Genomic DNA, 517,479 nt, shown 5'->3' on the forward strand with positions numbered 1-517,479 from the left:
AAAAGAATAACATGGAATTCAAAGGTGTAAAGGCAGTGTCTTCGGAAAAACCGACAATATTTTTGTGGATTTCGGTTTCAACATGAGAAAGGGAACAAACAATTGTTCACAGGTATCTATGCATCGTTTTTCCAGACAGGCCCGATATGGAAATATCAGTGGATTTAGGAAGTAAAGCCATAAAGCAAAAAGGTTGGATAATCTCAAAGATGAGTATGATAGGTGATAAGATGAAATTGGTCAAAGGACAATCACATACATACATATACAGAACCCAAGACCTGGTATCTGAACCTCCTTACTTTGCTAAATGCAGTTGGTTTATTGCATGGAAGGGAGGTGGACATTTGGTCATCTTCAGAAAGGGTCACCCCTGCAGTTTTTTTCTTCTTTTTACTTTTTTGTCTAGAATAGTGTATTTCTTATTGTTACTATAATTATGCATTACTTGTACTATAATTAAAAGTTATCTTGAAGCTTTCCTGGTGACGAATGATGAAACAATTCTCTCGGGCTATCGACAAGGCGAGTTGTTAAAATGGCAGGTGAAAGTAGGGAATCTCTTTTTACTCTGTTGGTTTGTTCGCAGTACTGTCCTCCGTAGATGAAATAGGTCAACATCAGTGTATGTTTGAATAGTATGATTATTTCCGGTGTGAAGCGGTGTTCTAGTAATTCCAGTGAAATCTTGAAGTGGCACTGTGAGGAAGAGTGCCACTATGTCGAAGCTGACTAAAATGTCACCCGGCGATGTTCTGATGTGCTGCAGCATCTTGATGAATTCTGTGGAGTTTTACACATGGTGTTCAAATTTCCCTATCAATGGTTGCAGCTTGGCCATCAACAATTTGGCAAGTCTGTATGTTGGGCATCCAATGGCATTGTTGATCAGTCTTAATGGCATTGCAGTCTTGTGTATTTAAGGAAGTCTGTCTAGAAGTGGTAGTACTGTTCAGTCCGGTGTTAATTTGTCCTGAATTTGTTTCGGTAATGATGTTTTCTTCAGGAGTACTCTGGTCTTTCTTTCCACTGCTGCTGTGGGATCCCGGGGGAGTTTCCTGTATGTGGAGTCTGCTAGAAATTCTGAAATTTTCCTGTCGTAGTCTGTGGTCTGGAGGTAGTGTAAGGATGTCCTGATCTTCTTTAAGGGCCTTGAGTGTGGCTTTCTCTGCTGGTGAGATGTTAGGTCTCTGTGGAATAACCCTTTTTCAACTCACCTGGTTGATAGAGTCCGAGAGAATCTTTTCATTGTATTGTACTACAATTGTGGTGAATTTTGTAGAAAATTAATCAAGACATTTCACGTATTACACAGAAACTCACCTTGATACTTGCATCCCTTCCTTTCCCCAACTGTCAACTACTTTTCAATTCAGTTTCCCTTCACATTGTTACCTTTACTTGTGAAGTTGATATTCTAAAACTTGGGTAAGTGGGATTCCTTAGTGTGTGTAGCCAAAATATAGTCACCTTCTTCCAGACTTCTTCATATACGCTAATTGCCTTAATGATTTCATCTGGAAAATTTTGGTTCTTGATCTTGAAAACCTGGAAAAGTCAGTGAAATTTGTTTTTACAAAATTGTAGACACCTTGTCATGCGACTTTTGTAATGTGACAACTATTTGCTCTAGACATTTGGCTATAATATACTGTTTAAAGTAATTGCTTTATTTTTTTTATAGCTTTAGCTCATTTTGAGCTAAATGTACTAGTCTAAAAGGTACTTCGTGCACCATATGTCATGCATATGTAGTGTGTGCAGTTTCCCTTCACCAAAATGTTCTGTTTGCATGTCATTGGAGAGAGAGTTCACGTTAGATAGTAATTCTTTGAAATGTTTAAAATGTATGCATATATTTAGCTCCATGATGATGGTTAAAATTTATGTTATATCTTTCAGGGTGATATGGTCAACTTTAATCCTGATAGCTAAATTATGTCAATCTAGTTTGACATGAAATATTACAATGGGAAACTCAGCTGTGTTATATATTGTTTGCATATCCAGTTTCTACACCCTGAGCACACTGTCTCATGAAATTAAAATAGGTAAGTAATAGTGTAGAAGGATACATAGAGCCAGTGCTCGAAGTAGAAATTCTTAGCTGTGGGGATGCTTGGTTGAGTTGTGAGATAAGTGAGTGGGTGCTTGCATGAATAAACATGAAGACAGTGCAGTAGGTGTAGTAATGCTTATGCTTTACTCTAGGTGGGTGGGTGGGGGTGCTTTGTAAAAAAAAGTCTTAACTGGGATAGGATACCATCCCCTAATTGGTAATTAAGACATTTGGACCAAACCTGTACATACGAATTTTATTACGTATGAGGGGTTCAGAGCACAAGTGATGTAACTCCATTAAAGACAGTTTTAAGAGAAAGGCACATTTAGATAACTTAGACGATGTTTAGCTGTTGGAGCACAAACACAGTGGTGCCTCTATGAGCAAGAATTTGAAATTTAGGAGATACTTCTAGCACTGAAATGTTGATACTTCACAGTTCTAAGTTATACACAAACTCTTTCCATGAAAAGTGTTTACTTCTGCTCTGAACCCATCATGTATGTATTGTCATTTCCAATTTTCTGTACATTTCACCAAAAATTATATAATGCCCAGGGATTTCATATTCGGAGTGGAGGGAGACCTGCCCCCACTTATTGTCGGACAGGAGCACTGTTTTCGGTGCCCTATTAATTAATATTATTGTCAATTTGCAAAGACATGGATGGTTGTTTTATAGTGTGCTACAATGTCAGGGATACTAGTTCAAATCCTGGTTACAGCATGGACATTTTGTTGTATTTGTCCTTTCATATATTTTGTTAACTCATCCATCATCCTCATAATCGCGATTAAACCAGAGGTAGAAGAGTGACATAAAATTGCCCAAAATACAATACAGAGAAGTGTAGGAAATCAGTTTAGCACACTGCTAACCTAGGAACTCCTGTGACTTATCCTTTAATACTTCTTCCTTTGACTTCCTTTCTGAGAAGTTGTTCAATCAACAGTGAGGTCTAGGTCAATCTCAAGTGGAAATTTTTCTTGCAATAGTAGATAAGTGGCTTTGGTGTGCACTTATCCTGTCAAAGATGAGTCTCTGGCAGTAACCTTGAGAGGGAATAAAGGCAGCTGAGATCAATAAGGTGTGCACCCTTACCATCACATCCCTTATGTGCCTTTATGGCACTTACGAAATACACAGGTGAGCGATTCACTTTTTACCTTTGACTTCCTTTCCATATAATTTATTATGGTTATTCTCGTATCTTTTACTCAAAATCTTTCCCCCTACTAAGTAATATAGCTTTCAGTTATATTTCGTTGTTAAATAAGAATTAACAAATTATATAAATAAAGCTCTATGCACTAAGTCATCTTAAATTTAAATACCTTTAGAAATGTTACATGCTCATGTGTCTCTTGTAGGTGGGCTGTTTCTGGAAAGCAACCATTTGCAGAAGGCAGCATTTAAACATGCAGTGGATGAAATCAATGCAGATCCTAACATCCTGTCACATACAAATTTGACAGCAGTTGTACAGCAGTTTACCGAATTAGATAGTTTCCACGTGTGCAGAACAGGTAAATTTCATTCTACGAGTTTTGTTTGCTGGCTGTTTTGATAAAACTTTATGCTACTAATATTGAGAATTTTATGTCATTGCAGAGTTACAAAAAATACAATTGTTTTATGAGGCATGCACAGGATAGTGAAAATAGTGTAGAATTTACTTCCCAAAATAGTGTCCTTGAACATAATTTGAAGAAGGTGCTTGACAGTACCCCTGTAGTCCCCTTTCTGTGCCACCAGCAGTGAGTGCAATGTCAATTTATCTTCAGAGAAGAGTAGAATCTTTCACTTGACTCATTGTGTATTATTCAATATTATTGACATTAATAGCATAAGTTTCCTCCCCACTACTGTCTACATAACTTGCTACTTTCCAGTTTGCAAACAACAGATATCACATTACTTACATAGTAAGATTTACAGTGAGGAGTGACAACTTACCTGTATTGTTGTTTCTTCTGGCTCACAGACTGAAGGAGAGGTTTATTCAGATATTTTTATCTGGGGAGTGCATTTAAGGGGGGTGTAAGTATAAATTTAGAATCAAGATGATCATAAATTAGGCCTGTGTGAAAAAAAAAATAGGGATAGTTGTTGGGTGTGTGTGGAGAATCTGCTGTTCAGAGGTAAGGGCATTCACATTTGTTCTAGTAGACAGCAGAATAACAAAGCTTGTTTGGTACGAATGGTATTCCCTGTGAACTGTCTACAGCCCATGCTAACTTTTTAACCCATAATTTTGAGAATATTTATATGTAATGATTTTGTCATTTTAATAGCAAAAATAAATGTACATGTAATATGATTTTTTAATTACTATAATGCTTGCTTTTTGCAGTGTGCAACATGATGACTGATGGTATGGTAGCAATATTTGGTCCTTCATCAAGAGAGATCTCAGAACACGTTCAATCGATTTGCGATAGACTTGAGGTTCCACATCTTGAAATGAAATGGCATGTTGGTCCCAGGCGACAAAGCTACCTTGTAAATCTGTATCCTCATCCTTCAGATTTGGATAAAGTACGCAATGTGCAAATGCATGTTCTTATTGATATAAAATCTTATCTATCTATCTTACAAAATTCTGTAAAAGTATATAATTTTCAATACTTTTCGATGTCCTAAAGTTAATTTTTCATAATAATTCCTATATAAAGTAAGAATCACGAACCTTCCGACCTTCTGTAAACAACCGTCTCACTTCGAGTAACGTATCACTCCACGCCAGCTGTTCGTAACTGGTGCGGCCATCATATGCTGCTCACTCGCAATCTTTCGTTTTACGTAACATGGAATAACGTATTCTTATTTTCACTTATAATCTACACATTGAAGTATAATAAATTTTCTACAAGTGATTAAATACGTGTTCTTGTTCAAGAATGAACATATTTTTCTACGCCAAAAGTTCAATTTATCTGACACTGGGTTAACAGATCCCCCTTCCCTCCCCTCTCTCAGTATGACAGCTACAAAGTTATACAAGAGCGAGAGAGAGAGAAATTCGTATCTGTAATTCAAGCCTCTTGGTTTTATTTTCACCAAATTATAGCCCAACATTGTTGACATGTGGAGTATTGTTTTCTCCTTTGTGCAACAAATATACCGCCAGTTTTAGCAGAAGCTAAACAAAGATAAGCCGGGGAATAAAAAGAGATTGTTTAACTTTCTCTCGGTTTCTCGTGCACTAGAAAACAAGAAGACGATAATAAGCACATTATTTACGCACGTCTCATGCAAGTAATGTATTTTCTTACCTTGATTCAGTACTTTCTTTTTGAACTTGAGGCATTTCGGCGCTAGACATCATCCTGTCCAAGTACGGTCTGTCAAATTTGCTTCCCAAAAAGGAACTCAACGTGGCACAAGAGGCGATTTAACGTCGACTGCTAAAATTGGGGAGATCGTCATGAATCATCACTATCAACATCTTCTCCACATTGGACAGGACTGCTCTTTGATTGAAAGAATACGAAAGCACCTCGCGTTGTATTGCGCTTATCTCAAAATCGGTGTACTTGTTTATACGAGCAACAACGTGTTTTTTTTCGCGGGACTCACAACTTGACCGGTCGTTTTCCTTTCTTTCACCACACCGAAAATACAAAGACGCAGACACAGAATTACACTTGGACACCAACTTTACTGCTTGCTCAGGATAGCACCGACACAACATCATATAAACGTTAAGAACAACCTGCTTCTTGCCACTTTTCAAACGTCTGTATTTCCGAAAGACAATGAAAACACGGGAGACCTTCCTGCACGCATGAAAGTCGCCATGTTCGAAACTGGCGCTATTTTCTTGCTGTTCACGTGATCGATTATAATTTATTCAATAATCACGTATTATTATTATAAACAGAAACTTTTAATAAAAATATATTTTAAAATGTATAATCCAATGTAATTTACACGTTTTTCTTCCATTGGCGTACTTTCATAAAACGGACTATGTGATGCGGAAGAAATCCGTTATTAGGCTGTTGCCAACCACAATACTTCTCACTAAGTCAAGTACAGAAACCGAAGTGGTATGTCGAATTGTCGGCATATGATAGTGTGATTTCACATTGTCAGCGACGATCCTCCGGGGTTGGGGAAGGGGGTGGGACGCAGGAGTCGATCTATAATCCAGAGGTGTTCACCATTAGGATGGTGACATCCTCACACTCCGGAACACTCTTGCGGGTGAAGGAAGGCAGGCCGTAGGGTGAGGGAAGTTGATTTAAAATGAACACCTCACAACAAGAGAGAAGAAAAATGTGACAATATTTAAAAATTCACCCCCAAATATGCATTTTATTTTATATGTAGCGTACAATAAAATGTGACTGCCTCAAAATATTTCTGTAGTCTACAGTCTTCTTTCCCCACTTTTATGCTTCTCTAAGTTGCCTGGAGTCTTTGCTGCATAATTATTAACTTAGTCAATCAAAGTAAAAGGTAAAAAAAGCACTCCCCTGTGCATAGCACCACGCCATAAAGGCGTATAGGGGGTGTGGGGGTAATGCCCCACACTTTCTTGATCCGGTCGTGAGTGGGGGTGATGTGATCAGCATCACGCCCCTGACCGCCTTTACCCCCCAGGGTTTCTCCCGGGTACCCATGTTATTCAACGCTGGGTGGGAGCCGGAGCCGCTTCCATTGTTAGAAAAGTTCCCGGATTTGAACCGGCCGGGGATCGAACCCGGGACCTTTAGCATTGTAGTCAGATGCGTTACCGACTGAGCAACCGCGGCCACCATTTTTAGTCAATCAAATCATATGTATTAGCTTACTTTCATTATCTATAATAATAAATCATAATACTTTCCAACATCAAATAAATTTAATGAAGAAACCCCGGTTTCAAAACGTAATTTATCTCATGTGTCACATTCTTCTAGCAATCTTTTTTTAGTAAAATATGAGAGAAAATTAATCCTTTGGTATGGAACCGTCTTACTTCTGGGTGATAAGATGTACATTTTGTATTTTATTTTCTTAATTTAGCGTTGCTTTTCTTCCACTTTTGGCTAATCCCGACGTTGAGAATGAGTGATCGTCAGATGAAATTGATGAAGGGACACTCACAAATAACACCCATGCCGGGATTCGAGCCAGGGAACTTCGGTGATGAGTCTGAAAGTCGACCACCAGGCAAGATGTACATTTTTTTTAATTTTTTTTTAACATACATTCAATAACTTTCAACAGGTCATCACTCAGTGATACACTGCTTATTCCACATCTGTTGACAAATAGAATGTTTTTACACCTTGTAGGCTATGTGGATTATTTTTTTCATAAGTTTGCAACACTGTTAGGGTACACGTGCTTTTGTTTACAGAAGGTCTTAAGTTCTATGATTCTCACTTTAGTTTATTCTAACACAAGAGAGCAGCTCTTCTCTCATCTTCAGGTGAACATCCAGAGTAGGCACCATGGAATAGTTGCTTAGTGCACCATATCTACTTAACTAACTCTCTAGCCTTCTTTAACCTGAAGGTTCATGGCCGCAGCAACACCGGCCTTCCATCTGTCCCTTTCCTGAGCAAGATCTATATACTCTTTTCCATCCCTAACGATTTCCTTCAGGTCCATCTCAACATTATCCCTCCATCTTCGGTTTGGTTTTCCTACTGGTCTGTTACCATCAGGTTTCCCAACAAGAATCATGTAAACTCTTCTTTCCTCTCCCATTCCTGCCACATGGCCTGCCCACCTAAGTCTTCTTGATTTAATCATTCTAATAATATCTGGATATGAATACAAATTATGTACTTCTAAATAATGTAACCATCTCCACTCACCTGTCTCCTCATCCCTTTTAGGCCCAAATATTTTCCTAAGGATTTTATTTTCAAATACTCTCAATTTTTGTTCCTCTTTCAATGTTCAAGTTTTGCATCCATATAATACTACAGGCAAAATTAATGTTTTGTATATTTTAACTTTTAGTTTCTTAGATATTAAATTAGAAGACAAAAGTTTATGAAGAGAAAAGTAACATGCATTTCCTAAATTAAGTCTGCTTTTTATTTCCACTTTAATGTCATTTTGATATGTTAGTATTACTCCTAAGTACTTGAATTTGGAAACTTGTTCAAACAAGTTGTTATCAATAATTAAATTTTGATTATTACCTAACACTTGGTTTTGACCTGTAAGCATATATTTAGTTTTCTCTTTGCTGACTTACAAACCTATCTCTTTAGCTGCTTTGAAAAATATTTTAGCATTATTCTTAATTGTATTTACATCATCCCCTAGTAAGTCTACATCATCTGCATATGCTAACAACTGAGTCACACTGTTAATTTTAGTCCTTCGTTAGTTTCTTTTACCTTCCTAACAGCATACTCTAAGGCAAAATTAAAGAGCAATGCATCTCCTTGTTTTAACCCATCATGAATTGTAAATTTGTCAGACATATTAATACTTACACGAATTTTACTTTCTGTTTCACTGGTACATACTTTTATCATATTAACAAGCTTCTTATGAATTTCAAAGTCGACTAATATGTATTATATAGTATAACTTCTCTCTTTTGACTGAATCATATGCTTTTTTGAAATCAATGAAAACCTGATGGACATTTTGATTATATTCCCACTTTTTCTCAAGTGTCTGTCTAATATGAAAGATTTGATCTGTAGTTGATCTGCTACGTTTAAATCCACATTGATAATCACCTATAATTTCATTAGCATATGGGGTTAGTCTTGCTAAAAGAATGTTAGATAATATTTTATGTTGTTGAGAGTAGAGAAATTCCACGGTAATTATTGCAGTTCATTGTATCACCTTTTTTAAAGACACGAACAATTATGAATTCTTTCCACTGTTGAGGAATTTCTTCTCTTTTCCATATTAAAGAAATTAATTTATGAATTTGACATATTAATGAATTCCCACAATATTTAATTAACTCAGCTGGTATTAAATCAATGCCAGGTGCTTTGTTATTCTTTAGCCTTTTAATAGCATCTTTAACTTCAGTCAAGTTAAGTTCTGGAACTAAAGGTTCTGCTGTGTGTACTTCATTTACTTCTGATTTATCTCCTACATGAACATTTAAAAGGTCATTAAAGTAGTTCTTCCATCTATTTAAAATATCGCTTGGGTCAGCCAAAAAAATTACCGTTTTTATATTTTATCAAGTTTACTTTAGGTTGCCACCTCTTTCTAAATTCATTTACACCTTTATATAAATCTCTGATATTTTTATTTTTGCTGTTTGTTTCAATTTCGTTAATTTTGCTTTTCAAGTAATCTCTTTTTTTACTTCTAAATGTGCGGTTAACTTCTCGTTTTATTCTATTATATTTGCTTAAATTTGTATCATCAGAGTTATTTATCCAGCTAAGTCTAGCCTGATTTCTTATTTCTATTAGGTTATGACATTTATTATCAAACCATAGCTTACTTTTTCTTGATTTATGGTATCCTATACTTTCTTTAGCTGCTGATTCTATTGCATTACGTATGTGCTCCCAATTCTTATTTATGTCTGTTTCATTTATATTTTCATCATTTAAATCCTGCAAAATAACAAATCTATTTGACAGTTAAATTTGGTAATCTTTCTTAATTCTCTCATCAGCAAATTTTCCTGTATTAAATTTTAGAACTTTTAGATTTTGTTGCTTATGATTTATTACTGAGTCTTTCTCTTAATTTAGCAATTACTAAATAATGGTCACTGGCACAGTCAGCACCTCTATGTGAATGAACGTCAATTATACTAGTTTGCCTTCTTTTATCAATGGGAATATGATCTATCTGATTATCTGGAGAATACCAGGTATATTTATGGATATCTTTATGTTTAAAAGTGGTACTTTTCAGAATTCAGTTCTTTCAGGTTGCAAAGTAATTAATCTTATACCATTATCATTACTTAATTCATGAAGACTTTCTTTACCAATAGTAGATTTAAATGCCTCTTCTTTGCCAATCTGTACATTACAGTCACTTAACAGAATTTTCATATCATACTGGGAAAATTTATCAAAGACCTGTTCTAACTCTGCATAAAAATCATCTTTAGTATTATCATCTTTATCTTCCGTTGGTGCATGAATATTTATTAAAATAATTTTGCACCACCTACCTTGTAAAACTGCATATGATATTCTATCATTAATGAATTCTACTATTTTAAGGGCCAAGATAATGCTATTATTTATGAAGAAGCCTGTTGCAAAATTATGATATTCAGTACCACCATAGAAAAAAGTATAATTTTTAGTTTTACAATTACCTTCCCTATGCCACGTAACTTCGTGGACAACTACTATATCTTATTTATGCTTAACTACCTCATTAACTGTACACTGAAATGCTCCAGGCGGGTAAAGGCTCAGAACATTCCAAATGCCAAATTTATGTAACATCCTTATTCCTAATGTAGATTCGTTGTCGCCTTGTAAGCAAGGGGTCCCGGGTTCGATACCCGTTGGAGGCACATAGTGGTTCGGATCCCACTTTAAACTGTAGATCCAGTCCCGATTAGCCTTACTGTGCATAAAGTGGACTTAAAACACCAACTCAACCAATCAACTAACCTAATGTAGATCTTATTCCTAGTCCAGGGATCTCCCAAAGTAGTCTCCACCCAGAGATCCGAATGGGAGACTATTTTACCTCTGGAATATTTTACCTTTGGAACATCCATGGCCTCATTTTGCTGATTCTTGACATATCTTCTTACAGTGCAGAATTATCAGCTCTACGCCTAACCCCCAATATGAATGGAGGATAGCACCTGTCATTGGTCAGCGGATCCCTCGGATCTAGCTGGGAGGACCACATAGTAGTCCACCAACCATACCCCACCTCTGCTAATTGTGGGACGCTCACAGAGCCATGACAGGACAGCTCTGTAAATCCCAACAAGCAAAATGTTGACCATTTCACTCTGTTGGTTGACTAACTGCAGTGAACAAGCCACTGGGCGATGGGGTCGTCACATCCCTACCCCAAATTAGTGCACCATATTTTAATAAAATTACAGGTCTGTCATAGGTTCGATCCAAACCACTAAGAAAAATAAATTTCATGATGGATTTGGTAAATGCAGTTTAAGTATCACATATGTGAATTTTTGTATTCCTGCATTGCAAATTGGATAGTTTTTTTTACCAATTTTTCCGTTGCGGCCTACTAATTTCTCCAACAACATACACCCCAACATAAAATTCACCATAGAAGATGATGAAAATGGCCACCTCAACTTCCTCGACCTCAACATCCGACGCCATCACCTCCATAAACAGGAAACTAAGCTCGGTCACCCAGTACATCCATGCAAAATCCAACCACTTCCAAAATAGAAAGCTGGAGTATGGATGAACTTCTGTAGAAGAGCCTTCACGCACACAACTGCATGGAAGGTGAACTCCATGATGAAATAGCACACATCACTGAAATAGGACTAAGCAACGGTTACACCGAGCTCCAGGTATCCATGTGGTGCACAAAAGCTAAAGCCCAGTTAAGACACCCGTGAGACAGACAACCCGAACCAAAATCCCAAACCAAATGGATCACCTTTCCATCCCACCCCATCACGTCACAAAATTCTCCAACGCCCTCAAACCCTTTATCATCAGACTGACACACAAACCTGCATCCAAAATCGGAAGAGCCCTACCCAACTTCAAGAAATACTACCTACCCAAACTCTCATCATTTGGTGTCTACAAGGCCACATTCCAATGCCACATCAACAACATTACCAGAACCATATGGGAGAAAATTGAACTACTGCTGCCCGGGAACAAACCAAGAAGTGATGTGCTATCATCTCCATTCCAGATGCCGTACCCTTAGTGAATGAAGACAGTGAGCCTTCAAAATTAATCTGAAAAAAGTATCCAATTTGCAATGCGGAAACATGAAAATTGGCATATGTAATAATAAAAAGAAATCTGTTCACCTGAAGACAAAAGAAGAGGTGCTCTCTTGAAATGTAGTGTTAGAGTAAATATAGTTAAAGGCACTATGCAATGGATATGTCAAATTAACACTGAATGCTAATGTAGAACAATCATCGCTAACGTTCAGAGAACATTATCCTCTTTCCATTTTTTTGCTATCAGCACTAATAATGGAATTGTCCTATGATGCCAGACTTCTAAATCATCCTGTGGGACACACACACACAAATATTTATACACACATACATACATACATACATACATCTGTATACATGGTTATTTAATGTATCTATTTTTTAAACGTGTATATGCTGTGCTCTACCAGAAAACAATTCTGGATCCACCTAGGTTTAGTTATACAGCACTGAAATTGTATTCTTTACTGAAAATAATGTTTTTCTTCAACTATTTTTTATTATTAACATCAACGAAAATAGCAAAAAAAATTGCACAGATGAATGCTAATCATAAGCAAACAAAAAATATTAGAAATCAAAGTATATCTATTTTAAAATATCAACATCCAAGTAACAGGAAAATATCGCATTGTATCATCAATGTTTATACTGCTGAATATGCAGGGTGGCCAAAAGATTATAACAGAAATTCAGTCATTAATTTATTTATTCTTTATGTACATATATGCTATTTTATCTATCACACAACTGTGTATTCTACATGTCATCCACCATTATCTATGACCATTTCCATACGGTCTACAATCCTATTAACCATATGTCGGCCTTCCAGACATTCCTCTATTATTTTTAAGTGCTGAATCGGTTCTCCTGAACATTTCCACCCATTGCAGAATAGTTTTCTTTGGTGGTGGTTATTTTCGAAACTCCTTTCGGAAACTCTTGCAGACAATTTTCAGCAAAGGTCCGTTGTTTCTTCCAGCCCCATAGCTGCGAAAATAATGCTCAACAGCCCAGGTGCATTCTTGTAAACCATAGTGCTGCATTGTGTAATCACTTATGCAACAACCTGTGAAGAACAAGAATTAATTGAAGTCAAATGTACACCATTAAGTAACAATTAGATGTAATTTGTCTGTAAATAAAATTCCCGCATGGTAGCAATAATTTTGGTTACCTTTATTTTGTCCAACCTGTATATCTTAATATCCAACTTTAGATATCACCTATTTCTGATTCCACAAAAATTAGGGTATTTACACTATTTCTTATTTTAACAATACCAGTGAATGAAGTTTGTGTATTGAATGTGTTATTGGAATGTGCAAGCTAAGGAAAACTTAAAACTGTTTTCTCTCTACCAACATACCTTAAATATTCCACTTCAGAAATAAATTTTGTATAAAATATAATTCCTTTCAGCACTATGTTAATACTTATAATAAAGTTATAAAGTTAATGTTTTAATAATTATTACAATTTATCTTAACAGTTTTTTTTTATTCCAGTAAGACGTTTATGTTCATTCTTTCAGGCTCTTTCTGAGATTCTAAGAGTATGGGAGTGGAAAACATTCACAATTTTTTATGAGGATAATGAAAGTTTGATGCGCATGACTGAATTACTGAAACACAAGCCTACTGGTACTGAAGTCACTTTACGACAGTTGAAACCTGGCAACAATTACAGGTAGGGTCTTATACTTAATGACTTTTTTTTATTAATAAAAATAATTCATGCAAGTTGGGCCAATGAAGTGAGTGATGTCAGACATAGGTCTTTTTTCACAAATTTTTGACTACTTTCATGTATAACCCCTTTGCCAATTATTCTAATTAGTTAATTAGTTTGTGTACTTAACAACGGTTATTTATACCAGTAAATTCTTCAAGAAGAAGACGTAAGACTTATAAAAATGGCAAAGTAGGACTAGGCATGTATGGCCTTTACTGAAGGCACGAGAGTATCACCAGAATTTTTTGTAGGGATGGTAAGGCTTTTAACATGAAGTTAAATCGTAGATTAATAATAATAATCACATTAATTCTGGTGTGGGGATTGTACATTAAATTTTTAGCAGGACAATATGCAGATCTTGCATGGCAATTTTAAGTCTTAGATTATCACAGGAATTCTAGTGAGCATTTAATTTTTTTTTCCAGGTGGGTGGGAGGGGGGCGATATCTAACTCCTGAGTACTGCTACATGGAAGCGATTACATTAAACTCAAATTTTCTTCACTATGAGCCAGATTGGTGGCCGAATGCATTTAGTGGCCAACACCATAGTTCTTGAGGTACAGTCCCAGTCTGGGCATGGCTGCTCCTTGTGAGTTTCATCAATTTCATCTGGTCATCAGTCAACCTCATCATCTTGATTATCCGAAAGTAGCAGAAAAGTGAAATAAAATAACAAAAATGCAAAATCAAATCACCTCCACAATGATGTAACAATGTATTTAAATGTATTTTCTTTTTCTTCTAGCATTTCATTACAAATGTGATATCATTATTAACTAGCAAAATGTTAATGAAATGGCTCAGCTCTTCAACCTAATTATGCAATTTTCTGTGCAATTTTAATAGTGTGCTGATTTCTATTGCAGACCACTCCTGACTGAAAGTAAATACAAAAATGAAGTCAACTTTGTGTTAGATTGCTCAGTAGATAGGATTTATGACATTTTGATTCAGGCACAGCAAGTTGGCTTAATGGCATCATACCACAGTTATATCATAACTTCTTTTGTAAGTTTTTCTGTATGCTTGCATGTACATGTGTATTTGTATGTGTGTGCACCATTCTTCGAAAAGTTACTTTCTAAAAGTGAGTTACTTATTTCATTGAAAAAAAAAACTCTGTTAATTTTATTCATTTGGAAAGGTAACTTTGTTATAATTAATAATATTTTTTAAGCAACATTAACTTTAGTGTGGGTAAGATGTAAATTGTATACCATGCATGAACTAGACCTCCTTGACAGCATTGTGACTAACACAGCCTCCATGCAAGTTCTGACTTCAATTACCAATGGAAGGGATTTGACTTGAAAACGTAGATCCAGCCTTGACTAGCCTATTCTGGTTTGAGTTTAGGTATTGTCAATTCAACTGCTGCCATGATATCTTCCAGCATGCTATTAGCTAGGTGTTCCTAATGTAGTGAGTATTCAGTGCATATTGTGTTATCCCAACTATGCAAAGTGTTATCATTTCGTCCATAAATGCCATATATTTCATATTCTCATCTGGAGCCACAACTAAAAGAATTGAATTGACGTCATTTAGATGCGATGCTTTTGTTGAGCCATCTTATCCAAGTTAAATAGTTCAATTAAATAGGTCTTTCTTTTTTCTTTGATGTAACTTTTCCATGTAAGATATGTGAATGGATTTGCAACTTGTTCCACACTTGTCACAAACTGAAAGGGAGTAAATATGTCAATACATTTCACATGTAGCAAGTAGTGTCTTTCCAATGTTTCAAGTGTTGCATTTAAAAAAAAAAATAACAAAGCATATGATTTTAGTTCTGATTCAATTATATATGATATAGGAAAGAACATGTCACCTTTTGTTTCTATACCAGAATATAATACAAATAAATTAAATTTATTTTCTTATTTTGCATAGGATTTGCATACAGTTGATCTGACACCTTTCAAATACAGTGGAACAAACATAACTGGATTAAGACTTATGGACCCGAAAGATCCTAATGTTATAAAAACAGTCGATAACTGGGTTATTGAAGAAAATGGCAAGTCTGTGAAGGTTACTGCAAACAGGATTAGAGTAAGTTTTATTTATTAACTTATTTTGTTGCTTACAGCAAGAGTGCAAGTACAATGGGTTTTGGTAATGTTAACACTGTTCAAAATCATTTAAAAGAATTTTTAAAAAGCTTTTGTGGAACATTATTTCAGAGAATTTTTGTCCCCTAAGTTAATAAATAAAGAGAGTTAAGGTACTGACAACTCCTGTACTTTCATAAAAACTAATGAAATCCTTATTACGAGGGCTGCTGCAAAAGTTTCTGCAAACTACCACCAACAGTGGCGCTAGTGTTTTGCTATTATAAAAATCGGAAGAATAGACCTTTTTTATGTTTAAATTATCTTTGGTTGTTTGTTTAAGCCTATTTGTTTATTTTTCACAGCAGTTTGAAGAAGTAGTTTCGTGTGAGAAATGGAAATTTCTCGTGAACACTTTCGGTCAATCAAGCAACTTCATTTGGGTTTTGGGGATGAAGCACCATCCAATAGGACTGTGTACAATTGTTTTTCCGAATTCCAACATGGTCGCACATTTCGCAGCAATGAATTTCGTGAAGGTCGTCCATCCACGTCTGTTGTTGCCAGTAATGTTGATGCTGTGCATGAAATGATTGACAGAGATCAGCATGTGACATACCGTGAGATTCAGTCATCCTTGAACATTGACATGAAAGCAATATATACGATTTTGCATGGTGATCTGAATGTATGGAAACTTTCAAGCCATTGGATCCCACACAACTTGACCGAAGCTCAAATTCAGGCTCGTGTAAATTGGTGTAAAGAAATGCTCAATAAATTCAACCGAGGCAAGTCAAATTTGGTGTACTACATCGTTACAGGAGACGAAACTTGGATCTATTCATACGAACCCGAAACTAAACAGCAATCCACTGTTTGGGTGTTTCAAAGTAAGCCGAAATCAACAAAAGTTGTTCGTTCGAGGAGTACTTCCAAGCAAATTCAGTTACACCAGACATGGGGCAACAATAGCTTTAGAAGATCGAAGGACTGTAAATGCTGAGTGGTATAAAACAATTTGTTTGCCAGAGGTCATCAATGTATTGCGTAAGACAAACCCAAATCGTCACATTATTCTTCACCACGACAATGCCAGTTTCCACTCACCACACAAAACTGTTGATTTTTGTCCAGTAAAAATGTCAAATTAATTGCTGATTGTCCGTACTCACCTGATTTATCATTTAATGACTTCTTTTTGTTCCCACACATGAAAAATAAGATGCGTGGTGACGATTTGTGTTGCCTGAAGCAGCTGTTGATGCATTCCGAACAGCGGTTTCTGAGGTACCAGCTTCAGAGTGGAACAAATGCTTTCAAAATTGGTTTGAGCATATGCAAAAGTGTATTGATCTTAAGGGTGAATACTTCGAAAAACAATAAAGCCATTCCCAGAATTTCACATGTCTTTTTTCATATTGATTCCAAAAACTTTCCAGCAGCCCTCATACTATAAGCAATTGCAAAACCCATCAGTTTCTTAAAAACAAAGTCTATCAAAATATCAATGGATATTAGAATGTAAGAAGGTAATACATAACACATACTATGTGCCAATAATTACGTATGGAGCAGAGACTTGGACAATGACAGAGAGATAAAAAAGAAAGATGCAGGCAGTGGAGAAGAAATATTTAAGGAGTATATTGGGGAAGACTAGAAGAAATAGAATAAGGAATGAGGAGATCTGACAGACAGTGGGTGTGGTGAAGGTTCAGGACAGAATAGATCAGGCACAGATGCGATGGTTCGGACACATGAAGAGGATGGATACAAAAAGACTACCAGTAAGATCTTACAATGCACAAGGAATGGGAATAAGGCCAAAGGGAAGATAAAGATGTTGGTGGAGAGAGTGCTAGGAGAAGAGGACAAGATTGGAACACCGTGGAAAGAGAGGAGTGGTGGAATACCAGGAAAAATGGAGAGGCTTGACTTCTATGCCGACCCAGCCAGAGGAAGGAAACTGGAAAGGAGGATGATGATGATGATTAGAATGTAGCAGCTCATGCAAACATAGACATAGGCATGCGAACGGGGGGGGGGGGGGCAAGGGGTTGCAGATTATTTCAATGGAGGGACAAGCAAGGTATTTTTTCCATGGGGTATATTACCCTGATAATAGTGTTGCATTATCGCATTAATGTAAATTACTATGACTGAAATCAAATTATACGTGTGAAATATATACTTTTAGCTTGACATTCGATTTCTAAGGGGAATGTGTGGCCATCCTTGCTCCCCTTTCCAGACGTCCATGTCCCTACATTATTATACTAACCTAACCGTACTTTCACCTAGAAATTTAGTGTAGAGGAATCTTATTGCTGATAAAAGCGATATTATACTCTTAAAGAAAATAAAGTAGCTTCAAGCCGATTAAAGTTCAAAGCAACTAGGGGGGAAGGGGTTGCAGTGGCGCAACCACAGGGGGGCAATGAGCATTGCCCCTCCCCAACCTTGGACGGAAATCAATTCTAGGGGGAGGGTAAGGGGGCAAATATTTAGGTAAAAGAAAACAAGAGTAGTAGAATCTAAGAGTAACAGGACAAAAGGATACTCAAGATGGAATTAGTTTTCACGTCTTTCTTGCATTATATATTCCAGACGGCCAAGAGTACCTGCAGGCTTGCACAGAGGAAAATTGCCCCTCAATATGAAATTTTATACAAATAAAAAAAAACATTTTGTAAAATTTTCTTGCTCGCACTTTCTACTTTTTTTACTATAGACTTGTCAAGTTCAGAGCTGTAGCAAGAGGGCGGCGGGAGTTGGCCCTGGGTGCCGACTGATCTAAATGAAGAAAATTGTAAAAGATAATATCATGGCACCCCATGAAATGTTTTGTGCCATATTACATCAATATTGTTTTCAGTTTGCAAAAATTTGGGTTTAAAAATTTTCTTGCTAGCTTCGCTCGCAAATTTAGCCCTTTCTGTAATGCATTGTACCAGAGAGAGAGAAGTTATAACTATTGAGTACTTCAGACTTTTGCTGCTAAACAGTTTTTTCTTAAATGCATGAACACAATTGCTTGGAAGAAAAGAAGCACAGCACATTTCAGAGACAATTTATTTATTCATCATGGTGCTTCTATGTTGCTGCATTATATATATATATATATATGATTTTGTTATAATCCTATCATGGCGGCACCCGTGTAGTCGTCCGTTGGTGAGTTCAAAAAAAAAAAAAAAAAAAAAAAGAAAGAAAGAAAGAAAGAAAAACACACTCGTAAGGTAAGAAGGCTTACAATATAAAATTATTCTAAACAAAAAGCAGATACCGGAAAGTTTTTACAAACTAAACAAAATTGTCTAAACCGTGGAAGTGATAGTGAAAGTGAAAAAAAAAATGCCTGTCTGCCCGGAATGTGACAAAGTAAAAAGGAAGCTCGAGAACTTACAACTGGAACTTGCAACCAAAAATGAAATTATACAATTACTTCAAATGGACAAACTAGAAATGCAACGAGAAGAAAAGAGACAAAAAGAGGAACTAGAGGACGCCGCAAAACATCCCAAAACATGGACAGAAGTTGTCAAACACAACATAATTTGCAAATCGGCTAACAAATCCACCAGAGAAGAAGAGGATGCTCACAGTGTACAGAACAAGTTTGTGCATAGAAACGTATTTAATGTGCTAGTTAGTGCAGAACTCGACACCGTAACTCCCATACCTAAAAGCTCGATAAAATCACATTTGGAAAAGAATGGAAGGGGAAAGCCTGATACGGTGAACAACAGACACAACACATGCAAATCTAGCTTAATGGATAATAGTAACGTAAGATATAACCATCCACGAAAGATTGATAAAAGAAACAGAGAACATGAAAACCAAAAGTACAAGGGCAAATTGTTGATTTTAGGGGATAGTCACAGCCGTGGCATAGCAGGAAGGCTAGCAGAAAAATCAGTAGAGAATAAGTATCAAGTGTTTGGATTCACGAAACCAGGGGCCCCAATGAGGGAAGTGTTAAGTTCACTAGCATCCAAGTGCAAGGATTTTGGCAAAGAAGACTACATAATTATAATGGGGGGGTCAAATGATGTGGCAAAAAATCAAACCAAAACGGCAATACAAACACTAAAAAAATCCCTTGACACAGTACAACATACAAATGTAATTATCTGTGCAATCCCCAAAAGATACGATCTAATCCCATCATCATGTGTTAACCTTGAAGTAGACACTGCAAACTCAAAAGTTGCCAAAGTCTGCAAATGTTTCCCCTTAGTTCAGCTCTTAGATGTGAATGAAGTTGGAAGAGCTGGCCACACAAATCATGGCCAACACCTAAATGCCAAAGGCAAAAACATTATATGTGAAAAACTATATCTGCTGATAAACAATACAGTAACTCTCCATAAAATTGAGCATCCCATACCTCTACCGGCACCACTTCCAAATAGCTCCAAGGAGAAACAACCAACCTCCACCATCAAGATCATGCAAGATATAAGCAAAGAAGTAACAAGGTACGAACCAGGAAAAGACGTAACTCTCTCAAGTGCATCACTCTCATGTGAAAACGGTAGTGAAGTAGTGAATGATGGAAAAGGTAGTGATGTGGTGAATGATGGGAAAGATAGTGAAGTCATGAAAGTTGGGGAAAATAGTGAAGTGGTGATTGATGGAAAAGATAGTGAAGTGTACAGTGTAAATCCAACGGAAAAAACTCCCCGAGTAACAATCAGGAAGAAATGTATGCCCAAAAAGTACAGTGACGATTTTTTATGGTAAATAATATAAGTGGCATAAATGAGAACAAAAATCCACCAATAAGAGATAGTTACTATGTAAAGGACAATAATTATAGAAACTGTGTAAATGTATATCACTTAAATGTTCAGGGTATATCAGGTAAAATGCTAAATTTGGATCTTCTCATAAAAGAAGAAACCGAAATGGTACACGTTCTTTGCATTACGGAGCACTGGCTCTCAAAAGATGAAATCAAATTTGCACAAATTTATAATTATCAATTAATAAGCTTCTCCAGTAGATCAATGATAAAGCGCGGAGGTACCAGCATATTTGTTAAACAAGGTGTAAGAGTGAAAGAAATTATCCCAAAAAGAGTTCAAGCTATTGAAAAACACTTTGAATTCAGCGTCATATATCTCCTTGACCTCAAAACTTTAGTTATCTGTTGCTATAGAACACCAGATGGAGATTATGCAACTTTTATACAAAAACTCACAATGCTTTTGGATGAACTAAAAACACTAGAATCAGAAATTATAATATGTGGGGATCTGAACATTGACTTCCTAAAAGACACAGGGCGTAAGGTACACTTTGTGACGACACTAAACACCTATGGCCTCAAACAAGTTATCAACTCACCTACACGAATAACACCAAACTCAGTTTCGTTGATAGACCACATGATCATCCACAAAGAAGCAAAAAAGTACCAGTGTAAAAATGTAAGTGTACATTATTCTGATCATGAAGCACAATTTCTTTCACTAGAGTGTAGAAACAAAAAAATAACTGAGTTAAAAACAACAAAGAAAATACAAAAAAGACTATACACAAAGGAGACAATTGATATATTCATGCAGAAATTAGGGGAAGAAAGGTGGGATGTCATTTATCAACTACCCTGCACAAATAAGAAATTCAATGTCCTCCTAAATAAAATTTGCCTACTCCACAATGAATGCTTTCCTGTAAAACAAGTAAATATAAGAAATAAAGAAAAATCCTGGATAACAAATGGAATAAAAATATCTAGCAGAAACATAAAATTACTTCATGCAGAAAGTAAAGTAAATAATGACCCAAATTTTATAGCCTACTACAAAGTGTATAAGAAAACATATCAATCAGTATTAAAACAGGCAAAAATCAGACATAATGACATAAGGATACAAACATCGGATAACAAATGCAAAGCCATGTGGGATATAATCCGAAGTGTAACATGTCCACACTCAAACACAAGAAAAAACATAACATTAAATGTAAAAGGCAAAGAATTAACTAATCCATATGATGTAGCAAATATTTTCAACACCTTCTTTATAAACTCGGTACCATGTGCTGGCCAAAATAAAAATATGACCAAGACAGGCGCAAAGGCTTTAACAGCTCTGAAAAATGAAAAATCAATCTTCATATCACCCATTTCTGAACTAGAATTAAGGGAAATATTCAGATCATTAAAAAACAAGCATTCATTTGGATTTGATGAAATACCAGATTTTCTGATTAAAGGTTGCTGCAAACAGCTTTGTAAACCTCTCTTACACATCATAAATCATTCCTTTGAAACAGGTATCTTTCCTGACAGACTAAAAATAGCAATTGTAAAACCAATATACAAGAAAAATGATCCAAAAGATGTAGCCAATTATAGACCTATATCACAACTTTCTGTGTTCTCAAAAATTTTTGAACGTGCAATGCTAATAAAAGTTGAAAAATTCTGTGAAAAGTATTCAGTACTAAGCAAGACGCAGCACGGTTTTACAAAGCAAAAAAGCACAAATTCAGCCCTGATTGATCTCATTGAACAAGTGGGTGAATCACTTGATAACTGCAAACACACACTTGGGATTTTCTGTGACCTGACAAAAGCCTTTGACTCAGTCAATCACGAAATTCTCCTAAACAAACTAGAAAATTATGGCATTCGAGGACTAGCACATAAATGGTTTAGATCATATCTTCATGATAGAAAACAATTTGTAGAAATATGTTACTTAAATGCTGATGGAAATACAATATATAATCAATCTCCAGTTCAAAAAATAAATTGTGGAGTTCCCCAAGGCAGCATACTTGGACCTTTTCTATTCCTGCTCTACGTAAACGAAATGCCAAAACTTTTGGATGAGGCACAGGCTATATTGTATGCAGATGACACAAACATTATATTAACAGATCACTGTGAGCATGCCTTAAAAAATAAAGTAAACAACACATTGCTAAAGCTTGATAGCTGGTTTCAAGGAAATAATTTAATTCTAAATACAAGCAAAACAAATTACATAAATTTTACTGCCTCTCAAACAAAGAAACACTTAAATATTAATGTTAAGTCCCAAAATACAGACTTAATGCATGCAAAAGAATCTACATTTTTGGGTATTGTTTGAGATGAACACTTGAAATTTTCAAACCACATCGACATGCTCCAACAAAAATTAAGTAAAGTCTGTTTTGCACTGCGTGTAATGGTAAATATTATCAGCTTTTGGTCTGTCAGAAGTCTATATGTAGCAAACTTTGAATCAGTAATAAGGTATGGAATCATGAGCTGGGGAAACAAGGCACATAGCTCCATACTGTTTAAATTACAAAAAAGAGCAATTCGAATTGTGGCAGGGGTCAATGGGAAATACTCATGCAGAAATCTCTTCCGTAACTTCCGCTTACTGACATTACCCTGTTTGTATATCTATGAATGTCTGGTATACATCAAACAAAATATTAGTACTTTCAAAACCAATGAAGATATCCATAGCCTGAACACGAGAAATAAAGATAAAATTCGAATGAAGACATGCCGTCTTACTCTCTACAAGAAGGGACCTAAAAACTCAGCAGTTGCCCTGTATAACAAGTTGCCCAGAGAGTTAAGACACGAACCCAAAGTGGAAAAGTTTAAAAACAAAATCAAAACCATGCTAATTAAACATTCATTTTACAGCATACAAGAATATACAGAGGCAACACTCATCTTTTGAAGGTCTTGTGTATCTGTAACCAGAATAAATTTTAAAAGGTATGGTTAGGTTAGTTACCATACGTGCAGAGCTTGTTGTTGCACATCAAACTGAAATTTTTCAAGTATAATATTTTATATGCAATGTATCTTATGTTAAAATTACTAAACTTTATTATCATGTATTTCTATTTGACATGTCCTATAAAACTATGTGTAACCAGAATAAATGTTAAAAGGTATGGTTAGTTACCATACATGCAGGGCTTGATGCTGCACAACGAACTGAAATTGTATAGTATAATATCTTGATATGCAAGGGTTATTATACACCAACATATATGCATGTATCTTATGTTAAAATTACCAAATATTATTATCATGTACTTCTACTTGACATGTCCTATACTACAGATGTACCTATTTGTACAAAATTGTAGTCCTTGGATGCAAATAAATCATATCATATCATATCATATATATATATATACAGTAGAGCGTCGATTATCCGAACGTCGGTCAACCGAACGACCGCTTAACCGAACTGTGTACTCGCTCGCACCTGTTACTCTCCCACCCTACCGTCCATCATCCCCCTCACTCCCAAACCAAGTTTCCCACAGTAGTCGCCGCACTGAGCCACCGCTGGCGGAACATTGCTTCTAATGGGGCCTTCATAAGGCGCTGCTGACCGGCCAAGCCGCCAGTCGCTGTGTTTCAACAATCAGCACACTTCTGTCGGTGTATGTATTGTTCATGCAAAATGCGTATGTAATATGTACATATTTTTGTTTAACAAACTGTACCACATACTATATATTCCTACTAAAGTTGCCTTTGTACGTTACTTTGTAATACTTAAAGAGATGCCTGTTTTTATGAATAAATTTACTGTACAGTACTTCTTTTTGGCAAATAAACATGTACAGTTCGATTATCCGAACAAACCAGTTTTCCGAACACCCATGTCCCCCAATTACTTCGGATAATCAACGCTCTACTGTATATATATATAATTATTTTAATATAATTTTAAACTGCTTGTAATTACTGCACCTGCTATTTCATTTTCACTGAGTATTTAGAACAGCAATACATGAAAAGTAAATGAGAAGAACAAAGAGAAATGATTGAATATGATAAGTACATACTGTTGGATCGAGAAATAAAAGACTCGCTGCTAATATCCTTTGGCTATATTCTCAAGAACATGTACAGAACACAGTAAAAAACATGACAATCTTCATACTTTTTCTGCGCGGGATCAGTAATATAGCACAGCATAGAACAAGCAAAATACTGCACAGGCTATTGCCCGGAAAACAGAGTAAACAATATTGCCAGGTGCCAACTCACATAATATCTAACATCCTCCCACCTGAGTTGGCATATCAAACAATAATAGTTTCTTAGGTAATTTTATCTCTCTCCCAATACGTGTGGTACAAGGTTTGGTTTCAGTGGGAGGGAGAACGTCTTTCTGATTTTTCTTTTTGGTTTGTGGTTTAGGTAATGAACTCTTCATTGCTTCACCCTCCACTGCAGTCACCTCCAATGGATACAATCTCTGTACAGGACGAAGTAGTTCACCATGGCAAGTTTTCAGACGTACCAATCTTGTCACTTGATCCTTACCTGGAAGAATCTCAGTTACACAACCCAATGGCCAATTATATCTTTTCATATTGTCAAAACCAATCAACACAATATCTCCTACCCTGACAGACCCACATGCTCTGTTTATGGCCTTTTGCGTTAACTGTCCAAGATACTCATTCCTGAAACGATGCCTGATATCTTGTCTCAACTTCTGACAGTAACGGAGACGATTGTTGAGCATTGAAGAATCCACATGGTCACAATCAGGTACACCTGTCTCCCTGATTTCTTGTAAGAACATAGCAGGTGTTAGAGGAACTAATTCTGTCTCACTTTCATACATGTAGGTAAGTGGGCGTGAATTAATTATGGCTTCACAGTCACAGAGGATTGTTGTCATTTCTTCGTAGTACAAAACTGATTTTCCGAGTGTTCTTTTCAACAGACCCTTCAGGACACGAACCAATCTCTCCCAGAAACCACCCCACCAGGCTGCACTGGGTGGAATGAACTTCCACTGGATTCGCTGAGCTGTGGAATATTCTTCAACTTTCTTCCAATCGAGTGTCATAAATGCATTCTCAGTTCCTCTGAAATTGGTACCATTATCACTGTAGATTACAGAGGGTCTGCCTCGCCTTGACACGAATCGTCTAAACGCCTGGATAAAAATCCCAGTTGATAGAGAAGTAACTAACTCTAAGTGAATAGCTCTATATACTGCACATGTAAAAAGGCATATCCATGCCTTTTTGCCATCTTTAAGATAAACAGGTCCTGCAAAGTCCACACCTGTTACTTCAAATACATTAGCATCTCTAACTCGATCAGCTGGCAATGGTGCTGGAAGAGCTTGGATTGGTTTGGCTGCGTGTCTCCTGCAAGTAACACATTTCGAGAGCACTGAACGTACGGTTCTTCTACCACGAAGGATCCAGAAGTTCTCTCTTAAAATACTTAGTAATATGTTTACACCTGCATGACACGCTTTCTTGTGCCAATACATTATCAGCAATTTAACGACTGGATGTTGTGCTGGAAGAACTATGGGAAGCCTGAAATTTTCAGTATCTTCTCTGGCAATAATTTTGGTTTTCAAACGAATAATCTTGTCCTTGCCCTCATATGTGCACAAAGAGGAAAGGGATTTGTCATCCTTTGCTCGGAATGCTTCTTGTTGTATTAGTCTTAATACTGCATTTTCTGCTTCCTGAAGTTCGCGAACACCAAGATCTCCAGATCTATGAGTCTGCGAATTTCTACTATTATACAAAAATCTTTTGATCCATCCAATGAGTCTAATCACTTGGTTATAGTTAGAGAAATATCTGTAATACCATCTAGACTCAGCATCTTGAGCTTTCATACTAAGCATCGTTGATGAAGGTAGCACGTTCCTTCTTTCTCTGTCAACTTCCTCCTTGTTGATAAGAAACTCCATCGGTGGCCACTTACACGGATCTCCTTTCAACCAATGAGGTCCCTCCCACCATAAGGATCTCAACAACTGCCTTGCATCACAACCTCTTGAAGGAAAATCAGCTGGATTCATTTCACTGGGTACATATTTCCATGCACTGGGATCAGAGAGTTTTCTAATTTCTTTAACTCTGTTCCCAACAAATACTCCCCAAACTCCTTCTCGTCGAATCCAAGTCAGCACCGTAGAAGAATCAGTCCAAAAGATAATGGAGTTATCTTTTAAATTCAAATGTTCTCGAATCCTGGTTGCTAGCCTTGCTCCCACCATTGCGGCAAGCAATTCTAGCCGAGGAATTGTACTATTCTTTGGAGCCACTCGTGCCTTTGCCTCAATCAATTGTACGCTAACACCTCTCCTTGTCTCAACCCTCATGAAAACTGCTGATGCATATGCCACTTTGCTAGCATCACAGAACACGTGAATGCTCATAGAGTTAAGTTCATTGGATTCATAATCCCAGCCCATGAAACTTCTGGGTATCCTTACCTCTTTCAACATCGGCAATTCTCGTACCCAGTTTAAAAACTGTGTTCTTATTTCTTCACTAACTTGCTCATCCCATCCGAGCCCCTCTGCCCAAGTCTGCTGAAGTAACAATTTTGGTAGAAGAGTCATGGGACAAGTAAAACCTATAGGATCAAATATACGGTGTGCTACAGATAATATCACACGTTTCGAAACTGTCTTGAGCTCAACATCTTCAATGTCAAAATTAACTGTAAATGTATCGGCTTGAGGATTCCAACTGAGTCCTAACACTGAAGTAGGGCTAATGTCCTCATCAACCCTTTGAGGGACTGAATACTCCCACCCTCTAAGGTCAAAACCTGCTTCAGCCATAACTGCACGCGATTCTCTTATAAATTTATGGAGATTTTTGTGATTGTCTACACTGGTGGCACAATTGTCCACATAAAAGGAACCTCGTAATTTTAAAATACTATCTTCTGTATAAGCTAAGTCTTCCTTCCCTAAATGACAACTCTGCAATGCTTGATCCAAATGACGTTCAATAACAGCACCCAACAGAAATGGACTGCTCGTAACAACAAACACTACACGAGTATGTCTGAATTCTTGAACCGTTCCAGTATTAATATCGTGCCACCAGAGAAATCTCAGGTAGTCTCTATCTTTAGGGTGTACAGCAATTTGTAAAAAAGCTCGTTTAATATCTGCTATAACTCCAATTTTTCCTTTCCGAAAATGTAGTAAAATATCAGCAATAAGAGCAATCAAGTTGGGTCCAGGTTCTAAACATTGGTTCAAAGACGGTTGTCCTTTTACTTTAGCAGAAGCATCAAACACTGGTCTAATTTTTGTCGTGTTACTGCTCTCTTTCACTACATGTCGATGGGGTAAGTAATGGCCAAAATTCTCTGTTTCATCCTCTGGAACCACCTCAATGACTCCCTCGGACAACCATTCTTGTAGCACTTCATCGTAACTCTGCAACAGATGTTCTTGTTTCAACTTCTGTGTAGTTGACCAAAGTCGTTTCTCTGCTAGATCTTTATTGGTGGGGAGAGGCGAACAATCTTCCTTCCATGGTAACTGTACTTCATATCTTCCTTCAGCATTGAATGTCAGTGTCTGCAAAAATTGTTCTTTGACAGCCCGTGTGTGTTCTTCCGCAGACTTCTTGGCAATGGGATCCTTGATTCCTATGGTATCCAGTTCCCACAGATCAGCTACGGCTTTACCAACATATAAATTCGATACCAACAAAGCTGTATCTGATTTTCTGTTTTCACCTGGAACTTTACCCATAAGTGTCCATCCCAGCTGAGTTTCCACAGCCACTAAACCACACTTTAATTTCACAACATGGCCAGTCAGTAATTTACCACAAACATCCGCACCAATAAGAATTTCAACTGGACCTTTCATCTTACCAGTATCTGTTAACCTTATTTGACTTTTGTTCAGCTCATTTAACCAAACACCTGGTGTTACATAAGGAATCTCACCACATATTGTATCTTGATCAAGAACATCAAATGTGCACGAATATTCTCTCTCAATGCTACATACCTTAACATTATAAACATTATGATTACAAGGACTAGACATGGTACCACCAAATAGCGAATGTATCAAACTTTGTTTGCCAATGGAGTTATAACCCATATCTGTTACAAGAGATTTGGATATATACGATTTTTGTGAACCTGTGTCAATAAGAACTCTCACATTCCTGCTCCTATTGTAGTTACCTTTCAAATCTACTACCAATGTCTGCATGAATACATGCGGATTTTCAAGTTGGTTTATCAGTGTATTGTTTACCTCAGCATTTGATTCTTTGCCTTCAGAATAATGGTCAGAATCATTATCTTTGTCTGAAATATTAGGACACATCAATACAACATGCTTTTTCTTGCAAACAATACATTTCAAATTGGCCTTGCACTTCTTCGAAAAATGACCAAATTTTAAACATACAAAACAATGCTTCTTATCTTTTAGAACCTTCTGTCTTTCAGAGAGAGACATTTTCTGGGCTTTAAAGCAATCATATGAACTGTGCTTACCACCACAGAACACACAACTTTTCTCCCTACCACCACTGACACTCAACAAATCTGTCGCACTGGGGACAATAGGCTGACGCGGTGGAGAACACCTTTTCTTCCGAACTTTCACTGCTGCACCATCCAATTCAAACCCAGCTGCTGCAAGGTTGATTCGTTCTTCTCCTTCCACTTCAGCTCGCAGGAATGACATCAAGGACTGCATTCTTCCGGTCGGTGTTGTCTCATTATTTTCCTCAGCAGCAGACAATGTTCTTCTCTGCCACACACGCATCAAATCCTCTGGGAGACTGGACTCCACCAATGGAAACAGCATTGCTGCATATTTGTCGCTGGTAACACCCATCGATTCTAATGCTCGAAGTTGGGACTCCAGTGTGTCATACAAAGTGCTCAAACAAATTTTTTCTTGACGGTTCAACACCTTTTGTAACACCAATTTTAGCAGTTCACGCACGTACACTTCCACGAGCATATCATCGCGACCAAAACGTGATTTCATGGACTGCACAACTTTCGGGTAATTTTCTTTTGTTGGTGGAAAACTGTTCACAAGCTGGCGCGCACGAGAACCTTCAATTGTCACTTGTATCAAATACTGAAACTTGTCCTCTGCAGGAATTGTATCATCTTCATCGATCTTCTTGAATTGTCCCCAAAAATGTAACCACTCTTTCAAGTCCCCTCCAAACTTCTTCAGTTCGATTTTAGGTAACTTGAATCTTCGATTCTTTACTTCCGAAAACGACTCGCCTTGACAGCAGTTTCCTTCCGACAACTTCAAAAAGTTCGACACTTCAATACGTCGCTTGTTGAACGAACACTGATAATCATCCGACACTGACTGTTCTTTCCCTAACTCATTTTCACTAGCACCAGATTCCAACATCAAATCAAAAACAGTTATGTCAGCTGCATGCAGATCACTTGCCTTATTTTCAAGCAACTGGATATTTGCTTGAATAACATTCCTGTCCGGAGTTTGCATCGCTAACTCATTTGCAATCTTCTCCGAAACACGTGTAAAAGCTGACCTAGCCACTGCACGGCTTTTCTTGAGACGATCAATGTCCGTTGACATTTTTGCGATATTTGCACTTACTTCTTCTCCGGTCCAACACAGAAAGAAAAGACAGGTCCTGTCACGGTCGCCAATAAATGTTGGATCGAGAAATAAAAGACTCGCTGCTAATATCCTTTGGCTATATTCTCAAGAACATGTACAGAACACAGTAAAAAACATGACAATCTTCATACTTTTTCTGCGCGGGATCAGTAATATAGCACAGCATAGAACAAGCAAAATACTGCACAGGCTATTGCCCGGAAAACAGAGTAAACAATATTGCCAGGTGCCAACTCACATAATATCTAACACATACCTTTAGAGTTTTCATGAGACATTTATCGCACCAGAAGCGTAATTTTTGTATGCCCTTGTCATACACTTATAATCAATATATATATATACACACACACACACACATCAATGCAATGAAACTAAAACAGTGAGATAAAATAAGGTTTTTCGTTCCCGACTGAACTTTCATCAAGGCTCCCCCCCCCCCCTAATCAGAGGGTCTGCGCATGCCTATGCATGCAAATATAGTAGGAAATTGTCACAGCACTGTGATAAGATTGTACTGTTGGAACAAACAATCCATTGTTTCTACATGTGTTTTCCTACTACTGACAACAATCTTTTTCAGGGAAAGAAAATTTCAATTTTAAACTGCTTGTAATTACTGCACCTGCTATTTAATTTTCACTGAGTATTTAGAACAGCAATACATGAAAAGTAAATGAGAAGAACAAAGAGAAATGATTGAATATGATAAGTACATACCTTTAGAGTTTTCATGAGACATTTATCGTACCAGAAGCGTAATTTTTGTATGCCCTTATAATCAATATTGAGAGCCCAATTTTTTTGGTCCACGTTGCTAGTACCAGCAGCTATCACAATTTTTCTAGATTTGTTCACTTAACAATAATACATGAACACCCATTGTTGATTTAATTCATGTTATTTATTTTTACCATTAAGTTACATGCAACAAAAAGATGAGAGGACATAGGATGAGAGGAAAGTTACAAGAATGTGGGAAGAAACATCCAAAACCTTTAAAAAGGCACCGGCCAAGTGTTCATCTCGAGTGACTGAGGGATACATACTATGGAAAACTTCAGTCAGGATGAACAGGCATTCAAATTGAAGGTGAACCCTCTTGAATACAAGTCTGTCATATTAAGGGGGAGAGGGACAATTTCGCCTAGGCCCTTCTCTCTTCGGCAGCTGATGTTCACTGTTGCCAGCTTCGCTTTTTTGGAGCCAGATCTGGCTCTTTCGTGCACTCGCTTGGCTGTGAACTATGGCACCCACCCCATGCCCCACTATGATGCCATCACTGGCTCTGGCTTACATAGACAACTTCTGTCATAAGTATACATTTTGCTTGTGACGTGATATTGTTATATTGGCTGTATTGCTCCACCCCATCTTACATCCCCAGCTACTTTTTCTTCATAGCGCCTTGGCTGATGTGAAGAGGACATAATATTGTTATCTGGGAATACTTTATTTTCCATTTCATACAACCATCGCTGAATTATTGAGATGGGTGATGGTGCCGGATCTAGACGGTGAAAACTAAGAATAAGTTGCCATCCCTTTAAAGCTAACAGTAATAACACCGCCCCTCACCCACACTCCCACTCTATTGACACCTAAAATTACCCCAGCAGGCACTTTATCCAGTTTCGTAAATCTAGCTCCTTGAAAGTTTTTACTCCATTTACAGTGAAATTTAGCTCTTTTATGTGCATCAGGTTTGGCAACACTGCCAGGATGGCCGTAGGAGGCAAGGAGAAATACATTGCTCTTATGGAAGTAATATTTTATTTGTTCTCTTGGGAATATCAAACTTCCGATGGCATAGAAAAATATATCAACGGAAAAAGGACAGATTGAAGTAGTAATTGACAGACGGAAATGTCAAATCTTCCATTTGATTAGCCGTAACTTTAAGTTGAAGTTGAATAAGGAATAGATGGGTTTCTGAAAATTCTTATTCATCATATTTTTCAAACATCGTTTGAAATTTAATTTAATTCTTCGAAGGTTGCAAATTTTTTACAAAATTTTTCGAACAAAAAATACTTCTTTTTCAAACGGAATCCAAATATGTAAAACGAATGGGGGTGTTCCATTTGAAATTTCACATTTATCCCCCCACTCTCCCTAAGGGGTGGGTGGCGACGACAAAATTTTTGCGACATTGACTTACCCCCTCAATAGTATCAAACTTTTTCTGTGCAATTTTTCGATTGGATGCCTTCTGCATGCGATATTCCATACTATCATTATAAATGGACCACCTGGTATACATGTGACAAAGAATTTTGAAGCTGTTACTAAAACTTTGAAATCCAATCCAAATAAATTGTCATTATCTTCGTCATTAATACAAGTACTAGTGCAAGATGTATATACGTATCAACAGGTTTCTCAATTTTTAAAATTTTGTGAAAGAACAGTTGTATTTTAATGATCTGTTAGTGAGGGTGAGGGCATGAGGTTCCTGCATAAACAATCTTCAGAAAATAATAATTTTATGCTGAAATATGTAAGAAAATTAGTTTTTTACATCTGCGTAAAAAAATGGTTTCCTACGTGAGGTAAATTACTAATAAATTATGCATAACTTACGTAAAAAAACGTAATGAGTAAATTGCCTTGCCAACCCTGGGCATAACCAACAGCAGTCATGTGAGAAGTGGCAGCATTCCTTGGAGAAACTACATCCCCTTGGAGAATCAACATCTCTCTGAAGGAAGCAGAAGGAGAAACAACAGCATCTGTGAGAGACACAGCAGTATCCCCTTGGAGCGAGAGCAACATTCCAAGGATAAATATTGCACAGAGAAAAATCTTTACAGGCTCATAACAGCCCCCTCCCCAACAAACATAGACATATGAATTTGTTAATCATCATCATTGAGAAGAAAGTAGTGACATTGGTTAATATGAGCAAAACAAAATTGCATAATTTTAGCCAAGACCTGAAGACAGGGCTTCTAATTTTACAATGTTCTAAACTAACAACTATTCTGTTTCCAGCTTTAAAACGAAGTAGGTGTGGCCAATAAGTTACCGAAATTTGTATTAATGCGCACGGGTCCCACTTTCTATTCGCCAGCACTTGCCCCTCCCTCCCAGCGCACGTGTTAGCTTCAGTGTCAGTATTTTCCACAACGTTTCGAGACTAGAGTGACTTTTAAAAATGTGCAAATATTAGTTTTTAAAATGAACACTGTTGTAAATACGAGAGATGAAGAAAATATAATAAAATAGAGGTAAAAACTTACCAACGATGGCAGTTCTCGTCAGTGGTAATATACCATGTAAGAAGAATTTACACAGCTGTCCGTTGTAGCGGAGTGGTTATCACTGTGCGCTACGACGCCAGGAGTCCCGAGTTTGAATCTTGGCCTGGGCATGGATGTTCTTTATGAGTGTTATTTCATCAATTTCACCATATTATCACTCATCCTCGCAATTAACCAAATGTGGCAGAAATGCGAAGTAAAATAAACCAAATGACTCATGCAATAATTTAACCAGCGTAGACAAACTCATATCCATGAGGAAAAAAAACGTCCACTTTCCTGCTAACGGCAAGTCCAAAATCGGCTAAAATGTGCCATCCGCTTTTTTGTTCGGCTGAATTTCCTTGCGGACCGCATAAATGCTTGTTTTTAAGACAATCAGAAGTTAACGATTCAACACAATACTCTGGATCCACCGCAATTTTGGTATCGCCACTTGTTCAAAGTTTCAAATGTAACTTGCTGTTTAAGCCACATCAACATTCAATGATATTTACAACCTATAAACAGTAGTGGTAGTGCCCCGGTTCACCAACCGAAAATGGGGCTCGGTGGGGCCGGCAGTGTTGCCAACCCCTTACTCGAAAAAATCACCAAGGTTTTTGTCTTGGTCTAACCTAACCTAAAGCAAGGAGCTGGCAACCTTGCTTGAGGCTTTTCTCGCAGTGTTGCCAACACCTTACTCGAAAAAATCACCAAGGTTTTTTTTTTTGGTCTAACCTAACCTAAAGCAAGGAGCTGGCAACCTTGCTTGAGGCTTTTCTCGCAGTGCTGCCAACACCTTACTCGAAAAAATCACCAAGGTTTTTATCTTGGTCTAACCTAACCTAACCTAAAGCAAGGAGCTGGCAACCTTGCTTGAGGCTTGCCTTACAGTGCATAAAGCAATTTTTGCCAACCTACTGGTACTTTTGCCATACCCTTCTACAAAAAAGAGAGAGGAGAGAGGAGAGAGGGGGGGAAGAGTTAAACAACCGACAGTGCTGCCAACACCTACCTACAGCTTTTTTTTCTCCTATTTAGCAAAAGCTACTATCTTTTTTGAGGCTTAGCCAATTTATACACTGGCGTAACATACACTGGGCAAGGAGAGCCGGCAACAAACACACACTGCCGTAAAAGAGAGAGATGGATGGATGGCAGCACAGTATGTGTGTGCGTGTGCGTGTATAATATGTAGCATTATTAACTAGAGAGTGTTGGCAAACCACCTGCAACTAAAAAAAGAGATATGCCAACGTTGCTGTAAGATGAAGAGAGAGAGAGACCTATAGTTGGCAACAGTGGTGAGCAAATGTGCTTTATTGTAATTTTCCAAGTTCTGGTCAAATGTTTATATATCGTGACCTTTGTAAACCTCTCGGGAACGATGTGCCACACACGCGCGTGCGCGTGCTTTTTATTATTTTCGTATTGTGACGCAAACAAACAAATAATAATTGTTGTTTTTTAGGATTCCTGGCCCCTATAACCTCGCCAGGGTGCGTGGTGCCCAACCAAAAAAAAAGTAAAAGGTTTTCTAACGGCTGCGGTTCTAGATAACCACACCTTTATAGAGTTTCACGTGTTGTTTTTTTCTCAAACTTCCATGAAACTCTACAGAGGACCTCCGTAATGCATGCAACGTGTACTAAGGACTCTAGTGTTATTTTGATGTTGTAATATTTTTGGATATAGAGTTTTATTGTGAGATTTAGATAAAAATAATTATGTTTATTATAATATTTTTTTGATGAAGATGGAGAATGTATGTGTGTGTGTTACAAATAAAGTTGCATGCTTTTTTTTCTAGTGTGTGTGTATGTGTTTTTGATGTTTCGACAGCATCTGAAACGATAAAAAAAGAAAAAATTTTATTGTTAATTTTCTCGTGTAACAACAAAATTTTTTGTGCAAAAATTCTGATTTGTCTCGTGCTATAGTGATGAAAAAAAAGATATTGTAACTGATAACTGATGAAATTGACATTTGTAACTGATCTGAACTAGTGAAATTCGTATTGTGCCATTGTAACTGATTGTGCTAGTACAAAAATTTCCTTATTTGTGCAAGAAAAGATGTTAAAAACCTGTTAAAACTGCTCTGTGACCCTCTCGTTCTTCACGTCGTGGACGAAGGACTTCTCTGCGACCATGATGACACTACATACAGTGTTCTCGGGCAGCGCGTCGTGGAACTCGCAGACGATCTTGATGTTGGTTCGATCGTTGACCACCACCTGCTTTCTCTTAGATGTATTGATGACGAACATCGGCCTGCGTGCTTTGAATTCGCTGGGCGCATAGTACATGTCCACGCTTCCCTCGGTTACGCGTTTGTAAGCGGTGTAAGCTTCGTAAAGTTTTAGGTAATCGTCTTTTGTCATGTCGAGGTTGTAATTTTCGCGCGGGAACACTTCGTTCCTACCGTTCTTGAGATAAACGTTCTTGATCTTGCAGTCGTCGAACTTGCTGGAATCTTTTTCCTGGTTGTTATCGCGCCCGGTCTGAAAGAGCACTACGACGAAATCTGGCATGTCGAACTGTATGTTGTTGAACTGCGTCGTCACGTCGAATTCCATGTGACTTCCCGACGCCACCTTCTGTACGCACTGGTAACCGTGAAAGTGAATCGCCACCTGCGGACTCTTCAAGATCTCCGCTTTGTACTTGAGGGCGTAGTTTGTTTCGTATTCCACGATCGGCATTCTCAATTCCATGCTCCGGATGACGCATTTCGCCGCTTCGGGTAAAGTGTTGGCTATCGGCATGCCGTCGGCGTTCAAGTTGGTGTATCGCATCAGTGCGTCGTTGTCGTTGGCCGCTCTTCGAAACGTGACCCTCAGTCCTCCCTTCCACATGATCTCCTTGTAGTCCGAGAAGAATCCCGGCAGCAGACGCATGGGAAAGAGCGGCGTGTGAAGATTTCTCGTCGATATTTTGGTCCCCGCTTCGAATCCTCCCGCTTGGTAGTACGCTGCGTCCGTTTTGGATAATTTCAATGTTCCCACTGCCGTCGACGTGATGCCTGGATAATCTATTCTGTCGATGACGGTGTTGTGTTTCCTCACCTCCACCTGCGAGAACAGGTGAGGCACGAAGTTGTCCACGAGTTTCAAATTTGCATTGGGCGGAAACGCGTCTCCGCTTTCCTTCTTCACCACGTCGAATTGAAGGTAGAGGTCCGCTCTGTGAGGATGAACGAACCCATCGCCTACGTCCACGTCGTATTCGATCTTCCTGTTCGCTTCGTTGAGATTGGCGAACGTGCGACGGTTGGGAGGGAAAGATTGCAATTCGTAACTTTCGATTTGCTCCATTTTTATTATGCGTGTTATTTATTATACGTTGATCTCCACGATGGCAGTGGTCGTTGCACCTGCGAAATCCACCACCTCTCCTTTCTCGTTCGTCACCACCAACTCTATGTCGTCTATGCGGTTGCGACATACTGGAAAATAGATCGGCGAAGAGGGCGTGTAGATGATCGGTTCCATGAATTCGGAACTTGGTTTGAACGTGGCTATGATTCCCGTCTGCTTGTGACTTCCTAGTAATCCGTCCGAGGATTTCGTGATCATGCCTTCCGCCACGTTGCAGTGTACGTTCAGAGTCTCTATGGCCAAGAATTTAGGAATGTTGGCCCCCGTGTGCTTGATGCCAGCTTCGAGTTTTGTGTCGTTCTCGAAACCTAAAAGTTCTCCTATGGTGCCCAGGTCCACGGTCTCCGTCGCCGACACGATTTCCACTCTGTGCGTGACCGAATTTTGAGAAAGGTACGTGCTTTTGGGTAATTGAGCTTGCAAAGTGGAAAGATTGTATTGACCTGGCGTGACGACGATGTGTTCGCTTCCGACGCTAATTTTGTTGTTGTGATGCGTGACGTTAGGTATGAGGTACATGCTGTAGAATGCACGCAGAGCTACGGATTTAGGATAGACGATGTCGTCGTGCAGCGTGAGTTTCAAGATCGAAGATTCGCTCGTGAGATGGAACACGCCCATCGTGATGTTTCAGATTCCACTATGCTTTCTGGAAATCTTCGATCGTAGGGTTATTTATTTTAGAGAGAAACGCGAGCACGGAGAGACAGAGATGACCGCAGTTCACGTCTCCGAAATTTTGAATGCGTTCGTCGTTGTAGTATATAGAGGTTTTGTTTGTTTTCAGATAATGAACTAAATTTGTAGGTGGAACGCCTCCGAAAGAATCGAAAACGAATGCTTTATCATCATCATTTTTGTGGTAACATATCCAATGCGTGCCTGGATTTTCTTGACCGTCCAAGTTGACTACGCCGCATTCTCTTCTTTTAACGGTTGAAGGTAACGAGTCGGACATGAAAACTCCTCTGAAGTGTTTGATTCGTAATGGTTCGATCAGAGATTCAATGTCTCGGTTGGTGAGTGCTGCTGTCTCTTTTTTTTAAACTTTTTCATCACGCCCTTCCCCCCTTTCTTCTCCATGGCCAGGTTGTGACGTTTCTGTTCTTCCAACTCCGCCTTGTTCTTCTTCGAGTCGATGACGGTTTTCGCGATGGCGGCGCTTCCGCCGGCCAAACTTCCAACGGCCCCCAATGCTGCCAGGATGGCCGGGATGCTGAATATGAAACCTCCGATCTTTTGCTGTTTCCGCGAACGCTGCAACCGTTTCAATTGAGGTGTGCTGAGAAGCAATTTCATTCCGTGTCTTTTTGTCAAGCAAGAACGTTTCTTCTCGCGTTGTTTCTTGGTGAGTAACCCATCCAGGACACCTAGATTTTTTAGATTCGAATATGGTATCTGGTACACGACACCCTTGGGCTTCATGTTGATGCTCTATATATATTTTTTTCACGGTATTTATATATATAAATGTTCTGAGATTTTTCTCGTGTAATTTTTTTTACAGTATGTTATTTATATATATATGTTCCGAGATTTTTTTCGAGGTATGTTATTTTATATATACTCCGCGCAGCATCGTTAAACAAATTCTATTACGTGCTTTGTTTTCTTGCCAAGAAGTTCCTTTGTACCCTTGTACACGATTCGAGTTTTGTTCTCGATTAAAATAGATAGCTTCTCGTCGGATAACATGTTAGCGTATCGATCTGGTAAAAATAGACTGTATTGTGCGTTGAGCAACAGACGCACCTTGGGACCATACTGGGTAGAAACGATTGAACCGGAAGTTATCGTGTATGGTTTGTCGACTTCCAATTCCTGAATTTTTACATATTCGACTGACAAATTTAGCATTTGTTTTAATGCTTGGAGATCACTTATTTTTTCACTCATATCGAAGAGTGTGTTAGAGAAATTTAATTTTTTTCACAATGTGTGTTATTTATATATACTTTTTTTTTCACGATGTGTGTTATTTATATATTAAAGTTTTGACATGTATATATATTATTATTTTTTTTTAACAGAGGAAGAAAGTCCGTGCTTCGGAAAACGCGATGATGTGCGTGATGATTTCTTCCGTCTCTTGTTTAGATCTACGCCAATCATCTGTGTATCGTCTTCTCCCCTGCCTCGCCTCGTGCAGTTCGTCTATTCTCTTGTTTAATTTTTCCCCTGCAGCCGAAAGAAGAGTGTCGAGATCACCGCACCACATGCCACTGATCTCCCGAAGATGGTCCTTCAAAACCATTTCACAAGGGATGCGAAATTCCGGCGTCGTTCTTGCTATGATTACAAGTTTCCCTACATCCTCACAATCTCCGTTTACTGCGTGTTTAAATATTTTAGATAGTAGCTCGGGTGGCAAATCGGTTATGCAAGCCATGTTGTTTTTTTGTTTTTTTTACTGTATGTTATTTATATACCCCACCCCAATTTTTGTTTCGTGTTCATGGCGATGGTGGTGCCCAGTGCGGCGACCCGTTCACCCAACGATGCGTCTCTGCTGACGAATCTTTCGAAAGCGGCACGTTCCAATTTCTTGTCTGCTTCGTGACGTGCGTCCAGATCCGTCTGCGTGTTGTTGTAAGCGATGTCGTGATCTTTGCATGCAGCGTCCAACGGATTCACACCCCTGTCTCCTCTCTCCAATCTTTTCTCGAGTTTGGTACCCGGTCCGCAGTACTGGTAGCCAGGTAAATGCATCTCGAAAGGTAACTTGTTGATGATGTCGTTCACGAGTCCCTTTCCTTCGGCCACGTTCCAGAATCTCGGAGGCAACGTGTTGATGATTTTGATGAGGTAACCTATGCCCTTGTCGTCGTTCACGATGAAGTTGGAAAGTTTCGTGCTGATCATGTCCACGATGCCAGCCTTCTCGTTGTAAAAATTACGATTGCCTGCATTCTCCTCTCCTGCAATAACCAACAATCGGTCCACGAGCTTCCTCACGTCGTCCACCCAAACGAATTCTTTGGGTAACGTGTTGTAGCGTTTGACGCCGCTGCCTGTTTTGACCTGGTTCCAAATCGGTTTGATGAGATTCCTGTACTTCTCGCCGCTGCTCGATTTGACGCGATTCTGCGTAGCGTCGTTGTTTTGGTACAAGGCATCCGTCATGATCAAAATTTCCTTGTAACTTTGGTAATCTTCGTCGGTGTAATCTTTCGGCTGCTTTTTGGCAACGAGTTCCCAAAGTCCCACCGTACCCGGATACCTGGTCCAACTATCCTTATCGTCTAAATTAACTTTAATGTCGTTGCCTTCGAAGGTGACTTTCGATTTCCCAATCTTCCACACGACACCCTCGTTGGTTTCCATGCTCGGATACAATCCGAACACTTCGTCCTTGTCGAATTTTCCCGTGCTCAGGTAGTCTCGTGCCAAAGATCCCAACTCGATTTTATCCGAAGACGACGTGCTGCTTATGGCTCGACGTCGTGGTACGTCCTTCAGTTCGAACGGCGTCGAAGGAATGCTCGAAATGGGCGTGGGTACAGTGTAACTTTTAGTTGCGAGTGGTACGAGTTCGTTGATCAAATTTTTATTTTGTTCCGTGACACCTTTAATTTCTTTACCTAGATCGCTGATGGCATCGATCACAGGTTGATCTTGACGTTTCTTCTCTTCGTGGAATCCGCGATTCTCGGATTTCCAACCTTTGAAGCGTTTCGCGAGGTAATCGCGATGCTTAAGATTTTCGTCTTCGATTTTTCGTTTCGTCATAACGTTATTTATACACGTCGTTTCTCACAACGTTGCAACGTTTAGAAAGTCGTTGATTTTCTTTCTGTATTTTCCGTCGTTGGGTTTCCTCGTCATGTCGATCGTCGCGAATCCGAAATCGTCACTGTTCCAACAGTGGGAGCAGCGTTCCGAAAATTGATTGTAGTTCATGTCTCCGCCTACGTAGTCATCGTACGCGTGCTTGAGGTTGGTGTGATCTTGACGAAACAAACATATGAAATTAGCGTTGTCGCGTACTAACTGTTTTGGAATTTTGGAAAACGTTTGAGCTAGGTAAAAGCAATCCATTCCTTTGTGACGACCCTGCGTGAAAAAGTTGCGAATTTCATTTTGATTTTCCAGGATGACGTCGTCGAACACAACAACTGAATTTTCACGGCAATCGTCGAGTGGAATGATTTCAGATGCGAACGTTGCAATGTCCAGACTATCGTACAGTTTCATCAGTTGCTGGTATTTGGATTGCTCCAAACTTTTCGAGAACACGTACAGGTGCCTGTTCTTCCAATCTAACCAATTCGGTGCGAGGAGAAAATTGTCCACGAGCAGTGTCGTTTTCCCACACCCCGAAGGACCTACGATTAGACAGCGGATGCTGTCGGGAAGAAACTCACCGTTCTTTTTTTTCGTTTGACTTTCCGAATCCGGTAGACGCTTCACCACGTTCCACGTACTCACAAGATCACTTCGTTCGCGTCGATCCAACTTTTTTCCGGAAGTCCCAGCCATTTGACAAACAGTTTGTCACCTTTCCTACGCAAAACTTTTTCGATGAGGTACGTGTCAGGATGTTTCGTTTTAGAGAGTTCCTCTTCGTAAAATCTTCCTTTCAAAATCTCGCCGCTACTATCTTTTATTATATACGTGTGTCGGTTTCCGGGTAAAACTCGAATCACCGTAAAAAGTTCCGTGCTCCAATTTTTTGTGAATCCCTTCTCGAAGGTGCGTTTGAATTTGCTGATCCTCACCTGGTCTCCAATTTTGAATTTTGATTTCTTGGTAGTTGTGGGAGTGTACTTTGGACAGTAAACTGTAGAAATTAAACGCTGCTCGTCAGATTTCGTAACGTCAGCTGGCTTCATGCCTATCGTTCTGTGTACCGTATCATTATAGGTATCGACGAGTTCCGGCAGAATGTCGACCCATTTGTAATTTCCCCGAAGCGTGAATCGTTTCCACATGTGTGTTTTCAAGGTTCGATTAAATCTTTCCACGATGCTGGCTTTGATGTGACTGAAAGTCGAATAATGTCGAATGTCATGTTTTTGAATAAACTTTTGGAATACGGCGTTGTAAAATTCTTTACCATTGTCTGTTTGCAAAAACCGTGGTCGTCTGTCGCTTTCGCGAAAAATTAATTTGAATGCTTCCGTGACGCATGTCCCCGTTTTGGCTTTTAAAGGTAGAGCCCATGCGAATTTCGAAAATGTGTCTATGGCGGTGAGGAGGTACTTGTTGCCCTTGTTCAATTTATGTACATTTTTCAAATTTCCGCTGCTCATCTCCACGAGGTCACTTTGCCAGAGGTCATCGATTCCCTTGGTTACCACCGCCAAACGTTCGTAGTTGCGGCGTGCAGGTTTATGCAATTCTTCGACGATGGCTTGCCTTGACATTTTTTTTTTTAGAGATTACGTTTGAAGAGAAGCACCAGCGTGATGGGATTCAAAGAAGGTGGCACCTCGCTCGTGTTTTGAACGATCAGCTTATCGCCGGCACTCACGTCGAAAACGGTAAGATCTTCGTCTTCGTGTATTTCATATACGTTGCGCGTTTCGTTCCAACGTGCCAGAGGAATGTTTCCTGCTTTCTGGACACCACGATTCGATATCAAGGTCATGGTGGGAACGCTAGCTTTTCTGCCGTGAGACCAGTACGAAAATTCGTTTATCTGAATCGTGCCATCGAGGAGAAACTTGTAGTACGGATGATAAGGATGCAACATGTACAGTTTGTTACCTTCGACGAACGTGGAGATTCTCTGCTGATTAGGTACGCTGTTGATTTCGATGGCTTGCAGAGAATGCAGTTTAGCGAATTTAGTATCGACGCTAACGAGGTTGCTGTGAAGCTGTCCCAGTGTATTTTGTACGGGCAGCAAATGCTCGACTATGGTATCCGTTACGGCAGAAAATGAAGGTTTGATTTTCACTTCCACGTTCAACTGCTTGTAGCTTTCGTTGAGTTCTTGCAACTTGGCACCGAAAGAGGCCAGCGTCGATTCCTGCGTGGTTTCCAGCACTCCAACTTGATCTCTGATGTTGACGACAATACTCTGAAGGTTCTCGACTTGATTCAATTTCGAGCTCTTCTCGGTAAGATCGTTCACGATGCTTCGCATCTCGGTAAACTGCGTGTGAAGGTTGGCGACGCTCTGCGAAGTGGGCAGCGTCGACACCAGCGAAGCAATTTCATCTCGAATCTGTTCCACGTTCGCCGTTTCCGTTTCCAGTCGTTTCAGCATACGTGATATGTTCCTTTTCAAAGCGTGCAATTCTTTGGAGGTGGGGAGATTGGCCACCCTACTCTCGAGATCGCTCAACGAACTTTTGACGTCGCTCGAATCGGATAGCGCCGTCACCGCCGTTTTCAATTTTTCCAAATCTTCGCTCGAAGGCACGCTCGTCCGTAACGATTCCAAGTCAGCCTGTATGTTGTCCAGCACGTGATGAAAATGAGCAAGATTCGTTTCGACGTTCAAATTTTCCAAATATTCGATCTTCTGCTGAACCGTGCTTAACGTGTCTTGAATGCTCGTCAACGCGCTCGCTTCAGCGTGAATATTTTTAATTTCTTCGTTGATCAACTCCAGAGACGCCTGAAGCGTAGCGATGGTGGTTTGAATGTGTTCGAAATCTCGATAAGCCTCCAATTGAATTTTTATGTTCGCGACGCTCTTGCCGATGACCTGCAGTTCGTCCGACGATGGTAGGTTCGTCATTGTATCTTCCAAAGTCTGTAACTTGGATTTAATTTCTTCCAACGTGCTGGTGAATTCTTCTTGTAATTTGGAAACGACGACGTGCAAGCGTTCCGCATCAATATCGTTCACGACGGTTTGAAGTTCAGAGAAATTCTTTTCGATTGCGGAAGTTCGTTCTTCGATTTCGAGTTTCAATTTTTCCAAATCTTCATTTTTCGATTGAAATTGCTGTAATTTGGCCAAATCATTTTGAAGCGAATCCACGCTCAACTGTATATTTTGAACGCTGTCGTAAGAAGGTACGTCAACATAATTTTTTATGAGCGTTTTCAGTTCGGAATCGATTTTCAGAATGGGGTCGAGACATTGCGTGTGGAGCGTAGCGATCTCCGACTCTAAACTTTTGTTTAAGGTCTCCTGCAAAGCGATCAAATCGCTCCTCAACTTTTTAATTCGGACATCCAACATGAGAATCTCTTCTGCGTGGTCTACACGCTTAGTGTGGCCGAAAATGTCGTTAGGCATTTTGGTTAATGGTTATTTATAATAGGATACACGATTCGCAATTCTACGAAGAGAGGAATGAGTTTGTCATAATCTCCGAGGAGTTCCACGTACAGGTAATCTCCTGCGGAAACATCGTACGTAATATTAGAAAGCATCTTGTCGTGCTTGATTCGAAAAATGTTCTTGCCAGTAGATATTTTGATTTCGCCTACGTTTTCCGGATTCACGGTGATTTGAAGTTTCCCGTCGATCGGAATCTCGTAGAAATATAAATTGTTATTGAAGACGTAAAACATTTTGCCCACATCGTCATTCAATTTCGTCCAAATGCTGTTGAGGTGAATGATCAACAGACCGTTGAGTTTGGATAACACGGAAGGTAAGACTTTATGATCTGGTATGGACGGTGCAGTTTCCATGATGATCTGTTTTTTGAAACCGAACAAGTTCATAGGCATGCTAGTTATTTAAGAATACAGTCAAAGTTTTATTTTGTAATTACAGCCAAAGTGTTTTTTTTTTTTTTTTTTTTTTTTTTTTTTTTTTTTTTTTTGTGTGAATTCCACACTTCAGGATGCACCTCTTGTCGTCGTTGGGATCCAGGGCAATTTTTCTAACTTTGTTTGTGGTGATGATATGGTCGACGCTCTGGATGCGCTGTTCTGCTCTTAGAACCGACGACCTGGTCTTGAGGCAATCGACGAAGTCCTCGAATGTGAGATGCTCCCGAACCACCTGTCTGCCGACACCCTTGGCCTTCTTGGTAACGCTGCCCTCGGCTTTGATGGCATAGGCCTTGGGGCGAAGACCTGCAAACTCAAGAATCACGTCTCCGTCCTTCTCATCTTTGAGTTTGCCGGGCACCGGATAGCCCGAGGTGTCGAAGAGGTTAGCCAAAGATGGAGCTGTGGCTATATCCCCGTATGCGTCGGCTGAACATACGTGGTACACCAAGCTGTCCGTGTCCGTGTAGAGAAGCGAGATATTGTGGCCGTAGTGTGGACGTAATATGTCGTAGTACGTCTCGAACATGTGAAGCTTGCTCAGATCCAGAACAGTGGCTCCGACGTAGATGGGCTTGGTGAGCCTCACCTCACCTTGCTTCATGTGAATCAGAGCCAGCTGCTCGTTGTAGATTGTTCGAGACTTGAACAATGGACTCGCGACAAGCTGACGACATCGCTCTTTCCTCGTTACCAATTTTATGTCCACGCGATTCCGTACATTCTCCATGGTCTTGCCAAACACCGCATTATTCATGAGCTTGAAGAAATTCTTATCAAGCTCGGACGTGGCTGCGGTGCGGTGTTTGGTGTTGACTTCAATATATGGACGCAACCACGGAGAATGCTCGAACTTGAGGATGCGGTGAACTGCGTGGACCGTGACCTCTCGCTGCATCAACCACCGGAGATTCTGGTAGTGCAGGACGTAATTCTTTTTGTTTTCGAAATCCATGACGAGCTTCGTCTGGCTGGAATCGGGTGGACACTTGAACTCGGGTGCAGGGGGAAGATCGCAGAACAAATCCTGCAGCTTCTCGGAGAACTCAAGGTCCACCTCGGCGAAGAACCCATGTTCCGAATCGTCGAAGCTTTCGATGTCGAAGTTGGAAGGGTCAGCCCACTCGAACCCTCTAAAGGGGAGTGGCTGCATCATGGAGTGCCCATACAAGTTATTCACATCCGTGTGCATGATGTAGCTCGACGGTTGGGTGGAGTCGTAGCCAGTAGCCATGTGATGGTTGTTGGCTCGCGCGTGCCGTTGCGACACCTGGACCATGCCACCCCGGATAGCGCGTTCCACAAACAGCACCATGTCATAATCGGAAAGAAGCTCCAGCTCGATTTTCGTCACCAGAAACATGGCTGACCACGCCAGTCCGGGGAGACTATAGAAGTAGGCGGGAACCAGCTGGTAGATCTTCATTGCGGTCGCACGGAACGTCTGGAACACGTCGGCGAGGAGCGTCACATCAAGTTTGAGGTACGCGTCGTGGTAGTCCCCGAGAGTTCGACAACCCAGCTCGCGCCACATGGACTGGGCATGGTGGTATTCTTCGTCGGTGATGTTCGAGCCTCGTAGCTGACTGTAGAACTTCGCCTGGGGAGCGACGTCTCCTCGAACTTGGCAGGGTCTGTGACGTATTCGTAGGGGTAGACCCCCTTACGCCTGAAGAGACCAACGTCCAAGTTCGGAAAGTTTGCAGAGGTGATGAGTATTTGCTCGTCGCTAAGCTTCCCCGCGAGAGCATCGAGGCTTGCCGGGAGGAACCTCAGGGAGTCGAGGAAGCGAAGCTCGACGGTAGAGCGTGATCCCGGGATCGACACTCGTTTGCTCACACTGATGTAACGCTCCTCGTTCTGGGCGAGAACGCTGATTCCCTCGTTGTCGTACCCAAGATGCTTGATCAGGTGGTGAAAGTCGTACCCCGAGCCGTTGTGGAAGAAGATCGGAATAAATCGCGGGTCCCGGGCCATGAGGTTGCAACTGTTGCACCAAGGACCAACATAATCTCCAGAGAAGTGGTCATGATTGCAAACTTTACCGTTGTTGGCGGTGTACTCCTTGACGCAGACAGGGCAAGCGATGGCCTCGTCGTGTCTACGTTGATCGTCGGGGGACAGTGGGAGCATAGACTTGGGGGCCAACAGTACCTTCCCTATCTCGATGGTCTCGACAACCATCCTCTCGAGGAAGTGTTTGGCTGCGTTGGGACCACGGTACACGTAGGGCTCGGGGGCGATGTGCTGGTCCCGACGCACCACAACGTATGCAAAACTGGATGCCTCGTGGAGTTGGTAAGGGGTGGTGGAGGAAACTTCGGGATCGGGATCGCAAGTGGACAGGGGTTTGAGGAAGGCCTCGAAATCCGCGATGATGATAGCGGGGTGCTCCACCATGGCACCGTGCATGTGGAAACGCTCCACGGTGCCAGGTTTGGGCAAGACTGCCACCCCAGGCTCGTTGGTACTGCAGTAACGCATGTGGCGAGCGAGCTTTTCGGCAGCGATGTTGGGACCTCTGATGCGCTGGTAATCCTGCTGTTCTCGATTATGAAATGTAGACAAGCACCTGCGACACACCTCGACGTGGTGACTATCACTGCTCCGTTGACTCGACACCAACCGGGAGAGCGAGCGAATGAGGGTGTAGTGGTGATGGGTTTCGTCCTTGATGAGCAAGAGGTTGATTTCTCGTACCTCGTTGTTGTTGCTCACGTTGCTCACCCGGATGGGGTGGACCTCATTTTTATTCTCGGTGAGACCGTAAACGTTTATGGCTAATTGTAAGTTGCGAGCACGTGCCTCAAACTTGCCAACATCCGAAAGCGCCACCGGGTAGTCGATTCCCACCATTGCATCCTCCAACTCCGTCTCGTACTGCTCGTAGTGGCCAACACGATGCGGTTGATTTTTCCAGTCGACGGGGTGCAACGCTGCCAGCACCGACCAGACGAAGCACTTGTTATCCCTGTTCTGAATATTCAGAACAGCTTTCTTTGCTGCAACATCTGGTGGTAGAGGGACGTAACTAGACCCGGACATTGGTGTAAACTGACTAAAAATAACACACAATTTATGGGGTTCTCTGCAGAGCGAACCGCCCGAGCCTGTGGCCTCGTGCTCCTCCTGTTTAACCAGGAGCTCTTCGGCAAACTTGTCGTAAATTTCTCCAATGCTGTCACCATCCGCCAGATGCAGCGTTTTTGCTTTCGTTGCATGAAAAAAAGTGTATCTTTCATCGTTCGGTTTCTTGTATGTGCAACATAGCGTACCGTAGAATTTAGTGGAGGAGTGCGTAGCCAGTGCATTACTAAGAATAGAAACTATCTCTGCTCGCTTCTCCTCTAAAAAGCTACGAACATCGCAAGAGCCGTCCGACAATCGGACGTAATCTTCTAATATTCCTCCGAAAGCAGACCGGTCTGCTTTCATCGCAGACTTGACGCGTTTGGCGGGTGGTGCATTGATGGAGGCTGCTTCTGCCTTCCTCTTGGTGGAGGTCGAAGGCTGAGCCCCAGATGTACTTTCGCTTAGACAAGTAAGCTTATGCTTCTTGGCATACGCAATTGTGATGTGTTTATTGCATCCGGAACATAGTTCGGTAGCAGCCAAATGCTTGCCTGGCACGCAGGTGCGACAATGTCTTGCAAAATGTTTGCTCGATATGGTTCTTTTGCACACAGGGCAACTTTTCATGGAGCGCATTTTTTTTATTTTTCGGGGTATGTTTATTTATATGTGATCTGTTGGTGGTAGTGTGTTTACAAAATAAAAAAATGCCTTATGAGAAAAATTTTGTAAGCTAATTCTAATTAGTGTTAGTTTGAGGGGTTTATTTATATATGGGTGGTGTTGTCTTCCTCAAATATGTACTTTAATCAACCTATAAAAAAATAAAAAATATATATAAGAAAAATATGATTATAGATAGAAAAAGCACAATAAATATTGCATGCATGTGTAATTCTATTTAGCTTATTTTTGCTAGACACGAATCTTCTTCAGATTTTATTGCCTATTAGTATATTTTTCTACCATTCTAGTAGAGGTGTGAAACTATGAAAATGTTTTTGTTTATATATATTCTATTGTTTTGGCTGATATAATAGCAAATATATATATATATATATATATAGATTTTGAAATTCTAAAACTTTCAGGTATATTTATTTTTTACATGCAAACATACATCATAAAAAATTACACAATTGTATTTTTTTTTCCATATACACATTTTTTTTTTATTTTCAGAAAACAAAATTATTTTCGATCTCCATTTTTTAAAAAAATTATTTGTGTTTATAGTATTTGTCGGGCAATAGCAGATAAAACAAGAATAGATTTTCTACGACCCATACTTTACGAGTTACAAAACAACTTAGAAATTACATCTTGAAATTTTAATTTAAAATAACTCGAAAACAGTAAGCACTAATCATTATGTTTCTAATAGGTTGCAGAGTACCTTCAATTTTTTATCAAATATCATTAAAATTTTCGAAATAGGGTAAAAACTAAGCCAGCAAATCAAGTTTCTCAAAAAATAAAAAAATTGTCTATATTTTCGAAACTTGAGGGGGTGGAATCGATTTTATTTGCTAGTCGAATAGTTTTCGTCAAATCCTATCCAACAAACTTAAAATCATCATCCTAGGTCAATTAGAAGCCAAGAAAATCAATGTCTTGAAAAAACATCTTAAGACAAATGTCTTAAGAAAATTTTCTTGACAGACCGGAAGTAACATCTTGACAGACCGGAAGTCGACTTTCTTAAAAATTAAGACAAATATCTTAAGATGTTTTTCCAAGACATTGATTTTCTTGGTTCCTATGGGGCCTAGAACCACGCAACTTTGGATTATGTATATACCATTGTTTTTCCTACATATTTACTAGGGTTCGATAGTACTGTGGTTGTGTTGTTGCCTTGTAATCAAGAGGTCCTAGGTTCGAACCCGATAAAAGTATATAGTGGTTCGGATCCTACTTTAAAAAAACTGTAGGCCTAGTCCCAATTAGCCTTACTGTGCATATGTGAATATAGGAAAGTACAATGCAAAGTCAGCAATGTGTGATGTGGTCAGCACCAAATATTTTAATTTTATATGTATATTTAAGTTTCATGCATCGACATGGCAGTCTTCCTATATGCTTTTATGGTAAGGTGCTATGCACAGAGGAGCACTTTATTTAAGCATATTTAACTTCTCTTTCCATCTCTCAATCTATTCATATTTGACACAGTCATTGCAAGTCGGCCATTTTGTTTACGTAGCAATTAGGCTTAAAAAACTTTGACACACTCATTGCAAGTCGGCCATTTTGTTTACGTAGCAATTACGTTAAAAAACTTTAAACCACATTATTGCTATGTTTTTTTTGTGAATACTTGTTGTCATAAAAAAAAAACATAATTAGATATATTTTTATTTAATTTTATGTTTAATATCTTTTCTGTGTATAAAACTAAATAATAATAAAATTCGAAACACTATGTACCTCCACTAAATATCAAACGCACAAAAAAAAAAAAACAGGCTAACACACGCAAAATTATACTAGTCTGCCAGACGCCAGAGCCTCGTTACTCTACAGTCCAGGGTGTACTACGTATAAGTGAGGTTAACTGTTGGACGCCTTACCAGAAGGTCGCCCTCTTACACCCCGCATATTGCTATATTTGTGTATGCTTGATGCATATAACAAATTCACGCAAAATTATACTGGTCTGCCAGTCGCCAGAGCCTTGTTACTCCACAGTCCAGGGTATACTAGGTTGAAGTGAGGTTGACTCTTGGGGTGCCTTACCAGAAGGTCGCCCGCATATTGCTATTTTGCATATGCTTGATGTATATAGTAATATGTAATAAATACATGCAACACACTCAAATCTTGTATACTTTTTCTCTCTCTCTTTTTGCGTGCTCTGCGAGTATATATTCCTTCCACAATATGCTTAAGAACTGTTTGGGTTTTGTAGAGAGTTTTACCTCTCATCTACAATTCCTTTACATCTATTACAGAATCAACTCACAGAAGCAACACTACCTATTTATATAACACAAAGCCAACTCATGCAAGCTAACAAACAAATTTACTCACGCTAGTTAATTTCAATCACAATCACAATGTTCTCCTTGCAGCTCACAATAAAAATAGGACCTGATGCCCTCGAGCTTCTAGTTTTATTAGTCGAGGAGTAATATGTAGGTTAACAACGTGGACTAGTAGAAATCCGCTCTAGAAAATAGTTCCATACTTCAATTTTTAGCAATGTCATTTTCCTCCAAAAAAAATGCACAAAGGAATAAAAACGCTCGTGACGGATGTTGCTGAAAGCATTAATGCGGTGAGTATCAAAAATGAAGGCCAGAGTTAAATTCAATTCAGACCACTTCCGCCAACTGTTGACATGGCAACTACCTCACATTCAAAATACAAAGACATTCACAGGTTTTCCGGCCTACTTTCGTAAATTCATCACATTACCCCCACCAATGCTGTTACCTGACGCATTTATTTCGTTCAAAAATTCGTGTTCAGTACAGATAATGCTATCTAATTTTCACATCAGCTCAGCCAATTGTTGAGAAATAATAACGTCAGCATGAAATTCCATCATTATTGTTAGCTTTTGAAAAAACAGGAAGTACATTCGCCACTGTGAATAGGCAGAAATGCCGCCCCCAGTCATCCATCTCTCTTACAACAGTATGTGCGTGCTGGCAACTCTCTTTAGTTGCAGGTTTTTTTAGTTAACTCGTAATCCTCGTCAAAAACTACAGTTACATCATAATATCATATTGCACAGAAGAGGGAGGACATCGTACACCACTGTTGCCAGCTATAGGTCTCTCTCTCTCTTCATCTTACAGCAACGTTGGCATATCTCTTTTTTTAGTTGCAGGTGGTTTGCCAACACTCTCTAGTTAATAATGCTACATATTATACACGCACACGCACACACATACTGTGCTGCCATCCATCCATCTCTCTCTTTTACGGCAGTGTGTGTTTGTTGCCGGCTCTCCTTGCCCAGTGTATGTTACGCCAGTGTATAAATTGGCTAAGCCTCAAAAAAGATAGTAGCTTTTGCTAAATAGGAGAAAAAAAAGAGTGTAGGTAGGTGTTGGCAGCACTGTCGGTTGTTTAACTCTTCCCCCCCCTCTCTCCTCTCTCCTCTCTCTTTTTTGTAAAAGGGTATGGCAAAAGTACCAGTAGGTTGGCAAAAATTGCTTTATGCACTGTAAGGCAAGCCTCAAGCAAGGTTGCCAGCTCCTTGCTTTAGGTTAGGTTAGGTTAGACCAAGATAAAAACCTTGGTGACTTTTTCGAGTAAGGTGTTGGCAGCACTGCGAGAAAAGCCTCAAGCAAGGTTGCCAGCTCCTTGCTTTAGGTTAGGTTAGACCAAAAAAAAAACCTTGGTGATTTTTTCGAGTAAGGTGTTGGCAACACTGCGAGAAAAGCCTCAAGCAAGGTTGCCAGCTCCTTGCTTTAGGTTAGGTTAGACCAAGACAAAAACCTTGGTGATTTTTTCGAGTAAGGGGTTGGCAACACTGCGAGCCCCACCGAGCCCCATTTTCGGTTGGTGAACCGGGGCACTACCACTACTATAAACACTACGCAAAATCTCGAGAACCACCACACGGCAAGGGAGAGGAGGGCAGGTTTTGCAGGGTCGAGGGGAGGCAAGCTATAAATAGCCGTGTGCTTGAGGGTAATAGTGTTTCGGAAGATTCTTGACCACGAGAAGTAGTGTCTCTCGATACAAGAAATGTGAAGGTCTTATTACGTACACCCGTGTTGGAAGATTAATAAAACTTTGTAGTTGCGAAATTGGCTATATAGCAATTAGATACGATAACATCTTTGGAATATTACCGAATTGTAACGATGTTTCTATAAAGGTCGGGTAGCAACACTGAATGGCACAGTTTGCCCATCTGTAACGCCAAAAGCTTGTGTCCCCGCCCTCTACAAATTCCTTCTTGGAAGCAGTTGCCAGTGTATGCATCTGGCATTTTTCTTTGACAAGCTGGAGGAATTCAGGTTCCTGAAATCTGAGCATGTTTTATGTGGGAAGTAAAGGAAAGGAAGCGTAGGTGGATCATTTAATAAATGCTAAAGTAACATTCCGTACGATTTTAAGCATCACTGGTTGTATTTGCACCAAGCACTTTGGCTTCTCTCAAAGGTTTCCCTACAATATTTTGCAGTGTGTTGATTTTACCATTCTAGATAAAACGCATGAAGTTGAAAGTAGTGTGTGCGTGTTTGTGGTATATACATCAACACGTGTGTAATCTAGAGATTCCCATGTCAGTCACTGTCAGTCTAAATCATGTTTTCTGATTCTGTGTAGTCCGGTGTTTCAAGATTATAGACTTTACTTAATATTGCGAATTTGCAACACTGCACAACACAGAGTGACGGACAAGTAGCGGGAATTTCGTTTATTTGAATGAGTGAATGTCACCGTAGGTGCTTTACTAAAGAATGATTATGAATTCATAAGCAAGAATAAGGCTAGTAAATGCTTCGAACAGCATACAATGCTGTATTACTCTAGTTTCAAGACGGCATTGAATGGACTATCTATCAGGGTGCAATAGGTCTGCGGAGGGACTACTGCCAGAATCCACCAATAGGGCTGCACTGGCTTTCTCTAGAACACGTGCTTTTGTTTACATCCACTTCGTAGTGGAAAAAAATGGACTTTAGTTAACGTAAGACTACTTCAGTGTCACTGTATGCCACTGGTTCCAGCATGTATTGCAAGATTGACAGACCAATTGGGTCAATTGCATTCAACTTGACAGAGAGTACTTCGAAAAGGATGATGTCAAATGGTCCCTGTCTAATGTCTTTGGTAATGAAAATCTTTATTGACTGGTCCTCGTAATAAAGCAAACATTACACACATTCCTTGTATTATATCTTTACTATTGATTACTTCTCCCAACACAGAGAGCCTCATGTAAAAACCCAACAAAGACAGCAGTATATATACAAAAAAAAAATCATTGAAAAACTCATTCTAGCATGAATTTTGAGTCCACTGATTTGGTTCAGGAAATGCAATGGAACCTCTAAAGATACTAACAGAATGAGCTGCATGTTTTTTGGTTGATTCAAGACAATGACACAATATTTAATAATCATTCCTCCAAAACAGAGCAATATTATTTTAATGTCCCAAGACACTGTTAACGTTTAAACCATTTTTCATTAATGACAATTTTATTTCAAAGGATTTTATGTTAATCGTTTTGCTTATTTTTTTGTTATTATTATTTAGGTAGAGGCAGCCATTTTATTTGATGCAGTAAAACTTCTGGCTTATGCTCTTCATCAACTACATAATGAACATGAAGTGGAATTCAAAAGCTTAAATTGTGAAACTGAAGAAAATTGGCCATATGGAAACAGTCTTATTAAAAATATGAGAATGGTGAGTATTTTATTCGAATCTTGTTAAATGCATTTCACAAAATATAGTTCTCTCCAACCCACACATTCCATCTGTCTATTTGCTATAGCCTATTTACCTGTGCCATCAAACATTGATGTCATGTGTGAGAAAATTCCAGTTACAAATTATTTCCTGTGTTTACTGATTGTATAATAGATTACACCAGTGGTATTCAAACTGTGAGGCGTGACTGAACTTTGGAAAATTTATTCCCTTTTTATGAAAATTAAAAATGTTTTTATAAAAGAATATATAAATCTTTTCATCATTTGTCGCCAGGAAAGCTTACATCATTTTTTTTCATCTGTGTAATTGCAACTGTTGTTGGTTGTCCATCGGCAATGTCATCTCCCATGTTTTTAAACTGAAACAGGAACTGCACTCGCACCTTGTATAAGAAACGCCAATTTTGAAAATTTCATTGACAGTGTCTTTGTACAGAAATTGGCATACCTTTCTGATATTTTCCATACACTGAATATTCTGAATGTACCTCTACAGCAGTGGTTCTCAACCTATTTCCTATCATGACCCCCTTTTATCACATCCTCTTGCCAGCTACCCCCATATGTAATTTCTGGTTTGTAATAAGCGTTTATGTGTGTAAGCACATATACAACTCTGCGAAGAACAACAAAGGATCCCAAATGAAACCAATCCCTTTCCAATTGTCGACGAAATCATTTCTCCATTGTTGATTTATTAACAAACACAGGACAGTTATTGCGAATTGGTGCTTAGCCTTTGTAATTACCTCAGCAAGAGAATAATCAATTGTTTACAAATATAGCTGCTGCAACCTCAAGGCTTCTCCAAAACAATGTCGAGATTTACCATTGTTAAAGATTTCAGACTTTTTTCTTCCAGTTCCAGGTTCTTTATTGTTCAAGCAAGTTTCTTCAACTGTAGTTGAAATGTAATTACTTCTATCATTGATTTCAGTCAGTTCTTCCGCTTGCGTCGCCAGTTTTGTGTGTACAAACGTAGCTAATACACGGGCGTTGCGGTGTTGTTGGTTGACTTGTGATATTGTGTACTGTAGCGTCGTGATTTGAATTCTGTGCTATTAATGAAAAATCAAAATGGATAAGTTCCTTCAAAGACCTGGAAGTTCTCGTTCCGCAGATGATGAACCATCACAAGGACAGAAGGTCAGAAGATATGATGAATCGTATTTGAGGTTTGGTTTCACGGTACTTGGAAATCAGCCGCAGTGTGTGCTGTGTAATGGACTGTTGTCTGCTGAAAGTATGAAGCCTTCCAAGATGTTATGGCACCTGCAATCTAAACATCCTTCGGTGAAAGATAAACTGTTTGAATTTTTCCAACCAAACTCTCTGTACTTCAAAGTCAGAAGTTAACCATCACCCACATGAGCAATGTTAGTCAAAAAGCACTTCAGGCATCATATCAAGTGTCTCTGAGAATTGCCAAAAAAGGCAAACCACATACAATTGCAGAAGATTTGATTCTTCCTTGTGCACTTGATATAGTGTCAACAATGATCAACCCCGAAGAGGCTATGAAAATATAAAAGATTCCATTGTCAAATGATACAGTGGCAAGGCGTATTTCTGATTTGGCCCAAAATGTTCGTGACCAGCTGAAGGAGAAGGTTAAGAAAAGTGAATTTATTTATATTCAACTGGGATGTAACAAATTGTGCTCAGTTCTTGTGTTTCCAATTGACTGAATCTGTGGAAGAGGATATATTGTTCTGCAAACCCTTGCCTCAACATACAACTGGTGAATCTTTATAGTATCAAGTGTTTCAAAATTTTCCTCTAACTCAAGACTTTATTTCAACTTGCGATTATTCTTTTGACATGAAGATGCTGTTCAGTTTAGTGTGCAAACATCTAGAAGGGCTTCAAGAACAAATGGTAAAATATATTCCCTTTGATGAAAATGCCGGTTCAAGATGGATATTAAACCCCTTCATTGAAGAGGACATCAAAATAGCCAATCTAAGCCTACAACTTCTTGACAAACTGATAGAATTATTGTGCGACAAATCTTTGCAATTGGCATTCTGTAATGAAGACCAGGACAAGTTCCAGCTGAAGAGAAGAAAAGAATATCCTGGTCTGGTATCTGTTGCTTTAAAAATCATAATTCCCTTTGCTACATTGTATCTGTGCAAAAGTGGTTTCTCTTCCATGGTAAGCATTAAAACAAAGACCAGAAACCACTTGTCAGTTGAGAATGACTTGATAATGTGCATCACGAAAATTGATCCAGACATTGCCGCACTAGTGAAATCACACCAGGCTCAGGTTTCACACTGGCCTTCATTTTGCATTGCATTTCAATTTTCAGTTTTTGTTGTATTTGTATTCTTCTTGTATTTCAATATGCAGTTTTCACTAGTTTCATACCTCTTTTATTTGAATTGTTTTTTAAATGATTCTTCATCTGTTAAAAAAAATGTTTAATATTGTTTGCTATATTTAACCATAAGTATAGAAATAAAAATATGTCTATCAAAATAAATTCAAAATATTTTTTGAAAATATTTTTTCCGCTACTAGACCCTAATTACATCTATCTTTTTTGCCTCCCTTCGCGACCCCCATGAAACACTCTCGCAGCCCTCAGGTTGAGAAACCCTGCTCTACAGGTACAAGGGAATCTTGCACCTTTCAGACAAGTTGGCAGCCTTTAAAAGGAAGTTGCTGCTTTGTAAGAGAAAGATTAAAGATGAAATCTTTGGTGATTGCTTTCATACATTGAGCACATTGTTAGATCAAACAGTTCAACAATTAAATGAAGAAATCCAAACATTTTTGCATACTTGTTTTTAACATATGTAATCTGGCTTTTCATACATTTTTATCTCGTGAATATCGTATGGCTGAATGAAATGACCAGCTTAAAACATTAAAAAGACTGTAAATCGCCTGTATTAATCATTCACATTATACCTTCATTACTTGTATGTGTACCAACACTAAACAAACACATGAAGAGATTTTGTGTTGATCTTTCATGGTCATATCACATCTATTTATGTATTATTATTATTATTATAATTATTGAGAAGAGGCACTTGCAGATTTTGGCAGTGGATGGGCAGGCACGACAGCTAAAAGTTTGAACACCCCTGGATTACACTTCACTGAAAAAATAATATCTATAGTCATTTTCACGTTCAGAAGACACAATGGGCTCTTATGGGCAATGCTTTTCTTATGGGAAATACGAGCGTGCTGTTGTGAAATTTCTGAATTTACAAATTTAGCTTCAGTAAAATCGGTACCTGCAGTTTTGCAGGAAATTTTGTAGAGAATACGATGGTGAACACAAAAAAACTGGTAACATGCTTACATAATTTTAGATAAATTAAAAACGAAAATTTTCTGTGAAAACACAATTTTTACATTGTTTTCATTCCTAACGTTGAAACATGCCGTAAAATTGAAGCATTCATTATTAAAAAAAATACACTGTTTTTTAATTGTCATAGGTGATGGTTGTACTCAGAATTTATCAATACTTTAAAGCATATGTAACGAACCTGAGAGTTTAAGATTTTATATTTGTAAGAAGTTAAGATTTTTAAAATGTTTGTTATTTCAAATAATGTGCAAGTTGTCACAGATAATTATAGTTAGACTGATACAGTTGTAGTTGGAACTTTTATATATGTTTATAAATACATCAAAATCTGTTCGTGTTGACGTCACTTTCTAATCTCAGCCGAGGAAGTGAACCCACCTAAATCTTCCTCACCTGACGACAGACGGAGTTTGAAAAACAGGTGAAGGTGAAAAATAATAAGAACTTGGAAACGGAGGGAATTCAAGTATAGATTTTGGGTTTCCAAGTTTTCTTCTTGCCGATAAGTTGAAAGTAAGCAATTAATTATGTTGTTTGACTTTCGCTATATGTGAGGGAATTGCCAACGTTAGTATTGAATGTTCTAGTGTTTTACTGGTAAGTGATTATGAAATATACGCGATTATAAAACTGCATTTTAACTTTGAAACAGTGTTGTGTTTCTTTTCTACCCAGCAAGCCCTGATGATTTGCAGATTCTCATGTTCCCGATTAAAGTAGCAGTGGACTAACTTTGTGATGACTGGTGTACAACCGAGGTAGACGTTGCACATATTTGCATTAAAAAATATTCAAATAAAGTATGTGGAGATTTTTTATATTTGTGCAGTAGAAAATGTCGTCGCTGGCCATTTTTTGTTCTGTAATTCCAAGTAAAAACTTCCAGCGACAAAGTTGTGGATAAAATAATGAAATTATTTTTTATAACCACTCAAAGGTTCCCAGAAATATTACTTCCATGCATTTGGAGTTTCTTTTTAACCCGAACCACGCACGAAGTAAGGAGACGTTGTCTGGCCATCATGAGCTGGCTCACCGCAGCATTCCGGCTAATCACAACCAAGTTTTCGAGTTGTTATTTTATTTCCATTCAGTAAAAATATGAACTTCATGCAGTTTGTTATAATAGAATTGAAATTACTTAAATTTAATAATTGACAATTATTTCCAATGCTGCTGTTGTGAGCAACATTAGTGTTGTCGCAAATACACGTTGTTTTTGTTTACATTACTGTCGACATTAATACTGAAATGAAGATCACCTTTCAGTTTCCAACGTACACATAAATTCATAGACACCATATTAACCTTTGAAAGGCTTTCCAACACGTGACAAAATATGGGGCTTCAAGATAGAAATATGACATGCCTTGCTTGAGTCATTCACGTCTTATCAGTTCACGTGGGCCATAACTCATTTGTTTGTTTGGGTTGCAACTTGAATCTAACCCATGTGCCAGGTTCCCCTTACTTGATTGGGAGATCTGCTTTGGTCTCTTTAGACTTTTTCCCTCTCTCGAAAAACTGTTTTCAGTTGTGTGAGCGCTCAGTGATTTTAACTTTTTTAAGTGATTTCTGAAGTGCCATATTCGTGCATTACACTCGCGTGTATAGTGATCGCAATGGATCATAGTAAAAAGGGTAACTGTAACGTTCACAGTATAATATTAATATTAATAATTACATAAAATTATCATTATATATACAAAATATGTAACACCTTCATTGTGAAGGAAGGTCATCATTTCCCGGCGACATGAGCTAGTGCCGTATTGGCAACACTGTGCGGTTTCTCCATAAGCGCCGTTGTGTCTTCTGAACGTGAAAACGACTTTAGTATTTTAAAATTCAATTGTATTCCTCAGAGAGGTTCAGCAAATGCTGATCTGCCATCTGGAAAGTGTTAGAATTTTCCAAAATTGTTTTGTTTTGTTTGTCTAACCACAAAAGTAAAAACTATATATTATTTGCATAAGGAATCAAACTTGTGTTCTTATTGAATAGATTGGATTTTATTTCTTCTTGTATGACCCTTTACGTACAGTTTAATACACATACATATATCAAGAAATGCTTCATGTATATTTTAATTTCCTCTTTGAAGGTCTTCAGTTTCTTTAATTTTGTTAATTCTTTTCCCCATTTTCTCTTCTTTCCGTTAATAATTATCTCTGACTTTATTACTTCCTGTACCATCGTTATTTTGCATTTCTTTCTCCTGATATTTTAGTATCTCTATCTAAGTGCAGCAGTATTTTATGCTAAAAATCTGTCCCTTTTCTTTTGCCTAGCTACAGATCACTGAAAAAATCAATACCTACATCTTCCAATTTGTTTTCTAACTGCTTGTTTGAAGATAATCAAAGTTTTATGTAGCACATGTAGCTAATAGCTATCCTTTTCAAGCCAAATGTTGTCATCTTAGCATGTAATTTAAAGTATGGGGGTTTTCCCCAGTCTTTGAGGATCCCTCCTCTCAACAAGACAGTGCCTTTTTCTCATATTTATATTCCTTGAGAATGAGTGCCTCTTCGGCCAGCTATGCCATTCCGAAAGTATCCTTATCTGCCATAGTTGCAGTTGAGGTCTTTACCGTAACCCTGTCAAGGGGCCTATTACAAGGTAAGCTATAGGTATTGGCATATAACTATTCTCTCAACTTTGCTAAAGAACAGAATAGACAATGTGTTTTCATAATATTAAAATATATTGTGGTGCAAAATGATATTATTTTCCTTATGTACTGAATTCCTGCTGGTGCTCTGTTCATTAATTAAATTTAACAACTTTTTTGCAAGTGTTATAGACTAGAACAATATATGTAATTTTCTTGTTTCAGAATGAATTTCGAGGTCTTACAGGTCTTGTTAAATTTGATAGTAAAGGTTTCAGAACAGATTTTGCATTGGATATTCTAGAATTAACCAAAATAGGCTTGAAAAAAGTTGGCACTTGGAGTTCAGCCAAAGGAGTAAATATAAATAAAACTTATCATCCACACACTGCAGATGATGGAAGCACATTTAACAGAACATTTGTCTTAACAACATTAATGGTGAGTATGAAAGTGTATTGCTGTTTTAATAGTGTATTTGTGGCCAAAGGCAGTATCAACTACTAAGGAATATACAAACTTGATTCTGTGGCCTGCTATGCCAATGTCAATAAGCTAGTAAGATTTCTCCATTAACATACAGATACATTACAGAATGAGAAAAAGGGCATTTTTTAATCAAAATGAATGAAAAAATAGGAGTAAAAATATAAATTATTATTACAAAAGTTTTACTTTATTAGAATCGAATTTCAAATAGTGAATTGGTTTAGGAGTCATTTCATATGAAATCAACACAGCCCACAACCTGACCAACTCCGATTTTCATGAAATTTGGGAAGTTGAAACTATGCATGGAACTTAGTAACTATGAAAATTTTGAGTCTCGTGCGTCTTGTAATTGTTAAATTATTCAAGGACAAAGTTCGCATAAATTGCTCTTTTTGAGCCTGCTTAGCTATACTTAATGTGCTGTAACTCCGCCCCTATTTTGCCTAAAAAGCTCAAATAAAGCTTATTGTACAGGGAATTGAACAAGGTTTCTAGTGATATATAACAAGCCTACTTTTGGATAAAAATGTAATTTTGTCACGTGACCTTGACCTTTGACCTTGAATATCTCAAAACATGTCATCACCAAAAATCGTGAAAAAAATATATTTGGTCCCTCATGCCATACTCTAAAACATAACAAAAAATCATTCTGGGACTGCAATGGGATCAGAAGATACAAAATAATATGTGTAACTATGTGACTGATATAATCCTTATTACATGAACTATGACGAGTCAAAAGTCTCTTAACACCCCCTACAAAATGTAAAGGAGTTATCCTGGTCATGAAAGAAATAGGTTAAGCACAGGGAGATCCCTAGCTGTGTGTGTCAAGCGCAGGTCTGGCATATTGTTGACCGCCATATTGAATTCAATGCAAAAATTTCAAAGGAAAGGGGGTGATGTGATATATCAAATCAGGCTAGAATTTCACGAGAAATGAAGTGACGAAGGTTTTTCCAACATATATTTAACCAGCAAGAAGTTATTACTGCATGCTTGAAACCATTTTCTCCTTTTTGAGGTATTAAAAAAAAAAGCATTAGAATGCTCCTAAGGTGTTAGGAACTCATCGAGATCACGCTGACATCTCAAGAGAGAAAGAAGCATACACACCATTGCACATGATTTTAATCAGCGACATTCACCAAATAGTTGAATACTGAAGAATATTGGAAAAAGTATCTCAAACAATTATGTGACGTATCTTCTGATCCCATTGCAGTCCCAGAATGATTTTTTGATATGTTTTAGAGTATGGCATGAGGGACCAAATATATTTTTTTCACAATTTTTGGTGATGACATGTTTTGAGATATTCAAGGTCAAAGGTCAAGGTCACGTGACAAAATTACATTTTTATCCAAAAGTAGGCTTGTTATATATCACTAGAAACCTTGTTTGATTCACTGCACAATAAGCTTTATTTGAGCTTCTTAGGCGAAATAGGGGCGGAGTTACAGCACATTTACTACAGCTAAGCAGGCTCAAAAAGAGCAATTTATGCAAACTTTGACCTTGAATAATTTAACAATTACAAGACAAACGAAACTAAAAATTTTCGTAGTTACTAACTTCCATTCATAGTTTCAACTCCCCAAATCTCATGAAAATCGGAGATGGTCAGGTTGGAAATTGCACATATCTGTGTTGATTTGGCATGGAATGACTCTTAGGTGATCAAAAGAAGTGTATTAGAAACGTTTTCTGAGGAAATTAGTACTGTACATTATTTTTTGATAGTGTAAGTTAATAAATCTGTCAGTCTACTTTTCTGGATAATAGAGTAATTTAATTATCTAATTAAGTAACTCAGTATATATACTAGTCTATGATATTAAACCTGAAGGAATGAACTTTCTGAACAAAATGTTTAATGGCAAAATACAAGGTCAGTTCAAAAGTGCACAGCCTTCAGCACCAGCAACACCATGACTACAAATAATGCAATTTTTAATACACACTGCTTGAATTTAACGACAGCTGGATATACCTATAATTGGTTTTATGTGAATTCATGACAATATTTAACATTTCTTCTCAAGGTGTCAACTGCTGAAATGGGTATTAACTACTGGTGCCTATCCCTTATTTATTAATTTTTGATAAAAATTTCAAGAAAGTGAAAGTTATCTACAGTAACAATACATAGTTACATACACATTTGTATTCCACACATTCAAATAGCATGAAAGTTTTAAAGTAATTACAAGTTATATATTTTTTAAAAGTTACAGTAACAAGTTTAAATACATCATATCCACAATAGTTAAAATAGTGTCCAGGTGCAGCTTATACATACATGAACTAGTGCATAGCATTCATCTACTTGGTGGTTATGCAGAGATAGGTAATTAGGTGAAATCTATCGCTGAAAAAACTTTCGCAGAAAAATGAATAGTAAGTGTATCAGAGTTAATTAGTGGATAGCAATCAATCCATCAATCTTTTTTTTAAGTCTTGGCTTTGTGACAACTGTGGGCTAATTCCTAATTCTGTGATTTGCAAAAATCTATGAGAATTATCTCAAAATTTTGTTTTATTTCAGAGCCATCCCTATTTCATGATAAAGGAAGCAACTACTCAACTCAAAGGAAACGAACGTTTTGAGGGTTTTGTAGTGGATCTTATTGATGAAATATCTAAAATCCTTCATTTTAGTTACACATTCAAACTTGTACATGATGAAATGCATGGGACATGGGATGAAGACAAAAGTCAGTGGACTGGCATGATTAAAGAACTGTTGGAAGGAGTAAGTAGAAATATGAGTAAATTATGTAGGAATTTGGTTTTATGTTTTTGAGGGGACTAAGACAAGAATACTTAAAATGTGAGAAAATTTTGTCATATTGCTGCATTGGATCCGTAAAACTTGAATGTATAGTGTGAGAAAAATGTAAACATATTTTTTTTATGCATTTAGCTTTAATGATAGAAAATCACTCATTATTAAGGGGATTTTTTCTTGTATGTACGCATTGCTTGCATTGTAGAATTATTTTCCTGTAGTTTACGGTTATTACAAGCATAAGAAAACAGTTTTTCATTGTGACGTTTCAGGAGAACACACGCTCCCTTCATCAGAGATTTATATTCATTTTGACTAAAGATACAGTTATAACAATGGTTAGCAGATGAAAAATCTGTTGAAAATAAATGTGTGTGCATTCCATTCTATAAGGGATTCTCACATAAAATTGCCAAAATTTTTAGAAGATTTAATTTCAGAATTGTTTTTAGATCACCAAGAAGTTTGGAATGTACATTTAATGAATTCAAAATGAGAAACTCTCTACCAGATGTGGAAACCACAGGAATATATAATATAAGTTGTTCATGTTCAAAGGATTATGTAGGACAAACAGCAAGGAAAATAGTAAGATGGCATGAACACGATTTGTCATTATAAATCTAAACCCAAGAACAGGTTTGTCAGCTCACATCATCGAAGAGAAGCATTTGATTAAAAAGAGAAGGGTTTTAAAAAGATTGATGGGAAACATAGAGTTTAATGTCTGGGAAGCTTCGTTCATTGCAGAGGAACACTGGAATAAATTAAATAATGAAAATGGTGGGGGTCAAAGGTTGGTATGGTCTCAGGGAGTGTTCAGATGCTGATATGAGCACTCTGTAAATACTGAGGAACGCCATTGGGTATAACAACTACCAATACTACCAACAAATCCTACCTCCACATCCCCGAAGGCTGTTAGCCGCGTGACCCCTGGGCAATGCAGCAAAAGATCATACGGCCCGCTATGGCGGGCGATGCTGTAGCAGACGGAGGAGGGTGAAGGCGAGTATCCAGCGCCTAAACTGGATGTTATCAGCTAAGGGAGTAAACCCTAACAGAAAATCCTGGTCCTCCAAAGAAATGGGGGTTGAGCACTAGGCCAGCACCCTGGTCTCATAAAAATAACCTTCCGCTAAAAAAGCTCAATTACAGAAAGCCGGATGGATTAATGGAAAACGACCTAGGCATATGAAAAGGAATAAGAAAGATATAATCTGTGTAGGAACATGGAATATCATGACTATGCTAAAACCTGGAAAAATGCAAGAAATAGCTGACCAAGTCTTAGCAACAAAGTTGCAGATAGTCGCATTACAGGAAGTAAGATGGAAAGGGCAAGGAGAAATCAAGAAAGATAAATACTCTGTGTATTATAGTTGTAAAGAAACTACGGGTCAGCATGGAACTGGATTCCTAGTAAAGAGAGAAATGGTAAAACATGTACTAGGATTTGAACCATGTAGTGAAAGAATATCTAAACTTAGAGTGAAGGGAAGGTTCTGTAATGTGACATTTATAAACGTGTATGCTCCAACAGAAGAGAAAGATGATGACATTAAAGATAAGTTTTATGAAGAACTGCAAGTAGTGCAAGATAAAACCCCGAGACATGACCTGATAGTCCTGTTGGGAGATTTAAATGCAAAAATAGGAAAAGAGGATGCATTTGAAGAAGTAACAGGTAAACATACATTGCATGAGATAACCAATAATAATGGAGAATTAGTATGTAACTATGCTATTGCAAATAATATGACTGTAATGAGTACACAGTATGAACATAAAAAGATACATAAAGGTACCTGGGTGTCCCCAGATGGGAAAACTACCAACCAAATTGACCATGTTTTAGTAAACGAACATAAAAAGGAAATGGTGCAGGATGTAAAAAGAATGAGGGGTCTGAATTGTGATTCGGATCATTTTTTGGTCAAGGCAGTAATCAAACAGAAATTAATACCTGTACGAAAAAGTATTCCAAGACAACAGATAAAATGGAATAAAAGCAATATGCATAGTAAAGAAATTCTGAAACAATATAGGAAAAAAATGAGTCAAAATTTGGAAAACATTATTGATACCCAAGATATAAATGAAGATTGGAAGCAACTCAAAGAAGCTATTCTGAAAACAGCAACTGAAGTAATACAAAAGCAAGATGGTAAACCAAGGAATGAATGGTGGGATAATCAATGTAAAATGGTAATAAATCAGAAAAATGCTGCACGACAAAGATGTTTACAGAGACACACAAGGGCAAATTGTGAAGAATATGAGAATAAAAGGAGAATTGCCAACAATGTATGCAGAAAGAAGAAAAAATAATGGATAAATGATAGAATCAAAGAGATTGAGGAATACCATAGAAGAAAGGATTCAAGAAATTTTTTTAAGGCTGTGACATCTCATGTAAGGAACTACACTCATGCAACTTCATTATGTAAAGATGCATCTGGAGAAGTAATATCTGAGAAAGAAAAAGTATTACTCCGTTGGAAAGAGTACTTTCAGGAATTATTAAATTGGGAACACATACCGTATGAAGATGAAATACCCGAAAAATTGGAAAATGATACTGAAATTCCAATACCAACATATGAGGAGGTAAATAAAATCATAAAATCCTTAAAAATGAATAAGTCACCTGGTTCAGATAATATCACAGCAGAACTGATAAGACACGGAGGATATATGATAAGGAATAAAATTTATAATCTGATACTCAACATATGGAATAAAGAGGAAATGCCACAAGAATGGCTACATGGTATCATTTGCCCAATCTTTAAAAAAGATAACTACAGACCAATTACGCTTCTGAATGTCGCATACAAAATCTTTGCAATTCTTCTACAAAATAGAATCTCTGAAATTACAGAAAACAAATTGGGTGAATATCAAATGGGATTTAGACCAAATAGATCTACAGTTGATAATATATTCATACTGCGACAAATATATGAAAAATGTTATGAATATAATATTGAATTGCATAATATATTTTTCGATTTTATGCAAGCATTTGACTCAGTAAATAGAAATATAATTCCTACATGTCTAAAGAAAATTAATGTCCCAAACAAACTAATAAGATTAATAAAGTTGACATTACAAAACACTACAGCAGTAGTAAAAGGAAACAATGATTTTAGTCAGAAATTTGCAATAAATAGAGGAGTAAAACAAGGAGACCCATTATCAGCAACTTTATTTAGCATACTCATGGATGAAATAATTCAGAACTTGGAAATCAGAGGAAACATTTCAACAAGATTAAGACAGATCTGTGCATATGCAGACGATATAGTAATTACTACAAGAACTAAGCAATCAATGGTGGACTCACTAGTGAAACTAAAGCAACAGGCAATGAAATATGGACTAATAGTGAACGAAAAAAAGACAAAGTATATGAGATGTACAAGAAGAAAAATCCAACAACAAAAAGAGGATATAGATACAATGCACATAGAGCAGGTACAGTCATTTAAATATCTCGGGTCAATAGTAAATGGAAACAATGAAATTGAAGAAGAAATTAAAGAAAGGATTGCAGCTGGAAATAGAGCATTTTATGCGAATAAGAGGATATTCCAATCCAAACTAGTTTCCAGAAAAATAAAATTAAAGCTGTATAAATCCATAATAAGACCTGTGGTTACATATGGCTGTGAAACCTGGGTGCTGAAAGAAGATATAATTCGAAAACTAATGATATTTGAAAGAAAGATATTAAGGAAAATATATGGCCCAACGAGACAATCTAATAATATATGGCGATAAAAACAAACGAAGAGCTTGAAACATTAGTAAAGAGTAAGAATATAAGAAGATTTATCAAAACACAAAGATTGAGCTGGTTGGGTCATATTGAAAGAATGCCCGAAGAAAGAATTGTGAAACAAATTTACAATTGGAGACCTATTGCTACAAGATCACAAGGAAGGCCCAAAACCAGATGGATAGACGATGTCAGAAATGACATAAGAAAACTGAAGACACAGAACTGGAAGAAATGTGTGTTGAGTAGAGAAGAATGGAAGGATGTAATTGAGCAGGCCAAAGCCCATAAAGAGCTGTAGCGCCTTATAAGAAGAATGAAAATGGTAACATAGATCCAGTATGGAGTCTTCTTTTGCACAAATGGAGTAAGCCACCATCTTTAAAATTTAATGTAACAGAAAACATCAAGAGACTTTGTGAAAACAATGATGACTCAATTGCCTGATGATATTTGGGATTCATAATTTTAAATTAAAAATATTGTGATCAAATTTTTTTATCTGAAATAAAAATAAAACAGACTGCTTCTTTTCACAGTTAAGTTGCTATATTACAACAATGTAACATTGACAACATCCATTATATAATGGATTCTTTTTGTTTAAAAAATTGCTAACTATTGTTATAACTGTATCTTTAGTCAAAATGAAAATAAATGTCTGATGAAGGGAGCCTGTGTTCTTTGAAATGTCACAACGGAAAACTGTTTTCTTATGCTTGTAATAACCGTAAACTACAGGAAAATAATTAAGGGGAGAATTTTTGCATATTTGCATGTTTTTTTTCTTTGGGGAGAATTCATATGCTTTCAACGGATTCATTCATTTTGCTTGATCGGGAACAATCTTAATCTAGCAAAGTTTTATAGTGCATATAAATGCATATTTGAGGCATTATTGCTTATTTGAGCTGAATGTGCATATTTTTTGAATATATTGGAAGTAATTTAATATAATCATTCATTTCAAGTTTGCATCTTCAGATTTTTTTGTCCTTTGTGTTGAGTCAATGGCATCCAGTAACAGGAAACTACAGTTGTTGCAATGATAAGGAAATCCACCCTCCCACCAATCACCCACATAAAAGAGAAATTAGTCATATTTCCAGGTGCCAGTGAAATCAGGGTGGCATTATTTGTTGGGTAGCTTTTCATGTTATCTTCGTAAATCTGTGAGAGTTCTTATGTTTGAGTGGTACTTGTTTCAGGAGGGGATAAAGGGTGCATTTCCCATCTGGTTGCAACTGTTCATCCCTTGGTAAGGATGCTATATACTCTATGTGATCAGAAGTATCCGGACACACTATGAAACATGTGTTTATCATAGAGGGCGACACAGTACTGCCATCTACCGTGTGGAACACATGGTCAGCAATCTCAGTGCTCTGCAGACAGCAGTATGGGACCGGCTGAGGAACTCGCAGACTTTGAATGTGGTCAGGTGGTTAGGTGCCACTTGTCGAGATTTCCACCCTCCTAAACATTTCTAGCTCCAATGTTTTTGATGTTATAGTAAAGTGGAAACGTGAAGGGACGTGTACAACCCAAAAGCATGCAGGCCAACCTCCCATGTTGACCTCCAGAGACTGTCGAGTGTTGAAGAGGGTTGTACAGCATAATCGTCAATCATCCATTGCCACCATTACACAGGAATTCCGAAATGCATCAAGATCTAATCCAAGCACCATGGCCGAGCAGCTGCCCATAAGCCAAACATCACACAGGCAAATGCGAAACGCCGCCTTGCGTGGTGCAAAGAGCATCGAAACTGGACCATAAAACAGTGGAAAACTGTTGTGTGGAGTGCTGAATCACAGTACACAATCTGGCGATCCGATGGCAGGGTGTGGGTGTGGTGATTGCCTGGTGAACGACATCTACCAACCTGTATAGTGACGACAGTGAAATTCGGTTGTGGTGGGGTTACAGTGTGATCATGGTTCTTCTGGACGGGGCTTGTCATCCTTGTTGCTTTAAGTGGCAATGTCACGACACCATCGAAGACCAGTTTGGGAATGACCATTGTGTCTTGCAACATGATTGAGCACCCATCCATACTGCAGGGCATGTGGGGAAGTGGTTTGATGACAACAACGTCCCACTAATGGACTGGCCTACTCAGAGTCTTGATTTGAATCCCATAGAACATCTCTGGTATGTTTTGGAGCTCTGACTTCGTGCTAGACCACACCAACCCACATTGATACCTCTTCTCATTTTGGCGCTCTGCGAGGAATGTGCTGCCATTTCCCAGGAAACCTTCCACCACCTGATTGAAAGTATGCCTGTGAGAGTGAAGGCTGTCATCAAGGCTAAAGGAGAGCCAACACCGTATTGAGGACAGCCAAAACTTGTACTTCATTTTCAGGTGGGTGTCCGGATACTTCTGATCACATACAATATATATGCTTATGCTTCCAAAGAATTTACTGGAACCTCCCATCTTGACTTGGAAATATTTAAAATACTACAGTGTTTGATATTCTCCATCCAGTGTAAGAACGAAGCAAATGTAAACAAAAGGGTGTGACTTGTGAGTTTCGGACTTGATTCCATAATACTGATATTCACTCATTTTTTTAGATAATGTGCATGAAATAACCCACCCTCCTTCAGTGTACAAGCTTAGGGAAATAGCACTCCTTTTGCCAAACACTCTACATTCTTATACTTTGGAACAGCTGCCATCTGGAATAGTCATTTGAATTTCTCTCGGTCCATGTGCATCTGTTTATATTCACTCCATGCTTGCTGTGGACGGACAATAGTTAAAAATTTGTAATACCGAAAGACAGTGGGAACAAGGGTGGGCAGCTGCCCCCCACTTCTTGCCACTTTTGCCCCCCCCCCCCCCCCCCCGCCGCACTGTTTGGCCTCTTAATGCTAAGCCTTGTCTACCAAGAGAAAGTAATCTGTCCTTGCTGCTCAATTGCTACTGCCGAAAGATTGAAGAGAAAATTGATATAACTGTGAATAAGAAACTGCAATGTGGTTATTACTGATTATTACTCTAAGCATGTACTTATTAAATTTAATATCTTATGTATTTAGAATAATTTATTGCGCTTCACATGGAAATTTACATACACAATTATTGTCACACATATCAACTTCTCAGTTTCCACCATGACCACAATTCCACCGTGAACAGAATGTGTTGTTCTAAGCACTGCATTTTGAAAGTTCATGGTAGTAGTTCATTATTCGAATTTCTGGCAAGTTCTTTTGAAATAGAAAACAACCATTCATCCTCAATGATGTCCACAATCAAAGTTAGAAAAAATAGTTTTTTTTTTGGTCTGAATTATTTTATTATTACTACTCTTTGTCCATGTATTCCCTATGCATATGAATACTTCTTCAGGAAAAGTTTCCTTTGGATTTGGGCCAAGATTTTATGGCTTTTGACTAAGTAAGACTACTTGTTGTGTATATATGTCAAACCAGGGTGACAACAGACCTGGAAAACTGGGAAAAGTCAGAGAATTTTGTCTTTATTGAAATTTTTTTTTGAAGATATCATTATGGATTTCTACATGGGAACAGGAAATCTTGTTGCTAAGTTTCGGCCTCAACTTTTAGGCCCCTTTTATGCACAACACAACCATGGTGCCAGAAACCAGTAATGGTAGAGAGAGAGAGAGACAGAGAGAGAGAGAGAGAGAGAGAGAGAAAATGAGATAGAGATATTTTGCGTCGCCCCTTATGGTCATTATGCACCCTTCGGTATATACGGGGAAAATTCCATTATCTAAAACCCTTACCTTAAAATAAAAAAGGGGGTATGGAAAATAACTTTCCCAAAATAAATTTCAAGGAATCAAACTCTCACGAAGAGGCATAGGCCATGTGACTTACAATTTGAAACAGTAGTTTAAAAACACCATGAAGGTATAATTTCAGGTATTTTCCAGAAAATGCGCTAAAATGAAAATGTGAATTTTGGGGAAAATAACACCGAATAGTAATATATAAAAAATAAAAAAATGAACCAATTTGAAAAAAAAAAATAAAAGGTCAAGGGCCCTACCGATTAGGCATAAATAAAACAAGAATATCAGTAGTTATTTATTGCATTAGTAACAGTCAGTCCTAACCTAATTTTTGGCATAATCACCACCGTTGTTCTGGCATGGTACTAAATTTTGTATGTCCATGGCATATGTGTCTGAGATATTTTTCTTTTTGACAATGTTAGCGACTGTGTACATAATTTTGTCCTCAGCAGTTGGCCACTTCCAATAGTTTCCAGATGGAATCATGGTGGATACCAATATCTCTTGCAGATTAGTGTCGATAGCTTTCACTTCACCTGGGTAATGACTGTCTTCATAACACACTAAATACCAGTTGCCCACCTGTATATTATCGGGTATCCTTATTCTGATGAAATTCAAGAGTTGAATAAAAGAGCTTGAAACAACATGGATTTATTTTTGTATTTCCGGGCAAACTGGTTAATTACCTTTCCAAGAATGGATAATGGACATCAAGTGGTCTATCTGCGACTGAAACATGCATGTCAACTTCTTTTTCATGATGTTACTAGCAGAACATGCAAAGTCTACAGAAGACTGAAAAATGACAGCGGAATTTTTGCTCATTATTGCCTGTTTCAGCAAAGATTTTTCTCTTCTAAAAAACCCGTCTACTACTCCTTTTCCTTGGGATGTATCAGAATATTTCGAGCTAAATGACCTCTTCAACTTATTTAGTAATTTTACCATGAACTTATTTTTAAATTATGAGGAAGGATCAACACTCCAGATTGTATTTCATTCTGGATTGCATTCCCTACAATTGGACTTTTACCTAGGAAAATCACTTAAAATCAACATGAACATGAAACAAAAGCCAATTTATGGTGAAGATATTCACCAAGATGGATAGTGCACTTTCCAGTTCCCATCCTTTTCACCGTAGTATAAATCTGTAACTCAAATACATGTGGATGAAAGAAACTGTATGTAAGCTAAAAACTTAAATCACTGTGTACATTACCAGTGTTAGTAGTCAATTCTATCATGGTAAATCCTAGCAGTAGGATTCCTACATCATAGTGTGTACAAATAGTTAATGGAATTGCAAGAACTAGATTGCATTGTACTGATGTGCCTAATAATTTCTCAAGTAACACACGTCACATGTGTGTCACATACGTCACATGTGTGTCACATACGTCACTGTGACATGTGCGATAAAATATTTCCACTACTGCCAGGAACAGGAAGGAATTATTTGTGGTGTTAAAAGTTAGCCTTTAGGTGTCTACTTTATCCTCGGAATAATGTTGCTTCTAGCTCCCCCAGTTTTTTGTCCATATCAAAAAGTATAGATTTTTGTGACGTGTGTGATAAATATATCAGTATGCAACTGAGGAGTCCGTGACTAGTCTATAGAAGTACCAAATAGGAATATTTCTTTATTATCTGAGGAGAGAAGATCCTGCTATTGAGTTCTACAGTTTACCAGATTTTTTCTTCTAGCTGGCAAACCAATAAGAAAATCAAATAAAATGCATCATTTTGAAAATAAATAACAATGTTGGAAAATCTATTTTTTTAAATACTTGTATGCAAATTAAAAAACAAAACAAATTCATATTCAGAAAATTCAGGCCTTTTATTATGAAATTTCAATGTTTTGATATCTTGATGGGGAAATCTTGTTTTTGGTTTTATGAGTTCATTGACCGTGCAATCGCCCTAAGTAGTTTATTATCAGGGTTGGCTTTAGGTTTGTTCAAGCAACAGGATTGTTAAGCTCCAAAGAGGGGAAGGCAGGAGGGATTACTTGGTTATTCTGTTTGGAACATTTGTAAGGTAAGTGAAATCAGAAATGAAAAAAAAAAAAAACTAGATTTCATTACCTCTGTTGTCACCTTCTATTTTGTACTCTTTATAAACAGTAAAGTTTTATATCTGGTGAAAATACTGAGATACAGCATATACAGCAATGGTTTCCAAAGTGAGTGAACTCTACTGCCTTCTTATTTGCAATGTAGTATTATAGAGAAGTTATTAGAAATAATGGATTGGTGGTGTGTGTTTCTTCTTGCATACCACGTGTTTGTTGATTTATAATTGGCTATGCTATAACACCATTAAGCCTTGTTTCCATGATATGAAAAACTCAATATGCTGACCAAGGCAGAAATTTATTTTATTATAAAACATAAACTAAACGTAACGTTTCAACCTTCTAGCAAGGTCTTCTTCAGACTATGTACCAAGTACAAATGTAACAAGGTACAAGAACAGGATGATATATATATATACAAAAATACTCCCCTCCAGACTATTAGAAAGTTGTTCTGGAACATTCTAGCAGGTGACTTTCCCTTGTCAACTTTACTTTCACCTGAAAGTGAATGTGGTTGGACTCTTTATCTCCCGCTCTATTTCCTTCATTCTTCTTCATTCATCTCTCCTCTTTCTCTCTTGTCCTTTCCACTCTTTCTAACACCTTCTTCCATTCTTTGTCCACTTCCCAAAAGCAGTAACACTAATGACGTACAAAACTACCGACCAATAAGTATATTATCAGCCCCAGCAAAAATATTCGAAAAAATCAACACCGTTACATATTTGCCCACGTAAAACCTGTAATATCATCGTTTCAGCATGGCTTTGTACCAAGTAGATCGGTGTTGACCAATCTCTCCGATATTACCAATTTTATTAGTTCAACATTGGACGAAGGAGGTCAGGTTGACGTAATATATACCGACTTTTGCAAAGTGTTCGACTTGGTTAACCACGATATTCTATTAAGTAAATTAGCATGCTTCAATATTTCTGAACCACTGCGTCAACTATTCGCTTCCTATTTGCAGAACCGTAAGCAGTATGTAACGTATAAAGGCCACACATCCGACGAGATAAGAGTCACCTCAGGAGTACCTCAGTGGTCTAACCTTGTGCCACTTCTTTTCACATTACTTATTAACGATTTGCCGGATTCATTTGAAAACTCACACAAATTGCTGTTTGCAGATGACCTGAAATTTTACAGGAAAATAAGCAAACAAGATGACAGTGCGCAACTTCAAAATGATGTTACAAAGTTAGAAACATGGACAAAAACCAATGATTTAACACTAAATATCAGTAAATGTCATTATGTAATATATACTCGAAAGAAAAACCCAGTTGAATTTCAGTATCAAATATACAACAATACTCTAGCAAGAAATTTTACAGTCAAGGATTTAGGGGTTATTTTTGATTCAAATCTTACTTTTAATAAACACATAGAACACATAATTAGTGAAGCATTCAAGAACCTTGGGTTTATTCTTAGAATGGGGAGGGATTTCAAGAGTATAGAGACACTAAAAGTTTTGTATTATTCATATGTAAGACCCAAACTCGAATATGCATCTGTTATATGGAATACAGACACAGCAAAGTACAGTGTAGCAATTGAAAGAGTCCAATCGAGATTTCTTAGATTTTTAAAATACAAATTTCAGAAAGTTTACCCCACATTTGAACACTACGACAACCTAATATATGAATGTCAGTTTACGAAGCTGTGTCACAGAAGAAGGTTACATGAAATAGTATTCTTGTGGAAATTGTTAAATCACGAAATAGATGCTGAACATTTACTCTGCCAGATTAATTTTCGAATCCCGTCGTCGAAAACTAGACTAAAGAATGAAGTTTTTCTTATAAAGAAGGCTAGATCCGAAATTAAAAAGAAATCTCTATTGCGGAGAATGTGCACCAGTTACAATAACTTGCTAATGAAGAATAACACAATTGACATCTTTTCTATGAACCTAAGGGACTTCAGTAAAGCCACTATGAACACAATGACCTAAGCTTAAACACATAAGTTCGTATTTAAATTGTGTGATAAAGTGTATATATATGCTATAACACCATTAAGCCTTTTTTCCATGATATGAAAAACTCAATATGCTGACCAAGGCAGAAATTTTTATATATATATATATATATATATAATTATATATATAATTTCTATCTCTATATTACAGAAATATATGTAATTGTAATGATTGAGTTCAATAAATAAATAAATAAATAAGTAAATAAATCAGTCCCCCATTCCAGTTCATTGTGTCTTCTTCACCTTTCTTCTACATTTCCTTGGCCTCTTTCCATTTTCTCACTAGCATTCTCTTCTCCCTTCCTATATGCTAGGCCTCATCCCACTCTGTCATGACCTGTTTCCCTCGTGTGTTTAAATATCGCATTTCTCTCTCTCTTAAGTCATACATCATCCCTCTTTTTCGTTTCTCCTATGTACACACTCTGACATTCTTTACATTTCACTTCGTAGATAATCCCTTCCTCTTTCTCTTCTCTGTTTACCTTTTTCTTGTTAGCATTCTTCGCTATTCTTAAGATGCTTCTCCCTCCCTTCCTGTAAGTTTTAATGCCCACTTTTCTAAGCACTTTGCATATCTTTTCTGTGGTCTTCCCCATACTCCTTATTCCAAACCTCCTCTCTTTTTCTTTCTCTTCCTCTTTTTCTTTATCTTCCAATTCTCCTCTGCCACTTTTCTTCCTTCTTCTGTTTATATTTAGTCTATCCTCCTTCTCATAGTCATTCTTTTCCAGCTGTTTCCATAGGCTATTTATTTTGCCTTCTTTTTCACATTCTTTGGTGCAAATTTTCTTGATTCTGTCCTCCATATTCTATATAAAATTTATTTTTGTCACCTCACTTACATCACTTCTTTTGTGGCAGAATACCCCTGCTGCACACTTCTTCTGAAGCCAAGAAAGGAGAGGAACTAGGATGGAAAGAAGAAAGGAGAGAAGAGGAAGAAGAGGGGGATACCAGAAGAAGAGTTGTGGTAATAGGGAATGCAGACCTATCAAAAGAAGAGGAAGCTTTTTTAAAACTAGGATGAGGTTTCAAAATTAAAGAAAGAAATGTAGATTGTGAAGAAGTCATATATGACATTGAAGAAGCAGTGCTCCATATAAAAGAAGAACCAGAGAGAGACAAGATTAGAAGAAGAACAGCAGTCATACTGAAGACAGTAATGGCAAAACAAAGAAAAGTAGATAATTTGAGTCAAAAAGAAAGGGAAGGGATGAAGAAACTAAAGACAAGAAGTGATGTGGTGATAGAGCTGGCAGGTAAAGGAGGAGCAATTGTGGTGATGGAAAGAGAATGGTACAAGAGGAAGTATGAAGACCTAAAAGAGAACGGATATGAGGAGATTTGTGGAACAGAAGAAGAACAAACTACAAGAGAAAGGGTCATACTAGACTGTAGGAGGATAGGATTCAAGAAGTGCATAAAGGAGACAGGAAGACTACCAAGTTTGAAAGGCTTTCCAAAGATACACAAAGAGGAGATAAAGTTGAGACTAGTAATGGACTGTAGAAACTATATTTAAGAACCCTTGGAAAAGAAATTAAAGGAAGTTATTGAAGTGTTAGTAACACAGCCAGATAGCAGAGCAGTTAAGAACAGTGAACAAGTAGTGGACCTCATAAAAGGAGCCTGACCCTATGGCCGAGTGGTTAGCACATCGCACTGTGACGCCAAGGGTCCCGGGTTCGAATCCCGGTCAGGCTTGGTTGTTTGTGAATGTCCATTCATCAATTTCATCATTTCATCACTCATCCCCAACTTCACAAATTAGCCAAGAGGCACAAAACACGAAGTAAAATAAACTAAATCATTCAATCAATCAAACTCATAAAAGGACTAAAGTTGAATGAGATGAAGACAACAATGTTTAGCTTATACGTGAAAAGTATGTTCCCGAGCATCAAGAGCGGACACATTATGGACATTATTAAAAAGAGGATGGAAAAAATATATAGGAGAATGGGATAGTAAAAGAATAGTGAAGGTGCTGGAAACCATTTGGATTAACGGTTACAGTATAATGGGGATAAAATAATGTTAATGAGTGAAGGACTGAATATAGGTTCTAGCCTATGCCCAGCATTGGTTGAATTGGTTATGAATGAATGGGAAAAGAAAGTAGTAGAAAAAGGAGGTGACAAAATGATTCTGTTTTGCAGATATGTGGACGATTGTTTTGGCATATGGAAGGAAACGAAGAGGCAGCTCAACATATTTGTCAAAGAAATACAAGATGAAGAAAAAGGGATACTATTGGAACTCGAGATAAAAGAAGAAGACAAGATAAGCTTCCTAGATATATTGATGAAAAGGAAGAGAGGACACGAAATTGAAACTGCTTGGCATCAGAAGAAGTGTGCAGCAGGGGTATTCTGCCACAAAAGAAGTGATGTAAGTGAGGTGACAAAAATAAATTTTATAAAGAATATGGAGGACACAATCAAGAAAATATGCACGAAAGAATGTGAAAAAGAAGGCAAAATAAATAGCCTATGGAAACAGCTGGAAAAGAATGGCTATGAGAAGGAGGATAGACTGGACATAAACAGAAGAAGGAAGAAAAGTGGCAGGGGAGAATTGGAAGAGAAAGAAAAAGAGGAAGAGAAAGAAAAAGAAAGGAGGTTTGGAATAAGGAGTAAGGGGAAGACCACAGAAAAGATATGCAAAGTGCTTAGAAAAGCGGGCATTAAAACTTACAGGAAGGGAGGGAGAAGCATCTTAAGAATAGCAAAGAATGCAAACAAGAAAAAGGAAAGCAGAGAAAGAGGAAGGGATTATCTAAGAAGTGAAATGTAAAGAATGTCAGAGTGTGTACATAGGAGAAACGAAAAAGAGGCTGAAAGACAGGTTGAAACAACATAGGGATGATGATGTACGACTTAAGAGAGAGAGAGAGAGAAATGCGATATTTAAACACATTAGAGAAACAGGAGATGACATAGAGTGGGATGAGGCTAGACAGATAGGAAGGGAGAAGAGAATACTAGTGAGAAAATGGAAGGTGTCCAAGGAAATAGAGAAGAAAGGTGAAGAAGACACAATGAACTGGAATGGGGGACCGAAGTTAAACAAAGATTGGAAGAAGGTGTTAGAAAGAGTGAAAAGGACAAGAGAGAAAGAGGAGAGAAGAATGAAGAAAATAGAGCATGAGATAAAGAGTCCAGCGACATTCTTTTTCAGGTGAAAGTACAGTTGACAAGGGAAAGCCACCTGCTAGATTGTTCCAGAACTGCTTTCTAATAGTCTGGAGGGGTGTATTTTTGTGTATATATATATATATATATATATTGTCCTGTTCTTGTACATTGTTACATTTGTACTTGGTACATAGTCTGAAGAAGACCTTGCTAGAAGGTTGAAACGTTACATTTAGTTTATGTTTTATAATAAAATAAATTTCTGCCTTGGTCAGCATATTGAGTTTTTGCCTATGCTTAATGCCAAATACATTCCAAGAAGGAGGTTCGAATAACATTCTTCTTGTTTTCTATTTGTTTTTTCAGACAGCAGATTTTGCCGTTTCTGATTTAACCATAACATCAGAACGAGAGAGTGCAGTTGACTTTACAATGCCTTTCTTGAATTTGGGTAAGTATAGGAACAATTTGCACCCACACACATGTACTCTCAAGGAGAGAATGTAGTTTATTTTCTTTGCACAAATATATATTTAATTCTGTCATATAATTTACTTCACACAAGGCCATACCATTATCTAAAAACACAATGACTTACAATAGTACACATAAGTAAGGAATGTTTTCTTTCTTGTGAATATGAAGATCAATATTCATGTTTTTTTGACTTAACAAGCTTTGCAATAATGCCTGAGAATTGTCCCTTGTTTGACCTCACAATCATGTAGAGGCGTGAACTGACTAGTGGCTGTCAAAGTTGTTGATTCTTGCAGCGATATTTTCTTTGATTCTCCACAAAAATTTCAAAATCCCTTCTACAGATTTATGGCTCTCTGTGACAAACATATGGGAATATGGAAAATATACCACCAAAAAAAATTCATTCACTCCTTCCTCTCTTGAAAGATGTGGGGGAAGTATAAATGACAGCTCGGGGAAGTATAAATGACAGCTGGTGTCTCACCTGATCCTTTCCCCAAAAAGTTTCCGTGTGTCTGTGTGGGATTCGTAACTTCTTTGTTTCTGTTCATGAGAGAGCTCAGCAGAATGTGATACACAGAGGATAACGGCCAGGTGTGTCCTTGCAGGTAGCATTTTCTTGTGCAGAATAAGTGTGACATTCAGTTGCAAAGTTAGTTTTGCTGATCCTTCAGGTTAACTTAAATTAGGTCAGCTCTACTTAAATTGCTGCACTCAAATATGCTCCTTTAACTTCTTTCAAAGTTGAGAGAACTTTCAGTTCAAAAATGTTGTATCAAAAATGAGGACTCCTTTGCGGAGGATAATTTAGAGAAATTTCTGACCGTGTATTGCAACTCTTTAATTATTTAAGGATTTTTCTGGTTCCACAACCCATAAATAATGCATGTAATATTTATTGTTTCTATTAATGAAAGGGTGCAAATTATACAATGTTGTAAATTGTTAATATGTTAAGCTTGTATCAAATTTGGAATGAATGAAGTTTGATTTCTCATTATTATACTATTCTAAATAGATACCTATTTTAAATTTTGCCTGCATATTTGTGGAATTTTTAGTGCCTAAAAACTGGGTTCTGGTGATAATAATGAGGAATTCAATCATGGTTACTTCTGCACTGTAACAATCCCATTGACTTTCAAGTTGTTACAATGCTAAGGAGCTAATTGCTACATAAACTTCCAAATGTTGAATGCAAAGTACTATGAAGTCAAATGAAGTACACGGATATTCACAATTCCAAAAAAATCTTATACAGTTTGGTCCAAAAAAATATCCCCACATGCAATATTTGTTTATTTCTTCATATATATATCTCAACTTAAATCTGTTTCAATGTCATAGGAACGCCAATATTATTTATTTTAGAAACAAGTATCAATTAACTGGTGACTGTAGATAAGAATGCCTATTATTGACATCCTTTCACACAGATAATCGACGTGAATTACATCATACATACACAAGAATTGAATTGTAATTTATTACGCATGTGTTTGATGGCAATGTTGTAGATGGTTGTACTTCTTTTTATTTCTGCTAAACAATTTTATTTCAACACCCCAGAGTAATTATTTTGCATGTGTACGTGCATCTGGACAAGTACTGACTTGACCAATTAATGGATGAGAGTGGAAGTGAGGGCATGGAGGGGAAAATGCAGCTGCAGCTACCATCTGTTTGCATCAGCGTGCACTACTTTGCTCTGCGCACTCACTTTCTCCCCTTCACTACCACATGGTCTTGTTCCACGGATTCCCAAGACAAAGTATAGGTAGTTCTCTATTAGTAAACTTCAAAATTATTGGTAAAATTAGGTTAGTTTTCATTCTCATGTGCTTTCAATAAAACATTTGGGTGGGGATATTTTTTTGGACCAAACTGTAGTACATTATTTATATTGATAACAAATGGGTGAGCAACGTAGTTCTAAGATTTTGTAAATGATGAGTAATACCATTCTATTTATTTGTCTTTCTTGATTGTTAGTTGTTGTTAGTAATTGCAATTTTAATATTTTTTCAGGAATCAGCATACTGTATCGGAAACCAACTAAAGAACCACCTCGACTTCTATCATTTATGTCGCCATTTTCTAAAGAAGTTTGGATCTGCATAATGGCAGCATATATTGGTGTGTCATTACTTTTGTTTGCTTTAGCCAGGTGAGCTATTATTTGTAAAAATATTGTGCATAATAAGTATGTTTACTGCAAACATGCTACATGTATAGGGTCTACCAATTTGAACGTCAGATCTTTAAAATTAGATAGAATGAAAACCACAAGTGATAATGACATATATTTTATTTTATTTTGAAGAGCAAACAATGGCATTATATTTTGAACAATATGTCGTTCAAATGTCCTCCTCTGCTTCTGTGGGTGGAATGGTATCTGAATGTCCAATTTTCCAGCACGTCTGCACACATATTAAGCAGTATAGCGTCAATGGTTCGTTTGATGTTCCGTTTCAGGTCGTGAACTGTGCGTGCCTTAGTCTCATAGACCTTAGATTTGACATAACCCCATAGAAAATAATCCAGGGTGGTTAGGTCACATGATCTTGGTGGCCAGTTAACATCACCCTTTCTGGACAGAACTCGTCCGGGGAACTTTTCCTGCAATAATTCCATTGCTTGGCAAGCTGTGTGGCAAGTTCCACCATCTTGCTGGAAAAACACATTGTTGATGTCACAAAAACTGTACCACCATATTCCTGTATCGCTCCCCATTGACAGTCACATGATTTCCATGTTGGTCCTCAAGAAAATAAGGCTCGATCATGCCATTGGCCAAAAAACCACACCACACCACACAGTCACTTTCTTAGGATCAAGGGGTACCGGTACATCCAGAATCACTTGCAGATTTTCATCTGCCCAAATCCTACACTTTTGTTTGTTAATGTAGCCATGAAGGAAAAAGAATGTGCTTCATTGGAAAAGATGATGAAATTCCTCTCAGTGCACAAAATGTCTATCGAACTGAACATGAATTTTGATAATAAATTTGAATAATTTCTATGCGTTGTTGCATTGTGTATCTCTCCATGATAACTTGCCAGAGACTACTGCACACAGATGTCACAGTTCCATCTCGTCATTCCAGTCAGTGTTGCCATAACACACTTTCAAAGTTCTGACATTCAAATTGGTAGACCCTGTATTTTAATCAAGATGATTGCTATAGTCATAGTGAACAAACATTAAATCGTTTTATGAAGTCTACATTGTTGAATTAATTTCAATTTCTTAATGAAATTTTGATTCAATAAGTTGATTTGTATTTCAGCATTTACTTTTTTACCTTACCCCTGGGCTCAGGGAGTTGAAATTTGAGCAAAAAATGCAGATTCGACCAGGACTCGAACCTGGGGTCTCTTGCATACTGTGCCATTTTTCTTTCAACTGAACTACCGAGTCAGCCCTGATTTCACTTGATTTTTCACTCACTTTTGCTGGCTTACCTGCATGGAATTGTGTGTCAGTGTTATTGCAACATGATTTGTTGCCTTGGAAATGCTGTTTGCCTAGTTTCCCAGTATAGAGTTCTGAATTACCTTACTGTTCATTATACACGGGAGATGTATGCCATACACAGGAGGATTATGGTATTGTTAACTTGGAGACATCATTTAAGCTTCTATGTTGCCAAAATGAAGTAAATTTCTTACCCAAAGATATATTTCCACAGGTTCACACATATCCACACTGGTAAAACCTGTTTTTTAAACCCAATTTTTCTCTAAACCTCTAACTCCTCTTTCCTGCATTGCAGGGCTGCTGCTATGTCCTGGTATTTTGGTTACAGTATTTTGTGTTGTTGCTAAGTAAGTTCAGTTTAAAACTATGAACTTAAGAGTTGGGGATATAATCAGATACTGCGTAAGTTAGGATTAATTTTTTTTTTGTAGAAATTTCAATAAATCAGTATTATTCCTTAATATTAAAGTGTTTTGTTTTTGCTATTTTTAATCAAGTTAAATCACCTATGGATAACTCGGAAACTGCGAGATTTAGGAAGATATACAAAACAAATCTTCAAAGGCTACAGTATGTGTTGATGTTGTAAGATTTATAGATTTATGAAGTAGTGAAGGAAAGAGTGCAAAATCTCATGTAAATATGTAAACTCTTTGAAAACACACATCATAACAGTGATATAGGGGGAGCTAGTGCAGCTGCAGAACCTCAATGTATGTATGTGTGGGGTGATTGGGGGGTCTCCATAATAGCATTTCTTCTAAGAACATAGGAAGAATATGTATTTTAGAGGAACTAACAAATTAGGTTTGCTATTAAATTAAGAATTTCAGTTTGGTTTTGGTATGGTAATTTCTCACTAACTTTTGTAACATCAATTTCAAAGTGCCAGTTGAAGATATTTAATGAATATTTTCTATTTCAGATTCAGCATTGATGAATGGAATAATCCTTATCCTTGCAATGAAAAACCTGAAAAGTTGGAAAATCAGTTCACATTTAAGAACAGCTTTTGGTTCACCATCGGTTCCTTAATGCAGCAAGGTTCTGATATTGCACCAATGTAAGTTGTAACTCTGAATTTATACAACGTTTCTATTTTGCATATTATAACTTTGTTCTATCTCGATAATTCAAATGTAAGGATACCTATGTTGGATAGTGTATACAATTGTAAGTTGGTGAACAATCAAGTGCTCCTGAGACTCCACAGTTTATTGATGCATATGAACTACTAAACTCAAGAAATACCATGCCATTGTTGATCCCTAGATGAAGGAGAAAGGGGAGTAGTAACACCTTGTTTTTTTTTAAAAAATGGTTCAGTTGACCCAGGGCCCCTTGCCAGGGTTACAGTGAAGTTCTTAATGACAGAGAAGGAGTCCTTGAATACAGCACAGATGTCAGAAGAGGCACTTAGGTTTCAAATTTTTTGCAGGTAGCCCAACTTGCCTAGACTATACACTCTTAACTTATTTGTAAGAACCATCCATGGTTCCTACATAGGAGCTGCTCTTCTTGTATAACTGTTTCCTTTTCATAGACAGATAGATATCATCTTTAATAGGCCTCTAGAGTCACTTTTACAACCAACCCTTGTCATAGATTTGAGAAAATCATAATAATAGTACTGAAATTAAAACGATGTTCCATAAATAATAGACTTAAAATAATATGCACAGTAAAACTTTAAAAAATGAGGTTTTTTTTCATGACAGTTGCAAATCTGTGTAAAGTGATGTACAGAAACTGAAGAAATTGAAGGGATGGAAAGAGACTAGTGTTATATTTTAGATCAGCAGTGCAAATTGTTACTTTGCTTGTGCAAATGCAATGAATTACTCAATCAAATATAAGCCTTTTGAGTGTGTATGGAGGAAATCTGATACTTAGTTGCTGGTTGCATGTAGCTATGTGTGTAAATACAATTCAAATAATCTTTCTGGTTTTCTTTCGACCAAAACTAATTCCTTACTTTTACAAGGGTAAGTACAAAATTATCCTCGCTTTTGACAAAACTTTCTAGAGGTTGGCCACATTCCCTTCAGCGCTCGCATGCTAAAAGGTGGTAGTCTTGCGGTTGCATAGTCGAGGTTTGATCTTAATCCCTCCATTTTTCTTTCTTTTGTTACAGAGTAAATATGGCCACTCTGCTGGCAGTGTGCACCAAGAAAGAACAGAGATCAGTGATCAAATTTCTCTTGTCTGAAGATGTGTCAGGGCTGAAATTCATCGCAGGTTTTCAGTATAATGCATGAACAGTGCTCTACTATGTAGAAGTGTGTATGAGTGGGTCAAGAGGTTTAAAAATGGCAGGACAAGTGTGAGGCATAACGTGGGAGCAGAATACCCATCAACCTCCACCCCTGATGGGAAGATTCAACAAGCTCAAGAGATGATTTTGGCGAACCATCGATGAGGTGGCATGTTTTCTGCAAAGAACCATGATGGTTCTGCATATGAAATCATCCATGACAAGTTTCCCTTCCATGGTCTGTGCAAGAGAGCTGAAGCGCAATCGTGTAGAGATCTGTTAATGCTTACTGGACTGCTACAATGATGAAGATGAAGCTTTTTGGAGAGAATAGTAACAGGAGATGACACCTGGGTCCATCACTTTGAGCCAGAATCCAAAGGAATAGATTTCGGTTCTTCCTTGGTGCACACTACCAGCATAGCAGCCATGTTTACTCTGTAAGGAAATAAAGAAAAAAATGAAGCAATTAAGATCAAATCTGGGCTCGTAATCACAAGGGTACCACCTTGTAGCATGAGAGTGCTGAAGGCATTGTGGCCAACCTAAAGAAAGTTATGGTGAACGTGCATAATTTTTTACTACCTAGCATTTATTACATACTATTTGAAATATATCTATTTACAATTTTCTTTTAAAAATTGGCTATGATACTGTTTGTTTTTTCAGCGCATTATCAACAAGAATGGTAGCATGCATTTGGTGGTTTTTCACTCTTATCATGGTGTCTTCTTACACTGCCAACTTAGCTGCCTTCCTTACAATTGAGAGCATGTCCTCTCCTATTAATAACATAAAAGATCTGGTTAACCAAAATAAAATTCAATATGGTGCTATGTATGGTGGTTCTACTTCAAGCTTTTTTAAGGTGAGTAAAAGTTTTTCTTTCGTACTTTCAATATTATGTTAAACTTTTTTCTGAGAAAAAATATTTCATTTTATGTCAATAAATTAATTGTGTCACAATAAAATAGTTGTTGTACAATCATAAAACAACATGGTGAAATTGGTCCCAGACTATGTTTTGTGTACCAATTTCAAGGTGTAAAACACCAGTGTATATCATTCATTGTCCTGCACTGTGGCCATGCAGACTAAGGCATTATGCTTTGGGCTCCAGCTACAGGATGCGTGCACATTCAAATCTCCTGGGGGGTAAAGCTAACAAATTTTCTCCTGAGATTTCTCCTGAGATTTCGGTGTGTATGGGACCGATGGCCACCCACCATCGTGAGGAAATTGGAAATCATGGAAACCAACAACAACTGGTGGTTCGTCATGCTGACCACACACACGTCACCTCATAATTGGTTGAATGATCTTCCTCCTTTGGTGGTGTGAGTGAGGCCGGCAGTCGGTAGGTAGGCCTGGCTCACACGGGTTGTTGCGCCATGAGTTGTATCATTTATTATGTTCTCAGTAACAGTATAGGTATATTAGGGATGAGACAGATTAATCGATACTCTATTGGTATTGGCCCATATAGGCATGTCAATGTATCGATAAACTTACCGATAATTTTACTGATTCGATATGTCAATAAACATCTTACAATTTAGTGCAATATTGTGCCATTTTGCTAAAACTTTTATAAATATGTTATAATAGTCTCCATTCCATACTTTTTTTTAAAAAAAGTAAATGGCTGAATATGCAGCTTCTTTTGCATTGCAAATGCTTGGTTCATCTAGTAACATGCATTTATTAACTTGCTCAATGAACAATTAAGATACTTCAAGAATCATTTGGACTTTTATATTGGACCAGTGGAAAATTGGTTATCGGTATTAGTAAATTTTCAGGGTGGCGACAGACCTGGAAAACCTGGAAAAGTCAGGGAATTGGAGAGGTCGAAAAAAGTCAGGGAATTTTCTCTTGTTTGACAAATGTTTCTTTGTTGAACTGTAGATGCGATGTGATGCAATGAACCTGCCAGAGATTTGATTTTGAAGAAGTCATAATAAGCACTGCACTTACACGGGAAATCATCTTGCCAGCTTTTGTTGTAAACTTTTAGGTCTCTATTATGCATTGGACACAATCACGGTGCCAGGAACAAGTGATGAAGGTGAGGAGGGGAGGGGGAGAAGAAATTTCCAGTGAGGCAAACACATTTGATGAACCTCTAAATGTCAAATTTAAAATGTATTGACATTTTTTTTCTTGTCTAAGGGAGCTATAATGGGTTGGACCAGTTGACCAGAATGGTGCATTCACTCTGGCACCATCTGACAGATGTCCAACACCACAGTACAGCATTATGTGGACATTATGAAGGAACGTTGAAACGAATGAGGGCTTTTATCCAACCTGAATTTTTTGTCTTAATGCCGTGGAACAACATTTGATCCGCTGAATATTTAGGCTCCATTCATGCAAAGTGATTTTTGTCAGATAAGTGACACAGAAAAGATTCTCCTGGGCTATTGACCAGGTGAGTCTTTTCCACAAACTCACTTGGTCGAGAGCCTGAGAGAATCATTTCATCCTTCGTCGCCAGAAAAGCTTCAAGACATACTTAAATCTGACTAATGTTGAATTGCGACAAATTTTCTCACTACAGCATAAAAACGCATGCATGACAATCTTATGCATCTGATTTTTTTTTTGTCCGATGTAGTACAACATTTCATTGGATAAACTTTCAGGCTCTCAATCCTAAAAACATATAATTTTTGTCAGTAATCAATGTTGCTCTACTAAATTTTCAGTTTCAGTTTTCGACTGTTATTGAATTTTACAGGCTGAAACTTTATGCGAGGACGGTCCAGAAAGTACATTCCAATTACCCATAAATTAAAACACAAACTTCGGTAATAATTGACATTTTATTGTCTTAATTACAGTGACCCATAACTTACTTTTTGGCATATTCAGCACCATTGTTCAGGTACCTGTTGTAGTGTGGCACTAAATTTTGTGTGTCCATGTCATGTGTCTGCCTCCAAAAAGCGGAACCATCTGTAGAGCACCATTACTGTCAAAACGTATGTCCTTCCAGAAAGTGTTTCAGCTGATGGAAGAGATGAAAGTCGTAGCATGTGAGGTCGGTTCTCCCACTTAAAGTGATGCAAAAGAGCTTACTTGCGGTCAGGTGTGTGGGGTCGTGCATGATGGATCTGCCTTCCATGAATTGTCTGCACCATTGTCTGACCGTACTGTCACTTATGGCATCCAGTCCTTACACCTCTCACAAGTTCCGGTGGATCTCTGCCGGCATCTGCTTCTGAGCATAAAATTTGATTACAGCACACAGTTGGTATATGAGAACTGCCATCTTTCTCATAGAGTTGAGCCAAGCTAACTCCTGGTGGCCCCCGTGGTGAAGTGGTGAGCACATCATGCTACAACACCAGGGGTCCCAGCCTGGGCATGGATGTTTGTGAGTGTCCATTCATGAATTTCATCATGTCATCACTCATCCCCATCTTTGCAAAGTGGCACAAAAAGCGAAGTAAAATTAAGCAAATTAATCAACCAAGCTAACTCCTGTCACAGGACCCATCTTTATGGTAGTGAACCTTAGTCGGCAACCTTAGAATACCTCCTCCCTGCAGTGGCCAGTAGGGAAAGAGGATTTTGCCCAATTAACCATTCTGCACTGTGAATACAGCCAGGAGATAGCTTGGCCCTGGTATTACACTATTCTTAAATCTACTCCCTTCACAACAATGTGACTGCACCACATTACAGACACATACCACCTCTTCCTAGCTGCGTCATGCTCCAACCACTAGTGCAGCTTTCCAAAGATATCAGAACTTACTTTCTGGACGTGCCTCATATATAAACTTACGGATGCTGTTATTAACAGCATGTTCCTATCTTATCCTGTCTGATTAGCAAAATCAGATGCCTGCGCAGTGCAGTAGATTCCACTACTATAAATTGCTTGCATTAAGTGTTTAATAGTATACATATACACACACTTTTTCAAAATGTTTAGTCCCGAGAAGCAGGTTTAGGATATGTTAGGGTTTTGGGTGCCAAGCGGACGCCATGTGTTACCATGTTCATATCAAAGAAGCCGCTAATTCACCATACCAATATCTCAATTGTGTGTGCATGAATTAAGTTGTTTGTTTGCTTTATATAGGAAAGAGACATATGATACAAGTGTTAATGCTTCGAAAACAAGTTTACAGTCATGATTCTTGCAAGCGGCAGGCAAAATATCAACATTTAATAATGAGAAAGACTTAGAAGAATGAGAAATTACAAAATTTCTTCATTAATTTACTCTACTCTAATTTAGTCATAATTTTAAAAATAATGAAATATTTTATTTAAGCCTGCTTGCAAATGAGAAAAGCCCTGTAAAAGTCCCTCCCTAGCCTGTGATTTGTAATAATATTTCAAATTCACTATTTTTCAGAATGAATATAAATCAGAGAAATGAAGTCAATTTCTTGTTAGCTAATATATATATATATACTTAATACAGTCCATACCTGAAAGCTGTATGAGTTTATTTTCCATGTACAAATACGTGGATTTAGTTCAAAATTGTCAGGGAAAAAATACAAAATTTGTCATGAAAAACCTGGAAAAGTCAGGTAATTTCATTTTTGTCTGTAGCCACCCTGATTTTATATCTGTACTTTATTGGTATTTTCCAAAATTTCATATTAGTCCGTTCCTAATATATGTGGAATGATTTCTGCCATTTGCTTGTTTTTGACATTTTACAAAAACTGCGCAACCTGCAGTTTTATAGTTTACAGAACAAAAAAAACCTCAGAATGTTAAGATATGGATATCATTTGTAGGAACTACAATTTGATGATAAAACATTTTAAATATAAGGAGAGGTAAGGAAGGGGTGAAGGACCAAAGGAAGAAGTCATCAATTTCATGAGCAGTATAATGGAGACAATTTAAAGAGTTTGATTTGAACAGTTATTACGGTGGAATACCAATTTTACGTTCCTCAGTTTTGCATTTTCCCCCATCATACATTCAACCTTCATGCTAGTAAATTTTCCCAGATTTTACATTATCTCCCATTTGAAGGTCTTTTACTTTGCTCCCCTGCAAAATGTAAAATCAAGGTTCCACTGTACTCACTAGATGCCATAAATGACTGGTAATGTGGTTGAGCCAAATCCATAAAAGCATTCCAAGTTGCCAGATTATGTACATACTCTACCTCATTATACATTTTTTAAAATCCTAGCTATACTACATTTCCTGAATATAAAGCTTACATAAAAAAAAAAAACATTAGGCCATTTGTGAGATATAATTTTGCAATAAAACTTTTAAAATATAGTCTGCAGCTGTTTGACAGGGGAGTGGAGGCCAAATGACTCATACTTTCTCTGCTATAATTTTTTTGGGGACAACTCTATAAAATCCTTGGAAGATTGGTTTGTTGTTTGATTTGAGTGAAATAGGTCAGATCAACACAGTTCAAGATGGTAGATGAAAATTGATTTTGAAGTAACTATAACTTGCTTACTTTTTTCCAACATAGTTGTTTGTAATTTATATTGTAAATAGAAATGTGAGTACTATGAATTTGGTATCATTAATTGTTTTATTATTTGTACATGACAGAGTTCATCAAATGAAATTTACAAAAGAATCTGGAACTTTATGGAAGCTAATCCTGAAGTTTTTTCTTCATCAAATAGTGAAGGAGTACAGAGGGTTGAGAGGGAAGAATATGCATTTTTTATGGAGTCTACTACTATTGAATATCATATGGAAAGAAGATGTAGTTTAGCTCAAGTTAATGGGTTACTTGATTCTAAAGGTTATGGAATAGCTATGCGTAAAGGTGAGTAAAATCTTCATCATTACCTTAATGGAAATTACAAGGTACATTCGATAAATAACCGGAAAAGTAGTATTAAAAATCTAAAATACGATCATGATTGTTATATATTTGTTATTTTGTGGAGGCATCTGTAAGCTATTCATAGCTGGGGCTGACACGCCTGCCTTGCACACAGGACACTGGAAAACAGTTACACAAGATCACATCCTTACAGGAGTGTTCCAAGCTGGAGCAGCAAAGTGTCGTGAGATTTTTGTTGAGTGAAGGCATGAAACCGATAGAAATTCATCGCCGCATGCCAGAGCAGTACGGTGACAACTGTATGAGTCGATCACAAGTGTACAAGTAGGCTGGGAAGTTCAAACAGGGCATAACCAGTGTAGAAGATTCTCTGCTTCCAGGTTGGTCTGTCACTGCAGTCATGCAAAGCAACATTGCTCAAGTGGAGGGCTTGATACGGGAGAACCAGTGTATTACTGTCAGTGAAATTGCTTCCCAGATTGAAATAAGAGTAGGATCAGCCAACATATCAGTCTTGACACACTGAGGTTTAGGAAAATTTGTGCAAGGTGGATTTCAAAATGTTTGACACAGAAAATGAAGAGAGATATTTTGTTCCATGACAATGCGAGACCACACACTGCCAGTGTCACATTGTATACCATCAAGGACCTAAAGTTCGAATGCTCACCTCACCTTCTATATTCTCCCAATTTCGCACCTTCCAATTTCCACACCTTTGGCCCACTGAAAGATGCATCAAGTGGATCGAGATTCCAGAATGATGACGAAGTCCAGTCAGCGGTGCATGAGTGGTTACGCATGCGTCCAAAATATTTTTTTCTTGTGGAATCAGTGAATCAAACGCTGGCATAGGTGCATTGAACTAGGGGGGGAGGACTATGTTGAAAGATAGTACTATAACACCATTGAGCCTTGTTTCCATGATATAAAAACTAAGGTCTTCTTCAGACTCTGTACCAAGTACAAATGTAACCAAATACACAACAGGACGAAACATATATACACAAAAATACTCCCCTCCAGACTATTAGAAAGCAATTCTGGAACAATCTAGCAGGTGGCTTTCCCTTGTCAACTGTACTTTCAGCTGAAAGAGAATGTCGCTGGACTCTTTATCTCATGCTCTATTTCCTTCATTCTTCTTACTTCTTCTCTCCTCTTTCTCTCTTGTCCTTTCCACTCTTTCTAACACCTTCTTCCATTCTTTGTTTAACTTCAGTCCCGCATTCCAGTTCATTGTGTCTTCTTCACCTTTCTTCTCTTTTTCCTTGGACTCCTTCCATTTTCTCACTAGTATTCTCTTCTCCCTTCCTATCTGCTTAGCCTCGTCCCACTCTATGTCATCTCCTGTTTCTCTAATGTGTTTAAATATTGCATTTCTCTCCCTTTCTCTTAAGTCGTACATCATCCCTATGTTGTTTCAACCTGTCTTTCAGCCTCTTTTTCATTTCTCCTATGTACCCACTCTGACATTCTTTACATTTCACTTTTTAGATAATCCCTTCCTCTTCTCTGTTTTCCTTTTTCTTGTATGCATTCTTTGCTATTCTTAAGATGCTTCTCCCTCCCTTCCTGTAAGTTTTAATGCCCACTTTTCTAAGCACTTTGCATATCTTTTCTGTGGTCTTCCCCTTACTCCTTATTCCAAACCTCCTTTCTTTTTCTTTCTCTTCCTCTTTTTCTTTCTCTTCCAATTCTCCCTGCCACTTTTCTTCCTTCTTCTGTTTATGTTTAGTCTATCCTCCTTCTCATATCCATTCTTTTCCAGCTGTTTCCACAGGCAATTTATTTTGCCTTCTTTTTCACATTCTTTCGTGCATATTTTTTGATTGTGTCCTCCATATTCTTTATAAAATTTATTTTTGTTACCTCACTTACATCACTTCTTTTGTGGCAGAATACCCCTGCTGCACACTTTTTCTGAATCCAAGTGATTTTAATTTCGTGTCCTCTCTTCCTTTTCATCAATATATCTAGGTAGCTAATTTTGTCTTCTTCTATTTCGAGTTCCAATAATATCCCTTTTCCTTCATCTTGTATTTCTTTGGCAAATATGTCGAGCTGCCTCTTCGTTCCATTCCATATGCCAAAACAATCGTCCACATATCTGCAAAACAGAATCATTTTGTCACCTCCTTTTTCTATCACTTTCTTTTCCCATTCATTCATAACCAATTCAGCCAATGCTGGGCTTAGGCTAGAACCTATATTCAGTCCTTCACTCATTAACATTATTTTATCTCCCATTATATTGTAACCGTTATTCTAAATGGTTACCAGCGCCTTCATTACCCTTTCACTATCCCATTCTCCTATAATTTCTTTTCCCATTCTCTTTTTAATAATGTCCAAAACGTGTCCACTCTTGATGCTCAGGAACATACTTTTCACGTCTAAGCTAAACATTGTTGTCTTCATCTCATTCAACCTAAGACCTTTTATGAGATCCACCACTCATTCGCTGTTCTTAACTGCTCTGCTTTCTTGCTGTGTTACTAACACTTCAATAACTAATAGTCTTCCTGTCTCCTGTATGCACTTCTTGAATCCTCTCCTCCTACAGTCTTGTATGACCCTTTCTCTTGTAGTTTGTTCTTCTTCTGTTCCACAAATCTCCTCATATCCGTTCTCTTTTAGATCTTCATACTTCCTCTCGTACCATTCTCTTTCCATCACCACAATTGCTCCTCCTTTACCTGCCTGCTCTATCACCACATCACTTCTTGTCTTGATGTTCTTCATCCCTTCCCTTTCTTTTTGACTCCAATTATCTATTTTTCTTTGTTTTACCAATTCTTTCTTCAGTATGGCTGCTCTTCTTCTTCTAATCTTGTCTCTTTCTGGTTCTTCTTCTATATGGAGCACTGCTTCTTCAATGTCATATATGACTTCTTCATAATCTACATTTCTTTCTTTAACTTTGAAACCTCTTCCTAGTTTTAAAAAAAGCTTCCTCTTCTTTTGATAGGTCTACATTTCCTATTACCACAACTCTTCTTCTGGTATCCCCCTCTTCTTCCTCTTCTCTCCTTTCTTCTTTCCATCCTAGTCCCTCTCCTTTCTTCTTCAACTTTATTTTTATTTTCTCTCTAAACATCTCCTGTTAGCTTTTCATTTCGTAAAATGTGTATTCTCTCATAAAAATGGTGAGCCCATCTTCAATATATTTTTCAATTCTTGTCAGGTCCTCCTTTATTATTTTTATCTCATTTCTTCCTGTCCTTAAAACTTACAGGAAGGGAGGGAGAAGCATCTTAAGAATAGCAAAGAATGCAAACAAGAAAAAGGAAAACAGAGAAGAGGAAGGGATTATCTAAGAAGTGAAATGTAAAGAATGTCAGAGTGTGTACATGGGAGAAACAAAAAAAGAGGCTGAAAGACAGGTTGAAACAACATAGGGATGATGTACGACTTAAGAGAAAGAGAGAGAAATGCGATATTTAAACACATTAGAGAAACAGGAGATGACATAGAGTGGGACGAGGCTAAGCAGATAGGAAGGGAGAAGAGAATACTAGTGAGAAAATGGAAGGAGTCCAAGGAAAAAGAGAAGAAAGGTGAAGAAGACACAATGAACTGGAATGCGGGACTGAAGTTAAACAAAGAATGGAAGAAGGTGTTAGAAAGAGTGGAAAGGACAAGAGAGAAAGAGGAGAGAAGAAGTAAGAAGATGAAGGAAATAGAGCAAGAGATAAAGAGTCCAGCGACATTCTCTTTCAGGTGAAAGTACAGTTGACAAGGGAAAGCCACCTGCTAGATTGTTCCAGAACTGCTTTTTAATAGTCTGGAGGGGAGTATTTTTGTGTATATATATTTCGTCCTGTTGTGTACCTGGTTACATTTGCACTTGGTACAGAGTCTGAAGAAGACCTTGCTAGAAGGTTGAAACGTTACGTTTAGTTTATGTTTTATAATAAAATAAATTTCTGCCTTGGTGAGCATATTTAGTTTTTAAGATAGTACTGTAGTTCTTTTGGTGCTTGTAATAAATATTTGTTACAACATAATTCTGGTTTTATATTGAATGAGCCTTGTATTTTAATTTATTTCCTGTTAATTATAAATCTCGTTTATTTTTTAATTTTATGAAAAGTAATTTGAATTACTTTGATTAGTCTTTAACATGATTCTGTATTGATAGAATCTTGCATACTTCTGTAGTAGCACACCATATTAGATTTCCCTTCAACATTAATTGTCATAAAATAAGACAGAAATATTAAAATATTGACATAGTGTGAATATGATGATTTTACTTACTTGAAGATTGATGAAGTAATTTCTTGTAAAGTTTGCCTTCGATAAGTTTCTAAGATATTTTTATTTATACTTGGAAATGTAATACAACAGAATGTACATAAGACAATGTTGAAGTCCAATCGTGGAAAAAGTATCTTGACTATTGAAGAAAAATAAAAAGTGTTTTTGTTTTCTTTTTTAAAATTGTTTTCTCTAAACATATCAGAGAAAACCAAAAGTGAGGGTTCTCTGTATCTGCTTCATCTCCACTTCCAGTTATTTCCTTGAAGGTGACTGGAAAGGAGTCAAAAGTTCGAGCTTAGTTTTTAGCTTCTGTTTTATCATGCTGTTCTTGTGTTGTCATGCATGAACAAAATGGCATTGCTAAGAGAAAATTTTATCACATTATAATGTCATGTTTTAGTCAGAGTAAGAAATGCTACACTTCACAGAGTTACTCAAATTTAAATTCACATTCGAAATTTTCTGAGGCAGATTCACCATATCGAAATTACCTAAGTGCAGCTGTGTTAGAACTACAAGAGAGAGGGGAACTGAAGAGATTGAAAAGCAAGTGGTGGAAAGAGAAGAAAGGAGGAGGAACATGCACTGTAAGTATAAGTCGTCATGAATAAATATTAGTGAAATTAATTAAAATAAATGTAACTTCTCTTGGTTGATTGAATTCTTCAATGAAAACATTTTACACCCATATATGTTCAAGTTTTATTCCCTTTTCCATGCATAAAGGAAACAATAAAAATACATAAATCATTTATTAAAAAACTGAAGGTGACTATAAATATCTGAATTTCTGAATAGCAGCTAATGTAACATGTAAAGAAGACAATAAGTTCTTTTTAAACATGTTACCAACAGAAACTACCTTTCCTGTCACCATTTGCTTTAAAGGTATTTATATCACTTGATTGTAATAAATATGGTATCATTCCATCTGTTGAGGGACACATTTTCTTTTGGTGCTCTACAACTTTTTACACTGACCGTACAAGGAATCAGAATGATTTATGTATTTTTAATTTGACTTCCATTTATAATTTCCTAAGAACTTGACACCATTTAACTGTCAAACTTAATCCCGAGGGAGCGTTTGGTAGGTTGCGAAGTCTGGCTCAATAATTTATTTGCTGTCTTTAAAACCTATTACATTTAAATTACTAAGATATATTGTTTTTACAATTTAAATTCAATCTGTGTTGTACATAGTCTAAACTCAACATTTATGTTATTCGTGCTCCACCATTGTTTTTTAGCTGCATCTCTTTGATGTTTAACTCAAGGGAATCGGATACCTGTTGTTTTCGTTTTGGTTGCAGCAATGAGTTATGTGTGTGTCGCATACATACATATTTACTTTTCTAGAATGAAGTATGTGTAATTTGTTTAAGCAAGCATAAAAGAGGGCTTCTTAAAGTACTCGATGTTAGCAAAAATATGATTATAAACTAAACCAGGTGCACACCTCTACAAGTAATTCTGCTGGGTCCCAAGTGTAATATCCTTCAAGGTGAGTCCTGGACTGAAAAAGGTTGAGAACCACTGGGTTAGAGCCATAGCAGTGCTGGAAATGAGGGAGGATGCAAAAGGTGGACCCTTCCCCCTCCACTCCCCCAGCTAGCAAAATGTTTGCAAAACATTCTCCCAGCTGTCCCATTGTCACCATGTTAAACCATACGAGCATCCTAGGTAATATTTTCCGAGCCATTGATTCCTCCTGAAGTTTCATGTATTTTTGTTAGTTTTTCCTACTGGACTAAACTTAATCATTTTGTCAGTAATTACAATCAGTTTTTCTTGTTCTCTTAGTTAGCACATTATATTTTAGTGATAAATTGCATACAGTTAAGAGCAGAACAACACTGAAAATCCTTATTCACCTTAATATTTCAAATCCCTGACTACTGTCATGAATATCTGATTGTGTGTGTGTGTGTATGTGTGTGTTTTGTTGTATGTTCGTGTGTATAGGTTAGGATTTTATTCCCGTATGTATTTTTTTTTCTTATCATTTTTTTCTGTAATTTTTTCTTTGTAATTTTATATTTCTCTTTTTATATTTTAAAATTTACCTTTCTATGTAATGGTTTAAATGTTGTTGTCAACATGGTTAAGTGGTAGAAAAGGCTACAAAGCCTTAACTTCGCCATGATAAACAAGACGCAATAAATAAATAAATAAATAAATTATTTTACTTTGTCCCACATTAAAAAAGAAGCTGTTGATTTTGTCTGGATCTTACAGCTCTGTTGGCAGAGTGTAATTTTCTTAAATATGTATTTTAGAGATATTTTATTATTTTGTTGTGATATTTAAATTTACGGTCAATGATCTTTCTAGTCCTGCATTTTAAGTATTTTTATGAGAGTTGAACATCTATGTCTCCAGTATTTTTGGGATAATAATCCCAAATATACCAAAATCCTCTAACTTTTAATGAATGCTCCCTTCTTTTCTGTATAATTTTTAATATTGTTATATTAATTAGCTGAAACTGCTAAGGATATAACTCTAAATATTAATGTATTTGAAAATAAAAATTTTGTTCTTAAGTAATTCATTATGTGTATTCATTCATGCTCTAGATTAACCCAAAAAGTAGTACCATGGTAGCAGAACTTGGATTAGCAAATGTGGGTGGTGTATTTGTTGTGCTAATTGGTGGTGTTGGAATAGCAGCCATTATATCATGCTTGGAATTTCTATGTAAATTGAGGAAAACTGCAAGAATGGATACCGTAAGTAGCATAGTAATAATAATTTCAAACAACTTTAAGACCTGAAACATTTTCTGAAAGTTTATGATATATTTTTTTAGAATATGTAAGACAGATATGTTTAGTAAAGAAATGAAACCCTAAATGGTAAGGCAATTAAACCTTGTTTTCATTTTAGAAAAACACGAAATTGTGGCCTCTCCGATGTCGTAGTGGTAATGTTGCAGCCTTGTAATTAAGCTGTGATAGTTCGACATCCAGTGTAGCCAGATAGTGGTTTGACTGTAGGTCTGGACCCGATTAGACTTTCTATGCATAAACACGGACTTAAAAACTAACTCAAAACAAAACAGAAACAAACACTAAAGCTACTGAACAAAGCAGTCTTTATTCATAAGAAACACTACATTATGCATGTGATGTTTCCACCCCATATTACGGTCTTCTTCAGACTAGAAGAAATTGAAATTTAAAAAAAGTTGTTTTTTTTTGTCCTGTGGGTGCTAACTGTTTTATTGTGTCTTTGTGTGCATGCTTGTTTTGCATGGTTCTTGAAGCTGGTATATAAAGATGAAAACAGAGCTTGGTGTTCACAAATTTTGCCAAAAATAATTAATTTTGGATACCTTGGAACACTTCCTAGAATTTTCTGTACATTCCATATCTCTGTCCCATCAAAAATTGAGAATGTTAATTTTACAGTTAAAGAAGTTTAAGAAAAAAATAATTCTACTTTTTAATTGAGCTTTAAATCAATTGCTATGAACTTTTAGATCACCTCTTGTATGTTAATAATCAACTCACTTGTGGCAAACATTTTAGTAACATGCTCTGTATTGGATAAATAAGCAACACATTAAAACTGGTTCCATAAATTCCGTAGAGGGGCTTGTTTTAATCGCTCCAATCCCAATACGCCAGTATTATCCTTCTGATTACTAACCTTTCTTTAAATTCATGATCCTAAAATCAATAATTGTAGATCTAAGACAATAACGTTTTAACCATACTTACACTATTTTATGTAAACCAATGATTATTCTGGTCTCTGAATAATCATTGGTCCATTTTCTGGTATATTAAATCATACCCATATGAAAAAAAAAGTAAATATTTCTCATCACTGACGTTCTAGTATAATTTAAGGCATCGGGACAATAGTGCACACCTCCGAATATATGCGGGTGGAGGAGGGCATTTTTCGGGGGTTCCCTCCTTTATTTGTAACTCACCCTAATCCGTGGACCAAAATGGTTTGTATCTGTTTGAAACATCTTTCCCCTTTTACAAATACGTATTTATTGTTAATTTCCTTTCTCATTGTACCAGGGTGTCTACCAGTCTGGAAAACCTGGAAAAGTCAGGGGATTGACTGATTTAATTATTAATTATTATATACTCGCATATAGATCTAACATAAATATTGCATGTAGTAGGCTGCTACTTCTTATAAGTAATCCCGAATTAATTTGTTCATTTGTTTATAATGATGAAATTTCGATGTAATAAAAAAATTCAAAACCCTGATGAGGAATATGCCCCCCCCCCCCCAAGGTCAGACAACTTCTTTTGATATTCAGACTCTACTGTATATGGGGAGAGAGCCCTGGTCTTGGGCTCAGCATACACCACTGGTAATTTTGTATTATTTATACCATAATGATTGTGATTGTTTAGGTACTTATGTGGTAAGTAATATGTAAAAGCTCACCCCTAATGCCCCTATCCAACAGTCAATTTCTGTTCAGGTTTCATCTTATTGCTTTTAACATGTGAAGTGAATATTCTAAAAACTTGGTTAAGTATGGTGTTTAGCTAAAATGTAGTGACCTGAGACATATTTAAATACATGAATTACCCTAATGACTGGTCTGGAAAATTCTGGTTCTTGCTCTGAATAACCTGTAAAAGTCAGGGAATTTTATTTTTACAAAATTGTAGACACCCTGAGCTATATGTTTGTAAGTGGGAGTTCCATGTCGAATATGTATACAAAAATTGGTATTGTGTTGTTCCAATAAGAAACATAATTATCTTTCAGAAATATGGCCTAGTAGTATTTTATAATGTTCTCTCTCTCTCTCTCTCTCTCTCTCTCTCTCTCTCTCTCTCTCTTTCTCTCTCTCTCCCTCCCTCCCTCTCTCCCTCTCCCCCCCTTATTTGGAGTTCTACTGCCATACATACTTAAAATTCAATGCTAAAAAACTACAGTATGTCCGTAAAGTCATGGTGGGGTTTCAGAGTCCTGTAATATCTAAAAAAAAAAAAAGGATGATTATTACACTGCATTGAAGAGTAACTCAAAGAGTTTCGGAAGCATAGCGAAGCGAAGACTTACGATGCGTGTGCAGGTAATCATGTGACGGTGAAGCATATCACGCCATTCCATCAGTCAAGATGTGGACGGTGCAAAGGAAAGTTCAGTACATCCTTTGGCTTGCAAAATTTGAATCTGTGACGTGTGTTCAATAAAGAGGCACCACATGAAAATAACATTTGCCGCTGGGATCGCTGGCTTAAGCAAACAGACAGTTTATTGGATGCAAAATGTTCCCAAAGGCCATCGGTTAGTGACAAGTCTGTTTAAGCTGTACAGGAGAGCTACCTAAGGAGCCCCAAGAAATGGGTGCAAATCTGTGCTCGAAATCTAGGTCTGAAGAAGACAACAGTTCACAAAGTTTTGAAGAAATGTCTCCAGTTTACGAGTTACAAACTGCAGTTGTTACATGCAATTCACCCAACCAATAAACCCAAATGATTTGATTTTGCTGTGCAGATGCTTAGTGAAATGGACAATGGTGATCTGTTCTTACAGAAGATTGTGTTTAGTGATGAGGCAACATTCCATGGTCATGTTCATCGACATCACATCAGAATGTGGGCTAATGAACAACCTCATGCCTACATGGAGCATGAAAGTAACAGTCCTAAGGTAAATGTCTGGTGTTCCCTCACACACGATAAAGTTATAGGCCCATTTTTCTTTGCAGACCGTACAGTGACATCAAACAACTAACTTGACATGTTGGAATCGTATGCAGTAGTGCCACAAATTCTAGATGAAGGTGAAGATGTCATCTTTCAACAAGATGGTGCTCCTCCACACTACGGCAAAATTGATTTTTTGAGTCATGTGTGGCAAGAATTGAAATATCGATTAGATGTGTGTAGGGTAACAAAAGGAAGCCACATCAAACTGCACTAAACATGTAAGGAAACTCTTTGAGTTACTCTATAATACAAGGTACAGTGTAATAATCATTTTTTTTTGTTTCGTTTAGATATTATAGGACTCTGAAACCCCACCACGACTTTACGGACATACTGTATATTAAAAAGTTACAAATGTGAAAAAATTAGAAAAGATCGATTCAGGCAAATTACAAAGATTTTAAAATATCAAGAATTATTATTATTTTCTTAATGTATTTAAGGTTTCATCACTTGTTAATGTTAATTCACTGTCCTTTCTGTCTACTCAGGTAATTTGTCAGCTGACTGCAAAGGGGGTTACTACAGAGGATCCTTCCAGTTAGGTGTAAGTCTACATTTCAGTATTGTACCAGAATCCGTTGGTACTGTGTCAAGTCCTCACATTTTGCTGGGTAAGTTGTCATGGACATCTGATACTCACGGATTACAGCTACTTCGGATCTTTATGTCCTCAACTTTCAAACAATCTTGCCAGCTGTGATGTAAGTTTTGTAGTCGCTGTTGTGGAAGAAATAATCATGAAAACATGACTGAATTGATGACAATACTAATATTCTTACCAATTGTCACCAATACCGAATGGTTGAAAATTTAGCAATTAATATTTGTTCTAAATATTAATTCATATTAATGTGTAAGTATGCAACTGCAATTATATGCATAATTTTCCAAGAGTTCTGTTTTAAAATATTCATAATTTGGACCGGAATATTAAAATGGCTGCCATTTAAAGTCAGTCTTGAAGCTTTCCTGGTGATGAATGATGGAGAGATTCTCTCAGGCTATCAAGCAAATGAGCTCTGGAAAGATTTCCGAGCTTTTGGGAGCTAATGCCACTCATCTTTGTGGTAGAAGTGCAGTGCAGAACATCAACCCTGTTTTGTATGCATTGGGGTGGGAGATTCCCGAAGTAGATGGCAGCCCAATTGGGAGCCTTGTCTGCTGTACCCATGCTATTCATTGACTATTGCTAGCCATTCTGGGTACAGTTCAAGCCAGGTGTCATGATTGAGATTCTTCTTTTCTCCATGAATGGCTATTGCTTCTTTGATAACGTAGTTATTCAACTATTTAGTTATAAGAATTAAAAGTTGTTCAAAATATTGAACTTATGTGCAAGAGTACTACGTACACTATATGTCCAGAAAGTAAATGCTCGGTGGCTATGGCCAAATCTGAAACTAACGATGGTATGAGGAATTATTTACAACATGTAACCGTGCCACTTCTTTTACAATACATGAGATATGACACATTAGGGTAGAAGGGAGAGAATAAGTCACCACGGAAGTTTAGTTCTGAGTTGCAGACCTCAAGTCTATTCCAGCTTGTAAAATAAACTAGTCAAAACCAGCAGGTAGGTCAACCAAGTGTGCAAGATTGTGGGCGACTCTTAAGACAACATTTCAATGTGGTTTATTTAACTGGTAGAGAGCTGGCCCAGTTGTCTGAAGATAGAAGGTTTGAATCTCCTGTAGAACTGATTTTTTATTTAGTATTAATAGTATATTGCAGACATTTATAGGAGGAAAAATATGAAAACTATTCTTTTGATAAATCGAATTACTCGTGGATACCACTTGGGATGTGTTTTTGCATGTAGCTTCTCCAATATTAACTTACTTTTTACAGGAGGGAATAGGGTTGACAGAGAGATAGATATTGGTGAAAATCTTAACTGTCTGTGGCCCAACTGTGGAGTAAAATAATAAATTGACTGTTTTAAAAAAATAAAAGCCATAACAACCCATATTCGTCCTTCACAAATTCCTGGCCTTGACACAACAAATGAACCAAGGATGACATCATACTGCGGAGAGAACTTTCGCATTGAGCCTGTGAATTGTGTGTCACTCGCATCAGACAGAGGATTGAAGCTTGTCAACTGTAGACCTGCACATGCTCAGCTCGCAGTCTTCTGTAGGTAAATTGTTGACTTATACACAACATGGATCCTGTCTGTGACCAAATTCTATTTTCCTTCGTTTTCAATATGTATAGTTAACAAGAAAGCATAATGTTTCGCAGTTTCTAAAGAAAACACCAATTTAATTTTAATATACTGTTTGAATTACTTACTATGAATAGCAGATGAAATAGTGCAATGTGGTTTCAATGCATAAATGGGTAGGAGCATATAAGCAATTGATTAAGAAGGGTGGTGTGGTCCAGTCACTATGATAACCTCCCCACACGAAGGGTCCCCGGTTTGAATCTCCCCTACAGCAGTTCTATTAAACGATAGAATGGATAGAATGCCAACTGATGTAAGTCTGTGAAATGTTTATTGCATGTTTGAAATTTATATTAATAAATAAAAACATTTGTCATCAAATAGTTTTGAAACTACTCAATACAAAATTACTATAATAAAGTTGAAGCCCTGAAATGAGATATAAATCAAATAAACGCCGAGTACCGTGTTTACTAGAGTACCCCTTGCCCTCGAATAAGCCTCGCACCTGGATTTCAGAGAAGGGAAATGGAAAAAAAATTCATGACACTATTCAATCTTACACTTCCCTTAAAATTTCTTAATTTGCTTCTAAACAGTATTTCTGTATATGTTTTGTGCATTATACACTTCTATTGAGTGATACCTTATTTATGTGCAAAGAAGAAATAGCACACTTTAGCAGAAATATGGAATTTTATTTCAAATGAAAGACACACAAAAAAGAAGCCATCTTTTTCACTTACAACTACTCTTCTCCACTACTGCCATCATCACAAAGAGAAGCCACCTGTTGCACTTAACGACTACTCTTCTCCACTACTGTCATCATCGGAGCTTGCTTCCCCTGTATCACTGTCCCATATGTAATCATCATCTGTCCCATCGAGTTTGTTCGATATGGAACACTTTTTGAAACTCTTCTCCACCAACATGCGTGAAATGCAGGACCATGCATTTTTAACCCACTGACAAAGGAGGTTGACATCAGGACACTTAATTTTCCCCCCTGGTGTGAACTGGTGGTTATTTGAGGAAATCCAATTTGTATATTGTTTAGAGCAGTTTTGAAAGGCCGATTTATACACACATCAAGGGGTTGCAAAACTGATGTTAAGCCTCCAGGAATTATCACTTGGTAGATCTTTTTTCAATCTAGAAGATGCTTAACTGCAGGGGTTGTATGGCCACGGAAACTGTCCATTACGAGCATGTTTCTCATGTTCAAAAGTGCTCCAGGTCGGTTTTGCCACACACGCTTGGTCCAATCCTGAATTAAGCTTTCATCCATCCAACCTTTTTCTTGTGCTTGCACAAAAACTCCTTGGACACTAATTTTAGGAACAGTTTTTTCTCTTTAGCACAATATATGGCAGAAGTTTTCTTCCATCTGCTGTACCACACAACATCACTGTGCATCGTTGTTTTTCACATCCATCAGTTCGCACAAGAACACTTTTTTCACCCTTTTTATTAACAGTAGAGTCAGATGTCATTTCAAAATAAACTGGGGTTTGATCCGTATTACCGATTTGTGACAGAAGATATGAATGTTTTTTTCCTCAAATTTATCACACAACGTTGGAAACTTAGGATTTTATCTTTAAATGCATCAGGAAGTCAGTCGCTGGGTTAAAGTTCTTCTTCTTCATAACCTCAGATTGTATCATCTAAAAAACCTGAAAATCCAACCCCGACTTGCATTAAATCCATGAACTCCAAGTTCTTTTGCCAGTGAAAGAGCCTTCAATTGACACATTTCAGCAGAAACTGCAAATCCAAATTGTCGTTTTTCACATAGTCGTGCAGCTTCCCTTCTATTTCCGGAAATTTAGCCTTTTGTCCTCGAAAAGCTCTCCAATTGCCACATCTGTAGCAGCATTTCCTTTTTTTTCTCCAATCTCTCACACAACTCCCACTTATATCATATTTACGATTACGCAGCAGCATGATTTCCAATTTCCTCCATTTCTTGAATGACACATAACTTTTCATGTGCTGTAAATGATCGCAATCTTCTTCCTTTAGTGGTCATCTTGCTTTCAGCATTCATCTGTGAAGCAAGATAAGAAGGAAGGAAGCTACTCAAATGAATCCTTGCAACACAAAACAAGCCTTACAAATTCCCCCACCCACACCCATGCAGCTGGACTGGCCAGACGTAAATATCCAGCTGGTTGCTGTCTTTATCTCTTTCTTGGCGCCAGTGTGACCGCAGAATGATTCTCTTGGCAAAAGGTGAAGGAGAATATTCTTTTCCCTTCTGTCTGCAAGCTTTTCATGAATTAAGTTTACCCAATTTTTTAAAGGAGGAGGAGGAGGAGGGGGGGGGCAGGTGAAGAAACAATGCACATAATGCAGTGCAGGGAGAGAGGACTGTGATTTAATTAAACCAGGACATATTTAGAATGATTTTTCCACTTGATACACAAATTATGGCAAACGTGTTTTGTTTTCTTTCCAAGAACACAGGCTGTGAGATAACATCTTGACCTCCACTCATTCTCTCATAAGCTTGTATAATGGGTTACATACCTCTGCAGGATAAATTGTCTACTCCTGGTGGTAAGCTCTATACTCGAGTAAGCCACTCACCCCCATTTTCTGCCACGTTTGTAAGGAAAAAAAGTGTGCGGGGTATTAGAGTAAATACGGTATATTATTTAAATTAGTGTTTTGCATGGAATTGATATCACTATATTATTTGCTTAGTGCATCATGGGTTTACTATGCTATTAAATCTTGCCTCTAAATCCCTACTGGAGAGAATAGTTACCATGGAAGTCTAGTTCTGAGTTGCAGACCTCAAGTCTATTCCAGCTTGTAAATATTTAATTTCAGTACTTGGTAAGTCTTCAAAATATGCCCTTGTCGAGGATCTGTGTAGTTGTTGCATTTTTTATTAAAGTTACTGTCATACTACAGATTCGAACACACCCTTGTTGGAGCCCCATTGACAACTAAAGAAAAAAGAAAAAATCGTGAAACTGTGACACTAACCAATCACCTAGACCTCCTATTACAGCCAAACATTTACTTATTATGTAAGTAGCTTCGTTTGCAACTGGCAAAGTGTATTTCTTCACTCATTTTCGTTCAGATGTAGTTGTTTTTCCAGACAGCTATAACTTATTACTAGACCTCGGATTTTAGGTTTTTAACCTATTTTTTCCTTTACAGGCATGTAAGAAATAATAAGTTATGTCATTGTTTCGTTAAAAAATGCAACAACTGATGAAGTTTTATAGTGCCTAAGAAAACCTATTTTGCTTGTTAGAACCTATTTTAGGTTTACGCACCTATATTTTAAAAGGTTTTACAGATTTTTATGTCACACAGAGGCATTTGCTTTGTTTGGTCACAAAAAAATTCAGTGACGAACGTGTTTGAAAAGTACTCTCTGTCAATTTCCCTTCCTCCAAGTCCATGGTGATTTTTCAAAGCTCTAAACAGAGCAAAATGTCTGGTGCCACTGTGACCTGTACAATGCAAACTGGTCTCATCTGTGTGGTCTTGCTCACTTCCGCATTACTTTGGTGCTTTGTGGCATTCACGCCTTGCAAACTAACATTTCAGCATTGAAGTTTGCACCACTGACTATGTTTTTGTTGAAAGATTTTTCTCATCATATAAGATGATCCTCACAGACAAAATTGCGGAGTTTGACTGTGGATAACATGAAAAACAATTGTTGCCTAACTATGCGATGAAGAGTGGATTTTAAATGCAAATTTCCAATGGTACGTTCTGCCATCACCATAGGGTTCGGCGATACACATAACATTATGCAAGATAGTGCATATTTCAGGATATAGGCAGTGGCGTCGCGTGCGGTTCACATACCGGTGTTCACAATATTTTTTTTATACTGAATGGAGATTTACTCCTCTCCCTTGTAACTTCATCTTCAATTGAAAAAGTAAGAATAACAGTTCAACTTATTTTCAACTATTTCCCACAAAAATCACGCTATATTTGAAGTAATACATTTTTTTATTTAATTAACACCCTTTAAATTATGCAATTTACAATTAGTAATGGTTAGTGCAAACTAATTAGTATAACATGCAATCTCAGGTATGTACAATGCAAGACTACCATACTTCACAATCTACTTTCTATTACACCGACCATATGTTAACCAACCACATTCATTCAGCATTGAAAGCAGTGCATCGTTAGTGGGACAGAGGGGAGGACGCGTCCAGTCCAGAAAAAAAAAAATGTATGATGACCTCGCCCCGCCCACAAAAACTCGGTTGGGATGCTTATGATTGACGTATCAGTCAATGTGACATTCCATATGTTCCTTCTTCCCTCGTGTTTCGTATTTTCCCTCCTAGCATCATTTTGCCATGGTTCAGAGAGATTGAATTTTGACCATTTAATGCAAGGGTTCTCAAATTTCTTTGCTTCACGGCGCCCTTAGCGTTTCAAGATTTTTCCGCGGTGCCCAGAATGTAGCCCTCTCTAACACTTGCATCAGTCAGTTACTTGTAAGATTGCATGCCTTAAGTTAAAAATTAAACACGTATTTCAAATTCAGAAACATTTCATTTGTAAAAATGTACTAAATAAGCACATATTTGAAACATCCATAGCATTGACTAACAATTCAGTGAAAATATTGGAACATTTCGCAGCCCCCTGCGCCCCTCAGGATGCCACGGCACATTCTTATTATTAACATATTTACCCGTCGTTGCCTTCTAATCGAGGGGTCCTCGGTTCGATACCCGTGGAGGAACTTAGTTATTCGAATCCCACTTAAAACTGTAGGTCCAGTCCCGATTAGTCTTACTGTGCATAAATTGGACTTAAAACACCAAAAAAATCAATCAAACATATTTACCATCCTTGATCTTATGCATTGCACGAAACTAATCGTTCCAGAGGCAGTCTTTTTGTATAGCTATGTGCAAATGGTAACAAACGCCCAGAATGTGTCCTTTTTCCATCCATGCTTCGAGTGAATTGTTCAATTACAAGAACTGTCCGATGAAAAAAGAATAACAATTCTCTTTTAGATATATTAAAATATTTTTTAAATGTATCTATTACAAACAAGACTACTTACTGATTTGTCCGAATAAGTGGCTAAAGAACACACTCTAAATATGCACTTTCAATTATACATTTGCACATGAACTCCCTCCTGAAGGATAACCGGCCGAAGCCTATAATTGAGCTCTAGATATTACACAGAAAAAAATAAAATTCTCGCTGTGGGTCGAGTAATTGAACGCCACACACCGACGCACAATGCACTTAATAATGATATCAAGAGAAACTAAATTCTACATTATGCTGGCACTTACCTTTATAGAGGATACAGTTCCTTTAGTAATTTCTGTTGCAACCACTGTGGTGAATTTTACTTGTAAAGGAAGTCCATCCGTCTTTCTTTTCTTCTGGAGAACTTCTCAATTACTTGGTGGTTAAAGTCTTTAATGCCCCTCACCAGCCTTTTCTCGATGGATAACATAGCTAAAGCCGACAGCCTATCCTGAGACATGGTGTTTCGTAGAAACGTTTTAACCCGTTTCAAAGTTGAGAAGCATCTCTCTGCCTCTGCAGTTGTCATCGGAGTCACTACGACTATTCTCAGAAGCTTCACAACTTCAGGAAACGATTCTTTCAATCCATTTTTTATGTGCCTTGAGCACATCTGAATTCTTCCCTAGTGTACAGAACAGACAACTCGGTTGATAAACGTTTCTCTTCAAGTGTTGGGTACGTTTTAACTGCAGCATTTAGGAGATCAGCAGGGAATGTTCTCTGGTATGTAGGAAACATTTCCGGATTGAGAAGTTGGGCTGCAACAAGGTGATTTTGGAAAGAAAGTCTTTCTTCAGTCTGTACAATAATGACATCACATACTTCTTTCGCTGCGTTATGTGTGTCAGGCTTCTTTCTCTTAACCAGATGTTCAGAATTTGTAGGCCCGATACTACACTGAATAGAATCAATTTGCTCCCTTACTTTTTGTATTTCCAGCTTAAAATTTTTCACCTGATTCTCAACCTGAATTGGATCCGTATTTGTTTTCTGAAGTTGACGGAACAGAATTTCCACATGCGGCATTATGTAATGGAATGCAGTCAGCCAAAACACAAAGATTGGATCGTGCAGTATGCGCAACAAACCATCACACTCCCGAAGTGTAACTCCATCGACAGATGACATGTTACTTATTGTCTCCAAGCAATCGATTAACTCGTTTTTATGTTCGTAAATAACAGAAACGGTTCTGCTATTGTATGTCCACCGTGTTGGAACTCCTCTAGGCAGACGCTTCTGTACTTCTGCTTCAAGTACCCTTGTTCTCTTTGCTGACCGAGAAAAAAAAGCAGGGAAAGCAGACAAATTTGCAAAAAACAACTTGGCTTGTGTAATATCTGTCACAGCATGCTCCATCAGTAAATTTAGTTGGTGAGCATAGCAATGAACAAAGTAAGCTGTTGGATATTGTGCTCTGATCTTGGCTTGAACACCATTCACACGTCCGCTCATGACCGACCCCCACCGAAACTCGTACCAATCAACTGTTGTGGTGAATTTTCCAGGTGTTTCTTTAGCTCAGATAGGAGTGTAGACGAAATGGATGTTGCATCATTGCTCTGAGGGTTTAAAAAAAACCAAAATCTTTCAATGGGATTTCCTTCCATTTCATAACGGTAAATTAACACAAGCTGGGTGTGAGTTGTTACATCAGTTGTTTCATCTGCCTGGATTGCTACAAATTCAGAGTCTTTAATTTCTTTGGAAATCTGGTCCCTGCACACTTCTAGTATGCAATCCAACAGCTCATTTTGAATCGTTGCAGATGTTCCTTTGAATGTGGGTTGCTGTTTCCAGATGCTCTTGCATTGCACTGTCAAGGCTCTTCACAAAGTCCACTAATCCACGGAACACTCCTGGATTATCCGAAGCTTCTGACTCGTCGTGACCACGCAAAGCGAGTTTGAAAGCACCACAAAATTTTATGCAATCAATCAGGTGAGAAAGTATGTGTCGATTTTTGTCGACTTTTTCGTTGTGACGGAGAATTCCTAATGTATAACTTCTGTCAAGTTGCCTCATAATGTTGTCTTTCCCTACCATCGATAAATTCAGAACGTTGCTTAAATGTTTTTTTGACAATTCATGTTTTGTAATGTACTGGCTTAAGTGACTAAGGTCTTTCACCCCTGTTTTTGTCCATAAATTGTCGCCTCCAAACAATAAACAAGGAAAACAAAAGAGCACGTTCATAACGTTGCATCCACATAATCAATTGTACTTCGTGTACTAGTCATTTTTGAATGTTCTTTTAAACACGCATTTGGGAGTACTTACCTCTTGTACGTACAATGTAGAGGTCCGGCTGGTGAGGGCCCATCCTTTTTACTTCAGTTCGTTCTGCTTCGCTCATTCGCGAAAATGGAGTTTCTTTCAAACTCCTAACAGTATTCATAGTGTACAAAACACAACACTACACTACACACACACACACACACGGCACAACACACACACACACACACACGCACGTCTGAAAGCCAATGCACATAAGGTCACCCAACCGCTTGACAATAGATATTGCGCTCTTTAACAGTCGACACCACTCTAACCGCGTTTTGCCGGTTGCCGCCAAAGAGCACAGGCTTTTTTATTGCCCCGCAAAAGGAAGGGAACTTGACCTTTCCAAAAATAACGTGTCCCTTGCAGGTCTCCCACAGCAACAGTGTTGCCAACAACTGAAACGCAGAAGTTGCTAAATCTTCAACATGCGCTAAAAGTTGATGAATCAAATTTACTGGTGAAAAATGCAAAATATATTTTTAAAAAGTGCTGTAAAGAACAACTTACATCAGGTTTATTCCAACCAATAAATTAAATTTCAATGTTTGTGCGTTTATATGTACATTAAAAAAATACTTAATTTCAAATGAGAATTTTATGCATATTTCATTTTAACTTTCTAACTTCAAAGAAGAAAATATTATGTGTAGCAAAAATGCATCTCTAGTATTCTGAAAGTTATATTTTGTTCTTCACAATAAGCATATTCCAATAACGTAGAGAATAGTAAAAATAATTTACTAACATCAATTAATTTTTTTTTACAGTAACAGCTATTTAGGCCTAGGACTCCATACTATTCTGAGTATAGTTACCAGAAAAATGCGCGTTCAATTGATGTAAATGTAGTCGGCACTTTCCTTTGCAATTTAATTCGGTGAGAGTTCCTTTTTTTTTTTTTAATTAAAAACGTCGATTACTAAAAAAAGTTGCACAGTCTGAATGGCCCTTAGCCGCACATGCGCAAATCATATAAACCTTGAAAGATATGTAACTCCTGCAGACTAGTTTCTAAAGAAAAGTCGCTCGTCACTATTCCGTGAACTTTAGTGCCCACTGGAATTTAAAATCCACCAAATTTAGCGACTTCTCACTAAAGTATGCAACTATGTAGTGCAGACCATCTCGAGTCCCCCTAGGCATGCCTTGTATATGCTGCACTCTGGTGCCGAATGCAAGAAGTATTGCCGCTTGAATCAGGGATCCCAGCACCATATGTTCGCAGAGCCCAGTGAACATTTTCGCGGTATAGTGGCCAACAGCCCGTTAGCTGCCAGTTTACAACACACAAAACAGCAATTGTGTTCATCGCAACCGTGCAACACAGGAGTCAGTGTTACCAACTATCTAAAAAAGTTATCAGACGTGAAAGACGTCAACTCCGAGTAAATTGTGTGTATATATTCGAACATCAAAAAAGTATTTTTTTCAATTAAATATATGTGTGTGTGTGTGTGCATTTAATATGTTCGTAATTTAAAACATATACATGAGTGTTCACGTGCTCATGCGAACATTATCACGTGACGCGCCTGGATATAGGTGTCCCATTTTCATTGCCAGTGACTATACCTAATCAGCATTTTTCAGGAATTTTGAACTATTTTAAGTTATTTTGAACCTACTTCAGGATTTTTTGAGCCTAACTTAAAATTTTTAGGACCTATTTTAGGATTTTTAGAACCTATTTTAGGAACCTAAAAGCATACTTTTTAGAACCTAGAACTCCGAGGTCTACTTATTACCTTCTGCCACCCATGGAAATTCTTCTGGAATACATTGTTGGGATGCAACTCCCAGAAAAGATACCTTACTTTAAACAACTTGAAGTGGGAATCATGTGTTTTTATCATATTTTTATGACCAATCAAGATTGGGCATACATGCCACACACAAATAACCACAGACTTAACCTAAGTGCAAGGGCCATTAGGTTAGTATCAGAAAAAGCTTGTGAGAGCTATTTCCCCCAAAAGGCTTATACTTTTCCCCCAATTATCATCATGGGTAATGTTTTCAAACCATTTGTTACACTCATGGGAGGGATAGAATTGCCTTATTTATAAAGAAACAACAATCAATCTATTGATAACTCTCCCATCTGGTGGTAGGAATTGATACCTCCACAGACAAGGAATAGTCTCAGGTGACCACAGCAAGCCAATGAGAAGCTTTCAAGGCTGTGACGTCACACAGGGGGCAAACAGATGGCCTATTATGATTTGAGCTTGCTGCTCAAGCTCACTTGTATTCCCTACCAACCTGAGAGCAGGTCAGAGGTGAAGTGGCTGGCAAAATTCAGTGCGTTAATGGCTGGGTGTGCCGTCAACAAAGGATTCACAAGGGAAACAGGGATCTAAGGTCCAGATATAGTGAATATGGACCTACTAAGTGTGTGTCCAAGACAGCATCTAAGGATCCCAGTGCAAATTCAGCAATGTACCGAGTTTTGTGTTCCTCATCAAAAGTGAAAGTCCAGACTGCATGGTCGGCAAAACTGACGCCATGTTGTTTTCAGCCATCCATACAAGAAAAGCCAGGAAAGCTCACCCATCACTCCCCAACTGCCTTTATCATTTCAAGGAAGTATGAAGTTCCTAATTTTTAGTGGTGTATACTGCAAAAATGGCCAGGTGTCGGGATGTGGCTATTGAGTGTGAAATAGTGTGTGTGGCCCCCAGGTATGAAAGATATAATGTCCAATAGGCTGATATGTAAGTACAGAATCCTTTTGTATATCTCTTTTGTGTTTTTTATGTACAGTGGTTCAAAGCTGTTATCATTGCAGTGAATCATAAGACTACCAAAGCCTCCTCTAGCTACCGTTTCTGAAATTTAGGCTAAAAGTTTGTCTGTTGCTTAACAGGCCTCTCAAGGGATACCTGTTATTATACGGAACACCACACGTGGAATAGGGTCTGCGTGTGGCCGCGAACAGCGTGGCTCTCTCTTTCTTTTCTCTTTCCAACTAAGTGTTGTTTCTGGTTAGTTTTAAAGAAGTCTCTTTTCAACTAAGCAAAACCAACCGAACCATCAATAATATAGGGTAAAAGTTCGGTATATCGGAGGCACATTAAAATCCAATATTTTGTGTTTTGCATGGTTCGTACTTACCTATTGTGCATTGCGGAACATAGTTCAAGGTGCCATTATGTTTTTTACACAAAAACAAACACAATTTTTCACATTTACAGTGATTTTTTAATTCTTTTCTTAGCATCCGTGACACACAATATGGCGGGCACATTTTGACTCACGTTGTGGGAATGCAGTGTTTCCAATCTTCTTCACCGAAAAATACCTACTATGGTGTTCGTCACGTGTGCAAATTGTACATGATGCACGGGTAGCTGACGGATAGCCCGGTTAGCTGACGGATAGCCCCACGAACCATTTCCGATAAGGTTAGGTTAGGTTTGGTTTGGTTAGGCAAGCATAGTGAAAAAGGGGGGTTGGAAACACTAACAGGGGATTACGTCATCAAATGTACGCAGCATGCAGTTCACGTAGGTGAAGCAAATGAAAGCAATCGAAATTGTGCGTCAGTGAGATATTTCTATTGAAAAATACATGATTTCCCTGTCAAATATATTCCACGATGAAAGAAAACACCTCGACGAATGTTGCAAACCTTGTAGAAATTCATTTCTGTAAGTAGTTTCTTCTGTAAAATTGAAGAAATGTGTCTCCGATATACTGAACTTTTACCTAAAATAGTATAAAGTAAAAGAGAAAAGAACTCATAAAGGTAAAAGTAAAATACACAACCAAACACTTTCTCCCCTCCCTCATATTTTCTTTCTTATTTGAATTTTTGCTTACAACACTGCCATCAACCAAGCATTTACTACCTAGACAAATAGTACCTCATGACAAAATCCATGTTTTCACAAAATTGGGGCACAGTAAATGACACTTAACCTGAATTTTTCCACAATTTCCTGGATAATAGTGAAAGTGTTGTGCAGCATTCATGCAGACTCTGCAAGATATCAGAAGAATATCTGCTGGTAAATAATTGCACCAATTTTCCAGATTCTGATGCCGTTGGTATTGGCTGATGCAGCATTGGCGTGGGTTCAGCCCTAGTATTTATGGTATTTTTACATGATTCATTTTCAAACTGTGTATGTTGCAAAATTTTTATCTGTGGTGTATAGTGCTAGGAAAAAAAACGTAATTTATGCTTTCATATGTTGAAAAGATCTTTCTTATACTGCCACCATCCTCTCAGGAACTTCTACTGTTGCTTGGTGCCCTTCTGTTGTTTAGGTTTGAATCATGCTGCTAGCTATGCTGTTATCGCCGGGCATTGGCTGGTACTCTTTGGTGTCAACTGGTGCAGTAAAGGAAGCCAGGTGTGCGATGTCCACTATCGATGTTTAATTCATGTGTTAAGTGCAGAGTGGCATAGTTTTCTTTGAATTTTGTGTCCAACAAAATGTTAGGAATATATTTGGTAGTTATTGTATTTGATGTGTTTGAAAAGTCTGGTGGTGGAATGGACTTCTTTTTTGCATTCGTTAGATGTTGCTAGATTCTTTTGTTAATGGATGTGCTGTGCATCCTTACTCTGTGTTATACACAGCTATGTTATCCAGAGCCGAGACAAAGTATTTGGCAGTTGGTTTGTGAATTTCATTAAGAGAAAGCTTTGTTAGGTGATTGGATGCTTTGTGGTATGATAGGGCAAGACAAACTTTTTGCTGATTCTAGATGTTGGCTGTGGCTAGCTGGCCTGCATTTGAGTCTTGCTACACCAGGTGGATAGTTGGAACTTGGTGTAACCATATTCTGAAGCACGAGTCTTCTCTTCCCTTAGATCTCTCAAGCATTAAGAGAAGGCTCTTCGGAAGAAGTTAACCACACATTCATCTTTTGTTTGGTTTTCTGTTGGTCATGAATTTATCTGCCCGGAAGTCTAGGGCTAGGAAGTTGCATTTGTCTTGCTTTACCAGTTGAATTGTGAATTTGAGGTGACAACAGCAGCACACCTAGTGGCATGCTACAAAACTAAACACAACAGAATCTCCCCAACAACAAGTTTCCGACAGTGTCAACCAAAATTAATAGAACATCATAAGAAACAGTTTTGCAGATAAGTGAGTTTATTTCAGTTTAATAATTTGCTACATCTATCTTTTACTGAAATATTAATTGTGGTTTGATATACATAAGCAGAATAATGAATGAATGAAGTGATGGTTATTGAACCATTGGATCAACTAATTTGTAGAAAATTTTACCCATAAACTGCAAAACTCAACACATGCATGAAGCTTTATAATGTGGAAAATCCAGTGTAAGTGTGTGTTCATGTTAAAAATGATGAAAATTAAGGATGCATGACTTTTGAAACACACTTTATTTTTTTTTTACTTTGTTTTCTACTTCCCACTACCAATAATATTTTTTGTTTTCTTCAACATACTGTATTGGCACATGGAAAAAGGAATGACCTACTGACTGACTGGATGGGCTGACCCTTGCTGCAGCCACATGTTTGAAGAAGCCTAGTTCTTTATTCCTGGGAAGATGGCATTCAGTTGAAGAATTAGGAAGATGTGTTCAGTATTTGTCTGCAAAGCAATGCCTTATGTGTAGAACAAAATCAGGTAGAGAGAACTAAGGGTTATATTAATTCAACTTTCTATGATAAAATTGGAGCAAAATTACAACTAAACTAAAAGGTATTTTGTGAAAATTCAAACAGTGTTGATACTTAATAAGTTCTTCTGTTAATACAAAAGTAAAAGTTAGTAAAAGTAAGCAAGAAACAGAACAAAAGTAGCATGAGAATGTGTTCCCCCCTTCCAACAGGAATACACAACGTGCCGAACTGATGTCATTTTCAATTTTCTAACATCTTCAGATGTTAAATACAAAGTACATGTACATTACATGCATTGAAAATGTAAATCCCACTCATTTACGAATTTATACTTACTACATAATGTCTGTTAAGAATGAAAGCAAGTATGGAGAGGAAATGTGAACAAAACAAGAACATCTACGGTGCTAGCCTGGGAACACAAACAGAATATCATTGCCATTTATGAAATGGAGGACCACAAGTCACATTTAATGTAACTTAGTGCCACCAACTGTAAAAAAGTTTAACAAGGGGCTGAACGACACCAGTCAATACTTTTTTGGAGCTAAGGTATCATGAAAGGTCTACAAAACTGCAACAGCACACTTTTGCAATCTACTTAGAAATTATGAAGAATTGAAAATTTTGTATGAAAAATGAATTTTGCAATTAAATGATAGGAATTTTAAAACAAAACTCTAGTAAAATGATGTACATAATTGCAGTGGAATATTTACATATTACAGTAATATTAAAATTTTCAACAACTTTGAACTACAATTTTCAAACATTGGTGTCTGAGAATAAGGAAGTGTATTGGCATTAATTCAAGGTGGTATTGTTCAGCCACAAAATTACCAAAGATCATCTGAATGACTTTAATAAATAAAGTAATTTTAAACATTCTCTTAATTCTTTACACAACTAACATTAACAGAATGAAAGAAAAATTACATTATACTTCCGTACTTAAATAATAACATTATTTGATTTTTAATTGTACACTCTGTTGTTTCCAGGCCAAATTCCTTTACACAAGATCCCACCAGAATCTATGAACGACAGTTCATTTCATGATTTGAAATTCTACAACCAGTTTCTTGTACTATAAGCCAGCAACATGCCAGTCCAGTTCATCAAAGTTGGTTTTTATGAAGGCTCGATTATCATCTAATACACAGCCCTTAACTGAATCATTGATTTGATACAACATAATCGTATAATGCTACAGAAAAGTAATTTGTAACAGACTCTTTGAAGTGAAGCTTCCTCCTTCGCATTGTGTGGACATTGCAAAATCTTCCATACAATTAATGTGCCATTTTCTCAATAATTGTGTACCACTTAAATGTCACCATACACACAGCTGCAAGAATAATATTTTTCCATTGGACAACTGTAAATGGAAATATATTTTAGTGATTGTTATGCAGGAATGCTACTTAAAAAATGTTGGCAGAACATGAGAATGAATGATGGTAAAATGGATATCTAATGTTGAATTTCTTGAATCCAATGTCTTTCATTTTCGATTCCTGTGGATACATGGTATGTTTTCTTAACTGGCGTAGTCGAAAATCTGTTTAAAATATCACGCACATATAAAGTTGTTGTAAGAGGCTAATTTTTTTATCGTTGTAACATTATTCAGTTTTGTCATTTTAAACTTTAATTTGCATTCCATAGAACTTGAGTTTCAAAATTTAAAAAGGCCCTGTTGAATACATACTTGCAATATTGCCTATTCAAGAGATTAATATGAAAACTCCATTGAGCAGTATGTAAAATATTGTTAATGTTTCCAATGTTAAATGCATAATTTTTTGTGTTCATATATAACAGAATGAACATAGTGAAGCTGTTTTCCATAATGTCAGTTCTAAATTATGAAATAGATCGGTTATTTTTCAAATGAAAACTTTTCTCCATGTATTTAATATCCCTACTTTATATCTCAGAATTATAATTTTGTGTAATTGCTTACCTACAATTCTGATACATGTATGTCATTGTATAATGTGCACTTGATAAATTGAAAATTGTAAATAGTGTGTAATCTTGATTATATCTAGAGCAATAAAATATCTAAAGTTATAAAAAGTTCCTAAAAGCAGTTACATTGCTGCTTTCAAATTACATGTATTATAAAAAAGAGAGGGAGAGATTGTCTGAGAAAGGATAAAAATATATTTGCTTGCGAAGGAAATGGAAAAATAAATACTTACAAAATAAAGATGTTATGTTCCAGGGTGTTGGTGCATTTTCAATTATTGGCATAGGTTTCACCACAGTGGAAAATGAAATGTGGTGGTCTTCAGCTGGTGGTAGTTGTATTGCTTTCAGCGGGAGGTGGTTAAGATTTTTTCCCCCCCTAGAAGGCATATGTTGAGAAAGCAGTGTTAGAGAAGTGTTCTCGAGATTGGGAGGTGGATTTGCCAGTACAGAGTTATAAAAAGAAGAATGGTTAGTAATATTGAGCAAAACTTAGTGTAATATGTATTCATCTTAATTTACATATATTCCTTCAGACAAGGAATACTGAAACAGGTTAAATACCGAGTACCTTCAGAAGGGGCTAATGTTTTATATCATAACTAATATTGCAATGTGGGTGTTTTGCTGCATCATTGTGCTAAGTGGTATTCTTTCATATTATCACATTATTTTCCTGAAATATCCTTTTCCGTCTTCATGGAAGTTCTTTCCAGGTTTAATATTTAATTTTGAACATTGGAAGCTATTCTGTATGATATTGTCATTTATGTTTCATATATTTATGAATAAAATTTCTTCACATTGTTCACAATTTTTTTCACTGCATTTTAAGTTTCACATGAACACCACAAATGAAACCTGTGATCTGCCACCAGTAGTAAAAAGTTGCAACATCACAAAATAGATATTTATGCTTTCCTTTATGCAAGTTCAAAATTCCCTGCAAGATTTGTTCTGTGGTAATTTCACAAATGTCATTCTGAATTTTAAACACTTTTATTTTTGATTTTACCCTTGGTGCTGCCACTGGGTTTTAGGTATGAGCCCTAGTTTGTGAGTTTTCTTTGTGCACATTCATCAATTGTGTGTGTCCTAGTTATCGTGATTGTTAGTGTCACTTTTCCTCACAACTAAATAAAGATATAAATTTCTTTTCTCGTAAATCATGTAAAATTGTAATAAAGTTTGTCGGCCCCATGTGGTGGAGTGGTTATCACACCATGCTACAATGCCAAAGGTCCCAGGTTTAAATCCTGGCATGGTTGTTTTGTGTGTGTTCCTTCAGCAATTTAATCATGTTGCTCATCCTCATCTTTGCAATTAGCCTAAAGTGGTAGAAATGTAAAGTATAATTCATCAATTGTAAAGAAGTCTGATTTCTATATTAATATTTTGGTCATCTGAAGCAGTGTGCTCAAAGATTTTTTGATGTACAAATAAAACTGGTTATTTTCAAAAAGTGTGAATTTATTTTCATGATATATTTTTATTATTCTGTGTATAAAGAGGAGGGGAGGTGAAGAGAGTAAAATGTGCATAAAGGGCCAGGGTGGGAATTAACTATTTTTTTTCTTTTGAACTAAAGTCCAAATGCCATATTTTCTATACACTTTTTTATATACAAGTGGCACCATCTATTAGCAAAAATAACTTTCAGTGGAAAGAAGTGGTGCCATCTATTAGCAAATGTTAGAACTATTGATTTGAAAAGTGAATGCCTACACCCATCAATTAGCAAATGTCAGTACTAATGAATTGAAAAGTGAATGTCTATGCCATCTATTAGCAAAGGTATGAACTAACATTAAAACAATTTGCAAGAGCATCCCTGGTACCTCATTCAGTAAGTTTGCCACTCCCAAGCCCCAGGCCGATCAATCAAAGGAATCATAGCTTTCAAGTGATAGGAAATGTATATGAAGGTAGTTATGGACTCCTGTGAACTCCAAAAGGTAGCCTTGAAAGGCAGGTAGGGCCCCCTTATGGATGGTCAGGCCTCTGTAGAGCCAAAATGGGGCTTGCATTCGCTCATGGAAAGAGAAGGTAGAATGGAAGAAGAGGATTTGGTAGAGTGGATGATGGGTAGAGAGGAATAAAACCAACGAATACTTTGTGGGATTCGAAACAACGCCCCTTAGGTCTAGAAGTGACGACCTTACCAACTGAGCCACCAGCGGAGTCCTCTCGATCTTTTTTCGGAACTTGTATTTATACCCAACATTCACAAATGTAACCTGAAAAAAGTTTCAAGTTTCCTGGAGTGGATTTGAACTTGCAAACATGGCTCAAGTTAGTGGCTCAGTCAGTAAGGGCATCACTCCTACACCTAAGGGTCATGGGTTCGAATCCCACAAAGTATCCATTGATTCCTCTGTTCTTCTACCCATCCACTCTACCAAATACTCTTCTTCCATTCTACCTCCTCTTTCCGTGAGCGAATGCAAGCCCAATTTCGACTCTATGGAGCCCTGACCTTCCCTAAGAGGGCGGGCCGTACCTGCCTTTCAAGGCTACCCCTCAGGGTTTGCAGGAGTCCACAACTACCTTCATATACATTTCCTATCACTTGAAAGCTAAGATTTCTTTCAGGGATCGGCCTGGGGCTTGGGAGTGGCAAACTTACTGAATGAGGTACCAGGGATGCTTTTGCAACTTGTTTTAATGTTAGTTCATACCTTTGCTAATAGATGGCATAGGCATTCACTTTTAAATTCATTAGTACTGACATTTGCTAAAAGATGGGGTAGGCATTCACTTTTCAATTCATTAGTTCTGACATTTGCTAATACATGGCACCACTTGTTCCACTGAAATCTATTTTTTCTAATAGATGGCGCCACTTGTATAAAAAAAAAGTGTGTAGAAAGTATGGCATTTGGACTTTAGTTTAGACAACTCTTAGGAAAGTGAAAAAGAAAAAAAATAGTTAATTCCCACCCTGGCCTTTTATGCACATTTTACTCTCTTCACCATTACCTTCCTCCTCTTTATACACAGAATAATAAAAATATATCATGAAAATAAATTCACACTTTTTGAAAATAACCAGTTTTATTTGTACATCAAAAAATCTTTGAGCACACTGCTTCAGATGACCAAAATATTAATATAGAAATCAGACTTCTTTACAATTGATGAATTATACTTTACATTTCTACCACTTTAGGCTAATTGCAAAGATGAGGATGAGCAACATGATTAAATTGCTGAAGGAACACACACAAAACAACCATGCCAGGATTTAAACCTGGGACCTTTGGCATTGTAGCATGGTGTGATAACCACTCCACCACATGGGGCCGACAAACTTTATTACAATTTTACATGATTTACGAGAAAAGAAATTTATATCTTTATTTAGTTGTGAGGAAAAGTGACACTAACAATCACGATAACTAGGACACACACAATTGATGAATGTGCACAAAGAAAACTCACAAACTAGGGCTCATACCTAAAACCCAGTGGCAGCACCAAGGGTAAAATCAAAAATAAAAGTGTTTAAAATTCAGAATGACATTTGTGAAATTACCACAGAACAAATCTTGCAGGGAATTTTGAACTTGCATAAAGGAAAGCATAAATATCTATTTTGTGATGTTGCAACTTTTTACTACTGGTGGCAGATCACAGGTTTCATTTGTGGTGTTCATGTGAAACTTAAAATGCAGTGAAAAAAATTGTGAACAATGTGAAGAAATTTTATTCATAAATATATGAAACATAAATGACAATATCATACAGAATAGCTTCCAATGTTCAAAATTAAATATTAAACCTGGAAAGAACTTCCTTGAAGACGGAAAAGGATATTTCAGGAAAATAATGTGATAATATGAAAGAATACCACTTAGCACAATGATGCAGCAAAACACCCACATTGCAATATTAGTTATGATATAAAACATTAGCCCCTTCTGAAGGTACTCGGTATTTAACCTGTTTCAGTATTCCTTGTCTGAAGGAATATATGTAAATTAAGATGAATACATATTACACTAAGTTTTGCTCAATATTACTAACCATTCTTCTTTTTATAACTCTGTACTGGCAAATCCACCTCCCAATCTCGAGAACACTTCTCTAACACTGCTTTCTCAACATATGCCTTCTAGGGGGGGAAAAAATCTTAACCACCTCCCGCTGAAAGCAATACAACTACCACCAGCTGAAGACCACCACATTTCATTTTCCACTGTGGTGAAACCTATGCCAATAATTGAAAATGCACCAACACCCTGGAACATAACATCTTTATTTTGTAAGTATTTATTTTTCCATTTCCTTCGCAAGCAAATATATTTTTATCCTTTCTCAGACAATCTCTCCCTCTCTTTTTTATAATACATGTAATTTGAAAGCAGCAATGTAACTGCTTTTAGGAACTTTTTATAACTTTAGATATTTTATTGCTCTAGATATAATCAAGATTACACACTATTTACAATTTTCAATTTATCAAGTGCACATTATACAATGACATACATGTATCAGAATTGTAGGTAAGCAATTACACAAAATTATAATTCTGAGATATAAAGTAGGGATATTAAATACATGGAGAAAAGTTTTCATTTGAAAAATAACCGATCTACAGGGTGTCCCAAAAGTCCCTTAACAGCCGCCCTAGAGACGTGTAGTGCAGAGATTGACATGATTTAAGTATATAGTAATACTTTAGGGGAAGGGGGAACATGATTGCTGTGGGTGACCATGGCGGCGGCCATCTTGGTATCCGCCATATTGGATGGAGTTCAATTTTTTTAAATGGGAAGGTATATGTGTGGCACATAATTTTAGGCTAGAATTGCGTCAGAAACAAGAATATGAAGTCAGTTTTCAGATATCTTTAATCTGTGAAAAGTTATTGCGCTACGAAATGTGCTCAATGTGCTTACCATGCTCCTGTAAACACATCCGTAAGCAAGTCTCCCATGCACGCGAACATTGAAAAGAGTTTCAGGAGTGACAGCGGCACAGGCCTCAGTGATTCGTTGAAGAAGGTGACGCATATCACGTATTGGAACTGCATAAACCATGGCCTTAAGATGTCCCCACAAGTAAAAATCAAGAGGAGTAAGTTCTGGGGACCTGGCTGGCCACTCTCTTGGTCCTCGTCTGCCAATCCACCTACCAGGAAATTGGACATCAAGGTACTGCCGAACAATGTTCGCATAATGAGGTGGTGCACCATCATGTTGAAAAAATTCTAGGAAAGAGCCATCCGGCATACACACTGAAGGTAAGACAAGATCGCGTAGCAACTGCAGGTAGGTTTGTGCATTCATTGTCCCCTCAATGAAAAATGGACCTATGATTTGGGTATTCCAAATTCCACACCACACCATAACTTTTGCTGGCCCAACCACGTTCCCCGGGTTTACCCAGTGCGGGTTCTCAGAGGACCAATACCGCAAGTTTTGACGGTTGACCTCACCATTGGTATAAAAAAAATGCCTCATCGCTATGCAGAATGTTTCGCCAGAATTCAGGGTCACGTTCAAGTTGCACGACACACCACTCACAAAATTCCACCCTCCTATGAAGATCATCTTCACTGAGATGTTGTTGCGTTTGCATCTTGTAGGGATGCCACTTGTGTTCTGGCATAATCCTGCTAATCGAACTCTTGCTAACACAATATTAGGCGGATAGTCGTCGAATACTTTTTTCACGAATGATGCCAGAAATGCCGTTGTTGTTTCTTCATCCGTGGCTGTTTTTGGTCTTCCCGATAGACGTCTATCGTGCACTGCACCCGTTTCTTTAAACCGCTTCATCACATTGGCCACACTAACATGCGACACTGGCGGCCTAAGCGGATGTCTTTGATTCAAGTCATTGGCAATGTCCCGTGAACTGCTTTCAGCGGAAATGAGGATGATCTCAATTCGTTCCTCATTGGATAACATCATGTTCTTTGTCACTTACACTTGCAACAAAAGAGATATGATATCAGTTATCAGAATTTCCATACTTTATCAAACGTCATCATTTATTCAACATTGCATCAATAACTTTTCACAGATTAAAGATATCTGAAAACTGACTTCATATTCTTGTTTCTGGTGCAATTCTAGCCTAAAATTATGTGCCACACATATACCTTCCCATTTAAAAAAAAATGACCTTCATCCAATATGGCGGATACCAAGATGGCCGCCGCCATGGTCACCCACAGCAATCATGTTCCCCCTACCCCTACAGTATTACTATATACTCAAATCATGGCAATCTCTGCACTACACGTCTCTAGGACGGCTGTTAAGGGACTTTTGGGACACCCTGTATTTCATAATTTAGAACTGACATTATGGAAAACAGCTTCACTATGTTCATTCTGTTATATATGAACACAAAAAATTATGCATTTAACATTGGAAACATTAACAATATTTTACATACTGCTCAATGGAGTTTTCATATTAATCTCTTGAATAGGCAATATTGCAAGTATGTATTCAACAGGGCCTTTTTAAATTTTGAAACTCAAGTTCTATGGAATGCAAATTAAAGTTTAAAATGACAATGTTACAACGATAAAAAATTAGCCTCTTACAACAACTTTACAAGTGCGTGATATTTTAAACAGATTTTCGACTACGCCAGTTAAGAAAACATACCATGTATCCACAGGAATCGAAAATGAAAGACATTGGATTCAAGAAATTCAACATTAGATATCCATTTTACGATCAAGCCTTCCTAAAAACCAACCTTGATGAACTGGACTGGCTTGTTGCTGGCCTGGAGTACACAAAACTGATTGTAGAATTTCAAATCATGAAATTAATTGTCCTTTATATATCCTGGTAGGATCTTGCGCAACAGAAGTTTGCCTGAAAACAACAGAGAAAACAATGTTATTTGTAAAGCAAAGAAAGTTAGGTAGAAATATTTTGTCATTTTTCTGTAATTTTCTTAAATGTTGTAGTGTAAATGATGAAAATAATATTTTAGTTATTGAGAGAATCTTTGGAAATTTTGGGGCTGATCTGACACCCCCTTGAACTAATGCTAACACACTTCAAAATTTTCACTGGCACCGTACTTGACCATTTAACAATCAGGGTTTAAAAGTATTGGTTCACGGTGTCTACCAGTCTGGAAAATCTGGGAAAGTCCAGGAATTTATTTTTTCTGGGAAAGTCATGGAAATTTACTGTCTGGAAATAGTCTACATTTTTGTTGTAGGTCACTAAATGTAGGATCTTGAACATAGAAAGGAAGAAAGGACAAGCAAAAAATTTAAAACTTGTTGACAAACTATCCTTCAGTATAATATACTGACCTTGACCAGTTCTTACAGTAAAATTTCAACTATTTTCATTTAGAAATCTCTTACAATAGGTGACTATGCGAATTTACCATTTCTTGTTGCTTTTTTAGTGTCCGTTTGATAGTTATTGGGAACAATATGTGTGTTATTAAATTGTAATATAATTATTTATTATTTTTTTAAAAAAATAATTCTTTGTTGATCATTAGTCAATGATCAAGTCAAGTATCGCATAAAAAACACCCCTGATGATTGCTTCCCTTCAGTTGCTGTTGAGTTTCCCTTCCCTTTATTACCTTTACATGTGAAGTAGATATAGCAAGATTCTAAGCATGCATATAGCTGAAATATAGTGGCCTTCTTCCAGACATGTACGCTATTGGCCCAATGGTTTGGTCTGGAAAATTTTGGTTCTTGGTATGGGAAATCTGGACAAGTCAGGGAATTTTGTTTTCACAAAATTGTAGACACAGTTAAACAAACTCCTAGGAATGTTGACACCCTGTTGTACAAATGTTTGGTGTTCTTCCAAGTTGTAGAAATATTTGTTATTCTTAATCTGTGTAATTTGGTATGTGTTTTTTGTGTTATTTAATATTTAAACCTATTACTGATGATGTCACAGAATAGTGACTCACTTGTATGTATATATCTTGTAAAACCTGTTGCCATGGTAATTATGGACTGTTTTATTTTAAGCTTTTGGCTTTGAGTTTTTGTGAGTGTGGTAAAGAGTGGCTATGCTGAATTGTAAGATACTGTTATTTCTTTGAAATTTCAAGGAACTATGTACATAAGTATTTTTATCTTGCTAAGTAAGATATACTCCTTTTTCTTAGTAAAAACTTGGCTGACTTTATTTGAACAACGGATGAAGAAGTATTCAATGTTTTTTCTCAAATTTCCTAATCTAAAGATTTACAATCAGCGAGTGTTATATGTACATTAACTGTGTGAAAGTAGTTTTGTGTGATAATAATGATAAACATCATGTTAACAACTATGACACCATATTGTGTAGCTTAAGTTATTTACTACTAGTATTTTATGCCACTGTATCATTACACTTTGTAAAGCACCCCAGTAGTATTTATTTTTGTGATTACACTCCTGCATATTACATAACAATTGAATTAATTCTTAAGTTACATTGATTTCACTATGAAACACACTGAAAATTTATGTGTTTGGGAAAAAAGGAATTTCTTCTTTAATCTACAAAAAAATTGACATAATTCTTTTTTCTTAATTAATTCCATTGGTTTATTACTTGTTGAGAAAATTAACTTGAAAGAGAGCACTGCACAAAGTCAATATATTTTAAATTTCCAATATTGTGATGAAAATCTTTGGACCCTGCATCCACATTTGTTTAAACACTTGTGTGTATGAAGTATGGAAAATTGTATACTTTTTTACACGGAAGTGAGATTCGATATTCTCACTAATCATGTAAGAATTATGTACACTAGAATGGTTCGCAATTTTTAATTCAAGAAATCTCATGTTGTCATATTCTTTGGATTTTGAAATTGGCAGAAGATTGATACGAACAATCTTTAATGATATCTTGTTTGATAATAATCATCGTTCTCTTTTCTTTCTCTCCTCTTTCCCTACAATTGCATTCATATCATATAATACAATAAAAAACTACTACACAAACATTTGGAATGCTTACAAACTAGTAAAAATAAACATTGTTGTAATTGTCTGCCATGGAGTAAAAACTCATTTTTTATCACAAATCTCTTTATTTCTCTATTCCCTTTATTTTTTTAAATGTCTACTTATAAATATAATTTATTGGGCTTCTATAAAATTACTACATCAATAGTTGTAGAAAGGGTCATCAAACAATGTTGTTAGAATGTTACTTAACATGGTTATATTATCTTAACAATTAAAATTTCATATGCATTGTCACGATTTAGATTCCTTCCCTCCAAAGCTGTAGGGTGCTGCGTAAGGACTTAATGGGACGAAATTTGTGGTATCTGGTACATCATCTTCGGATTCCTCCCTTTTCCTAACTGGCTTTGCATCACCTTGGCACTTGAAGGCAAATTTCAATTCTGCTTTGACCTCTGGCCAGAAGGGAATCTGCGGAAGTAAAGGAAAATTAGAATCAAGTAAAGTACTAACTATGGAAAAGGGAATAGGAAATATTTATCAGACAATAACAATATTGAAATATTTAAAGCCATAGACTGCATCTTCAGCATGAAGGATGATTAAAAGACTATCTGTGCTGAAGATACTTCAGTGTCATGTAATATTTCAATATTCTCATTGCTTAGTGTTTCCTCTTTATTATTATTATAATAAAGGTCAGCGGCCTTATTTCTTTCAACTTCAAGTTTGAGAAGAAAATTTTACCCCCTTCCCCCAGATCAAGGAGGTGCAAATCACATAGACAAACCAATTATTGATCATCACAGAGAAGAAAACCATAACCATTAGTGACATGATTGATAGAGAATACAAAAAATATGAAATTTTAGCAAAGAATTAAAACTATGACTGTTTTTCGAGTGCCTACACTAACAACCTGGTAACATAGCTTATGTTAACCTCCATTTTTTTTTTCAGGGGTAATTTTTGTATTTGTATACCTTTGCATGTGAAACTACATATGCTACTGATTTTTTTTTCTTTTACACACAACACAAGCTTTACTGTAAAATTCCCTTCTTCCATCACAGATTACAACCCCAAGCTGAACTTTAACTTCATTGAGTGTACCACTTTATATGAACAAAAGCTACATTTTATTTTATGTGGTTTCAGTGGAAAATTCATCATATTACTGAAATTCCAAAATGTGAATTAACACACAATATCTCTCGGTAAATATGTAGTTATAAAACTAAGCACTAGAAGAAAAAGCATTACACATTTCAGTGAAAGCATTTCATGTATATTGAGTATATTAATTTTAAAATATCTCATTTATTTTGAATATTTTAGTTTAGTGTGGAAAAAACAAGACTTCTTAATTTTGCAGTGGTAGATTTTCTAAAGATATTTAACATTGTGTGTTTATAAAACAATTGCACACTTTCCACTATTTTAATATAAGTTATGAAATATACTTCAACATTTTGTTTTTCCTGCCTAATTTGTATGGAACAAAAAAAAAGCATGCACATGTTTATAATAATCTTAGAGTATGGAAGCGAGAGCCTAAGCGTGTATTCTGAACAAGGAAACTGAAGTCGTGAGGGGAAGGAGGGGTGAGTTAACTGCCATCTTGGATACCACACTAGTTACAGCTAATACAATGGTGGAAGTAGTGATTAGAGGGTGGGATGTTAGTTTATAGTGCGTAATTTTTGGACATTATGATGACATTGTGAGTAGATAATCAATAAGAAGCCATGACTGCGAGCAGCTTTTGGATGCAACGAACACAAGTAGACTATTATTATTATATAAATAGGAAGACTTTGCTACTTGCTCTACTAGATGAGTGAATATTGAGAACAATTGTTTTCCACTATTATCATTATTATTTTAAATTTTATACAGTTAGTGTACTGAAATTCACATAATATAAAAATCAATCAAAATATATTAGCCAATATTTTAAGCATTCACAATTTTACACCTTCTTTACTCTAAGATCTTTGCACTACAGGTTTCAACAGCATATGTAGCAAAAACCTGCCAAAATATGTACATAACGTTGTAGCAAAACTCACTGCAATATGTAATAATATTTTTCGTAGTCCAAAGCCATTTCCTTCAATTCTGACCTTTTAGTAGGTTTGAATGTTTCTCAGAAATTCCGCCAGGAGCAGTTTCGGTTTTAAAGTTTCAAGAGAACAGAATTTATTTCCGAGATAGATCATTCAAATTCCATTAAAAAAATGGTTTGCTTTTATTTTACTTTGCCTTTTGCCATTTTTAGCTAACCATGGCAATGATGAGAAGAAATTTATTAAGGTCACACCCAATTACAAGTGAACTTGAAATGTCTAGTTGCGAGAATGCTAGTAGATCAATCAAAGAGCTCCATGACTGAGGCAACATAAAATCTGGTTACATTCAGCTAAACCTTTGTTCACAGCTCATATTTTCATATCAGTATTGTTTTCTGATTGATTTACGGGTGTAGAGTTGTAATGTAACTCCTATAATGCTTAGATTGTCATTTTATGTAACCCTTTTTTTCGTTGAGATATAATGCAGTCATTATGTATGGTAAATGATCATGCCCCAGCATATAAAAATGTCTAGTCATTTTCACATCGTGAAGGCACAATGGGCTCTTATGGACAATGCTTTTCTTATGGCAAAATAATGTGTGATGTTGCCAAATTATGTGATTTATGTGGAAGTAAAAATAATTACAGTAACATACGAAATTTGCTGTAGAACACTTTGGTGAAGATAAAAATTGTTAACTTTATTACATATTATTTTAAATAAATAAAATGCAACTTTTCATTGAAACCATTCAGAACGTTAAAGCATGCCATAAAATCGGAGGAATCGCTACGGAAAACTGTGCAATTGTCACTGGTGATGGTGGTGCTGAGAATTTATCAAGATTTTTAAAAATGTGTCTTAAAAAAATAAATTGTCGAATACAATTTGTGGATTTTTTTATTGGTACAGTGGAAAATGTCAAATTTGTTTCATAAGTCTACGTTAAAACTCACAGCAACAAAGTTGTAAAGATAATGATGAAATTATTTCTTGTCTTCACTCAAAGGTCCCCAGAAGCATTACTTCTCTGTAAATGTAGTTTGTTTTTATGCTGATCAGCGCGAGAAGTAAGGAGACAGGTTGCTGTGAGACGTAGGTATGTGGTATCAGTTGGCATGTTGCATAGAAAGCAAGGGCACCTGCAGGATTTTTTCTCAGGGGGGTAAGATCATAGAAACTTTTATTATTATTATTATTGCTATTATTACTGCTTTTATTGTTGCTATTACTTTTGTTCTTACTACTACTACTACTTCTACCACTTGTGTTTTTTTAAAAAAATTCCATATTCTGTATATCTATATACAATTTGCATAACTGTATACTGACAAAAAGCTGTCATTATAGTTAGATAATCAGTGTAAAATAGACTAAGCTTAAATATAACCCTACTTCAAATAATAATAATAGTAATTTTTGTTATAAAATATTGCTACAATTTCACCATTCGAATTACATGAACTCTTTCCAGAAATCTCAGGGGGTGGGGGGCAAGTGCCCTCCCTGGCCTCTCCCTGCAGGCGCCCTTGATAGTAAGTGTTACCGATGAAGAGAACATTTGTTATACGTATAACATTTAGGTAAAACTGTATTACTGATTTTAACACATTTGATAAATGAATGTTACTTTGTGAAATAGAGAAATTGCGCTTGCAATTCATAAGAGTCTCCCCATGTTTCTTTAACTCTCGTTAATAATAATAATAATGGAAAACTAACAACTATAACAAAGGTAACAATATACAATAGATAAAACATGCTTATTGTGAAATGAATGCAGCACGGTGATCCCTGCCAGTGAAAAGAGCCAGAGCACCTTAAATGGTAATACCAGGCAGTTTCTCCATAAGAGCCATTGTGCCTTCACAAAGTGAAAAACGACTCTAGACCTGTTTGTATTTTCACCAAAATTAATTGCTAAGAACAAAGTGTTATTGTTTCTGATGATTTAAACATAACAGCGTTATTTTTCCTGAGGAAATTCCATCTTGCTGAATGTTAACAAATGGACGCAACAGGTGGGTGGTACTACCGAACATGTCAGCCACCGCAAGCTATTTTGGCTTCAGCTGACATAATACATGCCTTCTCTCTATTCCTTCTATACTCTAAGATGATAATATCCACTTCTATGCCTTCTATATCAAATCAATACCATAATGTTTGATATTATGGAAATATTCCTATTGTAATCAACATCTAAACTTTGATATTTTTAAACTTTATGAACTATTTTCCTGTAGTTTACGGTTATTACAAGCATAAGAAAACAGTTTTTTCTTTGTGACGTTTCAGGAGAACACACGCTCCTTTCATCAGACATTTATTTTTTGTTCATCATCATACAAACTATCCAAATATTTAGTTGAAAGACTTGCTATAATTAAACAACAAACACCATTCAGTGTTAAAAATGCATATGAAGTGAAACAGAAACTAAAAAATATTGTTTGGAATAGTGAGTATCGTATTGCAAGTTTTGATGTTGAAAATTTATATCCTAGTGTCCCAATAGAAGGTGCCACAGATGCATTACACAGATGGCTTATTGAGATGAAGGTTAACCCAGTAGAATCATGGGAAATGGTTCGATGGTTTACTGTATGTGCAAATTACAATTACTTTATATTTGATGGCAAAATCTATCAGCAAAATAATGGTCTATCAATGGGAAACCCAGTATCCGGAATCATCTCCAGCATTTTCCTTCATTACATAGAATCTCCAATTGTTAATGCGATTGGTGCGGATATCAAACTCTACATCAGATATGTAGATGATGTGCTAATTATTGCTAAAAATGAGAACACCATCATGGACGTATTTAAATCGTTAAATGAATCACATCGTCGCATAAAATTCACTTGCGAACCCATGAATAACAATGTAATTTCTTTCCTTGATCTGCAAATTAAGACAACTGACTCAACAATTCAAACATCAGTCCATAGAAAAAAATTAGCGGGGGAAAAATACATCCATGCCAAATCAGAACATTCGCGTATAACAATGGATAACATATTTTTAAATTTTTTCCTGAGAGCACAAAGACTATGTTCTAATAATGAGGATATCAAAAATGAAGAAGAAAGGCTCTTTAATATAGCAAAAGAAAATGGCTTTCACACTAACAGAATAAACCAAATCAAAAAACAAGTTGCAAGAAAACTAAAGGAAAAGAGAAATACAGACAAAGATGAAAAATCTGTTGAAAAGAAATTTGTGTGCATTCCATTCCACAAGGGATTCTCACATAAAATTGCAAAAATTTTTAGAAGTTTTAATTTCAAAATTGTTTTTAAATCACCAAGAAGTTTGGAATGTACATTTAATGAATTCAAAATGAGAAACTCGCTACCAGATGTGGAAACCACAGGAATATATAATATAAGTTGTTCATGTTCAAAAGATTATGTGGGACAAACAGCAAGGAAAATGGCAATAAGATGGCACGAACATGATTTGGACATTATAAATCTAAACCCAAGAACAGGTTTGTCAACTCATATCATCGAAGAGAAGCATTTGATTAAAAAGAGAAGGGTTTTAAAAAGATTAACGGGAAACACAGAGTTGAATGTCTGGGAAGCCTCGTTCATTGCAGAAGAACACTGGAATAAGTTAAATAATGAAAATGGTAACATAGATCCAGTGTGGAGTTTTCTTTTTCACAAATGGAGTAAGCCACCATCTTTAAAATTTAATGTAACAGAAAACATCAAGAGACTTTGTGAAAACAATGATGAATTTGAATTACCTGATGATATTTGGGATTCATAATTTTAAAAAAAATAAAAAATAAAAAAAATTCTAAAATAAAAATAAAATAGACTGCTTTTTTCACAGTTAAGTTGCTATATTACAACAATGTAACATTGACAACATCCATTATATAACAGATTCTTTTTGTTTAAAAATTACTAACCATTGTTATAACTGTATCTTTAGTCAAAATGAAAATAAATGTCTGATGAAAGGAGCGTGTGTTCTCCTGAAACGTCACAAAGAAAAAACTGTTTTCTTATGCTTGTAATAACCGTAAACTACAGGAAAATAATTCTATCATGCAAGCAATGCGTACATACAAGAAAAACTTTATGAACTTTATGGAATTAAAATATGTGACCAAATAATTTTGAATATTTTTACTAATATAATATAATCTGGTTTTTCTTGTATGTATGCATTGCTTGCATTGTAGAATTATTGCATTCTTATGCTTGTAATAACCGTAAACTACAGGAAAATAATATAATCTGTCTCCTGTTAATTTTTCTTACATGCAAGCAGCAAAAAATGTTTATTTCATTTTGAAATGCTCATTTACATTGATTGTTTCTTGACTTTGGTACATGAAAGACCTCACTGCCACACAATAAAGGACATAGCTAATTCGTATCTCACAGATATGTGGATAGTGCTCACCTCTTCCATTTTTAGATCCTCAGAATATTATATATACTGTGCCCAACTGTTAATTGAAAATAACAATAGTATAAAATTCAAGTTAATACTTTTAAAACAAAATCATAGAAAACACTTTTTCACAAAATTATCAAGATTTGTTACTTTTTCGTTCAACAAAAGTTTTGCTATACTAGCTTGCAGAGTTTGAAATCTTAAAATTTTATGATGTGTTTTCTACATTCAAAACACTTTTTATTAAATCTTTTTTTTTCTTTCTTTAGAAAAAAAATATTTGTTGTTAGTGCACTTACTCTGTCTTTCTTAGTAGTTTTCCTTAATTTATATAAGAATTCCAAGCATGCTATAATGGATGCTGCTCCTACACCTCCAATCAGCACCACAAACACACCCCCTACATTTGCAAGACCAAGCTCTGCCGCTGCACCACCACCAGATGCTGCAGCCTGAAAATATTGAGGAATAAAGTATTTTAACTGATCAAATGACAAATTGCATTGCATATCATATAAAAATTACCTTTTTGAATTCTCTAATGCAATACAATAAATATAAGTCAGTGTGGTTGGCCATATAGCACACAGAACAGTGAACCAACAATAATATACAGTATTAATAAAAACATGTAACAACAATAATAAAGAGTTGACAGTTAAAAATAATAATGATTCCCATTTTACCACTCCTTAATGCCACTCGCATCCCCACAATTTGGGGAATTTTTTATTTAAAAAAACTTCAGGAAATTTTGGAAATTGGCATATCCTGTCAGATCTCTAATTGCTGATAATCAAAAAGAAAGGTCCCCTCTCAAAACACGAACAAATAACAACAATCCACTAACGTTTCACATACCTGCATTTAATAATAAAGGGCGAAAGTATCGGGTGATTCCCTCATTAGAGGCCCTTTTGTCTATAAAACTGCCATTTACTTAAAGTTTGTCTTGGAATTTTGTATGCACATACCTTCAACAATGTAAAACAGGATCTAACCCCTCACAATAGGTTTGGACTCTTCCAGTGACCTTCATTTGCTTTGTTCCACGACAATTCATCTCTGTAGTGTTGGCTCGAATGTATAGGGATTGCAATGTACACAATCAAAGAGCGTGTGTTCCTCGTTCATAAATACTGGCCAACTGGTTCATTTAAAGCATGTCAAAGGGCATTTCAGACTGAATTTCGTGCGAGACGTGTACCTTCAAAGTGTTGTATCCAGAAATTAGTAAGAAAGTTAGAGACAACGGGAAGTCTTGTCTCACAGCATTCAGGAGGCTGGAAAATGTCTGAAGAGACAAAACAGGATGTAAAGGAGCCATTACTGGCATCACCATCAAAATCATTGCGAAGACTTCTCAAGAAACTAATATTCCATGTGTAAAAAAAAAATCAAAACTACAAGCTTACCATGTGTCATGTGTTCAAGAATTGTAACAGACAGACGTGTTACAATTTAGTACCACCTGACAGGAAATATGGATAAAGTAAACAGACTTTAGCTCTCTACAACAATTAGATTTTTTTTCTTTGTTCATTGTGGCACATTTGAAAAGCATGTACCTGGAAAGCCTGCTCCACAAGAGGGGTAACACATGTGAGAACTTCTGTTCACTAAAGGTTCAGTTAATAAACAGGTATAAGTATAAGTATGTTTTTTGACATTAATAGTTATTTCACTGCAGTTACTGTTTCTGAGAGTATGAATATAAGTTCATTTCATGTAATTAGAACAATGAGTACATTTCAATTGGACACAATCAAAGTTTGTGCACTTTATGCTTGGACAGGCTAATAAGATCTGGACCACTGTGCAATGTAGGAAAAAACCTTTTCATCAGGTATTGAACCTGGAACTCTTTGGTTAAAAGTCATGGACACAATCACAATTGCTATAAAACTATAAAAGATATGAGATTTGAAATGTAAAGAAAAAACAATGATCCAATGAATATTTAAGGGTTGTTTGACAAGTAAGTGGACTGGGCCTGTGGTTTTGGTGTATGTAGAAATATGGAACAACCAATTGTGTTTATTCATACACTTGTCTGTTGCACATTGTTAGTCATCTGTTTTATTTGCAGGTAGACGTTCAACACTCAAACATGAATGATTGCTCCAGATATGGGCAATGGTGTGAGATTCAGTTCCTCTGTGCTGAAGGTGTGCAGCCAGCAGAGATTGTTTGCTGGATAAATGTGGTATATGGGGACAAAGCTTTGCTTTTAACCTGCGAACAATCTCTGATGGCTGCACACCTTCAGCACACAGGAACTGAATCTCACACCATTGCCCATATCTGGAGGAATCCATCCCTGCACTCATTCACGTTTGAGGGTTGAACGTCTACCTGCGAATAAAAGAGATGACTAACAATGTGCAAGAGACAAGTGTATGAATAAACACAATCGGTTGTTCCTTACTTCTACATACACCAAAACCACAAGCCCAGTCCACTTATTTATCAAGCAACCCTTATACTTAGTGATCCCTTTCCAAGGGGGAGGGTGGTAATTGCTGAAGTTTCGAATGCCCGAACAATATGGCCATGTTACTGCAATCTATGTGTTCAATATCATTCAATGTATATTATCTTTTCAGATATTTATTGGCCAAAATTTACATTAAGTATTGTATGTAAATATCATATTGTTATATTTTGAGGAAACCAGAGAACAATAAAGGGATTAATAAGTTTACCATTCCTGACATGCAAGATCTTCATTTACATAAATGTGTCTTTTGATTTAAGAAACTGCCAAATATATTACAAATGTGCATTCAGAAAATTACTCTTGCTTTATTTACACATGATGAGAAGAGTTTAATAGCCATTTTATTTATTGATAATATTTTAATGCTGACCTCCATGGCAGAGTAGTTTGTACAGCATGCTACAATGCCAGGTGTCCCAGATTCGAATCATGGCCTGGGCATGAGTGTTCTTTGTGAGTGTCCCAACATCAGTTTCATAATATCACTCATCCTCATCTTTACGATTAGCCAAAGTGGCAGAAAGGTGAAGTAAAATCACTCAATCAAATCAGCAATATTTTAACACATGAAGATAATTTTGATTTTATTGTGTACACAGAATTTACGAATACAAATACTTACAGCACATGCTCCTCCACCTTTCTTCTCCTTCCACCACTTGTCCTTCAATTTCTTCAAATCTCCCCTCTCCTGCATTTTCAATACTTCTGCACTCAATTGATTTCGATATTGTGAATCTAGAAGAATGTACATTTAACGTACGGTATGTTTGAATTATACAAATAAACAGGGCTCGAAAAATCCCAGTTGCCATGGCGAATAAAAAAATCAGCCTGGTGACTGTGATCTTATGTTGTAATATGTACGAAATTTTGATGATTCTAAGTTCAAATTGCAGTACAGCGTAAGTTAACAAATGATTTTTTTTTAATCAACGTTGTGAACATTCCAAAGAATCCGTAATAATTGGTTACTCTTTGTCCAGCAATGTTTTGAATACCGTGATGCTCAGCTTCTTATACAGAGTGTTTCAAAAGTTGCACAACACAAACTTTGAAAATGTATATCATGAAAACCGTAAGAGATATTTACACCAGGTTTTCTGTATTATAAAGCCTCATCCATTGATATATTTTTCAATGTTTAAAATTATCATTTTTCTCCATACAGAAAATTTAGATAAATTAATAAGTGGTGGAAGGCAGCGTTAAAATTTTTCCAGAAATGTACTTTTGTATGACAAAAATATGTAAGAAATTATCGAAGGGTCATAATTAGATGTCTGATGACTGATACCATGTCAATCTGTGATTTGCGACCAATATTGGTCATGTGCAACATTTGATGGATTTTTTATTAGCGATTTTATGGGTTGAATGAAAAAGTGCCATTTTTGGGACATATATGACAATGCTAGCAGGTCGAAATATTGTCAACAGATGCATGCCACATGTGCCTAAGTATTGGCTATACATTTACGTGAAAAATCATAAACCAAGATTTTGTGCTGAAATTGGACTCTTGAGAGGATCCTAGTCTACACTGAATTCTTTTCGCTCACTTTTAATGCTACTATGCCTGTTCTTTTAATTGATTCAGCATGGCGTATTCTTTGGAGCAGTGTGTGTGCATCGCTGAAGAGTATTTTACTACTCATTCTTACACTCATGTGCAAGAGGTTCTGCTGTACCTCACAAAGCAACTGTTTTACGACTAGTCAAACACCAACAAATGATCCCATAAATTATTAAGAGTTGGTATTATTATTATTGAAGATTAGGCACACACGGGAAATGTACTACGTAGAAATTTTCAGCGAAAAATGCAGGCTCGACAAGGACTCGAACCTGGGTCTCTGGCATACCGTGCAATTTCTCTAACCACTGAGCTACTGAGCTGGCCTGGTCTCGCCTGATTTCTCGTTGTCGCTGTTTTACCTGTGTGGAATCATCTCTGCCAGTGCTACCGCAATGGGATCTGTTGCCTTTGAAACACAGTAGACTTCGACATTGCCTGGTTCCTCCCAACATAGAGATGTTAATGCATTTTTCGATGCAAAATTTCTATGTAGTACATTTCCTGTATGTGCCTAATCTTCAATAATTAACATCTCTACGCTGGGAGGAATCAGGTAACGTCAAATTCTACTGTATTTCAAAGGCAACAGATCCCGTTGCGGTAGCACTGGCAGAAAACATTCCACACAGGTAAAACAGCGACAGCGAAAAAACAGGCAAAGCAAGGCTGGCTCAGTAGCTCAGTGGTTAGAGCAATGGCATGGTATGTCAGACCCCTGTGTTCGAGTCCTGGTCGAACCTGCATTTTTTGCTAAAAATTTCTACGTTGGTAATATATTATTGACAATCAATTCTCAGATGTTTTCAGCAAATGAACAATATTTTTAAAATAATGTAATTGCTTTTTTTGGATACATGCTAACATAAATTTATTAATCCAGTGATAGCCTACATGATTGGTTTAGTGCAGAAAACCTGTGTAAATACCTCTTACGGTTTTCATGATATACATTTTCAAAGTTTGGGCTGTGCGACTTTTGAAACACTCTGTAGTATGCACAATTGCTAGTCTAGAGAGCAACTGGGAAGGCGGTCGTCTGCTACCTTCGCGCAGAGCGTTGCCACGTCCGCGGCCGCGTGGATATGCGATGTATTTCGCACGCACGCACCGCAATGAAACGATGAACAAGATCTTTGTGCCAAAATAAAAAAAAGAAATTTCGTTTGACATTAAGCGAAGAAATCGAAGCATTATTGTCTCCATAGATACTACAATTATAAAAATACAAATGAAATCGCAAAACAGAAATGAATAGGATAAGAATGCAGCAACTGAACATACATACCTGCGATTTTACTCAGATTCAGAAGATTCATTTTCACCCTCAGTGTCTTCGGAGTTGGAGTCCTGGAGGTTGATAACGAAGGGCTCCATGATGCTGTCTCGAGAGATTTCACGGTGATAATCCTCTTCTTGCAGACGTTCTGCATGTTGCACACATTTATCCCAGGCAGAAACTGACACGTTCGCTACAGCCTCGTGCGTCAAATTTTCGACATCAGCCATTTTAAAAGTGCTGTCTTTTCTGCAACGTAAGATTTCACTTGCGCCCAGATTAATTCGATGGGGTTGTATTGGCAATGGTACGGAGGCAGACACACAACTTGGTGGCCGAATCCTCTTGCAAGTGTATCCACTTCGTATGATTTCGACGTCGACTTGTGATCCCTGACCAAAACTAAAAGCTCTGCTCTGGTTTGCGAAGATGCGTGGGGAATATTGTGTTTTTCCAGCCACGATATTATTTCTGCTTTCCTGGTATTTGTTGTTGGGGCCTTATTTAACTCTACAGAGTGTACGCTGGCATTATCCATAACTATAGTGGAATTTGGCGGAAGGTTCAGAATTAATTTTTCTTCAAACCACTGCTTAAAAACAGCACCAGTCATTTCATTGTGGTAATCGGTAGATGTGCTTTTCGATTTTGCTCTGAAAATCAATTTGCAATCTGGAAGGAAGCCGGTGTTTACAGAGCCAACGTGGCAAACAATCAGATGCCCCCCCCCCCCTTTCCTACAAGAACTTTTAGGCCACCCGTACCATCGTTCATTTGCCAACATGTTTTTCGTGTGTGGTTCTGGTTAACCCACGTTTCATCGAGGTAGAAAACAGGTGATTTTCCTTCTTGTTTGATGCAATGCATCTTTCGCAAGAATGCAGCTCTCGCAGCTACGATGTCCGTCCTTTCCATTAACATCTTCCGTCCATCATTGCATTTTCTATATTTAAACCCCATGCTCTTTAGAATACGCAGCATAGACAATCGGCTTCCAACAAATTTACATTGCGCCTTCATTTTCTTTGCGAGTTTCAATGATGTAGGAAATTCACCATTTCTGTACATGTTCAAAACTTCCCTGCGTAATATGCTCTTATCGAAATCATCAATATCGGTAACAGGCTTTTCGCGGCGAGGATTTTTGCCTGGTGATCGAAATACAGCACTCCCACTTGCACGAACAGATTTTTTTCCCTCGCTCACAATTCTCTGCACCGAACCCAAACCTACCCCGCACGCCGCGGCAGTCCTTTCTTGAGGTCTGGCAACATGGCACTCAGCTTCGCCCTCCACAATCGTTTTCTGCTCGGCCTCGATTTTAAAGTAATTGTACACGTTGTACACGATCTCACGTGCTTGCTTGTGTAAAACACAATGCTTCCTATTCTCAGCTTCCATTGTGCACACAGATATGCCAAATATTGCTACTCCAATAGCCACAACCAAAACAGTAAATCACAGCGTTCAAAAGTCCGCGCGCGAAAAGACAGTTGCAGATTCGACCGTACTGGCTCCAAGTCAGCGTTGCCAGCCTCGCACAGGAAACAAACGCTGCTCACTGAATTTATTCTGTAGACTACTGGAAAGGGTAGTAGAATTTCACGCTTATCAGACATTTTATTATTTGCGTTTGTAATAATAATAACTAAATAAGGAATAATAACACCAAACACTTATTTCGCTGTTATGGTTCTGTTTACCAGAAAATATTTAGATCGAAATGAATTCTTGAACTGTTACACATATATTATTTTCTAATAAGTGCCGTAACTTTCCAGTTCTTCGTTGTACGGTTGTACTTTCCATTTTTAATTCAATACATTACAGAATTACTGGGAACGATTTCCTTGGTTAGCGTTCTTATTACGCGTATGGATGACTATGGCAATAGGTATGGCAATAACACTAATATAATACAGATACATTGTTATTGTTACCCGTATTGATATAGTAATTTTACATATATAATAATACGTACAACAATAACTCAAACATAACTGTATGACACGATGGTTGCCATTATAAAACATTGCATAAGATCGTGGTGGCTTGAACCCAATCTATTCAGTATCAACTTTAAATATTTTGTTTTTTGATTTTATGTTTTCAGTCCACTTTATGCACAGTAAGGTTAATTGGGACTGGACCTACAGTTTAAAGTGGGTTCCGAACCACTGTCACGAACCTCAACCGGGTATCGAACCCGGGACCACTTGATTGCAAGGCAACGACGCTACCACTCCGCCATTGGGGAGGCCCTTTAGATATCGCGTTTGCCTCACGGACCAGATAAAAGGCAAAACGTTCTCTGCAATTATCTCTGCAGGTTTTCACGCGTTTTACTTTCCGTCCCAATTACCCACACCTTTTCCTATTTCGATACAAACAGCTGTCCCTTTGCCTCACCGACAATGTAGACTTTGAATTTGCACTATTTATTTGTTTGGAATGAGTTGCAAGGGAATAGGTACATGATGCTTGGAATGCTGTCCCTAGTTGTGGTGGTTACATTTTACGGATGGTTTCAGTACTTATAGCTAGGGTTGGCAACGCTGCCTTTCCTTGCTACTGCGCACCCACTTTCCACCCGCCTTCCCAGATGCTCTCAAGTTTAGTAGGTAGTTTCCTAGTGCCTGATTTTCAGAGTTGGCGCCTAGCTTTGAAGAAAATTTTTCGAGCACTGAAAATAAAATATACTTTCTAACATTAATGAAACAATTCTTCACTTGTATTGTACATATTTTCCATTAGCGGATTTGGAGGGGGCACTTGCACATCCCTACCCCAAAAGCCATGACTAAGTATTATGAAAATTTATGACATTGTTAAATGCAAAGGAACAAAACAAAACAAAAAAAAAGTTTGAGCAACATAAAATAAAATCCTTCAATAATATAATTTCTAAACTGCCAAAAAACAAAGAAAAAGTGCAGCACTAATGGGCTAATTGCTACTGGATCTATTTGACATTAAATTTACCACCACTGAAAACTGAATCCAGGACATCTTGATTACAGGTCGATAATGTTTATATACAAACAATATTAATACACACAGCAAAAATTTGGTTTTGTATAGCCCCATTGAAAGGGATAATTTCACTTCATCAATAATATAGCAGTAATAATAATGTAATAATTATGTATGTATTATGAAATTTTCTCCGAGTCTCAGGTGCATTTCATACTCACTTTTTGGCATAGCTATGCCATATCCTTTTGAATCAAGCAATCCGTTAACTTGAGCCAAAGTGCATTTCCTTTCAACATTGTATTCAATAGATGATGATTCCATGAAAAATGCATACCCTCCATCCTCTGCTACAACCCTATCAACTCCTTCAGAGTTGGACTTAGGACTGTCTTCAGGGTGAGTCTCCATGTAATTCCATATTCTTTTGTAGATTTCATTATTAGGTGAACTCTGTAACAGGTAAAAACATTGAATATGTGCCTACTATGTAACCGCTTTGGAGGAAATGGGATGCAAGGGCAAAGAAGCTTATAGCTAAACTGCTACTACAGTCCACCAATAAAAGGATATCAATATTTTGCAATTCATATTACCTATAACATTTTGTTTTACCCAGAGTTTTTGTTAGGACTTCAAACCTCTTTTACTCCTAAATCTAATTTTGTCACATATTCATTTGCTTCTAAGTGCCCAAATTAATTTTAACATGTCTGCTTCTCCAACATTTGTATTTTCTTGGATACCTTAATAAATATCACGAGAAACTGTGACCCCCCCCCCCAAATTAAAGATGATCTATATGGTTTTGGAGTATTCAGAAGGTCAAACATGATAGCAATTTTCAGGTTCCTCTGTGCCATAACTTATGTCAGAACAAGTTTGAACAACCTTAGGTCTTAACATTTACACACCAACCTAGAAGTCTCAGTGAATCAATAAAATGTCCAATTTGTAAAAAAAAAATATTCTAAGAGGGTGGGTGAATGATAAAACCTCTCAGGAGTTTGTAATTTTTTGGTGTGAACAAAATTAATATTAGAGAGTCACCAATACAGCACACAAATGTCTCTTGGCTATTCGTACAAAAGTTCTGGATACCCAAGAATTTCCATAACACATCAATTGGATATTTCTTGGATATCCATATCCATATACGCGGGAAGTATCTTTCATGAACATTCTGTGGATAAGTTTTAGACAGCAGTGCTGCGTGGTTCACATGAATGTGTTGTCATCTGCATCATTGTATTTCATTGTGGATAAGAAAATGATATGTTCTGAACTAGAACTGGACCTGATCTGGGCATTTATTCGACATTGTTTAGACATTATCTGGATATATCTCACACATATTTTAGATACAAAAAGTATTCCAGGACTAGATTTATTCATATCAAGGGTTTTGTGCACATATACGTTTGAAAATACCTGATACGAAATATTCAACTGCAGCAATTAATGATACTTATATAATATTTGCTCATAAAGTTTATAAATGTTAATATTAAATATGTAGTGTTAAATGTTAGAAAGTTTCAAGAATAAATGACATAACATACCTTGAAGAAACTTGCTGTAGAGCCTCCAGACTTTGCACCATATTTGATTTTAGTTTGCTTGGATAGATCTTCCACATTGTGAATAGGAGAGGACATGCTTTCAATTGTAAGGAAGGCAGCCAAATTAGCTGTGTAAGATGATACCATAATCAAAGTGAAAAACCACCAGATTCCTGCCACCATCCTTGTTGATATAGCTCTATAACGAATACACAACCAAGAGGTAATTAAATTTATTTTAAAATTTGTTAACTTTAAATGACCAGGTCTGATTTTCTCATGTGACAATGAAAAAAAAATAAGGCTTTAGGAGAAGGTGCAATTAAATTCTGCAGTAGGTCTCATACTTCTGGGAAGAATAGTTTGGGATTTGTCTTGCTAGGAAAAATTTCCACCACTCCGGCATGTGGTGTGACGAGTTCAGATGTACAGCAGGTAATAAAAATTGACTGATTGAGTTGGTGTTTTAAGTCCACTTTATGCAGAGTAAGGCTAATTGGGACTAGACCTACAGTTTAAAGTTGTATCCAAACCACTGTGTGTCTCCACCAGGTATCGAACCAAGGACCTCTTGAGTACAAAGCAACTACACTACCACTACACCATCGTGGAGGCGATTGAGTTAAAATTTTTGGGTGTTTCAGAATACTTGCACCATTTTGCACCCTTCTTAACTATATGAGGAAAAATCCTCTCATCTGAAACCCTTCCTTACCTTAAAGTCAAAAAGGGGGTTAAAAGTGCAAGATGTAAAGGGACTTGCACAACACATTAAAAAAGGAAAGGATAGTTTAAAAACTTCTTCAGAAACAGTGTAAAATACCCACTGTTCTTGAAAAGCGAAAAGCATTTTCTAAAATACTGTCATCATCTTCCAACATGGATGATAAATCATCAGAAGATTAAAAAAAGTACAGAGATCCAGGACTCCTAAGACGACACGGAAATCTGCCTTTCTGTGGATTGATCTAGGTTCAACCTTTTTATTATAACATTAAAGGTAAAGTGCTCCCCTGTGCATAGCACCATGCCATGAAGGCGTATAGGGGGTGTGGGGGTAACGTCCCACACTTTCTTGATCCGGTCGTGAGTGGGGGTGATGTGATCAGCATCATGCCCCTGACCGCCTTTACCCCCCAGGGTTGTTATAATTTATTTTGTATTTGCTATTTGTGTAGATTCTCATCATGTACACCATACTAGTAGAGTACCTGTTTATGAAAACATTTTTTCCTCTTTTACATATGTAATTTAGTACATTTATGTGCTTTCATATCCAGATTTATATTATTTTAGGTGACTTATGCACATGAGTAGACTGAGTAATTAATCATTGCTACACTTACATATGAGAGCTCTGACTAGACACGTGGTTTTTATATATGAATTCAGTACTGTACTGTATATACATTATGTGAAGGTGAAAAGGGTGCTAAAATCAGTGGTGCAACCACGGGGGGGGGGGGGCTTTGCCCCCCGCCAACCTTGAACCAAAATGTGTTCTAGGGGGGCAAGGGGGGGCAAACATCAACGGTCTAGTGTACCTGCAGGGGGCAATTACCGTCCACAACTTCAAATTTTATGCAAATAAAAATACTTTTCATAAAATTTTCTTGCTTGCTTCGCTCAAAATGCCTACTTTTCTTAGTCTTATCAAGTTCAGAACCGTAGCTAGGTAGCAGCAAGAGTCGACCCTGGGCGCCGAATGATCTAAATTAAAATAAGTTGTAAAATTGATTGATTTGTGGTTGTAAGTCCACTTTACGCACAGAAAGGCTAATTGGGACTGGACCTACAGTTTAAATTGGGATCCGAACCACTGTGCCTCCACCGGGTATCGAATCTGTGACCCCTTGATCACACGGCCATGATGTTACCACTACACCATCGGGGAGGCACAAAGTTGTAAAAGAGAGAATGCATTGGCATCCCGTGAAATTATTTGCACCCTATTAAATCAATATTGATTTCAGCCTGCAAAAAAAATTGGATCGTAAAATTTTCTTGTTCACTTCACTCGCAGTTTTTCTTTATTCTCTGTAATGCACTGTAAATTACCAGACAGAGAAATAAGACTTGTCTTAATTGATTTTGTTTTAAATGCATGAACAATTGTTTCGAGGAAAGGGGGCATGCACATTTAAGACAATTTATGTATTGATTGATTGATTTACTTTATTATAATTCGCGTCTTGTGCCACGTTTGGCTAATTTGCAAAGATGGGGATGAGTGATGAAATTGATTAATGGACACTCACAAACAAACATCCATGCTCAGGCCAGGATCCGAACCCGGGACCCTTGGAGTCATAGCGTGATGTGCTAACCACTCTGCAACGGGGGCCGGCTGACAATTTATGTAATTTTTGCTGTTGTATGTTGTGAGATCAGGCCCGTAGCCAGGAATTCTTTGTAGGGGGGGGGGCGAAGTCAATCCCAGAGGGGGCGAATTTTTAATATATTGTGTCGCATTGGCAGATAGAGCAGGGTACACAGAGCCACTTGCTCCCTCCCCAAAAAGAGATAAGTAATAGAAAAGGGATGATATTTTGAACAAACAACGAAGAAGAAAAAAAACTTGGAGCAACATCAAATAGCAATATTTCGATAATGAGTCAGGGCTCGAAAAATCTCAGCCGGCAGGTCGCCATGGTGACTAAAAATTTCAGCCTGGCGATTGTGATCTTTTGCTGTAATATGTACGAAATTTTGATTATTCTAAGTTCAAATTGCAATACATCGTAAGTTAGCAATTTTTTTTTATCAATGTTGTGAACATTCCACAGAGTCAGTAACAATTTCTTACCCTTTGTCCCCCATTTCCTGCTTTCTCAAATAGTTTAGCGATGTTTTGAATACCGTGATGCTCAGCTTCTTATACAGAGTGTTTCAAAAATTGCACAATCCAAACTTTGGAAATGTATATCATGAAAACCGTAAGAGATATTTACACCGGGTTTTCTGCATTATAAAGCCTCATCCATTGATATATTTTTCAATGCTTAAAATTATCAGTTCACACCATACAGAAAATTATATAAATTAATAACTGACGGAAAGCAACATTCAAATTTTTCCAGAAATGAACTTCTGAGTGAGAAAAATATGTAAGAAATTATCGAAGGGTCATATTAGACATTTGATGACTGATGCCATCATGCCATGTCAGTCTGTCATTTGCGTATTGGTCATGTGCAACATTTGATGAATTTTTTACTAGCAATTTTATGAGTAAGTGAAAAGTGCCATTTTTGGGACATATCTCCATATGTGGCAACACTAGCAGGTCAAAATATTGCCAACAGTCGCATGCAACATGTGTCTAAGTATTGGCTATACATTTCCGTGAAAAATCGTAAATCAATGATTTTGTGTCGAAATTGAATCCTAGACTGCCGTGTGCATTGCTGAAGAGTATTTTACTACTCATTCTTACACTCATGTGCAAGAGGTTTTCCAAAAAAAATGCCCTGCTTCTGCTGTACCTCACAAAGCAACTGTTTCAAAACCAGTCAAACACCAACATATGATCCCACAAATTGTTTAAGAGTTGCTATTTTTTGTTAAAAATCAGTTCTCAGATGTTTGCAGCAAATTAACAATATTTCTTTATAATAATGTAATTGCTTTTATTTAGTTAAAGGCTAACATAAATTTATGAACCCAGTGATAGCCTACAAAATTAGTTTAGTGCAGATAACGCTGTGTAAATATCTTACGATTTTGATGATATAAATTTTCAGAGTTTGGATTGTGCGACTTTTGAAACATACTGTAGTATGCACAATTGCTAGAGCTTTGAAGAAAATTTTTCGAACACTGATAATGACCTTTCCAGATTGCCAAAGAATATAACGTTTAACATAAATAGGCTAATCGGGACTGTATCTACTTGATATTTACAGGTCAATAATGTTAAGAGCCGATTAATATGTACCAACAGCTTTCAGCCTCTCTGCAGAGCTGATTAAGGGAGCTTCATAATGATTCCCTCTAGTTTCCAGTATGCAAGATTTTTACGCACAAAGGAAACTAACGAGAATCCACCACCACCCTTGTGTTGTGTTATGCAAGAAGAATCAAATAAATTAAATAATAATGGTTACCACATTATCTACACTTTGATGAATTGTGTAAAAATTTGTAATACATTTTTTGTACTTGCTAAAACATTAAAACATGGGTCCCTTAGTCCACCACGGACTCTATTTCCTTCAAAGGGGAGGCTCTTGCATCACTACAGACAATGTTTGCCTACTGGTTACGTTAATCATTTTGCAAAATATTGTGTGAATTGTATTATATTTTAGTTGAAATACATGTGTTTGACACCTGGCAAACTAATAGGAATCCCTTGATTGACCAATGACTTATTGGATTACAGTGTCATCCTTAATATTTCATATTAAGTTTCATAGAAAGAAATTGTTTTAATAGGGCGCAAATAATTTTAAAGGGGCAACATGGCATTCTCTTTAAAATTTTTTTTTCATATAGATCGTTTGGCTCCCAGGACCGACTCCCACAGCCCCATAGCTATGGCTCTGAACTTGGATTGTAAGAATAGCAGAGATTGCGAGCGAAGCGAGCAAGAAAATTTTACGAAATGCATTTATATTTGTATTAAATTAGAAATCGAGGGGGGTAATTGCCCCTCTGTGCCCTTAGCCGTCTGGAAGAAAATGCAAGGAACACGTAAAAACTAATACCATTATGAGTATCCAATTGTTTTGCTGTTCTTAGATTCTCCTAGTCTTGTTTTTTTACTTCTATGTTTGCTTCCCCTAGAATTGACTTCTGTCCAAGGTCGGGGGGGGGGGGGGAGACAATGCCCTCTGCCCCCTGTGGTTGCGGCACTGTTTATGAGTGTCTCTTCATCAATTTCATGTCATCACTCATTGTCGCAATTAGCTAGAAGTGGCAGAAAAGCAACGCTAAGTAACAAAAATCAAATATCCACTCCCTCTCTCTACCACATAAATCACTTGCCAAAAGGTAGACTTGGGAAAAAAAAACTTTAAGCAGTTCCAAGTTCATAGCAACACATCCAAGAAAAACATCCGAACACATTAGGCACCTTTAATACAAGACTACTCAAAATGTCACAACTGTTCTAGATACTGAAAATTGCGAAATCATTTCCCGAAGTCTGAATCTGGAAGGGAATTTCCCCCCCCCCCCCCCCAATCCTGATACGACATTATACGGAATCCCATACACCCTAATAAATCACAAAATCAATAAGTGTTTTTGTTATGTTGCTAGAGTAACACATGATATAATTGTAAAGATTAGTGAGAATTCCAGGTAGGAATGTGTTCTGTATTTTTCACAGGGGGGCAGTTGCCCCCCCTCTAGCTACGGGGCTGTGTGAGATGGATGAATAGGTTGTGTAATGTATTTAAATAATATATGTTGTATATAATATGTATTAAAGAAACCTTGAATACATACACAATTTAGTGTCCACGTCGCTCCATGTTGCATATATGTGAAACATATCGTGCATGAAAGAAAAATTATATTTGGAATGTATTTATCAAGCACTTTCTGTCTTTCAAAAATAGTTTATGTGCTTGTGTTCCATTATTAATGTGAAATTGAAAGTGTTGAAAAAATAATTCAAATCGTTTGTTCAAACACAAATGCTTTAGCACCAACTTCTACCCCTTTTTGCATAATTTACAAGGGTAATAACGTCTTTGATACTACTACTACTACTACTACTACTACTACTAATAATAATAATAATAATAATGTTAGTCCTGGATTCGAATCCCAGCTTGGGCATGCATGTTTGCGAGTGTTCATTCATTAATTTCACCATATCATCACTCATCCCTATCTTCGTAAATTAGCCAAAAGTGGCACAAGAAGCGAAGTAAAATAAAGCAAATCAATAATAACAATAATAATAATAATGTTATAATAATAACACTATTATTATTAGCTTTATGATTATTAAAATAATAATTATTATTATTAGCATTATTATTATTATTGGTACATTTATCCTGGTACTTGTCCCCCCCCAGACAAAAATTCGTGGTTGCGCCTCTGGCTAAAATGAACTCAATGCATAAAGGAATTTGGGGAAGTCAGCATCTACCTATTCTCTATTGATACATCAATACATTTTAGACTGATAAAGTCTATTGTATCACATTCTTTAAAAGAGCAATAGAAAGCAAAATCCATTTTTTTTAAAGTTTTTAATGTGCAGTATCAAGCCCGTAGCTAGAATTTTATTTGGAGGCTCATCCCTTAGCACAGTCTACATCTAAAAGTGAAAAAGTGGAGGGGGTAGAACCCATGAAGATGAATTTCTCAGAATATTACAACTTATTATACAAGATGCTTACTATCCTGCTAAAGAAGTGAAATTTAATTACCATTAACACTATACATTACTTAAATTATATATTTGTATGATTATTTGGGGGAGGGAGCTTCAGACACCCTTAGCCTTCCCCCTGGCTACGTGCCTGTGCAGTATTATATAATTTTTAAAGTGGATGTAATTGTGTTAACTTACGTTGGTGCAATATCAGAACCTTGCTGCATCAATGCACCAATAGTGAACCATAAACTGTTCTTAAAAGTAAATTGATTTTCCAATTCTTCAGGTTCTTCAATACATGGATAAGGATTATTCCATTCATCAGGACTGCATCTGAAAATAAAATTATAAAATTGTCTTTACAAGGTAGAATTTCTATCAAGTCTTTAATTTTAATCACAAATAGTTAATTTATGATTAACTGAAATCAATTCATATCCATACATTATAACAGTGGCATATTCTGAAAATTTGACCTGGTTTACAGGAACAATTCTTATTTATTGTATACTATTAATTCGATATAATGGAAATAAAACACCAATGCAGAAATGCAAGTAAAACGGAATCAAAAGTCCAACAACTTCAAATTTTGTATATATACTGGCAGACACTATTTATATATATATATATATACTGGCAGACACTATTTATATATATATATATATATATATATATATGCCAGTAAAATGGATGACTTTGAAAGCTCAATGAAAATAAAGTGTAGTACAAAGAAATTATATAGATGGTGCAGCCAAAACTTAATCAAATTTTGGTTTGTGCTGCCTTGTAGTTGACAACCCTGCCATCCAGCTGCACAGAGATGGTGACTGACATGTAAATAAGAGTGTACCTAGTGGCGAGTGTAGCTGTTTCCATCCCTTCCACTGGTAAGAGTGGGAAAACAGTGTTGCCATGTCACCCATATTCACTGGTTGACTTATAATTTGTCAATGCCAGACTTTAAACTTAAGTTTTCTCCATGAAACTTGTGTGCATCCACCCAACATATATATATGTATCAAAGAAGATAAAAGGAAACACTCACCGGACAGTAGAAAAATTCAAAATTTTCTACTGCCCGGTGAGTGTTTCCTTTTACCTTCTTTGATTTTTACTTAGCCCTTTTGGCCCTCCTTCCTTTTATATATATATATGTATATATATGTGTGTGTGTGTGTGTACACACACACACACACACACACACACACACACACACACACACACACACACACACATATACATACATATATATATATATATATATATATATATATATATATATATATATATATATATATAAAATATTCAATCATGAGAGATTAATATAATGTCATTATTCTTACCTGGCCAAAAGAAACAACAGCACTGACACACCCATGTATGCCGCCATTATATAAATCCAGACCTCAATAGAAAATGGAGACATGAAAGATAAAAGGCTTGGAGGCTGCTTCGTTGGCTTTCTGTATAAAATACTTATGCCTGAAGAAAAAAAAACAACAACAACTTTAGTTTGAAAGCAATTTGAAACTCAAATATTAATACTCTATTCCAATTCTTAATATATCAGAATAATTTAATATATGGGGTGTTTGGAACATCCCTGTGCACTCTGGCTACAATTTTGTGTGTAATTACGAAGTCAATATGTATCATCCAAACTCCATTAAGTGTTGCATCCGATCCCATAGACAGTTTGCTTGATGCATTGCAGAAGTTGAGCTTAATGACCAGTATGAAAGTTGGTGTTGACTTGTAGTGCTATTGTGTGACATTTTACAGTGGTTGAAGTGTTAAAGTGCTGTTTCACTCAAATGAAAACTGTTGCCATTGTTGATGTAACCCTCTTTACAGATAAGACCTGGTTCCACCTCTCTGCTTATTTAAACACCCTAAACATATGATTGTGATCATCAGAGAATCCTCATGTTTTACAAGAAACACATTTGCAGATAGTATTGAGTAAAATTAAACAGGTCCAGGCTTGTATACACACACACTCGGAAATCAGTTTCATCTTTTATAAGTGCACAATGATTTTCCGAATGCCCTGTGTATTCTAGAAATAATTTTGGAGTTTTGCAAACAAAGCCATGATAAAGTATCGCTTAATGATCACTTCATCAATTTTATGAAAATTACATGATCCAACTTACCATTGTGTAGTCACTCGAGATGCCATACAGTGTAATCTCTATTGTGCTTTTTTTCAGGGATCAAGACAAGAAAAATTAACATGTAAAGTCTGGGAAAATTTCATAACATTTTACTGCAATGAAATCATGAAAATTGAATGTGCAATGCAGGAAAATAAACACCCAGGAAGTTATAATGGAGGTTCAACTGTAAACATTACAAGACATTTTCTTGCTACAATCCAATCAGTCAATATGGAACAATCAAAATTCATGTAGTATAATATTTCATCCTTAGATTGGTTATCACAGATATTTTGAAATTTATTGAAATACTACATAAATTATATCAGTAAGTGTTTTCATAAAACTGGCCTAGCATCCGTTATTCTTTTCCTTTCCACTAAAAGCAGACATATTACTGATAGAACAGGGGCAAAAATAAATATTTTTGAAATAACAGTATTTTTCAAAAACACCTGTTTGATTAATAAGTACTTTCACAGATTAAAGACAAGTGACAAAAGCAAACAGAAAAGTCAAATGATTTCTTACCTAGGTTCATAAAAGGCATTGTGAAATCAACAGCACTCTCTCGTTCAGAATTAATGGTGAGATCAGTGATTGCTAAGTGTGCTTTCTGATAAATGAGAAAACAGAGAATGGGAATATTAATTTTAAAAAATTGCCCTTTAGACAGTAAATTTATTTTAAGTAAACTGAAAAAGGAAATATTGTATAATTCATATTAAGTACCGTATTTCATCATATAATTGTTGCACCCTGGTTTTCAGTCTAAAAATTTCATCGTGTAATCGATGCATCATATAACAAAACCAATGATAGTAGTGCAGAATCTTCGGGCACAGAAGTTTAAATTTTGTAAGTCCACAATTGACAACACCGTAGAAAATTTACCCAAGTGTACTATTTTGGCTACAATACATAAATCAATAACAATTAATGTGTTAACTTTTTTCAGACCGAAAAAATGTTCACTAAACTGTCAGAAAGAATTTATGTGCATCATTTTGGATTATTCAATTTTAACATATATTCACGAGTATTCTGTGCATCCTTATCTTGCACCAAAGACAGTAACTAATAGTAATAGCACAATTTCTTTTTTTCTTTTTTTAAAACAATTGCATAAAGTCTGCATCGATTATGCAGTGAAATATGGTACTAAATTAAAACTGGTGAAAATACACAGTGTTTCAAAATTATGTAAATGATTTCAAACAGTTATATTTTATTCATAAATTGTCAAAATAAGATTCAACTTCACACACATGTAATATAACTAACTGTCCAAGTTCAAGTGCCAATGGTTATCGCGAAGTTAACTCACAAATGCTCAATGTGAGCACCCTTTCTTACTCTGCACACGTCAATATGGTAATCTAACTCCATCCAGGCACGTTTCACCAGTGGTGTCGTGTGCAGTTCATATTCGGGTGTTCGCAATAAGATTTTGATATTAAATCCAGATTTAATTATCAAATTTAATACATGTGCATTTATATGCATATTAAAAAACTAGTTAGTTATATTTCAATTGAGATAAATTTAATGCATAGTTTATTTCAACTTCAAAAAGAAAATTTATACATATGCACTCTAATTTTCTGAAATTTATATTTTCTTCATAATAAGAATATTCGGTTAATGTAGAATATAATAAAAATGATCAATTAATATCAGTTGATAACTGTTCAGTAATGGTTAATTAGGTGATAGTGCCATTACTATTCTAGGTAGAGTGTATATTTCACCGTTACTAGGAAAATGCATCTTGAATTGATGCAAGTTTGGTCAACCTTTTCCTTTGCAATATAAGTTTGAGAGAGTTACTTTCCTTGTATGAAAAAGTATGTTACAGTGCAGATGCCTAAGTGTAATATGCATTCAAAAAATTAGCACAGGTCTGAATGGCTCTTCAGACGTACATGTGCAAATCACATAAAAACCTGTAAGATACTATGTAACTCAAACAGACTAGTTTCTAAAGAACACCTAAATTTTCCAAAAAAGTCACTCGCCTATATTCTGTGAATTTCAGCACCAGCTGGAATTTGAAATCTTCCAGGTTTAGCAACTTCTCGCCAGAGTTGGTAAGTACATAGCATAAAAGGGAGACCCATGGAGGTAAGAAGGACAGAGGACCTTTGTATGTGCTACACTCTGGTGTCTAATGTAAAAAAAGCATTGCAGTTCGCACTGCGAAGTGAACATCTTCGAGGTATAGTGGCCAACAGCTCCATAGTTGTCAGATTTATGCAAAACGCACAGCCATTGTGTTCAACGCATCTGATGAACGAGAGAGCCAATGTTACCAACTATCTAGAAAAAGTTATCAAACGTGAAAGTACATTGTGTGTATATACTCAAACATCAAACAAAGTATTTTTGCAAATAAATATGTGTGCACCTTTAATGTATATGTAACTTTAAATATATTCCATGGGTGTTTGCGTGCTTGTGTGAACATTATGAGGCAATGCACCTGCATTTTACCATGTTTCAGTGTTTTCTCATGAATAATTTGCACCACTGCGCTAAAGCTGTGCATCTAATAGGAGTTCTTTGGTGGTGGATCTAATTAAATCATGTATGAAACTGACGTTGCATGCTCATGGCCGACCTACTCTCGCAAAATGCTTTCTCCGCACCACTGGCAGCCATTTTACAATTGGTCAGTGTGGCACCTGGCGATGGAATTTAGAACTACTGGGAGCATTCCAAAAAGAACTTAAGGATGTGTTCGAATGTATTTCACGGGACATTTGATCGGTGATTATTTTGTATTGCTCATGGAACATGTTTTTATCGTTCAGATCATTTTGAAACATCCTGTACTGAACTTACACACATATATTCACTTTCTTCCCTATATTCAATAATTCCAAATTACAAGTTCAAATATATTTTAAACCGCATACAGACAAACAAATTGTATAAATAGAATAGAATAGAAAACAATATGAATAAAAAATGGAGACATGTTAAGAGTGTCTTAGCTATAAAACCTTAGTGTGAAATATTTATATTATTAGCATGCAAGAAAATAAAAATTTGGATTTCTGCAACTAATCCTGTAACTGCCTTGTTATTATTAGTTTTACATGAACATGCATAGCTTTTTAAAGATTTCACATATGTGAAATCTATTCTATTCTGATTAAATTTTGAATATTTAGTAGCTATTAGTGGCATATTCTCCCATATTATCTGGTTTACCACTGGTAAACCAACTTTTCATATATATAGAAATTGCTGCAAAATTTGAAGTTGTCACTTTTTTTCGTTTTACTTGCATGCCTGTATTGGTGCTTTATTTCTAACAAATATTGTAATGTGAAAGCTGGGCAATAAAAATAAAGAAAGTGGAAGGTGCCTAGGAGGGCGTGAATAGAAAGAATTATGCCCCATATCCCAACCAATTACGAAAGTCTCTTGTGTTGTTGAAGATTGTGACACACTTTTGCGTACCGCCGCAGTCTCATTTAAGAGAACCATCAAATAAAGACGTATCTATGTTGTATCTAAAGATATCAGTTTGGCGGTTATGCGGAGATAGGTAATTAACTCTGATACAATTACTATTCATTTTTCCGCGAAAGTTTTTTTCAGCGATCGATTTTGCCACTTGTCTGGTGGCTTCGTCAGGCACGAATTGTCTTGCTGCAGCTGGCATGGTTCCTTCTTCTTCCGCTTGCGCTTGTGGCGGCGCTAGTTGATGAAGTCCTTTCACTTTTTGTCATTCTCGTGTGGGTGTAGAGTTTCCTTATGTTGCCGCACCTCGCGGTTTGGCACTGCACAAGGCGGTTCCAGATCTTATTGTCTGCTTTCGTGGAGCGGTATTTGTTTGCGTGCATAGGTGGGCTTTTTTGCGAATGTTTTTTTTTCTTGTCGCAGGGGGGGAGCAGGTTGGGTGGGTGCTTGTTGCAGGGGAGGAGCAGGTTGGGTGGGAGTGGATATTCCTGATGGCGGGAATACAGGTTTTATTGAGGGCCCCGGTATTAGTGTTGAGGTCAGCGAGCACGGTCACTATTGCGTAGGTTTTTTTTGAAAACCTTTCTAGTGCGGATTTTGCTTGCATGATTATTTCTGAAGAGCCTATGCTATGGTTTTCATATATGAGGTGGCAAGAAAGGCCTGTTTTCTCCTTCCAAGTCTGTGGTCAGTATCATGCTCCTTGAGCCTTTCATCAAGCCGGCACTTAGTCAACCCTACATACTTGCCTCCACAAGCACAGGTGACCATGTAGATGCCACTTCTTGCATTCGGGTCGGTGTAGTAACGTTTGAATGGGTTAGGTGGAAGGCTATGGAATGAGGAGGCTGGTCTGCTATCTTGAAATTGTGTCGGGAAAGGACTTTTTGGATTTTTTTATTAGGTCAGGGTGTCGGGGGAGGCTGATCCATTTCCCTTCCATTTCAAACATTACTACACCGACCCCAATGCAAGAAGTGGCATCTACATGGTCACCTGCACTTGTGGAGACAAGTATGTAGGGATGACTAAGCGCCTGCTTGATGAAAGGCTCAAGGAGCATGATGCTGACCACAGACTTGGAAGGAGAAGAACAGGCCTGTCTTGCCACCTCATATATGAAAACCATAGCATAGGCTCTTCAGAAATAATCATGCAAGCAAAATCCGCACTAGAAAGGTTTTCAAAACAAACCTACACAATAGTGACCGTGCTCGCCGACCTCAACACTAATACCGGGACCCTCAATAAAACCTGGATTCCCACCATCAGGAATATGCACTCCCACCCAACCTTCTCCTCCCCTCCAACAAGCACCCACCCAACCTGCTCCTTCCCTGCGACAAGAATCCAAACACAGACTCCAAACTTTCGCAAAAAAGCCCACCTACGCATGCAAACAAACACCGCTCCGCGAAAGCAGACAACAAGATCTGGAACCGCCTTGAGCAGCACCAAAACCCCAAGGCGCGGCAACACAAGGAAACTCTACACCCGCACAAGAATGACAAAAAGTGAAAGGACTTCATCAACTAGAGCCGCCACAAGCGCAAGCGGAAGAAGAAGGAACCATGCCAGCCGCAGCAAGACAGTTCACACCTGACGAAACCACCAGACGAGTGGCGAAATCGATCGCTGAAAAAAACGTACGCGGAAAAATGAATAGTAAGTGTATCAGAATTAATGACGTATCTATGGTTTATCTAGTCTTAACTCAACTTGTTACACGAAGTAATACTTCAAAACTAAGAAATAACAAGGTTTGTCTCGACAAATGAGTTTCAAGTGTATCCTTGCCAAACGTGCGTTTCATCCACATTCAATGTTATCACCTGTCGTTAATTTCTCAGTAACCCGTTGCTTGAATCATTTGCGATATTTGCCCAAGCAACCATCCACCCTCTTTGCGCCATTGTGATTAACCAAGAATTTAACGATTACTTACTCGCTATGTTTATGAAGGTTAACAAATTGTACAATTTATTTTGTTTTGTTGTCTTTCTTTTATTTCAATAGCCTAGCTCAACGAAGTAGGTGGCTACTGATGCATAACCATACATTAATAATATAGAACAATGGTGAACGACCTGTCACACATACGTAACTCAACTTTTAACATCAACAAAGTACATGACTTCCAAGAGTGGGTTATTAATTCCACATGTTTTAACAACTATTAACCAACAATGTCACCCTTTCAACTTGAGCATACAATGCCCATTCAATATGATGATTAAAGCTTACGACGTGAATTAAGCACACTTTTTATACCCCAATGCTTAAATTACATTAAATGTTACTTTTATGGCAACTGACGTTCTTACACACCCTGTACATTAATGACACTCTTTTTATTTAAAATATTATAGCATTTGTGTCTGCAAGGGAGGGGAGACTTTTCTTCGCAAGAAACAAAATTCACAACAAACAAAACTGTATGTTCTGACTTTACAATTGCTGCGACTGTCGAAAGATAATGCACGTACAGAAAGTACAGTTCTCTTCCAATGGCAATCTTACGTTGGTTTCGCTTACGTACTTATATATACTTCACTTGCACTGTATGTTCCAAGAACAAGATTAATTGTCACTCACTGTACGTACCTTAATTTTCGTGATGTGCTGGTAATATTGGGACAAATGAAGTCCTAATTCGCAACCCATACTACTTCATCTTCTGTGATAATCACTCAGGCATTCCTTGGCATGACGGGACCTGAATTGAAAACCACCATCAAATTGGAGGGGTGTAATTTCCTCTTCAATACTCGTAACCTCTTCCATTTTGGTTACCGTTGTTGACTCGACGAATACTCAAATCTCTCTCAGCTCCTATTCTCGTTGGTCTTCCGCTTTCTTCATAGAACCAAGCCGAAGTTGTCCATGCATAAGTTCCACAGTCGTTTCCACATCGCTAGACGTAGTGAATAAGGTACTTTGAACACTGCGGACGAGCAAGTAATCCAGCACTTAAACAGGCATGCTAGGAGACCAAAATCAAAACGACGTAATGATCATTTGAAATATAATGTTCCAATAGGTCCACAGTCAAAAACTCGTAAGTAATCAGATCGTTTATACTCAAGTCACGGTATCACTTTTCTTCTTTTGGATCATTTGTTTGGTTGTTTCACAGTTACTTAATACAACAACCAACTCTGTTCCAACCTAAGCAGTCAAGGTGGAGAACAATAGCACAAATCAAAATCGCTTCACAGTTTGTTCCGCCTTATTTCACACAAAAGACAACTTAAGAAAACTCCACGTTCATCTCGTAATGAAAACACACATACGAGTTCATTACTTCAACACGTAGCAATACTTACAGCAAAGTTCATGATAGATTATTTTAATAATCCCTGGGCCCAGGTGGGTTTATTTGTTTTTTTTTCAGGTTTAATTGGGTTTTGTGAAGCTTTTATAAAATGTGAATACATGTAATGATTCACATTTGTAATTGCCGCTCAACCTACCCACTATTACATAGAACGTAATAGTTGTGTTATTATAATAATATAGTAATCATGTAATTCTATGCTATTTGGTATACAAACTGCAGTAACAACTGTATTCAATATTAAGCAAACATAAATACGTTGCTGTTCAACATACATTTTGGAATCTTTTGTCTAAAGTACCTGCAAAATCTAGAGCTTAATATAGGCGTATGTTATTAAACGTTTGTATTGGTGTACTGACCTCTGATATTTCATTCTACTTCATTTCAGTATTACAAGTGTTGTGCATTTTAGATAGCAAAATTAATCTCGAGTTATAATTACAGTCGTGATTGCATTCTAAGAATCTAAAATGCAATCTTCATTAGTATACACCTCTATGACATTCCTTCATTTCAGAAATCATTGAAATACCAAAGTTAATGAAAAAACCCACTGGGTTTTATAATGGTGAACCCTGAAACCAGGTCAAATTTTCAGAATATGCTATTGGTTATGAATACGCTATTCATAATTAACCAGTTTTTTTTTATATTATCGTACGTACCCCATCTTGAAGTTCTCTGATCATGCCATTCCATTCTTTTGTGTCATTGTTGAACGACCCATATGCCCCATCTTCTACAGGTTTAAAAGTGTAATTGAAACCAAGCACTTTAGAAAGTCCTTCAATAAGTTCGATTGCATAGCCCTCAAAGCGATCGTTCCCTGTCAGCTGACCACTTGCTTCCTTCAACATGATATATGGGGCACTCTGCAAAAGAAAGTATCTACAATGAAAACAGTCTGTGCTGAAGGCAGTTACAATGAATAAGTAATATGTTTTCATGAGATAAACAGCAAGAAGCACTTTGCACTATCCATGGTATTTTTCCATGCATTTAACTAATTTGGTTGAAATCAAATATGAAACAGTGAAACAGTTAGAGCTGTCCTCTACATATACTGTCATCAGTACTTATGACAAACTGACAATGAATCTATGTACTGGAATTTTTTTTATATATTTCTTAAAAATATATAGAAAATGTTAACAAAATTAATTAAAAATTTAATTTTTCATTCAATCAGTAAGTATATGGTATAAGTGAGCAATCTGTCATCGGATAAGATCAATTCATTGTTCTAGTAAAATTAAAATTCTCATTAATGTATATTGCTTCCTTGAGCTCTAACATACCAACTGATACAAAATATACACTGATATCCATGGAACAGTTGAAAATGTTCTGAATAAAAGATAAAAACTGATGTATTTGAATAAACAAATATTTACCTCAGCTATAGATACTATAAATGTCCTGTTGAACATACTAGCTTCCCTTGCAGGAGGTGGTTTATATAGCCTAGTCATGTTTACACCTTTACTTGGGCTCCAAGTGCCCACTTTCACTAATCCATCCATAGTTAGTTCTGTTATGTCTAGTACAAAGTTTGTTCTGAATCCCTGATTGTCAAATTTTACAACACCTGTTAGACCAGTTAATTCATTCTGAAATTATGAAATATCAACATGTTATGAACGTAAAATATCAAACAATAACAGTGTCATATTAGAAAGATATCGCAAATTTTACTAAAGTATATGGGTTCAGCACCGTTACCAATAGGCTGCAGAGAAGACTTCAATAGCCGAACAAATTCTGAGCAGTGAGAAGCATAGTCAGTGGACCATATTAGTGGTGATGTCAACAGTATACAACTGAGCAAAATACAATGTTGTCACATGGTTTTGTCCCATACTATAGCATAGAATTTCCATTTTAGCTTTAAGGATTGTGTCAGAAGTTATGAAACAAAATTGTGATATCCATGTAAAGATGAGATTTTGAAGAATACGTCGATATATTACACATACCTTACAGAGCATAAGATAAAGAGTAACTGGAGTAAGGAAATCGAGCTATTCTAGCTCTGAATGTATTCTGTAAAGGAACTGCCACATTGGATGATGGGAGTCCAGCAGCCTCACATGACTGAAGCAGCACCACCTATTGGCTGTGGTTCCAGATCAGATGCTGCTAGGAGTAGGGTTACCAGACATCCGGTTTTTCCCGGACATGTCCTACATTTTAGCTTTATATCCGGCATCCAGGAGGAATTTGAAAAATATTATAAATGTTCTACATTTTGAGCATCACATAATATTAATTAGGAAAATATGTAACAGAAAAAAATCATGCAAGTTACAAGTATATGGACTGCACTTCCAAACTCAATAGTAAAATTTATTTTGATTCAGTCATTGGCCAAAAAGAAAAAAAAAGCGTTTGTCCAGCTATTAAACAAATTGGAAAAGGGAAGCAATTAATGAACAAACTTTTGGGACCACTTTCTGATAACGTCACTGTTCAATGCCTGAGCAGAATTTCTTGCCTTAGGGTTTATACTGATGGAACAAGGTGTTGCCCATTCTTATTCAATATTCAATATAATTTGATTGTAAAGCAGGGGGTATAGAGAACAAAGTTATTCAGGGTGTCTGCCAGTCAAGAAAGTCATGGAAGTCAAGAAAAAGTAAAGAAATCGACAAGAAGTCAATGAAAAGGCAATAAATTATTCTTGGGGTCAAGTATTTTTTCTATCAAAATGACTGACTGGTTGATTTAGTTTATTTACTTCACTTTTTTCTGTCCCTTTGGCTAATCGCGAAGATGAGGATGAATGGTGCTAAGATAAGATGGATGAAGGGACAGTCACAAACATATAGGGACAACCGACACAAGCCCCACATAAGATTATACTGGCTGTGCGTCCAGACGCCAAAGCCTCGCTTGTCTGCCAAACACAGTTCAGGATGCATTAATACGAGAAAGCAGATCTAATTCTCTTCTTAAATTCAGCTTCAGTTTAACTGGCTCTTTGGTAGGGTTTTTCATTAAATAAATATTTATTTTCTTATTTACTAATTTCCAACTTTACCTAAGAGGGGTCGAATAAATAAACGTTAAGAAAACCGGAAAAAAGGTTTACAAAAGTCCAGAAAAAGTCAAGAATTCTGGATGTGTTATTTTGGTAGACACCCTGTTATTGAACGAGAAACTACCCAAGATGAAACTTCTGGAACAATTTTAAATTACGGTAATTGCTGAATATTTGTTTGACATTACAGGTCATAATTCAAATGTTGAGAGAGTAATTTCATTACCATCAGCACAACAGACTCACGAGAGAAATTATTTTTTTCATAAAGTCTATAAAATGTTTGATACTGGTCCCTGTAATTTCAAAGAGTTTGACTGTCCACTCTAACATAAATATAGTTTGAATAAACCTGAATTTTTTATAAAATTGTCTCCTCTAAGAAGTACCACTTCAAATCATGCAGTAAGAGGTGCATTGATTAGTATCATTGCAAGTTTTGAAATTTTAAATTTAAACATTCATTAAGAATTCATTTTTTAAAACTCAAAAGTGTTATTTTTCAATTACTTTCTAACGTGTTCTATAGAAATATGTATTATTTATTGAGAATGTTTTGTGTCCTACATTTTGGGCAGCATGTCCTACATTTCCCTTACAGCGATCTGGTAACCCTAGCTAGGAGCATTTGCTTCATTCGATATCCTACTCCATTCATTCTTTACATTCTCCTCTGTAAGGTATGTGTAATATATAGACATATTTTCTGAAATCCAATCTTTACATGGATGTATGATACATACCAGAATTTTGTTTAATAACTGCTGTCAGAATTCTTAAAGTTACCCCACACAATCAAAAACCCAATACTTTCTCATAGGGTAAAGCCATGCAAGAAGTTTATTTGGACTCAATTTTGCAGCATGACATCACACTAATATCTTTCTCTAATTAACTAGTCAGTTGACATACAACATGAAACAATTATGATTAATTTGTATAAGTATGCATACATACCACTCTAATATAATTAATAAGACTATTTCCATGTGGCCAAGTTATCTCTGATTCACAGTCTAAACCCTTGATGTCCACATCATGCCCATCATGAAGCTGATGAAGCGCATGAGCAAAGAGATGAACTGCATCAAAAACCATGGCTGCCTGGGACTGGAATGGAAAATAACTTGAAGTAGAGAATCAGAAAAAAATAGTTTTATTTAAAATGTCAAGTAATAAATTATTCCAAAATTTAATTTACATTGATTGTAGGTGCTGACAAAGTAAGGTCATCTGAAGAAAATTATTACTCAATCTGAATTAAGTTGTCTATATCTAGAGGTTGATGAAATTCCACTTCTAAGCACTACTAATAATTATTCCACTATTACATAATTAAGCATATCCTTTTTCAATCTTGTTATGATCAAGAATTATAATTTGTTCATTGCACAGACAATGCCAGGGTGTAAGGTGTGACCTTCTGAGAATGCACCCAAAAGTCCACTTCACTTCTCCTACTAAACTGTGGTAACTGCTTCTTGCAGGCAAACGAGGCTTTGGCACCTGTATCCAAAGCTGGGATAATCCACTGTAGGATCGTATTGTCCTGTGTTTGTCTTTATGTGCTCTGATTGCCCATTTACAGTCTCAGCCTTTATGGTGTGGAGACTTATTCTTACAGACAGTAAAGTTTTAGTTGTTAGTAGTCTATGACAGTGTTAGTTTTAGCAATTGATTTAGGAAGTTTTTAACAAACCTATATTATTTTCTTGTTAAGGCCCTGTCCTCAGTTTTGTTTTGTTCTTGTTAAAATCCCTATATTGTGTGATGGGCAAAAATAGCTTATGTGCTGATGTGGCCAGCCATAATGTAAAACAATCAGTCAATAAACCATAGGCAGTGCCAGGGGAGTGCAAGAGAGTGCTTGGACATAACTTGTATTCTCTGCACCTCACTTTAGCTCCCACGATTTCTCCTCAATAGTATATATGAGGGCTGTTTGGAAAGTTCTAAGAATCTGATAGAAAGAAACACAATATCAAGTGTGATTGAGGTTTTCTTTTTCAACATAATCTCCTCGAAGGTTAATGCACTTCTGCCAACAGCCTTCCAATGTCTTGACACCAGCAGAATATGTGGATTCGTCTAGGTCTGCAAAATAGCCTGTCACTGTGGAGATGACATCTTCATTGGACTGAAATTTCTTACCATCCAAGAATTTCTTCAGGTTTGGGAACAGGTGGAAGTCACTGGGGTCAAAATTAGGAGAGTACAGGGGGTGGGGTAGCACTTGGAAGTGAAGTTCGTCAAGCTTCCAGCCTGTGACCATGGCTGAATGCACAGGCACGTTGTCCTGGTGTAAGAGCACTTTATTTTTATTCATGTGAGGCCTCTTCTCTTGGATTGCCACCTTCAATTGGTCCCGGAGGTAGCTATAGTGGTCTCCGGTGATGGTCTTGCCTTTTTCCAGGAAGTCTATCAAGATGAGTCCTTTCGCATCTCAAAAAACTGATGCCATCACCTTGACTGCCAATGCAACTGCCTTTGCCTTCTTTGGCGATAGGAATCTGCATGCTTCCACTGCTTGGACTGCTCTTTTGTTTCAGGCATGTAGTGATGAACCCAAGTTTCGTCCATAGTGATGTAACGCCGCAGAAACTCTTGAGGATTCCTCTGGAAAAGCACCAAACATTCAGTGGAAGTCACTGCACGAACGTGTCTTTGCTCCAGTGTGAGCAGGCGTGGCACCCATTTCGCCAAAAGCTTCCTCATGCCCCACTCTTCAGTGAGAATGTGGTGTACTCGGTCCACTGAGATGCCCACTTCATGAGCAATCTCCCACACTTTCAACCTTCGGTCAGCCAGCACCATATAATGGACTTTATCGATTGTTTCTGGTGTGATGGCAGTTGGCAGACATCCACTGCAGGGGTCATTTTCAATGCTGTCCTGTCCAAGCTTGAACATCATCGTCCACTTGCTAACAGTGGCAAATGATGGGGCAGAGTCTCCCAACACTGTGTCCAATTTGGCTTTGAAGGCTGTAGCATTTAATCCCTTCTTCACCAGAAATTTGATGACCACACAAACTTCCTTTTGTTCAATGTTGTCATGTCACTTGTACGAGGGATGATCGAAAAAAAAGGTTACAAAGCCTATTATGGCGTATGTGTTAGACATAGCTGGAAGATCAACACACCTGATGATGGAGGACACTCAACACTAGTCCTCGATGTAACCACCTTTTTTGTTCAAGCACTTGTCGCAACGGTAGATGAGGTTTTCCATACCGGTTGCACAGAAATCCGAGTAAAGTTCTCATAGCCACCGTGAGGCAGCTCTTTTTACATCATCACATGTCAGATAATGGTGGCCAGCCAACCAAATGGTAGTCCCAGCTCAGCTGATATTGAGCGTAATGTTCTTCTTCTGTCCTCACGAATATACTCATCCACAAGAGCACAGTTCACGTCAGTGGTTGAGGTACTGGGTCTATCACTGTGTCCGTCGTTCTTTGAAGGCACGACACCACTTCGCTACATGTTGCCTTGAAATTGCCCCCTCCCCATACACCTCCACAATCTGCCTATGAATGTCAGCAGGTGTAGTGTTTTTGGCCCACAGAAACCGCAGCACTGCCCTCACTTCTACTCTTGACCAATTTTCTAGACGAGTCACCAATTTAAATTTCCGCTTCTCGGGTATACATTGTCAGAATTTGAAGTCCTCAAACCCGCAACAAGACAAACATGTTATTCATTTACACATAAATTTTCGTTACATTACAGTGAATAAAACAAAAGTTATATGCTTTGTAACCTTTTTTTCAGATCATCCCTCATACTTTTGCTCCTTCACCTGGAAACCAGACTATAGGAAGAGTAGCGATGAAATTTTCCCTGCACGTTCAGAACAGATGTGGCCTTCTAATGCACATGCTTTTGTTCCGATTGCAACGCCATGTCTGACCAATTCTTAGAACTTTCTACACACCCCTCGTAATAAATCACGAAAGAATAAGACCATTCCAGGTACAGATCCATATGGCTGATTGCCCCCCCCCCCTCCCCTCCTATCTGCTAGGTTTTCGGATATATTATTGTGTCTAATATTTTTGAAGACTCAAATATTGTGTCTTATCACCAAGTTTAACCGAGAATTTTTTTAAAGTTTGATTTAAGTCCACTTTAACATCAGATAGGTTAATCAAAACTGGATCCGAACAACTGTGCAATATGCCTCCAAAGATTGAACCTGAGTTCCGTTGATAATGGGTTTCTGTTTGCTTTGTGTATTCACTTTACTCCTCATATCCGACTGCTCAGTTTACTGTGGCAATGGTAGGAATTATGATATCAACATGCAATAGTTTCCTGGACCCCTATTTCTGTAAAACAATACTCTAATCTCAATAATCTTAACTCTCTCATGCAGTGGCGGTGCCAGGATTAATCATCTGGGGGTGCTGAGGGGGGTGCAGAATAAAATTTAGGGGGTGCGATGTTATAAATAAAGATAGCATGAAATATGCATTCATGTTTTAGCAGAGGCGCAACCACAAATTTTTGTCTAGGGGGAGGAGGGCAAGTACCAGGATAAATGTGCCAATAATAATAATAATAATAATAATAATAATAATAACAACAACAATAGCAATAACAATAATAACAATAATAATAACAACAACATTATTATTATTATTATTATTATTATTATTATTAGTGGGAGTATTAGTAATAGTAGTAGTAGTATCAAAGACGTTATTATCCTCGTAAATCACGCAAAAAGGGGAGAAGTCTGTGCTAAGGCATTTGTGTTGGACAAACGATTTGAAATATTTTTTCAACACGTTCAATTTCACATTAGGTAATAATTGAAAACAAGCACACAAACTGTATTTTTGAAAGACATAAAATGCATGACGAATATTCTTTTTGTACATATGACATGTGTTTATCTTTCATGTACAACAAATGTTTTACACATATGTAACATGGAGCAACGTAAAAAAAGAAAATACATATGCAACATGTTAACACTAAATTGTGTATGTATTCAAAGTTTATTTAATACATATATATAACATATTATTTAAATTCATTACATAATCAATTCATCCACCTCATAACAAACCAACAGCAAAAATGATATAAATATCTCAAATGCGCATACTCCAAACAATTGTTCATGCATTTAAGACCAATCTCTTTTATTACATTTTAGTTTAGATTGTTCGCCGCCCCCTACCTACGGCTCTAAACTTTTACGAATTTACGAAACTTATTTTTATTTGCATAAAATTTGAAATCGAAGGTGGCAATTTCTTCTCTGCATGTGTCCTTGGCCATCTGGAAGAAAAATAAAGAATCCATCTGAGTATAATTTTGTCCAGCTATTCTTAGATTCTCCTAGCCTTACTTTTTTTTTACTGCGATGTTAACCCCCTTGCCCCCCTCCATAGAATTGATTTTCTACCAAGGTTAGGAGGGTAACGCCCCCCTGCCCCCTGTGGTTGCACCACTGGCTATCTTCCGTCTGCCCCAGATACTGCCGCGTCAAGACAAAATGCGAAGTGCACGCCAACTTCGTCATTGTTAAAAATCCCCTTCTGCCGCACTATCCCCATCAACCAACTGTAACATATCTTCGCGAACTTTGGGCTCCTCGACAAAGTCTGAAATGGTACTTTACTAAACATGTTACGTGGAACATACAGAACGTACTAACAGGTAATCTACCAGTCACGATACAACTCGAGTTAAATAATTTCCCGACACAACGTGATGATATCTTGAAGGCATCTGAAATATTTGTTCCAGTGCGACTTGCAGAAAATAGGAACAACAAGTAGGCGTACAATAAAACCATTTCACAACAATGCCAAAAAAAAAGAACTCACCGAGCTGTAAGTAAATATTAAAAAACACAAACAGGCCACTTAAAAGAAGAAACAATTCTGAACAACAATACTGACGAAAGAAAAAACAGCAGCCTTTGATCTTTATAGAGACTGCCAGGACAGGAAAATATATGCCGCTTCTCTTTCAATGCTTGGCTGTTGCATACAATAACAGTGGTCTCACTATAATACCTAACATTCGGGTGCATCACTGTGAGAGTTAATGTTTTCAACACAGGTTTTGCATAGGGGGTGCTGAAGGGGGTGCGGAAGAAAATTAGGGGGTGTGCAAGCACCCCTTCATGCTCCCCGGTGCTGCCTCTGCTCTCATGTTCACAATACTATACATTGTTTATATAAATCAGTGAAAGTGTAGGTTAGTATTGATTCTTGGTGAGGTGAGGTGCCCGAATGAAATTCACCCTATCCCAGATGATTGCTGTATTCAGTAAAGGTACTTGTATTGGGTTGAATGGTAAAATTCCTTTTGTAATGTTAATATTATTAGTCCAAGCTGCGACTGGTCTATTCTCTATTAAGCTGAGTGTGAGAAACAACTTTTATTTAGCAACCAATCAAAAACCATTTCTTTTAAAGCATCACAAACATCTTTTTCCATTCTGTTTTAGTTATCCTCCTATGTCAATAAGTGAAGGATTTTATTATTACTTATTTTCTCATGATCATACATATTAGATATTTACACTTTTTTAAATAATATTCTTTATACAAGGTGTGTTGGACTGGATTGTTGGAATAGCAACTTTACCTGAACATGTACATCTTCTTCATGTTTGTCCCCTTCAACGTACTGTCCTTGGCTGGCCTCACACCGTTTCTTCCAGCTTTGAAACGCCTCCTGGAACGTTTCTTCCGGAATGCTCTTTAGGTCCCTCGTACATTTTTGTTTGATGTCATCAATTGTGTCAAACCGACGACCTTTCAATGTCGATTTCAATTTTGGAAAGAGGAAAAAGTCTGCCGGAGCCAAATGGAGGCTGAGGAATCACCGTCGTCCTGTTTTTAACCAAAAATTCAGTCTCAAGTAGAGCGGTGTGAACCTGCACGTTGTCGTGGTGTAGCGTCCAGGTTTGGTTCCGCCAAAGCTCAGGCCTTTTACACATCACTGCGCATCTTAACCTCTTCATAACCTCCACATAAAATTCCTTGTTGACTGTTTGTCCTCGTAGGACGTATTCGTAATGAACTATTCCTTGCCAATCGAAAAAAGGTTGATGTGAACATTGTCTGTTGGCGTGGATGGTCGCCCACTTCGAGGATCTTCGTCTGTCGAAGTTCTCCCAGTTTTGAACCGAGTGTACCAGTCACAACACTGTGATCGGCTCATTGCTTCATTACCGAAGGCTTCCCGAAGCATTGTGAACGTCTCTGTGGCACTTTTACCGAGCTTGAAACAAAATTTAACACATGCATGTTGCTCCTGCAAATCTTTCATTTTTCACACAGCCACAAAATGTCCCACTGACCGCTGCAGACTCTGACACGTGTTGCTCGCGCATGCGAACGGCTTGCACTGCGCTCTGGCCTTGTTGCAATGTACTTCATAAAAGATGCCGCTAGATGGCGCAACTGTGTTCATTTGATTCCATCAAGTAGTTTGCGCGTAGTGCACTCAATCCGGTCTTTTATTGAACACACCTCGTATTATTGAAAATTATCAACAATTTTCAATTTTCGAAAATTATTAACTCAATGTACAAGGCTCATTCAATATATAACAGGAAATATGTTGTAACAAATATTTATTACAAGCACCAAAAGAATTACAGTACTATGTTCCAACATAGTCCACCCCCCCCCCCCCCCAGTTCAATGCACCTATGCCAGCGCTTGATACGGGCACAGATTCCACAGGGAAAAAAAATATTTTGTACGTGTGCGTAATTACTCATGCACCGCTGACTGGACTTAGTCGTCATTCTGGAGCCTCAATCCACTTAGTGCATCTTTCAGTGGGCCAAAGGTGTGGAAATAGGAAGGTGCAAGATCAGGCGAATATGGAGGGTGGGGTAAGCACTCAAACTTTAGGTCCTCAATGGTAGATAATGTGAAATTGGCAGTGTGTGGTGTCCCATTGGCATAGAGCAAAACCACACCAGCGGACACCAGACCACGTTGTCTCTGCAGAATGGCTGGTTTCGCCATGGTTTTGTAATGTTCAAGAATTGACCCCTTGTGGTCCCAAAACAAAGTTAACATGACCTTTCCTGGACCTGGACGCAGAGAATCTTCAACACCGGTTATGCCCAGTTTGTACTTCTCAGCTCACTCGTACACTTGTGATCGAGTCATACAGTTATCACCGTACTGAACTGTCATGCAGCAATGAATTTCTATTGGTTTCACGCCTTCACTCAACAAAAATCTCATGACCCTTTGCTGCTCCAGCTTTGGGCACTCCTGTAAGGGTGCCACCATCTTGTGTAACTGTTTCCCAGTGTCCCATGCACGAGGCAGGCATGCCAGACCCAGCTATGAATAGCTTACAGATCCCTTCACAAAATAACAAACAATCACGGTCATATTTTAGATTTTTTATACTACTTTTCCGGTTATTTATTGAATACACCTTGTATTTACTACTATAGTTTTTATTATTTGCATTTATTTCTTATGAATTTTACAGCACAAATCACATTAAAATTATTATTTACTAAAAATCACTATTATTAAAATATATTTTACAGGTTACTTTAGTAAGTTATTAAAATAAATAAATATATATATACTTTTACAGATCCTATATTTTGGTACACAAGTCTTATAAAGTGTAAAAAAAAACTTACAGTGATATGATTTGGAGTAAGATCAACACCCCAACCATTGACTGATTTTATGACATACAGATCTTCAGGATCAACTATTCTCAATCCTGTGATATTAGTTCCACTATATTTGAAGGAATCCAAATCAACTGTGTGAAGGTCCTGAAAAGAAGAAAATTTAAGTATATATGTTATTCCTTGCTTACTCTACAATCAGAGATGCAATATAATGCAGTTATGGAAAACCAGGACGAAACGTCGCAGGAAAAATAAAAACACTAAAAATTACTGTATTATGTTTAGAGCTGAGCCGATACCAATACCCTGACCGATTCCTACTGATGCCGATACAGATACTTATATAATACCAGTACAAAATAACAAAGGCTAATTTCCGAGTCATAATAACTTGTCACATCACCAGGCACATATCTAGAAATATAATTTGGGGAGCCGATACGAGCCAAGTGTCTCAGATATACCGTATAATAAAAGAGTTTTTATTTAAAATATTAATATGTAGCTCTATTCGTAATAATATGTAAGTTAATTAATTGGTACTTAATTACTTCAATGTGTATGGAGTAATGTAGCATGTAACCACAGACTAAGAAACTGAGGAAAGACAATGTTAATACCTATTTTGTTCTTTTTCAGGTAAAAAGACACTTAAGAATAGAGATGTAATAGCACATATTCGTTATCTAGCTTACGTTTAGTTGAGACCACTAAAATTTATGTAAAAACAACTGTCCTGGCAAGAAAATTAATATCAAAAATAAATAAATTGATTATTTATTGAATAACAAAAAAATTATGTTACATCCAGTTCATGAACAGTAAAGTTCCTGATTAATATTTTATGTACATTATTATACGTAGAGGTGTAAATAAATGTTTAGAGGGGCCTCCCTGATGGCGTGGTGGTAACGTCCTCACCTTGTATAATCAATCGATCCTGGGTTTGATTTCTGTTAGATGCATATAGTGGTTTCGAATCCCATTTTAAACTGTAGGCCCAGTTCCGATTAGCCCATCTGAGCATAAAGTGGACTTGAAAACTCAATCTTCCTTAGTACTGTCATTCAAAGCCATATGGTCTCATCTAATATCGGTCGAAATAAATAACCCTCGATTGGCTGATACCAGAAGTAACTATGAAAGACTTACATAGAAGGGAAGGGTACAAGAAATTGCTGAATCCACTTTCCGCTTGAACGTAGATAAAACAAAGATAATTTAATGACGACTTCATGCCTCTTTTCCAAGAACTTCGCAACTACCTGACCTGTCATTAGTGTGGTTTGTGGTTTGAAAACATCCACCTATCTTACCCCCATTCCGAGCTTACAAACAAGAATTGGCAATGAATGACTGGTTTCTTTATTTCCACAGCATTAACTAAGCAGTTACACACCTTCATGGTCATATTTGGGTTCAGATTTCACTTACCCATGCCTTTGATCTTGCCATCTGCTTCACAGGAGGGTGAGGTTTTATGATCCAGTGTTTCTAGGAAAATCTATGGAACTTCTTGTGCTGGTCTCCCAGTCTGTCACAAGGAAGGGTGAACAAACTTTTAAAAAAGACAAATGTTGAGACAAGCTGTTGTGTTTGCCCGCTATTCTAGCCACTGGAAATCTTTGGCATCGGAAGAAAAAAAATCAACCGTTACTGCCAGTATACCGATACATTGGTATCTTTATAGGCTCGGCCCAAATTATGTTACTGTATTTTGCATCTGCAAAAAAAGTGGTTATGTGAACCTTTAAGAAGAACTATACAATCTGTAGTTCTAATAAAATTGAATTTAATGACCAAAAAAGTGAAATGTTAGTGTCCACCAAAAACCACCTCTTCCCACCTCCTTATGGTAGTGATGCTACTGGCATGGATTGGTCACCTCAAGCAATAAAGCCAGTTCCTAAAACTCACAGACACGTTTTCTATCTTGAAAATATGCAATGTTACTTACAAATGATGTAATGATGTAGTTGTGGTAAGATGCCATTAAGCCAACTTGTTGAGCCTGGATTAAAATATCAAATATCCTGTCTGCCGAGCAGTCCATAATAAAATTTACTTCATCATTTTCCTTGCACTTGCTTAGAAGAGGCCTGAAAGAAGAATATATAAATTTATATATTTTATTTCAACTGTATCAAATATTCATGATCAGCTCAATCAAATAAGAATGTCCAGTTGATGATTAACACAGTCTCATTTCAATCATGTAAAAGTTATTACATCAAAAATATAATTCATACTCGGTAGTCTACATTCATTTGAATTATGTTGGCATATTAAGAATTTTATATACTGCGGAATGTAATTTATTTTTTCAGGGGACAAGGATAAGACTTAAAATGCACGAAAATGTAAAATCTTGGAAAATTTTATAACATTTTGAGACTATAAAGAAAAATATATAATATGGGAAAATGCAAACTCCTGGAGCATAAAAGTGTGGTTCCAAATTGTTTATTTGTATGTGTTGCCATGAAAAAAAAGGAAAGGAGCCACAAGGATGGAAACAGTAAACACTCATCACACAAAATGAAACTTTCTAAATTTTGTGCCCTGGTTGTATTTTCAATGAAGAAAAAAGATGGCATCATACTTTAGTCCATTCAGACATCGAAAAAGGAAAGGCACCTTGACCAGTGTTTTAACTCTTTGCTGGATGGTGGAAGGGTGGTATGGAAAATGTCAGAAGTATGTGGTTAGGATCAGAGGAGAGGTTAGAGGTAGGGATGGTTAGTGAGCAGCTAGGTTGATTCTGAGGACTATAGATAGGATCTTTCTCAGTATTTTCAAAGGGATTTGTTGGATGGGTGGGGTAGTTTGTAGATAATGGCCACTGCTGTTTCTGCCTACCCTCCAGACCCACACCCACTAACATTGCCTGTCTAGTTGTCCCACAGTAGGGAACTAGTTCCCGGACAAAACCAGTTCTTTCCAATCTGCCAACAACCACAACCCACCTAAAGACATCTCTAACATTCTTAGTATCTCTTCACTGCCAAAAGTGAAGTTCTTTCCAAATGTCTCATCTTTTCTCCTACTGCCACCACGAACAGTTTCTGAGGCCTCCCCAATGGCGCACTGGTAGTGTCGTCACCTTGTAATCAAGGGGTCCAAGGTTCGATTCCCGGTGGAGGCACATAGTGGTTCGGATCCCACTTTAAATTGTAGGTCCAGTCCTGATTAGCCTTACTGTGCATAAAGTGGACTTAAAACACCAACTCAATCAATCGATCAAAAACCAACAGTTTCTGGTTGCTATTTGACATTCAGACCTTTTCTACATTTCAGATACATCAGCACAATTGACAGACCTCTCCTAACAAACGTATCTTGTAGCTCCAATGTGCCCCAGCTCAACAACAAGAACCTCTCACATCCCTTCACAACTACCAGGGGGTCCATCACAATTGTAAACTTTATGTGGCTAAAGCTTCTCTTCAGCATTCTAACCCATCCACCTACAAATTCATCACAGCTGACCTATCCTCCACATATGAACAAGATCAGAGACTGTCATCCTCAGAGGTCCTCTTGAAGGTCTAATCCACTCTACCATCCACCTTCACTCCTGACCACCCAAATTTTCTACTTACTTCCTAATATCTATAAAACAAACAATCCAGGCACACCCATAGTGCTCTTGTGAGAGCTCTGCCTTCGAGACACCAACCACTTGCACACAATCAATACCTTACTACCATTACCACCCAACACTATCCTTGCCACCAACGATGTCACCTCTATGTACACCAAAATTGCTCATGCCTATTGCCTCTACTCCATCGAATCACTTCAATAGCAGACCGAAACCAGGTTTTAATCCTGGCCTGGGCATGGGTGTTCTTTGAGAGTGTCCCTTCATCAATTCCATCATATCATCACTCATACTCAGCTTTGCGATTATCCAAAAGTGGCATAAAAGCGAAGTAAAATAAACAAAAATCAATGAAACCGAAACCACACAGTCAAGAGCACCCACTTTCTGATTCAATTAGATAACCTTGTATGCACTAGCAACAACTTCCTTCAAATATGCTGCACAGATATGGGTACCAGAATACCCCCTCATTAGCTAACCTTTTTGTGGGCAGATTTGAATAAGAGTACCTAGACTCCCAACCCTTGAAACCACTCCTCTGGCTCAGATTCATGAATAGCATCTTCACTCTTTGGATGCATGGAGAACCTTCCCCCTCTACCCTCCTGAACCAACTTAATCAGTTCAGCACCCTCAAATTCACCTTGTTCGTTTCCACCAGCCAAGTCACCTTCCTGGATGTAGAGTGTACCTTACAGATCAGCTGGCAACCTCCATCCACATAAAACCTACCAACCAACCCCAATATCTCCATTTCTCCAGTATCAATCTCTTCTGTACCAAGAAAGCCATCTCATGATCTCTGGTCCTCGAGGACAATGCCTCAACTTCTCTCAAGCCAGCACAACCAATGCCTATACCAAGCTTTGGTCAACTGTAGCTACACATTGCAAGCAAACTAATAAACAGAATTGCTTCCCATTCATCCAACACCGCCAAAAATGAACCAGACACCAACCCTTAGTAACCCAATACCACCCAGAGCTCACGAAATCAAACACACCCTTCATTACTTCCTCCCTAAAGTCGTTTCCTGTATTGACTTTTAAACATATAACATTAACAATAATTACATTTTTGCTATTACATATCCACAGTACAAACAGCAAATTTTTAATATGCATGAGAACGTTTGCTCTTAAAACATTCAAGAGTGTGTTTATCCACACAGTTTTGCTTTTCTTTCAAAGTGAAGATAGTCCTTGAGAATAATGTGGGATTGTGGGATTGTGGGCTAGTTGGATCAGAAAAGCAGTGCTTGGTTTATGAGGAATGGGTTTAATGTTCAGAACCATGTAATGCAATTGGGGCTTTGGGTATGAAAAATATCTGTAGATAAGGAAAAATGAGTAATAATTCAATTACACATAATACCAATAATATAATTGAAAGTTCAAATTTAGCTATGTTCGATTTTATTTTCTGCTCCTCATTTTAAACTGTCCTTGAATGCATCTTAAAGTCATTTATATTGAAAAACTCATGGGAAAACACTCAAACTCATTATTGCATAGGTTAAAGTAGTTACTATAGAGCGACCACAAGGAAAAAAAAAACCTTTGACGAAAAGTCCCCGCTCAGCTTTCTCTTCTTCCGTTCAGCTCGGCTCATTAGGAAGCATGGTCCACTCTCCCCCTCCCCTCCACGTGGGAGTACTGCTCAGCAAAGAAGAGAAAACCCCCAGAAAATATGTGAACTAAAATCCACCCCCATTTGTTTCTGTCCTGGTAAATGGCATCAGACGAGAATCTGGGGGAAATCCTTCCTTTCCTCTGTCCTCTGCTCTCAAATGGCACGCTGTTGCCACGTTGCCTCACAGCTGTTCTCTGACAGATGGAATTCTGGCGGACCTGCCGCAAAACGCGACGTTCAGGGTGGCGCGGTCAGTGGTTGAAGAAGTATGGATAGCGTTCGTGACGATTCCCAATTTAAATAATTAATAACAATAAAATTTATTGTCATGGTTGTGATTCTTACTATGCGATAGCAAATATTATCATCTAAGAAACAAATTTTATCTACAATTTAATTATTAATTATAATTATATCCTTAGAGACAGTGGCGGCGATTGGGAGGACAAGGCCAGAGGCGATAACATAAGATAAATTTGGGGGGCAAGGTTCGCATAAACAATATTATGTAAATAAATAACCCGTCAAATATACACATTTCTTATATTTTAAAAAGAAATAATGATTTGAAGAGGTTTTCTCGGGCAATCAGCCAGGTGATTTTTTGGATAGGTTTTCAAGAGCTAACGTAACTCTCATCTTCAGGGATTGAAGTGAATCCCTTAAGATGTGAGTGACGTTAGCTCTCGAAAGCTCGGAAGTCTACCCGGAAATCAACTGGCTGATTGCCCGAGAAAACCTCTTCAATATTCGCCGCCAGGAAAGCTTCAAGAATTATTAAAGAATGATTTGTTTTGTAAACTTACCATTTACAGTGGAGTGCAACCCAAATCCAACTCGTCACTAACATTCACCTGACTCTCATTATCGCACCGTTTGTCAACCTCAATGGCACTTCCACTCTCGTCTGAATCCGAATCCTCACCGCTCATGTGGCTTTCATCCTCCGAGCAGTCTTCGATTACCAACTTGTCAACTTCTACTTCAATAATTCCGTCCTGTACTCAATATTCCTCTTGTTTCCCACTTTACTTTTTCGCAAGACCTTTTCCATTCTTCCTTGGGAAAGTTCTGAAATTCTTGTCTTGCAACTTCCAGTACTCTGCCCAAATTACGATCCACTTTTTGTGATGCAATACGACCCTTTATGATACCCCAAACATACTCAATACAGTTTAGATCGCAATGATAAGGTGGAAGACGAAGTACAGTGTGGCCGTTTTCTGCTGCAAGAGTGTCGACCCGATATTGTGGGGGCTTTTTGTTGGTTTTGATTAGCTGATATAATTTAGCCTTTCGAAGGTTATCTGAAAATTCAATTGAATTGTCTTTCAACCAGTCCTGCATTGCAGCTTTAGTGCTGTCTATTGTGGGATATTTGTTGACTTGCATAGAATGGTAAGGTGCATTGTCCATGACAATAATGCTGTTGGAGGGAATATTCGGTAACAATTGACATTCAAACAATCGTTCAAAATTTTCAGCATTCATTTCCCCATGACAATCTCCGGTTTTCTGTTTAGGTTTGAACATAAGTAGACAGTTTGGTACGAAACCGTTTTCACTCCCGGAATGAAGGATGATCACCCTTCTTCCAGCACTGGTATTTGATAAAGCCTTCACCCTGCCAACACTTTTTCACCGTGTAGTTCTCATGGATCCATGTTTCATTTAAGTATATAACTGGCCTTTTCACGTCACTATTCTATTTCGCCTCAATGCCCTCAGAAAACTTGTTCGATTGGACACGATGTCATTCCTTTCCACCAAAGCACTTCTCACGTTTTTGCACTTTCAGAAACGAAGTCCTAAGTCATTGCAAATAATGTTGAGAAGAGTTTCACGACTACCCCGAAAATTAATTTCTTTCTTTCATTTAGAAAGCACTTTTTTTTACTGTTGGCACTTCATGTTCAATCGTATAAAAATTACCAATAGTTCTCCGACTCAGCTCTCACTATTTACGGTTTTGCCCTTCATTTCGGTACAAACAACATACACAACAGAAGCACTCGAACTCAATGACCTTTCGTCCATGTAAGTTTGGCAACATTGAAAGGGTGTCAGAAATCGAGCAGGCCTTGCTACCCCCACCTCCCACCCGACCCCACCCTCGAACAAACCAAGTTGCTCACAGGACAGCAGCGCCAGAGAGATTCTCTTATCTTTGCTGAGCAGTACAGTGCACAGGAGTCTTGGGTCTGTGCAGGTTTTTTTGCTTGGGGTTCCACTATAATAAAAGTAGTATGTAAATTGCATGTACATTTACCTATAATCATCACCAGAATCCAGTTGACGTAAAGTGACCTCCACTTTATTGGGACCTTCCAGCTTTAGCAGCTCATTCATGCGAATTAAGCTATCACTATTTTCATAAATTATAGTGAATGACTTCCACCCCCATGCTGTAACTATGTCCACAAAAGCCTAAATCAAAACAAAGAAACAACTGTATATACATTGCAGTGCAAAAACTTACAAACTTTTCTTAAAAATTAGATGACAATTAGCTAAAATCTTACTAGTTTCAATACAATAAGTTGCTTGTAATAACTGGATTTTTTATTTTTATTTAATTAATCAACTAAAACAGATTCAGTATTTATTGTCGCCCTCATGGCCGAGTTAGTTGAATGCTGGACTTATGTTCCCATCATGAATGGTCCCAGGCTCAAGTCCTGTCATGGGCACGATTGTTTCTTTCAGAGTGTCCTTTAATAAATTTTATGTCATCATTCATGAGGATTAGTCAAAATCTGCAAAAATCAGTGCTAAATAAGAAAAATACAAAATCAAGTTTACGTTGCTGTAAGCTAATTTTTCCTGATACTGTGTTAAACTAAGATATTAATAGGTTTAACAAACTTCAAAATTCCCTATCATATTATGTGATCCCAGCACATACAAGATGGAGCATATGTATCTACCAATTTGAGTTGGCAACTCTGCCAGATTGCATGTGTGGCATACCTACATCTGTGGAGATTTGGTAGTCAGGCAATTAGTATACTATGGAGCGTTGGCAGGTGATCCAAACAAGCACCGGGCACTGCAGCGGAACACAGCATTCTGTGGTGGGTTAGACAATGGAGAGTCATGGGTAATGTTGTGAACCATTAGTCACCGTGAAATATAAGCTATTCCAGAGGACACGTTGAGATGTGCGTCATGAAAGCCTTCCCGCATCGCTTCAAACAGTGCATCCAAGCAGGAGGAGGACATTAAGAGGACGTTATTTTCTAGGTGCAACAATAAATGTATGGTCCATATTATTAAGTGCCTATGTGTATATTTATATTTCATAACGATATGAAGTTACTATGAGGCTCAGTCAATAAATAATGAGGCAGAGGATTGTTCACAGTACTTATGTAACAAACCTCAGAAGTATTGTCCGCCACTGTTTAGGCATTTATCTCATTGTGACACCAGTCGCAAAGTAGCATGCTCGTAGAACTCCTTTGGTTGCTGTTGGAACCAATTGTGTACATACTCCTTGATGTCATCGTCCGATTGAAACCGTTGTCCCTGCAGTGTTTTTTTGAGCTCACCAAAGATGTGGAAGTCGCACGGGGACTTCCCCTATAGGGGGAAGGGGTGGCTTAGGACTTCCACTTGAATTTTTTCAGACATTCCTTTGTTGCGTTGGCAGTGTGCGGTTTAGCGTTGTCGTGCAATAGGAAGACACCACGAGAAAGGTGACCGGGACATTTTGATTTGATTGCTTCCTGAGCTTCATTAACGTTTCACAATACCACTGAGTATTGACCATAGCTCCATGCTCCAGGTAGTCGATGAGGAGCAGTCCCTTGCAATCGAAGAAGAACGAAAGCATGACCTTGCCGGCACTAGTGTGGAGGGTCTTGAACTTTTTTGGTGGAGGGGAATCTGCATGCTTCCAAACACTGAATGACTGGACACGGCTGCTGCTCGGTTAGGAACCTTTGTACATACCTTGCCAGACACGTAATGCCATGTAGCAGGAAACCGCGTGCAAATCAGTTTCGTCACACACGCACCTCGATTTCAGGCCTGTCCACCCATTTCTAACTACCATAGTTTTGGTGTAATATCCTCTGCTTCGTTATTTATTGACAGCCTAATACAAGCATTCGCCATCTGTACGTTGTCATTTGAAGTTGGTAGATATAATATGCACCACCCTGTATTTTGTGCTATGTTTGTATGTATATGTGTGTGTGTGTGTGTACATGGAAGATTAAAGGAAAGGAGTCTGAAGGGTGGATAAATAAAAATGGAAGGAAACTGTAAACACTTATCGCACAAAGATCCAACCTTTTGCAGTCTGGCTGTATGTTCACTGCAGAAGAAAAGAAGGCAATGTTCTGCAATATAGCCAGATGATGGAAAAGGACAACAGGTGTTAGTCAAAAAGCTGCTTTGATCAGTATTAAGACTTTTACTGGATGGTGGGTGGGATGCAGAATGTCTTAAATATGTGGCTAGAATTTGAGGGATGGTCACTGAGCAGCTAGGTTGAGTCTGGGGGCTATGGTATCATGCATAAATAAAGTGCAAGATCTATTCCAGCATTTCGAAAAGGATGTGTTTGGACTTGTGGCTGTTGGTTAAGGTTGCTTAATGTGGCTGATTGGTGTAGGTGGCAATGGTGAAATCAGAGGTTTGGGTGGATTGTTGATCCTGGGCTTCTGGCAGTTGAGCTACATGCACCAAAAGCATGAAGATACCATCCATGAATCTGATCCAGAGGAGTGGTTTCAGGTGTTGGCATAGATGTCTGGAAGAGAGAGGGGCATACCCCCCTCTGATAATAAATGTCCACCTAAAAAGTATATATTTCACACATAATTTCATTTCAGTCACAGTAATAATTATAAGCGTGCTGAAGGAACATGATAATTTCAGACTTAAGCAGTGTTTTATGAGACTGCATCACTATTATGGGAAAAATTATGCCTCCTTTGTCCCCCGTGGAAAAAAAATTACCTTGCTTGATCCTCCTTGGATAAAATCCTGCAGACGTCCATGGGGGGTTGGGTGTCCAGGAACTCTTGGTCAAGTCTGATCTTGAAAAGGTTGGCGTGGTAGGGGGTAATGTGTGTGTGTAAAGAGAGAGAGAGGGATCACTCTTTATATCACTATGAGGTGAATTATTACATTGACAAGATATTCCGCTAAAGAAATTCCAATAACAAATAAAAAAACATTGTTATGGAAGCAAACTTAGTATTTTTTGTGTTAATTTATTTAACATTGCTTTACTGTAGCAAAGAATTTATTTTAGCTGAACGGATGCTTCTCTCTCATTTTGAATATTAATAACACATGTTTTTTTATTTCTTATTTATCTCCAATTTTTAGTTTAGATCAGAAACTATCCTGTATGCCTTGCACCACGACATGAGGGCACATTCACTATTACCTGAACGAAATCTGATAAGATGTTAAGTGTTCACAACATATATAATATTATGCTTGTTTCTTTACTGGATAAATGACATTACTATGTTACACAACTGTTATTTTTTTCCTTTATAGTTCAGATTATCAAACAATTGATTTAGCTGTGTTTTTCTTTACAAGTTTAACAATAGATTTTTCTATAGTTCTATCCTCTTTCACTTATAAAATATGATGCACAAGATGACACTGAAAGCAAGTAAGAATATGTGCTCTAATGAAACAGGTTCTCACACATTGCATACCTTTGCTAAGGCTGTTGGATGAGGGTAAAGATTTACTAAACAGCTCTCTCGCCTTTGTCCGAGATGCCATCTCATTTCAAGATGTGGAATCTCCATAGTATCACAAATAGATTGTACATGTTCTGAAACTTCTCCTGAAGGAGGCCCAAAAATTGCAGCCATACCAGTCGTCATCATATCACAAACTACAAAAATGCCGTTGAAAAAAATGTATAGTAAGTATAGTAATGATCGTAACTAAAAAGCATTAAGTTTCTCTCCATTCAAACGGTTTTCCCAAATAGTGAAAATTAGGCACATTAAGAAACAAATATCCATTAAGGCATACTCTACTTTTGTTGCAATAACTATGTGCAAAAACCTCCACAATCATTATGTGCTTTGCCGACCTCCATGGGAAAGGGGTTAGCACAACAGGTTATGACAACAAGGGTCCCGAGTTTGAATCATGGTTTGGGCATGGGTGTTCTTTGTGAATGTTGCTTCATCAATTTAATCATATCATCACCCATCCTCATCATCATGATTATCCAAAAGTGGTAGAAAATCGACGCTAAATAACAAAAATCATAATGAACCCACATGCGCTTTACCTTTATATTTCATTAAACTAACAATTATGTATTTTTATATCTATATACATTCAATTATATCCTTTCAAGGATTTAAAAAAATAGATAAAAATGTGATTTCACATTTATCCTTATCAACTCATAATACACGAGTACAGATATGCGGCTTAATTTATGGGAAAAAGTTATTTTCATACAAATATAACTGAAATGTTCATATATCAAATTTGTTTCACGGGTAAGGTTGCAAACAAGATTAAAAGGGCCAAGGAATTGAATTTGGGTGTAACTTGTTTATACAGATAGAAACTTCCTCACATACTAAAGAAACTATCATAACGTATGGTGAAAAAAATTTGCACAAAGTTTGCAACCCTGCGGAACTGGCAATATTGAACACTGACACACCATTTGAGCTGTATTGGATTGTACGTCTACCAGTTATGTAGTGTGAAGAGCAAGAGAAGGTTGGTGTAAAAACAAGTCAGTATGGAGCTGAAAGAAGACGACCGTCGGAAAATGATCGTGCAATATTGGACAGAGAATCGTGATGTTCGAAAGTTCAAGCTTGTGAAACATTTTCAACGTGTAGGATTTTCCCGTCGTACGGTTTATAATATTGTGTCACAATTGGAGAAGGGAATCAATGTGGAAAGAAAGCCGGGCAGTGGACGGAAGTCGAAGTTAAATGAACCCAGAGTGTTGCAACAACTGCGACGTGTTACTGCAGGTAAGGTGACAAAATCCTACCGTGAGCTTGGTAGGAGGTTTCAGTGTGATAAAAACACAGTGAAGAAAGCATTACAGAAGATGGGGATACGGAGATATAAACGAAAAATTATGCCAAAAGTGACGGAGCAACAAGTTGTTGTCCAGAAACAGCGTTTACGAACCCTTGTGACAAAAACGTTCACTGCAACAAATGACGTTATTTGTATCATGGACGATGAGGCTTATTTCACCCTAGATGGCAACGAGTGGCAGCCGAAAACCTACTATGATCCTGGAACTGCTGCCGTGCCCGATCCAGTGCGTTTTGCTGCCAAAACCAAATTCCCACAGAAGGTGTTGCTATGGCTTGCCATGAGTGAGAAAGGACTGTCGAAACCTCAGTTTTTCAAGGCTGGCCTTGCACTTAACGCCGACCTGTATGTAAAGTTCTGTTTGCCTAAAGTGAAGCAGTTTATCAATGAATACCATCGTGGGGACAATGTTGTTTTTTGGCCAGATTTAGCCAGCTGCCATTACGCTGCACAAAGTCTTGCGGCCATGAAGCACTTAGGTATCCCTTACATATCCAAAGAACAGAATGTTCCCCAACTGCGGCCCATTGAAGATTTCTGGGCAAATTTAAAACGGATGGTGTATGCCAATAATTATCAACCACGAACCGTTGCAACCCTCATCCAACGGATCCGCAGATGCTTGCGCGATGTTGATCCATCAACATTTGCTCCATCTATGCAGAAAGTGCCCCAAAATTGTCGCAAGGCCAGCAGACTCGGTGTGAATGTGTTTGTTCATTGATGTTCAGATACCACCCTTGTATACCAACCAGCACACTAAATACATCTGTGCGTTTTTACCCTTGACCACAGCGTTTTCTTTTTGTGCATTTTTTTTTCACCATACGTTACAGCACATTATAAATTTTCAGAAATGGCTTGATAATATTTGTTTTTATAAGTGAATGAGTTAAAATTTATGGGTGTTGAAGCACTCAATACTATTTGCACTCAGAAAAATCCCCTTATCTAAAAACCATCCCTAAGAATTAAAGTTGTGTATACCTTCTACCAAATATTTCATACTTCTTTTATAATATAATTTTTCTGAGGGGGGACACTTCCTAAATAATAATAATAGTAATAATAAGTGTACCTGTTTTGCATGCATGAAAACTGTCTAAATCGTGAAACTGCTCCACATAAGCTGATAGATTTGTTGAAGGAAGAATGCTGTGGTCTGAGTTGATTTGTTCCACTGCATGAAGGAAAGCTGCTTCCTGAAGGTCATCACCAAATTTAAACAGTCCACCTAAAATAGAAATTTAGGGAAGTTTTTGTTAAATTTTACTATCAGGAAAATTACACTCACAACATGTTAATTTTGGAAAATTCACCTGTTCAATTCAAATTGGGAAGTAATATTAATGGTTCCAAGCTAATATTACGTAATTGAAAATCTAAAATTCTGTTAAAAACTCATACTAATTCCAAATCAAACTTTAAGGCCTTGTACAAATCTGAAAGTATAGACCCTCAGTTCATGAACCTGAAATTATGTTTTCATTTACAAGTACATACAAGAATCCAAGCAACAACACATAACCAATAAAAAGCTATTCTCACCATTGGAGCGGTGGCAGAGGATCAAGAATACCTTGCAATGAATTTGAAAGAAAGGCTAAAAATATTTTTTTAAAATTATGTTATATGTGTGAGAGAGTAAGAGGTTGAATGGTCAGAACTACTGCCAAAAGTAGTGGGTGTCAAAGTTCGGCAGTTAGAATATACCATGTAAAACTATATGTCTGTCCCGATTGGACTCAGTGCAGAAAGTGGGGGTTAACACAAATGCAAACATATTCCTGTGCATTAATCAGAGTTCGAACTTTGGACCATTTTAAACAGCACATATACAGGATGATTATAAAGTTTTGATCCATTTTAGTGAAAAAGGCTGATTTCTTATTAACCTTGTAGGCAGTGGCGTGCGGTGCTAAATCAGACAGGGGAACAGGTGACCTGCACTTGCCACCTCCCCTCCCATACCCGTGGTAATATAATACAGTAGACCAAGTAAAATTCAACCCTTATTGAAATGAACTAATTTGTGCCCTTAAACCATATCGTAATCCCCACAACGTATTTAATTACGACAGCGTGTCTACTGAAAGTAACTTCTTTCTTAGCTTTACTGAACACTATACTTGATCTGCCCCTCCTTCCTAAACAGGGGTGCCCATCACCCAAGACCACCCCTAAAATCGTTCATCATAATCGAGAATATATCTTGTCTTGTAATGCAGCTATGGTAGATAAACTTCACATTCACCTCATTCAAGCGCCAAACACGCATCCTAGTAACATATGATTGTGATCGAAGCGAGCAAGAAAATCTTTAAATCCATTCCTTTGCAGGCTTTCAAGAATATTAATTTAATGGGATGTCAATACTTTCTTAAGATCCCGTGATATTTAGTCTTTTCCAGCTTCCCCTTTGGCAAGTTCGGGGTCGAAAACTTGTGGATATCATATCGCTAAATTCAGTCTCCAAAATTTAATTTTCGATCTCTCTCTCTCCACTACAGAAATCTCTTGACAATCTGAGATTTCACCAAAATTTCCATGCCAATTTTAGACTTACTGTTGATATTGAAGAGTTGATTACGCCTCCTCCAAAAAATTAATTCTCAGTCTCCACACATGAATTTCGGCAATAGTCTGTCTAAGACAATAGTAATACACAAGAATTGAATACCCCCTCAATTTAATGCTCAATCCCCCTCTAACTAAAATACCCGCAATAATCTAAGACCTAGAGTTGGATACTGTTCCCCCAAAGTTTAATTCACAATCCCCGCAGAACCCCCGTGTCAATTAAGGCCTAATATGTAAGAGTTGGATATCCCCCCCCTCCTTTCGAGAATACCCTTAAACACTTTATTTTCTTCATCTAATGGATTAAATATGGTGCATTTAAGGTGTAAATGTTTTACATATATTTTGGAAAAAGATATAAATGTTGAATTTTATATTATTTGAAGGGACCCCCCAAAAAATCTCGATAGCGCAACCTGCGCCATAATCCTCCCTGGCCTCCTGACCAAATAAACATACGATACATATGTTACAAATTGTCAGACGCAACATACATGAAGGACGTTAAAATTTGGACAATAACAATGTTAAAGCAAATATGATACTATAATGTAAAAATAACATTAAAAACAAAATTGTTGATGCGCAACAAAGAAAATAATAATAAAGCAATTTATGAGTGATCAGAGAGAAAAAATGTTTTGTCGAAACCTGTTTCATCTCTCTATTTGTAGATTAAGTTGACTTTTTTTGTCGAGTTGAGCATTTTTGTAATTCAAACGTCCTCAATGCAATAATGGCATTTAGATGGCCGAGTTTTTTCATGACGTCCGCTAGATTTGTAGAAATTGTGACAAAACCCGAACTGTTCCAAACTCCCTTCTCGTAAACAAACAAGGGAAACAATAATTTGCAACTGGAAGAGTATCCAGTTAATCATTTTACAGAGTTGTAGTAACTTTTTATAAAATACCTGTGTACGATTTCGTTGTTTTTAATTCGGTTAGGGTAGGTCTTGGTTTGCTGTCTTTTCTGTAAAGTTCAATGAACTAAAAGCTTTCGTCTTCAGCCTGTCGATCATACAACATTCTCAACCCTACGCTCGCAACATTCGCTTTCTTGTCCTGCCGCTGCGTACGCCTGGTCTTGGGGCTGTTGGAACAGGTGGATGCGAGCTGTTCCCTCGGAAGCTATTTCGCAGCATTTAGCCAAGGCATTTAACAGACGATTAACTGTAGAAGATTTTTCCAGTTCTTTATGAATGTCAGACACAATTTTGCAATGAGGTTAGGAAACTATAGACTTACTACACTCAAAACTATCACTACGACGCAATTAAACTTAAGCACATAGCAAAAACTCGAAGGAAAACGAATTCGCTGTCTCTCGTAGGGAACAGCTATAGAGTTCAGCTTCCGTGGAGGGGGAGGTGGCTGGGAAGTGGGACTCGGCGTCAGGCACTAGAGGGTGGAACAACGAGGGTAGGCGAAGTAAACAAACGTCCAGTCACGGTGAAAGTTTTCTTCGGCGTGTTGATTTCGGGAGAAAGAAGTGTCCTTATTATGTTAATATAGATAATTAAAATAGATTAAATGGGCGATAAGTAGGAGGGAACAGCCTGTTCCCTCTGTTCCATGGAGGGACCGCCACTGCTTGTAGGTGATATGAAAGATGCTGACTACTGAAGAGAGAATAGCTGAGGTGTTTGGACGTTTGCGGGGATTAAGCTTCAAAAATGTCCACACAACGAACGAAAGGAAATTGCACAAACCTGCTCCAACCAGTACTAATATCAGGATATTGGTTCAAAAAATTCAAGCGAATATGTACTTGATGCTAACATTCTTGAAGACCCAATGTAGCAGTCGAAACCGTGCAATGGGTAGAAGATGCCGTCACCAGAAGCCAAGAGGCATCAACAAGATGTTTAAACAGGGAGCTGTTGTTACCACAACCGACCGTTAGGAAGATATTCCATTACACCCTTAAAAAAAAAAAAGGTCAAACCACCTTCAGGTGGTGCACAAGTTAGACAGGGAGGACTACGCTGGTCATGAAACAATATGTGCAGAGCTGTTACAGGCAATAGAGGAGAATGATTTATTCACCCTTCAACACATACGTCAACATATCCAGCACATTGTGTTCATCATGACACCGACAATGGTCTGAAAGGTGATTTAGACATTTAGAATACAATCCTTGTGAAATATTGCTGTTTAGCAAGTGCCCACGAAGATATACGTTCTCTAGAGAGAGAGAGAGAGAGAGAGAGAGAGAGAGAGAGAGAGAGAGAGAGAGAGAGAGAGAACTCGTATTATCATCTACAAAATAGTTCATTTTATAAGTGATTGTTCTACTACAGTCGAATTACAGAACCAAAGTGTAAATAAGTTTATCTTATTCTCTTTTCTACGTTATGCAAAATAATCTATACCTAATAGAATTTCTACTGTCAAATCTTTGACGACAACAAACCGAACAAAAAACATAGCATCTTCAATTTATATGCTCACGTAAAATTTGCCAAGTGCTTTGTTTTCTTTTTCCATAATACTAAACCAAAATAATATCTTCTATTGGCTCTAATTTATGTCTGGTGACTTTACTAGTGATACTTTTCCATTTGTCCTCTGAAATCAAAGAAATTTTGCTTCCGGAATCTACTAAGCATTTACTCGCTATCCCATTAATATTTGGGAAGAGAAAAGTTTTATTCTTGACCTTATTTCTGAGGTTAACAGGTAACATTAAGTTATTGGAACTGTATCTAACTTCATCATCTAACAAATCTTCATAAAAATTAATATACCCTTCATACATTGTTAACGCACGATTCAGTTTGCTTTACTAGGATTTTCATTACAAACGTTGTTTCTTAAAGCTTCAGCATTAACAGGCACAATATCCTCATCTTCATCTATGCTATTCTGTATCACAATAACAGTAGACTTACTATTTAGCTTAAAGGTTGTTCTGGTACATACCAGGGTGCATTCACCCTAAGTGAAGACCCAGCATTAACATTTTCTATTTCTTCCTTAGTACTAGATCTAGGCTCACTACTTCGAGGATTGCCGTGAACATCATCGTGTGGTACAGTGTTTGTACTAATATTTCTACAACTAGGCCTACCATTATCCACACTTACATGATTCTGGTTATTATAATTGCATCTACCTCTAAAGTTACTGTTCCTATAGTTATTACCAAAATATGGAAAACTGTTTACTCTCCAAGACCTTTGGCCAGATCTACTATCATTATTACTACGTATTATTATCATCAGTGCCATATCTCCTGGAATTACCAGAATTCCTTACATTAGTCTCATTATATTATTAGGATTTTGCCAACAGGCCTACCATCTCTCCTACTTTCACCTTCAGCACTTGCATACAAAGCCTCATGACAAACAACCAATTCCGCAGCAGTACCACGACTAATATTAGGTTGAATTAAAATTGCTTCTCTAACTATATTTGGTAACTATTTGGCTACTAAATTATTATTTTTTTTTGCTGTTCTCGCTGAATGGAATTGAGCAAATTAATCTGTGACCAGAAATAATTTAACAGAGTTTGGCTACTTCCTTTACTGTATCTCTTACACAAAACCTTTGTGAGATATGTTGACTTCCACGATGCACTTTGAAAGGCATTAAGGAAAAGAACCTTTCTTAAAATAACTATAGGGTCAGTGGCGTAGCATGGGCATTTCGGGTGGGAACGCCAAGTCCGAAGGAAAGGTCGGCCCTTTTTTGGTTAATAATTTACTTATGGAATTAGTCGCCACAGGTGTTGTTTATTTGTCTGAAGTCAGCTGGGTTTGCAATAAAGCATCATCATCCATGCAGTTTTTAGCTAGAAAATTAGATGCCTCACTATGCAACAAATGTTTTGAACTCTGGTGTTTTATACCTTTCGGCATGACACAAATCATTATAAAACCTACCTGAATCACAAGCCTCTGGACAACAGTAGACGTCATTGTTGTGAATGATCCAACTAATGATTGATTTGGTTTATTTTACTTCGCTTTTCTACCACTTTTGGTTAATCGCGAATATGAATATGAGTGATGATGATATTGATGAAGGGACACTCACAAAGAACACCCGTGCTCACCCCGAGATTCAAATCACGGCCCTCTGTCATCTTGGCGCGCTGTGCAAAACACTCTGACACGGAGGTGGGCGGATGATCCAAATATCGTACACTCTACTAACATAACAGTGCCGATCAGTAATTCAGACCACTGTTTATTACGTCTTGAGAATGTTGATAAACATTTTAAAATAATTTTGTCCAGAGACCAGTAGTGGTATTTGTGGTATTATAAACTCGAGAAAGTACGAACCCCCCTCAAGCAGATTTGGCTACACTTAAAACAGGCTCAACATGCCCATATGAGCTTTTTGCTCAAGTGTGGAATCTTGTCTAATCCAAGATTTTTGTAAAAAATGCCCTCATGGATTCCATGAGAAAGTACGAACCCCCCTCAGATTGATTTGTCTACACTTACAAAAGGCACTTCTGTAAGATTGTTGTCCATAAATTTGTTAAAAATATGCCCCTCTTGGGCCATACTTAAAACTAGGCTATACCCACCTATATACACCTACACCCACCCACACCCACCCACGCATATTCACTTCCGGTCCACTTCCGGTCCACTTCCGGTCCACTTCCGGTTCACTTCCGGTCCACTTCCGGTCCACTTCCGGTTTGCTTACTTCCGGTCCACTTCCGGTCCACTTGTGGCCAAGTTGTGGCCTATTTCTGCTTTTTTTATCCAGCATAGAGTTTTGAATTGAACCCCAAGAAATTGTATATAAATACCAAAGCCAAAAATATTAAGTGTATACACACATACACACGTACACACACACACACAGCACAGTGTTGAACCCAGCTGATATTTTTATCCAGCATAGAGTTTTGAATTGAACCCCAAGAAATTGTATATAAATACCAAAGCCAAAAATATTAAGTGTATACACACATACACACGTACACACACACACACAGCACAGTGTTGAACCCAACTGATATTTTTATCCAGCATAGAGATTAGATTTGACCCCCAAGAAATTGTATATAAATACCAAAGCCAAAAATATTAAGTGTATACACACATACACACGTACACACACACACACAGCACAGTGTTGAACCCAACTGATATTTTTATCCAGCATAAAGTTTTGAATTGAATCCCAAGAAATTGTATATAATAAACAACAACAAAAATGCCGAATCAAAAACATTGTAATCAGTGCAATAAAAATATATCCAGCTCCAATTGGGCCAAGCACCAAAAGATTTGTAACCCAGACAAATACAGAACTCCCACAATAATTTGCCACAAATGCCATAGAGAATATAACATGGAATATTTCACATATAAACATAAAGATACTTGCTCTGCACAATCATCAACATCTGGTCTGAAAAGAAAGCACGAAGCACCTGTTAATGCTGGACCAGCAAAGCAGCCACGCTATGCACCTATCCGTAGCAGTTTTAAAGGCCAATTAAGGGATCACCGTTTTGTATCAGAGCCAAGATGTGGAATTAATAATTTTTTGAACAGTAAAAATTCTGATCTCCAGGCAATTCTTAATGCACAAAATGGGTCTTATAAGCTCTCCCTTAAATTGTTTGTACAATATAAGAAGCCAAATGGCACAAAATTTACACAGCCCCACATAACAGAAACTGTACCGGTATATTCAAATGCAAATTTGGACAGAATAATAAGCAGGTTGATAGATCAATTGAATATGAAACACTCTGAATTTGCAGCAAAAGAGTCCGGATGGAGCCTGTGCGGCTCTCCACACAAGTTATATGTTAATATTTCTGAATTCAGCCCATTAAAAGGTTCTACATATCTGCCATTACCTGATAATATTAAAAACAGAAGAGCCGTAGTTAATATTGAAAATACCGACCAGAAATGCTTTTTGTGGTGTATATTAGCTGTTTTGTTTCCAGTTTCAAGAAATCCTCAGAGAATAAGTTATTACAAACAACATGAACATCTTTTTGACGATGCAATGGAGGGTTTGGAATATCCAATGTCTGTTCAGAATATTGATAAATTTGAAAAAAAGGCCAGGCACATCAATGGCAAACAATTATCTATTAATGTATTTATTTGTTCCACTGGCAATTGCTTGATAGCACCTCTCAGAATCAGTACACTTGATGATGAATCTGCTATTCCGATTGATCTGCTCTTAATTGAAGGGAATAATACATACCATTATACTCTGATACACAGTCTTGAAGCTTTAGTCAGAAAACAACAAGGCAAATCCAATACAATATTCAAGTCGTGCAGAAGATGTTTAACTGAATTTGATGGTAGAAAAATGGTGAATGGTGTTTGTGAAGAGAATGCAGAAATTGCTAAAAACAAGTTAATTGAGCATCTGAAATACTGTGGCAACCATAAACCTGTTCATATGGTGATGCCTAATCCAAGTGAAAATTGCAAATTCAAAAAGTATGAAGCCTCGTTGGAACACCCAGCATATATTGTCTGTGATTTTGAATCGAACGTCAAACCTTTTGCATTCTGCAATCCAGATCCCGAAGAATCTTCAATTACACCATACCAGCTACATGAACCTTCCAGTTTTTGTTATACAGTTATACGGGATGGTGTAGCTAGTGAGCCACACTTATACATGGGACCAGATGCCATCAAAGAATTTGCACTTAGAATAGAAAATGAGTGCCGTGACATAGCATCTAACATCTTATTAAAATCAAAGCCTATGTTGCCTTTAACAGAGGAACAGATTGAAGATTTCAACAATGCAGAAAAATGCCCGGTATGTGATTCTGAATTTTCAGATACAAATATCAAGGTGAAACACCATTCTCATACAGATGGTAAATTCTTAATGGCCCTGTGTAATAGCTGTAATATTAAGATCAAGAGACCAAGATTTGTCCCCATATTTTGCCATGGAGCATCCAATTATGATTTCCATCATCTGATCAGATACGAGGGGTTTGACAAGCAGAATTTAAATATTTTAGCTGAAAATGATGAGAAATATATATCTATTAGCAAGATAATTAAAGTTGATGGTGTTCCTATTCACATAAGATTTCTTGATTCTTACAGATTTTTATCTGCTAGCCTGGCTACACTGGCCTCTCAATTATCTGATGATCAATTCAAAATCACACGTGCTTCGTTTCCAAATCAGGACCTGAAATTAATTAGGCGGAAGGGTGTATATCCATATGACTATGTTACAGATTTTTCTAAATTTGATGAGTGTTCTTTGCCACCACAAGAAGAGTTTTACAGCAAAATCAGAGGATCTGGAATCACTGATGAAGATTATCACCATGCCCAATTGATGTGGAACAATTTAAAATGCCAGACATTTGGTGATTATCACATGGCATATTTAAAACTTGATGTCACCCTCTTAGCTGATATATTGCAAGCATTCAGAAAATCTTCCATGCAAAATTATAAACTGGACCCAGTGTATTTTTACAGTGCCCCGGGCCTAGCATGGTCTGCAATGTTTTTCAACACTAAAATGCAATTGGATCTGATCCACGATCAAGATATGTATCTGTTTATGGAGAAATGTATAAGAGGGGGGATGGTGCAATGTTCCCAGAGATATGCCAGAGCAAATAACAAGCATATTATGCTGCCTGATTATGATCCAGCACGGCCATCAAATTATATAGTGTATGTAGATGCAAACAGCCTCTATGGTCATGCCATGATGCAAAAACTGCCATATGCAGAGCTTGAGTGGGTTGAAAATTTCAATATTGAGAATCTTCAGGATTTTGATGACAGTAACTATGGCCTCTTCTTAGAGGTTGATCTGATAATTCCAGATGATTTACACAACACATTTTCTGATCTGCCCCCAATTCCCGAGGTTCAGTGCTCACCTGGCTCTAAACAGAAGAAGCTAATGATGACTCTAGAGCCAAAACAGGATTATGTCATATATTACAAAAACCTCCAGTTCCTGATGAAACATGGTGTTCAAGTGACCAAAGTTGGCAAAGTTTTGAGGTTCAGGCACTCAGAATGGTTGAAACCATACATTGATACAAACACAGAGCTTCGAACATCTGCAAAGAGCCAATTTGATAAGAGCTTGTTTAAATTGATGGTGAATTCTGTCTATGGCAAAACAATTGAAAATGTCAGAAAACATACCGATGTTAAAATAATTACTGACCCCAGCCGGAGCAAAAAATTGGTTGCAAAGCCTAATTTCAATTATAGAAGAATTTATGATGAGCACATGGCACTTTTCAACATGAAGAAAACAAAGATCAAATTTGATAAACCTATTTATGTAGGGGCTGTGATATTGGAATTGTCCAAATTACATATGTTAACATTGTATTATGATGTGCTGAAACCTTTTTATGGTGATCGTGTAAAATTATTGTACATGGACACGGATAGTTTTATTCTTGATATTCAAACAGAAGATGTTTATCAAGATATGTCACAGCCTGAATTGTTTCAATATTTTGATACCAGTGAACATACAAGAATTCAACCCCACAACAAAAAGGTGCCTGGCAAGTTAAAAGATGAGACACTTGGTGATGTTATTGTGGAATTTGCTGGGTTAAGTGCCAAGGTGTATACTTTTAAAACATGTAGTGGTGTTGCTGCCAAAAAGGCTAAGGGCGTTGGCAAAGTAACTGTTGAAAAAGATCTCCAATTTGAAGATTATAAAAATTGCATCAAATCCCAGAATTCAATCAGAACATCAGAAAATAGAATTCAGAGTGAGGATCACTTATTGACTTCAAATATTGTAAGAAAAGTGGCCCTGGACCCACATGATGATAAGAGATGCATTTTATCATGTGGCATACATACTTTGCCATGGGGGCATTGTGATTTGATAAGTGGCAAACAATGCCCAATTACAGAGCATGATTTGAAATAAATAAACATGCCTATGAACTTATTTGGGTTCAAAAAACAGGCTATTATGGAGCTGCCGACACCACAACCCTCTCCTGATATGCTGTCTAAACTAAGTGGCTTGTTAATTATTCATCTGAACAGCATACTTACAGATGTTGATGATGAAACAGGTAAAACATTGTACATATTTAACAATAATTTAAATCATTACCAATTACCTGTAGGTGGGCAATTACAATTTATTACAACCCCTGAGGGTGATGTCAAGATTTCAGTAGGGAGAAATATTTATAGAATTAAGCACTCAAACATGATTTCTGGCACTGTATATACTGTTTCTGCTGGTGACTGCTTATATATTGAGGTCCCTGGATCTTATGACAAGCTTATACCCTTTTTTATAGAATTAAGAATCAGATACTCTATAATAAATAACCATTAAAACAAAAATGCCTAATGATATATTTGGCCATACAAGACATGAAGATCACAGTGACGAGATTCTGATGCTTGATGTCAGAGTCAAGAAATTAAGAAGTGATTTACAAGCTTTACAAACCACACTCAATGCCAGTCTTCAATTAGAAATTACAAATTTACAATCACAATGCATGGACCCTCTTCTTAAAATTGACTCAGAACTCAAATTGCTGCTTCAGAAATATACTGATCTGGCAACATTAGATAATTTTCAAAGTTTGGAAGAGGCTGTAGCAGCTCTTCAAGCCAAATTTAAGACCCAGGCTAACAACTCTGAGCAATTGAAACAGCAATTGGAAGAGCAGATAAATAATGTCCAGGCACAGCTCCAAACAATTGTCAAAAGCATAAAATCACAAGAAGATTTTGATCTAGTGATTTCCACTCTAAAAGAACAGATTCAGTCACTCCAGATACCTAATCTGGATCCTCTGCACAATGCCATAGCCGAGGTTAAAGAAAAAATTGAGACGCTTGAAAATTTTATGAACAACTTGCCATCTTCTGATGCTTTGAATGCAATAACTCGGAGTGTAGCCAACATCAAGCTGCAACTTGAAACATATGAAGATTTTGGAAAAATTCAAAGTACCATAACCCATCTTGAGGGTACAATAGCAGCAGTGCAAAGTGATTTGGCAAATGTACAAGAATCCCGCCTGCCTGGTATTGTAGACACTCTTGTTAGTGTCCAGCAACAGATCACAAAGCTTGAAAACCTCAACACTGAATCTGAACTATCTCATTTTCATCACTTGATCGATGATATCCAAACAAAACTTGAAATTTTACAACAATCAACACCCTCTCAGGCAGATATAGCCCTGCTCCAAAATGCTATGCAAAATGTGGCTGATGCTTCTGAATTAAACAATGTGAAATTGGCACTTGAATCTTTGCAAAATACAGTATCAAATCTTCCTACATCACAGGAACTTAAAAATATTAAGAGAGCTGTGAATAGGATATTGAAATCAGAAGATATCAAGAATATCCAAGCAGAGATCAAACATCTCACTCAGACAGTGGCCACTCTTCCAACCAATCAACATATTAATGAACTGCATGCCCTGTTTGAGGATATCAGAAGACAGGTCCATGATCTTACTGCTCAAAATTCAAAATTGGCAGTTGTTGAAAATTTGCAACAAATTGTAGCTAATATCAAGCAACAGCTAGGGACCATGGAATCCAATCAAGCAAATGCTCTGTCTGTTTTTGCCACCCAGCTTCAAGAGATTGTGCAACAATACAAGAAACTTATTGTGGACATAAAAATTAAGCCAGGCCATGATGATGTTGTTAGGACCATCAATGAGCACCTTGAATCTGTAACAAGCAGATTGCTTACAGCAGAAAAGGAAATAACAGGCATAATCGAGAATCCAAAACATTCAGTAATTCTTGAATTGTACAGCATCCCCAACAAAGAATATGATTCACCATTTACACCAGGTGGCAAAATATATATGCTGTCCCCTGCACAATTTTATTACCAGTTTTTTGTTGGGGGCACACTGAGACCAATCAAGATCAAATATTGGCATCAGCCACAGGCACACCACTACCCTACCTTATCAATAACAAATGCTGAGAACAAAGTGAAAATCACCAGTGTAGAGTTAGAGGATTTTACAGACCCCAATACATTAGAAACAGCCTATACTGAAGATGATGGCTCTCTGGAATTTAAAATACATATTGGAGACAAATTATATTTAGAAAATCCTGCAGTCTCAGCTGCTGAACACCCCATAGTTGCAATATTCTTGTTTTCATATTATGTCTAGAGAAATTATAGTTGATGAACTACACAGACAGGCCAGACATAATTTTAAGAGACTGCCAGTAGTCACAAAGGGCATAGATGATTTATGGCAGAGCGACTTGATTGAGTTGTCAAGTGGGCAGTTGAAAAACTTAGACAAAATCAACAAGGGCTACAAGTATCTACTCACTGTAATAGATACATTTTCAAAATTTGCCTGGGCTCTGCCACTCAAATCCAAGACTGGAAAATGTGTTACAGAAGCCATCAGGACAATCATCAATCATTCAGGAAGATCACCGCGCTATTTGCAAACAGATAATGGCAAAGAATTTTATAATTCAGTGTTCCAACAATTTATTAAAAGCCAGGCAATAAAACATTACTCGAGTTACAGTGACCTCAAAGCCTCAATTGTAGAGAGATTCAACAGAACTCTAAAAAATCTTATGTATAAACAATTTACACTTCAAGGTAATTATAAATGGATTAATATTCTTCCAGAACTTCTACATAAATATAACAACTCTGTCCATTCCACAATCAACATGAAACCCTCTGAAGTAACTTCATCTGATGAGCAAAAATTGATCAGCACTGTTTATTATCCTAGATACCAGCCAACAATAAGAAGGGCCAAATACAGGGTGGGTGATCAAGTAAGAATCAGCAAATATAAGCACTTATTCAAGAGAGGCTTTACAAGAAACTGGAGCACAGAATTATTTACAGTGGTTCAAGTTAAACCCGGGACCCTTAACACATATATAATAAAAGATCATCGAGGGGAAATTCTCAAAGGCAGATTCTATGAACAAGAGCTCAGCAAAACTAAACAGCCTGACACATATCTCATAGAAAAAATCATCCGCAGAAAAGGCAACAAGTTATTTGTCAAATGGCTGGGTCATCCGGAAAACAGCTGGATCGATGCAGACAAAGTGATAATATGAGCACCTGGGATGTTATAAAAAGGCTGCCAGAACCTGAACAACAGATTAAGAGAAATGGCAACTTGCTGCCTGATAATATTAGATGTCTTATTGTTGGGCCATCTGCTTGTGGTAAAACTACACTAATGGTTGATTGGCACCCAACTGGTTAGACTGGAAAAACAGGCACTTGTATGTCTTCTCTAAGAGCTTGGAACAATTAAAATATCAGCAGCTAATGAAGCTATATGATGGATTGGATATAGCCACTTTTGAATCAGATGTTAAGCCACTTCACGAATGTCTCGATAATTCTGTTGTTGTGTTTGATGACATTATACTGGATAATCAAAACAAGGTTAGAAATTTCTTTACACAGGGGCGGCACAAAAACATTGATTGCTTCTACCTGGCACAGACTTTTTCTAAAATACCCAAGCAACTGATCCGAGACAACAGCAATTTTATATGTGTGTTTCATCAAGAACATACCAACCTCAAACACATACATGATGAATATGTAGGTGGGGACTTGAGCTACAATGATTTTTCCAAGTTTTGCAGCAAGTGCTGGAACCAGGAAAGTTATGGGTTTGTCACAATTGATATGACAAGAACACCCAATAGTGGCAAATACAGAAGTAAAATCAACGATTTTCTAGACGTTGAGACGTATATAAATAACCATGAAACGACCAATCATTGATGATCTTAAGTTAAGAGATTATCTTGTAAAAAGATTCAAGGGATGGAAATCAGAGAACCGGGGAATTTATGAAAAACACAAACAAACAGAACAGCCTGTAATTGATGCTATTAATAATTTAGGTAAGAATATCAAAACTGTTACAGAGCAAAATCAAGATTTGATCACAGAGCTCGTACCTGTAGCTGCAAGGAACATATTAGATTATCCATTCACCCCACTTTCCAGTATTCATACACCTAGTCCTGTTGCTCCTAGAAGAATTGAAGCTACTCAGGATCCTATTGAATTGGGTCTTCTTGCTCAAAAATATTTAACCACACCTAAAGACAATAAAGATGAGGTGTTTGGCTTATATGCTGACACAGAGCTTGATGGTAGCATCATTCATAGAATTGGCAATTTTAGAGTAACATTTATGGGAGATGATATAATTGTATATTCAGAATCTCGTCTCGGAGAAAAAGGTGGTTTTGTTAAGTATCCCGGCACACCTGGATTGTGGGAACTGATGACTAGGAAAAGGCCTGGCAGCTATACAGATCAAGATTATGAATATTACAAAGAAATATTAATAAAATCAGATGCTCTATACCAGAACAATGATCCCACACAAAAAAGAGTCAAGTCGAGCAGTGGAGCAAAATACAATAATTTAATCAAGCCCATATGGTCACAGATCAAGACTGGCAGTGGAATCAAACAATACAACACCCTGCCTAAAGAATTTGTGTGGGTTGATGATGTCAGGAAACTTGTGGATAGGTTATTGGTGATAGCTGGGGAGGAAAATGCTGGGAACCACAATTTTTACAATGAAAAGGTTGGAATTATGGACATGATAAGCACAAAATTGTCTAATTTTATAGTGAATGACTCTAAGGGGATTGGATATCTCATAAAAATTATTAATACTCTACCACCTAAATTTTGGAATATTTCTGAGGGTCGGGGCCTGGTTAATGACATTATAAACAAGTTGCCATTTGAACTACATATTCCAGGCTATCAGTATTGTGGTCCCGGTACAAAATTGGATCATAGATTAAACAGAGGGGATCCTGGTGTAAATCCCCTAGATGCTGCTTGTAGAGACCATGACATAGCATACAACACACATTCTGATCTTGACAAGAGACATGTTGCAGACAAGAAATTAGAAGAGGCTGCATTTGGTAGATTTGTAAGCAAAGATGCTTCTTTAAGTGAAAAAATAGCAGCATTGGGAACCACCATAGCTATGAGCACCAAACAAAAACTGGGGTGGGGGTTGTGAATATGTATATAATAAACCTACAATGAAGGCCAAGGGTGTTATGTATCAAATACCTTATGCAGGTCTCAAATCTCTTAAAACTATTGACAGTCTTTTAACCAAAAAGCAGCGGAAGAAAAAAAGCTCTTGTCTTACCAAGGGACATGGTATGAAATTGTTGCTTAGTACCCCCCAATTAAAAAAATTACAGCAATCAAGAAAAAAATCACATGTGGGGGGATTCATATTTACTATCCCTGCCATCTTAGCAGCTCTCGGGGCTGTTGGGAGCTTGGCTGGGGGATCAGCTGCCATAGCAAAAACAGTGATAGATGCCAAGAAGAATAAGGCAGAATTAGATGAGCAGAGGCGCCATAACCTGGCAATGGAGAAAAAAGGCAAAGGTGTTAAGAGAGCCATGAGTAAGTTTAAAAAAAACAAGAGCCGCTTACAAACCAAGATATTGAAGCTTTAATCAAGCCACTGGGCATCAAAAATTTTAGAGGTGTGTACATGTCTGATTCTTTACCAGAACAACCACTCAACAAAGAGTGTGGCATTGTTAATTTGGATGAGTACAAAAATCAGGGCACTCACTGGATCTGTTATCTTAAATATTTAAACGATGAGGCATTTGTGTTTGATTCATTTGGAGGTGTTCCACCTGAAAATTTAGTAAAATCAGCTAATCTTTATTACAATAATGCCCGTGTTCAAAACTTCAAAGATGTTAATTGCGGACATTTGTGTTTATCTGTTCTTAGATATATGTCTCAAATAAATAAACCATCAATTGAAAATTTTCAAAAGGCCTTGTGGTATCTGAAACATCATGGGGGTATTCCATCTCACCAGCCAAAATTCAATATTGAAACTCAAATTGCATGATGACATAGTGTATCCCAAAACAATAGCTCTCAGAGCATTTTACGGCATGTACCTGATCCCTAATATTACACACCACAACAACACAATTGCAGTAGGGGATCAAAAAATTGTCATCACTCCAGGGCAATATAATCTGTCCACTCTAAATGCTCAATTACCCAGAGGTATAGTGTTAAGTCAAAATTCTGTCACTCACAGAGTAGAGATTGTATCTGCTACAGAAACAGTGGATCTGGGTACTATAGGAGAGCTGTTAGGCTTTGAGAACAACACAAAACTTGAACCGGCCATCAAACACACTGCTATGAATATACCTAAATTCTTAGCCATAGAGACTCTGAATATTCACTGTAATGTGGCTGAGGGTATGATCACCAAATCAAATGGCATAGGCACTCACAAACAAACCGGCATCATTGCAACATTCAAACCTAATTCCGAATTTATGGAGCCAATCATCTACAATCCATCCCCAACATTATATTTTCCTGTGTGCCACAATACAATAGATTACATTGAATTGATGGTCACTAATGAAAAAGAAGAATTAGTTGATTTTGCTGGAGCCACAACAACTGCTATCATAGAGATTAACATTTAAATAAAAATACATACAATGGAAAATATTGAGAGTTATGAGCTACAATCATTCCCCCCAAACAGGAGGACATTTGCAAATTTAAATCAACCCAACACAGAGATTGAGGTTGATCTTGATGTAGGGGATGGATTTATACACCCTCACAGAGCAGATCTATACATCAAATTTGATGTTGTAAAGCTCGATGGAACAGATTATCCGGCAAATTCAAATATAAGATTGGTGGACAATTTTGTGCCCCATCTGTTCTCTGAAATTGAAATCAGAAAGCATGGTGTTGTTATAAACAGAGTGGATTATCCCGGCATTACCTCCACAGCTTTGGCCACTCTAAAATTATCCAAAACCGAAGCTTCATACTACAAAATCGGTGGATTTGAAGCTGGTGATAAGATATTATCTAAAAATCACACAGTGCTGTTCCCCATGCGCCTATTGCCAGGATTCTTCTCGGATTACAAAGATATTATGTGGAAGGGTGGTTTAAGAATTACATTTAGAAGAGCTGCAAATGATAATAATGCTTTGATGAGGTACAGCACATTAAACCCTACAGGAGAAGCTCTGCCCAATACCCTACCTGATGAAGGCAAATGCATTATTCAGACTATGGAGTTAAGAATCCCAGTTGTTGAATATGAGGCCAGTTATGCTCTTAAATACAAAGCTGATATAATAAAAAATCCACAGATTCCTCTGCAATTTTACACATATCAATGTGTACAGAAGCCTGCATCTGGGTCTTATTATGAGTTTGATGCTACAAACTCATTCTCCAGCATTCAATTTGACATGCCTGATTTTGTGGTGGTTCTGTTTCAGACTGGAAGACACAACAATCAGGAAAAAAATTCAAGTAAATTTGATAGCTGCAACATCAAGAATATATATCTTAAAAATGGCAGAAATGAGGTATTTCCTAGAGAAAATTATAATTTAGACATGTCCAAGGATGATTTTCTTAAATTATATGAGGCATTTTCTTCCTTCAAGCGTGTCACTACTGGCAGTACTGACATGTATTACACACCAGATGAACTCAAAACACAGAGACCCATGTTTGTAATCAACACTTCAAAAAGAAAACAGGTTGTGGTGAATGACAGGACAAACATTAAAATTATCTGTGAATTCCATGAGGCATTACCTGATGACACTATATGTAGTGTTATTCTCATAGGGGAAAAATCATATGTTTATGACGTAAGAAATGAGAGAGTCACGGAGCAATTCTAGAGGGTCTCTGCATATTGCATTGTTTTAATAATAGATAAACAAATTGAATGGTATCCAGTTGAACTTAAACCGGAAGTAGGCAAACCGGAAGTAGACCGGAAGTGGACCGGAAGTGAACCGGAAGTGGACCGGAAGTGAACCGGAAGTGGACCGGAAGTGGACCGGAAGTGGACCGGAAGTGAATATGCGTGGGTGGGTGTGGGTGGGTGTAGGTGTATATAGGTGGGTATAGCCTAGTTTTAAGTATGGCCCAAGAGGGGCATATTTTTAACAAATTTATGGACAACAATCTTACAGAAGTGCCTTTTGTAAGTGTAGACAAATCAATCTGAGGGGGGTTCGTACTTTCTCATGGAATCCATGAGGGCATTTTTTACAAAAATCTTGGATTAGACAAGATTCCACACTTGAGCAAAAAGCTCATATGGGCATGTTGAGCCTGTTTTAAGTGTAGCCAAATCTGCTTGAGGGGGGTTCGTACTTTCTCGAGTTTATAATACCACAAATACCACTACTGAGACCATTCGATGTTAAGAGTTTTCAAATGAATGCTAAACATTTCCATTGACACAATATTAAGCAGTTACATAATAACTAAAAAATAATAACCCGCAAAACTATTTTTTTTATTATTATTATTAAGTGGTAGAGCAGCCACAGGCTGAGCTTCTACCACGAGGACTTCAGCAACTTATTTGACAAAAACTGTGTTGATCTTTTAGTTTTTAATGCACATCGCTGTTCGTGCGATAAATTATACAATGGAGTGGCCATTAAGAAGTGCTATATTTCAGTTTGGTAAAGTTACGTCAGTCAATATTGCGTATTGTAGCAACACATAGCACGAGTGGCACGAGCGCGAAGAACCGGGTAGAAATTCTACCGCTGTCGTCTGCTTCAGAAGGCAGGAAGGGTCACGTGAACCAATCACGTAGCCCTCTGCTCCATACGCGGGCGTAAGAGAGAGCATTTTGGCGCGTGCTTTAGAGGTCCAAGCTTTCCCTCAAGAAAGGCAGCAAGGAATATAGGGTCCTGTACGCCGAACCTGCTCGACGTTCGGCCAGGAAAGGCATTTTAAAAAAATGCTAGAACGAGTGTTGTTAGTGGAGCGTTGCAAGCGGATCGCGAGAAATAGCTATTATAATGCCATGAAGGTCAGACATATATGAAATTAGTCAAGATTTACTTTATATTTACAGCATTTACGCATTTTTTAAATATTAAATCTGGGAACGCCGGGCGTACGGGCGTACTATAACGCTACGACACTGTATAGGGTCAATCCATATGAAGTCATACAACATGGTTGCTTGACCATTTTTAAAAAAGTTTAGTTTTTGTGTGGTGTGAGCCTCATATGTTGACAGTTACTGAAGTTACTTATCATGGAGTACTGTATTGTGTACAAATTTCAGATTTTTAAACAACTGCCCACCAGAGATATTTAACCCTGAACTTTGAATTTTTTAACAAAAAGTACATGTTTATGACCCTGTAGAAAAAGAAATATTAAAGTCTCAAGCTTCAAATAATTTTGACATACTCTATTGGTACACAGGTACTTGCACAAAAAAATTCAAGTGTCAAACAAACTGCCTTCACCCCCCAAAAAAATGTCCGAAAATGTAATTTTGAGCGATTAAAATACACAATTTTGACCTTAAAATTTATTATGAAGGAATAATATTTAGAAAATTACACAGAAATATAATTGTAGCTTATAATGTGCTTAACATCACAGATTTTGTCTCATTGTCGTAGGACTTACCAGAGCTGAGATAAAAAAGTTGCCGCTGAAGCTTACGAATGGAGAAAATGACGCGCGCCATGATAAAAGAATGCCCGCCATCTTCAAATCGGTGATAGTAAAAATAAAATAACAGTGGTTCTGAACTGTCAACATATGAGGCTCACACCACACAAAGCTAAACTTTTTTAAAAATGGTCAAGCAACCATGTTGTATGACCAGTGGTCAGAAGTAGCGAGCTACTTGTAGCGTCGCTACTGTAGCTAGCTACAACATTTGTAGTTGTAGCTGTAGCGACGCTACATTTTGAAAATTGTAGTTGTAGCGGTAGCGAAGCTACAAAATTCCTGTAGTTGTAGCGAAAATTTCGCTGTTTCGCTACAGCTACATTTTTTCTCAGCATTTTGAGGTGAATTTTGAATGTGACAACAGCGTCAGAAAAAAATCGACAATAACCCTTAATTTTGCAGGAGGTTCATAAAGACAGTTTATTACATGGAGATACAGATTATCTAGATTGTAGATTAAAGATATCTGCTTAATTTATTTAATTAGTGTCTGAATAATTCAGATATCCAGATAACTAACTGATATATATGAATATATTTCTGCTAACAGCTACGTTTTTTTGTCTGCATCGCTATTTTGGGGAGAAACATGCCTCGCTAGCTGCACCACTGGAAAAAAGTGCCTCGTTTGCGTCACCCCCGGAACAAATCCTGTGGATATTCATGGTGTAAGAGACACCAAAATGTCATTAATTGCTGTGTAAGACGCAACTTGCAGTGCAAAAACGAGCGATGGATTTTCCACTGCACTGACAAGGGAATAGTGCCAGCAATAAATGGCTCAGTACGTTAACAGCATTGACAATCGTCAGTATATAGGATCTCGCCAGCAAGAAATTATTGTTACTAGAATGATAGAGTTTCTGGAATTACAATTATTTTCGCGATAGTATTTGTTCACAAATTTTAAAATTACAATACGTTTAGAACACTCAGGTTTACACGACAGTTTCCTCAATAATTTTATCATATTGCAGAAAGTATGTACGATTTATTGACTTTCCTGCAGAAACGACAATTTTCTTTAGTTTTCAAATTTATCTATTTCTCCTACTTTTGTGTCCCTTTTCTGTAACTTTTGCTAATCATGACATCATCATTATCATCCTTTGCTGTTTCCTGCCTCTGGCTGGGTCGGCATAGAAGTCAAGCCTCTCCGTTTTTTCCTGGTCTTCCACCACTCCTCTCTTTCCACGGTGTTCCAATCTTGTCCTCTTCTCTTAACACTCTCCACTATCTGCTCTTTCCACCGACATCTTGTTCTCCTCTTTCACCTTATTCCCACTCCTTGTGCATTGTAAGCTCTTACTGGTAGTCTTTCTGCATCCATCCTCTTCATGTGTCCGAACCATCTCATCTGTGCCTTATCTATTCTGTCCTGAAGCTTCACTACACCCACTGTCTGTCGGATCTCCTCATTCCTTATTCTATCCCTTCTAGTCTTCCCCAATATACTCCTTAAAAATTTTATCTCCACTGCCTGCATTTTTCTTTTATCTCTCTCTGTCATTGTCAAAGTCTGCTCCTTACGTAATTATTGGCACATAGTATGTGTTTCATAGGTACATCCCTGTTCCATATTAATCTTCGAACGCTTTGATATAGTCCACCACCCATTTGTCCTCTTCTGTTTACCTCCTCATCTATTCTTCCACTTCTCTCAATCATGACAATGAGGATGAATGGTTTATTTAAATATTATATTATATATAGTCGCTTTCTACCACTTTCAGCTAATTGTGATAACGAGGAAGAATGATTAATGATGAGCAGAGTGGGGAATGGAGGAGCAGGGGAATCTCATCCTCCTAACTTGGCGTCTTTCCTAGTTTTTGTTTTGAGTCCATTTTATGCATAGATAAGCTGATCGAGACTGAATCCTAACCACTATGTGCCTCCGTTGGGTATCAAACCTGGGGCCCTTTTGTAGTCAAAGGGCTCCAGGTACTTTTCATCCAAAATGCTGACTTCATATGAGTCTATAAAAATGAAATATTTATTCTCAAGAAAAATATGTTGATGTGAACATAAATATTTAATCCTACCAAAATTTATTTGTGTATAGTTGTAATAATTAATTTGCGTAACACCCTAATTGCAATATTCATATATCAAATTTGAATTGATATGGCACTTGCATAGGTATGGTATTCTTAAAAACTATAGTAAAAATAAGTAACTGAAGTAACACTGCTATCAAAATTATGGAATGACTGGAATCATGATAATTAATAACAGAATCTATTTACCAGTAGTAGGGGATTTTTTAATACCCATATGGTTGTTTTCATTTTTTTATGCAGAAGTAGCGCAAAAAGTAGCGAAGTAGCGAGTAGCGAACAGGAGTAGCGTAGCGAGCTACTTTTTGGTAAATGTAGCTGTAGCTGTAGCGAAGCTACATTTTGGAAGAGTAGCTGTAGCTGTAGCGAAGCTACTTTTAAAATGTAGCGTTCTGATCACTGTGTATGACTTCATATGGATTGACCCTATAGTCTACAATATGTAGTTTCTCTTGAGAGAACCAATATTTAGCAACACGTTTCAAATGCATTGGCACATACTTCATGTAATCTTTTCTAGGAACGTTTAACGCATCCAAGCGATCCTCAACGTCTTGAAATTAATAACCCACAGCTCTACAGCACCTTGGAGGGCCTTGGCTTACCTACCGACTGCTGGTCTCCCTCCCACACTGTTCCGCCGTCACCTGTTATAGCGTGGAGGTCTCAGACCAGTGTTGGGGTGACGGGTGATCAGCCCGACGAACCCCCAGCCGTTATTGTAGGTCTTCTTGACCAGGTTACGCTCACTCACTCGGAGCTTCCCAATTTCCTCACGATGGTGGGTTGCCACCGGCCCTATACGTAGGCTGAATAAATTCCGACCAGAGCCGGATTCGAACCTACGCCGTCCCGCAGCGAACGATCTCAAGACGAGTGAACGCCATAACCCGCTCGACTACGGAGGAGGACTCTTGAAGAAATTGGGAAACCAAATAATCCATCCTAGTTGCAGTAAATTTAGGTAAACTATATACATCAGAGTACTTAAGTGTACTAGGTACAAATATTCTTCTCTAACTCCTACTTTTGTGATCAGTTCTACTTTCTGAACTACTATCATAAAATTTATCTCTCGACATGCTTTTCGCAACTCTCTCTCTCTTGAAATTATCAAACACTTACAGACTTACGTTTAAGCCCCTTTGACTAAACTTTAGTTTCAGAGCTGGAAGATTTTATATATTAGATTAGACCATCATACTGGTTCAGCACTTACTCTTAAAGTGGAAAAATCATTCGTTAAATCTCTTACATGATACCGAATATTCTCTAACTTATTATGTAGAACCTCATATTTGTTAGTAATCTCTAAGTTGTTGTAAGCAAACTTTAACAGTAATGTCATTACTAGATATTTTCTGTTGAACAGTTTGAACACTCAGTTTAGATCTTGAACAGTTTGACCAGATTAACACTCATTTCGTTAAATTTACTACTCTGCTCATCAATAGCAACTTCATTTCGATAATATTATTAAAAAACTCCTTCATACTACTTTCATTTCCATGTACAAGGTTGACAAAACTTTCAAACTTCTTTTGATTTCAAGTGCTTTCTTAATTTCTACACATTCATTTTCTACCGGTTTTACATGAGAATCAAAAACTTCAACTTTTTATGTTGGTTTACACATGTAACAGAAACCTCATCATCTTCTCTTCTAATTGTGTGCTCAAGTTGACAACTTGTTCCTTCGGTTCACTTTCTTTTCGACTCGTGCTTCCAATAATTCAAAGTCTTGCTATAGGAGACCTATACTAGTGCCCACATTACCTTCACTAGCTTTGACACTTATCAATATCGGCCTTGACACTAGCCTCACCCTTATAAATATCTGCTTTGACACTGGCTTCAACACTTAATATCTGCCATAACACTAACTAACTTGCTCCGAGAGTCTAGTATCAAATTGTTTAAAGAGGAACTCTGAATTCCTTATTTGTAGCCATTTTGCACTTTTGTTACTGCTAGTTACGAATTTTAGTCGCCGTGTTCAGTACAACTATTTTATTACTTCGCTACTATGACAAGACGCTACAATCACAGCACGATAAAGTTACTCGTCTCTCTCCATTTTCCAGTTACACAAAGTTTAGTATTCACCTTCCAACATCACAGATGAAAAGGTCAAAGTCCTCCATCTAACAACCACTACCAGCTTCTAAACGACACAGACGATCGAATCCTCGTTTGTGTGCCATTTTTATGACGACGGAAAGTAACGAAATTCAGCTTTCCTGATGTACCATACGCAAAATCAGTATTTGCAAGTACCCTACAGGGTAACAGTTCGTTATATCGGAGACACCACTAAAATCGGATATTTTTTGTTTCGCATGGTTCGTACTTACCAATTGTGTATTGTGGAACATATTTCAAGGTGCCACTATGCTCTTTACACGAAAACAAACACAATTTTTCACATACAGAGTGATTGTTTTGATTCCTTTCTTCGCTTCTGCAACACACAATATGGCGGGCACATTTTGACTCAAGTTGTGGGTATGCAGTGTTTCCAACCTTCTTCGCCGAAAAATACCTACTATCGTGTTCGTCACGTGTGAAAATGTTACATTATGCACGGATAGCTGACGGATAGCTCCACGAACCATTATGCACGGTAGCTGACGGATAGTCCCACGAACCATTTCCGATAAGGTTAGGTTTGGTTACGTTAGATAAGAATAGTGAAAAAAAGGGTTTGTAAACACTGACAGGGGCTTACGTCATCAAACGTACGCAGCATGCAGTTCACGTAGCGAAAGGAATGGCAATTGTGCGTCGGTGAGATATTTCTCTTGAAAAATACATGATTTCCCGGTCAAATATATTCCACGATGAAAGAAAATACCAAGACGAACGTTGGAAAGCTTGCAGAAACTCATTTCCGTAAGTAGTTTCTTCTGTAAAAATAAAGAAATGTGTCTCCGATATAAGGAACTGTTACCCCCTACAGCTTTCTACTTCCATGTTTGGCAAAAAAAAAAAAAAAAAAACCTCGAGCCACTGCTCGGTCTAACGTCTAGCGATCAACTTCCTTGTTCTTATCTCGCTCACACCACGAAGAGTTTAGGTTTCCCTTATCGCACAACACTAGAGCAACCTTGCGTTCTAACGTCAGATGAGGAATGCCTACGTTGTTAGGTTTGGTTTTATTAGCATACATACACTCAAAATTTATTACTTATGCTAGGAGAACTAAGCCTAGCTAGCCTAACCTAACAACTTAGGCATATAACCTAACAATAAATGCATTCCCTGGTGACGTCAGAACGCGAGGTTGCTCTAGTGTTGTCCAAAAAGGAAGACCGGAGGAGCTCTCAGGTCAGTTGTCTACTACGTCACAGCAACGCTCCTACGCCAAGGCCTTTTTCTTTACGAACAGCTCAGTGCACTTTATTACAAAAATATTGAAATGACATAACTAAAATTTACAATTGTCATAAAGTTGTTCCCTTCACTCCCTTTGCTTTGACGATTCAAAGACAGGTGGACAAATCATCACAAAGTCTGATGGGCGTGACATGCTGTTACGGCATCCTATACCCTTCTCCCCAAGTATCTGTGGAGCAAGGCCGCGCATAGCGGCAGAGAAGGGGGGAAATCGAGTGGGCAGAGCGAAGCAGTACACGCTGCTGGGAAGGCTGGTAACTGCAGTCGCTTTTCCCCCTCCGTTCCTCTCACGTGTTCATTGGTGGAGGCATCTCGCGTCACTACTTGCTTTTGAGATAGTTGGGACAGAGTTTACTGTCAAGGAAAATGAACGAGCAAAGGATAAAGATTGATGAAAAACTAATTGCGTGAGTAAAAAGACGAAACGTATCCTGCTTGCACGGGATTAGTAAAGTTATTCCGGAAGATCTTCGCCGATTTTGAATTGCTATGAAATGTAAGCCCTCTACAGTGAACAGCGTCGTCGCCTCTACCTTTTGATTGTGTTATGCGCCCGGGGTTTATACCTAACGAAAATGTCGAATCGCAGCGAAGGTAAAATTGATGAGCCAAAATTATGGATATCAAATTATAGCGCTCCATTACGGTATCGATCCAGGCTCGCAATGAGAGCATCCATAGCTTTATACAGAAGGGGCCCGAGAGATCGGATGATGGGGCCAGAGGCACTCTCTCTCTCTCTCCCTCAATTTCTAAGGCTTCTCTAACACTTCACATTAAGTCACCTCACATTGAAGAGAGAAATTGACGATTAAACAGGAGAAAAACTTCAACAAGAAAAAAGCATTTGAAAATACTATTCTGGTAATGATCGTTATCTCGACCGTAGATAAATATGTCCCCTTTTCGTTGTTTCCAAAGAAAAGTTCCATTTGTATGTGATGACTAGGGCTCGGAAGCTGAGGAAAAATCCTTTTTTTCCCTAGTGTCCGAAGACGAGGCCCAATGTTAATTTTGGGTCATTGTAGGCCAGAAAAAGGTTGGTTTTATTTGTCCTTTTTTGCCTCTTTCGGCGATTTTTGGCTTATTGGTCCTTCTTTAGCCTTTTTTAGGTCTTAACGGCTTTTTTTTTTAAAACTTCACCTTCTTTCGACTGCGTTATTACTCCCCATTCTCAATTCGAATCATCATCAGTTCATCACCTCTTAAACATCCTTTCTGTAGTAAAGAAATAAAAAAAAGGGAGAAATAAATATATCTGAACCGATCCCTGAAACGAGGGAAAAACATTTTCGGACGACTGAAGCAGGTACGGTACAAGATCCTTTAACGTAACTTGTCTAGAATGTCGCGCTTTAAGTGGTAACTTTATCTTGTTTTGAAGCTTTCAGCACGGTGTATAAGACCAGACAGCACACGCCTGCAAAGATCTGAAGGTGCCGCGCAGAGAGAGGGGGTGGGGAGGTTAAAACTGAAGTTATTAATTTATTTGGATCACATTTATACGTCCTTTTTAACGTTTTTAGGTCCTTTTTTGAAATTTGTAGGTCTTTTTATAGGCCTTTTTTTTGGCAATTTATAGGTTCTCAACTTACGAGCCCTAGTGATAACATTTATATTAAATACGACGTGAATGAATATGTTATAGTCATGATGGCAATGTCGACCAGTTATAGCCGCCGAAGTGTAGGTGTAATTAGCCCCGTCCAGTTCTCTGCATTTTTTGACTCTCTCTGCACTCGCGCGTCTACTGGGTTGATTTGGTGTCTGCACCGTTTGCACCTCGTTCTGCAGCTGTGTAATGCGTGGTGTATGGTCACGTGGTGCGTGATAACCAATCAAATTAACGACGGAAACAGCAGAGAAGTATTTGTTGAATCTCCTGAACTTGAACACCGCTGTTCGTCTACTTGGTTGACTGACACCGGGATACATCTGCACTACAACCAGTGTCAAAAAATACAGCAAACTATACCCAGACCCAGCTATCTCTAGAGCAGGCGAACGAAAACAAGTCGTTACGAAAGTGGTAACGCGATACAGCTCTACCAGTGAACACGCGAGAGGGAATTGTATTGCGTGAAAGGGTGGGGAGGCGACTGCAGTTACCAGGCTTCAGCGTGCATTTCTTCGCTGCCCTCTCGATTTCCTTCTCTGACGATATGCGCGGCCTTGCTCCACAGATACCTGGGACAGGGTATAGACGAGGCTATTGTATGGTAACAAATGAGAACAAATTAAAATGAACTAGTCTGACTTTAAAGAGAACACGAAACTTTTAATTCTCAATTTTGTTCTTTGAGAACAGAGGTTTCTTGAGAAGGCTCTAATGCAACACCTCTAGTGAAAATTCTAAATTCATTCAAATGCCATCAACCTAATGTATCCCAACAATAAACAACGTTCTACATCAGGAAAAGGAAGTCAATTTTCAGCAACATGAGAGTAGAATTATTTTAATATACAAAAAATGATTAAATATTTTGGCATGCAAATGGGCGAATTTTTTTCAAATTTTCCTCTCCATTCGAAACACTTCTTGAATATTTGAAAATATGAAACATTACATCAGCTTAGAATTCCTTATAGAGCATTGACGTGAATTTTCATGTAGTTGTCTTTCATTGTTGTCTAGATATTATCAATAGTTTAATAGACTAATGTAATCACAAAACTATTGATAATTTGTAGACAACAGTGAAAGAAAACTACATGAAAATTCACGTCGATGCTCTAGAAGGAATTCTAAGCTGATGTAATGTTTCATATTTTCAAATATCCAAGAAGTTTTTCGAATGGAGAGGAAAATTTGAAAAAAATTCGCCCATTTGCATGCCAAAGGTCCATCCGAACCTTAACAGTACATAACATTCGAGATAAAATTCAATTTTATTATGGTATATAATAATGTAAATTTCATCAACTGTCCAATATCAATTAAATCGGTCACACGAACAACGTTGTATCAAACAAAAAACAAATTCCACAGAAACAGCAAAACAATCAGTCTTGTTGTTTATACGTTTTTCTTCAAACAGAAAGTTACACGGTGCAGGAAACTTTTCAGTTTCATCATAAGCCTAGTCAATACTACATCTTAGAAGCCAAAAACAATGTTTCTCCAGTTTTATTGTGTCTGTCGACAAAACTGTTAGTTGCAACGTTGTTCGTGTGGCCGATTAAATTGCAGAATTCTTTGGGGTTTGTGCTGATACAGGCGTGAGCCACAAATACTGTACAATGTGACTCTCAGGGACGAACGGGGGAAAATTTTTGAATTGACATTTTTGTTAGCTCGGTCCACATCACAATGGGTTTTTCATTTTTGCTCCAAATTTACTCTTTTAAGGGAAATTTAAATTAAAAGTAGCAGCTATCATGAATACCTCTCTATCATAGGTTTCATTCTTCGCAAATTTCAGGTGTGGGTTAAATATATTTTTATGGATGGTAGTTTTATTACATTACCTTGAGTTTTATTTATTTGTCTTAACGATTTCAAGTTATCAGTTACGGTAAATTAATAATAATTCAAATTAAAATACAATTGATTATAGCATTCAGAAATAACCGATATTTAGACTGTCAACATTAATCCACGTAGAACAGACTAACAAAGCAAATCCATCAGTTTGGAAAATACGGATAAAAATATTTTCGCGCGAAAATAAAGATGTCTATTCAAGTGTTTCTGTAACTTGTATGACTGAAACAAGAACCGCAAGGAAACTGTGTGCATCTAACGATTTGTACAAGGATATAGACTACTATACAATCGAATCTCCTTAACAGACAGGCTATAAGGCTTTAATTACCATACTCTTACTAAGACAAAACATCTTTAGTACACGAAGCGTATTTTATTCAGGACTTTCTAAAAACTACAAAAAGGTTAAGGCGCAAATAAACGCACACTTAATAAGGCTAATTATAAAAGTTACGTTGATGAAAGACACTGGCTGACCCTAGCCTAATGACGTAGCAGCTTGCATGGAAATGTTGAACTTCATGTGCCTTGATGCTGAGCAATTAGACTGGCTCAATGTTTACTTTACTCAATAAATTAATTGCAGGGGAAAGTTTACTTGGCACGGGAAATATATGGTTACAAATTTGCATGCGCTGAGAGATCACAGAATTCCAACCATGTGATGTGCAGGCTGGGGCGAACGGGATAGAAGTCTCCTGTTAACAGTTTATCTTTGATTCTCGATACACCTGGGTACGTTTTGGACATTTTAATGATATTGACATCTCTAGAAAAATTGTGAGGGTTGCAAATTTTGAAATTTTGTAACAAACAACGTCCCTACAGAGGAAAAGTAGCGTATCTCAGTTTTCTCGATTTTCAGGACAGCTTGCTTTTTTTTCTGTATATCTTTTTTATTTACTCTACATTCATCAACCTTGTATCTTCGTAACCGTTGCGCTTCTGCTTTCCTCAAATTGCCACGCCCCTTTGTTTTATATCCACTTAATACTTTGCATGGGCTAAGAGAGAATGGGCTTACAGTTTAAAGTGGAATACGATCCACTATGCAATAAGCCTCTATCGGGCATCGAACTCTGGATCATTTGATTACACGGCGACGGCGTTACTACTATCCCATCAAGGAGGCATCTTATCTATATGTAGTGTCGAAAGGATGAAATAAGTTCTTCCTCGAACTAACCGTGCCAACTGCATTTTCAAACTAAAGATGGAAATAAGCTATCTCATACTGAACTAACGTGATACAAAGACTTGTAACATGATCTATTTATTTAAGAAACAACGAAATGTGCAAACATAAAATTTTGTATGATGAAAACAGATTCAAATATCAAGTTCTTACAATATAAATTATCCTTTTTAAAGTTTATTAAAAAAATCTGTAACCAATAAACTTTGAGATATGCCAATGTTCTGAATAGTACCCATCAAAGAAACTGACAGGGTCTCCCCGATGGCGCAGTGGTAGCGTCCTTGGCTTATAATCAAGGGGTCCCGGGTTCGATACCCGGTGGAGGCACATAGTGGTTTGGATCGCACTTTAAAGTGTAGGTCCAGTCCCGATTAGCCTATCTATGCATGAAGTTGATTTAAAATACTAAATCAATCAATTTACTGACATTGTTTCAAATATTACAATATATAAATTTCAAACAGCATATTACCTCACTTGTATTGAAATGAACGTAGTGTAAGTAGATGTAAAGAATATTCAAACAGGTGTTTCGCTAATTTGTCGATGACGTTTGCAGTAGAGCTTATGGTGACTCATGTCATTGTCATTCCTCGCCTTAAACTATAACAAGATGAAATTCGTGAAGATTCATAAGCCTAGACATGCTGTTTCTTCTTCCTTCAGAGTGCCGTTTTGATTCTTTTTTATTTTTAAGATTACCATCTTCGTCGTTCAACTTACAAGTGATTTTGATTTTTGTCACTATTGCAGGTTACATGAAATATCTTGCCGTCGGCTTACTAAATGAGAATTCTTTACTTCTGTACCACTAACATGAACTCTTTCACATCTTTCCTCTAAAAAATCCAAAAATATATGAAGGGGAATACACACTTGTCTCAACTTTCAGTCGGTTTTAAGATGACGATTCTGTTAAAGAGAGGTTAATTTTCATCAATATAAGGAGTTGTCCAAAATAATATATTGTGTTTACGCGAATTCTATGACTGTCGTATTTTTCAATTGCTATTTTTCTTCAGTAAAATAGTGGAAATATGAGACTTTAAAAGAAAAACTGAGAAATATACGTAGCCATACGGACACACACGGAGCTGCTTCTTATCCCAGTCCCCATCTCTAAAGCAGGTTGTTCATGGTGCATAGGTACACAGCAAATGAACTTCAACTCATTTCAGTTTAGTTTCGTCTCAGCATATTTTCGTTACCACTCTCTCTCTCTTTTGAAAAGCTTAAAATTCGTTTTAACTGAAAGAAGAATAGAGTTGTGGAAAGATATATTCAAGGAGCTTCGTCCCTCTGCTGAGAAAACCGAAAGAAATGTTACTCAAGAAAGAACGCTTGACATTCGATAACGCAAAAACCCTGGAGCACTGCGAAAAGAAATCACCGTTGTCATGCAATATTTCGGGGTTGGATTGATTTGCTTTATTTTACTTCGCCTTTTGTGCCACTTTCGGTTAATTTGCGAAGATGGGGATGAGTGATGATATGATGAATGGACACTCACAAACATACATGCCCAGGCCGGGATTCGAACCCGGGACCCCTGGCGTCGTAGCGCGAATTTTGGAGTTGGAGAAAGTTATTATCAATGCTAAGGTTTCTCTCATATTTTTCAACACGAATCTTCAACTCTGACTTACTCAACGGAGAGTTATTTGCAGATATTACGTCAGCGTTGCCATGGGGATATTATTTAAAATTGTATAAAATGGAATCAACAATAATCTTTTTGAACAGAAGCAAATATTAGTTCGTGCCTTCACAAGATGTTGTTTTCAAGAAACTGTTGGGAGTAGTTCACAAAATACAATTTTTGCGAGAGCTGAATGTGGTACGATGAACGAGAGAAATAGCGCCACGAAATGTTTAAGTAATTTTAAAGCACTTCCTGAGAGAAGCATGGGCACTGGCGTACGCAGAAGGGGGATACAGCTCCATCCGAAATTGTGAGAAAACATTTTCTAATAAAAACAGTGAAAAACTCTGAGGAAAAACAGTGGTAAATGCAAAACTCCCTTTAAATGACCCCCCCCCCCCCCAATTGCTATTTTTGAGCGTGGAAATTTCTAAATATACGAAATATTTTATTGTAGAAAGCAGCTAGTACTATCCACCATTACAATTTCAGCTCCTCCCGAAAAAATCTTTAGTTCACTCTTTCACGTTTAATTCCATAAACATGTACAAATAAATACTCAATAACAGCAAATCTAAATAAAAAAACAATCATTTCACTTTTCACTACTTGAAATGTATGCAGGTCAGTTTCACATCTTTCTGGACTGAGGAACACTAGGATTTTGAACCCTGGTTTGAAAACAATTCAAGGAGGTCTCCGAATTGTCAGAAAATTGATGTTAGTCACTATGAACATGTAAAAACGCAACATAAAAGCAGGTTATCTTTTAATAATTAAATTCATAAAAAAGAGGTAATTACAATTCATTTTGTGCACAGAAGTTAATCGGTACCGACCTTTTAATGTGATTTAGGATTATTATTTATTTACTTGTATTTAAACGAGTTACTCGATTCAGGATTACCATACTGAAAATGTTGTCAACTTGTAGCTAGCAGGTCCTGAGTGAAATATTTTCAATGGGAACACAAGTGTAGTGTTTCGGATTCCACCTTAAATTTTGGGGTCACTTACCATTAGCAGCACTTGACTTAAAATTACTATTTACAAACTGTCGCTTTATTCTTATAACGAAACAAAATAACAAAAATATATTGTAGTAACTATTACAACAGCATTCACATCACTTACAGTACTCTGCCTATTCGACGGCATAAAAATGGCGGTAGAAACATATCGATCACTCCTCAAAATGGAGTTTGACGCGATACCATGTGAATATCTTGTTTTTCAAATGTCAGTAATTTTCGTTTATTTTTTCTGTTTTCCCCGTAACAATTCCAAAGGTTAATTTGCTTGCAGCAGTGATTAAGCTTTGAATAGCAACAATTTTTGTAAAATTGGCATCAACCATTACGCAGTAGCAGTGTTATATGTGTTGAAAAATGCGAGAGAACTTTAGCACGGATAATAACTTTCTCCAATCCCAATATATTGCATGGCAACTTCTTTCACATACTCAGTGCTCCAGGGTTTTTCCGTTATCGAATGTCAAGCGTTCTTTCTTAAGTAGCAGAGGCTGTATGATGTATTTGGTGCTTTCTTCTCAAGTTTTATCTGCCATGTATACTATCATCTATCACGTCCAATTGGGCGATTTCAGACGTTTCTGTGGTCTACTTTTTTATAGGACAAGAATATTAGCACAGGTATGTACCCTGCTACTTATATAACCCACCCATCATCAGAAATAAGTTGGCTGCATAACAATCAGGCGTATTAGAACTAAGAATATTTGCCGCATGGCGAACTGATGTAGGCGAGAAGTTGCCGCCAAATACAGGTATGTCTGCTTCTATAGTAGAACCACAAGCGAAAAAGCCTGTGCAGACCCGTGCCTCCTGTGCATCGTACTCCTGCGAGGAGGGGAGGGCAGAGTGGAGCATGCTTCCTTATGACCCGAGTTGAACGGAAGAAGGGGGAGGTGCACGGATACTTTTCGCCGAAAGTTCTCTTGTTTGTGGTCGCTCTATGTGTATGCCCATGTGCGTACGGAAGGGGAGCCAGGAGGAGACACGCCCCACTGGGAAAATAAACTCAACATTAAAATTATACATTTCACATATATAATTTCATTTCATTCACAGTAGTTTGTTAAATTATTGTATGGACGTTGCAGGAACATTTACCTTCAAACTGAAGGAGTATTTTTGAGAAGGCAATGTACATCGTTTGTTCCCTGGGAAAATATCTTGCTTGTCCCTTTCTGGGAACAGTCCTGGTGACGCCGTTGTGTATGTCTACAATTAAACTGCTTTCCATTTCATTCCAAGTATTTGGATGCCCAGAGAAAAAAGTTATTAAGAACATAGTTCTGTAAACGTGCTTCACAAATAGTAGAATGTAACTGGTTGGAAAATAGACATTTTCCTGCAAACAACAAATTTAGATATTTTACTTCATTCATACAACCGGTTGTTGTTAAAAATCAGGAAATAATTTCCTACTACGGATTTTTTTCTTTTACTTATGTTGTCATATTCTTTTAACTATTGGCAAATAATGGGAACCAAGGGGGTCAGCGTATTGGGAGGGGTCCAACAAAAATTCTCTACTAAAATATTTAAGAATATTAAGCACTGAGACAAAACTGGGGGTAAGGGTCGCTAGGTCCCTGGAAAAAGGACACAGAATGAGTAAAAGGAAAAAGTTAAAAATGAGTGGAGTGGCGTCAGAGCGTCCCACTACCACATGCAGAAAATCAATTGTAAGCTATGTTGTTTATTTCCCGTCACCTACTGGCCGATGGAGCTAACTAAAACCAGGGACGTAGCTAGGTTGATCAGTTGGGGGGGGGGGGGGGGCAAAACTTAAGATTTTTTTATCAGACATTTAAAAACTAACAAACTATTAATATACCATATAGGCCTACATATAAGTACATATAAGTACAGTATGTGTGTGTGCCTTATATATATATATATATATATATATATATATATATATATATATATATAGCCTATTTGGAAGAGAACATTATTTTCTCCTGTGGCCCCCAAAATTTACGAATATAGACTCGCGAAATCCACGGCCATTATTCGGGAATCTAAATGGAGAATGAACTCATTAACTTAATGGCATCTAGACAGTCTTTAAAAATCCATGTATTTTCTCTTATGTCAGATTTGAGACACCAAGAACAATGTCATTAGTCCTTACTCCTTAGATTTGTAAATTTGCTCGAAGAAAATTGAGAAGTAGAGAAAACCCTCTTCCGTGGGTTTAGATATAAAAGGGTGCTGGAATCAGGAGTACAAGTATGACAACGGTGCGAAAATGAAATATTTGTGTAATGAGTTCAAGATAGGCGTTCCATGTTTATACCAGAATCGAATCCGGCGTCCTTTAGTGCAAGGCGACACCGTTAACCACTATTCTATGGGACATGCCCGAGTCTTTTGTGGCGTCGTACTGTACACATTGGAGAATGATGATGATATATAAGAAATTTTATGCACACATCTAATTTCTTAAAAGTCTCATTTTTCTCTGAATATATGATGGCAATAGAAATAACAAAATTCCCGCGTGCTAAAGTTATTGCACTCTCGTCTTTGGTAACACAGGTTCAAGGTTCGATCCCTGGTAGGAACTCCAAAATTTCTGTGATGGCCAAACATCGTGAGGACAATTGGGAAGCTAGTTGAAATTAATGTGTAAGCAAATTCCACTCTCAAAACTACGTAGATAGGACTCGATATGATGACCACGCGTCACCGAATGGAAAAACACTTCGGAGGCTTTGTCCTTCAAAATTAATTTTACTGAATAATTGTAGTTTTCTTTAGAGGACCTAAACATGGCTTTTTTGCGCAGTACAATGTTGTTTTCTTTCACCCTACTTTTATAGTTTTTCATTCAAAGGATTCCACTCCCGAAGCATGAGCATGACGCGCTACGAAACCACAGGTTCCAGTTTCGGACCTTGGACAGGTGTTGTTGCAACATGTCTCTCGCATCGCTATTCCTTCGGATCATCATTCAATCTCATCGTCGCATTTAACCCAAGAGAAAAGCGGCGTAAAATAACGAAATAGAAATGATTGATTGACTTGGTTCATTTTAATTCACTTTTCTGACACTTTTTGGCTAATCGTGAAGATGAGAATGAGTTAAGATTAAATTGATGAAAGGACCATCACAAAGAAGACACATGCCCAGGCCGGGATTCGAACCCGGGACACACTGCTTCGTAGCGTAACCTGCTAACCACTCCACCACGTAGTTATCGGCCCAAATAGAAATGAAAATTAGAAAATGCCGTCTTGAATTTGCAGGAACCGAGTTCATCACGAAGGGCAAAAGATTTTCGCTCCCACTAGAGGTAAATAACAGGAAATGCTTGATAAGTATTTTGGCTCTCCATATTTCATGATATTATTATGTAAGTAACAATTATTTGTTATATAACTTCGGATTAATTCTATTTGTATGCGTAGTCAACTTTCCCGCCTAAGCAGCAGCCACAGCGTCTGCATTTGAGGGTGGAGGCCAGGGTTGTTAAAGGTTCAGGAATTTTAAATAAATTCAATTCCCGTCCAGGAGAGAAAATCAGCAAGCGTAAATGAGTTCTGGACCGTAAGGAACCTTCTCATCTGTAAAGTTTTCAATTCGGTCCAGGAATATTTTTTTCCAGATGAATTTAAATTCGGTACAGGAACCTTATTTCCTGATAAATTTAAATACGGTCAACGAACATTTTTTTTTCCGGATCAGTTTAAATAGGGTCCAAGTTCCGTATTGGAATGAAACAATTCGCAATTTGGTACGAATTTAAATTGTGCGAGAAAAAAAGTTCCGGTCCTGTTACGATACCCTATAGAACAAATTAGAATGTATGCGTTCCTTGATCTTTAACAATTCCAGGGTTGTTAATGGTCCAGGAATTGTAAATAAATTCATTTCCCATCCGGGAGAAAAAAATCGGCAAGTGTAAATGGGTTCTAGGCCTCAATTCGGTCCAGGAACTTGTTTTCCGGATGAATTTAAATACGGTGTAGGAACTATTTTTCCGGTTGAATTTTAATACGGTCTAGGAACCTTATTTGCGGCTGAATTTAAACACTGTCCAGGAAACTTTTTTTCCGGATCAATTAAAATTCGGTGCAGGAATATTTTTCCGGATCAATTTAAATTCGATCCAGTAACCTTTTCTTAATGAAACAATACCCTACTTGGACCGAATTTAAATTGTGCGAGAAAAATGGTTCCGGTCCTGCAACGGAACCCAATAAAATCTATTCCAACTTATGGCTTCCTGGACCTTTGACAACCCTGGTCTAAATTAAGAAAAATCACAAAAAGTCATAAAAATATGCAGAATTTTTAAACGTAATATTTCTAGAGCATGCACACTACTATAAAAAGTTTACTTCAAACCTCGTTTCCTTCCATAAATTAAATGTGACTTATTCTTCATCGCATGTGAGATCAACCGCCCTGGGAGTCAAACCCGGGCTGCTCCTGTGTGGTAGTCGGACACCAATTTAGAACGTCAATATGTTGGACATTTGGTCGATCATTTTTTTCGGGAGGACGACAAGCTGGCAGCTTCACACTCGAGATTTCACGTCGCCGGCCACCGTGGCGTAGTGGTTAGGACATCGTGCTACGATGCCAGGTGTCCCGGGTGCGAATCCCGGACTGGGCATGGGTGTTTGTGATTGTCCATTGATCAATTTCATCATATCGTCACTAATCCCCATCTTCGCAATGAGCCAAATGAGGCAGAAAAGCGAAATAAAATGAACCAAATCAATCGAAATTTTACTCGCAATGTATGCAAACGAGATCACAAGCACTCCGTGATCCTACCGGAATCTCGCGTTTACAGAAGCTAACTATGGAACCACTTCTCGGATGAAACTGTACTTCGAACTATCTGACAATCATCAATTGTCTACCAATCAACACAGTAGGGCGATGTTTCTTGAAAATGCATGGAAAGTTACCAAGGGAGTCGGTACAATACAAAGGCTTATTATGGTTCATTGCAGGTTATGAGCACAAGGGTTGAGTGTGGGAACCTGAGGGAACCGCGACATCTTTGTCATTCATCTCCCGCCAGAAAAGGGACAAACAATAGAATTTTGTCTCTTGCAAATTGAAAAGCATATGTCCATCCTGAACCATAAAGTAATTAACCCAGAAATGTCCTAGCTACCTGCAGCTAAATCTTCTTGTTTGTGCGCAGCCGATAAACAGAGCCAGATGAAGAGAAGATTTTGTGGGAGGGGGTGACCTGGCTTAGGCCTCTGGTGTGCATGAAGGGAAAGTATGTTTTCAAAAGGTCCCCGACTTCCCAGAAACGGAGGACCCATAAAATCCCCGCATTTCCTACCAACACATCTGTTTGTGTTCAACCAAAGTGTATGTCACAGTACGATCTGAGCGCTTCGAGTTTTGTCGGTTGCGGTACTTCTTGAGTCAGTTGTCAACATGGAACCAATCGCCAAGTTCGTTCCACCTATGAATCGGTTCTTCAGCCTGAGTGGCAAAATACATGTTGTACGGAGGAAAGTTGCACCGGAAAATTACCTTCTTAAATACGATGAAACCTGTAAAACATCCAAAGATATTTATTCGGCTGTGGTCCCTCTGACAAAACATCAATGTTTTCAAAATTCTTCGAAAGGACTGTGTAAAACATTGCAATACTACAAAAACTGAACCTGCTCTGCAACACAAGGAAAATGTCTCATTAAGCAATCAATGTGCCTTTGCGAAATTGGTAAGTTAAGTATGGAACTTTTTTTAAATAATGCTGATGGAATAAATCAATAAAGTTTGTTAAATTACAACGACTCCTTACCACAAGAATATAATTATTCTTTACGGATATCCCCTATAACGGTTGGGGGTTCGACGTGCTGACCCCACGTCACCCCATTACTGGTTAAAGACCTCCACAACTCTACGTAGGATTGTGGGAGGGAGACTGGCAGTCGGAAGATAGGCCAAGGCTCAACCATGGGTAATTATTTATTTATAGATGCTTAAATATATGTGCAACCACACATGTCTTTCCAGTGACTTATTGCAAGGGTTGGGTATTGTACTTGACTCAATGAAATAAACTTAATGTGTGATGCAGATTCATACGAACAAAAATAGCCACAATAATAATAATAATTTACTTCAAAATGACAAAAATGTATTTACTTGTTCTTGTTTAATTTTTTATTCTTCGAAACGTTTGTTAAGGAGTTGAGTTGAGTTGGTGTTTTAAGTCTACTTTATACACAGTAAGGCTAATCGGGACTGGACCTACAGTTTGAAGTAAGATCCGGACCACTATGTGCCTCCACCCATGAATCGAACCCGGGACCCCTCGATTACAAGGCAATGACGATATCACTGCGCCATCAGGGAGGCATCGTTTGTTAAAGAGGATTCTCGCCGGACCCTGTGGCCGAATGGTTATCACATCGCGCTGTGACGCCAAGGGTCCCGGGTTCGAATCCCGCTCGGGCTTGGTTGTTTGTGAATGTCCATTCATCAATTTCATCATTTCATCACTCATCCCCATCTTCGCAAATTAGCCAAGAGGCACAAAACGCGAAGTAAAATAAACTAAATCAATCAATTAAGGAGGATTCTCAAAATTGGTCTTCACGAAATCGAGAAAAATATGCGACTCAAGAAATCGTACAGTTTGTGAAGATAATTACTTTTAACACGTTGCGTGTTTTAGACTGTCCCAATAGTAGAATAGTTATTTGATGCGAATACTACTTACCCGAAGATATGATAATCTACATATGCATCCTTCCATCATTATGGTACTTATTTTAGCTTGTATTTCGCTCTGATTCGGGACCACTTGTAACTGTTTGCATATATGTGGTTTACCGCTGCCAGGCGGTTGTTCTTCAATCTGGTCACAAACTACTCAAGCTCGAAACATTGTTTGGACGCAACGGCAACGTCTAACGCCCAACCTGCCTGTTGTTGACGGGTGGAAAGGCCGCTCCTTCAAAATTCCGAGAAACATCGAAGTGCTAGGTTCCTACACTGACATTCACTATAGCTAGAACCAGGGAAACGAGAAAGAAATGTAATGTTTGGGGTTCGTGCCACTCAAATTCAAGAACAGTGTTTCAAACTGAAAGCAAAATGTACTGAAACACTATTTTGCAATATTTGTCATGAATGTAAAATTTTTAGCAAATGTAGAACAGTTTGCCGGGGCCACGTGAACGTTTCGGGGGGCCGGTGCCCCCCGTGTCCCTACCTAACGACGTCCCTGACTAAAACCAAACTAAAATCAAGAGAATAATACATATAAAAAATTACATACTCAGTGGCGAGGAAAAGTCTGCAGTTCACAATTTCTGTTTCACTTCCGCTGTATCCGAACTTCATTACTATTACCCGAAGTAGATATAGGCCAGGAAGTTTATTCTGGTGGAGCTCTCGTCAAGAAATAGTATATCGTCTGTGACATGACAATGACAGTAAAAATATGGAAACGTGTTGTAACTTGAGTGTAAACAGAACTAACAGAAGGAAGGGAGTGCTCACTCGAGGTAGTTCGGTGGTTCTGCCGGGAGGTAGCACTAGTGATGCAATAAGATCCCAACGTTCAGACACGTATTTTAAACAATGCAATGTAGTGGTGTGTTATTACATTACAGCCGAAGCACAATACAAGCTTAATATTCGATTGCACTTAACGTTTAAAATAACGGGTGTCCCACTCGAAAGGGAACCCATAAATTGACACGTCATTGGGTAAAAATTTCACCGAATGGTATCAAATTTGGACAGATTGCAGTTCAGTACATGAGAAAGTTGACGTAGCAACACTGTACGTCGTAAAGACTGAAGAAGTGGGTCAACAGGCAGGTTCAGCGAGTCGCCGTGTTTCAGTGAAGCGTAAGCGGATGTATCGGTATTCTCTTGAAGAGCGCGTGTTTATTGTCAAACTGTCACTCGGATGTTACCAACAAGTCGGTGCAACGTCACACACCTTCGGAGTGAGCATGGCTGAGGTGAAATCGTTTTTCCCTAACAGAGTCATTTCCAAAGGATTGTGGCCCCCAAGGTCACCGGATTTGACCCCACCTGACTTTTTCCTATGGGGTAACCTTAAAGGAAAGGTCTTCAAGAACAAACCACGCACCCTCGATGAGCTACGAGAAAACATCCGCCGTGAAATCCATGCAGTGACACCGAGGTTCTGACAGCTACATTCACAAACTTGCAACGTCGTGTTCAACTGTGTTTACAAGTTGGTGGAGGTCATAACACCTTTTGTGATGTAATTTCTTTTCCCACAAATACATGTTCAAATTTCGTTTCCTTTACTCTTAATTTCCATTTTTTACAAAACAAATTCAGGGTTCCCTTTCGAGTGGGACACCCTGTACAATCTGACTAGTTCTTGAAATGTTAGTACGGAAGTTATTCACAACAATGTTATGTGGAGGCTCATCAAAGCTAGTTGTTCGACACCTTTGCAGCCATGTTGTCGAGTTTGATAACTGTTGCTTCTTATAGATTTCTTTTGTGAAAAATCTACATTTCATAGAGTGCACAACTAGTTTTGGGATAATGTATCTGGAATGTTCAGCACAACTTATTTCAGAAGATGGAACAGCGATCTTTTCTATGCTATTCAGGCAATAAAAAAAATCTCACCACACTCATTTGACAAACATAATTTGCCTTTGATTTCCCGCCAATACATCTTGATATACAGTATCGGTGTCACCGTGGGAGGAAGCTATGTGTATTTTAAAATTTTTCGTTCTTTATTATTCCTTCTCTTTGTTGTGAAATTTTGTCACGTTTGTTAATGTACTGTTACTTTTCCGAATACTGTTCAAATAACTTTAACGAAACCGATTGGCTGCTTAAAATCTTTTTACAGTTTTGGTCTCAAATTTCGGGATGGTAACTGCATGCTCTACCGCATTTAACAACGACAGTTGATTATGTCCAGTTTATATTATCTTATTTAAAAAATTATCGAATTCAAGGAGCCAAAATATTATAATACGATCTTGGCTTCTTTCTTAAATGTTAAAATTTTTTTGTCCAAACTATGCAAAAAACATAAATTCTCGGTCTTTATCGTGGGTACATGATACATCCTTACTGTAGGACAACAGTTTGTGTTTGAGTTTGAATCTTTTGTAAGAAATTGAATTGTTTAATTTCGTTGAATTCTATTCTGAAAGTACTAATTTACTGTATGTTAGTCGCTTCCCAGTTTTAGTATAAATATTACAATTAGTTTTGAAGTTATTACACTTTAATGTTAATACCACCTATAAATAAGATTGATTGATTGATTAATTTAGTTTATTTTACTTCGCGTTTTGTGCCTCTTGGCTAATTTGCGAAGATGGGGATGAGTGATGAAATGATGAAATTGATGAATGGACATTCACAAACAACCAAGCCCGACCGGGATTCGAACCCGGGACCCCTATAAATAAGAATAATATTTTCATTCTATAATAATAAATACGAACACAAAATGCGAAAGGCTAACCCACATCTCCTTATCTTGTAAAAAGGATTTGTACCAGTAATTCGCGGCAATAATAATAGGGCTTATACGAGTTTACAACTATCCGTGACAAAAAATATTGAGCCCTCGGTTTGCGTGCTTGTAAAATTGTATTCCGTTGGAGGAAAAAAGTCAAATATACCTCGTTGGAAAGCTATAAGTGTCTGAATTTAGTCAAAAGCAAGACAAAGTGATTTTAACTCTGTCTGTTCTCTATTCAGACAAAAATGTTCGTAAAAGTGTAGTTTTTTCGGGTGTTTTTTACATAAGTCGAATTCAATTGTATGTAGCTTCGTGAAAAACTGTTGTAAAAATATGATTCATTTTGTGATTGAACCTTGTTTATGTGGAAATATCTCAGCCAAATATAATGGTACTATCATCTGTGGAACAGTTACAATTAATGATTGATTATGATGTTGCAATCTCGGTAATTGTCAGCCCAATGGTCATGAAATGCATATCAAAATTATGGCCGTGGAATAAAAATCAAACTTTCATATCTCATTCTTGCACACTGTGTGAATTGAAAACAACAGAGAGAATTGTTTTTCTTGGCAACAGGTTCCCGTGCTATTCACATCGTTGCTAAGAACGCATGTAGAGCGTTGTCAAGCGTCGCCGCTTGCCCTTTAAACTCCAAGTAACTTTGACGCGGGAAATGAGCCGAAATAATGTGTTGCGCAAAGGAAAGCATTGTAGAGATGCCGAAAGTTTCATTTACCACTTCTGTGTTTACATTCCTGCCATGAATTATTGCCTGAACTCCCACATAGCCATAATAATTCTTACATGCATTCTATCCAGGCAGTCGGTCTCTCACAAGTTCGCGTGTTTGTTCGTACGCACTGTACTGAGTGATGGCGGTTCTGTGAAGTGATTTTTTTGTCATTGTCAGTGCCAAGAGATATTTCGACCAGGGGGAACGAATAGGCGCATCTCACAACATAAACCAAGGTGTCAAGTGCACGGCGGAGTGTTTGGGGGTTACGTCAGCACAGTGAAAAAGGTATAACAAAAATTTGCATCGACCCAATATTTTATTGGGCGAGTTTTTCCAAGGTGTGGTGAGAAGAAAGATACACGATTTTTACTTTAATTCTCCAGTTCGACAGAATCTATTATGAACAGCATTTTATACTTTTACCTTTTACTCATATTTATTGAAAATTTATTAATGTTTTTAGTCCTTTTGTCTCTCTTAATGAACGCACAACTCCTGGCTTATTACAAGTTTCAGCTGTGAAACAGACCAAAACATAAAAGCAATATTTCAGATGCATTAAATGCTGAAACCACCACCACTACTCCAAACGATGATTAAGTGAATTTTGCGACATAAACACAATTTACACGCGTTTTTGCTCGAAATATATTTTATTAAAATGTTAGTTAGCGTGAAGGTTTCAAATGAGCAATTTTTTAAATATAATTTTAATGTGTTGCTATCGCTAGTACGCACCTCACTCCGTTTCCCTTTCTTATGAAATCGCTGTACACAGCAGGTGCGTTATTATTGTATACAGAGAAGACTGGATCTCTCATTGACTTCATTAAAATAGTCCTCATCGAACATCGTTTTACTCAATACCGATATATCTGTTTAAATGTGTGACATAAAATAATACTGGGAAAATGATGTTCTCTTTAAGTTCACTTTGTGCACAGGTAGGCTAATCGGGACTGGACTTACAGTTTAAAGTGGGATCCGAACCACTATGTATCTTCGCCGGGTACCGAAGGAGACGATGTTCATATGAAGATAAAAACTAGAAAAAATGGGGGCGAAAAACCCTGCAGTACAGCAGTACTCCATTTGCAATATGATAAATATTTCATTCATTATTTTATGCTGCGACAATACTTTGGATCGGCTCGACGGAACGCACTTGCGCGATTCTCGCAGCGATGCGGCAACCCTGTGGAAGTCGCCTGCTGCCCGCGGAGTCTGAAATTGGCCGCACTCCGCCATACGTCATGCACCTGTTTACCATATTAGGAGTGCGAAAGAATAATTAATATCTGGAACCATATTTGATGCACACACGACAAACTTCTGGAATTTGATCAAATGCGTTATATCAACAGTTTCTTGCAATTTCATTGAATTTGTAATTATGCATTTCAAGTTTGCATGTTTCCCTAAAATGTCAATTTTTGAAGTATCTATTAAAAATATGCATTTGATTTTTTTCTACAGAGGTGCACAAAAAAATCAAACTTCGAGTACACAAAATCTCAAGATTATATGTGCAGTCGATTATGAACTGTATGGTGTTAAGTTCCCCGTTCGTGAAAATGGGAAGGAAAAACTATACTTTTCAGTGAATTTTTCATTATAGTAAGAAAACAAAGTTAAGAAAAAATTTCAGATAACGCTTATTTGACTTTTTTCCTCCCACGGAGTACAATTTTACAAGCGCGTAAACCGAGGGCTCAATATTTTTGTCACGGATAGTAGTTAGGAGCATCTACTAATATTCCTATTCAAAAATGAAATATACTCTATAATAACTAATAAAGTTAGTAATATCCACAAAAATGTAATCTGCTAGGTGCGTGCCTCATATTTACAAAATTGGACGCTGATTGGCTGTTATTTGTGTAGAATTGTTGGTTATGTCCTGGCAAGAAACACATTTTATTTGAAAGTATGCAACGTATCGAGCTGGAAATACTTATTCACTGCCGAAATCTATAAATTACAAAAAAATATATACATTATTGCAGCTCAATGATAAGTAAAGTTTCCCAAATCACTCGTTAACATACCAAGATTTTTACACAATCAACAGTTTCTTTTGATTTACTGCTAGAGTTTATTTCATAAGGTCGAGCAGGCATATAATTTGTCAATTTGAAGATATAGATAACAGAATTCATCAATTAATGTATACATATAATCTGACAACTTGCTTTCTTTGATGTGTCTGATCCGCTGTCGAAAAAGCTAATAAAATGTGCAGAACTTAATTAGGAAAGTTTGTGGACGATGTTAAATGCGATATTACTCCCCGGAGGAGTATAAGCAGGCGAGGCATAAAAGGAATTCGCATCAGAGGCCAGAGGAACTCCTTTGAAACGCCAGGAGCCGGGAGGAGAGTAGTCCGAAACTCTCTATCTCTCGCCTTATGAAGCGGCTGTTTCTAGAATCTGATCGATTCCTCTGACTGCTTCATCAAAGAGCAGCGAAATATTGCTGGCTGCTGCATTTGCTTTCGGAAGGGAATCCGTGTGGCGATGGAAATGCTGTTGACCTAAGGGGCGAATTAGCAGAGGCATGCCAATAGAGTAAGAGAAGGTCTGGGGTTGGCGGGTGCCGGAGTTGTGAGCAGAGCATCAACTTCGAATAAACACTCCGTACAATTTCCACAAACTTTCAGCTAGAGTAATCTGGAAACTGATACCTTAGCTTCATGTCTGCATCTCTATTGCACTGCTCTCAATGCTTTCAAGTCACTTGTCAATGTTATTACGAGCTGAAAACCATACTGATTTACAGTTTTACGTCGATTAAAATCATGATAAAACATGTTTTCTTTATTTATCCATCCAGAACCTCACAATTAAACTATATATCAACTTCCTCAACATTATTCCTTCCTTTTCCATTGTGCAATTGTAAATACATTTCATATCATCACTCATCCTCAGTGTTGCGATTAGATAAAAGTGAAAGAAAAATGACGTAAAAAAAATCAAATCAAGAATCCATAGCTTCGTAGCGCGTTCTGGTAACCATTAGATCAAGGATGGTCATCTGTAATATACTTTCACCCGTTGCTGAATACTGGTCGAATTCCATGCTTAGGTGCAATAATTAAAACAGCAATCCTTGTAATTATTAATGAATAACCATGCTCCTCCAGCCAATGCAATTGCCCTATAAAACAGGTGAAGATTAGTGCAAGAAGTGGTGGGCGATGATATTGGTGATTATTTTGTTACGTGGAAGTGCACTCATTTTTAACCTTTATGGAAGTGTCACGGATCCTTCTTATAAAATAATATCATATGAAATGTAGAGAGATGACTAAATAAATGCACAACAAACAATAACTGAAATCAAAACAACACGAATATTTTCAAAGTATCACACTGAACACTGGAAGTGATTTACACTATGCCACGTTGACGAACACTAATTATATACCGGGTGTCCGAATTGAAACGCCCTAATTTCGAATACTTATATTAAACACAATATACATGCAAAAACACTGTGGTAGGTGGTATATGATAGCTTAACTGTGGAAATTTTAAATAGGTAATGGATAGTAAGGATTCGTTTATTTTGTATCGTTCCAGGGGGTGGAAAGTGAAAATGACAACCAATGCTGAAAAAACGCAAACTGTGTGGTAATACGCAGAATTGGGATCCATTATTGCAGTTCAATAAGATTTTGATTTTTTAATTTTGATTTGCTTTATTTTACTTCGCTTTTTGTGCCGCTTTTGGCTAATTTTCGAAGATGAGGATATGTGATGACATGATGAAATTGATAAATGGACACTCACAAACATCCACGCCCAGGCCGGGATTCCAACCCGGGACCCCTAGCGTCGCAGCACGATGTGCTAACCACTCTGCCACGGACCGATGCCAAGAGAATCAAGCCGTGGAAAGGAGCGTTTCTAGAGACAGGATCTGTCACTAAGAGGCATGGTGGTGGCCGATCACGAATATCAGAGGAAAACGTTCAGTGCATTGCAGATGCATTTGCATGAAGTCCCAAGAAATCCGTTCGTACGGCGTCACGTGAGATTGCTCTCCCAAATTTTGTATACGAACGGATTTCTTGCAATAATGGATCCCAATTCTGCGTACCACCACACAGTTTGCTCTTTTTCAGCATTGGTTGTTATTTTCACTTTTGACCCCTGGAACGATACAAAATAAACGAATCCTTACTATTCATTACCTATTTAAAATTTTCACAGCTAAGCTACCATAATATACCACCTACCTCACTATTCTTGCCTGTATATTATGTTTAATATAAGTATTTGAAATTAGGGCGTTTCAATTCGGACACCCTGTATTTTGATTATTCACTTCTTTCTATTGTCAATAAAAACGCTATAATGAAATATTATGGATATTAATACAATTCATCAAAAATCACTATTCCAAGTCACAGACTGTTGACATATCAATATTATTAGCACACTAACTGACTAACTAACTCTCTAGCCTTCTTAAACCCGAAGGTTCATGGCTGCAGCAACACAGGCCTTACATCTGTCCCTATCCTGAGCAAGATCTATATACTCTTTTCCATCCCTACCGATTTCCTTTAGGTCTATCTCAACGTTGTCCCTCCATCTTCATCTTGGTCTTCCTACAGGTCTCTTACCATCAGGTTTCCCAACAAGAATCCTGTAAACTCTTCTTTCCTCTACCATTCGTGCCACATGGCCTGCCCACCTAAGTCATCTTGATTTAATTATTCCAATAATATCTGGACATGAATACAAATTATGTAGTTCTAAATTATGTAACCTTCTCCACTCACCTGTCTCCTCGTCCCTTTTAGGTCCAAATATTTTCCTAAGGATCTTATTTTCAAATACTATCAATTTATGTTCCTCTTTCAATGTAAGGAACACACCCATATAATACTACAGGCAAAATTACAGTTTTGTATATTTTAACTTTTACCGTAGTTTCTTAGATATTAAACAAGAAGACAAAAGTTTATGAAGAGAGAAGTAACATGCATTTCCTGAATTAAGCCTACTTTTTATTTCCTCTTTAATATCATTATTATTATCACACGAAATAGATAATTATATTAATTTAATACTTCGATATTCCGTAATGTAATTCTCCATATACGTACCTAAAAACAGTAACTTATATTATTCTTATAGATATATACAAAATTTGAGTTAAAAGTCCTCATAAAGAGACAAAAATCAGACAACTAAAAATTCAAAAAAATTGGGTTTAATTGAAAACAATTATTGACCCGAAGAATCCTAAGTATGTGAACGAATATGTAAAATTTTATGTCTGTACTGATGAATAAAGTAGAGCACAGTCAATAGTATTCCATCGGCTGCGTGCACCATTACAGCAGACACACAACAGTCAACAACAACCCCATTGCAAGCTGCTGGCGTCGCTAGGGAAGGGAATTCGCCAAAGAGGAGATTTAGAATTCCTCTCGCGAAACGGAAATTTCATAAGACTGCGAGCTGAAGAGGAGTTGCTGCCCGTCGAGCGGAGTGAAATTGGAAACGCCTTCCCTCTAAAGTTCTCAAGGTGAAACAAGATCCAAGATGCAAGTTCATTGTCCGCTTTTCGGGTCACGCGAAGAATGTCTATGTGCATTCTATCCCGTTCTCTTTCCCATCCTTCTATTTCAACTGCAGAGAAGCAAATTGAACTAAACTTCACACTTCGTCTTTATTTCCCATGTTGCAAGCTAGGAGTTGCTGAAAATCTTGCAAAGGAATAGCAGAAGTTTGAAATTTGAATTTTGATCCGTGTCAATCTTGTGTCGCCTTTACTCCCCAGGCAGATCCACTCACAGGTATCGCTCGCAGGTACGCACTGATAATAAATGTTATGTAAACTTTTTCATGCATGGTATCAAATATCATTAGTTCAATCACTAACAACAATACATTTGATTATTATGCAGTGCTGTAGTCCCAAAACTTTCGCACAGTAAACGTTAACTTTCTTGAAAAGTTATTACGTCACCATGCTTCCATTAACTTTCCATTATGTTTCCTTTAAATATATTGATGAAATCAATCAACGTCTACAAAATAATGTCGTTCATGGTGATAATTATGATAATTGGCATAGCAGACGAATATTATGCAATAAAGGCGGCTTTGTAAAATTTGAAAAATATGAAACGCTTATTTTAATTATTGCATTTAAACATAAAGGCTGCAGTAATATTTGACAGGTTACAGTACAGCATATTATATAATTTTATTTTCTTGTTGCTATTGCTTTTGTGAATTATCAGTATGTATACTGTTAACTTTAATAATACTACTAATTACATTAAAAATGAAAAACTTAGGAAAACATTTGTATAAAAAAGCGAAAAAATGAACAGAAAAGGTAACAATTGTTTGTTTTCGTTCTCTCCGTTTAAAACTGAAACACAACAGACCTCAATTGTCGCGGAAAAAAATGAAACAAGAACATTATTGAGACTTTCACATGGGGCTTACTAGATACATCGAAATCTCAGGTCAAATCAAACTTCTACATTGGTTCTGATAAGGAAGGCAGATGACATATTACTGAAGATCTGCACAAAGAGACCAACCAAGCTAGCATAAGTTCTGCTAAAATTAACAGTACACATTTCCACAAAACTATCTTACTGGTCAAATGATGGTGGTAAAATGCTGACGGGCATCACCCTTCCCCTTCCCAACATTATGTTCCTGATCACGTGAAACCAGAAGTATTTGACGGCAATAAGTTCACTGGACTAATGGCCAAATTACATCAATAAATATAAACGAAACGAAAGTAGGCGGTATTGTAGCAGAAGTTTTACGCTAACGAATAAGGTTAACCAAGGGGTATACGGCATATACCCTCGACTACAGCCCCCTTTACCGGCTAACCATTCCATCCGGGTTATCTTTTAGAAGGCATTTCCTTCTTGGTCAATGTCCAAGACAATTCCCTTTTCTTTTCTTGGTCACTTGCTCTCTTATCTCTTTCGAAAGTCCTTTTATTTCTTACTTTGTCTACCCATTGTACCCGGATGGCGTCATCGGTCCACTGGTGGTGGCTCCCGGTGGGGCGCTTGGTCCCTTAGTTTGGCACTTAATCTAAGGTATCCCTTATCGCACAACGCGAGGACAACCTTGCGTTCTGACGTCACCGGGGAATACTTTCATTGTTAGGCTAGATGCCTAAGTTGTTAGGGTTAGTTATCTTGGCATGCTAAGAGAACCAAATCTAACAGACCTAACCCAACAACGCAGGTATACCTCGTCTGACGTCAGAACGCAAGGTTGTCCTCACGTTGTGCGATAAGGGAGACTACTTCTTCTAGGCTCCCGAGTATTAGGATGTTTTGATTAGTGCCGTTTGTTGAATGATTTCCATTATCTAAACAAAATTGTCAATGTCAAAATCCGCTGCAACACATCCATTCAGGAATTCCACTTTCGAGTGCCTAAGCGCGCAACACGTAACACAAACCTATTTTACACCGAAAATCCTGGACTGGAAATTTAAGAGAGATCCCTCTACTACAGGCTTCCCATCGAATGTAATGACCTCTCATCAACTGTTGATATATTTTCCTCAGAGTAAACTTTTCAGACTTTCATCAGAAAAAATACTGCTAAATAATATCAGTCCCATTTTTTATTTATATCTCTGTTATTTTGTTATTTTTAATTATGCTCTTTTCATATGTTACGATGTCATAAATACATTTATATCTTTGCTGTTAGAAGCAAAAACATTCCTTCTCCATACCAGAAAAATCAAGAAAGAAACAAGTTACATTCCTTTTTTTTCCAGTTTACAACTCTAAATATTTCCCCAAAAAATCTGTTACCGCCACACAAACACATTTGAAACAAAAGGGCAGCAATTCACGGCGTTTCTTTTATGGATGACGAGACGCTGAAGCTCCTGTGAAAACGGGCATTTTTTCTCCTGGAGGGAGGGAACCAACGACGCTGAATGGCCTCACTTTTTGGCTATCACCCGCTGCATTTGTCAGATGAGATGATGTGTTCAAGAGTTTTGCCGTTGGGAAAAATTCGGCGCCACTCTTCTTGTACTGGCCGTGCCCCCCGCTGAAAGGATTTGGCAAGAGGTGAACTTTCTAAATATAAACTTGACAGGCTGCTAGGCTGAAAGTCACATAGTGGTTCCGACGAACACCAAACGGATAAAAACAATTCCCAACAGTGCACTTTTATGAAACAAACAACTTACACAATCCATATGTTTTCCTCTTTTTATATTTCCCTTTGTTTCGGCTTTGCCTTTCTCAACTAAACAGAAAAACGTTAAAACCTTGGCCAGTACAAAGTTTTTAATGAACGGAAATTAAATAATTAACAACAACAACAGAAAACATAAAATCAATTATTTTCATTTTTAATATGACGTGGTTTTGAGTTCACTTGTATACATCCCTAATGACCTGTTATAAAGCAGAGATCGCAGCACTCACAAAACATTTTTCACTTTGCAATACTTCACGAATACCATAAGTGGATTGAGATTTTACAATAATTTCTTGGTTAATAAAATCCAAAGATATAATACCGGTATTTTATATATATAGACACATCCATGTAGTAATCGAAATAATTTGTCTAAACTTGAATTTCCAAGATCTATAATTTTAGATAAAATTAAACTTTCCATTTACTAGGTTCTGAGATTTCTACAGATCACTTTACATTGACTCTTCTATTACAGACGCCGACCTCCGTGGTGAAGTTGTTAGCGCAGTGTGTAAAGACGGAAAGGGTCCAGGGTTCGAATACCGGCCGTTCATCGTTTTTCATCATATCATCACTCATCCTCACGGTGACGCGAGACGTCATCATGGCAGAAAAGCAAAGCAAAATTAACCAAACGAAACAATCTATTATTGTTTCTCAAACTACTGACCGCCAGCTCGGTGGCCAAGCACGTTAAATGGTCGACTTTCGATATCGCCACCGAAGTTCCCGGATTCGAACCCCGACACGGGCATGGGTGTTATTTGTGAGTGCCCTTTCATCACTCGTCTAATCATGACTCATCCTCGTCGTCGGGATTATCCAAAGTATAAAAAACTAAGTATAATAGCAAAAATAGTAATATTTCAAAATTCTGACCGGGCTACACCTTGGGAGGTTTTGCGCCTGGATTGAAGTGTAATCAGCTTGAAGATACAGCACTGCATTCGTCAAGTTTGCTCAATACACTGCGCAGTGTAATGTAGCCAATCATTCATGAGCCACTGAAAGTATCACCGTGAGCTAAGGCGATCTGTGTATTGATTTCATTCAAGCAAACTGTAATTAGACACATCCTGTTCTCGATATTCAACTCTGATATAATCAGGAAAAAAAAATATAAATTACATACATCCAATATTTTTGTGAATCGTGGTTAACCTGCAAGCTCAAAATGACACGGACTGCAATATCATCCCACTGGCTAGGTATTCTAAAGAAAAAGAACCTTCATAATATTGACTTTGGGTAGAGGAAGAGTCGAGTGCCTCGTTTCCTGCTTCTCACACTACAATTAACTATTTTAAAGAAAGAGTTTGACAGAGTAGCATTAGAGGAATTACTTTTTATTCGCCTAATTGGAAACTGAAGCGAAGTGGCTCGATTGTTCGGTCGGTAGAGCATTGAAGCCTTTGTGCCTCGTGACTAATTTGCGAAGATGGGGATGAGTGATGAAATTGATGAATGGACATTCACCAAACAACAACATTCGAACCCGGGACCCCTGGCGTTGCAGCGCGATGTGCTAACCACTAAGCCACAGGGTCCGGCGAAGCCGGAGTTGAGTGCTGGTCAAGTACTCGCTAAGTTTTATAACAACACAAACCTTCCTCTACGTTTAATATGGCTGAGATTACCCGAGCACCAAACTAATGAGAAGGAAGGATTACAATTGTATACGTGCGCATCGATGATTGTGCAGCTGCCATCTTCTTACACGTACATATGTGCAAACACTTAGGAAACAACTGCGTTAAATCATTAAACGACAGACCTCCGTTGTGGACTCGTTACCACGCCAGGGGTCTCGAATCCCGGCCTGTGTATTTCATCAAATCAGCACTCGTCATCATCGTCGAGATTAGACACAGGGAGCACAAAAGCGAGGATAAATAACAAAAATCAAATCAAACCAAATCATTAAAACGGCATCAGAAAAACCGTGTCTTGAAGCGTGCATATAATATTGTTTCGCGCACTTAAATGAACAAGTACACATGGATGCTAACACTTAATCGTTGAAACAATATATACGCTAGCAAGGAAGGACTATACCCTCTCAGTTATCTCTGGAGCAAGGTCGCGCATAGCGGCAGAGAAGATGGGGGGGGGTCGAGTGGGCAGTGCGAAGCAGTACACGCTGTTGGGAAGGCTGGTAACTTCCCTCCCCCTTCCACGCAATCCCGTTGCTCTAACGTGTTCATTGGTGGAGCCGTCTCGCGTTACTACTTGCGCAGAGACTTGCTTTCGTTCGTCTGCTCCAGAGACACCTGGGACAGAGTTTAGGGCGTCCCCGATTGCATAGTGGTAACATAGTCAAGGGGTCTGGGTGCACTTATCCGGTGAAGGCACATACTGCTTCGGGTCCCACTTAAACTGAAGGTCCAGCCCCAATTAGCCTATCTTAAACAAGCTTCCAGGTAAAACTAGTTTATTCTGGAATGACCGTCCATTGAGAACGACAGCCATTCTCAACTTTTGGTTTACCATGAATCCGCTTGAAATCAATTATGCTCTTTCGAACCCCAAGGACTTAACCACATATCACTAGGGGGCGGATCTATATGCACTAAAAAAGCCAAAATATGCATGCAAATATGCACTTAAAATGCCAAAATATGCACTAAAAATTTTCAAAACAACCCATTTTAAGGTTCTGTATGCCTTACATGGGAAGTAAATGTATCAGTAAATCACTGAATGCAATTATAGAAATGAAAATGTGATAAATTGTGCTATTTAGTATCACCAAAAAATACTAATTTACAAATGTTTTTAGTTTCATGTAACAAAATGCATTACTTTGTCTGGAGGCTTGCTCTAAAAACTGCAATATTGCCAATTATTTTTTTTGGTCAGTTTATATACGTACTGTCAATGCTTCTTACAACATCGCAAGTATCATTATTGTTTTGGATTTTGCTCAGGCAACACTCCCACGTTTTTGTTTTCAAGTCGTCTCTCTTAACGAGGAACGCTAGTGGCAACCCTGCAACGCGCCCCTGGTAGTTATGTCAGAGCAAGCGTTTGCTGTGTTGGGTTGCATACGTACAGGATAGATTTTAAGTGCTTATAGTGCAGAAACTAAGCGGTTTCGAGGTAAACTTTATAGGGAAAAGTTACTTATTTTTATGATATCTACCAGCATCCAAGCGTTGTTGAAAGAGTTTTGCGACACGCTGTATATATATACCATACCTAGGTGTATATAGAAGGTGTGTAGAGAAGTTTGCTCATTTCGTTGCTAGGAATCCTTGATGAACGACATTTTCTAACCTGCGATTTTTTAAAAATTAAATAATAAAAATAGCCTACGAGAAGCAACATATGTCTGTGCGGTGATAGATGAGTGTTCACCCATTTTGCAAAATCAAAGTTCCTGACTTTTCCAGGAATTTTACATAACTTTTCAAACTACTGTATAATGATTTAACATGCTAATAAATTAGAGTTGTACTTCAACTTTGCAAGTTAATCAAACGAATGAAGTTTGTTGAACATTTTTGAAAATAAATGAAACATAAAAAGAAGGAATTAACAAAAAAAAAAAAAAAGGAAGATTGTTGGGAAGATAAAACGAAATGTGTTTTCGGTTACAAGCAAGCAAACAAAAATCATGTACGAGTAATTCACCTGACGTTTCCAGGTTTTGAACGCTTTTAAAAAAATCCCTTTGTTTCCAATTACCTTCTCACTCTTATCGTGGTTTTCCGGACTTCTCCAGTTGTCCAGGAGTTTCAGGTCAGTGCGAACCCTGTAATTTAATTATCTGAAGTGACTTCACCCTGGCAGTGTCTCTGCTGGCAAAATATTGTTTCGCTTTTGGAATCTTATTTGACAGTAAAAATAAATGCCAGTGGCAACCAAGAAGATATTAAATGAAGTTGCATAGATGTGGGATAGAAAATCCAATTTGCATCATCTTGCAACATCGAATTTTTTCATCTTGATGTCTTCTACATACTGTGAAAGTTGTCAGTCTTGTATGGTCACACCCCGTGTATTTATGTTGAAGACAATTACAAGTAGAAAAGAATAAAAGTTGTAGTAAAATAAATTTAGATTGACTGAATCTCGTAAATAATATTGTACTTATTTTCTTGAGTATTTTTGGAAAATAACAGTATCTGTTGAAAATACTTCAGGCAATCTTTTGCCCCCCCCCCCCCCAAATCTAGCAACGATTCTGCCGCGAAGTAGATTCTCCTATTTACATATAATCGTAAGCCATTCTATGATTGGCAGAATCGATATCAGTTGCAGAGAAACCCTGATGCTGGAGAAAGATAAAGGTTTTATGTTTCTGTTCAGTGGCGGCGAAAAGGGATCAGACTTTGCGGTACTGGAGGAAAGCTGAATGCGCCCCCCCTATATCGTTGGTTTTGTATTTCAGTCATTGAGGAACCTTTGTTCCATTATGTAAAAATCATACAAAATTCCCCTTTATGCAAATTGATGTTAAAAATTAGTGACACTGTAACACCGACGATTCTGAAAATAAGGAAAACCATAAAACACGCATGCAACCTTTCAAAACTGGGGAGCAAGGTGTCAAAACGCTGGGGGGGGGGCAAGGACAATTTAGCATAGTTCGGGGGCAAAAACAGCTAAAAGAGGGGTCCTAATCGCCGCCACTGATTAACAAAAATTACTGTATGAAATGAAATTGTATGTGTGAAATACAGAGTGTCCGAAAAGTCACGCAACCCGGTGTTTACGACCGTATAACGGAATAGCGAAACGGAATGAGAAGAAACGCTTTCCGCCAAGAGAATGCCCTGTATATTGGGAAAATTTAGAGAGACAAACATATGTGAGAACATGCATGTTTTAATAACAAATAAGCAAAGTGTTGCCAAAGGCGGAAAAAAAATATTTGCAAATCGTGTATATTCGTAGCGTTCCTCTGAACGCGGGGATCTTAAATAGGGATGTAACTTGCCCCTCCCGATTAGTACTAGTTGATGGTAGAGACAGCCCTGAACGGGCAGGTACAAATATCTAACTATTCATTAAAATAGACTCATGATTCGTTTCTAGACTGAAGTGAGCAATGCAAATGGCAGAATGGGTGTAGACTAGCTTACCCTGTTCGGTTTAGAAATAAGACCAGTAGCTCCTGCTTCTCAGATGATTCCAGATTAAAAGACCTCGTGTCGCTCTCATGCGCACCTATTTAAACCCTCGCTTGGCCTCTCGTCACCTCTTGCCAAAGGCCAGTGTTCTTACCATTTCCTGTGGAAAGCTTATTCTACACATTTCTGAGCAGGAGCTGACAAGGTCTGCCAGGGTCAATATTTCTTAATCGAACAGGGCATGGTACGACACTCCCTCTTGCGAAACAATTTCCAAAATTGAAATTGTAATAATTAAAAGTTTAAATTGAACCTTCTGCCATTCACCAAAATTTAAAAGGTTTTGTTTATTACATGAACAAAAAGGATACATAAAATAAAATAATAATAAAAAAAATGTCGGATACCCTTCACCGAAAATTAAATGGAACAGAATTAAGCTCAAGCTTGAATGCTGAAAGAGAGTCTTTTGTTTTCATTAGCCACACGCTGGAAGAGTCTTTCGTAATCAACAATGCTGACGGTTGGTCAACATGCGATATAAAGTGTTGTTCGGAGGTCCGTGGGGTCAGCGGAAAGTTCAACACACTGCATCGTAACGCGATACATGCGAATGTCTTCAGAACAAGTGCTATCTAAGCACCGAACTTAATCCGTGAGAAACCTTAAGGCCGGATGCTCGCAATCTTCCGCCTCATCAGGATGACAGTTCGAGGCGAGAGCAAAAGGACCATGGTAAACACCAAGCTCCACTGGACTGCGCACAACCACACGAAGATTAAAAAAATATTTGAAGATGATGTTTTCACTGACGTTCGTAGCGCACTATGACCTGAGAAATCAAAAGGCAGGGCAATCCAAATACACTCAAACCCCGGAGTCCTGGGGTACGAAGCACTGTTCCGGGACATACACGGTCCTTGACCGATCACAATTTCACTGGGGGACCGGATTCGAATCCCGGTGTGGAAAGTTCAGGAATACTGTTCAGCAAAGGTCAGATGAAAAGACGTTGGCCATGGGGCGGGCGAACACAGGGTAGTCCATGGAAAGCCACCCCAAGTAGCGTTTCCACGCCCCAAAATATGCGTTGTTCAATGGCGGACACTGGGGGGTATTTATGATAGGCCCCCGAAAGTTCACAGCAGACGCCATTGCATATTTCCGGCACACATCGAATGGCGACACATTTCGTACGCTGGTTGCATGTGAAAACGGAAGGTGTACCGTGCTGCGAACACTCCAAGAAGGGGAACAGTAAATATGGCCACTGGTAGGATGAAACTGTTCACAGGTGGCCTGGCAGGTTGCTGATCCACAGGGGTGGGTCTCAACACATTTGGGTCGTTGACTGTACCCGAAAAGTTCCAATATGTGGTGAAATACACTGCCTGGCCTTACAGAGCAAAAGGGGACGATGTACATGAAAGATGTTCATGCTTCTTCTTAAGGGGGTTAGAGTCGTGGGAGGGGGGGGGGTTTGCTCTGTAAGATGACATTTCTTCTTATGTTTCTGACGCTCTTCTGATCCTGGGATGTCACTTGGAACAGGGTTTTCGGTGCTGCTACGTGACATACAACGCTGAAACCCAAAGGAGGCTGGTGAGCTCCAAAGCCTTCAGGAATGCATTCTTCTTGCGGCCTCAAAAAATCACTGGACTTTTCGAAATTCCTTGAACTCTTGGACTTCCCGAACAGGGGAGGAAACAGGTTGGACATAGGAATAAACTACATTGCTCACAGTCATTCAATATTGAAAAATATATAAAAAATGTGTAAAGTAATCGTCTTCTATAGGCAAGTGAAAATCATGAGTAAAAATAAGTAAAAATAAACGAAAATAAAATAAACTGCCCAATAAGTGATTTAAAGTATAAAAACAAAGTTTGAATGAAGGCTAAAGAAAATAAAAGGCGGAAAATGTCATTTGACGCCTTAACACTGGAACACCATTAAAATGAAAATCTGACTTCATCAAAAGTAATATATGTATATTGACTAAATTATATATATATAGCCCCTGGCTTCTCCCAAAATATAAAATAATGTGCAATATAAAACTAAAGTTATGACATGGCACTAAATGCCCTGTGTTGGGACATGATCAAATACAATAAAATAAACGAAAATATGTAGGATTAAATGTTGATAAATATATAAAAGTAATATGGAGATGGTATAAAATATATCCCCTGGTATCAGAAAATTAACCCGACGAAATCCATTAATATCATGTCAGAAGTGTCAAAGCATTGTAAAAATGAGGAACTGACGGAAAAAAAATAATTAACCCAAAATTTGGGAACGTCACAGCTGTTAAAACGGACCTAGCCACAAGTAAATTCGGGATCACTAAGATATAATAAAAGAGTAAATGACATGGCTCCAATGACGTTAAGATCATTAATTACGAAAGATACATAAAAAATGGATGAATAAATCAAGGCGACATAGTGACGCACTGTTAACGCTCACTAGTCAAGGTTTGTTTGCGCTTGCATACGCCTGACGTATAGCATAAATAAACAGTTAAAATGAAGTTCCAAATTAGTAATAGGATAACAGTAACGGGAAAATGGGACAAAAATATTTCATGAAATTTTGGTTCGTTCGCTATTGACAGATTTAATTTCTCCATGGCCAGTCGAAGGTCAGTCCAATCAGGAAGAATTACATTTGAAAAATTTACAGAGGTATTAAAAAGTGGAGAAATTGCTCGAATAGCTATTTCTGTATCTAAAACTCTACGAGTGTGGATGATTTCATCATCAAAAATCAATTGATCAATAAACGGAGAAAAAAAAGAAAAAAACGATAAACAATAATAACAAAAAAATCAAATTAAAATTGCTCAAAGCAAACCATAAACACCCCAGGTGTGACCCTAGGAGATTGCCTTGACCGGGCTGAAACCGTCGCCAAATAAGGGGGGGGGGCGCATTTGTCTCTCTTAGGTAAAATGTAAATTCAAAACTGAAACTAATCTGGGTTATTGATTTAGAAAACATTTCTTGGCTATCACGGTCCTTTCGTATGACATTACTTCAACTAAAGTCTATGACGTGTGGGAGATTAAAATATAAGCACAATTACTCACTATTACCTACTTTACGAAGATTAACACGAAATTAATCTGTAAGAAGTAATTAATTTCATTCGGGAAACTTTTGAAAATTCTGAAGGAACGAGGAAAAAAATCGCATAAATAAGCGCACTTCAAGAGGCTCTTATTCACACCTCGTTGGGAGGCTAGGAATTTCAGTGTCGAAGCCACTTGAGGAGTGTAAAGTTCATCTACAACAAAGAAAGGTGTCATCAAATTCTCTCTCTCCGAGACTGAAATAAGATATGTTTCTTCCGCTAACTCGAATGTGAAAATTTCCGCACGGAAATCTGGCGACTTACATGGGAGGAAAATCCTGGACTTGAGTCTTGCGACTGCACATATCCTGAGTTCGAAGGAACAAAAGGAAAACAACGAATGAATCGTGCTTTCGGTGCAGAGATTAAACTTGCGTGTTTAAACCTATCGTAAGCTGACGGAATATAAACGTGATTATACCTAAGGGGAGGGCTTGATTGATTATACTATGCGCAATACTTCATCGTTATTTAATGAAAAAAATGACAACCAGTTTTGCCTTAATTTAAACAACCTTTTTAACTTTTATCGCTATTTAGTGATTTAGTGATTTGCGATGCGATTAAATAACCACACGAAATCTGTTGAATAATGCTGAAGAGTGTTTATTTAAACATTAAGGAATGCCGTAACTTGAAATATAAATATCATAATATAAATACACATGAAATTTAAGGTATTTAAAATTCAAAGCTAGAAAACGCAAAAGGAGGAATATTAAGCTATCCTTTAATAAATAGCTGAAGGAGACAATAAATATATGGATAATAACAAAAAAATCTCGTTAATATGTGAAATACTCTACGCCTTGAATACCGCTTACGTCTCGTTCTACTTTTCATTACAAGTTGGCTTACGCCTAACTATGGTGTTTTAACAAACTAAAAGTCATGCAGACTAAGTCATTCTTATGTCATTGCGCTACAATGACAGTGTCATTCCTCTTGCTACGGGTACCTCTGTGTACACAATTAATTCGTAGGGGAAGACATAACCTTAAAACTAATGGAAGGGAGCGTCACACTTACTACGTTTAGTAGCGGACACCATTGCTCCTCTATTCCTTAAAACATATATATAAACACTTGCGCACTCTTTTATATTTCACTACCGGTATTTCTGCGCGTACAACTAAAAACACCTATTATTATCCCTTAGCTAGAACATTGAATCAACGAGCGGGTTATACTCTAAACGAATGGTAGCGTCACTCTTACTACTTACACCAGCGTATAGTAGCGGACATATAATTGCTCCTCTATTCCTAGAAATATAATTAGCGTTTCGTTTTTTCACATATTAACTTTACTTTAGTAAAAAAAATATTCCTTAAACAAGGTAAAAATAAAAATGCTCTGCGACTGACTCGTGTATTCTCTCGACTATCTCCTTATCAATTTGCACTACAATTATTAGTACCAAGGCTCCCATCTTCGGGGCGAGGAGATTTCAGTCATTTTAAATTACGAGTGAGTCGACCACTGATCCTTGTACATTTCAAAACTATACGTGATAAAATTAAATATCCTCCTTGCGATAATCTTTAACAGTTTAACTTAAAACACATAAACACAAACGGCGTTACTTTTCGGATCATTAACAAGTTACGGTCTGTTTTAAAAATATATATGAAATTGAAACTTTAAAGGACTTTAATTAATTAAAAACACAATTAACTTCAGCAATACTCTCTGCTGTGACCCACTAAGTACACACACCATGGTGTGATTGAGTCGTATCGTTTATAGCCGAAATATCATAACTTACGCACCAAATTTACGTTAAAAAAAATACCAAATTGTTCAAGAGACTACTGCAAAAACAAGGGTTATCAAAATCAAGTGCCACTTTTAAAATTTAGATAAAATCCTGGGAATTGATGAAAATTTCCCAGGTGGTAGTTCTGTCATAGCCATCAGGGCCTGACCGAAGGTACCGGGTTCGAGCGAACCACGGCGTTACTAGGAGCGAAATGACAAGGGCTCGTCGGTAGACATGCCCGGGCTGGCCAAATTCTGGGCGGAATATGACACTCGAATGTCCGACATCGAACCTTCCGGCGCGCGGAATGACGGACGTACCTTATGCCACATCGCACCGACGCGGAAAACCGCGACGAAGCAAGAGCGCAGAGCTGTTGCCTCATTGCCCGTGGCTACCAAAGGAAACATTCTATTTTCGTTTCCTCCGCATTGTAATGTGCTTTAATGCAGCGGGTGATTATCCTATTGGGTGGGTGTGGTGGGTAAGGACTGAATTAAAGCTGATTATCGACATTAACCATCATTAACATTAAAACTGCGTGCTACTCAGCTTTCCCCAAAAATAAAGATTCGCGAAGAAAAAAAACAATTCTGACATGTCACTATTTAACAAATTTCAATTTTCATTTATTTCAGAGTGAAATAAATGGAAAAAATTCCGCAACTCCACTACGTAGCGTTCCTCTGAACGCGGGGATCTTAAATAGGGATGTAACTTGCCCCTCCCGATTAGTACTAGTTGATGGTAGAGACAGCCCTGAACGGGCAGGTACAAATATCTAACTATTCATTAAAATAGACTCATGATTCGTTTCTAGACTGAAGTGAGCAATGCAAATGGCAGAATGGGTGTAGACTAGCTTACCCTGTTCGGTTTAGAAATAAGACCAGTAGCTCCTGCTTCTCAGATGATTCCAGATTAAAAGACCTCGTGTCGCTCTCATGCGCACCTATTTAAACCCTCGCTTGGCCTCTCGTCACCTCTTGCCAAAGGCCAGTGTTCTTACCATTTCCTGTGGAAAGCTTATTCTACACATTTCTGAGCAGGAGCTGACAAGGTCTGCCAGGGTCAATATTTCTTAATCGAACAGGGCATGGTACGTATTGATGCACAGAACTCACCGAGGTAAATTATTGCAACATTTCACAATACCAACGAACAATTTGGATGGCCATCTAATGAATTTGACAGAAAAAGAACTTTGACGAAGTTTCAAAAACATTGCAGAAGGGAATAAATGGGCTGTTCCAAAAATCGATGTTTTCACAATATTACGAGGGACACTGGCAACACTGTTGGTGTCACGTGTCACTAACAGACGTGTTTCACCTCAGGCTATCACACTAAGACACTTTTAACGACAAAGGAGAAAGTTGGTTATTCTCTAACATATGCAATAAATTACATACTACTTGCAACCCTGAAATGTGGGTATCACTACAAATTAAAGCAAATGTTTGAAGTGTCCACCATTTTCTTGGATACTTAAGTTGGTTCGCTTGATCATGTTCTCAGGTACCTTCCTGAGGGTTGCAGCACCGATATTATCAATTTCCTGTGTAATGTTTCGTTTCAGCTCCTCCAATGTTCTGGGTCCCGTTTGGTATACTTTCCCCTTTAAGTAACCCCACAGAAAAAAATCTCCAGATGTTAAATCGGGCGAGCGACTGGGCCATAAATCCTTGGATATTAGACGATCACCGAAAAATTCTCTCAGCATACGAAGAGATTCATTACATGTATGGCAAGTTGCTCCATCTTGTTGTAGCCAAACATCACGTTCGTCTTCTTCCAAGAGAGCAACGAATTGCATTATGAGATCCCCGTACACAGCAGTATCCACTGTTGTCTCAAAGAATAACGGTCCCTCAATACGACGCCGCGATATTCCACACCATACACCGATTTTCGGAAAGTGCAAGGGTAGTTAATGCAACTGATGTGGGTTTTCTGTCGACCAATGCCTGGAATTTTGGCTGTTAACATACCTATCCAATTGAAACCACATTTCAGGGTTGCAAGGTGTATGTAATTTATTGCATATGTTCGAGAATAACCAACTTTCTCCTTTGTCGTTAAAAGTGCCTTAGTGTGATAGCCTGAGGTGAAACACGTCTGTTAGTGACACGTGACACCAACAGTGTTGCCAGTGTCCCTCGTAATATTGTGAAAACATCGATTTTTGGAACAGCCCATTTATTCCCTTCTGCAATGTTTTTGAAACTTCGTCAAAGTTCTTTTTCTGTCAAATTCATTAGATGGCCATCCAAATTGTTCGTTGGTATTGTGAAATGTTGCAATAATTTACCTCGGTGAGTTCTGTGCATCAATATACACGATTTGCAAATATTTTTTTTCCGTCTTTGGCAACACTTTGCTTATTTGTTATTAAAACATGCATGTTCTCACATATGTTTGTCTCTCTAAATTTTCCCAATATACAGGGCATTCTCTTGACGGAAAGCGTTTCTTCTCATTCCGTTTCGCTATTCCGTTATACGGTCGTAAACACCGGGTTGCGTGACTTTTCGGACACTCTGTATAATAACTTTAAATTGACATTCATTTTCCAGGCAGGCTGTGCCCCCTTGCCTTCCCCCTGGACTTACATGATGTAAGTCTTATACTCAAAGAAAGTGGTCGTACAGTGTAAACATTCAGATACACTTTGCAGTCTTATTGAACTATGTAATGAAATAAAAAAATGAAATTATCCTTGTCTTTAAAAACACAATTTTTGAACCTTTTCAATGTAACCTATGGAGGTACTAAATACATAGTACATTGTACATTCCGTCTGTTACTTCAGGAAAAAACGCGAAGTGCACAGCAACTTCGTCTTCGTTAAAATCCCTTCTGCCGCACTATCCCCTACAACGAACTGTAAAATTTCTTCGTGAACATTTGGCCTCTTTCTAACGGGTTTTGAAAAAGCCTGAAATGGTACGTTTACTAGAGTGCGCGTCAAATCTCCTGCATATGGCCTTGAACTGCTGAACAGCACCAGCGAATCACAGACGTGCGGCGTTGCCTAGTTCAGAACCTGTTTCACCTCGCCACTAAATCGTGTACCTGGCGCTCGGATATAAATATATTATTTCAAGTGTCAATAGTTCAACAGATGGAAAGATAATGATTTTGCGAGTATGTACGAAAAACAAGCGTGATTGTAGCTTATACCGTTCCCTCTGTAGAAGCAATGTTATTATAAACGTATTTGCATTGTATCGTTTTTGTTCTCCCTTCGTTCCTGTCGCATTCCGAAACTTTCCGATTAGCGAAGGGAACAGAGCAGGTTCGTTCCCAGTGATGGTAGAAGGAGAAATTGACGAAGAGGATACAGTCACTGTTCGTTTTTCCCACGTCTTTAGTGTGTGTGTGTGTGTGTGTGTGTGCGTGTGTGTGTGTGTGTGCGCAGCATGTCGTTGAGTAAACCAAGTGGTAGTGATAGCGAGAGAAGAGAGAACAATGCAGTGTTGTACGAAGCCAGGCACGACAGGTGATTTTTTAGGTGTACAATTTTTTTTAAAAAAAAATGTTCGAGTGAAGAAGAGAGCAGTAAAATCGACTTTAAGAAGTGCCAGGCTCTAACAGCTCAAGCGTGTGGTGTGAATCAAGCTACCGTTTCTCGGATATGTTCGGGGGCAAAACAATGTGGATCGGGGCCTGCTCCAATGTTTCAATCACCTAGAAAGCACATTAACGTACCAAAAAAGAACGACAAACTTAGATGACTTTGAAAAAGACGTAGTTCGTAGAACCGTCTTTGAAATTTACGATTGTGGCGAATTTTCTACTGCCAAAAAGATAACGTACTCTTCACGGGACAAAATATCTTACAAAGGCTGTACAACTTCCACCTTGAGAATATTGAAACAATTATGCAGTCCCTCTGGCATAATCAGGTATGTTCTTTTCTCCCATTAAGTTTATTATATGTTATATTATCTAATGTTCCGTGCTCTCCGTGACAAGGCGTTTCGCTCAACCACACTGTCTCTTTTCCGTGTGAGATTTCGACATGGCACCGCTGCAGTGCGCTGCTATTGGCTATCGCCATATGCAGGAGATTTGACGCGCACTATAGACATGTTACGTGGAACAAATACACAGAACGTACTAACAAGAAAACTGCCCTTCACGTTACAACCAGTGGCGTAGCGTGATTCTATGAAAGGTGTAAGGCTTCCTTAGATAAACCTGACCTGAATATTGGATAAAGAAAACCCAAAAACATTTTAACTAAATAGAATATATTTGAATCTACAGGGTGGCGCACGATATGATAAACCATTTGTTTTTTATTTTTTTCAGTTCTTAGATGAGGAATGACGTCAAGTGTGCCAACAGTAATTGCAGTAGTCATTGGAAATATCGTGTGATGAAAACTGAAGTGTAGTGCATCCACCTGTCCCCAGGGGGCTAGAGTATACAACATGGCGGACAAAGGAAGACTTATGACGGAACAGCGATCAGCAACTGTGCTATTTTTCGCCGAAACAAAGAGCATTGTGGGGACTCAGAGGCGCTTTCGTGCACAATTCTAAACTCGGTGGTCCCCCTCGAGTAAAACGGTACACAAACTGCATGAAAAATTTCTAGTGGAATAAACAGTACTGGAATCAAAGCGTGATCATCGTAAACCTGTGCGTTCGCCTGAGAATATTGAAGCCGTCCACGTCGCTGTGCAGAAAAGTCCTGGCAAATCGACCAGAAAAGCAGCAACACAACTTGGGATATCAAAACGTTCTGTTCAAAGGATTCTTAAAAGTGATCTCCACATGTATCCGTACAAGATTACCGTGGTGCAAAAATTCACAAATGAACAGAAACAGAACCTTCGCTAATTGGGCCGAGGGTAACAATGCAACACTGTCCAACGTGTGATTTTCTGACGAGGCGCACTTCCATTTGGATGGTGTGGTTAACAACAAAATGTGCGCTTATGGGTAGCTGAGAATCCACGAGTGCTTCATGAAAAAGTTAGCAATGCACCGAAGGTTACGGTCTGGGCCGCTATCTCCATAGGGTAATTGGAAATATTAGTGTTCGCTTGACTGAGGTTAAAAGTCAAAACGGTGGCCAGATAGAACATGTAATGCAGTAGTACGTTTTTCCAAAGTGTAACCTTTGTGGCATTTATGTTTCACTGAGAGATTCTTTATAATATAGTTTTTATTCAACAACAAAATGGTGGATCATTTCGTGCGCCACCCTGTAAGTCATGTATGGGCATACTCACTTTCAAACACAAAATGCACACACTCTATATATGGCATATGTATTACTTAATGAAAATTATCATTTATACTGTAACTCGATCCGACGATCCTTTAGTCTGAACACCTCCATCACGACGTCGTAGAATCGGGAGTTTCTGGTCAATGTCTTTGGCAACTCCTTTTAAATGGATATCAGTCCCAAGTCAGATTTCCTTGCCTGAGTCTATGTGCTGCGTTCAAATGTATGAATTCTCTTCAGTGCAGAAAACGACCTTTCCACCAACGATCTTGAGACAGGAACAGTGAGGAACAATTCTGTTAGTTTGTACACTTGTTCAACAGCTTCATTCAAATGGGTAGTACGCCAGCACTCATGAAGTTCAAACACACTCTTTACTCGATATTCGGGTTCAGAATAAATTAATTACCTGTAGATCAACTTTCAACTGGTAGCAATTGAAAAATTTTGCATGCAGCTTAGCTAAGGACACAAACTCTTCTTCTGGAAAGGTCATGTCATATTTTTAATCTTATTATTATTTTTCTTTCACTAAAAAAGGCATTTGTGGGAAATGCGTAGAATACAATTTGCAAATGCAAAAGCATTCGAGAATATTACTCATTATCATAGTTACGATATTTGCGCACATTTTGAAAAGCATATCAATCAACTTAGTGAAAGGAAAATGTAAAAACAAATTCTGTAAATCATAACACTAAGTATTACGGGCAATTTTAATATTGCGGGCAACTGGGATGCACGACGCGCCAAACTTTGCGGGCGCTGCCGGATCTAGGATTGCCAGACATTCCTCCATTATCGTTAACTTCGCTGCTTCTAATGGAGGTAATATCCAACATTAAACCATCTCGTTTGTGAACTTAATAGTTAGTTTACACATTAAAAATGACACCCGTTTTGTTACACCTCCCGTCAAGCATTGTTGAAACAACACGGGAGTCGAATTTCTTTGTTCTCTTCCGACCGTGGCAAGCATATGAGTCATACGCAGCGGCAACCATGCCAGCGTAAGCTTCGCCTGCCTGGGGACAGAAATTCTCGCCAGTTAGCACCCACTGGTAATGCGCCTTACATCTGGTTCAGAATCGGGGTGCCCTGTCATTGGTTGAGAAGATACTACGTAAGCAAACACACCCGCCATGGGCGAGTCCAAATCATTTCTTCCATTCACCCGCACGTAAGTCCTCTGAAGAAACCTTACAGTGAAACAACTCGAATCAAAACAAGTCCTCAATTGTTTCGTTAAAAGTTCTACTTGAAGTCTGATATTTCTGTGTGTGTTCAAGCGATAAATACGGGAATGAAATGATTTCTTCAATAATTTCAACTTGTAAGGTGGACTTACAAGCCTTACGTGGGCACTACGCCGCTGGTTACAACTCGCGTTAAACGAAGGACTCGGGTGTAAAACCTGGTAAGTGACATTTTGTTGATTTCTGAGTTCATTAAAAAAAAAAAAAATATTAGAAGCTATACTGTAGATGAATTGTTTTCGTGTTGTGTTTACCGATTTCAGAAGGCTTCACTGAGTCCATTGCACATTGTATGATATGGAAATTTCACTCGAAAATTGAAGGATGGCACATTTTACTTTGTAACTCAAAAATAACAAAAATGTTTTACACCCCGAGCCCTTCATCCCGAGCACGACTTGGTCAGTGACTTGGTGATACCTTGAAAGCAGCTAAAATTTTTGCTCCAGTGTGAGGAAGAACGAATAGGCGAAAAAAAAAACAGTTTATCAACAATGCAAAATAAAAAGAAAGAAAAACATAACTCACATTAATCTGTAGGCAATGATCGAAAACCACAAAAAAGACCACTTGAAGAAACAAAGGAAGAAAAATGCATAACAACAAGGCTGACGAAAAAACAGCCGCTGCAGGGCTGTTGCCAGTGCGGGAAAGTATGTATATCGGCATCTCTTTCAGTGCTTGCCTGATGCATACAATAATAATGGTCTTACTTCAGTACCTATAACATTCGACGCTCGACATGACATAATAGGACACTCTAAGGGTTAGTGTTTTCAGTTGAACGTAGGGGGAGCGGAAGAAAATTAAGGGTTGCACAAGCACCCCATGGCGCCGCCCCTGCACTGTAACAGAAGGAACCGTTTAATAATCAAGGGGTTCCTATTTACTCGAGTGTCAAACAACTGTCTTTGACTCATAAAAGAAATTCAGACAATTTTAAATATGTACACAGTATTCTACAGAAAGTCCTACATAACCAGTAGCTACAATGTCTGCAGTGGCGCAAGAGTCTTCCTTTATAGCACATAGTGTCCGAGCCGAGACGAAAAAAGTCGGGACATGGATTGAAAGGAATGGACTTTCCCGACTAAATCGGGATGTCTGATAAGCCTCGCATCAATGGTTATAAAACTAAAATTGCCAAATATTGCAGACTGCAGAATTCTGGAGCCCATTCATTTTTATAAGAACAAAATCAAAATTGTTGCAAAATTTGAAAAATCATCAACGTTATTTTCATAGGTCTTTATACGTTCAAATAATTTTTTTTATGGTTCGAGGGTACGAGCCTGCTGTCAGTATCGAAATTCAGCTTGGGTTTCACCTCTAAAAAATTCCTGCCGGGGCTACATCAATACTGTGTGCGACAGTTGCTTAAACAAGAAGATGAAAATTATTTTCTTCCAAAAGATATTCAAATTGTATATCATATATTTTAGTTCTTCAAATTGATCTGATATTAAGATACACTGAATTTTATTTAAAATAATGAAAACTTCAGGTTAGGGAGGAGAATGCAATGAATGAATGAGTTAAAATCTTTGGGTGCGTCAGCACGTGTGGCCATTTTGCACCCTTCAAAGTGTACGAGGAAAGGTCCTCTTATTTAAAACCCTTACCTTAAAGTTAAAAAAGGGGGTTGTTAGGGCCACTCGAGAAAGGTTAAAAATGCAGGCCTGGAAATGGTTTTACACAGGACGTACACAACACATTCTAAATTTAAGATTAGTCTAAAAACTTCCTCAAAAAGAGTAACTGATCCGCTCTTCCCAAAAGCTAAAAACATTTATTAAAACACTGTAATCATCTTCGAGCATGGATGATAAACAGTTCAGATGATTATAAAAGATTGTCTGAGGAAATTAAAATTGGGACATTTAATAAGAAATTATATTATGTATTGGAATTTACACAGTATTTAATATTTATTTATTTATTGAGAAAATTCCAGATACAGCACAGGTGGCCATTTTACACTGAAATTGTCAACAATAAAAATGCAATGATGATGATAATAATAATAAAAATAAGCAAAAAAATATAAAAAATAATAAAAGTAACAAAATAACACAAAGTGAATAGCAAATTAACAAAAAATAAGTAAAAGATGGCATTATTTGATATTATTTACAAACATTTCTTCTAATAGAAGACCGAAAGGCAAACTCGGAGGAAATTATATCGCTTCTTGATGAGAGATCATTGATTATATTGTGTGGCAAGTCTGTTAAAGATAGATCTTTTTTTAATTTCTAGTCTAGGTTTTTTTGTATAAAATAATCTTGTGTTGCGAGTTGTGTGCATAGGTACTCTAAAGTGGAATTCCTCAAGAAGTGTGTTGCAGCGGATTTTGCCATTCACAATTTTGTATAAATAACTGAAATCATTCTGCAAACGTCGCTGATAAGCAGTTTGTAAGTTTAGAAAAGAGATGTGGAGATCAAAAATTTCGTAATGAGGGAACCCTGTATCGAACTATAGCTAGGAAGAAGTGAAAGACTGAATCGATTCTAGGATTTAATTTCTAAAAAGAAAACTGGAAAGCACAGTGCAACAGGACAAATACATAAAATACGAATGTATGTTCAGAAAGAATATTCCAATTTGAAGTACAAGTAAACTAGTTTTGTGAGCGTTCTTTAATAAATTTGATAGAAAATTTGATCTTCTCTCTTCAGTTCTTCAATGCGGAAAATATGCGTGTAACTTCTATCAGAATGATCACTTGTTCCGCTGAAATACTGCACACATTTCGAATTCTGAATGTGGAAAATTATCCAACTCTCTGCGTATCCCCTCCTCGGCGGTTACTGCGGAAAGGTTAGAGTCTGTGACATCCCCCGCGGCGCAATCTGTCACGAGCTGGAGATAAAACGTGAAATGATGCTCCACGCAGGTTTTTCACTCGAGCGGATGTTTCTAGCATTTCAACTAGTCTCTGAGCCTTTATGTTTTCAGATGACACGACACGACCGAGAATCGGAACAGCTCAAACATAAAGTGCACACCTAGCAATGCATGTAAAACGGTTGGCTGGTTAACAAATTAGCCCAGAATCTCTTTGCAACCTAGTTGGAACTGGAAGGGATTTTTCATATGCAAATACAATTAAATCTATCAAACAACATGCCAGATGAGTGTTTAAGAGTCAAGAGCCTCCCAGATGATGTTCTGGTAACGCTGTTGCAATGAGGTGGTCCCGGGTTCGATACCTGGTGGAGGAACATTGCACAGCGGTTCGGATTCTATTTTAAACTGTAGGTCCAGTCCCGATTAGCCTATCTGAGCGCACACGTGTACTTAAAACAAACTGGCATCCGTAACTCTCGGATTGAACAAAGGCGTTTGAAAAGTAGCGTTAATAATACAAACCTGAACAATTAACACTTGACCTATTGCATGCATCTAACAATCACGTTAAGACTGGAAAGATTCCTTAATGAATCAGATGATATACGAAATATAAGCCGACCTCCGTGGCAGAGTGGTTAGCACTACGCTAGGGTTATCGGTTCGATTTGATTTTCATTGTTTAGCGTCACTTTTCTGTCACTTTTGGCTAATCGCACCGATGAGGATGAGTGATTATATGATGAAATCGATGAAGGGACACTCACACAGAACACCCATACCCAGGCAGGAACACCTGTGCTAACCACTATCCTACGAAGGTTGACGTTCCTGGGTTCGAATGCCGGACTGGACATGAGTGTTCTTCATAAATGTCTCATCAATTTCATCATATCATCACTCATCCTCATCTTCGCGACGAGCCAAAAGTGGTAGAAAAGCGAAGTAAAATACATCAATCAATATAAGATATATAACGCTATAATAGCACTTAGGCAGCAGACGAAGTGGTATTTAAAAAAGGGGTTACTGTGTATATATCAAATAACTGTGAAATGAAAAATTATATAACATAGTATGAATTCTACTCTCATATGTTTTTATATGTACGCGTACGTACAAATACCGAATAAAATTTCTTTGCATAAAATGCTGCATCAAAGGATTTCGTAGATGCATGAAGATACGTAATTTGCTTATTTAAAATATCGATATAAATGTTTATCTTAAAAATAACGTAGCCTATCCTTGAAAAAAAATGTCTAAATAAATATACCACGTGAAAGTTAAGACGATTTACATATATTTAACAGTTTTTGAAAAGTTAACTAAAGCAAATGTTATAACGGTCAAATATTGAGTGACAAGTAATTAATCTAATTGCCCGTTAGTAGGAATTAATTGCAATTGGTATTATTAATATCCGTCGCGAATACAGGTGTCTAGCGAACTGCCTTAGCCAACACTAGCTTGCTCAACCACCGTTTTTCGCCCGAATTCGGATTTACATGCATTCTTATGGGAATAACAAGAAAAATGCAACTTCTAAACCAATGGACCGAATTTGATGAGATTTCAACCAGCGGAAGAACACATCATGAAAGTACTGATTCCAAGATTTGAGCCTAATCAGAACAGAACTACGGGAGTTATGAATTATTAAAGATTCATCGCTGAATTGAAAGGGAGAAGCTACCCTACTGAGATGCCTTTGCTTTTCGTGACTGACTACAATGGAGGAAGAGTTAGCCTAATCTCTGCGCGAGGGGCTGCTACCAAAGGTTAAGGACCGGAGTGAGCATTGACCAGGATAGGAGGACAACGGTCAAAGCACCAGAAACAATAAACAAGCACCTGATCATAGAGGGTAGCGCGTCACTACGTTCAAATCTGGAATAAAAGGGATGATTTGGAACAGTTTTACACAGTTTTGCCTACAATCGCCACCGGAGTGTGAGCTACGCGCGACCGAGCTGCGAGTTGCAAGCAGACTCGAGGTCTGGATTTGTTTTCCTCGAGTGAGTGTTTCAGAGCCATGGAGTAGAGCAGAATAGAACCAGGGGATCCTTCTCCCCCTCGCCGTCAACGCATCCGTGCACATACGTGTGGTTATGTGAGAATAACGCCAGACACGTCCACCTGTGTCAATCGTCCGAAACAACGTCCAAAGTAGTGAAAGTTAATAACATTTGATATTCATGTGAAACCGCGAATGGCTCATCGCGTATGTTCGTCTCATCGCCCAAGTCGCGTATCTGTACTTACGAGTGACCGCGAAGAACTGACCTATTATTGCGCAAGTTGTCGTATGGAGTCGACAGTGAACGAGTGAAGCCAGGATCCGATGAGGCCAGATGGAGCCGCCGACTGATCCACTTTCGCCAACCAGGATAACCGCGAGGTGCAACGATGGAGTGTGGGGAGGCCTTCCAAAACTGTAGGACCACTTTCACCCAACCCAGGTCAGAGGGAATGCAGCGAAGGTAAGATCCAACCATGTGCGTGTGTGAGAGAGATGACGACAATCTACCGCGAATCTGCGTAAATCAAATCATTGCTTAACTTAAATCAGTGCTATGGCATCCCTAGACATCTGTATTCCGGCGGAATAATCAATTTAAAGATGAGAGTTTATGTTAACAGCAAACAATAGTTCATTGAATATATGTATACCTTCAGAAAAGATAGAAGGGGTCCGCACAAGGAACCATTATTCACTTTATACTTAAAATCCTAAACGGTAAATTGTAAAAGGCAATGTAGCCAAGACATAGCAAGAGTATGGTCAAAGTAGTAATTAATCTAACCTGTGTAATTGTCATATTGTCGCCATATGCCATGGAATGAGAGTATGAATGTGAGATCGAGTGAAAGAGGGCAAGATGTAATGTGTATTTATCTGTGCTTTAATATATGTGTATATTCAGAAACACCGTAGTATTAGGTAACGTCATTTCAGGTATTTAAAATCAAATCCTCCTAGGTTTATTCTTGGTAACACCGACTGTTAGGCACTTATCCTTACCGTATTATATTTCATGTAATGTTTAATTCGCCCAGCAGGTGAGGCGAGAGATTCTTCGATGTTGCGTTGCTAAGCTCAGCTCAGTTGAGTTAGTTGAGTTAATTAGTTATTTATTAAATTAGCAGCCCGTGACAAAATATGGCGCCCGAACATTCGACGATAAGTAGGCAAGTAAAAAAGTACGCCGAATAATCGACGAGTATGTGAATAGACAAGTAAGGGTGTAAAGAGTAGGCCCAAATAATCGACGAATAGGCAAATAGAAGAGTAGGCAAATAGGAAGCAAATAGGAATTAGGCTCGTAGAACGATGTTACAGGCAGGCTAGTAAGGAACCTGGAGGTCACGAGTATTCTAATTAGTTGCTTATCTACTCAAGGTGAATTTTTATTAAGTTTGATTGTAATGGTTAACAATCAGTTATGTCTATTACCCAAAGGGATTTAATACTTGTTGTTAAAGAGAGTTTTCAGCCTACGAATGTCTACGACAGGGTACCAGAATTTAACGCTAAGGGGGAACTAAGATTTTTTTGTTGAAAGTTAAATAATTGCAACCTGTAACTGAAAATCCTGATAAGAATCTATCAAGACGTTTTCATTTAAAGTAAGAATGTGTAATTTGTACGGTGATTTTAATTAACTGAATATACAATCGATGTGTAGCTAGAACCATTTTGTGTGTTTTTTATGGTGTAATAGTGAAAATACTTTGTCGCGACTATAGCATTTATCCATAGCAGAATTATTAGAGGATTTTATTATTTTATTAACAATGGGCGTTATTAACTTCGGACGATAAAGGACAAAAGGACACGCGTTATGACACGGAAGCAGGTGAGGGGTGCGATCCCCGGGATCTGAAACCAGAAACCAGGAAAAGAATTTCGATATCTTTTTCCTTCGGCGATAGCCAGCCACGAGAAGAAGAAGAAGAAGAAGATTGGCATGCAAAGAACTACTCGTCTCCGCCAGAGGTTAACGAACAATACCATGGACCGCCCAGGGGCTGAGAATTCTACAGATGCAGGCGCTTCGTCAGCCGGCAACGTTGATAAGGATCTAGGGAAAGATCAGTCGGTAACAGGGTTGCCAGTTCCAGAGAAGATGGACGTGCAGGCCATGTTCTCTCAGCTAATCAGCTATATCCAAGCCAGAGATGAAGAAAGAGAACAGAAGAGGAAGAGAGAAGAAGAAGAAAGGCGGAAGACAGAGGCTGCCGAAAGGAGAGAAAGAGAAGAAAGATTGGACCGCCGTTTCCAAGTGCTGCTATCCAAAATTGACCAAATGAAGGATTTCCAAATCACGCAACGGAGAAGAAACGAGGACGAAGAGATTCGCCGATTGGAGGCAACGTCCAGGGATGCGAACCCAACTCCTTTGCTCGTCGCAGCAGACGTGACCAACCAGCTGACCTGTCAATCAGCACCAACTTCCTTGGATCGCCAAGCAGCGCGTGATGTCATCGGCCGGAGCGGGAGCTCGCCGAGCTTGAACGCTTTCGCCCAGCAGGAGACACGCAGTGTGTCCAACACGGAGTCGAATACTCGCGGAATCTTCTCAAAAGTCGGAATGGATAATTTTCAAACGTACGACCCCGATCACGACGAGGCTTTACCGTCAATGTTCATACGGGACTTCAAGGAAGATTGTTTGTTGTACGGAGTCGATAGCCCAGACTACTTGAGGCTAATGCGAAAATTACTCAAAGGGAGTGCAAGGATCTGGCTAGAGCAGCGGAATCCACTATTTAATAGCTTTGAAGAGTTTGAACAAGCATTTCTACAACAATTTCAAGGTCGCCAGCTAGTAGAACGCAAAATCACTTTGCTTAGAAATCGCAGGTTTGATGAGAGCCAGAAAATCACCTATAAACAGTTCTTTTGGCAGCGAGTGAGTGATTTCCACGCCCTGAAGCCCGGAATTGAGCCAGTTGAAATGTTAGCCGCAATACGTGCAATGTTTCCGCATTATGTGCAACGTCAGCTAACCGGAGACGCACTTTCCAACCTGGACACGATGTCGATGATTCTTTGCGATTTGGACGCGCTGGAGCAAGAGAAAAGAGCATCCTGGGAAAACAAGAATCACAGGAGAAAGTTTAGAAATTTTGATGAAGAAAGGCAAGAGGGATGCCCGAAAGTAAATTTGGTAACAAACGATAGTCGGAGACAGAACTCTGGGAGGAACAATAGAGAAGCTTATCCCCAGCGAGGCCAGTACAGCAATCACCGCCCACAACAACAACACTTCAGAGAGGATAGAGATGGAGAAAACGCGAGATGGCAACACTGCCGGGGTCAAAACAACCCGAGTCAAGTTGAGAGGAATCGTGCTGTGAATGCGGTTAGAACAGTCGTATCCCCACAGACTGGTGCTAATTTACTTGATTGGAATAGACCGTCTACTAGCCGTAACTTGGACTCACTCTCCCCAGATTACCAACCTGGACGAAGTAGACTGAGTCAAGAACAGCGATCTCTGGAGCAGATAACCGATATTCAAGGTCCAACGGAAGACTAGAAGACTCCTTTGCCAGTCCGGCTCATGTCAAAGGAGACACTGAAGAAAATATTGCACTAGAGCCACCCCGATTGTAAAGTAAACAATAGGAAAATTAGAGATTATTTTTTTTGATATTAAAAGGCAAAAAATGTAGACCTTTCTTATAATTAATGCAAGAAGTATGCAAACATATGTGTGAGAGGGAACAAATTGCAAATCAAATAATTACTTATATCTTATTTAGCTTATTATTCAGTATTCACATTAATATGTATAAAACTACAGGGTGTATCCAAAGTTAGTATGTATGTAGTAATACATTGGGATTTCGATGTCAAAATGTACTTTATATTGTATTCTTGTATACTTTATCATATTTGTTTATATTCTCATAATTATGCCACAATTGCAGAAAGTATAACTTCATTCTAATGTTGAGTTAAAAGTTATACGGTCCAGGGTTCGAGTCCCTATTCAGACGCCTATGTGTGCGATCATTAATAAATATCATTAATATGTGGTATGAATTTTTTCCTGTCACTCGCAAGTTCGCTCTGAAAAAAATTCATAATTAAAAGGAGGGGAATGTTATAACGGTCAAATATTGAGTGACAAGTAATTAATCTAATTGCCCGTTAGTAGGAATTAATTGCAATTGGTATTATTAATATCCGTCGCGAATACAGGTGTCTAGCGAACTGCCTTAGCCAACACTAGCTTGCTCAACCACCGTTTTTCGCCCGAATTCGGATTTACATGCATTCTTATGGGAATAACAAGAAAAATGCAACTTCTAAACCAATGGACCGAATTTGATGAGATTTCAACCAGCGGAAGAACACATCATGAAAGTACTGATTCCAAGATTTGAGCCTAATCAGAACAGAACTACGGGAGTTATGAATTATTAAAGATTCATCGCTGAATTGAAAGGGAGAAGCTACCCTACTGAGATGCCTTTGCTTTTCGTGACTGACTACAATGGAGGAAGAGTTAGCCTAATCTCTGCGCGAGGGGCTGCTACCAAAGGTTAAGGACCGGAGTGAGCATTGACCAGGATAGGAGGACAACGGTCAAAGCACCAGAAACAATAAACAAGCACCTGATCATAGAGGGTAGCGCGTCACTACGTTCAAATCTGGAATAAAAGGGATGATTTGGAACAGTTTTACACAGTTTTGCCTACAATCGCCACCGGAGTGTGAGCTACGCGCGACCGAGCTGCGAGTTGCAAGCAGACTCGAGGTCTGGATTTGTTTTCCTCGAGTGAGTGTTTCAGAGCCATGGAGTAGAGCAGAATAGAACCAGGGGATCCTTCTCCCCCTCGCCGTCAACGCATCCGTGCACATACGTGTGGTTATGTGAGAATAACGCCAGACACGTCCACCTGTGTCAATCGTCCGAAACAACGTCCAAAGTAGTGAAAGTTAATAACATTTGATATTCATGTGAAACCGCGAATGGCTCATCGCGTATGTTCGTCTCATCGCCCAAGTCGCGTATCTGTACTTACGAGTGACCGCGAAGAACTGACCTATTATTGCGCAAGTTGTCGTATGGAGTCGACAGTGAACGAGTGAAGCCAGGATCCGATGAGGCCAGATGGAGCCGCCGACTGATCCACTTTCGCCAACCAGGATAACCGCGAGGTGCAACGATGGAGTGTGGGGAGGCCTTCCAAAACTGTAGGACCACTTTCACCCAACCCAGGTCAGAGGGAATGCAGCGAAGGTAAGATCCAACCATGTGCGTGTGTGAGAGAGATGACGACAATCTACCGCGAATCTGCGTAAATCAAATCATTGCTTAACTTAAATCAGTGCTATGGCATCCCTAGACATCTGTATTCCGGCGGAATAATCAATTTAAAGATGAGAGTTTATGTTAACAGCAAACAATAGTTCATTGAATATATGTATACCTTCAGAAAAGATAGAAGGGGTCCGCACAAGGAACCATTATTCACTTTATACTTAAAATCCTAAACGGTAAATTGTAAAAGGCAATGTAGCCAAGACATAGCAAGAGTATGGTCAAAGTAGTAATTAATCTAACCTGTGTAATTGTCATATTGTCGCCATATGCCATGGAATGAGAGTATGAATGTGAGATCGAGTGAAAGAGGGCAAGATGTAATGTGTATTTATCTGTGCTTTAATATATGTGTATATTCAGAAACACCGTAGTATTAGGTAACGTCATTTCAGGTATTTAAAATCAAATCCTCCTAGGTTTATTCTTGGTAACACCGACTGTTAGGCACTTATCCTGACCGTATTATATTTCATGTAATGTTTAATTCGCCCAGCAGGTGAGGCGAGAGATTCTTCGATGTTGCGTTGCTAAGCTCAGCTCAGTTGAGTTAGTTGAGTTAATTAGTTATTTATTAAATTAGCAGCCCGTGACAATGTTCTTCACGAACTTTCATTTGCATAAGGAGCTGAAAATGCTTTTAGTGAACAGAAAGCTGGAAAATTTGCTTGAGGCGATTCAGGTGTAACTCAAAACTAGGTCATGGAACTGTTGAATCTCAGAAAAGTCTGTAACGAAATTTTCGTAGAATTTGTTGTCAAAGGAGGAAGAAAGAGTTGAAAAGCATTAATACTCTCTATTTCGTAACTCTTGCACATATCATAAAAGGGCCTTTACGAAACATAGTACAATTATAAAATGACGAATATGTGAAATAACATGGAATAAAATTGTTGTATTAATTTTATTAACCATTCAGCTACGGTTGTAAACAAGTTCTGCAATGTATTTGCTCAAAAGAATATCCTCAATACAGTTACTCGGATTGCATTCAAGCAATCACATCCTTACTATCACGCGCAGCCATAAAATTCTTCATTTTCGTCTAATAAGCTTATTGTTCAAGAACTCATAGATTTAAAGTTAATCAATGAATGTATTAATTCACCAAATACATACACATACTTTGAGAAAATAAACTACATAAAATTCTAAAAGTGGAATTGTGAAAACCTAAGAAATCTGAGAAATTAATTGTTAAATAAAAAACAAATCTTGCATATTGTTTATCGGTTAAAGTTTAGTTCAGATACATAATGTTCATTTCGAGAGTGCTGACAGATGTACAATTCGAAAGTTCGATAAGTAATTAGTAAAATGTCTTCTTATTCAGTTCAAAGCTATACCTGTCATCTGGGAATTATGAAACCTAAATAACTGGTTTGCAGAAATTCATTATCTCGCAAGGGGAATGATCCGAAATCTATGAAGCACCGCTCCGCTAGTGAAGAACCTAAATTCCTTAATTAATGTGACTAGATGACTCCGATGTAATTTACCTGAAAAAAACTGTGGATTTAAAAAAACATAATCCATAAATTTTGCAGTTATATTTATGACGCAGTGGCACAATAAAGACTATTCATAGAATTTTGCGAATAAGTTAAACCACTGATGTGTTACGAGATGCTAAATAATTAGTCCTAACTTTAATGAAAGTGAAGCAAGCGAACGAAAACAAGTCTGTGCGCAAGTAGTGACGCGAGACGGCTCCACCAATGAACACGTGGGAGGGAACGGGATTGTGTGGAGGGGGGAAGCGTTACAGTCTTCGAGCAGCGTGTACTGCTTCGCTCTGCCCACTCGATCCCCCCCTCAACTTCTCTGCCGCTATGTGCGGCCTTGCTCCAGAGATAACCGAGACAGGGTATAGAGGAAAGACAAGGAGAGAATATTCAGCACGCATGCGCAGTATAGTTCACAGTGTATTTCATACTTTAATGATAAATAAAGTGTTGGGTGAGAGGAATCACCCACGCGCCTTACTACGTTACAGAAAATTACGCGACTAACGTAATGTAAACTAAACTAACGTAAATGTGAACAATACAGAGAATACAAAGACAGGAGTTAAAGAAAGCTTCTTCTGTGAGGTGTAACTGGATGAAGTTGTATTTTTAGCTACGAGTCCTCGAGTCCCTTAGTCGATCTCTGTTATTTGAGTTAGAGACAGTTTGTTATGAAAAGCATGCTGCATTGACATGTGCTCACGGGCACACAATAAAGAAGAATTGAAACTGAAACGAATCTCAAATAGGTTTTATGAAGGGAGATTTGTGCATGTGAAGGGTGATTCTGTGTCCCCGGTGAAAAAAAAGGAAAGGCGACGCGGAGAAAAGCAGGGGAACATAGTGTCGTTGTTTGTCGTTTCCCATTGCTTTATTGCGTGGACCATCACACAATACCTCTTTCTTGGCTAACTGTGAAAACAAACTTTGCAGCCATCAAATCTCGCTATGATCCCGCCAGAGAAGTCTCTCAAACAAGCAGACAGACTCGTAAAATAAAAGAGGAAACCGAAAACACTAAACCAGGCTGTGCTTCCAGCTGAGAAAAGTATCAATAGCAAGACCAACTTTTCTCCGCGCCATATGGATGCTTTTACTCCGTTTTGTTCTTGCAGCGGGAGTCAAAGATAGACCTCTTCCCCTCCCCCTCTGCTCCCCGAGACGTTTTGCCAGCTTCTCGGCTTTGTCTGAACGGGAAGAAAACACTGGTTCTTTCTAGTTCCTTCCAGTGTTTCCACCTAGCTGTTTTTAAACGTTTTGCATCGTTCCTGCCCCAAGTTGAGCAGTGTTTCAAAGCTGGATTATTGGAAAATATCTAAATTACATTTAAAATAGAGATCTACGGGAATTGCAGAGCTAAAAATCACTAACATTGAGCGGGATTTAGTAAAATTTCATTAAGGCCCGGAAAGTATGATGCAGAATTCTCGGTAAAGGAAAAATAGCAAAACTTGGGGAGGATGAAACCTCCTTCGAGCGCAGGCAACAGTTGGCATTGAATGAACGAATGCGGAAATTTTGGGTGCATCAGCACCTACACTATTTGCAGCCGCCACATTATACGGGGCCAAGCCTTTACCATAACTGAAACAACACGTGCCTTTGGGGACTAAAAACTCCTTGTCCAGGATAAAAACTGAGGCTCTAAAAAAGCACTCGGCACATAACATTATATAAGGACAATACAATCATACAGAGGATTATAATAGCTATAAGTCCAGACGTGCAGTTCAGGATGTACTACGTAGAAGAAAGTTTGACTTGAGGGTGATTTCTGGAAGGGTCACTCCTTACACCCCTTGGCAACAGTAAATTTGGGTAATTTGCTTTGCTAAGAGCGAAGCTACGTTCCTGAGTTATTAATTACACACATACACACACACACATACATTGTGAATTATAAATGTGTTTGGTGGTCGACAAAACCTTTTGAAGATAGAAATTGAAAAAAAATGCAATCTAAGAAATTGGGTAGCTTACGACCAGTGATCCTACGAAACACTCGTGGTTGATAACTTTCTCCAGGAATGTTTCATGGGAAGTTGTTAAGTGTGCGTTAAAGTCTCTGTACGTACAGACTCAACATTAGCTTCTATACATTCAATAATTAGATGGATACTGAAATAACGTATTAGCCATTGAACGAGCAAACACAATTAACAAATTGAACCAGATTTACGTTAGGGTTATTTCCGTCATTTTGAGTTGTACTAAACATGCAGGAATGTTAGTTGAAAGTGTATTTAGGGTAGCAATATGCGTAATAATAACACAGTATTATTGCTAAAACCAATGGTTATAAGTTTGTTCGGCAGATAAAAAATCATAATTTAAATGAATCTTGAAATTGTTATCTGAGTGTTGTAGTTGACGTTTGAAAGATATATCGAAAGTTGCCGGCAGAGGGGCAGGTTTGCTAATAGATGTTCTTTTTAGGATTTCTTCTAGCATAGCACAGAAGATAAGTATAATCCACTTTCTGGGATATGAATAAGATGCTTGCACGAGTGTGCCTGTGTGTAGGCCTATGCCTGGATTAATTCCTAAATTACTAAATTTAAAAGTTGCAGAACGTATTAAACACCTGTCGATTACGAGTTTCATTTTCGTTTTTTGTTTTAAGTCCACCTTATGCACAGAAAGGCTAATCGGGACTGAACCTACAGTTTACAGTAGGACCCGAACCACCGCTGGCCAAAATTTAATCTCTCACAACTAGCTTAAAAAAATAAGGAAAACAGCTTAACGCATCGAGGATAATATGGACTGCAAAGTAGATTAATTTTAGCATTTGCATGTTACCATGTAATGGACGTTTATAAAGGACTATGCAGCTTTCATTCCAGAAAACGTCAATAGCCGAGAGATTCCAAAACTCCCCGAGGCAGATGTGTTCATTGCAAAGCTGAACTCCGTAGAGTAGCCAAGTTGTGAAGCAATCATTAGCATACGGAGCAGCCAGGATTCCATGGTAATGCGAGGCAGCCAGGTGCGGTCTGCGATATCAGGTAGTTGCAGAACCCTTTGGATGTTTTCAGACATCGATCCTTCAGCCAGTGCTAACGACGCATTCACTTTGACACTTAACTTTCTCCTTAGTTAGATACTATCTTGTTTACGATGGAAAGAGAATACTCTTAAAAAGATTTAATCAAAAATGAATCAAAATTAATCACTTTTGATTGAATTGAATAGTCAGAAATAACGCTAAGCATTTAGTCATTAAGTTCTTTCACGAGAACTGTTTTTTTCTTCACTATCATTGGCTACGCTACTATTGCTCCCTAGGTAAAGATTCCCCCTGTATTTCAAAGTTCGTTACATGAAAAACTCTTAGTTTTCAATCCTAGAACAGTATACGTGCCTTGCATGTACATATACGTTTCACAAATACATGTACACTGAAGGAAAGAATTACTTCCCCCATAAGACTACTCGTATTAAGGCTCTATGGGGGAAGTACTTTTTTTCTATGACTGTACCATGCTTTAATAAGAGGAGAAAGATTAAATCGTGATGATAACAAAACAGATTGTTTCGCGAAGCAAATCTTCGAGCTTAATCATATAAATAACACGTGGATATAGTGTTTTAGTTATTTTTGACTCATTTTTAGCAGTGTGAGTTTTAAAAGCATATTGATTAAATTATACATACTATTAAAAGCGTCGGATTAGAAGAAGTTCGAGGCTGAAGGGGCAATTCTGTTAATTTATTACGATATGTGGCTTTCTTCCATTTAAGAAAATTGTATCCGAAATCGGAGTCTTTATTAGCGCAGCTTTTATTTTCACTTTTAGCTCGAGGATTTCCTCAGTGGACATATTAGTTGTAGATTTTATCTTTCTCAAAGTATAAAATACACCTTTTATCCAATGAGCTGTTGCTGCAAAAATTTATAATAAAGCAAATGAAAATGTAAAAAATCATGTCTAGAATGTAATTGTATATTTTTGTTTTTCTCTTTTGACTTTTATCAGAAAAAGTTTTATAAGTTAGCAATAATGACATTGCTTTCCAACATTTGGGCAGCGAAATTATAGGTGTATTCTGTGTGAAAGTATTCTGATAGAGTACAAAACAATTTCGATGTTTTTCCTGTAAACTAAAAACTTTTTCTTTTTTCACATTTTAGTGATGTGACATTGATTTGAATGCATCAACATATTGTTTTATCATTATATAATTCTGCAAAGAGATGTCAGAGAAGGGAGTCTCAATCCTGCGAAATTGATGTAAAAAAAATACACAACAACAAATAACAAATTAACGAGCAGGAAAGTAGATATGAGACACAGTGTGTTCCCTTGTATGCATATGGAAGGATATGTATATGTAATTATATGCGAATGGAAGGGGTGGGGGGTAAAAACTGTAATGCTTACGGTTTGCCAAAACGATCACAAGGAAAGTGAAACAGTAACTTTCTGATGTAGGTTAAGATGACAGGAGTGTTTTTTGTTTTGGGTTACTAATATTCAGCGAAAGCTGATAAACCTTATGCGATAGTCATAATAGAGCTGAAGGAAAACAAGAGTTTGACTAACTAAGAGAAGTTAGTTAACTAGTTCTGTTCTCTATTAAGACATTGTTTTCCAAATATTTAGTTCTCTTCCCTATTAAGACATTGTTTTCCAAATATTTAGTTCTCTTCCCTATTAAGACATTGTTTTCCAAATATTTAGTTCTCTTCCCTATTAAGACATTGTTTTACAAATATTTAGTTCTCTTCCCTATTAAGACATTGTTTTCCAAATATTTAGTTCTCTTCCCTATTAAGACATTGTTTTCCAAATATTTAGTTCTCTTCCCTATTAAGACATTGTTTTACAAATATTTAGTTCTCTTCCCTATTAAGATATTGTTTTCCAAATATTTAGTTCTCTTCCCTATCAAGACATTGTTTTCCAAATATTTAGTTCTCTTCCCTATCAAGACATTGTTTTCCAAATATTTAGTTCTTTTCCCTATCAAGACATTGTTTTCCAAATATTTAGTTCTCTTCCCTATTAAGACATTGTTTTACAAATATTTAGTTCTCTTCCCTATTAAGACATTGTTTTCCAAATATTTAGTTCTCTTCCCTATTAAGACATTGTTTTACAAATATTTAGTTCTCTTCCCTATTAAGACATTGTTTTACAAATATTTAGTTCTCTTCCCTATTAAGACATTGTTTTCCAAATATTTAGTTCTCTTCCCTATTAAGACATTGTTTTACAAATATTTAGTTCTCTTCCCTATTAAGATATTGTTTTCCAAATATTTAGTTCTCTTCCCTATCAAGACATTGTTTTCCAAATATTTAGTTCTCTTCCCTATCAAGACATTGTTTTCCAAATATTTAGTTCTTTTCCCTATCAAGACATTGTTTTCCAAATATTTAGTTCTCTTCCCTATTAAGACATTGTTTTACAAATATTTAGTTCTCTTCCCTATTAAGACATTGTTTTCCAAATATTTAGTTCTCTTCCCTATTAAGACATTGTTTTACAAATATTTAGTTCTCTTCCCTATTAAGACATTGTTTTACAAATATTTAGTTCTCTTCCCTATCAAGACATTGTTTTACAAATATTTAGTTCTCTTCCCTATTAAGACATTGTTTTACAAATATTTAGTTCTCTTCCCTATTAAGACATTGTTTTACAAATATTTAGTTCTCTTCCCTATTAAGACATTGTTTTACAAATATTTAGTTCTCTTCCCTATCAAGACATTCTTTTCCAAATATTTAGTTCTCTTCCCTATTAAGACATTGTTTTCCAAATATTTAGTTCTCTTCCCTATCAAGACATTCTTTTCCAAATATTTAGTTCTCTTCCCTATTAAGACATTGTTTTCCAAATATTTAGTTCTCTTCCCTATCAAGACATTCTTTTCCAAATATTTAGTTTGTAATTCGTTATCCAGGGAGTAAGAAAGTTGTTTGAATATCAGTCACAGGCACGTTCAGGAAACTAGAAGCTACACGAGGATTTGGAGAGTAACGGAATTTTGATATAGTTTCTTGATATACATAGAACATGTTATGCAGTTGTTCAACTATAACTATATTTTTATAACGTAAAGGTAAGCCAATATTTCCAAAACACATTGTCATTTGAGATTTTAACGATATGTTACTTCATCCAAGAGCACTAGCGTACGCAGGCTCCCCCCCCCCCCCCGCGCAGGGTGCTGGAATTGTAAAAGTGGATATCACACAGCTGCGTTCTAGGTAAAGGTGGGATACACTATAAAATATTTCGAAAATTATTATTTTCAACTTTCGTTTTAAAAATTGTCCAAAGGCCATCGTGGGGTCCTTTTAAGGGAAAATTCCATTTACCACTTTGGTTTTTACTGACTTCTTTACTGCTCTCACTTTAAAAAATAGATTTTCTGAATTTTGAAGGACTGTAGCCTCATCAGCTCTACTGTGCGTACGCCAGTGGGCAAGAGCAACAACCAACAAAAGATTTCTGCACGCTTTCCTAAATCCATCCATTAGAGAAAAGTCATGCGCCATTGATTACATCCTTCGATTTCGATTTTTTACCTTTTGTACCTGTAAAGATTTCTTCCGCGATTGGCCTGTTAACTCTCCACCAGTTCAATATCGAAACAGGTTCGTACTCAGGGTGGCCACTCTAGGACCATGATAAAATTCAAATATAATTTTGTGTTTTCAATGCGAACTTTTAGAAACAAGCAGATGTTTTCTGTTTCAACCTTACGTATTACCGCCTATCACCACCCACACACATACACACAGAAATATATTAACAAAATACAAAGGGTCTGTGTGATTGCAATGTATCAAAAAATTCTAAATCAATCTATAATATTTCAATCTAATTCAATTCAATCAAATAGACTATGTATACATTTATATTTAAAATATTTAATTTAAGGTGCGGAGTTTACGTTGGCCATTTCACATATTCAGACTCGAAATACATCTACAAATACAAGTCACAAATGTTACGGGATATAGTAATCTACAAAAAATTGTTAATTGTATAAGAATTTCAAACTCATATTTAACTAATCAACTTCAATATACCTTATCTTTCAATAACCTTCCGTCTGTTAGATTGTTCTAAAAATAACACTTAACAAAGTAAACGGATTGAGATAATTATGTTTTATTTTCCAAGCAGCTTTATTTTCCTTCCTTGATAAAAATAAAAGCTAACCAGTGAAAAACTTGCCTCAGCGCATTTATAAATATGTATAAATCGAATGGAACTTGGATTACTAAAAGTTGCAATTTTTCACGTATAATTCCCGGAGCCAATAATTCAAGCAGAATTCCCGGAATTCAATGAAATCCCGGTGGTTAGCCATCCTGGTACTGTTCCAGCAACACTGCGGACGGATGGTTGCTCAATGCCTCCGCTCGGATCAGGAACGAAGCGCGGATTCCGTTGCAAGGCCAACAGATGAGTGAGAGCAGAGATAGATTTTCCCCCGGATATGAAGCAGATGGGAGCGGGAGAGAGTTTAAGAGGTTCTGGTTTTCCCAAAGGATAACGGAACGCAGGCGGTCGGAAGGAAAGTGCAGGGAGATTGAATGCTGGGAGAAACGAACAGCAACTCCCTGGCAGAAAAAGCCTCGGCAAATATCAGCGATAGGGCAAAGTGTAAGGTAACTCTCCTTCGGCATCGCCATATTCCATATGACCGAAATCAATTCATTTAGCAACTGATGTAATTAACTCTGATAAATAAAGCACCAGCGTCTCTTCTATTTACAAGGTGGCTACTCTACGACCATGATAAAATTCAAGTATAATTCCCGGTTTTCAAGGCGAAATTTCCAAAAATTCAAGAAGATGTTTTCTCTACTTCAACCTTAGATATTAACGCCTCTCATCACCCACAGACACACACACACACACACAAATAATATAAAGGATCTGTGGGATTCCAATGTATCCAAAAAGTCTAATTCAAATCAATTAAACGGTATATATAGCCTATTTAAAATATTTAATTTAAGACTCGGAGTTTGCATTTGCCATTTTACACACAAGAGACTCGACATACATCTACAGACACAAGTGTCAAGGGATATTCAAATGTACTAAAAAAATTTTAACTGTATGAGAATTTCAAACTCAAATTTACATAATCGGCTTCAAAATATCTTATCTTGCAATAATATTCCATCTGTCAGATTGTTCTACAAAGGACACTAACAAATCAAACGGACTGAGATAATTCTGTTTATTCTCCACACAGATTAATTTTCTTTCCTCCATAAACATAAAAGCTAAACTGTGAGAAACTTGTTTCAGGGTATTTTTAAATATGTATAAATTCAATTGAATTTGGATTAATAAAAGTTGCAATTCTTCACGTCTATGGAGAAAACTTCACGCAGAATTCACGTATAATTTCCGGAGACAATAATTCATGCAGAATTCCCGGTGAGTAGCCACCCTGAGAATAGTATAGAATAGATTAGAATAGAATAGAATAGAATGAGTCTTTATTTAAGCAGGCAGGTTTCGGCCTCATGAGCCGTTTTTACAACCAACCCTTGTCGGACACAATGAATTAATAAAAACAAAGAGAAAAATATACAAAACTGATATAATGACAGAATAATACATTGAATTGATAAGTATGAATACTCTGAAGTAAAGATACGTAATAAGTCAGTAGTAGTGTATTGTGAGTGTGATAGCTATGCGTTATAATATAACGCATATTATGATATGTAAGTGCAGGCGCAATTATTAAGATCGATGTAGGTTAATTTAGTTGTTGGGACAAAAGTAAATTCTTTAGTTTTCAACAAATTGCTTGAATTAAAATCCCCTAGGTACAATAGGTCCCGAATTCGAATCCCAGTCTGGGCATGGATTCTCTTTGTGTGTGTCCCTTCATCAATTTCATCACTCATCCTCATCGTCGTGATTAGCAAAAAGTGGAAAAGCAATGCTAAATAATGAATCAAATCAGAAAAGAAAATATATATATACAGGGTGTCCACAAAGTCCTGCTACCGTTACAATGAAACTTAACTTCTAAACTATATGAGATAAATACATGCAGTTTTTTGCAACGTGTTCTACAGCTCTCAAAGTTTTATTTACAATTACAACAATTCAACCTGTTCGAGAACTTCTGCAATCCGTGTACGAAGTGTGACAAGATCTGGAACAGGGGTTTCGTAGACATGATCCTTGACGTACCCCCAAAGGAAAAAATCCAAGGGAGTGATATCAGGGGAGCTCAGTGGACAGGAGATTGGTCCATCGCAGCCAATCCATCTCCCAGGTAAATGTCTATCCAAAAGGTCCATCACATCTAAAGACCAATGAGGAGAAGAAACACGGATTGCAGAAGTTCTCGTACAGGTTGAATTGTTGTATTTGTAAATAAAACTTTGAGAGCTGTAAAACACGTTGCAAAAAACTGCATGTATTTATCTCATATAGTTTAGAAGTTAAGTTTCATTGTAACGGTAGCAGGACTTCGTGGACACCCTGTATAACATTACTCGAACCTATTAAATAGAATTAGAATAACAAATTTTAAATTTCTGATTGGTTAGCGAGACATCATGAAAGAGATAGAGGGGGGAGTGGGAAAATACATCCCCGGAGATGTATTATATTGTATTGACAACTTTATTTTCGTAGATGTCATATGCGTGTGTTTAGTGCAAGATGGATTAATTTAAATCAAGATTTTAAATTACTTTAAACAAATAATTTATAGAATAATGTACATAAGGATTTTGCAGATATCAGAATCACTTTTGATGAAAGTACATTAATATCTTAATTAATGGTGTTTATTAGGTTGAGAAAGTAAAAGAAAGGAAACAAAATATATATACTGATGGGGTGAAGCTCATACGAAAGGAAATGTAATACGTAAACTGTAAAATAGACTTAAATTTCTCTTCATTTAAAATTAAATAAGTTTTATAGGCAAAAAAGCAAACATTTTGTGCAGAATAATACACAAAATACTAATCATGTTAAACTGTAAATAGTGTCATTATTATTAAACTCTAAATAAATAAATATAGCAACTGATATTTTTCGAACTATCATTCCAAAAATTACAAAAATTCAACTACAAAGACTATAACAAATATTTTAAGTTACAATTACGTAATACATCCAAAATATTTTATTTTCACTGGAAAAAAAGTTTCTGAAATTATTTGATTTGTGATTTGATTTGCTTTATTTTACTTCGCTTTTTGTGCCACTTTTCGTTAATTTGCGAATATGGGGATGAGTGATGATATGATGAAATTTATGAATGGACACTCACAAATATCCATGCCCAGGCCAGGATTCGAACCCGGGACCCCTGGCGTCTTAGCGCGATGTGCTAACCACTTCGCCACAGGAGCCGGAATTTCTGAACTTATTATAGTTTCATTAACACACTCAACAAACATTTCCATAGTAGGTCATATGTACAGTATCAGAAATTGAAAAACGTATATTAACAATTTTTTATTGCTTTAATCAAACTTTTCAAATATTTTACAGCCTATCTATATACGATGCCAAAAACCATACAAGCTATGCTAAGCGTGTTTAAAAAAAAATCGGTTTAAATAAATAAATCATCCAAAATTATTTTTTAAATAAAAATCTTGATTTTAATCCACCCTCGTTTAGTGTGTTTACGTCGAAGATCTAGCTTCCAACGTGTAAGCTCCATGAGACAGAAGCTAATGAAGCTAGTGATTTAGTTTAGATTTGTGAAAATTATGTACTCTAAGGTCAAGAACAATAATGATGTTTTCAGTTTTTGAGTTCTTAAAGTAAAGTAAAGGAGAGAGAAAATAAGAAAATACGAGTTTTATTCTTCTAGTGAGAAAGCACGAGGACAAAAAAAAAACATTTAACTTTTGTTGAACAAGGGTATACAACAATTTTGCACCATTGCAGTTCGCTGCCTATTTTGTTTCCAGCTCTGCATCGTTCACTCAAAAAGTGGAAGGCTTCTCGATCATATTTTCTTTGTCAGGGTAAGGGGGAGACAGAATGGGAATTTTGTAAAATGATTAGATGAGGAAGAGGAATTGTACTTCCCTTATTGTATAGCATATGTATTTCACGCATACTTATATGAATGGAGCCTACAGAACAATTTTCCAACTAGAAAATAGAACAGCACAACCCACAGGCATTACGGAAGAATCTTGGATATAAATGGAATGATTGATGCTTAGCGTAAACCAATATTTGAGGAAATTATCTCAATCAGACCAAGAATCGTTTGAAAAGGATGTTTACCAGTAGTGTTCTCCTTTAAGAAATTTGGCGTTCTGGGCTTGAAAATGAAGTTAATTAGGAGAGTATTGTAGACGCCCATAACATACAAACAGTAGGCAATGAATTGTATAATGAATTCACCGAGCAGAAACACTAAAATCTTGGAAATTACCAACACATAAAAAGGGCCATTTTTTTTAAAAATGAGGATGATTAATTTAATACAGGATGTGAAATGTGTGTTTACAATTCCTGTAAGCAATGCATTTGTAGAACGTGTATTTCTTTCATAAAAACTTATGGAGTGATGAGCGAAACATGCTAAGGCCACCACGTCTGTGGAAAGATACTATGACATGAATTGTTGCGCCGGCCACCGTGGCGGAGTGGTTATCACATCGCGCTTCGACGCCAGGGTCCCGGGTTCGAATCCGGGCCTGGGCATGGATGTTTTGAGTGTCCATTCATCAATTTCATCATGTCATCATTCATCCCCATCTTCACAAATTAGCCAAAAGTGGCACTCTTAAGTCCTACTGCACCAGAGAAGAAATATGACATCAAGCAAAAGCACTAATGGCAAACGTCATAAGATAAGTTTAATTATTATAGGAATAAATATAGTTAAGTTTTGTAGTTATTACGTTTCTACATTATGCATATTAAGAATATGGTTGGATCATTTATAGTGTTTTTCCTTTCTCTTAGTATACGTGTGTTTATTTATTCAAACATGCCAACCCCCGTGGCGCAGTTGTTAGCACAGCGCGCTACGACGCCAGGGGTCCCGGGTTCGAATTCCGGCTTTGGGTATGGGTGTTCTTTGTGAGTGTGCCTTCATGAGTCTCTTCATATCATCACTCATCCTCATCTTCGAAATTAGTAAAAATGGCAGAAAAGCGAAGTAAAATAAAGCAAGCAAGCAATAAATTCAAACATATTTTTAAACTGAGGTTTTCGTTACGTAAACTGCGATGTGTCCCGACGTTTAACTTTTTCATGTTGGCAACCCTAGTACCATCATGAATTTTCAAAACGCATCCATTCGACATGTGATAAACATAGAACGTTTTTGAGATTTATGCTCTGTTTTAGATTCAAATTCTTCATATGGGTGGGCGGTTCAGCCTGAGACTGTTCTGCCAGGTAGTTGGATTTGCTCTGTATGAAGTACGAGGTTTGCTGGAACCTTACAATAGTTCTTGGAAGGCCATTCGAAGACGGTGGACCAAATCAAATGTTTACTGCAAAAATTGTTTGAAATTAAGAGACCTGAAATTATCGGGAGGAATTTGGGAAAATTATTACATGAAAAATATGTGAATAAGTTGACTAGTATTCACTACACATTTGTAATAGTTTTGTGAGATAGAATCGCACATTATGCATGTAATCCAAATGTCATACACCAGAAGGTAGTTCAACTGTGAAAGTTGCCAACGAAAAATGCATAAGTTAGAAATGAGGATACATACATCATTCACAATTCATAGTAAAATCTGCTCCAAATTAAGCCAGAAACGCGTAACAATAATGATACAAGACCAAAATTATGTAATTGTATGTAAGCTAATTAACAATATGTAAAATACGTTACTTTTCTTAATAAAATTCGTCTACATTTAAGAACAATTCAATGAGCTGAAAAAATTTATGTATCTTCATAATGACCCACAAATATGCGAGCTTAAGTTACACAGATTTATTTATAAAAAAAGAAGTGATATCTCACCCTTCGAAATTTGGTACTACGACACAGAAAGTGTCAGTTTCTTTCTTTGTCGGATCTCCAGGAATTAACTCTACATACAGTCACCGGCAAAAAAAAAAATGGGACAGGTATATCCTGAAACATTCGCTTCCCTGCAAGCTTTACGCATGTTGCCTACCTCTACGGCGGAGACCTAATTTTTTATTGAAGATCTGCTATTGAATGGAAGTTAGTATTTCAGGAGATAAGGCCTTGAGGTTAAAACATTTAACCACTTTATACAAGCAATAGAATTTTAAAAAAATATCTCTGTATGTTAAAGTGAAATTCAGAATTAGTGCTAAATTTTATGTTGTACAGTTACGGACACCTATGTAAAGATTCCATTGAAAGTAAAAGGAGTCATTACAAGCCAGAAGTGTCCGTGACTGTACTTTGCAACGACTGGTGGATTCTATGTGACAAAATATTAACTTGCAGTCCAGCAGAATTAACTTGAGACAAATGGCTGCCGGCGCCGCTGCAGGAGCACCAACCTACAGCGAACGCTTGACTCACACGCGAATCAATGGCAATCAGCTGACAACGGGAGATTTGAAAAATAATTACATTGTGCAACGGAAATATCACTGCATTAAGAGGACATGCTAAGAAAATTATAAGTATTCTATCTTACACAATAAATGGGTAAACAGTTTATTCATCCGTAATTTGAAAACACGTTTGCTTCACTAGCCACTGCACGTGAGTCCTTTCAACAGTTGGTAATATTTCGCGCGCCCGAGTATTAGAGTTTCCATTGGCCCGTTACAGCGGGAAGTCCCCCGCTCTAGCCAATTCGAGTGCAGTTGCATCACTCACAGAGCGGCCATTTCTCTCAAGTTAATTCTGCCCGACTGTAGTTTGAAAAGAACCTCATATTTTGGCGATGATGGATGAGAAAGAAATGATAAGTGACGGAAGCCTAAATGCGAAATTAAGTCATAAATTAAAGGGTGGCAGGTGATGCATAACTTGATTCTTAAACTAACATTTATAATCATGCTCGTCTCGATCACAACTGACCTTTTAATCTAATAGAACCCCAAGGTAATTTGAAACTGTTTCTATTTATCACACATTCCTCTCCCTGTTGGTTCCTTTATGCGTCAAAAAGTTAAGAAACAAGACGAGAGCCTTCTCTCAGAAATCAGAAAGCTGGAAGATTTTAGGGGAAAAGAAGAATGTGAGTCTTCCTCCCTCCCCCCCTCTCCCTCTACCTCTCGTCTGCCTCTTCGCAATCAATCAAGTCAGTGACAACTCTCGGGAGACAGAAAAAGGATCTGAAAGAAGCAGAATGCATGCAGAAGAGCGATGGAATATGATAAAGTTGAGAAACCAGAGCTCGAGGCCTACAACTATGCAAACACCAATATCTTTGAAGCAAACTCAAGAAGGTTTGGTGCCCCAACAAAACAAATTCAATAACCTTGTTTCATCTTTCACTGTATATTAATTTTCAATTCACAGAAGTGATAACTAGGGAACGGAACTTTATGTGCTAAAAACCTCAGAAATATTTTTTTATGTGTCATAAATGTTGAAAATATGTGATAAAAACAGGAAAATATGTGACAAAAATAAAAATCATTTGGTAAGAAAAACAAAATATTACATGCATTTTAAACACCTGAAATCAGTTTCTAAATGCTTACCTCCTAGTGAGCTATTTTTTGGAAGAGTTGCAGTGGATCACCATAGTTTTTTTCCAAATCCTCCATTGTAAATCTGTGACCATTATCTCTAAAAAGCATCTTATATTGTGAGAAAGATCGCTCCACGTCACAAGAAACAATTCTTGCATATTTGAAGCACGAAATGTCACTAACGCTGAAGTTTTCCAAAGCTTCCTCTTCCTCACCTTCCAAAACACGTGCAATTTGGCACAAAGTTTGAAAACCTTGGTTTTTCACAAAAATATCTGTATATTTAATCATTAGCACTTGTGCGTTAGATGCAGTGGGGGTAATATTTCCCCCCCAATAGGATCGTAGGCGAGGCGCCAGAAGTCTGCCAGCGAGCGTGTTCAAATACAAAACAAACCTAACACTCTCGATATGAAAGAGGTGAGGAGAATAAACATTTTTCCTTCAAGGATTTCGAGGTAGCTGAAGTCAATGAGCGATTTTGTGTATTTAAAATGAAAATTCGCAAAATATGTATTTACATACGGAAAACTGGAAAATATGTGTTTTCATTTAAAATAAAATTTGCTATGTTGACATATAAGGCTATGATCACAATTTTGGCAAAAATGAGGGTCTCTATCAGAAAAAACATTCATTTACCTATAGTTTCGTTCCCTAGTGATAACCTCCAACCCATCACGCCGAAGAACATGTCAGTTCTAAAAATCTTATGGAGAAAACTAATACATTTATTTTTAAAATTCCATTATTGTCCATACTTTTCTCTTAATATTAGTTACATAGAGTTACACTTTCCTTTGCGATGAAAGAAGTAATGCGTTACGGACTAAGGTTAATCAATCCAAGAATGTTTCCCTGGTAACCTCAAAGTCGTCCTGCAGAATCTTGGGTATAACATTCACTGTGGTCCATAGCCACCCACCTTCGTAGCGGAATGGTTGGCAGAACGCGCAACGACGCCAGGAGTTCCGGGTTCGAATCCCGGCCTGAGCATGGGTATTCTTTGCGAGTGTTCCTTCATCAAATCCATCACATCATCACTCATCCTCATTAGACAAAAGTGGCAAAAAAGCGAAGTAAAACAAAAAATCAATCAATCAATGTGGTCTATAGTGTATCTCTTTGCATTTTGTTATAGAGTAGTGTAAGTACCTTTATTCTGGCGGGTGACACCCGGTCACCAATTACACTTCATCCAAAATATATTCAAACCGCGGGCCATCCAAATCCCATACCCCTACAATGTCATCTTGATTTTTTTAAAAAAATCCCAAACGCAGTAAAAATACAAACCTGTTCTGTTTTATTGACTTTGTGTATGAAAGTAAATTATTTATACGATTTTGTATCCGAAATGGGCCTACTTTCACTTTACATTTACTGAAGGCGTTGTTGACCGGAAAAAAGATTTTTCGCCAAGTGGAAATTTGTAAAGAATACGTTGGTTTCAAAGTCCGTAACTGGCCGAATTTTCAATAATATCCAAGATTGTACTTTCAGGGAACCGACAATAAATTAATCCACTATTTCATTGGTTTGAGGGACATGGTCTGCTATCACAATTTCTTCCTTTCCTGTCCATGCTTTTCTGATGCTTCATCTATGCAAATATTTAATTTATTTCAGTTTTTAATTTTACATTCTGTTACTTTTGGCTAATGGCGACAATGAGGATTACATGAAATATATGAAAGGACACTAACCAAGGAGCACTCATGATCAGGTCAGGACTCAAGGCAGGACAGCCAGTGCGTGGGTTCATCATCTAGCCCATTCGGCTAACTACGTGGCTTTATGGAAATACTTAGCCATCGATAACTACTTCTCTGTTTTTTTTTCTCCGTTTCACGTTTTTTCCCATTCTATCTATTCTGATAATATATTCAACTTTCACACTTCTGTAGGTCTAATTTGATATATTTTTTGTTATTTAGCGTCGCTTTTCTGCCACTTTTGCATAATCACGACGATAATGAGTGATAAGATGAAATTGATGACGGGGTACTCACAAAGAACACCATGCCGGATTCGAACCCGGAATTCCTGGCGTCGCAAATCGATGTGATAACCACTGCAGCAAGAAGTTCGGCGTTTAATGAGAAGAGAGCATGGGTGTCGGGAGGAAGGGGGGTCGAACGGTTCATTTCAAGATACAAGAAAGCCGAAAATTTGTTATACTCTTATTGTCAAAAACAGAAATAAAGTTAATTTAATTAGTATTCGAACAGAATAATGAAAGTAAAAATGCATTGGATCGAAAACATTGAGTGAAAAATACAGGAACAAGGATCTCGTATTCTACAATTTCATCCAAATAATAATGGTTCCGCAGTTTTGAAAATTCTAATATAAACTTTATGACAAAAAATTCCCCCCAACATTTAAAGCCTTTCTTGAACGAGACGTGCAAAAGTTAATATCAAAATGCATTTCAGATACTAACTGCATAAAATGCAAAATAAAAAATGGAAAATAGTTGTGCAGGTATTCATTCGTTTGGTGGATCGAGTCTCCCCATTTATATAATAATAATAATTATTATTATTATTAATATTTCGAATAAAATTTATTTTTGTTACTTTATAACATTTATTATTGTATAACAACATTTATAACCGTGGTAATAATATTTATTATTTTTTCTGCTATTCAACTTTTATCATTTGCCAGAGGCCCCTGCAAAAATTTCTGGCGGCGCCCATGGAAGAGGATACCTATCGTTGTGGGATAGACACCGATTGATCGAAGTGGAAGTTTTTGCTTTGTTCTTTGAGAAATCGTAATATGTTTTTAATACTTTTAACGATTAAGTGGCTTCGACTTCTTTAAGAAAACGTGTCAGTATTGTTTGCTCTATAAGAAAAGAGATAATCAATAACATGTTGCTGACGTGCTTGCCTCTCTTTCCCCACTCGATATCCTAACATACTTTCGGGCGTCCCGTGAAGAGAATTCTATTTGCAGGCGACCGTGTCAGACGTATTCAACCCCGCAATCAATCTTTGGCGCTGTGAATCTGCCGGCCGCCGCCACTTGCCACAAAGCATTCGTTGTGACCGCCCAAAGCCAGTAACGATGCTCCGCAGCGGTGTCAAAGGGTTATTAATCATCAGGCGATAGCGTCGCGAAACTAAAACCTCCCCGCGTTTCACGCCAGCCGCTGCCTCTGAACCACCCATTCAATCTCTCAGAGTCTCAATTCAACGAACAAAAACACCCCTTTCTATCGCTATGCAACATATATATATACGCCAGGGCATTTGTGCGGATATTTTAGATTAGCTATCTTTTAAGGTAATCAAGCGTAAAACATCCTCCCCACCAATTATACTTGTGGCCCTTTTTAAGCGGTAATTAGCCCCACAGAAGCTTTTAGTAGAGTGGCATGTGGTTGGGTGAACGTAATTAAACGATTAATCGTTGAAGGGACGCTGCATCCGTGAGGTCTAAAGGTTTTAAACTATCCAAAGTATTTCCTCATAAGCTCCATATATTATATGTATATGCATGTGTGTGTGTGTGTGCGCGCGCACGCGTGCGTGCTTGTATAAAGCGTTTATTTCTGGCGGTATGCAACGATACACCGTACCGGCACTGTCTTTTTTTATGTGAGAATAAAACTATGCTCAAGATAGGGACAGATGGAAGGCCTGTGTTGCTGCAGCCATGAACCTTCGGGTTTAAGAAGGCTAGAGAGTTAGTTAGTTAGTTAGAATAAAACTATGAACATTCTATTTTAACGTAAGAAACGCGTGTGTGCAGCTGCATATATTCACGGTCATTTATGAACGTACATGCACATATACAGGGTGGTTATAAATTATTGAGCACATTTCAATTACGTTAAAAGGACAAACTAAAGTACCCACATTAATTTTTTTGTCTTTAATAAACCACGTTGAACAATTTTACTCAACACACAGAACATCCCATCTCTTTAAATAACTCTCACATGAGCTCCATGTGTGGCACGTGAAATATCCAGGCGGTATTCAGATTCACGCTATGTGTTACACAGCGTTTGGCCAGTGACTTATACTGATTCTTCGTTTTAGTTCATCAATGTCACTAATATTAGTTGCGTTTGTCTTTGACAAACCTCCAAAGAAAGAAATCCAGAGGTGTTATGTTATGTCGGAGATTGAAGTGGTCAGGGAATTGGTTATTTAAAGTGGTGGAGTATTGTACGTGCTGTAAATGAAACTCTTCAGCATAGTCCATTAAATACAAAAAAACTAAACGTGGGGTACTTTGTTCTTTTTTATTCATTCTTCAAATGTTCTCAATAATTTATTAACCACTCTGTACGCACTTATTGCTCTGAAACTGAATACATTTTACTTCCTGAGAAGTGATAAAAGGTACTATCTATTTGAAGTTAGTAATTTAACATAAATAAAATGTTTACTATTACAATAATTTGTGAAGGAAAAGCATGGAAATTACCTTACGAAGATCGGCTCTACAACTATAACAATTAATTCTATACTGAACTCCATTCGAATCATTTTAGAGTATCAAATAGCACAAACTGCGTGTCCATTTGTCAGTCTGTCCATCTATTGGTCTATTCCTGTCAATTATCCATATCTCAGAAGCTTCAAGCGTTATAAAACATAAATTGATGTACCTACCACATCATAGCTCAACGTAGCAAATGTCAACATGGTCACCTGGCCCCCTCTGCCCGTTAAAGAAAACAATCGATCAAAAGTGACATTCGACATCTCGAAAACTATCAAATGTGAAGATCTAAAGTTTTCTACAAATGCAGTCCCAGTAAATGCCATTTTAACGTGACTTGAATTATTTTGATTTGCAAACGGCATATACACTCTCGCAACAATCAAAATGAGAGTGGAATAATCTTCGTCAAGACGCTCTTTAATATTAGTCGGAAGAAAATGTTATAGTTTGCATAACAAATGTAAAGACGAACAGGCTTTCTGGCATATACGTATTACTAATTTAATGTGGTTAGACCAAGTCAAGTTTCGACCAATAGAAAAGTATACATACGTATACTATTTATTTGGTATATGTGAGCATAACGCGAGAATTTTTTGGATAATTCAAATTAATAATAATAATTTGTTATTTCAATTGTATAAGCTTATAACTGATATTCGGGCGCTGTGAAGAGATTTCATCCCAACCAGGCATTGCTTATTTTTTACTTTATGGCTACATGAACGAACATACGAAAACCTAATTTCCAAGTGTTGACACTTAAATTTAACTTTTTCGAAAAGTGAACGAAACTATAATGTTCCAGTTGTATTAATTTTCGGAATACACTTGTTACAAGCATTCTCTACTGTCTCTACTCACCGATCTTGACTTCAGTCAGCGCTGTGGAAAGAGTAAAGAGCGTGGAGATGAAAATGAACTGCAACACACTTGATTGCGCCATATTGGTGTGTCACGAGGAGGACATGGAAATATACCTCAGTTGCCACACTTAGAAAATCCAAGATGCATTAAACAGGCACATTCTGTAAAGAGAAACATGGAAAGATTTTAGGAACAGCGTAACATAGTTATGAGAAAAATAAGTTTACTATTATTCGGTGATGGTTCACAGCAAAATTCGATTGGTACAGTCACGGACATTTCTGGGTTGTAACGATACCATTGACGTTCAATGGAATCATTGCAACCCAGAATTATACGTGACTGTACAATTCGACAGAAATACAAAACACAGTTACAAAGTCAATTGCGCGCGTGTGTGTGATAGAAACAGCAGCGTAACTTTGGGCCTTACTAAGGGGGGGGGGGGACAGATATCATGAACGTTTAAGAAATATCCCAAAAATGTAATTTTTTACAGACTTGGAAGTGCCCCCTTGTCCCCGCCTAGTTACCAGACTGCAGAACAGAGCTTACCAGCATAATAGGCAAAATGAAGCACTGCGGAAAACATACTCTCAATCCATTCTCTGTAAACTTCTCCAAATGCGAAGGGTTCAATGACTATTTCATGGATGTCCGAAATTATGCTGTTGACTGGGCGATACATCGCGTGCTATGAAATGCAAGAATTGCTCATCTACAGCAGATCTGATACAGAAGAGAATTCCGTTCGGCGGAACATCAATAAGGAGACAAGGCGCTTGTCTTGGTTCACAATGAAAGCGAAACGCAGGAGGCCAGGTTGCTAAATAATGGTGACAGCGAAGGCTCTTGGCTGCTGGAAGCGATCCAAGCTCTAATCCCGACCTCGGCAGCCACAGCCGCGGGCGTTGAATGAGAAGCGGCCACCATCCACCATAAATACTCTCGGTGCGTTCCGCCACTGGATCTAGCGTCCGGAATTGCTTTGTTTATTGAATCCACATGCAATTTCCATATAAAAGTAATGAGTGAAAACTGGAAATTCCGCTGCTTGTGTCAAATCACAGTTTGTTTGCTGGAATTTTCACTCACAGTCGGATTAATTTGGTTCTTTGATTTTATTGCCGTTTGGATATTTTTTCCAATTAGGTTAATCTCGGCAGGACAATACGAGGACGATGAATGGAAAGGAATAAGGGAAGAGGAGGAATCGTCCATGGACTTCGTTATTAGTACTATCGTAGCAACCACGGAATGACAGAAAAGCATGGGAAACTTCAGGCTAGCTGATTGATGGATTTGAACCAGAGATCTCTTGGAAATAGGGTTTATGGAATCACGTAATATAAACACTGTACTTAAGAAGGAGTAACAAAATAACAGTAACCATTTCATGAGAGCTATGCTTACAAGGTTCCCAAATATAGCACTAGAGTGCGCGTCAAATCTCCTGCATATGGCCTTGAACGGCTGAACAGCACCAGCGAATCACAGACGTGCGGCGTTGCCTAGTTCAATGACAAGACGTTTCGCTCAACCACGCTGTCTCTTTTCCGTGTGAGATTTCGACATGGCATCGCTGCAGTGCGCTGCTATTGGCTATCGCTATATGCAGAAGATTTGACGCGCACTCTAGACACACATAACTTATTTCAGTATATAGTAACAATGGTGGTAAACTAATAAAAACTCTTACATTATTTAAAGGATGGTGCGTTGTGAACTAATTGTAGAAATTGGACATGGTGGCGTGCTCAGCATGAAGTATCAATAAACAAGTATTACTATTAGAGATATAGTAGAAGATCTTGTTGAAAATTGTAGCTTAAAATGTAAATATGTTACTCTCACTATATTATTTTACATATTGCATATTATATCCGTATAATGTTGTTATTTTTACTTGACATGGTGCTGTTTTAGGTTTTACACTGTGTTCAGAACTTACAATAAACTATTATCACAAGCAGCAGCAGCTGCTGATTTCCTTCATGGAGATTTTGATCACAAGGTCTCCTCTTACCCCAGGCTCCAACTTTTCTGAAGCTGTTTCATTCCTCCTGTTCAACTACTACTCATCTTATTTCACCCTTCAACTCTTTATTACAAATTCTTTCGCCGGCAACCATAACAGTCTCACATTTTAATTAAATTCCAACTGCAACAGAGCTCCGCAAAGTTGGGCAAGATATTCCATAGACACTTCCGAGATTCATGCAACATACGCATATTTGTATATCCGAATAAATCGCAAAATAAAGCCATTTTTATTTCCATGGAATTTTCAAATACCATACATTGTAGTGTACAAAGATCTTGAAGAAAATAATAATCCCAGACAGGAAGTTTTGATGTCATCCCCATTTTACAAATATCAGTGTAGTTTTCATCCTCATCTGCAACGTTCAACAACAGGTTTGTCTTCAGTCGCGTCCAGCGTGTAACACGTCGCGAAAATCGGTTGCTAAAACTTGGCGGTAGCACCAAACTTAAGCCTCCTAACCAACTAACATGCATTATTTTCACAATTAGAATTCTAATAACGTCTACGTTGTTAGGTTAGAAGGCCAGGTTCAGGGATCTCAGCAAACCTATTTTCGCGACTTGTTACACACTGGATGCGACTGAAGACAGGTTGGTTAAACAACAGGTCACGTGTCGGTACAAAGTTGCCCCTACTCAATACACCGAAAACAAGGGACACTTTCTACTTCCCAAGGCTTGCTGGGATAGAAATACATCGTAATTCATGGTCAAATAATGGCTCATAGCTAGACACAAACACACAAAAGTGGAATAAATGTAAAGTAAAATAAACTAAATCAATCATAAAGATGTTGCCATGTGTCCTGTGTTCGATTCCTGGTTGATTGATTTAGTCTATTTTACTTCGCTTTTCTGCCACTTTCGGCTAATCGCGAAGATGAGGATGAATGGTGATATGGCACTCACAGAGAACACCCATGCCGGGCAGAGGTTCGAACCCGGAACCCCTAGCGTTGTAGCTGGCTGTGCTAACCATTCCGCCATGGAGGTAGGCTACATATTTGACTGGCGAGAGAGAGGGGGTTGGGGGTAGGGGGAGTGTTTGTGGCCAAAGCATCTACCTTACGCTTTCCGTCAAGTGCCTTGTGAAGCAAGTAAAGCAAGCGATTTCCGCTGATTTCATGCACACAGCAACAGGTCGCTTGGGGCAGCGCTTTTCAAGTCCCCGGAAGTCCGGAGATGCGTGAGCTAGAACTTTGGCTGCTCATATCACGAGAGTTTGGGCTCGTAAAGGGAAGGTCAACGTAATAAAGGAGGATATTCTAGAATCGATCCTCGGAGGAAAATATCGAGAAGAGTAGATAGGAGGGCGAACTTTATTACTTAACTCTACATTTATTCATGAGTTTTTCTTCAAGATAATGTGAATGACGTAAATCCAGTTCTCAAATAATTTAGCGATGTTTTGAATACCGTGATGCTCAGCATCTTATACAGTGTTTCAAAAGTCGCACAACCCAAACTTTGGAAATATATATCCTGAAAAACGTAAGAGATATTTACACCGGGTTTTCTGCATTATACAGCCTCATCCATTGAGATATTTGTCAATGATTAAAATTATCAGTTTACTCCGTAGAGAAAATTATATAAATTAATAACTGACAGAAAGCAGCATTCAATTTTTTCAGATGAACTTCTGAGTAAGAAAAATATGTAAGAAATTATCGAAGGGACATAATTAGACATTTGATGACTGATGCTATGTCAGTCTGTCATTTGCGACCAATATTGGTCATGTGCAACTTTTGATAAATTCTTGACTGGCGATTTTATGGGTGGAGTGAAAAGTGCCATTTTTTGGACATATCTCCGTATATGGCAACACTAGCAGGTCGAAATATTGCCAGCAGTCGCATGCAGCATGTGTCTATACATTTACGTGAAAAATCGTAAATCAAGATTTTGTGCCGAAATTGGACTCTCGAGAGAATCCTAGGCTGCCCCTGGTTACATTGAGTTCTCTTCACTCACTTTCGCCGCTACTGTGCCTGTGTTATTAATTGATTCAGCATGGCACATTCATTGAAGCAGTGCGTGTGCATTGCTGAAGAGTATTTTACTACACATTCTTACACTCATGTGCAAGAGGTTTTCCAAAAAAAATGCCCACACATTCGCACTCATTATTAGCATTTTACCAACTAGTACGACGTATACAAACAATGAAGTCAGTGGCGGCTTGTGATCACACATTCGCGATTATCTCGAAAACGGCTCGTTTGCAGACCCATGTTTACTGAGACTTTTTTTGCTTCTATTATCGTGTTTTTCATGTAAGCTGCACTGAATTTTATTTATTTCAAGTATAGACACCAGCAATAAAAATTGGACACTTAATTCCTGAAATACTTGCTTCCCTGCAAACAGTAATGTGTGTTGCCTAACTCAGCGGCGTTGGTAGAAGTTGCCACTGAAAATTTGATATTAAAATCCACGTATCACAGCAGAGTGAGGCAACACGCATAATGCCTTGCATTGAAACGAGTATTTCAGGATCTAGGGGACCTATTTTTATTGTCGGTGACTGTACTCCCAACGTAACAAAGACGCAGGAACGGGGCGGGGGGGGGCTTCATCTGGTTACCCTTTTTATCACAAATACACATTAATAAATTCTTTCATAGTGGTATAATAAATATGACCACTTCTTCACAAAATATTCTCACTTGCTCTTCGCTGTTCTCTTCACTTACAACCTTGGTGACAATGAAGTTCGACCAGAAAGGAATACGTGATTAAATGCACAGAGGCATAGGCGGTGGAATGGGTGACCCGCAGAAGTGACGCATGTGTGTAAGAGGAGGCGTGTGAGCAGGCAAGAATCGTGATCCCAGCATGTTGCACCCAAGGTCACGTAAAGAACGAAAACGGGGAACAATACGCGTGACATTGAACTTCGACCAGGCACCAGACCCATACGGAAAAATTCCAGATAGTGGCGCATTCGACGGAAGCATGACGTTACGGACACGATAAGGGAGTCCGCCGTATATAAGCGCGTGCTGTGCACCGAGGAACCGCAGTGTCATCACCATGGCCAGGAGCAAACCTATTGACAACACCGTGAGGAGAAGAGTGGTGGGGTTGCAACGGGATGGACTCAGTGAACGGGAAATAGGGCGCCAACTGAACTTACCCAAGTCAACCGTCCACTGCTTCATCAAACACCACCAAAATACGGGTACTACAGAGCCAGGTAAGGCCCCCGGTCGAAAACGCATGCTGAGCGTGCGTGACCTACGGATATTTACGCGCTATATCCAGACCAACAATCATGTTTCTGTGGCCGAATTACGACTGTGGACTCGAGAACGCTTTCACATTGAAGTGTCAACCAGAACCATTCGCCGTTACCTACAGCGATGCGGTTACCGAGTGTACAAGGCGAAACGTAAACCCTTCCTTTCCAGGTTGAACAAAGGCAATCGACTACGGTGGGCACGAATGTACCGGGGATGGACATTTCGGCTGTGGACGGACGAATCCATTTTCAATGTTGTGTACGGGAAAATACGGAAAACAGTCATTTGTCGGAAGAAGGAACAGAATGAAGCAAAATGTTATGCACGACAGGTACAGAAACCTGCGTCAGTGATGGTATGGGGATGCATGACGTCATCTGGGGTTGGCCCACTACACGTCTGTGAGGGCATTGTGAATGCACACGCCTATACACGCATACTGGAGCGGCATCTTCCCACAGTGCGAAGGCACCTGTTCCATACGGTCAATGGTTGACTCGCCATCACGTGCGAAGTCTGCCATGGCCACCATCGAGTCCCGACCTCTCGCCCATTGAGAATGTGTGGCGTGTTCTTAAGCGACGTGTGCAACAGAGGGGATCCACGACAGTGGCTGCTCTTATCGCCTGCCTGCAGGAGGAATGGCACCGCATCGATGTGGAATACCTTGAACGACTCGTCCGCAGCATGCCCCGACGCATTGCCACAGTTATTCGCCGACGGGGCGGCATCACACCATGGTAAACAGGATCCCCTCTAACAGTGGTCGAACTTCAATGTCACGTGTAGATGGACGAAAATGTTTTATTTTGTGTGGACATCATACATTGCTGCGTTGCAGCGGAAATTTATGTTTTCCTTTGTTCCATGTAGCCTGCTGAATAAAATATGTTCAGCATATGCATGTGTTCTCCTTCTTTCACAACGCACTCCTATATTTGTGACTGGTCGAACTTCATTGTCACTAAGGTTGTATTTTTCTGACGACATTACAGCTGTACCGACCTTCGTGGCGGAGTGGATAGCACAGCGCGCTACGGTCCCGGGTTCGAATCCAGGACTGGACATGAGTGTATTAGTGAGTGTCGCTTCATCAATTTAATCTAGTCATCATTCAGTACCATCGTCGCGGTTCTACGAATATGCCACAATAATAAGAATATTTAAAATAAGAAAAAATACAATTAATGACTTGACGTTACCCCCACACCCCCCTATACGCCTTCATGGCGTGGTGCTATGCACAGGGGAGCACTTTACCTTTTACGGTTGGCATGATTACTCAATTAATGAAATCAGGACGGATGTCTTTTATAATCGAAAGATTACGTCGCAACACAACTTTAGAAACATCCCTAGAAGAGAATACGGTACTTGGAGTTTCTAATCACTTATCAGAGGCGCGGTCGGTAGGGCGTCTGATTGCCACGTGAGAGACCCAGGTTCGAATCCCGCAGTGGGTAATCTCAGGTGGGACATTTTGAAGTAAAATCCCTGCATGGAACGGTTCTGCAGATCACTCAGCCTCTAAGCATGGATGCCTGGAGGGTAAAAGCGGCCAGAGCGTGGTGCTGATCACATCTCCTTCGCACCATTCACATTCCTACATGACATGTTGCAATATGCAGCTCTTAGAGCTATAGGAGCAACTTGGGACATAACTTGTAGGTGGGGGGAGAAGAATCGAACTGTTACATTTTATGACCACTTCTTATTGCTCTTCCTTTACAATTATTCACTAAGAAATATTGTCCTTCATTAGGACACAAGGCTTGCAACAACCTAGCAGACATATAAAGATATGGCAGTGGAAGGCTTAAGCCGTAAAATTGTAGGTTTAGATAAATTATACATAAAAGGCTTGATAGTATAGAGGTTTATTTAACAACAAAATGCCTGAAGGGCTTTATACTACATAAATAATGATTATAAGAGTATAAACCCAGAATATAAATACAAAAAATAATAAAGAAAATTAAATTATCCAATTAAATCTTTACATAATTTAGACTTCCTTACACGTTATTTAACGAAAAATAGATTATAGTAATTTCATTTTAATATTAATTTCCCCCAAAAAGACCTATCTCTGAATAGAACAAAGTGTGCAGTGCTATAACTAAAAATCCCAACTAAATACTCTACATAAAAACTTAAAATACTAAACCACTACAAAACAACTACTCCCTGTACTTTGTTACATTCGGAGATGACCCCTTTCAACACTCAAAGAGAACTCAACTTAACGTGTTTTAACCTCTGCTAATCAGTTGGAAGTAAAGTTCCCACACGAGGCTTGCTTTCCTCCGACCTCCGGAATTTCAGCAACGCCCCTTTTTTTTCAAATTAAAGCCATCTGGTGGCAAACGAACTACAAATTTCTTTCTTTTCACTCGTACACCTTTCATATGGTTATAATTTGCAAAATCATAGCAAATACTCGTTACATTGCTCCTCAAGTTCCGGGAGGTTAACAAAAGTACCATTAACTTGTAATTTTCATAAACTTTGAGGGGAGCAAGTGCCCCTTTTGCTCCCTCCAAGTTACGCCTATGCTTAGAGCTCAACCAAGTATTTCTCAACCTACTCTAATCTTCTGAAATGTTCGATTTAGCGAGCGGGAAATCGAGGCATTCGAACACAAAAAAAGAAAGAAACAACATAAAAAAGGATGGATACCTTCGCTTCTTGAGGCAAAGGAAGACTTCTCAGCCAGAAGTCAATTTCCACCACACTGACCCTTGTGATATTGAAGTTCAATCTCGTTTGGAGAGAGAAGCGAAATTTTGGCCCAGTTATTGGGCTCAGAGTTGAAACGTGGAAGGCCGAACGGTCACTCTTTCCTTTCTTTTTCGCTAAACTTTCGAGGCTGAAGAAGCGAGCTAATCGAATTCGGGAGAGTTGCCTGTGTAGTTGGCTCCTGCTCTTGGCCCTTTCCTCCAGGCGGTCTGTGCAGAAGGGTTGCAGTAACCAAGGGAAAGGCTTCACGTGGCTTCGAGATTTTAGCCGGAAATTCAATAAGCATATAAATTATGAATCTGCATTCTCATGCAACTTGCTTAACTACAAAAAATCGTTGCGAACCGGCCTCTGTGGCGGAATGGTTAGCGTATAGCACGTTACAACGTTGGGAGGTTCTTAGGATTTTGGGTAAACATGTATGGGTGTATGTCCCACAATTTGTCATCAGTTATCCTTCGTTCTCGTCGTTGCGGTTAACCTAGAGAGGTGATAAAGCGACGTGAAATACTGAAATTGAAAGCACAGAAGTCCTTGTACTGCAATATTTGGTCCTTCCGCTACAGTAGCTATTTGGTCCTTGCGTTGCAGTGTTTAGCTTAACCCTTTCTAGATAGGACTTAGAATATCTAATTTTCCCCAGAAGACATATTATTTTCGTTTTTTTAAAAAAAATCATAGAAAATATGTTGTTAAGTGTGTTATTATTTAACATTTTTTCTAAAATCTACACTTCTTCTTTGCAGAGATACGTATATAATATGTTACATTTTATATAACGTTTCTCACATTTATGGAATTTTCTTCTATAACAATTTTTTGAATTTGAATTAAAAATGTTGGGTGCGTCAGCACTTAGGCTATTTTGCACCCGTCACGTTATGCGCGGTCCAGTCCCTTACCATAACATATATCAAAACTATAGTGTCGCATAACTAAAAATCTTAAAATTTTCTGACCGGTTAAAAGCTGAGGCTGTAAAGGGTCACTTGGAACACACATAAGGACAATAAACAGGACAACACACAGAATTATAATGGCCATAGAGTCAGTCGCCAGAACCTCGTTAGTCTGCAAAAAGCAGTTCAGGATGTACTACGTAGAAGTGAGGTTGACAATTGGGCGTACAACGTGGAAGGATGGACCCTTACAGCCCTGTAACCATTTTTTGAAAGTAACAAAAAAGCTTTGAAGTTCGAAACATCACGCAAGAGACTACAATTACATTAGGATCTAGTGGTAGAGAAGAATATCTGCCTGTTATCTTATTCACTTTCCGCTGTTCCATTGCTAGTTATCTTGTAGAAAAAGTAAGTTTAAGTCCAATTATTAAAGTACGTATCACAACACACCTAACAACAAAATACTTGTATATATTGCGGATTTGGATCTTGGGCACAGAGAGCTTCTTCAACCACTGGTGACAACTGCTATGGTGCAGTTAAACTTCAAATATGAATATCTCCTCGTATGAGCTGAAATATTAGTTGAGGAAAAAACAGCCCTAATGTTGAAATACTGTTATGCTTAATGGCTTCATGGAGAGAGAACAACCTGATCACGATTTCATTAATATTTGCTCTGATTTAGGTAGTCAACTTATTCTTGTCATCCACTAACAAGACAACCAATTACAATGATGGAAGTTCCATTGATTTCACACACAGAATTCGAAATGCATTAAATCAGAGTTGATGCACCACACAATTAATCCAATTAATCGTGTAATTTTGTGGTCTCTCTGAAATAATCGTGTATGATCTTATTACTTGTTGCATTATAGTGCTCCACACTGAACAGCAACTGATGAAAGTACCCTTTGATGTGTATTTTGATGTACGAAAGTGCATTATTATCAGCTTATGCACTTTAATGTGTTATTGGAGTCAACATATTTGTATCATTTGACACATTTTGTATTCTGTGTGTACATTTTGAATATTTTTCATGTTTATCTATCTAGAAACATGTAGTAACCCTTCGGGAAGACACAGTATAATACGAACACTTGACATGCTTTGACCTTTCAGCTCCTCTTTTCTGACAAAAGTGTGATCGATTATTGTTGCTGATTGTAAAAACATATCTTTCCTGTCATTAAAATACCACGCCTTGTCACAAGAACTGAAGTAATTGTGGTTCTGAAACTTAATAACAGATAATATCTTCCTATTTCTCTTCATGTAGTGACGTTGGATGTTTCTGCATTTCACAATTCGCATCTAAGTAAACAAAAGTAAATAAAAATATCACAAAATTTCCATCAGTCAATCATTCGCAGAGTTCATCTTCGTGAATCCTACTCCTGAAGTTGCCATATATAGCTTAAGATAGCACACACAAAAAATAAGCAGAAGCTAGCATATATTTTCCGTCAATGGAAAAAGTCACAAATAAAAGACACCTCACTACGTCTCAGCGTCAACTCCCTTCCCTCCAGGGATCTCTCGGCTGCCTTTGAAGTGAAAACTATGGGCCTCACCTGATTAGGGCGGGGGCTTTGTCTCGTTTGCAGTAATTTGCCTCAAAGGATACAAGTTGCCTTCTGTTTCTACAGCCTAATGGGTTGCTAGGCAACAAATGCTATTCCAACCAGTCTGATACATCCATCCCTCCTGATCAAGAAGTCAAACAAAAGGACACTTTGGGAGTGAATGCAGGAAAAATTGTGAGAATTGAATACTCTATCCAATTTCTATCCTTGAAAATAATATTGATCCGTGAACGTAAGTTAATCAGCGTGACAATGATTGTTTCAGTTTCAGGTATACTATAAACGTTTATTTTTAAAAAAATGTGAAGGTAAATTATTTCGAAACATTATTCAACTCCTATCTACACACTCAAGAATCATTGGTGTCCACATTCTTCACAATAATCTATAGTTTCTTTATTTTCTCTAAGGCAAAAATGTATTGAGGGAGATTGAATGCAAGTCATGCAGTTAGATTTGCAGTAAATAACATTACTAATGTGTTTAGAATTTTTAAAATTTGTTATATGAAAACTCAATGCTGTGCAATTTAAAATCACAGCAATTCAAGATTCCGAAATGTCGCAGTGGTTTTACATTAATCTTTAAAAAAAAATGTGTCAAAGGCGTAGCAAGAGAAATGCACGAAAACACGGAAAGTTCGAAACCGGAACCCATTTGTAAGAGACGTTACGTATTAGGCAAAAAAAATACCGGTATATGCAATTTCGTTAAAAGTCACGTTTGTTCTGGAACAGCCAGACATCTCGAGATCCGCCAGTTTCCAACCTATTGCATCACCTGCTGTGACTATTTCGGGAAACACTACCAGTGCGGAAAGAATGTTGTGTCGGCAACTTTTGAAACAACTTCCGTACAAAAAGAGCATTTTCCAGGCATGGAACAGGAAGAATTAATAAAAAAGAAACTGAATCTGCAAGACGTGAGCGGCGAAATATGGCCTCCCCCCTTCAATGATATGGGATGGCTCAGCTGATGCTTTGTGTCGTTTGTTACCGTCAGACTACGCCTTCTCTGCATTCAGGAGTCACGTCGGGCGCAGCTTTAGCTATGCAGATTTTTCCCCGTTGTAGAATGAATAAAAATGTGTCCCTTCCCTCTTGAGGTCGACGAAGCAAAACACATTTGAGGTATGGAAATATGTTACAAAAAGAACACCCATTGAAATATTTACATCATCATGCTTTCTCATCAGTGGGACAGGAGGGGCAGTTGCTCCCCCACTTTTCACACTTCTTAACCCCGAACTATGGCATCTTAATGCTAAGCCTTGTCTACCAAGAGAAAGTAAACTGTCACCCCCAGCTTTGACATCGCCGCATCTGTTTGTCATAGATAGCTATACAGCAGGTGCGGCAATTTAATTCCTTGAATGTCCCTGTGAAAGTAGAATGTGCTTACGTGTACATTGCGTAGGCTCAAACAATTCAATTATAACTTCACAAAGAGCCTCATAAATACAGTGTCGCAAAATAGTGTTAACGAGTACACTCTTTGAACATACCAAACTATTAAAGTTAACATGACTGGACCTTTTGCATTTGAAGCTGGAATGTCTACGTTGTGTGTGCGAGAGCGCTTGTAGTCATTCTGTGTTTTTCTAGTTCCGTCACAGTCCATCAGGCGGTAGGCATTAGTGAACACAGAATGGCAGACGTGAGCAATTTTTCTTTGGGGGAACGTAAGTGTCGAATATCCACCCAGATCTCCCGATTTCCCACCGTTAGATTTGTACCTCTGGGGAAAGGTGAAGAATGATGTGTACGCCACAAAACCACGGACACTGGATGACATGTGACATGCAAGTGGTTTTACCTGTGCTTCTCTTCCCGTGAAAAAACATATCTGCTATTTTTCGATCTGTGCATCTGGTCTATCCCGTTGCAGACGATGTAATCCTGCCAATGATCAGGTACGTGACATAAAAAAGTTCATACTTGCTGTTATTTGTGTTCCTGTTATTAACGTTCAAAGAGTGTAAACACTACTTTAGGACACCCTGTACCCCCTTCCATGTATCATGATATTAATTCACACCAACAATGCATCCTTACTTATTTTTTCAAAAAAATCTGTTATTTACTGAGTTCAATAAGCACTCCACCACAGATCACAATAACAAATATACAATAATAATAAGACAAATTATTGGGTGGGCTCGGGCCCCACAGGCCCACATAAAATGGTGCCACTGTTCATCGATCTTTTCTTAGACTTATTTGTCGTTGTGATTAATATACAGAAGTTGAAAATCTAAAGAAAACTGGAGAATTGTGCCAGAGTCGATTAACAATTAAATATTTTATAATCTAGTGGTACACTCTGTTGCAAAATTTTATGTAGCAAAATCATTGTCACCATTTTTTTAATTCACGAGTTTAAGAATTGAAAGATCAGCGACAAAAGTGTAATTCTATTCCGCAAAACTACTCAGGATATATAAAAGTGCGATGGACATTTTTGCCTACTATAATCTTTGTCGCAGACTGTGCCTAACTAGCAAGTCAAGAGAGGGACTGCCAGTATGGGTAAAGTTTTCAGCGAAGATTCAGCTTACAAGAACAGATGTGGAAGATTACTGACATGTTTCATCCTGTTGTCACCAAGAAATACCAAAGCCCTTTCACAAACACGAAACCTCTGGGCTGCCTTTCTAGTGCAGAAGAGAACAGACCATGATAAAACGTCTGGTCACACTTCACTCGTGGCTCTGACGAAATATCTAGAAGCACGACACACACAGCAGTCAGCAGAAATTTCTATTTTAATTCAAACTTGGCATTGAAATCTGACACTGGGGGGAACAGATGGAGCTACAGCACCTCCAGAAATCTTGAGGAAATCAAACTTTTCAAATGAGTAAAGAACTCGGGTAAAAACAGTTGTAAAAGCAAACTCCCCTTAAAATGGTCTCCGATTAACATTTCTGTCTTTGAACAACTTTTAAAATTAAGGTTAAAAACGGTAATTCCAAAATATTTTATAGTGTATCCCGCCTCTACCTAGAAAGCAGCTATGTGATATCTACTTTTAAAACTTCAGCCCACTCCGAAAAAAAAATTCTGCGTACGCTAGTGCGATCTGATTGGTTCATATTATGAAAAGTATATTTCTCTTCGAATAGTATGGACAACGTACTGAACGGCCACAATTTTTACTATTCTCTAATTAGAACTGATAAACTCCCACAGTATGAAACTCCTCTTAGTGTCACAAGAAATAACTGTTCAAGATTCTCTTCACGACTCACTTTCCTTGCAATGCAGAAAATGCTAATGAGGTGGATTGTGAAATATTCCTTTTCATCGCAAAGAAAGCAGAGAAGGAATTGTCCTCGAGAGACTAATGTCTTTGTCGTCTACATAACTTGTAGAAACTATGAATATTCTATTGCCGCATTCCAAAGGCGTGCAGAGAGGGTTAAAACCCTCGAATTATCTTTGAAATGAGCAGAGCAGAACTAAAATGAGTTTTCTTGGCTCACTTGTTTCATATCGCAATATTTAAATTATGAAAATCCTCAATTTCTTAGCTAGAGACGGAGTAGAAGTATTGTATGTTGTGACGAAAGCTTTTTAAAATTCAAACTTTAATAATAAGCAAGGAAACAGATTTGTATGTACGTACATATCTCCATACGATGCTAAAACAATGTTATTTTATATTATTCTGCGCATTATGCAATGTAAGCTCAAAACGTGGCATTTTTATTTTCCATATGTTACATATATTAGCTCCTAGCGCATATTTTACATATTCTAGTTATTTTATATAAAATTTCCATATTTTGAAACATTTTCTAACATACCTATATTCGATATTAATGCTATTAGTACATTTACCCTTCTTGTGTTAAATATCGAAGGTTTTTGGTTAATCTAATTCTGTTCGTTTTGTACTAAGTTTATTTTAAATCTTGACAACAAACAATAAATCTGTTGTTCTAACATTCTTGTCAGCAATTAAGAATGCAAGCTCAAGCTTTCGCGGTGAAATTCACACATATTTCAAATACACTCCTATTATTTCATGCGATATTGAAAGCAGTATAAATAAGTCTTTAGGGACAATAGGAAGAGATTTACGTTTCAGCACTTAAAACAAAGTTTGGTATTCCATTTTTTTGGTAAAAGACTAATAATAAAGTCAATTTTGTATTTGGATTTTGCATTACAATTAATGTCACAGCAGCCTAGATTGGTAATTCATTGTTTTGTTTTGTTAACAGAAATAAAGCATTTTTTGTAGTTGAATTTTGCATTGCAATTAATTGCTGTAAGCCTAGACTGTAGGAGCATCCCCGATGAACCTGCTCTATGACGGTTAAAGGGTTTGTGATCACTAGGGCTAGGAAATTGATGACAAGTCTTCTTTTTTTCTGTGCTTTTAAGACAATGCTAAACCTGATAGTGGTCCGTTTCACTTCAGTTAGAAACAGAAAACATTGTTCTTATTTTGTATTGTTTTGGATTTTCCGGCCTTTTTTAATTTCAGGTCATTTTTTAGTAAATTTTGCCGTTTATAATTTTAGGTCATTTTTCATTAATTTTTGCCGTTTTTATTACATTCTCTATCATTCTTACGTTTCCTATTTCTCCTTCCCAGTTGTTTTATGAATTTTAAATTCATTTGCTATCATAACTTACATACTTAAATTCACAAAGATGGTCTTTTTAGCAAGTTACCCATTAATCGTAAATTTGGTCAATGCAAAAGCACAATATTATTTTTAACTGAAATCTTTGGCAATGGATTTTGTGGAATTAATTGTGGTAAATTTATTTTTCTTCCCTCAAACTTAAAATACATTTGGATTAAACCTACTTTGAGTTTCCCTTGTTGAACACTATTATCGCTTTAATCTGGGATTTTAAAGTAAAATTAGCCGCAACATAAAAAAATACACTGCCTTCGAAAAGTTAAGCACGCAATGCAAATTTTCGAAAGCGTATGTGAATTTGAGTGGCTGAAAATCGCTTCGGATGTAGATGTCAGTTTTTATGTGTAGCTTCCTTTTTGTAAGTAGAGAGTTAATCATCTGTACCGAGGTGCTTAATCTATGCTCTTGAAATAGCATAAAAGCGAGGATTTCGTGCAAGAATTATCACACTTTCGTTAAAGACGCCAGCATTCTGAATGGTTTGAGGTGCATTTAAAAGCTGATACAAAGTGTTTATAACTTTTGTAGGATTATTTTGTAATATTCGTGTTTCTATGGCTGAAAGAAGACAAGACGAATGACAGATAGTGAGCGCTGGCGTACTGTCGGACGCATTGAAGCAGGACAGTCAATAAAAGATGTCGCTATTTTCTTTGGCGTTGGTCATTCGGTCATTTCTCGATTATGGAAACAATTCCAAACAAGTCAAACACTTGTCCGGAGACCTGTGCCCGGTCCTCCAAGGGTTACCGTCCCCTCTGATGATCGATATATTGCTATAGTAGCCAAGCGGAATCGGCGAGCGACCTCCACAACTGTTACATCCATGGTTGCAGCGGCACTTAGTAAGACAATATCTGCCAGTACAGTGCGCCGAAGGCTCCACATGAAGGGATCGTATGCCCGAGTACCACGTGTTTGTGTTGCACTAACCGTCCAAGCCAGAGGGGCAAGATTAAAGTGGTGTCGTCAACATGTCAATTGGACTGTTTCAGATTGGTGCAACGTCCTGTTCACGGACGAGTCCAGATTTGCCCTGGAATCAGATGATAAGCATGTAAGGGTCTCGAGAGAACGAGGCACACGCAATCAGGCCAACAACATCATCGAACATCACGCATTCAGAGGTGGGAGCGTCATGGTGTGGGCTGGAATTTCAATGGGAGATCGCACCGAGCTGCACATCTTTAAAGGCGGTTCTGTGACGGCTGCGCGGTACCGGGATGAAGTTCTAGACCCCATTGTGAGACTACGCTGCAGCAGTTGGTCCTGATTTCCTCCTTATGGACGATAATGCCCGTCCCCATCGAGCCAACATTGTTGACGAGTACCTGGAAAGTGCGGGCATTTCTCGTATGGAGTGGCCGGCGTATTCCCCCGACCTTAATCCTATTGAAACCTTTGGGATGCCCTCTGGCGTGCTGTCTCTGCACGTTTACCTCCTCCAGCCAGTCTGAGAGAGTTGGAAACTTCCCTAATGGAGGAATGGCGATTGCTCGCATCTGCGATGGTTGATCACCTCATTGAAAGCATGGAAAATCGTTGTAAAGTTTGTGTGAAGGTCCGGGGTGGTCACATACCATATCAATGTAAGTTTTCTTTTGGTCACATACCATATTACTGTAGGTTTTGTTTGGTTTGTTTGCCTTTAAACATCATTATGTTAATGACCCAAATATGACGTCATCATGTAACTTACGAGAAGTAAATATTTTTTTCATCTTTATACACAAATCTTGTTTTATTTAATGCATAGACACATTTGCTACCTTCATGTGCAAATTTTGTGTTAATCAAAACCTTACTTTTCCATTTTTGTTGATTTTACCAATCCGTGCTTAACTTTTGGAAGCGTGCTTATAATCAAATATAATGTACGCGAAACAAAACTGTATTTTAAGATGCTGACCGACTACTGTATCGTGGAAGGCACACACTGAAAGGAGGCGAATGAATGACTTGCACAGAAAAACCTTGCGGAGTATTTTGTGTAACCTTGAAGTAGAAATATAGAAAATTACATGAGCACTTAATTGCTTCTTTCCTTTTGCTTAGATAATTTAAACCACAAAACAATAGATTTTATCAAACTATTCAACTAGTCTCTTGTAAAAATGTTAAGGTCATTCTACATGTCAGTTTTTTTAGATTTTTCAGGTCATCAATTTCCGAGCCCTAGTAATGACTTTCAGTTTTATAAACTTGAGCTCAAATGTATCCGATCGCGACGTTTGGACCACGCTATTCGCTATATAACTAATGTGTCTCCGCAGGCAGGGTAAAGGGGAAGCACTTCTCCTTCCTCCCCCTCTTTTATTTGTAACTTTTTTCCCCTTCTAGCTTTCGACCTTTTCTCAGTTTTAGTACCTCTTCGTGTTACTTCCTTTCTTGACCATTTCCTTTTCTTTTCCCTCCAATTTTCTGTCTCCGTTGAAACACCCTGTATATCTAATTTAAGGGTGCAGCTTTTCGAATTTGCCTCCTCCATAAAAAATGTCTGCAGGTGCCCATGAAAGAACTACTCAAAACATTGCAGTATGTTCATAAACGATTGTGCATTCATGTAGTTACGCGCACACATACACACGTTTATTTCATAAAAATAAAACATTAGTTTTTATTGTCACTTTACGTCGTACCGTAAAAAAAAGCATTGTAAAGAAGAGACTGAACTAAATAATATTGAGTATTATCATAAAATATGTACACATTCGAAGCAGAGAAACGTTACAGCGTCTGTAAAACCCTGCAAAAAATTTGCAGCAGCTGAAGTTAAGGGAATTCCCCGAAGAGAGAAGCGAGCATCCGTGAGTAAATTAATGAGCCCTGGGCGCTCTTTTCTTCCTCCTTTGTCTTGGACGGAGAGCTAAAGGACCGATCGATCGACGGTACGAACGAGATGCCGGCCAATAAACATCGTTTCCCACGGGCTGCATTCATTCAAGATGTTAAAGTTTTTACAGGAGCCTGCACTGTCACCTGCGAAGCAACTTCCGCGGATCATACGTAAATGTCTACGCCAGAACGTTCCGGGAGCTGCCATCCTTTCACGAAAACAAAAGAGAAGAGAAGAAATTGATGTCTTTCGCCACCAGAGGCCGTTAAAACTTCGCTTCCTTCTTTTGACGTAACTGTAATTTCAACCCTTTAGTTCTGCTGGGCTTCGTATTTCAACGCTTAATCGTCGCATCCTGTTTTTTCGGACCAAAACTGAACCTTTCATCGCGTCTGCGCGTCAATGAAAACGGCGCAGAATCTTCTGACACAAACGATTAAATTTTGTAATCCATTCTTCCCAACGCTAGCAAATTTTCTCAAGTGATATTTCGAATATAACAACAAACTTTCAGACCGGACAAATATTCGTTAAACTGTCGCGAAGAAATGATGTGCGTCGGTTCGGACGATTTCATTTTAACGTATTTTCAGAATTCCGTGCATCCTAATCTTGTGCAAAAGACAGTTTAGTAATATATATTTTTTAAGTACTGGTAATACCGGTAATATTATATTTAAAGAAAGCTTCACATAATGGTCGCATCCCACGATTTTGCGAAAACAAATTGGCATAAAGTCTGCGACGATTATGTAGTGAAAACAGTATGCTCAGAGGCTAAATGTATTCCTCGATATAAAGAAAATAAAATGTATAACTGCCGCGCTTTCGTTCGAGTGCTATACTATATCCCAGGAATCTCTGGGGTACGGCCGCGCATAACGGTAGATTGATTGATTGATTTGTTTTGCTTTACTTAGCTTTTCTGCCACTTTTGACTAATCACAAAGATGAAGATGAATGGTGATAAGATGAAATGAATGAGAGTACAACCACAAACGCACAAGGGCACAATGACGTAGTGTATTGGTTAGAGTCCTTGAAAGCATTGATTACGGGCCCAGGTTCGATCTGACATACCAGGTTATCTTTTCATTCTTTTTCTTAAATCCCCTTCTATTAAACAAGAGCATGGTAACATTATTTGTAATACGAGGGTCACTATTTATATTTTGAGCCTTGGCAACACTGATTGAAGTTAGGCGCGATTTGACGTTTGCACGGAATCGTCTGGCATTATTGACCATACCGTACTTCAAATGTTTTGTCAAAAGCTTCATTTGTGTTGTTTATGTTGCCTTGGAGATTGCACAACAATAAAATGGAATTAACTCGTGAACATTTTCGTGCGATGATTTTTTACGATTTTCGACGTGGATTATCAAGACAAGAGTGCATCGATCAACTTACTTCCACATTTGGCGATGAAGCCCCATCCTTTGCCACTGTGAAACGCTGGTATAACGAATTTAATCGTGGCCGCCATTCGCTCACCGACGAGATTCGCGAAGGTCGTCCAAAATCAGTTGTTGTTCAAGAAAACATTGATGCTGTGCAAAACCTAATACTGCAAGATCGTCATGTGACATACTGTGAGATTGAGGCAACCATAGGCATTAGTTCCACCAGCATATATAAAATATTACATGATCATTTAGCTGTGGGAAAGGTATGTTCTCGTTGGATCCCACACAATTTGACAAAAACTCAAAAAGAAGCTCGCGTCAATTGGTGCAAACAAATGCTCAATAAATACAATCGTGGTGCTTCAAAAGACGTATATAAGATTGTAACAGGTGACGAATCATGGATATATGCATATGAGCCGGAACGTAAACAGCAGTCGACTGTATGGGTGTTTCAAGATGAACCCAATCCAACAAAAGTTGTTCGCGCTCGAAGCACATCGAAACAAAGGTCGCCTGTTTCTTTCGGGAAAAGTGGTCATGTGGCAACTGTGCCTTTAGAGGAACGTAGAACGGTCAACTCTGAATGGTACACAACAATTTGTTTGCCAGAGGTCTTCGGTCAAATGCGGAAAACAAACAAACGCCGTCGGATCATTCTTCATCAAGACAATGCCAGCTGTCACACATCTCGTCTAACAACCGACTTTAGGAACAGTCAAAAAATCGAATTGATGGGTCATCCGCCGTACAGTCCTGATTTGGCACCCAATGACTTCTTCTTGTTCCTGAATGTCAAGAATAAATTGCGTGGACAACGATTTTCGTCGGCGGAAGACGCCGTTGATGCGTTCAAAAACCATATTATGGAGGTGTCTCAAGAAGATTGGAAAAACTGCTTTGACAAATGGTTCGAACGAATGCAAAAGTGTATTGACCATAAAGGAGAATACTTCGAAAAACAATAAAGCAGTTTTCAATGCCAAATTCCTGTTTTTTCATTGTTAGGCTCGAAATATAAATAGTGACCCTCGTAGCAGTGTATAGTGGCTACATTGTTCTGCATATTTATTTATTTATATATTTAATAGAAGATTCCAAATACAGCGTTAGCCATTTTACATTGGAACGATTTTATAGAACACGAGGACAAAAATAATGACATAATACAACAAAAATAATAACATTCAAAAAATGACATATGGTTAAGAGACTTACATACTTTTAGTTACCTTTCTTCTAAAACGGTCCAGATTTTCAAAAATGTCTATTTGGCTTCCTAGATTGTTATATTCACTGGGCAGTCTATGGAACAGAGAGCGCTGGATGAGGCACAATCTCGGCTTCTGAGAAGCAAAAAGTTGAGTGCTTCTTGTTGAGCGGGCAGGCACACGAAAGTTCCATAATTCGCACCACTTTATTAGAGAATCTAAATTCTTTTGCAGAACTGTCATGTCACTGAAATTGGAGATTTTACTATATATTTTGCAATCGTCAGCGAACAAGAGAAGGTTTTTGCATGAATCGGAAAGATATTCTGGAAGATCATCAAGGTACAGGATGAAGAGAAGAGGTCCAAGAACACTGCCTTGAGGTACACCAGAAGATACAGCTTGATAAGAAGAAGACATTCCGGAAAGAACAACTTCTTGTTGTCTGTTTTGGAGGTAGTGCTTGAGCAGAGAGAGAAAGTTTCCATGAATATTGAAACGGTGGGATAATTTATGAAGCAGGAAATTGTGGTTTATAGAGTCAAAAGCTTTCGAAAAATCCAGATATATTACATCCAGTTGAGAGTTTTCAGATATAGAGTTGATAGCGTCAGATAATAAAATGCTTAAGTTGGTTAAGCAGCAGCTGCCTGGTAAGAAGCCGTGCTGTGCTGTATTTATATATGGAGAGGTAAATTTGTAGAGTCGGTCCTTTATTATATTTTCACAGGCGATAGAAAGTGGTGAAAGAAGGGAAATAGGCCTATAAGAAGAAACAGCACACTTGTCTCCAGATTTATATAATGGTATCACGTTAGCATTTTTCCATGAATCTGGAAATGTACCCTCATTGAAGCATCTGTTTAATAAAATAGAGAAGGGAATAGCGAGAGAAGAAGCAGCGTTTTTTAAGAAAATAGAAGGGATTTCATCTGGACCATTGGCGCGATTCTGAGGCATTGAAGATAGGATGTGTTGCACTTCTTCAGGAGACGTGGAGAGAGACGTTAGAGAGTGACAGCAAACTGGACGGAGGTTGGGAAGGGATGAAGCCGGTGTATTCGATGTTGTATTTATGGAGAAAAAAGAGTTTAAAACATTAGCTTTGTCAGGGCCCTCTGCGCATACTGAGTCATGTTTTACTTTCAAAGGTATTCGGGAATTTTGCCTCCTTGAGTTGATTAGTGACCAAAAACCTTTGGGATTTGATTTGATATTGTTTGTGATAGCACCGATGTATTCCTTGTATTTGGTCTTTGTATTTGGAATTGGAATTTATAAAAAAAATAAACAAATAAATGAATTGACACACGTTCAAAGGGATATTTTTATATATACACTACCGACAAAAAGTTTAAGACCACCATGAGAAAAGGCCAAAAAATCAGTATGGAGTGATGTATGGAACCAACGGTTCCTGTCCAAGAAAGACGTGACGATGATACACATGGAAAATGCAATGTAGTCTAGTTTGAACCTCGCAAGACGCGAAACCAACTTTTTTCCGAATGTGTAGCATGTGGTTGGCAAAATGGAAAGTGACAAAAACGTTGCTGAAGCTGGCAACATTGCAGCTGTGTGCGTGAAACTGGTCAGTACGGTATCCAGCCTCATGCGCATCCTTATCAGTGGCTCAGGGTCAGTTGCTGTTCATGCAGGCGACATTGCGAGCCCATTATTGTGTGCGAGGTGTACAAGGTAAGTGGAGCTGTGTGAAATGGCCCCTCATCGTGGGGAACAGGCGATTTCGGTTGAAAAGCGTTCTGTGATATGTGCACTGAAAGATGAAGGTTATTCGGAACGCGAGATAGCAAGAAAACTGAATATTTCCAAGACTGATGTTCATTGTGACAAATACCGTAAAACCAACAGTCATGCTGACCGTGAACGTAGTGGAAAAGCTCGTGTAACGTCTGCAGCTGACGATATATATATTGCAGTAACTAGCAAACGGAACAGGCGCCTAACAGCACCAGCCATCGCTGCTTCCCTGAATAACAGCAGAGTGACGCCTGTGTCTGTGTCAACGGTGAAGAATAGGTTGCGTGAAGAAGGGCTGCATGGCAGAGTAGCTACTAGAAAGCCATTGTTACGACGTGTGAACAAGACGAAACGATTGGCCTGGGCTAAAACGCACCAAGGTTGGACTGTGGATAACTGGAAACGGGCACTCTGGACCGACAAATCCAAATATGACTTATTTGGCAGCAATAGGCGAACCTTTGTGCGTCGAAAGGTCGGCGAGAGAATGAAAGAAGAGTGTCTTGTTCCCACAGTGAAACATGGGAGTGGAAGTGTAATTGTGTGGGGATGTTTTGCCGGAAACCAGATGGGGGACCTTCACAGAGTTCAGGGAACATTGGTAAAAGAAGGGTATCATCAGATATTGGTGCACCATGCCATCCCCTCTGGCCGTCGTCTTGTTGGTAATGGGTTTATTTTTCAACAAGATAATGATCCCAAATATACATCCAAATTGTGCACGCGGTATTTGGAACGTAAGGCAACAGCAGGGGCATTAGTTCTCATGACGTGGCCACCACAGTCTGCTGATCATTCACCAATTGAACTGCTATGGGACCAAATCGATAGGGACATCAGGAAGAAGTTACCCAGCAACACTCAACAGCTATGGGAATTCATCAACGGTGCCTGGCGTAACATTCAATCATCCTATCTGGACAAACTATTGTAGTATTTGTGCTGCTGTCATTAAGGCCCATGGCGGACATATTGATGAAAGCAAAATATGAGATGACATTAGTATGTATAGTGGATGTACCTACGGTATGTTTGTACTGTACATTGCCAAGCAGATTCTTACATTTGTTTCTTGTACATTAATTACGAAATACATTCATTTCTACTGATTTTTGGCACTTTTTACCGGTGGTCTTAAACTTATTGTGGGTAGTGTAAGATAGTGAATTATGATACTCTAACAATAATTGTGTACTGCTTCAAAGACATTGACAAATATTAATGAAATGACTATTTATATTTGTGGCAAATCAGGACTGTACTAATTTTACCCCTTTTCCCACTCGAGTTCAATGCAAGGATACCTCCGCAAATATCGAATGAAAAGTTCTCATCATGTGCAATTCTCCATTAAATGTTTTCGCCGAGTCGTACTACCTTCGTTTTCTTTGTTACAAACAAGTATTGTTTGCACAATACATGTATTGTTTGCACAATACATGTAGGAGGAGAGTTGCATCTACATTTCACATTGGTCAGCTCCTTCTACTTACTTTCAGGAGCGAAAGCTTGTAGGGTAGTGTTTACCGTTCAGGAGTGTCAATCTGATGGTCGTAGGTTCAAAACCTTCCGTGGCAGAAAATTTTCATACGTTTTAGACCAATCCCATTGTGTTCATTGTCTACGACGTGTGAAACGGAATGATTCAGTTTGGAATTAACGATGGGGGGAGGGGAAATTTTAAATTACAAAATCTCCATTTTAATGAACCGAGAAGTGGACAAAAATTGGATAATTCTTATAAATATTAAAATTACATTCATGTTTTTAGTGGTATAATCGCAGGTAAAATCAAAGATCTTACATGGAAGATTTTACCTTGCTCTGAACTAAGCCAAAAGGCATTTCGTACCGATCTAATACATTCTCCAATATATTTCAAAATGTTATTCACTGTTTCATGTCGATAACACTGCACAACAAATTTGAAGACATTTTCTGTCCTTTAGATGAAATCATGTGATTTGTACTAAACCAAGGATGCAGAATTGAAGTGTGAAAACCGTATGCTTCTATCACGTATCATTTTCATTGGACAGCCACCTGATGCATGTGTGAAAGGCATATTACAATACGCTGTACAGTAAGATAGCACAGTAACAATACCTACTAACATGACGTTGTGGAGCATTTACTCTTGTACATATCTGTGAGGGTCTCCCTGATGATAGACCAACAATAGTCAGCAAGCATACTGCCGTTCCAACCACTTTTCAAACACAGCAATGTTCTGGTGGAACCATTCCACATGTTCATCACTGACTGCTCCCAGCTTTATCGCAAAAAAGCCCACATGTGAGTTCAGAAAGTGTAAAGAGGTACATGTGGCATCCCATGATATGGAATCAGTGCACCATGTCACGAAAAGTGATTCATATTTGCGTGCTTTGACGTTACCCAGGAAACTAGAACACACCAACTTGAATGCCTGCCATGCTGCATTTGCTGGGTCAGAAAGTGTAGAATCAAACGGCTCTAATCTGTGTGCCAACAAACACACCTTCCTTAATCTTTGCCTCACTTAAGTGTGGGAATTTCGTCCAGAGGTACCTGAAAGCTTGGTCTTGTCGGCCTAGTGCTTTGACGAAGATTCTCATCAAACCAATCTTGACGTGTAATGGGACAGAAATACATTCTGATTGATTGATTGTATTACAATAGCTTCTTCCTCGTTGCCGCATCCCACATTTTGGGGCTTCTCAATTAGATCTCGTGATATGTTCTTGATGCCTGTAGTAGCAGCCAGTATTTACGGACATAATGATTATATCTGTCCCGACTCTACCACTCACCGAGGAAGCAACAGTGTTTCATGTAACCTTCTTGCATACATCTTATCCTGTCATACCAATGCATAATTTCGAGCATTCATTCTTTGTAACACAGGAGAAACACACTTTCGGCTATTGTACCATATGTATCTTATGTAACTTTCAAATTTTGTGTTTTTGCCTAAATTATACGTGATACATACACGGAAACAAATTGCAGATTCGTTCTTGTCATGCACGAATACATTACAATCACACATTTTCATCTAAAGGACAAATTTTGTGTTGTGCAGTGTAATTTGACCAATGCATCAATTCTTGATGCTGCGACGATATTTTCTGCAACTACCTCTTCTCTAGTCCCTTCTGTTCTTCTCTTCTCATTTTCCTTCTTCTCTCCCCTCCTTCTGCTCTGCTTTTATCACATATCGCCTTCCCTACTTTTCTCGCACCTTATCCACTCATCTCCCTCCACTCCTCGTATCTCCTCTCCTGTCTTAGATTTCCGACTCCACTGGACTCTTCTTCTTTTCTTTTCGTTCTTCTATTTTCCTCTCCTTTACTCTACTCTCTACTCCCCTCTTCTCGTCTCCTCTTCTCTCATCTCGTTTTCCTCCTCTTTTCTCTTCCTTGTTCCACTTTCCTTATCTCTCCTAGAATATTTTTACATTCTCCTCACTTCATCTCCTCTCCTCGTCTATCCTCTCTTTCTTCTCTCCTCTACATTTCCTCTTCTCCTGTCCTTTGACACCTTTCGTTTTCTCTCACCTCTTTTCCTTTCTGTAGACTCATCAGCGATGAAATACTAGAAAACCTATTTTTTTTTCTTTGAGAAAGAATTTTGTCACTTGCGATATAATAGTGACATTTTAGATAATTTTATACAATAATACTTGTTTTTATTTCTTTCGTGTATTTTATAAATATCTATTGTGCATGTGGCAACCCTGAAATTGAGCCTAACTCTAAACGCAACCCACCAACGCCTTGTGTAAATTGGGTTGCCTAGTTTAAAATGTCGTTGTCCTAAAACTTTTGAAAGACACTTTACATCCTTTCCGTTCTTCATTCCCAATTGCACTGAACACAACACTTACGCATAAGGATAAAACTGGAAATGCACGCGAGCTACGCCGAACAATGAAAACTCCATTCAACCGTGTTTAAAGTTTGCGCTCGGTCAGAAAGCAGTTTCAACGCGTCTCTACGCCTTCAACGAGCTGTGTGACTGTTATCATGTCACGTGACCCTGAGGAGCTTGGAGGTTATAGCTGATTAGCTGGTATAGCCTCAATTAGACTAGGCGAGTTGATTCGCTACTTGCTTGCGAATTTACTCGCTGCTATAAAACTCGCTCAATGTAACAACGTTGGCTAGTTAACTCGTCGCTCGCTTTGCTCCAGCGAGTGAAGTTGAAGACTTCCTCGCTACTCGCTTGATATCGCGCTAGTAAAATCTCTCTATGTGTAGTTGTGGCCAAGATGTCGGAAAAAGTAATACGTGCGGGAATTGTTGATGTTGCTCTTTTGTTACGCCTGGAGGTTGAAAGAAAAGGCAAACTAGAAAAGTGTGGGTCAAGCAGTGATTAGCAAGACGGGAAAAACATGGTGCATCTAATACTTTGTTGAAGGAGTTGAGGGACGAAGATCCTTTAGCCTACCGAAATATTTTGAGAATGGACGGGGCTTTTTCTGTTCTTTTCCATTTTACCTAGTTCTTGTCTATAGACATCTTTTAAATTTTTAATTTTGGCCTTCGGCTGCTTTTCGTCCATGCCTTGGAGTAAGTTCTCGCTTTCAAGCTGTTCGTACATTATTTTGAAAACTTCGTCTTTTAATTTTACATTACAATAGTTTCTGTGTTTGATGTTCCATAACATACGATATTGTTCATAATTTTTTTTAAATTCAACAATATTGTTGCTGTTCAACTTAATTTTACTAAACTATTAAATACACAGAAACACCTGGAACACAAGGTAAAATCTCTCTCGAAACCTCTAGAGCGGGTAGCGAGATTTTACTAGCTTTGTGTAATCGACACTCGCTGCGTTAGTTGTCACACCTTCACTTGCGGACGAGTTTACTCGCCGGCGAGTAGCTAGTAAACTCTCCTAATGTAATTGAGCCTTATGATACGCGTTGTAGCAGCGAGGTACAGGGCTTGCTTGTTTCACTTCCCGAATCACGTGCCTGCAAGTTTTTTCTGCCTTTTTATCAGTGCTATCGGTATGGGGGCTATTCACCGGATGTTTACATTTCTGTGCTTCCTTGGCGCGGGCGGGAACTTTACTTCCGGTTTTCAATAGAATAACATGGAGTTGAAAGGTGTAAAGGCAGTGTCTTAAGAAAAGGCGACAAACATTGTGTAGCTTGTGGTTACAACACAAGGTTGGGAACAGATTTTTTTTCTCTGGTATCTATACATAGTTTTCAGACAGATCCGATACGGAAAAATCAGTGAATGCAGGCAGTAAAACGAAAAGACTAGACGCAAACACGAGGGAATAGGCTCTATACTCGACACTACATCACCGGAGTATATCAAATGAAAATATTTTACGTGTTTCAAAAATTTGTCTAACGCACATGTGTTGACTATATTTAAAAATTGAAACTGTTTATAATCATCCAGAATTCCAAAAATTATAATTTTATAATGTAACGTAATCAATGTAAACTTTATTAGTAAAATAAAGTATTTTCTTGAAGGACACTTGCAAAAGCTAATAATAAAGTACAATAACTGTGCATTTCAGTATTGTAAATGTTGTGCTGGATATACACTCGAATAGCATTATTAAATAAATAATAGCTAATAATAAATGTCGAATAAAATTTGTTAATTTTATTAGTTTAGTAATTATTTATTATATAACATTTATAACAGTTGTAAATATTATTATTATTAGTATTATTATTATTTTTACTATTTTACTTTTATTACTGGCATTTACACCCTACAAAAATTTCTGACCGCTATCTCTAAGCCATATGATAAAATTAATCTAAAATTAAAGAGGCTGTGTTTGTTTACACAATGTCGAAAATTATATATTTTACTATTGTAAAATTGAAGTATCTCAATGTTTATAATTTATGTAAGCTTTATTTCAACCTGCAGAATTCTTAACTCGAAATTGTTGGTAGAAGATCAACATTGTCTTGGAAAAGACAATCTTCATCCAAAGGATCAGGGAAATTGACAATCTTTTCTAGGCACCTTTGTTTGTCCATATCACTCAAAAATTTCAAGTGATCCATTTTGTATCCGATCCTTTATAAGAAAATAAGCTCGGTGACGATCTGTATTCCACTTGTTTACATTGGAAAACAGCCCAAACCGGAAGTTCTTTCCCCGCCATCTATAACCGAATTGCCTGATCGATTATTTTTTGTTTACTCAGGAATAACCCCTATAGAATTTACTTCAAGTGGGCTAAAGGGTGGACGAAATACATTTTTGCAGGCAGATTCATCTCGGTGATTGTGGCTGTTAACTGAAATTCAGCAATCCAAACAGAAGGAAATAAAATTATAATGACTGCTAATGGTTTCGGCGGCGCCTTCGTAAAGTCAAAGATATCTGCGGCACCTTCCAAAACAATAGCGCTTGTATTTTAAGAGGAAGCGATTCAATATACAGTTAGATTGTGTTGTAAAATAAGCATTTTGAAATTTCGTCCACACATTTAAATTGAAATAATGTTCAAGTAAGTATAGCCTTTTCTGCTTTCTCACCAGATTCCGGGACATTAGTGTGTCTCCAAGAAACTTTTAGGGACACCGGGACAAATGATGCCATTCCGGGACTGTTCCGGAAAATCCGGGACATATAGCGACTCTAGCTAAGGGGCTAAGAGGCAACGGTTCAGTAGGAAGTTCCTTCTTGCACGTTCCCTTATATAGAGTTTTGAAGTTTAAAGCAAAACGAATTACAATAAATAATTTCCAAAATAAAATAAAGTTTCGAACATGAATCTTTCTGTCTCTTGTTTCAATATTAGTAAGATGTCACGTGTGAAATTTATTGGGGAAATCTCGTATATTTATTATCCATCATTCCCTCCTCCCCACCAGGAGAATATTTATTATTTACTTATTAGGTAAAGATGCCACAGAACAATCTTCTATGAAGGCATAGCTGAGTATACTTTGGTACTCTATAGTATTTTTTTTTTCCATAGGACTTGTATACAGAGGGAGGTTGGGGAATTGTGCCATCCATGCAAGGACAATTACTCTTAGCTGAGCTTTCAATAGAGATAAACTATTTGTATTGCTGCATTTTTTATATTTAACATCACTTTTCTACCACTTTTGTATATCGAGGGTTATTTATTTTCTACAAACTCGCACGAAGGCAAGAATTAGATTGAGATAACACTGTCTTGAATGAGAGTACCAATAATTATAATAATATGCTTAAAATATTAGTCAGGAACTTTACTTTCCGTCAACTAGATTTATTTATTGTTACTATTTTTATTCAATAAATTTTAAATTCTTTATCTATTTTACATTAATTTCCTTACCAGTGCAGCTGTGTTTACACAAATTTTGGTGATTTTTAATTGTACGTAAGCTGGATAATGAATATGTGCTGTTATATCTCTATTCTAATACCGTCTTTTAACCTTGATTGATTGAGATGGTGTTTTAAGTCCACTTTATGTACAGTAAGGCTAATCGGGACTGGACCTACAGTTTACAGTGGGATCCGAACCACGATGTGCCTCCACCGCGTATCGAAACCGGGATCCCTTGATTACAACTCTACCACTGTGCCATCGGAGAGGCTCGTCTTTTAACTATTCATCTAATAATCTAATATCTAATAATAACAATAGAATATTAATTAATGTATATATATTATGATTAAACCTATGAATTATATTAATGTATTAATTTAAATGTTTATTATTATTATTTCCGAGACACTTGGTTCAGAACCACCCTCCCGAAATATATTTCTAGATACGTGCTAGGGAGAATGATGAAATCAGTGGCAAAACATTATGTATATTAATTGATGAGAAATGTTTTATGTGTCTACATGGAAATTCGTGACAAAGGGGGAATCCCGCTAAGATGTTGCAAAACAAGTACAAAGCCGCGCTTTTCGTATCGGAAGCTATTACGAGAGTTCGTAAGACGAAAGACACGAAAATAAAACAAGTGGGAAAAAAAGCACATCTGGGGAGCGCAGATTCTCGCAGAACGTGCTGGCTTTTGGTCGGCTGCCAATGTCGTCGAGAAGCCTTCAGCGGAACGACCCATTCGCGGTTTTTTGGTCGCGGTGAAAGGGAGGAACGAACTCCAAATGTATATATGCACCACCACTCTTCCTCAATCCATAACAGTATACCAAATAAAGTCAAATATTAAAGTAAAATATATTCGCACATATTTTGTTCATTGTTAGACGAATTTGCCGATACAACGGGAGAAATAGCTACTGACTTGAAGTACTTGCAGTATGAGCTCCGTGTAGTTTGCTACACTTTTTGACTCTGCACTCACGCATCTAGAGTGCGCGTCAAATCTCTTGCACATGGACTTGAACGGCTGAACAGCACCAGCGAATCACAGACGTGCGACGTTGCCTAGTTCCGTGACAAGACGTTTCGCTCAACCACGCTGTCTCTTTTCCGTGTGAGATTTCGACATGGCACCGCTGCAGTGCGCTGCTATTGGCTATCGCCATATGCAGGAGGTTTGACGCGCACTATAGTTGGTTACTAAGTGCAGCACCGACTAGTCGTTTATTTGGTGTCTGCGCCGTTTGCACTACGTTATGGAGCGGTGTACAGTGTGGTATGCGATCACGTGGTGCGTGCTAAGAAATCAAATTAACTTTCAAAGCAGCAGACAGTCATTTGTTGAATCTTCTAAACGTAAAAGCAGTACAGCGTCTACTTGGTTGAACGCCTTTTCCTTGCACCAGCCTGACACCGAGATACACCTACACTACACTTAGTGTCAACAAGTGCATTGAACTAGCAGGGGCCATGGAGTGTTATATAGAAAGTAGTTCTTTTTTTAAAAAAAAAAAATTCTTACACCTGATGTTAATCCATACAGTATTTTGTTATCTTCTAATGATATGTTTTTGCACTAACCCCAAAACCTTCCAAACCCAATTATAGGTACAGTTAGAGAATCTTCTTTTAGTAATATACAGGGTGAGTCATAAGTCTCCATACAATTGGTGAAAACCGTGACTAATGTTTATTTTTCCTCTTCAGGCAGGTGAACCAATCAAAAAGAGATGCCACTAACGAAGGAAGAACGGATTGACATCATTCTGTTGGCTGGGAGTGGTACCACCCGTCATGTAGCACGTACAGTCAATGCAACCCACAGAACGCAAATAACCGATGACACCGTGGCACCTGCGTTACCCTCCTTTTATCTGTTGCTGTCTTTGGTCTTCCAGGCCTGCTTTCGTCGGCGACGGAACCTGTCCTTCTGAATTTCTTGATAAGTTTGGCCACGGTGTCATGGGGTATCTGCGTTCTGTGGGTTGCATTGAATGTACGTGCTACATGGCGGGTGGTCCCACTCCCAGCCAACAGAATGATGTTATGACTCACCATGTATATATTTTGTTCCCCTGCATTATCACCCTGTCTTTAAAATTGAAACAAGTCTATATACATCACAGTGTGGTTTCGGAATACATTTTCTGAAGATAGAGAATGAATTCAAAATGACGAATTAATTGAAGTCTGCACGAATGATGTCTTAATGTCACATTGTGTAAGGGAATACATAGACCATTCTGCAAAATAACAACATTCCAACTTACTCCATTAACATTTTATTTTATACTTTATCGATTTTTGTGTTTCGACAAGTTGTGCTTCAACCGAATATAGAACCAGGGATTGATTACAAGTGGACGACGTTACCACTACGCCCTCGGAAGGCATGACGTTTTATTTCGATAACAACGCAATTAATTACTTATGACAGAGGACTAAAAATTACAAGTGTGACATCTGAACTAGTGAGAATGAGAAGGGGGGGAGAATGTGGGTCTACATATATTTGAAGTTGTTTGAGAAAGTGTCCTTTTCTACAAAGCCCAGTGACAGCACCAGAAAAAATATAGGTAGGGAGGCAGAGGGAAACGGAAATATTTTCTGGGTGAACAGTCACTTAATATACCCCTGTGTACCATGCAGAAAATGCATATTTGGGCTAAAAGAAGGCAGTAGGAGTTGCAATGGTCGACCGGAGACGTCTGCCCTCGCCTGTTTCCCCTCTGGTGCCATCAATGACAGCCGTCTTTGCATATTTATGCTATGCTCCCCCTCCCAGCCGTTGCTTAAAGTACATGCAAATGATAATATCCTTCTTTTTAATATTTCCGCGCGGACAGACTCCCGACCCCATAAAGAATCCACACCAAAAAATATTTTAATTTTGTCTCACATCAGCAGACGTTACTCTACAACAAAACTGTTGTCTCTAAGCTGTAGCTAAGCTCATTAAAACAATGTCCTGCTACAAAAAAGTTCAAAGTACGCATTTGGCATTAATCTTCTGTGATTTATTGGGTAATTGTTAATGCACTACCACTGTATAATAGTCAGTACAATTATTTGGGTCTGGAGAGAACACTTAATCAGCAGTATTCTTTACTCGAATAACAATTTAAAATTGGAACATGCGTTTTGGATTTAATTAAATTGACTTTATTGCTGGGCGAGGTGCAGCTATTGCTTGCTGGTCTACCATCTAATCCCTAAAACTACAGATCAAAATAATGATAAAATTAAAGGTTACAAAGAAATTAAGCGACGCGAAAATACAATAAGAATAAAATCTAAAACAATAGAAACAATTTGAGCTAGAATATAAAGTTTTTAAGTTAAAGAAAGCTAAAAGTGACAAAAAACATAATTTCTGGCAACTCACAGGAATTATTTGATTATTCATATGTTGATTTATATTGATCATTGATTCATGCTGCATGGAGCATGCTGCGAAAACACTGGTACCGCGATGAGGTATTATTTTATAACTGACATTATTAATTAATAAAGGTAAAGGTAAAAAAGGTAAAGTGCTCCCCTGTGCTTAGCACCACGCCATGAAGGCGTATAGGGGGTGTGGGGATAACGCCCCACACTTTCTTGATCCGGTCATGAGTGGGGGTGATGTGATCAGCATCACGCCCCTGACCGCCTTTACCCCCCAGGGTTTCCCCCAGGTACCCATGTTATTCGACGCTGGGTGGGCGCCGGGGCCGCTTCCATCGTTAGAAAAGTTCCCGGATTTGAACCGGCCGGGGATCGAACCCGGGACCTTGAGCATGGTAGTCAGACGCGTTACCGACTGAGCCACCAAATATTGAGTATATTTTTATTTCTCGTACACCACTATCGTATCCTCATCATCCTTTGCCGTTTCCTGCCTCTGGCTGGGTCGGAATAGAAGTGAAGTCTTTCCATTTTTTCCTGGTCTTCCACCACTCCTCTCTTTCCATGGTATTCCAATCTTCTCCTCTTCTCCTAACAGTCTCCGCTATCTGCTCTTTCAACCGACATCTTGATCTCCCCCTTGGCCTTATTTCCATTCATTGTGTATGGTAAGCTCTTACTGGCAGTCTTTCTGCAACCATCCTCTTCATGTGTTCAAACCATCTGTGCCTGATCTATCCTTGCCTGTAGCTTCATCACACCCACTGCCCGTCGAATCTCCTCATGCCTTATTCTATTCCTTCTAGTCTTCCACAATACACTCCTTAAAAATTTCATCTCCACTGCCTGCATCTTTCTTTTGTCTCGCTCTGCCATTGTCCAAGTCTCTGCTCCGTGCGTAATTATTGGCACATAGTATGTGTTATATATTACCTTCTTGCATTTCATAGGTATATCCCTGTTCCATATTAATCTTCGAACGCTTTGATATAGTCCACCACCCATTCGTCCTCTTCTGTTTACCTCCTCATCTATTCTTCCACTTCTCTCAATTAAGCTTCCTAGATATTTGAAGCTATCGTATATGCATTGATAATTATTTCAAACGTCCCTGCACATTATGTTTGTCATTACTTGTTACATTACATCAAATATAACAGTAATATACCCAATGGTTCCATTCTTGGTGAAACATCAACATGCAAGTAAAACGAACAAGAGTTTTTTGTCAAACAGCGTTAATTTAATAGAGAGCCAATACATTCACATATTGTTGTGTCGTTTACTCTTCGACACCGCTTGGCTTAGCGCCCACTTGCCCTCTCCTAGCTACACCTCTACTTGTGCGCGTGTGTTAATTGCACTGGCGTTCAAGCGTAAATCACAAGATTGTAAAATCTGATAATTACAGTATTCTCCTGGCTATTTACTTTTACAAAACATTGACTCTACTTAAAATTTAGACCGTAACGAGAGCTTGAAAATATTTTAGTCTTAACAAATAAATCTTGTTTCTACGTTACGATTCATCTTTCGCAGAAATTATTGAATTTGCATGAAAAGTTTAAACTGAAGATTTGTCCACATTGATTTATTTATATTTTATTTACTAATTGATTTATTGATTTGCTTCATATTACTTCGCTTCTTGTGTCACTTTTGGCTAATTTGCGAAGATGGGGATGAGTGATAATATGATGAAATTGATGCATGGATACTCACAAACATCCATGCCCAGGCCAGGATTCGAACCCGGGACCCCTGGCGTCGTAGCGCGATGTGCTAACCACTCCGCCACGGGGGCCGGGATATTGTTTGAAAAATCAAGTCTTCGGCAAAATTTCAATATTCGCTTTCACTGGAATTTCGTATGGTCAAAATAATACATACCAGCATTTTGTACGCATATGTTGGCCAATTAATACATACAATGCCTTCTTATGTAGGAACCTTTCACTAATTCATAGAAATGCCTATGTAATATACTGTATTTATAGTTCAAGTTCACTTTATTCACAGTAGGCTAATTGGGACTGGACCTATAGTTGAAAGTGGGATACGAACCACCATGTGCCTCCACCGAGTATTGAACCCGCGACCCCTTGATTACAATGTGACGACGTTGCCACTAGGCCACAGCGGAGTTCCGCTGTATCTAACGACCCTGGAAGAAGGCAGAGGGGGCTACGCCTAGAAAGTGAAATTCGGGCGGAAAATACGTATTTAATGCATACAATTTTATTTCAATAAAGATACATTCCATTGCTTATTATGGAAAACTGAAGATTATAAGATTTTCAGGCGGAAAATACGTATTTAATGCATAAAGTTTTATTTCAATAAAATACATTCCATTGCATATTATGGAAGACTGAAGATTATAAGATTAAGTCATACAACTTCGTCGTATGAATGCCAGAATTTCAAATTCAAGCACTATGAGGGGAGCACGGATTTTGTAAAGAAGTCTTGCTAGATCTTTGTTGGTTTTGCTGCTGGTATTGTATTACCTTCACGAAAGCAACATTTTCATATGACAATGCGAACATAATACTGAGAACTCCAACTCAATAACAAAGAGAAGCATTCATCCTTGAAATGAAATTCACCGTACCCCATTTCGCTTTCAGGGAAAGCCTACTGTATTACAAATCGACTGCGTGGAACATAATGTTATGATTTCAAGAACAAAAACACAGAAAGCGTAGATGGAACGGCAAATAAATCGTGTTTTACTTTCGGTTAGGTTGGGCGAAGTGGATGAGTCTGGGCATTAAAATTCGTCCGCGTGTGATGCTAATAAGCCCATGTGAACAGAGGGAATCCAACAGACCATAAATTTCTCGTGCCTTTCATATGGAGATATATTTCGCGAATGAAGGTTACAAAACATGCAATGCTGTCAGAAAAGAACGGTGCATTAAAAACGGGGCAAGAACATGTCTCACTACATTTGTCTCGTACAAATACCATACTTGATAGCCTCAGTTATCAAGAATTCAATTATAAAAATGTCAATTAGGGGCGACTTGAGGGAAATCGTCAGCTCTCAAAACACACTAATTTTCTTTTGTATGAGTAAGTACAGTCCCGTGCGAATTAATCGGAACAAGATATTTTTATGCATGATAAGAGTCTCAAACTTGACTATGATTTCATGATGATGAATCTATGACAAATCGTGTAATATAAATTATATAACAGAAAGAACATATTAGCTATTAATAAATATTACGAATATGTAGTAATTTATTGTTTCTGAATAGCGTAATTGATGAATTAGGGTATAAGTACAAAAAATACATAAAGTGTGTAGTTATTGTCGTATTTCAATTAATTCGCACGGGACTGTAGACCTCATTTCTGATTGCCCTACTTTATTTGAAATATTTTCTAAACGTTCATACATTTATTAGTGGGCGAATTCACACATACGTACAGTCCCGTGCGAATTAATTGAAATACGACAATAACTACACACTTTATGTAATTTTTGTACTTATACCCTAATTCATCAATTGCACTATTCAGAAACAATAAATTACATATTCGTAATATCTCTTAATAGCTAATATGTTCTTCTTTCTGTTATATAATTTGTTTTACACGATTTGTCATAGATTCATTTGTCATAGATTCATCATCATGAAACCATAATCAAGTTTGAGACTCTATCATGCATAAAAAATTTTGTTCCGATTAATTCGCACGGGACTGTAGTTGCTGAGACTTATTCCTTTACATTTACGGAATAGTTATCCAGTAAGATATGCAGATAAAAGAAAGTAATGGAGGAAGGTAAGTGGTGACCCTTCCTGAAGACACCAAAACGTCAACCTCTCTTCCTTGTAGTACACCCTGGACTGCATTTTGAAGACTAGCGAGGCTCTGGCGTTCAGATCCACAGCCTCTGTGGGACTCGCGTTGTGTCGTCCATATATGTCTGTGATAGTCTCTTCATCCATCTCATCTAATCAACATTCATCACCTTCCCTATTAACCCAAAGTGGCACAAAAGCGAAGTAAAATAAACTCAATCAAGCAAGAAAGAAAGAAGGTAATTTGGTGACATGGATATTTAACGGAATACGGAAAGTTACTTTTTTAAGTTAAGTTACAGTTCTTAGTTAACTTAGTTACTTCCTAAGCTACCTTGTCCTACGAGAATCCACGAAAAACATTTCAAGTTAGCACCAGAGAAGATATACTCGTACTTTAAAGCCGAGTTGTCAAATTTAATTCTTCCACCAAGTTAGCAATATGTCATAACGTAACTGTAAAAGTAAATGTTGATAACGTAATTGTATTTTTAAGTATCTCGTTACAGTTAAATTTCTTTAAAAAAGTAACAGTTAATTTCAAACACTGATATTTGAATACTATACTTTCACCACCACTATAACTGAAAGTAAAAATTATATCATGGACTAAAACCGTCAAGTAAGCAATTTGTGTATAAGTTGTATGCATGCGTGTGTGAGTGTAAATAGCAACAAGCTAAAAGCTTCCCACCTCGATAACCGAGTGGACCGAATGTTGAACTCACGCTTTAGCAACCGAAAGTATTGGATGCCACTCACTACGAGGCAGAGGTATTCCATTATGCATGCTCTTTCATCTATTTCGTCTAATGACCATTCATCATCTGGAGGCAAATTACAAAACTCCACATCCATGATATGAGCAGTGCTCCCACATAGGCGGACCAGTTGGACCAACAGCGCTGGTGCCCGGCTATCAAAGGAACCACTAACTATTAATAATAATAATCGTTTGAAATGTTGTTGGCTCAGTGGCGGAGCTCGCAAATGTGTTGACTTCCGTTCTGGTCATCGAAGTTTCTGGATTCGAGTCCCTGTCCGAGCGTGGGTGTATCTTCATCAATTTCGCATCATCATAACTAATTATCGTCACGATGATCATAAAATGGCAGAAAAGAGACATATTTTTGATAACGCACATACTTTTCAAATACATGTGTATAATTCCTTTTATTATGTTCCTAGAAAAACAATAGTTCCAATATAAAAAAAAATAATTGTGCTTTCGGCTAAATCGACCCCTAAGGAAGCGATGTCAGGTCATATTTGTAGGTAAGTTAAAAGTAGATTTAAAAAAAATAAAAGTGGATACTTGCATCCTTGTATGAAGATGAAATTTTCATGGATAATATACGAGGAACCGTGAGTGTTTGCTCCGTGGGTATAAACCAGAAAAGAAGCCGATGTCATCTCAGTTTGTATAGTTCCCCCACGCACAAAAAGTAACTCCTTACGTTTCCTTCGTAGCGTGAAAGTAGATTACGGGATTTACAAGCGAATGCTTTCACCGAAGATTCAATTGAATTGCCAATTGCAAAAGACATCGATCGTGGCCTTGAGAATTCCTTTTTACGATGCATCTTTTGTATGAGATTACTTCAGGCGATTATTTTCACTCACAACCAGGATGAGACTTATTGGGAGTGTGTGCGTTGAGTTGCTGAGTTTTTGCTCTAAGTCCACAGTTTAAAGCAGAATCCAGGGATATTCTATCCTCCCCCCACTTACACAACAATATAACAGTCACATTTCTAACACAAATTTGGTCATGAAACTTGATTTCTCGTGCTTTCAATCGTCATAAGTAAATCCCTGATATTATGTACCGAACCTAATATCACGAAATACAGTGCGTCCATTTCCTTGCGAGGCCGAGAGTTCGCGAGAAGTGTGGCGGGCGGCGCTAGCGGAGATGCCGACATTTTGGACCAGTAACGTCCCGCTTAAGTTTATTCTCGAAAGCGTTTTGCTTCGCTCAAAATCGTTTGGAGGTTTCGAATGTTGCACACTGTATAAAGCTTACGTTGCAGACTAAACCGTTAAAAGTCAGTGGTTTTCGTGAACATTTTTTTGCAATCTGAAAGCTCCGAGCTTGAGTTGTTCTTTCCTTCGCTACTACAGGTGCCCTGGACAGAGCTGCGAATGGAGTGAGGAACAGACCTTGAACCAAGAGCGTGTTAATTTCGTAGTGTGTGAAAAAGTGTGTTTTTTGGTTACTTGCCGTGCTACTTCTTTGTGTAATTGCAGTGTGTGTGTGTGTTGTGTGTAAGTGAGACGATTGAAATGCCAGCCAAAAAGTTCATGTTAGAACAAAGATTTTTTTATGTATGACACTTACTTGAAAACAGACTCGTGTCGAGACGTGTGTAGGCAATTTGCACAGAAATTCCCTGGCGTTTCACCTCCAGGTAGAGAGACGGTCAGACGTCTTGTCCTTACATTACGAGAAACTGGATCATTAAATTTTAGAACCGCTAAGCAAAAACGATGGACTTTTGCGTGTGAATCAAAATTTCATGAAACGATGCCAGGAATGTGTGAATGTAGGTGGACATCACTTTGAACAACTCTTATAACACAGGTTAGAGCTCGTCTTGCAATATTAATATAAATATCTGCATGCTAAAGATATGTCCATAAAAATATGCGGGACGTTATTGGTCGAAAATGTCGCCACACTTCTCCCGATCTCTCGGCCTCGCAAGGAAATGGACGCACGGTACTTAACAACATTTTTAATAATTATTGTTGCCTGTGCAATAAATGTAATAATAAAGTTAATACATTCAATAGAAAGGAATAAAGACAAAAAGGAAGTTTATGAAATAGTTTCGGAATTTCATGTATAAATTTCGAGTGCAATTACAATGTATTTAATGCCAACCTCGGTGACGATGTGGTTAGCACAGATCACTACGACGCTAGGGAGTCCCGAGTTCGAATCCCGGCCTGGGAAAGGGTGTTCTTTGTGAGCGTTCTATCATCAATTTCATATCATCACTCATCCTCATCTTCGCGATTAGCCAAAAAGTGGACGTAGAGCGAACTAAAATAAACCGAATTAATGAATCCAGCTAACTTTATTGCATAACGATTTTTTGAAAATGCAATAGCAATGAACAAAATAATAATAAGTAAAGCCAGAAAATAGTTTATTGGTTCCGTGGCTTCGGTGTGAAAGGTTACATTCATTTCTTAAGGTTCATTTCCAAGGAAAACGTCACTGGGATGCCAGGAGACATGTTGCGTGTCGCTTGTAACTTCGGTGTGAAATCTTTCTTAAGCTCTTTAAACAAAGCTTTTAAATCCTCGTTTCTCCGAAAGACACAAATTCCTTGATCCCACTGAATCCCAATAAGGTATGCTTGGGAAAAGCACTTAAGAAATTCCTGTCATACTACTTCTAACGTCCTTGTGTTTCACCAAAAAACCGAATAACTAAGATGCTTGAAAAATTCAAAATAAACAATCTTTCCAACTCAAAGGCTCCAAGATATTATTTCTGGTACACTGACACAAAGACTCTGTTCAACGTGATCGGAAATTCTTTCCCCAAAGCCAGCCGCCGCCTTTCAGCTGTTTCGCCGAATGCCTCGCCTCCGCAACTACTTTCACGCGTGTGTTTACATCGCCCGGCCTCTGCTGCGGTAAAAATAAACACTACAGAAACCTTCCGCTGTCTTTAACTAACGGGTGTACATTTAAAATCGAAATTAGGTAATTTGCCATTTAATATTACTTCGTAAGCCCCAGCATGTTCGTTGCTCTTTCTTCATTGTTTAACAGGACAAGCATTGCAATAGATTACAATATACAACATTTACTATGTACATCCGACCTCAGTGAATACAAAAAACACCTTGGATTGGACTCAATTTCAGAACACTAAAACCCATAAAAATTCCTTTTATCGGACACATTATTATTAGTTTCATGTATCATCTATAAACCAATTAACGGATGTGTTTTAATAATAAAATTAATTAAATACAAATAAGAGCATATTCTCCTACCTTACGATAAAAACCTTTGAACATTGACTGCTTTATTTTACTTCGCTCTTTGTGTCACTTTTGGCTAATTTGCGAAGATGACAATGAGTGATTACATAATGAAATTGATGAATTCACACTCACAAACATCCATGTCCAGGCCAGGATTCGAACCCGGAGTGCTAACCACTCCGCCACGGGGGCCGGCAAAAAATCTTTGAACATTCAATTAGTCAACTCAGTTATTATACTACATAAGAAAAATTCTCACCGGCTTTTAAATAGTGTTTTAAGTTGCAAGGAATACTTAAGCTGAACTTTAAGCCCAGAACGTAGGATTTACAGTTTGGGGTTTAAAATTGGGACGGCTGTTCACCTATTACACACAACTATTAATTACTGGAGTATGTAGTTGAAATACAGGGAGAGTAGACCTTGCAATCGCATCCTATTTATTGCCTGTTCGCCGCTTCCGATGCATCTACTGAATTCCGACCTAAATAAAGCGAGCCACGAGCGATATGTGCATCCATAGAGCCATTAACAGTTTTATGACGAATGTAAATCAGACATTAATTTTAAAACGAATTTTATGCGTAATCGATCAATTTATTGTGTACCAACATAACCTCCAAATGGGAGATTAAGGATACAAAGGCGGCTGGTTACGTCATCCTCATCTGGGACACTGGATAGTCAGCAGAATATATCTTTCATGTGGATATTTTTCTAGTCAACGGTTACCAAGGCATCTCGACCACAGTACATCCTACGGCATATTGATGTAGTTCGGATTTCCATAGTTGGAATAATTCTAATATAGCCAACAATTGGAAAACCCACATTTAGACCTAGGCCCAGTAAGAATTTGAGGCGGCAAATTTGGTTCCTCGTAATGCGATCCGTGCCCTACGTTTCTACATTTTCGTTTCTACACTTAAATAATTATATAGGCTATGTACAGAGAGATCCATTCAAGTGTTGACCGCCGCGTCGGTGTTTGAGCTATCGGCAAGCGAGGCGCTCGCGGCCGCATGTCGGCACTGTAGACTGTTCGTGAATCAAGCGCGCAAGTTTCCATAACTAGTTTAAATAGTGCCGACAAACGTCCGCCAGTGCCTCGCTTGCCCATAGCGCAAACACCAACGCGGCGGTCTACACTTCAATGAATCGGTATTGTTATCGTGTTATTTGCTATCGATTTGGAAAGTAGCTGTGAATCAAAACAAAGACTATCCACATAAATTAAAACGGTACGTACTACAAATAGTTGGAGAATTATAACTAACAATAAAAGATGAGCTGTTTACTACTCAATATCCTTAGTACGGTTGCCCACATCGAGGAAAATAATAGAATATGATGATGAACATAGTGGTGGACAATTTGCGTACTATTATAATTGCTGTTGGCTGTTCCAAATGGCAAAATGTAGTTTTGCAGTGAACACAAATCATCCACAAACATGAAATAAATTAACTTCTTCTTCTCCGATTATTTTTTGCTGTTGCGGTCGAGTTTTAGTGTATACTGTTCGATCCAAAGTTTTTTTATCCTTTTTTCAAAATCCGAAAATGTTCCCCTTTACTTATACAACGTATTTCAACACACTCTTTCCAATAAATACGTGGCCGACCACATAGCTTCCAGGGCTTGTTTAGGTTTATCCCTATTCTTGTAACATGTCCAAACATTGCAATGACTTCTTCTAAATCGAATTAATTAATCGTCTGCTGTATCTGGTCCCTAATAATGGTGTATATGAATTATGACTTCGTATTGGTATAAAAATAACGAAATGACACAACTATGCACTACATTAGAAGCTTTTTATAGAAATATCGGATCGGTAAAGTTATCGGCAAAAACCGATAGCTTACACCAGTGCGCCTGTGTCGGCCGACCGGTACATAATAATCAAACAACCTGTCCCATTCCTAGATATTATTCGTGACAGTGATTTACCCCCCCCCCCCCACACACACACACACACCTAACTAGGGTGTCCAACTCTCCCGTATTTCTCGGGAAATACCGTACTAGAGCTATTATTTGTTTAATTTTCTCGGCTCCCGTATTGGAATTCTACAGATCGATCCATTGAAGTGTAGACCGCCGCGTCGGGATTTGCGCTATCGGCAAGCGAGGCGCTCGTGGCCGTATGTCGGCACTGCAGACTGTGAGGTGATAGGGTGCTTGTTACGTATTGTATTTTAAGTTTAAGTGTGTTATGGCTCAGCAAATATTTTCTACTGCATAGCGTGTATTTATTTATAATTCATATGTGTTAGTGTTGCCCACGAGACGAGACTTTGGCCTGTCTCGTCTCGTGGAAATGCTGTGAAATGCTGTCTCGTCTCGAAAATATTCGTTTCTCAATGGGACACATGATCAATCTCGTCTCGTCTCGAATTTTTAAAAGCCTGTCCCGTCTCGTCCCGTGGGCAACACTAATATGTGTTAACTCAATCGGCACGTGAAGTTCAAAGGCGATTTGAAACAATCGGGTGTAAAAGTTGTGTCGTCAAACAATCCACACTCTGTATACTAAATTTCAGGGGACGGGAAGTGTTCAAGTCAAATCCACACACCCTGGATGAACTGAAACGTAACATCCGCAAATAAATTACCAACATTAATCCACGGGAACTGGAGCGAGTTATGGGTAACTTCATAACGAGGTGTCAAAAATATATGGACAAGGAAGGCGCCAGTTTCAGGACCTTCTTTCATAAATTGGTAAGCAAATAAATCACTCTTTAAACTAGTTACGGAAATTTGAGCGCTTGATTCACGGACAGTCTACAGTGCTGACACACGGTCGCGAGCGCCTCGTTTGCCGATAGCGTAAACCCCGACGCGGCGGTCTACACTTAAATGGATCGCTTTGTATTTCTCCCGTATATTTAATGAACAATGAAAATAGCACAATTTGAGTTCATTCCGATATAATACAAGTTCGGCCAGGCATATAAAACTTCAAGTTCACTGCAATATCTTGTACGTTTAGAGTTCAGCGGGTGTGATTGCGAATGTGGTAAAAACAGGAAGTGAAGAACAATATTTTCGGTGATTTAAGAAACAAACAAATTGATGTGCCAAACCTTAGAAAGTTTTGAGCATCCGAGCCCAAATGCCAACACTGAAAGAATTTTTTCATTGATAAGCAATAAATTGACTCATCAGAGAAATGAAAGCAGCTTAGAACTAATGGTAGTATAGTTGTAGAGAGTTTTTTTAAAAATTTGCACAAGATAAATATTCTTAGTTCTGCAGCATTAGTGGACAAATACATATAGGTTAGGAGTGCGAATCATACAAATTTGTACATTTTTATTGTCTTGTGATCTGTATATTACATAAAGTAATTCTTTTGTTTAATATTATCCAATCCATGAACATTTGGTGGGAGACGCTGCGCCGTTAAAAAAATTATCGCGACTAAATACGTATTAAACAAATTTACATAACACAGAAAGCTCTACCAGGTGAAACATAAAATACATATATGGTGACGGATACCGTGTGGTTAACCTATTATATAGTTCGGAAATAATTTCGGTTTGGCAAGGGTGGATGAGATGCAGTTTTGACTTGCGTTTTTCAAATACCCTGTGAGGATAACACCGTATAAATGATATAAAAATGTGACGGAGGTGGTTTTGGATGGTTGTCGTTGGTTTTAAGCGTCTCTAGACAAACCGCTGGCTCAAATTAATGTACTTTTCCCGTGTTTTGAAATGTGTGTGAACATGGCGAAACAAGCCTCTCGCCAGATGTCATAAGAGATAGCTTAAATCGCGAATAGTGTATAAAATTCTATTGTTATCTTGTGGTAATGGGTAGGTGTCGTCCTAATTGCGAACACTTGCTGTCAAAACATGAATATCCTCGAAGGGCTGTGTCCTAATTGCGAACACATTATTTCTGCATCAGGACCTACAACTCATCATTCTCATCTCCTCCCCTGTGTCTTTTACAGATTATTTTTTCTTTAAAGTGACTCAGTTCCACACTTGAGTATGGTCAGTGCCTTAGAGGTTACAGCTTGAACGTAAAAAATTCGACATGATTAAAGTCGTCGTTGAAGTATATATAATTTAATAATAAAAGTGTGGCCTATTTTTTATACGTCTCTTTTGGCACTAAGGGCCTTTCCAGAAATTAATGCACGAATGAAAGTCTGTTTACGTCGTTAGATTGAAAGGGTAAAAATTACCTCGGAGGATATTACAAAGTAGAAAACCATGATAGTCAATCGGATTGGCTATGTTGGTAGTCAAACCAGCTCTCTCCCTGATCCAGTACCCTTATTTGCTTTTGAAAACAGGTTTTTGAGTTCCATGTGCTCGCAATTAGGACATGGAATTATTTTTCACTGTTATGTATTCGCAATTAGGACGATTTAGACTTTGTTCGCAATTAGGACACAACCAATGGGAAAGATGGGGGAGGACGGGGGTATGAGACGCGAAAAATTCCCTGATCACGCACACAAGGAAGCGAGTGAGCGATAACAGTCAATGTGTATAATTAATTTTTTGAAGTTCGAGTTCAAATTGGTCGTTTTCGACTGACGGCACTGAGTGCCTATTATGAAAAACGACAATACGATCCGGATACAATATGTATTTTTATTCGGAAAAAAACAAAAAAGAAAGAAAACATTGGAACGATACTTCTGCAAAGGGCGACTTTAAACGATTTAAAAACTAACAGTAAAAAAATACAGCCTGGATATTAGTTTCAAGATTTTACTAACGTAAAGAAATGACGTAATGTCCAGTGAACTTGGTATAACGGGAACTTCCAGAAAGTTAATCTAAGTTCATCACAAATTAATACCCTAAGCTGAAAATATCCGCTCACTTACCTCCGTCGATTCCCTCTCCTTCCCCGTGGAAGCGTTCCCGCCTTTCTGCGTTCCTTCTCTCCTCCGCCAGAGAGCCGTCTCCCTTTGACTCCTCACTTTTTATCGAGATCGGAGTCGATCCTGCCGTTGGGTGCGACACCAAGCGGCGTATCGGTCAACTACGACAAACATGCACCCGCGGAGCGAGGGGATTGATCCGTTGTTTGCATGGATTTTGGCAACCGAGGGACCACGTAATCTGCAAAGATTCGTGAAAAAAGAAGGAAAAAAACATCATTAGTTTAACTCTTCAACAAGTTCATTACAGTGAACGTGGTACATATTTCAAGAACTTGAGCAATGGCGCTCCATCAAGGGGGGCGTGAATGGGCACTGACAATATTTTTCTTTTCAAACTTTTACAGTCATGGACACTTCTGGGTTGTAACGATCACATTGAAAGTTAATGGGATTGTTACAACCCAGAAGTGTTCGTGACTGTACGTACAGTGGCAACAACAGAAGGCTAGGGGGATGCACACCCCTTACCAGAGTTTTAGAAAGAAAGTAATTTTAGGGCCTCCTCGATGGCGCAGTGGTAGCGTGGTCGCATTGTAATCAAGGGGTACCGGGTTCGATACCCGGTGTAGGCACAAGTGGTTCGGATCCCACTTTAAACTGTAGGTCCAGTCCCGGTTAGCCTTACTTTGCATAAAGTTGACTTAAAACACCAACTCAACCAACCAACAAAGTAATTTGACTCCGTGCTCGAAAAGAAAATGCCTGGAGGGATGTTTAAGCACACTATCCTATCTATGGGAATGTTTTATGCAAATTTTCTTAACCGGGGGATAGCACACCCACTTCGAGCACTGGTTACTTACTATTAATATGCAATCGTACCAGTGATCTATCCACACACCTCCAACACCCTTTATATCCTCCCCTAAAATTTCCTCAGCAACCCCTACAATTTTTCACAAAGACCCAATTTATGGTCATTTTGGCACGATATTTATCCTTATTTATTTTATTTATTTATTTATTTCAGAAATTGAACGCAACAGGTATATTACCCATTAATGGCGTTCATTATACAATAATTTTGTGATAACATTATTGAAATATTGCACAGATGAATGTAGTATATAGACTGAAAACATTTAACAAACATATAAATCTTAGGTTCTATCGTAATTTATGTAATTTTAGTATACTCCTTTTCAAAATTGCGGTCGGGCAAAATAAGTCCACACTGTTTTCACTTTTGATGGTATCATTAAATGTTTTACACATATTCCAAATTGGGGATATTGTCAGAGCGTTGGTTCTATTACGACGCAGGCTGAAGAGTTGCGTTCTTGGTCGTAATTTGCTTGAGGGGACGTAGAAGTCGAGCTGTGACAGGGCGAAAGGAGCTTCGATGAGATTATTTAAAATTTTGTGGAGGAAAATGAGCTGATGCATGATGCGTCTGTTGTTGAGAGTTGTTAGGTTAAAATATCTGAGAAGGTTCTCACGGGATTCCATTTGAGGGTATATACCATCTAGTTTGTACTTTAAGTGTCTTAAGAATTTACTTTGAATTTGTTCTATTTTGTTTATATCTTGCTGGGTTTGAGGGTGCCACACTATGCTTGCATATTCAATTTTCGCTCTAACGTAAGCATTATAAAGCATCATTAAGCTTCCGACATTTTTGAACTCTTTGCATGTACGCATTATAAATCCCAGAAGTCTGTAAGCCTCGTTTGTTACAAAGTTAACGTGCGCGTGAAATGTAAGTTTAGAATCAAACAGAACTCCTAGATCTTTGATTGTTTCTACCCGTTTTAATTTTTGTTTATTTATGCAATAGTCGTATTTTATTGATGTAGTGTTTCGAGTATATGACATTTGGTAACATTTTTCGCTATTTAAGATTAGTTTGTTGCTTTCGCACCATTCCACAAGACTGTTTATGTCCGCTTGTAACTCGGTACAGTCACTGTAACTGCAAATTCTTTTGTATATTTTTAAATCGTCCGCAAAAAGTAGTTTACCCGATTGATTCAGATGTTCGTGAAGATCATTTATGTACATGAGAAAGAATAAGGGACCAAGGTTAGAGCCTTGGGGAACTCCGGATGTAGCTTCAAATTCATCGGAGGTATTTCCCTGAAACGTTACGTACTGTTTGCGGTTTGTTAAGTAGGATTGACACAATTGTAACATCGGATTCGATAGATTGTATGATTTCAGTTTTTCTATTAAGATTCTATGGTTTACGGTATCAAACGCTTTCGAAAAATCTGTATATATTACATCTACTTGAGCTCCGCTATCCATCGCGGTTGCGATAAAATGGGTTATTTCTGATAGGTTGGTACAGACAGACTTTTTACATAAGAAACCATGTTGATAAGGAGAGATCACTGATCGTATGTGAAAAGAAATGTGCTTGTAAAGAATTTGCTCTAAGAGCTTGGCAGGTGCTGCCAGGACTGCTATCGGCCTGTAATTCTCTACATCATTTTGCTTATTTGTTTTTGGTATCGGGGTAATTTTTGCTAATTTCCAAATATCTGGAAATGTTGAGGTGGAAAGTACAAGATTGAACAGCGTGTGCAGGGGGTATTTGAGTATCTCACCGCATCCTTTAAGTATGTAAGGCGGAATTTTATCGGAACCAATAGATTTTTTCGGTTTAAGATTTTTAATGGCATCTTCGATTTCTTTAAGACTAATATCTGATAGGTTTAGTTTATCGATTTCACTGTAAGACTGAATATTCAAAGTCTTATTTTTGCCATCATCCTGCCGGTACACCGATTGAAAATATTTAGCAAACGCTGTTGTTACTTCTAGAGTGTCAGAAAGTACTTTACCTTGATATTGAAAAGGTTCTGCTCTTTTTTGTTTTTTCATATTTTTGGCAAAGCTGAAGATGAGATTAGGGGTATGAAGTATGTTATACTCTGTGCTTGAAATATAATGCGTATATGCTTTTTGAATCCCTCGTTTAACAATATTCCGAAGTTCTTTAAATTTCTCATGATGATGTTCAGCGTGGGGAGCGTTATTTTTCCATTTTTGCCTATGATATGCTTTTTTCCTGATATTCTTTATAATTTCCCGTGAGAACCAGCTCGGAAATTTCTTCGGTTGAGTTTTCGTTGAAGGTACGCATTTGTTAAATATGTCATACACCATTTCATAGAACTTATCAATAGCGGCATTAATATTAGTGTATTTCTTCAGATCATTCCAATTTACAGCTCTCATAAGATTATACATTTTTAAAAAATCTGCATTCCTAAAGTTATAGTTATATTCTGCTTGAATTGAATTTTTCGTGATAGATTTAAATTTAGTCATGGAAATGTCAATATTTAAAGCTGGGTGATGAATGTCTTCTGGTACGAGAGGATCGGATTCCCTTGTGACTGTTATGCTATTAAAGTTACTTAAAATCAAATCTAACGTTCGTTGGTTATCATTTTTTATGTCATTGAAGCTTTTTAGTAGGTGGAGTGACATGAAATGACTCAATTCTACGCAAGCTTCGTTTGAAGATAAGAGATTGTGATCCGCCCCCTTTATCTCAGGAAAATTAAAATCCCCTGCAATAATAAGGGAAGACCCCTGCTCATAAAGTGATTCTAAAGTTTGATAGAAGGAACTGTATACAGATCGATTCGTATTTGGGGGGAAATAGGCTACACAAATATGCATATTTATTTCGCTAATTTTTACTAACAAGTAATTTATCAGAGGGTCAATTACCGGAGTTTCAATTTCGATAGCTCGAAAAGCCCTGTTTACAGCCAGAAGTACCCCTCCCCCCAAGCCTTTGTTAGAAGATTGTGCATCGCGATCCGACCGAAACAGAATATATCTATCGTCAATTACTTCCCTGTCACTGAACGATGGATTTAACCATGTTTCCGTAGCCATGATTACATCAAAATCGTTATTTAATACACTCAGGTAGAATGTTTTGAGTTTAGTTCTTAAGCCCCTCACATTTTGGTAAGAAACACTTACACTTGCAGTTCCTTTATCGACATAATTGCTGGTCACGTGACCATTACCACTTACTTTTTTACATCTGGCCTCACCTCAGGGTCTCGTTCCTTGGTTGCTTCCCTGGCGCTTGGGATATCGCTGAGTAGAGGGAGGGGGAAACTGGTGACCTATTTGCGATATCCGGTTGTTCTCTTCTTTCCTTGTCCCGTTGGAGGTGGAGGGGGGAAACGGATCACCGCACGAAGATGGTTGGAATGCGGTCGTTGTCACTTGTGCTCCCTGAGACGTCACATTTCCATTGGTGGGGGGTGGAGGGAAAGCCTGTTTCTGGGAATTAGACTCAGCTGAAGGTTCTCGGGTCTCGATGCATTCTTGAAAGTCGCCATGGTTGTCTTCCAAGTCCCAAATTGTATATTTTCTGCCGTTGACGTTGAGATATTTATATTGCAGATGAGCTCTACATCCTTGCTGTCTGGCTTCGAAGAGATGCTTTTTAAGTCTCTGTCGTTGTTGCCTAACAGAAAATGAATAGTCCTGTTCGATGTAAATATCTGAGCCTTTCAATTTGCTGCTACTTCCAAGAATTTTCTCTTTCTCCGTATCACGGAGGAACTTGCACACAATGGGACGAGGTCTTCCGGACCGCGTGCTTCTGGTACGATGAGCCCTCTGGATTGCGTCCGTTGGTAGGGAAAGATGAAGTCTTTCTTCGACTAATTGTCGCACTGCGCTAGCCGATTCATCCCACGTCTCGTTCATTTTTTCATGCATGCCGTGGAAAACGAGGTTTTGTCTCCTCGATCGGTTTTCGAGATCGTCCAGATGATCCTCCAGAGTCCGAACATACGATTGAAGCTCGCCGATGTCACACTTAATCTTGCTTGTCTCTGCCTCAATCACGTCAATCCTTCCAACGAGTTTGTTCACAGTGACGGTTAGCTGCTTCACCTCACACATAATAACATCATTTGAACTTTTCACTTGAAGCATAACTTGCTTCAGTTCCATAATTTCGCTTGAGAAATCAACATTGTTACGGGGGCCTGGATTTTGCTCGACGCCGCCTATAATGAGCAATGATAGCAGAACCACTCCATAAGCATGGTACACAGTTTTCGGAAAAACACTTCCCTTTTCCATTCGGATGTTTGGGCACCAAGCTGCGCGAAAGAGGCCGATCGCCTGCCGCCACTGCCCCAAGGAATTTCCCATCTTGTTCCGCCTCGCTGCACTCTGGAGACCACCGAAAACACGTCCGTTCGCTTTCACTTCGCACCCCTCATAAATTTGGACTTGCATTCCCATCAAATGGAAAATTCTGGATAAAACCGACAGTACACGTATTATGTAGCTTTGAACTTCTGGGAAAATTTTGAATGAAACAAATAATTATCGATTAATATTCTTAACCCGTTTCTGTTCATTCCCTCTAATACTCAGGCATTTAGATACGTAAAGTTTGCTTGACAAAAATATGCGCCCCAACCCCCTTCAATCACAAGTGCATGTTCCCAGAAATTTGCTTAGAACTTCAGAACGAATTTATGTTTCCGAGCAAAACGTTTCTTAAAATTTTCTAATGCTCCAATGAGCACAACGGTACACAGATAAACTACGAAGGCCAAGTGTAGGCACGTAGCCAGGGGGAGGGCTAAGGGGTCTGAAGCCCCGCCCCCGAAATACTACAAATATCTAATTTAAATGTTATTTTTATTGTTAATAACACAAATGAAGTTAAAACCACAGTACAAACTGCAGTACATCGAAAAAAGTTTAGTGTATAATAGAAAAACCAGGTTATAATTTTATATTCTACCATTTAATCCAAAGAATAAATGAATCAACAGCTTCTGTGAGATCACAGAATATAAACTTTGTGAGTAAAATTTACCACTAACTGTCAGTCTTTTTTCTTAACGATTGTGCAAAAGTTAGTAACAAAATACATAACTATGATTTTCAGTACACTAACTGTACAAAATATAAGAATAATAATGAACAACAATTGTGTTAGACACGATGGATCGAGTCGCAATGTCTCTCCATTTATGTAATAATAAATTTGGGTTGAAATTGGTGTACTTAATAGCTTATAATATTTATTATTGTAAAATAACAATATTATTGTAAAATAACAATTTTAATTACTGTCATTATTATTCCTACTAATCAATTTTTATCTATGGCCCGACCCCTACAAATATTTCTCGCGATGCCAGTTCTGATAAGGTATGAGCCAACCCCAGAAATAAATTCTGGCTGCGGGCCTGGCCAAGTGGCCAAAATCAAGAATTCGGTATAATTTTGGGGTACTAATTTTCCATTATACCACAGTTATATGGGTGTGTAAGGATACCAAAAAACCATGATTGCCATCTCAAAGTGGTAGCTAATAGAAATTACGGCCAATCCAAGATGGCGGATGTTGACTTTTGAAAAAAAAAAAACACTATCTCTGAAACCAATGGTCCGATTTCAATGTTCTTTTCTTTTTTCAAATGAAAGCTTAAAATGTGGTCTATGTTTAATGTTATCTTACATTTTCCGATATCAGCAACCGTTAGTACGTAAATCACGGATTAATACAAATTTTATGTTTAGAGGAAAGGAGAGATACAGTGCGTCCATTTCGATCTGCAGCCGAGAGATCGGGAGAAACGTGGCGGGCGGCGCTGACGGAGATGCCGACATTTGAGGCCTGTAATGCCCGCTTATTTTTGTGGACATCTTGCAAAACGAGCACTAACCTGTGTTATAACACGCAAAATTTCTTCTGTAATTCTTCCAAGTTCCACCCTTATATACACAAATAAATACGCTTTAGAAATTATATTAAGAGCCACAGATAATACTCTGTAAAACATTTTAATCATAGTTTTGACCAGTAACGTCCTGCTTAAGTTTATATCCTTGAAAGAGTTTTGTGTCGATGGGGATCGTTTGGAGGTTTCGAATGTGCAACACTGTATCAAGATTACGCTGCAGACGAACCGTTAAAAGCTAATGGTGTTCGTGAGCTTCCTTGCAATCCGAAATCTCCTAGCTCAAGTTTTTGTTCCTTCGCGACTACAGAGCAGTGAATATAGTGGCAGGCAGATGTAAACCAAGAGCGTGTTAATTTCGTACTGTGCGTAAGAGTGTTATTCTTGGTTACTTGCCGTTACTTGTTTGTGTTATTGCAGTGTGTATGTGTGTTGTGTCAGTCAGACGATTGGAATGCCAGCCGCAAGGTTCACGTTAGAACAAAGAATTTTTATGTACAATGTATGACACTTACGTGAAAACAGACTCGTGTCGAGACGTGTGTAGGCAATTTGTACAGAAATTCCCAGGCGTTTCACCTCCACATAGAGATACGGTTAGACGTCTTGTCCTTAAATTACGAGAAACTGGATCGTTAAATTTTAAAACACCTAAGCAAAAACGACGGATTCTAACCGAAGCAAAACTCGATGAAATTGGTGCAGCGTTAGAACGTTCTCCAAACAAACCTCTACGACGTGTTTCACAGGAGATGGGCGTGTCAAAATCATCAGCACATACAGCCACTAAGCTACTAAAATTAAAACCGTACAGAGTTTCTATAGTGCAAGAATTACGGCCCCCTGACAACGTAAGTAGAGTAAATTTCTGTAATTGGGTTTTGCAGAATATTGTAGATGGTATTGTTGATCCACAGTTAATATTTTTTTCGGATGAGGCATGGTTTCACTTGCGTGGTCATGTTTGTTCACAGAACAATAGATACTGGAGCACTGAAAATCCCCGAATAATACACGAAGTTCCGTTACACGATGCAAAAATTGGTGTGTGGTGTGCTGTAAGTGCCAAAAGAATAATAGGGCCTATATTTTTTGAAGACACAATACATTCAGAGAGGTACCGCACACAAATACTCGCGCCGTTTTTTCAGTTGTTATCAGATAATGAGAGACAATATGGGTATTTTCAACAAGATTCGGCCACAGCCCATACCGCCGCTGATTCTTTGGACGCTATAAAGGAGGTGTTTGATGACAGAATAATTTCAAGAGGTTTATGGCCTTCACGTTCGCCAGATCTTACCGTATGTGACTATTATTTGTGGGGAACCTTGAAAAATAGAGTCTACCGAAATAACCCTTATAGCATCGACGAACTAAAAGACAATATAAGGGCAGAACTACGAAGAATTACGGAAGAAGAACTTTTGCGTGTGAATCAAAATTTCATCAAACGATGCCAGGAATGTGTGAATGTAGGTGGACATCACTTTGAACAACTCTTATAACACAGGTTAGTGCTAGTTTTGCAATATTTATATAAATGTCTGCATATGTCCATAAAAATATGCGGGCATTACAGGCCGCAAATGTTGGCACCTCCGTCAGCGCCGCCCGCCACGTTTCTCCCGATCTCTCGGCTGCAGATCGAAATGGACGCACGGTATATGGCATGGGGGTACTAATTTGGCATGGTGCATTATCTCTGCTGGTAACTACTATCCTCTGTTGGTGTTTCCTGGAACGATCCCTTGGAAGGTCTTTCCATTGTTAGTGTTATCGCGTTGAGCACCGCACGTGTATTGTGAGACAGGAGAACCTTGTTTGTTTTTCGAAGATTTCAGAAGTTTTAAGGTAAGTTGTATTTCTATCGACAGTTTATTTGGTTGCAACAAAGTGGCAAAGTTCCCCAGGTGTTGGCCCGTAAAGGTAAACGACAAGTGGCATCGCTTAGTTCAGCTGAAAGGGGAACACTTGTGACGGTAGTCTCATGTATGAGTGCCAGTGGCATTTATATACCACCCATTATGATCTTCCCTAGGAAAAACATGAATTCTCAACTATTGAGAGGTGCACCCCCAGGAACCATTGCTGCATGTCATCCATCTGGGTGGATTCAGGCACATATTTTAACGGATTGGTTCAGGCATTTCCTCCAATACACGAAGCCCTCTGCGCAATCTCCTGTACTGTTAATATTAGATGGCCATTACAGCCATTCTAGAAATCTTGAGGTGTTGCTATTGGCGAGAAAGAATCATGTTTGCATTGTATGCCTTCCTCCACATGCGTCGCATAAACTTCAACCTTTAGATAGGAGTTTTATGAGTCCACTGAAAGCAAGATACAGTGATGAAATCCGCCTCTGGATGAGAATCAATTCACGCCCCCCTAAACAACTTTGATATTGCAGAACTATATGGGAATGCGTACTTAAAAGTTCAAACAGGGGCAATTGCTGTGAATGGATTTAAGGTAACGGGGATTTATCCTCTCAACCCGAAAATTTTAGCCGATGATGAAGAATTCATAAATACCGAAAAGGAGGCTTCTGCTGATGATTTGACTACAGACATCAACGCTTCATCCCAGAAAGCAACGGATGAGACAGGACCTTCAACTTCGAGGGTAACGCCATGGAACGTCTCTCCCATTCCCAAAATTGTGAAAAGTGCTGGAAGTCGTGGGAGGAAAGCTGGTTCCTCAGCTGTTCTTACATCTTCCCCATACAAAAACACATTGGAAATTTCACTAAATAAGGAACCTGCTAAGTCAACAAAGAAGAAACTTCAATTGGCGCAAATGATTAGTCCTACGGAAGTAGAGAAATCTGTGCAGACTCCTCTTGCGGCAGCAAAAACAAGAAAAAGAAAATGAAGTACGTCGATCAGCAATCAACAGATTCCGAGGAGGAAGATGACATTATGAGCATTAGGGATGATTCATCTAGCTCTAATTTCAGCAGTAATGGCGATCACGAACCACAGGACTCTGATGCCATCTGTATGTTCTGTGATGGGAAATTTTCAAACGATGTTCATGGTGAAGAGTGGATTATGTGCATGTTGTGTCCTTTGTGGGCCCACGTGGAGTGTGCTAGATCAGAGAAAGAATGCTATGTGTGTGACGTTTGTCAATAGACTAGGAATGAGTTCTATTATGTCTATGGCATAGACTATTACAACTTCAAAACAATGACATAGACCGTACTGTTTTCTAATATTATCTAACGCAGTGTGCTTATGTTTATCAGGTTCTAAAACTGTTTTGTTCACAGAAGTTACAATAAGTATGCCATATTAGTAACCCTACTTGCCATGTCTGAAATTGTGCAGTGTTTGTATTTTTCGTATATCATGACTAATTGTGTTGTCCGATGTGACTACTATTATCAATAATTACACAACATTCAATACTATAACTATTTATGTACATTGCACACACTTGGAAATAAATCTGACTAACGTATGAAACAAAATGTAAATGGTATGCCATATTTGGCTCCTTTCCTCTTATCATTAATTTACTAACAATCTAGACATCGAAGAAAATATTCCAAACAAAAATTGTAGCGTGAAAACTTATCTTAAATTTGACATATTACACTTGTTGGTTTTGACCTCAGAATTCTTGTAAAACAATTGAATTATGTAGAGTGTACAGCAAATGCTTCTAGTCAGATGTGTATTTAGTCCTATTTAATTACACATAATACAACTGGTATTGACTATTGAACAATATGTTATTGTTAGATACATGTAATGTTATTAAATATAACAATAATTATTAATATTAGTAGTAGTAGCAGTAGTAGTACTGCTAGTTGTTATAGTACTAACCAGCGGCGGCTCATGGGGTAGAGCCGCCGTGCCATGGCACTACCCCAGAAGAAACGCATACGTCGCCAAGTAAAGTTAAATGAATACAGTGATAGTTTACAGACAAGGAGATTCGAATCTTGCAATCGGTCAAGCTGACGTGACGACCGCCCAAACCTCCTCACTGCATCGCCAGCTGTTTCGTTCGTACCCTCGTGAGGCAACAGTCCGTGCTGCCCAAGAGCTGGCCTAACCAAGTTGACACACGTGCAGAGGGTTGAAGAAGTCTCAGCGAGGAACATTTCCACCATGAGCCGAGAACAAAGTGGCAGGGGGCAGGGTTAGCCATTAAGAAACTGTGCCCGTCTTCGCCTGGCCTGGTGAGGGAACTTTCGCAGTGTTGACATGACACAGTTGCTACCTTCAGAAAAAAGTAGCTAAATACGACTGGTTTGTAAGACCCATTGGGGAAGTAATTTCTGCCTACTTTTGGAGAAACGAACTTAATATTTTTCCAAAGTTAAATGAACATTTTTGATAATAGATAGATGCACCAAGAGGGCCATCCACACTTTTTAAAAAATATAAAAGTAAAAAATCCTATGATGCAAGTTTCCTTTGGCATTTCGACAATTTCTTTTCATAACAAAGATATTTTCGACATCCAGTTAGAATACGTATGCATGGAGGAGGAGAAGGTGACAGGATTTGCTTTTCCTTTCCTCTTGTAATTGTTATATTTTTAGGGAAGTGTTCTGTAGTGTATAAAGATAGGTTAGTGAGTGAAAATGAATCGGATTAGTACGTTATTACTTAAACACATGTTGTTTTCCACGTTACCAAAAGATCATAAACATCTTGGCCAGTGGCGCAACCTCAAGGAAGGGGGGGGGGGGCATTGAGGAGGTTTTTTTCCTATTTACTTGATCACGTTGACACTACCCATCATACTTGCCGCCGGCCGCCACTGGTACTAACTAACCATGAATTTTGTTTATTTGTTATTGGTTTCCATGGAAGAATGTTATTGCTTGATTGAAATTAAAATTTTGTGTTCATCAGCATCTAGGCTATTTGCACCCATCACATTATACGGGGCCAAGCCCTGCACCACAGATAAAAGATCAGCATGTGTCTCTGAGGACTAAAATCTCCTTACTCAGGTTAAAAACTGAGGCTGTTAAGGGGCACTCAGCACATATAAGGACAACACACAACCCTAAAGAGGATTTTACTGGCCATAGGTACAGACGCCAGAGCCTCGTTCACCTGCAAGACTGCAGTTGCCAGGGTGTAGTACATGGAAGTAAGGTTAACATTATGTTGTGCTCAGAAATGGCTTCCCCCTTACACCTTGGAAGAGCATTAGAACGTACTCGTAGTTGTACTGTTTATTAGTTATCACAGCCAAAATGTCTTCTTTCATAAAAGTAAATCTATAAATACAGAAATTGGACGAGACAAGTATATTATATGCAGGGAATTAGCATCATCGAATGAAGTGCATCCAGCAAAGATGGATATTCTTAGACAGTTTTGATCAGAAATGTTGAACGAAAAGAAAGAAAATAAAAGAAAAATGCATGATTCATTTGATGAACTATTAGCGATTGTAAAATTTCATTGCATTTGTCGAACCAATTTGACTAAAATCAAGGCCTTATGGAGACAAGAAGCCGATGTTTAATGAAAGTCCTTGCTCATCAAGTCATACTGAGAACCACTTGAAACCGACACTCACACATGAACACCTTTGGCCAAGCAGGGATTCGAACCCAAGGCCCCTGTTGTGATAACCAATCCGCCACGGAAATTCAGCATTAAAAAGAACTAAATAGAAAGTGACAATCATGTAACATCCATGTCTTTAATGCGAGAAACATTTACGAGACTGTTATGGAAGTAACAAATAATTTTTATAACCAGCTTTAAAAAATATATCATCATATTTCTAAAATATTGAAAACTACCTCTAGCAATCTTTCAGGGCTAGGCATAACTTTTACTGAAAATCGCTTGTGTAAATTAATTAAAACTACAATTTTAATTTAAAATTAAAACAGTGTCCGTGGGCCAGAGCCTGCTAGTGCTAGAGCGGCTTTTCCATTGGGTGACGCATGGTCAGCGCATCGAGTCCTATCGCCGCTGTTTTCTGGCTTTCGAGACCGGTGTGTCTCCATTTAATTGAACAAGGTTGTTTAAAGTCCACTTTATTTTCAGATATGCTCATTGAGACTAGACTAAAGTAGAATCTGAACCACTGTCAATATACCTCCACGGGGAATCGAACCTTCTACTTCTTGATTGCAAGCGAGAGCATTAATCACCATAATATCCTTTTCAATCCATGTTCCAACATTTTCGAACAGCAGTCGATGAGATTCAGGCAATATGGTATATTTTTATTTTCTACGTGAAGATTACACAGAGGCTATATTTTTCATATTTTAACGTATAAAAAAATCGCTGCTTCTAAAAAAAAATCAGTTACACCCCCTGTAAAAAACAAACAAAACAGATTAGAAAAAAAATATTGGACGAAAACGAATGAACATTTAACTTTTCTTGACATAGTCACCAAGGTGTTCCAAGCACTTTTCGTATTGTGTGACCAGTTTTTCGATTCCTTGTGTGTAAAAATTCCGTCCAATTTCTTTGAACCACGTTGAGACTGCTTCCTGCACTTCCTCATCTGACGCGAAACGCTGACTCCCTAGGTCTTGTTTGAGAGGACCGAAAAGGTGGTAATCACAGGATGCCAAATCAGGGCTCTAGGGAGGGTGGTGAATCCTTGTGTCTCCATTCGATGGATGCCCTCTTTGTCTCGGGAGTGTATTTGTGCACCCAGGACTCATCTCCTGTAATGATTTTGCTCAGAAATTGCGGACCATCTGTGGAATAACGCCGAAGAAATGACAGCGCAGCATCAAAACATTGATTTTTGTGCCCATCAGTTAACAAGTGCGGCACCCATCGAAAGCACAGTTTACGATAACCCATCTGATCACGAATCAGCATAGACACAATACCATAGGATATGTTCAGTTCACTTGCAATCTCTTTAATTTTCACGCGGCGGTTAGCAACACATTCACACGCTCCGCATTGTTGATAGTGTTCACAGTTGCAGGCTACCCGACACGCATTTCGTCGTTCACGTTCGATCTTCCCTCTTCGAACATCTGGCACCATTTTGCGATCATCGGGTGTGACATCGCATTCTCACCATACACCTCGATAATTTGGCAATGGATTTCACTCCGATTATGAGTCATTCCATGCCAAATCAACACAGATACTCTTATGCCTTTGTGCCCACAAAAATCGGATGACAGAGTGCACCTCAATGTTGGACGGCACCTCAATACGACACGCCATACTGACACTGCGACTACTCGCATACTAAACCAACTGAAGCACAGCTGCTTCTGGTGTGTGAAGAAAACATTCCATACAGTGTTGCGACTAAGGGTGATTATTTTATCTCTTTGTACAGGAACACTGGTCGGGTGTAACTTACTTTTTGATTCACTCTAGTACATCTTAAAACACAAGTCACAAATGTTATGGGATATTACGAAAAATTATTAATTTGGAAGAATTTCAGACTCAAATTGAACTAATCAGCTTTAACATATCTTGCAACAACAGGGTGGCCACTCGAGGACCATGATAAATACAGGCTCGTAGCTAAAGTCGTTTTCACGTTCAGAAGACACAACGGCGCTTATGGAGAAACCGTACAGTGTTGCCAATACAGCGCTAGCTTATGTCGCCGGGAAATGATGAGCTTCATATATATAATGATAATTATATGTAATTATTAATATTAATATTATACTGTGAACATTACAGTTCATTAGCATGTCACTTTCACATTAGATTTAATTTAATACACAGGCACATTTAATATTCATTCGCCTTTCTCTGTAATTATTTCATAGAATAACATTGAGATATGGTAATGTGTTACATATATATATAAATTCATTATTGTCTATGAATTTATGTGTACGTTGGAAACTGAAAGGTGATCTTCATTTCAGTATTAATGTCGACAGTAATGTAAACAAAAACAACGTGTATTTGCGACAGCGCTAATGTTGCTCACAACAGCAACATTGGAAATAATTGTCAATTATTAAATTAAAGTAATTTCAATTCTATTATAACAAACTGCATAAAGTTAATATTTTTACTGAATGGAAATAAAATAACTCGAAAACTTGGTGGTGATTAGCCGGAATGCTGCGGTGAGCCAGGTCAAGATGGCCAGACGTCTCCTTACTTCGCGCGCGGTTCGGGTTAAAAAGAAACTCCAAATGCATGGAAGTAATATTTCTGGGAACCTTTGAGTGGTTATAAGAAATAATTTCATTATTTTCTTCACAACTTTGTCGCTGGAAGTTTTTACTTGGAATTACAGAACAAAAAATGGCCAGCGACGACATTTTCTACTGCACGAATATAAAAAATCTCCACATACTTTATTTGAATATTTTTTAATGCGAATATGCTTTAAAGTATTGATAAATTCTGAGCACCACCATCACCTATGACAATTAGAAAACCATGTCAATTTTTTTCATAATGAATGCTTCAATTTTACGGCATGTTTGAACGTTAGGAATGAAAACAATGTAAAAATTTTGTTTTCATGGAAAATTTGAGTTTTTAATTTATCTAAAAATATGTAAACAAGTTACCACTTTTTTTGTGCTCACCATCGTATTCTCTACAAAATTTCCTGCAAAACTGCAGGTACCGATTTTACGTAAGCTAAATTTGTAAATCGAGAAATTTCACAACAGCATGCTCGTATTTCCCATAAGAAAAGCATTGTCCATAAGAGCCCATTGTGTCTTCTGAACGTGAAAACGACTATAGAATTGATCTCCGGGGGGGGGGGGGGGGGGGCTCACAGGTTGTCAGGGGGGCTTTGTAAACAAAGTCTATTTTTCAAATCCAAGTTAATACAAGTATTAAATGAAGGTAAATTGTGTGGAGGGGAGGTGTGGGGCAGGGAGTATGGGGTCATAAAGTTTTATATATTTTAGAGACATCATACAAATACTACATTTTTTTATATCTTAAACATTGCTTGAAGTGTCAATTAACTGCTATTCAATCACTCCATACTACTATTGATTATACAGATATTTATATCACACAAGAAAAATGGACAGTATTCAGTCATTGTGCCTAGCAAATATTCCACCCCCAGGACGAAACGATAAAACTCCCCTTCGTTCCATGTTGACTTTTGATGGAGATACCATCAAAGTTACAGGTTTCTGTCTAAACGGCAGGTTGCAACTTGCAACAGGGGCAGCGAAGATACAGATAAAGAAGCTACCCTATGAAGCAACTTTCTAAAGTCTAGAGAACAGAATATTCTACTGTATATACTTGTCGCTATTTAGACTTAATATAATTAAGATGAACGAATGCAATAGCTGCTGTTCATGTTCTGTGAATTTATCCTTCACCAAAGTTGTGTGCAAAACAATATCTGCTACGGGCCTCGATAAATATCAAGTATAATACCCCGTTTTCAAGGCAAACTTTCCAAAAATCCAAGGGTACAAGCAGATGTTTTCTCTGTTTCAATCTTAAGTATTATGGCTTCACACCACCCACACCCAAATATATTAACAGTATAAAAGGTCCAAAAATTCTAATTCAGTTCAATTAAATGTTATATATATTTAAAATATTAAATTTAAGGTACGGAGTTTACATTTGCCATTTTACAGACTCAGGCTAGAAACATCTACAAACACAAGTGATAAATATTACGGGATATAGTAATCTACAAAAAATGTTTCATTGTACAAGAATTTCAAATCAAATTTACCTAATCATCTTCAAGATATTTTATCTTGCAACAATTTTCTGTCTGTCAGATAGACTGTTCTGCAAAAGACACTAACAAAGTAAATGGATTAAGAGAATTGTTTTATTTTCCACGCAGGTTTCCATTCCTGCATCGATAAAAATAAAAGCTAAACTGTGAAAAAGTTGCCGCAGGGCATTAATAAATATGTATAAATTCAATGCGATTTGCATTAATACAAGTTGCGATTTTTCATGTCTACGGAGAAAAATTCATGCATAATTCCCGGTGAGCAGCCACCCTGTAACAATGTATAAGAGTGACAACGTTACCAGCTTACATAAATAATTTGCGGAATTTAGATTCTAGCAATGACCCTGTGGATGGTGGATAGACCAAATTTGAGAGGAGCACAACAAAAGACCACTCTTTGGTGACATGGAATATGCATCCCCAATTCTTTTTTCCTGGGGGGGGGGGAGGAACAGATATTATGGAACATTCTAGAAAGTCATAATTTTTGGGAAATCTTGAAAATTAGACATTTACCACTGGACCCCTAACTGTCGCACATTAAAGTGTTCTTTTGTTCTCATTATTACATGTAAAAGTGAAATATATCAGCAAAAAGTGGTCATTGAAGAATTATACTCCATTCTATAAGATATATCCCATAATACTCAGAGGAAAAACAGACATTTTCAAATTGTGCTTCTTAATAATAGTATCAATGGATATATTGTTCTGTAATTCAAGTATGTCACACCTTCATATGTACACAAATGAACAAACAAGACAGAACTGAAATATCATGCATAGTTTTAAAGAAATGGTATGTTAATTGCTGCCACATTAAGGTGGTAAACACGTGTTGGTAAACATTGCCACCAGCCATCTGCTAAAGATTAATGGCTCAGTTTTTCTACTGTTAAAAGGCAATTTGGAAATGAAACTCCACAATAATAATTTATATCAAAAAGTATTTATTTTTGAGTACATACACATTTGTACTGACACAGGTATAAAAACATGTTTCCAGTCTTAATTATGCTTGATTATGTTTCCTTATTCAGTCCTTTAGAAGTGCTTCCACGTAAGTGTTGTTCTTCTTTCTAACTTCTGCCTTCAGCTCATTCACAGCAGCCTCAATTTCATTCTGCGCCATAGTTTCAAGTGGCAGATCTTTAAGTTTTCTCAGGAAATCTTCTATTATAGCTTCCCCCTCCTGAAATAAATATTAATGCATTAATATTGAAAAATCTGAGATTTCCTACTCACATCATCCACCCACACAAACTCTTTGGGTACAGTATTGTAGTGTTTAATGCCATTACCAGTTGGTTCCATATCGGTTTAATGTTGAGTATCCTATGCCTTTACTGTCATTTACAATAAAATTGGCTAGTTTAGTACTAATCATATCCACAATGACTATTTTTTAATTATAGAAATTATTAATACTCTACCTCCCAAATTCTGGAAGGGTCAGGGTTTAGTTAATGACATTATTAACATACTTCCTTTCGAAATGCACTTACCTGGTTACCAATACTGTGGTCCAGGGATTAAACTAGCATAAAGACTGGGAAAGGAGACAGAGGAATTAATCCTTTGGATACAGCTTGTAAAGACTATGACAATGACCTCAGTGCTTGTCATAAGGCTGATCAAAAATTGGAACAAGTAGCATTTGGAAGACTAATCAGCAAAGATGAAAAAATATCAGCATTAGGTACAACCATTGTCATGAATACAAAACAAAAATTAGGGTGGGGACTATAATACTAAATATATATATAAATACCCATTATGATGAAACCTAAAGGTATTGTATACCAAGTACCTTAATCAGATCTAAAATCTCTAGCATCCTTAGACAATCTCCTCACTAAAAAACAACAGAAGAAAAAATCTTGTTTGAGTAGAGGTCATGGAATGAAATTAACACTTAGTACACCTCGGTTGAAAAGATTGCAGAGTTCTAGAAAAAAGAAACACACTGGTGGATTCATATTCAGTATTCCAGCTACTTTAGTAGCTCTGGGTGCTGTGGGGAGTCTAGCAAGAGGTTGTGTAGTTATAGCAAAAATAGTAATTGACGCAAAGAAGAACAAAGCTGAACTAGATTAGCAAAAACATCATAATCTGGCAATGGAGAAGAAAGGCAAGGGTATTAATGCTTTGAGAAAATATCAAAAAAGTAGAACCTTATCCAACTATGATATTGAAAATATGATTAAGTTACTGAAAATTAAATACTTCAGAGGTGATTTCATGTCAGATTCCTTACCCTTCAAGGGACCATATAAAATAGAGTGTGGAGTAGTCAATTTGGATAGTTTCAAAAATCAAGGCACCCACTGGATTTGTTATTACAAACAAGCTAGCTTTTGTTTTTGATTCTTTTGGTGGAATACCACCATTAGGCTTAGTAAGTTATCCAGGTTTTGAGGATGTAAATTGTGGTCACCTATGTGTTTCTATGCTGGCCTTCTTATCTCAAATAAATAAACCAACAATTGAAGATTTTCAGAAAGCATTGTGGCACCTGAAGCATCATGGGAATATTCCATCTCACTAGTGAGACTTCAATACTAAAACTTAGCTTACACAATGATATTATCTATCCTAAATCTATAGCTCTACGTGCTTTCTACAGTATGTATCTTATTCCCAATATCACAGAACACAATAATAGGGTTGAGTGGGAAATGAAAAAAAAATATTATTACTCCTGGCCAGTATAATCTATCAACATTACAAGCTCATCTACCTAGAGGTTACTATCACAAAATTCTGTTACACACAGAGTAGAATTAGTTTCTGCAACTGAAACAGTTTATCTAGGTAGACTAGGTAACCTTCTAGGTTTTGAGAACAACACAAAACTTGAGCCTGGCATCAAACACATAGGTGGCAATATTCCTAACTTCTTGGACATAGAGACTTTGAACATCCACTGTAATGTGGCAGAAGGAATGATTACCAATTCTAATGGCAACATAGGTAGTCACAAACAAACTGGGATCATAGAAACTTTCAAACCAAATTCTGAGTTCATGGAACCTATCATCTACACACCCTCCTCACCTATCTATTTTCCAGTATCTCACAATCCTATAGACCACATAAAGTTGGTGGTAACCAATGAAAAAAGATTAGTAGATTTCGCTGGTGCTTCTACAACAGCAATCATAGAAATTAATATACAGGGTGGCTCAATAAGTCACATAACACCCCCAGTACAAGGCCACTGCGGCATGGAATGTGAAAATGGCGATGACCAATCATTGCCTGGCCAAGGGGGAACCACACTGACGCCACCCACACGGTCGGTGGCCATCTTGATGTCCGCCATCTTGAATTCAGCTTCAGAATTTTAAATGGGAAGGGGGTTGTGTGACATATCAAAATGGGCTAGAATTTCACGAGAAATGCAATGGTGAAGGTTTTTTCGACGTATCTTTCACCAGTAAAAAGTTATGACTGAATTCTTGTACCAATTAGCTCCTTTTTGAGGTGTTAGAAAAATGCCTTAAAATTTGTTTAGTGCATCGGTAATGCATCGAGATCAAAGTGACGTCTATGGAGAGAAGTTCGCATGCCATTGCACATTATTTTAATCGGATACATCCATGAAGAGCTGCGCATTATGAATGGTTGTCGCGAACAATTTACAGTGTGACGCTTCCATTGAATTAAAAGTCCTTCACAGTGACAAGGCTAATGTTTATGTTCAGAAGGAAGTTCATAAATAGAATATGTGACCCTTGTCATCTGATAACTAACTTTGGACAAAAACTGGTTCATAACGTTCCCATAAGTGTTCTGGTGTTCTTCCCTATTGAAAAAAACTCCGTAAAAAGTACCTTCTTCCATAAGCAAGGATGAAAAAAACTGTTTATTTAACAAATCCAATTAGCCCTAAGCATTTAAGGTTCCGTTGATGGAAAATTGACTAACCAATCGTGTTCCACACAGCACGCCACACCATTAACTTACCAACACTAACCATTCAGCTTTGATCTGTTGAAAATGGGTTATCAGATAAAAAGCATCGAATATTCTGTTTATAAACTTCCTTCTGAACATAAACATTAGCCTTGTCACTGTGAAGGACTTTTAATTCAATGGAAGCGTCACACTGTAAATTGTTCGCGACAACCATTCATAATGCGCAGCTCTTCATGGATGTATCCAATTAAAATCGTGTGCAATGGCATGCGAACTTCTCTCCCTAGATGTCACTTTGATCTCGATGCATTACCGATGCACTAAACAAATTTTAAGGCATTTTTCTAACACCTCGAAAAGGAGCTAATTGGTACAAGAATTCAGTCATAACTTTTTACTGGTGAAAGATACGTCGAAAAAACCTTCACCATTGCATTTCTCGTGAAATTCTAGCCCATTTTGATATGTCACACAACCCCCTTACCATTTAAAATTCTGAAGCTGAATTCAAGATGGCGGACATCAAGATGGCCGCCGACCGTATGGGTGGCGTCAATGTGGTTCCCCCTTGGCCTGATAACGATTGGTCATCACCATTTCTATATTGCGCGCTGCAGTGGCCTTGTACTGGGGGTGTTAAATGACTTATTGAGCCACCCTGTATAAAATAACCATTAACATGGAGCATATTGAAAGTTATGAATTACAATCTTTTCCTCCCAATCGTCGTACATTTGCTAATCTCAATGAACCCAATCGTGAAATTGAATTTGATGTGTACATGGGTGACAGTTTTGTACATCCTCACAGGGCTGACTTGTATATTAAATTTTGAATAGTAAAAAATGAAAATAATGAAACATTTCCCCCTGGTGCAAACATAAAACTAGTAGATAATTTTGTACCACACTTGTTCTCTCAAGTAGAAATTAGGAAACATGGTACTGTGATAGAAAGAATAGACTATCGTGGCATTACTTCTACTGCCATAGGAACACTTAAATTTTCCAAAGTAGATGCAACATATTACTAGGCAGGGGGATTTGAATCAGGAACCAAAATTCTTAAAAAAAAAAACACACAGTACTATTTCCCATGCATCTGCTGCCAGGTTTCTTCTCAGACTACAAGGACATCATATGGAAATGTGGTTTCAGAATTACTTTTCGCAGGGCAGCTAATAACAATAATGCACTAATGTGTTATAGTACTTTGAATCCTGATCGTACAACATTACCCAACACCTTACCTGAAACAGCCAAGTGTATCTTCAACACCATAGAGCTAAGAATACCAGTAGTAGAATATGAAAGTAATTATGCTCTCAAATACAAAGCAAATATTCTAAAAAATCCACAAATTCCTATTGGATTTTACACTTACCAGTGTGTCCAAAAACCAGCCTCTGGTGGACATTATGAATTTGACGCCACTAATAAATTCAGTAGTATACAGTATGATATGCCAGATTTTGTAATTGTGTTGTTCCAGACTGGGGGAGAGAACAGTCAAGAAAAAGATTCTAGCAAACTTGATGATTGCAAGATTAAAAATATTTATCTTAAAAATGGACGTAATGAGATTTTCCCCCATGAAAATTATAATCTGGACATAGCACAAGATGGTTTTCTTAAATTATATAAGGCTTACATTGCTTACAAGGGAGTAACTGAAGGAAACACAGATGTATACTACAATCCTAGTGAATTCAAGGCACACAGACCAATGGTTGTTATTAACACATCAAAAAGAAAACAAGTGGTAGTCAATGACAGAACTAATATCAAGATTGCATGCGAGTTCTATGAGCCTCTGCCTGACAACACTTTATGTAGTGTTATTGAGTCATTCCATGACAAATCAACACAGATATGTGCAATTTCCACCCTGACCATCTCCGATTTTCATGAAATTTGGGGAGTTGAAACTATGAATGGAACTTAATAACTATGAAAATTTTTAGTTTTGTGAATCTTGTAATTGTTAAATTATTCAAGGTCAAAGTTAACATTAATTGCCCTTTTTGAGTCCACTTAGCTATATTAAATCTGCTGTAACTCCGTCCATGTTTTGCCTAAGAAGCTCAAATAAAGCTTATTGTACAGAGAATTGAAAAAGCTTTCCAGTGATATACGTATAACAAGCCTACCTTTGGATAAAAATATAATTTTGTCACGTGACCTTGAATATCTCAAAACATGTAATCACCAAAAATCATGAAAAAATATATTTGGTCCCTCATACCATACTCTAAAACATATCAAAAAATCATTCTGGGACTGCAATGGGATCAGAAGATACAAAATAATATGTGTAACTATGTGACTGATAAAAGCCCCATTATATGAATTATGACGAGTCAAATGTCCCTTAACACCCCCTACAAAATGTAAAGGAGTTATCCTGGGTATAATTGATCATGAAAGAAATAGGTTAGGCACAGGGAGATCCCTAGCCGTGTGTGTCAAGTGCAAGTCCGGCATATTGTTGACCGCCATATTGAATTCAACACAAACATTTCAAAGGAAAGGGGGTGATGTGATATATGAAATCAGGCTAGAATTTCACGAGAAATGAAGTGACGAAGGTTTATCCAATATATATTTAACCAGTAAACAGTTATTACTGCACGTTTGTAACCATTTTCTCCTTTTCGAGGTGTTAAAAACAAAGCATTGGAATGCTTCTACTGTGTTAGGAACTCATCGAGATCACGCTGACATCTTGGGAGAGAAAGAAGTATACGCACCATTGCATATGATTTTAATCAGCGACATTCACCAAATAGTTGAATAGTGAAGAATATTGGGAAAAGTATCTCAAACAATTATGTGACACTTCCTTTGGAATAAAAAATTCTTCCGTGACGAGGCTAATAAAAATAATATGCAATACCTGTGATTTGCCCAGCCGAATGGTTGTTGCTGGTTAGCTAATGAAAATGGTATAGTGTATGGAGAACTGGAATGGTTGGTCCATATTCAACAACGGAACCTTAAATGGTGAGGGCTTCTTGGATTTGTTAAGTGAACAGGTTTTTTATCCTTGCTTACGGGATATGGCACTTTTCCAGAGTTGAAACAGGACAGAGTGTGACTACACTATGTGGACGTTGTGGCAATTTCTTCATGGTAAAGTTCTAGGTAGATTGATGGGCAGACAGGGATCTATTAAAAGGCCTGCACATTCCACAGATCTAACATCTTAGAAGGACTTTTACATGAAGAGAATGGTGCATACACTAAAAGTCCGTGATATTGATCATCTGAGAGAAAGCATAGTTGCTGCTTGCGATGTTGTTGCACCTGCTACATTGCCAAATGTTCTATGTGAGTGTGAGAGACGTCAATGAGTGTGCTCACAGGGACATTGACAACATTATATGGTGCATATACCGTAAGTGAAAGATATGCATATAACTTTTTGCTGGCTAAAGATATGTATAAAACCTTCGCTGCTTCATTTCTCGTGAAATTCTAGCCTGATTTCATATATCACATCACCCCCTTTCCTTTGAAATGTTTGTGTTGAATTCAATATGGCGGTCAACAATATGCTGGACTTGCACTTGACACACACGGCTAGGGATCTCCCTGTGCCTAACCTATTTCTTTCATGATCAATTATACCCAGGAAAACACCTTTACATTTTGTAGGGGGTGTTAAGGGACATTTGACTCGTCATAGTTCATATAATGGGGCTTTTATCAGTCACATAGTTACACATATTATTTTGTATCTTCTGATCCCATTGAAGTCCCAGAATGATTTTTTGATATGTTTTAGAGTATGGTATGAGGGACCAAATATATTTTTTTCATGATTTTTGGTGATTACATTTGAGATATTCAAGGTCACGTGACAAAATTATATTTTTATCCAAAGGTAGGCTTGTTATACATATCGCACTGGAAAGCTTGTTCAATTCTCTGTACAATAAGCTTTATTTGAGATTCTTAGCCGAAATAGGGACGGAGTTACAGCAGATTTAGTATAGCTAAGTGGGCTCAAAAATGGCAATTTATGCTAACTTTGACCTTGAATAATTTAACAATTCCAAGATGCATGAAACTAAAAATTTTCATAGTTACTAAGTTCCATTCATAGTTTCAATTCCCCAAATTTCATGAAAATCTGAGATGGTCAGGTTGTGGGCTGTGTTGATTTCATATGGAATGACTCTATTCTTATTGAAGAGAAGACTTTTGTTTATGATGTGAAGAAAGAGTCACAGAACGATTTTAGTTGTTAATTTTCTAGACTAGACTAAACTAGTCTCTTACTTAGGATGCCTCAAAAGTATTAGTAACCAAAATAATATTTAAGAAACTACCTTAGGTATAAGCAAAGCAGGGTGTCTCAAAATAACTAGTAATCAAGTAGTCAGTAGTTTTCATATCTAAAAAAACTACCCTGGCACCATTCTCAAACAAGACTAATCACCTGACAGTAATGCTGTTTGAAGCATAAGTTAAATACACTCACAACTAATCAACAGAGTGTCACATGACCCTAGGAGTAGAATTCCCAAGCTAGATAATAAAAAAATTGAGCTCTTGTTAATCACATTAGTACGAAGGTTTTAGAATTTGTAGTAGGGTTAGGCAATTTGCTACACCTACAGATTAGCTAAATCCATCAGCAAATATGAAAATATAGCTTAATTATGGCCAAAATAAGCTATGGTATCAAATAACCTTGGATAAGGTCATCCGGTGAACTCTCTATTCTCTTCTACGTACTACAACAGAAACAACTATTATTATTATTATTATTATTATTAATAATAATAACAACAACAATACTAATATCAATTATGATTATTATTAAATGTTATTGCATGTATATAACAATAATATACTATTCAATAGTCAATACCAGTTACAATACGTGTAATTAAATAGGTAATTAAATTGCTGCTAGAAGAATTCCGTGCACACACTACATAATTTGTTTGTTTTATATAAATTCTAAGGTGAAAACCAACAAGTGTAATATGTCAAATTAAAGATAAGCGTTTACGCTAGAATGTTTGTTTGGAACATTTTCTTCTCAGATGCCTAGATTATTAAAAAATTAATAATAAATATAAAACTAATAGTAAAAAATACGAGTTTTTTTTACTAATCCGTGATTAACTACTTAACGGTTGCTCCTATTGAAAAACTAAATATAACATTAAATATAGAACATATCTTAGGCATTCATTTAAAAAAAGTTCGTTGAGATCGGGTCGTTGGTTTCAGAGATATAGTCATTTTTTCAGTCAACTTTCGCCATCTTGGATTGGCCGTCATTTCTATTAGCTACCACTTTGAGATGGCAAGCATGGTTTTTTGGCATCCATTCATAACCACGTAACTGTGGTATAAAGAAAAATTAGTACCCCCAAATTATACCAAATTCTTGATTTTGGCCACTTGGCCCATAGACTAACGGTATGGCATACTCAAATTACAAAACAATATATCCATTGTTACTACTATTAACAATCAAAGTTTGAAAACATCCTTATTTTCTCTTTGTTACCCCATATTATTATGCGATAGATTTATAACTGCTGAATCTTTTTGAAAAATTAAATTATAAAAGTAAGAATGAGAAAAAGCAAAATTTCAAGCAACATCCGACAATTAAGGATTGAGGGGAATGCAGGGGAAAAGGCCCGATTGTCAAAATTTGTCAGGATCGTGTGTTAGCACATGGCAGCAATTGATATGCTATTTCTTGAAAACAATATACTAATTTCAGTTGTTCTCTTTGTTCATCAGTGTACCTCTAAAGGTATTATATACTCAAATTACAAAACAATACACACATTGTTATTATTTTTAACAAGCACCATTTGAAAAAGCCCTTTGTTTCTCTTTTGTTACTAAGGGATAAATTGAAGATAAAGGGCTATAACGTCTCAAACAGTGCATCTTTTTGAAAAATTTAAATTCTAAATGTAATGAGTAAATACGTAAATGAGTACATATTCTCATAAAATGGTCTCTTGTCATGCTTCCCTCCAAATTTGGTCCATCCAGCATCCACAGGGTTGACACTAGAAGCGAAATTCCAGACATTTTCCCAAAGCTGGCAACACTGCAACTTTATATAAGGTTATTTTTTTTTTACTCAAGAAGTATCAGTCTCATTTCAACAAAACTTTGCATGGTTGTAGGAATGTACCACCGCTACATATTATATTTTTTCATTCACTTCGGTCTATTGAGGGGGACAAATTTTTTTAAGAAAAAACAATTTTCTGCTTCTTCATCCTTTAACATTATTATTTGGAGGTGCAATGTATAAAGTTTACCTGTCTTTAAGAAAAACAACAAAACCAATTTCCTCTGTTTACAACAATTACTTCTTGAGCTACTTTTTTTTGTACTTCGCGGCCACTTTGAAAAGTGCACACTTGAAAAGGCACCAGATTCAATGGGATTACAGGCGAGCAAGGTCTGGACGATAAAGGTTAAACGTGCAATAAAGATTTGTACCTTCTTTGATGATACAATAAAATTTGCATTATAAATTTTGTATATTGCACATACCTTCCTCATCTGAAGTTTTTCAGCAGTACTTAGACTGTCCATTTCACCTTCCAAGTTCTGGAAACCCTCAAGTTCTAATTGCTTTTGTTTTGCATACTGAAAAATGAAAAACAGGATATATTATTAGCATTTGTACAATCAATGTTTACTTTTCCACCCAGATATGGACTTTTAAGATGTAGAGGAAGAAAGTAACTTCACAGTTTAAATGAGTCACAACTAAGAAGAAATGGAAAAATTCTGTTTTTAGATATGGAAATATACAGAAACAATAATGAATTTAAATCCAGAACTTACAGGAAAATTACATTAAGTCTCATTTCAAGTCTATGGAATGTTTAAGGTTCTATAAATACCAATAATTATGATTCCTTGTTATCGTGCAATGTTAATTGGACATTATCCATCCATTAACTATACTTGATCTACTATTTCACTACGTTATGAGCGAGCACCTCTTCTCTTGTCTTCAGGTTTCTTTTGCTGGTGGTGGGGATTGGACTGTGCAGTACGTAATTGGTTAGCGCACTAGATGTGTAATAAAATCACAGGTTTATCGTATGTTTGATTCCCCTCACCGGCAGAATAAAATTTGTACACCTATAGATGAGAAAAGAGATGCTCTCTTAAAGCGTAGTGCTAGAATAAGGATAGTTAACAGCACTAGATAATGGATAAGGTTCAATTAAGATTGCATTCTTATACAAATACTATTTAAGAAAATTGAAACACTTTCCAACCATCATGCTCAGCATGCACACAAAAAAGATGATTTCGGAGCTAAATTGACACTAAAAGAACAGGCAAAGATAAATGGACACTCGCCTAAAAAGTACTTTGGGCATTTGAGAAGATAGAAGAATGAATGAACAAACATGTATTTCATGCATCAAGAACATTTGTGGGAAAAGTTTTTAGGATAATCAATAAACCTGGAAGAAAAATCAAGATTATCTCCCAACTTAAAAAAAATACACATGGATTCTTTATTAGAAATTTATAATTTGGAATGCAGCTGCAACATAAATATGCTGGTTAAAAGAAACATCCTTTGTGAGAAAGAATTTTATGTGCATTAGAAAAAGCCACAGCAAATAATGACGACAGTGATTTTGCAGTTTTCTTTATCTCACATTGATACTCAAGGTCAAAGACTATGAATATGAAATCCAGCTCAACCAAAATAAGAGTAGAAAATGTATGTTAAATAACAATAAAGACAAATGCAAAGAGATAGACAAGTCTTCAATTTTAATAATACTTTACATGATCTTGTGAAATATGGAAGATCAAAAAATTACAAAATTCATCGGCTTGCCTTGGAATTTAAAAATGGAGGTATGCATATGCTCACTCACCTCTATTACATGTGATGGAAAATGGGCTAATTCTGCAACATGAATTCCAAAACTCTGGTCACAAACTCCAGGTTTAACTCTATACAACAAGATGAGAGTATCATTGGTTGTGAGAGCAGAAACATGCTGGTTAGACACCGTTGGAACCTGGTCTGCTAGTGTGGTAAGCTCATGGAAGTGTGTAGCAAACAAACAGTATGCCTTGATTTCTGTTGCTATGTGCCTAGAAGAAAAAGAATGCATTTGATTTTATCGTTCTTGCCTTTTAAGAAGATGTTATCCTCAAAAATGTCAACCCTGTTAAGTCCCAAGGCACCGCAAAAATTACTAGCAAGTATCAAATTATGACAAAAAATATGAAATGTCAGGTTAGTAATTTGCATAGCATTTCTTTGCATAACCATTTGTATCCTATTTGCTTATTTCCCCCATAAACAATTATTCAAAGTTTGTAAGTTTGTCATAAAAGAAGGCTTAATTCTACTTCTCTTAGGCATGCAATTATGATCCTTACTATGCTGAAATTTGGCTGATGGAACCTATCACTTTAAAGAAGAGGAACACAGCAGAAAATGTCTATATTTTGAAATATTTTCAAAATGTATTTCTCTCTGCACCAATTTGGAATAATTTTGTTCACACTGACTCTGAATATCCAATATCTAAGAAGCCATCAAAACTATAACCATAACAAAATTCCTGAGATTGGATGTCATAATTCATTCTTCCTTCATACACATGCCTTGTCATCACTCAGCAATCTCATCAGTACTTAACATATGAAAGCTCAGTTATAGAAGTTAACAAAACATTCATTTATTCTCAAACCATAAGATACTGCAGAACGTGGGTATGAAATACATAGCTGAAGAAAGGGATGACTCATATATTTGATTTCTTTTACTTAGTTTTTCTGCTGCTTTTGGCTAATCGCAAAGATGAGGATGAGTGCTGATATGATGAAATTAATGAAGGGACACTCACAAAGAACACATATATCCAAGCCAGGATTCTAATCCTGGACCACTGGCATCATAGCATGCTGTGCTAACCACTCTGCCACTGAGTTCGACTGGAAGGGATGTGGCACAACACATCTTCATTTTGATGTATTTCAGTCTCTCTCCAATTGCAATTTATATACTTACTCAGATATTGCCCAAGCTAATCCGAAACCATCATATGTAGAAGTGCCTCTTCCTAGCTCATCAATAATAATCAGTGAGTCACTTGTTGCAGTCTGAAATGAAAAATCTTATTAATTTACGTATTTAATTTCATTAAACCAAGATTTTTATTCTCATTTTACTTTAGAAGTGCAAGAAATGTCCCTCAAATATACTAAAATGTTCCTACTAAATGTACTACTTCTACAACTAATAATAACAATAACAACAACCTGTGGCGTAACAGCCCATGAGAGCCAGTGTCTACCTAACGACTACCAGCCAACCAGTTACAGGGTGACGTGTTGTCAAAACAACAAACCCCCAGTTGTTGTAGGTTTTCTATGAATGGGCTATGCTACTCATTCGTAGCTCCCCAATTTCCTCACGATAGTGGGAGGCCACTGGTCCCATACACAGGCCGAAATCTCGGGAGAAAACTTGTTACGCTTTTCCCAGGAGGCTCGAACCTGCACATTTCCCATAGCCAGAACCCAAAGCTTGCACCATACTCCGCACGGCCACGGTGCAGGACAATTATACTAATTACATAATTTAGAACAGCTTATCATTAGTTACTAGAATGTGCAAGTAAGTTTTTGATAATTCAGATACAATGGAAAGTTAGAACTCAAATTTACATTATTCCATATTCCTGTTACTGCCTTTGATGTAATTTTGTCAGTAGGATTATATGCATGTGTAACATGGTTCTTTTTCACTAAAAAATGAATAAAATTAAGAATGTTCGAAAATGAAATATTTTAAAATAAAATTATTTGAAAATTTAAATTATTGAACCCAAAGGGGTGAATAAACAGGTGAGTGGAGAAGATTACACAATACTCAACTGCATAATAAAAATTCACCCGTGTGTAGTGAGTATATAATCCAGAAATATAATAGTATATAGATCCTATATGGAACCTATTGTTTGTGAGTTAACCTTTATCGGAGGTAGCTAGTCCCTCCCACCTGTGAGCCTCTCATGCACACATAATTAGAAAAATTAAATCAAAAAGGTTTAGATGGGCAGTTGATGTGGTACAGTTATGGACACTTCTGGCTTCTAATAACTTCAATGACACTGTTAATGGTATCATTACAACCCAGAAGTGTCCGTGACTGTACATATGGGAGAGACAACAGGGCACATACAGAAACCTTGTCTGGAAACCTAGTGGTTTCAATTAAATTTCTTGATCAGTAGTGCAGATTTGAAAAGTGTGTGAGAGGCTCACAGGCTTTACCTCCGATAAAGGTTAAATCACAAACAATAGGTTCCATATAGGATCTATATACTATTATATTTCTGGATTACCGTATTTACGCGTGTATAATGCACACCCTGGTTAAGTTGGAAAAGTGACAAACAATTATATCTCGTATATACTTCACAGTACAATCCAGGTTCAAAAATTGGCTTTCTTAGTTGTAGGTTGTAAAGCTGTTACTATGCCAATCAACAGTGAATGACAAAGAGGAGAACATTACATTACAAAGTGAAAAATTGTGGCACATGGCCTTTAAACTTTAAGTGGTTTTGCTAATTTCCTCATTAAAACTTCAAAATATATACTTTTTCTATGACTAATGAAACATTTATAGGAGGCACATTCAGGACTCTCAAACTAGCAGTTAGGAGCACAAGATTTTTTTCCAGTAAGGCATTTACACACTCCATATATGTCATATTATTTAGCCAGTAATACATTTTAATTATTTTATCTTTCCTTATCTTTTTTTTTTCATACAAAGTACAATAAAAATCCAAACGTTCCTTCATTTTGTAATGAACTTATTTCAACCGCATTGCAAATAAGTGTCGCCATTTTGAATGGAATACTGTTGCAATATTCAGAAATTGCAGAAATCAAGCTTTAAAACGATATATATGTATAACATGATAGGGTTCTGTAAACATGAAAAAATTATTCCGTGCATAATACGCACCTCACTTTTTCGGGGCAAAAACTTTGGAAAAAGTGCACATTATACATGAGTAAATACAGTATATACTCACTACACACGGATATTGGGTTGTTTGTTAGATTTGAAGTTCAATTTATTTAAAACTTAATTAAAATGCTAATACATGCAGGCCACGATCTACAGTAATAATTGTATTCAATAGAAAAAGTTTAAGCAATGAAAAACAAAACACTTACCCTCAATATTGATGCAGTCTCCAACATTTCTGCCATGAATGTCGATACACCCTTAAGCTGGCAGTCTCCTGCTCCAACACGTGCCAAAATAGCATCCACCAATGTTACTTCTGCTTCTTCACATGGAACATATGATCCTATCTGTGCCATTAACACTACCACGCCAATGGAACGTATGTAAGTGCTTTTTCCACCCATATTTGGACCCGTAATTATATGGAACATGCATTTGTCTGAAAATGCAATTAAAAACATAACCAACGGAAAATAACATAAATGTATAATCACATGATTTGGTACCATGTAAAGAAATCCTATTCTTCACTGAGAAATATGAAGTGAAAAGTTGTAGAGAGTGTATTTAATAGTACAATTTAATTTACTGTTCAATTGTATTTCATTTAATCTGTAGTACAGTGAACACTTTTAATTCGAACTTGGACAATTTAAATTATTCAGTAATTCCAACAGGTGTTTATTCCCCTTCAATGATAATGTTTTAGCATAATTTATTCAACGAACACAGAATACAATATGAATCTCTGTGGTCATCGCAGACATCTTTGATAGCCACCTAATAGACAGGACTTCTCTAGGGATGTTTATGTTAACACCTTCCCAAGTTAAGCAATTTCAACTGCACTATCATTTTAGCTGTTTCCTGATAAGCACTAATGTTTATTAGTCAAAATCTTGAGTATATTTACAAAAACTACACAATATAAGGCAGATTAAAAATTATTTTATCATAAATCGGTGATGAATGTGCTAACATGGATAATATTAAAGAATTTTAGTGAAAAAAACTATTTGCATTTCCACATCAGTTTATCTACAGCAGTTTTTAACTTTAACAAATGTACGGAAACTTATTCTATGGAAGTATTTACCTTTTTCAAAATAGGCATCATTAGGAATAAAGGAGACTCCATCTTGCAATTCCAAACAAGGATGTCGCACTTGCTTTAACTTCAGAACTCCTGATCCTTTCTCTCTCAACAAAGGCCGTACATAAGGGATTGGTGCACTGGTTGCTGCACAGGCAAAGCTCACAAGAACATCTAATTGTGCAAGCACATCACTCATAGTTTGAAGTGTTTCATGATAGCCAGCTGAAAACAAAAATGTAGGCATTTCTAGAAAAACTATACTTTCAGAAAAGTATTACCAAAACAATTTTTCCTGAAACAAAAATAAATTAATGGGTACCTGATAGGGCTGATCCGATACCACTTTGAACCAATACCCATACCGATGCTGATATTCCTAGCCAATACCCATACCGATGCTGATATTCTTAGCCAATACCCATACTGATGCTGATATTCTTAGCCAATACTCATACCAATGCTGATATTCTTAGCCAATATCTATACTGATGCTGATATTCTTAGCCAATACTCATACCAATGCTGATATTCTTAGCCAATACTAATTACCGAAGCTGATATTGTTAGTCATTTTCACCGATATTGCTGCTTAAAAGTTTGATTGATCGATTTGGTGTTTTAAGTCCACTTTATGCACAGTAAGGCTAATCGGGACTGAACCTACAGTTTAAACCACTATGTGGCTCAATCAGGTATCAAACCCGGGACCCCTTGATTACAAGGCGACGACGCAGCTTAAAAGTTGTTTAAAATATTGATTAACAATAGTGGGCGAGAATTTCATTCCCTTATAAGCATAAATTTATCCAAGTTTTGCTTCAAAATACAGTAGAACCCCAATTTTACATTTTTAAGGTGACCAAGCTAAAAAAAAAACTTAAAATACAGAAAAATGTAAAATCCTGGGACGTAAAATCGAGGTTCCACTATATTCAAGAATTACATCAGAATATTAACATACCTGCTATATAAATACAGTTTCTTCACACAATATTGGAACAAAATACCGTATTTACACGTGTATAATGCACGTGTGTGTAGAATGCGCACCCTGGTTTTTGATAGGGAAAAGTGACAAACAATTATATCTCATATATAATGTGCAGTACAATTCAGGTTCAAGAAATGACTTTCTTAGTTGTAGGTCATAAAGCTGATGCTATGTGGATTAAGAGGGGAATATCATATTTTGTATACAATGAGTCAACCCATGCCACCTCACCCTCTTCCTCCACTGTGTTTAGGACCGCAAAGCTTTCATTTCTGTGGTAGAAGCAAGATCAAAATTAGGTTATGGACATGCAGGACTCAGGAAGTTATTTTCTATTATTTCTTGCCCAACAAATACTGCTGATACACATTCCGTGTGACATGAGGTGTATACTCAAATTCTGCCAGAACGGCGCAGGTTTGTTTTTCTCAGTTACAAAGTGGAAAATGGCCATTTCACTTTTATAGTGTTTTTTGAAAATTATTGTTACTAAAGAAATCCAACCTGGTAATTTGTACTTGTGCCTGTTGATTTATACGTGTCATACACTGTGACATAGTGAAAACATGCATAGTTTCATGCTGGCTGTTCGAATTATTCCAAGCATAATACGCCATCAGTTTTTGGGGACAAAAAATTTGTAAAAAAAAAGTGCGCATTATACATGAGTAAATGCGGTAAATGGAAATCTGGAACACCAAAATGCCAGAAAACATTTGACGTTGCTTCCTGACATGAAATAGCATGTAGTAGTGTTGCAAGGATCACATATTCTGTGAAAAAGACATACTACTACTACTAATCACAATACTGTAAAACAGCAAGGAACACGTCCAGTAACTCAACAGGAAGTAAACCAACAATATGATAAAGGTGGAAAAACAAATAACATATTCAGAAGGCAGAAATGAAAGAAACATACCATTTTAATGACACTCTGTACATTCAGAAATGCTCGTCTACTGCTAACAACTGATTACTGATTCAATTTCTCTTCTTTTAATTATAAAAATATTACAATCACAATTATAGGAAACTTATTACATACAACTGATGTTCAAGAAAAATTCATTTTCTTAATTACCTTTTAGTTTTCTCTTTTCTTACTGTAAGAGCAGTTAACTTTCTTATCATAGCTCTTATTTTTTAAAAAGGGAATTCTTCAATTTTTAACTCACCTGCTATAATCATAATTTCTGAAACAAGGGCCTTTTGCTGCTCATTATATTCTTCTCTGGCACTCATATATTCTTCATTCATGTCTTTAAGTGCATTGTTGTGAAATCTTACTCCATTTTTATTTGTGTCAATCGTCTTGTAATTTTTGTTATTTCTTAATACCTTTTCCTCCTACAGAAGGAAAAAAACTTAACTAGTTGCTGTGTTACCTAAGCATGATTCAAAGATTTGCAGACCACAGTAAACACTATATATATTTATAGACCCACTATTAGGTCCATCTATACTACAAAATATCTAGGTATAAGAACAATGGTAATATTAACTCTCTGGTACAGTCCCTACCAAAAGTTTAAGACCACCAACTTTTTCATATAAATGAATCCTGACCGAAAGTTTTTGGTACAAATATGGAGTGAAATTGTATGGAAGGAATATAGTGTGTGAGGCATATATTGCCGAAAAAATATTGGTACGCGTCTTGTAGTTCTTGAGATACGAAAGTGGAAAATCAAATTTCTTAACTAAAAAATCCAGAATTACTTTCTTGTAGTTTACGGTTATTACAAGCATAAGAAAACAGTTTTTCATTGTGACGTTTCAGGAGAACACACGCTCCCTTCATCAGACATTTATTTTTATCTTGACTAAAGATACAGTTATAATAATGGCTAACCATTGTTCTTCAGAAACGTCCCAATGAAAATCTGTATTCTTATGTTTGTAATAACCGTTAACTACAAGAAAATAATTCTACAATGCAAGCAATGCGTACATACAAGAAAAACTAAAAAATCCAGCATTTTGAAGTACAGATGAATGTGTATACACGTAACCAATGTCATTATGACAGTACTGAATTTTTTCCAGTATTGCTGAACATGAACGAAGGTTTTGGCGCAAAAAAATAAATCCAAAAAACTTTTCTCGTTTTATATTTTATTTTCTAAAATTCGCAAAATAAAAAAAATACAGCGAAAACTGAGAGTTTTTCAGATAAAAATATCTTCCTCAGCGACTGCGCTGGAGTGAACAAATTTTATCAGTCATTAGTTGAAATGTCTCTCAATAGATGGTGCAGAAAGACATATTTCGAGTAGCAGCATTGTGCAAGTCCAAACCTGTTTTCATTACGCTTGATAATAAACAGGCTGTTTGGATCGCAAGCTACGCGATAATGGGGAAAAAATCTGTGCCCGTGGGCATGAAATGGCAAATAATTGGTACGTATAGATGCAATAGGTCTCATACAGAAATTGCAGTCGCATTGAATGTGAGTAAAACCTGCGTGGCGAACACAATAAACAAATTCAAGCAGCAAGGTACAGTAGTTGATAAAACACGCTACGGCCGCCCCAGGGTAATGTCTATACGCGAGGACCGGATTATCTCCGAAGTATGGAATGAGATTACGCCTCAAGAATGCCAGAAATTGGTCCACAGCATGAGAAAACGTGTGCAAATGTGCTTGAATCTTCAAGGTGGACCTATTGACTATTAAAATTTCATACTTCATTCATCTAATTTCAGGAGAAATGTTTGTTTCTAAGTATATTTTCAAAGTTGATCTAATGATTTTACAAATTGTACCTTTAGTTGCATCTATTAGTTATAAGTGCATTAATATGCCCTTACACTTTCTTGATCTTGATGTACCTTTCAATAACATTACATAATAATTCAAATTTTGTATTAAAGTGTTTATTTCATGAAAAGCAATCACATATCTACTTTTTCTGTTTGTCTGAAAAACACATGACAAGGTGGTCTTAAACTTTGGTAGGGACTGTAGATATGTTAAAATCTAGCACATTGGAGTCATAAACTTTATGTTAATATATTAAATATATTCATGAGCTTTTGTTTCTTACAATGTAAATATCTTAAAAGGTATGAACTGCAAGACTAAAAATGTTATTTTATTTATTTATTTCTGTAGCACAGAAATATACGTATCATTAATTTTTGCCATGATTAGCAATATATCTTAGGATAAAAATGTCCATATCCAAGATAAAAGTTAAGGCCGTAAAAGGGACACAGCACGCACAAGGACAAACACATGACAAAATGACCCCACAGAGGATTATACTGGCTGTGGGTTCAGATGCCAGGGCTTTGTTGGCATACAAGTAGTAGTTACCGGGTGTACTATGTGCAAGAGAGAGATTTACTTTTGGGCACCTTATCAGAAGGTCACTCCTTCCATCCCTCTTTACCTTTGAAAGTTATAATTTAACTAAGAATTTAGTAACAAGTTACCATTAATGTGATTGTTAAGTAGAAGGGCTTGTTTGCCCGATTTGAAACAAAGTAACACATTAGAAATTGTTTATAATTTCTGCAGACATATTTTTCAAACAATGCTCTTAGGAATACACCACATGAATCAATATAAAACGAAGTAAACACATACCTTCAATGTAACTCGAAAATAATACCCCAATTGAGCATTTGATTCTAACTTCAAGGTTTTGTTAGGATCAACACCCAAGTCTCTTGCAACTTTCTTTGTTAACTGTTTCATTTCTTCTTCCAATTCATCCATTTTTGTCCTCAAGGCTGGAAGATAATGAAAAATGTTTACACTTGAATATATTGTTACATTTCATGTATCAAAAATATGGCTTTGTCCCAGTACAAATGTCAATGTTTTTATTTCAATAGAAATAAGCAAAAAGTGCTGTGTCGACCTTTCAGTTATATTTGTGAAGCTATCATCGGGTTATCATCATCACAAGTAAATCTGAAAGGTTGCAACTTTAAAATCTTTGTGCTTGTTTGTATTGAAATAAAGGTATTAGTGATAGCAACAAGCAATATACAACATCAAGAAAAACAAAAGCTGATATTAATCCTGCCAATAAGGGCAAATTCTGGAGTACACATCGAGTTGTAACTTCAGGAGATAATAATAATAATAATAATTAAGTAACCCATGGTGTAACAGCCGTTGAGGGCCAGGGCCTGCCTACAGACTGCCATCCTCACTCCCACCTGCCAAGGTAGGAGATCACCCAACCAGTTACGGGAAGACGTGTGGTCAGCACAACGAAACCTCAGTTGTTGTAGTATGTTTCCATGAACGGGTTACACTACTCATTTGTACCTTCCCAATTTCCTCACGTTGGTGGGTGGCCACCGGTCCCATATACAGGCCGAAATCTCAGGAGAAAAGTTGTTACGCTTCCCCCAGGAGACTTGAACATGCATACGTCCCGTAGCTGGAGCCCAAGGTATGAAACCCTAGGCCACACGTCCATGGTGCTGGACCAGAACTAATAGCAAACAATAAACTACACATGAGAAAAAAAAATATGTGGTGCTACTCTGAATATTTTAAGAGCAATAAATGTTTTAAAGTAGGGACTTACTTTCACACACACTGCACAGTGTAAGTCCACCTATGATCTAATCTGTCATTCAATTTCACGGAAAATTTTCCATAAATCAGTGCATTCACATGCCCACCTTTGCATTTAAAATTCTAATGTTGAATCCAAGGATGGTGACTTCCGAATTGACAAGAGGGGTATGTTGAAAATCCAGCTGTTGTCTAATGTAAGCGTTTCGAAAAAGAATCATCTGATTTCAAAGTAATTTAACTCGGTAACCGTTCGCTAAAACGCATCGAACAACGTACTGTTAGGAAGAGGATATTCTTGAGTTTCACATGATTGCCAGCAGGTAGCAGTAGCACGCTCGCATCAGATTCAAGCAAGATGGTGACGTCGCAACAAAAAGGTTTCTGTGTACTGCGCTTGGAAGTGTGTGAATCTGTTACAACAGTGCAGCATTAATTTCGGCGACAGTATGGTGTTGAACCTCCTACCGCACACAGTATTCGATGTTTATGTGTATTCTGACTACTGTGGATGAACTGCAAAATCGGATCACAGCAGCAGTGGTAGCGTTGACTCCAGACATGCTCGCATCTGTATGGGACGAATTCTCCTACCGTATGGACATATTCCGAGCGTCCAAAGGGGGTCACATTGAGCACTTATGAACATTTTTTATGTAAAAATTTATGTATAGCTGTGTATTTTAAAAGCAATTCCAAGTTCCTGGTTTGATAAATAAAAAAATATATAGACTTTTGAAATCGGGTGATTCTTTTTTAAACACCCTGTATAATGATAACACACTAATGCATTTTGGCACAAAATAAGTACACTATCACAGGTTATTTACATAAATATCAGATCACTACAATTATCGGCAATTGTACAAATAAATCAGTACATCAGCTTATACCAATAGAATACCGCTTAATCCATCCCATCCCTAGAAAATACCAAAATATAGCTACGATAAACGATTCATCTACGGAAAAGAGGAACAAGTACAAAATGCTAAAAAATATGCACTTCATCAACGAGACAGTAAATTTACCTTCCAATGCTTCATCAAATGACGACTTGATAAGATAATCTCCCTTTTCTGCTTGTTCCAAGTCTATAGTGCTCAAGACCATTTCCTTGAAGCGTTCCATATCACTCAGACAATCCTTTAAAGGATCCACAAAAAGAGCCTTTACAGCTGCAGCTTTGGTTCTAGATTCCAAACTCTCCACAAGCTGAGGTAGTCGAAGTAACGACTGATAAACTCTGCAATTGCAAGAATATGCTCATCAGATGACAGATGCAGAGGACATCAAGACGTGGAAATGGGTTTAAATCCGAGAGGATTTTCCACCAAAGAGTGTGATAAGTTTCTCTGTTTACTTTGATATGCTGTGGGCTCAACAGACAGCGACAGTTCCATGATGGTAAAAGCAACTTTTAGGTTTCACTTGTTCATTTACCAGAAAAGAAAGCTGACAAACAAACAAAAATGGCCTGAAAGATGTTGCGAGGCAAAAATGGAATATCACCCCCTGACCCCATTCATTCCCATATGCAGAAAGTAGGGCAGAGCTGATACCGGTATCAATATCAGAATGTATCAACTGGATTTTATTTACCGATACAGCATTTTGGTCTTTTCAGGATCTGCAAAAATGCCTCACATCACTTTTACGGTGTCTAATTATCCTGGAAATTATGCAAAATTTGATGTTTCACCTTTTTTTCCATTGGTAGGGATCGACCGAATGAAATTTTGGCCGATATTGATAAAGTACCGATAATCGATATTCTATCAATCCAATATAAAATTCGAATTTGTCTTGTCAAACCTAAATGGTTCATTGACCTCCTTAATAAATGTATGTTTCAAGGTAACTACAATGCGAAAAAACCCACATATTTAGACATTTACTTTTTAAAACAGTAGGGCATGGAGATTATCCATAAAAATCATAACAGAATTCTAATATATTTATAGATATATCGGATCGGTAAAATTACTGGTAATTTTACCATTAAACCAATATACCGGAATGCCTATATTGGCCGATACCAATAGAGTATGATTAATCTGTCACATTCCTAACCAGTAGTATTGTGTGAAAAACTGTAAGAGGTATTTTAATATACTTAATTCTTGAATATTTTGAAGCAAAACCCTGGTGAATTGATGCTTAGAATTGGAGTGGAATACTCACCCACTAATATTTAGAACAACTTTTAATTGTTGCAATTTTCAAGTATTGGTATCAGTGTGAATTGATAAGATTATCATATCGGTATGGGTATTGGTTGAAAGCTGTATTGACTCAGCACTAGTAGAAAGTCTAGTGTTTTGTTCTCCATTTCAAAAATATTAGCCTATAACAAGGTTACAAATGAACACTGTACATGTATTAGTGCAATGATCCAATATAAAATGGTAAATTTTCAGCTCAGAACCTGCAAAAATGAGTAAAACATTTTCTCATGAAATAAGATTAAATATAGTATAAATATAAATGATAAAATAATTGAACAGGTAACAGATTTTGTACATTTGAGTTCGAACACCAAAAATATGTTGAGAAAAATTTAATAAAATATTATAGATGAAATGGAATTTTGAAAAGAAATTTTGGAAAACAAATGAGAAAATACATTCAAATTAGATATCACAACATAATTTCAAAACCGGCTCATCTCAAAAGCAGTATATAAAATGGCATTTTGGTGTTAAAATGGTGAATAGAATGCTAAAATTGAATTTAAAACTATACTTATTACACGAAATAAACTTTTCCCTTCAATTTTTTTCTCTTTTGTATTTAACTGTGTTTTTTATGCTTGTAATACACACAGACTACAAGAGAAATAATTTTCGCTTTTCATAGCACATTAATGTAGTTGTCAGAGTATTAAGTTTATTCCTGAGTAAAGGAGTCAACTTTTGCTACTCAAATATTCACAGCAGAATTAATCAATTTCCATTATTTGCATAACACAAACGATAATTCAGACTTTAGAAAGTGTTGCGAAGGTTCTAAATTTCATGTTAAGAGTTTATTTCACATAATTTCGTGACAAAACATGGTAGGAAAATGCACCTCACTATTTAAACACATGGAAAATGAACATTACATGCAAACGAAATGTGCATGCCTCTACCAATGGAATGATAAATTTTTGTAGTCGCAGAACGGGCTTTGGTTAACCAGACCTGCAAGAAGAAGAACAACAACAACAAATAAAACTTGTAGCTCGTTACCTATAACTAGAGGCATGCATATTTCGTTTTTGACGAAAACACAAAATGTAAAATAACACATTGTAATGCTATTTTTTCATGTTTCTGAAAGGTGTGAGGTGCATTTTCCTACCCTGTTTTGTCATGAAATGATGCGAAGTGAACTGCAAAATGCAAAATAGACTCTTAACATGAAATTTACCGTTTATATACCGACGTGACACTTTCTGAAGTCAGAATTATCCTGTGAGTTATGCAATTCACGGAAATTTGATTAATTCTGCTGCAAACATTTGAGAAACAAAAATGGACCCCTTTATACAGGAATAAACTTAATATTCTGGCAATGATTTAATGTGCTATTAGAAGGGATATGTTCATTTTCTATAATAGCGCAGTTTTTAAATCAAATTTTGGATTATATTCACATTTTTAAAACCAAAATGTCATTTTATCTGCTCCTTTTTCACCGCTATAACAGCGAAATTTCATCTTATTTACTGCTTTTGAACCCAAAATTGACTCTTGTTTTTGTACCGAAATTTTGCTTTTCTATTTACCAAAAATATCTGCCTCTACCTATAACAATCCTGAAGCGTAGCTTTCTTCCTCTGAAATTTCTTAGATAAACTTTGGAAGTCTGGAACTTTCCGCAAATGTTCTTCCGTTAGCATTTGTTGCAGTTCGGTATCAGCAACAATACACTCCACCACGTCCTGCCTCTCCCTAATTCTATTGACATCCAGCAATGGCTGTTTCACCCACTGTCCCAGCAACCTTTGGCCCTGGGGCGTGCGACATCTGTTAAGGAGGCCAAATATGCTCTGATACTTATTTGTCATGGTTTCCAGAGACGTGGGAAGAAGATTTAATGCTCTAACAGCAGCAGCATCCATCCTCACATACTGGGACAAATCAAATGTTGAGAGTTTATACTGGTTAAAATTAGCCTCATCATTAAGGAGCTACAAAAGATAAGAATAATTCGAAAGTATGAATAATGAAGATCAAAACTGTCATTAAATTACTACTGTAGTGTAATAAAGAATAGAAATACAACTGGATCAAAGGCATTTCATTATGTAGCAGTAAATTCCTGAATTTTCTAAATCGAAAATCTGATTTTTACAGTTGTTCAAAATATTTCTCAAATTAATCAATGCAACAGTTTCCCAAAATTCTACTACTCCAATTCTTCTATAAATAGCCTGTTTTGTTTTCATAATTTTGTAAATTTGTTATTGTCCTTATGAATATAAATCCAGATACACTGATTAAAAAAGTATTGATATATTCTACATTTATATTGTATTTGACAACATTTTCATGTAGTATTAGCACATATCTAAAAGTAAGTTGATAGCTCCAATCATGACTACTCTATCAATTCAGTACCTCTGCCATGTTTACTTTCAATACCACTAATACGTGGGCGTACCCAAAAGAAACCGAACTAATTTTGTGGTGGGCAGAGCTTTTGTAGTACCGCGTTTTGCCGCTAGGAGCGCATAGAGCGAACCTTCCTGAGTCCGTAAGCCGAGTGCCGTCGCTGAAGCAGGTCAGGACACGTTTCGGCGGAGAAGTTTAGAGTGACAGCTGTTTTGTGTGATCGTCATTTTGGCAATGGCTGATTTTCAGGAACAGCATGCGGCGGTGAAATTCTGCTTTTTGCTCGGAAAGAGTGTAATAGAAACTCTTGAAATGTTAAAAACGGCGTACAAGGACGATGCTATGGGGAAAACTCAAGTATTTGAGTGGTTTTCCAGTTTCAAAAATGGTGAAATGTCAATTGATGACAAACCTCGTTCTGGTCGTCCTTCCACGGCCCGAACACATGACAATGTTGAAAAAATTCGTGAAATCATCAACGAAGATCGATGACGGACCATTGAACAAATTGTGGAGCTGTCGGGAGTGACTTGGAGTTCAGTGCAGCGAATTTTAGGCTTTCTACTTGGAAGTTTTGAAATGATTGCGCAACAGTGTGCGGCGGAAGCAGCCAGATTTGTGGCAGTCGGGTGACTGGTTTTTCCATCATGACAATGCCCCGGCTCACAAAGCCCTGTCTGTACGACAATTCTTGAACAAAAATGGTATGACCCCTGTTCCTCATCCCCCATACTCACCCGACCTTGCCCCGTGCGACTTTTTTTTGTTTCCTAGAATGAAAGGAGACATGAAAGGAAAGCGTTTTGCTGATGTTGCTGAGGTGAAGAAAAAACGATGGAGGCGCTGTCACGCATCACAAAAGATGACTTTAAAAAATGTTTTGAAAATGGAATCAAAGATTGGACAAGTGTCTTATGCAAGTGGAGAGTACTTTGAAGGGGATTGAAGGTTTGTACTTAAATTGTGAATAAATAAGTTCACAAAAAAATTAGTTCGGTTTCTTTTGGGTACGCCCACGTACATTTCATCTTTCATTGCCTATCCAATTTTCTTTGAAACCCATTTTATTAATTTTGTACAATTAATTGATTATCACTACACATCTTTTGCTGATCATTTTTGTAATACTGCAAATGGGTTAGATGTATTTGTAGCACTGTTAAAAGACAAGACCGGCTCTATTCTAACCTCTTTCAAGACAGAGGAAACCGTTTGGAACGTATCTCTTTGGATTCTTGCACTATCACATTCCAAACACTGACAAAAGAGAAAGTATATATCTCTGCACATTTACTTTTATTACCCCGAAGGTAGACATACCACCAGATAGCAACTTTTCACAGTTTACACTGGAGATGGATTTCTGGCAAACCCTGGCATGTGCAGGGAACATAACAATGTTGTTTCACTTCTAGATCTTTCCTCTTGACTAGCAGTCAGTGGTGGACCCTGGCAATTGTTTCGAGTGCAGAATGCCATGGTCTAGGAATTATCGAGAACTTGAGTTTAGATACCTTTCTTGTACTTTCAAAACAACAGGAAATGACATTACCTCTAAATACTTTATTGCAGCTACAAGTGAACCCATAGAAACTGTTAGACTCATCTCGGGCAGGGCTCCGGCATTTTCCTGTTGGCCTGATGCAAAATGTAACAATCGATTTAAATCCTGAACAAGTCCACTATCATGTGAAAAATCTGCTCGTTTTCTTTCTGTAATCACAACGCCACTTCTCTTTGCAACCTGCAATATATATTGACAATTCAGGGAGAAAAAATAAAACTAATATTTAGATTCACAAGTAAAAGTTCATGTGAGTTTATACGTAAATGAATCAAGCCATACAGAATGTGTAAGGTACAAAGAAATAACGGTTGATCTTTAGAGAACATACATAATCCAAACACAATGAAATAAATTCACATAGTTAATACTAGTTATATGATGATCAACAAAAGCAACTTTATCTTTCATATTTTTGCACTGAATGAGGTGGTCTTACCATTTTTTCCCACTTATATGTTTTCATCTCCTTCCCAAACCGGATAGGATTGCCATTAATAAAATGCATTAGGGCAATTCCATAGTTACGGATGTAACATTTTGAAAGTTTGAGGTGGTGTATTTTCTAAACGAATCAAATAAAAGCTTTGATTTTCTCACAAATATTTAATATTGACACACAGTTTACGCTGCCATATTTATGAAATTCAAGTCTTTAATTATTCTGTTACGGACGTAACTCAGAAAATAATAGAAAGTACACATTTCATGTTGTAATTGTAATATTTCTGCGAGATTAGAAATTAATATAGAAACTTCTCACATACAAACAATGATTAGAGATTGAACTTTTATGAAGTTAATGGTAAAAGTACTCAATTGTTGTAAATTCGTTATTACAGTACCATTAAAATGTTTCGGACGTAACACTTATGTGTTACAGACATAAATTTTCAGTTTATATCACAAAAATAGGAAAAAATAAACAAACATGAGTGAGTGAAATGGTTTCATACCAACACTTTGGGAATAATTAAAGTGTTCATCTAGACCGTGTTTATGTTTCAGTTCAGTTACAAATCCCAGATAGTTGATTTGGTTGATTATGTACTGCATTGGAGTTGTTGTACTTCTCTAATCACTTTACAACAACACTTATGCGATAATATTATAACACACAAAATCAGCACTATGACTTTTCTCATGCAAAATATCATGTGGCACAAAAAAAAATATAGATATTAACCTAAACTTTCGTATGTGATACGACCAACTTAGACACATTTGAAAATTTGACATTTTGGTTTCAAGTTTCATGGAATTGCCCATTAATGCCTTATTCTTACTTTACTAATCTTTAAATATTTAGCCCCAACATCCAACCCCATGTTACAATATCCGGGAAATAGCTTTACCTTTCTTTTTTAATATGGATGGACACATGGATAATACCAGTCATGTTTTAATTGATTTATATAACTTCCCATTTAAAAGTTATAACAGGAAAACTCACCTCCTTAATCTTTGCATATTCCTGACTTTGTTCACTGGCAGGTATAACACATTCCTTTGGTCCTAACTGAACTATAAGAGCTTCAAAATTTGAAAATATGTCATTATCTGGGAATTCTGATACAGAAAATTTCCTCTGAGTTGCATCCACAAAGCTGACACCAAGAATCTGTAAAGTAAAAAGAAGAATAAAAAAATGGAGTGCAAAAGAAACCCTTAACAGGAAAGAAAATAATTAAGCTAATTTCATTTCCATCTCATAAACACCTACTGGCAATGTAATTTCACTCTTACTATTTACTTAAAAATGGAAGATAAAAATAGCTGGATGCAATGATAACTACATAGCTTTAGAATGGTGTTCAATATTTTTTTTGAACAAATATTAAAAACAAGTAATTATACTTTCTTTGAAAAAGTGTAAGCAGACTCCGAAAGCTGCCAGTAACAAACTCCAAATGACATGTAAGCCCCAAAAAACAGGATGAATTGTTTATAGACCAACCACTCAAATAAAATTCATTACAGGTTTCAAGAAAGCTTTTTTTTACGGACTGGTTAGTATGAAAACCTGGAGGGCATTAATGGGTTAAATACGTCTAACTTGAAAAATAAATATGTAAACTCATACCACTTACTCTATTTTTTGCATCACCTCCCAACTTAACACCAATTATTCCAGGACTGACAGACATGTCTACATTATTAAACAGCACATCTTCAAATTGCACAAGGTTTCCAGGAGATGCCTGAAATTAAGTGAAAATCAGAAGTACTATCAACATGGTCAAACTTGCTGAAAATATAGACTTGAGTTACTGAGACCACTTTCAATGGCATAAACATCCATGTTCTACATCTTGATGCACAAAACATAACCGAAGTCTCAGCTTTTTACACAAGGGTCTCAGAAAGAAAAATGAATTACTCTTGGTCACTTACTGAATGTGCCAAAGCAAATATTAACATATTTTTAAATGCATAATTAATAAAAGAAAACTTGCAATTTCTTTATTTCTTGCAAAAGAGTGTGTCATTCCTTGAACTTCACTGAATGTTCATTTTCATGCACAAGGAATTGAGATGCTAAAAAAAAAAGAAATAAAAAGTTTTGATGTTGTTTGTAGTAATTTACTTGTAATGTTTCAAGCACATTTCTAACCAAAACCAGAACTTCTACTGTCCATCAAAATTACTTACCTTAAATTCTACAAACCAATCATTGCTGTTCTTTCCTGTTCCTTTATTAGAATAAACTTCTACCCTGTACAGTTTCACAAGCAAAAGTTCTCGAACAAATGATTCAAAATTCATTTTACTCAAGACAAGGGATTCCACCTTATTGTTTTCTGCAAATTAAAAGCATCAGATATATTCACTTGACAATTACTTAAAACAGTACAGTTTCTACATAAACAATGCATTTCATTCAAGAATAATTCGTGCATCTCCACATTTCATGTAAAGTATGATGCAGAACATTTCAAAATTATGTTTTTAATTATATTCACGAGTATTACATTGAAAAACTTTCAAGACTATTAAATAAATAAAATCAATTGAAGCTTACTCTTTACTGAAATTATAGGTTGTTCCTTAATCTAAACACATACAATGATCAGTCTTTCATCCTGTGTGCTCGGTGTATCACAATAAACACTCCCTTCTTCTTTCAACCCACTCCAACCCCCCCCCCCCCACCTTTTCCCAAAGACATGAGACACATTAATAGGGATGGTGCAGTGGTAGCGTCGTTGCCTTGTAAGCAAGGGGTCCCAGGTTCAATACCCGGTGGAGGCACACAGTGGTTCGGATCCCACTTTAAACTGTAGGTCCAGTCCCGATTAGCCTTACTGTGCATAAAGTGGACTTAAAACACCAAATCAACAATCAACAACATTAATAGGGGATTCAATAACAACATTCTTCATAACATCACTGCTAGTGAAATAAGCTCGAATATTATAAATAAAATGTAAATGATCAAGACAATGATATACAGTCATCGACACTACCAGAGTTTTCACTGTTTTTATTTGAAAATTTTGATTTTCTCCAAATTTTGGAGGAGTACGCCAGTGCCATGATTGGCAGAACCATTAGATCAAGTGCATTCAACTCGACAGAGACTACTTCAAAAAGGACCATGTCGAAATGGACCCTGTCTGATGTCTTTGGTGAGTAATAAATTCATTCTCATTGTTGAGTGACTGGCTTTCATATAACCATTCTGAATTAATAATAAGAACCTATTAGGACATATGTAGATTTAGAAATTCCTACAGAGCTGTAACATTAGTTCACATGTCCTTAAAAATCTATGCTATTCTCAAATCTTCACCTTCTTGTATCCCTTAATCTGCCAGACAATTTCAGATAGAATAGAATTTACATACAATGATTGTTGAACCCTGAAACTACCCTCTGTACTGAAAGTCAATGGAACTGTTCTCAGAAAGAAAACCAGCATTAAAGGCAAAATTTTGGCTCTAGAGGTTTGTCAGAATTCTGCAAAATGAGGTTTCATTTGCAAAGTGAAGACATCAAGTCGTTTACTGCTTTGTGAAGAAACACAAACATCACAAAAAATATAATTAGAATCAGAATTAGAAATTCTTTATTCATGGGCGAAGTTCAGCCTGTGGCTGCTCTACCACTTAACCAATAATAGAAGTTTAAGTGAAAGACATGACTTTATTCAAGTAGTGTGCACACTAACGAATGAGTGAGTGAGTGAGTACGTTTACATTCACATCATACTTGCAAAGCTAGTTTCATTAAGCAGCTTACCTGGACCAAGGTACTTAATTACACCAGTACTTTTGAAAACTTCTTTTGCTGCAAACACTGCATCCGATCCATGTACAGTGTAATAATCATTCCGATTGAAGACTCTAAACGTTGTTGGTGGTTTCTGAAAGCAACATAAATAAGCTGTTTAAACAGAGGCATTACTCTAAGTTAACAATGACTTGCAAAACATAAAAATGACAGTAACAATTTTCAAATAGTACTTACATTCTAGTTAGAGAATTCCCAATCTCAGAGCTACCATATGTATTGCAAGTTATTGAAAATGTGCGCACTTATGTAGTAATTTATGAAGCCTCGTCTTCCCTAAGAGAGAGAATGTCTCCTTTATTATGCACTTGTCTTCATACACTCATTATCAACTTCCATTAATTCTCATTATCCCATGATTTACATCATTAGGTGCATCATATATCTAAAAACTTTAATTGTATTCTTTTTACTATTTACTACCTTGAAGAAAAAATACTTTCCACAATTTTTTCCCCTCGAGAACTACGCAAATGACATTTCTTGCAAAATCATGTTCTTTTGTTATTCTTACTCATGTAAGAGAATTAATTACATAAGAAACAATAAGTGTCTCCTAAAAAATAGTAATAGTATTTGCTGCAATCTCAAAGAAATTTTGAAGAATAGAATATGTACAATCAGTGTTGAACAGGCTCAACACATTTTTTTTGCATAAATTAAGAATAATTTATTAGTAAATAAACTAGTAAACATTTGGAAGAATTCAAATACACAATCAATGGTATTCTGATGCTGTACAATCATACATTTTGTTACATGCACATCAGGTACTCATTAAATTACAACCTGCTTTAAGAACCAAAGCAATCTTTCTTGAATTTCTCTTAAATGGTAAAAATATATGTCAATTTTTATTTTTTTTCCCTTTCTAAGTTTATTTTGCCCAAATACTTCACTTAGTTCTACATCGAATGACATGTGTGAAGCTTATTTGGTTAAGGCCCTTTCCTACCATACAAATGTCTTTGACCCCAAAAATATTCCATTTACGCCTGTAGAGGGTAGATTCATATACATTTAAGTTATAATTGGGAAAAATGTTCCTTTAAAATAATAAAATATTATTTTTACAGGCAAATTATTATATTATACTGAGGGACACAAAATTGCAAGCCTCAAGGCCACGTATAGCCAGGGTACTGTTGCCATGTTGGGTTGACGATCTCTCCCTCGCATTACAATATTTTATACTTTTACGTTATTTGATGCTTTTTTTATATATACTTTTAAATGTAATAAATAAATAACAGAAAAGAACGACAGACATTCTGAACAAATGACTAAAACATTTAAAATACTGAGCACAATATAAAACAGTAAACATACACACACGCCGACACAATTTAAGTATCTGAAGTGTCGGAACTGTCCAACTCATAAAAGGATGGATGCTCAAGTACATACAAGTAATATCCTTTCTTTCATCAAGAACTTTTGATCATCGTTGCATTTCCTATAAACCCCACACACTGCAGAATTCGTAACGTGGATTTTGTTTAATCTCAAAAGTTTATTGTTTCTGCTAAATCAATTCTTGTTTTCAGCAGTTGGATATTCTCCACAATTATAAATACTAAAAACAGACCTACATACAACTTCCTTACAAAACCCATCCAAGCCAGTTATAATCTTCTCCTCTGTAGTGTTTCCATGGTGTATGGAAGTGGGCTTCATTTCCTTCAGTATTATCCATGGCCCTTTAATTCATTGTACAGTCATTCTGCCTATGCCACATGGGTCTCCAGTCAGCTTTTGAAATTAACATTATTTGCCATTTCTGGATTTTCAGCAAACATTTGAAAAAAATGTACACGTGTGCAATAATACTGTTAATTTGTTTATTGAGGTTGTGCCTGCTGAATCATTTCCCTCATTGCTGTGGCATTCGAGGATATTTTCATTGTCATCATCACTATTAGTGTCACTCATGGTAATAATAACAGCCCACTTTGTCGAATCACTGACATTAAAGAGTGGAGCAGGAAGATGGTTGACCTTGAAACTCACAATTTTGTGTGCCTCAGCATAGTATTATTATTATTACATGCATTTAGAACTTTCTTCATATACAAGATGGGAGCAAAACTATGCTGAAATACATAATTATTAAATTTTGCTCTTAACTTTTACGCAGCCCATTCAACAAAACACATTGAGAGTGTAGAGTTATAAAGAATATGCTGTGTGAACTCTCACATAAAAATGTGAAGCAATTCAAAAGCCTTGCAATTTTACCACCAACAGTCCCACGTTCAAGGTCTGGAATTCATCATTAATAGATATTAGTAGAGCCACATATTTCTGGTGAATAAAACATCAATATTATGGCCAAAAAAAACTCGGCATATTTCATGATCAAAAGCGAAATGTAAAAATGGCATTTTGGTGTTAAACTGGTGAATATAATCCTATATTTGACTTTAGAAAATCCACTTATTACACATAATATAAACTTTTTCCTCCTAATAGCACATTTTATGTTGTTACCAGAGTATTAATTTTATCCATGCGTAAAGGAGTCCATTATTGCATCTCAAATATTTACAGCAGGATTAATCAATTTTGTGATTTGCGTAACTTGCAGGATAATTCAGACTTCAGAAGTGTTGTGCTGGTAAATAAACTCTAAATTTTGTGTTTGAGAGCTTATTTTGTATCTTGCAGTTCCTTTCGAATCATTTTGCGACAAAACATGAAAAATGAACATTATGGTGTTATTTCACATTTCGTGTTTCCATCAAAAACGAAATATGCATGCCTCTAGCTATTACCTTAAGTGGCAGAAAGCTATGCACAGTAAGATTTTTTTTTTAAAAAAAAGAAAAAAAATTAAATTGCCTCATGATGAATTTACGATAATAGTTTTTGGCATTCCACAATTATTTTCACTATACTTATAGAGCAATTTCTCTTCATCAAACTAAAAAACCACCAACTTCTAACCCAACATGCATACAGCATGCATAAACCATATTGCATGGAGAAGCACAACCACAGCAATGACACATCCTAGCACTCAACGTGCACCATCACTGCCAGACACTGTAAAACAAAACTACCAACAACCAGGAGTAAACACAGCAGTGACTTGCTACTATCTCCAATCTAGACACCACAACCTGTATTAATGGAGCCAGTGGTCTTTCAAAATTAATTGAACAACAACAAAAACAGAAACTTGGAAATACAGAACTTTCCCTAAACAATACTTTGATTATTCTTGCTGTATAACTTCCATTGCCTAATATTTTATTTGAAATTCACTTTAAAGTGTTTAATTGGGCACACTACTAATGCAGAACATCTTCCTGGGCTACAAAACTCTCATTCTATGCACTAGAAGGTAGCCAAACTGAGTTTTTTGTTGAATATATTTATGTTCCAGGAATCCAGTAGATATGAATGTGTAAGGTCTAAAATTATTTCATTTTTGCAGTATTTTTAATTTGCTTTGAATGTATTTAAATTTCTAACACATTACTAGTGCAGATCATCTTCTTGAGCTAGATAACTCCTAATGTCCACCCTAGAGCCTGGTGATTATGAAGATGGAATTCTCAAAATTACAATGGTCGACATGGGTTTCGTTGTCTCGCGGATGACTGTTGTCTCTGAATAATTTCAGCAAGATGATTCCAGAAATGAAATCTATTTTTACCCATCATGTCTTGTTTTTTTTAGAAAACAGCAATATATTAACTACCTTCATTTCACAATAAAATTTGTGGTTCCATTATTTCCCCAATAGATGGCTCTGTTTAGATGGTGGTTAAATTTTGATTTTCTACAATACAAATCCTGAACTATAAATGAATATAGAATTGTAAATATTTAATTCATCTTACACATTCACGTGACACATTGGCATAAAAATTGTATGGACTTTGATTACGTAGTTTTATTTTCTTAATCCCTCATGAAAATTTCCTTCACCAAATCTCCAATACTCAATGTTATAATATGGTGTGTTGATTGAAATTCGTGACGTGCAGAAAAATCCTGACCTAGGGGAAAATCCTGACGTGATGGGAAGAAATTGATTTAATTTCCGTGATCAGCATTCAAAATACTTCCAGAATCACTTGATGGGTTGTAAAGAACCAAAATTTCCCTTGTATGAATTTATTTCGTTGCATTCTGTAATAGGTGTAATGGAATGGCGAATATGAAAATTTTGATTGTGAAATTTTGGAAAATCCTGATGGGAAAAATGAATGTTATGTACATGATCAGCATTCAAAATACTTCCAGAATCACCTGTTGGTTTGTAAACAACTGAAATTTCACTTTTGTTGCGCTATGTAATAAATGTAATGGAATGGCAAATATGAGAATTTTGATTGTGAAATTGTAAAAAAAGGCTGACGTGATCGGAAAAAATGGATGTCATTTCCGATTACTTCCAGAATCACTTGATGGTTTGTAAACAACCGAAATTTCCCTTGTATGAATTTATTTCATTGCATTCTGTAATAGGTGTAATGGAATGGCGAATATGAGAATTTTGATTGTGAAATTTTGGAAAATCTTGATGGGAAAAATTAATGTCATGTGCATGATCAAAAAAAGATAAAAAGTAAAGTGTTCCCCTGTGCATAGCACCACGCCATGAAGGCGTATAGGGGGTGTGGGGGTAACGCCCCACACTTTCTTGATCCGGTCGTGAGTGGGGGTGATGTGATCAGCATCACGCCCCTGACCGCCTTTACCCCCCAGGGTTTCCCCCAGGTACCCATGTTATTCGACGCTGGGTGGGCGCCGGGGCCGCTTCCATCGTTAGAAAAGTTCCCGGATTTGATCAGCATTCGAAATACTGCCAAAACACCTATTGATATGAAAACATTCAAACTTTTTTCTAAAAATGTCGACCAGTGTTATTAATTTACCTTGAATGTATTTCAACAAACAATGCATGTCTTCCTCTTGCATTACGCAACTGGAATTTCTTCTACTAGACTTTATTAGAGTTAAATCTGATCAATAGAAGTGTACTCTAGAATTCTAGTGAATATAAAGAAAACATTCATACTATGAATACATATACCTTCAGTTGCCCTACTCGTTGGCCACTCAGTTCATATGAATGGGTTAATACGGGTTTCCAGTCCTGATTAACCTATCTGAGCATAAAGTTTATATTAAATTAACAAGCCATGGTCACTTTTATTCTCCACTTTCTTGTTTCTTCCATACTCGTATTGATTAACTTAATGGGTACATAATGTAAGTGAATTTCATGAAATATACCAACCAAATAAACTAGTTCTAAAAGTTTGAAAGTTCAGGAGGAATTGTTAAATTACGTTAAAATGAAAGGAAAATAACTGTGAACGGTGATAAATATTCACCAGGGCCTCTAACTCCATTTCGAGAAAATAGGCAAAAATCGCTTCCTTTGGCTGCACCAAGTTTAAGTAAAATTTATGAAGACATAAAACCACGACCGGTTTAAGTGTTCCCAAATTTTATTTAAAGGTGCAGCCAAGGGCGAAACGTAATTTATCATTTAAATCGAAGCTACGGCTCCTCTTTATTATTATTATTATTATTATTTTAAATACATTTCGTGGGATTTGCATCACTGCATTCCGTCCTGGGAATCTCTTGAGCAAGGGAACGAAAACAAGTTCTCTGTGCAGGTAGGGCTCGACCAATGAACGCCTGAGAGGGGATATGAGTGCATGGTTGCCAGCAGCTATACTGATCGCGGGCTCAACTGGCGGCTGAACTACTTTTTGCTACATAGCTCCATCTGTTCACCAATCGTCTTTAGGGGTGTGTGGTTCAATGAGTGTCAACAACTTCAGTTGCGAAGTAAAAGCTGTAGGGGTAACATCGCTCTCCCGTTGCCAAGCGTACGTCTATTTTTGTCGGTTGTTTTTATTAGCCTGTTTGTACAGTGTTTGGCTGTTTTGTGTACTAATTTTCCGTGCTTTGTGCACTATTGTACAACTTTTATCCAGTACCGGCGCTGATCAACTCACTCCCCCCGTATTACAGTACGTTTGGCAACATGCTATGTATCCGACGCTCATTTGTTTCCTCCCGCTGGCAACACTCGGTGCCTTGTGACACGAAAATGCCCGATGTCAGTCGAAGATGATAAATAATTCAACTGATCGCCAATGCGTTCTTTCCCAGTAGTATAATCTGTGTCTCCCAGCCAGCAGCTGGTAATGCGAGCAGTATACCAGCCGTTTGCAGCAGTACGCACTGCTATGCTCCGCTCACTCGTTTTCCCCTTCTCTATCGTTGCGCGGCCTTGCTCCACAGATGCCCGAGACAGAATGTAGGTGCCGTAATATTTTCAAACGTGCAAAAAAAAAAAATCGCAGAATTTACACAGTCATGGAGTTATAAATCTCGTAATTCGAAGCAAATAGATCGGTCGGTAGTCATGCGGAATATCCACACACCTCTGAATACAGAATAGTAGGGGTGTGCGGGATCCCAAAAAGTCGGGATCGGGACGTCCCGATCCCGACTTTCAGTATTCCGAGCAGTCGGGAAATTCCAAATTGTCATTTTTAAAACTGGTTAATTCTCGATGTTTTCTGCATGTCTGGCACTTCAATTTCCGGCAGATGGTGAAGGAGTGCATGCGTCGTCTGCTAAGGCGGCTGAAACTAATTCGCTGCACCGAGATCGATTTCACGTTCCAGTGTTACAACAAGCAAGGTAGAAAGGATTTACGACAATGTAATAATACAGTATTTGAAATCAACAATAAAAAAACTATTGCTACACAACCGTGATGCAGAAAGTTTTAGCCTCAATTTACACGTGCTCTTTTAAGACTGGTGTAATGGTAAAGCTGTCTGGGTTTCTGATTCGATTCACATCGCACATCAATTCAGATCCCACTACTGGACCTCCAGTTTAAAGAACTGTAAGTCCAGTCCACATTAGCTTACCTAAGCATAAGTGGGCTTAAAACTGACCTTTATTATTATTATTACGTGCCAGGTTCCAAAACCGGGGGGCAAGGTGCCAAAACAGGGGGGGGGGGCAAAGAAGTATATTTCCCTTTGTAGATAAGGTTTGGCATAGTGGCGAAAAGTGGGGGCATGCCCCCCCCCCAATCGCCGCCACTGGTGAGAAGTCGACGCGCCTGAAAGGATCTATCTTTCAATAAAATGATATAACTTTTCCTCGTTGTTTAATCAGCAATTATTCGACGAAATCTTTTGAAATGTGGTACCGATTCAGAAATCCTAGAAAAAGTGCAAAGTTCATTCGGATTGAGTGTCTCAAATGACCATGTGCCAATTTCATTAATCAGTCACATTTAACTGGAAACGAAACGAAAATATCTGAGCCGAATCTGCTATCAAACGAATGACCTTAACAAGCATTCTTCCACGAAAGGCAGAACAGACGGCACAAAGCCAGAACAGTCGGCACAAAGGGCCAAGATTATTGTTGTTTCATGTTGTAATAATGCCAAATTTCCACTCAGGTCACATGATAGGTTAATTCTAGCAAAAATAAAAATGTATGTCAATGTTAGAGATAATCAACGGAATGTTTACGCATGGCATACACCAATCATGTGCAGAAGAGTTCTAATCCATCTTCGCCTGGTTTACGTAAACGATTTAGCAGTAAGAAAAAGTAACGCCTAGAACAGGGACTCGCATTCTATCTAAATATAATTGGAATAACACGACAGCCTTGCTGCGCCTCGCCGATCACACAGTGGTAACATTGTTGCCTTGTAATCAAGGGGTCCCAGGTCCGATACCCGGTAGAGGCACGTAGTGGTTCGGATCCCACTTTAAACTGTAACTCGTCATGTTATAGTGTCCTTACCCCATCCCTCTTCTTGCCGAACCCACAACGCGTGCCAAGGTTGACAGTCGAAAGCGTTGCCACATCTTTTCTCCCTTCTCGTCTACCAGCAGCCAGCCCTCCTCTGGGTATGGTCACTGCATCGCCCAGCGGCATGTATGTGAGGGAGGAATGAAGACAAGAACTTTTAAAAAGAAAAGGAACTGCACTGAATCTTTCCCTACTCCAGAAAAAATGCTCAAGGAAGCAAGGGAAGAACGTCCACCTGCGCCACCCTCTTCCTGTCCTGTTTTAGAATAGAATAGAATATAGGTTTATTTCAGTATGAACCTTTGCGGCTGTACACACATTTCCATACATTAATGAAGCCTTTTTTTCCCATAACCCCTCTCCTTATGTCCTTACATGTTCAACTTTATCTTTCATATTAATTGTGGGTTCTTCCCTCACTACAATCTATCAACCTAAGGTTTTCTTTCTTCATAATTTTACACTGATAGCACTAGTTATTATATTGTCAGCAAGAAGCTTTCTGCACTCCGCTCTCAGGCACTTTCACTCCCGTCCCTCATCTTATTCGTCCTCTTTGTCTAGATGTAATGTAGGAAGGTTCCAAGGTCCCTTATTTGAGTTTCGTCCCTTCCACCCATTTCCCCTCCCCGTAATTGCCCTCATTAGCCTCTCCATTTTTGATTCGTTCATATCCCTTATGTATTTCCCTCTAGCCTCTGCTGTTTCTTTGCAATGGAGGAGAATGTGGAATTTCGTCTCGTCTTCCTCACACATTGGACATTCTGCACTCCCGTCCTCTCTCAAGCGCTTGAATTGTGCCAACCCCTAGCCTGAACCACGCTAAACCCGTCCTGTCACTCGCTCCACACACGTCTACTATTTTCTTTCGCCTTCCCCATTGTTTTAGGGGTAGGGGTGGGGGTGGCAAGATGCTTGGCAACTCCAAACTAGCCCTATTTTGTCGGTGTGCACTACATACAACCCTAGATTTATGGCTGTGGTTTTTCTCTCGGATTGGGGAAACGAAGGACGTTACAGCTTGATCCAGTCCCGAACTCGTTCTTTGAAGTTTTTGGGAGATGTAGCAGATGAAATGTAATCGGGAAGAGCATTCCAAGCCTTTGCAGACCAGATGGAGAAGGAACCTTCGAAACTGACAGCAGAATTGCGCGGAAGGTTTCGTACTGTATGAATGTATTGCAATTCTAAAAGTCAGATTCTCGTGGATGTTTGTAATTAGGTGCTTGCAATTTTAATATCTTCCAAGGGTCATTTCATAAATAATACACACTATTTTTTTCTTACATATTCATTACATGTTAGGCAGTAACTACTTAGTCCTTCAGTATAATTCTCAATAACCGTATTCCAACGTCTCGGAAGATTTGCTGTGTCAGTTAGGGTACCAATGTTGTTCAGTCCGCTCGGGGTACCGCTGCAGAAAACCCTTCCAAGGAAGTAAAACTTTGTCCATGCATGGGCTCTTTCACCTTGGGGAATAAGTCGAAGTCTGGTGGACTCATGTCGGGACTGTATGGCCGGTGAGTCAATACTTCCTACTCATAATTTCTCAGCAAATCGGTCAAAACCTTCCTCAAGTGCGGGCGTGCAAAATGAGAGGCTCATCCCCAAAACAAGCAAGGTTGTTTTTTGTGCTTCTTTCTGCGTAATTTTTTGATCCAGGCACGATAAAATGCTGCAGTAAGACTAGTTTCATACGAGACTCTATCAAGTCATTATGATTTCTTTGTAATCGTAGGCAAAGGTGATAATTTGTTTCACGTTTGTTTGTGTTGTCGAAATGTTTTGGTCGTGGAGATGATGGGACTTCTCCAATCGTTTGACTGCGACTTCAACTACGTTTCAAAGTCTACGGTCTACTGTTTGCTCACCACAAACTTCACGCAAAGCACTGTGAATTTCTATCGGGTTTTTGTCACGGAAACTTTCAATTTTAAAACACGATTTTTGGTCTTCAACCATCACAGTACCCGAGGCGCCTGGAGACGGCACTTCTAATACTCGTCACTTCCAACTGACGCTGACTAGCGATGAACACGCGTGCCGTTTCCAGAAGCCTTCAACTGCAAGTGGCGTTAACATTTACTCAGATTGTATAATCCACTTCGCAGTGTTGCCACTTTGTGCAATATTTATGAAATGACTCTTGTTGAACATTGTTGCAGAAGACGTCGCCCTCATTTATCCTGATCGAGAGAACGTAACGAATGCAGGAATTCTGTATTTATTTTATTGTTAGATATTTTTACGTTGTAAAATTGTGCCGCACACCACATCACAATAAACAAAAATACGATATGTTAATTTCGATTAGATATAATTTCGTCTCTTCTCCTGTAGAGTTATACCATTACTAGGGCTCGGAAGTTGAGGAAAAATATTTTTCCCCCTAGTGTCCGAAGACGAGGCCCAATATAATATATGTTCATTTTGGGTCATTGTAGGCCAGAAAAAGGTGGGTTTTATTTGTCCTTTTTCGGCGTTTTTTAGCCTTTTCTTAGGTCTTAACGGCTTTTTTTTTGCAACTTCACCTTCTTCTGTAACTCGTGTGGTTAGGTCAAATATGATTCTGCAAATATGATTTTTCGAATTATGTTAATCTAAAAAATATATAATGTCTGAAAGAAGATGCATTTCATTCATATAGTTTTTTCACACTGTGTGTTCCATACCACCAGAATTTTGTATTTTCTTTATTCATTAAATATGTAATTAAAACTGAAGTTATTAATTAATTTGGATCACATTTATACGTCCTTGCTTTCCGTTTTTAGGTCCTTTTTTTTATATTTTTAGGTCTTTTTTTTTTTGGCAATTTATAGGTCTTCAACTTCCGAGCCCTACTCATTATTGTTAGTGCTTTTGTGCACTGCGCTGACCAGGAAAAATTTGGATCGAAAGTAAGCCCTAGATTTTTAACCGTTGATGCATAAATTATGTTTTGGTTTTTAATTTTCATAGTGTCATAGTTTACTTGTTCAAGATAATTCTTGGAGTCTAGAATTGTGTATACGCATTTATTCGGGTTGCAAGCCCATTTGCAGTGAACCACTTCTTAATAGCATATAAATCATTGTTTAGGTTCTGTATCTTATTAATAAATCCGATGGTGATGGCGATATCATCAACTACGTGTTACAATGGCTGATAGTCTTTGATACATCAGCGACACATAAGGTGCATAAAAGGGGGGGGGGGTTAGACTGGAGCCTTGAGGGACTCCTCCATTTAATGTTATTGCTGATGATGCAGTGTCGGCAGGGTAAACAAAAACTCCGTCTTCTTTCGTGATTGAAACCAGTTTATTGCAGGCTTTGAAAAACTGTACTATTTCATTTTTACTAGGAGAAGGTTATGATGGACAAGATCGAAGGCTTTGGAAAGGTCTGATAATACAAGTACGAGGGTCACTATTTATATTTTGAGCCTAACAATGAAAAAACAGGAATTTGGCATTGAAAACTGCTTTATTGTTTTTCGAAGTATTCTCCTTTATGGTCAATACACTTTTGCATTCGTCCGAACCATTTGTCAAAGCAGTTTTCCCAATCTTCTTGAGACACCTCCATAATATGGTTTTTGAACGCATCAACGGCGTCTTCCGCCGACGAAAATCGTTGTCCACGCAATTTATTCTTGACATTCGGGAACAAGAAGAAGTCCTTGGGTGCCAAATCAGGACTGTACGGTGGATGACCCATCAATTCGATTTTTTGACTGTTCATAAAGTCGGTTGTTAGACGAGATGTGTGACAGCGGGCATTGTCTTGATGAAAAATGATCCGACGGCGTTTGTTGGTTTTCCGTATTTGACCGAAGACCTCTGGCAAACAAATTGCTGTGTACCATTCAGAGTTGACCGTTCTACGTTCCTCTAAAGGCACAGTTGCCACATGACCAGTTTTCGCGAAATAACAGGCGACCATTTGTTTCGATGTGCTTCGAGCACTAACAACTTTTGTTGGATTGGGTTCATCTTGAAACACCCATACAGTCGACTGCTCTTTACGTTCCGGCTCATATGCATATATCCATGATTCGTCACCTGTTACAATCTTATATACGTCTTTTGAAGCACCACGATTGTATTTATTGAGCATTTGTTTGCACCAATTGACGCGAGCGTCTTTTTGAGTTTTTGTCAAATTGTGTGGGATCCAACGAGAACATACCTTTCTCACAGCTAAATGATCATGTAATATTTTATATATGCTGGTGGAACTAATGCCTATGGTTGCCTCAATCTCACAGTATGTCACATGACGATCTTGCAGTATTAGGTTTTGCACAGCATCAATGTTTTCTTGAACAACAACTCATTTTGGACGACCTTCGCGAATCTCGTCGGTGAGCGAATGGCGGCCACGATTAAATTCGTTATACCAGCGTTTCACAGTGGCAAAGGATGGGGCTTCATCGCCAAATGTGGAAGTAAGTTGATCGATGCACTGTTGTCTTGATAATCCACGTCGAAAATCGTAAAAAATCATCGCACGAAAATGTTCACGAGTTAATTCCATTTTATTGTTGTCGCGCAATCTCCAAGGCAACATAAACAACACAAATGAAGCTATTGACAAAACATTTGAAGTACGTTATGGTCAATAATGCCAGACGATTCCGTGCAAACGTCAAATCGCGCCTAACTTCAATCAGTGTTGCCAAGGCTCAAAATATAAATAGTGACCCTCGTATAGTTAGTTTGTTATCGTTTATCGCAAGCAAAATACGTATTGACCGTCACAGATAATAATCCCGTGGTTATGCTGAGAAGCACAGAAACCTGATTGAGAGTCGAATAAGATTTTATATTTTGCCAGAGTGGGTTATCATTGGGTGAAGGGTGATCAGCGCACCGGATCCCATCGCCACTGTTTCTGGCTTTCGTGACCGGAGCCCGCAACTTCTTCTTTTCAAGTAGCTTCCCAATTGTCCTCACGACGATGGGTCAACGCCGAATCGAACCCGGGACCGCTCGCACCAAAGGCGAGAGCGCTAACCACTTGTATCTACACGGGCATAATTGTCTGTACTAATTTCCTCTATGATTTCTATAGGCTACATTCGGTGGATCGTAAAACGCGCAAATACCAAGTTTTAAGTCACTTTCATGTTAATATATTCCATAGCATTAGCTTCGGATGGCCGGAAGTCAATGAGACATGCCGTTATCTTCCTGATCATCTTCATTTGACTCTAACTCTTCTAAGAGAGCCTTCTTCATCATCAACTTCTTTTCAATTGTGCTTTGAGTTCTTGGAAAACTTTTTCTTCTGTTTCCTTTCTTTCATATTCTTACTTTCTATCCCGTTTTGCCCCACCCATTCTGCCCAGGGAGTTGTTGTTCAGTTATGGTAACTAAAAATCAGTAACAACTTACGTTTAATAAAAACTATTTATTGTAATAGTTAAAACTATTTGAATTTACCTACTGCTATTGTAAGATGTGTAATACTAATAATACAGCAAGGAGATATTCAATGTGTTACAACGTATGGCCAGATAAACGGTAATAAATAAAATCAAAACCGATTATTAACCCCGAATAACCCCGTGGCTCGACAGCCTTGGCCTATCTCCCGCCTGCCAGTCTCCCTCCCACAATCCTACTTAGAGGTGTGGAGATCTTCAAACGGTAATTAGGTGACGTGCGGTCAGCCGTTATAGGAGATATCCGTGACCGGATTCGATACTCACTCGTAGGTCCCCAATTTCCTCACGATGGTGGGTTGCTACCGGTCCCATACACAGGCCGAAAACCCAGACAACCCAGGCAGACTCGAACCCGCAGTCGAAGTTCAAAGCACAGCGCCTTAGACCAAACTGATTATTAAGAATGTGTAAAATCTTGATCGTTATCGGTTTTTCGATACAACGCGTCAAAATCTATTTATTTGTAATTTTTTACGTATTTTGAGTGTTTTTACGCGCATTTTACACATTTTTTTTACGCGTAATTACTCAATCCAATGCTGCATTTCATCATAGCTCATCTAAATGACTTGGGGGGGGGGATTACCCAAAGGAAGAGCATCATAAATTTGCCGTTCTCAGACTTGACGTAGATTTGTTATTCAGCACGGCCAATCTTACATATTCCCAGACATTGAGTGTCCATTTTAGTTAACATCAAAGGTATAGACATTGTGGGGCTTACACAAGGCTAATAACTTTCTTATATCGTGCTGCATTGAAGTGATGTTTTAAGTCCACTTTATGCACAGATAGGCTAATCGGAACTGGACCTACAGTTTAAAGTGGGATCCGAACCACTGTGTAATGTACCTCCACGAGTTACCGAACCCGGGACCCCTTGATTTCAAGGCGACGACGTTACCACTAATCCATCGGGGAGATCCGTGCTGCATTGAATAACGAGATTATCTTCGTATTATACAATTATTAGGTGTACCAACACAATCAGTAGAGACCGGATTTTAAAAGAAAGTCCTTTTTTAATTTTCAACACGGATCATGGAATAAATAACAACAGAGTTGATAATTATCTTTCACCAACAAGATTACATGGTTTTGACCAGGGCTCGAAAAATCCCGGTCGCCTTGGCGACTATAAATTTCAGCCTGGCGACTGTGATCTTTTGCTATAGGTAATATGTACGAAATGTTCATGATTCTAAGTTCAAATTGCAGTACAGCGTAAGTTAGTAGGTATTGTTTTTATCAACGTTGTGAACATTCCATAGACTCCGTAACAATCTCTTACCCTTTGTCCCCCAACACCCCATTTCCTGTTTTCTCAAATGATTTAGCGATGTTTTGAATACCGTGATGCTCAGCATCTTATACAGAGTGTTTCAAAAGTCGCACAACCCAAACTTTGGAAGTGTATATCATGAAAACCGTAAGATATATTTACACCGGGTTTTCTGCATTATACAGCCTCATCCATTGAGATATTTTTCAATGCTTAAAATTATCAGTTCACCCCGTGCAGAAAATTATATAAATTAATAACTGACGGAAAGCAGCATTCCCATTTTTCCAGAAATGAACTTCTGAGTAAGAAAAAATTGTAAGAAATTATCGAAGGGTCATAATTAGACATTTGATGACTGATGCCATGTCAGTCTGTCATGTGCAACATTTGATGACTTTTTGATTGGCGATTTTATGAGTTGAGTGAAAAGTGCAATTTTTGGGACATATCTCCGTGTATGGCAACACTAGCAGGTCGAAATATTGCCAACAGTCGCATGCAGCATGTGTCTATACATTTACGTGAAAAATCGTAAATCAAGATTTTGTGCCGAAATTGGACTCTCGAGAGAATCCTAGGCTGCCCCTGGTTACATTGAGTTCTCTTCACTCACTTTCGCCGCTACTGTGGGACATATCTCCGTGTATGGCAACACTAGCAGGTCGAAATATTGCCAACAGTCGCATGCAACATGTGTCTAACTTTTGGCTATACATTTACGTGAAAAATCGTAAATCAAGGTTTTGTGCCGAAATTGGACTATTTTGAGAGAATCCTAGGCTGCCCCTGGTTACATTGAATTCTCTTCGCTCATTGTGATTGTTTTTTTAATTGATTCAGCATGGCGTATTCATTGGAGCAGCGCGTGTGCATCTTAAGAGTTGGTATTTATTGTTGAAAATCAGTTCTCAGATGTTTTCAGCAAATTAACAATGTTTATTAAAATAATGTAATTGCTTTTATTTAGATAAATGCTAACATAAATGTATGAACCCAGTGATAGCCTACAGGATTAGCTTAGTGTAGAAACCCGGTGTGAATATCTCTTACGATTTTCATGATATACATTTTTAAAATTTGGATTGCGAGACTTTTGAAACATACTGTAGTATGCACAATTGCTAGTAGGTGGTTTCCTGGCGCCTAGCTTTGAAGAAAATTTTTCGAGCACTGGTTTTGATTTCCATTTTTTCCCCCTTTTTCAATCCACATTCCCTTTTTCCTTCTTAAAAGCATTTTGCTTTGGTCCCTTTATGGACTAGTTTATCAGCCTACATTCCTTTTTCCCCCTTTTTAAAAAACATCTTCGTTGGTCCCTTTATTGACAAGATATCAAATATTTTGTACGAGTGTTTTTCCCCTGAACAAAACATTCAACAATTGTCTATTTGGTGCAGTTTAGAGGAAAGAAAGAAAAAGCGCCTTCTACCTTACCTTCCAGTGGAGTGCAAAAAAACTATAATCCTCTTCCCCCCTTTTTTGGCAATAATTTTCCCTTTTTTGTCCTTTTTAGAGAAAAAAAATTCCCTTTAAAATCCGGTCTCAGATAAATTATCTTGTATGGACGTTCAGGCGGTCATGATGAAATGTAAAACGGACTAAGTCCAATCACGATTAGCTTCCGTGCGTAAAGTGGAATCAATACAAAGATTTTCAAGGCTATTATCACCTCCAGGTAAATGAAATATTCATACCAATAAGCATAGGAGGATCTAGAATCTTTTTTTCTGGGAGGAACACAGAAAATGCTGGAAATATGTACAGTCAAAGGCAAAGATAGTGGTAGACAAATTGCCCACCGTTATTTTCATTACTTTTTTTATTCTACATCCTGTGTTGGTTTAAGGAATGAAACTATGTTGGTTCGAAGCAGGCATTGTTCTCTGCTTATTGACGTCTTTATTTCAATTCATTGTCATCACATTATGTAATTCAGACCGAATGAAAATGGTCTGAAAATGACCATGTCATGAATATGAAAAGCCTACTGTTTCTTTTGCCGTTGTGTGTACATGTAATAGGATGTATAGATTTTTTGTACATTATGTACATGCTCATGTTAGTTTTATGTTGAAAAGGTATGGCAAAGTTTGTTCTAGGTCCACTTTGTGCTCAGATATGCTAACCGGGACTGGACCTTCAGTTTAAAATGGAATCGAACCACTGTACACGTGTCTTCACCAGGAAACGAACCAAGACCTCTTGGTTAGGTGCTTGTATGTCAACTTTCCGTACAATGTTTTCCACTATGCCATTTCTTGATAGCACCCCAGGTTCTAGTATTCACATTATCGTCCTATATTCAAGATGTTCCGGATTCAGTTTCCAGTCGCGACACACTTCTGTGTCCAGTCCGGATTTGCCTACTTGTGCTAAACTTTGTTTTATTTTTGTCTGTAAAATCATTTTACTCAAAGAAGCTATTGACGGATTTTACATAACGTTTTATTCCTCTGGAAATAATTATATTAGGAGGGGCACATGCCCCTGTGCAGTGAATTGCAGTTTGGGAATGGTGCCTGCAATTAAAATCAACTTCTGCTCCTTTGATACCAAGTGCAAAAACCATGTGGTCGCTCACCCAGAGGTTATCGCAACTCTCAGGCACAGAGGAAGAAGACTACAATCTGGATGATAAAACATTTCCTCCCAAACATGGCCCCCGCACGTGTATGCTAAGAAAAAAAAAAAGACCTAGTATTTTGATGGAACTTATTTTAGTTTTAAAATACATATATCCCTGGTAATGCGGACTCATTGATTACCAAGAAATCTGATTCTTCACGCTTACTCTTTTACTAAGAAAACTTCACAATATAATCTCAGAACAAAGTTTATGGCAAAAATAAGGGTATTAGGAGTAATAAAAAGCGATAGAGTTGACCTTAATGACACCAGAAAAAAAAACAGCGCGCTAAAAAACACTAAGAACTTAATTGCACATTCACAGCAGAACATTTCAGTATCAAACTGTGAACGGACAGAAGCACGTATAGATTGGAAAATAAGAAGCTCATTGTTTCCTTCAGCATGGTGACTAATGTTATACGGTAAGTTATACAGCGAGGTATAATGCTTTCTTCTTTCTGTATTGCTATCATTGGGTCTCGTTATTAAGAATGGTAATTAAGACTTGCACACTTATTGTTACTAATGTGATAACAACCTGCAAGACTCCAAGTTATGTTCTTTTTTGTTTGTGTGTTAGTTCCATCCAGTGAATATAACACACATTGAATATTATGCAACAAATGGATGGATTATTACTTGACTTGAAGCAAAAGTTGCCATTGCACGTTACTTGTTGCCTTCTCAAGTTCCCGTTTTATTCCCTTACACCCAATTCAAATTACAATAGTCCAATACACATGTAAATAGTATGGGAACTGTTCTCACTTTTAAACCAAAAACATTTGACTATTTAGGTACGAAAGAAGAAGAAAAAAAATCTTAATATAGGTTCCCTCTTATATTTCATTTTAAACATTAAAAAAAAAAAGTACTGTCGGGTGTAATTACTCAGACATACACTCACTAACGTTCACACTTGCCTTCACTCGTCCATGATATCGGTTTTGCGATAGAAAAAGAATGAATTACATTGTAGCTTTGTGTGTCGATGAATACGAAAATCGAAGCAAATAAAGAATGACTCTTTAAGTCCACCTATACTGGAAAGACAAACTTGAGGAAAAACCATGTTCTCAAATAACAATCCATCACCAAATGCACCTATGTTGAGCTGCATAAAAGTGCTAGAAAACCCATAGCTGCTGAATTTTTACGTAATTTCATTAAAATTTTACCACGAGATAAAAAAATCAGATCGTTCCTTATGGATTGTAAGAATTAACTTGTTAGATTAGTCAGCTAGCCTAGAGCATTAATAAAATTATGTAGATTTTTATTGTTTTCTATTGTTTCAATTTCTTGATTAATACGAGGGTCACTATTTATATTTTGAGCCTAACAATGAAAAAACAGGAATTTGGCATTGAAAACTGCTTTATTGTTTTTCGAAGTATTCTCCTTTATGGTCAATACACTTTTGCATTCGTTCGAACCATTTGTCAAAGCAGTTTTTCCAATCTTCTTGAGACACCTCCATAATATGGTTTTTGAACGCATCAACGGCGTCTTCCGCCGACGAAAATCGTTGTCCACGCAATTTATTCTTGACATACGGGAACAAGAAGAAGTCATTGGGTGCCAAATCAGGACTGTACGGCGGATGACCCATCAATTCGATTTTTTGACTGTTCATAAAGTCGGTTGTTAGACGAGATGTGTGACAGCTGGCATTGTCTTGATGAAGAATGATCCGACGGCGTTTGTTTGTTTTCCGCATTTGACCGAAGACCTCTGGCAAACAAATTGTTGTGTGCCATTCAGAGTTGACCGTTCTACGTTCCTCTAAAGGCACAGTTGCCACATGACCAGTTTTCCCGAAAAACCAGGCGACCATTTGTTTCGATGTGCTTCGAGCGCGAACAACTTTTGTTGGATTGGGTTCATCTTGAAACACCCATACAGTCGACTGCTGTTTACGTTCCGGCTCATGATTCGTCACCTGTTACAATCTTATATACGTCTTTTGAAGCACCACGATTGTATTTATTGAGCATTTGTTTGCACCAATTCACGCGAGCGTCTTTTTGAGTTTTTGTCAAATTGTGTGGGATCCAACTAGAACATACCTTTCTCACAGCTAAATGATCATGTAATATTTTATATATGCTGGTGGAACTAATGCCTATGGTTGCCTCAATCTCACAGTATGTCACACGACGATCTTGCAGTATTAGGTTTTGCACAGCATCAATGTTTTCTTGAACAACAACTGATTTTGGACGACCTTCGCGAATCTAGTCGGTGAGCGAATGGCGGCCACGATTAAATTCGTTATACCAGCGTTTCACAGTGGCAAAGGATGGGGCTTTATCGCCAAATGTGGAAGTAAGTTGATCGATGCACTCTTGTCTTGATAATCCACGTCGAAAATCGTAAAAAATCATCGCACGAAAATGTTCACGAGTTAATTCCATTTTATTGTTGTCGCGCAATCTCCAAGGCAACATAAACAACACAAATGAAGCTATTGACAAAACATTTGATGTACGTTATGGTCAATAATGCCAGACGATTCCGTGCAAACGTCAAATCGCGCCTAACTTCAATCAGTGTTGCCAAGGCTCAAAATATAAATAGTGACCCTCGTACGCTGCAGAACCTTAGTATGCTGGGATTTGGAGTCAAACTCGGTTCGAAACCAACCATTGTACAGCACTGGGTTGAAACGGAATATTGTGATTGAGAAAGGTTGTCACTGTTTGCTTTAAAGAAAAGGTCGTTGGCTGAGCATTTTGAATGAACTTTTTTTCCATCAATGAGGTGAACAGCATTGTACCCAGCACACATGACGTTTCGGATGCCATATGCAAGGACTGCTGCACACATAACATGGTTTAATATCAGTAACGTGCGGTGACGTCGACACTTGGGTTAGCAATCAGTGGCGTGCTCAAAGGGGTCATACCCCTCCCCCCTTTAGGACCCAATATTCCTCAAAAATAGAACGTCAATAACATGAAAAGATTGCAAAATGATGAATGAGTACTAAAAAACGTACACGTAACCCCCACCCCATTCGAAAAGAATAAAAAATATATTTGATTTGACTACTAAGCCAAAGATCCTGGGTTCGAATCTCGGCTTGGCCATGGGTATTCTTTGTGTGTGTCCGTTCATCAATTGTATCGTATCATCTTCGCGAGTAGCCAAAAGTGGCGGAAAAGCGAAGTAAAGTAAACCAAATCAAGCAATCAATCAATGATATGATTTTTTTTACTTAGCGTCGCTTTCTTGTCACATTTGGTTAATTGCGAAGATGATACGATAAAATTAATGAAGGAACAAACACAAAGAACATCATGCCCAGGTCGGGGTTCGAACCCGGAATTCCTGGTGTCGTAGCGCGTTGAGATACTCACTCCCCTACGGTTGGTTGATTTGGTGTTTTAAGTCCACTTTATGCACAGAAACAAAACAGGTAACAAAACACACTTTTTTGTAGTTTCTTCAAAAATATTAATTTGGCTTTTTTGAGTTCCGAGATACATTTTTCATTCCAAATTATGTCATTATTCGCTGCAGAGTACAACACATAGAAACAAGAATACGCGCTCATCACGGGTTCGAATCCCGGCCTGGATTGTTCGAGGTCCCTTCATCAATTTCATCATATCATCACTCATCCTCATTTTCGCGATAACCAAATGTGGTAGAAAAGCAAAGTAAACAAAATCAACAATAATATGAACGCGCGTTCTCTAGCCCAAATAATACATCCGTTAGAGGCCAAGATATTAGTATATTTAAATAAAACACTACTAAAACGAGAGCGAGAGAGAGCCTGAGCAGATATTTGTTACTTAAATCATTATATATTCCATATTTGAAAAAGAAAGAAATTAAAAAAGGAAAGCATAACATTATTGCCTGCACATAACACGTTCCCATTTCATAAATAATAAAACTACATCCCATATTATACATACTTATCGTACAACGTTTAAAAGGTTGTGTAAATACAGAGAACATACGTACTGCAGAAAATTTTACCCTGGGTTCTTTACGAAGATTTACAAAGGAATCGAAGGGAAACCAATGCCCTATCTGTCCTATAGGAGATAGACTGGAGGACCTAAAAGCACGAGCTTTCTACCACTGCAGCGGGGGGCCAGGGGACAAGGGAGGTAGGGGCAGAAATCTTCAATTTTCCTTCGGGCGGCCGTTTCTACCTGGAACTGGTGAGGCATAGGAAGAGCGAGCTAGGCCAGCTTTGCCCGCGGATCGCACCGAGGGACGAGAAGCACGTGAAAAAAAGTGTTGCATAAATGAACTGTGCCTTTAACAAGATAATAAATATTGTGATTTGAACATAATTAGAGATGTGAGATTGATTGATTGATCTATCTCTGCTAGACTAACTACTCTTCAGTACAAGTCACTGTTTAATATGGTGTATACTTCCATTCCAATATGTATTATTCATCGTTGCTGTGCAAAGTTAATCTGTTATGGTAACAGTATGGGCAGTGTAGTTGCATACACATGATAAATTGATTGATTTGGTTTATTTTACTTCGCATATCTGCCACTTTTGGCTAATCACGAGAATGAGGATGAGTGATATGATAAAATTGATGAAGGAACTCGCAAATAACACCAATGCGTAAGTCGGGAATCGAGCCCAGGGTCCCTGGCTTCGTAGCGCGCTGTGCTAACCACTCCGTCACGGAGGCCGGCACACATGATAAAATGTCTGGTTTTTCTCGAGTGTTCGCATCGTCACAGATACATTTACCTGTGGTATCGTCGAAACAAAGTTGCAAGGCGAAAACACGGTATCTGTTACAAGTTCACTTTATGGACAGATGGGCTAATCAATCGGAACTGAACCTACTGTTTAAAGTGGGATTCAAACCAATGTGTGCTTCCACCATGTATTGAACCCAGTAGCCTTGATTACAAGGCGACGACACAAGGCGAAAACATTGAGAAAAGTTGTTTACTTTCCTGTTCTCTATATGAGCGTTGTACACTATGAGCACATTCTCTACGTTCTATAGAATTATTGCAACTAAAATATTTCAATTTTTCTACGCACCTGAAGCAAAAGGTACGAAAGGCAACATTATTCCGGATTTTTACTTACGAAATGTAGCAACTCTAGACTACTGTCATTTTAGGTACAGCAGGTAAAGGTTTATTGACATTTCCTTGTATCTTCCCTGCCCAATGGGTTGAGTACCAGGGTTGATTAAAATAGAGATTTTTATTTTTAAAAAAATATATTTTCATGTTTTTTTCAATTTAAATCATGTTTCTATTTAAATCTAGAGTTGCAAAAAAAATATGGCTTTTTTGGGGGGGAAAATGAAATTTTGGCTTTTTACCAATTTCAGCAAAACCTATTTCACTTGAAGTTACTGTTATGAGTTTACAGGTTTGTAGTGACATATTTTACAACTAGCTAAAACAATTGTACATGATGTAGCAGCCAAGAAACAGTTATTGGCCAATCCCAGTGGACACATATTGCATAGTGGTTCAGATACAATTTTAACCCTAGCTTACCATGGGTGGGAGGGTTTGCTGGCCCACCACCTCTATTTGTTACATTTTTCAACTGTTTGAAAATAAATTACATTGTTCCCTAGGATGTTCCCAATATTTCTGTATTACTTTTGTTCATAAAAACATAAATGTAATGTAATTAGGAGACAAAATGCACTTGGTGCCATATTTGAATGTATTTCATTCAAGACACTCCAGCCAGTGACAGTTGGTTGGTAATGATGGTAATTATTGTAATTATTATATTTAATAAACAACTGCACTTCTACAAACACAAAAGCATTAATTAAAAATTATTATGGATTTTGTGAGTTTTAGTGAATGCTAAAATATATGTGAGACACTTATGCAATAATTAGTTATTATTTATTATTGATGATAGTAACTTTTGTCATTATTATAATTAATAAATTGTACATATATAATCAGCAACGGAAGCAGTGATTCAATAATATAATGTTTCTTTTTAAATTTTAGTGATAAAAAAGTGTGGGCCTGTGAGCCACCCCCCAGTATGTAAGTTTCTTGTATGACACGGGTAAGCTAGGGTTAAAACTAAATGTGTAGTCCTGATGAGCACATCTGACCATAAAATGGACTTAAAACAAGCTTTTACATGTTTGTGTGTCATTTTAAATGTTGATGTAATAAAATATGAAACAAATGTTAATATCAAAATATTCGATGTTTCAGGACAATTAAAAATCTTTACTGTTCATAACCAAGGTGGATTAATATAAATCAGGTTGATTTAAATTGCGATTTTGAAAAAAATCACTGATTTAAATCACTTTAAATAAATAATTTATAGAATAATGTACACAAGGAATTTGTAGATATCAGAATCACTTTTTCTGAAAGTACGTTAATCTTGTAATCATTGAATGGTGTTTATTAGGCTCTAAGAAAGCTAAAGAAAGGGAACAAAATATTTGTCCTGATGGGGTGAAGCTCATACGAAAGGAAATGTAATATGTAAACGTAAATTTTACTTGATTTAAAGTTCAATTATTTTTGGAGCCAAAAATAGCAAACTTTTGTGTATAATTATATACAAAATACAAATCATGTTATGCCCTAAATAATATAAATATAATTAAACTGTAAATAAACATGGCAGCTGATAATTTGCAAACTATCATTACAAAATTGAAAATATTCAGCTACAAAGACTATAAAAAATATTTTAAGTTACAATTATATAGTACATCCAGAATGTTTTATTTTCACTGGAAGAAAAGTTACTGAAATGATAGTTTCATTAACACACTCAACAAACATTTCTACAGTAGCTTCATATATAGAGTATCAGAAACAGAAAAATGTATTACATATATTTTTCAATTTCCTTTAATCAAACTGTTCCAATATTTTACAGGGCTGTTAAGCAGAAAAAACGTTTCTATAAAAAAAGATATACACATATGTATGGTGGCAAAAACCACACAAGAAATTTTAAGTGTTTTTTAAAAAAAATTAAAAAAAATATTTCTATCCACCCTGTTCACAACACATATGCACAAGTATACAACATATTACATGAATCTGTGTATATATCCTGTTTAACGGAGCTTTGAGACAGAAGCAACACCTGGCTCTTGGAAACCAACCCTTACAAGTATGCAACCTTTCGAACTGAAGCAACATAAGATGCAAGTGTCGCTTGTCATTTGGCCCGTAATTTTTTCTCATGGAACTTTCAGACAGAAGCAACAAGTGACATGTGTCAGTTGGAAGCAGATCCTCAGTAATCCATTCAACCTTTTGAACTGAAGTGCGGCAATGAGCTTAACATGTTACTTGCATGTTGCTCGGACTACACTGTTTTCTCAATGGTGTGCATCGTGCAGCTTCAGTCTGTTGTTCTAGCATGCACTGTGAATGTTTTGCTTTATACTGAAGGAGACTTGTCGCTTGGCACCTGTGACTTCAGTCTGAAAGCTCCTTCAATGTCACACATCATGTCACCTCGGTCTTGTTTGTGCATGCAGGGTGGATGCTTGCTTATAGACTGAAGGGGCCCATGTCACTTGTCACTTCAATGCGACACCCCCCACTGTACTCTCATGTGTTGCTTCGGTCTGAATGTTCTCTACACATAACAAGATTGTTAGCTACTTCATCAGATATTAAGATTTAAACTGGGATTGGTCGCGGTCGCTGTAGTAATGTCGCTGGTTGAGAGTTGCTTTTCAGACTTATTTCACTGTATTTTAATTTTTTTAAATTTATTTTTTGTACTTGTAATGATCTGTTTATTATAATCGTTCTTATTCATTACATTTTTGTTTCAAAATGTTTATTTGTTTTGAAACAGCATAATATGTGTCGTCGAAGCCAACAAGTCTCAGCGTTAACAAAAAGGGCATGTTGCCCTGAGGTACGTAGTTCCATCTGATCTCCAGAAATCTGATATGATATAAAATCACTGTGACACTTTTCGAATTTTCTATTAACACAACAAGAACATATAGGTATGAAAACTCACTAGAAACAGGATAGACCTATTGACTAAATAATGCACAAATGTAATTAAAAAATACATAACTTAATCGACTGTGTGTGAGCTCTGCGCTCACACTGACAACACTATTTCCACAACAATGGTCTCTCTAATAATGCCATTTACGTCATCTCATAAAAATGTGATCAGGTCGCTCGTGAAACTCTAAAAGTCAGCTCGAGAGCACCACAGGCCAATATTTTAAATAAAGTTAAAATGGCACTTCATTAAAATTTAAAGTGATCGCGGCACTCACCCTCGACCTATCGCAGGTTAATTTAGCCTGTAAATCACAGAGAACAAATTGCAAGTGCTGTTGTTGGAAAAAGGTCGGCTTTTGATAGAAGGTTTGTTTTCTAATCATGAATGGGCCTCTGGAGTGGAAAAAAGTAATGCTGTTACCTTGTGATAAGAAGGGGTCTGAGGTTCAATCTTCAGTGGATGCAGGGTGCTTCGGATCTCATTTCAAACTGTAGGTCGTCCAGATCTCTTAATTTATTTATTTTTTTTTTATTTTTTTTGGCGGCCAGTCTTATTTGCCTCTGCTTCAGTTTTAGTGGCAGTGTTTTTCAAACAACGGGCTGCAAAAGGTCCATTGCAGCCAGGTGTTGATGACTAATTTAAATCTAATTTTATATTTGACAGCAAGTCTATACATAATTTAACTATGATTAACCCATAGTTGATATATTAATATTAGTTAAGGCTGCATATTAATTTCCATATAAACTTTGAAGATCTAGTTAGGTGAATATGTTTATACTACACAGATGCATTTAATAAGTCTACCGAAATATGAAGATAACACTCAGAAAGAACTGCCCATTCAAAGAAGCCAGCTTTTTTGAAAACACTCTTTATATCTAGCTACGAATTTCATATTGTAAATTGTATTTTACATTTAGAAATGAGTGTGTATTTTACAGTAGGGAGATAAACGAAAACCATGAAAGGAAAAATACTGCCAACTCCATATTTTAATTGATTTGAGACACTTTTGTGAAAAAATCCAAAAAGAAAGTCAGGAAAAATTTACAACCACTTCCAACTCTAAATCACATACATAAACTTGTTTGTGTTTTTGGCACATGTTTGTACAAATGTATACATTTGTTTTTCGATGTTTAAAACTATTTTCTGATAATTTCTATAGTCTATACATAAAGTGGTACACTGCTTATCAGAAGAACTTCCCATATAAAATTTTTGTAACAAAACACAGTGTTTGTTCTTAAATTGGAAAACAGCATGTTGCCTCGCTTCTCATCAAACTAAGATGGCAGTTTTTTTTAAAAAAAAAATATTTATTCTATTTTAAGAGCTGCTTGTAGCAGCAGACTGCATCTGTAATTATAACTTAAAATTAAAAAGGAATTAGTCTTATAATGCTAACAACACATTTCCTTTTACATTTCAAATTATAATTTGTTAATTTTATCAGCTGCCATGTTTAGTTGGAGGATAATGACACTATTCACAGTTTAACATAATTAGTATTCTGTATATATTTCCACAAAATGTTCGTTGATTTTTCCATGCAAACATAATTGTGTTGTGAAGTAACATAAATTTAGTGTGTTTGCAGTTTAGTTTATACATTGCTTTTGTATGAGTTATGGGCTCCAGCTTTCAGTACATATATTTTGTTCCCATGCTTTTCTCTTGAAAACTTACGAATATCTAAGAACCAAATAAACATCATTGAATGATTGCAAGATTAATATACTTTCAGCAAAAGTCATTCTAAGGTTGTTACAAATTATTCTGTACATGAATACATAAATTATTTCTGAAAGTTTATTTAAATCAAAAAAACATTTGTCAAGAACATGAGCTCAATCACTTGAGATGCCTTGCTGGAAGGAAGGTTTACGAATATTCACCATCTAAACATAGTTGTGCTGATTCAAAGGTATTTACTGAACACAAGATTCAAAATTCTTGGAAAAAACTAACACATGCCGTCCAGCTTGAACACCACCTTACACACAATCCTCATCAAAGTCTTTGCTCAATATGCTCTTCCCTTTAGAGGTGAGATTCACGAGAGAAAGTACCAAAATGAGAATGAACTGACAAAGTACAGAGTTTGTTCTGCTGAGCACATTGCACCTATGCTGATATCTGAACAGGTGTTAGCATGAGCAACTTCTGAGATGATTTACTCTGAAAGTGGATAGCTGTTATTATGTATGAAACATGGCGATGGTCCCTGTCAATGTGCATTTTTTTTCAATCATATCAACAACAGTTACAGTTTGACTGCACTTTACATCACTCCTAGAAAATACGATAGTCCATTTTGCACAAATAGTCTCCTTTTGCAACTCCTTTACACCTTGCTTGTTATCTATGATGCACACGAGGAATAAATATGCATGCACTACAGCACTCATATATTAGACAATACATATTACAGCACTGGTCTCAGATAATGATAAACGTAACTACTGCCTCTTTTACTTGGAACATTAATTTATATCCAATGAGATATTTTAGCAGTGCCAAAAAACAAGCCATGCATTGCATCCAACTCATTTTTTTAAAAAAAAAATTAGAACATTAATTTCTGATTATGTACTACAGTTAAATAAACATGAATTTGGAGAAAATGATATTACTTTTTAAGTAAAACTGAACACACATGTGAAGCAGGAGCTCCCAAAAGAGAATCGTGGCTTTGAAGGCACAGGGTGGAATGTGGCAAAATCATGACATGTACCCCCCCCCCCCCAACACACACACACACACACACACAGGCAAACCTACAGCACTGTATTTCAGTCAACAGTGATATATTTACTTTACTATATTTCTAGCTGTCCATTTCTAGATATAAAGACATTCATTTCCTATGTTACTTCTAGTATGGTCTTTGAATTTTCATTATTGTTATCTCAATTTTCAGGTTTGATTCTGTAATATTTGCCACCATGACTGCACTTCTAGTGGTAACTGATGTATTAAGTTTACCATACACAATCCAGAGAACACAAGAAGATATCTTTCCAAATGAGCAACAACTCCCCCAAGATCCTTGGCTTCAATACTTGGGGCAACTTCAACTCGGACAAGAGGCATCGTCACCAAATCAACAACAAGATCTAAGGAATCAACAGCAAATTGGCAGACTTCAAGTGGGCCATTTACATCAAGATGCAGAAGATTCGGATCCATGGAGTGAACAACAACTACAGAAATCCGAATTTGAACCCGAATCGATTGGACAACATCAATCTCAAAATCCATGGAATGAAAAATATGAAAAACTAGAACCAGATGAGCCACTAGATAATGGACGTTTCCTGGCTGGTGAACAACCATTTCAAAATACATGGAATCAGCAAATGGGAATTTTTGACTTTGACCAAACACATAACTTCAATACACAAAACAGACAACAAGATGCAGAACCCCTCAACATAGATCACCAACAGCAACAACAACCTGAAGCACTAGAATTGGGACAACAACAATCCCACGATCCATGGGTTCAACATGACTATTTATCACAAAACAGACAACAAAATGCAGAACCCCTCAACATAGATCACCAACAGCAACAACAACCTGAAGCACTACAATTGGGACAACAACAATCCCAAGATCCATGGGTTCAACATGACTATTTATCACAAAACAGACAACAAGATGCAGAACCCCTCAACATAGATCAACAGCAACAACATCAACAACCTGAAGCACTACAATTGGGACAACAATCCCACGATCCATGGGTTCAACAGGACTATTTATCACAAAACAGACAACAAGATGCAGAACCCCTCAACATAGATCAACAGCAACAACATCAACAACCTGAAGCACTACAATTGGGACAACAATCCCACGATCCATGGGTTCAACAGGACTATTTATCACAAAACAGACAACAAGATGCAGAACCCCTCAACATAGATCACCAACAGCAACAACAACCTGAAGCACTAGAATTGGGACAACAACAATCCCAAGATCCATGGGTTCAACATGACTATTTATCACAAAACAGACAACAAGATGCAGAACCCCTCAACATAGATCAACAGCAACAACATCAACAACCTGAAGCACTACAATTGGGACAACAATTCCACGATCTATGGGTTCAACAGGACTATTTAACACAAAACAGACAACAAGATGCAGAACCCCTCAACATAGATCACCAACATCAACAACCTGAAGCACTACAATTGGGACAACAACAATCCCAAGATCCATGGGTTCAACAGGACTATTTATCACAAAACAGACAACAAGATGCAGAACCCCTCAACATAGATCACCAACAGCAGCAAGACCAACACCTGGGAACACTAGATCTTCTTCGATTACAATCACATAATTCATGGGCTCAAGAGCCAGATCAATCCCAAAGCAGACAGTTCCAAGAAGAAACGCAGAATCTCAACCAAGAACAAGATGATAAAAATCAAAACAAATTGCATCATGAACAACTCCAACAACAATCAAATAAACCATGGAATCAACAGCAGCATTTCCAGAGTAACCAGCAACAGGAAGATGATGGTGTTCTTGATTTGTTTGGCCAACAATCTGAAATCACACCTGATACAGAAATAGGCTGGCAGGAAAATGGAAGATTGAAGCCAGATACTGAACCACTCATAAACACACAACAAGAATCACAAGCCCCTTGGAACCAACAAGTGGAAAGATTAGAAACTGCATCTCAACTAGATGATACACATAGCCAACAATCCCAACAACAATGGAACCAGCAAGCAGAAAAATTAGAATTTGGTCAACAAGATGAAGGTCCCCTAATTTTATTCAACCCCCAACAAATACAAACTTTACAGAATCAACAAGCAGGGGCATCAGACATAGGAGAAATTCAACAGAATGCTGAATATTTTGATTCACAGAATCAACAACAATCACTAACTCCATGGAATGAACAGGTGGGACAATTACAACTTAATCACCATCTGGAAGATGAGTCGCTTAATTCCATCGATCAGCAAAATTTTCAAGATTCATATACTCAACAAAACATACAAGAAGCACAATTTCCTCAACACAATGAAGCAGAACTGCAACAAAATTCTGAAAATGTTGATCAACAATTGCAATACTTGGGATATCATCAATCAGGAAGATCTCAATTTGATGAAGAGCAGTCACAAGACCAGGATCAGGAACAAAATTATTGGATTCAGCATTCAAGATTAAATGATCAAGGAAGTCAAGAGGAACAAGGTGCAGTTGAGAGTACCACAGAGCACCAATATTATATCAATACAGACACTGAAGATCTAGAAGTAAGTTCACTTAATACAGATAAGCCATCAGTTTTAAAGAAAATTGGAAATAAAGTTAAAGAAACATACAACAAAGCAAAAGATAAAGCTAAAGCATTTGGTAACAAAGTTCAAAATTTTTTTGGTTAACATTACTAGATGTCAAATAATAACTACATCAAGTCAAATCAGCAAATTTAATTTTTTTACCTTAAAAAAATAATGAATTATGCAATATACATAATATTAAGAACATCAAATTCAGACTGCTACAGTGGAACCTGCAGTAATCTGGAAAATATATAATTGGGGTCATACTGTAAGTACTTGCACTATGTTGAAGCCTAAAATGATCACACAATGTAGGTAACAGAGCCATTATTATTTACATTTGATTATTTAAAACCATTTGAGATGTTCTTTTAAATATTCTTTTCAGCATGCATTGCTTATATTTCACTCTTTCGAGTAAGATAAAATTACACATGTGGGAAAATGTGATTCTGTTTATTTGTAATAACAAATAACTTGTAATTGCAATGAGCAACTTATGAATAATGAAGCATTGCCACATGTGTTCTTTCTAATATCAGTATTCTATCATTTCAAATATAAACTACGAATCATATTTTTCTTTCTTTGTTTCATATAAACTGGTAGTGATAATGATATTAACTTAACTGATAGACTACATGAAATGGTTGAAAAGTTACAGGAATTAAAATGAATTTCTGATTATTTCTTTGTAAAAATTGATAATTCAGAGAAAATTATCTTGTAGCATGCGCATCAATAAATACACACATAATTTAAAACATTAAAGCTTATAAAAGCGTTATATTTCTCAAGAATGTAATTTTTAGTTTAGCATAATATACATTTTAAAAAATGTTATCTGACGAGAGATGTGCATTTTTATATGTATTGTACAAAAATAAAATAATGTAGTTAAACTATTTTTTAAGGTACTCTATCCATGTCGCCCAAGATAGGAATATTGGTTTATCAGTAAAATCATTGATAATTTCACTCATCTGATATTTCCATAAATAACCTGTAATTTTATGTAAAATTCTGTCTTACTGTTAATCCTTAAACAAGAAGCCATTGTACCTCTGTCCCAGGCACGGTTGGCCCTATAGCACACAGGATCAGTGAACCCCCAGTAATATACGATAATCACCTCGAGAATGAACAATAAACAATGTCTTTACCTTTTCACATTATTTCGCTACAATTTAGCTAATTGGGACTGGACCTACAGTTTAAAGTGGGATCCGAACCACTATGTGCCTCCACCAGGTATCAAACCTGGGACCTCTTGATTACAGTCTACAATTGAAATACCACATGCACATATTGTAGAGCTTCTTCAGCAGCAAAGGATTACACAGGTTGATGTGGGTTCTGGAAAGTAAGGTGTTTCTTTACTAATTTGGTACCCCTGAACACGAAAATGACATCAGTTTTTTCCATCACCTACAGTTTTCTCTGCACAGCTACCCCACCCCCCCTTCCCAACCTACTGCAGCTTATTTACCACAAGCAACTGGCTGCGAAATCTACGTAACAGTAGAGCATATGATGTGCATTGGAGTAGGAAAGAGTGGCGTAAGAGGTAAAACCTGATAGTGGGATCCAAGAACATCGTGAATGAGCATTTGATTGACCCACAACACATTTTATTGCCTCCATTGCACATAAAATTAGGACTCATGAAGCAATATGTGAAAGCTTTGGACAAAACAGGAAACTGTTTCCAATACCTGTGTAGGCAATTCCCAAATTTTTCAGCTACAAAGTTGAAAGATGGGATATTTGTTGGACCGGATATATCTAAGTTGATGTCTGATGAGCACTTCGAAAGTACAACGACGGAACTAGAACAGCATGCTTGAAGAAGTTTCAAAAATGTTGTGCGTTATTTCCTTGGCCAGAATAGGCACGCTGAATACAAGGAAATAGTGGAAGATATGCTACAGACATTTAAACAGTTAGGATGCAAGGTGAGCCTGAAATTACATTATCTAACGTCACACCTAGACAATTTTCCGATAATTTGGCTGACACATCTGAGGAACATGGTGAACGGTTCCATGAGGAGCTTAAAACTCTCGAACATCGATATCAAGGTCGTTGGGGAATAAACATGATGTCTGACTACTGCTGTTGTATCACACGTGAAGGAGAAGTGACACACAAAAGGAAAGGCATCAGGTGTTCACTTACTGGCAAACGTCAACGAACGTAATACCTCCGCCTGGTAAGTTTAGAACTTCTTATTGTGTATATTGTGTCCATTTTGTCTTCGGAGGCGGCCCTGAATTGGACCAATCCTCCACATATAGTCTAAATCACCCTATTTTAGCTTCTTGTAATATTATATGCCTCTCATGTTGCCTTTTTAACGTTTTAACTGTACCATTCTGCCTCCATCTTCCTGTACTTGCGTTCCGATTTCATTTGGTACAGATTATGATGATTGTGCAAAAACCTGACGTGATGTAGAGAAACAGGCATAATTTTCGTGATCAGCACACTTGATTTCTTCGGAAAATCATGTTTTTATGCAGACCCCAGACAAAGTCTAAATTTGTTGACCTATGTTATTGTAATCAGAAGCAGTCTGACTTTACATCTCACTTTCTATGGCCTTCTTGTTCTGCATTTGTAGTTTGTCACTTCTTAGAATATTCCCATTTTGAGCATTACACAAAAAAGATAAAAATTACTTCGTCTGGAGCTTTTTATCAGGTAGGGGTTGCTAACATGTTCACATGCCTTGAAAAATAAGATGTATGGTTTCTGAAATACTGGCAACCATCCAGTGAAAAAAGCCCCAGACTGCATAAGTGGCTTTAACCTTTTTTTTCTGGTGTACTATCTAGTGCAGTAATGCACAAATTCAGTGAATGTTACACTAATTTTGAACCTCATAGATACGAATGGTAAATATTGTATTGCAAAATATTTTCATAAAATGCCTGTCACACAATTTTTGCCTGACAGCAATTGTTGTACACAAGCATCACTGTGGATTTAATGATGATACAGTATTACTTTTTATTCAACTAATAGCCTGTGTTTCTGTACATAGTATATCACGTGGAAAGTTCTTTAGGCATAAGTTTTCTTGTGGGTGTAAACATTTTTTGTTGCACAGTCCATTTTAAACATTCCTTACGTTACTTACTTACTTACGTTATCAACCGATAGCTTGTAACCTGTATCACTGTACAACTACATACTGCCATGACCATTTTCATGTAAATCATATTTTCAGAACTGCAAAATGTGTCAAGTCACATGCATGTGACTGGGAGTACCTACTTTTCCAGATTTATGTATTTGGGGAACAAAATTAGATATGTTACAGGACTTGAAACGCGGTTAAAAATACATATACGCACAGTAGCGGACTTAATGGCCATTATCAAAACAGCAGAAAAGACCGGAAACCTAACAAACGAATATATATACAAGTTCTGATGTGGGTGGTGAAAGTGGTCACCGAAATTAATCAAACAAAATAAACAGGTATGCGGATATGTTCACAAGTTTTTGTGCACATGAATATGAAAAATTGCACACACACACTTTAGCTATAATCTTTATTGCTATAATTTTCTGTATGGAATATCATAGTAAAGTATGGAGTAAACAAAATTCAATGGACAAGCCATTTAAAGCATGAAATTCAGAGCCAACCTCTGTGGCAGAGTGGGTCATGTACAGCTCACCGCTCAGGAGAAGATCCCTCCCGGAAGTCAAGTGACGTAGGGTCAGGCGACTCCACTATTAACGTTTGGGGTGTGCACCCTGGGTCAGAAACAAGCACTTTGGTCTCGCTGTAAGCTGTAAGGCTTGATTCACATCCATGCTCAAATCACTGTCCGCGCACAATAAGGGGGTATCCACATTAGCGGTCAAAGCATGATCATCGTCAATCTGGTGTTGATTTCTTGACAGAGTACACCGATTTTTTCTTTTGATTTCTTTTTTAATAAAGAACCTGACGATTGTACTAACTACAATGTTTAAGATATTTTTAACGACAGAATTGGCTGTTACAGCACTGGCGTTCGAAGAAAATTGCAAAAAAAAAATAGGGAACATTTATTTGCACTTACAATGTGCAGAGCTACAAATGTCAACAATGGTAAACATTACTTTGTCGATCTAATTTTGGCATGAATTTTTTTGGGCTGATTGATTCATATCGACATTGTTGATAATTTATTTTATTTGAATGTTTCAGACACAACACGGCTAAATAATGTACAGGATAAGCAATACAAAAATATTCTGTACGGGGGAAACAAGTTTTCTCATCAGTCGCCGATCATTCCGTTCAAGCGATTCTTTCCGAATCCTCTTGATTGTCGGCTCCGACAAACCTGTTGCTGCAGACGCATGCTTGGTGCTCTGCATAATTGACAGATTTCTTTTCTTCAGATTCAAGATCTCAGAATTCAATAACTTTGCTATCTCACGTGCTTCACTATGCACAGTAGCACCTTTTCTCCTTACACCTGCCATAACTTTTAAAACACTACGAAAACCACGCAAAATCCCCCAAAAAATCACAATTAAACACCCATGCACAAGCACTTCCACGACGACAATGACCACAGCGAAGACTTCCTGCTACCCCTAAAATCTGAAAAATACACCAGTTTCCCCCTGTCTCTCCGCACGTCCTCACCCCTCATTTGGGGATCTTCTCGTGAGCGGTGAGATGTACTGTGCTATGATGCAAGGGGTAAGGCATGCATATGGGTTTATCCCAGTTCATCATTCATCCTCAGTGTCACTATTAGCCTGAAGAGATAGAAAAGTGATACAAAATAAAAATAGAAAAATGCATACAAAATGTGGAATTCATATTGTAAATGAAAAGATAAAACTTTTTAACTCAAAAAATCTAAATCACTGCACTATAAGTCACCTAAAAGAATACATCCATGAAGTACTTACATAATTTATTTATGGATAATACAGAGTTGCCTCAATAAACAACACAACACAATACAAAATTACAAATTGCATAAAATTCCAATATTATTGTTCCTAACACTTACCTCCGGCAACGATTTGAAGAAACTAACGAAGCCTTGCTCTTGAGGGGCATCTGAAACAAACAAGAATTCATATTACTAAATTTTACTGCAATTATGTATTATTTGCATTACAATGCTATTGGCTGGCCAGTTCTACAAGCAGTATTTTGATACAATTATTTTATGATTTGTGTGGGGTTTGAACATCTAGACCAGGGGTGGCCAATGAGTCGACCAGTCAACTGGCAAGCCGCGAGAGGTAGCCCGCGGTGCTCTGTCATATTATACGGATTTTATTTGACTGTATTTTTCATATCTACATACCGACGTGAGTCAGCGTTCTCTACAATGAATGCGATAAAATCAAAGGAGAGGAATCGATTAACTGATGATCACTTGATTTCCTGCTTGAAAGTAGCAGTAACGTATATGACTTGCAACATGATAAACTCATTGGTGGAATGCAGTGTCAAGTGTCTGGAAATAAGTGAACTGACTGCTGAAAAGTACAAAATAGTTGTGCATTTTTTTTTTTAAAACCTTATTAAAAGGATGAAAAGATTCTAATGATGAACTGGGGAGATACGGCCTAAAACAGGTGCCAGGCCCACAGTACTGAAGCCAAATCATATTTAATAAATAAATAATTAAATAAATAAATAAATACATAAAATAAAATATGTCAATTTTATGGTATTGGCCTTTTGCTTCCTTTTTTAGGCTCTCGTTGTTAGGTCTAATAAGATAGGTAGACAGCCAGTGATTCTTGAAATGTAAATTAGCCCTCAAACCAAAAAAGGTTGGCCACCGCTGATCTAGACATATTCAACTATCTACCAATACGCGTATGGCCTAAAAAACTGCAACAAGAAAGTGGTCAGTCACTTATTGTTGATTTACAGTATACATGAAAACAGTTCAAAACATGACTTCTATTCCTGGCATATTTAATATAATAATTCTGCTACAACTGATAATAATCAGTATATCAACTAAAATTATAGTTTGTCCACAAGTTTAAAATTTATTTTTTGTTTATTCAAAACCTACTTTTACTACAGAGCAACATTTTTTTTTACCAGAAAAAGATTAAATTTTCCTGACATTTCCTAGAAAAAGTAAATTCCCACACTTTTCCTGGAGTTCCAGGTTTTCCAGACTGTTACACACACTGATAATTTAATATCTACATTACATTTTGCAGATATTTAAATGAATTCAGTGGTAATGGTATAACTTTTGAAATGATCTTTGCAAGTTGTTGAGGATGTAGAATGCATTTAGAATAATGGAAATGATTGTGGAAGTAAATTTGAAGTTCACAGAAACTCATTTGTGTTTTTTTAAAACATGCAGAAAGTAATAATTTGGAAGCAATTATGTCATGAAAAGTAGTTTGTGCAAGTGACCACACTCAACACTTGCCACTGTGCGAAGTGTTCTTATTACACAGAAGATATTGTGTACATTTGTCCAAAAGTTAGAGGAACATGTGGAAATACTAATGCATTCATACCTTACAATCCTAACCTTTTGAAACATATAAATATTAATTTGTGAAGATGGAGATGAGTTATGTTATGAGAAAATTGATGAATGGACACTCACAAACATCCATGCACAGGCCAGGATTCGAACCCGGGACCCCTGGCGTTGTAGCACGATGTGCTAACCACTCCGTCATGATGACCAGCTAAACAAAATATGAAAATTGGCTATTTTGCACGGACGGCATGCCAGGGTGGAATAGTTGAAATTGGTTCTTGTGAATGGATGTTGAATATGAGCCACTGTCTTTCAAAAATTTATAAATCTTTTTCAAAAAGGGACTGATGAAGTAATTTCTAATGTGAGGCCTGTGAGAAGAAATGTCACTTGCCTGCTTTGATTGTTTTTTTGCATCACTTTTCTGCTACTTTTGACTAATCACAAGGATGAGGATGAGTGATAATATGATGGCATTTATGATACGACACTCACAAAGAACACCCATGCCTTGCTCCCCCTCCCCCCCCAAACACACTTACATACAGAGACTGATAATTAGGGAAAGGAATTTTACGTCCTAAAAAAAACATTTGGTAACAAAAACAAAATATTACATGCATTTTAAACACCTGAAATCAGTTTCTAAATGCTTACATCTTAGCGAGCTATTTTTTGGAAGAGTTGCAGAGGATCACCATAATTTTTTCCAAATTCTCCACTGTAAATCTGTGATGATTATCTCTAAAAAGAATCTTATATTGTGAGAAAGATCGCTCCACGTCACAAGAAACAATTCTTCCATATTTGAAGCACGAAATGCCACTAACGCTGAAGTTTTCCAAAGCTTCCTCTTCCTCTACTTCACCTTCCAAAACACGTACAATTTGGCAGAAAGTTTGAAAAACTTGGTTTTTCCCAAACATTTCTGTACATTTAGACATTAGCAATTGTGCGTTAGATTCAGTAGGGGTAATATTTTCCCCCAATAGGATCGTAGGCGAGGCACCAGAAGTCTGCCACCGAGCGTGTTCAAAGACAAAACAAACCTAACACTCTTGATATGAAAGAGGTGCGGAGAAAAAACATTTCGAGGTAGCTGAAGTCAATGAGCGATTTTAAGTATTTAAAATGAAAATTCGCAAAATATATATTTACATACGGAAAACTGGAAAATATGTGTTTTTATGTAGGCTAAAATAAAATTTGCTGTATTGACATATAAGGCTATGATCAGAATTTTGGCAAAAACGAGGGGGTCTATCTTATCGCAGAAAAAAACATTTATTTACCTAAAGTTCCGTTCCCAACTGATAATTACTATTTACTAATGACACATTTCAAGACTCAGATAGCAATAAAAACATGTAACTCTGAACATATCTGAACCATAGGGTGTTTCAAAAATCAAAAACGAATCTTGGAACACATATGTTGTACTATGCTGCATTTGGTGGAAATACTCCTTGTACAAAATATGTACCACGTCGTATTGTAAGAGTTAAGTTATTAAAACATGCTCAGTATGCGTTGACAGACATGCACAGAGTTCAATTTCAATTCACATACAACAAGCGTGTGTACCATAGGGTGGACAGACTTCCTGAAATGAAAGCAGTACATCCATGGATGTGTTTGCAGATATAACTAAAAGAACACAGGGCCAAGTGGAACCCTCCCCCCACCTCTTTGGCAAAGGAAAAGTCATGCTGCTTACATGTCCCCTGAAATATTACGCAATTACCTTAAATCAGTTTTCTTCTTGATTTGATTTAATTTTTGCTATTTAACGTCGCCTTTCTGCCACTTTTGGCTAATTGCAAGCAATAAATATAAGCTTCACAGTAAGACTGAGGTTGCGAGTGAAGCGTTATTCAAACTATTTTGCCTTTAAATCATGTATTTTTCTATAATAATGTCCGTCCAATGCACAAGAGCTGTTACTGGCATTTCCATCCATGTACTTGAACCAGATGTTGCAAGCATCTGATGACGTAATCCCCGGTAAGTGTTTCCAAACATACAGTTTTTTCACTATATTGCCCAACCTAACCTAACCTTACCATGATGGTAAGTGGGGCCGCATTAGTGGTTGCGGGCGGTAGGTCAATCACCCCAGGGGCGGAGCCCGGAATCGGTGGGAGATCCGAGTCAAAAATTTTAAACGAAAATATTTTTTTTTGTTTAAATTTCGCACCGATTCCGGGATGGATAGCGCCAAAAACCATTCACGGAATGTTCCGCGAAGCAGATAGGTAAGTATGAATGTCAAAAATTGACGAAACGAAAAAATGAGAGGTGTCCGAAGGATAGTAAATTTTTACCAAAAAAAAAGATACAGGTCGCATAGCACAATTAACTTTTCCGTGATTAACAAAAAATAGCCTTGCACTTAGTACAAGCACTTTATGGAATACCTGTACTTACCAAGGACCAGTTGTTGGTTCGGTTGCACAGCCATTATTTTCTTTAAGAATCAAGTCTGCACATATGAATGTCAATGATCTGATTAATATTGTTCTAAAAATCTATTAATATTTGACAAAAATATTATACACTCGACAATTGTTGGCGCGCTTTCTTACAACTTTTCTCACGTGTAAGACTATCGGCTGGACAGTTCTACATGCGGTAGTAGCATAGTCAAACCACAAGTGGTGACACAAAGTTAGATTATGCCTCGTGTGGGGTTCGAACACCCTGACGTGCTATCAACTTCCGATGAGCTAAGTTTCGAAAATAAAACCGTCTAACGTCAAGTAAACATATAATGTTGAAAATAAATTTAAAAGCGACAAATAAACCTTTGAGTAGGTTCGTTAAGTAACCCCAGACATAAAAATAAGTCTAAGTTTTCAGACGTTTGTTGCAGAACTGTCTAGCCGATAGCCCAAAGAGAATGGGGATATTATTCTCTTTGCGATAGCCCAACCATTCAGCGTTGCCAACACGTTCGTTTTGAAATTCCACCAACGTGCCCAAAAATTGCAAAGAATGAGATACAATAGATGGAAGCCGTTTACCAGTGGCTCTACCATTGGGGGCGGGGGCATTTCCCCCCCCCAACCTTGGTCAGAAACCAATTCTAAGGTGGGGAACATTGAACTATAGAAAAGCAAGGTTAGCAGAATTTAAGAGTAGGTGGACAAAATGATGCACAAAATGGAATTAGTTTTCATATATTTCTTGTATATTTCTTCCAGATTTTCAAGAGCACCTGCGCGGGTGAGGGACACAGATGATGAAATTATGATATTCGCCATTACAGTACATTTATTATATAACACAACTAAAGAGAAATTTCTGTTGTTTCCTAATCAATAACATCGCGCTGCAACGCTACGGGTCCCGGGTTCGAATCCCGCTCGGGCTTGGTTGTTTGTCCATTCATCAATTTCATCATTTCATTCCTCATCCCCATCTTCGCAAATTAGCCAAGAGGCACAAATCGCGAAGTAAAATAATCCAACTCAATCAATCAATCCATGCTAATCAATAAATTATTCTGTAAGTTCCTTCAAAGCTGAACACGGGAATGACATCCATTTTTTCCCATCACGTCAGGATTTTTCACAATTTTACAATAAAATGTGTACTTCCATTATTTCCTCAATAGATGGCTCTGTTATGATGGTGGTAAAATATAGATTTTCTACAATACAAATTCTCCAATTCTGAACCATAAATTGTATGCATTTAATCCAACACGTGACACGTTGGCATGAAAATTGCATTGACTTTGATTACGTAGTTTTATTTTCGAAATCCCTCATGAAAATTTCCTTTACAATGTCCAACACTCAATGTTATAATATGATGGGTCGATTGAACTTGGTGATGTGGTGAAAAATCCTGACCTATGGAAAAATCCTGACGTGAGGGATAGACATTGATGTCATTTCCGTGATAAGCATTCAAAACACTTCCAGAATCACTTATTGGTTTGGAAACAACCTAAATTTTCCTTGTATAAATTTATTTTGTTGCGTTGTGTAATAAATGTGATGTAATGGCGAATATGATAATTTTGATGTGAAATTGTGAAAATTTCTGACGTGATGGGAACAAATGGATGTCATTTCCGTGATCAGCATTGAAAATACTTCAAGAATTCACCTATTGATTTGAAAACATCCGAACTTTTCTCTCAAAATGTCGACCAGTGTAATATATCCATATATTAAAGAAACATTGAATACGTGCACAATTTATTGTTAACATGTTGCTTGCATAGGCTATATGTAAAACAAGGTATGTTCTACATGAAAGTTACACATGTACAAAAATAATTATATTCGTCATTTTTGTCAGAGCTGAAAAGCGAATTTTATCTTATATGGAAGGAACCTTGGAGGGAAAATATATCGTACCAAAACTCCTTCGAATGATATGGCTTAAGGTGAAATCATACAATTTGAGAGGAAATAGCGAATTATTATGTCTGGATAAGAACTACAAAAATAACAATTATGTTCTGTATCTCATAATCAGCTATTATTCGAATATTGTGAGATAGATAGTGATAACATTGTTAAAACAATTTCAACTACATATATAAGGATAACTATTTAAGAACTCTTTTTTATAGTTCTATTGATGAAATATAACAATTGTATATATGTTTATGCATTTTTTTAAATTCTAGTAGTTTTAGGTTATGTTTTGCTAAATATTTTCAAATGTTCTCTTATCCAATACTGTGGTTTTGGATACCTTGAAATATGTAACTTTGTAACCTTATAACCATGTAACATAGAAGCTGTTATCGGCAGTTTAAAAACACTTTTAAATAAATAAATAAATAAAAATACAATTTGTGTGCTTGTTTTCCATTATTAAAGGTCTTTTCTACTGTTACGGCGGCCGATCCTAGTGCTGGCAAGGAAAGTGGGGAGCGGGGAAGCTACCAATCCAGGGCGATAAGAACTAGAACCGACCGCCGCCGTAAGAGTGAAAAAGACCTATAGCTAATGTGAAATTGAACGTGTTGAAAAAAATGCCAATAATAATAATAATAATGACATTATTATTATTCCAATTATTATTTTTATTATTATTATCATTATTGGCACGTTTATCCTCTTGGTACTTGTCCTCCCCCGCCAACCAAAAATTCGTGGTTGTGCCTCTGCGGTCTACAGTAAGAAATTGTCTTCCATCATAGGTGTAAGCATACTCTCGTGTAAGTAGCAGGGGTTTCCACCTGACAAGTTGCAATGAAGACACCTGGTGGCCTGTACCACAAGAGGACTTCTTCGAGGAAGGGCAAGCAAGGCATTTTTCAGGACGGACAAACAAGGTATAAATAATTCCCTCCATAATAACTCGTGGCGTAGCGTTTCGTCCAAGTTGCGTTTCGTCCGAATTCCAGGAACAGGCAGCTTACGATTACCTGACCGAGTAGCGTTTCGTCCGAGGGCTACCATCCTAATCAGTGGCGTAGCGACATATCGCGAGGCCCTGGACGAGATTAGAATGCGAGGCCCCCATCCGTTTTTAAATTTGAAATCTCAATGTGAATCGATATAAAATCTTCAGGGATACGTCAGTAAATTGTCATATTTAAATAATAATAACTTACCGAAGAAAATTATATTTAATAATTTCACTCACCCTAAAAATGTCTTTCTTTGTTTTCCAGGAGCTGAAATATGAAGCTGTAGGAATAGGGTGACCAGATATTTGTTGACCAAAAAGAGTATAGTCTATAGGTTGAAGGTGCACATGCATTTTGCTCTTTCACGGGGTACGCAAAAATCCCGCGCGACTTTTTGACAGTCGAATTATCATGGAAATTATGCAAAATTATAACTTCCTTTTTATTTTACACTAATTTTGCACAAAAAACTATATTTTGTGACTACATAATATCTATTTTAATATTCTGATGCAATTCTTGAATATTCTAAAGCAAATTTCTTGGTATGTTAATGAATATAATTGGAGGAGAATATTTACACACCAATATTGATCAATATTTTGAACAAATTTTAATTATTGTAATTTTCAAGTATCGGCATCGGTATCGGTTCAAAGTGGTATCGGCTCAGCCCTAATCATTATCATTAAATTCCAATGAATTTGAAATATGTTTTGCTTGTTGATGGAATATGAAAATGACACTTGAAATTGTTCATATGAAATTCTTGAGTCAAGGAGTAAATACTTCAGTTTGTTGACATCTTGACGTTTTCCGTTCCGTGGATTTTAAGGCATTTTTAAGCATAAAATAATGAATGAAATTCAATAGCAAGGAAAAGAGAATATTTGGGGATTTTTGCAAATTGTAAAGAGTATAGAGTATATGAACCTCTAAAAGAGTATAATACTCTTAAAAAGAGTATGTCTGGTCACCCTATGTAGGAAGGAAGTAAGAACGGCTTATATTATCCACTGTCTTCTTGAGTTGCAAACAACCCAAGCATTTAAATGCCTCGCACTTGCTTCGTGGCGGTTGGAGGTGCTTTATTGTTAACATATTAAAATTGGGAGTGCAAGGACGAGAGAAATAAGAAAAAACAAGACAAATTGCTTTATATTCGAGAAAATAATAAATGGGTAAAAATGTCCACGCAAATTATCGTGAATTTCTACGTAAATTTTTCACATGAGAAATATGACAATGATTATTCCGAGTCCCCTTAGGCTTAGAGCCCGCCCGCCTGTATGTTACACCCCTGATTTGACGTATTATAACGTTTAAGTAGAATTTAAATCCAGATAAAACAGAATGTTTTAATTTCATTGCCTACAAAAAATAGCCTTTCCATCACTTCTATTTAATACATTTCTTGTATCAGCCCCATTAGACGCGAGGCCCCTCAGGCGCGAGGCCCCGGGAGTTTGCCCACTTCGCCCACCCCTTGCTACGCCACTGATCCTAATAGTGTTTAATGAAGCTTTAAAACCTATTGTTTATTGCTTAGGTTTACAGTGCGATAAGGTCCATTGTTAGCGCCAGCCAGGACTGCGTGCCCTCTTTAATTGGCACCTCTATGAAAATAGAGGTGGGCCTGCCGTATAGCCTCGTACTCGGCATGCCCGACAGGGCGTCATAAGTGACCCATGGACCCGCACGGATAATCCATGGATATTTTAAGTTATTTTTAGAATGTTTAAAATGCTTAACAGCTCCATGGAATTACCGCACTCGGCAGCTGTCGCTTTGTCAGTTAGTTGATATAAATATAGATAACATCTTAATAATAAAATACAATCTCAAGGTAGGTATATTAATCCATTTGGATAAAGAAAGAGGCATTTCTTAAAGAAATGGCTGTCTCCTGACTGCTCCATTGCTTCAGTGGCTCTTAAAATTCTGTTGTCCATCGAGACATATTTCTTCTTCCTTTTCATCCCTTCTAAATTCAGCTCCATTCTTACATTCTTATCATCTGAATGTTCTGCTTCCTTCTTCAAATACATAATCAAATCTTTCACTCGGGGGTGTGGTTTACCCCCGACTGAGTTCAATCAGTGGTTCCACCTTACAACCGCGTTATTTGTCCTGTGTCTCCTTTGGTGGCAGTTCCACATGTCATTTGAAACCTGTGGATTTTCCAACCACTGATCCACAAAGTAGTCGAAAAATTCAGTCAATTTTCATTTTCTTCAACCTTCCTCCACTTCCGTGGGCTTTAAGAATGCTAAGGCAGCACACATCCTGATGGAGTCAAGAACTTCCTGATTGGATTTGTACATACTTGTAAGCCCAATGTTCTGCACCTTCCTCCACAGACTTTGCGAAAAATGGAAAAAACAACCTTGCACTTTAGCTCTTGGAAAGACATGTTTGATTGCTTCAATAGCTCCTGCCTCGAAATCAATGTTCAGTGTTTCAGGAGTCCATTCCGGTACTACTTTAAGGATAGCTTCAATAGGCGAATGTAGGTAACCCTTTTCTTGTCAGGAAGCAACGCTAAAACTGCAGGCGTAACATTTGTCTCTTCTCTAGTGCTTCTTAAATCTACGTGTACAACTGCGCAAACTGCTTGTTAATACTCTTAAATGTTCCATCCAAGAAAATATTTTTTTGTTGTTTTAATATTTCTTTCCCTTTGGAATTTGCAAATATTAATAACCTCCCACCTTCACAGTCGTCAGCTAGTACCGTAAGAAAGTGTTGCCATCTGCCATCACTAAAATTTCTGGATCCAAGCTCGGACGAAACGCAACTCATTAAACCGTCGCGGACGAACTGTAGGAATTTTCTACGAATTTCGCTTTCGGACGAACTGCAACTCGGACGAAACGCTACTGAACCATAATAACTTTGCCTCCCCCCACAAAAAAACACTTCTGAAGTTTGAAGCTATCTTGCTCTTGCAATGACCTTATAATAATTATGTATAATTTTAGGTTGACATTAATTTTCGAGGAGAGCTGAAGCCCCCTTGCTTCTTCCTTCCGGGCGTCCATGAAGGCAAGGGGAATCTAGCAGTAATATGGAGTAACATTCATCGCCCTTTTGAGAAGACGAATTTAAATAATTAGAAATCTGAGAAAATACTTCATACTGAGACTGTAAATCTTGAAGCTCACATGTTTCGTAGCTTACGTTCTACTTTGTGGAGATCAGAGCGGCGTCAGTGGGCTCACTCCTTAAGATTAATTGATTGATTGATTTAGTTATTTTACTTCGCCTTTCTGCTACTTTTAGTTAATCGCGAAGATGATGATGAGTGATGATATGATGAAATTAACGAGGGGGCACTCATAAAGGATATCCATGCCCACGACAGGATTCGAATCCGGAACCCCTGTCGTCGTAGCGCGCTGTGCCAACCACTCCACCACTGATATCGGTCCCCACCCGCCCAAGAATTCCTGTGCCCGTTCTCACCCAAACAGATTCAAGCCCGGTCAGTTAGCAGTCGCTAGATAGCAGACGCACGCATGGGCAGCTCAGTTTCAAAATTGTGACAGTACTCGAAGACTATACTTGGACATGGTACAGGTGGGTGTCGCGAAAGCTACGCTCAGCGAAATATTCGCTCGGGGAAATATCCGCTCACACTTCCAAGAACCATTAATGACCCTCCCCCATCCTAAAAAAAATCACATATTCATGTATTATATTTTTTAATATTTGATTCCCATCACACTTTTTCCAGGCGGTGGACTGGCTAAATAATTGAAATATCTTTCAAATATTTAGGCGTGTTTAAAATCTGTTTATAAAAACTTCGTCATTATTTTCTTGCTAGAAAGCTTAGGCATATCATCGGTTTATCGCGTTTACTGCAGCTTTTGTAAGAATGATTTCGCTAGTAAATCTCACAAAAACAAATTATGGTGTTCAAGAACGGATATGTATGTAGAAAAGACGAAAGGTGGACTTTCAGAGCCCAAGAATTAGAAATGGTAAAAAGAATAAAATACTTGGGATTAGTTCTCACTATGGCAGGGACGTGGACAAGACATATGCAAACGGAACAAGGAAAGGCTGGGGCAATAACAAATGAAATAATGCGGACAGTATGGAAATTGGAGAAATACGATATACATTTTGTGGAAAAACTGTATCGTACATTATTAATAGGGTCAATAGGGTACGGGAGGGAGATATGGGGAGCAAAGGGGGGGGGGGGGCATGTACTAAACAGAATCCAATGCACATTTTACAAGAGGGCTTTGCATATCAGCATGGGCACTGCAAACTGCGGCGTACTACGGGAACTTGGACTGGTAAGGGAGAATACGTGGGGTATGTTGAGAAGGGTTAAATACTGGGCGACATTAATATCGAGAAGGGAGAACTCGCTAAAAGGGCAAGCGCTGATGCAACAGGTACAAGGGAAGGAAATGGGAACATGAGAGAAAGAGATCAGAGGTAAACTATACGAAATTGGACTGGGATGGATCTGGGAGGGAGACACGTCGACAAGGGTACATTGCAATTAGTGAAACAAAGATTAGAGGATATAGATAGGCAGGAAATAATAGCGGAATGTGAAACTAAGAGATCGCTCGAACTCCAAAGAATGGGACCGCGGGAATGGGGACAAGTAGCCTACATCAAGAAGGTGAACATAATGGCAAGAAAGGGGTTGGCATGGATGAGGCTGGGGGGATGGAGACACAACACAGTAAAAAGTGAGGAAGGGAGATATAAATGCGTATTATGCAATGGTGATGATGGGACAGAACATTTATTCTTATGTCAGGACACGTGCGTTCTGCAGGAGGAGAAGCTACGCAACATAAGCTTGGAAAGTGTGTTCAAATCAATCGTAGTGCAAAGGAACATGGAACTATTGGAAAAAGTGGGGGTATATTTACAAACAGTTAGGGGGAAAAGAAATGTTGCACAGAGACGGGATAAGGAAGAGGAATAAGTGTTAGTTTAAGTGAGAACACTTAAAACGACCAGAACTGCTATTTAACACCTATACGGAATGTAATGGAAAATGTAGTCTGTAAGGAAAATCATAGTTGTGTAATACGAATAGATGTAGTGCGCACAGCCGATGGCTCGCACATGAGATGAGCAATAAATACTTACTTACTGTTTCTTCGTACCTCTTTACTGTGTTCTCGATTCTTGCATCCAGCTTTTGGCATGCAGTTTTCCATCTCTTTCCCTCAAAATTTAACTGTGATCTCATGTAGCTACACGAAGCCTGAATTTTCCGCTTCTTTCTTCAAGCAAAGGACCACGTCTCTGATCCTGAGATTTGGTCGTCCAAGTAGGTTGTTAGGCGATTATGCCATCCTTCAACAGCATTCGTAGTTCGGTGCCGTCTCTTGTAGCACGTCCAAACTTCGACAAGAATTTCTTCATTTTCCAGCCAAATGAACGTTCAGTGACACTTAACACTTCACTGTCCCTACTTTTCATTGTCCTGTCACACTTCTTCGATTGCTCCCGGAGACATCGCCAAGTGGTAAGGCCATTTGCTGTACTTCTGTACTGCCTTTACGCGTAGCCTTCATAGTTCGCGCGAGGCTTGCCCTTAGTAGTTGTAAGAATCTCCATAGTGCACCACACAAAAGTCACACTTGAAATGAAATGAAATAAATAGTTGGTGGCGAAGGGGTGCATTGCTCTCAGCGGTCAGTCATTCGCTTTTTTTCCTCCAGGAAGCTGAGCACAAATTTCGCAACATTCCATTTGAGCGAAATTTTCAATTTTTCATACAATCGGTACGGGTGGAGGAGATGATTCGAGCTGACAGGCGAGTGTAGCATAGTAACTACAATAGGGCGTTCTCATCGTTCAAGCACGTGATCATCAGTCCTGATTTCTTGGGGAAATATGGATGAAATAGAACAGAGTAATCTTTCTCAAATTAATTTCAAACTAGGGTTTTTATTTTAGTTCTAATTATGAAGAAGCAGTCATTATATCACCTCAAAGCTACACCAAGAAGATATATGTTTTGGGGAGTTTATTGAGTTAATAGCTACATATTTTCTTAAGTTCACATTATGTATTTTCAAAACAAATTGTCTCTTAATAGTACTTCAGGCACAATGCATTAAATTTTTGACAAAAAATTCTAGCAAAATTCTCCTATTTATTACTCATTAATCTTAAGCCATCTTTTAATTGCCAGAAATCGCGATCAGCTGCAAAAGAGCTCTGACGTTTCGGAAAAAAATTCTTGTAGGCTTCTGCTCAGTGGGGACCAGTTGGGTACACTAAATATACCCAGGGGTAGTGTGCGCTATCCTGTCTAGGAGGTGGGGTAGCCAGCTGGTATTGAACATTTTTATCAACACAGTAAGCCTGAAAAATAAAAGTTAAAGTGTTTTAAACACAGTACATGCATAAACACTGGAAATATTTAAATGTGTGTGTTTTGTAGCATCCGTTACCCCTCTTCGATAGAAGTGTGCGCCACTGCACTTGCCACAGCAATTGGCTGAATAAGCAATATGATAGTGATCGACACAGTTCAGTGAATGCTTATGTCAGTTGATAAGAATGTGCAATCATGATTTTTTATTTTTTTATAAATGTATATTTGGTTGTAGCTTTGCTGCTATGCACCAGTTACATTTGTTTTACATTTTATAATTTTACAATTTCATAATTTTATAATATAATATTTTCTCTCACAATATAGTTTTTAAGTACATATATTATTTTCTTCGTTGGGTTCCTTAAAAGTACTGACAAGGCGTATGCGCCATTATATCCTGCTTCTTTTAGATCTCTTAAGAAATTATTAAGGCGACATTCAAATATAATGTGATCAGGTGTTCCTTCAGTTGCACCACACTGACAGATTGGGGAATGAACAATGTTCCTATTATACAGGTCTTTAGGTGCTAGGGTGTAATTTAGCCGACATCTAAGAAGACTTGTTAAAGAGTTTCTTGAGAGGTTAATGTCTTGATACCAAGGTTCTTTAGGTATAAGTGGTTGAATTGAATAATATTTTTTTCCCATTAGTCTTCCCTGTAATTGTCCATTGTTTCTGCCAACTTTTCAACAATTCTGTTTTCATTGAATATAGAAGCAAAGCATGAGCACAACAATATTGAAGTAATAATTATGCACTGTTGACTTGCACAGCTGTTTCCATGTAACTACAATCAAAACGAATCCATGGAGCGTTGAGTATCTGGAGGATTTTACATACTTTAATTGTAAGTTGATTCTGTGGATAAATATTGCCTGTACATTATTTTGATGCAGCATGTGTGTTACCTTGCATAGGTTGCCAATATCAACAGCAGAAATAACAGCTTGTAGTACGAATAATAATGTAAGAGTGACGGCGCCAGCCTGAAATAAGTGGAGGGGGGGGCTACAGATTTCGAAGTCAAATTCTAGGGGGGCTAACTAACTAATACCAGCTAAAAGGTATTTACTTAATACTTTGCTACGGTATAATTTTACCAACAACATATTTTACAGTCAGATTCAAATATAAATTACTGAGATGTTGCATTTTGTTCCAACATATACAAAAGGCACGAATCTTCCATGTGAAATAAAAAGCAATAATTATATTGTTTTATTTTCCGAAGCCATTATTGATTGATTGATTGATTTAGTTCGTGTTTTAAGTCCACTTTATGCACAGTAAGGCTAATCTGGACTGGACTTACAGTTTAAAGTGGGGTCTGAACCACTAAGTGCCTCCACCGGGTATCGCACCCGGGACCCCTTGATTACAAGGCGACTAAGCAATTATTGAAACTACACTTATTATCAACTCGTATAAATACTACATGTAACATTATTTCTATGTAAAGCGTGTGTGTACTTTTTTTTTGCTAAAATGAGAAAATCAACCACAGCAAGAAACTACGATAAGATACATTTCTTTTTATGAGTAGCTACAACCTTGTTTAAATCCAAGGATTTTGCAAGATCTTTCTGAAAGGACAGAATGGATCTCGTTACCAATTCGGTTCGGTTGATGCATAGTTCAATAACACAAAGCTTATAACATTCGTAAAAGGTAATTTTGAATGCTTCAACCATTGCAAGGAGGTGCTGAAGGGTCTTTATTTTGAGTTCCATTCTGCCTCGTAGTGTGCCTAACTCTAAACTGTCCAAATCATAACAGTAGGGAGCAGCGAATGATTGTAGCTTTTCATTCTTCACTTCCATGTTGAAATATCTTCGACTGAAATTCAGAACTTAGGGCTAAAATTTGGGAGGATGCGGAAATACCGCCCACCTAGGAGGTCCCACACACACACACACTCTCAAGAAACGAACATATTTCCATTACAAATTCCCCTCCCCTATAGGAGACAAATACGTTGACATAAATGTAATGAATATAGTTTCAACACTTGCATTGGGCATTCTGATTAATTAGTGAAAATAATTGCTGAAGATTATAATTGTTTTCCAGAATATATTATGCATAAATATTGATAAGATTAGAACAATATTTTTTAGATGTGCTTCAAAGATTGATTCTGCTGCACGGAATCAAATTTGACCACTGTGTGTACACTCACTCTCAACTCTCTGGATATAAGTATAAATATTACATGTAACACTATTTACATGTGAAGAGCGTGAATACTTTTTTTTTCCTGAAATGAGAAAATGACTCATGGTAAGAAACTACAATAAGATACGCACCTATTTTTATGAGCAGCTGTAATATACGAGCATAAAGGCTGATCAGAATTGGATGAATAGTGTTAGATGTGCTTCAAAGATTGATTCTCCTCCACGGAATAGTAATTAGCCACTTTGACGGAACAGAAGAAATTTTTTGCTACTATCGCAAATAATACATAATTAATTAACATCTAGGACTGCGAGCAATAAAATTGCCCAACGTGCTGATTTTCACACCATATTGCAATGATCAGTTGATTGGATTTGTATTAAGGTTCACTGTTTGCACATAGGCTAATTGGGACGAGAGCTACAGCTTCTAGTGAAATCCGAACCACTTAATGAAATGTTACGTCCACCGGGACCCCTTGATACCAAGGCAGGAGTTCTATCATTAGACTATTGGGGCTGGGAGACCAATTTTAATCTTTTCAATTCTTAGCATTTAAAAATTAGGTAGTTTGTGTACTCTTCGATTCTTTAACATCGTATTGCAGCGTTAAGGATAGATTGATTGATTGATTTGGTGTTTTAAGTCCACTTTATACACAGTAAGGCTAATCGGGACTGAACCTACAGTTTAAAGTGGGATCCGAACCACTATGTGCCTCCACCGGGTATCGAACCCGGGATTCCTTGATTACAAGGCGACGACGAGCGTTAAGAATAGATATAACGATGAAACCAATGAGAGAACATAGCTAACACTCATGTAATTGTCGGTACTCCAATGAGGAACTAACAAACAGAAAATAAATATAACTCTTCTTTCGATTTTGAATGTTGTCCAACTTATAAAACTTCATTTGTCACACCTATTAGACCTATTCCGAAATATAGTGATACGATTTATAGAGGCTATAACACATTTAGCTGCACATGCCAACAATCAAAGCACAATCTCGCAGCCACTGAATACGTCCACCTACCAGGCAGGCAGCAGATTTCGTAGCATGTTTTGCGACTCATGATTGGTCAATTACTTTGTATCAAATGATCAGTAGCCACTGTTACCCAGGCATACATGCAGCTGTCCCCACCTGATTTTAGAACACATCATAACAAAGTAAACTTGCGATCTAACTGAACTATAGAAAACGTACTTGGACATTGTACTTGTTTCATTGGAAGTTTTATAATGGAAAATGTAAATTTCTACTTTTTAAGTTTTCGGTCAAAATGCATCTACCGCACTACAAAAATCTATGAGGCTACAGGGGAGGGGGGGATGAGGCCTGTTTTTGGGGCATCAGCCCTCTAGCCCCCTGTAGACCCGTCCCTGTGTAAGAGCAAGTTGCAGTTACAATAGGGTCGGTCATTCCATGCCAAATCATCACAAAAACTGAAGTTTTCAACCCGACCATCTCAGATTTTCATGACATTTGGTAGGATGGTAGAGGACATTTACAAATGTAAAATTTTAGCCCTTAGTATTACACGGTGTTTGTACAACAGAGTTGCCAACTTCATGAAAAATGTCAAATTTATGCTTATACAAGGTCATCACTAAACAAAATGCATGACCTTCTTCTAATTATGATATAACTTTCATTTTGGGCTTATTTTGAAGCTAAGGGAGCATAGTTTTCATAGAAAATAGTCTCATATGAAAATATTGGAATTTTCATTTCAAAGTCACATGATGTGGCCTTTGACCTTGAAAACATAAAGGATTTATCTTCAATTTTTGTGGAAATAAGGTGTGTTATGTTGTTAAATGTAATCTTTGTTTGGTGTAAGTTTCATTTTGGGATTTTTGGAAAAAAACGTGACAGTAGCATATTAGATTAGATTAGATTTATTTTCTTTTTGTGCGAGCCATAGGCTGTACGCACTAGATATTTTTGATTTTTCGGCACTATTTTGTTACATTTAGTTTTCGTTTAAGCTGTCTCTTACTTTGTTCCCTATATACACATTCTTCCCCTCCCTCGGAAGTTCTTCTTCCAGTCTTTCTCCTCACTTCTCTTTTCCTGCACTCTCACCAAAACGCGCATACATTTTGCTTTACACACACTTACACTATAAAGATGGCTCGTCTGTAGCATGATCACTCATTTCGTTGTCTTCTCTAATAGCTTTCCCACGCCGTTCTCTTACTTCCCCCAGTTATTTCCCCACTTGGTGCCCCGCTTCATTTATCTTTATTCTGTCGTCTACCACTTCTATCATCTCCCTGCCTGTTAAGTTTTTCATCCATTTGTCCCTTAGGTCACGTGTAGAAGGGCAGTTCAGTAGGATATGCTTGTCCGTCTCCTCCCCATCGCACAAAGGACATATCGTTTCCCCTGCTTCGTTTCTCTTTCTTAGTTGTTTCCATCCCCCTAATCTGAACCATGCCAGCGCGCCTCTTTAATTGTTTCCCACCACCTGGATATATTTCGCTCTCCCCCATTCTCTTACTCTTAGCTGATCCCTGATTGAGGTCTTTGTTTGGCAGTCTGCTATTATTTCTTGTCTGTCTATGTCGAGTAACTTGTCCCTGATTTGATTTTCTGTTGAGATGCCCCCCCTTCCTCCCTCTTCCCATACCCAACCCATTCCGCTATTATATAAGATATTTTTCACTTCCAGGCCCCAGCTGTAAACGTTATCCTCTCTTGTCTGTATTTCCAAACATTGTCCCCTCAGCGTAGTTTGGCCCTCTTGTGATAATCGCTACATTCAGTGAAACACCTTAGTAAAGTAATATAGTTTAAAAAAAAATGAAAAAATCGATTTTGAAGAGTTCACCATCTTCTGACCTGTAGAATCTCTGCCATCTTGAGAAAATGGCACCAAAATTCACCTTGAAAATTAAAAAAATAATAATATCTAAAAACGGTGAATTGTACACAAAAGCGAAGACAACTGAAATGTTAGAACAGAAAATTTCCTAAATTATGTTTTTTGGTTTGATGGAGCTACCTTGAATCCTAAATTCATTAGAAAGCTCCAACTATTTATTTAATTTTTAGAATTGGCGCAAAAGTTGATCTCTGACACAAATAATAGCCCTCTTGTGATAATCGCTACATTCAGTGAAACACCTTAGTAAAGTAATATAGTTTAAAAAAAAATGAAAAAATCGATTTTGAAGAGTTCACCATCTTCTGACCTGTAGAATCTCTGCCATCTTGAGAAAATGGCACCAAAATTCACCTTGAAAATTAAAAAAATAATAATATCTAAAAACGGTGAATTGTACACAAAAGCGAAGACAACTGAAATGTTAGAACAGAAAATTTCCTAAGTTATGTTTTTGGTTTGATGGAGCTACCTTGAATCCTAAATTCATTAGAAAGCTCCAACTATTTATTTAATTTTTAGAATTGGCGCAAAAGTTGATCTCTGACACAAATAATAGCAAAAATGTAAGGAACTATGTAATTTACATCCTAAAGTTACTTCAAGTCCTCTACCAGTACCATCCTACCAAATTTCATGAAAATCTGAGGTGGTCGGGTTGGAAGCTGTAATGATTTGGAATGGAATGACCCAATAGCGTGTTAAAATAGACAGAGAGATAGAATGACGACATACATGTCACAATAAAATCTATTTTTTCAGACAGAATAACATCTAGCTTACAATTATGGTCAGAATAACTTAACCTTATTCTCGATTCGTTTAAAATATACTTTTGTTTCAACCACTGGCGTACGCAGGACTTTTTTTTTTCGAAAGGGGATGGAATTGTAAAGATGGATAGTGCACAGCTGCTTTCTACGGAAACGGAATACACAGTAAATTATTTCATAGATTTAGGAATTTCCACTCAAAAATGATAATCGTGGGTCATTTCGCACTCTGTTTCTCCCGAGTTTTTCACTGTTTTTATTTGAAAATGTTGATTTTCTCAAAATTCCTGGCGGGGGGGGCTGTGTCCCCATTAGTCTACGCGTACACCAGTGGCTTCAGCCGAGTACTTCGAGTGAGTTGTTGAAGCATTGAATTTATAATAGATCCAGTACCGATTAGCCTGTGTGTGTTAGATATTATTATTATTATGCAGTGACGTGCCCAATGGGGTTGGTAAGGGGCATATTCCCCCTTTGGACCAGTATTCCTATAAGAAGAACGTCAAAGGCAGGAAAATATTGCAAAATGAGGGCTGACTACTAAAAAAAGTATGTGCCTCTCTTTCTTTTCGAAAATCCTGAGCATGCCACTGTTATTATTTTTTGGCAATGTAGAAAAGGATATAATTCAGAACTTCTGTTCTATGTTGCTCCAACTTTTTTTTCGTTGGAATATAACGTCATTATCACTTTTCATTATTCTTAAGTTATCACATTTTGGAGGTGGAGAGGCACGTTTTCCTGTACCCCCCCCCCCGCTAAATCCGATAATGGATTTACCTATAATAATAGGATGCATCCTTGAATCCCATATACGAGGTTTACAGTGATGAAAAATGGTTACTCCTGCACATTGTTTGCATAGCCCGTAGCATAGGAGAAGACATTCCTTCTCTGTTTTCATAGCCCTAAGGCGATATTTTGGGAAAGACCCTACTAACAACACACCTGGCAATGTACTTACCTGCCCATAGCCCTCTACCATTGAATCTTAACCGATCCCATCCCAACAGCGCTTCCGGTTACGGAGGTATCCATCTTTCCGTTCCGCGCATTTTACCTCAACCACCCTTTCTTTCACAGGTTAGCAATGTGAAACAAAACGCACAAGATTTAATTAAAAGTCTACAACCTTCTTAGGGTGTGTGACTGACGTTGACACAAAGAAACACGAAATATTTCCGACTTTATTTGAAACGTCTTAAATCCTCTTTCCATTGGCGTGTCTTTCACGTTTCCCCTGTCAAGCTACGGGTACTGAACCGATGACACCGCCTTCAAAGGACCCCGCAGGAACGGGGAGGGGTTCGAGAGCGTCTCAAAAGACACCGCCTGCCCCCCCGCGGGGGTTTAAGCCGCAAGCAGCGGGAGGAGGCTCGGCACACACACACGCGCACCTGGTCGAAGCCGAGAGGTGACTTTCTCTTGACAGGTCAACAGGAAAACTGGAAACAAAAGACTGCAAGACCAGAAATCACTCAGGGGCGCTCCTTCTGAACACTTCATTCTTGCGCCGGTATAATCACTCTTTTATGTCCCCGGTAATTGACAGCGCTTAGCGACCGTTTAGCTTCCCGGAATCCCTGTCAAAGGACGAGGCCGTGGGATTTTGAGGACAGATTGACAATTAGGCTGGCACAAAGTCCCCTTTTGATTGCTCTTCAGTTTCACTGAAGGCCCTTTCCCGAAACCTCCAAGGGAAGCAGGGACAACCAGAAAACTCCCAAAGCAGAATTTCATGCTAGGCTGCCGTTGTGGAAACTCCTTGTTCTCAAATACAATGAAAGTTTTTCGAGGAAAAGTATTTAGAACGGAAACCCCTGCGTTCGGTGTGACTTTTCAAGAATTTGTTCTTTGGGGGTAAAATCCATGTGGCCGTTTCTGCCATTTTGTCCCTTGAGAGTAAAGGAAACAAGAAAATTCCAATGATTTCGATGCTACATCTTTACGAGAATGCGATTTTTAGAGTATAGATTATATGATCATTTGCAGTGTGATTTTCAGCTCCTTTTCTTTTAGTACTCACAGTAACTTGCGACTAGCTGAATTTAGTCTGTTAGAATATATATTGTTGGTCAATTTATGACACAGAACAGGGCTCGAAATGGACCGAAATGTCGTTCCGGTTCAAGAGTATGTGAAATCTTACAGTTCCGTCTCGTCAGAAATGGCAACGTACCGTTCCGGTTCGTTTATATTTTTTTATTTAGATATTTTACTACTTTTTTGTGTGAACTAAATTTGTAAGTATTCTTTAGCGTTCCCTCTACATGGAGATGGTTGTTTCAGCGAAGGATTAGCAGATTTTGCTATATTGCCTTGTGGCTTGTGGTTTTCATTTTAACGTATTTTTATTTGTTAATATTTTTATTTGTTGTATCTTGTAGTTTAGTTTGTTTTGACAGATTGACCCAACAGTAAAGTTTCAAGTCAGTCAAACAATAAAGCCAACCCCTAATCATACGCAAAACAACACTATGGAAATATTTGTACTAATTGACTTTCTAATAAGTATTATCAAATCAGAGTATTCAGGATATGTACATTTAATTAAATTATTTTCCCCTATTGGGCGAGCGAACTATCAGACGATTTTCGTCTGTTGGCATTTTTAAAAAGAAAGAAAAATCCAGAAAACTCGTGTGCAATGTATTTTATATTATTTTATGTTTATGTAAATATTTTAATAAATTTCCATTTCGAGCCGTGACATAGATTATAATTACGAGGGTTGGTTGACAGATAATAATCCGGACTTCTTTCATTTCAGGGCCGTGATTGCAGCCAGGCAACTGATACTGACATATAGTGGTCTGTATGGTGTCGCCATCCAGTGGAGGAAGTTGTAACCGTCAATCTCAATTTCCCGCCAAAATATGCAAGATGGCGGAGAAGGAGATGTCAGTGTCAGTGGAACAGCGTATAATTATGAAATTTCTTGTGAAAGAGGGTGCAACCACCTCAGAGATTTATCGACGACTCGTGGTGATCTTTAAAGATGACACAATGGCACGTTCATCAGTGTTTGAATGGTGTAAACGCTTTCGGGAAGGCCGTGAAGACGTTAGACGCCTCCACCCAAAAAGTTCAGAACACAGGCGTCCGCGGGAAAGGTCATGATATGTTTTCGGGGACTACCTTGGCGTCGTCCATGTTGATTTCCTATACAAGGGACAAACTGTTAATGCTGCATACTACTCTGACTTGCTCTGTGGCAGTGTTCGCCATGCTATTCACAAGAAGAGATCTGGACTGTCCACCAAGGGAGTCATTCTGCAACATGACAATGCACGGCCATACACCGCCAATCTGACCATCTCCACCATCACAAAACTGGGCTGGGACATAATTCCTCATCCTGCCTACAGTCGCACCTAGTGACTTTCATCTGTTTTCCCCCCTGAAGGAGCGTTTTAGATGACAACATTTTGAGGGTGATGACGAGGTTCAGACTGCACTTCTCGAGTTGTTCAGGACCCAGTCCAAAGATTTCTTTCCTGCGGGAATGAGAAAACTCGTGGACCGTTGGAAGAAATGTGTGGAAGTGTTGGGGGAATATGTTGAAAAATGAAATGTCAACCATTGAAATACATGCCTTCGTTCTGGAGAAATAAAATCTGTCCGGATTATTATCTGTCAACACTCGTATAATTATTATAACAATTGTTATTATTTATGCAACAAGCCCAGCTGCAATAAAACAGATGTTTCTGGTACACAGAATAGATCATGGGCGTAGGTACGGTCGGGGAGTGGGGGGAGTTGAACGGGTAAGTCGACCAACCCTGGCAATTGTCATCGTTCATTTCGAGTTACAAAAAAGCAAAAAGTTTGTTATTTTTATTGTTAATAACAGAAAAAAAGCTTCATTAGTTAGTATTCGTACAGAATCATCGAAGTAAATACTGCATTAGATCGAAGAATTTAGTGAAGAATATAGAAACCGGGTTATAAATAATCCAATTAATAATGGTTCCACAGCTTCCTTCCAAAATACCAAAAAATATTGTTTTATGTCAGAGGCATGGACGGGTCCTTTCTAACAAAATCTGACAAATAAGCGGAAACGTGGGAAGAATGTTCATCCTTACCTAGCCCTCCAAAGACAGTAACCCCCCCCCCTCTTTTGCCCTCAGTGGATGATCGGCATCTATGTAATATGGAACGATTACTCTTTACACAAAGAAAACACAGCCTCAACTCCCTCATCTGATCTTTGATTTTAATTAATTGATTCGATTTATTTTTCTTCGCTTTTCTACGACTTTTGGCTAATCGCCAAGATGAAGAGGGAGATGACATAATTAAATTGATGATCGGACACTCACAAAGAACATTTAAGCCCAGACCGTGATTCGAACCCGGGACCCCTGGCGTCGTAGCGCACTGTGCTAACCACTCTGGCACGGAGGCGGGCTTCTCACCTTCTTGAGCTGCCTGTTGAATGTGATTTCAGGGAGACGTTTATAGTTGGAATTTATGAGAAAATGTCGTTGCACGAAAAATGTGAGCCCCGCTAATGTGAGTCCCATGTTAGCCCCGCTAATGCAGGCCTAGCCCCCAAAGGGTTAGCGGTACCTGGACTAGGACTCCCTTCAATGTTAATCTTTTATGGCCCCATAAAATTATAAAAAAACTTGACATTCTGTTGTAATTATCTTACATTATTACCTTATTAAAAATAGGAATGACAATAATGTCCACTTTAATTATATTGGACTCATTCACTGTACAGAGACGGGTGGTATCAACGGTAAACAAAATATATTTTTCTCCCTTGAGGTAACTACAACACTGCTGCCCTCTGAGAAGTATAAGATAATATTATGCTACGAGTAACAACCTGCAATAAATTACCCACCGTTGTACAAGCCATTAGATTGCCATGCAAGACGATGTTTCGTAGCATTTCCAAGATCTTAACGTACTCATCGCAGTAATTAAAGTGATTATGAATGTGTCTGTTCAGCCATAGACAATGTTATCTGTTTATGTTTTGTGACACACTAAACATCGCTGTTAAATATCCAGGAACACATAAATTCTAATGGGTTCTTTTGGGTCCCTCTGAAGGACTGTAACCTTTTTTCTTGCACATTTTAAATTCGGTCCAAGTTGCGTATTGTTTCATTGAAAAAAGGTTCCCGGACCGTATTTAAATTGAGCCGAAAAAAGGTTCCTGTGTCACGGTATCTAGTGGCCGCCCGTCGCGCCATTTAATTTGTCAATAGTTGACTGCTGAGTCCTTTATAATTGTGGAAAGCGTAATTTATATTGCAAGGTCGTGCGCGTGGAGTAGTATTATTTATTGCATAGTGGTTTTTGATGTAAGTTTTGCTCGCGCCGACGATTGATTTGTGTATTCCGGCAGCTGGAGCCGATTAAGTTTTGAATCGCTATGTAATGGTGTATTTGTTGTCATTGGACGAGAGAGGCTTATGTGTATTACCCCCGTCCGAGAAACTTGTTAAATGTCGTGCTTACGACTGGATGCATACGTTCATTCGAACGAAAGATTTAACCACGCCGACCCAATTGTCTTAGATAACCGCTTTCCGAGGGCTGGCACATAAATTAATTTAAAAGAGCACAGGAGCTGGCAGACAAATAACCTAAATTCACATAAAGGTTTAAAACTAAAAAGGAATGATATGTTCATGAGATCCATGATTTGTATCTATACAAAATACCTCAGATGCGTGAAAGAGAGAGAGAGAATGAGTGAGTGATTGAGGAGGCACTGTAAGAGTTGTTGAGTGCAATTTTTTTTGTTGTTACAATATATATTCACCTTTTACCGTTCGTCAGTGTTGTTATTTGAAGTTTTTCAGGTATCGGATATTATGCTATTAGTGTGTTATGATTGTTCGAATCTACATATCTAAGGTAAACAAAACAGTGCAATATTTCAAGGTATTTATCTCCGCCTCGTAATAGTACGACAATAAACGACCGTCTCAGTACCGAACTTGAAAACCTGGACCGTAAGAGTCACGACCGGTTTCCCGTACACATAACGACGTTTGGTCCCGTGCCGGGGTATGAATGACACGTCATTTCGGGAGCGTGAGTGCACTCGTTACACCAGGACCGTATTTAAATTCATCCTGAAAAAAAGTTCCTGGGCCATATTATAATTAATCCGGAAAAAAGGTTCCTGGACCGAGTTGAAATACTTTAAACATAAATGGTTCTTTACGGTCTAGAACCCATTTACACTTGCTGATTTTCTCTCCCGGACGGGTATTGAATTTATTTAAAATGCCTTGACTTATAATAACACTGACACTAACCGCTAACCGCTACATGAATAATTTTCAACAATGCAGGAGGTTCCTTATACTTCTCAATAGGGCGGCATTCTCAAAGCACTCTTACATTCATGTCTCTGGTGAACATTTGTTCATGGACCATAGAAAGCATAATTGTGAAAAGTATTTTTTTCAGCTTTCAGAAAGCTAACTTTCGAATCATGGGTATTAGTGCCGTATGTAAAGGGTTGGGGCCAGAATTTTCTTCAATCAGGAAAAAAAATATATGGCTTTATTTGTTTTTTCACTTAGAAATTCATGCGTTATGCATGCAATAATGGAGTATATTTCTTCTTTAGTAATAAGTACTTCAAAGCGATTTACTAATTGAAAATTATGTAAATATACAACAAAATGTCCCTCCCTATCAGTGACGTAGCTGCTGAGGACTTCACAAAGATAATACAAAATACTGGAACATTGAATATAGCATTATATGGAGATATAAGTATATTTACACATAAATAAGTTCCCTGGTTATCAAAGCTAGTGTCGGGAAAGGATGCATAAGCCACAAATTGTGATTTTCTGTTGCTGTCATTTAAGTCACGCTGAATCAATTAATGAAAACATTATCAGTATTGGACACATGTGAAGATTCTAAACAATGATGATCCCACATGTATACCATGTCTGCAGTGTTTGCTGTTAAAAGAATGAACATAAATAACTGTATAATTGAATTTTATTTTACTTCATTGCTTTTCCTCGAACAGCCTAAATATACTGGGAGGAATTAGAACCTAACCTCCTGAAATCAAATCGTCAATGCGTCACTGTACAGGTCCTATGACTAGTCACTGTGTTTCAGTAAATATCAGAACTCGTGTATTGTTGGTTGGATATTTTCAACTTCGAAAGTAATTCAGGTACGGACAACTGTTCAGTGAGTTATATAGTTGGAGCCAAGATGGCCGCCAGAAAACTGCAAGACTCTAGTGCTTAACATAAAACAGAATATTAGTCTGTACAAGACCAGTGGAGAACGACGCTTCTGGGATGATGTATCGTAGCTGTCTGTACAAGACCAGTGGAGAACGACGCTTCTGGGATGATGTATCGTAGCTGTCTGTAAATGTTGTATGAGCAACGAAATGCATTTTAAATTATATATATGGTGTGTCTGTTAGAGGGTCGGTATTGCTGCTACAACCATTTTCGTCGTCTTCTTCTTCTAAGAGGACCAAACCCAACCAGCCTAACCTAACCTCCAAAAAGCTACCAGCCAATGGGACTGCTTGAAATGGTTGTAGCAGCAATCACTACCTATGTGTAATTGTCAGAGGCGGGTCAAGGGCCTTAAGGGCTAGCGAACCTTGAGTAGCGCCAAAACCTTAATATTGATTAAACGTGGCTATTTGTTTTTAAAAAAGTTGTTACAAATCAGATATATCATATTGGAGACAATAACACGAAATGGAAAGAAAGAAGTTCCAAAAAAGAAAAATAGATGGCAGCACAAGGTAAAAGAATATAAGTAAATTGCTGTAGAATAAGTGTCAATTTAGTGAAAGTAAAAATATTACAGAAATATGTAGAAAATATGAAAGCAATGCATAAAAATAGAAAATGCATGGAAAGGAAAATAGAAGTGGTTTTCGTCATTCAACAATTCCAAGTCTATAATTAATTGTTAGGCACGCACAAAGAAATAATGAATGAAGTAAAAATTTAAGGACTCCAGAAACACAGGTCAATGTCTTTAATGCTACCATCCCTCCAAGGAGGACATTTTTAAATATAATCGTGCATAACAGTACATACATACATTGCAAAATCATGTAGCAATTTAAGCTAAGATGTTACTGTTATTTTGATAACTTTATGTAAGGTACGTGAACCCAATATGGGCTATTTGATGTTTGCAAGTAGTTACAATGTTAATTCAACAGATGACGTTAGCGTGTCATTTAGACTGTCAGAATGACATGATTGAACCTGTTGGCTGTACCTATAGTACAGTAACTTGAGGACAAAGAAGCGAGATATCTGGACCTCGTGATTGTATTCTACGTGATCTAATATTGCATATGGAAGTTATTACTTTCTGCATCTTCCAAGTAATAGGTGTGTGTATATCTTTAGTCCATGTTATGATAGCTCATATTTTGTACTTTACAATAATGTACTTAGTTTAGACTTTAACCTAAAGTCTTATTTATAATGACGGAAGAAAGAACACTATGTAAGGTATACTCAATAATATTATGGCCTACATAGAAATATATCGTGAAGGACATACGCAAATGTGACATTTGTTAATTTTATGTTCACGTAGAATGTATAGGAGTTAGTAAGGATGATGACGGACCTTTCATTTGCCCAGACTGTGATGTGTATTCCTTGGTCTTCTGGTGACAAATTATGGCACGTCACTTCCATGTTTATGTTAATCAACGACGTTATTTCTTTGTGCAATCTCATTATGTCGTTATGTAAATAAAACTTAAGTGTATCAATATACTTATCTACCTATAACAATAACATTGCGGTACTTTCTTTACAATTTCTGTTGCATCAGCCTAAACGTTACTTTTTAACAAGATCTTCCCTGCACCCATGTTGTTACTTGAAACTGGCTCCAATTTTCAGTAAACCTCCAGAAATGTTCCCTCCTTTCAATCGTGCGATTAGTTTTACCTTTTGACTTTGTAAACCGTTAGAAACAATCGCAAACCTTAGGTAGGCCATATTGGGTTCAGGTATTAAATAAATGCATATTTACAATAAACGTGTTCATTAACGTCAACACTTAAATTACTTAAAAATAAGGCTATTATTCTTGTTCCTTAAAACCGTACATAGGTAACATGGAAAGGTTTTTTTTTGGGGGGGTGGAAAATATGGGGGGTAGCGCCAAAAATACACCGGGTGAAAATTTTATCTTGAGCCGCCAGTGGTAATTGTCTACATCACACCCATTCCTGGAAAGCTACAGCTCGCACAAGGAAATTGTAAATAAATACTAGATACTTACGGAAGGGGGAAGGAAATAGGTTATTCGTTGCGAAGTGTGAAGTTTGGACAGTATTCGACAGAACATGGTGCATGTTACTGATACTTTAATAATTATATTTCTATTCCATTTTGATTTATATGGAAAGAAAATGACTGGAAAATATGATAATAAAGATTCGTTGAAAGAAGCATTTCAAGAGGTAAGAAATCAACTTACCCATTGTACTTATCTTGATTTAGAGTTAGAATGTTTAGTATTGTTAGTGAAGATGTGCCTTTATAAAGACTGAGAAATGTTACGTTGCAGAAATTATTTTTATGTGGTGTTATAAATATCGTCAGTTAATTGCAATTAATAATTATGTGGTGTAATGATGTTTCAGGTATATAAAGATATTTCACTGAGTATCGTTTGGATGACAGTTTACAATGCTTTCAACGTATTTTCACAATATTAGTATCATAATATAACGTCAAAATATAGCTTTCCTGATATTTTTTTAAAAAAATATATTTTATGTACAGTGTCTCTCAAAAGTTTTAGGACAACGATATTTTAAACTAGGCAACACAAATTACGTAAGGCGCTGGTGGGTTGCGTGTAGAGTTAGGCTCAATTTCAGGGTTGCCACATGCACAATAGATATTTATAAAATACGCGAAAGGAATAAAACCAAGTATGTATTATTGTATAAAACTCTAAAAACATATCAGTATTACACTGTAAAAAAAAATACACTTCTTGTACACTTTTGGTACACTTTCTTGCATATAATATGCACAAGATGTGTACTGAAGGTGTTGCAAAAGTGTACTTAAAGTGTTCTAGATGTGTGCGACCCGAAATGACGAAATTTTGTACACTTGTTGCACACTTTGGGGACACATTCAAAGTTGTGTGCACTTCTTCAACGCTTTCTGTACACTTTTGTTTAAAGTAAGTGTACACTTCTTGTACACTTTTGTAGCACATGATTTCATTTTGTGTTGTTGGTCATATCGATTGTTATTTTATACTTTTTTGACAAATGAATATGTTACGAACATAAATCAATTTCATTATATAAAGCAGTAACACACTTGAAAGCAAGCAACATTAAACAATAACAAAATATAACTATTTTTTTCCTGGAACACATGGAAATCGCATTGCATCATGAAACTATCAATACTTTTTTGTTTAATGTACCAATTTGATAATTGGATAAATCTCATTAAAATTGAAGAAGGAGCAAGTTGAATGTTCCGAGGAAATTAATAGATTTTCTTAAATCGAACTATTCATCTTTAAAGCACACCAAAACAGATCGTTAACTTCGGGGGGGCTGGTTGTTCCTACACCGGCCGCTAGATGGTTCTGTCAAAATTTGTACAAGAAACATAAGTTTTTGTACAACAAATAATGATACGTTCGATTGTAATCATAGTGAAAAATTGTGCTTTAACACTCTTCGAAAAATATGTGAACATCTAAGATACAAATTAAAGAAGAAAATGTACTGCAGTGAATAAAAGTGAATGTCCCATGAGCAACCTTTTTGATTCTGGACTATATATGTAGAAGGTACGTGTGTCGCAGAGATCAAGGTATAGGTAATCGTAAGTCGGTCTCTCTTGTGTCACGCATCGTGGGCCAATTATTCCAGGTGGAAGCCGTAAGTCTGGAACGGACAAACGGTACCAATTGTGCCTATACGGTGGTTAGGTGATTGCGAGGAACCTTTTTGGTTGAACACGTTGAGTGGAGCAGACGTACGACTTGCACTATTTTTTTGAAACTCTTTGCCCTTACTACCTTCATCCTTCCTCTTCTTTTGTCTTGGGCTCTACAATTAGTTTGGAATTTGGATTCGCTTCTTTGGATTGAGTTGTCAGTTGGTTTGAGTTTGTGCCTCTTTTCCCATAGGATTTGCGTTTGTTCTATTGGATCATATAAACAACTCACGGTTGTGGTCTTCTGATATGCATCATGGTCTTCCTGCAACGCTGCTACGACAGCGAGAAGGGGTGAAAACCTTCACCGGAGGTACTAAACGGACGGACGGTCCAAACTCCGAGACGATGCTCGATTCACGAAGTACCAATGATCCAATGCAAACGTCCAGCTATTCCACAAAACACCGACGTCGCAATTCCTATGAAGGATTACCTCAACGTCAACGATCTAGATCACCAATTAAACGAGATACAGGAAATACAGCTCATGCAACCCAACTAAAATCCAAACAACAGGATAACAGCTTATACAACTTCCTGCTCACCAATTACGACACCAAATTCAATACAGCAAAACATGTGTTCCAACAAACATCTAAGTATGTACCAAGGGCACAAATTGCACAAATACTGTTCACCCGTAATGGCATCATATTGAAATCACCAGATCCAGACTTTGCAAAACTAATTAGAAACAAAGCTTCTTTTGAAATCTATGGAGCCAAAGCAAACATCCAAACACTAAATGCTTCCATTCAAAAACAACCACCACCACCACATAAATCCCCACTACTATCAGTTGTCATCAGGGGTGTAGAACCTAGTCTAACAGACGAAGAGATTTTTGAGGAACTGGAATGCGAAGGTGTACAAATCCGCAAATGTATCCGTATTCGCAATAACAACGGACCCACATACATGGTGCGGGTCCTAACAGACTCACAAAACGCTGTAGACACACTACTACACAGTGGAGCATACATATACAGACGCAGGTACAAAGTTGAACCATCCCGTTCTCAACAACCTCTTCCATTGCGGTGCGAAAAATGCCAACAGTATAACAAGCACACTACCGCTGCATGTCCAAACCGAGATAAATGCGGATACTGTTCAGGACCCCATTCAACCAAAGAATGTCAAAACCAAACTGCTCCACCAAAATGTGTCACATGTACGGAAAACCATCCTACATACAGCTACAAATGCAAAGCCAAGCCTGAAGCAATACCTGAACACCCCGACCTAACAGTCCCCCTGCGCACCAATGACACTGCTACGGAACCTGACAACTCACTACGACATCCTGTAACAGTGGAAGATCTAATACGTTTCTTCACACTGACTCTCCAAAATGTGCACCCATTTTTAAGAACGCACATATTAACCCAAGTAACGGCATCGGCAAAAACCATTTTCAACTTGCAACTCCATGCAACATACTCTGGTCCTCACGTGCATTTCCACATATCCCACTTGGAAACTGCGGTTTAAGGTTTTGAATATGGCAGTACGGAATATGTATAATTTTCTATTTTTAAATATCCGATCCGTTTCTAAACGAAAAGCTTTATTGCAACACCTGCTCTTGGAAGAATCTGTTCACTGCTTTGCGCTAAACGAAACCTATCTTGCTCCAAAAATGATCTGTCATATTCCACCATACAACATCTTACGCCACGATGGCCCGCCGGGCTTAAGAGTAAACGGCGGCACAGCAATTGGAGTAGATAGAAAATTACCATATCGAACAGTTACCTTCCCACCACACTTCCACTTGCCAGAACATACTGCTAGTACAATTTACTTTCCATCCCGGGTCGTTACATTTGCTACCATCTATGTAAGACCAGGGGAGACTATTCCATACCAATTCTTTCAACATATCCAAACCCTTAGCAAACATTATATCATAGCAGCGGACATCAATTATCATAGTCGAACCATGCAAGACAAAACAAACTTTTTACAATTTCTGGACCAAAACACTACAGCAGAATTCCATGTACTGCCCAGAGCCACACGTCCCATAAGTAACACCACCCCTGACGTTGTTATAACATCAACATCTCTAAGTGCCTGTTTGAACATATCTGTGCTGGATTCCATCGGCAGTGACCATGACCCAGTGAAAATTACCTTAAATCTTGGTAACCGCAATACGAGCAGTACAATACAACCTCGAAAAATCTGGTGTTACAACAAAGCGAACTGGGAGGCATATAGTGAAAAGCTACATAATGCTTTTTCTCACCCGCATCCAGAACCAAACAATTCAGAGGAACTCGATACGGCGGTGGAACATCTTACTGCTCAGATTACCAGTGCGGCAACCACTAACATACCTACGACCACTCTCAATAGTTACAAACCAAAGCTACCTCCGCAATATCTTCACCTAATCACAGCATCACGACGAGCATACAGGGACTATCTCCAGACCAGAAATCCTGAATCCCTTAACTTACACCGTCAATGGCTGCGTACAGTTCATAACTATATAAAAGCTTATAAACAACGTCGATGGATTGAAACGTGCAACCAATTGAGTGACGAAAGCCATCCCACAAAATACTGGAAACGTTTCAAGGTGCTCACTGGACAATCCAGTAGTACTCCTTATCCGATAACAACCAAGGACGCAGCTCTAAACACAGACACTGAAAAAGCTTATGCCTTCGCAAATGCCTTGCAAGACACTTTCACTCCGACACCGCAACTAGCTCCAAATCTCCGCCTCCAGACCAAAATTGACAGAGTCACAAACCCCAATAACAGGCAACTGCAACCCAGTAATACGCACACTATTGATCCTACAAATGCTCTAACTGTTCCTATCACAACAGACGATATTATCAATACTGTGCGTAGGAAGAGAAACACTGCTCCCGGATTGGACAATATCACATACGTATTGATTAAGCAGGCCCCGCTTGCATTGCTGTTCTTTCTGGCCATTATCTACAATTTTATCCTCCGCACAGGACACTACCCGACAGACTGGAAGATTTCAAAGGTTCTAATGTTCCCAAAACCAAACAAAGATAGTACCAACCCAACAAACTATCGACCTATTCAGCTCACATCAACCTTTAGCAAAATATTCGAACGCATCATTGTTCGACGCATACACATGCACTTACAAGCACACAGTTTACTTCCGTCGCACCAAGCAGGCTTTAGACCTCAACACAGTGTCCTTCATAATTTATTAAAACTAACGACTCGCATCACAAATCATTTCAACACATCCAAACCATCCTGCCTAGTACTATTCGACCTGGAGAAAGCATTTGACAAAGTATGGCATACTGGGCTCATCTACAAGCTCCATAATTTCCACCTACCGCTTTCCTATGTCAGATTAGTACACAGCTTCCTAACAAATAGGGTCGCCTATGTCACTGTAAATGGAGCAATGTCATACCCCATTTTCCCTTACTCTGGCGTTCCACAGGGTGCTGCTTTATCACCATTACTCTACATACTATACGTTGCCGATATGCCAAAACCCCCACAAGTTTCTATCTACCAATTTGCTGACGACACCGCATTTCTCGCCTGTTGTTCAACCATCCAAGCTATAAACAAAACTCTCCAACCAGCTATAAACTCCTTCCAAAGATGGTGTGACACATGGCGTCTCACAATTAATGCTCTCAAAACACAAGCATTGGTGTTTCTGCAGACAGGCTGTCGCTCGAAGATCCAAAGGAACCCAACATTATTAAACATCAAAATACGGGGAACTCCAATTCTGCCTGCCACCACTGCAAAATACCTGGGAGTCATATTTGACTCCAAGCTAACCTGGAAACCTCAATTGCTCAACATCGTCCAAAAAGCTACAAATCGTCTGAGCTTGCTCAAACGGCTAATTGGAACATCCTGGGGACTCAACTCCCAGGTTGTCCTACATACCTACAAGGCTTTCCTTCGACCAGCAATTACTTACGGCCACACTGCATGGATATCAGCCCCAGACTCATTCTATCACAAACTACAAGTTCTGGAAAGACATGCTCTTCGTTTGGCCTTCAGAGTAGTCCTACCAAGTCCTACACGACTACTGTACGAGCGAATAACCTTTCCCGAAATCACAACCCACATCGAAGCCATCCGTCACAAATATATAACTGGTCGAATGAACTCGCACCATCCACAACTTCTTAGCACAATGTACGAAGATGCTCTACACGACTGCCTTCCCACATACCACTGCACACCATTACAGCATCTCTTAACCATGTACACCTTCCTGATAGATCCACAGCATCCTGACTACCAGCTGTATAATATCCATCATCCTCCGGAACTACGGCACGTGATATATCCAACACATGCCGCACCATAACAAATTATTACTTTCCTAACTGAAGTAATTTTCCCACTACTGCATAAATAAGATCTAAGTGAACTACCCTCAGAATAAGTAAATATGTACCACTTCATTACTGAAAACACTTAGACCATCACCTTGCAAGGGAAAACATTTATGGAAACAATTCACTTACCAAAGAGAAGGTGTACCCTTCTAAATGGAAAACGAGGACAAAAAAAAAAAAAAAAAAAAAAAAAAAAAGTGTCGCAGACATCAAGGTATAGGTAATCGTAAGTCGGTCTCTCTTGTGTCACGCATCGTGGACCAATTATTCCAGGTGGAAGCCGTAAGTCTGGAACGGACAAACGGTACCAATTGTGCCTATACGGTGGTTAGGTGATTGCGAGGAACCTTTTTGGTTGAACACGTTGAGTGGAGCAGACATACGACTTGCACTATTTTTTGAAACTGTTTTCCCTTACTACCTTCATCCTTCCTGTTCTTTTGTCTTGGGCTCTACAATTAGTTTGGAATTTGGATTCGCTTCTTTGGATTGAGTTGTCAGTTGGTTTGAGTTTGTGCCTCTTTTCCCATAGGATTTGCGTTTGTTCTATTGGATCATATAAACAACTCACGGTTGTGGTCTTCTGATATGCATCATGGTCTTCCTGCAACGCTGCTACGACAGCGAGAAGGGGTGAAAACCTTCACCGGAGGTACTAAACGGACGGACGGTCCAAACTCCGAGACGATGCTCGATTCACGAAGTACCAATGATCCAATGCAAACGTCCAGCTATTCCACAAAACACCGACGTCGCAATTCCTATGAAGGATTACCTCAACGTCAACGATCTAGATCACCAATTAAACGAGATACAGGAAATACAGCTCATGCAACCCAACTAAAATCCAAACAACAGGATAACAGCTTATACAACTTCCTGCTCACCAATTACGACACCAAATTCAATACAGCAAAACATGTGTTCCAACAAACATCTAAGTATGTACCAAGGGCACAAATTGCACAAATACTGTTCACCCGTAATGGCATCATATTGAAATCACCAGATCCAGACTTTGCAAAACTAATTAGAAACAAAGCTTCTTTTGAAATCTATGGAGCCAAAGCAAACATCCAAACACTAAATGCTTCCATTCAAAAACAACCACCACCACCACATAAATCCCCACTACTATCAGTTGTCATCAGGGGTGTAGAACCTAGTCTAACAGACGAAGAGATTTTCGAGGAACTGGAATGCGAAGGTGTACAAATCCGCAAATGTATCCGTATTCGCAATAACAACGGACCCACATACATGGTGCGGGTCCTAACAGACTCACAAAATGCTGTAGACACACTACTACACAGTGGAGCATACATATACAGACGCAGGTACAAAGTTGAACCATCCCGTTCTCAACAACCTCTTCCATTGCGGTGCGAAAAATGCCAACAGTATAACAAGCACACTACCGCTGCATGTCCAAACCGAGATAAATGCGGATACTGTTCAGGACCCCATTCAACCAAAGAATGTCAAAACCAAACTGCTCCACCAAAATGTGTCACATGTACGGAAAACCATCCTACATACAGCTACAAATGCAAAGCCAAGCCTGAAGCAATACCTGAACACCCCGACCTAACAGTCCCCCTGCGCACCAATGATACTGCTACGGAACCTGACAACTCACTACGACATCCTGTAACAGTGGAAGATCTAATACGTTTCTTCACACTGACTCTCCAAAATGTGCACCCATTTTTAAGAACGCACATATTAACCCAAGTAACGGCATCGGCAAAAACCATTTTCAACTTGCAACTCCATGCAACATACTCTGGTCCTCACGTGCATTTCCACATATCCCACTTGGAAACTGCGGTTTAAGGTTTTGAATATGGCAGAACGGAATATGTATAATTTTCTATTTTTAAATATCCGATCCGTTTCTAAACGAAAAGCTTTATTGCAACACCTGCTCTTGGAAGAATCTGTTCACTGCTTTGCGCTAAACGAAACCTATCTTGCTCCAAAAATGATCTGTCATATTCCACCATACAACATCTTACACCACGATGGCCCGCCGGGCTTAAGAGTAAACGGCGGCACAGCAATTGGAGTAGATAGAAAATTATCATATCGAACAGTTACCTTCCCACCACACTTCCACTTGCCAGAACATACTGCTAGTACAATTTACTTTCCATCCCGGGTCGTTACATTTGCTACCATCTATGTAAGACCAGGGGAGACTATTCCATACCAATTCTTTCAACATATCCAAACCCTTAGCAAACATTATATCATAGCAGCGGACATCAATTATCATAGTCGAACCATGCAAGACAAAACAAACTTTTTACAATTTCTGGACCAAAACACTACAGCAGAATTCCATGTACTGCCCAGAGCCACACGTCCCATAAGTAACACCACCCCTGACGTTGTTATAACATCAACATCTCTAAGTGCCTGCTTGAACATATCTGTGCTGGATTCCATCGGCAGTGACCATGACCCAGTGAAAATTACCTTAAATCTTGGTAACCGCAATACGAGCAGTACAATACAACCCCGAAAAATCTGGTGTTACAACAAAGCGAACTGGGAGGCATATAGTGAAAAGCTACATAATGCTTTTTCTCACCCGCATCCAGAACCAAACAATTCAGAGGAACTCGATACGGCGGTGGAACATCTTACTGCTCAGATTACCAGTGCGGCAACCACTAACATACCTACGACCACTCTCAATAGTTACAAACCAAAGCTACCTCCGCAATATCTTCACCTAATCACAGCATCACGACGAGCATACAGGGACTATCTCCATACCAGAATCCTGAATCCCTTAACTTACACCGTCAATGGCTGCGTACAGTTCATAACTATATAAAAGCTTATAAACAACGTCGATGGATTGAAACGTGCAACCAATTGAGTGACGAAAGCCATCCCACAAAATACTGGAAACGTTTCAAGGTGCTCACTGGACAATCCAGTAGTACTCCTTATCCGATAACAATCAAGGACGCAGCTCTAAACACAGACACTGAAAAAGCTTATGCCTTCGCAAATGCCTTGCAAGACACTTTCACTCCGACACCGCAACTAGCTCCAAATCTCCGCCTCCAGACCAAAATTGACAGAGTCACAAACCCCAATAACAGGCAACTGCAACCCAGTAATACGCACACTATTGATCCTACAAATGCTCTAACTGTTCCTATCACAACAGACGATATTATCAATACTGTGCGTAGGAAGAGAAACACTGCTCCCGGATTGGACAATATCACATACGTATTGATTAAACAGGCCCCGCTTGCATTGCTGTCCTTTCTGGCCATTATCTACAATTTTATCCTCCGCACAGGACACTACCCGACAGACTGGAAGATTTCAAAGGTTCTAATGTTCCCAAAACCAAACAAAGATAGTACCAACCCAACAAACTATCGACCTATTCAGCTCACATCAACCTTTAGCAAAATATTCGAACGCATCATTGTTCGACGCATACACATGCACTTACAAGCACACAGTTTACTTCCGTCGCACCAAGCAGGCTTTAGACCTCAACACAGTGTCCTTGATAATTTATTAAAACTAACGACTCGCATCACAAATCATTTCAACACATCCAAACCATCCTGCCTAGTACTATTCGACCTGGAGAAAGCATTTGACAAAGTATGGCATACTGGGCTCATCTACAAGCTCCATAATTTCCACCTACCGCTTTCCTATGTCAGATTAGTACACAGCTTCCTAACAAATAGGGTCGCCTATGTCACTGTAAATGGAGCAATGTCATACCCCATTTTCCCTTACTCTGGCGTTCCACAGGGTGCTGCTTTATCACCATTACTCTACATACTATACGTTGCCGATATGCCAAAACCCCCACAAGTTTCTATCTACCAATTCGCTGACGACACCGCATTTCTCGCCTGTTGTTCAACCATCCAAGCTATAAACAAAACTCTCCAACCAGCTATAAACTCCTTCCAAAGATGGTGTGACACATGGCGTCTCACAATTAATGCTCTCAAAACACAAGCATTGGTGTTTCTGCAGACAGGCTGTCGCTCGAAGATCCAAAGGAACCCAACATTATTAAACATCAAAATACGGGGAACTCCAATTCTGCCTGCCACCACTGCAAAATATCTGGGAGTCATATTTGACTCCAAGCTAACCTGGAAACCTCAATTGCTCAACATCGTCCAAAAAGCTACAAATCGTCTGAGCTTGCTCAAACGGCTAATTGGAACATCCTGGGGACTCAACTCCCAGGTTGTCCTACATACCTACAAGGCTTTCCTTCGACCAGCAATTACTTACGGCCACACTGCATGGATATCAGCCCCAGACTCATTCTATCACAAACTACAAGTTCTGGAAAGACATGCTCTTCGTTTGGCCTTCAGAGTAGTCCTACCAAGTCCTACACGACTACTGTACGAGCGAATAACCTTTCCCGAAATCACAACCCACATCGAAGCCATCCGTCACAAATATATAACTGGTCGAATGAACTCGCACCATCCACAACTTCTTAGCACAATGTACGAAGATGCTCTACACGACTGCCTTCCCACATACCACTGCACACCATTACAGCATATCTTAACCATGTACACCTTCCTGATAGATCCACAGCATCCTGACTACCAGCTGTATAATATCCATCATCCTCCGGAACTACGGCACGTGATATATCCAACACATGCCGCACCATAACAAATTATTACTTTCCTAACTGAAGTAATTTTCCCACTACTGCATAAATAAGATCTAAGTGAACTACCCTCAGAATAAGTAAATATGTACCACTTCATTACTGAAAACACTTAGACCATCACCTTGCAAGGGAAAACATTTATGGAAACAATTCACTTACCAAAGAGAAGGTGTACCCTTCTAAATGGAAAACGAGGACAAAAAAAAAAAAAAAAAAAAAAAAAAAGTGTCGCAGACATCAAGGTATAGGTAATCGTAAGTCGGTCTCTCTTGTGTCACGCATCGTGGACCAATTATTCCAGGTGGAAGCCGTAAGTCTGGAACGGACAAACGGTACCAATTGTGCCTATACGGTGGTTAGGTGATTGCGAGGAACCTTTTTGGTTGAACACGTTGAGTGGAGCAGACATACGACTTGCACTATTTTTTGAAACTGTTTTCCCTTACTACCTTCATCCTTCCTGTTCTTTTGTCTTGGGCTCTACAATTAGTTTGGAATTTGGATTCGCTTCTTTGGATTGAGTTGTCAGTTGGTTTGAGTTTGTGCCTCTTTTCCCATAGGATTTGCGTTTGTTCTATTGGATCATATAAACAACTCACGGTTGTGGTCTTCTGATATGCATCATGGTCTTCCTGCAACGCTGCTACGACAGCGAGAAGGGGTGAAAACCTTCACCGGAGGTACTAAACGGACGGACGGTCCAAACTCCGAGACGATGCTCGATTCACGAAGTACCAATGATCCAATGCAAACGTCCAGCTATTCCACAAAACACCGACGTCGCAATTCCTATGAAGGATTACCTCAACGTCAACGATCTAGATCACCAATTAAACGAGATACAGGAAATACAGCTCATGCAACCCAACTAAAATCCAAACAACAGGATAACAGCTTATACAACTTCCTGCTCACCAATTACGACACCAAATTCAATACAGCAAAACATGTGTTCCAACAAACATCTAAGTATGTACCAAGGGCACAAATTGCACAAATACTGTTCACCCGTAATGGCATCATATTGAAATCACCAGATCCAGACTTTGCAAAACTAATTAGAAACAAAGCTTCTTTTGAAATCTATGGAGCCAAAGCAAACATCCAAACACTAAATGCTTCCATTCAAAAACAACCACCACCACCACATAAATCCCCACTACTATCAGTTGTCATCAGGGGTGTAGAACCTAGTCTAACAGACGAAGAGATTTTCGAGGAACTGGAATGCGAAGGTGTACAAATCCGCAAATGTATCCGTATTCGCAATAACAACGGACCCACATACATGGTGCGGGTCCTAACAGACTCACAAAATGCTGTAGACACACTACTACACAGTGGGGCATACATATACAGACGCAGGTACAAAGTTGAACCATCCCGTTCTCAACAACCTCTTCCATTGCGGTGCGAAAAATGCCAACAGTATAACAAGCACACTACCGCTGCATGTCCAAACCGAGATAAATGCGGATACTGTTCAGGACCCCATTCAACCAAAGAATGTCAAAACCAAACTGCTCCACCAAAATGTGTCACATGTACGGAAAACCATCCTACATACAGCTACAAATGCAAAGCCAAGCCTGAAGCAATACCTGAACACCCCGACCTAACAGTCCCCCTGCGCACCAATGATACTGCTACGGAACCTGACAACTCACTACGACATCCTGTAACAGTGGAAGATCTAATACGTTTCTTCACACTGACTCTCCAAAATGTGCACCCATTTTTAAGAACGCACATATTAACCCAAGTAACGGCATCGGCAAAAACCATTTTCAACTTGCAACTCCATGCAACATACTCTGGTCCTCACGTGCATTTCCACATATCCCACTTGGAAACTGCGGTTTAAGGTTTTGAATATGGCAGAACGGAATATGTATAATTTTCTATTTTTAAATATCCGATCCGTTTCTAAACGAAAAGCTTTATTGCAACACCTGCTCTTGGAAGAATCTGTTCACTGCTTTGCGCTAAACGAAACCTATCTTGCTCCAAAAATGATCTGTCATATTCCACCATACAACATCTTACACCACGATGGCCCGCCGGGCTTAAGAGTAAACGGCGGCACAGCAATTGGAGTAGATAGAAAATTACCATATCGAACAGTTACCTTCCCACCACACTTCCACTTGCCAGAACATACTGCTAGTACAATTTACTTTCCATCCCGGGTCGTTACATTTGCTACCATCTATGTAAGACCAGGGGAGACTATTCCATACCAATTGTTTCAACATATCCAAACCCTTAGCAAACATTATATCATAGCAGCGGACATCAATTATCATAGTCGAACCATGCAAGACAAAACAAACTTTTTACAATTTCTGGACCAAAACACTACAGCAGAATTCCATGTACTGCCCAGAGCCACACGTCCCATAAGTAACACCACCCCTGACGTTGTTATAACATCAACATCTCTAAGTGCCTGTTTGAACATATCTGTGCTGGATTCCATCGGCAGTGACCATGACCCAGTGAAAATTACCTTAAATCTTGGTAACCGCAATACGAGCAGTACAATACAACCCCGAAAAATCTGGTGTTACAACAAAGCGAACTGGGAGGCATATAGTGAAAAGCTACATAATGCTTTTTCTCACCCGCATCCAGAACCAAACAATTCAGAGGAACTCGATACGGCGGTGGAACATCTTACTGCTCAGATTACCAGTGCGGCAACCACTAACATACCTACGACCACTCTCAATAGTTACAAACCAAAGCTACCTCCGCAATATCTTCACCTAATCACAGCATCACGACGAGCATACAGGGACTATCTCCATACCAGAATCCTGAATCCCTTAACTTACACCGTCAATGGCTGCGTACAGTTCATAACTATATAAAAGCTTATAAACAACGTCGATGGATTGAAACGTGCAACCAATTGAGTGACGAAAGCCATCCCACAAAATACTGGAAACGTTTCAAGGTGCTCACTGGACAATCCAGTAGTACTCCTTATCCGATAACAATCAAGGACGCAGCTCTAAACACAGACACTGAAAAAGCTTATGCCTTCGCAAATGCCTTGCAAGACACTTTCACTCCGACACCGCAACTAGCTCCAAATCTCCGCCTCCAGACCAAAATTGACAGAGTCACAAACCCCAATAACAGGCAACTGCAACCCAGTAATACGCACACTATTGATCCTACAAATGCTCTAACTGTTCCTATCACAACAGACGATATTATCAATACTGTGCGTAGGAAGAGAAACACTGCTCCCGGATTGGACAATATCACATACGTATTGATTAAACAGGCCCCGCTTGCATTGCTGTCCTTTCTGGCCATTATCTACAATTTTATCCTCCGCACAGGACACTACCCGACAGACTGGAAGATTTCAAAGGTTCTAATGTTCCCAAAACCAAACAAAGATAGTACCAACCCAACAAACTATCGACCTATTCAGCTCACATCAACCTTTAGCAAAATATTCGAACGCATCATTGTTCGACGCATACACATGCACTTACAAGCACACAGTTTACTTCCGTCGCACCAAGCAGGCTTTAGACCTCAACACAGTGTCCTTGATAATTTATTAAAACTAACGACTCGCATCACAAATCATTTCAACACATCCAAACCATCCTGCCTAGTACTATTCGACCTGGAGAAAGCATTTGACAAAGTATGGCATACTGGGCTCATCTACAAGCTCCATAATTTCCACCTACCGCTTTCCTATGTCAGATTAGTACACAGCTTCCTAACAAATAGGGTCGCCTATGTCACTGTAAATGGAGCAATGTCATACCCCATTTTCCCTTACTCTGGCGTTCCACAGGGTGCTGCTTTATCACCATTACTCTACATACTATACGTTGCCGATATGCCAAAACCCCCACAAGTTTCTATCTACCAATTCGCTGACGACACCGCATTTCTCGCCTGTTGTTCAACCATCCAAGCTATAAACAAAACTCTCCAACCAGCTATAAACTCCTTCCAAAGATGGTGTGACACATGGCGTCTCACAATTAATGCTCTCAAAACACAAGCATTGGTGTTTCTGCAGACAGGCTGTCGCTCGAAGATCCAAAGGAACCCAACATTATTAAACATCAAAATACGGGGAACTCCAATTCTGCCTGCCACCACTGCAAAATATCTGGGAGTCATATTTGACTCCAAGCTAACCTGGAAACCTCAATTGCTCAACATCGTCCAAAAAGCTACAAATCGTCTGAGCTTGCTCAAACGGCTAATTGGAACATCCTGGGGACTCAACTCCCAGGTTGTCCTACATACCTACAAGGCTTTCCTTCGACCAGCAATTACTTACGGCCACACTGCATGGATATCAGCCCCAGACTCATTCTATCACAAACTACAAGTTCTGGAAAGACATGCTCTTCGTTTGGCCTTCAGAGTAGTCCTACCAAGTCCTACACGACTACTGTACGAGCGAATAACCTTTCCCGAAATCACAACCCACATCGAAGCCATCCGTCACAAATATATAACTGGTCGAATGAACTCGCACCATCCACAACTTCTTAGCACAATGTACGAAGATGCTCTACACGACTGCCTTCCCACATACCACTGCACACCATTACAGCATATCTTAACCATGTACACCTTCCTGATAGATCCACAGCATCCTGACTACCAGCTGTATAATATCCATCATCCTCCGGAACTACGGCACGTGATATATCCAACACATACCGCACCATAGCAAATTATTACTTTCCTAACTGAAGTAATTTTCCCACTACTGCATAAATAAGATCTAAGTGAACTACCCTCAGAATAAGTAAATATGTACCACTTCATTACTGAAAACACTTAGACCATCACCTTGCAAGGGAAAACATTTATGGAAACAATTCACTTACCAAAGAGAAGGTGTACCCTTCTAAATGGAAAACGAGGACAAAAAAAAAAAAAAAGTGTCGCAGAAAAACAAACACGCATCTCACAAAATTTAAGGTTCACAGTTGAAAGTTGTTGCTTTTTCCTCTTTCAATTGTCAAGTTAAATGTGAGTGAACTGTATTTTTATTCTAGAAACTAAGTATAAGTACTGAATTGCGATATATCTCATGTGTGCAAGAAGTGTCGCTCAAGTATTTTCACAAGTGTTCCAAATGTGTAAAGTGTACCAGAAGTGATCAAAAGTAGTTTCTGCAGCACACTTCTTACACACTTTTGGGATACCTTTATATTGGAAGTACTTCTTGCACACTTCCTGTACACTTCTTTTGCTGCACTTTTTGTACACTTCCTGTACACTTTTTAGCACTTCGTGTACACTATTGAAGCACTTCCTGTACACTTCTTGTGCACATTTAATGTGTACAAGAAGTGATCAAAAGTAGTTTCTAGGAAGTGTTCCAAAAGTGTGCAGAAAGTGTATTTTTTTTTACAGTGTACATTTGTCGCAAATAAGAAATACTTTCTGAAAGAAAGAAAATCGATTTTCTAGTATTTCATCGCTGATGAGTCTACGCAAAGGAAAAGAGGAGAGAGGAAACGAAAAATGAAAACAAATGAGAGGAGGAAAGAGAGAGCGAAAATGGAAGAGGAAAATTAACGGAGGGAAGAAAAGATAGGACAGATGTAGATAGGAGAAGTAATGAGGAGAAAGGGAAAAGATGCGAGGAGAGATGAGGAAAATGGAGCAAAGAGGAGAAGAGAGGAGGGAAAGAAATGAGAGGAGAGGAGAAGAGGAGGTTTGAGAGGAGAGGAGGAGAAGAGAAGAAAGGAGTTGAGAGTAGAGTAGAAGAGAGAAGGACGAAAAGAAGAGGAGACGAGTGGAGTGAAGTCGGAAATCTAAGACAGGAGAGGAGATAAGAGGAGTGGAGAAGAATGGGATGGAGACAAGAGGCGAGAACAGGAGGGAAGGCGATATGACATATGAGCAGAGGAGAAGAAGAGAAGAGAAGAAGTAGAAGGAGAGAAGAGAAAGGAGACGAGAGGAGAGATGAGGTATTTGTAGAAAATATCGTCTCAGCGTCAAGAATTTATGCATTGATCAAAATATCGACATGAAACATTCAATAACATTTTAAAAGGAATTGGAGAATTATTAGATCGGTGCGAAATGCCTTTTGGCTGAGTTCAGAGCGAGATAAAATCTGCCACGTAAGATATTTGATTCCTGCGATTATACCACTAAAAACATGAATGTAATTTTCATATTTATAAAAATTATCCAAATTTTCTCCACTTCTCAGTTCGTTGAAATGGAGGTTTTGTTATTTAACATTTCTCCTCCCCCCATCGTTAATTCCAAACAAAATCATTCCGTTTCACACTGCGTGGACAACGAACACAATGGTATATGTCTAAAATTTACGAAAATTTTATGCCACCGGAGGGGTTTGAACCTACGACCATCAGGTTGACAATCTACAACGGTGACCACTACCCTATAAACTTCCGTTCTTGAGGACAGCTAGGATGAGCTGACCAATGTGAAATGTAGATGCGACACTCCTCCTACATGTAATGTGAAAAGAATACTTGTTTGTAACAAATAAAACGAAGGTAGTACAAATCGGTGCAAACATTTAATGGAGAATTGCAAATGATGAAAACTTTTCATTCGATATTTACGGAGGTATCCTTGCATTGAACTGGAGTGGTTAAAGGGATAAAATTAGTATGTCCTAAATTACCACAAATATAAATAGTTATTTCATTAATATTTGTCAATGTCTTTGAAGCAGTACATAATTATCGTTAGAGTATCATAATTTACGATCTTATACGTAAAAATATCCCATTGAACATGTGTCAATTCATTTATGATTGATTGATTGATTTAGTTTATTTTACTTCGCGTTTTATGCCTCTTGGCTAATTTGCGAAGATGGGGATGAGTGATGAAATGATGAAATTGATGAATGGACATTCACAAACAACCAAGCCCGACCGGGATTCGAACCCGGGACCCTTGGCGTCGCAGCGCGATGTGCTAACCACTCGGCCACAGGGTCGGGCGTCAATTCATTTATGTCTTTATTTTTTTTTAGTAAATTCCAGATGCAGAACAATGTAGCTACGTTACACTGCTATTACAAATAATGTTACAATGCTCTTGTTTAGTAGAAGGCGAATTAAAAAAACAAAACTTCGTAAGGAGACTCAAACCCAGGACCGCCAGATGCCCCGTCGAGAACTCTAAGCACTACACCACGCCTTAACCTTCTGTTCATACAACAATTTTTATATATTCAGTCACTCATCAGCGATGAAATACTAGAAAATCGATTTTCTTTCTTTCTTTCTTTATTTATTTATTGATAGAGCTCAATAGGCCGAGCCCAATTATAGTGCTCTAATCACATAATATTACTACAATAGATTCAGTGTTCCAGTAATAGTATTTTTAAAATTGAATAAACTCATTACAAAAATATCAATTGTGTTATTTACACATGAAATTGTGTTGAAAGAGTTGCACGCTCTCCACACCGGAGAGGTAGAAAGAATTGATGTTTTCGCTCTCTGGCAATGAAAGATTTTGTGCTTGGGACGTGTTTTGGAACTGGGAACATTAAATGATACGGCTGATAATAAGTTGGAATCGTCTATTATACCGTTAATTACTTTATACAGAAAGAGCAGGTCATTTACTTGTCGTCGGAGTGCAAGTTTGTTGAAGTTGGTCTCTGAGACTAGATTATCGCATGAATCGAATGCTGGATATTTTCCACAGGCTTTGAATTTGAGATATCTAAGAAACTTGGACTGAATACGTTCTAGTCTATGAATTATGTTTATTTGAGTGGGATTCCAGATTACTGACGCATATTCTAGGTTTGACCGTACGAGGGAATAGTAAAGTATTTTCACTGGTTCTATTTTCGTGAAGTCGTGGCTTGATAGGATTATAAAACCTAAGTTTCTGAAAGCGTTGTTAGTAACAGTTTCAATATGCTTATTAAATTTGAACTTGGTGTCGAAGGTCACTCCGAGATCTTTAATTTCATTTTTGCGCGTGATTTGTACATTTTTAATACAGTATGGAACAGAAAGTATTTCTTATTTGCGACAAATGTAATACTGATATGTTTTTAGAGTTTTATACAATAACACGTTCTTGGTTTTATTCCTTTCGCGTATTTCATAATTATCTATTGTGCATATGGCAACCCTGAAATTGAGTCTAACTCTACACGCAATCCACCAGCGCATTGCGTAATTTGGGTTGCCTAGTTTAAAATGTCGTTGTTCTAAAACTTTTGAGAGACACTGTACATAAACAGGTGTCAAGTGAATGGGAATTTTCGTTGTAAAGGGATGAAACATTCAGAAATATTATAATTCATGTTGGCAAACCAGTATTAAATATTTTACACCTTTACAGACTGCGTCCCCTAAACAAGAGTGGGCCTCCCCGATGGCGCAGTGGTCGTCGTCGCCTTGTAATCAAGGGTTCCCGGGTTCGATACCCGGTGGTGGGATCTAGTGGTTCGGATCCCACTTTAAACTGTAGGTCCAGCCCCGATTAGCCTTACTGTGCATGAAGTGGACTTAAACCATCAAAACAACCATCCAATCCTAAACAAGACGATGTGCTTCTTTTGTAAGCGGGCGCGTACAACGACTAACTTGTTCTTGTTTATCTTCCTTCCCACTGTTCGTTTGCGAGCGAGGTGTCGTGTAGGTGGTCGGTTGCCCATAATGTATGTAATGCTGCATGCTTCCGCACTCCTGCACATTGCAAGGTGTTAAGGAGAGCCACGTAGAGCAAACACTCGCTTCACGCGCACCGAGTGCCGTGTGTTAATATTTATTGTGTTCCGGCGAAGGGTGGCCTTGAGTGCTTAGCGGGGGAGATGCCTCGGCACCAGCCTTGACCCATCGTGACGTAAGGAGGAAGCACTAACTGTCTGGGGAGAACGACCCAGCGAGCCGGCTTATTTATTTTACTAACGCACGTCACCTTCAGCCGGTCGGCGAGATCAAACGAACTGGAGATGGGGTTGACGTGAGGAGCCAGAATACCTGAGGAGGCCTGCTCTCTCTCTCTCTCTTTCTCTCGCGCACACAAAGGCACATTCGTCGTCTCCGCACGCACAAAGTAAATTCGTATCATTCTCCCCGCAACTTTTCCGAATCGAGCAGTTGTTGTGGACACTTCCTCCACATGTTAACAAGAAACGAGTGTGAAATTCATGTTCTGCTCTTTTCAATGGACACGGATGAGCCTAAGCTTCACAGCCCAAGAAATCGATCTGAACATTTTCTAGCCTCCTTGACGGAGTGGCCATCATGACGTGCTACGATGCTAGAGAACCCAGGTTCGAATCCTGTGCGAGGCATACGTAAATGTCCATTTCATCAATTCATGATTCACCTTATCGTCGTTATTAACCCAAGAGAGTAAAAAATAACAGCATACTATAAATGTAACATTTTAGTACTAATAACTCGGGTAGTGCTGTAGCTACCTGTCTCTGTTTATTCCAAATGTTGCCACTTCTGTTCACAAAGTGTGCATTCACCCCCTGAAATGTATTATCACCGGTCTCTGTGGCGGAGTGGTTAGCACACCGACGCCAGGGATTCTGGGTTCGAATCCAGGCCTGGGGCTTGGGTGTTCTTTGTGGGTGTGCCTTCATCAATTTCATCATCTCACTCATCCTCATCTTCGCGATTAGCCAAGAGTGGCAGAAAAGCGAAGTAAAATAAACCAAATCAATCAATCAAATGTATTTTCCGTGGTTTGGCTAGGGTATGTTAAGTGCAACAAGACGACCAATATCCTTCAAATTCAAATTCTAACCACTACTCCAAAATATCTATCCGTTATTTTTTTAAAAAAAATCATCTCAATATATCTCATTTTACATAATTAAAAACATTTTGAAATGCGTTGATCAGTTTCGCTCAAATTTAATAAAATACCAATCCTTCAAGAAGTCTATTTTTCTACAAAAAATCAGCTAAGAAACGCTAAATTTACAGCTGTTAGCGTTCAAAACATTCATTAATTTTTCACTCGCTCCTTGTCCGTTCCAAACAACTCAATACATTTTATTTCAATGATTAATGAATATTTTTTTCTTTTCAAATACTATTTTAGTCTGGTTCTGATGACGTCAGAGAATGTTTACGTGCCTGAATCTATACATCTTTCTACTCATGTTTCTATAGGTGTGTTTCCCCTACGTCACAAACTCTTGCATGGTGGCTTCGAGCAGCCATGGTTGAGGCCAGTTCTTGTAATCATACGGAATTCAAACGGGTGGGCGGGATATACTAACACAAACATTGGCGATTTAAAACAAACGTGCAGTTAGTACATATGTAACGAACGCAACGTAGTGAATATTTCCTTGCAAACGACAAATAAAATTGGGCGCAAACATGGCGGCTGTGCGCATCCTGACGTCACAGGGAACCTAGCCATAGTGATTAATGGATTTTTTGTTTTGTTGGAGAATGTGTAAAACTTGGTAAGCTCAATTGTCTAATGTAAGTTATGTTGTAGTAGCATAAAAATGGAACTTTTCTAACGTTGGAAGCGGCCCCGGCGCCCACCCAGCGTCGAATGACATGGGTACCTGGGGGAAATCCTGGGGGGTAAAGGCGGTCAGGGGCGTGATGCTGACCACATCACCCCCCCTCACGACCGGATCAAGAAAGTGTGGAGCGTTACCCCCACACCCCCTATACGCCTTCATGGCGTGGTTCCAAACACAGGCGAGCACTTTACCTTTTTTTTGGTAGCATAAAAATTCCGTTACTATAGTGCGCGTTAAGAAGTGCGATATACCTTTCTTAAAACTCCTTAAAACTTGGATTCATTTTATTTAGGTATGGACAAAGAATGATTTACCATAATATCAGTGTCATTTACTGCATGCTATAGATTATGATGTTCGTATTTTCTTGTGTTTATGGAAATAGTGTTCTTCTTATTTAAGAGAAGAACGTGTAAGTTTCTAATATTGTGACCACGATAGCAGAATAAATTCAGAGGCTTTAAGCTGAAATTCAAACAGCAACAACAAACGTCCTATATGGCTGATGTTAAGCTATGTTCGAGTCAAAACGTTTCAATATCGCGAACTTTTAAACCAAAATGTAGAAAACACAATGGGAGCACGTAGCTGCATGTTGAATATTCCAGTTACAAAACGCACTAAAAGCATTATTCAAAATTTTTTATTTTGTTTTGAACCACGTATTACTTGTTTTGTCTGAGAATAATTTTCTTAGCTCACATTTTGTACAGTTTTAACGGACGAACCACTGTACTATATCCTATTTCTAGAAGATCACGAATATGAAAATTATGAATGAGCTATCTTCCTAATGTTTAGTTCCATGCCAAGAAGTTCATTCTTATTATCAAATTCTCAAAGATAACTTCCCTCATTGAGAGAAGAAGCAGGCAGGCAGCAATATCACGAAGAAGAAGAAGAAGTCGTACGTGTGTTGTTTTTCAGTGAGTTCGGAGAGGCGAATAATTACAGGGTAACCGCTCCAACGTTGGTAATTCTGTTGTTGTAATGAGATAGAAGGGCAGAAGAGTAACCAACAATTACAGATAGCATTGATGAAAAGCTGCTTAAAATTGACAGCTGCGAGATCTGATAGCGGCGACAAAGGCCATGCACATCGCCTCCATAACGAGGTGCCGAAGGGTAGGAGGCCCCTTGGCCTTGGGTGGAATCGCTTCAGCTGCTGCCATCTGCAGGAGAACTCCAACATAGAAATATAACACATTCTCTGGAAGACAGCTACAGGAAAAAAAAATGTCTAATCTGAAGTGGAACATGCAACAATGTAAATTACACAACAGGTATACACCATCATTGCCGCATATAAGGAGTAGATTTAACTGGTCAAACTAGGGAAGGCCACAACGGATAAACAATAAAAGTATCCGAATAATGCACACATTCGGATATGTGTAAGTTTCGGATGATACAAATATCCGGATATATCCGATTATCAGAATATCCGGATAAAATTTTATCCTGATTTGGCCATATTCCAAACCTCTCCCATTAGTTTGGCAACCATTTTGCATTAATTTTATAATCAAATAAACAAATCTCAAAATTGATCATAACACTACATGGGTTGAAAAGTGTTGTAAGTTATTAATACCACACTCAAAGTTAGTGTTTTAAAAATGAAAGCCTGTTGCTAATAATGTTAAATGTAAAGATAATATTAATATGATTCATATAATTAATATGCATCACACCAATATTTGTATCTAAATTGTGTATGGAAAATCTTATTGGTTATAATCCATGAGTGATTATACATAATAAATAAATAGTAACAATTGATAGTAACTATTAAATTTGTACCAGCCTTGCGCCATGTAATTCACACATAGACTATAAAAGCATTGAGGTTCGATCCCCGTGTGAGTTCTAAAACTTTCATAACGACCCAGTATTTTGAGTACAAATGAGGAGCTACTTGAAATGAAGTAGCGGGGACTAGTTTTGAAAGCGGATGATGAAACTTGCGCCGACTATTCGACAGCCAATGAAAATCTACATTACAGGCCCTGGAACGCAAAGGTTGTTACACCATCGACTTTATATATATCTGAGAAGGACACCATAAGGATTATAATACGAAGGTTATTTGGAAAGTTCTTGGGATGATGAAGAAATAAGGATTTACTCATTTTTACAATTTTTCCAACGTACTCTCCCTTGTCATTAGTACACTTTCCCCAACGACACTCCAAATTCATTACCAAGAAGTTTTGACTTCTTCAACTGAAGGGATGATATTTAGTTCAAAGAGGCAGAGGTTCTCCGAGAAATCCTTTAACCAATGGCAGGTAAGAATCTGATATACATATATATTGTTGGAGGTAAGTTTATGATTACTACACACACGCGCACAAACACAACTTCTCGAGACAAAATTGTTTTAATTTATTTTTGTTTTTAAAGTCCTAAACAAACTGGACATGTTTTCCTTATTTTGAAAAATACGAGGGTAATGTGAAAAGTTCTCGGAATAATCGACATATGACAAAACTTACTTTTTTACTTTGCTAGCTTTTAAGAACGAATGATTTCTAACAATTTTATCCAGAGTCCATTCCAATCTGATATTTACCATGGTTACTGATTCAACTTCATTTTCGATACTGCCATCAGAATCCACAGAAATACTGGTTTCGCATAAATCTTTATACATTTCATTTTATACACGAATCCATCTTTCTACTCTCTGTATGAACAATATAAGTAAGAACTGTCTGTGGTCCATAATGATAGTTGTTAGCAATGGAGAAGGTACGAGAGGAGAGGGGGCGAGCTTCTAAAATAATATATCTAGATTGTACTCTTTCTATCCTCATGAAATTTATGTCAGAAATGAAGAATACAAGTTTGGAAGGATTATATTCAAAAATATGATATTACCATATTTCATCAATTTTACGGAATATTTTCAATGTAGTAATTTTTGTTACAAAATACAATAAAACTTCTGGATGAATGAAACTAGAGGACTATTTGAAAAGCAATGAAATTGAGAATCAGATATGAGAATGAGCTTCGCTTCTTCTGCATTTATACGTAGTAGAAAATATGCTAATGGAGGCATACATATTACTAATTTAGGCCTATAAGTATCATACGAAGTAACTGAGTCCAAGGTGTGATGCCCCTTGCCCCATCTCTCTCTGTGTGTGGGTGTGTGTGTGTGTGTTTGTGTGTTTGTAATAAAATTAATGTCACAGCTTATATTAAACGCACACTTTGCATTTTACTATTAAAAAATACAAAATACTATAGGATTCCATTAATGACATCAGTTTTTGATGCACGTCTTAAAACGCAAACAATATTATTTAAATGTGTCAAGAAATTGCTTTTTATGACGTTATGATAGCTGAGGATCTACAGAATATCAGAATTTTCAATCGGCGAGAAGACTATAAGTATGCTAACACTCTTAAGTTTTGTTTCCATGTTTAATAAAACACTAAAATGATGACGAAGGCAAATTTAATTGCAAAATAAAACACTATAAACGTAACGTTTCCACCCTCCATTTTTTAATGAAACTTTGTCTGAAGAAGACCCTGTTTTAAAAGTATGTATTTTTAACAAGGTGTAAAGTAGGGCTGTGCCGATGTATCTGTATATGCACCGGAAAGTATCGGTTTGATTTTATTTACCGATACCGGGCGATATTTTCCCTACAATACTTTCGGCGAGTCTAATATCCTGGAAGTTATGCAAAATTTGAAGTTTCCATTGATTTTGAACAAATATTATGTTAAAAAAACTGTATTTTGTTATTACATAACAGGTATTTTAATATTATGATGTAATTCTTCAATATTTTAAAGCAAAACTCTAGTATATTGATGCTTATAATTGGGGTAGAATACTCATTTACTGTATAATACTAATCAATATTGAACCACATTTAACAGTTACAATTTTCAAGCATCGGTGATAATCGGAAGAGTATCAGTGTGGGTATTAGTTCAAAGCGATATCGGCTCAGCCCTAAAATAAAGGCAAATTTAAGGAAGTTTTTACAGAAAATTGTGGGTGGTACTCAGTAGGAAAAGGGATGGGCGTAACTTGGCCGTACCAAGGAGGTATCTTGCTTCCTCTGAATTTCAAGTTACTAAATTTAAAAGTGAAGGATAATTTTGTTAACCTCCTGGAACGTGAGGAGTAGAGCGTTGAAGATTATTTTTTATGATTGTACAATCTAAGTTATTTAGCAAACGAGTTCCGGATGCTATTTTTACGGGATGGAAAACTTGTCGATTTTATCCCCGAAGTTAAGTCTTAAGTTTGTTTCTGCGCCCGTAGTTAAGTCCTAAGTTCGATTCTACCCCAGAAGTTAAGTCCTAAGTTTGATTCTGCCCCCGAAGTTAAGTTCCAAATTTGTTTCTGCCTCCGAAGTCCCAAGTTTGATTCTGTCCACTAAGTTCAGTCCCAAGTTTGATTCTGCCCGCCTGCAAAGTTAAGTCCCAAGTTTGAATCTGTTCCTCCAAAGTTACGCCCATGGGAAAAAGAGACACTGACAAGAAAGTGGAAAAGAGAATTTGGCTGTGCTTTCTGTGGTCAGAGTCTCGTTAACAAGAGCCATGAAGAAGAGTTGGCATTTAAGAACCGCAAGTCTTAAATAAATCGCTCCGTTTGGAGTGTCTTACGATTAGAACCGCGGTGCAGCGTACTGAAGACATTGAAGAAAGATATTCCAAGATAAATAGGCCGCGAGTTTGAGTCTGGTGGCCGTGACACTGCTATAATTACGCAGCATTCATACTCCTGTCGCCTGCACCCAGCGGAACATTAGGCATTCACCGAAAGGAAAAACATATATACAATGCCGGTTAGAGCTTCGTTAGTGCTCATTAGCGGAGGTGAGTCGGCCCTTTTGTGGAGAGGCCATTCGAGAGGGAGAGGATGAAGGGGATGCCCTTCGGCGAGCATCATGAGCGCATTTCACAAGTGCTTTCGATTTATTGACATTTAGTGTTTGCGTTCCCTTAGCGAGATTATGCAATGGCTTTACGCGAGATAAAACGAAAAACACGATTGTTTTGTTTTCTTAGAAGAGGAATAAAAACCCCTCTCAGCTTGGTAATAACAGGGAAGGAAAACATTAGCAAGGCTTTCGTGCCATTTTCTTTCCCGCTCCCTCAAGTGCGGTGGTTGGTTTCCACAGTTTTCTCCGAAGTCCGTGTCGTTACAAAATGTTGGTACTTATCTACGGTTGCTATACGTCCCGGATTTTCCGGGACATTCCCGGAATGGTATAAGTTGTCCCGAAGAGTTTCTTCGGAACGCACTAATGTCCCGGAATAGGGTGCAGAAATGATTAAGATTCTTTCAGGTATTAATTATTCACATTCCTGTACACGTAAAGTACAAACTATTTTTCTGAAAATTCTTCTTGTCTTGAACTGTTGTGTCTTTTGTTGCAAAACCCTGTCTTCTAAAATTAGGCGGTGTTTTCCTTTTCTTCGCTCTCTTGAAAATCTTTTCTGCAATACTTTACCGTCTTTGAAACACTACGGCAGTTTCAGTCCATAATAATTTTGGCAAACGTACATACTACTTTGTCAGGTCCAGGGCTCTCTCTCCACCCCTCCCCCACACAGCTTACCGGATTTTCACTTACGAAAAACAGCAAGTTAGCAACATTATACTTATCGCGGCTTCTCTGTTTTTCTTGGTTAATCGCAACGACGCCAATGAATGAGAAACTGATGAAAGAACGAGTTTTACTCAGGAATCGAATTTAGGAACTCTGAACTTGTGGCATGTAACAGTAAACAATCAAATGCAGTGTCTGGCTAATTTAGGATTCCAAAATATCACGAATGGGTTTTCGATTCCATAATCTTAAATTAGATAGTCTTTTTTATTTTAGGGTGTGAGAAGTACCTAAAAACCAACCTCACTTCCACGTAAACCCCGATAACTGCAATATTGCAGGTCACAAAGGCTCTGGCGTCTGGACTTGTAGTCAGTATAATCCTCAGAGCGATTTGTGGTGTGTACTGTCCATGAATGTTTCTTTGTCCTTTAATCAATTTCTTGTTGTATTTTGTAGAATTTGGTGTTTCTTCGTTACAGGATAGTTCGTGAGATCGCTTCAATCATTGTGCTGATTAAATTTACTTCTATCCTTACTCATATATTCTGCCAGAAATTTGTGATGTACTCCAGTTTGACCGCGGTGGCTCAGTCGGCAACGCGTCTGACTACCATGCTCAAGGTCCCGGGTTCGATCCCCGGCCGGTTCAAATCCGGGAACTTTTCTAACGGTGAAAGCGGCCCCGGCGCCCACCCAGCGTCGAATAACATGGGTACCTGGGGGAAACCCTGGGGGGTAAAGGCGGTCAGGGGCGTGATGCTGATCACATCACCCCCACTCACGACCGAGATCAAGAAAGTGTGGGGCGTTACCCCCACACCCCCTATACGCCTTCATGGCGTGGTGCTATGCACAGGGGAACACTTTACCTTTTTTTCCAGTTTGACCATATAATCGGCATCACTTGCATATCAATTACATATTATTATGTTATATAATCCTTTCTTTATCATTATTAACCCACTGGTGTTTATTTCCATCACCTACTTGGGTTCATGAATCGAGTATCTTCTTTAAATTTTTGTCCTCCATGATCATCAGCTTTCCAGTAGCTAAAATGTTCTTTCCCATTACAATGACATTGATACGTTCTTGAAATTTAGACGCATCGTATTATTATACTATTAATATTAACTTAATAATACTCAGCGATGAACGATGAGACTTGATGAAGTACACAGACTCCTCTCAGGTACAGGGATAGTGTTAGACAAAGACAATATTCACAGCACAGAGAAATAAAACCACATTACTGCAGTATGTATAAACTGAAAGTTTTTATTCTTTATTTATTGCAATTATAATGCAAATATACTTGAGACGAAGGCGAGGATTTCGCTTTGTCGATGATTTGACTCAATTAAAACGCATAAACTCAATGCGTGGCTATCGGCAAGCCTATGATCACATAGACCTAGCTTGCGCCCCGAACTACCACACCAAGAGATATGCAATGATAACTGAGCCAATATTTGCTCTTTAGCCTTTTATTTCCAAATTAATCCTTAGGCTATCTTTATTATTTAACGTAGAATGGTTGCAGTATTGTGCATATTATCAATGCATGGCTATCGGCGTACCTATGATCATATAGGCCTAGCTTGCGTCCCGAACTACCATACCAAGATGTATGCACAACACCGAGGAGTTCTTTTTAATTTTAAAAGCTTCGTCGATCCGTGGCGAAAAAGTGTGATGATTCTTACGCGATATCCTCGCTTTTATACTATTTTCGAGAACACAGATTAAAGTACAGATGAATCATTCACTATCTACAAAAGGATACTATCAACAAAACTGACATCTATGCATGTTCAGAAATACAAATTTGTATAGTGCACTCTCTCAAACAAAGATACATTAAATTACCCATAATGTAGCATAAAATACAATAAACAATAAGCAAAAGATATAAATTACAAACAAGGTGCATTATTACATACAAGTATAATAACAAAGAAATTACGCTTTCCTTCACAAAAATAAATACATTAGTGACATATTTTCTACTGGTGACGTCACATAAAAATGTGGATCATATCAACATGGGCGTTACGTTGTCTCGCAGATGACTGTTGTCTCTAAATAATTTCGGCATGCTGGTTCCAAAAAAACATATTTACCCATCACGTCTAGTTCTCCCCCCCCCAGAAAACAGCAATGTATTAACTGCCTTAATTTCACATTAAAATGTGTAGTTCTAATATTTCCCCAATAGATGGCTCTGTTTAGATGGTGGTAAAATATTGATTTTCTACAATACAAATCGTCCAATTTTGAACTACGTATAAATGAATATAGAATTGTAAAAATTTAATTCTCCTTCCTCTTTCCATGTGACACATTGGCATAAAAATTGTATGGACTCTGGAAAAGTAAGTTTTATTTACGAAATCCTTCATAAAATTGTTCTTCACAAAATGTCCAAAAATCAATGTTTATAATATTGTGGGTTGTTTGACACTGGTGACATGTTAAAATATCCTGACGTGATGGGGAAAATGGATGTAGTTTCCGTGATCAGAATTCTAAACACTTCCACAATCACCTATTGGTTTGGAAAAAACTGAAATTTTTCTTGCATAAATTTATTTTGTTGCGTTATGTAATAAATGTAATGTAATGACGAGTATGAGAATTTTGATTGTGAAATTGTGAAAAACTCCTGAGATGATGGGAAAAGGAAAAATTAATTGATTGATTTGGTGTTTTAAGTCCAATTTATGCACTGTAAGGCTAATTGGGGATGGACCTACAGTTTAAAGTGGAGTCCGAACCACTATGTGCCTCCATCGGGTATCGAACCCGAGATTCCTTGATTACAAGGCGACGACGCTACTACTGCGCCATCGTGGAGGCCCATGATGGGAAAAAGTGAATGTCAATTCCGTGATCAGCATTCAAAACACTTCCAGCATCATGTATTGGTTTGGAAAAAACCTGCAATTTCCCTTGTATAAATTATTTTGCTGCATTATGTAATAAATGTAATGTAATGGCGAATATGAGAATTTTGATTGTAAAATTGGAAAGAATCGGAAAAAGTGGATGTCATTTCCATGATCAGTATTCAAAATACTTCCAGAATCATCTATTGGTTTGCAAACAACCAATGTCGACCAGCGTAATTAACACATGAACTGGTTAGTCAAATACAAATAATGGTCTTGTTGCGTTGCGCTAAACACAACAAAGAATTTCGTCTTAGCAGATTGTAGGCAGTCATCCTGATAAATCATATTCTACCTGTTTGTTTTGTGGTTTGCACTTGGAATGCCACGAGGGTATTGTTAACCGGAGGACGTCGATTCATTTCCATGTTTGTCCAGAGGAGCATGACTAGTTTTTACAGAGCGGAGCAGAAAGCAACAAAACAAAGAGGAAATAATGAACTTGTCAACCGGGTTTACGTATAAATAAAGGAAAAGAAATTTGACATAACAATCAAAGGGACGATTTATTAATTTGTTCATATCAAACCATTAACAAGTAGTTCTGTTTACAGCTATGTGCTACGTGAAACTATTTATGATCATACTCCCCTACACGAAATCTTGAATGGATCAGAAACAAACACGTAAATTATAAATGTTTATTGCCCGTAATTCTCAGAACACAAAGAGCAAACGTGTCTATTTCAGAATGTCTTCCGCCTGATAGTTGCAGTTGAAAAATAGTTTCGTTTCGCAAAAATTGTTGTAAGTCTACTTAATTCTCAGTTAGGTTTATCGGAACTGGATCTTCAATAGTAGAAAATATTGAAAGATCTTCAATAGTAGTAGTGGTAGAAAATATTGAAAGATCCCCAACGTAATGTGTCTGTGAAAAACTGAGAGTTTTATATGTTGGACGCAATGACGACACACACACACACCTCCTCTTAGCGTCCCTGTGTAGCGTAAGTGGCTCCAAGAACATTACAGGGTCAGTCCCGATTAGCCTTTCTGTGCATAAAGTGTACAGAAACAAACTCAAACAAATTTCATCATGTCATCACTCACCCCTCATCGTCGCGATTAGAAAAGTCGCAAAAAAGCGACGCTAAATGAAAAAATCAAAATCAAATCCAAAAACAAGACAAGCTTCAAATCAATTAGCTAGCAGAAGGATGAATGAATATTAGGCATCAAAGTTTAGCAATGAATGTTTGGTACGTTGTGAACAAGGGAAGATTTGCCATTAGGCTATCCCAGGCTATAGCCTATAGGGTCCGCAAGTCCAGTGGGCCGCACAAAATGAGACGCTGAAGGGCAGAAGTGATAAAGACCATCGACCATTTACTTGCTTATTTCATGAGAGAACAATTTAGCATCAAGCAGAGGGATATTGACGGTAGAAATAAACATCCTTGTTTCTAATTTCGCAGCCAGTGTGGCTACCGTAATGTAATGTCGGTTTCTTTACCTTAGGTGCGTGTGCGGAATTAGGAAACAGTTTTATGTGAGCGTTCTTTTGTTAAATCTAAGTGTATTGTTTTATCGAAGTTTAATGAATAATTTTTAATCAGATGTGCCTATAGATATTTTAAATTTTATAAGTGTTATTAATACAGAGCATGCTATTAGCTGAAGTGAAGTACCATCATAACAAAACTTTTAATAATAATAATAATAATAATAATAATAATAATAATAATAATAATAATAAAAATGTCTGCTGGACCCAAAACAAGAGATAGCCTAGGGGCCCAAATTTTATAAATCCCCCCCTCTGGCTGTGGACGATTTTCACGATACGGTTTGCAATCCTGCTCTTCGACTTCTGATTAGGTATTTTAGGCATCTGACATTCCGAAAATCCCGACGAAGTTACTCAATCACGTAAAATAGTTCAGTAAAGTTCTTTTCCCCCGAGTGGCAACAAACAATCAATCACACGCATGCAAGTCATCCTCCTTTTATTGTCTTCCGAGAAAAGAGCAGCCGGGTGGCATCAATTTTGTCAGCCCATCCTTTTGTGTTCGGCGATGGGACGTGGAATGTCGGCCCCTGACAAGCAAATGCTTTCGTGTCATATGTTCTGCTAATGGGCATGTGTCTCCGCCGAGGAGACGACGCTTCGTCTATAATAAAACTGACAAGGTCGGACAAAGATTTTTCTTTCTTTTTAACAAGGCCCATAAAAGATTTCGGGGAAAGATATAAGGGCAGCAATAATCTCTGCTGAAGTTGACAATAAAATCCCTTGGTTTATTTAGAAAACGTTCCTTTTCAAAACCTTAATGTAATTTCAGAATCCTCTTCTCCCGAAGTTCTTACTTTGACTTTGTAAGTAAGTTAAAAGTAACTAAAATGCCGGAAGTGAAAAATACCCAAATAATATCACCAAGGTCATGAATTATTACAACTGAAGCCGTCAGACGATGTTAATTACGAAAACTCATTTGAGCCAAACAGTCAGGTGTTTGTGTATTTTATATAAGATAAAATATAATATACAGAAAGTATACACCTAACCTAACCTGTCCTTTTTCTATTGGCTGGACCGATCGTTGGATCAGATATGCGACATCAATGAGAACTAAGGATAAATTAACATAAAACAGAGGACGTATCTCCCTGGCCTCCCCGATGGCGCAGTGGTAGCGTCTTCGCCTTGTAATCAAGGGGTCCCGGGTTCGATACCCGGTGGAGGCACAAGTGGTTCGGATCTCACTTTAAACTGTAGGTCCAGTCCCGATTAGCCTTGCTGTGCATAAAGTGGACTTAAAACAACAAATCAAAAACGTATCTCCCTGTTGAGAGACCGTTAAATTTCCCTTTTTGAAGTATTTCCATTTCAACCAGTTTAGGCGAAGTGGGATTTGGTGAAACGGGATATCCCATTTTGCCTAAAATGGCGAACAGCTGTCAGATCTGATTGACAAGTGCTGATAAGCAATTAGGCGAAATGGGATGGATGCGATATATGACTGTTGTGCTGCATACGCTAAATTTGGTGTTTATTGGTTATTGGACAGGCCAAATCACAGAAGTAAATACCACGGCATATTGAAGTCTTTCATCCTCTGTCGCCATAAACATAGATTAAAGCGTTATTAGTGTATCATTTATTAAACAATTCAAGAAAGTGTTCACCAAGTCGTAGTGAAATTCCACAGAATGTGCTTTATTTGACATTCACAACTATCTGTAACGTTACTTAACTAGTTACAATACGATTAAGAAAAAGTTAAGCCCTTGAGCGGCTCGTGTTGTGATTGTCCTCCCACCATTTCATGCTCATTTTCGCGATTAGCCAAAAGTGGCAGAAAACCGAAGTAAAAATAAAACAAATCAATAGTTTCAGAGATTATAAATACATTTTTATATTTTATTTTTGCATTTTCAATCAAAACATCCGCGGGAAATTTTTGTGCCACTGTTGTCTTAGCTGCTTAATTTCGAACCATGCTGCCAAGTCATCAGAACACAGCAGGGAGACGTGGGCAGTCATAAAAAGAGAGAGGAGGGGGTGACATTGTACCACTAACCTTGGACAGTTATTTCGAAGAGTTGTACAAGGGGACCAGAGGTAGATAACTGTGGGAACGGTATCATTCAGTGCTTTCTAGGTACTTAGGCCTATATTCTAATTCTGGACGAGGAAATTAAACCAACAGACGTGAAACAGGCAATAAACAACCTTAAAAATAGGAAGGCGGCAGGGGTGGACGGGATCCTATAGGGGAAATATTAAAAACTGGCCTAGAAAGCGACGACATGGTAAACTTAACAACGAGATTGTTTAATACTTGTATGTGCGGTAAAGGTACTTTTCCGGATTGCTGGAGTGAGTCATTTATTTGTCCTATCTACAAGCGAAAAGGTTATATGCAAAACCTGAACAATTACAGGGGGGTCTCTCTACTCTCGGTTATGAGCAAGGTTTCCGAACAAATGTAACACAATAGACAACATATTTATACTGCAAACACTGATAGACGAACGGCTAAGGAAAAGGGGTAAACTATACGCATGTTTTGTAGATTTCCGCAAAGCATTCGACACAGTAAACAGGGACAAACTATGGGATAAACTGTGGTAAATGGGGATGTAGGAGATTATGGTGATATATAGGAGGGTGGAGTTCTGTGTCAGGTGCCAGGCAACAAAAGTGACTGAAAATCGAAAATTCAGACCGATTGTGAAGCAAGGGTGCGTTCTATCTCAACTCCTGTTTATACTCTACCGTATATAGATGACATTGTCACATATATAGAGGGGGGAAGACGCCGACACCCCAAAGATCGGGACGGCCAAGATTCCGCCTCTCCTGTTCGCGGGCGACGTTGTTCTGATCTCGGAGACAATCGCAGAGCTGCAAAGATCGCTCGGCGGGTTGGAAAAGTTTACTCGTGACTCAAAGCTAGATGTGAACGAGACCAAGACGAAAATGATTGCGATTAAGAATGGGTATGTTTACGGGAAGGGAGAGAAGTGGAACTCTATGGGTCAAGAACTGGAAAGGGTTAAACGAATAAATTACTTGGGTTTAACAATCACTATGACAGGAACATGGGCGAGACACTTACAATCAATGAGGGGAAAAGCGCTAGCTGTAACGGACACAATAATGGGAATAACAAGGAAACTACAAAACTATGAAATGAGCTGCGTCGATAAGGTTCCATTGGGTACGGGTGCGAAATCTGGAGGGCAAAGGGGACGAACATAATTAACCAAATACAGTGCAGCTACATCAAAAAAAGCCCTGCATGTCACCACAGGCACAGCAAACAGCGGGGTAGTACGGATACTCTGGCTAGTGAGGTAGAGCACCATACAAACGTGGACAAGGGTTAAATATTGGGCAACTCTGATAATAGCAGGAGGAGACATTATCAAAGTGAAGGCTCTCATACAAGTAAGGGGAGAGGAAATCGGCTCGTGGGCAAAGGAAGTTAAAGGCAAACTATTCGAGATCGGGTTGCGATGGGTATGGGAAGAAGAGCACGTAGACCAAGGCACACTTGAACTCGTTAAACAGCGACTAGAAGATACAGATCGCAAAGAAATGATGATGGAAAGTGCATCGAAAATATCACTAGACCTCCAGCCAAGGACATTCGGGAATGGGCACAAGCAAATTATATGTAGAAAGTAAGCAAGGAAGCAAGAAAGGGAGTAGAATGGCTGAGATTGGGGGATGGAGATACAGTGCGATGAAAAGAGAGGGAGGGACATATGTAAGACGAATGACGGACCGGATCACCAGTTTGCATGTCCGGGAACGTGCGCCCTGCAGGACAAATGGTTGGAGGGTTTGGGAAAGGAAGGAGCGCTCAAATTAGTTGTGGAACAGAGTGCATCAAGTGTGGAAAAGTTAGAGGAAATGGGAGTGTTTTTGGCGAGAATGAAGGAAGTGAGAAGTGAGGCGAGGAAGACGAACGAGTGGAGTGAATGATCTGTTGGGGGAGGGAAAGAATGTGTATATAGGGGACAAACTAAAAGATAGCATAATAGAAAAACTAAATGTAACAAGATATTGTAGAAAAATTCAAAATTATGTAGTGCATACAACCTATGGCTCGCACATAAAAGGAAATCAATCTAATCTAATTTAATCTAAGTACTTTCTTCATTTAGATATATTCACCCATCTTCATACACAGATATGCAACATCAATTTGAATCCGGTTGTGCTGTGCAGTTTGAACCGTGCACCGGAAGAAAAGGAGAAGACTGAAATCATGTTTTTCATTTCTTATCGGTTCTTTCCTTTTTCTTCTGAGGTTTTGACTTTGTGAAGGGTGGATAAAATATTCAACATCATCTGTAAGCCGTCCGTTTGATGGTTATCATTCGGTAATCTGAAACCCTGTGTCGTTTTATTCTGGCAACACTGCAACTCATGTCAGGTGACACGAGTGAATGTCGGTCGCCTCCCACACAAAAGACTCGGAAAAAAGCGCACAGGGGGAAAAAATAAAAGGAAAAAAAGGGGAGGAGCCAAAGATCTCTTACCCCGCATTGTAAAAGTTTTGGCTGTGGAATCGTTCCCGAGGCAGGTTATTTGAAATTCCAGATCTCCTCTTGTAGTTACACAAGGACCGGCAGCGATTCCCTTAATTAGGCGTAGCGCTTGTCTGTGTCCCAAGTTCAAAGGGATTTAGCCGCGCCAACAATCCTTAAGTGATACAGATCACTATGGCAACTGCTCCGCCTTCGCCGACGCGACAATGGGCCTGTGATTGTCGGCCGGGATTTCACGCTAGTCTAATGACAAGCTACCGGAACTGAATGCATTTTATGGGGGGGACGCGGAGGGAGGGAGCTGGTCCCTATTAAAGGCTCGCCTTTTCCTCACTTCACCTGTTAATCACTCTCGACTAAGTCTGGGGGCCAGTGTTGCCGATTTGCTTCGTTTCCTGCCGAATCTGGAGCTCTCGGAAACTACATAGGTGCAAATGTGGTGTGTGTAGCTGTTGACACGCGCTCGAATCAAATGGTTGCACAACATTACTGAAGAAGGACAAATAGTGACTAGAAGCTCAAGGAGGAAAAATAACAGGTTCCCAGACTGATCTTGACAAATTTGGATGTACGGTAACGAATTTAGGTAAAAATGGCAAAGGAAAAAATGGCAAAGTGAAAATGGCAAGCGGAAAAAATGGCAAAGGGAAAAAATGGCAAAAGGAAAAAATGACAATGGAAAAAATGGTAACGGTAGAAATGGCAAGAATAGAAATGGGAAATGCAATATATTCTGATTTTATGTGAAAATTGAGAAATTATGTCTAGCGTTGAATCATTTGTAATTAAATATAATATAATTTTTATGTCTTAACACTGTCTTTGAAGAGATAAATTGTATTTGATGTTCCCAAAAATTATTATTATGCCGTTTAAATTCTTCATTCTTTAATGTGGTAGAACTTGCGGCTCCTATAAAATTACTATAAAATCACATGTTAATGAAAGGTGACCTTTGTGAATAATTTCAAGCATGTGAAATGAAACTTGGAGGGTAGCATAGCAGGTGTTTTAATTTTGACTGAAAACAAGTTTACATCTTGCGCGCACCTGCTGACCAATCACACGTGTTTAATACAAGTATAACTTCACCCCAACCCTTATCTACCCCCAGCACTAATTTGTGTCACTCATTCCGCTCAGGGAGACGAACTTGTTTACTTCTTCGAAATGGAAATTGTTAGATCCCAGAAAGGTGGTGAGAAGCTCTTCTTCCTAGGATACGCGTATACAAAACAGTCTGGTCTGAAGAATGTTATAAGGTGGAGGTGTGCTGACAGGAACAAATTCAAGTGTCGAGGAATTTTAAAAACAAATTCATGTAAACAAAATCCTGTGTGTTCCTATGACCATACGCATCCACCTGATTACGATGCTGTAAAGATAGCGAAGTGTCGTAATGATATGAAGAATCGAGCTAAACTCACGGCCGGCGTACCATCGCAAATATATGCAGAGATTCTTCAAGGGCAAGAAAATTGTGTTCGTGCACGACTACCTCGGGAAGATACCTGTAAACGTACTATGAGAAATCAACGTCCGTGCAATCCAAGTGATCAAAGAACACTAGAAGATTTGATTTTGGACGGTAAGAGAACATTTCATTTATTTGGTACGAGGGAATGTCTGGAGCTTCTTTCAAAATCCGACACTTGGTTCATGGATGGAAATTTCGCCGTTGCACCACGACTGTTCAGCCAACTGTATGTTATACTGGTTCCATTGGGAGAGAGTTCTGTTTCTGTTGTCTACGCACTACTGCAAAATAAAACACAGGCAACTTACGAAGAGCTATTTGAGGTAAACATTCATTCCATGTACGCAGGTCAACATAAATAGGTATTTTCAGAAGTTAGTCAAGAGTTTACTTTATGACTAGGAACACAGTCCTTTCTTAGATGATTAACAGATTCCTTATTAATCATTTTTCTATCGAAAATATGTCTTCTTGGCATTATGTTCAAAAAGTTTATTAATTTGCTCTTTTTGTTTAAAATATGTTCTTGATTATAACATAAAATCTCTGTTATGTTTCTTTTAAAAAAAATCGCAAATGTGTTTTCTTGATTTTATTAATTTAATAGCAAATACAATATTGAAAGGGAATTTACAGGACAACTATTTTCTCTTTGCAGGCTTTACTGAGCAAGTGTCAGAGCTTCGGTTGCCATCTCTCCCCAGTGAGCGTTGTCTGTGATTTCGAAATTGCAGTTCACAATGCAGTGCACAACAAGTTTGGACATAGTGTTGCCATAAATGGGTGTTTCTTTCATTTGCGACAGAGTACTTGGCGAAAAATACAAGAACTTGGGCTCTCGACCATGTATAAAGAGAAGGAGCAGTTTTCTTTATTTTGTTGTCAAATTGATTTTCTGGCTTTTTTGCCATGTCCAGATGTGATCTCCGGCTTGAAGTACCTTAAAGAAATTGCTCCTTCTGAGGCCGAAGAACTGGTAGACTACTTTGACGCGACTTATGTATCGGGAAGTTTCAGAAGAGTTGGAACACATGTTGACAACTCGTTGAGGCTCAGAAGCGTCCCTCCACGCTTCCCTCCTCATACTTGGAACACTCACGAGGCAACGCTAACAAACAACCCTCGTACAAATAACATCTGCGAGGGATGGAACAATAAGTTTTCGCATTTGGTGGGCTACAAGCATCCTACAGTGTGGAAGTTAATCAGGTGCATCCAACAAGAAAATGCAGCAGTGAAAGCGGTTATTCTGCAGGCTGAGAGAGGACAACTGCCAAAGAAGAAAACCAGGAGAATATATACCGACATGCAACACAGACTGCGAAATTTGTGCATTGATTACAGTGCTAACAAAAGAACATTGGAGGATTTCTTACGAGGAGTTTCACATAACCTAAAGTTGCAATGCATGTAAAATGACGAAATCAATGGTGATACATATTGTTAGTTAAATAATTGTAAAGTGACGAAACCTATGGTGAATATATACTATCTTTGTTACATACTGCATCAATGTTTTTCTTCCTTCCGAATTACATATGATTTGCTTATAACAATTATTTATATTTCCCTAGTTTTGGAACCCAAACGCAACCACTGGATATGTACAATAAATAAGAATTGTTGCTGTAAACCAAGTGAAAGTTTCAGAATACGTGCCTATGACTTTTGCCTTTGTGGGTACATGCAGCCGTTCGCATTCTAAAAAGGAAGAAGAATAAGTCTGTAGTAATCGTATTCTGATACTTTGTTACGTTCATGCAATCATGTAAGATTGATTTCGAACTGTACCACGAACATTTTATTAGGATTGGTACCCTTATTCGGTAATATAGTGTATAAATTATCATAAATTAATTTCACACGTATCAGGTATTGCATTCTTAAGAACCTGATGAATACTCTTTACAATTTACATGTGAATTAATTATATCAATTATTTATCATTTGCTTTTTGTTTATTCTTGTCGGCATTTTTACTTTCGCCATTCTCACTTTTGCCATTTTTTCCGTTTGCCATTTTTTCCGTTGAAATTTTTTCCTTTTGCCATTTTTTCCCTTTGCCATTTTTTCCGTTTGCCATTTTTTCCTTTGCCATTTTTACCGGACACCACGGTCACCGCCAATAGAAATTGGACACCTAGTTCCTGAATTACTCGCTTCCTACAAGGTATTATATGTGTTGCCTAAATCTACTGTGGTGGTAAAAGCTGCAATTGGACATTTGCTATTACAATTCAGTTTTCGCCGTAAAGTTAGGCAACACACGCAACGCCTTGCAGGGAAGCAATCCTTTCAGGAGCTAGGTGTTCCATTTATATTGCCGCTGACTGTACACTAGGTGTGCCCATAGGAGGAATAATAGCTCGGATCTAACCATCAATTTTTATGGGGCGGGGGAGGGATTTTTCCCCTTAAAATAATATTAAATTCAACGTGTCCATGCTCAACAGCCCTCTAAGGGCCAAGGCCTGACAGAGCGGCTTTGCGTTGGGTGACGAGTGGTCTGCACATCGAGTCCCATCGCCGCTGTTTTATGGCTTTCGAGACTGGAGCCAGCTACTTATTCTTTTCAAGTAGCTCCCCCATTGCCTCACGACGCTGGATCAACGCCGAAATTTTGGGGGCTCGCACAGGGAATCGAACCCGGGACCGCTCGTACCGAAGTCGAGATCGTTAACCATTTTTTTACATGATTTATGTCTGTACATTATACAATACATTATGCACAATAAATTAAGACTGTGCACAAAGTAATTGAGAGGGATACAAAATTCTACATAGTGAGATATACAATAATAGTCAGTGGATACAGAATTTTACATGAGAGGTTATACCATATTCGTTAATTGATAGCTTGTGTGGAAACGTTCCATCCAGGGGTGTTGTAATTATGGCATTTCGTAAAACGTTTCAATTCAAACACAATTTTTCATGATTGTTCAGTTGTGAATATTCATGCTAGAAATCAGGACTTCACACAAGTAACTTGGTGATAATACAAAATTCTACATCAGTGGTTTCCAACTTCAAAAGGTCCGAGGGCCAAAATTATATCCAGCAGTTGATTGGCGGGCCGCATTTGGGGGGTGGGCGGATTACAAAAATTGTAAGTACTTAACTGAAAATGTAGTACTTACTTTCGCATGAACTAAATTTCTAAAATGAGGCATTAAAAACAATGGAGTCACAAATCAAAATTGTATAATTACAATTTATTTCACAAAAACCCAATACTTATGGATAAATTGAAAGACATGAAAAACACACCATACAAATAAGAATCCTTCATAGTAAGTGTTCAATGTGAAAATTGAGGCCGATCTGCTTCTTTTATTAAAGTTGAAATGTCCACTTGAATTTCTGTATTTGAAAGTCTCAGAAGGTGAAGCAGTGAAGAATCTGCCAGTCGGCTTCTGTAGCGGTTCTTGATGAACTTCATTGAAGAAAAAAAACACTTTCATACGTGTATGTGCTGCCGAACATCGATGTCATTATTTGCCCAAAACTACGAAGGTTTGGGAAGCGTTCCTTTGAAAGGTATTTGAAAAACTCTGGCCCCTTTTCTTGCCTAGTTTGAAGGAACACATTACACAATTCAAGTTGGAGAGAAGCTTGTTGTTCTTCGATGTTAACGCCAAGAGGATTGCTAAATAGCTGAATGCTGCTTTTAAGTTCTTCAAAATCTTTTAATCTGGAGTCAAACTCATCCAGTGTTTCTTCATCATCTGCTAGCCGCCGACAGCTTGAAAATGGACAAGGTTATTCCTCTCCAAAGTAACGTTGAAAATCTTCAGTTTATTACGAAACCAATTTATGTTTCCCATTAAATCTGACACCAGCTGGTTTCTTCCCTGCAGTGTCAAGTTCAGTTTGTTCAGATAACCTGTGATATCTGTTAGAAACGCCAGTTGTTTAAGGAAGTCCATACTCTGAAACTGTTCCTTCAGTAAAAATAGAACGTATTTGAATAAAAATACACAAAATTAATGTATTTTGCAAACTGGCTTCGCGGGCCGCAAAAAAAAGGCATCGCGGGCCGCATGCGGCCCGCAGGCCGCCAGTTGGAAACCCCTGTTCTACATGATGAGATATACAATAATTTACATTACATACAGAATTTGCATCGACAGTCATTGAAGATACATTCGTTCCAGGGGTTATTCTAATGTTGTTAGGCGATAGCACTCACCAAGCAGCACAGTCTTGACCATTTCCATTTCTTTCCGGAAGAGAAATTGGAAGTTGTGTATCTAATGTTGCAATTATTACATTATATAAGTTGAACTGTATCTCAACTGACCACACGGAAAACTTATCCTAAACTTCAATTAGGACCATTGCTCCAATCTGCACCTCTCATTCCTTTGGCCCGGCATGTACAAGGGAAAGTCAAACGAAAATATAAGTTTGTTTTTGTTTCTTATCTCGTAGATTTCTGTATGTAGGGTTGCACAAGTTTTCTGCATTTTAGCACAGCCTCATTGCTGATCTGCATTTATATTCAACTTTGAGTTAGTGCTTGTATACCTTAAGAAGAATAAGTCTTTGGGGTCACTTATGAGCCACTAAGACCATTGTCGAACTTTCTCCTCCATTAGTAAACTTACTGGTGTGATAAGCATGCACACTGTACAGAGATATTGAATTTTCATTTGCCGAGAAATTTCTGTACGTTTTAGTCTGACAGAGTGCAACAAACCACTCCTCTTCACTGGTGCAAGTGTGTAGAGGAGGCGCCATATTTAAAATGACAAAAATTGTACTCTGAAACTCACTTGATTAGTGTTGCAGCCTTGAGGTCGTTTTGTAAATAATAGTTGATACCTCGTGTAAATTTAACTGCATAGTATATTACATGTTTCATTATGGAATTTCACTTGCGTGTTTCTGCTCAATGTTCTGAAAGAATTCGCTTCATTTTCCCCCCCACTCTGCTACAAACGATTTGAGAAGCCTTCCACAGAATACTTGCTGCGTTAGGGCCTTTGATTGGACCTGCAGTGAAGCGAAGTTAGTTAACTCCTGTGGGTACCGAACAACAAAGGCAGAAACTAACCAACGTGAAGGCCTCTGATTGTGTTTTGTTCCTTGGTTCTCTTGTGTGCTATTTACTACCTGAGATTTTCGGTGGGAGGACGTCAAATCCAGCTGACGATGGTGCCTCCAATTTTCCGGAAGCGGTCGTGTGTCAATTGGGAGAGTCTACCTTCATATTTTTTTCATGGGAAAAATTGCGAAACGGCCCCTCCCCGTGATCCCTGAAAACCGAGGAGACACTTTCGCCCTGTTAACTGAAGTCGCTCACGAGGGATAATGACTTCACGCACTTAAAGTTGACGAGACGTAGTGTTTAGTTGCCTGTTGAGCAAATAGTTGCAATCAGTGTTTCCAATTTGGTACTCCAATTCAGGGCTACACCAGAATCAACCATCCAATGGGCATGGTTTCCTTGACAGGATAGGGACACTGAGGGACGAGGTCCTCCGGCCTCCTCTCGCCACTCACATGTATCACCCTCTCTCCTGGCGTACTTGGCGTCGATTGCTAATCTAGCTATAATCTTACCAGGAGCGGTAGTGTCCCAAAGGAAAGGATGAACGGAGGATGCAGGTGATGGTGGAGAGGTAATTAACCTTGGTGCCTATCTTGAAAAACCAAGGTGTGTTTACTGTTTGGATGTTTTCTCTATGTATAGTATTTGTGTCAGAACAAAGATAAGAAAGTATGAAAGAAAAGAAACTATGAATAAATTCAAACAACATATATAAATAATATAGAAAATAATAATGAAAGTGATATGTCAGAAATGATTGACTTATTCAGTCATGGTCCTTAGACCGATTCCAATGATGTTTGCTCTAGTATTTAGGACATCACAATCACAATTTAGAATCCCTTGTCCTTGCTTAGCAACATATAATAGAATCTGGTATGATATAAAATAGAATAAATAATATGATGATTATATAAGAAATATAATACAGTATACTAAGCACAGAACATTGATACATAATTAAGATTAATACTGTGGATCCTTAGATTCTTCAGCCTCCCAAAGTGAGGGGAGTTACTAGACCGGATGATGGCTTCTTCTTCAGTCTCCTTTCTTCGACTTGGATTTAGTCTTCCGCATCTAGAGGTTGCTGGACGTCATCCAATGGATGAATGTAAAGTTCATGACAGATCCGTGGATGAAGTTTTGCTAGTCCATGGTCCATTACCAGGCTTCTTGGAGTGATCACACTCAGTATCCACTCCAAGGTTGACACACTTCTTCTAAGCTGCACAGTCCAAACATTGCGTGTTGTACCTATGCGGTTGATTTCGTCTTCGCTGGTGAATTTGTGTAAGGATTATTCGTTGCTTATTGGCAACACTGTAGATGGGTTGCGTGACCTTGACTGGACTACTTTCATGGCGTTAGCTTTAGAATGGTTCAGTCACCGACAATGAAAATGGGACACCCTAGATCCTGAAATACTCTCTTCTCTGGATGGCGTTGTGTGTATTGCCTAACCCTACGGCGATTAGTAGATATTAAAAGCAATTTTAAATGCAAGTTCTGCCACCGCCGAGAGTTAGGCAACACACATACACACAACGCCACGCAGGGAAGCAAACATTTCAGGATCTAGGTGTGTCATTTTTATTGTTGGTGACTGTACATAGGTTCTTACGGAATTATTACCTCTTAAGAAATCTAGGATCAATTTTACTTAATATAATAAAACAAAGAACATTGGGAAGTAAGAAAGGTTGAAGCAGAACTGGATGTTATGTAAATTGCAAAACTTTGCTCTGATCACGGAAAACTTACAACTGAAGATCGAACATTTTCATATTCCATAGACATTGAAAGACATATATTAATGATATTTTAAATAAACTTTATCTAGTTTAATAATTGGCTTAGAGATCCTTGCAACGTGCTCTTCCTGATGGCATAACTTCTTCGCCTTGTAATCAAGAAGTCCCGGGTTCGATACCCGGTGAGGGCACATAATGGTCTGGGTTCCCTTTAAACTGTAGTTCCATACCCGATTAACCATTCTGTGCATAAAGTGTACTTAAAACGAAAACACAAACAAGCAAACAAACAATTGCAAAGCGAGGAGAAATCTATAACTTCTACTTTTTCCTAATACGGCGATAATTTTGACAGAATCGAAATGCGTGTGCGCCTTGTGTGAAATAGTACCCCATAGTTAATTTCATTTCTTGTTCTTAGTTGTGCATGCTATGTAGTTTAGCAGTTAAGGTTTAATTCGAGCATGTAAAAGGATAGGCTTATCAGTAATATTTATAACGTATGAACGTCATAAATGATAATTTATTGGTGATCAGTTATCCCAACTTGCATATTTGTGGTGCATTTTTTGTTATACCGATGACTAAATAAAAACTGAATTCTTGATTTTCTACTGATTGACTCCAACACAGAAAAGAAATGATTCGTTTTAACAAAACACGTTAGGTTGAACTTTTAGGTAATCGCAAACAAAAATATTAGTAGTATTTTACAAATTTTGGTAGTATTTTACAAATTTCACTTAATTGTTCGGTAACTTAAGCATATGTACATTATTACTAAAATAATTTGGTTGTGACGAACAATCATTTGGTTTCGAGAAACTATTTTCGGTTATTCCAAACAAACAAACTTTTCCTCTGTGTGTCGATCGAGATTATTTAAGGCAATAAGATAGTTCGGTATGTCTTAAAGTACACTACATTTTATCAATAGATGTTTTTGAGTAATATACAGGTAGATTATAGACTAGTTGGTTTGTTAACTAAAACAGACAAATAGACAGGTCGATAGGGAATATGTATATTACCAAGTTACTTACATATAATATCAACTAGTCAAATTTCATATTTGTTACTTGATCAGTTTAGAAGATAAGGCAATATTGATTCTTATGTTACAATATTTTATATACGGGCGGGCCAAACGAAATCATTTATGTCCCGTTAAATTTGTATTTGCAAAGTCTTCAAATATGTTAAAGAAAAAATTGGGCACATTTCGTTGTTTCCGGGATATCGACTGGTCACTTAATATCGATTGTTTACGTCAAGGTCAGACATATTAGGTTATATTGTATTGTCACTTTTAGGTTTTTTCATTTTGTGATATCGACTGGTTACTTTATATCGTTCTTGTCAAGGCCAACCTGATCGGGTTATATTGCGCTATTTGGTGGGTCTTGATAGTCTGCAGTCTATTGTTTTTATTCATCTGATAGATTCCAAGACACTGTTTGTTGACACGGACAGAAACAAATTGACACTGAGCAATCCAGTGGTCGACTTTCAGTCTTGCCATCAAAGATCCCAGGATTGAACACCGGCCTTGGCATGAGTGTTTTTTGTGTGTGTATTATCACATCATCCAAAGAGTGGCGGAAAGGCGACATAAAACAACAAAAATCAATCCAATCATATGCAGACAGATGAATAGAGCGTAGCATAAGGGTACTTTTTCGGCATTTAGTTATAGCTATCACGACGGAGAGTCGACTCCACCAAGAATCAAGCGAGTTCCCTTCACATGACGCACCTACTATACTCCCCACCTGCACACGTCCACATGTCCTTCGCTCTCTTGAAGCGACATGAAGCACGAACACTGGAGATTAATCGATTCTGGCTATCAATCGATCATCGGAACTAATCATTGCGCCGGAGTGACAGCCTCGGTTAATTGTCCCTTCATGGCGGCGGCTTTCATCTTTCGCCTTGGCTTCGGGCAACAACTTCCGCGGATTGTAAATTTCGCGAGTTCCTTTTCGAAACGACTGATAGAGGAACTCGCTGGTTCTTCTTCGCTTATCTTCTTTTGCCAGGTCGGTTAAAGAACAGAGTGCACATTATCAGCAGCGAATCTATTTTACTTATTGCTCACTGTGCTGTACCACGCCTTCACGTAGTGTTGTCAACCCTGTAGATAGATTTTACCCGAGATGTTGAAAGTTTTCTTCAATGGCTTTTGATTTCTAGAACTCTTCTCACATTCGAGCCACAGAAAAAATCGCTACGGTCCTCGCCACTTCGAAAGTTGTACGCTCCGGTCCCATAGCCCGAGGAAGTTGGCCATCACTGCTTTAAGTTGTTGTTAATGCGATTTCGTGTGTCACTCTTTTTCATTCGTTTCGTCTGTTTAGTTCACTTTATGCTGTGTTAGGTTAATCGGAACTGGAACTACAGTTTAAAGTGAATCAGAACCACTATGCCGTTGTACCTCTCTAAGGAGTCGAACCCGGAACCCCTTGATTACAAGGCGACATCGTTAGTGCACAGTCAAGTGGAAAGATTTTCACGATATGGATGAAATGCTGAGGTGATTGTTCGCAAGAATCATCATTATCGTATTTTGATCCCAGTTGATCTAGCTATTGCAGAATGCAGGACACCTCCCAAATGAAAATCTTCACCATTTTAGCCCATTTACTTCCACAACCCAGTCATTCCATCTCATTAATTAGTGTGCATCTAAATAAGTCACCCAGTTAAGAGAATGGGTTAAGGTGAGAATAAAAACTAATATTTTTTTTTTAACGAAAGAAATGGTGTGTGCGTAAATGTGAATGCACGATCATTTATGAACATAACAATATATTGAGTAGTTCTTGCATGAAAATTCCCAAGGGGGAGCCAAAATCGGAAAGGAGCATCTTTTTTATGTCATCAGAAGAAAGAAGTGTTTTAAGGGAGATAGAAAAAAAAGGAGATATGAAAGAACGGTAGAGAATGAGAGAAGATAATTAAAACTAGACAGACGGAGAGTGTGTGTGAGACGGAAAAGAGAAAGAAGGAAAGAGAAGGGAAACATACCTGAAAGACAGATATAGAAAGAGACATAAAGAAACGAGACAAATAAAAAAAACACACACTCAAAAACAGAGAGACAGAAAATAAGAAAGCGAAAGAGAGAGTAAAAAGAAGTGAGAAGGAGGAAAAATAGATAAAAGAGAGGGAAATGCTGAGAAATGGAGATGTCAGAGAGAGAGAGAGAGAGAGAGAGAGAGAAAGATAATAGAAAAGATTAGGGAAAGAAGAGAGAATTTTGAAAAAAGCGTAAGGAGAGATAGAGAGAGAGAGAAGGTAGAGAACTTACAGATGATCAATAAAGAGAAAGAATAAAGAAGAAAACCGACAGAAAATGGGAGATATAGCAAAGGATAAAATGGCCGAGAGGAATAAAACACGAACGAAGAGGAACACTGAGGAAAACTAGAAGGAAGATACATGGAAAGAAAGATATAAAAGAGTTACAAATAAAGTGGAGGTACGAAAAGAGAAGTAGGATTTTCCCCTTATTCCAAAAGATGGGGGACAAGCGACCTTGACACTTCTGCGAAAATCCATGAGTTCTTATGATGAACACAATAACAAAGAAAGTTGAAGAGTACCAGAACCTTTGCCTCCCAGAAAGACTGAAGTGACAAACTACAAAAGCCAAGCGAAAGAGACACGGCGAAACGACAAGGTCACATTGTGTCTGTTCCATTAACAGTTTCATCAGTTCATCATTCATCATCAAATCGACGAGGTAGAAAAGTGGTAAAAATACCGAAATAGAATAACGAAATGTCACATATATTGTGTCTTTGGTTCATACAAAAAGACACGAGTAATTACATGGCAACAAAAACGAACAGATGAACTAAGAAAAGTGGGCATAATATCTCGCTGTAATCATTCCCAGAACTGCCTTTCTGACTAGAAATTTAACATAATTTCGTCTTAAATTGCAATGGTAATAATAGTAATAATAACAATATAGTACATAATGATGTATAAGCGACCTATATTTTTCTTTTCTGGGAGCAAGGCTCCGTTTCAGAACCCAGGACTCTTTGATTGATTGATTTCCTATATTTTACTTCGCTTCTTGTGCCACTTTTGGCTAATTTGCGAAGATGGGAATGAGTGATGATATCATGAAATTGATGAATGGACACTCACAAACATCGATGCCCAGGCCAGGATTCGAACCCGGGACCCCTGGCGTCGTAGCGCGAAGGGACCCTTTTAATTGTAAAGTGATAGCATTAATAGTTTTTGTAAACACAAGTAGTTCTATGTTATTTGTATTAACAATGATTACATAAGGGACTAAGCTTGTGAGAATGCATCTCCTCAGGTGAAACTGTAACAAACATGGGCAATACTTAACGTAGTATGCTCTCGCTTGTGTCCATCAATTAACGTCATTGTCTTGTTATAACTAACAAGTCCCACGATTCCCGGCGTCGACTGAAGTGCCTCGTATATTTAGTCCCTGTTTATGTATTGATCAAAACTTTCATTTTTATTATTTTACTGTCTGGACAAGGATTCTTCGAACATTTTGTTCCTCGTAATATATCATGAAAGGTATACGGCGGTATATGCCATATCCTCTGGTTAACCTTACTCATTAGCGTACACTTTCGTTTCGTTTTTTTATTTATGTAATTTGAGCATTACTTTAGTGAGTTTATTACGGTCAAATACATCTGGTTTCACGTGATCGGGAACTCTGTAATATTGAAATGACCCACCAGTTGATCAGCCTAAATCTCAGAAATATGAAGATTTCGCTGCAATACCACCTTGCTGCAAATGACCCTAAATCAAGAGTATGTGCAATAACGCTCAAAAGAGTACTTTAGAGTATTTTCGAGTGGACAGATAGAATCAGCTAAAGAAGACTTTATTGCTCAATGTAAGTGGGTTCGGTCTTCAGAGTACCTTTTCTCCAAGTGTTTCATTTTTATGACAGCATTATTAAAGTTATTAAGATTATACAAACTGACAAGTCACAAAAGCAATATCAACAAGAAAATAAAATATAATAACATGCTGTACTGTGGCTTGTACAATAGGCTACTAGCTACTGTATCCTTTACGTTTAAATGCAATCATTAAAATAAGCGTTTCATATTTTTTTGTTTCAAAAATACCTCGTTTATGCCAGTTTTGAGAATATCATCATCGATACTCTACCATTAATGGATTTTTTGTAGAAGTTAAATTACGATTAAATTACGTATTTCATTCATACATGGAAAGATAATCCAAAGTAAATTGAAGTAGATATCTACGTAACGTTTCACGAAACTTTGAGTATACACTCTGAAAGTATTTGGACTACAACACTCGCTATCAATAGCCTAATTTTAATAATAACCGTTAAAATCGCCAATGTAACAATGGATAACATTTTGTGTTCTAATTCAGAGGTTTACCGTGCTTGCCTGTAATGTGTTTCTCATTTGGAACTTGGTGGTGTTTACGACGACTGTTACAAGAAGAAGATGAACATGAAACAATATGAAATAAAGCAAACGTCCGTGTTCATTATATGTGAAAGCGCTGTTACTCTGTTACATTTAACGACCGCAGCCTCCGAGGCAGAAGAAAAGCGGTCCCTCGGCGCATGTAACTCCTGGACAAGACGTTCTGCCCACACGACAAGGAAGTTATGCGCGGCAATTTAACGAGGAGCGTGGGCCCACTCGAGCGGAGATCCTGAAAGAAAATTTTGTGGTTTGGGACCCGTCTTTCCTAAGTTGGAGTCACTGTAGTCTTGTTAAGACGAGATCGGCTTCTCTGCCTTTGAACTCCTCTGAATGCACCTCACGTCGGATCTTGCTATTTATACTTCTCACCTGGATCCCTTTGAGGTCTCCCGCTGCCGTGCTGATAAACCAAACACGGTATTGAGGGGCGTTCGGCCTTCGGAGGCGCCGAAAAATGACGAGAGTGGGATGGGAGGGGGAAATCTTACCCCTCCGCCACTTCTTTCCCTGGTAACAATTTTTCACAATTGGAAAATTTTCGATATCAGCAAGCAATGTTCAGAAATGGGCAGCAAAATAGACTTTGTAAAGAAAAAATAGCATCACTTCATTATTTTTAGTTTTCAGCATTTCGCCCCTGCGTTCTCAGATGTTTTATTAATTTCACTCGATGGTTTATTTTCCTAATAATTAATAACAATGCTACTTATACCTATACACGATATATATTTATTACTTATGCCATGGTTAAGTATATTGAACGCTTTGCAGAACTGATAACAAAATGCAAGTAAATATTGCTTGTGTAACGTATACACACACACAAATATTTTTTGCTACTAGAAAGATTGAACAAATGTTTTACATGTATGTCAGATTTAATAACAGTTAGTTGTTGAGTTTTTTTAAAGCCTACTTTATGCACAGAATGGTTAATCAGGAAAGGACCTACAGTTTAAATTTCGATCCGAACCACTATGTGCCTACCGGGTATCGAACTGGGACCCCTTGATTAAAAGATGAAGACGTTTAATCATGGTATGCAAATACACAGAAAAAATTATAGATGTAGGAAAGATGAATAGATGCGAATCAAAAACATTTCAACATTTGTAATATTGTGATGCAATTTTCTTTACAGAGTATATTTTGTAATGGAAGTATTTTTAAAATTCTGAACTTGCTAATATTAATATTAAAGAGTAGACAATTCAGCATTCCTACACACATTGCATATTCGCTTAACATAGGCGGATCTAGAATATTTTTTTCAGGGAGGGGCACAGAATATGCAGTCAGCATGTGATAAGATGTAACACTGAAATTGTACACATTTGTCTACATACACAAGACACACAGACACACACACAAAATATAATATTAACATCAAGACCATTGCAAGGGCTCGTTTTAGATCCAATTCGTGGTCAGATAAACTAATTGAGACTGGACCTTCACGCAGTGGAATGCGAAACGCCGTGCTGCGGTAAACTTCCACAAGGTAATGATCTCAAGGGTCATTACAAGGTCATAGCATTAGTCGATTATTGAGAAAGAGTAGTTATGCATTATCTGTATTAACAATGAGAATTCATTTGATCTAGATACTCTCAATCTGGGTCCAGCAGTTAATGTTACTGCTTTGTAACCAACAAACTCTGCATTCAATTTCCGGTGTCAACTTACTTAAGTGTCTAATACTAGACCCCATGGGTTTTAACTTGGGCCCTAACTTTGGAGGGGCAAAATCGAACTTGGGACTTAACTTGGGTGGGGGAGGGGTCAAACTTGGGACTTATTTTTTGGAGGGGCAGAATCAAACTTGGGATTTAACTTTCTGGAGCAGAATCAAACTTGAAACTTAACTTTCAAGGGCAGAATCAAACTTGGGACCTAACTTTCGGGGGCAGAATAAAACTTGAGACTTTGGGAGCCAGGATCGACAAATTTTCCGACCTGTAAAAAGTCCAGAACTATTTTGCTAAGTAACTTACATTGCGGAATCATAATATATACTCTTCAATACTTTGCTCCTTAGGTCCCAGGAGGTTAAGAGAAGTATCCTTAATTTTCAAATTTAATAACCTGTATATTTGGGGGATGTGCCCCCTTGCTCCCACCAAGTTACGCCTATCTAGACCCAATTAGTGTATTTTTCCTAAATTTTTGAATTATTCTTTTATTACGTGTAAAATCATTGCTCGAACATTTTTTTCTTTCTAACATAATGCTATGAATACTTTTTACAATACTTAGTCATCCATTTTGAGAGGGGCACGTGCTCCCGTGAATCCTCCCACTAAATCCTTCAATGTCTCTAACCGTGTTTTAAGAATTCAACATTTCCGTTTATTCCTAATGTAAGTAACGCACACTTATGGGTTGGAACAACTGACTTTCAACGTAAGCGTTACAATCCTGAACTGTTACCTCTATATGTTTTGCTCATTAAGAAATATATAGTTATATTAACATGAGTATGATATTTGTAGAATGATGAAAAAAAAAACATTTTTAAGTTTCCTTAGAGATATTCACTGGACTTTAGGAGCGCATGGTTGCCAAATTTTCATGATCACTTTACAATTTACATTCGGAAGCTAAATATCTGAAAACACTTAGCAACGGAGATCACGGACCCTTGTAATCAGAAGTTCCTTTAAATTAAAATATAAAAAACTGCCAGAAAATTTAAATAAACGTAGGATTTCATTCAGAGCATTTGATTTTGATTGGAAAGCCTATACCGCATACCGCAGTAGTCGTAATTTCTGGTTTAAAATCTCCCTATTGTATATTACACACAAGTACATTACATACGCTATACTTCCAATATTACAGTCTATAACGAAACGGGGTATGTAAACTGATAGAAACACTTATAATTCTGGATTTGATTTGCAGTCACAAATTACATCAATTAAAGACAAAAGTATTTCTCGAAATAAAAAGTACAAACAACGCAAGCAGCAAAACTCTGCAATGTGATGCTAGACTTAAAGTATTATGTTACGGACTGAAGATTAATTTTCTGTGTTAATAAAATTGAAGGCATATTCTGAGGAAAAAGTTATAACAGTTTCGTGTCATGAAGTGAATATATTCGGAAGATATTAATTAAGTAGTTCAACAAGTGGAAAATATGGATTGGAATGTCTATTATTATGTCAATTAAATCTGCATCAACTATCACGTGATCTTATGTGCGTGTGCATTGTTTACATTTTCTCTGAAGCGAAAAATTAAAATATCATAGTTCACGAGTACAGTTTGGCAAGCATTAAGTTAGGCGTCTGTACAGACGAATAGCAGATGCAGAAGGAAAAACATTAAGTCTTGTCAGTGTGTATTCTTTAAAAAAAAATCTTTTCAACTTTTTTCATTTCAATTATTATCTTATTTACAATGGACATAAGGCCTTTTCTCCCTGTGAACAAATTTAACATTGCGGAAAAGTAGATCTCTTACATGTATGAACTATGAAATGTAAAAGTTTTAAAATACCAGGTAGTGTGGAACAAGAATGTTCATAAATATTATATTGTAGTCACACAAACACACACACACATGCATAATATAAGATTTAAAAACATTGAAAAACAAAATAACAAAAATGTGTGCAACTAATGTTATGAGCACATACTTAAACACTGACATATATAGTGTATATTCTTGATAACAAATATGAAAATTACATTTATATTTACATACACAACTATGAAAATTTTCATCAGCTGTCATTATACAATTGTGTTTTACAAGCTCTATATTTGTATGAACTTTCCACGTTCAAATCGTTTTTCAAATAAAACAAAATATTGCGACTACTTGCTGAACTACTTATAAACTTTAAGTATTCTAGACTCTTCAGAAATCACCAGTAAAGAAGAAGAGAACATGAGACTCTTCACTAGAAAATGTGAATATGTTGTTGAATTTTTACCTCCTTTCCTATTATGCAATAGTTTTATATCTAAGTGCTAAAAGCATGAATTAAGCACGAGACCCTCACTTGGCCGAAGTTCATTGTTCTACGGATCTGGGCCAACGAAAAGGTCTCGCGTGGTCGCTGCCCAAATTTTACCGGAGTAACGCCCTCAATTAACGGATTGACCACGTAGGCGACAATCATTACGCTCCTCCCGCCGTGTAGGCGTGGAGATAGAAAGTTGGCGTTTCTTTGCGAAACTCTGCACCTTTCAGTAGGTTTTAAGTCAGAGAACACAGTTTTTCAGCCATGTTTTAGCAAGACCATTGAAATAAAGGCTAAAATTGTGTGAAGCGTCTTCTTAAAGACCATCATCAACCCTCAAGCTTGATTCACTCATCTAAATTTATCGTCGACTACAAATGGGGTATATCCAAACAATCTCATTACACGATGTTTCCCTATGCGATAGCATTGGAAACTACATCGCAAGCGTAACATTTTAAATTTGACGAGTTGCCTACTTTATATTCTGCAAAAAACATCAACCACAAATGTATTTTTAATTTAGCGTTGCTCCTTACCATGTTTCGTTAATCGCGACTATGAATGAATTTTAAACGTATTCATGAAATGAAGTGATATTCAGAAAGAAAAGCCCATGCATCATAATAAATTAGTATTTTAAACCGATAGAGATATAAAAGATCCCGATAATTCCATCAGTCCACGAAATTACATCCTGCTATCCACAGTTTTCGTGCAATAAAGAAATATCGAATGACGTAACTGTCACGAATAACTGAACGAATTAATGGGGGATATTTTGTAGAATGAAGTTGGCATTTTATGCATTATGTTCCACAGAAATTAAACATTACATATTTGTAACTTTAATTACTTCCGAGATGTCCAAAGTTAGACGTAAACTATATCCACTGTTGACTTGAGATTGTTTCACTTGCGACAGTGACAGACAGGCCACTAAACACAATTCACGATTCCTGTACACAGAACAACATTCTATGGAAATTCTTTCATAGTCACCGCAATAAAAGAATGGAATGACCTCCCCCCACCACTGACCCCAGGGGAGCTCCACCCTGCAACACACAAAATAAACCTAAAGAAGATAATGAGGTGTTGGTGTTAGTTTTAGCTGTAATAATTGTATTCTAATTGTGGTTTTAGATTTAACTCTGTACCTTCAGTACATTAATTGTTTACATTATAAGTATGAATGTTTTATTTTTATTTTTTTAATTTTATTTTTTCTACTGCAACAATGATGTTCAAGAAGTGTAAAGTGTCAATTGTAATATTTTTGTTGTTATTTTTAAAGGTTTGTTGTAAGAACGGTCCGCGAGGTCAAAACACGCCCTCTCAATAAAGACGATATTATTATTATTATTATTATTATTATTAGGTACATATTTCTGTTATCACCGAATGTAACGTTTCCATCTCTAATAGTTTCTGAGAAAGAAACATGTAGTTTGGATTGTTATGTAAAACATTGTAATGCCAAAGCAAATCGAGATTATAAATAGTCAAGTTTGTATTCCACAGTTTTTTTTGTTTTTTTTTTCAAATTTATATAACCCGAATGGCTTCAGAGATATCTGAAATAAGACCCAATGGGTTTTCAACTTTAGAAAATTTTAGAAACTTTTCTATAGTTTTCACGATACTGGCAGGCACTGGACTACGCAGAATTCTTTTTTGGGAGGGGCTGGAATTGTAAAGGTGGATAGCGCATAGCTGCTTCCTAAGGAGCGGTATACACAATAAGATATATCGTACAATGGCAATCATTTTAAGGCGAGTGTGCATTTACCACTCTGGTTTTTCCCGAGTTCTTCACCGCTTTTGGTTGAAAATTATCATTTTCTCAAATTTTCGGGTAGGGCTGTAGCCCCTTCTCAGCCCCTCCCCATCTGCGTACGCCATTGCTGGCAGGTCACGTTTGATCGCTTGTTATTTCGATATGGTTTATTTTGCGTCGAGCAACTTCTGGTAGGTCTCTCAGTCACCAAATGTTGTTTTGATAGTTCAGAGCTGGGGATAGTGGATAGGACGATTGAACAGAACAGCGTCATAAGGATGTTTTCTTCAGCTGATTTTGCTGATCAGTAGCAAAATTTTAAGAAAGAAAATAATTCCGTTTATCTCAAGAATGCTTATATCTAATATCATGAAAATATATTGGGCTAAGTTGAGTTATTTTGCTAATTTAAAAATTAAGCATAACTGAAAAAAGAGTAAGCCAAAATTTGTTTTCTGTCCATTTTATGCTTAAATCAGGACTGAATTGATATGTTACACTGGGGTTCGAACCTGGGACTCCTTGATTACAAGGGCACATCTAGGTCATCGGTAGGTAGATGAAATTCTCCGTGCACATTGATTGATGTGGTATATTTTACTTCGTTTTTCTGCCACTTTTGGCTAATTAAGAAGATGGGGATGAGTGATGCTATGATGAATTTGATGAATAGACACTCACAAACACCCATGCCCAGGTCGAGATTCGATCCCTGGACCCCTGGTGTCGTAGCGCGATGTGTTAACCACCACCACAGGAGCCGGCTCAGTGCAAAATGTACCGTAGCATGAAGGCAGGTGGAGGTAGGGCCCCACATATTCTCGATTTTTTTTAAAAGTGATGTGATCAGCACCACTCCGGCCACCATTACTCACCAGGGTTGCTCCTTGGTACCCATTTACTAGGTCATCAGGGAAGTCTAATATTAGTATGGATATTTGAATTAACGTAATTACGTTCCCTACAATTCGAACAATGCGCTCACAAATGTTGTACACTAACTTTTAAGTAACTTGTGGAATTACACTGATAAGTTTTCATTCAATGGGCCTTATTAATAGACCTCGGATTTTTAGGTTCTTAAAAGTGTGCTTGTAGGTTCCTAAAATAGGATCTAAAAATCCTAAAATAGGTTCTACAACTTCTGAAATAGGTTCTAAAAATATAAAATTAGGCTCGAAAGAATCCTGAAGTACGTTCCAAAAAAACTTTAAATGGTACACAATTCCTGAAAATTACTGATTAGATAGAATCGTTAAAAGAAATTCACAAGAACCGTAAGAAATTTGAGAAGGTACATAGGGTAAACCGACATAATATCGGATACTTTTTGAAATCACCATAATTAACCCACTAAAATTTAACAGAAATGCATAATTTTTGGTAATATGACCTATTGGTACCTTACCTTTTGCCTTGTGATGTGTTCATCTCCCTTATTGTTAAATTATTTGTTGTACAGTACAAAATAAAAAAAGCAAGGCAAATTTGAGGAATAGAAAAAATCCCTCTGAATATTGTATAGTGGGTATGCCTAATATCGGATAGGAATTTAACATTATACCTAGTCTTACCATAAATACTGTCACAAAGTTTTAAGTAAATTGACACAAAATGCTGAGAGATATTGTAATATCCTAATAACATTACTGAAATGGATGCATGACAAATCAAAATCACAAATCATTATTCAAAATGGCCACGCTTAGCAGGCACACATTCCGTAAGTCTTTGTGGCCACGCATCAATTGAATTACGCAACACATCGACTGGAAGATGAGCAACTGTCTTCAGAAGAGACCGCTTTAAACTTTCAATATTGGGATGTCTCTTCTTGCAAGCCATCTGCTGAAGCTTGGACCACAATTTGTAGTCCAAAGGGTATAGGTCCGGACTTGCAGAAGGCCAATCCGAAGTGGAAATGAAGTCTGGTACATTTGCCTCCAGCCACTGCTGTGTTGTTCGGGTCCCATATGTTGGGGCTGAATCCTGCTGGAAGCTACAGTTCTGACCATGGACGAGAGTGTTGTTGACATTCTTGACTAGTCTCACAAGCACTGTCTGCTGGTACACTTTGGCTGATGTTTTTACCCCTTTTTCACAGAAATGGAGCGTGCCCTCATAGCACATGTTCCAGACTTCATTTCCACTTCAGATTGGCCTTTTGCAAGTCGGAACCTATACCCTTTGGTCCACAAATTGTGGTCCAAGCTTCAGGAGATGTTTTGTAAGAAGAGACATCCCAATATTGAAAGTTTAAAGCGGTCGGTCTCTTCTGAAGGCAGTTGCTCATTTCCCAGTCGATGTGTTGCGTAATTCAATTGATGCGTGGCCACAAAGACTTACGGAATGTGTGCGTGCTAAGGGCGGCCATTTTGAATAATGATTTGTGATTTTGATTTGTCATGCATCCATTTCAGTAATGTTATTAGGATATTAAAATATCTCTCAGCATTTTGTGTCAATTTACTTAAATCTTTGTGACAGTATTTATGGTAAGACTAGGTATAATATATATAATAACATTATATTTGAAATAAAATTACATCTCATGATAGAAGCAACCTATTATTTATTTTCAAACTAGTGTCAGATTCGTCTGAGTCACATTGCTCGTGACATGTTTTGTGCCGCAATTTGGGATTGGGAAATGTCAAGTTGACCAATTTGATATCCGATATTTGGCAGGCCTCCCTATCCGATATTAGGCCGAACGCGACCTCGTGGGAAATATAACCTTAATATGAAACAAAGACATTTACCCGAATAGGACCAGCATATCAACATACTCTAATATTCCATCTTTCTATGAAATATAAGTAAGCTATAGTTTCTCCTTACCTTCAATGTGAAAACCTTTGATCATGAAATGCTTCCAAAAACTCAGAAACTGAAAATTTCTGTTTCCGCCGATCGTGCACGCGCAGTGTGCTCATCAGCGTTTCCCCTCCCAATGGAGTATTGACGGCAATCGACGAACGTAGTTCAGTGGATTGTTGCACATGGCAGCACCTACGAGCCGAGAAATGATGGTATCCGATATTGGGCGGGTATCCGATATTATGGCAGTTTACCTTATAACAAACAAATGCTAATTTTCTAACCAAATTTTAATTTGTATGCATCATTTTCAAAATTATCCAGAAATTATTGCATTACTATACTTGTGCCGTTAGCAAAAGTTACTTGTAGGGGTCCCGGGTTCGATACCCGGTGGAGGCATATGTTCGGATTCCACTTTAAACTGTAGGCCCAGTCCCAATTAGCCTTTCTGTGCATAAAGTGGACTTAAAACAAGAATTCAACGTCAACAACAACAAAAATTAATTACGCATGTATAATATTCTGCACAATATCAAAGTGGCTACTCACCGTGAATTTTGGTAAAACATGAAAAAAGGCACAAGTTTTATTTTAGCTTTAACTTTTAATTAACTTTCAACTGAAACATGTCTGTGGTGCAAATTTGAATGCTGAAACGTTACTTCTCAAGTCGTGAATGCCAAAAGGACCGAACTGACGCGAAAGAGAGCATTTCCATACGGATCAGAAGTTTGCACTTTGGACTGTGCAGGCAGTAGACGCGAGTGGGTGCCAAAACTGGAAAGAAGGGGGGGATACCAAGGACAGTTTACTTTCTCTTAGTATACCGCGTTTGTTACAACCTGTCCCGGTTCCCGCGCTACCTGATCGCTGGCTTTTCTCCGTGCTGGGGAAAGTCAAAGCCAGGCAGCCAATTAAAATAAGCAACGTCGCAACAGCGTCTACGTAAGCGCCTCTCTTCTGGTTTCCATTCCTTCCTCGCTGCCCAGCAGACGATTTTTTCCTCGTTTCTCATTGGCACCGAAACTGTCGAGCGATCGCTAGCGCGGGAAACGGGACATGTTCTAACAAACGCGGTATACACAAGGCTTAGCATTAAGGGTCCATAGTGTGGGGGGAAAAGTAAGGGGGAACTGTCCCCTCTAACCGCCGCCACTGGGTACAGGTAACTGTGTCGTAAGACATATTGTTTTGTTTAGAGCTTTGAAAAACATCATGTATAGATCCACCAAGACATTTGAAACCCTGACACGGGAGCAGTGGCGCTAGTGTCGCTAGTTAAAGTTACGGGGAAGCCTGTGGTTCGCATAATTTACGAGGTTTCAGAAAGCTTGGTGGATCTATATTTGTGGAAGGGGGGGGGGTCGACAGAAAACATGTTTGAAACACGCCAGTGGTTCAATTGTTTTGTTACCAAACCTAGTCAATACCTCTGAGATATAAAAATCCTGTGAAATCTAAAAAAATATATAAAAAAACTAAAAAAAAGGTACATAAACCTAAAATACGTTCCAACAAGCAAAATAGGTTATTTTAGGTCCTATAAAATTTCGTCATTTTTTAATGAAACTCTGACATAACTTGTTATTTCTTATTTACCTGCAAAGAAAAAAAACAGGGTTAAAACCTAAAATCAGGGGTGTGATTATTATATACGTAGATATACCGTTGCGCGAATACGACCTTTTAGAGAACTTCTGGAGACATGAACCACTGCCAACCTTGGGATTGACTCCTGACACTTTGCCCAACGTTTTCCAAGAACTCATCCACTTCCTGATCTCACCGTTCTCTCACTTTCCGTAATGCATGCTTTCTTCCCACTCCTAAACGACCAATTTGGAAGAAACAAGTTTGTCAGGCCTGAAAATGTCGTTCAAAACGAAGAACTTTGGGAAAAATCTGTTTATGCCTATGCTCTCCGCTTGTCCCATGCACGCAAATGAAATACCTGCCTCCTGCACCCGAAGCAGTTCCCTCTAATGACAGCCTCGGTCCTAATTGACCGAAATGCATGTCTATATAGGAAATCCATCGGAGCCCCCTGGTGACAGAGTTAAGAACCATTTTTGAGCAACCGAAGCACGACAAAACGTAATTAGGTTCCCGTATTGTAACAAAATAATTACTGCAAGCATCTTCGTGGAATAGCACAGCTTGGCAATTCGCACAACAGGGATACTTCCTGTCGGCGCCTTTGATCTCCAAGGAGAGCGATTTGAAAGTCACTCTTTGGAAGGCGCCACTCGCAAACAGCATCGGGGGCAACCGTTGCCTACGCAATTGCTAGAGATCGTGATGGCTGAGTTGCGTATCTCATTATGTTTCCGACTCTCGCACTTTCTCACACTGTCCGGAACCAAAATGTTTTGTTCTCCTCTGCTACACCCAAATTAACTGTAATAAGAGAGAAACACGCAAATTGCCGACAGGAATTAAAATAGAGTACGAACTGCTCACTGATATATAACCACAAACCGAATTGCCTGTATGGTGAGAAGCTGGTATTGACATTGTAACGAAAAGTTCAAAGTACATTCGTACTTGGCCGAAAAATTGAATACCAGAACAGTGCTACAATGTGTGATGGCCAAATCCGAATGAAATATTATCCAGATATAGTCTAATTTTCTATCCGGATATCGGATATTCTGACATACGGATTATCCTAAATATCCGGATATCTGAATGTGTGCTTTAATCAGACAGTCTTATCCTTTATCCGTTTTACGGGCTACACATATATTATTTTTTATTCGCCATGTTCGTATTTCACTGTACGGATTTTCTACAAATCCTTAATCAAATCTGTACTAACATAATATCCAGATATACTGACTATCTGTACTAAGTGGATTATCCGTTGTATCCAAAATTGATATAGGATAATTTGAATTCTGGATATCCGTTATCCGGATTTTGTGTCATCCCTATTACAAAGTTTCAGAAGCATAAACCTTAACGGTCGACTGAACCTTTGGCCGACGCCAAAGAAGCCGTTTTCACGAAATTTCCTCTCCTTTCGAAAAACAACTAAATCCAAATTCTGTGATAATACGTCTATAATATTAGATATTCGCAATAGTGTACTATGCTTATGTAGCCACGAAATTATTGCAAATATGTATGTAGATAATCGCGAAAGAAAACCACTTGAAGATTCACTTCAATGATCTAGAGTGTGGGATTCTCAAGGAATTGGGCCTGAACAGAGACACGGTACAAGCACGGATGAGGGTTGTTAAATAGTGGATGCGATTATCACAAGAGGGCCAAACTACGCTGAGGGGACAATGTTTGGAAATACATTCAAGGGAGGAAAACGTTTACAGCTGGGGTCTGGAAGTGAAAAATATCTTATATAATAGCGGAATGGGTTGGGTATGGGAAGAGGGAGGAAGGGGTGCATCTCAACAGCAGACTTCCAAAGACCTCAATCAGGGAACAGCTAAGAGTAAGAGAATGGGGGAGAGCGAAATATATCCTGGTTGTGGGGAAAAAATGAAAGAGGCGCGCTGGTATGGTTCAGATTAGGGGGATGGAAACAACTAAGAAAGAGAAACGAAGCAGGGGAAACGATATGTCCTTTGTGCGAGGGGGAGGAGACGGAGAAGCATATCCGAAGGAACTGCCCTTCTACACGTGACCTAAGGGACAAATGGATGAAAAAGTTAACAGGGAGGGAGATAATAGAAGTGGTAGACAACAGAATAAAGATAAAGGAAGCGGGGCAGCAAGTGGGTAAATACCTGGGAGAAGTAAGAGAACGGCGGGTGAAAGCTATTAGAGAAGGCAACGAAATGAGTGATCGTGCTCCAGACGATATATAGTGTAAGTGTATGTAAAGTAAAATGTATGCGTTTTTTGGTGAGAGTGCGGGAAAAGAGAAGTGGGGCGAGGAAGAAAGACTGGAAGAAGAACTGTTGAGGGAGGGGAAGAATGTGTATATAGGGGACAAAATAAGAGACAGCTTAAAGGAAAACTAAATGTAACAAAATATTGTAGAAAAATCAAAACTATGTAGTGCATACAACCTATGGCTCGCACATAAAAGGAATTAAATCTAATCTAATTTAATCTAAGTACTTTCTTCATTTAGATATATTCACCTATAAAAGAAAATAAATCTAAATCTATAAATTTTCGGAATTTCGAATATCATAGCGGTTTTTTGAAAGGAGAGGAAATTTTAAAAATGACTTCGTAAAAATAAAAGAAATTAAAATACCTTGTAATCTTGAAATATCACACAAAATACCAGCGTCTTAGCATAATTCAACTGAGCATAGATATGTACTGTACAGGATTCAATACACTGAAGTGAACGATAATCCTTTCAACAGTGAAAACGTGAAGCACAGGGTACTTATATTCGAGGCTATTTGCGAAGTCTGAGGATGATGTACTAAAATACAGAACACAATCTACAAACAACCGCGGTAGATGCGTTACCATGGCTGATTTCGATTCTTGTTATTTAGCGTCACTTTTCTGCCACTTTTGGCTAATCGCGACGATGAGGATGGGTGATGATATGGTGAAATTGATGAAGGAACACTCACAAAGAACACCCATGCTCAGGTCGGGATTCGAACCCGAGACCTCTGGCTTAGAAGCATGTTACGCTGTTCACTCCGCCACTTAGACCAGGTTTCAAAAGTCAAGTAAAAGGGAAATCTACTTTTCATTTACATAAAATATATACAATAAAAGTACTTATATTCGCTTCTCATATGTCCAGATACACACACTACACACATACACACAAGTCAGATCACGTTGAATCACTGGCGTACGGAGATTTTTTTTTCGGGAGGGGTTGAAATCGTAAATGTGGATAGTACATACATAGCTGCTTTCAAGGGGGGTGTGGTATACACTATAAGGTATTTCGTGTCTTTAGAACTTTCCACTCTCAAAAATGACAATCAGGGGTCATTTTAAGGGGTTCTTTCCCGAGTTCTTCACTGCTTATATTTGAAAACGTTGATTTTCTCAAACTTTCGGAAGGGGCTGTAGACCCTTCAGCCTCCCCCCCCTCTACGTACGCTAGTGCGTTGACTAGAGTTTATAGAGGATGTAAGGTGTGACCCTTTGTGAAGACAGACAAATGTCAACCTCCCTTCCACGTAGTACACCCTGTAGTAGTTTTGCAGACTAGCGAGGCTCTGGCGACTAGTTTCAGGGCCAGTATAACTTCCGTGGGTCTCGTGTTGTGTGGTCGTCAACATGTGATTGTCCTTTCACCCCTTTCATCTTATCATTCGTCCTCATCTTCGCGATTAGCCAAAAGTGGCATAAAGGCGAAGTACAGGGAAGGCCAAAAAGATGTTACAGCTGAAATGGATATGTCGACGTTACGGTTAGTATATTTTTAGGTATTCATTTTCACTGTAATTTACAACCTACACTTTCAAACCTGTAATGACAGCAAATAACACATATTTATTTATTTGAAAAGTCCTGAATACAGAAAAATCCATTTTACATCAGGATATCAACCGGAAAAGAAATAAACAAAATATATAAGATGGACAAATGCACACACACATACACATATAACAAGAATAATAACAACTAGGGCAAAAATATTATTATTTACACTTCAGCTGCTTTATGCACGCCGTTCTGTAAGTCTGCTTTGATAAATGGAAGCCCAGAGCGTCTCTTAGTGAGTTAGTTGTAAGTGGTTTGTAGCCTGCAGAGAAGTGATCTTCGTTCTAAAGATAGCCTTGAAGATTTAATGTAAAAGGAGTTGTTGCATTTACTGTTGGGACGTGGGATTCTGATATTAAGAAGTGGCAAGAGTTCGCTGGTGAAAAGTTGTCCATTAATGATTCTGAAGAGTAGTGTTAAATCTGATAGTTGAAGGCTAAGAGAAAGGGCATGAATTTGTAGAGTGGATAGAATTTCTTGTTTGGAGAAGTTTGCAAGGGTTGGGCATCTATGTTTGACTATTCTGACGAAGAAACTCACTACTTTATTTGTTTTCTTTAAATTGCTTTTCATATCAACTACAGTTTTCATATAACATGTTTTCAATAATCACTTGCAAGGAATATAAACATATAACTCATCCTCCCTTCAAATTGCCATATAAGTGGTGACATATTTTTGGCCTTCCCCGTAAATCAAATCAGCCAATAGAGTATACAAAGAATACGTAGAATGCAAAATCTACAGCAATATTAAAATAACTGTAAGATATTTTTATGTATATGTGTGTATTGAGAGAGGGGGGAGCTGGAGGTATTACTTTATACCCACTCCACCCCCCAAAGCAAAAGCGTTCCTTACCCCACTCGTAGGAAGACAGGGGAGACTAAACTGTCTGCGAACAGTAACGACCACCACCCTCAGGTAAGTTACCCCGCCGCATCCCCGCTCCTCCAGCGATGAAGAAATCTGCTGTGGGATTCTCTGAGAGCATCTCTAGCAGGCCAGGTGGGGTTCAACTGCCCGTGGAGAATCCCTCTTCGGTCCCTGCGCAGCGGCGCTTTGAAGTCGTGGCGTACTGTTGCCTGCCCGCTTGAATCATTCTGATGGAGCCGTGGCAGGTTTTGTGGCTGCTATTTGTCGACCACAGACCACTATTATGTAAACAACGCTATCCTTTGAAGTTGCCGACGAGCTCTTTTCTGATAGGCCGGGTTAAGTATGTAGCGGATCGAGGAGCGTGGGGAGGGATCTAGGGAAGAAGAAGGTTTTGCACCTCAGTGTTGCCAGCGATGTCAAACTCTTTCTTGAACATTCACGTACTCAATAACCGTTGACAGCCGTGTCAGAAAATGTGGTTCGCGCCATCACATTTCGCACCACATAAGAATAATAAATGTTAGAGAGCGGGAAATAAGTATTAGAATCTAAAAGTAATTTGCGACATCCAACACCGAAATCATGGGCGTAACTTGGTCGAAAACTTTTCCATCCCATAAAAATAGAATCCAGTATTATTTGCTACTAACTGTTACGTTTTCGAAATAACAAATATTACTATTTATTGTTTTCAGTCAGATCTCAAGCTTGTAAATTTTAACAAACCTGCAAATTTTGCGGGGACAAGTGCCCCTATTGCCCACACCAAGTTACGCCTGTGACCGAAATTATGGCTACAGCCGGATTGCACACAATTTTTCCGGTTTTATCAGTGGTATCTAATAAGCTGTTGACAAGCTGTCACAATGTACAGGATTGCGCACAAAAAAATGAGGCGATGTTGTCAGATGTAAAATGTTCTCAAGCCGTTCTCATTTCTGTTGTGTTTGTTTGTGTGTGTGTGTGTGGACTTACAAGTGTTTTTGCAGTCATTAACCTAACCTAACTTTTGAGGTTGAGTAAATTGGTATGATTTACTATTTTATTTCTAATTTCTCTCTCTCTTCTTGTCTAAAGAAAAAAAACAGTTTTGTGCACAGACTTTAAAACTATCAAAGTGGCAACGTTCGATCAAAATCTGTGCGCAAAACAGGTCAGTGAGATTTGTGCGCAATCCTGGATCTAAAGTGTGCGCAATTCGGTTGCGGCGCAAAATTATATTGTAGATCCTGTTTGCTTTTCTTGGAAGTGTGTCAGAAATGAAAAAAATTAGTAAACTAATGTAAAGTATTATCAGGCCCTTTACCAGGGCCAGCGGAAAGAAGGGGCAGTAGGCAATCATTCAAGAGTGCATTCCACCCGAGGGACACCTTCTCTTAAAATGTCAAGCATTAATTTCTTATATATTTGTATTTTTGTAATTGAAGGTAAGAAATGTACATTAATGCTATTATAATATATTAAAAATAACTAGATGAAAACACGAAAATAACGTAAAAAATTCAAATTTATTTTCATATTTCCTGAACATTTATTTCCATTGGTATATTCAGATTCCATTTCTGGAAGTTATCTGTGGTTATATGGTATTGCATTTGTTATTTAGCATCGCTTTTCTCCCACTTTTGGCTAGTCGCAACGATGAAGATGAGTAAGGATTAGACTAAATTGATGAAGGGGCGTTCACAGAGAACACCCATAAAATAGCCACGGACTCGAATTCAGAAACGTAGATGGCGAGATCAAAATTCAACCACTTAAAGCATTCGACTGCTGGATACGTACGCGAAGAAAAGTGATGTACTAAAATAACGAAGAAATTGAAGAAAAATGTTCTCCTTGAACATTTCTAGAGTTGACGAGCTATATCTTTGCGGGTGCCTTGGCTACTCCGCGCAGAGTGTGAGAGAGATACGTTTATGTAGTTGCCACCTACTCTCCCTTTGGGTGGTCGACAGCAAGGACAGAACGCAAGGTAATGACGCGCAGCCGGTAGCTCCTCCCCCTTGCTACTGCGCAGCCGTGCTTGGGCAGGGTTCACCCGCAAAGATACAGCTCCTCAACTCTAATAGTGTTAGAAGTACTAAAATGACGATGAGAGAGATATTTACAATATAATCGACACTCGTTACTGCAATATCTTCTATTCATATTGTGTGCCTTTGCGATTCGCCATAAACTGACAAAAATGCGACGTTAAATAACTATCAATAAAATTGTCTGCCAGGCCCGGATTAATAAGTGATGGAGGACTCATTTTTCTTTAGAAAGAAGCTATGTTTTAAAGAAAATAGCTTCCATTGTTTAGAACATACAGACAGACATAACACACGCACACTCACACAGACACGCAAGAAAATAAATTCCGAAATCTCATTTCTTTTTCTGGGACGAAAAAGTGGTAAAACAACTTTCCAATTGATGGTACAAAAAAAACTGAAAACGTGTTACTTTCGTACACTGTGATAGATTTCCAGAAAGCAAAAAAGTAAAATCGATTATGGTCGAACATTTATAAATAATTTTACTACATTTAACACATACGTACACTAAAATCAAAGAAAATAATCTGTATTTTGCACTATCTCGTAAAAAAAACCAACGGTATCGAAGTCTTAGCTTTTGAGAAGTAATAGCTGTATTACCACTAATATTCTTAGAAGCAGGGGGGGGGGGGCTTTACAAAGACACCAAAATGCCAACCTCGCTTTCACGTAGTACACCACTGACTATATTTTGCAGACTATCAAGGCTATGGCGACTGGACTGACAGCTCGTGTTTTGTCGTCCTTATGTGTTTGTGATTCTCCCTTGTGATATTTTTGTGATATTTGCTTCACAATTAAAAACTATAAATCGTGACGCACAAGGGATTATGATATCCTAAATTAGTGAAAATACTGGCTAATAATTTAACTAAAAGAATAATGACCTGGTGTAAAGGTGCCAGTAGCAATGAAACGAAACTCTGACCGGTACTTTTTTGTGTAGTTTTTGTTTTAAGTCTACTTTATGCACAGTAAGACTAATCGGAACTGGATCTACAGTTTAAACCGGGATCCGAATTGCAATGTGCCTCCACCTGGAATCGAACCCGGGACCCTTTGATTACAAGGTGGTGACGTTTCAACTACGCCACGGGGAGGCCCTACAGGTACTTTATCTGTGTTCATGGAAGTAAATATCATTCTTTTCCTTTGTTCAAGTGCACGAATTGAGTGAGGAAGTCGCGAGGGGTTCCACGCAGTCAAATCACAGTGCACGTTGTATTTTATACTTTTCCATCAGATAAGAGCTTCATAGCTAGAAGTCGCATTCAATAGGTCAGCCATTGCCTTGATTGGTCGCACAGTCCGTCTCAGTCTGTAGTGTATGAAAATTTCGTCGCTTTCCAACAAAGAAAACATGCGACACTGGCAACCATGAATATGTGTTGAATGACTTCAAACATACAGTGTACAAAATATCATTTTTCGAGTTCTTGTAGTTTCGAAACATTGTCTTAACGAGCAAATCATTCTTGTTTGCCTCTACAAACTTTAAAATTTGTCGGTACATACTGTATATAAGTTAATTACTGAAAAATCGTAATTCTAAAAATACTGTGAATATTGATATGATAACACATTCATAGATACTTATTAGCCTATATGTCATTCGGTAATAAAAATTATTATTGATAATTAAAAATATCTTCTAATTAATAATAATAATAATATATATGTGTTTATGCATGTATGTCTGAATACATATTAAATACACTTTTTTGGGAATCTCTCAACCAGTTCTGAAATAATTTCTTAATGTTATTAAGAGGGAGACAAATTTATGGTAAATAAAAACTGAGAAGAGCGGTAAATAAAATGTTAGATCAGCGGTATATACCAGCGGTGAAAAAAAAAATTGGCACACACTTTTTCATTATAAGAGGAAACAACATACAAAAGAGCTATAAATTGATAAACTACTTCATTTTTATATACTGTACCCATACACAAGTACTTAGCTGTCCAACCAAAAAGAAAACATCAACACAAAATCACTTCATTTCTAAATTGCATATCTCAAGTGATTTATTCATTGTATGTATTTAAAGGATATCCTTGCTGTCCAACAAATTAAATTAATCAGTACTGCACATACACAAACACACGTTAAAAATCACATGATCATAAACCATATTAATTCATGACTGAACACAAATGACACCATTGTTTCCTTTGATGTGCGGGAACAGACTAATCTTATCGCTGCTACAGCTAGCAAGTTTAATGAAACTGGAATTTGAGTAGACATTCGGGGGAAGCAAGGAATGCAGCTTGACAGGGAGCGAAGTTTTCGAACTGAGATTATGTGCATGGGAAATCCAAATTTGCAGCGTCTTCCTGATGTGATCGAAGATAAAACGTTCTTCAGCTGCAAGTGATAGGAAACTTTAGGCAAACGTTTCGTTACAGTTTGCGCGCACAACCTCGATTGCCGGTTTTTGCGTGTTTTTTACTTAATTTCATGATATTTCATGGTTATTTCGCGACAAAGCGTTCATTTCGTGGAAAAGCACACATTTCGCATTACTTCGCGAATAAAACTCATGCATATTTCATCATTGGGGGTGTAGTTACGTGTAGAATGTTCAAAATTGCATCTTTTTTCACATTTCGCGATTTCGCGCATCGCGAAAATTCAATGTCCCTAGTTATTAATAAGAAGATATTTCGGAGGGGTTGAATCCTCCAAACCTTCCATCTTGGTATGCGCATGTCAGCAATAATTGGTCATAATGCAAAGGTAAAGGTTTCCTCTGTACATTTTACCGTGATGTCATGAAGGAATATAGAGGTTGTGGAGATAAGACACCGCACATTTTCAGTCTTTCCTATAATGGAGGTGATTAGAGGTCGGGTGAACTCCGCAGCAGGATTATTTTACGTCCTGAGATAATCACTCCGGGAATCGAACTCTGGTTTCTCGCCTAGCAGTCAGTCGCCTTATCGCCTAGACCATCACGTTTCATAATATGTCGTATGCGTTCTATTTTCTGTGCAAAAATGTTATTCTGAAAGTGTCAGTTTGCCTCATATATATATATCATTTCTGAAGTTCATCAAGGAAAGAACAATTTTGTTGCAATAAAGGACAGTGTCGCTGTGAATTATGATTTTCTTGTTATTAACGATCAAAGTTAACACTTTGTACGACTTTTTGGTCATGCTAAATATTTTTCATAAAACTTCTTTATTTACAGGATATGTCTATTAAGATCTGGAACCACACATCTTTATTCCAAAGCTATCCGAGAGTCAAGAAAAGTTTTTCACCAGATGAGAGTCAGCATATTTAAAGGGCATCCATCATTGGTTATGTAAAAATAACCCAATAAGGATATGGACGTGAAACTTTCTGTCAGAGATAGTTGAGTTGGTTATTATCCCTGCTCATCTATGTGACAAAAAAGTTGAAATATTGACTTCTGAAAAATGATTTTCAGAAATTGAATTTTTTGTGTGAAATTAGCTACACTGTTTATTTGTTTCATTATCTGCGTTTTCCGAGCAACATTCTCGGAAAATTAAAAATATTGTTTTGGAATTACTTGGTGATTAGCGTGTAGTTATTACACAATTTTTGCAATATTTCAGCCAATAATTGTAACAAAAAAAAACAATATTCTGTGTTATTTCTATAATCTGACCTGTAAAATTACAAGACTTTTTGTAATTTGAACAAAAATCTATGGTTGTTTAACAAGAAAGTATTTTGTAGAGTATATCTTTATGTCCGAAGATTACAAGAAATCTTCTTTTACTTGAACATGATATGCAGTAACAAAAATACTTTGTAGTGTTGCAAAGCACTTTATTGGTAACAAAATTTCAAAACAAAAATGTGCTCTTACAAACTTTTTCTTAGTGTGTGACAGGCCTCTGTAAAATCGATACAAGAACGAAACTTGATGACTGAGACTTTGGAATGGTATTTGGAAAAGTTACCTAAATCAATGTTACTGCACTCTGCGACTTCAAATATATCAGACGGATATCTACCTAATTGTTTACCTGCGTAGTTCCATATATTGAAGATAAAAGTAAGTTTTTCGAGGGGTCGTAGCGTCGAAATGAAGCGCCAAACAGAAAAAACTTTATGAAGAAATGTTTGTCTTAGTGACTGACGTCCATGCACTGTGAAAGTTTATGCGGTGACAAGCTGCATACGTTGCCGACATTTTATATTTCCAGACTCGAGATGAGACAGAGACAAATATTTATAAATCGAGACGAGATGGAGAACGAGACGGGTACTTACGGAATCGAGACTCTGCCAAGTCTTGTCTTGACTCGTTCCGATAACATCCCCACAAAAATGGTCAGATACACTAATCATCTGCACCTTAGCTTAAATAACAACGAATATCTATTAATATATAGCAGTGATCAAAAAGTGTAAACATTCACTGTTAAGTTTCTAATCAATTTACAACAAAGTTGAATCATATTTATCAAATAGTTTTCTAAGAAATAGTGTACTGAAGGAACCCCTGCTTTCTGTTCTCCGCGCTGCCCATGTATAGGGGAGTCTTAAATAGTATCCAAACTTAGATTACATAGCTATAGCAATGCAGCATTAGTCTACCACAGTAAATTACTTTAAACGTTTCTGTTTGTTGTCGAAGGTAGCGAAGTACATGTAATTCACGATTTGTTTGAAAGAGAATTGCGGATCCTTATTACTACTTTATTGTTACGGATGTCATAAAAATGACAATGTAAGTTGAATTTAGGGTATTACGGACTCGTGCACAAAGGTTTATTTTCCCTATTTTTGCCTACTTTCGTCTATAATGCCTATACATACCCATTACCAGGTTTTCAGAATTAACTTTGCATCGCATTAAAACAATTCAAATATGCAGTAGCCAATATTTTCTGAATGCATTATAATTTCACTATGTATCGAAAACTTTCACTTGATATTTCCCTTGAGTTATAGGCGACCTAAAACTTGATTCTGGAAGGATGTGTTTTTCCAAATTCGTGGCTTGTTCTAACACCCGATCTCCACTTATTACCTGTGATGGAAAACGGTTCGTAAAACAGGCATAAGCTTCCACTTTTGTGCTTAACTTGCCAATTAAACAAAGGGAGGTATTTGGATTCTCCAACGTTCCTGAACTTACTGTCGAACATCTGATTATGTCAAAGTATCTACTGTTAATTAGGTTCTCTTATCTCTTCTGACTGAAAACTCGTATCATGTTAATTCATTTTTCAGTCTCGCACATGGCAAGAAGTTTATTAATAGTATATTGATGGCCATATACAGGATGATTCAAGAGTCTCTTGACATTTTAATAAAAAAGCAATTTATTGACAAAATTCCAACACTTTTTTCTACTTTTGCACTCGGACCATACCTTATCTGCCATGGGAAAGTAAACTGTTATTGCCCCCCCCCCCCTCAGTTTTGGCACCATGCCCTCCCAGATTTGGAATCCAATCGCCGGCACTGGTTGCGACACATGAAACCGTTTGGCCATAGCACTCTGTGTCAAAGGAGTCTCAGATGTAGTCAATTTGCGAATTCCACGCAGCGCCTTTTTCGTCAGTTTCACTTTTCGGGCGGTTCTTTGTCGGTAATACTTACTGCGGGAGTTACCGCCCTGACCATCGTCGCACTATGCCATACACTATGGATCTTTTTATGGCAGGTGACTGTACAACCGTTAGAGGTGTCCCTTTATCTCAGCGTTCCAAGCACTATGGGACATGCAGAGCACCATACCAACAGCTCAATTGCTTTAGTCAGGTAGTTCCCGTTGGATAGCGGTTATTAAGCTTAATAGTTGTATAACTGAAAACTTAAAACTCTTAAATGTTACTTTCATGTAATCAATTGTTCATTCCTTGCAAATAATCCTCGGCTCATTGTTTACTAAAACGGAAAACTTGAAGTTTCTTTAGAATATGTATGCATAATTTTATTGAGAGTCAGTGAAAAATATATACTATGGACGTTGATAAAAAGGAGTAAATGAATGTCCATGAATTAGGAATTTGTAGCTTAGTGATAATTCGTCAAACACCACATAAGATGAGACTATCTTCGCGGATTTATATATACGGTACACATATACGAGGGTCATCCAGAAAAAAAATGGGTACAGAAACTACATACCTTACTATACTTTTCCACATATTCGCCATCCTATTCAAACACTTATCATAGCGTGATACCAGTTTGTCGATACCGTCATTGGACTCGGTTGCCGCTAACGTATTCAACCCTGTCTGTTACAGCGTATTTGAGTTCCTTGACGGCAACCGAGTACACTCAGAGAACTAAATGCATCATTTCGATTGATGCACCAGAATGCATCGATTGATGCACTAAAGTGTGTTTTACGGCTTCTTCAAAGAATCCGATTCACATTTGATGCTTTTGGGTGCATTTTTGTATGTCGTGAAAGATACACCAAAGTGCATCATTTGATTCAAGTGAGGATTCCTTTCAGTCGAGATGCACTTCAATGCATCAGTTGATGTTCCTTGATGCATCTTCCTGCATCTTTTTGATGATGCTCTTAAACGTTTGGTCTGAGCTACAGAGTTTATGTAGCTCAGACGAAACGTTTAAGTGCATTATTAAAAAAAAAAAATACATTCTGGTGCATCAAAACGCACCAAGGTGCATCAGAACCCATCAAACTCGTATAAAGCTATGAGAGGGACTCATGAAATTCACATACGTTCAACTACGTAAGGAAGTACGATTTTCAACAAAAACTTATATTTTTTTAACTTGAAATCCCATATTATTTTTAGTACAATTGAAAGTAGGGAAAAATGAATGAAGAATGGCGTTTGTTACATTCCAATACGTCAAGTAGTTCTCAAGTAATTGTAACGTGAAGTTGAGCGTTAGATACAACGGCTGAGACGAACCGAACCTCTGCAGTTCATTCAAATATCTATCGGAGGAAAATATCAAGAATGAAAAAGTAAGGTGATAAAATGCAACTTTTATTATGTGAAACTACTATGAATGGTTTTCTCAGCAACAGTTCTGATGTACGAATACTATCACAAACATCTGGTTAATCAGCGTACTTTGTTACGCCCTTGGTTTATTTGATAAATCAATTAGAATGAAAGAAAGAAGGAATGTATAAGGTGCAAAGTTTAAAAGTTAAAAACTTAAAGATTTGTCATGACCAAACGAGAAGAGTTGATTGTTCCGATGTACTAAAAATTATGACGTAAATGAATGAACGCCAATTAAAAATTAGAAAGATGTTAATGTACTAACCTTTATGTATGTAACTGATGGTGGAATGTTTAATTAAAATTTATACTTTTAAATGTACAAGGCTTATTCAATATATATATATATATATATATATATATATATATATATATATATATATATATATATATATATATGGGGGGCAAAGGCTAAATGGGATTTCTCGACCTTGAGTCAATAACCCTGATGGAACTGATATGCAACCTATATCCAAACACCATACGTTTGGTGCAGTGAATTTCGGTGAAGTCCGGAGGGCTCATTTAGTCAAATCCACTCTCCTCACCTCCTCGTTGGGGCCCCCTGGGATCTTTCAAGATGCGAAAGAGAGAGTGGTGTGCGGAAAGCAACGGGAAGCTACCGCATATATCTTTTCCCTAGAAAAACTGCAATCATGATGAGTCATTCCAATGCAAAATATTCCGGACGTAAACTAGCCCCCCATTCGGATGTCCGGGAGGGGGATGTCTGGGAAGGACACGTTATGACAAAGGACACACACACACACATATATATATATATATATATATATATATATATATATATATATATATATATATATATATATATATATTGCCCCTATGGCGCAGTGGTAGCGTCGTTGCCTTGTTTCAACATTGTCTCCCCCTAGTTCAATGCACCTACGCCGGCGCTTGATAAGGACACTGATTCCACAGGAAAAAAATATTTTGGACGCGTGTGTTACCACTCATGCACCGCTGACTGGATTTCGTCGTCATTCTGGACCCTCGATTCACTTAGTCCATCTTTCAGTGGGCCAAAGGTGTGGAAATCAGAAGGTGCGAGATCAGGCGATTATGGAGGGTGGGGTAAGCACTCAAACTTTAGGTCATCGATGGTAGACTATGTGACATTGGCAGTGTGTGGTCTCGCATTGTCATGGAGCAAAAACACACCAGTGGACACCAGGTCACGTTGTCTCTGCAGAAAGGCTGATTTCAGTTTTTCGCACAAAAGGTTGCAGTAGGTGGTACTGCTTACATTATGACCTCTTGACATGTAATGTTCAAGAATTGGTCCCTTGTGGTCCCAAGACAAAGTTAACATGACTTTTCCGGCACTCCGTTGAGCACGCACCTTCTTCGGTGTGGGAGGCAAAGGATGTTGCCATTCCATTGTTCTCCTCTTAAGTTCTAGTTCATGGAAATGAACCCAACTTTCATCTCCAGTGACAATACGAAGAAGAAATGCCTCACCGTCAGCTTGATAACGGCACAAAAGCTCCCTGCACACATCAACATGTCCCTCCTTCATTTCCGGTGTCAAACGTTTCGAAAGCTACCTCGCACACACTTTCCTGAACCTCAGAATGTCATGACTGATATGGTGGGTTGATCCTACACTTATTTCCATCTGGGAAGCAATTTCACTGACAGTAAAACGCCGGTTCTCCCGTATCAAGCGCTCCACTTGAGCAATGTTGCTTTCCGTGACTGCAGTGTCAGAGAGACCTGGACGCGGAGAATCTTCAACACTGGATATGCCCTGTTTGAACTTCTCAGCGCACTATTACACTTGTGATCGACTCATACACTTGTCACCGTACTGAACTGTCATGCGGCGATGAATTTCTATCGGTTTCATGCCTTCACTCAACAAAAATCTCACAACACTTCGCTCCTCCAGCTTGGAGCACTCCTGTAAGGGTGCCGCCATCTTGTGTAATGAATAGCTTAGCTACAGATGCCTTCACAAAATAACAAACATATAACAATTACGATCGTATTTTCGATTTTCTATACTACTTTTCCTGTTAATTATTTAATGAATTCACCTTGTACAAATACGTATTTGTTAACTCAGAAAGATGTATCAGAACCTTTAAGATAATTTGTCAAAGCATACTTATGTATAAACTACACATTTTATTGTAACCCGCAGTTGTTGGAAAGTAACAACTTTCATAAGCACAACGCATATGCTGAAGAGTAACATGTTTGTTACGACACACGAATGGCGTCCAAAAGGGGATATATACGTTACGACACGTATCAACTTCTGAGATGTTTGTTTCAAGCGTCAACTTCACGTTACAATTACTTGAGAACTAGTTGAGGTATTACAATGAAACAAACGCCATTCTTAATTAATTTTTCCTTACTTTAAATTGTACTAAAAATAATATAGGGTTTCCATTTTTTAAAAAAAACCATAAATTTCTGTTGAAAATCGTACTTCCTTACCTAGTTAAACGTATTGTGTCCACTAATTTTATGAGCCCCTCTCGTACCTTTATATCTGCGAAATCAGTTTTTCAATATTTATTGTTGTTCATGAAATATTCCCGGTGGTAATTTAATGTGACTCACCCTGTGTGTGTGTGTGTGTATATATGGGGTTCCGTAGGACGCCGAATTAGGAAATTAAATCAAAAATAGGGAAAATATCATGAAAGTAGTTATATTTCACATATATGTAAGCAGTAACATCTCCCATTTACGTATGAAAGACAATGTCAGGCATATGTCCACCCCTACTGGGTCCGCATGCATTTATACGCTCCACAAAATTATTGATAACCCTCTCGCAGATGTCTGTCCTGATGCCTCCAATCAGCCGTATGATTTCCGCTTTCAGTTCCAAAAGGGTTCGTGGTTTGATGGCGTACACCTGTGATTTCACAAAACCCCATAAGAAGAAATCACAGAGTGTAAGATCACACTCCACCTGCCAAAATCCACACCACACAGTCGTTCTCAGCGGATGGATGGATGGATTTTACGCTTTTGGATTATTCGAGAATTTTTAGAAGGAAACCACAACAAATGAGTGAAAACAATTGAAGCTACAGCGAAATGAGTGATCATGCTCCATCATGCCCCATCTTTATAGTGTAAGTGTGTGTAAAGTAAAATGTATGTTGTTTTTTTTTGGTTTTTTTTTGGTGAGAGTGCAGGAAAAGAGAAGTGGGGTGAGGAAGATTGAAGAAAGACTGGAAGAAGAACTGTCGAGGGAGGGGAAGAATGTGTATATAGGGGACAAAGTAAGAGACATTTTAAATGAAAACTAAATGTAACAAAATATTGTAGAAAAATCAAAACTATGTAGTGCGTACAGTCTATGGCTCGCACAAAAAGAAAATAAATCTAAAATCTACATTAATCGGCATGACAACAGATACCAACATTGGTAAGAACAGGTCTGCCAACCTCGAAACAAAACAATAGCACTCGATTCAAATTCAACGTCCTATACGGAACACCCTTTATACATATATACACACACTCCTCAAAAAAAAGTTTGGAATATTGTTACGTTTTAGACAATAGGTGATAGACAC

General features: G+C 37.8%; 4 protein-coding genes across 5 annotated transcripts; 2 read left to right on the forward strand and 2 right to left on the reverse strand.

Moving 5' to 3' along the window:
* The first annotated feature begins 1,969 nt into the window (after positions 1–1,969).
* On the forward strand, positions 1,970–100,514 carry LOC145989043 (glutamate receptor ionotropic, kainate 2-like). The gene is made up of 17 exons (XM_083124341.1): positions 1,970–2,051; positions 3,434–3,589; positions 4,417–4,601; positions 13,463–13,617; positions 14,534–14,675; positions 15,561–15,722; positions 53,758–53,910; positions 60,110–60,325; positions 62,928–63,134; positions 78,321–78,405; positions 80,463–80,601; positions 82,846–82,983; positions 84,844–85,042; positions 89,734–89,956; positions 94,715–94,830; positions 96,823–96,975; positions 100,437–100,514. The coding sequence occupies exons 1-17, from the start codon at positions 1,970–1,972 to the stop codon at positions 100,488–100,490; spliced, it is 2,565 nt and encodes an 854-aa protein (XP_082980467.1). The 3' UTR covers positions 100,491–100,514.
* A 25,555-nt stretch (positions 100,515–126,069) lies between these two features.
* On the reverse strand, positions 126,070–328,094 carry LOC145988686 (glutamate receptor ionotropic, kainate 2-like). The gene is made up of 18 exons (XM_083123764.1): positions 328,007–328,094; positions 282,216–282,379; positions 182,731–182,886; positions 180,278–180,462; positions 176,860–177,017; positions 171,309–171,450; positions 169,355–169,495; positions 161,663–161,815; positions 159,060–159,275; positions 158,331–158,537; positions 151,386–151,470; positions 150,039–150,177; positions 148,888–149,025; positions 142,353–142,551; positions 141,012–141,243; positions 135,585–135,700; positions 132,762–132,914; positions 126,070–126,432 (listed from the first exon to the last, which is right to left on the reverse strand). Exons 2-18 carry the CDS (start codon positions 282,295–282,297, stop codon positions 126,253–126,255), a joined length of 2,682 nt encoding a protein of 893 aa, XP_082979890.1. The 5' UTR covers positions 282,298–282,379; positions 328,007–328,094; the 3' UTR covers positions 126,070–126,252.
* A 17,287-nt stretch (positions 328,095–345,381) lies between these two features.
* On the reverse strand, positions 345,382–416,152 carry spel1 (DNA mismatch repair protein spel1). Its single transcript, XM_083123768.1, has 17 exons — positions 415,909–416,152; positions 412,018–412,067; positions 376,432–376,555; positions 374,842–374,990; positions 374,280–374,390; positions 373,643–373,810; positions 372,178–372,369; positions 369,816–370,201; positions 367,056–367,270; positions 365,077–365,222; positions 362,660–362,831; positions 360,491–360,712; positions 359,601–359,833; positions 357,415–357,506; positions 356,267–356,489; positions 354,909–355,004; positions 345,382–345,634 (listed from the first exon to the last, which is right to left on the reverse strand). The coding sequence occupies exons 1-17, from the start codon at positions 415,940–415,942 to the stop codon at positions 345,479–345,481; spliced, it is 2,769 nt and encodes a 922-aa protein (XP_082979894.1). The 5' UTR covers positions 415,943–416,152; the 3' UTR covers positions 345,382–345,478.
* On the forward strand, positions 393,943–408,137 carry LOC145988689 (uncharacterized). 2 transcript variants are annotated; one of them, XM_083123767.1, is made up of 3 exons: positions 393,943–394,077; positions 404,578–405,734; positions 405,852–408,137. In XM_083123767.1, exons 1-3 carry the CDS (start codon positions 394,058–394,060, stop codon positions 407,084–407,086), a joined length of 2,412 nt encoding a protein of 803 aa, XP_082979893.1. In that variant the 5' UTR covers positions 393,943–394,057; the 3' UTR covers positions 407,087–408,137. The 2 variants fall into 2 exon arrangements, with proteins under 2 accessions (XP_082979893.1, XP_082979892.1); XM_083123766.1 differs by having other exon boundaries at positions 404,578–408,137.
* Positions 416,153–517,479: the final 101,327 nt, after the last annotated feature.

This window comes from Lepisma saccharinum, chromosome 6 (assembly GCF_977018435.1).
Source record: "Lepisma saccharinum chromosome 6, izLepSacc3.1, whole genome shotgun sequence".
NCBI classification, from domain to species: Eukaryota; Metazoa; Arthropoda; class Insecta; order Zygentoma; family Lepismatidae; genus Lepisma; species Lepisma saccharinum.

What these genes read in the sequence shown, in the direction of transcription:
- LOC145989043 (XM_083124341.1), top strand. Translation starts at nt 1,970, where the DNA reads ATGGGAAACTCAGCTGTGTTATATATTGTTTGCATATCCAGTTTCTAC. An exon ending in TTATTAAAAATATGAGAATG is followed by an intron (nt 53,911 to 60,109) that starts GTGAGTATTTTA and finishes TTCTTGTTTCAG; the next exon opens with AATGAATTTCGAGGTCTTAC. An exon ending in TGGAATAGCTATGCGTAAAG is followed by an intron (nt 89,957 to 94,714) that starts GTGAGTAAAATC and finishes TTTCTGAGGCAG; the next exon opens with ATTCACCATATCGAAATTAC.
- LOC145988686 (XM_083123764.1), bottom strand. Translation starts at nt 282,297, where the DNA reads ATGGCGCAATCAAGTGTGTTGCAGTTCATTTTCATCTCCACGCTCTTT. An exon ending in GCTGACTGAAGTCAAGATCG is followed by an intron (nt 182,887 to 282,215) that starts GTGAGTAGAGAC and finishes TTTCTATTTTAG; the next exon opens with GTGGACTGTTTAAATTTGGT. An exon ending in TTTTCATGCATGCAAAACAG is followed by an intron (nt 180,463 to 182,730) that starts GTACACTTATTA and finishes GCATTTTTGTAG; the next exon opens with TTTGTGATATGATGACGACT.
- LOC145988689 (XM_083123766.1), top strand. Translation starts at nt 394,058, where the DNA reads ATGGTGACTAATGTTATACG. An exon ending in ATGGTGACTAATGTTATACG is followed by an intron (nt 394,078 to 404,577) that starts GTAAGTTATACA and finishes CTCAATTTTCAG; the next exon opens with GTTTGATTCTGTAATATTTG.
- spel1 (XM_083123768.1), bottom strand. Translation starts at nt 415,942, where the DNA reads ATGGCTGTGCAACCGAACCAACAACTGGTCCTTG. An exon ending in ATTTGATGAAGCATTGGAAG is followed by an intron (nt 365,223 to 367,055) that starts GTAAATTTACTG and finishes ATTATCTTCCAG; the next exon opens with CCTTGAGGACAAAAATGGAT. An exon ending in AGACTGCATCAATATTGAGG is followed by an intron (nt 357,507 to 359,600) that starts GTAAGTGTTTTG and finishes TTTTCATTTCAG; the next exon opens with ACTGCAACAAGTGACTCACT.